The sequence below is a fragment of the Rhodnius prolixus genome, unplaced genomic scaffold (genome assembly GCF_049639745.1).
Source record: "Rhodnius prolixus isolate KJV_2025 unplaced genomic scaffold, Rpr scaffold_6, whole genome shotgun sequence".
Classification (NCBI taxonomy): domain Eukaryota; kingdom Metazoa; phylum Arthropoda; class Insecta; order Hemiptera; family Reduviidae; genus Rhodnius; species Rhodnius prolixus.
In genome coordinates, this window is record NW_027411634.1 from 1,693,492 (window position 1) to 2,156,124 (window position 462,633).

The following is a 462,633-nucleotide window of genomic DNA, read 5'->3' on the forward strand; positions in this document are numbered from 1 at the left end:
TAGGTCGATCTATTTTGGAAAAGAAGAAGTAAAAACCAAAGGAAAATACAGAAATAGTCACCTAGTTTGAATAGAATTCTTCTCTTTCTGTTATTAAAAGTTAATAACGATGGCAATGCTAGATTGTACATCCTAGGTCGATCTATTTTGGAAAAGAAGAAGTAAAAACCAAAGGAAAATGCAGAAATAGTCACCTAGTTTGAATAGAATTCTTCTCTTTGTGTTATTAAAAGTTAATACCGAGGGTAATACTAGATTGTACATCCTAGGTCGATCTATTTTGGAAAATAAGAAGTAAAAACCAAAGGAAAATGCAGAAATAGTCACCTAGTTTGAATAGAATTCTTCTCTTTGTGTTATTAAAAGTTAATACCGAGGGTAATACTAGATTGTACAGCCTAGGTCGATCTTTTTTGGAAAATAAGAAGTAAAAACCAAAGGAAAATGCGGAAATAGTCACCTAGTTTGAATAGAATTCTTCTCTTTGTGTTATTAAAAGTTAATACCGAGGGTAATACTAGATTGTACAGCCTAGGTCGATCTTTTTTGGAAAATAAGAAGTAAAAACCAAAGGAAAATGCGGAAATAGTCACCTAGTTTGAATAGAATTCTTCTCTTTGTGTTATTAAAAGTTAATACCGAGGGTAATACTAGATTGTACAGCCTAGGTCGATCTTTTTTGGAAAATAAGAAGTAAAAACTAAAGGAAAATGCGGAAATAGTCACCTAGTTTGAATAGAATTCTTCTCTTTGTGTTATTAAAAGTTAATACCGAGGGTAATACTAGATTGTACAGCCTAGGTCGATCTTTTTTGGAAAATAAGAAGTAAAAACCAAAGGAAAATGCAGAAATAGTCACCTAGTTTGAATAGAATTCTTCTCTTTGTGTTATTAAAAGTTAATACCGAGGGTAATACTAGATTGTACAGCCTAGGTCGATCTTTTTTGGAAAATAAGAAGTAAAAACCAAAGGAAAATGCGGAAATAGTCACCTAGTTTGAATAGAATTCTTCTCTTTGAGTTATTAAATGTTAATAAAGATGGCAATGCTAGATTGTACATCCTAGGTCGATCTATTTTGGAAAAGTAGAAGTAAAAACCAAAGGAAAATACAGAAATGGTCACCTAGATTGATTAGAATTCTTCTCTTTCTGTTATTAAAAGTTAATACAGGGTAATGCTAGATTGTACATCCTAGGTCGATCTATTTTGGAAAAGAAGAAGTAAAAACCAAAGGAAAATACAGAAATGGTCACCTAGATTGAATAGAATTCTTCTCTATCTGCTTTTAAATGTTAAGAATAAGGGCAATGCTAGATTGTACATCCTAGGTCGATCTATTTTGGAAAAGAAGAAGTAAAAACAAAAGGAAATTGCTGAAATAGTCACCTAGTTTGAATAGAATTCTTCTCTTTCTGTTATTAAAAGTTAATACAGAGGGTAATGCTAGATTGTACATCCTAGGTCGATCTATTTTGGAAAAGAAGAAGTAAAAACCAAAGGAAAATACAGAAATGGTCACCTAGATTGAATAGAATTCTTCTCTTTCTGTTATTAAAAGTTAATACCGAGGGTAATACTAGATTGTACAGCCTAGGTCGATCTATTTTGGAAAATAAGAAGTAAAAACCAAAGGAAAATGCGGAAATAGTCACCTAGTTTGAATAGTATTCTTCTCTTTAAGTTATTAAATGTTAATAACGATCGCAATGCTAGATTGTACATCCTAGGTCGATCTATTTTGGAAAAGAAGAAGTAAAAACAAAAGGAAAATGCTGAAATAGTCACCTAGTTTGAATAGAATTCTTCTCTTTCTGTTATTAAAAGTTAATACAGAGGGTAATGCTAGATTGTACATCCTAGGTCGATCTATTTTGGAAAAGAAGAAGTAAAAACCAAAGGAAAATACAGAAATGGTCACCTAGATTGAATAGAATTCTTCTCTATCTGCTTTTAAAAGTTAAGAATAAAGGCAATGCTAGATTGTACATCCTAGGTCGATCTATTTTGGAAAAGAAGAAGTAAAAACCAAAGGAAAATGCTAAAATAGTCACCTAGTTTGAATAGAATTCTTCTCTTTAAGTTATTAAATGTTAAAAACGATGGCAATGCTAGATTGTACATCCTAGGTCGATCTATTTTGGAAAAGAAGAAGTAAAAACAAAAGGAAAATGCTGAAATAGTCACCTAGTTTGAATAGAATTCTTCTCTTTAAGTTATTAAATGTTAATAACGATCGCAATGCTAGATTGTACATCCTAGGTCGATCTATTTTGGAAAAGAAGAAGTAAAAACCAAAGGAAAATGCTGAAATAGTCACCTAGTTTGAATAGAATTCTTCTCTTTCTGTTATTAAAAGTTAATACAGAGGGTAATGCTAGATTGTACATCCTAGGTCGATCTATTTTGGAAAAGAAGAAGTAAAAACAAAAGGAAAATGCTGAAATAGTCACCTAGTTTGAATAGAATTCTTCTCTTTCTGTTATTAAAAGTTAATACAGAGGGTAATGCTAGATTGTACATCCTAGGTCGATCTATTTTGGAAAAGAAGAAGTAAAAACAAAAGGAAAATGCTGAAATAGTCACCTAGTTTGAATAGAATTCTTCTCTATCTGCTTTTAAAAGTTAAGAATAAAGGCAATGCTAGATTGTACATCCTAGGTCGATCTATTTTGGAAAAGAAGAAGTAAAAACCAAAGGAAAATGCTAAAATAGTCACCTAGTTTGAATAGAATTCTTCTCTTTAAGTTATTAAATGTTAATAACGATCGCAATGCTAGATTGTACATCCTAGGTCGATCTATTTTGGAAAAGAAGAAGTAAAAAAAAAAGGAAAATGCTGAAATAGTCACCTAGTTTGAATAGAATTCTTCTCTTTCTGTTATTAAAAGTTAATACAGAGGGTAATGCTAGATTGTACATCCTAGGTCGATCTATTTTGGAAAAGAAGAAGTAAAAACAAAAGGAAAATGCTGAAATAGTCACCTAGTTTGAATAGAATTCTTCTCTATCTGCTTTGAAAAGTTAAGAATAAAGGCAATGCTAGATTGTACATCCTAGGTCGATCTATTTTGGAAAAGAAGAAGTAAAAACCAAAGGAAAATGCTAAAATAGTCACCTAGTTTGAATAGAATTCTTCTCTTTAAGTTATTAAATGTTAATAACGATCGCAATGCTAGATTGTACATCCTAGGTCGATCTATTTTGGAAAAGAAGAAGTAAAAAAAAAAGGAAAATGCTGAAATAGTCACCTAGTTTGAATAGAATTCTTCTCTTTCTGTTATTAAAAGTTAATACAGAGGGTAATGCTAGATTGTACATCCTAGGTCGATCTATTTTGGAAAAGAAGAAGTAAAAACAAAAGGAAAATGCTGAAATAGTCACCTAGTTTGAATAGAATTCTTCTCTTTCTGTTATTAAAAGTTAATACAGAGGGTAATGCTAGATTGTACATCCTAGGTCGATCTATTTTGGAAAAGAAGAAGTAAAAACCAAAGGAAAATACAGAAATGGTCACCTAGATTGAATAGAATTCTTCTCTATCTGCTTTTAAAAGTTAAGAATAAGGGCAATGGTAGATTGTACATCCTAGGTCGATCTATTTTGGAAAAGAAGAAGTAAAAACCAAAGGAAAATGCAGAAATAGTCACCTAGTTTGAATAGAATTCTTCTCTTTGTGTTATTAAAAGTTAATACCGAGGGTATTACTAGATTGTACATCCTAGGTCGATCTATTTTGGAAAATAAGAAGTAAAAACCAAAGGAAAATGCAGAAATAGTCACCTAGTTTGAATAGAATCCTTCTCTTTAAGTTATTAAATGTTAATAACGATGGCAATGCTAGATTGTACATCCTAGGTCGATCTATTTTGGAAAAGAAGAAGTAAAAACCAAAGGAAAATGCTGAAATAGTCACCTAGTTTGAATAGAATCCTTCTCTTTAAGTTATTAAATGTTAATAACGATCGCAATGCTAGATTCTACATCCTAGGTCGATCTATTTTGGAAAAGAAGAAGTAAAAACCAAAGGAAAATACAGAAATGGTCACCTAGATTGAATAGAATTCTTCTCTATCTGCTTTTAAAAGTTAATACCGATGGTAATGCTAGATTGTACATCCTAGGTCGATCTATTTTGGAAAAGAAGAAGTAAAAACCACAGAAAAATGCTGAAATGGTCACCTAGATTGAATAGAATTCTTCTCTTTCTGTTATTAAAAGTTAATACCGAGGGTAATACTAGATTGTACATCCTAGATCGATCTATTTTGGAAAAGAAGAAGTAAAAACCACAGAAAAATGCTGAAATAGTCACCTAGTTTGAATAGAATTCTTCTCTTTCTGTTATTAAAAGTTAATACCGAGTGTAATACTAGATTGTACATCCTAGGTCGATCTATTTTGGAAAAGAAGAAGTAAAAACCACAGAAAAATGCAGAAATAGTCACCTAGTTTGAATAGAATTCTTCTCTTTCTGTTATTAAAAATTAATACCGAGGGTAATACTAGATTGTACATCCTAGGTCGATCTATTTTGGAAAAGAAGAAGTAAAAACCACAGAAAAATGCAGAAATAGTCACCTAGTTTGGATAGAATTCTTCTCTTTCTGTTATTAAAAGTTAATACCGAGTGTAATACTAGATTGTACATCCTAGGTCGATCTATTTTGGAAAAGAAGAAGTAAAAACCACAGAAAAATGCTGAAATAGTCACCTAGTTTGAATAGAATTCTTCTCTTTCTGTTATTAAAAGTTAATACCGAGGGTAATACTAGATTGTACATCCTAGGTCGATCTATTTTGGAAAAGAAGAAGTAAAAACCACAGAAAAATGCAGAAATAGTCACCTAGTTTGAATAGAATTCTTCTCTTTCTGTTATTAAAAGTTAATACGAGGGTAATGCTAGATTGTACATCCTAGGTCTATCTATTTTGGAAAAGAAGAAGTAAAAACCACAGAAAAATGCAGAAATAGTCACCTAGTTTGAATAGAATTCTTCTCTTTCTGTTATTAAAAATTAATACCGAGGGTAATACTAGATTGTACATCCTAGGTCGATCTATTTTGGAAAAGAAGAAGTAAAAACCACAGAAAAATGCTGAAATAGTCACCTAGTTTGAATAGAATTCTTCTCTTTCTGTTATTAAAAGTTAATACCGAGTGTAATACTAGATTGTACATCCTAGGTCGATCTATTTTGGAAAAGAAGAAGTAAAAACCACAGAAAAATGCTGAAATAGTCACCTAGTTTGAATAGAATTCTTCTCTTTCTGTTATTAAAAGTTAATACCGAGGGTAATACTAGATTGTACATCCTAGGTCGATCTATTTTGGAAAAGAAGAAGTAAAAACCACAGAAAAATGCAGAAATAGTCACCTAGTTTGAATAGAATTCTTCTCTTTCTGTTATTAAAAGTTAATACCGAGTGTAATACTAGATTGTACATCCTAAGTCGATCTATTTTGGAAAAGAAGAAGAAAAAACCAAAGAAAAATACAGAAATAGTCACCTAGTTTGGATAGAATTCTTCTCTTTCTGTTATTAAAAATTAATACCGAGGGTAATACTAGATTGTACATCCTAGGTCGATCTATTTTGGAAAAGAAGAAGTAAAAACCACAGAAAAATGCTGAAATAGTCACCTAGATTGAATAGAATTCTTCTCTTTGTGTTATTAAAAGTTAATACCGAGTGTAATACTAGATTGTACATCCTAGGTCGATCTATTTTGGAAAAAAAGAAGTAAAAACCAAAGGAAAATGCTGAAGTAGTCACCTAGTTTGAATAGAATTCTTCTCTTTAAGTTATTAAATGTTAATAACGATGGCAATGCTAGATTGTATATCCTAGGTCGATCTATTTTGGAAAAGAAGAAGTAAAAACCAAAGGAAAATACAGAAATGGTCACCTAGATTGAATAGAATTCTTCTCTTTCTGTTATTAAAAGTTAATAACGATTGCAATGCTAGATTGTACATCCTAGGTCGATCTATTTTGGAAAAGAAGAAGTAAAAACCAAAGGAAAATACAGAAATAGTCACCTAGTTTGAATAGAATTCTTCTCTTTCTGTTATTAAAAGTTAATAACGATGGCAATGCTAGATTGTACATCCTAGGTCGATCTATTTTGGAAAAGAAGAAGTAAAAACCAAAGGAAAATGCAGAAATAGTCACCTAGTTTGAATAGAATTCTTCTCTTTGTGTTATTAAAAGTTAATACCGAGGGTAATACTAGATTGTACAGCCTAGGTCGATCTATTTTGGAAAATAAGAAGTAAAAACCAAAGGAAAATGCGGAAATAGTCACCTAGTTTGAATAGAATCCTTCTCTTTAAGTTATTAAATGTTAATAACGATCGCAATGCTAGATTCTACATCCTAGGTCGATCTATTTTGGAAAAGAAGAAGTAAAAACCAAAGGAAAATACAGAAATGGTAACCTAGATTGAATAGAATTCTTCTCTATCTGCTTTTAAAAGTTAATACCGAGGGTAATGCTAGATTGTACATCCTAGGTCGATCTATTTTGGAAAAGTAGAAGTAAAAACCACAGATAAATGCTGAAATAGTCTCCTAGATTGAATAGAATTCTTCTCTTTCTGTTATTAATAGTTAACAACGATGGCAATGCTAGGTTGTACATCCTAAGTCGATCTATTTTGGAAAAGAAGAAGAAAAAACCAAAGAAAAATACAGAAATAGTCACCTAGTTTGGATAGAATTCTTCTCTTTCTGTTATTAAAAATTAATACCGAGGGTAATACTAGATTGTACATCCTAGGTCGATCTATTTTGGAAAAGAAGAAGTAAAAACCACAGAAAAATGCTGAAATAGTCACCTAGATTGAATAGAATTCTTCTCTTTGTGTTATTAAAAGTTAATACCGAGTGTAATACTAGATTGTACATCCTAGGTCGATCTATTTTGGAAAAAAAGAAGTAAAAACCAAAGGAAAATGCTGAAGTAGTCACCTAGTTTGAATAGAATTCTTCTCTTTAAGTTATTAAATGTTAATAACGATGGCAATGCTAGATTGTATATCCTAGGTCGATCTATTTTGGAAAAGAAGAAGTAAAAACCAAAGGAAAATACAGAAATGGTCACCTAGATTGAATAGAATTCTTCTCTTTCTGTTATTAAAAGTTAATAACGATTGCAATGCTAGATTGTACATCCTAGGTCGATCTATTTTGGAAAAGAAGAAGTAAAAACCAAAGGAAAATACAGAAATAGTCACCTAGTTTGAATAGAATTCTTCTCTTTCTGTTATTAAAAGTTAATAACGATGGCAATGCTAGATTGTACATCCTAGGTCGATCTATTTTGGAAAAGAAGAAGTAAAAACCAAAGGAAAATGCAGAAATAGTCACCTAGTTTGAATAGAATTCTTCTCTTTGTGTTATTAAAAGTTAATACCGAGGGTAATACTAGATTGTACATCCTAGGTCGATCTATTTTGGAAAATAAGAAGTAAAAACCAAAGGAAAATGCAGAAATAGTCACCTAGTTTGAATAGAATTCTTCTCTTTGTGTTATTAAAAGTTAATACCGAGGGTAATACTAGATTGTACAGCCTAGGTCGATCTTTTTTGGAAAATAAGAAGTAAAAACCAAAGGAAAATGCGGAAATAGTCACCTAGTTTGAATAGAATTCTTCTCTTTGTGTTATTAAAAGTTAATACCGAGGGTAATACTAGATTGTACAGCCTAGGTCGATCTTTTTTGGAAAATAAGAAGTAAAAACCAAAGGAAAATGCGGAAATAGTCACCTAGTTTGAATAGAATTCTTCTCTTTGTGTTATTAAAAGTTAATACCGAGGGTAATACTAGATTGTACAGCCTAGGTCGATCTTTTTTGGAAAATAAGAAGTAAAAACTAAAGGAAAATGCGGAAATAGTCACCTAGTTTGAATAGAATTCTTCTCTTTGTGTTATTAAAAGTTAATACCGAGGGTAATACTAGATTGTACAGCCTAGGTCGATCTTTTTTGGAAAATAAGAAGTAAAAACCAAAGGAAAATGCAGAAATAGTCACCTAGTTTGAATAGAATTCTTCTCTTTGTGTTATTAAAAGTTAATACCGAGGGTAATACTAGATTGTACAGCCTAGGTCGATCTTTTTTGGAAAATAAGAAGTAAAAACCAAAGGAAAATGCGGAAATAGTCACCTAGTTTGAATAGAATTCTTCTCTTTGAGTTATTAAATGTTAATAAAGATGGCAATGCTAGATTGTACATCCTAGGTCGATCTATTTTGGAAAAGTAGAAGTAAAAACCAAAGGAAAATACAGAAATGGTCACCTAGATTGATTAGAATTCTTCTCTTTCTGTTATTAAAAGTTAATACAGGGTAATGCTAGATTGTACATCCTAGGTCGATCTATTTTGGAAAAGAAGAAGTAAAAACCAAAGGAAAATACAGAAATGTTCACCTAGATTGAATAGAATTCTTCTCTATCTGCTTTTAAATGTTAAGAATAAGGGCAATGCTAGATTGTACATCCTAGGTCGATCTATTTTGGAAAAGAAGAAGTAAAAACAAAAGGAAATTGCTGAAATAGTCACCTAGTTTGAATAGAATTCTTCTCTTTCTGTTATTAAAAGTTAATACAGAGGGTAATGCTAGATTGTACATCCTAGGTCGATCTATTTTGGAAAAGAAGAAGTAAAAACCAAAGGAAAATACAGAAATGGTCACCTAGATTGAATAGAATTCTTCTCTTTCTGTTATTAAAAGTTAATACCGAGGGTAATACTAGATTGTACAGCCTAGGTCGATCTATTTTGGAAAATAAGAAGTAAAAACCAAAGGAAAATGCGGAAATAGTCACCTAGTTTGAATAGTATTCTTCTCTTTAAGTTATTAAATGTTAATAACGATCGCAATGCTAGATTGTACATCCTAGGTCGATCTATTTTGGAAAAGAAGAAGTAAAAACAAAAGGAAAATGCTGAAATAGTCACCTAGTTTGAATAGAATTCTTCTCTTTCTGTTATTAAAAGTTAATACAGAGGGTAATGCTAGATTGTACATCCTAGGTCGATCTATTTTGGAAAAGAAGAAGTAAAAACCAAAGGAAAATACAGAAATGGTCACCTAGATTGAATAGAATTCTTCTCTATCTGCTTTTAAAAGTTAAGAATAAAGGCAATGCTAGATTGTACATCCTAGGTCGATCTATTTTGGAAAAGAAGAAGTAAAAACCAAAGGAAAATGCTAAAATAGTCACCTAGTTTGAATAGAATTCTTCTCTTTAAGTTATTAAATGTTAAAAACGATGGCAATGCTAGATTGTACATCCTAGGTCGATCTATTTTGGAAAAGAAGAAGTAAAAACAAAAGGAAAATGCTGAAATAGTCACCTAGTTTGAATAGAATTCTTCTCTTTAAGTTATTAAATGTTAATAACGATCGCAATGCTAGATTGTACATCCTAGGTCGATCTATTTTGGAAAAGAAGAAGTAAAAACCAAAGGAAAATGCTGAAATAGTCACCTAGTTTGAATAGAATTCTTCTCTTTCTGTTATTAAAAGTTAATACAGAGGGTAATGCTAGATTGTACATCCTAGGTCGATCTATTTTGGAAAAGAAGAAGTAAAAACAAAAGGAAAATGCTGAAATAGTCACCTAGTTTGAATAGAATTCTTCTCTTTCTGTTATTAAAAGTTAATACAGAGGGTAATGCTAGATTGTACATCCTAGGTCGATCTATTTTGGAAAAGAAGAAGTAAAAACAAAAGGAAAATGCTGAAATAGTCACCTAGTTTGAATAGAATTCTTCTCTATCTGCTTTTAAAAGTTAAGAATAAAGGCAATGCTAGATTGTACATCCTAGGTCGATCTATTTTGGAAAAGAAGAAGTAAAAACCAAAGGAAAATGCTAAAATAGTCACCTAGTTTGAATAGAATTCTTCTCTTTAAGTTATTAAATGTTAATAACGATCGCAATGCTAGATTGTACATCCTAGGTCGATCTATTTTGGAAAAGAAGAAGTAAAAAAAAAAGGAAAATGCTGAAATAGTCACCTAGTTTGAATAGAATTCTTCTCTTTCTGTTATTAAAAGTTAATACAGAGGGTAATGCTAGATTGTACATCCTAGGTCGATCTATTTTGGAAAAGAAGAAGTAAAAACAAAAGGAAAATGCTGAAATAGTCACCTAGTTTGAATAGAATTCTTCTCTTTCTGTTATTAAAAGTTAATACAGAGGGTAATGCTAGATTGTACATCCTAGGTCGATCTATTTTGGAAAAGAAGAAGTAAAAACAAAAGGAAAATGCTGAAATAGTCACCTAGTTTGAATAGAATTCTTCTCTTTCTGTTATTAAAAGTTAATACAGAGGGTAATGCTAGATTGTACATCCTAGGTCGATCTATTTTGGAAAAGAAGAAGTAAAAACAAAAGGAAAATGCTGAAATAGTCACCTAGTTTGAATAGAATTCTTCTCTATCTGCTTTTAAAAGTTAAGAATAAAGGCAATGCTAGATTGTACATCCTAGGTCGATCTATTTTGGAAAAGAAGAAGTAAAAACCAAAGGAAAATGCTAAAATAGTCACCTAGTTTGAATAGAATTCTTCTCTTTCTGTTATTAAAAGTTAATAACGATTGCAATGCTAGATTGTACATCCTAGGTCGATCTATTTTGGAAAAGAAGAAGTAAAAACCAAAGGAAAATACAGAAATAGTCACCTAGTTTGAATAGAATTCTTCTCTTTCTGTTATTAAAAGTTAATAACGATGGCAATGCTAGATTGTACATCCTAGGTCGATCTATTTTGGAAAAGAAGAAGTAAAAACCAAAGGAAAATGCAGAAATAGTCACCTAGTTTGAATAGAATTCTTCTCTTTGTGTTATTAAAAGTTAATACCGAGGGTAATACTAGATTGTACATCCTAGGTCGATCTATTTTGGAAAATAAGAAGTAAAAACCAAAGGAAAATGCAGAAATAGTCACCTAGTTTGAATAGAATTCTTCTCTTTGTGTTATTAAAAGTTAATACCGAGGGTAATACTAGATTGTACAGCCTAGGTCGATCTTTTTTGGAAAATAAGAAGTAAAAACCAAAGGAAAATGCGGAAATAGTCACCTAGTTTGAATAGAATTCTTCTCTTTGTGTTATTAAAAGTTAATACCGAGGGTAATACTAGATTGTACAGCCTAGGTCGATCTTTTTTGGAAAATAAGAAGTAAAAACCAAAGGAAAATGCGGAAATAGTCACCTAGTTTGAATAGAATTCTTCTCTTTGTGTTATTAAAAGTTAATACCGAGGGTAATACTGTACAGCCTAGGTCGATCTTTTTTGGAAAATAAGAAGTAAAAACTAAAGGAAAATGCGGAAATAGTCACCTAGTTTGAATAGAATTCTTCTCTTTGTGTTATTAAAAGTTAATACCGAGGGTAATACTAGATTGTACAGCCTAGGTCGATCTTTTTTGGAAAATAAGAAGTAAAAACCAAAGGAAAATGCAGAAATAGTCACCTAGTTTGAATAGAATTCTTCTCTTTGTGTTATTAAAAGTTAATACCGAGGGTAATACTAGATTGTACAGCCTAGGTCGATCTTTTTTGGAAAATAAGAAGTAAAAACCAAAGGAAAATGCGGAAATAGTCACCTAGTTTGAATAGAATTCTTCTCTTTGAGTTATTAAATGTTAATAAAGATGGCAATGCTAGATTGTACATCCTAGGTCGATCTATTTTGGAAAAGTAGAAGTAAAAACCAAAGGAAAATACAGAAATGGTCACCTAGATTGATTAGAATTCTTCTCTTTCTGTTATTAAAAGTTAATACAGGGTAATGCTAGATTGTACATCCTAGGTCGATCTATTTTGGAAAAGAAGAAGTAAAAACCAAAGGAAAATACAGAAATGGTCACCTAGATTGAATAGAATTCTTCTCTATCTGCTTTTAAATGTTAAGAATAAGGGCAATGCTAGATTGTACATCCTAGGTCGATCTATTTTGGAAAAGAAGAAGTAAAAACAAAAGGAAAATGCTGAAATAGTCACCTAGTTTGAATAGAATTCTTCTCTTTCTGTTATTAAAAGTTAATACAGAGGGTAATGCTAGATTGTACATCCTAGGTCGATCTATTTTGGAAAAGAAGAAGTAAAAACCAAAGGAAAATACAGAAATGGTCACCTAGATTGAATAGAATTCTTCTCTTTCTGTTATTAAAAGTTAATACCGAGGGTAATACTAGATTGTACAGCCTAGGTCGATCTATTTTGGAAAATAAGAAGTAAAAACCAAAGGAAAATGCGGAAATAGTCACCTAGTTTGAATAGTATTCTTCTCTTTAAGTTATTAAATGTTAATAACGATCGCAATGCTAGATTGTACATCCTAGGTCGATCTATTTTGGAAAAGAAGAAGTAAAAACAAAAGGAAAATGCTGAAATAGTCACCTAGTTTGAATAGAATTCTTCTCTTTCTGTTATTAAAAGTTAATACAGAGGGTAATGCTAGATTGTACATCCTAGGTCGATCTATTTTGGAAAAGAAGAAGTAAAAACCAAAGGAAAATACAGAAATGGTCACCTAGATTGAATAGAATTCTTCTCTATCTGCTTTTAAAAGTTAAGAATAAAGGCAATGCTAGATTGTACATCCTAGGTCGATCTATTTTGGAAAAGAAGAAGTAAAAACCAAAGGAAAATGCTAAAATAGTCACCTAGTTTGAATAGAATTCTTCTCTTTAAGTTATTAAATGTTAAAAACGATGGCAATGCTAGATTGTACATCCTAGGTCGATCTATTTTGGAAAAGAAGAAGTAAAAACAAAAGGAAAATGCTGAAATAGTCACCTAGTTTGAATAGAATTCTTCTCTTTAAGTTATTAAATGTTAATAACGATCGCAATGCTAGATTGTACATCCTAGGTCGATCTATTTTGGAAAAGAAGAAGTAAAAACCAAAGGAAAATGCTGAAATAGTCACCTAGTTTGAATAGAATTCTTCTCTTTCTGTTATTAAAAGTTAATACAGAGGGTAATGCTAGATTGTACATCCTAGGTCGATCTATTTTGGAAAAGAAGAAGTAAAAACAAAAGGAAAATGCTGAAATAGTCACCTAGTTTGAATAGAATTCTTCTCTTTCTGTTATTAAAAGTTAATACAGAGGGTAATGCTAGATTGTACATCCTAGGTCGATCTATTTTGGAAAAGAAGAAGTAAAAACAAAAGGAAAATGCTGAAATAGTCACCTAGTTTGAATAGAATTCTTCTCTATCTGCTTTTAAAAGTTAAGAATAAAGGCAATGCTAGATTGTACATCCTAGGTCGATCTATTTTGGAAAAGAAGAAGTAAAAACCAAAGGAAAATGCTAAAATAGTCACCTAGTTTGAATAGAATTCTTCTCTTTAAGTTATTAAATGTTAATAACGATCGCAATGCTAGATTGTACATCCTAGGTCGATCTATTTTGGAAAAGAAGAAGTAAAAAAAAAAGGAAAATGCTGAAATAGTCACCTAGTTTGAATAGAATTCTTCTCTTTCTGTTATTAAAAGTTAATACAGAGGGTAATGCTAGATTGTACATCCTAGGTCGATCTATTTTGGAAAAGAAGAAGTAAAAACAAAAGGAAAATGCTGAAATAGTCACCTAGTTTGAATAGAATTCTTCTCTTTCTGTTATTAAAAGTTAATACAGAGGGTAATGCTAGATTGTACATCCTAGGTCGATCTATTTTGGAAAAGAAGAAGTAAAAACAAAAGGAAAATGCTGAAATAGTCACCTAGTTTGAATAGAATTCTTCTCTTTCTGTTATTAAAAGTTAATACAGAGGGTAATGCTAGATTGTACATCCTAGGTCGATCTATTTTGGAAAAGAAGAAGTAAAAACAAAAGGAAAATGCTTAAATAGTCACCTAGTTTGAATAGAATTCTTCTCTATCTGCTTTTAAAAGTTAAGAATAAAGGCAATGCTAGATTGTACATCCTAGGTCGATCTATTTTGGAAAAGAAGAAGTAAAAACCAAAGGAAAATGCTAAAATAGTCACCTAGTTTGAATAGAATTCTTCTCTTTAAGTTATTAAATGTTAATAACGATCGCAATGCTAGATTGTACATCCTAGGTCGATCTATTTTGGAAAAGAAGAAGTAAAAAAAAAAGGAAAATGCTGAAATAGTCACCTAGTTTGAATAGAATTCTTCTCTTTCTGTTATTAAAAGTTAATACAGAGGGTAATGCTAGATTGTACATCCTAGGTCGATCTATTTTGGAAAAGAAGAAGTAAAAACAAAAGGAAAATGCTGAAATAGTCACCTAGTTTGAATAGAATTCTTCTCTTTCTGTTATTAAAAGTTAATACCGAGGGTAATACTAGATTGTACATCCTAGGTCGATCTATTTTGGAAAAGAAGAAGTAAAAACCAAAGGAAAATGCAGAAATAGTCACCTAGTTTGAATAGAATTCTTCTCTTTCTGTTATTAAAAGTTAATACAGAGGGTAATGCTAGATTGTACATCCTAGGTCGATCTATTTTGGAAAAGAAGAAGTAAAAACAAAAGGAAAATGCTGAAATAGTCACCTAGTTTGAATAGAATTCTTCTCTTTCTGTTATTAAAAGTTAATACAGAGGGTAATGCTAGATTGTACATCCTAGGTCGATCTATTTTGGAAAAGAAGAAGTAAAAACAAAAGGAAAATGCTGAAATAGTCACCTAGTTTGAATAGAATTCTTCTCTTTCTGTTATTAAAAGTTAATACAGAGGGTAATGCTAGATTGTACATCCTAGGTCGATCTATTTTGGAAAAGAAGAAGTAAAAACAAAAGGAAAATGCAGAAATAGTCACCTAGTTTGAATAGAATTCTTCTCTTTCTGTTATTAAAAGTTAATACAGAGGGTAATGCTAGATTGTACATCCTAGGTCGATCTATTTTGGAAAAGAAGAAGTAAAAACAAAAGGAAAATGCTGAAATAGTCACCTAGTTTGAATAGAATTCTTCTCTTTCTGTTATTAAAAGTTAATACAGAGGGTAATGCTAGATTGTACATCCTAGGTCGATCTATTTTGGAAAAGAAGAAGTAAAAACCAAAGGAAAATGCAGAAATAGTCACCTAGTTTGAATAGAATTCTTCTCTTTCTGTTATTAAAAGTTAATACAGAGGGTAATGCTAGATTGTACATCCTAGGTCGATCTATTTTGGAAAAGAAGAAGTAAAAACAAAAGGAAAATGCTGAAATAGTCACCTAGTTTGAATAGAATTCTTCTCTTTCTGTTATTAAAAGTTAATACAGAGGGTAATGCTAGATTGTACATCCTAGGTCGATCTATTTTGGAAAAGAAGAAGTAAAAACCAAAGGAAAATGCAGAAATAGTCACCTAGTTTGAATAGAATTCTTCTCTTTGTGTTATTAAAAGTTAATACCGAGGGTAATACTAGATTGTACAGCCTAGGTCGATCTTTTTTGGAAAATAAGAAGTAAAAACCAAAGGAAAATGCGGAAATAGTCACCTAGTTTGAATAGAATTCTTCTCTTTGAGTTATTAAATGTTAATAAAGATGGCAATGCTAGATTGTACATCCTAGGTCGATCTATTTTGGAAAATAAGAAGTAAAAACCAAAGGAAAATACAGAAATGGTCACCTAGATTGAATAGAATTCTTCTCTTTCTGTTATTAAAAGTTAATACAGGGTAATGCTAGATTGTACATCCTAGGTCGATCTATTTTGGAAAAGAAGAAGTAAAAACCAAAGGAAAATACAGAAATGGTCACCTAGATTGAATAGAATTCTTCTCTATCTGCTTTTAAAAGTTAAGAATAAGGGCAATGCTAGATTGTACATCCTAGGTCGATCTATTTTGGAAAAGAAGAAGTAAAAACAAAAGGAAAATGCTGAAATAGTCACCTAGTTTGAATAGAATTCTTCTCTTTCTGTTATTAAAAGTTAATACAGAGGGTAATGCTAGATTGTACATCCTAGGTCGATCTATTTTGGAAAAGAAGAAGTAAAAACCAAAGGAAAATACAGAAATGGTCACCTAGATTGAATAGAATTCTTCTCTTTCTGTTATTAAAAGTTAATACCGAGGGTAATACTAGATTGTACAGCCTAGGTCGATCTATTTTGGAAAATAAGAAGTAAAAACCAAAGGAAAATGCGGAAATAGTCACCTAGTTTGAATAGTATTCTTCTCTTTAAGTTATTAAATGTTAATAACGATCGCAATGCTAGATTGTACATCCTAGGTCGATCTATTTTGGAAAAGAAGAAGTAAAAACCAAAGGAAAATGCTGAAATAGTCACCTAGTTTGAATAGAATTCTTCTCTTTCTGTTATTAAAAGTTAATACAGAGGGTAATGCTAGATTGTACATCCTAGGTCGATCTATTTTGGAAAAGAAGAAGTAAAAACCAAAGGAAAATACAGAAATGGTCACCTAGATTGAATAGAATTCTTCTCTATCTGCTTTTAAAAGTTAAGAATAAAGGCAATGCTAGATTGTACATCCTAGGTCGATCTATTTTGGAAAAGAAGAAGTAAAAACCAAAGGAAAATGCTAAAATAGTCACCTAGTTTGAATAGAATTCTTCTCTTTAAGTTATTAAATGTTAAAAACGATGGCAATGCTAGATTGTACATCCTAGGTCGATCTATTTTGGAAAAGAAGAAGTAAAAACAAAAGGAAAATGCTGAAATAGTCACCTAGTTTGAATAGAATTCTTCTCTTTAAGTTATTAAATGTTAATAACGATCGCAATGCTAGATTGTACATCCTAGGTCGATCTATTTTGGAAAAGAAGAAGTAAAAACCAAAGGAAAATGCTGAAATAGTCACCTAGTTTGAATAGAATTCTTCTCTTTCTGTTATTAAAAGTTAATACAGAGGGTAATGCTAGATTGTACATCCTAGGTCGATCTATTTTGGAAAAGAAGAAGTAAAAACAAAAGGAAAATGCTGAAATAGTCACCTAGTTTGAATAGAATTCTTCTCTTTCTGTTATTAAAAGTTAATACAGAGGGTAATGCTAGATTGTACATCCTAGGTCGATCTATTTTGGAAAAGAAGAAGTAAAAACAAAAGGAAAATGCAGAAATAGTCACCTAGTTTGAATAGAATTCTTCTCTTTGTGTTATTAAAAGTTAATACCGAGGGTAATACTAGATTGTACAGCCTAGGTCGATCTTTTTTGGAAAATAAGAAGTAAAAACCAAAGGAAAATGCGGAAATAGTCACCTAGTTTGAATAGAATTCTTCTCTTTGAGTTATTAAATGTTAATAAAGATGGCAATGCTAGATTGTACATCCTAGGTCGATCTATTTTGGAAAATTAGAAGTAAAAACCAAAGGAAAATACAGAAATGGTCACCTAGATTGATTAGAATTCTTCTCTTTCTGTTATTAAAAGTTAATACAGGGTAATGCTAGATTGTACATCCTAGGTCGATCTATTTTGGAAAAGAAGAAGTAAAAACCAAAGGAAAATACAGAAATGGTCACCTAGATTGAATAGAATTCTTCTCTATCTGCTTTTAAATGTTAAGAATAAGGGCAATGCTAGATTGTACATCCTAGGTCGATCTATTTTGGAAAAGAAGAAGTAAAAACAAAAGGAAAATGCTGAAATAGTCACCTAGTTTGAATAGAATTCTTCTCTTTCTGTTATTAAAAGTTAATACAGAGGGTAATGCTAGATTGTACATCCTAGGTCGATCTATTTTGGAAAAGAAGAAGTAAAAACCAAAGGAAAATACAGAAATGGTCACCTAGATTGAATAGAATTCTTCTCTTTCTGTTATTAAAAGTTAATACCGAGGGTAATACTAGATTGTACAGCCTAGGTCGATCTATTTTGGAAAATAAGAAGTAAAAACCAAAGGAAAATGCGGAAATAGTCACCTAGTTTGAATAGTATTCTTCTCTTTAAGTTATTAAATGTTAATAACGATCGCAATGCTAGATTGTACATCCTAGGTCGATCTATTTTGGAAAAGAAGAAGTAAAAACAAAAGGAAAATGCTGAAATAGTCACCTAGTTTGAATAGAATTCTTCTCTTTCTGTTATTAAAAGTTAATACAGAGGGTAATGCTAGATTGTACATCCTAGGTCGATCTATTTTGGAAAAGAAGAAGTAAAAACAAAAGGAAAATGCTGAAATAGTCACCTAGTTTGAATAGAATTCTTCTCTATCTGCTTTTAAAAGTTAAGAATAAAGGCAATGCTAGATTGTACATCCTAGGTCGATCTATTTTGGAAAAGAAGAAGTAAAAACCAAAGGAAAATGCTAAAATAGTCACCTAGTTTGAATAGAATTCTTCTCTTTAAGTTATTAAATGTTAATAACGATCGCAATGCTAGATTGTACATCCTAGGTCGATCTATTTTGGAAAAGAAGAAGTAAAAAAAAAAGGAAAATGCTGAAATAGTCACCTAGTTTGAATAGAATTCTTCTCTTTCTGTTATTAAAAGTTAATACAGAGGGTAATGCTAGATTGTACATCCTAGGTCGATCTATTTTGGAAAAGAAGAAGTAAAAACAAAAGGAAAATGCTGAAATAGTCACCTAGTTTGAATAGAATTCTTCTCTTTCTGTTATTAAAAGTTAATACAGAGGGTAATGCTAGATTGTACATCCTAGGTCGATCTATTTTGGAAAAGAAGAAGTAAAAACAAAAGGAAAATGCTGAAATAGTCACCTAGTTTGAATAGAATTCTTCTCTTTCTGTTATTAAAAGTTAATACAGAGGGTAATGCTAGATTGTACATCCTAGGTCGATCTATTTTGGAAAAGAAGAAGTAAAAACAAAAGGAAAATGCTTAAATAGTCACCTAGTTTGAATAGAATTCTTCTCTATCTGCTTTTAAAAGTTAAGAATAAAGGCAATGCTAGATTGTACATCCTAGGTCGATCTATTTTGGAAAAGAAGAAGTAAAAACCAAAGGAAAATGCTAAAATAGTCACCTAGTTTGAATAGAATTCTTCTCTTTAAGTTATTAAATGTTAATAACGATCGCAATGCTAGATTGTACATCCTAGGTCGATCTATTTTGGAAAAGAAGAAGTAAAAAAAAAAGGAAAATGCTGAAATAGTCACCTAGTTTGAATAGAATTCTTCTCTTTCTGTTATTAAAAGTTAATACAGAGGGTAATGCTAGATTGTACATCCTAGGTCGATCTATTTTGGAAAAGAAGAAGTAAAAACAAAAGGAAAATGCTGAAATAGTCACCTAGTTTGAATAGAATTCTTCTCTTTCTGTTATTAGAAGTTAATACCGAGGGTAATACTAGATTGTACATCCTAGGTCGATCTATTTTGGAAAAGAAGAAGTAAAAACCAAAGGAAAATGCAGAAATAGTCACCTAGTTTGAATAGAATTCTTCTCTTTCTGTTATTAAAAGTTAATACAGAGGGTAATGCTAGATTGTACATCCTAGGTCGATCTATTTTGGAAAAGAAGAAGTAAAAACAAAAGGAAAATGCTGAAATAGTCACCTAGTTTGAATAGAATTCTTCTCTTTCTGTTATTAAAAGTTAATACAGAGGGTAATGCTAGATTGTACATCCTAGGTCGATCTATTTTGGAAAAGAAGAAGTAAAAACAAAAGGAAAATGCTGAAATAGTCACCTAGTTTGAATAGAATTCTTCTCTTTCTGTTATTAAAAGTTAATACAGAGGGTAATGCTAGATTGTACATCCTAGGTCGATCTATTTTGGAAAAGAAGAAGTAAAAACAAAAGGAAAATGCAGAAATAGTCACCTAGTTTGAATAGAATTCTTCTCTTTCTGTTATTAAAAGTTAATACAGAGGGTAATGCTAGATTGTACATCCTAGGTCGATCTATTTTGGAAAAGAAGAAGTAAAAACAAAAGGAAAATGCTGAAATAGTCACCTAGTTTGAATAGAATTCTTCTCTTTCTGTTATTAAAAGTTAATACAGAGGGTAATGCTAGATTGTACATCCTAGGTCGATCTATTTTGGAAAAGAAGAAGTAAAAACCAAAGGAAAATGCAGAAATAGTCACCTAGTTTGAATAGAATTCTTCTCTTTCTGTTATTAAAAGTTAATACAGAGGGTAATGCTAGATTGTACATCCTAGGTCGATCTATTTTGGAAAAGAAGAAGTAAAAACAAAAGGAAAATGCTGAAATAGTCACCTAGTTTGAATAGAATTCTTCTCTTTCTGTTATTAAAAGTTAATACAGAGGGTAATGCTAGATTGTACATCCTAGGTCGATCTATTTTGGAAAAGAAGAAGTAAAAACCAAAGGAAAATGCAGAAATAGTCACCTAGTTTGAATAGAATTCTTCTCTTTGTGTTATTAAAAGTTAATACCGAGGGTAATACTAGATTGTACAGCCTAGGTCGATCTTTTTTGGAAAATAAGAAGTAAAAACCAAAGGAAAATGCGGAAATAGTCACCTAGTTTGAATAGAATTCTTCTCTTTGAGTTATTAAATGTTAATAAAGATGGCAATGCTAGATTGTACATCCTAGGTCGATCTATTTTGGAAAAGTAGAAGTAAAAACCAAAGGAAAATACAGAAATGGTCACCTAGATTGATTAGAATTCTTCTCTTTCTGTTATTAAAAGTTAATACAGGGTAATGCTAGATTGTACATCCTAGGTCGATCTATTTTGGAAAAGAAGAAGTAAAAACCAAAGGAAAATACAGAAATGGTCACCTAGATTGAATAGAATTCTTCTCTATCTGCTTTTAAAAGTTAAGAATAAGGGCAATGCTAGATTGTACATCCTAGGTCGATCTATTTTGGAAAAGAAGAAGTAAAAACAAAAGGAAAATGCTGAAATAGTCACCTAGTTTGAATAGAATTCTTCTCTTTCTGTTATTAAAAGTTAATACAGAGGGTAATGCTAGATTGTACATCCTAGGTCGATCTATTTTGGAAAAGAAGAAGTAAAAACCAAAGGAAAATACAGAAATGGTCACCTAGATTGAATAGAATTCTTCTCTTTCTGTTATTAAAAGTTAATACCGAGGGTAATACTAGATTGTACAGCCTAGGTCGATCTATTTTGGAAAATAAGAAGTAAAAACCAAAGGAAAATGCGGAAATAGTCACCTAGTTTGAATAGTATTCTTCTCTTTAAGTTATTAAATGTTAATAACGATCGCAATGCTAGATTGTACATCCTAGGTCGATCTATTTTGGAAAAGAAGAAGTAAAAACCAAAGGAAAATGCTGAAATAGTCACCTAGTTTGAATAGAATTCTTCTCTTTCTGTTATTAAAAGTTAATACAGAGGGTAATGCTAGATTGTACATCCTAGGTCGATCTATTTTGGAAAAGAAGAAGTAAAAACCAAAGGAAAATACAGAAATGGTCACCTAGATTGAATAGAATTCTTCTCTATCTGCTTTTAAAAGTTAAGAATAAAGGCAATGCTAGATTGTACATCCTAGGTCGATCTATTTTGGAAAAGAAGAAGTAAAAACCAAAGGAAAATGCTAAAATAGTCACCTAGTTTGAATAGAATTCTTCTCTTTAAGTTATTAAATGTTAAAAACGATGGCAATGCTAGATTGTACATCCTAGGTCGATCTATTTTGGAAAAGAAGAAGTAAAAACAAAAGGAAAATGCTGAAATAGTCACCTAGTTTGAATAGAATTCTTCTCTTTAAGTTATTAAATGTTAATAACGATCGCAATGCTAGATTGTACATCCTAGGTCGATCTATTTTGGAAAAGAAGAAGTAAAAACCAAAGGAAAATGCTGAAATAGTCACCTAGTTTGAATAGAATTCTTCTCTTTCTGTTATTAAAAGTTAATACAGAGGGTAATGCTAGATTGTACATCCTAGGTCGATCTATTTTGGAAAAGAAGAAGTAAAAACAAAAGGAAAATGCTGAAATAGTCACCTAGTTTGAATAGAATTCTTCTCTTTCTGTTATTAAAAGTTAATACAGAGGGTAATGCTAGATTGTACATCCTAGGTCGATCTATTTTGGAAAAGAAGAAGTAAAAACAAAAGGAAAATGCTGAAATAGTCACCTAGTTTGAATAGAATTCTTCTCTATCTGCTTTTAAAAGTTAAGAATAAAGGCAATGCTAGATTGTACATCCTAGGTCGATCTATTTTGGAAAAGAAGAAGTAAAAACCAAAGGAAAATGCTAAAATAGTCACCTAGTTTGAATAGAATTCTTCTCTTTAAGTTATTAAATGTTAATAACGATCGCAATGCTAGATTGTACATCCTAGGTCGATCTATTTTGGAAAAGAAGAAGTAAAAAAAAAAGGAAAATGCTGAAATAGTCACCTAGTTTGAATAGAATTCTTCTCTTTCTGTTATTAAAAGTTAATACAGAGGGTAATGCTAGATTGTACATCCTAGGTCGATCTATTTTGGAAAAGAAGAAGTAAAAACAAAAGGAAAATGCTGAAATAGTCACCTAGTTTGAATAGAATTCTTCTCTTTCTGTTATTAAAAGTTAATACAGAGGGTAATGCTAGATTGTACATCCTAGGTCGATCTATTTTGGAAAAGAAGAAGTAAAAACAAAAGGAAAATGCTGAAATAGTCACCTAGTTTGAATAGAATTCTTCTCTTTCTGTTATTAAAAGTTAATACAGAGGGTAATGCTAGATTGTACATCCTAGGTCGATCTATTTTGGAAAAGAAGAAGTAAAAACAAAAGGAAAATGCTGAAATAGTCACCTAGTTTGAATAGAATTCTTCTCTATCTGCTTTTAAAAGTTAAGAATAAAGGCAATGCTAGATTGTACATCCTAGGTCGATCTATTTTGGAAAAGAAGAAGTAAAAACCAAAGGAAAATGCTAAAATAGTCACCTAGTTTGAATAGAATTCTTCTCTTTAAGTTATTAAATGTTAATAACGATCGCAATGCTAGATTGTACATCCTAGGTCGATCTATTTTGGAAAAGAAGAAGTAAAAAAAAAAGGAAAATGCTGAAATAGTCACCTAGTTTGAATAGAATTCTTCTCTTTCTGTTATTAAAAGTTAATACAGAGGGTAATGCTAGATTGTACATCCTAGGTCGATCTATTTTGGAAAAGAAGAAGTAAAAACAAAAGGAAAATGCTGAAATAGTCACCTAGTTTGAATAGAATTCTTCTCTTTCTGTTATTAAAAGTTAATACAGAGGGTAATGCTAGATTGTACATCCTAGGTCGATCTATTTTGGAAAAGAAGAAGTAAAAACCAAAGGAAAATACAGAAATGGTCACCTAGATTGAATAGAATTCTTCTCTATCTGCTTTTAAAAGTTAAGAATAATGGCAATGGTAGATTGTACATCCTAGGTCGATCTATTTTGGAAAAGAAGAAGTAAAAACCACAGAAAAATGCTGAAATAGTCACCTAGTTTGAATAGAATTCTTCTCTTTGTGTTATTAAAAGTTAATACCGAGGGTAATACTAGATTGTACATCCTAGGTCGATCTATTTTGGAAAATAAGAAGTAAAAACCAAAGGAAAATGCAGAAATAGTCACCTAGTTTGAATAGAATCCTTCTCTTTAAGTTATTAAATGTTAATAACGATGGCAATGCTAGATTGTACATCCTAGGTCGATCTATTTTGGAAAAGAAGAAGTAAAAACCAAAGGAAAATGCTGAAATAGTCACCTAGTTTGAATAGAATCCTTCTCTTTAAGTTATTAAATGTTAATAACGATCGCAATGCTAGATTCTACATCCTAGGTCGATCTATTTTGGAAAAGAAGAAGTAAAAACCAAAGGAAAATACAGAAATGGTCACCTAGATTGAATAGAATTCTTCTCTATCTGCTTTTAAAAGTTAATACCGATGGTAATGCTAGATTGTACATCCTAGGTCGATCTATTTTGGAAAAGAAGAAGTAAAAACCACAGAAAAATGCTGAAATGGTCACCTAGATTGAATAGAATTCTTCTCTTTCTGTTATTAAAAGTTAATACCGAGGGTAATACTAGATTGTACATCCTAGATCGATCTATTTTGGAAAAGAAGAAGTAAAAACCACAGAAAAATGCTGAAATAGTCACCTAGTTTGAATAGAATTCTTCTCTTTCTGTTATTAAAAGTTAATACCGAGTGTAATACTAGATTGTACATCCTAGGTCGATCTATTTTGGAAAAGAAGAAGTAAAAACCACAGAAAAATGCAGAAATAGTCACCTAGTTTGAATAGAATTCTTCTCTTTCTGTTATTAAAAATTAATACCGAGGGTAATACTAGATTGTACATCCTAGGTCGATCTATTTTGGAAAAGAAGAAGTAAAAACCACAGAAAAATGCAGAAATAGTCACCTAGTTTGGATAGAATTCTTCTCTTTCTGTTATTAAAAGTTAATACCGAGTGTAATACTAGATTGTACATCCTAGGTCGATCTATTTTGGAAAAGAAGAAGTAAAAACCACAGAAAAATGCTGAAATAGTCACCTAGTTTGAATAGAATTCTTCTCTTTCTGTTATTAAAAGTTAATACCGAGGGTAATACTAGATTGTACATCCTAGGTCGATCTATTTTGGAAAAGAAGAAGTAAGAACCACAGAAAAATGCAGAAATAGTCACCTAGTTTGAATAGAATTCTTCTCTTTCTGTTATTAAAAGTTAATACGAGGGTAATGCTAGATTGTACATCCTAGGTCTATCTATTTTGGAAATGAAGAAGTAAAAACCACAGAAAAATGCAGAAATAGTCACCTAGTTTGAATAGAATTCTTCTCTTTCTGTTATTAAAAATTAATACCGAGGGTAATACTAGATTGTACATCCTAGGTCGATCTATTTTGGAAAAGAAGAAGTAAAAACCACAGAAAAATGCTGAAATAGTCACCTAGTTTGAATAGAATTCTTCTCTTTCTGTTATTAAAAGTTAATACCGAGTGTAATACTAGATTGTACATCCTAGGTCGATCTATTTTGGAAAAGAAGAAGTAAAAACCACAGAAAAATGCTGAAATAGTCACCTAGTTTGAATAGAATTCTTCTCTTTCTGTTATTAAAAGTTAATACCGAGGGTAATACTAGATTGTACATCCTAGGTCGATCTATTTTGGAAAAGAAGAAGTAAAAACCACAGAAAAATGCAGAAATAGTCACCTAGTTTGAATAGAATTCTTCTCTTTCTGTTATTAAAAGTTAATACGAGGGTAATGCTAGATTGTACATCCTAGGTCTATCTATTTTGGAAAAGAAGAAGTAAAAACCACAGAAAAATGCAGAAATAGTCACCTAGTTTGAATAGAATTCTTCTCTTTCTGTTATTAAAAATTAATACCGAGGGTAATACTAGATTGTAGGAATTAGTGGAAATAATCATTGTTTGAGGATTTTTCTGGACAATGGTCGTAATAAAGGTAATCCACAAGAATAATTTGGATTAGTTTTAAAGTATTATGCATTTTTATCAGTGATTATGATGTTATTATTTTTCATTGTATGAGAAAAAATCTTATGAATGAAAATTACCAGCCCAATGGACTGTGATATGTTGTAGATTCCAAACTGTATTTTGAATTACATATACAATTTCTTGAGATATTTTAAAAATAGCTTCTTAAGTTAGTCAATTTTTTTTATTATAATAGTTCTAAATTGGAACAAATTGAAAGAAAAATATTTCAGAAATTTGTGTTTATTTTTGAGTAATGGCAATGTAAAGGTGTTGGGTAAACTCCTTAAATTTATAAATACAAAATTTGTAAGTTAATAAAACATTTATTAAAAAGATTTCAGAAGGTTTTTTTCGCGCTTTCTAGCGATATTTGTTTTAACTATTCGAGAAATAGTTTGTACAATCGCCGCTAGTCAGCACTGGCTTTATTTTTGTCACCTGTGTAGTTTTTTTTAATAGTCAAGTCAATTATGCTTTTCTGTCAAACGTTTATTTAGTAATTCCTCTATTAGTGATTATTTTTTTATTTACTGTATGCTATTATCTTTATACTCATTGACTATCATTTAATAATTTATATAGAATTGTTAGAATTTAACGAAAGTTTAGTGTCAAAATGGGTTAGGTTTTTATTTTTTTTATATTCTTAAACGTGATTGATGGTTTTAATGTTGTTACTACTTTAATCAAATTAGTGAGAATTTTTAAATGTCTTAGAAAACTGATATATTTTATTCCATTTTCACAATAACTTGGTTGGAAAATTGCAGTATTAGTATCTCTACAACACTATAGACTTCTTGCTGGTATTTAACTCATAATACATTTTTAATTAATCATTGTATTTGTATTTACACTATAATGAAATACGATGTAGTTAAAATAACAAATTTCCAAAACACTGCTGTTAAAAGTTTTAAAAAATATATTGTAATATTTATTATTTATATTCGTCAAAAAGATTTAAAAAATAAATAATAGGTTTTGTTAAAATTAGTTACTTTTGCTTCAAAAAAGCTTTTTTACTAGCACCATATTTGATGTACAATTATAATCGTGATGCTTATCAGATCAGGTTATTTAGAATTTTTAAAATCTCTAGAATTTGAGTTTTTATTCCATCCTTTTCTTGAGTTTTAGCTAACAGTTTTTTTGAATTCGACTTTATTCAAGTCTCTTTTGGTCTAAGAGTAGTAGACAGCTGATAACCATGCTCTATCTGCAATTGTAGATACAATCTTAATTGTTATCTTAATTATTTCACGGATAAAACAAGTAAATTGTATTTCTTCTTCTTTTTACAGCAACCCAGGATACTTCTGCAAGAATGGTCTCTTGCTGTGAAAAGTCTTGTTTTAACATCCTATTAAATGAATAATCAACAACAATTTAGGTGAGTTATGAAAATTTTATATCCAAATTCAAATTAGTGTTCAGAATAATATCAATAATGTTTTTAATTAAATAAAATCAAAAATTTAAAATTATTTCTGATGTGGTTGTTTCTTTGCCGTTTAGTCTCACAAATATTTATACATATTGTGTTTTGGACACACCGCCAAATAGTGATTATGACCTTCTATGTCCGATTTGTTTCATAAATAATCTCTAAAGTGGTTAATTATTAAAAATTATTAAAATTGAACAGTATTTTTCTTTAATTTCTAGTTTGTCAGTTAAAGGTACACCCTTATTTCTGGTTATTTTATGGGAATAGCTTTAAGCTTAGGTGTTCTTATTTGTTAAAAATATCTACGGGATTATTTCAAATTTCTATTTTCAATTGTTGTAGTTCTTCTACCTCTTTTAAAACTATTAAGTTTTGATTTATTTAAATTCATGAAAAGATGTTTCCTGTCTATCGCCGGCCAGTATCTTTTGGCTTCTTTTCTTTTTCAAGTCATCCAGTCTCAAAGGCCCTCCTATATTTCCCAACTTCTTAAGTTTAAATCCTCGATACATTCCCGTAATACCATATCTCGCTCATCTGACCTCTATATTCCCTCTCACCGTACCTCATCCTTTGACAAATCCTTCCTTATACGTGCTACCTCTCTCTGGAACTCCTTGCCATCATCTGTCCGCCATGCTCCTACCCTATCCATCTTTAAATCCCGTCTATTCAGTTATCTCCTTTCTATCCAGCTTCCTCCGAAATTTTGATTGTTTTAATTTATTTCCTTAATTTTTATTGTTATTTTGATTTTCACTTTTTGTAAATACTTATTTAATTATTTCTTTCAATCACAGGCCAAACTATTAAGGCCTCTATTTGTGCCTGTGTTTATTCTTAGGGGACAATTGTCCCAGAATAATAAATTTCTTTTCTATTCAGTCTATTCAAAAGATGAACCCTGTTTATAATAACTTATTCTGCCGTCTGAGTGATCTGCCATCAGTACGATGTCGTCTGTAGTTAACCCTTATGTTTCTGGTAACCACTTGAAACCTTACTCCATTTTGAAATCCCTTTTTTTTTACATATTTTCTATGATCAATTAAATGTCGCGATGTGAGCACTTTCATGGTTTACTGAAGACTAATAACAATATTTTTTTTTTCAGTGCACAAGAGCAAGATATTTCTAAGCCAAAGCAGAACTAATTTGTAGCAGTTTATAATACAGGTGTGTTTCAATGGATTTATCTGAATAAATTTATGATGGGCAATTTCTATATATGTACTTCCAAACACGGCAATTATTATTATTATTTTTTTTTAAGCTGGAACTTGTTTTTTTTTTACCCTCATTAACTACGACCTAACCTCTGAAGTTCGCCATTTGAACTACATTTTATTGCCGTAACAGTTCGATGGCCAAACGATCACTCAAAAGAGTTTCAAGCAGTTTTTAATACAAAAAGAAAAAGGATGTTTTACTGAAGGAGGCTGAGCTTTTGCTGGAATCAACTGGTGAGTACTGACTGTACTTCAAAAAAATTTCCCATTCAAGCTTATTAAGAATAAGTTGTTTGTTTAATTGTTGATCGATATAACTAGAGGCATACCCAGGGTTTTTCACGGAGTTTTCGCTTTGAAAAGTAAAATGCGTAATCCATAATTTTTTCACTTGAATATTATTCTTTCAGTTTGGATACCACACTATCACATTCTTAAGATTGTTTTTGAGAATTTGTTTTGAATGTTCGCAGCCGACATATGTGCTTTTTTTTGTGTGTTAATACCAAATTTCATTAACAAGTTGTCCCTGAATACTTTTGTTGTAAACCGAACGAAGTGTTTAGTACTTTAAAGGTTGTTGTAAAGCAACACTAAATAAATTTTGACCTTTTATACATAATTTAAACCTTTCTTTTTAAAAAAAGTTATTTATTTCTAAGTATTAAGAATTATCTTCAAATAATTCAGAATTATATTAAAATAAACTAAAGAATTTATGTCAGGTATAAGGAAGGTAATCGGATATATTGGTGCATTGTAAGGTTATTTTATTATTTTTTTTGAAGGAGTTCGTAGAAAAAGTGATGTTTTTTTAAAGTACTGAAAGAAGATTAGAAGCGGAGTGGTTATAAAGTAAAATTCATTCTTCTCAGCTTGCTAATGGTTGTCTACGTTCGATCTCAAATGTTTCAGAGTTAATTCTGTGTACAGATTTACTTTATTCTCTGAAATAGGACTGGTTTTAAGCTTTATTCAAATTTTTGTTAGTTTTCATGATTTTTTTGTTTGTTTTGCTTCTACTGAAATTTGTCAATATGTATCAATTACTCTTCAACAGAAAAAGGTGTTGGGGTTAATGGTGGTGATCCGAGGCCTATTATCTACGGAAAGTCTAGGAAAACTGGCCATATTCTAACGCCCCTAGTTTGTGGTACAATTGTGCAGCTGAGATTGCAAGAGATAGGTTATCAATTCCAGAGAAATAACTTTCTTTTTCTTTTTAAATCTTTTATTGCAATTTACCACTGCAACAGTTGTTGCAACGAGCAAATATGGTAAAAGAAAAAAGAAATAAAAGAAAATCATGAGTGGAGAAGGCACCCAGTGGTGTCACTCCAGTAACGTGCTTTGCTCTCACGATAAGAGAAGATCACGAGGCCATCTTCTCTTCAATCTCTTTAGAAGATTACCTGGTAATGGTAGAGGAAGATAGGTGTTCTATGAGAGGGTTAGGGATGAGCTGCTGTAGAATGGAATGAAATTTGAAGAAACGAGTGATAGCAAGATCCTGTAATGAAAGGGATTTTGAGGTCATTATGGATAGTGTGAGGTTAGATACATAGAACGGAGCGTTAAGAAGTTTTCAAAGTATTTTTTTTTACTGTAATGTCTGGAGGAGTAGTGAGTTGGAACGCTTAGTCGATCCCCCATTCTTCCGATGCCCGTATGACCAAATAGGTCGCAGTAACAGTAGATATAAGAGTCTTTTGTTATGTAGGTTAAGTTTCGAACCTTTGTCAAGTAGTCTGGCGAGAAGTTTTGTAGCGTTGGTTAGTTTCTTGTCTTTTCAGTCTAGTATGGGGATTCCATGTCAACGTTTGTCTAGATGCAGTCCAAGGTAGCGTACTTTGTCCACAGTTGGTGCAGGAGTTTGGTTCAAGATGATGGGAGGAGAAATATGGCTATCTTATCTTATATAGATATAATTTAAGATATAGCGTAACGCTGCCTAGCTGATAACTATTGATACAATAATTGGTTACACGCCCGGGTCTCCAGCGCAAAAAAAACGAAATGAAATGGCAGCCATTCTCGCTCGGGAGTTCCTCTTGGTAAACCCAACTGGACCTGAGCCATTTATGGCATAGGTAGTGTAGTAAACCTAACATGGACGCACAAATATTCAATATTCATCAGGGCAGAGGCTTAAACTACATTGTAGAACTAAGAATACAAACGATGCAGCTGCTAAGACTTCTTAAATTTGCAACAGAAAACAAACTTAATTTGGCAATTTAATGAAAATATTTCTGTAAAGAGTTAACCACTTATGGATAAAATAAAAGTAATTCCACTTAATTTATTCTTAGTGCAGAGGGGCAGATCGTATTTAAAAATAAATAAATAAACTTGTTGCTAATTATAGATTCCATGTGAATCCATAAACCTCATTTTCTATAAAACTCTTGTTGTAACAAACGGAGAGGGGGAAACAAACCAACCTGTGCGCAAGAAGACACAGCGATAGCAGATGTTCAAGAAAGCAAGGTAGGTGGGAGTTCTGGGTGGAACCAATCACTTTTGTGAAGAAACTTCGTTTACGTATTCAGGACGAAGTTCGAAAGTGGTAGCTTACTTTGGAAATCATGTGAATTATAGGACATAGTTCTTTTTTTTCTTTTGCCAAAAAAGAAATTGCTAAATGCTACTTTTTATTCATTTCAACCAAAGTTAGCCATTAGTCTTATTTACTGGACATGTTATTACCAAACTTAAAATAGCCTTTACATAACCATTGGCTGGCTTGGTTGCAGTGCGCATTTTGTATGCACTCTATGTGTAGTAATTTTCGAGCAGGTTGTTGTTATTCATTTAATAATTGTTAATACAGTCGAACCTCTCAATAACGGACACTGGCGGGGGAAAGCAAAGTGGCCGCTGTTTGGAGGTGGTCGTTAGAAGGAGTGTAGTAGGCAAGTTTCATAATGAAAAAATATGGGTTTATTTCTAAACATCTATTTAAAAATTGTTTATTATTAATAGATTTAAAAACGTACATAATTGCATAATTATTGCAGCTATATGATATGCATCAAGTTTTTCTTAATTATCCAAAAAAATTATCAAAAAACTACATATTATTGACTTAATAGATAATTTTTATAATAATCATCACATTTATTCAAAACAATAATAATTTATGGTAAAATTATCATCATACTATCATCTATTATTAGAAAAATAGAACAAACCTTTCGGCAAGTTTGACGATGGTTCGTTTTGGTTTTTGCAAAATCTTTCCAATACATTTATTTTTCTCTTCTAGAGTTAACCACTTTCGTTTGAGAGACACATCGGAAAAAATAACATTGTTCGTCCAAAGTAATATTGAAAAATGATTAAAATGGTACAAGATGTATGGAGCTTATATAGGAAACTTTAGGAAAAACCAGAAAATAAAAAACAAAAACTTGAGAGGGGATAATTACTTTTCATCACCGCGTCGTATAAGGTGGTCGTTGGTGGGAGGTGAAACATACTCGTATAATCTGTTCCCCAAAATCAATGTCCGCGGTCGTTATGTAGAGTGACCGTTAGAAGGAGGTTCTTTTATATAGAAAGTGTATAGGGGTAAAACGGGGAAATCCAAAAACTGACCCGTAAATGGAGGTGGTCGCTAGTGAGAGTATCCCTTATAGGAGGTTCGACTATATATTTATTTTATCTGAAATAGATCATGTTGTATTTATCATTTTGTGTACATATTCTTAGAAATAATCTCATTAAGAAAGGATTGTGTGGTATCTTAAATGAACGGTTTGTTTCAGCAGAACCTCAGACTGGTCTGTATTTTACGGAGAACATTAAAAAAAATTGGAAATCTGCTCGATCTTAATACTTACTCCTTTTGGAGGAGTAAGAGACGTTTAAAAATGTCTTGGTGAAAATGAAGTAATTTTATATAACCAAACCTAATTAATTTGCAATGTATTATGAATGTGCAATCAATATTTTTACTTTCCATTAATAATAATTATAGATAAGAAAAGGAATCGATTATAATTGAAAGTACGTTACCAAACTATCTAATTATAAAAAACAAAAATCAACTTGGTCGAAGTGAAAACCTTTGAATTGAATTTAATACAAAAATTTATTTTAGAAGAGTATTATCGATTTCTTACTAGGAATGGTCTCACTCTACGTGAGCTGGCTTTCATTACCTAAGAGAACACCCGACGAAGTGTTGTGAATGTCAACCTCTTTGGAATGTTTGAAGTGAAAATGTATTTTTACTAATTTCTATTTTATCATAGTTGTTTTTTGTTTTTTTTAACTGCTATCTCAATCGGCTATTAACGTGGATGATTAGAGGACTTTTTTCTGTGCTTAATAAAAGTATCTTAACCTTATTGGGCGCAAAATCCCATCTCTGCCTTTTCGTGGTGCCCTCCAGACAACTTCTTCTGAAAGCAGGATAACGGGACACGATGTGAGTACTTAACCTATTGCTGGGATTGAAGAAATCCTTCAACCTCAGACGTCTTCACCTTACTGAAAGGTGTTCCAGTAGGGGGCCTTCTGCTGATTTTTTTTTTTGGGAGCAAGAAAGTCGGTAGCGAACGACGGTAGCTTGTCGTGGTATCTCTCTAGAATATTACTAACTTCCTAATTTGGAGAGCCTTCTTTGGAATAACTGGGATGTATTGCTAGAGATTGCAGGTTTCCTTCATTTCTTAGGAAATCCCTGAAGAGTAAAGGTTCCCTTAATCAGGAAGAGCCGTACTCCAGAAAATCTGGGAAGCGATGTTACGTGAGTTTCACCAGGGAGCAGTTACTCCTAACTACTAACTCTTCTCTGTAATTAGGGGGTGGTGATCAGTGTGTTGGATCCCACTTTTCCTTCTAGGTCTTGCCTGCAGACCCTGACTATGATTCAGTACGAATACATTCACTTGGCTTAAGGGAGAAGCACAGTATATTTACCAACTAACCTGTTTCTACAAAATTCATATCTTTGCGGCAGTAGTGTACCCTTTATTCTGGACCCAAGGTCGATAGCATAGTTGTTTTGGGTTACGCACCCGCCCTAAACCTTTTTTTTAGTGGTCTTCTCCCTTTTTACCCCCAACAAAGGTACCTCCAAGGGGTAGGTAGGGATTGCCGTGGTATATTAGGGCGTATTTCGTTGAATTCTTTTGACTTACTTAACCCAACAGATTAGTTAACATTTCAGGTAACGTCGGGTGTTCCCGGTGACTTTTTTTTCCACCTGTTCTCACACCTATTGACAGGAATTATTATGATTGTTTCCAATTTTCACCAAATTGTACAGTTCCTTGAATGCGAATTAAATCTGGTGCGATTTCCTTTTACCGTAATTAATTTGAGGATGTGCAAAAAAAAGAGAAACTTTTTTCATTTCTTTTAAAAATAACATTTGATTTATTTAAATTTATTTCTAAGTTAGTTGATTTCTTTAGTCTGAGAAGTTTTATAAAGGGTTAACCTTGAAATGAAGAAGGGCTAAAAAAGGAATTCAGGTAGTAAAATGTTATAGTTTTATTTTAGGATAGTAAGGAAGGTAGGCAGGGCCTTCTTCTCCGAGTTTTTAAGGGTCGCCACAGTGGTTGATGATGCTGTAGGCTGATAAAAGAAAAAAAAAAACGAAAGAAATAAAAATGAAATAAAATTAAGTAAGAAAAGTGTCTTAGAAGAGGAATGTATACACAAACTGACAGACGCACGTACACTCACAAACACTCGCACATACACTTTAGAAGAGGTTCAAAGAGATAAGAACTAGACTAAAGCTAGCCTAGCTGGAGCTAGCTATGTTACTTCCCCGTTTGGTGCATATATTTATGATGATGTTAATTGTAATACATACGTATCTATGCACATGTTCTATAATATTGATATTATAGATCTGTTAGAAGTATGATAGGTAATATATACCTGTGTAAACATGAGATGAATCTATAAATAGTCTTTATTCTGTATTGCCTAGTTAGGGTAGGTTATAATTGAATTTCTCTTTATCAGATCCAATTAGTGTTCAACCTCTAAACAAGGCTTTGATTTATATATACATATATATAAAAAAAGAAATGGGATCCCTAACAGATTATTTTGACTGTCAAATACTTGAAAGTTCCTGAGAAATAATTGTAAAACCGTAAATAACACGAAAATGACCCATTACAGACTAAATAACCTATTCCTCCATCATAACTGCCTTAAAAATGTATTTCCGGAGGAAAAATAATTGTGCTAACTGTTATAGATCTGCATTTTCACGAATTTAATTTTTTTTAAATCTCAAAAAAAATGTAATAAGTGATTCGCTATAGTGGCGCTTCCAATCTTAGACTCTAACCAAAACCTTATTTTAAAGATGGCCGTCACCATGCAGTAACATCAGACAAATTTGTGAAAAACAAAAACAAAAACTCTTTCATGGTATTTAGTTAACAACTTCGGCCACTTAAAATCAGAAACAATACCATGTTTGAACTTTCTTCACTAGAATAAATGCTAGTAAAAAGTCAGCTGAGAAATTTTGGCAAGATCACAATATTTAGCAGGCGTAAGAGATAATGAAAATGTTTTAAATAACAGTGAAACAAACACTTTAAAGTGAACGAGTTAGTAAAGGAAAAAAATTAAGAAAATTGTAGACATTTTCTATTCGTGTGAGTATGACAGACGTTTTTCTTTTTCTTTTTTTTTTATAGTTTAATCACTTTCAGTACCAAATAACTTGGAAGAAAGTTTAAAAATTACGAATTGAATAAAAGAAGTCACGATTTTTAATAATGATGAAAGTTGTAATTTTGCAAATTCATAAAATATTCATTATATTTTAGTAAAATACAATAATAATGGTATGAAGATTATTTTTTTTAAATATAAAACTGTATTTTCAAATCTAACCTCTTGAGATCTTTTATGAATTTTTAGATCCATTATTGAATGATTTAAATAATATCGTACAAAGGAAATCTATTTCACTCTCATTGTTTTTTTACACAAAATATTCCTATACTTTACATTTCAAATGATTTTCATTTAATAATAGTGGAAAGCTGCCGGATTTATTATTCTCTCACGACATTTTAAAAGAAAAATCGCTTATTTCCTCTTCTAATCTCTGTAAAGGATCTAGTCGTTTTGAATAATTTGGGTGCATTTCTTTTTGGTCATTCAACTGGAATCCGGACAAGTATGAAAAACAGAAATTAATTTTTAATGATTTAAATCGGTAAAAATAATTTAATGTCTAATAATCTAAAGGAACTTGTTGGCTATTTCCAGATTGAACAATTCTAAGCTAAATTTTTTGAACTCTAATTTTCATAAAATCAGAAATCCTGAGCTTGCCAAGTTCTAAAAACTTTTATTTTTTTCGAGTTCAGGAGACACCCAGAACCTCCGTTTACGATGAAAGCTCAATCAAAACCTTATTATAATTGTAATAGCCATATGCTTACAATATTTTGAAAAAATAGGGGGAAAAAATGATCTGTGCGCCTAAATATATAAGTAACATAATAAAAACCCTAAAAGTAGCGAAAAGGTTAAGAAAATCAACAAAGTAAAAGCTAATAAAATAATCCACCAATTCAAACGCCTATACGTAGTACGTATATACTATAACCTCGCAAGAAATAATTATAACCTCCAGCATATCTAATGCCAGCTCCTTTTCAGAAAGTTGTAGTGATGTTTACGGTGATTATAGTTGCAGATATAATGGTGACAAAAGGGGTTGAAGATATTGATATTGGAAGTCAAATTCATCGGCACAAACCAATTTTATTCTTGGAAGATAGATGAAGGCCAGAAACACATTTTTTTAAAAAAAGCAGGCTTACTGTGACTGTGACGGCGGAAGAAAACGTTCATTTCCAATCAAGACCTTTGAAGATATTACCGATCATTTCAATATAATATCTTTTGTCAATTTTTTTGGATTTATTTCGATTTAACAAGCAAAGCTTAACAGGTAAGTCCTTCTAGCTTCTATTACTCATGTCTTTTTCCTAAATCATTTCTAGTTTTTGATAGGATTGTTACCTTTTTTTTTGTTATCATTACAATAAGAAAGTATAGCTTTTAATGTCAAGTGTTCTATATCGATTTTTAAAGAGAAATATGCGTTTTAAATTCTTTAAAAGTGCGAAAAAATTGAAAGTGTGTTTTCGTAAAAATTCCACAAAACCAAAGTCTCACATTAATGTAACTTAATGGCAAAATGCCACAATTAAAATCACCATTTACTGTTTATTTTTTGATTTTTATTTCATCTTTTTGTGATGATCTTTGAAGATAACTTCAAACAAACAATTTGCTTAAACATTCTTTGCTTGAATTTAGGTATTCCCCAAGACAGTATCATTAGGCGTTCTAATAACGTTTCTGTATTTTAAATTTCACAAAAACTAAACTCCTTAGCATAATTAAGGGCGAATAAACAATTATAATAATTACGTATAATTTAATAAAATATAGAAATTATACTTCTAAGACTTTATAAATATAACCCATTAATCATTCTGACACACGAATCTCAAAAATTAAGCTTTTTTTTTTAGTCTAGACCTAGACTTTCAGAATTATCCCTTAAAAAACGTAACATAAGTAACACCCAACATTATGAAAAAAATAAAAATAAATTAGGTAATAGATAATTATCTACAAAAGAATGTCCCATTACAAGAGAAACATTCCAACAGAAAAGCTATTTTTATCTTTATAAGAATATTGTATTTATTTTTTTAAATAAATTTTTAGATTTGTTGACAAGATGATCATTTTTATCAGTGAGGAACTAATCGATAAATTTTTGAAATCGATTTGAAAGAAGGTAACTACTGTTTTTCTAGTACTTTTTAATGGTCAGTTGTAATTGTTTGAAGTTTATTGTGTAAAAATAACTCCTCTGTTTTAAGTTAATTGTGTTAGTAAATTTTGTGTTTTTTTATTATTTTATTTATAATTTGATTGCTCTAATTACAGAGCAGTTTCCTGAATAACTGATCTACAATATGCAGATTTCAATTTGGCCGTAACTTAGCTGAAATTAGGTAGAGAACTTTCCTTATTTCAAGTTTTTATTGTGAAATCTTTTTCATTTTCTTAACTATAGATTCCAAAAATTTTTGTCTATTATCTCTTCATTTTAATAAATTACGCGATACTCTTTGCCATTGTATCTTGATAAGTGCAACGAAGAAAGACGAAGTGTAAATACTACGTATTAAGTCACATAACAACCCAAATAACCCAGATAAAGAATAACTTGTAAAATTTGTGGCAAATAAGCCTTCTTCAAAACATAATGAAAACTGTTACGAATAGTAAAGTATGATGTGCTTCCGCCCTGAGTCTACAACACCTAATGTTGGACGTTGGACGTTCAATTCTTGCTTGAATAAGTGATTATTTCACCATCTTTTTTGTGTATGCAGCCAATCCACGCTTCTCTACTCTAGTTTAACGAAAACTTGTTTATAGTTTTTGTACTTTAGCACTTAATTGCGTTCAGGTACCTGGTTGTGTACCCATAAATGTTAATACCTACGTTTAATTTAAATCTCTCGTTGGTTATTCTATCGATTCTTCTTGCAATTTTTTCTAAATTTGCATTGCTTTTCGCTAAAAAATGATCGAATTGCAACTAGGAACGTTCATATTTTCAAAATATCGTCTTATCTTTGAAATCCGGTTAGAGAGCTTTAAGTTCTGATAATAAATAATTACATAGTCGCTAATAATGGATTTTCTATCTAAAGTTGAAATTTAGATGAATTCACTTTCCTCCTAAGCTTTGTTAATGCAAAACAAAAAAAAAAATTGTGTCACCAAATTAGAAGTAAAACTTTTTATTTTAATTAACCTGCAGTTTATTTCATCATCTTGAAGCTGCAGAGTTTATTTCATTAAATTATTTTTAGGTAAGTTGAATCATTTTCTGAATAAGACAATATTCTTTACTAAATGAAGGCCGATGGTTACTATAAACGTAATGTTTAGCGGACAGAGAATTAATTGCAGTTAAACGGTAACTTATTTCGTCATCACTTTAGGTAGATAGGTGAATTTTGCACACCACCTTAATGGATATTGTCTCAATATCGAAGTAATGATTGTCTAAACAGTTTCCACTCTAGAGTAGACGGTCAACATTGAGTATTCTAAATAAACTAGTTTTTGGCTAGGTCACTACTAATTTACTCAGTGCATCCTGAAGTTTTGCTTGTAACTCAAATATACGCTAGGTGGCTACCAAATTTAATGCCCCTCGCTACTCAAATTGCAGCCCTTTAGAGACCTACTCACATGACTTTAAGTTTCATTGAACAAATAAATCCAGTAACCAAACCCAGCACCACAATACATCTTAGCTTGCCTCTAACCACTTGTCTGTTGTGGCGCCTTTATTTTAGAATAAGATATTTGAGTAAGGATAGACAGAGTGCTGCTTATGATGTGGTCCACCATCTGCAGATGACAGTAATTTATATGATTGAAGAGCGTGCATTGAGATAACCATGAAATTACCTTCTGATTTATTACAGTGACTCAGGAAATGCTGTTACACTTTGTCGACTAGTTTGATTAACTCTTGTGTATATCTGTAACATCTTCTAGAGAGAGAGAGAGAGAGAGAGAGAGAGAGAAACGTAACTTGTTCTTAGTATGGTAACTTATTAACTATTTCTCTTTGATGCGTTGGATTGAATTCACCTTTTGGGATACCTGTTCTCTGGGCCTGCCTATTTTCTTCTATAGATTCTATTATTTTACATTCGTGAGGTAATATTATTGTTACACTTCGTTCTGGAGTTCTTGCTACAATTTAGTTGCAGCACTTCATCTTTGTGACCTTAAGTGCTTTTTATTATTCTCCTTGATCGTATCATCAACTATTATTGATTTTACTTTTCTCTAAGCCTTTCCGAGGATGCTTTTTCACCACAGCAGTCCTAGATACGCAGGCCCTCAGATTCAAGGACAGCAGAAGATATCAATTTAACTTCGATATGAGGCATAGATACCCAGTGCATTCTACTACCCTTTATTTTTGTAAGTTGCTTGGTGGTTACGTGAATCTTAACAAAGAAACGTAAAATATTTTATTTAATTTATGATTTTTTTTAAAAAAAAACTTTGTACAGTGATTACAAACACATAAATTTACAACTTTTACAGAAAACATATTCTTCTTATTAGTTCTTTATTAAGAAAAGTATTACTTAAAAATAAGTTTCAAATCCGGAGTTCGAAAAAAAAAATGTGAGTTTGAACCTAAAGAATAGCAGTAAAATAAAGTGGCGGATGTTCACATAATTATTTTTAGTAATAAAAAAACTAGATAATTAACTGTAAAAAAGGAAATCTTACAATAAAATAGGAAATTTATGTTATTATCTGTTTCTTCCGGTTTTAATGATACAGATTCAACTTAAGATGTTCATTACCGCATCTTTTATTTACAATCTTTCGAAGTATTTACATAAAGCTAGGTTAGTTTGTTACTTTTTACTTCATACTATAGACGTAAAATTATATTTTAATGAGAATACAACTTGGTTTCTTTTTTCCAGTTTTATTAACTGTCTATTTCCTAATTACTCATTAATAATAAACAATAACATCACATTAAATTAATTAATGTTGCAATTTAAAAAGTTTCGATTTGTATTCGAAAAATTTTTTATCGAAAACAATGCGGTTGGCTGATGAACTTGTGTTTACTAGATCGCTATACCTCGTACGTAATCATAACTAACCTTTAACTTTATAACCTTTATTTTGTTCTAATAGATTTCTGTGTTGCAAGTTTCTGTGAGTTGTGTATTTAGTAGTTTTTTAATTTATTGTTTTAAGTAATTACTAGTGTTTTATTTTGTGCGTTTATTAAAAATGAAGATAGGAGTATAAATAGTGTTGAACGAGATTATAAAAATTTGTAAGTCAAATTTCTCCATTGAATTTAATAGATACGTGATTGTAAGAAATGAACTAATTTAACAGTTGAAAATGAATAATAGCATTTTAGTGACAACTAAATTTACAATAGATAATTGATATACGGAAACTATTAACTATTAAACTTCGTAAAATCAGCATTTTTTTAAACTTAACATTCTTCCTCAATCTGAATCGAGTTAAGTAAAAATTATTCCTTTAGTTCTACATTTAATTCGATTGCTATCATTACATGTGTGGCAAAATCAAATTATTTATTTAATTGATACTTTAATGAAAAGCGTGCCCCTAAGTTTTTTTCTGGAGAAAATCTGGAAAGATTGAAATTAACCTTTCGGGAAATTTCACATCTTACTAAAAATGTTATCTCTCTAATTAGTCGCTTTATTTTTTTAATAATTTGCTATCTTGAAGAAAAACAAGATCTCGATAAATAAGTGCATCGATTAATACAGTGATTAAAGCTTAAAACTACCAAACTTACATCAGGTTTCATTTTGAAAGTTCTAATGTTCTTTTGTTTTCTATTCTTCCAAGTTATTTCTTAAAATGAAAGAGAGGTTTTGTAACCTACGTTTTAAAGTTATGTTTTCCTGGAGTGCAGTTAGTTTTTTTTTTTTTTTCAAGCCCGATTACGTAATAAATTCGTAATGTAGATTTTTGTGTATAAAAACATGAAACTGGTCGTCGTATTTCACAAGTTAAGGGACTTATAACTTTGATGCATGATCTGGAAAAAATATATATATATATATAATTACGAAATCCTTGCACTACAAATTCACTTATTAGAATTTCCCTTAGATTTTCTATAAATTTTTTGAAGTGATAAGATTTTTTATTCTTACCTTCGCTTACCTTCGCTAAGAGGTTAGCGATCTAGCTGATTTTTCGGTTCCCATCTGAAATTTTCAGTTTTTAAGTCCGAAAAAGTGTTTTTAAACTTCAGTTTTGATTGAGATAGGACTTTTATTCTAATGTACTTGTTTTGTAAAACTAATATCTTAGTGAGAATTAATATGCGTCAAATATTCGTGAGTTTAAAAGAATATTAATGAGTTCGAAACTTGAGAATATTAGTAAGAGGAAGTCGTTTGAGCGTGTTCACAGCTGAATTTTTGGTTTCTGTATTACCCGTACCTTTAAATATATGAAACATCCTGTTTGAAATTTGATAGAAATTTCTGATTGAATTTTTTTAAAGTCTCAACAACCAAAAAAAAACTTAAGAAAGTGATGGTTTTTTTATAAAAGAGAATAAAGCGCTATTTAGGTGTTGTCTATTTACAATTGTACGCTAGAAGAATACAGAAATAGTAAAACTTGGGTAACGTTTTGGCAAGCAACTAAGTTCTCATTGTTTCCAGTATTAAGAGAGGGCGCTCTGTATGCGAACAGTATTACTAATTCTTGGCTCGGGCCAATCCATCTTACCACTTTACTTTCAATCGTTCCAAGTGAAAAGAAGGTATCTTCAACTTTTGCAATTCAATGCATCGAAAGAGAAAATTTTTTTGACCTCATTCAAGGACGAATAATTAGAGAAAATTCCCGGTTCCAAGTAAAAGAAAAGCAGGATCCTATTTTGGGGTGCGTTATTTTATTTTTTTATTTTTTCTTATTGTGAACGTGTCATTGTTTTTTTTTGCAATTATTGACCCGGTTATTGTTTTTTGTTTTTTCAATCCAGAGGAAGTATTACGATCGTCTTTCCATTTTGAAGACTCCTGGGAATAACCGCAATTATAAATCCAAGGAATAGAAGTTCTAAGCAGAGAAAAAAACCTTTTTACGCTAAAATTTGATTAATATACTGAATCTGTTAAGGATCTCATGTTTCTGCATGAGGGGGGATACTGATGAACGTGCTTCAGGGTGTACCTTTTTCTATTTTTATTCGGAAGAAGGAAAGATCACGGAGTACATTATTTTTTGCTCAAGTCTTCATGCCCTATGGTCATCCAGGTTCGAAACACTTCGTCTAATTCCTTTCTACCCCCTCGGGGGTACGGGTTTCTTTTTTGATGTTCATCCTACAAGGGGTGTGTTGTGTTACATAATTTCTTAAGAAGTTACATTTCTTTCTAGCCTCAGTACACTTACTAGCAAGCAGCGATTTATATCTTTGGCTCCTAATAGGTTCATTGTTGCCCTTATAAAGATGTTCTTAGTGATATTTAGACAGCTAACTAAAAATAACTCCCTTCAACTGAAACATGGTTAAAAGGCCATAATCTAGCCCCTAATCTCTAGGGTAGACCTTAGAAAATATAATTTTTTTTTTTTCTGTGTTTCAACCCTTCTTTATCTTGAATCGACCTAGACAGAACAGTGCCAGAAGAGAGGCATATGGTTCACGGTTGGTTCCAAAATGGTCTGTGGGACTGGGGCTGGAGTGTATGGGGTTATTAAACCTGAGGTACTCATTGGGAGAGAGCTCTTGAAAGTTACTCCACCGTCTGTCTTCCCAATTCAAACTTGGGCTGAGGAAAACCTGCGAATGGCTGCACTAAAGGCTTTTTACTTGCTCCTTCAGAACTATCTCTTCCCTGGTTCCCTGGGAATGTGTAGAAAGTCCCTGGAACAACTATGGTTTGGCACCATAATTTTTGGCTTGAATGGGTTGCTGGCTCATGTGGGGATTAAGGGGAATGAAATGGCCCAGAACCTGTCCTTGGGATCCACCAAGGGTTGCAGTTCGTGCGGCTCTCAAGAGACTGGATTTGGAGAGAGCTTGTGAAAAGAACTGGGTGACGCTTCCTGGGGTCAAACACAGCCAGTCGTGTGAGTCTTTTGTTACTTACTGAAAGTACTCCGATAGGGGTAAGGGAAAGTAAAAAAAAGGTTAACAAAAAACTGATGGTGATTGGGCTAAAGTATTTTAACATAACTTTTAGCCTTTAGTAGGGAAGATAAAAGAAAATTATATAAATACCCTGATAATAAGCGTGGTATAATTTATACTGTAAAGCAGTTGTCGTTTTATTTTTTTATATAGTATTTTTAAGAATGTAAGTAATGTTATAGAAGTTAGCCGTGTGATAGAGGACAGGTAGAGAAGGAATAAAAAAACAAGTAGAGAAAGGGAATGCGAAGGAGTCGTAGTAATAACTAGCAGAAGACGAACGAAGTCAAGAACGGAACAGAAATAAAAAGTAAAAATGAACGGAACAGAAAATAAGTGGGAAGAAAGACTAGACTTAAGAAGATGAGCTTCGTGTGCGTGGAAGAAAGGGAAAGAAACTCGTCTTTTTTTCTCTTGTATTATTTAAAATAAGGTGCAGGTGTGTTGTTGCACAGCAGTGTTGGCCGACCTTATAACTAACAGGGATATTTTGTTTTTTTTTATTTTCATTTTCTGTATTAAGAAAGGGAAAATAACGTGTAGCGTGGTGGGGGCAACACTGCGCCTATGTGGGTCATACGGGTATATAGCTGAGCGATGAGTCTCGGCCGCCTTTAGACTACCCTTATCTCTCTGTTGGTTAGCGCGGCTTTTTAAATTGGCGCGCAATTCTTCTTTGCCCGCCCTTAGCATACAAAAAAAAAATCATCCCCTCTTTTTTTTTAATAAAGTTATAATTTTTATTTTTATTTATTTATTTATTTTTTAAAATCAAGTTTCAATTAAAATAGTACAGGAAAATGGAATAAAAATTTAGTTAACAATGAGTTCGGTGAATCGTGTCAAGTGTGTTTAGTGATTAAAAACTATAGAAAAACTATAGTGATTTATTTTTTTTTGAACATTTATTTTCGTATAAATAATAAATAAGGACCTACCGTGATGGGCGCCATGAAGATTTGCGTAAGTAATAATAAATTATATAAATAAATGTGAGAATCTCTTTACTATCTAATGCTGCCTGTAGAAATGATTTTGGTAGTCAAACAAACAAACAAAAAAATGCGTGAACACTCACACGACTTCCGTTTAATACAATTTTCGAGATATTGGAAAAATTTTAATTGATTTTTTATGAAAATTATTTATTTATTTTTATTTAAATTATTAATTCAAATTTGAGGTAATTTATAAGTAAGGATCTCGCGGGAATTGTACTTTAGAGAAAATCTAAATTTTTTTTGCCTCTCTCTCGCTCTCGGGAGTTCAGGACACCTTGACCTTCGTTTCCGGTGATGGTTTTTTTTTCCTCTGGACACGCTGTAAGGGAAAGTTTGATGTTGGGATAATGTGTAAAATGCTGTTCAAATTATGGTTTACGTACAATATATAGAAAATTATACTGTTGGGTGGTGTGTACCTTAGCTAGAGCTCTAAGACTTGGCAGTTGCGCGTCTCTCTCCTTGGAGAAATCCTTCCTCCTAGTAACTGTTTTTTTCGTTACGTTCTGCCGATAGGTGCTCCAGCTGGAAATGTTTGCTGATGTTATCAGTTTTTGCGGTGCTAACCTGTATCATCTTGCTGTGGTGGCCTTTGAAAGAAGATTTCTTTCCTTAGAACGTTTTTTTTTATTTTCTATTTTTAAGCAATTACTATAATTTTGTATATTATAGAAATATTTCTCAATCTAAAGGCTACGACTTCCTCCAAACACTTCCGGGGTTTTATTTGAAACATTTTCTCCCCAAGGGAGAGCCCTTATTAAGCCCAGGCTTTCCTCTAAAGAACCCTTTTTTTGGGTATAATCTAAGGTTTTTGGGCCCTTTATATTATAAAAAAAAAGGGTTTAATGAGTTACCTAATATCCTGAGTTTGATACCAAATTTCACAACCGGAAGTACCTTTTTTCTGAGTGGTTTATTCACTTCCTTTACAACTACTTCCTTTTAACTTCCTGTTCTCCTAGCATTAGTGTCGGTCTACACCCTTTTTTATTTTTTTTTATTTTTTCCTGGGCACATTTCGTTTAAAGGGACTCTTGAGAGAGGGGGAGGAAGCTATTCTTTCCTCTGTTAAAAAAACAAAAGGGCGGTAAAATGTGTTGATTAAATTCCGATAAAACCGGAAGAACTATGTTATTCAAGGTACATTTCAAATTTCCGATATTTTTTTCGTATTTATATCGAAGTTTTTATTTATAGTGAAAAGAATCGATAGTTTAATACTAAAATTAAATATCGGATATCTTTTTTGGTAACACTGGACTGTGTACTTGGTCCCGTCGCTTTATAGGAGGAGAATAGAGTTGCTCCCCTGTTCCTAGTCTATTAATTACTAGGTATTCTAAATCAATTAAAACAACCTTCTTCCTATTAATCTTGTAGCACGTCTATTATATGTAAATTATGGTTATTATTCCAAATTAGGGTTTTAGAAATAGAGGGGGGGGTTTACAAAAAAAAAAATCTGGATGATTGGAAGTGAGGTACTTCCTCCTTCCACTGCACCCTGGGGTAAGATCGCGGAACCATCGATGCCCTAATCGTCGTCGTGGATTTCCGGAGAGGCTATATAAGAGGAGAGTGTCCAAAGCTAAAGGGTTAGAGCAGTGATGGCGAGAACCTATGACCCGCGGGTCAGACACTGACCCACGCAAGCTTTTTCACTGACCCACAATTGCTAGGCAACCATTTGTTTACGCGGGTTGATTTAGATTTCCTAATTATGGTGGATAATTTATATTCTATCTGTATTTTTTTTTTCAATCATGCATTGACACAAAAGCAATTTAAATGCCTATCTACAACCTTTAGTTTGATCATTACAGTTCTAAAAGCGCAAATGACGACAAATGCTTTGGTGGTATTTGAAATAAGGCAAAAGTGTTTACAAAATATCAAATAAAATGTTATAATTTTACTCATATTTTGTTTGTTACAAAAAAAATCGACAACCCAAAGCAAATAACCATATTTAGATTTTTCTTCAAATAAAACACACTTTTGTTCAGGTTTTGTTCAGTTATTTTTGTAAAAAGAGACTTCCATAGCATTTGTTTCGTCCCGTTTTACCCAGTTAAGCCAACTGAATTTTAAAGATGTTTACGTAGTTTTAAAAATATTCAGTTTAAAATTTTTAAACTTAACTTTTGTGCAAATAGGGGCATTAGTGACCCAAGAGCTAGTACTAAAAACAAAAAAATGAACAAAATTTGACCCACGTTTCAAAAATATGCTGAAACCCTTTTCTAGTGCTTCAGGGTAGCTCAAGCCCTACATCGAAGATTTAACCCAATGTATTGTTTGTTACTTTCCATAGCCAGCGAAAGAAAGTGACAGAATTCATTTTTTGCAATTAAACAAAATTTGACAAACTAAATTAAACAAAATGATAAAAGAATTTAATTTTAAAACTGTCAGATTACACATTTTCATTTTGGCCTAATTCCCCTCTGTAGCGTGATTGTTCTTTGACAGGTGTGACCGTCACTTTGTTGTGGAATAGATCTGGCAGGATGACTTTCCCAGTTCGTATCTATTTCTGTCTGGAAGGGTGTTCCAGTGTCTAGAACTAGGAGAGTTTTTAATAATGTTGGGCCCACAATAGACGGCGCGCGCACTAATCACGCTATTTATTCACCTGATTCGCCATAGTAATTAAAAAAAAAGTGTTTGGTACTGAAAGCTTCATTACACTTTCGACAGGAAAGAGAACAAAAAAAGTGTCACAATTGAAATTTATTCAACTGAGAGATCATCTTCCTCTTTGTTGGTCCTTTTTGAACGCTCAGCAGGAGACCAGGTCTGTCTGGCAAGAGGGAAATAATTTTTTTTTTTTTTTTTTTCAAAAAAATGTATCCGCACTATTTGACGAAATAATCTTTCCTATTTCACGTAATTAATTCTTCTCGATATTATTAGCCTCATTAAGAAATTAATTTTTCGCAATTATTCTTCAGAAAATTTTTCACACATCCTGTGCTCACCGGAAAATGTCTGTTTAGAGTTTTCCTGAGTCCTAAAAGTGATTTTCTTTTTCTTTTTTTTTTCTTACAAATTTGTTTCTTCAAATTCAAAAAACCAAAAATCGTAGATTGTTTGATATTATTTTGGTTAGGTGTCTCGCAGATAGAGGACACCATGAAACAAGGTTTTCATTAAATTTAGCCTACCGGAAGTACCACTTTTCTTAAAGAACTTTTTAGTTTTTCTAGATTTTCTCAAAAATAACTTCCACGATTTCCTTTATACTTGGTCCACTATCAGCATCCATGTAGATGTGTAACTTTTATTTCAAACATTTTTCCAGCGAAATTCGGGGGCATATCCGGAATAGGGGGTAGTCCAGACATTCCTCATAAGTTTTATTTGCTGTTAACTGCACTAAGACCACCGTCCAGGGTGCCACTTTAAAGGAAAGGTTTTTCCAGCAATCGGAGTTTTCTCTCAATAACGTCGCCTACAGTTTTACTGGAACTCGTTCTTAATTGTGCCTTTGTAGGTCTTATCACTTTTATTTGGAATATTTACCCCCCTCCAAAATTTTAATAAGGCTACATCTAGGAAAAGAGGTTGGTAGTATTTCCGCGAAACTACTATTTTTTCCGAAATCTGCGAACCTGTCTGTTGAGTACTGTTTAGGCAAGTTAAGTGAGTCACTAAAACCGTACCCCTTAAGAATAGCAGTAAAAGCAAGTTGTGTGGGTGTTCACTACAGATATGTCCTGTGTTCCTCTCTAACATCCAGTCCTTCTGAAGACTTCGGAGGACTGGTAGATACGACTAGTGAAATTTTCTGGCAATGCTAGGAAAGTTGGTTTGATATAATAGTGAATATTTTCTTTAAAAATAAATAATAAACTGGACAAACGATGAGAACTATGTTATAGCATTATGTAGATATCTAAAAACTAAGATCTGGAACAAGATCTACAAATAGATCATTTCTATGAAGAACATCCTAACTTTATGTGAAAGTTTGAATGCAGTCTATTCAAGGGGAAGAAAATATCTTTAACCAATGAAAAGTACAAACATTACACTTCTATGCGTCATAGCGGGCATGTTTTATTGTGTGCTAGGCCAGTTTCGGACTTTCATTCATCATTAGAGGTTCATTAATAAGTTTAGTTTGTAGATTTCGTCTTGAACTATTGTTTCCGGCCTACAGAACACTTGCTCACTCTGATCACATTTTCATTAATTAAAAGGAACCGGAAATAGTTATAATGTATCCATGACAAAACATATGGAAAAGTCGTTTTATTTATTCACAAGAATGGGCGCAAAAGTTTCTTCCAAATCTGCGTAAATTTCTTTTCTCATGTTGTGAGTTACTGTCGCTGGCGAGGCGCCACGATGGCCGAGTGGTAATAGGCTAGACCCGCAAAGCTAAGATGTATTGCGGTACTAGTCTAGGCCTTGTTTTTGGTTTGTTTAATATGAGAAATTTATTGTTAAGAATATTAGGCGGTTATAGGCTAGACCCGCAAAGCTAAGATGTATTGTTGGTTAGTGGATTCGATTCCCCCGGTCTAGGGTCTTGTATTTTATTTAATGGTTAATATGAGAAATTTACAGTAAAGTATGTTAGGCGGATAGATACTAGACCCGCAAAGCTAAGATGTATTGTTGGTTAGTGGATTCGATTCCCTCGGTCTATCTAGGACTTGTATTTTACTGTAAAGTTTGTTTGGCTAGTCGCCTAAGACACTTGATTTTGATAGTTGAAGATCTGAAAAGCAGTTTATTTTTCTTGGTCTTCTTTTTTCTGGTAATAATATGGTAAAAAAGAAAAAAAAAGTGTAACTCCCTGGAAATCGAGTGGGTAATGTCCACACCAGGATTAGTTTTACTCTTTATTGGACTGCTATTGGTTTTAATTAAGATTTAAAACTAGAATGGCGGCTAGAATAGAAAGTTTATGCAAATATATGTCTACGTCATGCATACAGAGAGTACAAAACGCTTTGCAGACATTATGCAGAAGATGTCACGCTGCACATATCTATACTATTTTGGGCGGCCGTCTCACTCTCTCTGTCTCGGGCGCTCTCTCGCAGGTCTACCTGAGTATTTCACATGTCCCCCTTCTTAAGTATGTAACCATTGTCCTCCTGGACTGGACACCTTATATATTCACTTTCTCATATCTGTGTGACGAAAGTGAATAACTTCATTCAAAAGTCGTAAGATGGAATAACATGTCCATTTTCATTTTATTTATTTTTACTTTCTCTTGGCGCTCTTAATAGTGGAACGATTATAGTGAACTAAACCCATTTAACCGGAAATCCGCAAAGTAAGCCAAAGAAATTTGGCCTAATCATTAATGATATATACCTTATTTACTTACTTACTTACTCAAGGGCTATAACGGTCCATGAAGGACCCGAGCCTCAGCCACTACAGCTCTCCACCTATCTCTGCCCCTTAGATTAGATTAGATTAAACTAGGGCCTACGCCACTGCGACCCCTTTGGATCTATTGTGGCTCCCCTCACTCAAAAGCTGCCCCTCCAGACCTGTCTGTTTAATCAGACTCTTAATTCTAGAGAGCGACTCCCTGGGTAAAGCTCCACAGGCCTTGTTTTTTTTTTCCTCCCCCGAGAAGTAACATCCTTAGCCATACGAGCCCCTCCTCACACTGACACAACACCGTGCAGAGTGCCGTTTCCTCCCCTTCCTGACAGAACCTACAAAGGCTATCATCTGCCAGGCCCCCATGCGATGCATGTGCTTTCTGAGCCTGCAGTGGCCTGGTTAATAGGCCTACAATCATCCTTATAGCCCCACACGGCCTTGACGATCTCTGCCCCTTGCTGACGTTCTCCATCTCTCTCTGCAAACCAAGGGCTTCCAAATCGTCCTGTATGTCGTTCAAGCATCCTAGTCGAGGCCTAGGCCCTCGACCAGGGTGTCCATACAGTGCTTTCCTGGGACCTCTCGTCTCCTTTATTCAAAAAGTCCCAGCCATCGTTGTCTAACCAGACTTTATAGTGGCTACATATATCAGGCTCACCGAACGACAGTTCAACGACTTCTCCTGATTCGTACTGATTTCTACAGCCTCCTTACAGGTCCGAAAAATCCTTTAGAATACTTTTCTTTTCCCACCTACACAACCGACCGCTTTGGTTAAAACCCATGCTTCCAAACCGTAGGCAACGATTGGCTGCAGTATCACCTGGTATATTCTTATCTTCATAGCTCGGTACAAGCATTTCCTTTTGAAAAACAAGGCTGCAGCGCCCAGAGAGATCTATTGCCGGCAGCGATTCTCTCACACAGATCTTCCCTAACACTTGTTATTAGAGGTTAAAACTGCCCCCCCCCCAAGTATTTAAAAACACATATACCTTATATCTTTATTTTAAAGTCCCTTTATATCGAATATACTTCCTTTAACGAAATTAAACGACTGCGGAAACTGTAAGGCCTCTCTTTGAAGAGGATTGTGTGCGGAGGGGGCGGGCAATCTTCCCTCAGAAGTGCCGAATTGATGTAATTTTGCGAACTAACACAAATGTGGGTTAGTTCCTTTGTAGCGCGCATGCGTATTGTATCCCTGACCGGTTTCGTACTTCTATCCTTCAACAGCGATAGATAAATCAGTTTAGTGTTTAGAGATTTCGACGTCATTTCCGTTTCCATCTTAGCACTACACTTGCTGATTATCCAATCTATTAACTCCCCTCCCCCGTAGCTTTTCATTTCAACCTAACAGAATTTTCCATAAAACAAAAAGTTTTTCCTTTAATTATAGACCGAACCTTCATCGCGCGGTCTCTATAAAAAGATATTCTTTTGTATAAAATAAAATATAATTTTATGTGTTCAGATAATATATTAATTGGTTTGTGAAATATAAAGTAACCTAATTGGTCGAAAGTTGGGAAGTGAACTTGTTAATACCATTGTCTAGATGCGAATAATGTGTCTGCATTAATAATTTTCTTTTTTAATAAATTCTTCCATTTTTTTTAGATCATTATTAATGAAAATAAACATAATAAGAAAATTATGGAAAATTACGCGAAATTACACTAAAAATAAAACTTTTCATTAATTTTAAACAAAGTCATCCAGAGAGAGACTTTTTTACCTTACTTTGTGTACTTTCTCTTCCTGCCCGGAAGTCTGTGCGATGTTGGCAAAATTTCCGATCTATAGGAAGTGATTGTTTGTCACTCGATATTGGTTAATTTCAAGGCGTAGGAAATGTAGATTGGACCCCAGTGCTAGTGTAATGCTTGAAGAACGTACTAGTAAAGAATCATATGTGTTGCCGTAATTCTAGGCCTTTTTTTTGGTGTGCAATGTACAGTCTCTTGTCTCGTGAGTTTACTATAGAGGCGGATTAAATTTCCTGAATTTGAAGCAAGTTCTTGAACCGGAAATACGACAAGTTCTCAACAAGTTTACTACATTTTTTTTTTTTTTTTTTTTGTCAAGATTCCTTAGGAAGAGTTGCGGTAGTATTTCCTATAAGGTTTCGTTTTAGTAATGTACACAGATTTACACCCAAAAAATACTGTGTATTTATTGAAACACGTGAGAATCCCAGCTTTGAGAATCGTGCACAGTAAGAGATAAGAGAAAGTGGGCTCTGAAGTGAGCCGTCAGTGAAGAGTACAGAATGATAAAGAGATAAACCAAAACAAGAAGAAGAAGAAGAAGAAAGTATCTCCGTACGTACTTACGCTCAACATGGGTGCTGCTGCTGCTGCATGGTTCCAGCATGCTCGTACGTATGGGTGACGTTTGTTATTCATACGTAGTTTCTGCAAAAAGATCACGTCATGCACCTTCACGAGATTCGTTTTTAATCGAAAAGTGTTTCTCTTAACTGATGTTTTTTTTTTTTTTAATTTTCCGATTTTCCACTCAGTGAAAAGCAGCGTAGCATTCCAATCTTTTAATGGAAATTCCCACCTGTAGCGGATGTCAATGATAATGTAAACATTACGTATTAGATTGGTTAGGTTGTTTTTGGACAGTGACTGACAGAATTATATATTTTTATTTTTACTTCTTCAATTTATTGGATTACATTGGAAAATTCGTTTGTTCCTTACTATATTATAATAAATTAATGGCGTGCAATTATTGTCATTAAAATAAAATACCGTAGCAGATTTCATTCATTGCGAACTGAATTAAAGAACGTTTATTCGCGCTTTTAATGGTATATACAGGGTGTTCATTTCGAAACTGCAGGGAAACCGCAATTCGATGTCTTTAAAATTAAAGGTGCCATGCCATTTCAAAATCTGCTATTTACGAGGGTCGTTTGAAAAGTCCGTGCAAAGTCAGAGAGATAGCACTACTGGCGCGTATCGAGGTTATGTTTAGTTAGTAGCATCTCTTGGAAGAACATACACCAAGTTTCAGCCAGATCGGTCTATTTCTTTGTGTTTGGCATTCGTTTGAATCGAGGAAGTCGAGTGATTTTCAAAAAATGGACGAAAAAGAATTTCGTGTGTTGATTAAACACTACTTTATGAAAGGCAAAACGGCTGAGGAGACTAAAGAGAAGCTTGGATAAACATTATGGTGACTCTGCACCTTCGATTAGAATAGTTTATAAGTGGTTTCAAAATTTTCGGAGTGGCCATATGGGCACAAGTGACGCTGAACGTTCTGGACGCCCTGTTGAGGTTACTACTCCAGAAATCATTGATAAAATCCATGATATGGTGATGGATGACAGAAAAGTGAAGGTGCGTGAGATTGGTAGTGCTGTGGGCATCTCGAATGAACGGGTACATAATATTTTGCATCAACATTTGAACATGACAAAGCTATCCGCAAGATGGGTGCCGCGATTGCTCACGCTTGACCAAAAACGAAATCGTGTGAAGTGTTGCAAGGACGGTTTGCAGCTGTTCCAGTAGAATCCGCAGGACTTTAAGCGTCGTTTCGTCACTGTGGATGAAACATGGATACATCACTACACTCCTGAGACCAAACAACAATCTAAACAATGGGTTACCAAGGGGGAATCTGCGCCAAAAAAAGGCGAAGACCGTTCCTTCGGCCGGAAAGATTATGGCGACTGTCTTTTGGGATTCGCAAGGAATAATCCTCATCGACTATCTGGAAAAGGGTAAAACTAATACAGGTGCATATTATTCATCGTTATTGGACCGTTTGAAAACCGAGCTGCAAGAAAAACGCCCACGATTGGCCCACAAAAAAGTCCTTTTCCATCACGACAACGCACCAGCTCACACCTCAGCAGTTGTGGTCGCAAAATTAATGGAAATAAGGTTCCAACTCGTTTCACATCCCCCCCTATTCTCCAGACTTGGCTCCCTCGGACTACTATTTGTTCCCCAATATGAAGAAATGGCTGGCGGGAAAAAGATTTTATTCAAACGAGGAGGTGATTGCAGAAACGAATGGCTATTTTTCAGACTTGGACAAATCCTATTATTCGGAAGGGATCAACAAACTAGAGCAGCGTTGGACGAAGTGTATAAGCCTAAAAGGAGACTATGTTGAAAAATAAAAAAGGTTTACCCCAAAAAATTAAGTAGTTTTTATTTTTGCACGGACTTTTCAAACGACCCTCGTATTACTCATATTCCAATTATTTAACTTGTTATCAAAGAGAAAGAAGAGCACGCGATAGGTCATTTTTATGTATTTTTTCATCCCCTTTCTACTGAAAATATTGCCTTATTTTTACTCGTAATTTTAAGCTGTCTGTTTTTTAAAGCGACTTTTTCTCATTTTAATTTAACTTAATATTGACAATTTTTCTATCGATTTTGTATTTGACTTGAATATGTCCCAGATATCCGGAAATGGTGAAAAATTTCTCTGAAAAACTGTAGCATTTATTTTGTAAAAAGTCACTTCCGTTCAACCGATTTCTTCCTTTTTTTTGTTTACCTGAATATTGAATTTAGTGTTAACTAAATATGCTCATACGTTAATGTTAATGTGCGCATACGTTAATGTTAATGTGCGCATACGTTTCACTTTAGTGGCAAGTTTAACCACATCTCCACAGTTACACAATTAGATCTATCTACATTTGTGCCATGAGCGTAAAGAAGTTTAAAACAAATCTTAGAGAGCCGTTTTCGAGAAAATGTTATTTAAAAAATAAATAAATAAATAAAATAAAATAACTCCTTAAAAATATGATAAAATCGGTCGATTTCGACCAACAACAAAAAAACTCATTTTCTGGATCCCTTGGTGACGTCGAATCGTAATATTTTCCTTCATTTTAAGTTAAACTGATCGCGCACGTGGGCACACGGAAGGTACTCACAACTTAAAAAGAGCTTCTTATGTATTTTGATCATCTTCCGAGTTATAACTTTGATGAGATATGACCGTACTAAAAAACGTGAAAAACATTACGATAATTTGTTAAACGATAAAATAATACCTCTTATTTTTGACCAATTGAATGAAAGTAACCAAGTGTATGCCTGTTATTCAGGGTTTTTAACAATAATTGTATTATTTGTGAAACGTAGAAAGGGCACATTTTTTTTTTTTAATGGTCCATCCAATATTAAAAACCTAATCGATTCTATAGTCAATTTGCATAAAATGCATATACATAATGATTTTACTGAATATTATCGAAAGTGTAGCATGAAATCGATAAAAGTATGTTTTAAGAAGCGTGTCTAAACAGGAAAAAAAAAAAAAGGCAATGAAACAAAAAGTTATCTGGCCCATTAGCCATTTATTTTGAAAAACAATACAAAGAGCGTCAGTGTAATTGGAAATCTCGAACTAGAAATAAGATCGATACGGTACAGTCGTGAGGGTTTGTCGTCCCAAAAATAACCATAGTCAATGTTGAAATTTCAATGGGTGACTCCTAGATTGAAGAATGAACCATCGATTTAAGGAGTGTCCGTCCAAACACCTACCTTTCTATCTGAGATAGATCGTCGTGAAGATGTTTCTTGTTAAGTTCGTGATGTTTATGGCGCGCGCGCGGGAGAAGCGTGCTAGCTTTCACTGGTCTCCGCTCGGATATTTATTAGCGCTGTGCTCCAGTTGTACTTCTTTCTTTTTTACTGAAGTAAGATAAGTTATTGTAAGATTTTTTGAGTTTTGGGTTAAAAGCGGTCAACCGGAAGTAGCACTTAAAATCGGTCAAACCGGAAATAGCACTTTAACTCGGTCAAACCGGAAGTGGTACTTTAAATCGGTCAAACCGGAAGTGGCACTTTAAATCGGTCAAACCGGAAGTGGTACTTTAAATCGGTCAAACCGGAAGTGGTACTTTAAATCGGTCAAACCGGAAGTGGCACTTTAAATCGGTCAAACCGGAAGTAACACTCAAATTCGAAATTGGGAAAATAAACGCGTGTTAGAACTGTGCGAGTAGTAGTAAGAGGAAGTGGGGTGTGGGTGTTCACAGCAGATCATCTTCCGCTTCACCAACTATCGCGGACAATCACTTTGTAAACATTATTTCCTCATATCTACTAATTAATAGTTACCACTTTTTAATAGTTTCATGCCAAAGAAAGATATAGAAAACATCATCCATCACGTTTTTCGGCGATGTAATGCAATATGTGTGGCTGGTTTTCACTTTTGCACCAATTTCTAAAAATAAATGCATAATACCCTAAGTGCTTGTACGTAACTTTGTTATTTCTTTTGTTTTTGTCTGTTTGTTTGTTCGCTTCATTTCTTTTCTTTGGCTAAAAAGGGTTGTTGGATCAGTTTCATCATTTGGCTACGCAATTTCTTGATTGTACTCAACATTTTGATTAGGATGTAAAACATGTCTTTTTGTTCCTTTCTGATGTGTTTTCTTTGTTTGTTGATTAGTTATTACGTGCAGTTACAGATACACGTAATTTGTTGACGTATTAATAGAAAATCCCAAAAAAAATCTTGATGAACACTCCGACGTGTTTTTCTTACTGTAAATTTTTGAACTTCTTCGAAAATCCTAATTGTTCTTGATGTAGCCAAAACACTGAATTGATGACCAAAAAAAAAATGTCCCTACACTACAGCCAACAACCTATCCTATGCTACCCTTTCTTTGAATCGTTCCTGGAGGCTGAAAGCGTCGATGGTCATCAGGTGAAATCACCTGATCTCATGATAGAAAAAAGGGGCATTCTTCGAAGTCAGTTGAGCCCGGACCCATGATAGTAACCATTGGATGGGCCTTCATTAAATTCTTCCCAGTCATTTTGGATTGGATTAGATTGTAACAAGGAGTGGTTCTCCCAAGAGGGGGTAGGAACGTAGGCCATCCAAAATGCTCATTGTTCCCCGCCTGCTTCTCATCTCATGAGAGATACCGGGGCTTCAAAACCAATAAATTCGTCTAAGAGTTGCCAGATGCTAATATAATAAACTAATAAAGTAGCAACAGGACACTAGGGAGCATGGCGACTCAATCGCCCAGTGTACTGGAATAAACCTAGAAAGTTCTGGTAAAGATTTAAAGTTCTGGGAGACATTTAACCTCCCGAAGACGAGAAATCTAGTTTTAGAATAAACGGGACACACCTCTACAAAGTGCCGCACAGTCTCATTGGGGACTCACCACAGCCAGCGCAAATTGGCAGCGACTGGGTAAGGCCGCATTTAAAATAGATGATACGCTAAATTCACATATCCACTCAACAACAACTGAACCAACTGGTGGATCCCCGGCACCTGCTAAAGCCAACCAAAACCGTTTTAGGCAGGAAAGATTTCCTTAGCGTGACGGCAATCAGCTCGGGCGTCGCAGCCATTTTACTTGAGTGACGTATGCAAATCATACGTCGTTGTGTCCAACAGCAGTTGTAAATTAGAGTTTTTAAGAAAAGTGACAGTTTAGAGTACGAAGAAGTCGTGTAAGGGATGCCTACCACAAACAATGGGATGACATTAAAGTATGGCAGATCATCTAGATTAATACAGCATGCAGGTGTTTTAGTGAAGTTCCCATCAAGAATGAGAATTGAATCAGTGAATGGCGGCTTCCAGCGGTGGGCGTTCATTCAGAAAGTGTTAGTTGATGGTTATCCGCGGCTCTTAGGGCGACTGGAAAGGAAATCATTTTAATTACAATTAACTCACGAGCGAAAGAGAGAGCCCCCAGGACGCCTACTACTGAATGGTGACGTGCTGGGAATTAGATTTATAGGCCATCCTCTTTAACCATTCCCAACCATATATGTAGTACATACAAAACATTTGTGCAGTATGTATTCTTGCACAAGAATAGGCTCATTTCTAACTGATATACGTACATGCACTGCCCTATGCAGAGTAATTTATTTAATACTCGGCCTATCTGCTTATAAAGGATATCCTGAGTCTAGTTAAAAAAAAAGTCACAGGAAATAATTATACAGGAAAAAGGATTTAAAGATCATGGCTTTTTCTCATTGGCTGATGACTCCCCCCTCTTTTACCCTTTACATCTCATTGTTAAGTGTTGAAAGACAAAGTAAAATCGATTACTGTTCAGTATTTTTGGTGACTGATTCATAGTTTCAATAAAATGAAAAAATAGTTGGCAGTTTCAGTCATGATCCATTTAAAATGCACCAATCGCTAATAACTTTTTAGGAAAGCGGAATTTCGAAAAACCCCTCGAAGTAAACTATATGTTTTTTTGGGTCTAGTTTTCAAATTTTCCACCTCTTCATTATTGTATCTTCATTTTTGTCGGAGTTATGGCCAAAAACCCAATCGGGGTTTCATAAGGACCACTGGTTTTGACAATGATTATGAAAACTATAAGTTTTAACATGATGTGATGGTTGCCTTTATTTGATGATAAAACAAATTTATCCTGACTCACCCACAACCATTACATTACACTACATTCTTTAAAATCTTCAATTATTATTATTTTTGTTCTTTGCGTCACAACGTGTATCTCTAGTGGAAAATTAATAATGAAAACCGTTCACGAATAAGATAAAATCGTAACTTTGAACTTAAATATCTCGACTAATATTGGGGATATCGAAACGAGGTTAACGTAATTTTTACACATTTTTTTTTATGTAGTTTCCATAATCATTGTCAAAACCAGTGGTCCTTAAGAAACCCCAATCGGGTTTTTGGCCGTAACTCCGCCAATAATGAAGATACAGCATCCGGAGGTGGGTAATTTGAAAACTAGACAAAAAAAACACATAATTTACTTCGTGGGTTTTTTTCGAAATTCCGCTTTCCTAAAAAGTTATTGGCGATTGGTGCGTTTTAAATGGATCACCCTGTTTATTATGCCGAGCTTTCGTCCTAGGGACTAAGGTCATCTTCAGGGCTAATTTACAGTCCACGAACAGATGAGAAGACACACCAACCCTTTAATGATGTAAAAAATATTACAATGTCAATTAGCCCTGAACATGGCCTTAGTCCCTAGTTCGAAAGCTCCGGCATAATAAAAATATTATCTCATTACTGAATAACTGGCAGTTATTTTTATTTCATCTTATTGTAAAAAATCGATGTTTTATTTGCTGTTACAAAAAGGGTTCTAAGTTCTAAGGTGAAACCTTCTTGAAGGAAGGTTCTGGCCCTAACCCATTGAGTACTTCGATCGTTCATGGTTGTTGATACTTGGTCACTCTCGCGCACCCTTTGTTACTTTGCTAGGAAGCCAGTACTTCTTTCCGTCCTTACCGGAAGGGAGAAAGCAAAAAAAAATATGAGCGGGACTTCTAACTGAATGTTCTTATTCCTTTTTCGGACACCTTAATAATCACAATCAGTGGGTTATTATTGATTGACAAGTCCCGTAAGCAGTTCCCATTTCCCATGAAAATTGATACAATTTATTGTAAATGCATCATTTCAAATAAATACCCCCCATTAAACTGCGAAACTATTTAAAGCATCTAGATTGCTTCACAAAATAAAAATTAAACTATCTCCTTGATTGCCAATGTTTTGTACGTAATAACAAAAAAAAAAAAAAAAAAACACGTGCCAACATAATCACTTCCTGTGCCTCCACAGGAAGTTGAAGTCCACTCACACACGCACATATGTTCTTGAAAACGGATTTTCGTCTAGTTTTTGGCCATTCGTCACAATGTAGTTCATTTTTTTTTTTCCTAACGTTTGCAAGGTTGCTGTTGCAGAACATATTTAACATATTAGGCGTTTCTATTTAAAAATATTTACTTTTTTCCCCCCCTTTGAAAACCCTAAGTTTTCCGGTGATACAAAATCTTGACTCTTATCGCCTTGACCTTTACGTAGGGTAGCGTAAGCGGCTTTCTTAAGTTCAACATTGCCATAGTTGAAATTTACATTTTTAGCGTGATTCATAGCGTTCGATGGAAATGTAAAACGATAAGAAAGATCGAAAAGAGAAACTCCCAATTTTACTTTGGTTTGGAACATTACTTCTTGTATAAGTACAATTACAATTAATGCAATAATACGTAAAAATGCATTAATTACCAAAAAAGGGAAGGGGATTAGCTGTGTAGTTAGCGTACTGGATTCCAACACGTAGAAACTTTATTTGAAATTATCGATAATTCAATCTCTGTAATTTTATAATTGAAAAAAAAATATTAAGGATTCAAAATTAGCGATTAATCGATCCAAATAAAAAACAACAACTCGTCCTTTTTTGCCAACGTTTCCACAAATATATTGCCCCTTCTTCAGGGCCTTGTTTAAGGAATATGACGTCAAGAGATGCTGGTGAACTTGGAATGTTCCTTAAACAAGGCCCTGAAGAAGGAGCAATATATTTGTGGAAACGCTGGCAAAAAGGACGAGTTGTTGTTTTTTTATTTGGAATCGATTACTCGCTAATTACGAATCCTTAATATAATATTTTTGCGGTCACTAAAAGCTAATATAAATTTTATATTTGAAAAAAAAAGAAGTCCCAAATTAATTTTTAAAGTGTGCTTTATCGATAAATACGAGAATAAATCGATTAAGAACTCGTTTAGAATCTTAAGTAGACATACTGTGGAAACGTTTTCACTTCCTTCGTGTTGTTATATATATGTTTACCCTCATTTCCTATGAACTTGAACTTTCCCATCGGATTGTAGGTTTGGGAATATGTTTGGCGTTGTTTGTGCGTGTCCGTTTGTATGAATGAAAAGGAGGCTTTTCATTCATAAAATACGAAAAAAAAAAAATAATTTGCGTGATTCAATGCTGTATGTAATGTATGTACTTTCATAAACTAGGAATAGTGCGTATTTCTCGTACAGTTCGTACGATAATTTGGACAGAAAGATTAGGTTGGCTCAACTGTTCAGGTATCCAACCTTAATCTCACATTTCCTTTATGCCTTCATTGTGGGTCTCTCTCTAATCTCCCTTTATCATCTCACATCTCTTTTCTGATTTACTTTCTCCCCCTCATGGTTTGTTTAAACATCGAAACAGAAAGATCGTGTGAACATACATTGGAGTGGGGGGGGGGTAGAAAACTGTATTTTTTTTGTAAATATCTAGAAAATAAATTATTCAAAAATTAATTGACGCGATAGCTCTCACAATAATTACATTGATCATCATATATTTTTCACTTATTTTAAATCATTTAATTTTTTTTACATTGGTAGAAATTATTTAAAAAACGAAATTTTTACAAAATCACAATAATTACGTGAAGAGAAAGTGCAAAATTTTTTTGAAAACACAGCTGACTAAGTTAATGTATCAGTATCAGCTGGGACTATATTTCTGAGGAGGTTGTTATTACGATAATAAAAGCAGGTTATAAAGTTGACTGGCCTGCACTCTGGTAGTGAGCTGTGCAAAGTTGTTATTTTAACCACTTTCTTTCTTCTCGGCTCCCGTTTTTGATTTTGGTTTCTGTTTTATTTGATTTTTTTTTTTTTTTAATGCTTCCCCTTCAGAAATAATAAAAAGTTTATATTTTTTGGAAATAGGGACATGTTCTACAAAGCAGGACAATTTTAATAAAGTATTTTTAAAAACATTTTATTGATCAATAAATTTTAAATCACTTTTTATCCTTAAGATTTCACCTGACTTGTAAAGTAGATTAGAGTGTATAGAATGGAGAGATCTTTCTGGGAGAAAAAATGGACACCTTTATAGTAAAATCGTTTTTAACTTTCGATTAATTATTTTTGTACTAAAAAAAAAGAGGTGATGTTTTACTCGCCTTATCATTTAAAATTATCACTTTAAGTGGAAGAATTTGGCGTCCCTGAGACCTGTATGTTGATGATCTCTTATCCTTGTCTTCCTTTGATGTCACTTAGTTCTTGTTTGAGGTTTAAAGAAATCAATCTACAATCCTTCGAAGGGAACGTTACTCATAAAACTAACTGGCACACTTTCTTGCTAACTCTAGGATCTAGGAGAGGTGGAGCTTATTAAAAGTTACAGTGGTTAGCCTGTTGTACAAGCTTTAGTAACCTAAACGGAATGAACTTGCAAGGTGACAGAGGTTAAAAAATTACCAACACTCTTGAGAATGCGTAAAAAAAGAATACGATGTTTCCAAAATTGGATTGGTGGGCGGCTTTCTACTTCCGGGCGACTGAATATAGACTAGAAGCGTCCTTGAGATTGTGGGGCTTGATGTCGTCGACACAGCATAATATGCGTGTGATCTCGGAGTTATCCTGGTTGAACGCCTGGTAAACCACTGGGAATGTTCACTAAACAGGATATAGACTTTATTAAAACTTCCTGCAGTTGTCCGCTTCCCTCTAAAGCTACCAGCAGTAAGCGGAAGTAAACCGCTCACGCTCTTCCTTTCTCTTACTGTAAGAGCATCATGACGTTTCGTCAGAACTCAGGGCGTGTCCTCTTCGGGGGAGAAAAAAAAAAAAAAATTGTGAAAGTCTAAAAGTAATAATAAATGCGGTTATTATAAATATATGCTTTTTTGTGCGTGTGGTTGTAAATGTTGCGGTTTTACTCAGTCTAACACAAACACACCTAGCACCCGGTGGTAGTTCAGTGCCGCCGCGGTCAACGTTTACGCCGATCTGGAGCGCATGTCATTTAGGAACAGTTCTCCACGTAGAACTCTTTAAAAAGAAATTATATTTGGTGGTTTCTTTCAAATAGAAGTCCTGATTGGAAGGACGAACTGTTCTAAGTTAGTTCACTTTCTCCAATGTTAATCTGTCTTAAGTTCTCTTTAACCAGTTTTCGGATCAAAACAAAGACAAAAAAAACTAAAATGAATCTTTCACAGGATTTCTATTACAATTTTGTTACTCCGAAATGACATTTACAGTAGTGGTACGCCTGCTTATCACTTTCTTCAATCACCCTAATAGTTTTTTCTGCCTAAGGGAGCCTTGGACTCTATGATGTCCAACTGAAAACTTGATCTTGCAAGTTTAGGTGTAGGAGAAAGTGAACTAGGAAGTAGCCAAGTTCCGTTGGGAAAGCGTTGTTCACCTGTGGGAGCGATTTCCTTCAAAAGTAAAGTGAAGTAATCACCTATTTTTTACGTCCAACTACTAATTAGGTGTCGTGGACGAAGGCGACTAGCATGCATACTTTACTATAAATTTCTCATATTAATCATTAAATAGAATACAAGACCTAGACCGGGAATCGAATCCACTAACCAACAATACATCTTAGCTTTGCGGGTCTAGCCTAAAACCGCCTAACATACTTTACTATAAATTTCTCATGTTAACCATTAAATAAAATCCAAGACCTGGACCGGGAATCGAATCCACTAACCAACAATACATCTAAGCTTTGCGGGTCCAGTCTATAACCGCCTAACTTACTTTACTATAAATTTCTCATGTTAACCATTAAATAAAATCCAAGGGCTATACTAGTACCGCAATACATCTTAGCATTGCGGGTCTAGCCTATAACCGCCTAACTTACTTTACTATAAATTTCTCATGTTAACCATTAAATAAAATTCAAGGGCTATACTAGTACCGCAATACATCTTAGCTTTGCGGGTCTAGCCTATAACCGCTCAGCTATTGTGGCGCCGGTTTCCTTCAATTTTCAGCTTTTCTATAGCTTTCCTAAGGCAAATGTTTATGTTTTAAATAAGAGCTCCTACCGGCTAAACGTAGAAGATCTCCTCCTAGTTGATTCCCACGATTCCACGTCCTGATGATTAAAATCAAGGAACCAAGATCATGCGCCAAATCCTCTCCTCCCCCCCATATCTCTCAACTTTCATTAGTTGGGAAAAGGAGTTAATTTTTGCTTTCTTGTGGGAAACACGCTCACCTTGCTGTTGGTATCCCCTCCACCTTTAAAATGGTTAAAATTAAGTTCCTACTTAATTGCAGTGAGAAATCTCCTACCAGTAAGTACAATACTTATTTATCATAATCAATCTATGCAGGGAAATAGTATTCCTGTTATTATTGATGTTAATTATGGTTTAATTCAATTATTTCCGCTCTCAAGGCGTGATCTAGTCGGCTAGTGTAGTAAGCACTCAGATATTTGAGTTCGATGATATCCGGTTTTTATTAAGGTTGTCTAAATGGCGAAGACGCGCTTAGCCTGGGTGTGCATCTCCTACTCGACCGACATCCCTGGAGGTCCAAATCATCCAAGCATACTCTTTGAGAGTACATATATCACTTCCGGTTATTCTAAACCATATCCGCCCAAACTCTTAATCTTTACATTGATTCTGTAATTACTCTTCATTATCGAGACCTGCAAAGCTAATATGCATTGTAGTACTGGGTTCGATTCCCGGTCTTTAGGCCTTGGATTTTTATTTAATGGTTAAATGAGAAATAGTAAAGTATGTTTGCTAGTCGCCTCCGTCCACGGCACCTAGTAAATAGTAGTTGGACGTTAAGCCCCGGCTGAAAAATAGGCGATTACTTTACTTTTTTTACTATTCTTTATTTTTGGTGTGACTGATTCATAGTTTTAAATAGGATGAAAAAACAAATGCCAGTTTTAGTCGTGATATAATATTTTTATTATGCCGAGCTTTCTGACCTAGGGACTAGGTCATCTTCGGGGGCTGTGGAACATATTTTACAATTATTGTGTTACCAAACTGTAAAATATGTTCCACAGCCCCTGAAGATGACCTAGTCCCTAGGTCGGAAAGCTCGACATAATAAAATACAAAATATGACTGAAATTGGCAGTTATTTTTTCATCCTATTGATTCTGCAAATTATACAGATGGCAATGCATTGCAATAAATAGGCCCTTTAGAGGAAAAGCCTAATTGTGCCCTTCTTCCGGAAGTGAAGCCCTTAAACAAATTCCTCTATTATAAAAAATTATAAATTAAAGTCACAGATCCGTATGAGCCGACTGAGTACATAAAAAAAAGATCAAAGGAGTCGTTTGAGAGAAACTCTTAGAAAATTGAAAAATCTATTTTTATAAATGATGTTTCCGGTTTGACTGATTTGGACTTAGTTGGGCAACTTAGCTAAATTCAGATCAAAACTATTTTCGTCTTTCCGTTTTTTATAATTTACGGTTAGATACAACCACCTACCCGGACTGATAAACACAAACATCCTGTTGAAAAACGTACTTTTTTTTTCTTTTTTGTACTTAGTAGATCTAAAAATCGAATATTTCCGGTCGGAAAATTTAAAAAAAATCGATTCATCTGTTCGATCATTTAAGATACTTCTCTGACTAGACCAAGAAAAAGTAATATTTTTTAATCGTCCTTCAAAAAATTGCATTCATTTTAAAAATTTTTACGTACAGACAAACAATCGCCCCAGTTTAGTTTGTACGTACGTATGTACTGTTCGCTGAACTAGAGTTTAGAAAGTGGAAGTGACGGGACTTTATTTACGTAGTTTTTCTTCAGGTGTAGTAGTAATAGTGTGTGTTCTATTCTCCCACGTTCTACTGAATGTTCTTCTTGTATACTGGCAATTTGGATTTCTGGTGTAACAAATATGTATATTGAAGGCATTTTGTATAATATTTTGATTAATAGTTGTTTGAAATACATTCGATTTTTTTATTGATTATAGAAAGAGGGTGTTCAGTACTGTTTATTAGAAGGGAAGTACGAATCAAATCTTATTTTCTCTGACTCGATTGCAATCGAATCAAAATTCCTGTCATCTTTCCGATTCTATCCTTCGTAATACGCATGTTTACTGTATCTCTGGCCGGATCCATCCAATAATAATCAGTTTGAACCAGTAAGTATTGTCCATAGGGCCTACTGTGTGTAGTACATCTAAAGTGGAGTTGAATGACGTATTGGCCAACTTCATATTTTCCACTGTTCTTGAGTGACGTCACTTTTTTACTAAAATCATTACTTTTTTAGCAATAAAAAGTGTTATTACTCAGAAAGTTTTAGTCCGAATTCGATTCTGATGACAGAGGTTAGAAAGGCAGATAAATTTTCTAAAAATTGACACCATTTCCAAGCATAAGTTATTCTCCAAAACAGCCTCAATCTTCCTCCTGGATACTGGGAAAAATAAAAGTAATCGAAATTTTGAAGAAAACTCATTAGGCCCTTACGTGATCATTATCAGACCAAGGTGCTGGCCACTTTTTAGTAATAGTTTCCTTGTTTAATGTGGTACTTTCTAACGGTATATCATTTGCCCAGGATTCCTTTTATCTTCGTATGAGAAATTAAAGTTTGTTCTTACAAGTTAAAACGTGTTCACGAGCATTCAAACAGTGTTAGTTTATTAAGTTGTTAGCTCTTTTAGATGGACCAGTAGTCCAATTTTTAAAGTAGGCTGTCTTAAAATAAGGAAGTCAAAGGTTACAACTTGCACTTTTAAACATTTACTTCTGATCTCTCTGATATATTTGAGAAAATGATTTAGGAAATATTTTAAACAAGTACTATTTTTATATTATATTATTACTATTATAATCCCGGTTAATGGCACAGAAAATTAGATATCAATTTTTTTTTAAACTTACTGCAATGTTTGTTTTCTTTTCTGCGTTTATTGTGCTACAATCAGCGCGTTAGCGCTGTAAGTAACAATGATACAATAGAGTAGTAAATAATAAATAAGGTAATGAGTGGAGAAGTTACCCAATGGTAACTCTCTTCACTGGAGAGGAGATCACGAGGCCAGACTGTCTCTTAAGACGTCTTGTCCAGGTTACCCAGTAAGAGTTCTAGAAGAGAGAGGTTGAGCTAGAGGATTTAGAATGAGATTGCAGGTTGAAATTGGAGTTTTCTGTATCGTGTTTTCAGCGACTTGGGTGACAAAAGGAATGTTAAGGTCAGTGTGTATAGTCCCCCAGGTTGGGAGACATAAAATGGAGCGTGTAGATCGAAGTATTTTAGATTGAAGGGACTGAATCCTTTCGGAGATTGGAACGTTTGGTTGAACCCCACAGCTCTATTCCATACGCCCAGATGGGTTTTTAAAATAGAAGTATAAATCAGTCTTGTTGTCCAGAGAGAGTTTTTGATCTATCGTCTAAGAGTCTTTTAAGTAGTCGATAGTAGTCTGTTTAATTCTGTTCTTTTATGTCTAGTGTGGAGGTTCCAAGAAAGTCTTCGGTACTGCAATGTTTAAATTTTCAAAACACTCGCAAACCCCAATTTTTTGAAAATCACCTTTTCAGCCTCAGGGTATACTAATGATATGTGTTTTACGGCCGGCAGCAGTCAATGTGCGAATAAAAAAAAAAACTAGCACTAACAAAAAGTCATGTGAGTGGCAATACGAGTGATTTTTTTTTTTACACTTTCTTTCAAGATTGATTGGCCAATAAATTTTAATATAAGTATGTATAAGATACTCTTAGCTTACTGGTTTATGACGTTGGCAATTTCAAATAGGATATGACGTAGTAACATTTTTATTAAATTAGGTGAGCCCTGTTAATTGTTTGTGCTCTACACGGTCGAGGCAACTTTCCTTCGCAGCAACTTGCACTCTTAATCTATTCTAGCAGAAGTATAACACAGGAAGTTGGCTGCCTTTCTTTGTATATGTTCAGGAAATGTGCGTGGATAAAAAAAAAACTTTACACCGTGATTCTGCTGTGTAGGGCGGAAATGGAAGGGGGGAAAAAATAGCAATTAATTAGGGGCAAACAGAAACATGCAGTCCGTTGTTGCACTTCTTCCTAGTACCTGATATCTTCAGCGGATGCTCTATTCGCTTCCTTCACTTCCGGTGAGACTAAAATATTACGCTAATATTTAAAAATGGAAGTACAAAGTTTAAAAATTAGGACAAGATATACAAAAACAGATAAAAGGACCAAAAAACCCAAACCCAGTTAATTTAAAAGAATCATTTCATATTGGTAGTTTTTAATAACCACTTTTACTGTTCTGGTTTCCGTAAGTGGTTATGAATTCCCCCTCCACCTCCTCCCAAGAAAAGAAATTTAATTGTAATAATTTGTGTAAAAGAGGGAGAGAGTCATATTCACACCAAATGATTGGCTAATCGGTTTATTTGGTTCTTTTTTATCCACAACAGTTTACCACTACCGTCTGTTTATCTTTTATGCATGAATACTGGGTTAAACCAATGCGTTTTTAAGATATCTACCAAAAAAAAAAAAAATTGTGTTCTTTGATATTGCACTATCATCGCATCCCTTTCTATTGTACATCCTCGAGTCATCTTTGCATTCACTTTCTCCGTCCAAAGACCGTCCTGTATAATATTCTTGGTGCATTTTTATTCTATTCTGTAAACCGTTTAAAAGATTAATACCCAGTTAACATACTTTCCTAATAATAACCATGTACGTATTTACCATATTATCTCTTTTCTTAGTAGTTGTAGTTGCCTCTGAAAAATAATGGTTATATTGTGTTCAGATTTCATGTAACTATGTACACTGCACCAAGTAGTTACTACGATTACAATGTATGTTTTAGGGTCACAAGCAAAGTGCACCGCAAAAATAGGCACACTTTAAAAAAAAATTATTTAATTATCCTGCAACAGTTTTGATTGGTAAGTCCAGATTTTCCTTGGCTTAACTTTGGAAAGTGCTGTCCCTCGGTACGGGTGCTTTTACCATCTTGGGAGGGGAGTCTTCTGAATTGGCTGAGAAAGCATCCATGGATTCTTGTTTTAGATCCATTGTGATGCCACCCGCACTATAGCATTTCATCCAGATTCTCTAGGGAGCCAACTCATCCCTGAGGTCCTCTCCTCTTTTTCATAGATTACAATGAAGAGGAGGATTTCACACATATAATAATGATATGTCCACGTTATGTGGTGGAAAGGAAACGAATGTTTCGACGACTAATGCAAGGTATTTAGATGCACCATTTCGGTACGAAGACATAATATTCTCTCCAGCAACATCTATGTACTTAAATCTGTAACAGAGCTAGCTACAGAAATATGAATGTATTTAAAAGTTATAGCCGATTAGAATGAATGGAAGGAAATGATTAGAGAAGAATTACGGTGATTTTAATTTCGGTTAAGCTATAAGGATGGCAGGAGCACAGAGCTGATCCATCCATTAGCTGTAGTTTATGTAAATAGTGGTATATAGTAGAAGGGATGAATGTGTGAAGCGAATGTATTTGTAGGTAAGAATGGAGAGTGAGTGATATTCTAGTGATAAGCACCTAGACGATGCTGGCTTACGGCAAAAGCCAATGCCAAAAAAAAGGCAAGCAAAAAAATCATTTAAATAATTTTACTGTATTATTTTTTTACAAATTTATGATTTATTATACCTACTAAATAGACGATACGGAGAATCGCGAAGATTGCTAGGGCGGAGATCAGCCATGAATGTACAAAATAAGCTGACTCTATACAAGACACTACTAAGACCCAATCTGGACCTACTCGTATAAGGATGGCAGGAATAAAGAGTACTGATCCATCCCATTAGTTGTAAGTTTGTATGTATATAGTAGTGGAATGAATGTGAGAAGAGAATGTATCTATAAGTAAGAATGGAGTGAGTGATATTCTAGTGATAAGCACCTAGACGATGCTGGCTGTATGGCGGAAGCCAATGCCAAAAACAAAGGCAAAAAAACTCATCCCTGCAGACGATAGTCTTTCTCTCTATATATTAAGATAAAAAAAATTCATCTAAGAGTATTCTAAGTAGAATGAATTCCTTTCCAACACTAGGCTCTTCAGAAAGCTCTCCTGATAGAGCGTGGAAACAGCAGTTGTTCTGGTGTCACCCGGAAACGCTCCCCCCAGTTGTTTTGAGGGATACGTTATCCTCAAGATCCCAGGGAAGTACCAGAAAATGAGGGGACCCAGTAGTCACTGCAGGGTGTACCGTTTCCTCTACACTGAAACCTTTCCACAGGCACATCCTTGTTTAGGAAGTTGGGAGCAGTCTAATTGAGTGCATGCACCTGCCTTCAATGCTGGAAACCTTACTCAGGCTATCTAGGGATGATGTAGGAAAGGTTATTTCCTAAAAGAATTTTAAACGCCGCTCGCTTTTAACTTCCTCTTGACGTGGACAGTTTGGTACATTAGACGATGACGCTAGCTGAATGTTTGGCAGGGATAATGTCTATCCTAAAGAACTCCGACTGCGTCATCATCGCTGTATACGTTAATTCCCTAAATAATTTCTAATGTGTTTGTAATTATGTGTACTCCAGCGGTGTAATTTCGCTTTCTTCCCAAATGAAGAACACCATTTTCTCTTCGTTTTTATTTCGGTTTCTTAATTTTATTTTAGATATTATATATTTTAATGCAAAAGTAATTTAAATAAATGAACTCGTAATTATTAGAAATTTAATCATTGTGAGATGAAATTTTAATAATGGTAGTAATTTATTTAGATTTGTTCTCTTGTAAATATTAACAAAATTATTGTATCGCTGGGCACCATCTAGTGAATTAAGTTTAAGTAATGAAACAAGAGGCAGAGTAATTTTCACAAAACCTTAGCCCGCAAAATTGGTTATTTCCATCCAAAGTGATTCGTATTTCCTCCAACTCTGACTCCCTCTGGCGAGAGTAACTACAATTTAAGAAGTTAAATTTTCGTTTGAAACTTATTATTTATGCTTAAAAAAAATTAGTTGACTTTAATATTAAAGTATGTCTATTTAAAGACACTTCTGGACAGATGATTTTCTTCAAATTTGGAATGTGGGTTTATTCAATCCCTTAGTGGGTTCGATTCGCCCGGTCTAGCTTTTGGATTTTATTTAATGGTTAATTTGAGAAATTTATAGTAAAGTATGTTAGGCGGTTATAGGCTAGACCCGCAAAGCTAAGATGTATTGTTGGTTAGTGGATTCGATTCCTCAGTTTAGGTCTTGTATTTTATTTAATGGTTAATATGAAAAATTTATAGTAAATTATGTTAGGCGGTTAGAGGCTAGACCCGCAATGCTAAGATGTATTGTTGGTTAGTGGATTCGATTCCTCAGTCTAGGCCTTGTATTTTATTTAATGGTTAATATGAGAAATTTATAGTAAAGTATGTTTGCTAGTCGCCTCCATCCACGACACCTAATTTGGTAGTTGGACGTAAAGTTCGCCTGAATAAAACTAAGTAAAAGTTTTAAAACTAATTATGCGCTCACCAAATTCATTAAAAGTGAAATAAGAGCTTTAAAAAAAAAAAGCTATTTTGTAAAGTGGTCCCTCCGGTTTGTTGAATTTGACCAAATTTTTTTTTTTTTTTTGTGAGATCCGCACCAAAACCAGTTATAAAAATTTATAAAGTTTTGTTTTCGATTTCTATTTATATTGACCACGCACTGACATTACTGACTAACTGACCCAAATATTGATACTAATTTGCACGAACTTTTTGTTTTTTTTCCTTAAGACTATTTCAAAACGGATATTTTCAGTGAAAATACGAGATCTAGAATTTCATCACGATCTCAGTACTTACCAACAACAGTAAATTGAAGTACAAAAGTAAAATGTGAGTTCTTAGCGAGTAGACGTAAACCAATAAATACGAGTAAATTCAACAAAAAATAATTAATTTCAAGTACAGCATAAGTTTTGCGTTAACCGTTCTTTAACAAATTGATACATTTGTTACTGGGCCGGCTATACTACACGCAATACACAGAAGTGTGTCAGGTTCGCTCTTTATCGCTTAAATGAAGTGAAGGCTGTTATGTCGCCTACTTTGTGGTGACTAATGATCAGCTGTTTCTATTTGTCTGTTTTTATTTGTGTATTTCTATTTGTTTATATTTGTATATTTCTATTTATCTTTCTATTCGTATTATTTATTCTAATTGTATAATTCAACTAATAATCTTTCGATTTTATCGCGGTTAGCACTTTGGTCACCCTATATATAGCTCGTTAACTGTACCAAAATTGGGTCCTCTGAAATCAAGAAATCCGACGAATGCTCTTTTAGAGCTTAACAGTGGCCTTCTGCAAGAAGTCATCAAGTTATTTGGTAAAAGTTATATGATTCTCTTTGGCTTAGAGGAGGGAAAATGATGGTAGGTGAGGCAGAACTTGTAAAACTGTTATGGCAGTTATCATGCAATAAGATCGATTGGGGAAAATTCCAATTTTGATCGATTTCATGATTGCATTCTTGCTTTGACCTATTTTACCAAAAATTGTATTACGGATGACATCGGTCGGCCAATATACCTTGTTTTTGTTGTTTGAAAAGCCATTTTGATGATGTGCCATACCATCTGTAGGCGGAAGTCGTTTAGATTTGGAAGTTAGTTTAAAAATTTTGATAAATTCGATTTATTTGATTCGTACTTTGAATGAACACTTTCTAAACTTGATCTCACCACATTATTCACAGATTCATTATGTCCCCCCTCCTAATATCATTTACAGTATCTACTTATCTTTGATTTGCAAATAAAATCAATTATTTTAATTAAACACGAACAATGTATACCATATCGGGTTTGTTAATATTAGCAACATAATAGCCCTCAAGCAATCACTATCATAAACATATCTCTGCTGTAATTGAGAAGAAATTAAATTACAGTTGTCCGTATATTGGCAAACTGCAAATTATGTTGGAGAGAGAAAGTGACTCTACAGTAGTAATGGGTATCGACTGTAGTAGAGACGTCACAAAACTTGAGCTACCTGCTCCTTTAGCTCATGATGATAATAATGATGACGGCATATTTATCTTGTCATTAAATTTTTTTTTTAATATGAGAAAGTATTTACCTTCAATTTATTTTTTACTTTCTCTTTATCCCTGGTAAAAAGTATTAGGATAACGTATTATCAATGATAGGTTAGCACGCAATTAGTCTGCGTTTGTGTTAAGAGCTTGTAGTTGTGAGCGTCGTCTTCTTGGTCAGGTAACCCAAAGAGGAAAATTTTTTTAAAAAAAATCCACCTTGTAACCTGAGTAAACTTTTTCACAAACTCAGGCAACCGGAAGTGCTTTCCGGCTGAATCGATGTTTTCAGTACTTACGTGTAGCCAGCTGTGCAGTTTATTTGTAATGATTTCTTTTGAGGCAGAAATTCGAAGTATAAAGGTAATCCCTAAACCGGAAGTTCAATTTTACTGAATAGATGTTTCACTTTTTCGTAAAATAATTTTCTTGAAAGCACCTCTAAAGATATTCCTTTAAATTTTAACTAATAATTACAGTAATTTTGGCCGTAAAACTTTTTGACAATTTTTTGCGGGATAATTAGATTAAGGAGGAGGACTTTTGGTTTTAGAGGGATTTTTAGGTATTCTTCCCTTTAAAGTATCGTAGTACATTGTACGTGTCCTATGTCTTTTTTATTAAAACTGTTCCGGTAGGACAGTTGTATAAGGGTTTATCGTCAAAAACTGCACGAAAAAGCGTAATGTTGAAAAACACCCAACTTTGACAATTTTTTTCTCTTTTTCTATAAAAGATATAATTCCCAAATTTTCTTTATAATATAGTGAAAATCCTCCTTTATAACTCTAATTTGTTGGCTATGACACAGATCTATTAAATTTCGAGAAAAAAGTTGCCGAAAATAGGGGAAAAAACTGCATTTTTATTATCAAGGCTGATTGCTGAAAATTCTAATGGAATTGGAAACGCTATGTATTTCTCCCTAATCTGAGATTTTTTTTTTCCAAAATGGTTTCCACAGTTTTCAGGATTCAGGCGGGGCTTAACGTCCAACTACCAATTAGGTGTCGTGGACGGAGGCGACTAGCTAACATACTTTACTATAAATTTCTCAGATTAACCATTAAATAAAATACAATACCTAGACCGGGAATCGAATCCACTAACCAACAATACATCTTAGCTTTGCGGGTCTAGCCTATAACCGCCTAACTTACTTTACTATAAATTTCTCATATTAACCATTAAATAAAATACAAGACCTAGACCAGAGGAATCGAATCCACTAACCAACAATACATCTTAGCATTGCGGGTCTAGCCTATAACCGCCTAACATACTTTACTGTAAATTTCTCATATTAACCATTAAATAAAATCCAAGACCTAGACCAGGAGAATCGAATCCACTAACCAACAATACATCTTAGCATTGCGGGTCTAGCCTATAACCGCCGAACATACTTTACTGTAAATTTCTCATATTAACCATTAAATAAAATCCAAGACCTAGACCAGGAGAATCGAATCCACTAACCAGCAATACATCTTAGCATTGCGGGTCTAGCCTATAACCGCCTAACATACTTTACTATAAATTTCTCATATTAACCATTAAATAAAATACAAGACCTAGACCGGGGGAATCGAACCCACTAACCAACATTACATCTTAGCTTTGCGGGTCTAGCCTATAACAGCCTAACATACTTTACTATAAATTTCTCATATTAACCATTAAATAAAATACAAGGGCTAAGACCGGGAATCGAATCCAGTACCACAATGCATATTAGCTTTGCAGGTCTCAGTTTTCAGGATAGATCAAAAGCTTTTTTGATTGAAAATTGAAAAATTGGCTCCTTGAAAAATTAAAGAGTGACGTGTGAATTTTCTCACCGATCTTTTTGTATTAAAAGTTTTTCTGGAAGCGTTCGTTTCCTGTGAGCTTCATTTTAAAAGCAGCGAATATTAATACTTTATGGCTAAAGATTTTCGAACTTCCAAGTTTTTAAGTTTCCCTCAAAAAAAAAAAACCCTTGTTCATTTCCGTTAATAAATTATTAAATCCAAACTATTCTACAAAACTGTTACAAAGTAACTTCCTTTTTAAGAATATGTGAGGGGGGTGGTGGAGAAAGTAAGATAGGAAAAGATGTGATCACCGCAAACATTATTTGCACCAATCTCTTTCTTGGGTTATCGGCGCCGTTTACACGTTATCTCTCTCTGTCCTTAGAGGCACGATTTTTATTATTTTACGGCTGCTATAAGAAAAGAATGAGGTCTTCCGTCTATGATCAGTGGAATTCTAAAGAAGAAGAAGAAGAAGAAGGTCGCCGATGACTTTCTCGGCAGGTCGTTCCAGGGTCACAAAGTTCAATGTCGATCTCTTTTTTTTTTTTTTTGGTAACTACCTTATATTTGTGCGAACATAACTTTATGGGATTGAATTTCTCTGAATTGTAGAAAATAAAAAATAATTCCTACATTCTATGCGCAGAGTTTGCTTATTTCCTGTTGTTTGTTGCTAGTATGTTTTAGGAGACTATTGACTACCACTCAATTAAGTGTATTGGTGTGTGTATATGTATAAATCTAACCGTAGCTAAAAAAGAAAAATCCTAAAAAATAATTTAAATTGGATATTATGCATAACTTTCTTAGAATTTGAATGTAAGTGAAAGTCATGTGAGTATCAATTTCATTTAGGGTATTAGAAGTTCCTCTGTGGTAAATAATTAAGAAAAAGGACCAGCTGAACTTGGTACCAATGAACCACTTAGTACTACAAGATAATATGTCATTGCCAACGAAGAGTGTAAACATCACCTTTGACTCATTGTTGTAATGTGCTGTAAAGCTATTGTAGCAGCATTCACTGGACCATTAACTCACTTCCTAGATACACAGTTTTGTGGAAGTAGTGGGGGAAAAAACACTTCCCTGATCTCTGTAATAAAGAAGCAATTATTTCATCTGTTTCTTTTTATCTACATTTAATTACAATTACTTTTAGAAAAGGTGGTAAGCGATTGTACCAAATTCTTCTGTGAACTATATTTATAACGCAAATGCCCATCTTGAGATTTATCCAGAAAACGAAAAAAGTATTTTTTAGGGATTAGGGATAAAGGCTCAGGCAGAGAGTAGGCAAATATTTAATCAATTAAATTCAAATTGAATGAAAACAAAATTTAATTTTAATCATGATTAACATTAAAAAAAATGTAATCGGCCAAAGTTAGTTGATTGATTAAATTAGTGAGTTTAAAATGGTCCTGTACAAGTCAAGTGGGTCGTCAACATGGTTAAATTTGAGTGTAAGGTGGTCCTATATAAACCCAGTGAGTCACCAACTAGGTTAAATGTGCGTGTAAGTTGGTCCTATCTAAGTCTAGTCAATCGCCAACTAAGTTAAATATGAGTGCAAGGTGGTCCTATCTAAGTTTATTGATCGTCAACATGTTAAAATATGAGAGTAAGACAGCACTGTATTAGTCAAGTGAATCGTCAACGTAGTTAAATATGAGTGTAAGATAATCCTATATAAGTCTGGTGAGTCGTCAACACGATTAAATTTGAGTGTAAGATAGTACTGTATAAGTCTAGTGAGTCGGCAACATGGTTATATGTGAGTTTAAGTAAGGTAGTCCTACATAAGTCTAGTGAATCGTCATCATGGTTAAATATGAGTTTGAGATAGTACTGTATAAGTCTAGTGAGTGGTCAACATGGTTAAATATGAGTGTAAGATAGTACTGTATAAGTGGTCAACATGGTTAAATGTGATTGTAAGACAGTACTGTATAAGTCTAGTGAAACGTCAACATGGTTAAATATGAGGGTAAGGTGGTCCTGTATAAGTCTGGTGAGTCGTCAACATGGTTAAATATGAGTGTAAGATAGTCCTATATAAGTCTAGTGAGTCGGCAACATGTCAATATATGATTTTAAGACAGCACCGTGTAAGTCTAGTGAATCGTCAACATGGTTAACTGTATTAAAAAAAAAAAACTGCATCTATGTTTACAGAAATTGCCACTAGAGTTCTCCACCTGATGGAGTATTAAGTTAAGCTTACAGCCTATTTAATGGCGGCTAACATGCCTATTTCTCTTTTATCTATTTCACGATTAAACAAAACAAATTCTCAACTTTTTTGTTTCTGTTGACGATAATTGTGTAAAACATGAAGTATTATTCTAAAAGAAATATTATTTATTGTATTTTTAAAAGGAATTTTTTTTTCTTGCTTAATTCAATAGTTTATCAAATACCTATGGGAGAAATGTTGAAGAAAAATTTTTAAATTAATTATTTCATTAAAATAATTACGTTTAAAGTATTGGCCAATCACAGCGTAGTAGGATTGCAGACGGTGGGCGGGTCACGCCCACCTCTAGTGTAGTCACGCCCCGTCCAATGAAAACCAGTTATGGGCTGGTCAAAGCGTATTAACAATGGTGCTTCAATATCTTTCACTAATCTTTTATCATTTTCTCATATTTTATTAACTTTTTTTTGTGATTTAAGAAATAATTTTAATCTTACGTAGGTATTGAAAAATTTTCAAGAAATTCGTTATTAAGTTAAGATTGTTTTCGAATAGTTTTCCGCCAGTATTCGACAGTTTCACTTTACTTTCTCATGAAAAGAATCTCGTCTGAACACTCTCATGACTTTTTCTTTCCATAATATAGTAAAATAATTAAGTTTATTGTAACTTAGAATTGCATAGTGAAAAGAAAAAAGTGATCAATTTAATCTCTCAGAAATAAACTATTAATTGAGAAAAAAATTAGAAGCTAAACTGACATTTAAGCTTACGTACGCCTTTAGCTCATTTTCAAATGAATCCGTTTGGCTAATTTATAGTAAATTATATAAAAAGTCTTTCTTTAAAACTGCACCTATGGTGTATTGATTTTTGATTCTTCTTGAAAGTTTGGTTAGAAATTTCATAATCAAATATTTAGAGGTAGAAACAACTTAAAATATCTAAAACGGAAATAGGAAGAAATTGTTTCCAAAACAAATCTAGTACGGAAAAGATTCACTCATACTTTCATTTAAAATAAATCGATTATCGCAATAATTAAGAGAAAGAAAACCCAAAGATATTAATAAAATGATCCTATGAAAACATTACGTTTCATTATTGTTCGACTAACATGTGGAGGTCACGTGAAAACAGAACTAGGTATGTGGGTATGTGTATGTATTAGTGTGCATGAAGCTGGTTTCGTTCTAGTGAAAGTAACACACTCTATGTGCCACTTTTTGAACCAGCTCCTCCAATCAACTTCTATGATGTAGTCAATCACGCGCACACAAGTAATTAGTTTATTCTTTTTGATTTATTAAGATGAACTACTTTTTCTTTCTTTTCTTTTCTTTTTTTTTTGTATTATTGTAAATGTTATGACGTATTTCCTTTCTGAAATTAAGTTTTTATCGGAAATACATGTTTTAAAGAGTGAGGAGCGGTGCTATGCTCCCGAAGAAACCGCTTTTATAAAGTTTTGGGCAAGGAAGAATTAGTCGAAGGCAAAGTTTCTTAAGTTTTGCGGGTCAAAACCATTGATTAAAGTGTGGTAGTCTTCCCCATCCATTTCTTTAGCGCCTAGTTCGTTAATCCGGTGTTTACCTTAGAGCTTGATGGACTTTTATCATAGTGATAATGATCTTCCAAACTTTTGCTTATTCAATAAATTTATCATATTTTTGTAGCATCTATTCAGGACTTGAACTAATTTATATTTATACTTGTTTTTTCTTCTTTTTTTTCCAGTGGCTGGTGTTCCTGTTGTCATCTTTAGTAATATGTTATTCAGCAGAACCATCTGGACATACACATGGTCATACCGTCTCGAAACTTACACATCCAGCTGCACAAGCAAAATCACAACAAGAAGAAAGCGATGGTGGATTGGGGATTGTTGCTGCGGTCACACAACGACTAGCTAGGTGGTTATCTTTGGGATCTGATGGCGGTCAAAATTCAAATCAAGCGACCGTCCCACGACAAGAAGATCTAAAAGCTAGCGGTTCTGAACCACGGCAAGCATGGTCTTCTGCGGCGGCTGCTGGACATGGGAAAAGGAAGACCAAGTGTAATCCATGTAATAGTGTGCCTTGGGTACCGGTAGCTAGGGCTGTGGGCTATGTTCAAGATACAGGTACATATTCGTTACAGATACCGACAATTAGTCTAGCTGCGGTCCCAATACAGTATGGACCTCCTGATAATACTTATCTTCCAGTTTTAAGTTCGAGTTATATACCTCCTAAACCAGCGTATGGACCACCAAAGCCAGAATATGGACCACCAAAGCCAGAATATGGACCACCTAAACCAGAATATGGGCCACCGAAGCCAGATTATGGACCACCTAAACCAGAATATGGGCCACCAAAGCCAGAATATGGACCACCTAAACCAGAATATGGGCCACCAAAGCCAGAATATGGACCACCTAAACCAGAATATGGGCCACCAAAGCCAGAATATGGACCACCCAAACCAGAATACGGACTACCTAAACCTGAATATGGACCACCCAAACCAGAGTACGGACCTCCTAAACCTGAATACGGACCACCTAAACCTGAATATGGACTCCCATCACCAGATTTTACCTCTGGTCTTAAGCCGCCTCACCCGGGACAAAATTACAATCCTGGATATATTCCACCGAAACCGATATATGGTGTACCTAAACCTGATTTTAACAGTGCAACACTTGAATATGGCCCACCTAAATCAGAATATGGACCTCCTAAACCAGAATATGGACCACCTAAACCAGAATATGGCCCACCTAAACCAGAATATGGACCACCTAAACCAGAATATGGTCCACCTAAACCAGAATATGGACCACCTAAACCTGAATACGGACCACCTCTTGATCAAGGCGTTTCTTCTTCTGAACAGGGCCCACCTCCGCAGCCACTTAATCTGGAATCTCCCAAACACAATATCAACCAAGAAGAAGGAATAGCCAGCAATGAATACGGACCACCTAACGCAGAAATTGTTCCTCCAAAACCTGAGTATGGACATCCAAAACCAGATACGGGGCCACCTCTTTCACAGCAATATTTACCACCCAAGCCTAATTACAGTGTACCTAGCTCAGAATTTAAGCCACCGAAAGTAGAACAAAATTATGCTAAACAACCATTCAGACCTCCTTCAGTTAACGCAGTGCCGCCGAAACCACAGTATAGTCCAACCAAAGGATTTGTTCCACCGAAACCTGGTTATCTTCCAACAAAACTACAAAGTAGCCAGGCTAAGCCAGGAAACATTCCCGGCAAGTTGCAACAACACGGCCCACCGTGGACGCTAATGAGACCTCCGCGTCCTTATATGTTTATTTCTCAGAAACCTTTGTACATTTCTCCAGCAGCATCACAACTTCGAAATCCCTCAATACCTTCCACATACATAAGTCCTCCACCTCAACCACCAGTAGCAGCACATCAGACTCAACAGCAGAGTGCGTCACACCAATCGCACAGTTACGATCAATATTTGACGCCTCCTCCGCCGCCACCATCGCTGCAGACACATCAACAGCCCATAAAGATTCATCAGCCACTGCCATTCCCAGAGTTAAGCCAAAATCCACTTCCACCATTACATCCGCCAGCTCCTTTTGGTAATAATTTGCAACAGCCTGTTAAAACACATTCAAACGTCATTGTTACCATATCCGAATCAGATCATTCTTGCAATAAATGCCCTCCATCTGGTCCAGATTTGTCTGTACATAAACCAGCAAATCAGCCAGAAGAAGCTAAACATGTTGTTGGAAACTTTGCAAATTTACCTTTAAGCGATTCAGCGCATGAAGCGTCCAGCTCTTCGCAAACTGCTTCCAGTTTGGCTGCTTCTCCAACCTTGAGGCCTTCAACATATTCCACAGCTCCAGCCAGTGGAAACGTACCAAATGTGAGTATCATCAAGAGCATTCCACTGTATGAAATACTCTCGTCAGTTGAATATCCTATGCAGATAATTCAAGCACCAATATTAGATGTTCCGGAACTTCCAAAATATTTTGACGTAGGCTACCATAGTTTTGCACAACATCTTCAGCATAATCGTCAATCTCAGCCAGTGCTTGATAGTGAAAAAGCTGGCTCAGTAAGTAATGCTGCTGTGGCAGTGAATTTGCCGCCAAATAATGAGAAATTTGCTTACACTTCACATAATTCCAGTTATCAAGACCCAGTCAGTACTACATCAACACCAGAATCTTATAACCATAGACATACATACAGCACTGCAAATCACCAGGGTAGCAACTATTTCGAAGCACTATCATCCGGCAATGCCAACCTAGGATGGACCGCAGTTTCTAGTGATTCCATCACTCCTCCTAGGCCTTTCTCCGAGCCAAGCACAACTACAGCTTCACCAAAGAAGACCAAACAAATCCATCAGATAATCGTACCATACACCACTGTTAAGAAGCCGCCACAAGCACGCAAAGTACCATCAGATCCGGTGACGAATGCTCCGGACTTGCAGACGATTTACATAAACAATGGACACTCTTCGCCAGTTAATAATCCTACAAATATAAACTATGCTCTCTCAGCAACAGGATCAGAGAATCTGGAAACACAGGCAGCGCCAAGTGAGGCTTTTATACATTCACTGCCGCCAGATGTTCTGAACAAATTACTGGAAGTTGGAATATTAAACGAGGATCATCGTGCGGGTAATGTCCAACAGATTTTGGCTACAAATATTCGAGCATTATTGGAAGGGGAAGAGGATTCAGTGGACCTAGCAAGGTTGCAGAAAAATATAGACAAATGGACGGTGGAAGGTTTCGGCAAAAGAGATACATTAGGCAGGCAGATTTCAAAGAAAATACCCGAAGAATATTTTACAACTTCTTCACCATTAGAAAATGATCCACAAGAAACGAAAATGCCAAATTATGATCATGAAACGGCGGCCAGCCAGCATTATCACATATCCTACAAGAATACAAATAGCGTCAAAGATGCTGGTGAATTTAATGATACTGATCTAATTGGCGAAACTGACGGATGGTCACTGATTGAAACGAAAGTGAAGAGTACAACGGAAATAGGAAGTAATAACAATAATAATGGTACATCTACGCAAAAACCTTGGGAAAAACTGGAAGTATCCATTTCTCCGCTGACCAATGAGAAAGTCTACGTAGTGACTCCAATTTCCGCTTGGCCATCAGGACCTGCGAATAATGAAACCAAAGCCGACGTTACTACAGAACAGGCTCGCCCAGTTTACATTGGAAATCGTAACGAGTCTTCTACTGATAAAGGTATGGAACTAAACATTTTTTTTTTTTGTTATTGATAATGTTCTTAAGACAGATTAATATCTGAAGTGTATCTGGAATATTTTTTTCTATATCTGTGCGAAAGGGTTTTAAACTCGAAACTCAAAAGGGGCAAACTGACAATTTTAATGACCAATCAGGCCCCACTGGTAACGCTTTCTTATTACAAGTGGTAAAAACTTTGAATACACAGAAAGAACATTTGTAAAGGGACGAGTGAATCTAATGACTCATCTAAAACTTCCATTTATGGAACACGAACTGACTGAGAACCGAGATTACGCGCATCCTTGGAACGGAAAGGCTAATACTGTCAGAATTATATATATTATTTGATTAATATTATTACCAATGTCCTCTGAAATATAAGTATTATTGAAGTGCATAGGGTGGAGATTACCTCCACAGATAGGAGTGTACAATTATAATAATAGTTTATTTGATCATATTTAATGTTACACTTTACTCTTCAAACGTTGTCACATCTAAATTGATCGGTAATCCTAGGGTTATAAATTTAATACGAATAATAACACCGAATCAAATAGTGGAATAAGTAGAATAAAATAAATCTGTAAGTAATAAGCTATTCCTAGTACAGGCACAGTTATTATTCCTATACAGGCACAGTTATTGGGAAGATTATTTCTTCCCAATATTAAACCCATGATTATGGGTAAAAAATAAAACCTCTGTCTCCTTTGAGTAGACCGTGACTTGCTACGCATATCCTAATAAAACGTCTTGAGCCCAGTTTGTCGGTACCAATAAAGATTAGTTTCAAAAGAGAACTTTGTGTTTTTTTTATATAAAGACTGTACCAGAAGCTCAATATGAAGATACAGCTGTTGTTTCGCTGGGCAGGAAGTGAAGTCTTATTTTGGGGGGGCGTAGTTTAAGGGGCTGCACCATCTTCTAAAGACATTGGGCTCCCGAGAAATGGTTCTTTCTAAATTTCGTTTCTTGCCAAAAACAACTTCATTTTTAGTATTACATTAATACCAGTACATTTAATTTTTTTTATTTTAGCTAGGTATTGAATTTATTTTTCTGTTTCCAGGGGCAGTGATTACAGCGCAGCCAATAAAGCAAAAAGAAAACCATGTCAGTGATAATGTACAGAATGTAAGCTATTTGATTTATCATTAGAAAGATAAATTCTTTTATTGATTTTACTTTGCGCAATATTTAAAAATTTAATAGTGGAGATTCAGTACTCTTAACTAAAATCTTCAGCATTGCAGTAAATAATTACAGTATATTATTATAAATTTGAAATTTAGGGACCAATTTAAGAAATCCCTAAGTTTGCGGTCACGAGTTTAAATCAGGGCGCTTTCACCGTACTACGCCTGTATCTGATATCTGTGATATAGTCTCAAATTTTAGTGAATAGCGAGTCAGTATTTAGCGTAGTAAAAAACAAAAGTAAAGTAAAGTAATGCCTGTTTTCATAGGTGGGCTTTACGTCCAATTACCCAAATTAGGTGTCGAGGACGGAGGCGACTAGCATGCATAGTTTACAATTAATTTCTCATATTAATCATTAAATAAAATCCAAGACCTAAGACCGGGAATAGAACCCAGTAGTACCACAATTACGTCATAGCTTTGCGGGTCTTGCCTATAACCGTTCGGTTACTGTGGCGCCTGACTTAGCGTAGTGAATGCTAAGAATTACTCTGCTAGGATGCGGGTGAATATGTTTATCAATATTCCAGTTTCCAAAATTTCTTCCACTTCCTCCTGTTACGCTATCAGACGCAATATTCAGCCCGATGATTATTTGCTTGGCTGAGGAATAATAACTCATCGTGCATTTACTGACGTCTCTGTCCCGTCTATCTAGCCCTTCTTTTTCGCCCACAGTTTATTCAAGGATGGGAAGAATCGCCTTCGCTTCCCTCACCAAAGTTTCGAGTCTATTCGTCACCAACAGGTTCAGTAATTAGCAGCTCGTCGCGTACACTATAGCTCCGCCATTTATCTTTCAGAATCCATCGTTGTGCTTGCTTATTAACATCATGAATAATAAAAGGCTTCGTGACCGTAAATTATTAAACTAAGGATTCAAGATTGGCGAGGAATCGGTCAAATAAAAACAACAACTCGTCTTTTTGCCAACGTTTCAACAAATCGCATACATCTTCTTCAGGGCGCGTGGCTATGCGGGTTGGTTGAGTTACAGAAAACTGTTAACCCGCATAGCCACGCCCTATGAAGAAGACAATATATTTGTCGATACGTTGGCAAAAAGGTTCTCGCCAATCTTGAATCCTTAGCTTATTAACATCCTTGGATCATTTCCGGGGAGAAGGCTATAATTGACAGTTCCTATCGTATTTTCTTTAAAGACTCACTCTACCCATCTGTGTTAGTCAGTCAGAAAACCTAAGCATATTTAGGCCAAAATTCTAGTCCATCGGAAGTACATGTTCCGAAAAAGTGCCTTTAAGCGATGCTGGGCTGCTTTAATTTTTCCAGCAGGCACTTTCCACTTTGGGGCTTCAGCGGACAAGTCCCTTTTTTACCGATCAAAGTCTCCATAGCTATGGCAACAAACTGGGTTGAGATTCAGAGGCCCTGAATCAGGTACAATGTACGTGTACCACTGATTGTAGATATTTAACATCCCTGTTAAGCTCAAGACCAACATAACTTTGCTTTATGCTCATCCATTGAAAATAAAGGCAAGGCTTCTTACTGGTGCAGCTTTATCTAAAATTCCCCTACCTTTTTCCTTTGTTGCATCTTTCCGTTCGCTAATCCAACATTATCTATAACAATTTTATTCATAATATATTGATAATTGTACTTTACTGAACATCTTTTTTTTTTGGTTTTCCATGTTGCAGAACTTAGAACCAGGTGAAATTCAAGCATCGGTACAATATCTAGGTTCAGCCAGTTCACTCAGCAGTTCGAAAGTAGAATTCAGGACGACTCGCTGAAGTAAACATTTGGGGAGGATTCCAATTGTTTCCTGACAACTGTCAAAAACACTGAGGAACAATTTTTTTTAAAAAATTGTTATTGCTCAAACAAGAATTACTTTTCTAGGTGACTAGATATTTGTATTTGCTTTATATCCATTGTTGATATAGTAATTCTAGTTGCCCATTTTTTTTTTTTTTTGTATATTTATTATTTGAATACATTTTGTATTTATTTAAATACCTGATTTTAATGTATTAATTTTATTTATTAAGTAAGTCATTTAAGAAAGGGTGGCCACCGCAACTTCTGACAGTCCTTGGTGTTTATTAAATGTTGTGTGAGATGACGCACAAGGAATGTCACAGAAGTTAAATAAAACTTCGCTAGAATCTTCTTTATTTATTTTTTATTTTTTGAAGATTCTCGCGGACCGAACAATTGTCACCCGTTTATTGAACCAAATATATTCTGAATTTATTGGACAGAGATGTTATCTTACTATCGTACGTTTACAGGAGGTTTTTTTTTAAATGTTAATCTTATTAGTGTAGAAGAGAAGTCATGAACTTAACATTATACACTGCTCCACAAAAAAAGTGGCGCACTTTAAAAATGCGTTATTTTTTTTTCTCTGTAACTTTTTTGTTCTACATTTTATTTTAGTTAGCAAATATAAGAAGTATAAATTTACGGGAGGGCTAAAATAAAATAAAAAAATAATCTTAAAGAAATAAAAACCTTTAATTTAACAAAAAAGTACTTCTCGGCAAAAAATGAATTTGAAAAAAAAAGTATTTCTTCCGATTAAAAAAGGAGAAAAAGAATTTTAGTAACGTGTATTGCTCGCATTACTGCATCCAATCTCCTCGGCATACTCCTTATTAAATTTCTCAGGAAATCTTGTGTCAATTCCTGCCATATCTCCACCAGAGCACCTCGCAACTCTTCTAAGCTCCTGGGAGGATTATTTCTCCATCTTAATCGCCTACCGAGCTCATCCCAAAGATGTTCAATTGGATTTAAATCCGGGCTGCGTGCTGGTCATCTCAGAATACGAATGCCAGTATCGTGGAGATATTGAACAACACAGGCGGCAGTGTGTGGTCGGGCATTATCTTGCATAAAAATAAAATTCTCCCCAATAAATGGTGCACAGGGTTTCTGCAAAATTTCCCTCACATACAAATCTGAATTCAAGATTGCCCTGTTGAACACGTGGAGCTCAATCTTAGCCTCCATAAAAATCCCAGCCCACACCATCACTGAACCACCTCAGAATGGTAGTCTACCAGAAATATTGCACGGAGCGTAGCGCTCTCCAGGCCTTCGGTAAACTCGTCGCCTCCCATCAGGTGCGTAGAGAGCAAAACGGGACTCGTCTGAAAAGAGAACGTTACTGCAATCGTTCTCAGACCAGTTGCGGTGTTCCCTAGCGAACTCTAGACGGGCTCTCCGTTGGTCTACGGTGTACAATGGTCCCTGTGGCTTGCTTCCTAGGGCGTAAATTCATTTCAGCGAGCCTTCTTCGTACAGTTTCGGCACTGACTGAAACTCCACGAACAGTAAGCATTGTTTGAGCTGTTTCAGAAGCAGTTGATGTACGATTTCTCAAGAGTGTGAATTCTAATAAATCGGTCATCAAGTGCTTCTGTGGCTCTTGGTCGACCGGAACCTTGCCTGGAGTGCAGAGGCCTGTCTCCCGGTAACAATGGATGGCTCTACGGACGGTGGTCTCAGGCAACTCTAACGTTCGTGCTGCGTACCGCTGACTCCGTCCATCCTCAACTAATGCAATAATACAGGCCACTTGCTCTGCAGTAATCACCGTTTTCTGAGAATTTGCAATGCTTTCAGCTTGAAAAAAGTCAAAACGCAACTGTAGAGGTCAATAAATTTATTTACTGTTGAGGTAAAGTTCATGTTGTTGTTTACACAAAAAGACCGAAGGGGATTAAACGAGGAATTGCTTCTCTATTTTCAAGAAACTTTGGGCCTTGATTCGATTAATTGTTCTCTGACAGTTTATGAAAACAATTAAAACTGATAATCTTTCCCCAAAATGTGATAAAACAAAAAATAAACGCTTTTTTCAAAGTGCGCCACTTTTTTTGTGGAGCAGTTTATTTTTAAAAGGTAATAGTAATGTTATTAAGGTACCTTCTAAGACTGCTTATCCCAAAGTATGCCTCAATTTAATGTCTTAAAGTTCACATAGCGTCTCTGCCCAAAAAATAGTTGTATAAAAGTCAGATTATTTTATTTTTTTAATAACTAAGGATTAAAATGGATAAAGGCAATTTTGTAATATTTGTGCATTAATTTATTTATTTAAAATAGAATTTTAGTTTTTTGTTTGTTTTCTTTGAACAAAAACATTTTTTTGTGTGTGTTAATTTCATTGTATATACTCTTTAAATAAGAACAAAAAATGTTAATGACTTCAATGCCATAATATAGTTTTTATATATACAATTGATTTAATTTAAAATTCCTTTTTTAAGCCGTACAATGGAAGACGGAAGATATGATCACGTCAAAACGGATGCACCGATGAACAGCTGTTGCTTTAGAAGTTCATCATGGGTAAAAATGGATGTCTGTTTTGAGTCTACAACAAAAAAAAAGGTGACCAAGTTTTCTTGGGTTTAGCTTTATGCCCAAAGAGGTAAACTCTTTTGGATTTTACTTCCTTACTTATTTATAAACTTACAAAAATTACGTCATTTGGTAGTTTTTTATGAAGTCAACTCGTACTTTGTAATCAAACCAATAAATGAATGGTTTTCGTTTCTCTAAATCACATTTTCATCTACATCTCGAACCCCTATTTATTCAGAAGAAAAAGTAACTTATTTTTACATCATAACTTGCTCTTTTTTAAACATCGTCTTTTTTCAATTAAAATATTATCGATTCTCTACTTGCTTACCTCTCACCATATACACTAAAGTAACTTTTCTTCCCAATAAAATATATTTTATTAATAGAACCTCAAGAAAGTTTTTTTTTTGAATGTTTAATTTTATTTTTATTCTTAAGGGAGAATACACAGAACAATGTAGTTCTAAATCCCATGTACTACATCTTGGTAATTAGCACACGTTGGTGGTAATTAAGAAAGTGTACCCTCCATATACTATTTACCTTTCTCTATCGTTACATACACTCTGCACAATATTCACAAGGTTTATGAATTTTCCATGTTTAATTTTAAACAGCTGAGAAGGATATAAAGAAAATCTGGGTAATTTTATTGAAAATGTTCAACAAAATCTTTTTCGTTACGTGTTTTAAGGAATTGGGAGAAAAAAGATTGCTTCTATATTGCTCCAGATCATTTGTGAGCAATGATGGTTGTGAATTGTGATGGTGATTGCATCGACAAAAAAAAAAAACCGTTCCTGTGGGACCTCGTTGCTCGTTCAATCCAGGCGTAGCGTTGCAGTTGCAGTGACTGTGCACTTCATAACCAGATTGCCCTAACAAAACATGAATTTTGTTCGTTGCAATCGAATACTTTACCAACTTCTCGTTTACGAAATATTTTGTTTGTTTGTAGTCTTTTATAGTTTTTAAATATCTGCTGTGGCATCAGAGCTTTGCTTTTAGGCCCCAAAACTGAGTTTTTCCTAAAATATTTTAAATAAAAATTGTAACCATTTAAAATTAAGGTTCAAAAAGGATGTTCTGACAATTTCTCCCGGGAGTTGTCGAAGAAATACTGCGCACTTTGATTACGCCGTCATTTTGAGCTCTAAAATATTGCTGTCCTTTTCCGAAATTTAGTTTTACTATTAAGGACTAGCTTATTCAAGGCATTCTTGTATTGAGAACGAAGTCTCAACGAAAATTTAACTTAAATAAAAAGCCCTCTTACATCACTCACTAAGAAAACTTTGTTCTGAAATACCTAATTGTAAATCTTTTCAAGGCTGTTTGTTGGAAAATGTACAAGGTCTGTAACTTAAGTAATGAGACTGATTTTTTTTAAATTTTTATATTCAAAAAGAATTACAATTCTATATTGTCACCTTCAAAATAACTTCCTTCTGAAGCCACACAGCGCTGGAGACGTTTCTTCCACTCCTCATAACAGTGCGCGAACTCCGATACTGGAATAGCCTTCAACTGGTCGGTTACAGCCGTTTGAATGGTTTCGACTGTCCCAAAATGAGTTCCCCTGGAGGTGATTTTTCAACTTCGGGAAGAGAAAAAAAGTCACAAGGACTCAAGTCGGGCGAATAAGGAGGCTGAGGAACCACAGGAATGTCCCTTTTTCGAAGTTTTTCAAGAACCACAAAGAGTTTCTACCTCAAGGTGAAAAACGGTCAATCAACACTTTTACCGAGAGGTTCTTGAAATAAACTTCGAAAAAGGGTCATTCGTGTGAAGCCAAACATCAAGAACAAATGGGTGTTGCATCACGATAATGCTCCTTGTCACACAGCAGTTTCAATAAACCAGAGTTTTTGGCCAGTAAAGACATTCCTGTGGCTCCTCAGCCCCCTTATTCGCCCGACTTGAGTCCTTGTGACTTTTTTCTCTTGCCGAAGTTGAAAAAATCACCTCAAGGGAACTCATTTTGGGACAGTCGAAAACATTCTAACGACTGAAACCGACCACAGCTGAAGGCTATTCCAGTATCGGAATTCGAGCACTGCTATGAGGAGTGGAAGAAACGTCTCCAGCGCTGTGTGGCTTCAGAAGGAAGTTATTTTGAAGGTGACAATATAGAGTTGTAATACTTTTTGAATAAAAAAAAATCAGTCTCATTACTTAATTTACAGACCTCGTACAAGCTACTTCCAGAAGAAAGTTACCTGATTTTCTGTTCTAAAACTTGAAAATGTTATTTACATTCTCTGCTAAATTAAAATTGTGTAGGGAGTTCCCCCAACCAGTGAGGCATCTCAAACATTTCTTTTTATGACCGTGATACAGGTAAGTCCTCCTAATATATTCGAAGGAGTTTGTAAGAAGACATTTTATACACTATTTAAGCACTAGTCCTCAATGGAAAATAGACAAATGAATTTGTAGGAGAAATAAAGTTATATTGAAGCTGTACACTAGTGTACTGTAGATTATTGTATTTTATTTAGTTTGAATAAAGATTTTGTCATGAATATTTTCCTTATACAATAAGAAGAGAGAAAATGTAATAAAAAGAAACTGTGTAAGTTATGTTTTCATAAAATATTAAAAGAAGGAAAGGAAGAACAAGGTAGGTGGCAAGAAAACTCTCCCATTGTCGCTCTGTTGTGGACAAGTTCTAGCTTCATTATTATCACCAACATTGCAGTTTGGAATACCATACATTACAATGAAACAACAACAAAGGAAAGCCTAAGTCAATTCCTACAGTTTCGCTTTTAACAACATATTTAATCCCTTTTAGTAGTACTCGAAAGGTTATTTTAAAAAAAAAATGGACCCACCTCCTTAATCACAATAAGTACCATAAATAACATTTTCCATGAAAAATATATCAAATTAAAGTTACACATCTAAATATGTAAAATTAGAACATCAAATATAAACGAAATAGCTCATCGAGGGCAGCAAAATGAAATTTATAGCCTTACTGATAAAGATAACCGCCGCTTCACATGTTACCTTCATATTTTATAATTGTCCTACGGATAAAATGACGTAATGTGGATAACTTAGTGCTCTTCTGTTCTGTTAGAATAATGAATTTTAAGCAGGATTTTATTCAGGAAGATACCATAGAGCCATTCTGAATGATGGACGATTATTCTCACTCACTAAATTGGCATAATTACCTAGATTACATGCAGGTAGTATTTGTTTCTGAAACCGTAATGAAGTGGTTGAGTGCATACACATATCCCAACATTTTGCAGTATTACCGATTCATAAGGATAAAAAAAAAAAGGAAGTTCTTAGCAGAATGAGTTTAAATAATGGCAGGTAAGTTTTGGTTGTTTATAACTTATTGTGTTTAAATAACACATCAGAATGTTAATTGACTCTTAAGCATTTACGTAAATTTAGGTTATTTTCTCCAATTTCAAGATATAACTATGAAAATCGGTTCCACATAAAGCGACAAAATTCTTACAAAAGCATAAGTTGGAAGCAAATGCTAACTAACTTGTACTTTTGCCGAAGTAAAAATTTACTGTTACTTTAGGCGAACAAAAGAGAAGATTCTTTACTTATTTGTTACGAGATTTAAAATTGAGTGAATTGTGGCGTAATTATTCCGAGTGTCGAGTAAAGCCTATTAAACTGTTTTTTTTAAATTAAATAACATGGAGTGTTTCGAGTTAGATAATACAAAAATTTAAAATAATTGATCTGAACTTTCTCAATTTGGAGTCATATGCATTTGCTGCCAATACAGAAGTTCAACGAGTGACCAAAGAATCTAGTATTTTGATGTTGATTAATCATGAGTTAAATTTAATAAGTCGCTGAAGAGAATTATCACCATATCGAGCAGTTTCATCGTTTTGAACAAATAAATAACTGTTTCGATGTTAAGATTAATATCTAATTTATTAAATAATTATATTTATCCAAGACCAGGGCCTGAGAAGTTCCATTCTATGTATTTAAATTAAGTTCAATCGTAAATAATTTAAATACATTCATGTACATAGCTGTGTTTTAAGACATTGTTCAACCTATTAGTATATAATTATAAATGCAGGAAATGAGTATATTATTTTTAAACAATCGCCGAGTATATATTTAATTGTTCACTATCGCCTAAGCTTTCATAGACGAAGCTATTTGCCAAGGTTTGTACATTTTAAAATTTCTTTTAAGGGGTGGTAGACGTTTTTACAGAGTTAAGAGGTGCATATTTTCTTTTTGAAGAAAATAAAATTAGAAATGCTACTAAAAGATATTTATTTATTTTTTGTTTCCATGCATGTGTCCGTGTTATTTTTTCAATGCAATAGTGTCCGTTTTTTTTTTTTGTAGTTAGTGCTAGATTATAGAAAATAGTGTGATTTCGTTCATGTAATTATCGGTAAGTTTTTGTTTTTGACTTTCCTTCGTTCTGAACAAAATATCATTAAGGTAAGCCCTTTTCTCTGGTTGGTCGCTGAGCTTAACCCACCGCGAATGGGGCCCAGGCAATGACGAAAGAATTTGCCACCTGCCGTCTGAAGATTAAGGGATTACGATTGATTTTTCATATCAGGAAGAGACATTTCATTAAAGGTTTCTCTAACCAAACAGGCAAATCAAGTCGGAGCTAAAAGTTTTGAATCATTGACAATTCACTCTCCAGTACTTCGACCAGCTTTGTTCATGCTTCTTCTCAATGTCCTTTAGACACTATAAACATTGCGAAAGAGTTAGGATGTCCTTTATTAGTTTAAAAGTTTATCACTAACCGTCCTAAGGTCCAAAAAAAAAAAAAAAAAAATCTCAAATCGTGTTTGTCTCACATCCTACAGGCTGATCAGGGTCTTCAACTGTTACTTGCGGTTTCTCCAACTCTTAAAACATATTATACCTTTTCGCTGTAAACACAACAACCTGAGCATTCTTTTCTCGTGCTGGGAAAATATAAAAAGCTTGGTTTAGAAAATGTTTTCGAGATATAATGATTATTATTATGGAAACTATCAGTTAAAAAATAAAAGTTTTTATACAACAATGTAAAAACAAGTTCTCTGCAAAAGTTGAATTGAAGTTTAAAGACAATTACTCATGAACTGGAAATAGTTAATGCAGAAGTTATTCAACCTCTTTTGGGAATAATAAAGGTCACCTTTCTTGCACCCCGACTGTATGCTGAATGTAAATCATTTGATTACAATTTTTTAAGGACAGAACAAAAGCAAATAATTTGTTTTAATTAGACTAAAATGTAAATGATCAATTTCCATTTGAATATTTTTTTTTTTGTCAAATTTTAAGTGCAATTTTATCACTTTAAAGGAGATTAAAACCATTTTCAGTCTTCAAAAAAAAATTGGTTTTCTTTAAGAGGAAGGTTGTTCTAAAGTTTAAATTGGTGCTCCACGTTTTGGGTTTCCTGTTGGTGTCTTCAGAGTTTCCGGGAATTTATAATTGAATCTGTCTCTTTTATTTATTTTTTCCTGTCTCTCTCTCTCTCGTTTGTTCACTTGAAAAAAAAACTGTTACAATTTTCCAGAAGCTCCTGGTAATTTTTGTACTTCAAAAAAAAAAAATTATTATCCTTAAGTTGTAATTTCAAGCCGAAAGAAAATAATTCGAAATTTTTCCAACAGGCTGTCCAAAGGTTCCAGACACATTTTTCTTTCTTTTTTTTTTTGAGGCTGGCTGGCATTTTAGTGAGGTGATGGTAACAGTGAAAGAACTTTGAATGTAACTTCAGGATTAGAATAATCACGAGTAAGTATTTTAAATTAGATAATCATTTAGTTTCAGTGGAAAATCTATAAAATAAAGACACGCACAAAAGACTTAAAAGACTACTGAGCTATAATCCTTTCGACCAGTCTCTCGTCACTACTATCATTCATGACGGTCCACCTGAAACGGACTGAATCGCCAACGATTTCCTTGAGATCTGATGATCATCGTCATCAATCGACATTCTGTAGAGAGTGCTATCGTTGGATAGTTTTTTTCTCCTTTCTGCTCATCACGCACCATTTACATCATATTTATTACTTCAAATTGTATACTACAGAACAGAGGTTATAAATTACTTAATAAATTTGAAACAGTTAGAGCTGCTTTCGAGAAAAATTACACACAAAAACATTTTTTAAACTATAAACATTGATTGATCTGAAGTGATTCTTTGCAGTTGGCTTAATTTGTCCAAAAGCTTAATACCAGATTTCATGAACCGAATTCATTTTAATTGCAAATATAATAATCTTTTATTCAATCTGAAATTTACATGCTAAAAAATAAATAGACTCATCAATTTTTCATTTTTTTCTCACAAAATCACCTTATCAAGTGCCTGTAGTTTCTATAAATTGCATAAGCTGCATAATTTCCATATTTGTATTTCTTGTAATGTTAAGGTTGTGTTTTGGTCTATGATAATTTGCATTTAAAATGCAGTCGGATAGAATTTATTTTTTTTTTTTTGTACATCATAACTTTATAGGTGAATAATTATGCAAATGGTGGTTATAAAATCATAATGATTACTTTTTTTATTGTGATGCCTGTACTTTTATTATAAAAGGAAATGTGCTGAAATCATTGGGTTTAGTTAGTGTTTAGCCGAGTTTACTTGTGCTTATTAGAAGTAAATCAGTAAAGAATACTTTCTGAAAAAGTTGTTAAGCTAAAGTACACAGGTATTTGTTATATTTAGGTTACCTACTTACTAGGGGATCAGGGGAGATTTTTTTTTTGGCTTCGCTCCTGGTGGATAGAACTACCAGAACAACCGAGAACGATAGTCCTATTCAGGTACAGTGGAGTCTCGGTTATCCGTCATGACCGGGACCGGACACGTGACGGATAGTCGAATAGACGGATAATGGAAAAAAAAACCAGGAAAATTTCCAGATTCTTTTGTTTAACGTGCATAAAACTTTGTATTAACTGGTATACATATTTTATACGCTTAAGCCTTAAAGGTCTGCTATCTTTCATTATTCAATTCATTCTATTGTGTATTAAAATTAATGAATACAATGTCACTGAGGACAGTGACGGTTAATTGGAATAGACGGATAAAAGGGTGACGGATAACCGAGACTCCACTGTACAAATAAAAGAATACCTTTGATCAGATACCGTGTCTCAGATTTTTGGCGTGGATGGTGGGGGGTTTCCCTGCAACGGGAAAACTTCACATGCATCGCATGGGCCTGGCAGATGATAGCCTTTGCAGGTTCTGTCAGAAAGAGGAGGAGGAGACGGCCACTGCACGGTGTTGTGTCAGTGCGAGGGGCATGTCTGGGGCTAAGGATGTTACTCCTTGGGGGTGGAAAAACCCAGGTCTGGAGGGTGAGCTTTAGAGTAAGGGGAGCCACAATAGATCCAAAGGGTAATAAAATTTCAGAATACGAAAAAAAAAAAAATTGGCAGGTCGAAAGTGCCCATTTAACTGAAAAGATTTTTAGCAGTAGATGATTGAAATTACAATTTTTATTACAAATTGATCCCACGCGGAGGTCCCTTGGTTCGAATCCAGCTGCTGACCCTTAGATTTTCTCTTCCGAGGAGCTTCTTACAGCTCACTGTCCGGTGATGATGGACAGTGTTTTCTGTAATGGGAGAACACTGCCCGGAGGCCGGCAGGGCGCACTGAAAAAAGCTCCGGGCGCCAATAACCTTAGATGTTGACGCGCCTTAAATCATTAAAAAAAAAAAAATAATAATGGCTACAGTCTTATTGAACATTTAAATGCTATTAAATTCAGCTGAATGACTCATGTACTTCTTATACATTTGTAAACATTAAAATTAGGTTCATTTGTAAATAATGAATAAGTAAATGAATTAAAAAATTTATTTTGAATGATAAAATAATGGAATTTCTTTATGTTCAAACAACAAATGTTGTTTGTAAATTCTTTTATGTTAATTAAGGAAATTTTATTCTGTTGTTACAAAGCATAAAACTTTTTACAATGTTATTACGCTTGAGATTGATTATTTCATTGTAGAATGTCTTCACAGATTTATTGAAGCTGTAATCTTACAGCTGAAGCGTGAACGACTTCCATAACGGTGACCCATTGAAAGATTATGAAATGAAAAAATGTAACATTAACAAACACTTATTTATTTATTTATTTTTGAAAATAATGAAAAAATAACAACTTTCTTGGCTGCTCTCAAATGCAGACCCTTTCTACAGCAGTATCCCTTACCTTATTTAAGGTTTCGAGACTTAAAAGTGCTTTTTTTTTCCGCATCAACTATTCTCCATAAGTACTTAAATTTTTTAAGTTATTATTTATGAAAACACATACTTTTTCGATAGCCGTCATAAGAAAAAAAGAAGTCTGGGGTCATCAAATCAATTGAACTTAGGTCAAAACGTATCCAGCATTTTTTTTTGACCTTATTCAATCACTGAAAATTGCTTGTAAGAGGTCCATCGTAGTCCTGGCAGTGTACGGTTTAGTTCCCTCATTTTGGAACCATAACTCCTCATTATCTTCGATTGCTGGCGTAAAATATTTTCAAAGAAATTGTAACAGTTAATTGTTAACTGATTTCATCTGAAACGCTGTTGAAATCTGCAGTCGAAGAACTTAATTTGTTGATTGAAGTACTCGTTTAGATTAAAAACGGGCCTAATCATTTACTATCAAATAACTCTCGAAAGTTGTTAATTCTTAATAGGTGCTGAAAACGAATGGCGCTGATGAGTATCTTGGGATAGTAAAGTTTGAATCTCTGTATAAGCACTTTTGAAATCAGTTTTACAATCTTCTATAGTAACGTTCTGGCGATGCCTATTTGAACATTTTGAGAAACGCGTAGAGAACGGATCGAGCCTAGTACACTCTTCTTCAACCGCTGTATCAGCAAGTACGCTTGGGATCTCATTGACTGCTCCAGTTCTCCCATGACCGGGACCGGAATTTGGTGATTAGGTTCCGAATGGAGTTCCCTAACATTAGTTTTTTGTCTCCTTGCTGAACAACAACCGTGCCCAGTTTAGTCTCCAAAGGATCCTCTACACTCTACATGTTGCAAAAAAATAAATAACTAAAAAATATGGAAAATAAACAAATTTGGACTTTTTTAAATACCTTCCAGTCTTTCAATGGTCACATATAATTTCAAATATTGTGCTTAAATTAAGTGATATAAGTTTTAAAAGTTGTTTTCTTTCGAAAGGGCTTTGTCTATTTCAAAATCAAAATCAACAAAGACTTCCTGCTGAAAAATTAAAAAAAAAATGACCAAGACTATCGGAGAATGGTTGGCAGGTAAAGATATTTTTGTGACCGGTTGTACTGGATTCATTGGAAAAGGATTAGTTGAAAAATTATTAAGGGCTACCGATGTGAATAAAATTTATGTATTAATCAGAAGAAAACTAAATTTATCAGCAAAACAAAGATTTCAACAGCTTACACAACATATGGTGAGTAGAGAGATATTTGTACTATTCAATGATTCAATTTAAAAGTTATCTCCTTAAATTGTTCACCTGGAACTTTATGTCCGAAGATGTACGAAAGACTAAGAAGAGAAAGACCTGATGCTTTCAACAAAGTTGTAGTCGTTGAAGGAAATGCAGCTGATAAAGGCCTAGGAATTTCAGACGAAGATAAGCAGGTTAGAAGCTGCTTTTATTTAATTATGAATTATAAAATAATAATAAATTATTAAACAATTAATATATGTATACTCTTTTCCTACAACTCTAGGAGTTAATTAATAACGTTTCCATTATATTCCACGCTGCAGCCTGTGTAAGATTTGATGATCCTTTGTCCAACGCAATCTTATTGAACGTGCGAGGCACAAGAGATCTTTTGGAAATAGTGAAATCAATGAAGAAACTAGAGGTAAATGTTGACGATTTTCTATTTTGCTTTAATTTTTCTCTTTTTTTGAATTGATTGAAACTAAAATTTTAAAATTTAGCCTTATGACGATCCCTAGCTCAATCACATTCACGTTTATTAAACATTTTTAGAGTATGTCCTAGATGTATAATAAAATGTCAGTGCACCTACAAAAAAAAAATAACATAAAATATAAATAATAATCTTCATCTTAAAAGTCTTGTTTAACTTAATTACAAAAAAAATATATCATTTAATGAACAATATTGTGACAATTTAATTTAAGCAAAAAAATTAAAAAGCGCGCCATGTTTGTAAGCTATTAGTTTATAACCTGAATGTTACAGTTCTAGCTGAAACATAACCTCCAATGTTGTAGCCCTTAAGTTCATTTTGTTTGGTTAAATTTTTTGTAAGATTTAGATTTATATTAAAATTACGGGATTTATTTTATGGTTACTTAGTGTATTAAGAGATAGAAATAAAATTAATTTAATGTATTCAATTCGATAACCGACCTTCAAACTTTTAAAAACTCTTAGCGTCATTATTGACAACTACGTGGATAAACTTTAAATTTTCATATCAGAACAGTAATAACGAATTCTAGTAAAACTTGAGGACTCATTAAATGACATATGTACATATATGCGTTATAACTGATACTTTAAAAAAAAGAAAAAAAGTTGATTCTATTAAGATAAGAGTTTAGAGCGTATACGTTTTTTTTTTTGCCTATCGCCACCTTTTTGAAGAAATAAATCCCTACAACTTTATCTTGAACGTGCAACCAAGAAAGACGAAGATACTACGTTTTATTTTAGTAGGTACGTAACATGAATTACCTAAAAAATTATGTTAGATATACCTTGGAACATGTAATAACTAAATTATTTGAAAAAATTAACATTTAATTAAAAAAAAATTGAAAAATATCATTAAAAAGCGGTTTGTTGGAAGTTTGAACATTATGTAGTAATATTCATTCTTCGAATATTTACTCTTGTTCGCATTAATCAGCTTTTGAATGTACTAAATTCATTCTCCACTATGTAAGTTGAGGGAAATGGAAAGCATTCAAATACTAGCAATGAATATTATATCATGTTTTTCTATCTTTCATAACATGGGAACTTGAAAAGTTTTGAATTCTCTTGGTCCTAAATTTTGGTTTTTACGAAATGATTGATTCAGTTTGAGATATTTTTTGACAATCAATAGATAACAGTGAAAAGCACAAACTACTTAATTCTGTTGAAGAATGAAAACGCTTTTGATTTGTGACGGCTTTATGGACGTACTGTTCAGATGTTCAGGCGGTATTTGCGACCAACTACATACGAGTTATTTAAATTAAATCGGCTTTGCTCAGAGTCTCCCTTTAACCGCTTATTGGTAGTGATGTTTTTATTTCGTTTCCTTATTATTAAAATAAGTAAGTTCTTTTTATCCTAGTGTTTTCAGTATGTATCCACTACATTTTGTAATTGCAACTTGAATCTGAGTAAAATTGAGGAAAAAGTTTATATACAAGATTATGATTGGAGTGCTTTAATTGCAGCAGCTGAAAAAGATGATATTTTAATAAATATATTAGAGAAAAAGTAAGTTATTTATAATAAATTTATGTTTTTATATTTTTAAAAAGCACCATAAATTCCCTTAGTTAGTGCCCATAACTTTTTAACAATCCTGTTTCTTCCAATTCTCTGCACTTGGCCGGGCCAGGGCCAGTTCACACTTTTTCCATTCATTTCAGGCGTTTCTTATTTACTAAGCTCCACTCTCTTGTTTTGGGTCCAAACCATATTTTCAAAAACATTTTTTTTTAAAACTCGAAGCATTCATTTTTGGTTTTTGTATTTATTTATAAATTGATTGTAAGATTTGTTGCCAAAATCATCTGTGTAATTTGTTCTGCGGGTTAAATAATAATCTACACTCGATTATTAACAAAGAGCACAATTTATTTGTCCTATTACACTACGTTACACATACGTACATATTAAAATATAACCTCCCCTCTTCAATCTCGCTCCTCCAGCCCGCGCACAGTCGCTACCCCTGACAATCTGAATCAATGCTTTTATTAGCATATTAATATAAATATATATATTAATTTCTTTTAATTATTTTTGTAACCTAGTTGTATCGATCTTTATTCCAGGATATTGGCTAAGCATCCCAATACCTACACTTTATGTAAATCTTTAGCTGAAATGGTTATCAATGATTATAAAGAGAATTTACCTATAGTAATTTACCGTCCTTCTGTAGGTAAGTCTGTTTATTTTATTTTATAAAAAAAACATTATCAACATCATTTAAAAAACAAAATAAACTGCGTGCCCTAAGGTTTATTTTGACGTTTAAAAGAACGTCTTTAGTTCGCTTCTCATTGATTACCCTCATTTCTAATTCAATGTCCTATAAATTTTAAAAAATATAGCTTTCGACAGTCCAAATCATAAAAGGCTTGGATTACTGGACAGTAAAGATTCATAAGTCAAAAGTTTTATTAAAAGAAAAAAAAAAGATGCGTCAAAAATTTATTTATAGTTACTTTAATAAATACAATTTTTAAATTCAAAATCGTAAGTTAGTAATACCTAGTAAATATTTGGAATTTTAGACAATCCTGCAATGTAACCTAAGAGAAACCTTCTCCTAACACATACTGGTCTAACTTTATAATAACATCGTGTTGCAGTGATATTATCTCAAGAGATAGTAATGAATATTTATCTTAAAATCCTCATAATCCAATCAGTTGTAGAAAACTAATAGATAACTTACTTAATGTGCAAATTTAATTGTAAAAACTCATCAACAAGAAGAGTTCACACTTCGATCAGTTAAGAAAAATGACGTAAGTTCAGTAAATATCAATATAAAAAACAAATTAGTTGTAAAAAATTAAAGTAAAATATATCTTTATCAATTTTAATTCATTTTATTTTTTAATTTTTACGTCTATTAAGCTTCAGATTGTGCTATATTCTAAATTCATTGAACTACCTAATAACCTTCAGTGCGGTAAGCCTTTTCGTTTTAAGTTTTACAGTTTATGTTCTAAATTGTTGAAACAACTGCGGAATAAAGTTAATGTTGCACACTTGAGGGAAGTGTTTTCACTTCCTCTTCTAATTGCCGCCTCGTTACGAACCATGTGAATGAAAACTCGGAACTTCCCAGATTCGTGTAATAGATAACTGTTTTCCTTATGAAGGGTAACAACTTCTTACCTCTTTGGTCTGATTTATTATTTTAACTAGAATTTGATTAAATAAATCAAATTAAAATAACACTAAATAATTTTAATATCTGGGCTTACGCCTGACCATATCATTGTTTATTTTTTTTTATTTATTAATTTTCTCTTTTTCCGGAAAACTGTTGGTGCTGCTGTACAGTGGTTGGAAGTGTAAAAGAACCAGAACCAGGATGGTTAGATAATTATAATGGACCAGTCGGCGTCACTCTGGGCGTATCTTCAGGCGTGTTGAGGGTATTCCGAGGCAATCCGAACGCTTATCTGGACTATGTCTGCGTGGATTATGTTTTTAATGGAATGATCGTCACAGCATGGCTTACCAGTAAAATGTGAGCAATAATTGAATGTAATTTATTTATTAATTATTGTTTTCCCACTGTTGTAAGAAGAATTTAAAAGCTTTTCAATTTATTTATACAGAATCTTTTAATGAAAATACTAGATATTATTATTTTTTGTTTTCCCATTTAACTACCAAATGGGCCAGTTGTATGAGTTGTTCAAATCATCTTAACTGGTGACTTGAACAGCACGCTTCAAAAGTTAGATCTTATACATTATGTGACTGATTACTGTCTTCCTCGACATTTCTTCTATGCTTGTCATAAATCTCCTTACAATGAACAAGAAAATAAGTAAAATAAAAGTAATAGTTTCAAAAAATTGCAGAGTTTCAATTTTTCTCTGTTCATAGACAATAAAGTTCTATTAAAATCGATCAATCCGAAGTCAATCGATCATCGATTTTAGCGTAAACTCAACATTGCTCTTACAAATTTCCTTAAAACTTTGTTTAGTTATAGCACATGCGTAGTTTATATCTTATATTTTGACTAAGACAATTTTAGAAAGAGAAAAATCAAGTGAGCTTTCACACCACATTTTTTCTTCCTTCTGTACTTCCCACTTTGTGAATTCTTTTCTAAAATTATATTTTTTTTGGAAATTGTTGCAGGACCACTAAAGAGCTGAGTGTATACAACTGTGCGTACGGTGATCTTGCAGCAGTTACCTTCGCAGAGGTAGTAGAAAATGGTGTACTAGTAAACCACGAGCTGCCACTCAACAATGACATCTGGTATCCATTTCTAATTGTTTGTGACAATACCTACTACTATCACTTTCTGTTTTACATTTTACAATTTCTACCTGGACTGTTGATCGATCTGATGTTGTTGGTGCTACGTAAGGAACCATTGTAAGTATTCATGTTTCGTTTTGTTTGTGTTCGATAAATAATAGGGGTTATAATCAGTTATTTGGGGTTAATATGAACGTACATATTGGATTGGAAAGGATATTTTTAGATTGTATATAGAAAACGTAGTTTTCATTTTGGTATTGTATCACTTCGGACTGTTGCTATTATTTCTTTCCCAAATATTAACTCTTCCCTCTTATGAAAAGAATATTTTCCATTGTAATTAAACTAAACTATCCCCTCCATATTGCACTTGGCACATTTCTGTATATCTCCCATTCGGCTAATATATGTACGATTCAATATTTAAATTTATGAGGTTGTCCACCTAACAAAAGTATAATTCTCATTAACTTTATTCATTCATTTTTAGTTTTTTATTAATTTAAGGCGCGTCAACAACTTGAGATTATTGGCGTTTGGAGTTTTTTTTTAAAGTGCACTGCCGGCCTCTGGACAATGTTCTTTCATTGCAGACAACATTGTTGCATCTCTGAATAGCGAGCTGCAAGGAACATCTGAACCCGGGATTACCGCGAGGGAATCCAGTGCGCTAAACACTTAGTTAATCCTATCTCTGATATAAATTATTATTTCCGGATAAGTATGATTACTTTCTAGAGTTAGATCTCCATATAATGGTTAAATTATAGAATTTTCAGCCTTTTCTAATAATTTGTTTCCTAATTCTTTGTTGTTTTATTTTTATGATTTTTTGCCAAGCTTTCAACCTAGATCATCTTCAGGGATGAGGAACATACTTTGTAGAAACTGATTATAATCTACATTCATTTGATATAAAAACCCCAGTTTCATGCATTTAGTGTAATTTAGATTCTTCATAATTGTTTTTAAATTTAAACCAACATTTTGCTATTTGATACCATTGATTAAATAACAATTTATATTGCTCTTCAAGACTTTTTTGATGTAATTAAAATGTAAATGTATTGTAAAATAATACTACGTTTAAATTTAGTTTCATAATATAAAATTTATTCGGGAGAGGTAAAAGGAAAACAAAATAATTTTTTAATTAAGTAAAACTTTATCTTTCACTTTTTAAGTCCTCATAGTTGAGCAGACTAACTTAGTAGCTAAGTAAGCTTTAATTCTGCGTGATTAACTTATTATCTTTTTAAGTTCCATATACAAGCCTCAGCATCTTTCTTCCAAAAATCTTTAATCTATATTCTGTTTATCATACAAATCTACATGATGACCAAGCCATGATAATAACCTTTCCTGCTTTATGGTTTTCTTCTGCAGATTAACTAAACTAAACGTGAAGATCTACAACGCGGGAGCGGCTCTGCACTATTTCTCTTCCCGGATCATCACATTCGACAACACTAAGTACAAAGCTGTATTTGATAAGGTGCCACCAGAAGAGAAGGAGATATACTATATGTATCCAAAAAAGGAAGAGATCTCTAGCTTGGAGTTTATGTTGTTGTTTCAAAAAGGGCTTAAGAAATATTTATTGAATGAAAAAGAAGCAGATTTGGAGAAATTTAGAGCAAAACATTGGAGGTAAGTGTTTTCCAAGATTTTCGTGTATTTTCTTCCAATCATTCATTTTTTATATATTTATTTTGGGGCATTTCAGTACTGATATCTCCGTTAATAATTTTTACATCAAATATTTGATATTGTCACTTACTGTGCGTTGTAAGAAAAAGTACAAACGATGTTATTCTTTGTTGGTTTACTTTGTATTTATTCATTTGAAATTGGGGTAACTCTTATTTTTTGCCAGACACTGTGTACACAGAATCTATCAGTGAACGTTTCTATGATTCCTATAGTTTTAATTGATTTATTTTTTTGAAAAAACATTTAATTCATGATGAAGAACGTTTGCTCACAATGTTGTGTGTGTCAAGAACATAAATAATATCTTTTTTTTTAGTTCAGATTTAAGAGATACTTGCTTTTTAAACCGTAACTTTCAAATAATTTCAATTGTAATAAAAATTTTCACTGTTTTTAAATAATAATGATAAAAATTACTAAAACTACAGAACTGGGCACACATAAAAACCAATGAGAGGTTGGTAATTTTGTACAGTATCAATGATGAGTTCCTCAATTTTAATTTGAAAACAAACTTTTTACTTTTGTCTTACAAATTAAAGCGATCATATAAACTTTTGTCTGTATAATTTTGGAAATGCCCGTTCTGAGATGCTGTTTTCAATCCAAAAAAAAACCTGATGTGATCAAACTGGACGACATTATTTTACTAGAATTTTGAAGAAAATTCGAAACCGTCCAGAACAAATAGATTCTCATCATGTGTAAAGCATTTTTCAGTCAATATACATCTTTTTTTCATTAAATTATAACTTATGTAAAGACTGATATAAGCTATACTATTCAATTTGTCATTTATAAAAGAGTTTATAATTGTTTTTATTCCTTTTCCCAGATTGTACTATATTGATCGAGCTACGAAACTGTTCCTGCTGATTGGGGTATTTTGGTTCTGCATGAATTCAGTATTAAGTTTGATAAACGTTATATTGTAAGTTCTTTTTATTTTTATTTTTATTTGTTTTGTGCATAATACATAAATATTTCGATCAACATTAAATGTTACAATAATAAATTTTATTATTGTATTGTTAAAAGATATTAAAAATAGAAAATCAATGTAATATTAAAATATTTTCAATATTCTTCCTTTTATATTAAGATTCTGTTTATGTTTATTAAGCTTTGTATGTGTTTATACATACAAAATACAAGTTAAATATATTTCTTAATTTTGTTTTTTTATTATTCCCAAATTATTTTCTTTGTTAAAACAGTTAAATCATCAAAAATATCAAGCCTTTAATTATAATTAAATAAAACTACTTTAAAAGAAAAATAGTTCAAAAAAGTACCATCAGATAACAGCACTTACTGGGAAAAGAAAATATAAGTAGTTCTAAAAAGCGCCATCAGAGGGCAACACTTGAGGCAAAAAGCAAAAAATATAGTTTCTTACAGCGCCACCAGGTAGCAGCACTAACTGGACCTCTATATATAGTTGTGTAACAAACCTTCAGTACGATCCAAGACTTCAAGGGGAGAGGATCAACTGATGTCAGTCTCTCCAGTAGTTCCAATAAGCGCCACCAGAGTGCAGCACTAACTGGATCTCTATATATAGATATGTAACAGCAGATTATCTTCAGTAAGATCTAAGACTTCATGGGGAGAGGACACACTGTCTTCGGACTCTCTTTCTCAGAATATATCTGACTCGACTTAACTTAAAATATCTTAAATGTATCTGTCCAAATATGTCTATCATATTTAAAAACATAAATGTTGGTTAAAGTAAGTTATAAATTAATGTAAGAGTGTGGTAATAAGAACCTCTAAAAATGTCTAACCAGTCCATAAAGTAGAACAAATGTTGGTTAAGAAGATTTTAAATTGATGCAAAAGTTTTTAAAGAATTAATAAAAATAATAAATATATTTATTTAAATAAAAATGAATTAAAGTATGGCTCTTCCGTTATGAGTTACAAAATATTGGAAGGTTAAAGTCTATAATAACAAATTTCAATAAAAATCATGATAACATTCGCCCCACCCCCCACACCCTGCGATTAACTTACCTATATAGAAGCAATGTCAATATGGCCTCTATGGAAGGAACATTCATTTATTGCTTTTTTCTCAGCAAATAAAATTTATTTCAGATGAATTTTGGATAAATCTCTTAAAAAAGACATAATACCATCTAATTATAATTTTTTCTAATTAAAAAAGTGATTAGTTTACTGGAGTAATTAAAAAAACAATGAAGTACAAAAAAGTTAATGTTACTTTAGTGAAGTGACTACCAGACTGCAGCACTTATCACAAAAAAGTAACACTTTTGAACTAATAGCTTTTTTTTAAGTTAAATTGGCAATAAATAAAGTAGATATATAAATAATTTGTTTTAATCACCCATTACCGTTATTTTTCAATAAATAATAAAAAAAAATACTCTGTTTAGTAAAAATAATTTATTTAAATCCAATTTACATATTTAAACATTAGTAACAAGATAAATTACAGAATTATTTCATATTTAAAACTTCTAGTAAGTTCTTTATATGGTAAAACTATTGAACTTAGCAATATCACTTCAGACGGTACTTTTACCCAACTACCTGCAAACAGAAAGAAAGGACAGAAATTAGTTTTTTTAAACAAGGAAATTTACTTTTAGTAAGGAGAAGGTAATGCAATAGTTGGAAAAATGGGAAATAGTAACGCCACTAACATGGATATCGTTTTTTGGGCCCAATTTCCGTTTTCTATTTACATAAGTTGTGGTATAATTAAATTATTACTATTTGAAATAAATTGTTACTAATTACAATGTAATGCCTATTTTTTGAGGCAAGATTTATGTCGCAACTACCGATCAGGTAGCGTAGATTTAATTAGAATTTCTTATATTAACCATAAATTAATATGTAAGGGATAGACCGAGAATCGAACCCATTACCACACAATACATATTAGCTTTGTGGAATCATTATCAATTATAAATATAATATTTAGTACTTACCTAAAATTGTTATGGACGGATTTAGTCGACCATCATTGTTAAAAAGTGGTAAATTATCCATTTTAGCAAAGGGTTTATCAGGATTTGGATCGCATGGTGTTCCCTCAACGCGAGCCCAGCTTCCAATTTTTACATCCTTACCTGTAAAGGAGAAAAAATGAAGTAATTACTTCACTAAATACATAATGCGATAAAAAAAAAAAGCCTAAAAAATTTGCCTGGCGTAGGAACGAAATGCTATTTGCACACAATTAAGTATTTATGTTGCGAAGAAGTATTCATATTTAAAGTAGTAAATGGAAATTGTGAAGATGTAAAGACAACTCTTAGAAAAAGGCTTATGAAAAGTGGCGAAATATTAAAGAAAGAAGATTTAAAGAAAATAAGGGAACAATCGGTCACATGAAAGTCATTGAATGGAAGAAAGGCAAATGGATTCCCTTCACAAGTTTTGAAATAAAAGATACAGAAGATGAATTTTTATAAGATGAAACAGAGAAATCATTAAATATAACTTATATTTTGTTACGTGGAATATAACTATGGTTGTGACGCCCCACATGCAAATAAATATTCATACACTGTTTTCCATTGTTTAGAATTTTTATAAAGGCGATTTCATTATTCCTTAAGGATCCTTTCATACAATACCGTTGTTGATTTTTGGTAAGCTACTAACAAATAACCCCAATCATTATCCAAAATGGTAAACTAAATAACATAAATGGTAACGCCTTTTTTTTTTGGAAGTAGGTAAATCAAATATGATAAAAGAAATGAAAAAACATTTTAGCCACAATCTCTGGTGAAGTTATACCATCGAGAATCTCTGATGCAATTGTTTTAGGTAACTTTAACAGTTTTACAAAAATGAAATAACTAAAAAAGAGAATTTTAATTGAATGCTGTTGATTTTAATATTTCAAATGTTAGAATTTGTTTTTATGTGTTTCATTTTTAAAATACATAAATAACCGGAAAAAAAATTATTGTTATTGCGTTTTTGAAAATTAGAATGAAAAAATTTCATTTTCCTATGCAATTCTTGAGATTGCTTTAAGAAACCTATCTTAATATTTCTTTATAATCTTTGGATTGATTTAGATGGTTCACAGTTTAGCTTAACAAATTCTATTTTACACGGAGTAAAAGTTTCTTTTTACATGGAAATGGTTGTTTGCAAGATTATCCAAATGTAGATATTTCGCATAAATTGAAATTTCATCCAGATTTCCTTGCCTTTTGCAAGGACTATGAAAAATATTAACTATTTTGGCGAATAGAGCAAATCAAAAATGATATTTATAAAGAATAAGAAAGATTTGTCGTTTTATGAGCAAGCATTCCCAAAATGGGGAAGTAACAATTAATTATCTTTCTAACTGCATTAATTTTTCATATTTGCAAAAGTTGTATGGAAGTAAATAATCTAATTTAATATAAAATAAAATGCAGCGAATATAAATTTATATTAAATATGTTTATTTAAGTTTATATGAATAAAGATACGAACACTAGAGAGATGTGAGTAAAATGTAATCAAAGGTAATCAATATAAGTAGAATGTAGCAGAAGGTGTCATAACTGATAAACAATAACTTACCCACAATACTGTGTATCACTAGAGAATGACTTCCAACTACAGCGTTGTCCAATAGGATGGCATCTCTTAAACGGACTCCTTCACCAATAATAACTCCAGGACCTATGCTAACATTTGGCCCAATCTAGAACAGAGGAAACATTAATCAAAATAACATTTAACGAGCACCTTATAATTTATATAACATATAATTCTAAATTTTTGTACTTTACCAGAGCAGTAGGATGCACATCAGCGGTTGAATGGATATGAACATGACCAATTACGTTGGGCAATTCTGATGATAACCTGGAAAAGTAATTAATAAAGGTTATTTAGAAATAGTTTTTGTAAATATACTTAAATATACTGGGAGATATTTTAAATAAGTAACTTATTAATAATCCTTGTACAATTTATTTATTGACATAGTGATTTAAAGTTGACAAAAATATCTTTGATCTTTTTATTCGTCGTAGCATGCGTGTTTATCGTATTCCTGACCGGCTACAGAATTTTATTCATCATAAGAGCTAGACTAATTTAGTTTGGTGTCAATGTTGACTGAATTAATCTTAACGTCTCGTACTAACTTGTTGCTGACTGAATGAGGGAGATTTACCACATGTTATTGTTATGTGGGTTATTAAAAATGTTAATCAATCGTGAAACATTTTGTAAAAATAAGAACATAAAAATTAATAAAATATAGCAATTATTTAGGAGAATGTTAAGTGCATTTATAATGTTTAGAATTGTAAAGTTGTAGTTGTATTTTACTCCGGTGACTCACGAATTTAGACAGACAACATGGAATTTTACTAATTTAATTTAAACTAGGATATAATTATTTTAAAGAATACATTGATGAATTCTGGGACTCTAATAATTTTAACAAATGCGTGTTTAAGTAAAATCTTAATAAAAAAAACTTTAAAACAGCAAAAAATGGAAACATACAACATGCTTTTTTGGGCCATGAGGAGTGTCTTACAAGTTATTTAAAACTAAAAAGATTAATTTAGTATAAAATAGAAGGCAGCAAGTAGCAGTAAAATATAAATATATATTCCATTTATGTTGGAAAAGAATCTGTAAAGCCTATACACTTTTCTAGCGGATAAGACATTAGATTACCGTGATGATGATGATGGTAAACACATTAAGAATCAATTTAGGGGTTATCAAATGATCGGTAAATGTGGTTGCACTTGTATGAAAAGTTTAAAACCGAAGGAGAAGTTTTTTGTTGAAGTTGAAATAAAGCCCTATATGTTGAAATTAAAGCACACATCATAAGACAAAATATAATGTTACTGAAAGCTTTAACCTTTCCTTTGTAAGGAAAAAATTTGACATTATTTTAGAAAGATGGGTCACAGTAAAGTAGGCTAGTAAAATTGTTTTTAGCAAAGAAACAAAATCAGAAAGTCACCAGATAAAAAAGAGTACATTTTAACCAAAACATTATATTATATACTTAGAAGAACTGATAGAGGCGTGAATGTACAATTACATTACAATATTACGATATTGTAATAACACAATTGTTCCAAAATTACATAACCTATCCCTAAATCACTCAAAAATACATATTTTCTTGGATATGAAGCGTACACAAAGACGGTTAACACTGATTAATTGGTTATGAACAATGTTATCTTATAATTTGGCTACAATAGATAATTATTGTATTTGCAATGATATGCACAAAAAATTACAATGAAAGCGTACCTTTCAGGATGATTTCTACTATATAATCTTAGATAATGGCTATTAGCGTAGATGGCTGCACCAGCTGATTTCAACTGAGACCACCAACCCATCGAGGTGTAGACGTAGACTTGCCCAGAACCGGCAAGAGGCGTCAGCACGTCTTGTTCTAACTGCAGTACTTCTGCTGCTGTCCATATATCTCCAGAGCCATTAATATTTCCTTCACTGAAAGAGAGAAAATACAAAATTTTTACTTTCGTTCGTAATCAAGTTACTGTGGACTGTATGAATTTATTTTTCACCGTGCCCTTGTAATTAAGAGTATTAAACAACTTACTTAAAAGCATTCTGCTGTTTTTCATTGACGGCCGCAGCAAGTTTATCAAAGATTTGTAAAGAACAGAAGAATACACCACAACTTATTAGCGTTGAGACAAATGTTGAAGGTTTCTCTACATAATGTGTCATATGATCCAAAGTTGGATGTTTCGCTATACAACCATAGTTTAACGCTTGTTGTTTTGTTGTCTCCGTAGCCATTATTGTCATCAGAGCGTTATCTTTACTTTTGTGAAACTGTAAAATTTCACTTAATGGGAAATCTGAACAGACATCGCCATTTAGTACGAAAAATCCACTTGGATTACCAAATCTGTAAAAAAAAAGGAAAAAGAAAACTAAAAATAACTCATATGGGTTTAAATTATATTTATAAAATGATATTTTTAAAGCCACATCCTTGCCACCAAATATATCCACATACACATTCTGTGACATACGAGTAAGTGTCACAGAATGTAGTTTATGTAGTGTAAATGAGAAATAAAGTGATTTTGATGGCAAGCAAGTTTGTGAGTGTAGTAAAATTAACTTATGTAAGTACTTGAACAGACGATTATATATTTTGTGCACGTTTAGGGGAACTCAGTATAATATTGACAATAATAATAATATTATGACGGCAAAAACCTGAAGCTATTTTCTAGAAAATTTAAAAAAGATCTGCCTTACTTAATGTTTTAAAACTAATTGTAAGCTTCATTTAATTCACTGAACGTAGATGAGTAAGAGAAAGTAAAAAGCTTAGACTTAATGCAAAGAAAGCACCTGATCTGATCTCTAAAGTGATACATTCCACCAGCAGTTCCAAGCGGCGTAAACTCTTGTAGGTACCTAAATCAATTAGACATCAATTACTAAAAATATAAATATTCTTTCAAATAACAAGAGAAAAAAATTACCCTACCTAATAACAATATTATATTGCTGTGCCATTTCTGACACAAACTGTGATAAATCACTGGTAGGATAATAACCAAGTATGATTATCTCCTTTAAATCTGGCACTTGGACACATGCTTCAATATGATGTTGAATCATAGGAAGACCGGCGACTGGAAATAGAGGTTTTGGAACGTCGAGTGACAACGGGCGAAATCTGGTACCTAAAAAAGAAATAAATAAATGGATAAAGATACTGTTTTCTAAACAAAAATCACATAAAATATTAAATTGTGCCCTATAAATTAAAACCCAATAATCAGTTCAATTGTTTGTTTATTTTTTAAACCATGACGAAAAAAAACTGAAATCGAAGAGGATGCTCTTGTTCAGCAATAGTTTCATAAAAATGAAATGCCCAAATTTATCAAATTAGGCGTCACACTGGAAAGTTTATTTTCTACAAGATATAGCACACTCTCCGTCAGATATTAAAGAAAAGCAGAAGATATTGATTAAATTCCTTCTTGGAACTCCTTATACAATCAACCTAACAAATTAGACTTAAGAACTCTGAAGAGCAGAAGTTAATTTTAATCCAAATCCAGCAAACAGATTAATCAGCCGGTAGTACAGAGTTTCACAACAATCAATAAAAATCAGCCATATTATGAACAAGGAAAAAACATAAGTACATAATGAAACAACACTTGATGACTCAAAATACATAAAAATATGTTTTTGTTTTACTACAATTTATCTGCAAAAGCGTTTCATGATACAGCAGTGCTGAAATTGGCGTTTTTAGATTTGTGGTACGTAATTGATTTCTGGATCTGTAATTTTAGATAATTTTGATCGATATTTCAATCATTGCATGGGAATTTTGGCAGACTGTGCTTGCTTTTATTTTCAAAAATTGATCCATGAGGATTGTATTTTGTATAAACCGTTACCACAGAATAACAAACCGGATCAGAAGTGCTGGCTGGTATGATAAAAACAGATGCTGCAAACTACTACTGGCTTACACTTAATTTTTTATCTTTCTCTCTTAATTTTAGGTCCAGCTAAGATTTAAATAAATCGTATTAAAAACATCTGCTATAATCTTCACTCTATTTCACATTGAGACCAATTCAGACTCTTTATAAACTTACCCTTTAAAGGTCCACCAATTAGAATGACTCCTTTCAACATGTTAATGGTTAAAAATTGTTTCGCTCAAAGATTAACGATTCATGTAAAGAATGTACACGTTTAAATGTTCACGTCTTATCAGCACAGTTTCCTTAATCCCTTCTCTCAGTCCCCACCATGTATTTTTCTAAAATAAACAAAGTAAAAAAGGTTTATTTCTTGAAATTCTATTAACACAAATAAATTATATTCTTATCTTATTAGCTGCTTATGTTTAGGCTGTCACTAAAAATGTATGCAGATTTACACTGAAATGTACCTTTCTACATTTTTTAAAAAATAGTTCCTACCATTGTGCAACAATCAAACCTCTCCCTTAGTTTACAAAGTGGCCAACGTGATAGCCTTTCATTGCTACAGGTTATGTTGTGATGGCCTGCAATTAGGAGTTGTGATACTAACTGTCTGTGTGTTGTGTAATAGTCACGAATCTTTAGTTACGTGATTATTTAAGTAAACTATGTTGTATTATTTATCACAAGTAATGAGAATTTACTAAAAATGGCAAAATTTGAAAACGGAAGACTGAACGTAAGTTTAGTAAAAGAATAAATCGAAGTTTTTTTTTTAGGTTATTTTTTATTTTTGTATTGTTATTTTTTTAAGGGATGTTTTAAGGAAAAAGGTGACATAAATAGGAATTACGTTTTGGATTCTAGATTTGAATGTCCAATTTGTTTAACTTGTTTAAAAGATCCTTTCCTTACCACTTGTGGACATAGATTTTGCCAGGAATGTATTCAACAGTGGTTAAAGTAATTTATTGATATTTCAAATCAGGATTATTTCTATTTCGTCCATTATATTATAAATGGTATTTGTTTTTACTTCCTCTATAGAAAAGAGGGTGGATGCTGCCCGATCGATGGGAAAAGTCTGACTCAAGAGAAAGATCTATTCCCTGATAATTATACCAGACGGGAAATTGCACAACAAACCATGGAATGTCCTTTCCCTGGTTGTGATAAAATATTACCACTGTTGGAAACTGATAGTCATATACTAGAAATACATGAAAAGGTATGTAAACATTTTGAACATTTTTTAGTAATTGAGAAACTGCTAGTGTAGAGAATTATCCTTTAATAAAGTAGGGTATTTAAAAAAAAGTAGTTATAGCTCAATCATCTCACACCTAATTAATTCAAATGCCGATGTTGTTTTTTGTTTAATATTCAGGCTGATGACCGGGAAGAGTTGGAATTTTACTGCACATTTAAATCTATTGGATGTCAAGAAGTTTTCAAAAGTCAGAGCCAACTGACACAGCACAGCCATAGATGCTTGAATCAACATCTGCAGGTAAATATTTTTCTGTGCTGAAAATCATGGTTGCGATTTTTTTATTTAATCTTAAAAACTTACTTAATTAGGTGAGGAATAATACAAGCTAGACAAAGAATAGTTTCCTGGGGGTTCCCTGGAGGGCCCGTTGAACTATTCCCTACCTACTTCAACTTTGTTTAAGGACTTTGATTTACCTTAGCTCGACTGTCGTTTTACTAAGAAGAAGTTTTGTCAAGTCCCTTCAATAAGTTCTTGGATTACCTCAACTTGTCACGATTCTCCCAAGGCTTTCGTATGTGCCTTTTACTTCAGCCTCACAGGAGTTTTATGGAAAAAAGGTTTCACAATAAAAGGTTAGAAGCCCGAAGGTTAACCGTTATCACTTATCACATATTGTTCACTTCTAAATTGGTGCAGCAGTATTCCAAGTGACTGGAATATGAATTTTTTGGCCAAATGTTTGTAAGAAATAATTAGAAATGCTTTTACAAGTTCGACGGGTTGTCAGCAGTTTAAAGTGTTGGTTGGGAGTCCAGGTAAGGTGATCCTTGGACACGTCATGTTGCAGAATTCTGGTAGGATTACTTACTGGGCATTGTTATTTCAAGCAGACTTACCTTAAGGTGAGTTGTAAACACATTCGTCTCATAACTGGTTGTTTGATGATGACCACGATTAAGTTCATGAATAGGTTGACAGTGGAAGTGCTAAGGCTGTATCTTAAGGACATTTTTAACTTTAATAAAAAATAATAATTGGCGTAGTGGGTGACCAATTGTAGTTGAAATTCCAAATTTGCCGGAAGTTTTTTAGTATTGAATTTAAACTTGGAAGTTTACTCACTAAATTCATAATTTTTACTCTTTTTTCCAGCTACTAACAATAGCACACAACAAGTTATCTAAACAGATTCCATTGTGTAACGGAGAAAACATGGAGAAGGATGCAGCTTACTGGGATCCACCTCCAAAACAGCCAGCCAATCATATGACAATGTTTGATTCATCTCACGCTTTGATTAAGTAAATATATCTTGTACAATCATGGTTGCTCCATAAGAATATATTTATCTAACCATCTTATTGATGATAATACAATGATTTCTTTTTGGATATCTTGCGCAGATCATTGTACGAAAGGATAGTTATACTTGAGCAAAGAAATACTGAATTAGAATTACAATTGAAAAATGTGAAAGAACACAATGTTAAAATGTTGGAAGATCGACAAAAATATGAAGCAAATCTTGCACTCAGGGTATGCAATGGTACTTACATATGGAATTTACGAGACATGAGAATGAAGTTAGCTGAATTGCAAGATGATCCATCCGCTACGTACTATAGTGAAGGATTCTATACTTCCTTTTCAGGATATAAGTAAGTAGCAAAGGCTCCTTAAATCGATATCACTACCAATTGTATCACAGTTCGTGGTTATATTTTCTTGAAAGAGTCTGATTCGTCAGTTGCACAAAGAAAGAAATTACTACGGCAGTTAAGAATTAAGTTGGCTTCGAAGTTTATTCAAATTTATTAAATTATAAGTTTTTGATTATTATTATTAATTATTGATTACAGTCAGCAAGTCTTGCGTACTTGTTTTTGTAAAAGTTTTTTTTATCCTTTTCAGATTTTGTGCCCGCATACACATCTCAACAAATTACAGGTATGTATCATTGCTGATCCACCTGATGAAAGGTGAAAATGATTATGCCCTTTCTTGGCCATTCTCTGGACGTATTGCTTTCACCTTAATACATCCGAACCAACCAGATCTCTCGGTATGTGAAGTTATGTGTTCACGGCCAGATTTAGAAGCGTTTAAACGGCCAACGAAAAAAATGAACACTAGGGGTTTTGGATATTCAGAATTTATACAGATTGAACATATAACGAATATGAAATTTTTTAATGATGACGGTTCTGTTAATATAAAGATTCAGATAACATGTGTTTGAACAGAGATCTTTTTTTTTTTTTGCAAAAGTACTACAAAAAACTGACAAAAAAGAAAAAAGTGGAATCTCAGGAATGAGACTGACTGGAAAAGTGGGACTAGATTTGAAATATTTTGCAGTTCACAATAAAAATGGCTTAATGTAAAGCAATTTTGGAGTGTAACTCCATAGAAACACTTATCAAGTAAGTCAGTCTCCGTACGTCGTCCATTTAAATAGTATGTGGGAATTAGCTCTGTTCTCTTCTACCCTGTTAGCAGAATTGAGGAATGTGGCAATCTAAAGATGGTTGTTGGTCAGAGAAATCTTGAATGTATGGCTATTTATTGGACCAACCCAAGATATAAAAAGATAAAATCCCTGTCCCAGGAAGATCAAAGAATTATCGGTAAATTTATTTCCGATATTTCTCTTCATTTGTTTAGTTTGCAATGTTTACACATTGTATTTATAGAAATTTTAAAAAAATATAGTGCTTCGCTTTTTGCACTTTTCTAGTATAAGGAGCAAAAAGTAAGGACGTTCATGGGAATGATACAATATAATTCCATAAATGATAAAAGAAAATTAATGTAATTTAAAAAAATAGTTTATTTTTTTGCATTGATTAGGATTAATGTTGCAAATTGAATTTTTAAAACATTTTTTTAAAAAGACAGAAACCACTTTACCTCTCTCGCAATACCCACTTGCTATTAGCGCTAATTCACGTGTGTGACAATTCCGTCCAAATATTATATTAAAAAAAAAAAGAATACTTAATATAGCCAGATTGGTTGGATAGATCTACTGAGTTGCAGTTAGTCGGTATTTCTTTGACATCAGTGTAAGATAGATGACTGCCAATTTGCTGGAAGTTCTGATCTTTATTCGATTCCAAAGATTAGCTCTAATTCGGATCTAGTAACCATCGTTTCCCTCTCAACTGGCCAATTATACTTTGAATACGAGTAAATAAAAGTAGAAGTACGCTGCTCGGCTTTGTATCTTTAAAACTGAAGTTCTAGTTTAGTGGATTGGCAGAAAGCCTTCGCCACAGTGATCCCTAGTGTTTATTTGAAACAAAGTAATGTTAATGATGTTGCTAACTAAACAACTTGTTTAGGAGTGTAGCCAATACAACTAACATGAGTAATTCCATGTTTTTCAACTTGTACTAGACTGGTCCGCGTTCAAGGCACAATATTTTCATTTATTTGGACTGATTTTTTGCTTTCAGTATATTATAAGATATATCCCTTAATATTTTTTATTAAAAAAACTAACGCTAATTGATTAAACTTTTATTAGCAATTTTATGGCTCGTCGCCTTAGAATATTCTGGAGTAAGTGCTTATTCAAATATGAGATTAAAAATGTACTTAGAAATTTTTGATACATAATGTTTAAGGTACTCCATTCAGTTATAGTTAAGAAGATCGTTAGGAAATTAACTACATAATTGCTCTACTTAGTGTCCTTCATCAAGAAACTTTTACAGAAATGTTCTGACCCACAAACTTGTAATTAATTTAACGTAGTTCCTCAAAGGGAAAAAGTTACTAAATATTTAGTTAAACAATAGACCTTAAATACGGTTAAGGATACCAGCAATTAGAGTAAGTCTATTTTTAAGACCAATTATTTTATCTACATTTCGGAAACCGTTAATCGAACAAACTGTAGGTATTCAAATGAGATTACAATGCATGCAATGAGAAATACTTTTTAAAAGTCTCACTTGTACCACGGAAAAACTTTTTACAAGTTCAATTTTTATTATTTTAATTAAGATTTTTTTTAAATAATAAATTTCTTAAATGGAAAAAAGATCTTAGAAAACTTATGGAGCAAATAGTAAAACATTCGCACCGTCATTACAGATAATGTCTTTGAAGATTTATACTTTAAGTAAGGGCAAAAAGAGAAATAATTACCACATATTTTGAATTGTTACTTATTGTATACATAGAAATAAAATATATATTAATGAATAGATTGATTATTAAAAGTATTTCTTGTCTTTAAAAAAGCACTTGTTTGTTTTAAAGTAAATATTCGTAAAAAGAAGGAGTGTACTTAAAATGTTTTTATCATACGAGAAGTATGCTAATATATTTGTAGACCCTTACAAACCATTAGCATAACTATTTTTTTGATATCTTGCTACGTAAACAACAAAAAATGTTTAGTAAGGTTAGCTAAGAATGTCTCATTAAAGAAATGTTTTATTATTTTGTGATAAACAGATGTATGTTTAGATTATTCTAAAAAGAGCACTTTATTAGTAAGTAAATTTTAAATAAATATTCCGTCCAACTACACATACACACTATAAATAAATTTAGGTTGTTGTGTAGCAAAACTTTTGTTCAATTATTTAGAGAAAAAAAGTGTTATATTTTAAAAGAAAATTTTTTATTATTCACTTTTTAAAGGTAGAAAATAAAAAATCATATTTTGTACAATCAAGAATTTTTTTATTTTATTTCTTACCCATCTCTCTTTACTCTTCTTCTGTTTCGGAGGTTTCTGCTTCTTCCAGCCAATAAATGAATGGACGTACCTGTAAATGACGTACTGATGTGGTTTTAAAAATATAATCATAAATGGCAAGGTTTTCCAAGACAACGTACTGGGGGGAATATCGCTTTGTAAACTACAATGATTCATGTGGAATTAACAAATCTTCAAAGAACTGGAAGTAACCGAAATGAAAATATATGTATATAGATAAGGAGTTTCATAAATTTCTAAAAAAAAAGTAATAATAACAGAAATCCTACGAAATATGGAAGCACTTACTCGGATATCAAAGAAAAGGCTAAGTACATACATACCTAACTTAATAAGCGTTGATTAAACGACAAAAAGTACACAAAATCAATAAGTATCCACACTTCATAAATAGGTACATGGGGCTAATTCCTCTCCCATATGATGTACAGCATCGAGACCCCCAAAATCGAATGACACCTAATTCTTGAAAATTGGCCCACGCGTTTAGGCGCTACAAATAACACTAGTTTATATAAAGTTTGTACGAAGTTGAAAGAAAATCTAAAGTAAAATACTTTCAGAAAAAGGTAACAACTATCAGGTGCCATGGAGGTAAATTTCAAAGGAAATTTATAAATATGGGCTTCCTTTAATCTTTCAGCAAGTACTCACATAAATACGTACAACAGAAAATGGTTTTTAAAAATATCTTGCTTTCGCAAGTGAAAACTGAACTTCAAAAATTTGTCACGTTCTTTGCAATACATTCTTATAATCATAAAGTAAAGATTGGTAAAAAGACTAAATAAGTTATTAGAAAGATGTCTACGCACCTTAAAGGACATTTTTCGCCAATTTTCTTAGAAGAATATACTCACGCTTAAGGCCTATTTTTTTCAGAAAAAAAAAAACCTAAATTACCTTCTTTCTTATTTCTTCAATTGAATCAGATCTTGGATGTTTGTACCACTCGAGAATAGATTCTTCGCTAAGTATATCTTTCTTATAAAGCAAATGAATTAAATTCATGATGACCAAAACAAGTTGTGGTTGCATTTCTGTACAATCCTACAAAGAAAAAACAAATTTACAAAAGATAAAAAGGATTAATGTTCAATTATTCTGAGCGAATTAGAATTGTGCGTTGACAGAATTAAGATCCGAGGTTTAGAAATAGTATTAAGGATCATTTACAGCAGTAGTTCTTAAGGTGAACGTTATCGCGTCCTAAGGGGCGTTTTTTCTTCCATCAGCGGAGTCGATATTGACCGTCTAAAAAAAATAAGTAACTTTAGCAGTTATAACAAATTTTAATAGTTTTTATTACTCGCAGCTCCTAATTATAAATCTCGGCAGTATTGCAAATCGAACTGCAAGTACCTATCTTGTCCGAGGCGTTAGTGTCATTTGAGTGTTTGAGTCTGGGATGATTTTTTGACTCACCTATTCCATTTGGATAAAATTCAAAGTTTTATTTTTCATACATGATTCATAGAAAATACTACTGTAAGATTCTCCTCTAATTTCTTCGACTTCCCTTTCTTTTATATCCATCCATTATCTCAAGATAGTGTTATTTATTTCAAAAATTTCCTCAACAAATTTGGCACTTCGTCAAAATGGTTGAAATCATAATAATACTTCTTATAAATAATATTTCTAAATGTCTATTCTTAAACAAACCGAATCTTATGTGTGGAAATCAGCATCACAAGAAATGAGATCATTTCACTGATCAAATATTCTTGTAAATTATATGGTTGTTTCCTAAAAATGCTGGTGCGACAAAATGGGATAACGTATGAAAATGTTGCATATAGTCTCCGAGCTGGCACGTGAAAAGGGACACCAGCCAGGAGCTCAGGGTAAATAATTTTCTTCATTTAATTTAATAGTTTCATGAGAATTAAGAGTCAGTCTTATTGACACAAGACCATTACAATATAATTCATAAAATAGGATAGTTCTGGTGAAGTTCCGTACTAAAATGGAACAGGATCGCCTCAAGTCGGTTGATACGACTTTTATACCACAGAAGTATACTTCTGCATGATGCATCGGACGTATGAATGAAAAAAAGAGCTCCACTTTGAGATCTGTAATATTTCGAGTAAAATTGATTGAAATTAATCAATCCCGAATTTTTTTTTTTTTTTAAATAACCAGAGCTTTAGTAGGATATCGCTAGCACCAATCGCAGTATTGGAAACAGCGGTGGGTCAGGCATTGAGATCTAGGAGATCTTCCAGTTTGAAATGCATTGGTGCCTTGAGAAATACTACTATTACTATTCTGTTGGGCGACTTACTTTACAGAACACTGGAGAAAGTGCAACATCATTCGCTCCAACGAGGTGTGGTTGGCATAAAGGAAGAAGGAAACATAATAACATGTTGGTGGCCAAAGTTAAGAAAAATAAAGTATTCTCTCGAAAATACTGGACAAGATTAACAAAAAATTAACAAAATCGTTCAAGTAATTACATAATATGGTGGTAGTACCCAATATTATTTCCAAAACGACAAACAGTACAAAGAAAGAGTCAATCAAGGCTTGGTGAGTTAAAAATACAAAATGCAAAAATAATTAGTTATAAGTTAGATCGAATAAGGACCAAAATCATTTCAAAGTTAAGGATAATTAAGACTGGCATAGCAAGAAAGGGCAAAAGAGAAAGAAAAAGGAAAAGGCAAAGGTTAAAGAATATGTAACATTAAGTAATTACTCATAATGAGTAAAAACCCATGGGGAAGTAAAAATAAAGAGACCAATTCAGAAATAGTCCAGAGGAAGCAAATCACGAAATAGGAGTTTTAACTCCCTAAACTATCCGTTTGTAAGTTTCTCAGCTGATCGTATAAAAAATACATTTCCGGAAAAACTCCAGACTGAAAATCTGTAAAAAAGAATCCTTCCTTTTAAGATGCTTGAGAGAAAATAGAAAGACTAAGATGTCGGTAAGTAGAAAAGAGATAACCTAACAAAATATTCGGTGTGTTTAGCTAATGTAATGAACTATAGATAAAAATTTTGCTTAAATTTGTCATATAAATATAAATTTCAAAATAACAATAAAATTTAATTACCTCTATAGCCTGAAGACAATCAGCCATTGCCATTTCATTACGCACATAATTAACAAATAGAGGCATAAAATATTTCAATTTTGCTGAAAGCGCTTCCCAACTGAAATCATCTTTTAACGTTACTATCGCTTTGACCACATAGTAATTAACTTCATTGACTGAAACGTTATATGCAAAACGTGAGGAGTTCAATTCAAGGACTAGATTGTCGCAAGGAAGTTTATCTTCATAACCTCTAAGTAGGGAGTCCACAACTTCATTATAAAATACTGAAAGAAAAATATAAATATTGTCACTGACATAACTATTCGGTCAAAGTTATTTGTAAAAAAAAAAAAAAATGTCCCTGTCGTAGGACATTGTCTAGAAAGGGGCGTATTTCTTGTGGGTTGGTAATCCACTCTATAACAGCTAACTCAGATACGAAATGGGATCTTAGGATCCTTAAGAAGATAAAGTTAAATGGCAGAGGAAAAGAATCTATTCACCAACAAAAAGTAGTCATGCAGGAAGATAGGTTATTTATATGGATAAGATATGCACAAAATATGCACTAGAACGACTTAGTTGGATACTAGTTGTAGATTATAAAGGGATGGCTATAATTCAATGCACCTAAAATATCTATGTATGACAGATGAGCTCTGGATAGTCTAAACCTGAATAGTTGCTTATAACAACTACCTGTGTAAGCCCTATAATGTGTGCTGAACGTATAATTAGAACAGGGGTATCCTGGATCCCACAGGGATTACTACCCCCAACGGGAAGTTGGATTGAAACAAATTTCAAAATCTTGGTAAAAAACTTTTCCCCGGACAAATAAATAAATAATTTGCAGTAACTAAGTAAGAAAATGAGCCACGTCAAAAATGTATGAATACTAGTACTTCCAGAAGTAAGAGACCATAGGCCTGCTCCTATTATTTGCTCTAGACCACCAGAGGACACTGTCATCAAATATTAAATAGTGATTCGGGAGACGATAAATGATGAGAGCGTGCTGAACAGAATAAAGAAGATTTCAGGTATAATCAACCACCGCCATTCTATTTGCAAAGTAAACGCTAAGATAATGAAGTATAGAACTGTAATTGTGCTGAACATTTTTTTGCTGTTGATAAATGGACAATGTTAATTATAAATAAGGAATTTAGTAAAATTACTGCTGTGGGGGACGTCAAAAAAAAAGCAGCTACAATATTTACAACACCAAGACAAAATAAAAAATAGAAGAAAAACTTACAATTTGTATCTTCCTGTACAGGAGATCCTCTTTCAGAAGCTGAAGCTTCACTTTCAGACGTATCATCAACGGTTGCATGTGGTGGATCTAATTTCAAACCACGCCACGTCCGTTTCCTGACACCTTCAATTTCAGAATCTGATTCTGATTCTTCTTCATTGTCATCTTCATCATCTGGGATGTATTCGTACGCTTTTTCACTTATTGCTTCAAATTCGCCTATAAAGTAAGTTGATATTCTTGATATTAATTGAGAACGTTCAAATTTTGTTAAATCTAAAAGTTTTTGAATAGTTACCTAATGGTTTTGACGCTTGTAAGCGTACATTTTCTAAAACTTTATCCTTATCTAAAATCACTCCCGGTCCTAGTATACAAGAGGTAAGTTTCACACCCTCCTTCACTACACATCCTTCCGCTATGACACAGTAATCTATTTTACATCCGCTCTAAAACAATGTAAGTATATTTAGTTTAAATGCTAAGAAGTTAAGCAGGTGTTCTTGTTGAGTTGAAGACTAATTGAATAGAATTTACTAGTTTAGTCTGTAGAAACTATTAATAAGCCAGAACAGTTTGAGCAGTGCAGATCTATAATGGAATAGTCTTTATGCTATTTCTTCCTCTCCATTCTCGTTCTATTTAATTTTGATGGGTTTCGGATTTCTATCCATCAACAGAGATTGATTTCATTTAGTGTACTACAGAATTTGATTTCCACTTTATAAAACTTCTATCACAAAATTATCTGATTGGTTCTTTTCTCAACAAAAATCTGATAAAGCAATCTCTGAAGTTAGATGAAAATCCGACACTGGAAACAAATATATAATAGTTTTATTTAATTAATCTCAGTCACGTCAACATCTGAGTTTACTTATGCTCCATTACGACGAAATAAAATCACAAATATTTCATATCTTAAAGGTCGTACCCAACATTTAAGTCTGAAGATCCCAAAGGTCAACAATTCCTATGAAAGAAAGCAGTTATTCACGCCCTTAAACTTTAATTTTATAAGTTGAAATTAATTTTGGACCCTAAATTTGACTACTCTAATTAGAATCCACTTCACACGCCACTTTCTTAAAATCTAAGAAGCTTAGATAATGAAATTAAAAATTCATGATGATAATTTACGACTTACAATCACAATTAATCATAAATTTAGCTAATTTTCATATCATTTTCTACTCACTTCAATTATAACATTAGAAAACAAGTGTGAATTCGTTACTGAAGAATTTGCAGAAATTTTACACTTTTTCCCAATTACAGAACACGATATGTCCACATTTTCTTGGATAATACTGCCTCCGCCTATAACAACATCTTCAAAAAGGGAACAACCTCTAAAAAAAAACACAAAGAAAGAAATTTAAAATAAAAAGAAAACACCACGTAAACAATTATAATATTTTAGTTATTAAGAAGAATTTTCACTACATACTGCGCTAGTGTTACATCTTCTTGAATGTAAATATGTTTACGTTTATAACTATAATGTTCATCCACAAACATGTCCGGAACTAATGGATACGTCCATCGATGTATTACATCATGACTGATAATTACAAAATAAACGCTTATTAACGGTGCCAATTTTGACAGTTACACAAGTACATAAAAAAAAATTAAAAATAATTGTTTACCTTATATAATGGTAATTTTGCCAAGAAGTCACACTTGCTGCATATTCAGATGATGGTAAAACGTATGAATATACGGTACTTGCAAGTATCTCCTCATCCATGAGTAAGCCTCTTACAAAATCATCTCTAGTTTGAAAATCAAAATTATCCGAAAAAAGTGGTGGTACGGTGACTGAACAAATGCATATTTTCGTATCTAACAGGTCACATCTTATGTCAATATTTTCATGCTCCAAGAGAAGATTCTAAGAAAATTGTTTGTTTATTTAATAAAAAGTATGGATATGTTAAAGGGAGAATAAGGATTTAATTGGGCACGGCAAAGAAGTTAACTACAGGAATAAGGTGAAGTGGCCTTTACAATCTAGTATAAGAACCCGAAATTAAACGAATAAAAGCTTAGACACAGCTTTGTAGAAGGGAATTCCAGATTAAGTTCAACCAAACGACAATTTGACAGGAAGAAGCTTCTTTCTTGAAAATAGCCTTTGGCATGTGGAGACCAGGGTGGCAAGTAACAAAAATGACGATGAGAAATTCTAGGCCTATTAAAAAGGTGCGGTTTTTAAACTAGAACTATAAAGGACAATTGCAACAAGCCTCTTTTCTTCATAGGATATGGAATGATTTACCTAGAGCTTCTGGTCATGCGGTGTCAGTAAAAATTGGAAATCGCTAAACTCCGAATGATGTGGCATTTTGAAACCATTAGAGATTATGTTACCAAAATTATTCATACGTGGAACCCTAAGCCTCGTAAAAAAAGGGCTATTTCTCTATCAGCCTTTTCAAATGGATGACACAATAAGCTTTTATCATTACAATGCCTTGGATGCAGGACACGCCTCATTATTAAACTATAATACGTACTATTAAGTGATTAGGAAAATGCGTATCTAGTCTTAGCAATTAAGAAAGTTTTTAGGGGAAAATCAATAAGAATAGAAAATTATTAAAATACCAACCACTTCAATGTTGATGTTTTTCTTAATAGAACTACACCTGTTATGCATTAAAATTCTATCAGTATTATTATCTATGGCTAAATACATCTGATCCTCATCACTTCTCAATTTGTGTCCACACTCTTTATATATAATTGTCATAGCGGCGCCACTATCCATTTTCTGCACTTTTCTATAGATTTAATTTTTAATATAGCAATATTCAAGAGTTTAATAATTGTTGGTTGTTCATAAAAACTTACTTGTGCCTTTCTAAAGCTGGTAATAGTTTTAAGTTGGCAACGATATCACCAGTTAACAAAATGAAATCACTTCTTATTAAAGCTTTAGCATCTAAATCTCTGAGTGCGTCTCCCAATGATCGACATCCATCTGATACTACTACGTTTACTGTCATTCTTCCCCAGTGTCCATTGCTAAAAGCAAAAATAATAGCATCATACGACTTTCTCTAAATTTACTGTTCGAGTTGTTGACTTACATTTAGGAACATGTTAACACATCTCCAAAATGCTCAAAACAAGTTTGCCCAAGAAAAATTATTCACATTTTTATCTAACCACGAAGTTTAAAGTAAATGAAAAATGCATTTTCGATCACTTTCAATGAAGTACTTTTGGAATTATCTAAGAACTAGGCATCTTATAAGACATTTGATACCCTTTATAGTATAAAACACGCTAAGTCGTGGGTTATGCTGAAATAGGGCTTTAGAGGATAATGTCTATCTGCTCTCACAAGTTACTTTAACCGAATGGAAAAATTTCTCAAAAGTTGTTGTCCAAAAATAGTGCACTAAGAAGAGAGAGAAAATCGATGGAGCTATATTTGAGAGAAAATCTCAAAGAAATGAATAATCCACTCAGTAATGTGGTATTCCGGTGGTGGAATTTTCATGAAAATGGAAATCCTTAAAATATTTTAAAAATAAAACTGTGCATTATATTCAATGATCCTTTAGGGACAAGACGCCCCAATTCGTCTCACAGTAGTGTGCTTGATAGAATTTTCTGTAAAAATTCTAAACAATGATACTTACAGGAACTATAATCAACTTTAGGAATTGGTGGATTCAGCTTTTTAGCCAATCCTTATGCAATCTAATCTAAAAGTTTTCCGCATAATGCAACAACATCCAATTCAGTTCATTACTAAACATCAAAAGCCTAACTGAACAATATAGTTATGAAGAAGAAGAAGAAGAAGATTACCTTATAAACTTTTTGATTTTTTGTGAATGTAATGCTGTGAAAATGATCACTTCTTGAACTCTAGCGGCAGCTAAACACTGTAAAGTATAATCTAACAGAGGTCTGTTAACCAATGGCATCAAACACTGGAAACAATAGTAAATTAAAATTACATATAAACAGAATATGAAGAAACTTAAATAATTACTAACTACATATGGCTACCTACAGGTATATCGGTAACTGGAGAAAAGAACTCATCATAACTATCCGCTATAAGAACTGCTTGAATTAGATCTTCTTTTTGAACAGAGTCCAGCAAGTTTTTTGATTTCTTCATAATGAAAATAGTTTTATTAGATGGTGAAAACCATTCGAATGAATCCTGTGTCCACTCCTTCCTAGCTCAGTCCACATTTATCTGAAACCTTCTTCTATAGGTTATTATAATGTAACACTGTGGAAGGTACGTTTGTGTACATGTGAATTGTGATTACTTTCATTTAGAATGAAGTGTTTGAATATGAAATCAAATTTATCCTAATCATTTGATACAGATAAAAAAATGTTAGGAATATTGAAGTTTGGATTATTCACCAGGTATGGAACCTTGCAAACATATAAAGCGTTACGTCCTTTTATGTCGGACGCTTTTCATTCAAAAGACGTTTGGAATAAACGATTGCATAGTAATATTCTACGAAAAGTAAAACTTTCTGATCTGTTTTATGAGCTTGATACTAAGTTCAATCAAATTGGAAGGGTTAGCGCTGTAGATATTGACATTTTTACAAATGCAATTAACGATGAAGTTCATCTGGATGAAATGGAAGATCTTGTGCACAGATTTCGTCTTTCTTCAGAAGCTTGCAATATTTTAGCATCAACTCAACATGCTTTTATACGGGCGTTCTTGTCTTTTAAAGATGACAAAGATGACTTAATAAGAATTTTGAATGATAGATTGAATTATGGTATCTTCCCAGATGACTATTGTAACATACTTCTGATGGATCATTTTATTAAAGAAAACAATTTTACTTCTGCTGCCAAGGTTGCAGCTAATCAAATGCTGCAAGAAGATTTCAGCAATCCACTAGTCAAGTATTTCTCTTTGTATAGCTGTCACAAGTATTTACAAGAGCCTAGTAAATGGCACAAATCGATTGCGAGTGAAGAGGAAGATGATATAAAAGATAAGGAAGAAGAAGAAGATGAAGTAATAAAAGTTAGGGTAGGATTTATTAGAAATCCATATTTTGATGATCATTTCGATTTAACAGATCCATACAGTTTGATTGGAAAAACATTTAAAATGATTGGTGAAAGCAATAACGATACCTACTCCAACAGTTATAATTTACTTGGGCTTAGTTTATATAAAAAATGGCCAAATGTGATTAGCTTTAGTGATTATCTATTAGAGAAAAATTTGAAAATAAATTCAGGTTGTATTAATGAAATTGAAAAGTTTCTGTCATCTCTACCTGAGGAAGAAGGAGAAATAGGTAATACAATTCAAAAACAACTTACGCAGATAAAAAATAATCTTCAAAAAGTGAAAAACAACAATCTTATTGACGAGAAAAACTTGTTTATGGCCACCGAGGAAAACTTAAATAGGACGGCAAAAGAATTAGAAAGAAATATTATAGATGAGCAATGTCAGGTAATCCATCCATAGTTCGATTTAATTTTTGATTTTTCTTACTCCCAGAAGAGTTGATTACAACATAAGATGTCCCTCTTTCCCAAATCTGCATCCAGGAATTTTGTGCCGGCTCCTTTTGTCTTAAAGGAGAAACTCTCATCTTCTTATAAAGTTCACATGAATTGTTATATTGGAATAAAATTTTGTGTTACCTCCAGGTGCTGGAGATCTTTTATCGTAAACCAACGATTGCATCACAATCAAACAAGATATAAGAGACTCGTTTCTCTTCTCTGGGCACAGATTGCATCGATGCCGGGCCTACCCACTATCACTCATCCTTTTTTTTTCGGCATATCTTTATCCCAGATTTTTACATTTATTTTCTGATACTATTTTTTATGATTACAGATTTATGAAGAATGGGAAAATAAAAGAGAAGAAATACTAATGAACGAACTTGAAGAACAGAGAAGATTACAAAGAATTGAATCTGTAAAGCAGAAAAAGGAGGAATTAGCCAAAAAAGAAGAAGAATTATTTTTCTTTGATTTAGAAGATAAACTAGATCTTCAGATAGAAAACAAAAGAGTACCATATCCTCCGAAGTGGCTGGGGAAAAAGAAGAAACGCATAGATTCTGCAGAATATATTCCACCAGAAATTATTAAAAAAAGATCACAATAAATAATTATTATATAAGTTTTTATTTTATTGTTTCATTTATTGCCATTAAAATAAGTCCCTTATAAACTCAGCTCAATAATGTTGTGGAAAGAATGATTCTGGTTTTTAATAGCTTTGATTAAAGTACATTCCTTTTTGAACTTTATAAAATTAAATGTTATATACTAAATCGGTTTTCTGTGATAGCTAATATATGGTTTTTAGAAATAGAAAAGAAATTTATTATTCTGGGACAATTGTCCTCTAAGAATAAATACAGGAACAAATAAAGGCCTTAACAGTTTGGCCTGTGATTTATTGCTGGTTTCGTAAATGTTTCAATTGTCATCATCAGTTTCTTTGATAATACATATAAAACTGAAATGAAGTTCTAAAGAGAAACTATATACAGACAAAATATCAAATTGTCAATGTATGCTCAAAACGATGTGCATACACTGGAATAATAAAAAACCAGTTGCTTTCAAATAAATCGAAATAATCTCGGTACCCCAATATTTAATAAGTTTACGATAATCGTCAAATTATTTGTTAACTTCTTCCGTACGACACAGATGGACGTGGAAAGTATAGTCCAGGTTGTTGCTAGAGGACAATAAAAGCGAAGAAGTAAAAACCAAGACGGGAGATCAACTATATATTGTCTAACACAGCTCTAAGACGATGGTTTTTAATTTTTTGTGAATGAAAGTGAACTAATTCAAAGAGCGGGTAGCCTTCTTGCAATGAATTTTTGGAATTATACGAAATCTTTTGTCTTAAAATCCAACTGCAGCCTGTTTAGTCCACTAAGTCCCAAGTTCAGCCCTAATTGAGATCAATGATTTGGTTATAGTTTGAAACAAACAAAACGATTGCACATTCTTGGGTAGAACTCTTTTGCAATCAATTAGGGACAAAAAGAAGAAAGCATTGAAAGTTCTTCACAAACATTGCAATGCCTCGCAATCTGTCCATTTATTTGATCATAAAGCAAATAAATATGAAACTTCGACTATTTTTTGACGCATTCTTTCAGACCACTATAAATTAACCTTATTATTTGCATTTATCTCTTTATATCTAAATTAATATATACGTTTCACCATTTAAGAATAACATCACGGCCTTCCTGAAATCGACCCATGGACTTCCAAGGGGCGTAAACAAACAAGTTGATGTGAAACTCTTTCATAACAAAGTTGACCTACTCGATCATCTTTCTCTACTCAACTTCTATAATCCTTTTCATCTCTGTCTAAGTCCTAAACTTTCAGAGCTCAGTTCCATTAATACAGTTATCTAAATTACAATGGCCAGTCTAGAATGATGCGAACTATATCGAATTCTTGCTATCTTCCATTCTTCTTCAAGAGTTACACGCAAACTTACAACACTTCGCTATAATCTTTTACATTCTTATTCCCATTTTCCTACACCGCGTCATAGATTTTATGTCTTGTTATTAACGATAATTATTTTGTCAGTTTTATATCTTACTTTAAGTTTTCTCATAATTTGTAAATAAATAAATAAGTAATTGCTCCAATTAATTAACAGCCATCAATGGCACGAAATAAGGCGCTGAGAAAAAAGTTTTTCCCAGCTGCTAAAGCGAACTTTAGTAGTTGTTCTTCTTCTTTTTTTTTTCAAGCAATTTGTTAATTAAATTTCTAGAATAATAAACAAGTGGAAGAAAATAAAATTAATGACTTAATTGGCTTGAAAGAATTGTAAAAAATAAATCTATTGCTAAAGAAACACTATAACAAAAGATCCGTAGTTCATTTCAAGAATTCCATGACGGTACACCCTGAAAAGAAGATACGCAGTTATTGATTTACATATAAAATTAAAAATAAATTAATAATATTAAATAATTGGTCTAAAAGAGAAAGTAAAAAAAAATAGTTAATGCTTCATAACTAGTTAATTGTTTACCTAAAATATCTACGAATTTAAAATCTAAATGATCTATAATTATGAATAAATGTATGATGGTATCTATCTATCTTGATGGCAAGAGAATTAACCAGTGTTTTGTTTCTGCTTCGAACTCTATTAAAGCTGTAGATCTGTGCATGGCTGAACTGTTGAGGCAAAAGACATTGCGTTTGGATTTCAATTCAAAAGGCTTTCTTGTATTTTGGACATCACTGAGAATAGTTTGCCAGTCGAGCTTTGAATATCTTAAGTTTTATTCACAATCAAATAACTTGGTAAATATGATTTTCAACGCTAGTCGTTATAAAGACAGAAAGATATGGTCTGTGGTTGTCCAGTACGATTTTTGCTGCCGTCTTATCTAATAATGAACCACTCACTGTTTACGTTTAATGCTCTTCTTGAAGTTGGTTGAAAATCCAAAATAACCAAGCTCTCTATAACTTAGTATTTGTTTTAACACAAATTATCTCATTTAATTTTAGTTTATATTTGTAAGAATGTTATTCATAAGGGGGTCTGGGGTAACTACATCGAACTGTCTAAGGCTAAAGATATTCTAATATCAGATTTGTAAACGAGTTTTATAGTTTATGGAACTTTTTAGTTGGAATGGTGGTCATTTCTTTAATTGACACCCCACATATTATTGGATAGATTTAGATAATTTGAAAATTATCTAGAAAGTTGATGACATAATTCTTCAAAATGATTTTTTAATCACTTTTTATTTCTTTTTCAAACTCAAAAACCACCTTTAACATCTCTATAAATAAATTTGTCTGTCAATATCTCTTAGGAAAAGTACCATGGTATAATGAATCACTAAGCAAGTACTAATTAAGCTTCTCAAAATTATGTGATAAGAAATTCTTAATGTCTACCACCTTGTATTTCTTAATTATACAAATATTATTTTGGTCTATTAGCTCTCGATATCTTTCTAATGGATTTCACTAACACACTTTTCTAAAAATTACCTATATATTTTTAATTTCGGGAAAGTTTGTTTACACATAAAAATTAATTAGTGTTTTAATAAATTAAAAAACGATAATAATAATATAAATAATATTAAATTAACTTTCTTTGTGCTTACAGATCATTGTGCAAAAGCTATGATTGGCACAACCCAGCACAATAAAACTTGTAATTATTATTGTAAAGCCCTCAATAATCAGCCCTCAGACTTCAAGCTCACTACAGTTGGCATTCTACTGCCAGTAGGCCATTCCTTTCTAACTTGGATTTCTTGAAAATTCTTTAATATTGTGCACAGATGTGAACAAAAATAATAATAATAATAATAATGTTACTCTATTTGTAATGCCGCTTGGTTAACTTTTCTAAAATTTGCCACAACCTAGGTATAGAACTAACTTTCCAACTAACTTAGACCTGTTTGTTTTTGTTTTTAAGTGAAGTTTTTCCAAGGAAGGGAAATGGGAGTGGATTTAATTCAGTCTGTGTGATTGTATGAATTTTGATACAGCTTTTACAATTTGTTGACAGTTTCCTTTGGATGAGGAAGTCACTTTGTAATCCATATATTAAGATTAACTCCTTTCGTCCACCGTAAGGTACTTGCTGTATTGTAAGTTATCAATAAATAAATAGCAGTTTATTGATAGTTCTAGCAGTACGGCACTAATATTTATTTTGCCTTACCACAGAAAGTCCGTGATTGAATCGTAAAAGACATCATGTGTTCAGATCAGCTAATGGACTATAAGAAGAAGGTTGAAAGTAAGCTGGCAAAGGTTACGGTCATTCGTCAATGTCGCTGAATGTCAGCACCGATCAGCATGACTGAGTCATGCCCATTCGATCAAACAACAATGGTGAAGTGTCTTGTTTCTTAAATAAGTCTCCATCTACTAGACTTTCTATAATGATCGTCCTTCTTCATTCTGATGTTGAAATAAATAAAAAAAATTGTCGTTTCAGTTTATGCTTAAGAAAAAATGTGTGCGTTTAAAAAATCGCCAAATTGAAATAAATTCGTGTCGAAACATCTTAAACATCAGCATTCAGCATTTCGGACAACAGCTGCAGGACAGATCCTTGATTAGGAATATGTCTCTACATCAACACAACTGGCATAGTTTTCCGAAGCTGTCTAAACATTCTAGATCAACGGATACGGATCAAAAAAACAACATTTGATGAATTTTCGTGTTTCATTTCCTGAAAAATATTAGTTGCCGTGAAAAGTAAACTTATTCCGAACAAACAAAAACGATCATAACCGACCAGTGATGACTATCTACCATCAACTTTCATTTTGAGAAAGGTTTGACTAACTGTCCTGAGAGAAAGATTAAGAGAAGAAAGCGATGCAAGCAAGAAGTTTGGTGGAACTCAGGGTTTTAGTCCAAAAATAATGACCACTAGCAGTTACCTAAGCTTTTCCACTCATGGAAGGGATTAGCTAAAGTGGTTGGAGCACTGAATCCCACGCCAAAGATCTGGGATCAAGTCTTACGATCAGAACTGTAAATTTTTCTCTTCTTTTTAGGAACCTCAAGAGCCCTCTCCGGAGATGGGTAGTGTAATGAATGAATCTTGACTGGAGGCCAGCAGTGGTACTGAGAAGGCTCCGGCCGCCAAAACCTCAGATGACGCCGCACCTAAAATAATAATGATGCTAAAAAATATAAACTGATCCAAACGCATTCTTTCACATATTCATTTTCTTTTAATGGGAGCAAGAGTCTTCTGCTGTTTACCTTCTAGACGTAAACCAGGATAGAGATCTTGTAAGATCGATAGGCCGTCATATACCATATGTGAATTTCTCCAGAGGTGAAATAAATAGTGGACTCTGAACTTCAGGGATACTCTCAGCGAGGAACTGCAGAAAATTACTTGGCCACGGGCAATAAAATGGGAACTGGGACAACATTCCAAAGATTGCCGTTTCCATGGCGATAATATTTGATTGTCGTTCCTATGATGATCCCCCCCCCCAATTCAGCGTATGAGTGGAAATAGATGTTCATGAAAGCTATGCTTAGTGAAGCTTTTATTTTTTTCTGCTGGACATCTTCAGAAATTATGCAACAGCTGCTCTATTTACTTATTTCAAGACAGGTGTCCTATAAGGCATTGCGTTTAGACCACAACTGGGCCTCTATCCAACCGCTTTACATTTAAGGTCTAATCAACACATCAAGAACACGTTTACCCGATTAATGCAGATTTGGTTAATCATTATTCCTTCAAGGAAACCCCACGCAGGGGCTGTACATGCTTACTCAAATGTCCTCAGTAATAGAAAGTATTAATTTTGGAGCTCATCTCCCTCAAGTAAGTAGCACCACCTTAGATTACCGTATCTTCCGCTCAGGGAACTTGTTTTCACTTAATTTACTATTTAAGATTTATGGAAGTGGTGAAATGGAATATTCGGTAGTTTTTCGCCTTCAAAGACAGCTAGCTGCTGCCATCGAACTAGAAGAGATGACCTATCAATAATTGAATAAACAAACTATTTTTGTATTGTAAGGTGAAAATCCAACAGACTTTTCAACACAATAGGAAAACAGTTTAAAGAAAAATTGGGAAAAACCAAAACTATTCTATAATAGTAGTAAAAGAAAATACTCTAATCGTCCAGATTTTCTATTTTCCCACCAGAACTATATTCTTTGTTGTTTCCTGAGTGTGTAAAAGTGGTTTTTACAAATTCACCTGTTTATATGGTTATTCCTGTCTGTCTTTCTCAGCGTTGAAATTTCGATATTTCGTTTAGATATCATGCTGGGAACCGACAATAAGCTTTTCGACAACAAAAAATTAAAATTAGGCCTACAAATTTTATTAGAAACATTAACCCCGGGGTAAAAATTCAAGTCAAATTATTGGTTGAGGTTTCCAATGTAACTACTTATCACCTGTATAAATTTTAATAACAATTCAATAAAGTAACTATTAATTAGGTTAAGTTTTAGCTTTAAACTATGACGTTCCGAACTGTTTATTGTTGGCAAAAAAGAGGTTTCAGTTCAGCAGGTTTTTTTTTTTGCGCACGTTTCAAAATACTATACTCCTTTGTAGGCCCTTTGTGTTGATTATGGATTTTGTTTAAGATTTTCACTGAGATTTTAGTAACCTTCTTGGGCTACCGAAATCGTGAGTAATTCAAAATTGAGTATACATTCTTTTTTTTTAATACTGATAACATAAACAAATGAATAGAAATGTAGTTTTTTTTTCATAATTTAGCATATTTTTGTTTGGCAAATTTTGCAAGCTGTAAGTTTTTTTTTAGATTATTTAGAAGCTACTTTTTACCTTGTAAGTTTGAAATTTTAAAAAAATTGTTAGTTTAGTGAAATTACAGTAAAAAGTAAAAAACAAAGCGCATAGAACAAATCGAAGAGTTTTATGAATGAGACAAGTTTGTCAGTCTCTCAATTACAAGAAAACGACCGTCATCTCCCACCATTCTGCCTGAACCAGGTACAAAACAAACAGTGGCGGGGAATTTACAACAGTTGTTGTAAGACAGGGTTGCGGTGATGTGCGTGCTGTGTTGTGTTCATTTGGGAATAATACGTGAGACTACGTTAATCTCGAGATTTGACCCCCCCCCCACACCAAAGATAAATAAAATTTACAGCAGTGGTGTAGCTATTTGTTTGTTTCAGATTGGACTAAGATTTTCAGTAATTTAGATCTGGTGCGCGTTGGAAGGACTAACAGCCCGAATGGTACTTGCGCCGTAACGTATAATCGTTCGATTCACTGGCATAGCAGAACCAGGGTCACTGGCGCGCTCTGATAGCGAGGTCAGTGAGACCATAGTCTGCCACTCAGCTTACATTGGGGGCGTGCTTCGTTCAACCGCGGCCTCTACCCGTCCTCCCTTCAGCCGGTGGCTTACTCCTTGCTCCCTGTGCTGAATAAGCAGACGCAGGACTGCAACCCTTTTTTTTTTTTTTGCATCCATCTACTACCTACCTCTTTCTCCTGCAGTCTGGCAATGAACGGTCCACCAACCACATCGGACGAAGTGTCCTCACAACAACTGTTAAGCTATGATTGGACTACTTCATTCAACAGTATGGATTCTATGATCTATTATTATGCGGCAATTGGTGTATTGTCCGCCATGTTATTAGTCTATTGGACACTTGATCTACATTATTTCACTAGAATGGGTTTAGTCTATATTTCCTCTAGGTTTATTAAAAAGAAAGCTCATATCCTTGATCAGACTACAGTTTCCGGTAAGTTCTTATTTCCGTATTACTTTATTTAATACAAAATATTTCTTTATAAATATTTTTTATCTTTTAATATGTTTTTCCAAAATCTGATTTACTTAAAAATCATTAATATGTATATTTAGTCCAGTTTATTGGTTATGAAATATTCCAGTATAAGCGTTAACCTCCTCACTCATTTATTTACGTTTCTTTCTCCTGAAGCTCTTAATAACCGGAAAGCACGATTGAATAATTGATTGCTTGATTAAATAATTATATTTTAGAAGGAAGAAAAAAAAGAGATAAAGAAACCTGCTAAATAGAGGGAGCTAGTTTGTATTTATCTAATAATTGATTCAGTTCAGGAATCAATAAATTTATTAGTGGTTAGAGTTTTTTAGCACGATGTTGTGCATGAATTTTTAATTTAATTATATTATCAATCTTAAATGGTGATAATAATTATTTATCATTATTTTCTCTTACTTTATTGTAAGTGGAAGTAGTACAATCGTGCTGATTTTATATTGTAAGATTCCACCTCCCCTAAGATCACGTTTTCAGATTCTCTGAACAATTTAAAAATCGAAAGGAAATTTAAAATAAAAAAAAATTCTTTTTTACAAACTGTGACAGCAAAAACTGCAACAATAAAGGTTTAAATTTAAAATTGATTCACAGGAAGATAGATGTTTCTTTTTACTTATATTCTTTAGGTTCCTTAGGGTTCAATAGGATGAAAAATAAATGCCAGTTTCAATCGTTATATATTTATTCTGCCGAGCTTTCGACCTAGGGACTTAGGTCATCTTCAGGGCTAATTTACAAAGTAATATTTTACATTACAGGGTTGGTGTGTCTTCTGATCTTGTCTTGGATTGAACAGACAAGAAAAGAAGACCTTGAAGTCCATGAACAGACAAGACAGAAGACACACCAACCTTGTAATGTAAAATATTACTTTGTAAACTAGCCCCGAAGATGACCTAGTCCCTAGGTCGAAAGCTCGGCAGAATAAATGGGTAACGACTGAAACTGGCATTTATTTTTCATCCTATTGAAACTATGAATCAGTCACCAAAAATAATTAACAGCAATTCCTTAGGGTTTGTTGGTTCTATTGAGGATATTTATAGCTTCCAATAGGAGACCTTGATCATGTATTCGAAAAAAATTTTTCTCCGAAAATTTGATCCAGTATAGTTCACAGGCGCTACATGGCCATTTCCTGTTCAATTTACGGTTTTGTAAACTTGGATTTAAAAGATTATTGGCTGGTAAGTTAAAACTAGAGAATTATACTCAGATATTTGAGGCAGATATTTACGTGTCCCGGGATAAAGGCGACTAGAAAACGTAACTTTACTATAAATTTCTCATAACATTAAATAAATTCCAAGGCCTAGGACCGGATGTGGAATCCAGTAATACTGGATTGTCCGGGCCTCGTCTCCTTGTTACCGTAGCGCCTAGTTAACATTATTTCATTTCCTGTAGATAAATTTTCAAGGGACAAAAAATTGGGTATTTCTTCCTCTATTTCCAAAAATCAAAATGGTTCCGCGCTGTGCCTTAAAAGTGACGCTGACGGCAAAATTCGTGATTAATATAAGGAAAGTGACTCAGCCAACTTATCTTCCTTCCTAATTTCTTTGAAACACCCCCTCCCCTATAGTAGTAGAACATTCTTGCTAGAAGATACCTCCTGCAGTCTCCTACAATCCGTAACAGAAATATCGCTTTTAAAGTTGAGCTCCTCCGTAAATCCGCTCATAAAGGTAAGAACAGGGTATCAGATATCAGTCTTGAAGAGCTTGGCTATACGTCAACATGTCCTCTCAGATCGAGAACAAACAGAGCAGCTCCAGATCGTGCATACTTTGAGGAAGAACCATCCGTGACAATTTTTGCTTGGAAAAATATTCAAAGAAAAGTGTCATTGGTGTGATTTTTCTTAAAAAAAAAAAAAAAAATCGACAAAGCGAGTAGGCAATCCTCAAGGACAACAACCATAACTCCTGGGTTAATCCAAATTTTGGCCAGTATTGTTTGTTTTAATAAAAACCACACTACCCAAATACTATAATTTTTCAAATTTTACTTTCAACATCCGGGAGTTTTTCAATTAATATCCTGAATAACACGTCAAAAATGTGAAGGTCAAATTTTGACATTATGAAGAGGAATAGAATAGCTTTAATTTCTTAAAACTTATCAGATGATTTGATAAATAAATTAATATAACTATTTTGATCTAGTTATTCCAAAAACTCTTAATTACCTAGTAATTTTAGTCTAGGAAAACAAGCCAATAAAATTTGAGAACACTCGCTCAAATTTCTCAAATCACCTATTACGTCATTAATTTTTGTTGAAAAAATTATTATACAAATTCCGTGTTTGATGGAAATCCATCAACTGATGCTGCACATTGTATTAAATAGATTTAGCACAGTTATGAGGATAAAAAGTGCCGCCTAGTAAAATTTATGTTATTCTAAAAATTTTCAAGTCTCTTTAAAAGGTTCACTCTTTTGGTGAACGCCATTTTGAAAATTATCACGATTGCGAGATCTTTTCTTATTGAAAGAAGGTAAAACAGGAAGTCTTAGAGCGGAAATAAAACGTGAAGGGTGCTAAGAACTGGTATGAGCTTTCTTCTTTCAGAAGGATTTTCTTATAGTTACATGACGCTTAAGCTTACAAAGAAAAGCTAGCCGGGAGGCGATTAGCGTTATGTAGTCAACATGAGCGTGTACGTTTAAGTACTCCTCGGCTAGTGGCCATTAAAGTCTCAAGTACTCCATCGCCTAAAGATGAAGAACAATGTCGCTTGGTTTGCTCGCTAAAAACTTCTACTTTTTTTGTCCTTATCTGTTTTAAGACCCTTTCAGGAAAAAGTGCGTCGCCATTAGTTGGGTAGACACAGTAAACAACTGGTCTCATTTGCACTGCATACTAAATGAGAGTGAATAGGAGGGCATCACCCTATTCTCTTGCTAGAGTACTTAGCCAAAGGGCACACTCCAGAACCAGCCAATGAACTCTAGGATGGCATTTTCACCTCCATAACCTCTCACCCTCCTTATTCTTGATTTATTATACTTTTTCTCACTAAAACAAGAAAAGAACTTAATTTTAAATTTCTCTCAGCAAAGGGATTGCTAAAGGGCAAAGTTTTTATTTGGAGTTCCACCGGAAGTAGCTCCCGCGAATACGAAAAATTGTTTCTTCTCTCCCTCCACCAGTGACGTTCTACATTACCTCCGATAATCGCTTAGGATCGAGACAAACGACCCGCATGGAACCTTCTCCATCTAAATCTAAGAATCCGTGGCCTACCGTTTCCCCACCTCTTACACCACCATATATGCGTCAAAGTACATTCCTTTTAGAACAAGAGGAGTTTGTCTGTACAGTTGTAAGCTCAGTCCAAGTCTTGGTCCAAGCATGTATGTCATAACTTGTAGAGCCTGTTTTTCAAGATAGAAGGCTGCTCTTCAGGTGTTCATTCAGAACAAAATACATAGCATCTATTAGCATCCTTGATTCTTCTATCTAATTCTTGTAGATATTATTATTCGGACTAACTTGCAATGAACTTAGTGCTCATCAAAGGAATTAAGAGCCTATTTAAAAAAAGTCTGCCTCCTAGGGTAACATTGCCATTTCCATCGTAAAAATACCCTGGATTATTGCGACAGGCGTCATCTGGGTTGCAGCTTGTTGAAGAGCAAGAAAGGCCTTTTCCAAATAAGATGCCTACTTCACCCGCATAGGTGCCAGCATTTGGATGGATTTTTTTTTTCGGTAGTTTATATTCCAGAATCCAGGATATTTCGTATTGGATAGGGGTCAAAAATAGCAAATCCCTCATAGTCATTTTCTACCAATCAAATAGCTTGGGAATATCTCTTCATTTAAACAAAAGAAAATTCTTAGCTCTGATTAAAGGTATCCCAAAAGTGCGGCCGCCACAATACAAACGACTCTGGTGATTGATACTGAAACCTAGGCGAACATAACCAATGATCCCTGTGGATCTACTATCATTGAATCCAATCATTCTAGTCAACATCTTTGGCATTATTAAGTTCTTAAAACATTCCTAACCTATCTGAAGTTGTCAAAAAACTTCCATTTGATTTTCAGTATTCATGCTGTAAGAGCATTTACGTTAGAAAAGGTTCTGCCCCTTGCAGTAATCCTGCTTCTACACACAAGCCCTAAACTTGGGACATAGATTCACCCTACTGTAGCGTCCTGAAAGAAGGAGCTGGAGCTGGAGCGATTTTGGAGTTAGAAAAGGGACGTTCCAGTAGATCTGCCGCTCTGTTCGCTACCTTCTTCCTGCTAGCTGTCGTTCATTTCAGTCCAAGATCAGTGACCATTCACTTTAGCTCGGCAATGTCTTCTAGTGTAATTGTAAGACTAGTGTGTTCTTCGAGGTTTTTCTTTAGTTTCCCATCCCTTAGCACAGTTTTTTATCTATCATTTCCTCCCCCTTACACTGCCAATCCACCAGTCCATTGGTACCTCTTCTCTTCCAAATAACCCATCCTGATGGCTGAAAAGTCTCTCCCCTCGTGACTCCTCTTACAAGAGACTAAAATTATAGAAAGTTCTCCACGCTAAAGATACCAAGGATCTTTTCAAATATATTACTGCCATAAATTATTAATAAATGAGTGCCATTTGTAATTTTGTAATAAAATAAAAAGAAATAATTATAAACTAGTACAATTAACAGTGAGCTAGTTACATTATTACGTATGTATTTATATCACGTCACCACGTGTGTGTTCATTGTCTGCAGACAGACTGGTTACGAAAACAAACAATAGAAACGAGTGCCAGCCAGTCGTCGAATGTTGCTAACATAATCATTATTGCCTCGTCCTTATTAATTATAGCCTCCTTAGCGTTCTGAACTTCTGGCTGAGCTGGACAGGAAAACAGAAATAAAGGGAGTGTAAGACGGAAAGTATTTATTGGCTCGCCTGCACACGAACATGCTTGCATATGCAACTTGCTAAAAATAAATGCAAATAAAAGAAAATAAAATTTATTGTGGAGGGGGAAATGATACGGCGAGCCTTTCGCTGGCTGCAATCGTTGGAAAATTATAGTTTTTCCGGAAACCTGAGATAGGTAGTTTTACTTTATTTAAAAAAAAAAATTCAAAAATTTATTTTAAAAATAAATAAATAAATAATAATATTTGAGAACACCACATTATTCTCTCTCTCTCTTTTAAAGCTCATTTCATTGATTGGTGGAAATTTTCGACAGCTTTTCCACCATTTTTCCTACCTCCCCTTGCACTTGGACACCATTTTTACGTATACAAACCAAATTCTCTGTTCAGATTTTACAAAACATTCCTAATTATATATAATTTTTTATATTCTATTCTATTTTTAATAATTGTTTAACGCACGGAAAATTTATACGCGTTTTAGCGGAAATGATCGGAATAATTTTTGGAAAAAAAATAAAATCGCAAATAACTGAAAAAATCTACTAATCTAAGTGGCATTTCCGCTTTGATTTTCATCAGAATTTTCGTGAAATAATTAATTCTTAATTAAATTTTTATTTAAATTAGACCGGATGTGGCACATTAAAAGAAAAACCGTACCCCAAATTCCCCCCCCCCAAATATCACAAGTTTTGATCTATATTTGTGCCTCGTATTTAAAGAAAGTTTATTGAAGCCCTTTTCCCCCCCCTCCAAAAAAAGAAATACGTAAAATACTAAATACAGTGGTACCTCGGTTCTCGACCACAATTCGTTCCGGAAGTGCGGTCGAGAACCGAAACTATTTATCCCATAAGAAATAATGTAAACTGTCAGTTTATTTCGTTTCTAAGCCCCAGAAATATTAGGCCGTTTTACTGGCCTAATTTCTTATATTTTATGTAAAAAACAAGGTATCTAAACAAGAAATAAGATCTAAAAGTGTACAAATATAAAAACAACTCGGCTCATCTCGGTGGTGTTCCGAGTTCCAAATGTTTTTTTCGGATTTCAGGGCAATATTTTCTCGAATTTCTTGGTCGAAAGTCAAGTCGTTCGAAAGTCAAGTAGTTCGAAAAAGCGAGGTACCACTGTAATCGATTTTTTTATATGGTACTTCCGGTATGGCTAATTTTTGTTCACCAATTTGTTGGAAAACTAATTTTTTTTTTTTTTTTTTTCAACTTTAGAGGGACCTGAAAAACGGTTATTTTTCTTGTGAAAAGTTATGTACAAAATTTTCTCTACCACTCTATTGATACGCAATCTGTCTGCACAATATGTAATTTGAATAAGTACGAAACTCTTGAACACCTGTTAATAGAATGCCCCATTTATCAACCAATTAGGCGCCACCATCTATCAAAGTTTTTCAACGGAAATGCTCTTAATAAATTTCTATGTATTGAAAATAAGGACCATCTAAATAGAATATATTTGTTTACAGTAGAAGCATTAAAGATAAGATCATTTTGCCTTAACGAATAAGTATTATTTTCTGTTATTAAATTTTAGTTTAATATACATATAAATTAGTTTAATTAAGTTTACGTATTGCACGCAGTTTATATTGATCTATATTTCATTGTATTGAAAAATTTATAGCACAGAACCCCTGTAATGTGTACATTTAAACACCAAATACAGAACATTTATCTATCTATCTACAAAATTTTCTACAGAAATTCTGACAGAAGGTCACATCATCATTCATTTACAGTTTTCCCACAGCATCTTTCTATAAATAATCATTAATTTAGATCATACTCAAACTAGATCAGAAAATTAGGGCCAAGGATGTTTCCTTTTATTGTGTTTAACATTTTTAAGGTTAATAATTTTAAATTAAAAAAATAATTGAAAAATTTTGTTTGCGGAGATCAAAAGATTTAATGGTTACAGAATCCCACTAAAAAATAATAATTGTGTTTGATGAAAGTCACAGACTATTGTGGTCAACAAAATTAGGGCTATTTAGATAATTTTGGTTTTGATATTATAGCCAATACTAAACTGGGCAAAAAACAAAACAAAATTCTACTCATTCTATGATTGGTTAGATTTTCGTAATATATTTAACTTTGACCTAGATAATGATTCGTTGACCACAGTAATCATATAATCATGAAAATTGGCATTAAGAAGAAGGTTTGGTCCAAAATATCTGTCTTACGGTAGGTCTAAGGTTTTATTTTTGGGGTGGGGATGGAGATTATCCCAAAAATGACTCCCAAGACTTTTTTTTCGTAAAACTTTAAAAAAATCTAATTGAATCTAAATATTATTATTTGGAAAATTTTCTCAGCAAAATGGTATTTTGTGTTGGGGGGGGGCGGAAATACTTGAAATTTAAGGGCGAGAAAAATTAGAAATAAGTTCGCTTCCTGTACCGGCCTAAATCCCATTTCCCTACCAATCTCTAACCCCACACAACCCATTATTTTGACCTTTTAAAGGTAAAATTTTATTAAGACCACCAGTCCAGGTTAGGGCATTCCAAGTACGTACTATAATCAGGACAACATTCTTTAAGTAAACTCGTTACTTCCGGTATTTGATCTTTTTTTATCCCCTCACCCCTCCACCTACCTTTCTTTAATTAGCTCAATTATAAGAAGGTTGCTCAATATTCAGTAAAATGGAGTATTACATTCTCTGGCCGAATGGAATTGTTCCTTTGTTCGTCTTGGGAACTTCTCCGTCATTATATCAGTCTGTGTACCCTAGCTTAACCTTCATGTATGACGAAATATCCTTCAAAACATATAAGATTATTATTTCCCATTTATAATAAATTATTTATTATATCTGAACGATCTAGAGACAGTTTCTTTTAAAAAAATATATATACAGGGTATATATATTTTAAGACGACTCAAATGCATTTCATGCTTAAACGGTTTGATCTGAGCAAAAAATGGTAGAGGAAAAATTTGTTGCCAGTCACCTCTAGTTTCAGAATATGTGACTTAATTTTAGGATTCCTGCCCGCATACGCGGCTCACGCGCGACCAAAAGTGAGGGTTCGCAGTTTAACCCCATTTTAATATACACAGCTTTAAAGAGAATAAAAAGTTATAAAAGAAACCGGAAACCGCAATTCGATATCTTCAAAATTAAAGGTGCTAGGCCATTTCAAAATCTGGTATTTATTAATCATATTTCAATTTTTTTAACTTGTTATCAAAGAGAAAGAAGAGCACACGGTAGGTCATTTTTATGTATTTTTTCATCCCCTTTCTACAAAAAATATTGCCAAGGCAGTAAAGCTAGTATCTTTCTTAATATCGGGAAATAAGTCGTTTTCCGAGTGATTTTTCTAAGAAAAATCAAATGTTAAGCGCTCTAGATGTTCACAAGTATACACAAAATGGCTAAAAATTAATTTTACATCTGTTACAAACAAGAAGGTTTGGTAATTATTTGGTAATTTTGGGAGAGTTGCGTTTTAATTACCAAAACAAATTGGTAACCTCCTGTCACATATTTAAGTGATCAATATCTTTCATGTAAAGGATCAAACTTATTCATTAATTTATCAAATAATGCACTTTACTCAACTTGTGAAGCATGTACTGTGCCTTCAAAGGTGCCGCCTCCTCTGGCTCGCAAGACAGGTTAGCCTGGAGGTTATCAACTGCTCTCTGTATCTGAGGAGGCACCTTTGAAGGCACAGTACATGCTTTACAAGTTGAGTAAAGTGGATTATTTGATAAATTAAGTATAAAGACTTTTAAAAGTCATACATTAAGTCTGATGAAATCACATTTATAGGGAAATACCTAGCCCCCTTTTCCCACCTAGGGCTGCCCTAAAAAGTAAGTCTGATGAAATCACATTTTTAGGGAAATACGTGGCCCCATTTTTCCTCCTAGAACTGCCCTAATTTTGCTAGATAGAATATTTTAGAACAAAAATTACAAAACTACGTATTTGTAATGGTACATGTGATGATTATAGCAAATCACAAAAAAAAAAGTTGCATGAAGGGTAATGCTGAAAAAAACATCTAACTTTCACAAGTTTTTCCCCTATAAAAGAAAATTTTTTTCCAAATTTTCTTTAAAATAAAGTACACATCCTGTAATCAAAAATGGGTGGTAAAAGCAGTATTTTCAGAGATTTTTCTTGGTTTTTCTTGATTTTCTTTTTGACTAAACAAGATCCCAATAATTGAGTGGAAAATAAATTTTCCAGAAAATTACTAATTTAGGGCAGTTCCGGCGGGAGGATGGAGCGAAGTAAGTGGGTAGAGTTTCCCCCTCAAAGAGAACAATATGCTCTGCCCACTAATAGAGGCAGTTAAGAATTTCCATGAGCTTTTCTTAATAAATTCGCCCAGTTTAAAAGGAAATCTCAAAAAAAAAGTTGAGAACTGGTGACGTAGGAACAGGTTGTTTTTCCACACCGAATTCTTTTGGTTAGAATACTTTTTTTTGTGAAATCGTTGCTTTTTCTCAACTAGGTCAATGTAGATTCTGTACGGCACGTGTGTTATTTTGGTATTATTTGGTTATTCGTTTTGTTTTAAACCCAATTTCTCTACTAATTATGGATCCCACGAACCACAAAGTTATTTGTTTTCCTCACCTTCGAATAAACAGTTAGTCGATTATTTTAGAAGCGGTAACCTTCGACTACTGAGCCAGTCTCTTTTCACAAGTATTTTTGTTATATATTTTTGCTATTTTATATATATATTAATATTGTAAACATGGTAATTATGTGTAAACAGTGACCTTGAGAGAGAGAGAGAGAGGAATATGGATTAAACATTCAGTTAGTGCTCTCTCTTTTTCTAGTTGATGATCTTAAATAGAAAGGTAATTTGTGGCGTGTTTTATAAAATAAGTTACAAATTTAGAAGTTTTTTTTTTAAATTAATTAATCTGTACAGTTTTTCAGAGTTATTATTAATAATAATTTTTAGAAGAGGGCGATTGATTGCGAGTGGGGCGAACACTCCTCCAAAAAAAAAAATTTACAACATCGAGAAAACTTTTTTTAAATCGATTTGACACCTTAATTCGTAAAAAAATAAAATCGATTCACGCGTCGATAATTTGAAATATTTGAATTACTTCCTCTTAGTAGGTGTTAGAGAAGATTAGCACTTCCGTGATTTGTAGCAAAGTTCCATATTTCCTGTCAAATTTTTTTATTAAAAATCCGGGTGAAGATTTACCCAGTTACAAGTAATACGTATAATTAAGTTTTAGTAGGGGGCCTAACATAAATGGGGGCTAACCAGGGCCGGATTTAGATGAGAAGAGAGGCCCTAGGCTATTCCCACTTATGAGGCCCTTTTACCTCCCATTTTTAAGTTTGTAAATTACATGAGAGATAATAAAATACATCACTACTGTGATATATGTATGTTACGTATATTAATATGTTAAATGTTAATATACAATATGTTATGTTTTTAGAATAGTGTATAATTTTAATTTTCCTAACAATTTGAATGTAGGCCCCTCTTGATCTTGAGGCCCTAGGCTGAAGCCTAGTTAGCCTATAGAGGAAAATCCGGCCCTGGGGCTAACTCTTCTCCTATTAAATGTAGAACGTCGAGATCCCCCAAGAGGCACATCTACATGAAATTCTGATAACTCATTCATGAAAATCAGATTACGTGTTTAGGAGATACGTTGTTTATGGAAACGAAAAAGTGACAACAAGAACAATTTTTGAAAATGCCATACTTTTTCCCCAATTTTCAGCAACTTTTTCCCCCCGAAATCTAATTAGATCTGGGTTGTTGCGAAAACATAACAGCTGTAAAGGAGGATTTGTCCTATATTATAAAGAAAATTTGGGAATTTTCTCTTTTATAGAAAAAGAGAAAAACAAAATTGTCAAAGTTGGGTGTTTTCCAACGTTACGATTTTCCGTGCAGTTTTTGACGATCAACCCTTATAGCAACTGTCCTACCGGAACAGTTATAATTCTTGTTAAAGTGTACATTAGCGGGGAATGGAGGATCCGAAAGAATGAAGAACTCAAGAGACTGTACGGAGAAGCTGATCTAGTTCCTTGTACCATAAAAAGGCTGATTGAAATGGGTCTGCCTTGTTGAGCGGATGCCCTATCACCGAGTACGGGCTAAAAGTAATGGTCGTCCCAGAATAAGAAGCTTGGATGGCGCAGAAAGCGGGGGTCGGCAAAACGCCGAAGATAGGGAAGAATGGCTGTCTTTTATAGAGATCCAGGTCCTACGAAAGGGCTCTGAAGATTAGATAAGATTCTAAAAGGGCGGCCCTTAAGGCCTACGCCACTGCGACCCCTTTGGATCTATTGTGGCTCCTACTACTCTAGAAGCTTACCCCACCAGACCTGTCCCTTTAATCAGACCCTTAATCCTGGAGAGCGACTCCTGGTGTAAAGCTCTCAGGCCTTGGTTTTTCCTCCCTCGAGAAGTAACATCCTTAGCCATACAAGCCACTCACATTGATACAACACGTGCAGTGCCCGTTTCCTCCTCCTCCACGTGACAGAACCTACAAAAGGCTATCATCTGCCAGGTGCCTATGCGATGCATGTGTTTTCTGAGCCTGCAGTGGCCACTTAATAGGCCTACAATTATCCTTTATAACCCCCACACGGCCTTGAAGGGCTCTGTAGCGCCATAATAATAGAGGGTAGAGGGATTAGCTAACTGAATTTAATGGTTAGCTTACTGGATTCCCACCTGGAGATCCTGGGCTAGAATCAAGGCTGCTGGCCCTTAGATTTTCTCTACTTCTAGCAGCTTCTTACAGCTCACAGTGTTGTCTGTCAAGAGAGAACACTATCCAGTGACCCGGCAGTGCCCTGCGAAAAATCTCCGGGCGCCGCCAATTACCTCAGATCTTGTGACACGCCTTAAATGAAAAACACATAATTTCAATTCACACCATATTTCGCCCCTCCATCGCCCCCTAGGAAACGCTAGAAACAGGTAACCGCTTGCTAGTTAATGAACTCGATACTACATATTAGCTAATTAAATAAGGTAGATAGAGTAGAGCTAGTTTGCCCTTGATGTTGGCCATCAACATCAAACTAGAAAGAAAAAGTTGTATAATAGTTAGATATCCAATTATAATCGCTAATTTTAATACAATAATGGAGGAACTTAGTGATATATACAATTGGCGGAAGTGTTATAGTAAGATCTGTTACTAAGTATGTTTGTCGAAAAAAATATGATTTAATAAAAAAACGGATGATGCCAAAGTTGTACAGGAAGTGTTCTTAATTTATTCAATTTTTCTTTTTTTTTCTTCTTCTTAGCGAAAAAACACTCACAAGACTTTGTCTTACCGCTAATTACGTAATAAAACTAATTCTTGCAATTAAATTGCTAAAAATTACGAAAAATTTATTCAGAAAAGTAGCAATTTCCTGTTATTATGTTCTTTGAAATATATATAAATCTTAATTACTGATAATTAGTAATAAGAAAGCTTTAACCTTTAAGCATTTTCTCTGGGAAAATATGGATAATAAAAAGTTCTAGATCGAGTAAACCTTGAAAATCTAATTCAGTGAATTGTTATTTCCGGTTTTTACGATCGATTTTGTACAAAAGTTTTTATTTTTTGGCCCATGGTGGCTCCAATTTATATCAAATTTGAACTTTACCGTTTTGAGTTATGCTATTTCCCGACCTCTCTTCATTGCCACTCTCCTGAGATTTCCCAGTTTTGAAAAATATTCTCAAAAATTGATCCTTTTTCTTTTAAGTTTTATTACACTCATATTGATTGATTGAGTTTTCTTTGAATGATTTTACCTCACAAAGAAAAATACTTGTTAAGGCTACCTCATCATTTAAAGCAGAGGTCGCCAAAGTGGTCTATAGAACGGAAACAAACTTTAACTCTAAATATCTCGTTTTCTGCTCGATAGATTTTTTCTAAAATTTACACAATTATAGAAAATAGTAGTCTCCATATACAGGTAAAATATAAACAAAATCTATAGAGTAGTTTTCGAGATATTTGAAGTTAAAGATTTCACTGTTTCAAACAGAAACAAACTTTAACTCAAAATATCTCGTTTTCTGCTCGATAGATTTTTACTAGATTTTACACAATTGTATACTAAAGTAGTCTCCATATACAGGTAAAATATAAACAAAATCTATCGAGTAGTTTTCGAGATATTTGAAGTTAAAGATTTCACTTTATAGAACGGAAACAAACTTTAACCCTAAATATTTCGTTTTCTGCTCGATAGACCAGGGGTCTATTTAACAAAAGTAGAGGTCGATTTGTGCCAAGGGGTTGATTGAGGGTCGAAGGAAAAACAATTTCGTACCCAATGTAGAAACACCATTGCACATCCATCTCATTAATTAAGAAGCAATACCTGTAGTTACTTTGCGAGTACTTATTATTTAATAAATATTAAGGTATTTAAATTTCAACATTAAGATAATGTATTTTTCCAAAAACTATTGTTACACAGTGTAAGATTACTTTAATAAATGTTTAATATCATAAAATAACTGTTCAAAACACAGTACCTAATAGATAGTTTTATTTTAATTAACTGAAAATTACTTTTATGGAGGGGTCTGTTGGAGATTTCGAAAAATTATATAGGGGGTTCCACGATCAAGGCGACCCCTGATTTAAAGCATCATGTAAGGTGTAATGTGTTCCGATAAATTGGTTGAGCGGATGTGCAGTTTGGACTGTAGCTAGAAGTAAACAGTTGACATGGGATCCCCCAGACTAGACTCGAAAAGACAAGAAACTAACCAACACTACAAACTTCTCGCCAGATAATACTTGACAAACGATCTAAACTCAACCTATGTTACAAAACAGAAGACTCTTATACCTGGCTGCGTCTGCGACCTATTAGGTCATACTGCATCGAAGTATGGGGGATCGACTAAACGTTCCAACTCTCTAAGCGCATCCAGACTTTACGATCCAAAAATACTTCGAAAACTACTTAACGCTCCGTTCTATGTATCTAATCTCACCATTCAAAATGGTCTCAAAATCCCTTTCATTAAGGACCTTACTAAAACTCGTTTCTTAAAATTTCATTCCTCTACCGCAGCTCATTCTAACCCTTTAATTGAACACTTATCTTCTTCCCCATTACCAGGAGATTCCTCCAAGGAGATTGAAGAAAAGATGGCCCCCCGCGATCTTCAGTATAGTGCATCTATTCACGTTCATGGGTGCCTTCTCCTATCTTCATTCACGACAATATATTTCGATATATCGCATTTGCTTGTTGCAACAACCGTTGCGATTTCAAATTTAAAAATAAATATAAAAATTTCAAAAATTGTCTTAAATCGATTTATCGATTGAGGAAAAACCAAATGGGCACAAGACATACGTATTCCTAGGCTCATTAAAATTCTGAGCGAATGCTAGTTACCTTTAAATGTTTCTTTTTATATTTCCTAGTGTTGTTATTGTGGCTGTAATGTGATCAGGTGATTTCTAGGCACCTTGGGTTCCATAACTCATTCCGTGACGTACAAACCAGACGTGTGCATACTGATCTCTCAATCGATTGACGTCTCTGTCACAGGAATATAGGGGCCGTAAAACAAATGAAATCATTGCAGAAAACAAAAAAAAAATCGCGTAAAAATAAAAAAACATAGTACTTCCTGTTTGATATCATTTCGAAAAATCTCGTAAAAATAGAGAAATAATACTTCCGGTTTGGTTGATTTTTTGAAGCACAAGCTTATTGTCTAATCAAATCGTAGTATCTAAACTAAATATGGAAATTTAAACTTTTCTACAATTTTCCGTAATTGTATTGAAGCCGACACTCGCACACTAAATTGTAACAGTTTTTCGTCAGAAAAGACGTCAAAACATAGGTTTTTCATTAAAAATCAAAATCTATTTAAAACAAATTGTGAAGGTATGAAGGAAGTACATATCGTAATTCGAATCTGTCTTCATATTAACTATCTGCGAGTTTCCGTTTTAGTATTATCCTGTGTCTACGGACAAACAGACAAATCTTTTTTTTTACAGGCACTAGATAAAATCCTCATACACAATAAAAATAGCAATAAATTATAAAAAACAAAAAAGAGATCTATTTCACAATAATTATTTTGATGACGTTTTAGTTTATTATTAAAACGCCATTTTGTTGTTTTTTTTTTGTTTTACTTCCGCGTAACTTTTTGGTAAATTAATTAAGCAATTGTTCTACTTTTCCCATTCTGTAAAAAAATTAAATAATTATTTTATTTATTTAATTCGAAATTAGCGTGATCTTTCTCACAATCTAATTTAGGTACTCAAGGTTCTAATTGAATTTCGTTTTCTTATTTTGAATATAATAAAGAAATAATCTTCTGTGTACACTCTCACGACTTCCTGTTTCTAATATTCTAAGTTACAAATCGCAAGAAGCTGTAACTTTTCGTACATGATTTAGCCCCTAACAATGGATTTGACTCCAACCTAGCTATAAATTATTATTATCATTATTTACCTTAATTATTATCAATAAAGGCGCCACGGTAGCCGAGCGGTTAAGAGACTAGACCCGCAAAGCTAAGATGTATTGTTGGTTAGTAGATTCGATTCCCCAGGTCTAGGTCTTGTATTTTATTTAATGGTTAATATGAGAAATTTTTAGTAAAGTATGTTAGGCGGTTATAGGCTAGACCCGCAAAGCTAAGATGTATTGTTGGTTAGTGGATTCGATTCCCTGGTCTAGGTCTTGTATTTTATTTAATGGTTAATATGAGAAATTTATAGTAAAGTATGTTAGGCGGTTATAGGATAGACCCGCAAAGCTAAGATGTATTGTTGGTTAGTGGATTCGATTCCTCAGTCTAGATCTAGTATTTTATTTAATGGTTAATATTAAATTTATAGTAAAGTATGTTAGGTGGTCATAGACTAGACCCGCAAAGCTAAGGTGTATTGTTGGTTAGTGGATTCGATTCCTCAGTCTAGGTCTTGTATTTTATTTAATGATTAATATGAGAAATTTATAGTAAAGTATGTTAGGCGGTTATAGGCTAGACCCGCAAAGCTAAGATGTATTGTTGGTTAGTGGGTTCGATTTCCTGTGTCTAGGCCTTGTATTTTATTTAATGGTTAATATGAGAAATTTTTAGTATAGAGTATGTTAGAGACTAGACCCGCAAAGCTAAGGTGTATTGTTGGTTAGTGAATTCGATTCCCCCGGTCTAGCTCTTGTATTTCATTTAATGGTTAATATGAGAAATTTCTAGTAAAGTATGTTAGAGACTAGACCCGCAAAGCTAAGGTGTATTGCGGTACTAGTCCAGGCCTTTAGGTTTTTATTTAATGTTTAATATAGAAACCTCATAGTAAAGTGTGTTTGTTAGTCACTATTAGTAGAAGTCCAGGAAAACAGGACTTATAGGAGTTATAAAAAGCCTAAACAATAACACCGTCCTAGAACAATGATGTCAGTAAAATTGTGAAGAGCTTAGATGTAGAGTAGGTTGCATAGCTACAACAATTAAGCAAGGCTGTTAGTTGTTGGACACAAAGACATCTGACTCTTCGACTACTTAATAATGCGACCAGTGTCGACTCCGACATTAGTGTCATGAACATTTACTACCAACTGCTACGTAATGTTACAACACTTTGTAACATGTGACTACTTTACTGATTTTTAAAAATGATAATTTTTTTTTTTAATCCAAAATCTGCAAGATCGTTATTCAATGCGCATGCGTAAAAAAAAATTAAGGATGACAGACACTGCTGGACCAAGCCTATCCAAAAACAGAAAGTAAACAGTAAATTAAAATATTCAAAGATAAACACTAAAAGACCTTGACCGAGTAACTGTTGGACTAGCCACAGAACCGACTCGCACTTCGTAGAAAATGTTGCGCAAGGTTGGTCCAAACTCTAAATAATTTGCATCCAAATGAGGCGACGAGATATTAGATCTCCTAGAGTCTAAGCGTAAACCACAAATAAAGCATAACCTATAATGCAAACTCAATAGCGCCGAGTGCAAATTAAATATTCCTAACTATTTTTTGAGACTTATTTTACTTGTTTTTGTGCTGATTTCCTGTTTTTTTGAGTATGTACCGGAAATATCCATTTTTGAAGTCACTTGAGTCTGAAAACGAGTTTTTTTTTTTTCAAATCGATCTGCATGTGTGTTTTGTTTTTGAGTGTGTAAGTGTTTTTCTAGGTGTATGTATCCATCATAACACAACAACATCCATCGTAACACCAAAAAAATCCACCATAATACTAAAACCAAAAATCGCCAGAAATTAAAAATTTGATACATCTAACAAAGGTGCCAACAACAGAAGGTAAATGTTTGGTCAAAACTCGATTTGGATTTTATTTAATGGTTAATATGAGAAATTTATAGTAAAATATTTTAGGCGGTTAGACTAGACCCGCAATGCTAAGATGTATTGTTGGTAAGTGGATTCGATTCCCGGGTCTATGTCTTGGATTTTATTTAATGGTTAATATGAGAAATTTATAGTAAAGTATGCTAGGCGGTTATAGGCTAGACCCGCAATGCTAAGGTGTATTGTTGGTTAGTGGATTCGATTACCGGTCTTAGCTCTTGTATTTTATTTAATGGTTAATATGAGAAATTTATAGTAAAGTATGCTAGGCGGTTATAGGCTAGACCCGCAATGCTAAGGTGTATTGTTGGTTAGTGGATTCGATTCCCGGTCTTAGCTCTTGTATTTTATTTAATGGTTAATATGAGAAAATTGATAGTAAAGTATGTCAGGCGGTTATAGGCTAGACCCGCAATGCTAAGATGTATTGTTGGTAAGTGGATTCGATTCCCGGGTCTATGTCTTGGATTTTATTTAATGGTTAATATGAGAAATTTATAGTAAAGTATGCTAGGCGGTTATAGGCTAGACCCGCAATGCTAAGGTGTATTGTTGGTTAGTGGATTCGATTCCCGGTCTTAGCTCTTGTATTTTATTTAATGGTTAATATGAGAAAATTGATAGTAAAGTATGTTTATGTTTGTTAGTCGCCTTCGTCCACGACACCTAATTTGGTAGGTAGTTGCATTTATACTGTATTTAATAAAATAAATTCTAGTTTTTTAAAAAGAAAAGAACTTCGTTTCAATAACCATTTCTGTACATAAAAGTTAAAAATAAAAACTAAAACTCAAAAAAAAAAAGACGAACTTGAACTGGTCAACCTTGACGAAGGTTTTTAGGAGTATCGTAAATGGTCATTCTAAAACAAGTTATTTATTATTTATGTATTTTATTTGTAAATAAGATTTTTTTTTTTTCAAATTGCATTTAAAAATATTTGAATGGAACACACATGGCGTCTTTCTCTTGTCACAGTTGTCGTAATTAAAATGTTTGAAATTAAAAAAAAAAAAAAAAAATAGGGTTTGGCATGGAAGGGATTAGCGGAAGTGGTTAGCGAGTACTGGATTCCAACACGGAGATCACAGGTTCGAACCCTAGCTGCTGGGGGCCATTAGATTTTCTTTAGCATAATCGCAATACTAAGCTCACCCAATCAGAGGAGAAGAGAAAAAAGAAAAATTCCGTATTAAAAAAAGCTATGTTTTTTTTAATTACATTAAACAAAATGACCTTTTCTATTTAACTTCCGCAATGGAAAATTTCATATTCTATTTATGTATTTAAATTATAATGACTACTTTTTTTTTCTCAGAAAAAAATATATAAATACATTCCCGAGATCTTTAGATACACTAGGCAGTGTAATCACTCCTACTTAATGGCTCTAGTCTAAGTCACGCAAAACGTTGGCATAAAATTTTATAACATAAAAACTAGTTCCAGGTTATGAAACTAGTTACCTGGTTATTACTTAGTAAATACAGAATTGTGTAAATGGTCGATGTGTGTTTTTATATATATATTATTACATCTATATATTATACAGGAATTAAAAATATAATGTGAATATGTCACACGACATTTTTCGTGAACTGAATTAACAAATTTTCCCCTCCCCACTTGGAGGGGAAAAGTCTAAATATTTGTTAGCTAAATTATAAGTTCATTATAATGAAAGCGCAGTGTCAGGGAAAATCTTGAAGCAAGCTGGAAAAGTTGTATTCTCGAGTGTGTGGGGGGGGGGGGGGGGGGGGAAAGAAAAATAGAGCTGAATTACTCGCGAAACTGGAACACTGTGGAGATTCCTTTATTGGTCACCCTGTACAGCTTCCGGCGATAGACGGGGCACTAACAAAAGGACAGAAGGTATTGGTAGGTTGAAGGACTATAGTGTGGGAGTGGCTCCTACTGTAAGGCTCTCTTCACATAAAATCAATTTCCATGAAAAGCGTGTCAAACAAAAGCTTTATCCGGGAAGAGAGTAACCGGAAGCTAAAAAAAAAATAAAAGGATCCTTCAAGTGAACATTTACTTCCGATCAAGTGATATTCTTCGAACTCAAAAGTTATAACCAACTATAAACTAATTCTCACAGACACTGGTGGTACCCCTGCATAGGATTCAGATGATACTTTTCATTAAAGGAAGTATAGCCTAGACCCCCCACTACTCTCACAAAACTGCCCTAAAATTGAAATTTTCTCGTTAAAAAAATAAAATAAAGAGAAAAATTTCAAACAAAATGAAGTTATGGATAATATAAGAGAGAGTCATTCAATGAATAAACTGACAAACATATTTATCGAAGGCAATGATTAATGCCAGGGAATTGAAACTTTTAAAGGAGTTGGTTGGCAACATTGTGAAGAGTGTCATAGTCAGCTGTTCGATTAATATTTGCGTAGGCGCAAATGGTCTTAGTTACGATGGCCTGTCCGCTCGAAGAAAGTACTTTTTGAAGTACAGCGTTCTGTAATCCGATTTTTTTGCTTACTTTTGGGAATTGTACAACCCCAAATCATTTATCAGCGCACTATTCCGCGAGCACATCCAAAGTTGACTTCCGTTCATCGGTAAACGCAGCATCTCTGACCGGTTTCCGATTTTCATTCATCCTTCACGTGGCATTTTCCTACCATTTCGGGTATTCGACTACCTAGCGTCTAGATTCTAGATTGTAAGGAGATACTATTTAGAAAAAAAAAAAAAAAAATAGTTTAGTAAGTTAGTAAAATATTTTAAATTTTTACAATGAGGTCAGCGTGTAATTGGGCCATTTTGAAAGTGATTGTATAACTTGGGGGATGTCTTAAAATGGAAACGTTGACATAAAAGAGAATCACCAGCTGGAACTGATCGGCATGCAATCTGGCATGCAATATACACAATGTCTTAGATTACCCGTCTTGCCACTCCAGTTGCTCTAATTAGCAGCTCAGTGCGAGAGTTGTCTTTCTTCTTTATTTGCCCTGTCAGATAACAGACAGGTGTTAGCGATCTAGCATTTCCGGACAAACATCGCATAGAGCTTCACCAATTTCTAAAAAGGGATTAGTAATTTATAGTAATTAGAGCAACTCTCGCTATTCTTTATTTTAATTTTAGATAGAGTATTAGAAATTTGGTTTGGTCCGCAGTCTTTGATTTTATAAATTCTTTAGAAACAAACAGCTGATTCATCTACCCCTATGATGGTACATTAACATGCGTATAACATCAAAGACAGGAGCAACATGCGGTGGCCCTGTTTTTATTAATATAATTTTTATTAATAAAGGTATTAAACAAGTTCATTATATTGTAGTATAACAAGGCGCCACAAGATAGCCGAGCAATTGAGACCTGCAATGCTAATGTGCATTGCGGTACTGTGTTCGATTCCCTATCTAGGCGTTGGAATCTATTTAATGGTTAATATGAGAAAATAGTAAAATATGTTAGGTGGTTATAGGCTAGACCCGCAAAGCTAAGATGTATTGTTGGTTAGTGGATTCGATTACCCCCGTCTAGGTCTTGTATTCTATTTATTAGTTAATATGAGAAATTTATAGTAAAGTATGTTAGGCGGTTATAGGCTAGACCCGCAAAGCTAAGATGTATTGTTGGTTAGTGGATTCGATTCCCCAGGTCTAGGCCTTGTATTTTATTTAATGGTTAATATGAGAAATTTATAGTAAAGTATGTTAGTCTCCTCTGTACACGATACTTAATTTATGGTAGTTGGGCGTATATCCTGCCTGAAAGAATTTTAAGCGATATTTTATGGCGATATTAGATATTGTAAATTGGATGTCTTTATTTTATTTTAACCGTTATATAAATCCAATATAATTGCAAACGTCATTAAAAAGTAAATAAATAACTAAATTTAATCTTTTATACCGACTGTGGTCAATACAAAAACAATTTTTAAGTAGAAATAACAGCCTACCTAAAGATCGGACCATACATCATCTGAAGGTCGCCTTGGTCTTACAACCGTCTCCCGCCTCCCCGCCAAACAAACCAAATCTAGTATTTTTATCTTTTTTTTTTTTTTTTTTTTTTTTTTTTTTTGTTTTTTGGAGGCATAACTTTCAAAATTAATTTATTTGAAGGTTACATTATGTACATTCAATTTTAATAAAAAGACCCTTTGACCATTAAAAATATTCTTATGTGTACAATGAGACCACCATATTTTTACAGTAGTAGATATTTTGGAAAATGAATTTTCCTCTGGAAGGATGTGTGTGTTCAGAGCCTGCGTGTCTCAATAAATGTTTTTAGGGGGAAATGTTTGTGAACACATTTATGGTGTTATTTTATTTACTTATTAACTTGGTGCATATATTTACTCTTTTTTTCTTTTTTTTATATAATTTACAGTTATGTCTAATGATATCATAGTTACAGGAAGGTTATTGTAAAAAAGGTTACTAGTAAATAAATAAATAAAATGAAGTGATACTTCATAACAACAATAGAACATTCCTAGTGTTTAATAAATTGTTATTCTTTCTAGGAGCTTCTTAAAAGCTCACGGTCCAGTGATGGACAGTGTTGTTTGTTACGATAGAACACCCTGTCTGGAAGTCTACAGTGCACTTAATAAAGCTCCGGGCGCCAATAACCTCAGAGGTTGATGCGCCTTAAAACAAAAAAGTAACTATTTCACCAAGACTTCAATATTTCCTTTGTTAGCGATATGATCAAAGAAGGCTACAGAAGAAAATTCCTTGGAACCTTTTGCCCTCTCTCTCCCTTATACCCCCTCTCGTTTTATCGTCTATTGTAGGTTGGAAGTGGATTAGCCCACTTCTTCAGAGTACTTGGCGTCCCTGCGGGTATCCCCAGCCTAACAACATGAACATGAGCAATAAATACTGTTACCACCCCCAATAGCATAGTCATCTGTGTGGCTAAGGAAGTTACTTCTCGGGGGAGGAAAAAAACCAAGGCCTGTGAGCTTTACACAAGAATCGCTCTCCGGAATTAAGAGTCTGATTAAAAGAACGGGTCTGGAGGGTGAGCTTTAGAGTGGTGGGGCAGCCACAATAGATCCAAAGGGGTCGCAGTGGCATAAACCTTGAGGCCACCTTAGTCTAATCTAATCTAATTTAGTCATCTGTGGCTTATTAGCTCGGGGAACCGTTTTATGCAGATTGTGTCAGGATGAGGAGAAAATGGCCTCTCACTAGCGTTGCAATCGAGTGATTGCGCTATGAAAGCTTTTGGCTCTTTAAGACCAAAGGAGATGGTAGCGCAAAAAAGAACTAGTAGAGAAAGTCCTCAACCTCTTTAGTAGAGGAGATTTCATCTTCCAGATCTAAAAAAGAGGGAGGCACAATAAGCTTCTTCTTTTTTATCACCTATTTTTTCAGGCGGGGTTTAACGTCTAACTACCAAATTAGGTGTCGTGGACGGAGGCGACTAGCAAACATACTTTACTGTAAATTTCTCATATTAATCATTAAATAAAATACAAGGCCTAGACACAGGGAATCGAACCCAGTACCACAATACATATTAGCTTTACAGGTCTCGCCTCTAACCGCTCGGCTTCCGTGGCGCTTTAATAAGCCTCTTTTGGACTGCGGTGCCTTGAAGGCATAGGTACCACCCCGATAATCTAATCTAATCTATCGTCTATCATCTTGTGGACTTCCTGATAATCCTCCTAGAAGTCTTCGACGGATGTGGCCGCGCGATCTCTTTTGAAATTTACGTGTTTTTTCTTCAATTTTTATATCTACTCACACCAAATTTTCCTAGTTACGTAATAGTAATATAATGTAATAGTTGTGACGTCACATCTCCCCCTGAACCTCCCTACAGTCCCTTAAAAAGGCTTCAAAACAAACTTAACGACAGCCCTAACACTTTCAAATGAACAGTTGTTTTCGAGACAATTCTTAAATTCTAATAGAACATGTATTTCAAAAGGGAAACTTGATTTCGAAAATGTGGAACTCGGATTGCCTTTCTTCCTCTTTCTAATGCTACGAGAATTAAATATTTAGTATTAGTAGTTAGCTCACCGAGCTTTTATATAGAGTTTCATTAAAGTTTTGTTTATTTGCAACACCAATTACTGGATTAGTTAATGGACTTTTTATAGCTACCCGCATTTCACCCGCATACCATCAAATTCATTATTATCACCCTGAGGCTGCAATATCATCTTCTGGGACCTTGTTTTAGCTTGACGTAATACAGCCTCTCAAAATAATTTTTGTAAAGAAAATTATATTTTACAATAATTTCAAGCAACAAAATTAATGCGTAAAATAACAAAATAAAACAGGAAATTGACAGTTTTTGGTAAGTTTCCCGTTTAAAAAAAAAATCAAAAAAAAATCACAACTTGCTAATTTAATAGTTATGATTAAAATAAAGATGGCGTAAATGTCATTCTTCTTTATCAATCTTTAATCTTTAACGAAATTACCACAAATAATGTTATAAAAATTATGGGGAAATTCCAAAGGTCAGAAATTAGGATGGCGCGCCTTGAATCATTAAAATTCACAAATATTTCTAGGTCATTGTCACATTGGAGGCCAAATTTGATTTTTTTTTGGTAAAGGTGAAAATACCTATTTTAGGGTTCATTTGAATATTTAAAAATCAAAATGATATTCTTGGCATGCGGCAATTACAGAAGAAGGAGGGATCAGCTGTGAAAGGCAATATTAAAAGACGAACTGCCCACTTCCGGCCAGCTTAAACACTATACTGACTTTCACACAACCATACGGACAATGATTTTAAAAGTCAACGTACTAACAGACAAACTACTAACTGCTTAAAGACAGACAACAGAATGATGGCTAATTTGGAATCACCGTAAGTTTTATTGAGCGCTGGATTGCGATAGGATCAGGTGCTTTAATGAATAGGATCTGTTGTGCCTCCCTTCTCATTTAGGGAGAGGGTAACTAGGAGGTTGTGGGAGCAGAAACGATCTCTAGCAGGTGAATCTAACAAATAGCTGAACGAGAACTAGCACAAGGCAGAAATAAACTTAGAAAATTGAAGTATAGAGCAAAACTTTGGCGACACGTGTATGAGCTAATTGAACATGTAATATGTTTCTGATACACGAGCTGTGGCTATTAAATAACGAGACTGATGCTGCTACAGAAGAACTGTGCATGCGCCAAATCCTAACGACCGACAGTAACTGTGCAGCGTAAAGCCTTCTCTTATAGAACTGTGCAGCGTCTCACGTGTTTGTAGAGAAATCTGTCTGACCGGAACCGTCGTTTGTGTACTAGAGGTGTTAGTTTCGTTTTGCCTAAAACATGATACTACACATGTAGTAGAGCAACGAATAGTCGTGAAGTATCACATGAAACTTGTTGAAACCGCTCCTGAAACTTATCTTTTATTAAAAGAAGTTTATGGCGATGAATGTAAATCACGTGCGCAAGTTTTCTGAGTGGTTCAAACGTTTCCAAGATGGCCGAGAAGACGTCAGAAATGATGTCCGCCCGGGTCGCCCTTCCACGTCCAAAAACGGTTGTAAATATCGATTATAATTAATCAACATTACTACCGTGAGGTGCTTGCTCAACTCCGTGAAAAAGTAAGGAGAAAAACGGACCCGATTTGTGGAAGAACAAGTCACGGGGTTCTCCATCAAGACAACGCGCCGGCTCACACTGCATTGTCTGTCTGTCAAGACGTTTCTAGCCAAGTACAACAACCCAGTTTATAAGGCCATCCGCCTTATTCGCCTGACCTGGCCCCATGTGACTTTAGATCTGTTCCCACCAAAGTCAAATCTGCATTAAAAGGAACAAGATTTCAGTCAGTTGAAGCTGTGAAATGAAAAAAAGGCACGCGTCATGCAGGAGCTGACAGAAAAAGACTTCCAGCACTGTTTCGAAAAGATGGTAAATTCGCATGGAGCGTTGTAGAGATAGCGGAGGGGTGTATATTGAAGGTGATAATAACTAAATATGTATAAATTTAAAATAAAATGTTTTATAGCAATAGTCTCGTTATTTAATAGCCACATCTCGTATGTGGTGAGTACATGGTGTGCTGGGTTTACCTTGGGGAAGCTACTCCCCAGGTGACGGCGTGCATCCCCTTGTGGGACTCCACACAGATCTGAAATAGAAAAAAGAAAATCTCATGAGATAAATAATAAATCCATCACCAAGACATTTCTTAAACTAAAAATGTTTAATTGACAATGCAAGAATTGACTGACCAACGCTGCTCTACTTGGACTGGAAGTTCCGAAGAAGGATATTAATGGTGGCCATATTAATCAATAATTATAATTCCATGGACACACAATATATCATGCAAAATAATTTAATCATGCAAAAAGAATAAGATGGAATCATAATTATTAGTAACTATTGGTTACAAAAAAACAAAAAAGTTATTGGAGAGAAGCGAGAACGGTTAGCATGGTTCGGAAGCTGGGCTATTTAATATGGACCACACATTAATTCCCCATCCTACCTGTTTAGCTGTCGGTCGGGATATGGTACCAATCTCTTGCGGTTACATATCCATCGATGTCTTCTTCGCCTGCATCATCCTCGCGCACTGGACACTGGACACAGTTTAAAGATAATGTAGAACGCAACAAAATGACTTTAACGCATTACTTTAAAACGGAATTTGGAATAGCCGAATTACTTGTGTTTTTATACGCACTAGTTAAAGAATAAATCAATTCTTTGTTTAAATAAATAAATTCAAAGGAATGACACTCCCGCCCCAAAAAAAAACACTCCCCGCCAATAAAAACTCCCGCACTTCCTGTAAATATAAAAACAAAACATTAGCAAGTGAGTTCAATAAAAAAAAAAAAGAAGATTTTTAAATCTAACCAATCACCATTCTAGGTTCAAGGAAAATTTGAAGCAACATTATAAAGGAATTGAAATAACTAAACACTCTAGTGACTGTGGATCATTTTTGTTAGTCTAGTGACGCCACAAAATGGCTCGCTAATAGGCGCCAAGGCTAGACCTACCCCAAAATGCATTAAACCATTGTTTGTTTGTTTTTTAAAAGTTTCGTATCACCTTATATCAGCACGGAAATGCAGCTATTTGTTTTATATCGCTTTGAATTAGCGCCCTCTAGGAATATATCAAGTTCTTGAACTACGCCTGGGCAAGCCTTAAGCTCAAAGCCTGAATTCTCCATTTCTGAGAGAGAATAACAGCTCAAAGAAAATAAGCTTTCGAAAGCTGATCCTTTATCGGAGGCTCACAAATAATCACACAGTAATTTGGGAATAAATTTAAAATTGAATTTTTCTGTTGATCAGTTCTTCTTTTCCTTTTTTTTAATTGCATACACCGGAAGTCTGTTTTTTCTGTTTCGAATACGTAGTTTAAGTCGTTTCTACACTAGACTCATAAATTACTACTCTTTTTCGGACTTAAAAAGAACTTAAAACTGCTGTTTCCGGTGTAAATGATCTGCATGACTGCAACACTTCCTTTTTTACAATGGGCAAAGAAAAGTCTGGCCTGAAACACTCTCATGACTTCCTTTTCTGACGTCTGTGGACGACAATACTTATTGTATACCTCAATATTAAATTTTTTTTTTTTTTTTTTTTTTTTTAACGCCTGTACCTAAATTGTAATTTCCACATTATGACTACACCTACAACAAATCATGCTTAGCACCTTATTACCGGGGGGCCTCTGTGCAACCAATAATTAAATTTGAACTTTCTAAGATTTCCCGTTGCTAGAATTATCACCTTAAAATATCTCACATGAAATGTCATCATGGAACCATAAAAGACGAACATGCAATGAAGTAATAGTTCAGGCAATGTAATAGTATTTTTAATCAGATATTCAAAAAAGTAAACAATGTAACCTCAAAATATATAACCTTCCAACTTCTGGATATATACCAGCTGTATGAAACAGTAAATAATAAAATAAGAATTTTAAAAAAGAAATTTTTAATTACAGTGCCTTCATAATACTGTAAGTGTTCGTAGTAATTAAAAATGGCGTATTACTGTGATTACTATTAAACTAGTATCTTAAATGTAAACGTATTTTATTTATTTATTTTGTAATTTACAATCTGTATAAATATATACAATAAGTAAATAGGAGTGAATGAGATGAACTGGTGCGGGAGGAGAGCTGGAGGAGAGAAACTACCCAGCGGTAGCACTCTCTATAGGAGAGAGGAGAATGTGAGGAGGAGAGAGGAGAGATAGGAGAGTAATGACGTTTAGGCTTTCAGCCCACAAGGAAGTCGCGGGGCCGCTGGCGATTCAGTCGGCGAGGAGTATTAGGGATATCAGAGAAGGCGAGAGACAGTACAAGAGGATTAGAGCAAGTCGAGTGAGAAGTATGGTAGTTTTGGTATTTAGCCTTGGCGAGTTGGTCTATGAAGGGAATGTTGAGGTCGTTGAGGAAGAGTGAGGTTAGTCACCATAGAAAGGTGCGTCCAGCTATCTGTCGGCAGTAGTTTTGACTGAAATGTCTCTGTACAGTCCGTATGTTTGGCTGAACCCCAGAGACAGCTCTAGTCCCGTAAGTCTACATAGGTTTGAGGATAGTATTGCTACTGCATATTAAGCGTTTAAGTTCAATGGGCAATTTAGAGCGTCGTCCCAAGTAGTCTGTAAAGCAGTTTCGCACGTTTTGTCATTGCTTGTCTTTTAAGTCTAGTGTGTGGGTTCCACGTGAGTCGCTTGTCTATGTAGAGCCCAAGGTAGCGCACCAGATCTGTACGATAGGAAGAGGATTGCAGTTGAAGAGGACAGGTGGACAGGAGCCCCATGAAATGTAAACGTAAAATTATTTTTAAAATTAAAATTATTATTTTTAATTTTAAAATTATTATGAATATTAAATTCAAATTATTTCCATTGGTATCTCAAGATGTCCTAAAAAAAAATCGTACAGTGAAATTTCGAAAATGAACCGATAAAAAGTTGAGAAGATTACTTTTTGTAAAAATATGATGTAATGTATTTTTACATACCAAATAAATGTAATAACTCAAAATAATCGTTGTAAAAAAAAAAAGTACGAGTATTTAATCACGCGATCTTGTGGACTTTCTCTTTCTAGACGCGATCGTGTTCAAATTTCCTATGTAAAGTTCAAACCGGAAATCATACGTTTTGAAATCGTTTGAGTTCAAAAAAGTGTTGTTTTTTTTTTTGGCCAATTTGTGAAAGTTCAAATTTGATATTTACTTTAGGCCAGTTAAGCTTACGAAAAAATTGGCCAAGTTTCGGAAGTGCCATTTTCTAGATTAGATGTTTCCGGTTTTTTTTTTCTTGTACTTTTCTCGAGAAATGGCTTTCTTATCTTTTTCTTTCTTTAAAATTTGCGTACTAAATTGACGTATTTTTTTTTTTTTTTTTGAACCGTTTTGATATATTTTCCGTGGGAAATTATTACGTGAGCACTTTTCCTGTATGAGATGGAAGCAAGACGCCCAATAAATTGTATGAGATAATTTTTTGTTTTAAATTAGATGTGTTTTACAATTTGGAGATTTTAAAGTATATTATATAAGTCAGAAGTTCAGAAAAGTAGGAAACAGGAAATTACCCTCCAGTGGTGACACTCCAAGCAACTGAACTATTTAGTCTACTCACTTCACTGGAGAGGAGATTATACGAGGCCACTGTGTTTTCTAAGACGTCTTATTTGGGTTGTCCAGGAAGAGTTCTAGAAAAAAAAAGATTTTGGAGGCTAGAGGATTTGCCGTGTGATTGCAGGTTGAAGTGGAGGAGTTTCCTGTATCGTGTTTTTAGCGACTTGTGTGGTAAAAGGTATGTTAAGATCTGTTTGTATAGTCAGGCTGAGAGCGAACCACGCTATGTGCGGATCGTATCTTCACAGGATCAACAAAAGGTCCTCTCCTCAATGAGGAGGAGGATTTCAAACATATAATAATGATATGTATATAATGAACGTTATGTAGTAGAAAGGAAACGAATGTTTGAAGACATATACAGGTATTTAGATGCACCATTTCGCTATAATATTCTCCACCAACATATATGTGCTTAAATCTATAGCAGAGCTAGCAATGAAATATGAATGTAATTAAAAGTTATAGAATGAATGCAAGAAAATGATTAGAGAAGGATTACGTGATTTTAATTTCGGTTAAGCTGTAAGGATGGCAGGAGCCCAGAGTACTGATCCATCCATTAGCTGTAGTTTATGTAAATAATTGTATATAGTAGAGGGATGAATGTGCGAAGCGAACGTATTTATAAGTAAGAATGGAGTGTGAGTGATATTCTAGTGATAAGCACCTAGACGATGATGCTGGCTGTATGGCGAAAGCCAATGCCAAAAAAAAAGGCAAAAAATGTAGTCCGGTTACTATGGATCTAAGTATTATTAGATTGTAGCGATTGAATTCTTTGGAGATTGGTTGCATTCGGTTGAACCCTACGGCTCTATTACATACGCTTAGATGGGTTTTAAAATAGAAGAATAAATTTGTCTTTTGTTGTCGTAGAGTGAGTTTAGGTCTATTGTCTTAAGGGTCTTTTTTGTAGAAAAAATTGTTCAAATTATAGTTAATGACCTGCATTTGTTCAATAAGCTCAGAAATCAATTTAAAGAAAAATTGACCAATTATTTGAGAAAATCCCCCCCCCCCAAATAGTTAACAAAATATTTGATTCTGTAAAAACTGGGCACATCCGGATGACCTGATTCCGTCAAAAGGTTCATTAAAAGATCCCAAATATAGCACCAATTAAAAGTAATCCAAATTTGAACTTTATTTTTCTACTTTCCGTGTTTTAAATATTTCCGCTCACATACATGCAAACCTTTTTCCTTTTTTTTGTCTCAGGGAAATTCAAAACGGATATTTCAGGGGGAAAACTCAAATTACGGAAATGCGTCATTTTACGCGAGATTTTCTTTACGTAATAAGCGAGGAAGTCAAAAATAAAGACAATTATAACAACAACAACAAAAAATGTGTGTATATAAGTTTATTTATTTATTTATTTTAATTGTTTCAAAAAAATACTATGACGTCATTTGCTCATTTATTTTATTTGTCCCAATTTAAAATCGTTTTCCATAATGGTTATAATTATACAGTAACCACTGGATACATAAAAGAAAAGACACCAATTTACACGAGTAAATAATTCTAAAAATTCACTAGTTATTAAAAATAAATAAATATATAATTGCCCCTTATCTATTTTTAACTAGAGCTCTCTAAAACTTAATGATTTAGTTTTTTACGACTTAATATGTCTCAGCAACCAATAAGATCAATCTCAAGGTTTTTTTTTTCAAATGCATCAATCATAGAATGATTTCTGATTGGCAAGTAATGAAATGCCCAGCGATTGGCAATTTGTTGCACCAAATTAAAAAAATAAAAGTCGTTAGAGTCGTTTTAAAAAAATAAAAAATAAATAAAAGTAACAAATCAAATCGGTAATCTTTTATTTCCGGTTGAGAATATATTATCGTAAAATTACGTCAGAGGTGCCTTAAACAAAAAACATTTTGTACAATTTCATAGCTGGACTGTTTCACAAATATAAAAGTAAAAAAAGTAAAGTAATGCCTATTTTTTCAGGCGGGGCTTGACGTCTAACTACCAATTAGGTGTCGTGGACGGGGGTGACTAGCAAACACTTCACTGTAAACTTTTTATCCACTAACCAACAATACATCGCAGCATTGCGGGTCTAGCCTATAACCGTGTAACATACTTTACTATAAATTTCTCTTATTAGCCATTAAATAGAATACAAGACCTAGGCCAGTGGTTCCCAAACTTTTTTGACCCATGGACCCCTTTTTATAGTCAAAACTTGCCCATGGACCCCCAAGTGAAAAAGCTACATAAATGCATTGTATAAAAATAACAAAAAATTTAAAAAAAATCCAACATTTTGTTGAAGAAGTATTTATTGAAATTATAACTTTTGTTTAAAATAAAATTTAAAAAATTAATAATTTGGATGAACGTGATGAGATGTTATGAGTGTATTTATATCCGGCTCAATGTTTGTGAGTAGCAACCGCAAATCCCCACGAGTAATCTTTGGTTCAGGTCTGCATGAAGAGCCGTTAAGTGTTCGACAGTGAGCTACTTAAATCATCTCAATTTTGCAATTTCGAAAGATTTGGAAACTGAGAACGTTCTCCTCTTCCCAAGTTTTGTTTTTACAGAAAACGTTTTGCAACAAACGCAGATATTGCGCTTTTAGTTTTGATTAAATTGAATTGGTCACCTTGTTAGTTTCTAATTTCCATAATAATAAATATGGATCAGTTTTATTATTTTATATTGAACCTTGCGAGGACCCCCTGACGATGTTCAGGGACCCCAAATCAATTTTAATTGTCCACGGACCCCCTGAATGATACCGGGGACCCCTGGGGGTCCGTAGGGACCACTTTGGGAACCACTGACCTAGGCTGAGGAATCGAATCCACTAACCAACAATACACCTTAGTTGTGCGGGTCTAGCCTATCATAATTTACAATAAAATTCTCATCTAAACCATTAAATAAAATCCAAGACTTAGTCTAGTACCGCAATACACCTTAGCTTTGCAGGTCTAGCCTCTAACCGCTCGACTACAGTGGCGCCTCGGAAGTGTACTACTGAACATAGATCGCTAGTCTAATTTGTTTCACAAGAACACCCGTCTGTTTCATTCCCTCTCTCATCCCCCCTCACTCCCTCTCTCTCACTCTCGAAAACTTCGAGTGCCCTTAAACTATGTATTTTCGGTAAAAACAAAAAAGTCAAAAATGAAAATTTCTCACGAGCAAAATGAAGTAAAAGAGGAAGTAGTATTTGGCTTCTTCAAAAAAAATAAAATAAAATAACCTGGCCCCTTAAATAGAACATAGCGATAGACCAACAAAACTGTGATGTATTGCGGTACTGGGTACATTACGCCTTGTGTTTTATTGTTGTGGCAAAAAAAGATGCCACAGCCTAGCTTAGACATTTTCTGCTCTTTTTTACTTCCACTACGATATTCGCGATTGTTTCCAATTTTCTATATCGAGTTTTCCCCAGGGAACATCCTCTGAGTTACTACAATTTGTGCACGCGTGTGGATTATTATCAGATTTATTTATTTCTTAATTTACTAAGATAATTTTTTACATGTATGGTGTTAAATAGAGCAATTTAGATTATGCAAAAAAGGTGTTAACAATCTAAACAGAAGTTTTACTGTTTAATTAACCGTTTGTATACAAACAGGAATTTTCATGCAGGACGAACACATTTAAAACGAGCGTTGAAGCGTGCCATTTTTTTTTTTTTTTTTTTTTGCTACATTATAGGAAAATAAAGAAGATTACAACCTTTCTATCATGTACATATACAGTTTATAATTTTTTATTTTTTTTTTTGTACATCGATAGATAGCCGGAAGGCCTAAATTGCAAGGACTAATGTTTGCAACATGTGCATAATACTTTGAATATATGTACATCCTTCCTCATAACTTACTGCACATGTTTGATGCCACACGTTCGAGACCTTTCCCTTTCCGGTCAAATTTTAAAAAAAACAACCGGAAATAATTTTTAGATAACTTCATAACTTGCTTGCCAATTGTAATCCTGCTATTTTTATTTTTTTTAAATATATATAATCTACTACTAAAATAAGCTCGATATGGCCATCAAATAGCATGTAGAAAATTTTTGTTTATGGGGAAACATATTTGTTTATTAAAAATTCATATTTTTTTAATTAAATACCAACGGAGGAAAAAATAGTCAAAAAAATTCGAAATTCTAATCTAATAATTTATTGCAAGGCGCCTCGGTAGCCGGGCGGTTAGAGGCGAGACCTGCAAAGCTAATATGCATTGTGGTACTGGGTTCGATTCCCAGTCTCTAGGCCTTGGATTTTATTAAATGGTTAATAAAAGAAATTTACAGTAAAGTATGTTAGGCAGTTATAGACTAGACCCGCAAAGCTAAGATGTATTGTTGGTTAGTGGATTCGATTCTTCAGTTTAGGTCTTGTAATATTTTATTTAATGGCTAATATGAGAAATTTACAGTAAAGTATGTTAGGCAGTTATAGACTAGACCCGCGTAGCTAAGATGTATTGTTGGTTAGTGGATTCGATTCTTCAGTTTAGGTCTTGTAATATTTTATTTAATGGCTAATATGAGAAATTTACAGTAAAGTATGTTAGGCAGTTATAGACTAGACCCGCGTAGCTAAGATGTATTGTTGGTTAGTGGATTCGATTCTTCAGTTTAGGTCTTGTAATATTTTATTTAATGGCTAATATGAGAAATTTATAGTAAAGTATGTTAGGCGGTTATAGGCTAGATCCGCAAAGCTAAGGTGTATTGCTGGTTAGTGGATTCGATTCCCAGTCTAGGCCTTGGATTTTATTTATTGGTTAATATGAGAAATGTATAGTAAAGTAAGTTAGGCAGTTATAGACTAGACCCGCAAAGCTAAGATGTATTGTTGGTTAGTGGATTCGATTCTTCAGTTTAGGTCTTGTAATATTTTATTAAATGGTTAATATGAGGAATGTATAGTAAAGTATGTTAGGCGGTTATAGGCTAGATCCGCAAAGCTAAGATGTATTGTTGGTTAGTGGATTCGATTCCCGGGGTCTAAGCTTCAATTTAAATTAAAATAGGCGATTACTTTACTTTTACTATACTAATTTATTGCAGTTTTACGAATTATTTTTTATAAATTATTCATTAAAAAATATTTATAATTTTATCTATGTATTTTGCTTAATAAAGATCAGCAAGTCTGAATAGAAAATTATGAAAGAAATAGTATTTCATTCATCGTTAGAACTATCGCAAATTATTAACCAATAAAAATTATAGAATTACTTATTTAAAGAAAATAATGGAGCTTTTATTTCAAATGCTAGTAATAAAGTAGTAAGCGACATGTGTTATGCTAATAAAATAAATAAATAATTTATTAGGAGACAAAGAAAGCCATGCACTCTTTTGGATTTGAGTGGTACTATTAAGCGTAGAAAGATTTTGTTCACAGCCTACCCCATGTTAATAATGTTTTTTTAAAATATAAAATTCTTGTCAAATATGTTTTTCTTTTTTCTATTTTTCTATTGTAAATAAATCATATCGAAACAATGATGATACCTGCTTATTTTGTACGTAATAAGAGATACTATTGTGCTTGCACTATGGCAATAATTAATGAGTTATACAAGGTTAAAGTTTGGAGGTTTCCTAAAAACTTTAAACCTCTATATCTCTCTTCCTGTTGTTCCGATTTTAATGAATCCTTTACCAAATTGTAGAGAAATATTAGCTCTATAACTGATATAAATAGGAATGTTTTAGTGATAATAGTTATGGAGATATTGAAGGTTAAAGTTTGGAGGTTTCCTAAAAACTTTAAACCTCTATATCTCTCTTCCTGTTGTTCCGATTTTAATGAATCCTTTACCAAATTGTAGAGAAATACTAGCTCTATAACTGATATAAATAGGAATGTTTTAGTGATAATAGTTATGGAGATATTGAAGGTTAAAGTTTGGTTATGAATGCTGATTTATGCACATTTTAACGTTTAATGTTCCCTTGTACTTGACTTTTTAAACTGTAAGTTTTGTTTAAAGTGTATTTACATTGTATGCACACGTTAGTTAGGGCATTAGATGAAGATGCTTACAGGAAAGAAATGAGATTTATTACATCTATAAGAGAAAGGGCTGTTTAACTGTATGAGAAAAAAAGAAGGAGATATCTTTGCATGTTTACAAAAATTCATAGGTTTCACTCTTATTCCGTGATTAGATTTCTGGGCAACCGTCATCCTCAGCCTTCTAGGTGGGATTTCTAGGAGATAAGAGTGGCTAGAAAGTTCTTGAATTAGAGGGGTAATAAGGATTCAGCGAAGGATTTCTGATTGAAGTATTTCGTAAGTCAGTGATAGGAAAGAAGTGTTTGGTCCGAGATCGCTTGGGAGTATCATATCCACTGTGTAACATCTTTCCTCCAGACAATTTCGGGCACATTAAATACTTATTAATACTTGTCCAAATTGTTGTGGACGAAAAAAAAAATGGCCGACAATCGGTTTCCAGAGAATCCCTCCCTAAGTAATTTTATTTATCCAGAAGAACTACGAGATCTACTTTATTGAACCACAGTTCCCATGAAGGGTAAATTAGACTAAAGATTACCAGTTTTATGATAAATAAGTAAAGTAAATGATCCTACTTCAACTAAATTATTACTGACTAATAACTTGACAAACTTACTTGAGATTACTTCCCGGATCTCCTGTAAAAACTCCTCACAGTATCCTGTTCTGTGCTAAGCAGTAACTAAACTCCTTCCAACACTCTCCTGTAAACCAATCAATTTTTGATCAGTACAAAGAAGATTGAATCACCATTTAAGCAGGTTTATCTAACACTAGAGCACTAAAGAAAAGATTTAAATTTTATGATCACGTTTACATTATGAGATGTTTTTCAGTCAGCTGAGAATTAGTTGGTTCACAAAAAAAATTGTTCGCATATATCTTCTTTTTTTTTAACAACATCTGAGGGAGCGTTGGCACCCCGCCTGAAGCTAGTGCACTCTCCGGACAGTGTTCTCTCGTCGCAGACAACACTTCCCACCACCGGTTGGTTTCAAAACTGGGATCTCCTAGGCAGAATCCCTGGTCTTAGCTAAAACTATTGACCTCAATCCTTTTCCCTCCAATTTATTCTTTTACTTCCGTGTTCACAGGTGTCTGTCTGACCACAGACGTGGACTATCTTCTAACCCATATGAACAATGCTAGATACCTAAGAGAACTGGATTTCGCCAGGGCGGATTTCTACCAAAGAACTGGATTGTATAGTACCATCCAAGCCAAGGGAGGAGCTGTACTTCAAGGTTCCTCGACAATAAGATATAGGAAATTCATCCGACTGTTCTCAGTTTATCAGATAACCTCAAAGGTGGGTATTTTTTTTTGTAAGTAATTCACAGATAGTTGCCTTTAAAGAAAGGCTTTGCCAAGAAAGTGGCGAAGGAGGTTTTGTAAGGAGGCTATAAATTTAGCCTAAATATGAAGAAATTAATTAGATTTTTTTTTTCTCTTTTACAGATAATTTATTGGGACGGAAGTAGTATTTATATGGAGCACAGGTTTATCTCACCTGACGATAAATTCGTACACGCGATAGCCATATGTAAACAGAGACTTTTAAACGTTGACGTTGAAGAGATCATGCGGGATCTTTTATCTGGTGAGAAATGTCCTGGCGGGCCAGAAGCGGCCGGCTACACAAAACCGGATATACCATTAGAATTGTTACGCTGGATGGAATCCAATGAGATCTCTAGTGCTAATCTTAGAAACGGATGCTGACCGTTTGAAATTTTATAAGAAAATTGGTATAAAATTATTTTCTTTTTAATTATTATTTAAGACAAAAAAAAGAAGAGGAAAACTCGTGATTAATGTTTTCACGGAAATTGATCGCGGAAGGAAGTTAACTTCAAAATAGAGTACGTATAGTGTAAACCAAATAATTGTATATTTTGTTTTCAAATTAAGTGGACTCTTTATGACTGTTTTTTTTTAAATTATTCTATGGTGCGTTTAATTGTTACTTAATTAAAAAATTTTAAATTTAATATTGATTTTTTATATTATTATTTAAATAATCAACATAATTGAAGAGTGGAAAATCAGTGATGCTGGATACTATACAGCTATTTCATCCGTCATTTGCTCATCCAAAGATCAATCAAGTAATGTGACTGCAAGCACGGCACCAAATACTATTCATGTCTCTCTGTAGTTATGTTAAATACTTCCGTTTTTCATCCCCACCATAAGCATGAAGTTACACATTCAATAACATCTTTCCCTGACCCTCTCCCCCCCCCCCCAAAAAAAATCTGGAACCACATGACTTCCTGTTATTGTAGGTTTACGTAATTAAATTATCTCAAAACTTGACATTTTTATTTAAAAAAAAAAGAAAAAGTAGTTCAATTTTAAGTTATATAGGTAAAAAGGCCCTTGAACCAACTGGCTTGGCACAATAAAGTTCGGCTTTGGAACGGGTGCCGGGGTCATGTGGGGATTAAGGGGAATGGGACTGCTGATCAACTGGGCAGGAAACCTCTGTCCTGGCGGATCACCAAGGGTGTAGTTCGTGCGGCTCTCAAGAGATTGGATCTGGAGAGAGAGAGAGAGAGCATGAAATGAACTTGGGTGATGTGTCCCTGGGGTCAAACACAGGTAAGTGTGTGATGCCTTGGCTGTGTAAACAAAGTGCCAAAGAGATTCTGAGGCTTGGGCTCATCAGATCGGAACTGTGGTGCAGATTGTTGATCAGGAAGAGGAGGAAACGGCCTCCCCTCACCTGTTGAGTGGTAACGTTATGAAACCTTTGGGATCTTTGGAAACCAAAGGAGATAGTAGCGCAAAAAGAACTAGTAGTGAAAGTCCTCAACCTTCTTAGAAGGGTAGATTTTGTCTACTAGATGCAAAGGGGAATGGCACAATAAGCCTCTTTTGGCTGCGGTGCTGTGGGGCACGGGTCCCGTCCTGCTTTCTAATCTTAATCTTATATACCATATTTAAATCCAACGTTCACTACTATAAGACGAGAAAAAAGCCATAATAATCAATTCAGCGAAATCCGATCATCCAATTTTGGAATTTGGGTTACATATTTAATCCTTTCTGAAATTAAATACTTGATAATTTCCATGCAATTCCCTGAAACTGCTATTTAGAGTGTAAACCAAAAACTAACCATGAGCAGAAGTGCCCTTAATTGATTTTTTTTTAATTTAAGGGGGAAAAAAATTCCCTCTAATCCAAAAATATAACTATATATAGTGAGAAAAATTTGGGGTGATTTCCTCCTGAAACTTGTTGATGTTGGTCCCTTAAAATAGATATCTAATTTTTAATTCCTGTAATTATCCGTATTTTTGGGAGGGTTATGTTTACCATAGACTGACAGGGAAAAACACACAAAAAAATAGTAAAAACTACTTTTTGGGATAATTTCGTTTTATCTAAAAATGTTCCTGGCCTATCAAAAGCGAGAGAGATATATAGTAAGAAAATAAAGCTTTGACGGATGAAATCCTGTTAATAAATAATAAAGTATCATTTATGCCATAATAACTTTATTCTTTATAGTTCTTTATTTTTTATTTTTTTTCCTCACAACTATAAAATAGAAACTTTAATCAAAACAACAACAAAAAAAGTGAGATAGCACCTAAATTAGTAAATAGTTTGTAAAAAATTAAATAGTTTATAGTTGCAAATATTATTGATTGATAATTGGTGAAACAATCAAGGCAATTCTTCTATTTTTCCTGTAGAGAAAATGCCTCAAGTACTTATGAGACTAAATTGTAGAAAAGCCTTTAATGAATACTTTCACTTGGACTTGAAATAAAAAGTCAGGACTTGATAGAAATTTTGTGATTACTTTCTTTTTTCTTTTTGTTTAAAAAACTTTTTCATTTCCCTCCGCCCTCACCCACAAGGGAAAGTAAAAAATCAAAATGTCTAAAAAGCCAAAAGAAAACCAATACCGCACGCCCCCCGAAGAAATATAATTAAGAAAAAATTGCTTGCAGATTAGTCTTGAACCAAACATGAGCAAGAGGAATATATTATATTTGGTAATTGCCTTAATTTTTAAGACAGGTTTAGATTTAGATTTTGGAAAAAGGAGTTGATCTTATTAAGCTACTCCTTAAAATGTCAAGGGTGTTCCTTGTGGTTTACCCTAAAAAACCCAAATTCAGTTACTACAGACTGGGGTTCTGGAATAACCGCAGAGACACTTAGATTAGCCTCCATCCAAGCTTAAAGGATGCTGGCCAAGATTATACTATAATTAAAAGTGGAATAAGAATTATAAAGTGAAATGATTGGTTCATGAATAATCCTTCCAGTTTTATCTTCTATTGTAAATCCGTAAGAGAGGTGGTGAGAGTGATTAATAAAATTGTTAATGTACTTAATAAAACAATCTCTGTGATATAGTCTGCTGAAGATTATCAATTTATTGTAAATACAAATAATCTTTTAAAAAAATAAAAACTCAGGTTTACCATAAATTTAAAAAAACTAATAAAACAGTCATGTTTTAAACCAAATATTAATTTTTCACTCAAACTCGAATATTTACAAGAATGTTTTAAAAAAAAACCTCTGCTAAATTAGCTTCCAACTCAGATTTAAACAGTCTAATTTTGTAATGAAAATATTATTTTGAGAATTAGATTTTATTTTAGGAACTATTCTTTCTCCATTCAGCCATGCTGACGCTGGAGTTCCGGCAAGGCAGCATACTAGGGCCCCATTCTGTACACAATCTACTCCTCAGACATACCTACTCATCCTCAAACTACTCTTCTCACCTATGCTAACGATACTGCCATCTTATCTACTAACAAAGACCCAATAATAGCTCATAGAAACCTTCAGTCTCAACTCACCTCCTTAGAAAGATGGTTCAAAAAAATGGGGCTATCAAACTGAACGAAACTAAATCTCGAAAATATTACCTTCACTCTTCGACGCATCACTCTTCCCTCCTGTCTTTCACAATCTTATTCCTTTACCAGTAGTCAACCAGTAGTCCGCTACCTTGGGCTTTACCTTGACAGAAGACTTACATGGAATCCGTCATACACAGACTTAAGGAGAACAGAACTCAACAGACGCTTCCGGACAACTGAATAGACTACTCGACAACAGATCAAAACTTACTCTGGACAACAAAAGACTCATATATAAAAGTATATATTAAAGCCAGTCTGGGCTTATGGCATCGCACTGTGGTAGGTTCAACCAAATGCTCAAATCTGCAAAGGGAACCCAGGTGCTTGCAATCTAAAATTCTTCGCTCTATAGTTGAACGCTCCTTACTTACGTCACCAATCAAACCATTCACACAGATTTGAACATTCCTTTCGTGCAACACAAGGTGGCTGAAACCTGTTTACAAGAAAATTCCATCTTAACATTCAATCGCATCACACTCTACTTGTACAACACCTATTTTCCAGAATATTTCCAGACAACACTTCTAGACAGTCCTAAAAGACAGTGTGGGCCTCGACGATCTCCTCTCTGATGAAGAGAGTCAATAGAATTTAGAATGTTTTTTGGAGTGTTACCGCTGGGTAACTTCTCCACTCTGATATGTGTGAATGTTATTTATTGTTATCATTCTCCACTCTGATATGTGTGAATGTTATTTATTGTTATCATTGTTGCTTATAACGCAAAATGCGTTGATTGTAACTAAATAAATGATTAAAAAAAAAAGAAGATTTTATTTTAATTAATAGCAAAATTCAACAATAGATTGCGACACTGTTTGCCAGTTCTTCATATAAATAGCAATTTTAATATTAAATATACTTAGGTATATATTGTATTTATATATAGAAATTAATAATGAAATAATTGGTTATGAAAAATGTTAAAACAATAGAAACATTGTTGTTAGGTTAAAACAAATCAAAAATAAAGTTTGTAGACTAGTTTAAAATTGAATGTACACTGAATTGCTTTCAATTTAAAAGTATCAACTTCTTAAGAGCTTTTTTAAAACCAAAAAATATACACAGGGAAGTACTTTACTTAAAATATAAATAAATAATTAACATTAAACCCAAAAAAATACGTAGAAACTGTAAAATCAAAATGTATGAACCAAAATGTATTAATGTAATCAAGTAAATTCATTTAGATCAAACTTACATAATTTAAAAGAAACCCACAGACAATAACTAACTATTTTTATGGATAATAAAAGAGATTTTTTTTAAAAATGGAAATAATAATAATAAAAAGTAATTGTTATTATTTTCATAAAACCAAAAATTATTTAATTATTAGTAACACAAAAAATGGAAAATGGCATGCGGTTAGTGGGATCTGTAAATTGGTTGTAAAATTCAAAAAAAATTTACATAGAATGTATTTTATGAATGCAAAATTTAATGAATCTATAAAACTATGAATTAAAAGTCCTTAAAAATATTATTATATCCGAATACTGTGAATGGATTCTTTGGTTTTTTAGTGCTAAATATTGTAGATAGACATTTTTTATTTTCTACTGTAATTGACAACAAAAATTCTTTGAAAGTTATTGTACTTACTGTTACTGGTTTATAACAGCTTCAAAAATCTTTCGTTTAGGTTAAATAACAAAACTTTGTACAAACAATAATTAAATTCTGTTTAAATATAGAGAACAATGAAAAAAATAAAATAGACTTCTGTTTTAAATTGATATAGCACCGCCATTATACATACGTAAGGGAACATAAAAACCAACTGCACACTAGTGCTCGAGGCGGCAGAATTATGAAGTATGTATCGTATAACCTGTATTCAATGTGTATGAACCTATTGAATTGGTTAATACGCATTTAATGTATTTATTTTTATTTAACTATAAACAATAGTAATGAAATGTTTTCAAACAATAAATTTACTTACATTTGATTTTCAATTGTGTGGAAAATTGTGACCACTCACACGAGTTTCCTTCTCTTCATTCCTGGGTGGGCCCTAAAAGCAAAATTTTGCCTATAATATTACAAGTCCCAGTATATTTAGTATTTAGAAATTTATATGATTATGTACTTTTATTTAAATTTGCTGAGTTTTAGCAATATATACTATCAAATTTTATAATTAATAAAACTGTCCGTTCAGGGCCGTCGACAAGATTTAGGAGCCCGGGAATATACTACAGGGTGTTCAGCTTTAAGGCTACCGTTACTTCGGGAGACGATTCTGGGCATCGTTTGCAACAAAAAAAATTCTGTATAAACTGTGGCTCGATTCGGCTCCGTTTTATAGATATTTTTAATTTTATGTTTTTTTTTCAAGGTGTTACCACTTTTTAGGCAAACGATTGCCTATATTTCTCAAATTATTATAGCTACAGCAATTTCAATTAGCTCATTAGAAAGAAGGTTAAATTTCCTTTTAAATAAGCTAGTTTATATTTCAAAATAATAATATCAAGTATTTCACATTGAGGCCCAAACATACGAGGGTCGTTTGAAAAGTCCGAGCAGTCAGAGAGATAGCACCACTGGCGCGTATCGAGGTTATGTTTAGTTAGTAGCATCTCTTGGAAGAACACACACCAAGTTTCAGCCACTTCGGACTATTTCTTTGTGTTTGGCATTCGTTTGAATCGAGGAAGTCGAGTGATTTTCAAAAAAAATGGACGAAAAAGAATTTCGTGTGTTGATTAAACACTACTTTATGAAAGGCAAAACGCCTCAGGAGCCTAAAAAGAGAAGCTTCATAAACATTATGGTGACTCTGCACCTTCGATTAGAACAGTTTATAAGTGGTTTCAAAATTTTCGGAGTGGCCATACGGGCACAAGTGACGCTGAACGTTCTGGACGCCCTGTTGAGGTTACTACTCCAGAAATCATTGATAAAATCCATGATATGGAGATGGATGACAGTAGAGTGAAGGTGCGTGACATTGCTAGTGCTGTGGGCATCTCGAATGAACGGGTACATAATATTTTGCATCAACATTTGGACATGACAAAGCTATCCGCAAGATGGGTGCCGCGATTGCTCACGCTTGACCAAAAACGAAATCGTGTGAAGTGTTGCAAGGACGGTTTGCAGCTGTTCCAGAAGAATCCGCAGGACTTTAAGCGTCGTTTCGTCACTGTGGATGAAACATGGATACATAACTACACTCCTGAGACCAAAGAACAATCTAAACAATGGGTTACCAAGGGGGAATCTGCGCCAAAAAAAGGCGAAGACCGTTCCTTCGGCCGGAAAGATTATGGCTACTGTCTTTTGGGATTCGCAAGGAATAATCCTCATCGACTATCTGGAAAAGGGTAAAACTATTACAGGTGCATATTATTCATCGTTATTGGACCGTTTGAAAACCGAGCTGCAAGAAAAACGCCCACGATTGGCCCACAAAAAAGTCCTTTTCCATCACGACAACGCACCAGTTCACACCTCAGCAGTTGTGGTCGCAAAATTAATGGAAATAGGGTTCCAACTCGTTTCACATCCACCCTATTCTCCAGACTTGGCTCCCTCGGTCTACTATTTGTTCCCCAATATGAAGAAATGGCTGGCGGGAAAAAGATTTTATTCAAACGAGGAGGTGATTGCAGAAACGAATGGCTATTTTTCAGACTTGGACAAATCCTATTATTCGGAAGGGATCAACAAACTAGAGCAGCGTTGGACGAAGTGTATAAGCCTAAAAGGAGACTATGTTGAAAAATAAAAAAGGTTTACCCCAAAAAATTAAGTAGTCTTTATTTTTGCACGGACTTTTCAAACGACCCTCGTAAGAGATAGCTAGTTTCTAATTTTTTCCAAAAAAAAACTTCATTTTTCTCAAAAATATTTATAAGTTTAAACCGTGCACTATTCATGAAAAACGTCTACGTACAAGCACCTTTCGAAAGGTATACCATGAATAGTGGTTATTTTAAAAATTGATGCAGAAATCTCTGATTAATTGCAAAAAAGTACGCCTCAAAACAGCGTCGGCATTATGAAAGGAATTCAACTACCAAAAGAATATAATTGATCAGAATCATCAAATCCAGTACCATTTTTTGGATTTTGTTCATCGTTACATCAATAAACCTGTTGACCTATTCGGTTCAGTTAGAACAGAAAAAACAACACGTCAAATTGAAGAAGTCTCGGAAGTCAGAACTTAAATAAAAAATGCAATAACATAAATTAGTATTGCGAAAGGTGGAACCTTCAAGTGAACATTGATAAGTCCAAAGTGGTTGTGTTTCGCAATGGAGGTAGACTTGGAGCTAGAGAGCGCTGGACGTACAAGACCCAGGAGATAGAGGTAGTAAATCGTTTTGTCTATTTGGGTGTGTTGTTGACCTCTCAATTGAATTTAAAACCTCATTTTCTCGATAAATCCTCGTCAGCTAAACTTGCGTTAAATGTTATTTGGAGAGGAGCGATAATGCAGCCTCAAATACCTCTGAAAGCGAAACTCCAAGTATTTAATGCGGTGTCGCGTTCTATTCTTTGTTACGCAGCTCAAGTTTGGGGGTCAGAGGAGTTCCGTGAGGTGGAGAGAGTCCTGTGGTTTTTCATAAGAAAAATATTTGCTTTGCCAAATTTCACTCCATCATACATACTTCACTTAGAAACTGGCCTTGAGCCTATATTCTTTTATACCTTGGCATTAAATAGTCGGTATCTAGTAAAGGTGTTAAATATGGATCAATCGAGGTTTCCCAGGATAGTTGCTGAGGAGATCGTAAGAGTGGGTATATCATGGGCTAAAAGTTGGAACGTTTTGGCTGAGCGGGCTCAGGTTAATCTGAGGTTGGACGTTCTGGAGCGAGAGGGACTCCCTTCACGCTTTCAGTCCATTATTGCTTGGTTGAGGAAGGGTTTTTTGCTGAACCAACTTGAAAGGGCGCAGGCTTCACATAGATATACGATTTACAAGTTGCTTGACCACGAGGTCAGGTGCGCAGATTTGACTGGTGGTGGCGGGATGGAAAACGGTATTACTGAGATAAGGTGGATATTAAAGCTGAGAGGAGAATAGCTGAACCTCAACCATAAACCTTACAACCTTGACAGAGAGGAGGAATGTTCTCTTTGTAATTATAGGGTAAAGGAGGACACCTTTCACTTTGTTGCAGAGTGCCCTATTCTTGCTCCCTACCGTTTATCTGTGTTTGGGGAAAGATTTCTTTCGTTCGGTTTCTTCCTCAATCTGCTGAACGGTCCTGATTGGTCTCACCTAATTAGATACGTGGTTGCAGCATGGCAATACAGGAGAATAATAAAAAATGAATTTAATTTTTAAATTTCTCTTATATACTATTTGTTAATTATAAACGCACTAGCCCTAGATTTAGTATTCAGTAGTTCTTCAACGAATACAATATAAATATTGTTCAATAATGAATTGTTTTATCTATTAGCAGTTTTGGATGTCTTTTGATTTGTATTTAATAACAAAATTGTAATTTATTTATCTCTTTTTTATCTCTCTTTCTCTCAAATTTTCGTTTCTTTTTTCTTTTATTATATTCGTTTCTCTTTTTAATTTTCAGTTAATAGTCACTATTATTATTATTAAATTTGTAGTAAATAAATTTTGAAATTAATGGTAATATTTTGTTGAATTTATATTATATATATTATAAAAGGCACTGCCATAATTGTATCTAACCAAACCCCGGCAGACGGTTATCCTTGCCGTATTAAGTTTTCATATGTATTAATGAATGTATTTCTTTCTTTTTATGGTATTATGTGAAATAAACTTACTTATTATTATTATTATTATTATTAAATTAGATTTGTGTGAACAATATCTGCTGAAAAAAGGACAAAAGGCGCCCTTTCCTAATTTAAGAAAGAACAAGGACAACCAGGTGTTAAAAAAGGACTGTCCTTTCCAACAAGAAGGGCAGTTGGCAACTCTACCAGTAGGGCACAGTTGTATTAAGGGTTGATCGCCAAAAAAGTGCATGAAAAAGTGTAACGTTGAAAAACACTTAACATTGACAATTTTTTTTCTCTTTTTCTATAAAAGATAAAATTTCCTAATTTTCTTTAAAATATAGGGAAAACCCTCCTTTATAACTGTAATTTTTTTTGCAACAACCCAGATCTAATAGATTTTGAGAAAAAATATAAGATTGTGAAATAAATTAGCTAGCTTAATAAGATAATTTAAGAATAATCTTTATATTTAAATTGAAAACTTAAGGTTATTTCTTGACTTTTAAATTTCTCTTCCTAAGTTAAAGAAACTTATTAAAAATCATTTGAAATTAACCAACACATCTTACCCAACTTAGACCCATCTTAGAAAGCGTTTCCCAAACTCTATGTTAGTATAGTGAGCGGGCCTCATTGGTAAACGGGGCCACAAAAGCTTTTGTCTCTTTTTAATGTAAAACAAGTCACATAATCAAACAATGTTGCGCAGGATCTTAAAATAAGGTAAGAACGTTCAGAGGTAAGGGAAACAGTGGGGGTCATTCCTGAGAAATTGGCAGGTCTGATTTAATTCAACTCCTTTTCTTCCCAGAAGGTTGTTCTTTCACATTATTAATTAATATTAATTATGTAATTAATTATTATACTGTAATAATTTGTCTATATTTTTTTATTATTATTATTAAGAACTTTACAAAAGAATATTGATTTGTGAACTGTTTTGTTAACATCTTGAAGGTATTAAAGCGAGCTCAGTCCAATAATAAAGAGATATAGCAAAAATGGTCGTCAGGATGAATTTATTGTAATTTTGGAACATCAAGGTGAACTGTTTCACATCCTCTACGTCATTAGAGCGAATCTGCTAGTACTTTGGAGGGTACGCTCCAATATTGAAGACATGAGCCTGAAGCGCGATGGATATTCTACCTAACGCTTCGCCGTCCCCAGTACCTTCTCATTGTTAGTGATGGTTAACAATCCTTAGGCGTAACAGGCTATGGTTAGTGGCACCTCCAATCCGCGCCTCTTTATATCCCGTCTTACCTGCTAGCTCCTGTACAGTTTCTGAAAAAACTGAGTGATTGTTTTAAGGACTATTGCCCTTAATTCTCCCAGTTTGAAGATTATCTTGGCAGTTAGGGATTTTGATAGGGACAGGATATCGTGTGAGTCATCACTGTAGATTTTTGTTCTTACTCGTAGATGAAATTATAAGCTGAAATATGGGTGCATATAAAGTACTAATTAAGGTAGTAGGCCTTATTTTTTTGTAAAATATTTGGGTAGGTTCAGCCTTGGGGCTTAAGGGCAGCTACCTCACTGCTTATCTATTGAACAATTAATGCACTTTTATAGTCAGTTTTTGGATACAAATTTTTATTGAGCGCCATTTAAAATACAATATTAACTATTTCTTTGCTACATTGCTACATTAATTTTGTTACATTAATTTTCTGACCAATTTTATTCTAAAATGTAGTTCTGAATTGCGTAAGAAAACCATGATCATTTTTATGGTCAAATCCAAAATGTTTATTTTGAAAACCACCAACGCTTAGGAAAGTTTCCTTATCAGGACTTTGGTACAGTTTATAACCAACATTCGTTCCCAGCGTATCTCCAAAGGGATATCTAGTCAAACTAGCTCCGCCAAATAGCCCACTGTCGTGTTCCAAGTTGGCACTGTATTTGGTGACAGGTGAGTTTCTTTCTACATTAAATAATCCTTTCCAATTTTTATTGCCGTACTCTAGTGTTGCACCATTTACACCTGGTAAAACGGGCCCGATAACTTCATCATGACCAGGTACTAATGTATGGTAAACTGAACCAGTCAATTTAGCATCGTCGTTCCTCCAAGTTTTACTCAACTGTATACCATCAATCTTTTCTTTACTGACATGTGGTTCAATTTTTAATCCATTGTATGGAGGTTATCTAATCCTCAAGGTTCCCTATAACAAAATCAAAAGAAAAATGCACTTCCTGGTCCGCTCATCACTTATTTATTATTTTTTATTTCCTCTTACACTAACTAAGAGTTAGTATCGTGATCGATTTTGGATTTTTCACCGGAAATTTCTATTTTGTGCATCCTAGTACCAAAAATATAAATTTAAAAAATATTTTGCGTATATTTGTTTGTATATCACGGTTCGCCTAGAACGATTTTAATTGAAAAGTTCACCAACATGAAAAAATTTTCTTTCTCCTTATTATTTTGGGTCAAAACTAACCAAAATCCAATGAAAACCAAATCGGTTTACGTTGCAGATTTTTTTTTTTTTTTTTAATTTTTCAGGTCAAAAAACGGGTAGTTAGTAGCATCTCTTGGAAGAACACACACCAAGTTTCAGCCACTTCGGACTATTTCTTTGTGTTTGGCATTCGTTTGAATCGAGGAAGTCGAGTGATTTTCAAAAAAATGGACGAAAAAGAATTTCGTGTGTTGATTAAACACTACTTTATGAAAGGCAAAACGCCTCAGGAGACTAAAGAGAAGCTTGATAAACATTATGGTGACTCTGCACCTTCGATTAGAACAGTTTATAAGTGGTTTCAAAATTTTCGGAGTGGCCATATGGGCACAAGTGACGCTGAACGTTCTGGACGCCCTGTTGAGGTTACTACTCCAGAAATCATTGATAAAATCCATGATATGGTGATGGATGACAGAAGACGGAAGGTGCGTGAGATTGCTAGTGCTGTGGGCATCTCGAATGAACGGGTACATAATATTTTGCATCAACATTTGGACATGACAAAGCTATCCGCAAGATGGGTGCCGCGATTGCTCACGCTTCACCAAAAACGAAATCGTGTGAAGTGTTGCAAGGACGGTTTGCAGCTGTTCCAGAAGAATCCGCAGGACTTTAAGCGTCGTTTCGTCACTGTGGATGAAACATGGATACATAACTATACTCCTGAGACCAAAGAACAATCTAAACAATGGGTTACCAAGGGGGAATCTGCGCCAAAAAAGGCGAAGACCGTTCCTTCGGCCGGAAAGATTATGGCTACTGTCTTTTGGGATTCGCAAGGAATAATCCTCATCGACTATCTGGAAAAGGGTAAAACTATTACAGGTGCATATTATTCATCGTTATTGGACCGTTTGAAAACCGAGCTGCAAGAAAAACGCCCACGATTGGCCCACAAAAAAGTCCTTTTCCATCGACAACGCACCAGCTCACACCTCAGCAGTTGTGGTCGCAAAATTAATGGAAATAGGGTTCCAACTCGTTTCACATCCCCCCTATTCTCCAGACTTGGCTCCCTCGGACTACTATTTGTTCCCCAATATGAAGAAATGGCTGGCGGGTAAAAGATTTTATTCAAACGAGGAGGTGATTGCAGAAACGAATGGCTATTTTTCAGACTTGGACAAATCCTATTATTGGGAAGGGATCAACAAACTAGAGCAGCGTTGGACGAAGTGTATAAGCCTAAAAGGAGACTACGTTGAAAAATAAAAAAGGTACTGACCTGTGGTTCAATTTTTAATCCATCGTCTGGAAATTGTCCAAACATCAAGGTTCCCTATAACAAAATCAAAAGAAAAATTCACTTCCTGGTCCGCTCATCACTTATTTATTATTTTTTATTTCCTCTTACACTAACTAAGAGGTAGTATCGTGATCGATTTTGGATTTTTCACCGGAAATTTCTATTTTGTGCATCCTAGTACCAAAAATATAAATTTAAAAAATATTTTGCGTATATTTGTTTGTATATCACGGTTCGCCTAGAACGATTTTAATTGAAAAGTTCACCAACATGAAAAAATTTTCTTTCTCCTTATTATTTTGGGTCAAAACTAACCAAAATCCAATGAAAACCAAATCGGTTTACGTTGCGGATTTTTTTTTTTTTTTTTAATTTTTCAGGTCAAAAAACGGGTAGTTAGTAGCATCTCTTGGAAGAACACACACCAAGTTTCAGCCACTTCGGACTATTTCTTTGTGTTTGGCATTCGTTTGAATCGAGGAAGTCGAGTGATTTTCAAAAAAATGGACGAAAAAGAATTTCGTGTGTTGATTAAACACTACTTTATGAAAGGCAAAACGCCTCAGGAGACTAAAGAGAAGCTTCATAAACATTATGGTGACTCTGCACCTTCGATTAGAACAGTTTATAAGTGGTTTCAAAATTTTCGGAGTGGCCATACGGGCACAAGTGACGCTGAACGTTCTGGACGCCCTGTTGAGGTTACTACTCCAGAAATCATTGATAAAATCCATGATATGGTGATGGATGACAGTAGAGTGAAGGTGCGTGAGATTGCTAGTGCTGTGGGCATCTCGAATGAACGGGTACATAATATTTTGCATCAACATTTGGACATGACAAAGCTATCCGCAAGATGGGTGCCGCGATTGCTCACGCTTCACCAAAAACGAAATCGTGTGAAGTGTTGCAAGGACGGTTTGCAGCTGTTCCAGAAGAATCCGCAGGACTTTAAGCGTTGTTTCGTCACTGTGGATGAAACATGGATACATAACTACACTCCTGAGACCAAAGAACAATCTAAACAATGGGTTACCAAGGGGGAATCTGCGCCAAAAAAGGCGAAGACCGTTCCTTCGGCCGGAAAGATTATGGCTACTGTCTTTTGGGATTCGCAAGGAATAATCCTCATCGACTATCTGGAAAAGGGTAAAACTATTACAGGTGCATATTATTCATCGTTATTGGACCGTTTGAAAACCGAGCTGCAAGAAAAACGCCCACGATTGGCCCACAAAAAAGTCCTTTTCCATCACGACAACGCACCAGCTCACACCTCAGCAGTTGTGGTCGCAAAATTAATGGAAATAGGGTTCCAACTCGTTTCACATCCCCCCTATTCTCCAGACTTGGCTCCCTCGGACTACTATTTGTTCCCCAATATGAAGAAATGGCTGGCGGGTAAAAGATTTTATTCAAACGAGGAGGTGATTGCAGAAACGAATGGCTATTTTTCAGACTTGGACAAATCCTATTATTGGGAAGGGATCAACAAACTAGAGCAGCGTTGGACGAAGTGTATAAGCCTAAAAGGAGACTACGTTGAAAAATAAAAAAGGTACTGACCTGTGGTTCAATTTTTAATCCATCGTCTGGAGATTGTCTATTCCTCGAGGTTTCCTATAACAAAATCAAAAGAAAAATTCACTTCCTGGTCCGCTCATCACTTATTTATTATTTTTTATTTCCTCTTACACTAACTAAGAGGTAGTATCGTGATCGATTTTGGATTTTTCACCGGAAATTTCTATTTTGTGCATCCTAGTACCAAAAATATAAATTTAAAAAATATTTTGCGTATATTTGTTTGTATATCACGGTTCGCCTAGAACGATTTTAATTGAAAAGTTCACCAACATGAAAAAATTTTCTTTCTCCTTATTATTTTGGGTCAAAACTAACCAAAATCCACTGAAAACCAAATCGGTTTACGTTGCGGATTTTTTTTAATTTTTCAGGTCAAAAAACGGGTAAAACTGCTTTTTTTTTTGCATTGTTAAGCCTAATAAATGGAAAAACAATACAGTGTTTTGCAAAACCAATGCATGCATTTTGAAGCTGAGGGAATTTCCGACAGATTGATATATTTTATAAATGATAAAAATGAAATTTCGACATTCAAAGTCAATAAAAAAGACATTTTTGAGCAAAATAAGGCAAAAACAAGGGTTTCTCGCATTTCAAAGCTTACTTAACAAATAAATCATCGTTTTTTTGTGGAAGGGAATGGGACTTTTCAAAAATGAGAAAAATTCCTGCAAAATACAATATTTATACACTGGGAAAAGTGGAAATTTTCCAATTCAAATTCATTTAATGAAACTTTTTGGATTAAAAGAGCCTTGCAATGCGATAAAAAATTATTTGGGCTCTTTTAATTTAATGTAAATTGTGCATTTTTACATTTTCATTTTGAAACTAGTACCTTTAAAGGGAACACGTATGTTATTTAATTTGTTGAACGGAAATAGTAAGTTACCAAGAAAATGTAATTCAGCTAGTTAATCGACTTCCAAAAACTGGAAACCGCTCAACCGTATCAAAATTTAGTGAAAACCACTTTTCCAGGCGGAAAATACTGCGCATGACGATCGTTACTACCTCTTAGTTAGGATAAGAGTAGGGAAATATGGTATATAAATAAATTACCTGAAATCTACGTAGCAAATCTCCAAAGTCTGCGCTCACCAGACTGCTGATTATTAAAGCAAAAGCTACTTCCGCAAAGTACATGGTCAAAAGTATATATATATATATATGTATATTGTTTTAAACTGTGTGCAATTCGATATTTGATCTCTGTATGTAAGATTCTGCAGTCGAGTAACTCTTTTATACACACCATCTTAGGATTATGATATGATGCAGTTATTCCCAGGGGTTATCACAGCCAATAACTGCCCATTTCTTTTTTTTCCTACTACATTGAGGAAAACATGGGATTCACATGTATAAAAATAAATCTACTGTGACCACTCACTAGACTTTCTTCCTTACTAAGAGAATTCTCTTCAAGTTGTTTCTCACAAATATTCTTCGAAGTACAACATTATACACTATGTAACCACCGTAAATTACAAAAAAAAAAAAAAAAATATATATAATCTTTTACGAGGGTCGTTTGAAAAGTCCGTGCAAAAATAAAAACTACTTAATTTTTTGGGGTAAACCTTTTTTATTTTTCAACATAGTCTCCTTTTAGGCTTATACACTTCGTCCAACGCTGCTCTAGTTTGTTGATCCCTTCCGAATAATAGGATTTGTCCAAGTCTGAAAAATAGCCATTCGTTTCTGCAATCACCTCCTCGTTTGAATAAAATCTTTTTCCCGCCAGCCATTTCTTCATATTGGGGAACAAATAGTAGTCCGAGGGAGCCAAGTCTGGAGAATAGGGGGGATGTGAAACGAGTTGGAACCCTATTTCCATTAATTTTGCGACCACAACTGCTGAGGTGTGAGCTGGTGCGTTGTCGTGATGGAAAAGGACTTTTTTGTGGGCCAATCGTGGGCGTTTTTCTTGTAGCTCGGTTTTCAAACGGTCCAATAACGATGAATAATATGCACCTGTAATAGTTTTACCCTTTTCCAGATAGTCGATGAGGATTATTCCTTGCGAATCCCAAAAGACAGTCGCCATAATCTTTCCGGCCGAAGGAACGGTCTTCGCCTTTTTTTTGGCGCAGATTCCCCCTTGGTAACCCATTGTTTAGATTGTTCTTTGGTCTCAGGAGTGTAGTGATGTATCCATGTTTCATCCACAGTGACGAAACGACGCTTAAAGTCCTGCGGATTCTCCTGGAACAGCTGCAAACCGTCCTTGCAACACTTCACACGATTTCGTTTTTGGTCAAGCGTGAGCAATCGCGGCACCCATCTTGCGGATAGCTTTGTCATGTCCAAATGTTGATGCAAAATATTATGTACCCGTTCATTCGAGATGCCCACAGCACTAGCAATCTCACGCACCTTCACTCTACTGTCATCCATCACCATATCATGGATTTTATCAATGATTTCTGGAGTAGTAACCTCAACAGGGCGTCCAGAACGTTCAGCGTCACTTGTGCCCATATGGCCACTCCGAAAATTTTGAAACCACTTATAATCGAAGGTGCAGAGTCACCATAATGTTTATCAAGCTTCTCTTTAGTCTCCTGAGGCGTTTTGCCTTTCATAAAGTAGTGTTTAATCAACACACGAAATTCTTTTTCGTCCATTTTTTGAAAATCACTCGACTTCCTCGATTCAAACGAATGCCAAACACAAAGAAATAGACCGATCTGGCTGAAACTTGGTGTGTGTTCTTCCAAGAGATGCTACTAACTAAACATAACCTCGATACGCGCCAGTAGTGCTATCTCTCTGACTTTGCACGGACTTTTCAAACGACCCTCGTATAGGAAAGCCAACACAAACTGTTTTCCTGAGCAGCGTCGTAAAATGAACATTTCTAGCCAAATAAAGACAGTAAAAGTGCGGAGTCTATGCATATAAAGAAGTTTACACTTTAATTCGTAGGTGCCATTTATGAAGAACTATCCAACACAAAAGATTAGCGAGGTATTTCCGGTGAAAGATTCTTTCAAGAAAGAATTTCCTTCAAAACATAATTTTAACTCTCCTAAAGTAATTACTCAAGTGACAGGCACCGTACTTGGCACCCTAGAAGTAGCCAATAGTAAAAGTATTTTGGAAATGTTTTTTTTTTTTTTTTTTCTTCCATTTTCTTAGGGCCCAAGAATTTTCAGAAAATGTTTTATCAGTGTTATCTGATTAACAGATTTTATTTCTTAGCTGGATCAACTGGAGGAGAGAAGCTGCTGCACAAATGGCTGCACACTCTCGTTGGAGTTTGTCACCACTTTATAGTAATCACGGAGTCCTGGAAGCAATATAGAGGCGCAAGTTTTCTGCACTACAAGGTTTTGTAGAGTCGAGGAATATACGCTATTTGGTTGTAGGTAACTGAAGGAATTGAAACAATCTTTAAGATTATTGTGAAGAGTAGCGCCAAAGATGGAGCATCGGTTGGCCAAGTCTTTTTGATATATTGAATTTGAATGTTTAGTTGAACCTAACAGTTCAAAGTTCATAGGTTCAGATCGATTTGAGTACGCTGTTGTACATTGTGCTAAAAAAAAAGTAAGAAATAAATTATTATGAAGATTCATATTACGTCACACCATCAACTACGATTTATGAATGATTGCAGAAAAGGTTTTATTTTTAATTACGATGAGCTCAATTTTGTGATCTGATTGAAGAATTTTTTCGGAATAAAACAGTGAAGTTAAAAATTACATTAATTTTAGTAGTTCTAATTTTTATTACATAAGTTTCTTTAGGAAATACCTAGGGAGGTAAAAATGGTAAAAAAAAATCTAGAGTACATTTTTGATACAGACGGCAGGAAGTTGTGAAAATTAACATATTTTAGTAATAACACTATTTTTACTAACTCTGGGATTCACTTCCAGCGTTATAAAAAGTAAATAAATAAATGATAAAAATTAGTTAAAAACAAAATAATTAACTGACAAAACTAATTGCCTAGATAAATATATATCTTATCTCTCCAACTCATTGATCGTCTAGATCAGGGCTTCTTAAACTATGGGTCGCGACCCCAAATGGGGTCGCGTAGCAAAATTCTGCGGTCGCGAGAGATTTTAATGTCAAATATTTATATATACCATTTTATAACATCACTAGAGTTGGCGGAATACAGTGGACTTGCAGCGTCTAGACACGCGCATTTGTTGAAGGTTTTGAGCTATCTCCACCGACAGCAGTAAACGATCGATGATCGCTATTATTATACTATTATTATCCATCTCATTAAATTTTAATTTAATACTTACCACGCAACTACTTGAATATATTCGAGCGAATTAAGACGGTCAGAATCCACTTTTATTTTTGAAACTATAATAAATACAATTTTATAATTTTTTGTGCAATTTTTAATTTTAGATTTTTGTATGTTTCAAAACGAATTCTAAAACTATATATTTTCATATGTATATGTACTATGTGTATATTGTTACCTAATAAATAAATCATCAAAAAATATTAATTTATTTTTCTTTTATATTTGTATGGGGTCGTCAAGAAACTCGCAATCATAAATGGGGTCGTGAATGACAAAAGTTTAAGAAGCCCTGGCCTAGATTGTAAAGCAATTTAAAACTAGATTTATTTCCTGGCTTAGTCGAGTATATTGTTCGTTCTAACAGTAAAATTATTGTTTATGCTGTACTCTATGCAGAGCAGTTTAGCTTCACCATGAAACTGTTCTATTAATTAAATAAACAAATTTATAGGGTGATCTAATTAAAACGCACCAATCGCTAATAACTTTTTAGGAAAGCGGAATTTCGAAAAAAACCCACGAAGTAAACTATATGTTTTTTTTTGGTTGAGTTTTCAAATTTTCCACCCCCGTTGTTGTATCTTCATGTTTTGCGGAGTTACAGTCAAAACCCCGATTGGGGTTTCATAAGGACCACTGGTTTTGACAATGATTATGAAAACTACATAAAAAAAACTGTGATAAATGACGTTAACCCCGTTTCGATATCCCTAATATTAGTTGAGATATTTAAGATCAAAGTTACAATTTTATCTATTCGTGAACGGTTTTCAGTATTAATTTTCCACCAGAAATACACGTTTTGGGAGGTCCTCTGACTGCAGAAAAAATGTTATTGGTGACGCAGAGTAAATAAATAATTATAATTGAAAATTTTAAAACATGTAGTGTAATTTAATGGTTATGGGTGAATCAGAATAAACTTGTATTATCAGCCAATAAAAGCAATCATCACATCATTTTAATGCACCCCGTATGCGAGACTTCTTGACCTATGATTACGGTAAGAACATCTAGCCAGGGTGTTGGTCTAGTGGTCAAGAGCGTGGCTTTGTAAGTGGGAGATCCCCAGTTCGAATCCCGCGTATAACTATACTTTATTAAAAAAAAATTATTATGATCTTTAAGTAATAAGAATGACTGCATACACATATAGTTTACTTCGTGGATTTTTTCGAAATTCCGCTTTCCTAAAAAGTTTTTAGCGATTGGTGCGTTTTAAATGGATCACCCTGTATTATACAGGTTGTTCATTTTAAGACAGCTCAAATGCATTTCATTCTGTAACGGCTTGATCTGAGCGAAAAATGGTAGAGGAGAATTTTGTTGCCAGTCACCTCTAGTTTCAGAGTATGTGACTTGATTTTAGATTCCTGCTCGCATACACTGCTGACGCGCGACCAAAAGTGAGGGTTCGCAGTTGACCCCCATTTCCATATACACAGTTTTAAAGAGTATAAAAAGTTATGAAAGAAACCGGAAACCGCAATTCGATATCTTCAAAATTAAAGGTGCTAAGCCATTTCAAAATCTGGTATTTATTAATCATATTTCAATTTTTTAACTTGTTATCAAAGAGAAAGAAGAGCACGCGATAGGTCATTTTTATGTATTTTTCATCCCCTTTCTACTAAAAATATTGCCTTGGCAGTAAAGCTAGTATTTTTCTTAATATCGGGAAATAAGTCGTTTTCCGAGTGATTTTTCTAAGTAAAATCAAATGTTAAGCGCTTTAGATGTTCCCAAGTATACACAAAATGGCTAAAAATTAATTTTACATCTGTTACAAACAAGAAGGTTTAATAATTATTTGGTAATTTTGGGAGAGTTGCGTTTAATTAGCAAAAAAATTGGAAACCTCCTGCCACATATTTAAGTGATCAATATCTTTCATGTAAAGGATCAAACTTGTCCCTTAATTTATCAAATAATGCACAATATACAACTTGTGAAGCATATACTGTGCCTTCAAAGGGGCCTCCTCAGATACAGAGCAGTTGATAACCTCCTGGCTAACCTGGCTTATATATAAGGTGGCGATCAGCAAGCGTGCCAGGGGACGTAGAAATATTTTATTGGCACGCGACAGAAATAGGTGGTTTTTTTTTCAGAAGGGCCACGAACTGGGACTCTGAAGGACAAAACATCTACGAGCTAGGAGATGCTATACTCGAAGAATCCAGGATATCCGAGGGGCCCAGTATTCTGGGATCGAGGGATTCCAGAGCAGTATCCCTTCTCTTCTATGTTTTTTTTTTTTAATTGAGGTTATGGCGCCTGAAGCATTTTTTTCAGCGCACTATTGACTTCCGGACATCTACATGTTATTATTTTTTAATTTGATTGGTCGCGACTGAAGGTTAGATGTTAAATGCATCCCAGACGGCGCTATCATTACACAAAGGAAAAAAACAAACTCCGCCAGTTAGAAATAAGAATAGCAATTAATTATTTTGGCACATCGCACCCAACGCAATCCCCACCACTTAAGTCTATCGGACAGGATATTTTTACTATGCCGTCTGTAATCCAGACTGGATTGGCTTGGCCAACAGATATCCGTTCTCTGTCCATTGTTTGTGTTCGAACGTCCAAATAAGTGATTTATTTTGAATTGGATTTTGTTATTACAAAAATATTTCAGATCAATGTGATAAGTTTTAGTCGATAATTATCAAATAAAAAAAATTATCATTTATCAATAGCATGAATTAAACTTAAGAGGCTAGTGTAGTACTAATGAATAACGGTGAAATGCATGATAAAAGCTCTCTCCAAGATGCGGATACTGTGGACAATAAATGGCCATGGTTGCCCAACCTGAAAGCCTTTCTAGGACATGCTGGATTATGTCTAACCTTAGTGGCGTATACAGTCGTGGGAGGCGTGGTAAGTTATGAAAGGTTTCTTTTAAACTTAATTATCGAAAAGTTCATTGGTCCTACTTCCTGATGAATATGTGGTTTTAGTCTCTGATGTTATCTATACATCGTGGTATGATGCATTATTTTGTATATTCCGGCAGGGAATCGGATTAATCGGATTTTCAGTCATCATCAGAGTTTGATTAAGCAATTTGGTGTAATGCTTAGTTTCCGTTCCAAATTTACACTTGCTGAGTAAGTGAGGGAGGTTGCAGATATGTATGTGTGTTATATTATTATTTATTTATTTATTCATTTATTTTATTTATTTATTTTTTATTCGCAACAATAAATCTGTACATAATTTCTCTTTAAGGATGCTGAATGGGAAAAATTACGTCTTTTCCTAGACTGTTTCGAACGAACAATCAAAACCTCCTTAATTTATAGGAAAAAATAATAACCTCAAATGTTGATGCCTTAGATTAAATTTAAAAAAAAAAATTGAAATAACAAAGTCAAGGTACCACTGGTGGTACCCGAGTTGCTGGTTGGTGGTACGCGAAAAATAATCAATAATGGCGGACATAAAAAATTAAATCATATAAATATAAACGTTTTTTCCTCTATAATTCATAAAAATTATTTTATTAATAATATTATACAGTAAAGTTGTTATTATGTACAGTAATAAGGTTGGTCTGTCTCAAGATATACGAGAAAATATAATAGCACATTTATCAAGGATTAAAATTGCCTTTCATGCAAGTATTTTCCCCAAAATCCGAAAATGATAATTCGGATTTCAAACCTCTTTTCTATAAAGAAAATTTAGGAAAAGCTACATCATTATAAACAAATGATAAAGAAAATTTAATATAATTGTCATGTGTGACAGAAGTTAAATGATAACTATAAAGATCTGCTTAAAGAGACTGGATTGTAATGGAGTAAGCTCTATCCAAGCAACATTAAATTTAATTGGTACTTACAGGTAGTTGGAATGCTTAAAAGAAATTAATTTTGGAAGATTTGGGCTCAAATATAATAATCTTTAAGAAGAACTGTGTAAATTAATTAATAATTTTGAAGAGAAAAATATGAACGCAATTTTCAATTATTTAAAAAAAAGTTTTAAAACTAAGATCTTACACTTTACAAAGTTTAGTAAAGTGGACATGAACTTGGAACTCCTTTGTAACAGATACATTGTGTCTCTATACAAATAAAGATAATAATAGTAAAATAACACACTCTGAATAACAAATTCCATGAAACACAATAATTTTTACAAAGAAGGTACAATTTAGCATGATGTACTACCAAGTGGAACGCGAGTCAAAACGCTGATTTATAGTACCCTTAAGGCCACAAAATAAGAAAAGTTTACGTACAAATGTATTCTTCTACTAACAAATTGACAAAATTTTACTTGGACAGGCTATACTATACGCAATACACAGAAGTGTGTCAGGTTCGCTCTGTGTCGTTTCTAGTGTAGTGAAGGCTGTTATGATGCTGCTGTTATGAGTTTTTGTGGTTTACCCTAGAACCTTCCACTTTACTAAATCAATTGTTCAGTGTTTTGGAATTAAACCCCCCACCCACCCATAAAAAATCGCCCTAACGATTACATACACATCTAAACTGACATACAAAACTCGTTAGATGTGGGTACCGCAAAATGGATTGAAAAAATCTGTAGGATTATAATATTTTCTCTAAGTATAGCGCGGAAAAGTGAAAATTGTTTCAGTAAACACGGTACTTCCGCTGCCTCCGATTTGAGACTACAACCTTTTCAAACTCTCAGCGTACTACAAAAACATGTATTTCCGTTGAAAAATGAACACAGGAATCCTTAATCTAGTTCCACTGGATTTCCTCTTTTCTACACTTAACAAAAACTGTTTATCAGTCCTGGGCAACCTGGTTTAGTAATGATATTAGCCAGTGGGTGGAGGAGGGAGGCAAGGTTGTTAATTATTTGCTAGATTAGGTGCGTTACAACTAGCTAAGAATAGCTGGCAATCGGCGAGTTCAAAGAATACCACCAGCTATTGTGGGTCAGAGATCTATACAGCATCCAGTAGATATTTTTAGATTATTCTACAAAAAATTTCTCACATTCTACGAGTACATTTATACAGCAGCCTTGCTTTCTTCACGCAATTAGTGCTATGTGTTAATGGCAACGTTACTGTCTTTATTGTCAATCTTGTTCAGTTGACTCTTCCATTGACGAAATCAGTTTACGTAATAGTAATATTAAATTTAATTACTAATAAAGTAGTTCAATATGATAAACGTAGAACGTGATATTTACGTAAAAAATGAATTCATATCCTGAGTGAAATAATCACACGACAAAATTCTAAATAAACAAACGGTTTATTGAACGGTTTTCAATAGTAATTTTCCACATTGTATTTCTGGTGGAAAATTAAAATTGAAGACCGATCACGAATAAGATAAAATTGTAACTTTGATCTTAAATATCTCGACTAATATTGGGGATATCAAAATGGGATTAACGTCATTTTTCACAGTTTTTTATGTAGTTTTCATAATCATTGTCAAAACCAGTGGTCCTAATGAAACCCCGATCAGGTATTTGGCCGTAACTCCGCCAAAAATGAAGATACATCATCGGGGGTGGAAAATTTGAAAACTAGACCGAAAAAAAACATAGTTTACTTCGTGGGTTTTTTTCGAAATTCCGCTTTCCTAAAACGTTATTAGCGATTGGTGCGTTTTAAATGGATCACCCTGTATAACCTGAAAAAACTTTGCAACCATAGTGGACCTACCAAAATACTCTTTTTAGAGATCATTTCTGGAACACTTTTTTTGGTTTTTTTCGTATACTACCGGGTCAAAACTTGTTATCAAACGATCTCTTCACACTTCCCCCGTTACCCTAATGGAGGAAACAGCCCTAAGAGAAAATAATTAAAGCGGAAATGAAATATTATCTAAAACAAATCACGAGTTACAAAAACTGGGTGTTCTAATATTAATTAACCATGGAAGACGAAGAAAAGAAACAGGAATACCCAACCACTTTAAAGAAAAGAATCTCTTGCCAAATCAATTAATTAATTTAATAAATTTAGCAATCTTGAGAAATTAAAATGATTAATGGCAGTCGGTGGGCGCCCTGCACGAATTAGATGAGGAAAAAAGAGGTAACCGTGGCTAACGTTTCTAATATATAATCACTGCGGATACAAACGGATTTTTTTTCTGGTTTCCACAAATATAACATTCATACCCCTGCAATAGTTACAATCAGTGGCAGATTTTCTAGCATTTTAGAGGCCCTTTATAATGTACGTACTATAAATTTTTGTGACCTACCTTTAACCACGTGTTAATCTACGCTTAATTTCTCACTTCCGCTAAGTATTGAGATCATGATTTCCGGGTTTTTTTTTCACCGGAAATTTCTAGTTTTAAGGCGTTTTGATTTTGAGAAATTTAGTTTTAAAAAACGAGTAGTCTCAAAAACCAAAAAAAAGATGAAATTTTTTAGATTTCAATTATACCGGAAGACAGTAAAGTAGCGTTCAAGAAATTCATCAACCGGAAGTACTAAATTTACTTAATGAATTTCTTTCATTTTGTCTCAGATTTTGCCGAAAATACTTTTCGACTGTTTTTCTCTAAACTTCGTATTTGAATAATATTTCTGGGAAAAAATTACAAATAGTTTTGTACATTTTGAGGTAAAAATGAGTGAAAAATGTTCCTCTATAAGTACGATAAATAATTTGAGAAAAGTAGTGAGAGGAAGTCATGTGAGTATGCTTACTAAATTTTATTTTTAATTTGTAGATGAGAAACAAATTGTTGTGAGCAATGATACGTCTTTCCTTTAATTCCATTGGTGGACCTACCAATATTCTTTTTAGAGTTCACTTCCGGATACCTTAAACCGGATACTTCCGGTGAAAACTTTTTCAAACTCTACCCCGCCCCCGCCCCACCAAGTTTTGACCTTGAGAGCTTCACTAAAAGAAAGTAAAAGTAGAATAAATTAGCGAATAATTTGATTTAACGAACCGTCCAAAAATAAAGAAACAGCACAAAGAAGAAGAAGGAGAATTACGACAACCATTCAAAATACGATAAATTTAGCTCTCAAGATTGTTAAAAAGCCCCTCCGCCCCCCGCCACCCTATGGTTAAAAGAATTCACAAAGAAAAGGACCACAAATAGACCAAAAAGATTTGAAAACAAAAATTTCTATTTATGATTTTTTATATACATATTTTTTGTAGTTGTTGTCATTTTGCCAGAATAACTACGTGAATAGGTGGAAAGGAAATAACTACGTGATCTGTAACCTTAGAGGAGGTTTGGGTGGGAGGGGGGTTGCTAAAGATTTGTCGTCGAAAACCGTACATTATTCATTGTGAGTTGTCATACTCCTTAAAATATCGGTGATGTGTACAGCTGTCCACAGCCTTCCACATCACACAAGACTGTTGTAATCCACAAATACGAGTAATTTCTTTGAATCTGTACTCTAAACTATAATAACATCGCTCAAATTTCCGGCATACTTATCTACTTACTCACAGGTCTGGTCGATAATCTGGTAAGCCTATCCCCCCCTCAAAAAAGATCCGGTCCATTACCTATTGCTTTCCTTCAATCCGATTCGCTAAAGTGATGAAAACAAAAGGCAAACTATCGTTTCACCCGCTTACCTAAAACTACCCACAATACCTATGACTCAAAAGCCTAACCGGAAAACCCACCAGCAAGACTTAAACGGAAACAACTAAACAGGCGACTTTCCTTGAACTTCCTCTGATTTAGGCTTAAATTGGAAGCAAAACAAAACAGGAAATTATCAATGGAAACTCCGCCTCTATTTCCATTCTCTTCCAAAAAAAATAGTTCCCCATCGTACATTGGTCAGGATATGGAAGAGAATATTGGGTATTTACGCCATCAAGTTAGTTAGAAACTACCCTACAACATTTCTTAGTAGAGTATCCCCCTATTCCAGCGGTTCTCAACCTGTAGGTCGCAACCCCGACGGGGGTCAAACGACCAAAACACAGGGGTCGTCTAGAAATGCTTATCTAAAAGCATTTCTAAATCTAGGGGTATCAGAATCAAGCCGGGATTGCATCTGTAGATGAACTAAAGCAGAGAATAATAGATGTCTGTAACTCGGTTAAAGCCGAATCTATTTCTTTGGCAGTAAGGGACAATTGGCAGGAAAGAGCATATCTATGCATCTCTAATGGTGGAGGCCATTTCTAGCATGATCTGTAATATTAATGAGGAGTAAAATTTATAATAAAATAGTACTTTTCTTCTTATTCCATCAAAAAACCGTTATAATATTATCTTTTTGAAATTTCTTACAAGAATCATGTTTTCATTCATAACTTGTAAAATATCGCTCACAGAAAAGAAAACCGTTCAAGTAAATTTTTCTTTAAAAAAATAGAGGAATCTATTTCTGAAATAAAAATCGCACCTTCCTATTTGAAAAAATGAAGTTGGTGCCTGTATCTCGCTTCTGGAAGCACCGAAAAAAATTTACAAAGTAAATTTGGATTTCTAACAAAAAAACTAAGGGAACACGTATTTTTTAGTTTTTTTCTAACTATCTTAGTTTCCGAGAAAAAGTCGTTATCCATATAGCTTGGGGCACCCTGTATAATTAAATATTGTTTTTGTGTTTAATCACTATGTTTAAATAATGTTTGATTTGTAGCAATGAGAATACATAATGCATATCAGGTATTTACATTTCGAATCATAACTGTAGCAAAATTACAGTTATGAAGTAGCCACCCGATATTATTTTTTGATTTGGGGACACCGCAACATGAGGAACTTGTATTGCGGGGTCACGGCATTAGAATGGTTGAGAACCACTACCCTATTCGCTTTAACTGTGAAGGACAATTGGAGCTCAAAATCTTTCAACATTAAAATAAAATAATATTAATAAATCTTCAGTTGTTTCTCAAACCTTGTTTGACGTTAAGATGGTCCAAAACAAAAACAAACAAAAACGTAAATACATCTTTTTTAAAAAATAACCTCAAATTGGTAAATAAACAGCTGGTTGTAGGTATTAACATTTATGAAGATAAATACACATACGTATAGACAGAATAAGAAATATGGAAGATTTAATAAGAAAACATAAACAGAAAACAATTTATATAAACATAAACAGAAGAGGAAAAAAAATGTTTTCTCTATTTTAATTTAAACAGACAGCTTTACGCTGTGTTTATAGTTCTAGAACTGTACACAGTGTTGTAAACTTTAGCAAACGGGTTAATCTTCTTTTTTTCCCCAAACTAAAAAAAAAAAACAAAAAAATTCCCTAATGTAAATTCCAATGCCAACACTGTTTATTCGAGTACAAGTGCTAGAAATAGGATTTTTTTTTTTTTTTTTTATCTGCTAGAGATGGACGGATAAGAGTGGTCTTGATTTAGAACTGAGGATCTTAATAGCAGTGAAATAAGATGAACAGTAACTAAACCTAATGTACCAGACTATTTGTTCATTAATTTATTTTTGGTAAAAAGAAAGAGAAATAATAGAAAAACAATGCAGCTGTTTATTAAAAAAAAAAAATCCAAAACTTAAATCCTTTTTTAAATCAGGTATCCCCCCCAAAATGAATATTATTTGTTCCTAGAATTCTGTATATCTAGAATTTGGTCTAAGATTAAATATTTACTAATGACCAATAAAAAAACGACTTATCCACTAGTCGCGGATGAACATTAATGGTGATAGGTGTTTAGAGCTTTGGAATACCCATCCGAAGTGGAACGACTGGCTGTACACGATGCACAAGTCCGGAAATACAGAGCAAACTTCTTACAAACCATTGCGGTACGCAGGAATTCTACTGGAATGGAGAATTTCGTCACCCAATTGGAGGAAGAACTTCATAAGTATGAGGTACGTCAGAAGTTTCTTTTATTATAATTATTATATATTTTTAAAATACAGGCTCACTATTTTAGCGAGCGGAAATGATAATTGAATATGAAAAAAATAATCAACTCTTCAACAATTGACTAAATCAAAGCTAACTTAATTTACGACTGAAAAACTCCATAGCATAGTATGGTAATCTATATCTAAGACAAAAATCCACTTCCGGATTTGAATCACTTAGAATCCACAGCAGAGGAAACGACCAGTTCAGAAACCTCAAAGGGGGGGAAAAAAACAGCCAGATCTTATCCTTGTCATCTCGGAGCATCTGAACGTCCTAGGACCAAAACGCTTCAAATCCAGCCCAAGGTGGTGCTTAGGCATAAGTATTTAGTGATGCTTTATTAATCCAGATAAGCCAGCAAGGAAACTAATCAGAAACCTGAAAGATTTCTTGAAAATCATCCCATTGTGGGAAGTACGAGTGTGTCAGGCAAGCTTTACGTCCAACTACCTAATTAGGTGCCATGCACGGAGGCGACTAAGAAACATACTTTACTATAAATTTCTCATATTAATCTTAAGTAGAATTCAAGACCTAGACCAGGGGAATCGAATACACTAACCAACAATACATCTTAGCTTTGCGGGTCTAGCCTATAACTGCCTAATATACTTTACTATAAATTTCTCATATTAACCATTAAATAAAATCCAAGACCTAGACAGGGGGAATCGAATCCACTAACCAACAATACATCTTAGCTTTGCGGGTCTAGCCTATAACTGCCTAATATACTTTACTATAAATTTCTCATATTAACCATTAAATAAAATCCAAGACCTAGATAGGGGGAATCGAATCCACTAACCAACAATACATCTTAGCATTGCGGGTCTAGCCTATAACCGCCTGACATACTTTACTATAAATTTCTCATATTAATCATTAAATAAAATACAAGACCAAGACTAGGAATCGAATCCACTAACCAACAATACATCTTAGCTTTGCAAGTCTAGCCTATAACCGCCTAACATACTTTACTATAAATTTCTCATATTAACCATTAAATAAAATCTAAGGCCTAGACAGGGAATCGAATCCACTAACCAACAATACATCTTAGCTTTGCGGGCTTTGCCCCTAAACCGCTCGGCTATCGTGTTGCCTATTTTGGGAAATAGTTTTAACTGCTAAATTAAGGGACAGTACCAACTTTGCCTTTTTATTTTTCAAAAAATTGATACCTTTTTTTTCTCTATCTCTTTTTAGTTAGCAGTTCAAGAAGCAGCACAAGGGGGTGTTTTAGTGCCTCTTAGCGAAGGTACCTCACCTATACAATTAGCAAGATGGAATCACCTTCAAGCGATATTTTTTGCCTCTACAATAATAACTACCATAGGTAAGATTAAAAATTTTTTTTTGAAGAAAATTCCAAATTTTAGCTTAAAGTTTTAATCCCCTCAATCTTACGATCATGTCTCCGAAAAAAAATTCAAGTCAAAAGAATTTTGGCAAAAGGTTGCGTTACGTTTAAGTGTAACCTAAATGTCCGGTTTGATAAATTGTAGATTGTTGGTGAACTGAAATATTCGCGAGTTTTGTAGAATATTAATGAGTTAGAACCTTGAGAATTGTAGTCAAAGGAAGTCAAGTGAGTGTTCACACCAGAATTTCTCGTCATTACTATTAAAATAGCATTAAAATAATTTATCACTAATTATTGTTGATACTAATCTCCCATTACTTAGAAGACCTGGCTCAACACCAAACATTAAACAAAATTTAAAACGACAGAAGCAAAAAACAAAAAAAATTAGTCAAACTACATTAATTTTTAATAATTTACGAGTTATGTTTTAAGCATGAACATATGCTTAATTATGGGTAAAACAAAAATTAAAATATGGGCACTAAAAATGAGACGAATGAATGAAATAAAAGTATAGTGAATAAAGCTATAAAAACTAGTATAAATATACTTTATGTAGTTATGTGTTTTTTGTATATTCGTACACAACTTCCTTTTTTTATAGTGTTTCCCATCTTGGTGAAATGCTTAAAGCTTAAAAATAGTGTTGTGTAAATTAACCGTAAAAAAAGAGATAACCTCCAACACATGTTTATATTTCCTTTGAATATTATTTATAACCTTCATTTCAATAAAGTTAAATTTAAATTAAAAAGACAGGTCCACTTGATCTTTTCATCATTATGGCAGACAATTCAATTTAATTTTTTTTTTTAATCATAATGTTTCTATTTCTAAATCACAGCTTCTTTTATAATCATCGATCTGTCAAAGGATGTTTTGTGCGTTCTTCCGTTAGATACCATTTCCGTTTAGCTCAACCCAACCTGCCGATACAGTATTCTGGTATGGTTTTAGCGCAGCTGTCTTAGTACAAGAAATGACTAACTTAAAATTCCCAGTTGAAAGAATATCATCCTAGCGGAAGTCCAGGACAACCTCGGTTTTCGAACGACTTGACTTTCGACCAAGAAATTCGAGAAAATATTGTCCTGAAATCCGAACTAAACATTTGGAACTCGAACACCACCGAGATGAGCCGAGTTGTTTTTTTTATATTTACACTTTTAGATCTTATTTCTTGTTTAGATACATGTTTTTTACATAAAATATGAAAAATTAGGCCAGTAAAATGGCCCAATATTTCTGGGGCTTAGAAACGAAATAAAACTACATAATTTACATTATTTCTAATGGGACAAATTGTTTCGGTTCTCGACCAAATTGGTCCTCAACTGCACTTTCGGAACGAATTGGTGGTCGAGAACCGAGGTGCCACTGTATTCTAGTTTTAAACAAATATTCCTAAAATAATGTTTAGAAGTAGAGACTTTTGATAGACCAAATTTGTCTGACATCTTAATGACGCATCTTCTCTGAACGCAACTAAGTGAAGTAACAAATTTTAACTTTCCACATTTATTCATTTTTGAATCACGGTGAATAACACGGTCACAATTTTTCGTGACCCACAGGACCTAAAAAGTGATATTTCTCGTGAAAGAATTCAGTAAAATCCATTGTCATTAACTAGAGGGAACTTACTTTAAACTTTCACAAAAAAAAAAATGTTATTCGAACACTTACAATTAAGCTACAATAAATGAAATACTAAAGAACAAATACAAGAAACTGGCGAAGAATAATTAACCAATAAGCTGGTGACAAGTGTGTGGTAACGGTTATTCCATTATAATAGCCTACAGTTTGATTCTGCATGATCAATCAAATATTTCTCAACGTTATCGATGCAATAATTTAGGTACATTCTCGATAGAAGTGATCAAATTGTTAACAACTTTTGACCAATTCAAATAATATTGACAATGAACGAGTATGGTCCATCGTTTACGCAAATTTAATAATTTTTTTTTTTTTGGATGGGGGTCACCTTGCGCAATGTATTGATTATCTTATTATAGTTATCGATTTTAGGATCCGTATTGTGATAATAAGATAACAGGATAAAGGTTTTTTTTTATAGTAATAGCGCGGTACCAAATTTTAGGTTATCAAAAAAAAAAATTGTATTTGTATGTAAATATGCGTTAATAGGGGTGGAAATATAAAATAATGGTGACGAATTGTGTTTTTAAAATCAAAACGGTTTCGAACCATCACAGAAGAAAGATAAACAACCACAATTAGAAAGTTTATCAATAAACATTTTGCAAAAATTGCGTCTTAAACTTGTGACCATGTGAGTATTCATATTAAATGTTAATAAATTTATAAATAACATTAATATACAATTTAAATTGTATATGAACCCTCCACAATCATAATCTCGTACGAAAAAATCTATTTATAAAAGTAGTTTGGCTAGATATCAATTCCTGGTTTACCAATAATTCTTTTTTTTATTCTTTTATTATTCTCTCCTCGTAGATGCAAGGTATATATATGTATGTGTGCATCCACAAAAATAGCAATTCCAGGGGGATCCTATTATAGCATTCAAGATAATGAAACATTATACCGCAACTAAATTGATATCTGTTTGAAATATCTAAATTTAGAGGGGGGAGGCTTATTTCTGGATAAGTTAATACCTTTTGATTCGATAAAAAATAGTTGATGTATTAGTCTTTGAAATATATACCAGTGTAAAAAAAAAAAAAAGTGAACACTTAGCATGACTTGTTTCTTATCAGCAAGATTTCCATCAATATTTTTGATATTTTTCAATATCAGTTTGATTAAAAGTTGTTTAAATTAAACAGAAAAGGTTTTCAAGGGAGCTAATTCTCCTAGAATTCCTCCTCAAATTCATGAGGTTCAAATTAGAACGTTTTAAACCAAAAAGTTCATTGCAATACCAGAAGTAAAGGAGAGCTACTCATAAGAGTTTTTCGAGCTGAAATTCTAGACCTCAAAAAGTTTCTTCAAAGTTGTCACTTAAATATCTATTTAATTCTTACTCTTATTGTAAAAGTAAAGTAATCGCCTATTTTTTCAGGCGGGGCTTAATGTCCAACTCGTGGACGGAGACGACTAGCAAACATACTTTATTGTAAATTTCTTTTATTAACCATTAAATAAAATCCAAGGCCTAAGACCGGGCATCAAACCCACTGACCAACAATGCATATTAGCTTTGCAAGGCTACCGTGGCGCCTCTCTTACTCTCATTGTACAAGATAATAAAGTCGTACTTTACCATGAAATGCTATTCTGGAGGAAAATCCTCTTTTATCTCTTCTATCGAAAATGCCACCAAAACGATTTCCCATTTAAAAAGCTATAATTGCTAACATGATCAAAGAAAAACAATTCTCACTTATTTCTTAAACGTTACAATTACTTTAAAAACCTAAAGAGTTTGAATAACCGGTGTAATTATTAGAAGAATGTAGAATTATCTAATCTATTGTGGCCAAGACCAGGTAGGAAGCAGCTTCAGATAGATACCGTATGAAGTTGCTCAGAGAATAACGACCATCGTTTAAGATCGCTTTTTTTTTTAGCGCTGAGGATGCTTTCTAGATTGCTTTCAAAGTTATTTTAAGATAACGATTTACGTCAGCTTATTCACGAGGTTCATGACGTTCAATGATCAATACGGTTTATGTCTTATTTTAGTTTCCAAAGTGTAACGACATGATATCTCCAGGAATATGGAAGATTAATGCGGGCCCTTTTATCACGATTAGTCATTTCAAACTTAGGATTTAATTATTTATAAATCTCTAGCGAAAAGAAACTTTATCACTCTTTTAAAAGCTGAAGCATTCTGATTCCTTCTGATCCAAAACAAAACTTTATAGACTCATTACCGTTAAAGTTAATCACTCAGCTACACTATTTGATTAAATAAGTGTATTTAATACCATCAAATTTAAAAAAGGGAAATCTTTTGGAAGGAGTTTTGAAATTTTGATTAAATACTTAATATAAAACAATAAAATTGTCTAGGTTATGAATACGCACCCAATTTAATTCAGGTCCTTTTGCTCTTGAATCAATTCAGCGTTGATGCTTGAGATGGTAAACTCCCAATATTCAATCCATTTTGAGACCATCAAAATTCTGTATTAAAAACAAAGATTAGCTAATTCCCAAAGAAAATATTTTATCCCAAGCACTTATGTAAGTATTAATCGATAGTTTTTTTAGAAAATCAAGAACCTATGCAAATATATTTTTGTTCCCAAATGAACACATTCCAAGATTCTTAAAATTTACTGTGTTCCAAAACTGAACAATAAATCTATTGTTTTATTACAAAAATTTAGTTACCTTTAATTGAGATAATCTTTATATTTATGTACATTAAATAAATGTAAATTATGCACTGTAAAAACGATTTCAAAAACGAACGCCATTATCCTAAGTTTACAAAAATTGTCGCCAGAGACCTTCACTTTAGAGAATAATTTAAAAAAAAAGAACCTTCCAAATGGAAGGTTTCATTCACTACTGCAAGCACCTTGTTTATTTCTTGCAGAAATAGTTCTTCACTCTCTTGAGAGTATAGCAATCTCATTTAAAATTTTTGACAAGGAATTTTTAAGGTCCCTATAGGCCGAACAAATACTTCTTAGAAAATATTCTGAGTTCATTCACAAAAAAGAAACCGTTTACATCTTACCACTAGCGCTTTTTCGATAGATTTTTTTTGGATTGCGATTACCTTGACGATGGTTCCAACGATTCAAATCAGTCCACTGTATGTATACTGGTCTGTTTCTAGGCAAACCTTTGAATTCACTTCAATGTCCTCGTTTGTATGTGTATTTTTTCTTTTCTTTTTTTTTCCCCAACAAAGCAGATCAAATAGCCTGTGCATATTTGTGCCTAACTGTGCTTTCGATTGTGGAAATAGGGTATTGCACACCTGTACCAATGGGTAGAAGCAAGAGAAAATAAACACATTTAATATTAGCATCTCTCTAAACCTGGTTTTGCATGTACAAATTGGCACACCTTTCATAATCACCTTAATCCTTTAACCGAGACAATTTGATTGTTCTATGAATACACTAGGACATAATTTTAGTACTGAGTCTAAGCACATTTCAACCGGGATGTAGAGAAGTTATCTCGTTGTTTTATACAAGTATAATACTAATTTGAAAAAATTAGTATACGAGCTCTATCACTTACTCTATATTCACATGGATCAAATGAGTTTTTAAAGATTTCATTAACTTTCCTTTTATCATTTGAAACTTTTTCTGGGAAAATTTATTATTAGGTAGCGTTGAAGATACTTTGAACAAAACTAAGTGCTATTGCAAAGAAATGTACGGTTTTACTACCAACTATGACAATAGCCTTCCCTTGAAAACAACGTTTTGCTTCAGTAAACTTCGTTATATGAAGTATATGAAATTTGAATGAAAAAAAAAATATAGCAAAGTTAGATGTTTCAAAATTATTATATAGTTTGAGAAAGTCATATATATGTTCACAAAACTTGTGAAATTCTCCCAGTAAACTAAATTTTGAGTCTAAGACAGTATTTTTTAAAAAAAAAAAAAAGTCAAAATCTATCTTAAATTAATATTTCTTAAACAATAATACAACGTTATCATTTTATTTCCCTACTTATAAAAAATTATGACCATTATACTTACATTAATAAAAATGTTTTGGCATCAATTCACTTTATTAAATCAATATTACCATCAATACTTTGGGGAGAATCTAAAGGAATGTGTTGATTACTTGGCATGAAAGTCACTAGTTATAAAACTGGCCACTAGATATCACCACCTGCTGATCTTAACTTTTAAGATATTTTCCTAACATAAAATGTCCAGCTTATTTCTTTTAGATTTTTTTTTTGTAATAAATTAGATACTTAATTTTTCCCAATAGAAATGACCAATGACTTGATACTTTTTAAAACTCTAAGAGAACAAAAACCAAAAATGTAGAATTATTGTTTTCATGCTCTACAAGTGAGTGCCTGCCGAAGTATTGTGAATTTCTAGTATATGTACAGGTTTTTAATGAATGTTTAACTTACTAGGCACATGAATTAATTTATGCTAAAAATTCCAAAAAACCAGGTCAAATCAAAGTCTGTTAAGAGATCAATTTCTGCGAGTGATTTCTGTCCATTATGAGCAATAAACAGTTCAGTCTTGCAGATAAAATGGGCTTTTACGGTACATGTAATTTTAGCTTTAAAAATTTAATATTGATGAAATTAGATGCAGATCCGGCACTACATGTTAAGTAAAAAGTAAAATAATTGCAGGCTTAACGTCCAACTACCAATTAGGTGTGGACGAAGGCGACTAGCAAACTTTACTATAAATTTCTTCTCATAATAACCAAAGACCTAGACTTGGAATGGAACCCAGTGCTACACAATTTATCTTAGCTTTTTGTGGGCCTCGCCTCTAATGGCTCAGCTATCGTAAGCCCCCTAGCCTTTGCTTGTATTCGTTAAAATTTATAAGAAAATCGTTCTGAACATTTCCAGAAAATAGCAAAAACTTGAAAAATTGATTCAGTAAGGGTGGCACTTACTGAATGCTTACTAGGTTACTATTGCGTCTATAGTAGCGCCAGTCACAAAACATATTAAATTGAATTTTTCAAAGATTTTCTATTTTCTGGAATTAAGACTATTTTAAGAACCATGTGACCTACTTTTTGAAAGATGCTTTTGGTAATAATCAAGGCAATCGATGCGCCAAAAAAATAAATAAATAAATAAAAATACTACGAGAGTCGTTTGAAAAGTCCGTGCAAAGTCAGAGAGATAGCACCACTGGCGCGTATCGAGGTTATGTTTAGTTAGTAGCATCTCTTGGAAGAACACACACCAAGTTTCAGCCAGATCGGTCTATTTCTTTGTGTTTGGCATTCGTTTGAATCGAGGAAGTCGAGTGATTTCCAAAAAAATGGACGAAAAAGAATTTCGTGTGTTGATTAAACACTACTTTATGAAAGGCAAAACGCCTCAGGAGACTAAAGAGAAGCTTCATAAACATTATGGTGACTCTGCACCTTCGATTAGAACAGTTTATAAATGGTTTCAAAATTTTCGGAGTGGCCATATGGGCACAAGTGACGCTGAACGTTCTGGACGCCCTGTTGAGGTTACTACTCCAGAAATCATTGATAAAATCCATGATATGGTGATGGATGACAGAAGAGTGAAGGTGCGTGAGATTGCTAGTACTGTGGGCATCTCTAATGAACAGGTACATAATATTTTGCATCAACATTTGGACATGACAAAGCTATCCACAAGATGGGTGCCACGATTGCTCACGCTTGACCAAAAACGAAATCGTGTGAAGTGTTGCAAGGACGGTTTGCAGCTGTTCCAGAAGAATCCGCATGACTTTAAGCGTCGTTTCGTCACTGTGGATGAAACATGGATACATCACTACACTCCTGAGACCAAAGAACAATCTAAACAATATGTTACCAAAGGGGAATCTGCGCCCAAAAAAGGCGAAGACCGTTTCTTCGGCCGGAAAGGAAAGATTATGGCGACTGTCTTTTGGGATTCGCAAGGAATAATCCTAATCGACTATCTGGTAAAGGGTAAAACTATTACAGGTGCATATTATTCATCGTTATTGGACCGTTTGAAAACCGAGCTGCAAGAAAAACGCCCACGATTGGCCCACAAAAAAAGTCCTTTTCCATCACGACACCGCACCAGCTCACACCTCAGCAGTTGTGGTCGCAAAATTAATGGAAATAGGGTTCCAACTCGTTTCACATCCCCCCTATTCTCCAGACTTGGCTCCCTCGGACTACTATTTGTTCCCCAATATGAAGAAATGGCTGGCGGGAAAAAGATTTTATTCAAACGAGGAGGTGATTGCAGAAACGAATGGCTATTTTTCAGACTTGGACAAATCCTATTATTCGGAAGGGATCAACAAACTAGAGCAGCGTTGGACGAAGTGTATAAGCTTAAAAGGAGACTATGTTGAAAAATAAAAAAGGTTTACCCCAAAAAATTAAGTAGTTTTTATTTTTGTACGAACTTTTCAAACGACCCTCGTATGTATTCATCATTTTAATTTTTACTAATTTTTTGTTTATTTCATTCCAACAGGTTACGGGAATATAGTACCGGAAACAATGGCCGGAAGAATATTCTGCATAGTTTATGCTGTACTGGGGATACCATTATGTGTTACCGTGATCGCCGATCTAGGTAGTATAGCGGCAAATTCTTGTTCCGGTCTACCATCTTGGATGGAGAAGGCATCGAGTGCTGTCAAATCTTTGTTAACAGCGATTGGTGCTCTACTATTATTACTAATCTATATCTCCATTGGTGCTACACTATTCATGTTCTTAGAAGAAGAATGGTCGTTTTTCGATTCATTCTATTTCTGCTTCATAACTATGACAACCATTGGATTTGGAGATCTAGTACCACGTAAATATATTAATGATTACATAATTATGTAAATTAAGTATTTAAAATTTGAATCTGGGTTCACAGTATAAAATCAAAACTTATTTCTAAATTCTATTCTTATTCCAGTATTCGGAGCGTACATTTTTTTTTTTTGTTATTTCTAAAAGAATCAGTTTAGCGCAGGTGCTCTTGCATTCCAGCCCAGCTTTTTCAGACTTCCTCCGAGTAGACAAAGCCGCGTCAATAATCCAACCAACTCACGCAGTACATACTGAAGTAAGCTTCAAATCTCTTTCTGTCGAAGGGTTTTTTCAGGTGCCTTAAAAAAAAGGGCACCCGAAATTTACTCGACCGCGTCTTCATTCTCTATCCTGCTGACAAGTCTTGGCGCTAAAATTATGGTAACTTTATTTCCCCCCTCCCCGCATGAAGCTGACAACAAATGATCTCCAGCACTTTAATTGCAGCCTGGCTTCCGAAAAAAGGATTACTAACTTCTTATTATCCAGGTTAAACTGGGCGCATATTCCTATTTCGTGAATTGCTATTTAGTAGAAGATACTAGGAAATATCCCCATGGTACTGATTCTTGCGCAAAACATCCCCAGCCTCAGTTTTTTTGATCTGTTCTTAATTACAGAACGAGTCCTCCACCGCAAAAGAGATACTATTCATCTGATTAAAAAAAAGAAAAAGAAAAATCTATTTTTCGCCATTTTTTCTAATTCCATACTATTTTTAAATAATTAAATAATTTGAGAATAAAAATCAATTTTCAGAAGACAAGACGAGTGCAGTTTCCATCCCAAATTTTTTTTTAAAAAATCTGTGATTCCTTCTATTTAGTTAAAATTTAGAATCATTTTACTAAGTTTTTACTCCTTAAAGTATTAAAAAAATTATCTTTCGGTTAATAGTAATTATACAATAAAATGAATAAAGCTCATTAAAAAGTATTAAAATAGTTTGCCTCAAGTAACCATATTGATTATTATTTTATTTTTTTTTTACGCTCAAAACCGTTCATCAGAAAAGACTTGATTACTTTATTTCGTGCAAAACGATAAAAAATCTTCACTAGCCTTTAAATGCGAGAAATATCTTCCATTCATGTTGATGATAACATTGTTAACACTTGGGACAATTTATCAAACGTGAAAAGAGATAAAAGAAAAAAACTGTTTATAACTTGTTTAGATAATATACGTATGTATATGTATAATATATGCGTGTGTATATATATACATTGTAGAAGTTATATCTTCCAAGTAATAAGTTATATGAAACTGTATAAAAAAGTTGATTTCAAATAAAAAAATAATAATAATAATCAGAGATATAATGTTTTGTTTTATTGTGTGGACGTGGTTTATGAAATGCAGCACATTTTTTATTAATTTTATGTAGGTATTAGATTATTAATCTTTTTTATTAGTATTCCATCTCTAATGAAAAAACTAAATGATTTAGAGCAGCAAAAGAGAAAGTCCAATTTGTAAATCTTAAATTTGTCTAAAATTTACAATCTACAACAGTGTACTTAATAATTAATTAGAAGAAATTGATTAAAATACTTATTAGTTTCTACCATGAAGACTGAGAAATAATGTAATGATGATAACATTAAAGTACTCCATAAAAAGTAAAGAGAAATCGGTTATAAACAAAATACACACTCATTAACCAAGAATTTAGAAAATATGCCAACAAGTCATAAATGATAAAGAAAGAAAGTAAAAAAGAAGTTCTCATTTGCATACTTAATTCATGACGCTACTACTCTTTTATAGCTTACTTAATATATAAATATTTCACAAGAGAATAGTAAATTGTATTGTATTACTAAGCACAATAACAAAATAATATAAAATATATCGATACTGAAGGAAGCACATCATTCGTTGAAATTAAATATACTTTACCTTCAGAACAATTTTAAGAAAATTGTGATTATGGTACATAATATACTACTTGTATCACGTAACAGTTTGAAAAATTTTATGTTATCATTTTTATAATTTGTAAAAGAGACACTTAGTAAAAATTGTGTACTAATATTAAAGTTTCTGATTCGTTTAAATTACGATAAAAAGCGCAGATATTTTGGATTAATTTTGTAAGTTACCTAATTGATGGTGAGTTTGATAAATTCTTATTTGATCTTATCATATTGTGTTTAATAATATTTAAAGGGGCCTTTAATTAATAATATTTCTACGTTTCAGCTGTCATCAATGATAATATATTAGAGAAGAACTTCACAGCTAGCTCTATATCGTTATAGATTTTATATTTTTTTGCAAATGCTAAATCTGATGTAATGTTAACGTTATTTCCAACTGGGTTTTGAACTGGGCTTAAATCCTCCGCATAAATGCTGCATTCTAGGAGTTCATTTAACGTGTTTGGAGCTTCAGGGTATTGGGGTATTTAAGTTAATTTCTTAACTGACCTCGCTTACTCGTCAGATCAGAACCTTTCCCAACATCGGACTGGTCTACTCCATCTTCAGGTTTATTTAAAATGGATTCCGCTTTCTCACCATCTCTGGGCCATTTTTCTAGGAGTATTCTTTTGAGTTGAACATGCCACATCAGCTTCTTCTTTTCTTTTTTTTTTTCCAAACACCTTCTCCAATAATACACTTCTATGCCACTTATCTTTGCGTAAACCCTCCTTTCAGTAGCCTAGGTTTACGAACCCGCTGCAAGGTTTTCTTTTTTGAATTGAAGATTCGCATTTTAGTAGAGATTGATTCCATATTCAATCCGGTTGGAGCACCCTCACTCTTTCGGCTCTGGCCACTGCTAACCCGAACTTTCTTCTCCCCTCCTTTTCCAAAACTGAACCCAAGTACTTAAAAAAAATCTTAGTTCTCTTGCATTTTTCTTCATCCACAAAAAGAAAAATCATCCTTATCACTTGTTGCTACCAACTTGCATTCGTGTTTCTTACTATATCTTCATACCCAAGTTCAGTAAGAATTCTTCACATTTTGAAGTTATTTGCAAAAAGTACAGCTTTTTTATTTTACTATTTCGATTTATTGATATTTTGAGCAATATTTCCGTGTAGCTAGTCGTAAGTACGTAATTGCGAAAGTAGTAAAAAAAGTAAACAGAACAAACTAAGATGTTTTGCATATTTTTTTATTTTATTTTATTTTTTTGGTGTTGTGTGGACTATAAACTAGTTTTTAATCATCACTAATTTACTACTTTTCAACTATATTTTTAACTGGACCTCCGTAAAAGAATTTAATCCAATACAATCCTTTAACTATCCCTAATTGGGAAATTGATTCCTGATTTCCAACTAATGCTCCGGTGCTTTGTATATGCAACTTACTTTTTTCTGTTTTCAAGAAAGTAATGCAATCGTAATTCAATTTTAAGTTTACCCCAGAAAGAGAAGTTCCTTGTTTCTTGTTATTATGGTAAACACCCAATAATTTGTCAATGTTCTAACTTAAACATTTTCTTTAAACTTAAAAACTTATTGTAAACCCTTAGTAATCCTGAAATGACACTTTTCAGGGAAGCCTACCACTTTTACCCATCGCTCAGAACTTTTCATTAACATTAGAAGATAAAGATCTTTTGTTTTTTTTTTTTCAAATTTTTTGAATGAAAATTGACTTTTAAGCGAACTTTAAGACGCCAATCTACTCTCAAAACAACAATACTTTTGTATTGAAACGATGGTTGAAGAAAATTTATGTTAGATTCTTGGAGAATTGTAATAAAACAGGTGTTCACTTCAGATTTTGGGCGTGTGTGAGAGAGAGATAGAGTTTATTTTTTAAAATTAGACGTAGAACAAGGTCAGTGCGGTAAAAAGATAGTAATTTGGTGCAAATACCGAAAAATTATTCTAGAAATCACTAACAGATTCAGACCTGAGCTTCTCAAGAAAGATATTCTGTATCAATAATTCAAAAACTATAATTTCTGTTAAAAAAAAATGTATAATAATAATAAAGTCTACCTTTTCATCCATTGAAAACAGATCTCTTTTTAGACATTAATTTTAAGAAAAGTTGCAAAAATAAAAAACTGCTAGTAAATAACATCTTACAGCAATCTTATGCTTGAATAATTGAACAAATATTTTTAGATAAAGATGAACTAAATGTTCTATAAAAAGGAATAAAATTTCGTAAAAAATCACGAGAAAATAAATTAAGAGAAAGCTATAAATCTTATAGGACCTAAAAAAAGAAAAAGAAAAGATACTGTACGTTTTTAAAATATATCTTGAGTAAAAAAAAGAAATAATAACAATAAAGATTAATTTTATCTTTACTGATAAGAATTTATGAAATTATGTGGTATAGTAAATTACTCTTTTTCTTTCAAGATTAAATTTAGTTATTCCTCTTAATTAATTTTTAACCCATTTACTCAATTAATTCAGTTCAGTTAAAACAGTTAATTCATTCAGTTTGGAACAGTTATTTTCATTTACACTATCATCCAAAAAAATAAAGGAAAGAATATTTCCAATTTCAGTCACTGGGCTGAAAGCTTGGCAAAAAGTAAAGAAATTGTGTCTGAAATTGGCAACTTTCTTCCTTTTAGGTTAATGAATCGAATCACCAAAAAACTATGAACAATATTCCAGAATAATCTATGAAAAATAATCTTTCATATCTATTAAGTAACTTTAATTTTCTCTTTTTTTTTAAATATTTTTTTTTACAGAAAAACCACAGTATATGTTCCTGTGTACATTATACATACTAGTTGGACTTGGCCTGACTACAACAATAATAGAGATAGTACAATCGGAATACGCTAAATCTTGGGAAAGATTACAAGCACTGGCAGAAGCTATGCGTAAATTGGGCGATGCTAGTGTCCAAGGAACTGATCTAATTGCCATACAGAATGAATTAAAAAAAGCAATGACTTCATTGGCTGGTAAACGTAAAGTTGGTAAAAATTGGGAGAAAACTATTGACGCTTTAGTACAGAATATTAATAAACCAAAACCAAGAACTAAAACTATTATTATCTATGAAACATCTGTATAAAGTTTTTGTTGTGTTAAATGAAAACAACGATAAAAATTAAAATTTTTCCAGATTTAACATTTGAAATTAAGGCGTTTCTAATTGTAAAACATGAAGATATCAAAGTATTTAAAGTATCAGAGTTTTTTTATTGTGTAAATGTTAGAAATAAGCTTTCAGATAATTAAATGTAAATGTTACTAAATTTATTTTGGTTTTCCAAAGATCCAGTACTGATTTCTTTTTTAAATAATAATTGTTAAATAATGAACTATGAAATGCAAGTTTATTAAAACAGAGTGTAACAATTACTTTGTGTATAGGTAAAAAAAAGGTAATAAAACAAATATTGAATTCAAATATAAACAAATATTGAAGTTATCAGATACAATGTAATATTTTGGGCTAAAACCCAAATTAAAATGAATTTCATATTAGTTTATATTGTATACATTCCAAAAAACTTAAGTTGTCTAAAGTCTTTCGATTTCTCCATTCTCTCCCCCACCCTTCTTCTTCCTCTCTTAATTCTCTTTCTGTTTTATACTTTTTACCTCCCTAAAGTTTAGTATTAGCTGGACACAATACCCTAGCTAAGGAGTCGCTGAGTTATTACAAGAAATTGGCACAAATTATGCTACTATCATGGCGATCTATGAATTCAAAATCCTTACTTCGATTTACAAGTGGATGGGAGCAGCAGATGTAATAAAAGATGTCCAAGGAGATTGTCTAACTTAGTTATGTTGAGAAAATAAATTTAAATTAAAAAAAAATCTGTGAACTCCTTGATAGCAATATCACATTAAATGAAATTATAAACTTAATTATTTTTAAATAAAAATGCAATGACTTTAAGGAAAACTTAGATGAACCACTTTCGTTTAAAACTCGAAAGATTTCGATTAAAAGTAGGCGACCAATTGACTCTGATCCGACTCTCGAACAGAAAGTTTGGAGACAAAATTTATTGCTGATTATAGTGAAATGACGAGAGGACTGTTGCCCCGCTATTACAGCCAGACCACTCTTTGATTAACAAAAATAACGATTACTCGTTCTTAAATTTTGTAAACATCCGCTGTTATGAAAGATATGAATTTGGAGCTCCTCTCTCAACCAGCTTGACCCCAAAATACTTCTTTTGCAGTTAACTTGGTCAAATCTTAGGTGTGTGACAAAAATTTAATACTATAACTTCACTAATTTGAGGCAAAATTTTTAAACTGTGGTATTCTAATATGGATGCAACCAACAGATGGAAAAAAGGTAGTTGGATGTTCATTATAAAAGGCTATGATTTCAATATTGTTAAAACAAATATGTTATGAACACCCTCACAATTCCTTCTTATTACAATGTTGAATATTCTAACAAATTTTCTTATAATTTTGAAATCCGACAAAAAAAAATAGATCTTACTTACATTTTACAGTTTATAGTGCTGTTCCAAATCCTGAACTGGTCAATTGTAAGGAAACCCTATCCACTTCGGCCCTCCAACTACCATAAAACGAGGTTTCTACAAAAAAAAAAAAAAATGTTGCAAGTAAACATTGTAGACCCAATATTAATTTACTTAAGAGTACTTACTTCTTAACAGTACTTAAGTTTTAATGGAAAGAGTTTGGGCCTTTTTTGAGTAGCATCAGTAGTGATTAATTCCTTGAGTAAAACGTAAGTATGGTTAAGCAATTTTGCTCATGAAAATTTACTAACGCGACTCATGTATTACCAGAATGAAATTTAATGTTTAATTTTTCATTAAAAAATACATACGTAAACGAAACCTAACTGAATAGATTTTTTGCCCACTTCTCTGCATTCCCTATTGATAAAAACACATTGTGAGTGTCTGAACTTGAATCGCAATTATTTTATTATAATTATACATGTTTTGTGACACTATACCTGAAGTTGCTTTTTGGAGGGTTCTTGGAAAGTTTTATTAATCTATTGGGTCAATTAATTTATAGAAGAGAGATTGAATCTAAATGGAAAAATCTCTTCTTCATCTTCTTTTCTTTAAATTTATCCATCCTTTTTTACTTATCTATGTCATTAACTGATAAGAAATTTGAAGGAGGTGTTTCCAAGAAGGATGGTAATTGTGAACTGATTATTTTTAGTAATGAATCAAAACTCTGGAATATAAGATTTACCCGAAAGTTTATCCAGGAAGAGAAAACAGTTTTCTCAAGATTCAGTTTAACTGTTAAAACTAAGATATTGTTCTGCTAATTAGTTTAGCAATAACATTTACAGTTACTGAGTTGATTGTATACAAAATAATATCGATTAATTTTCCTGTAAAGTTAACTTTTGAGATTTTACTGTAGAAATTTCTTTTAAGATTTCCCTGAATAAGATAATATGTTTTAGTATTTCAAGCATTTGCATTTGCGTGAAAGCGAATATCACAAAGATGCTAAGATAGAAACATTTCTTTCTTTTAATTCATAAATTGGTTCAGTAAAGTTTTGAAACAATTTCTTCATAGTTGGAATTCTAGTGATTTATTGTCTAGTAATGTTTAACTGGTGGAGAGTCCGTACACCACATTTAAGTGGAACATTATACATACAGTGGGTCAAAAAAGTATTCACACCAAGTTTTTTTACTTTATCTACTGAACTTTTGTTTCAAGGATGACTACTTGTTCAGCACTGAAATCGAAGATAGTAACAATAAATTCAATACTCTCATTTTCTTTTATAAACATAAAGAATTGATTAAAAAACCGAAAAATAATTTATTGTATGCAAAATAAGTATTCATACAGCTGATGATTTTGAATTTAAGCTTTATTTATTATATACATATTTTAGGTACAGGGAGGCTAGCGTCCAAATTGATATTAGGAAGCTCGAATTGGGATAAATACTGGTTCTTATTATCAGTTGATTGAGATGGGGCGAGAATCAGCCGAATTAAATTCCGTGATTAAAGATAAAATTGAGGCGCTACTTCAGCAAGGGTTTAGTTATCGCCACATGGGGGGGGGGGGAACTTACATTATCTTATACGACCGTCCAGGATATAATTAAAGAGTTTAGGACAAGTTCTACTAATAACGCAAGACGTTCTGGGAGGCCGAGAAAAGTTTCTGTGAGAGGAACGCCCAATCTGGTGCGGCAAGTTTCCAATAATCCCATGATAAGTGCACGCCAACTCTTGGAAAGCCTCGCGTCAACTTCAGGGACCCTTGTTACGCCATAGACATCCGAAATCGCCAGTATGCAGCGGGCTACTATAGTAGAACTGCAAGGAAGAAACCATTCATTATTGAAATCAATAGGATGAAGAGACTGGATTTCGCTCGGAAGTTTGCCAATAAGCCGCTGGAATTTTGGAAAAATATAATCTACTCTGATGAGAGCTAATTCAATATTTTTTGGATCCGATGGATGAAATATTTTTCCAGAGAAGACCTCATAACCAATTTAACCAAATCATGGGAAGAAATCACGTCTCAAGAGAAACTAAACCTGGTGGAATCTGTGCCAAGGGGGCTTCAAGCAATAACAAATGCAAAGGGATTGCATAGAAAATATTAGGTCTTTAGTTTAGCGTTAATTATAACATATAACATTCAGACTGAGTGTATGAATACTTATTTTGCATACAATAAATTATTTTTCGGCTTTTTAATCAATTCTTTATGTTTATATAAGAAAATGAGAGTATTAAATTCATTGTTACTATCTTCGATTTCAGTGCTGAAGAAATAGTCATCCTAGAAACAAAAGTTCAGTAGATAAAGTAAAAAACCTTAGTGTATGTATACTTTTTTGACCCACTGTATGTTCCATACATTATATGATGTATATGGGTTTTAATTATTTTAGGCAATCAAGAGTGCGAAGAAAAAAAAAAATACCTTTTGGCTTTTCTTTTTTTTTAAAGGAATGTTGCTTTTAGTAGATATCTGAAAAGTTGTGATTTACACTTTCTTGTAAAGAATGATTTTATTATCAAATGAATTTTTACAATATTGAAGCTAACTACTTTTATAGTGAAAGTTTTAAGGTTCAAGAAAATTTCCTCACTTAACTCTATGCTTTTAAAAATATAAAAAGTCTGTTTTAATTTATGAATTCACTAAGACTAAATTGTTTTTAATTTCTGGTTCTAGAAACATTTCCATTTATAAATTTAAAAAAAGATGGAAGTCACATTTTTCCTGGTGGGTGTTTTTCCTTAACAGTAACATATGTTTAAAATGTTACATTTTTTCTAAAGTTTATTTAATTGGTTACCGCACTTACCTTAGACATATATTTTTTTAAAAAAGGAACATTAATATTTACTCTCCATCAAAATAGACATATAGATACATATAATAGTTTTAGGGTTAAAATTTGAATGAGTTTTCGCGCTTTAAGAAACATGGGTGGAGTAAGCTGCAATTAATTCTTACACAGGCAGCGCTAGTGTTGAACGAGTTGGCAATGCTATTTGAAACATGTAAGCGCTTTTGTAATCTTCAATGACAGTGTTTTCATTTTTTCTAAAGAAAACAACGTTTTATAAATTTTTTTATTCGTAAATCATTAATTTTTCATACATTTTATGGTAAACACATATCACTGATCTGGCCGGTCCTTCCCCACTTAGCCTAAAGAAACAATTTTAACCAACCAGAGTATTGCGAGTAAGTGGATGACGGTATTTTGTTAACTGTCAAAATGGCTACGGATCAAAAAACAACAAGCTCAGAAGATAGTGGTTTTCTAATTAATATATTTTATGAAATATTTACAAGTCCGTTAAATTTATGTCTTGTTGGTATAATATCATTTCTTGTTTATAAAATTATTAAAAGCCGACGGTCTTTAACAACAATATATGAACATGTGGAACCAGAATTACCTAAAATGAAGAAAAGAGACTTTACTTTAGAAGAATTGAAAGAATTTGACGGTACTGGATCTGAAGGAAGAGTATTAGTTGCAGTGAATGGAAAAGTGTTTGATGTTACGAAAGGAAAGAGGTTTTATGGCCCTGGTGAGTTTTTGTGTCAGTTTTAAATTTATTTTGTCTTTTAATAGTAAAGTATGTAATTAATTTATTTGCAGCTAATAACAAGGAGCAATTTTATTAAAAACTTGAACCCATTTGTGTATATGTTCTTTAATATTCATTACTGTGATTATAATTCGATGCTTTCAGCACTTATCATTTCCGACATCAATAGCTTTTGACATGTATTTTAAAACATGAATTTTACTTAAAGCGAGTCATAAAACGAAAGTTGCCTTATCACTTTACAGAAATTACGCTTGAACGGCTACCCTAATTTCAATTCGTTCGTCCATTATTCATTAAACAATGAATTATTCATAAAATTCATATAAGAAATTGTGAAACCTCAGTTCGACCCAACTAACATTGCTTTACATAAAACAAAATTAGTAAATTCTATATGAAGCAGCAGTCGTTTTTGTCAGATGTATTATCTTTTTTCTGTAAAGAAAGGAGTGAAGATTCGTACGTAAAGATTTTGATAAATTCACTCGTACAAAATAAAGATTATCTCACATTGAATTTATTATTCATTTACAAGAATATTTTCGTTCCTTAAAATGACCAAAATTTCGTACGATCCAATTCGATAACAAGAATGCATCTTAATTTTTTAGGAAATTAAGTCACTCCTAGTTCAAACAAATTCGAAATTATTTATTCTAATTTATTACAACATTATATTTTCTTCTTTTAAAAATTAATATAATATCTTTTAGGTGATGTCAGTACAAATGTTCTTTAAGTGTTGTTTTGACCCTGAAGTGTCTTAATTTCTCTTTCCAAATCCAAGGTCGTGTAAACTTTATAGTAATTCTTTAAAATAAAATTCAAAACATTTCTATTTTCATATTGAAAAACTTAGTTAAAGAACGCGCCGGCAAGTTATTTATTAATTAATCTTTCAAAACAAGAACTTGACGTAGATAGTGAACAAATTTCGGAGTCGTAAATAAAAATAACATGTTCACTTCTATGGACTTTAAGAACTGCTGAATCATTTACTTAAAAATAATTACGAGTTTGACTGACCTTAAATTTATTCCCGTTATGCCGTTGAATCTACTTTTACCGTTTCTATTGTGAGTGAACTCCTAATGTTCTAAAAAATTGAAATAATTAATTACATTTTTAAAAAAACAGTAAGTATTGACAAGTAAGTAAAGACAAAACAGTAAGTATTCGTTAAGTAACTCTATTTTTGCATAAGTAATCAAAATCAGTAGATGTAATAAACTGTAACTTGTAAGAATAAGTCACATTTTAGACTCAATTGTGACTTATTTTCACATTAAATAATATCAGGCGGGAATTGGCGAGTCAGTTCTAAATTTGAATCATTTTTTTAAAAACAACCATTACCCAATTATCGCACCAAATAAGTCCTTTCGGATGAAATGGTGCTGTTACTGAAGGTAACTGGTTTAATCTTCTTATTTTTGCAGTGGTATTTACCATTTTACCTTAATCATTCTTATCAGTTTTTTCTTAATTAACAATACCTGCCTTAACTAAATTCACGAAGCTTTCTCGTACTATAATTATCTATAGTGTTCGCCAACCATCAGGATCTGCCAATATCTATCTGAGAATGCAAATTTATACGTACTGTTAACAGATTCATCCATAACGGATTTTTTGGCAGTAACTAAACGAGAAACAGTGTAACTCAGAGTCAAGTATGCTGTACAACCAAAATGTAGGTTATTATTTAAATAAAGTTCTCTTATAAATCGAAGGATTTAGTATTGAATAATAGCTTAGTTTCAGGACAAGATTTAAAAATTTGGCTTCCCCTTCAACATTCTGTATTTGTGAAAATAATGATATAGAAGAAATTTTAAATTTATAAAGATTCAAAGCGGTTTCCTTCAGACGATATTTTTGTTATGTTATTCTAATGCTGTTTCAATTATGCCTTTAGGAGGCCCTTATGCTGCTTTTGGAGGACGAGATGCCTCAAGAGGTCTTGCAACATTTTCAGTTACCGGAGGTAAAGAAGATTATGATGATCTTAGTGACCTGAATACCATGGAAATGGAATCAGTCAAAGAATGGGAAATGCAATTTACAGGTACTTAAAACTCAGCGTTTTCTTTCCTTATAAAGATGAAAATTAGTAGATGGTAATTCGTGAGATGAAGGGAATAATTTTAACCAGGTATTTAGATCTGTTAATGAGCTAGTTAAATATAATAGATGTGGTACTTAGTTTTCTTATAAGATATTGAACTTGAAGCTTAATTCTTAAGGATAAAATTATACTTGTTTCATAAGACGTGTAAAGGACTAATTAGCCGACTCTCAACTTATTTTAGTCCAGTCTTGATCTTAGCGCAAATTGAATATTCCTAAAGGTGATTATCAAATTGGCGCCATTAAGAAGATTCTTTTTCATTAACGCTTTGTTGTAAGAATATACAGATTGGGTTCATCAAATGTGTTTGTGTTTAATCGATTTCCGTATCTAAAGTTATGACTTACGCCTAAACTTGGTTGATGATTACAAAAGTGAGGTGTTTTAGCGTAGGAAAACAAATCTTGCGCTTTCAACCCAATTTATTTATTGTAAGAACAAAACTAGGAATTTTCAATTCCCTTGGTTTAGAATATTATTTCTTTTTTTTTCATAATCGTTTATGATTAATTATAATAATCGGTGCTGTAGCTATTGCTGAGCTTTGGCCTCCTCATCCGCTTCCACTAGTCATCTTTATTTGTTGCATAACTTTTCACTTCTTACGTGAAGTGGTTTACTGGCATTTTCACTGACTCCATCCGTCCATCTCAATTAGGGTCTACATAATTGTCTAATTCGGTGTAGTTCCTCCTCCTTTAGACACTTTTTCACACGATATCCTACCATCTGAGCCTGCCAAGTTTGATCGTTTTAACCATGTCTGCTTCCTAGAAAATATGAAGTAATTCTTTCTTCTCTTACAAACCGATTCTTCTCAGTCTGGGCCGTAGATTCACCCACCATTTCGTGTATTTTGACATTACCCAGGCCTCAGTACCATGCTTAAGCATTGGCCGGATTAGTGTTTCATACAGGGTGAGTTTTGTCCTTGAATTTAATTTGTTCCTCATTTGCCTATTCAGCCCAAACGTAGCTTCTATCAGCCAGCATTTTATTTCCAGAGAAACATAGATATCACTGGCGACCACGAATCGTACAAAATTATTAATATATTTGTAGAGTTGATCTTTAAAAAAATATCAACATTAAATACGTTTGATTTCTTAGGTAGGTAATGTTCCACTATAGTCTTCGGGAAAAAAACTCATTGTGTTTAGCCTTTTAAAAATGGTTAAAAGTATTTTCTATGATCCTAGGTTTTGTTATCTATCTTAATTACATATCTATCTCACATATTCTCCAAATACTAATGGTCAGTGATTGCCGTTCAATCAAAAGACTGATTTCATTACTACTGAAACATAGTGCACAATGGCTGAAAAATACTTCCGTTAAAGAGTCCTTGCCCCTGATTAGTTCTTCCTTCCCTTGTCAACTAAAACAAGAATACAACCAGAAAAAGTTTTCTTATAAAAAGTTAGTCTTATCAATAGAAAACAAAAGGAATTTATTTTTGTGGTGGTTGCCGTAGGTATAAGCAGTTAGTTTTCTTTAAAAAAAATTGTTTTATGTGCTCCTCAATCTACTGTTTTTTTTTTTTAATTAAGGTTTTTCCAAAGTAACCTTTTAGAATTTAGAAGACAGAATTAAATAATTAATTTTAGATTTTTATGGGTACAGTTAAGTATTTTGGATGTCCAAGATTTAAAGAAATATCTCCATCGTATGGAAAAATGTTAATCCATCCAAAGATTCTTATTAAAGTGAAATATTCACTACTGGCTGTGATTTAAAAACATTATGATGTAACCCGCGGGGTTTCCCCAGGTTCCTGGGTGAATGTCTAATAAAGTGCTTCTTACGGTGTAGTTGATTTAAAATAATGAAACATTTCATTTAATAATTATTTTTAATTATTACAGAGAGGTATGAATATGTTGGAAAACTACTCAAACCTGGTCAAAAGGCTACAAGTTATTCTGACGATGAAGAGGATGAGCCCAGTCAACAAGAAACAAGTGAAAAATCGAAAGATGAGTGATTTTGCTTTACCCTACAAAAATTCAAAAAAGAAGATATGGCTTCCACGAAATAAAAAATAAAAGCACTCAAAAAAATATATTAAGAAAACCATTAAAAAAAATTAAATAAATAACCAACCGTTGGGAGAGTAAAAAAATAAAACGAATTTTTTTTTAACAAAAAAAAAAGCACACATGAGGGGGTGAAAAGGGAAGATGAGCTAATTTTTGTATTTAAAAAAAAGAAGTCAAATTTTACAATTTAAAAGAAAAGAAAACTGGTCAAAATATGCCTTGTAAATTTAAAAAAAAAAAAAAAATGTATGTGTTACCAAATTTAAATTATTATAAAAAAAAAGGAAAAAATCAGTTTTATTTTCTCCGGCAGTCCTCTAACTGCCTCACAAAATACAAAAATTAAATCGATAGAAAAAAAGTAATTTAAGATTTTTTTATGAAGATGATTTTTTAAAAAGAAAATGATAGAAATTGAATCTATGGTTTTTTAAATTCTTTATTCTTGAAACAGTAGAGTTTTCTTTAATTCTAACGGTTTTAATGTTTTATTTATTCATCTTGAAGATTGGTTCTTTTGTCAAATGTGTAGTACACACGTAAACGGAACACAAAATTTTCTTTACTACACGAATCCCACAATCTTCTGAAGATGGAGGAAAAAACCACAAAATTGAATAGAATTAAGAAAACAAAGCACGGTGTGGGATTTAATCAAAGATATTGTAAAAGAGTGCTGTCTGTATAAATGTATACACATGTATGTATTCAAATTTTGTTTGGTATCATTGATTATAATTTTAGAGGAACCATCATTGGAATCAACCAGGTTAAATAATGTAAAAAGCAGACCTACCGTTTAATTATTTTATACTATTTGGGCTATTTTTGTTTTTTTGCTAAGTGAATTTTTGATACATTTGAATAAATAAATGGTTATTTAGCATAATAGCTTTAGCCTGGCAAAACGGAAATTTTGTGCCTTTATGTTCCACCTGTATGTCTAACTTACTGTAGTGTTTGTTTAGGTGGACTATCTCGTAGAACATAAATGGGAATCGGTTTTTGATTTATTGCTGGCTCACTCCGTCCTCCACTGAGTTAATAAATCTGGGTGAACGCTCACACGACCTTCTCTAGACCTCAGTTTTCGTAATTAAATCTTCTTGAAACTAACAGTTACCGAGTTTGTTCGAAAAATGTCGATGAGTTCAACATTTTATATGTTCGCTTCAAAATTTTATATATATAAAAAAAAATGTTCTTAAAAATCTCTCATGGCACTTTTCCGTGAACCAATTATTTTCTTCTTGTTTCACATTTAATCGTTATTAATATTTAATAAATGATTATTCCATAAATAACACTGAAATGGCGCTTTACGGAAAGTAGCACAATCACCCCCCGTTCGGTTGGTTGATTTTGTGTAAAAACATTCGGCTTATAACATTCCAATGGTATCTTCTATACCAGGATATCAAGTTTGAACTACCTGCGATTTTTCGTTTTGTGTTATGCTTACCATAGTCTTACATATTTACAGATCAATTTATTTAAAAAAAAAAAAAAAAAAAACACATTTTTTGGATCCAGAAATCCTCAAAACGGATATTTCCTTGTGAAATTCTAATTTCCTGTTTAATTTCGAGACATTGTAAACGTTCATAGGCGTATTTATTTATTTTCAGAATATAAGTGACGTGCTTCCTTCCACTGAGCCCACAAAGCCTGCGCTACCACTTCGCCAGTTCTTTTGTTATTTATTAGACTTTATTAAGTCTAGTGAGAGGCTCCTGGGTCCAAAGTATGACGGCCTGGATTTTTCTTCGCCGATATCAAGCTATATGATGCAATGAACAATAAAGCCATGAGATAAGCATGCATCCCTTAGTAAGCAATAGGCCAGTTTCATTCAAATGGCCAGCTGGTCAAGTGGCTAAATATTTTTCGGAATCCATTTCACATTTACTCTTGCCTCTTGCACGTAAACTACCTGATAAGGTTTTTATCTTGATAGATGTATGTAGTATTTCATTATCAAAAGCTACTTTTATGGTCAGTAGTTATGATTTGAGAGCTTTAAATGTGGGTTCAGTCTTCCCAGATAGGCTCTTGTTGATGATCCGACAATTATGTTAGTTTACTATTAAAAAAACAACAATAACAACAAAATAGCACACAGTAATGTAAGATAATCTGAAATAAAACGAACAAAATTTATGCGCCCAGCAATTAATATTTAATTAATTAATTAAATACTCAGCTAGCTAGACAAACAGCTGTTTGCCCTAAATAACCATTTACTTTCGAAAGTTTTTCCGCAGTGCTGGAAAACTTCAGAGACTATTTCACACAAAGCCTCTGCTTAATTTTTTTGTTTTTGGTTTAAGATCTTTACTTTAACTTTTGTATTTTTTATGTAAAGCGCAGGAAAATACAGAAAATATCTCTGAAATTTACTAACACCCTAGAAAGCTTCAGATTTTAGTTAAATTTTGCTAGTGAAAAATGATAGTCATTTTTTACTTATTTTGTTGGTGAAAAAGTTTTATATGTAAAAAAAAAATGAGGTAGGTCTTATCAAATTTGTTGTACCTCGCAATGTATTTGTTTTTTTTTTTTGTAATGTGTATGAAAATATTAGGAAAAGTCTCCACTGTAATTTAAAAAAAAAAAAGATTAAATGCCATATTTTTTTTTATAAAAGTTCATGTAAAAAAGAAAAGTTTAGAGTATGACATAGTAAAAAAGAAGATTAAAAAACCCAAAACAAAATGTGTATCAAAATAGACTTATCTAGGTTTTATTTTAAAAAAAGAAAAGATAAAAAAGAAGTAATTCTAATTTTGAAAACAAGATTTCATATTGAAGACTGGTAGTAGGTTTATATTTTATATATATAGGTTTTTTTTTCTAAATCACCATATGTTTTTATATTTATTTTATTATCATTAATCTAAAATCGTCGCTATTGTACTGACATAATATTTGTGGTTAGCCCAATATTATGATTACAAATCTATTCTTTGTGTTTACAAAACATTTAAGTGCACAGAACAAATGATTTTTAGGAAGATTTCAAATTGTTTTGTTGGTGGGTATTGTTTTTCCTACGAAAATCTGCCGAGAAACCAGGTGCCATTTTTAAAAGCCCGTTAACATATTTTGATGTGGAATAAATAATATCGGAGTCCTTACTACTGACTGCTCTTGGCAAACCGTTAACATAATACAAACTTTTGCTACTTACGTTTTCCTCCATCGGTGATAAGTAAAAAATGATAAGGCATTCCTTATTATCGTAAGGCAACAGTTTAAGCGATAGCTTAAAGCAGAGTGTTTCAGAAGTCTTTACCGAAAAAAAAAAAAAAAAACGCGTTTTGCAGATTATCGTGTAATCAGAGACTGGTATTGGAAGTCACGTAATTGTTCATTCATTTCTCACGTTTTTTTCTGTTTATTAGTTTTTTGTTTCGTTTTATTGCGGTACTTTTTACAAGAAATAGCAAATTCATTCAGTTTCTAAGTGTGTAATTTAAAAGTTCTATTTTGCCTCTCTTTTGTGGCAATTTTGTTTCTAATGGGCAAATCTCACCAATTAATGCCATGAGTAAATAACAATTGTTTGATAGGTGTATTTAAAGTTTGCCTGTGGTTTCGCGCTTCATTCAAACAATTGTACACACTTGTAACTTCCGCTGCGAATGTGAGTTTGAAGAATATTGAGGTGTGTGAATATTGTTAGCTTTAGTAGGCTGGAGATATTAGCAAGAATGCTGAAAGCTCAGAAGAAAGTGATAATTCAGTACAGCCTATGGACACGCTAAACCGCGTGTTTAATAATTGTATGCGTCGGTAGACTGCCTTCAGCAGATACTATGTTGTACATTGTATAATGGATGTTTAACATAAGTTGTTCAGAATCCCTACTTTGATTCGTTTTTTAAAAAATAAAACAGCTCTCGATTGTTCTGTAACGCTTCTTTGTATATTTAAGTAAACACCTTTATTTACCACGGAAACTAAAAAAGTATACGCCAGGCAAATTCCCCCTACAATAAACTACTAATAAACAAATAGGACACTCGCAGGGATGCTGTAATCCCGTGATGAAGGAAAAGTCTACTTTCAATTTATCCATGACGAGGCATGCTTCTAGAGAGACTCAATAATTTTTTGCATAAATTTAATCCCGTATTAAAAAAAAAAAAAAAAAAGTTTGCCCGCAAAGTTAGGATATTAATCAGAAAAAAAATCAATAACTTTTCTGAAAATTTCCGATCAATTTTATCAAAAACTACTTGAATTTTGCTTCTGAAATTTAGCTGAAGCACAAATTTTAACAAAGAAAATTTGTAAGAGAAAGTAAAATCTTTTTCTTTTATTTTTCATAAGAGAAATAATTGGTCGTGTTACTTAATTAATATTTTTCCCTCCCCTTAATAAATTCAAATATAAAATTCATCAGAAATACTTCCATGTAAAATCATTTTAGAGACTGCCATTTAAATGGAAATAGTAAAATTAAAAGCGTAAAATTGTTATTGTTTCATTAGATTTCTTTTTATTTTTATTTTTGTAACATGTTATTTTTATTTATTACTATTATTTTTGTTGTCAATTAACATTATGTAAAAGAGAGTAATAAACGCACTGTTATAAATTCTAGATTTAAGTTAAGTGTAAATGTGGGTTGTTGCGAAGTTAAGTTTTGAGATATTTGTTGTAAAAAATTATAAAATTCCCTAAAAGTACGGCCAGTTTATGTAATAATCTAATTTGTTTGCTGTGTGTACATTGCATTACCAGTAAGAATTCATCTTGACGAGCTAGCTTTTTTTTTTTGGTTTTTACGCGAAGTTTGATACCTCGGAAGGTTCTTTGGCGTCCTGCACATTGGTAGTTGTGTCACGAGAGTTGATGGCCCCTAAAGATTAACCGTAGCTCTCTTCTGATCCTATAAGTATTATGTTGTACATTAAAATTGTAAATCTAGAGTGAATAAGTTTTAGAAATGGTTACTTACTTTCCGTTTTTTGGTTAGGATTGGTGGGTCCTGTTCTAGAAACTAAGTGACAGGTTATAAAATACGTTCCCAATTCTCAAGTCACATTCATTCCTAGCGCTGTACCAACCCAAGGTGATTCCATTGAGAACCCTAAAAAAAAAGGGATAAAGTCAGGATAACGTCTACATTGATCATTCGCTCTTTACTGGGTATTGATCAGTTAGTGACAGAACTGCTAGGATGAGTGCCCTCACCTTGACCAACCAAGACCGGTGAGTTGGACAACAAATGCTGTTTTTTTTTTGTTGTTTTTTTTAGTGCATCTGCCCAAAAAGCTCCAATGGCAATGGGTGAACCGCTTGGATAACGGGGTTTTATTCTGTTCAGGAAAATATTCAGTTATTGAATCGATTTCAGTTAGTATCAGAAAGATTCCACAGTATAGATATTGAACTTCTCAATGTCATATTTTTTCAACAAATGAAAATTACCCACAATAATTACTGTTTGTAAACACCTTTATTTAATTCATATACCACGGAAACTAAATAAGTATACGCCAGGCAAACTCCCCTACACTAAACTACTAATAAATAAATAGGACACTCGCAGGGATGCTGTAATCCCGTGATGAAGGAAAAGTCTACTTTCCATTTATCCATGCCGAGGCATACTTCTTGAGAAACTCAATAATTTTTTGCATAAATTTAATCCCGTATTAAATAAAAAAAAAAGTTTGCCCGCAAAGTTGGGATATTAGTAAAAAAAAAATCAATAACTTTTAAACTTTTACAGTAGGCGGAGGGTTTCTCCGAAACGGCTAAAATATGAAATGGGCTTAGTACAGTTAGGATACATATTTTTTTTAGGCGAAAAGATGATTCAACGGTTTATTAGTGGTAAAGCCAAAAATAAGTTTGGGAAAATGTTTTAAGAGTTGAAACATCCCATAGACTTATGGCCAATGTTAGGTTTCCGTTAATTACTCTATTTAGGAAGTAGTGCTCTTTTTAAAGAACTATCTACCACTCTTCCTCCTCACAAATGGGAAGTGTTCAATTCGTCGTAATTCAATGCATCGATGATAGAAACAAAGAGTACAGCTCTTCCCAATGCAGTAGGTTGAATTGAAGTCAAACTTTTCTCTTCATTTATTGCCCATTTATTTATAGCTAACTCTATTTATTATTAAAGCATTTTACGCTTGCTTGATAAGCCCTGCTTAGATAGACAAATCTTTGCTAATGAAATTCGGAGAAACAGTTGAAGCAAGATTGCTCTATCTCATTCAATGCTTGTATCTCAAAGCTTTCCAACGTGACCCACATTGTTCTCTGTTCTTTTTGTTTTCTTAAAAAGTACTCCCCCTGTTTCTTATTTTAGCATCAAATTTTACTAAAACTATATATATTAGGGTGACTGGTTCGTAACTTTTGTTTTATTTAGAAAAATGTATATGTATTTATTTGTACGTTATTATATTATTATATATATATATTTAAATATTTTGGGTTTTGGAATTTACTAAAATAATTAAGCATAATAAAATAAAAATTCTCAATTATTAGTTTTCTTTTCAATGTAGGCTTACATTTTGTGCGCAAAAAAAAAATTAATTTAAGCATTTTTGTTTTTTTAAATACCTTACCTGTAAAATGTTTTATTTTGAATTTATAAAGTGTTTGGAAAACAGGAATACAAAATTAGGATAGTGTATTTGAGAAAATCAAAATAAAACGTGCAATTTATTGAGGTTATTAAGATGAATTTTTCTTCAAATTTCAATTCATATGAACTGAAAATAAAGCACTATAATTGGGCTATATTGAACTATTGGGCTCCTTGATATTTTTGTATACAAAGAGCGTTGTAAAAAATGAAATGACTGGTAAAAAAGAAAAAGAAAAACAAATTTTAATTATATTTTTAGTAAAATACCAATTTATATGTATATATTTAAATATGAAATATCTTCCATAATAAAAAAATCTTAATGAATAAGTCTAATAAAGATGTAATAAAAATATATATTTATTTTTTCAAAAACAATTCCATAATCCTGGCCTTTCTGTTTTTACCCGTCTCCTAAGAATTCCTAAAAAACTTACCAACAGAAGATACAGTAACTAGGCATAAGTAAAAATGCTGCATCTATTTATTTTTGAAGATTAAGGTGAATATTAATAAAGATGTATAAAAAGATACAGCATCAAAATTTAAGAAAAAATGCTGCATCTATTTATTTTTAATGATTTAGGTGAATATTAAAGATGTACAAGTATCTGGGAATTATGGTGTTTAAAAGATAATTTTCCCAAAGTATTATTTTTGTAAATTTTAATTAGTAAGATCAAAGGCATAGAAGAGATTATGCTAATAATGTGAAAGACGCCTTTTTTGCAGTCCCCCTTTCCCATTCTTTTTTCCTTTTGTTACGCAATATAACTTATGGACTGTGGAGGGTGGATCGATGCATGATGAAGAAGCTGATCTGCTCTGATCCACGAAGTTCATTTCATTGCAAAACGAATAATTTAGTCAGTCATTTTAGTAGCAAATCACAAACTTTTTAAATCCACCTTTGTAATTAAAAGGAAAATAAATACCTTATCAATCTATTTCCATTTCAAAATACCTCCGAAGTTTCTGGTACATTCTAGGCTAGGTCTTACAAGAAAAAATCGGAATGCAGGTAAAAATATAAGAAAACAAGGAAATATATTAAAATTTATAATTTTTTAATTCATAAACTTTTACAATAACTACAACTACAATAAAACATAGTTAACAAAAATTTCTCAGAAGGATCGGTGTGTTTAGAGAATAACCAAGTTCAAAGCTTAATTTATTCAAATTCAAAGCTTAATTTATAAACCACCTATACTGAAAAATACATCGCTAATACATACATTATACCAGTTAAAAAGTAATCCAATTCACCAATTTGAACGTAAACTTAATAAATTATTTATAGAAATTAAACACTATCAAAAACAGAATTTCTAACACCATCTCAAAGTTAGCTGCAAGATGGAGTAATTACTCTTCGTCTATCTTCGGATAGTGACGTGAGCTATTCGGTCGCAAGCCCCCACTCGCCAATAGCTGTGCTGGATTCAGTCACGTGGGGTTGCTCGACCAATCACATCCTCCAGAACGCATTTATAGTCGGATATTTTCTGACAAGCGTAGAAAAACTTTTCATCAACAGCCGCCATTTTGGTTACGGAGAGTGAGTGAAAATAACATTTTATTTCCAAATATTAACTGTATTTTTCTCCTAATGTACACATATTTATTAAGGCCGGTGTGTTATTTATGGTGTATTTTACTATATAGACTACAAAAGTTGCATATATTTTTACAATAAAGTGATAAAAAAAACTATCGATAATTTACAAATACTTGGGATCATTGTGTAGTACAGAAAGGAAGATGGAGAGAGGTATGGTGTAAGCTCCTGATCAGGCCAGCTTGGGGCTTCCATTATGCCCAATGGTGTTTATTGAATCTTTTAATATGTGCCTTGTAGGATGTTTTAAACATCTAACTTGCGGCACTAAACAATTTAAGACCGCTTTATGTAGTCGGGGACAGCTATAAAAACCATGTGTAGTGGTTTTTTGAATTGTTATAAATAAAAAAAAAGTTTTAGCATTAGTGACGAATAGGCACGGCAATTGTTGTAAACAGGGGAAAGATATGGCTGAACATCTCGTCGATGGTCCGCCAAACAAGCGGCAGAAATTGGCTGATCCTTTTCAAGCACCTTCGGATTCTTCAGGTAAGTGAAATTTTAAGCTAATTTTAGTAAAAAAGTGGTATATTTTTGATGCGCACAGTGTTAAATAGATATGAAAAAAATAGTAGTTTTCTGCTTATAACAAGCCCATCCCGTAGCCTTCTTAAATGTTTCTTAGCCTGTTATATATGTCAAATATAGGCCTCGAAATTAAAAAAACAAATTCAAATTATCTCTTAAAACTAAAAACTGAAGTTGACAAATTTTGTGATAAGGGATGTAAATACAAGATTTAAAATTATTTATTCATCTCGAACAAGATGACAAGTGTCATTTTTTTACGAGTAACTGTGTTTTTTCTTTTGGTTTATGGAATGAATAAATTTTGTTTTCCTAAATTTCGAAATCTTCTTTTAAATTTTATCCTTTTAGAGTGTTTATTATTTAAAGAGATTTCTTTGTAAATTTTTATATTTCCTTTCGATTTATCTCCAAACCTGCCTATGTAGGATTAAAATTTTTTGAGAAAAAGACTTTTATTTTATTTAACTTACTTTAAATAACCTTTTTTCTTAAAATATATAAATATTGCCAAATCAATGTTTATAGCATGGCTAACTGCATGGGCATTGGTAGGTTGCATGCCTTGTATAGAATACAATTTGTAACATTCTATTAGGAGTTCCTTTAAAAAAAAAAAAAAAAAAAGTTTAAGTGGTGAATACATATTTGATAAACTAGGTCTTTTAAAGTCGTGCAATAGCCTCCCTTGCCAGTTACTTGTTGAATAAACTCCTCGTCTAAGATTTATAATAAAGCATTTAGCCAATGTTTATATGTACAAAGCTCATATTCACCAAAAGAAACATAACTTGACCGTTGGGCTTACCATTGATATTAGTTATTAAAAGATAACCACAAGGGTTTTTGTCTCGGTGCAGGCGTTATGGCGCCTGGGACTATGATGCGGCACGCGTATGGCAACTATGGCATGCCCGGCGGAGTGGCGACTCAGCAACAACATCAGTGGAACGTCCCTAAGAGAAGTAATTGGCAAAATAAGAAACAAAAACTTTATTAAAAAAAGAAGCGAAATGCATAGTAAACCGCCAACTTAGCGAAAGAGAGGCTTAAAAAAGAACATTGAGAAAACCAGAATTTTTATCTGTTCATACTAAAGTTCCAGTCTTCAAAACTATTGCTTTGTAGATTTTCTTATTAAATTAATAAATAAAAACGGTACATAAAGCAATTTTTGTTTTAAAAAATTGTTTATAGTCTATGCTTTTCTGCTTCATTACGTAAAAAAGTACTTTTTAACTTTCTTTGTTTATGTATTCATCAATTCTTCAAATTGCTATATAGAATATAAGTATGATTTGAGAAAGCAAATTTTTTGGGAGGAAGGTTATCGGCATTTTTTTAGTATTTCCAAAACTTTCTAGTTTAACATTTATTAGAGCAATTGAATCAATTCTGTCTTTATTTTTACCATGGACCTCTTTATGGACTAATGGTTTACTATAACATTTATCTCTTTTTAGTATTTTATATACCGGCAATTAATCGCATCTAACATTCTAACACAAGAATAACACTTTGTTTTTAAGAAAAATCACGGTTATATTCCGATACAATAAAGCATATTAAACATTGAAAACATATTTTTTGGGTTTAGGTTCTATTTTTCTGAAAACATTATATTTTTTGGGTTTAGGTTCTATTTTTCTTGATACATTCATGATAATTAGTTTATTTTGATTAAGAATTCTCTTTATTAATGTGTAGTTGTTTCGTATGTACTTATTTTTTGTAATTCAATAATTACTGTTATATTTGTGTAATTCAGTGCTTATCGATGTTAAATAGGATTCGCTTGTTCTGTTGTTTTAAAGCACTTTTTTACTTATTCTGTCCAGTCACAAATTTCTCAGTGGTTTATTTTCTTTTTACTCCAACAGTTTTTATTTTCTCTCTCTTTCTCCTAAATCCACTTCATTTATTATAAATTTTTAATGAACACCTTCCGACAACAAGTAATTTTGTCTAAAGAGGTTTTTTTCCAGTTATATTTTATTTATTTATTCAAAACAATGTATACAATTTGCAAAAGAAATTATATATTTGTAATGTTCATCTTTAGTTCGCATGCTTATTTCGTGCATGTATAGATTCAATTGCTCTCTTATATGACATTTACTTAAATTAAAATGTACGTTTCTGTATGTATATATATAAATTGTAACTTTGTAAATATTTCAAGTTTCAATATTCTAAATTTTCTGTACATATATATATGCATACAAATATCCATAATCAAGCAAGTAAGAAATTCAATCAATTTGCTGTGCTTTAAATGAAAGAAGTAAACAAATTATCAATAAGTTATATTACACAAATATAACATTTATATATTATTATTTATGTATATAATCTATATTGAATTGCTGTTTTGTTGAAATATGTAGGGGAAAATTTAGCAAGAATCTTTTTTGGAAAAGGAAGTCTATGTGAAATCTCTACCTAAGTTAAATATTGTACATAATCATTTTTCAGCCGACATATTCAGTAATACTGATATGTTTGACCTGGAAAATGACTTACCTGATGAACTGAATTCATGGGGTACCACGTCAGATGCACCACCTAGTAATAAACCACCTGCAACTGGGCCCGGGCCTGGTCAGATGCAGAACGGAGGTATGGACCCAGGACCTGATCAACGCTTGCAACATCATCTTATGCAGCAGGTTAGTGATCATAGGTTTTTTTTTTCTTTATTTTTTAAGTTTTAGAATGTAGTAAATGATTAAATCAACAATGCTTGGACAGTTTCAAAGTCTAATATCCTTGATGTTGTAATCAGAATATATTGCACTGCGCAACAATGTTACTACCTCTAATGTCTGGCCAGATAAGACCAATCATCCAGTGCCTACTGTATTCCCCCTTCTATATATTCAAATTTCTGAGAGGTGTTCAGATTTCTGGGAGGTTTACTTCCACTAAACTCTGATATCAACCCAAGTTTCCAAATCTTCCTTGGATGATCGCTATCCTTTAGAACGTATTGGAATTTTCTAAACTTCCTCGCAGGGTGCTCACTCTCAACTTACAGGTCTCTTTTTCTGGTTGCCCTTAAAGAAATCTGCCTGCATGTCCTCAGGTTGTGCTTTTAACTATTCAGATATGGTAGTTTGCTCCAGAGCTTAGCTCTTTGGCATCATTTTCCTTTCTGAGCTCAGGTGGGAGTTTCCTTGCTCTGCCACCTGTTTTTCTTCTTCTCCTTGATCTGACCAAACTACTGAACCCTGGCGTGACTTTACCATTAGGAGCTTCTTGCTTCTTTATTTATTATAGAGGTAACTTTCCATAACAGCCTGCAAGGAAAATGGACAAGTCACTTCTTCAGAGGACTTAGCTTCACTTAGGCTATCCTAGCCTAACAAATCAACAAACATTCAATACTGACGCTCCAATATACACACAATACTCTCAGAACTTGCAAAAAAAAGCTGATGTGAGAAACTATTATAGTTTAGCGTGCCCATGGGCAAACTCAAGCAAATCACATACTCATTTACCTTTACACATACACTTAGCCGGCACCTATATTCAATGACAAGGGATATTTAAGGTACACCTCAATGGATTTGTCTTTATTAAGCTACTCCCTCTTTCGGTTTATCTGCTAACTACCCAGGCTGACTAAGGATGCCCCGTAATCGTAGATAACCTGTCCTTGATGCCAATAAACTAACCCCTTCTGTTCCAATGGTTTCCTAATGAAATATTCGCCTGCCCCTGTCTTTGGTAGTTATTGTAATGCTCTAGTCCTAGTGCTTTCTCCTCTTGTTGAGTTCTTCTGGCTGAGACCTGTCTTGCCAATGAATCGCCACTTATCCGTCTACATTAACGTGTCCTACCATCCAAAATAGAGATAGAGGTAATTTTATTTATTGTGCTTAGTGCATTGAGTTTTTCCAAACAACCCCAAACCATCCTGTTATGGTTAAACTGGTCGCTTGAGTGAATTTCCATCTGGTAGATGAGATTATGTATCTTATACCTCTGATGGTGGTATCGAGATCCTTATAACATAACACACAGTTGCATGGATACTAGATTGTGGATTCACTTCTACACTCTTTCTTAGTGGTTTAGCCCGCAAGAAGACATTTTACCCGTCTCAGCTAGATTTTCTGCCATTCTGATTAGTGGTTTTCATGTATCTATTCAGTAATTATTTTGCTTTTAATTAGGATTTACTGAAAAAATATCTACTTACTTCAGGATCCAATTTTTCAGGTAATGGTACAATAAAATTATTCTTGACTTTGTCCTCTGGTAGCAAAAGAAACAGTAAAAAAGAACTTGTTTTAAGGATTGTACGCCTTTTTGTTATTTGGTATTATTTCTCTTCTTTCAAAACAAATTTTGTCTCACTTCTTCAGGAGATGTCTTCTAACTGTAGTAACCGGTAGCCAACAATTTTTAACAACTATTAATCCAATGGGGGAAAAATATTAGTCAACGCTTTTACTACAAAAAGTTTTGCTTCTTTTTTACACAACTAAATGTAAATAAGGGATTCCAAATACAGATTCTTCTTATTGATTCAAGAGAAAAGTTCCGTTTTATTGGATCCTTAAAACTTTTCTATTCTTCATAATGAATTACAGATTCTATTGCAGAATTTTACGATTTTCACTAAACATCATTTTATTAAAGAATGCTTTTCCAGTCTCAAACCAATGGCTGTGTGACGCAGTAGGTTATCTGGATCCAGGGATAAAAACGTCTAAGATGCAAGATAATTTCAAGACACTGGAGAACAGTTATAAAATAATACCCTTAAAAAATTGGTTCAAAAAGTGGTTCAATTAGTAGTTATTTCATTTCGAGTATTTGATGCCTCAGCTTTGACTTCCATTTACTAAGTTTTTTCACTTTTGCTACTTTTGAGAGAGGGCACTTAATGATAGTGGAGTAAAAAACCTCTAAAATTTAAGGAATCATTCTCTGAAGACAGATGAAAAAACGAACCTGCGGACAGAGAAAGAAATATAGCATTCTATGACGGAAGATAAGAAAGAAAAAAACTGTTTTTAAAATGCAAAAATAAATAAAAAAAATCATAGCAATTATCGTAATTAGTTGTTTAAAGAAAAAACTAACTCTACGTTTTCCAAAGTCCCATTTGAGGAACTTATAGCTCCTTCCAGTACGGCGGTTTGTGAGATATGTATGCTAGAGTTGGCCTGTTGTTTCACCAAATTCAATTAGTTGCTTATTTGAAACTTTGCAGATCTAATGAGAATTGTGTGAGGGTTGGACCTGATATCAGCGTAATAGTTGTTCGTTTGGTTAAGGTTGAGTGCCAACAGAGATGCGAAGATCCCTGAAGGCAACCCTTGCTTCTAAAATGAAAATTATTGTTTCTTTAATTAAGTATATATCCAAGTTAATATACTCATATACCTAATAATTGTTTTTAGTCCTTTTTCTCAAACTCGTTACAGAAAACCTATTATCAAATCCAAATCTTTCAGTACACTCTTGTGTACCTGAACACTTCCACATACCATTCCTAGACATCTTAAAAAACAAAAAAACTGTTGATGAATGTTATGTTGAAAGCGCTTAAGAGCATTGCAGTAATGATTTTATGTAACATAAATTCAATTCTAATCTTTTATTTGTTTTCTACTTTGTACACGTTAATAAGTAGAATTTTATTCTTGTATTTACTTTATTCTTTCTTCACATTTAGGGTCCAAAGAGCCAGTTAGTTGGATTAGGAACAGCCCTGAAAGGAGCCGGCGGTGGGACTCTACAATCTCCTCCAAATGTTTCAGTCAGCAAATCTGGTGTGGTCGATCCAATGGTAGTTTCAATGCAGCATCAATTACAGCAAGGCCAGCTTAACAACGCCGGCCCAGGTGGTAAGTAGTGTTCATAAATTGTTAATAAACATTGTATTACACGAAGTTTGCTGGTTTCTTAAAGAAGTTGTAGTGAATTTCACCAGCCAAAGTTAAAAATACTAGATTAACTGATCTAACCAAATTATTGTACATGTTATAAGAACAATCGAATCCGATCAGTCACAAACAAAAAAAAAAAAGAAATCGATATTGCAGTTGAAAATCAGAGCGAAAATTAATTTAACAACCGAAGGGATCTATCAATGTTGATGGTAAAATAGGGTTTATCCTGTTTCCTTTGATATCTATGGTCCATAGAGTGGAAAAAAAGGTTGTCTTTTTTTGGATTTCCTGTCATTAGTGATTTTTAGTTTGTGTTGATCACCATTTCCTGCTTACTAATTCGAGCAAGATAAATTTTTTAATATAGAAAACAAAGAAAGGAGGGAATATTCCTGTTTTTTTTTTTTTTTTTTTAAAGAATTCCCGGTCACTGAAATAGAAGGCAAGAAAGAAAGTAGATCTATTCGTGAAGGTCCATAAAATGTTCAAAACCTTAAGTTCTCTGTATAAAAGCTTTTTGAGGATGCAATTAAAGAGATATAAGGTTAGAAATCTGTAGGGAAGTGCTGAGATCTTCTAAGGATCAGAATAAGTGTCTTTCAGCAGGTCTACCGAGTAATGTTGCCATGTAACATGATACCAAGAATCTCTACAAGATTCTGTGCATCGGGGTGATGGATGTGCTAAACTGTTTCTTCTGCAAAACTGGTTTCATCTTGGAAGACTTATTCATTTCTCATAATAGTTTCTACAGAATAGTGTTCTAAATTTAGGTTTCTCAAAGTGAGATGAACGTTTTTTCTTCTTTTTTTTTTATTTGAGGTGTATAGTGCATTTCTACCTCCGTAGGTCTATTTTGCACCCAACTGGCGCTAAATCCCCCACTTTACCACTCCTAATTAAGATATCTGAGAAATCTCAGAATGTAGAAAAGAGTATCTTCCTCCATCAGATGATAACTATTTAAAATTTTCCTTGATGATGGCTCGCATTCAGTTTAAAGTTGTATTGGAGTATTCTTCATCTCCTCTCAGACACATATGATGGGGTTAGGTTCTAGGACTAGTTCTTTCTCATGCCCTCTGTTTAAACTAAGCCCCGGGACAGTATGTGCGTCATATTTCTCTTAGATCGAAACACGTTTCAATCTGTTCCGAATGTAATTTGCCTGACAAATTTTTGTTCTGGAAGCTTTATCCCGGAGTTTAGCTTCGATGAGTTCCTTTCTAAACAAAAAAAACGTTTCCTTGCTTCTCTCACAGTCAGTTTTAGTTAGACCGTCTGCCAGGAGAATGATCCTCTTCTTTGTTTGACATGATGGTAACTTCCTGTAACAGCTTACGGAGAAGTGGACTGGACACTTCTTCAGAGGACTTGGATTTGGATCTCTGTATGTGTATTCCAGCCAATCTACTCATATTTTCATTCAATACACACCAGGGCCTGCCCAGAAAATTGCTCTGAAGTCCGTTTTCTGTTTTTGAGTGCAGGTCTTTATTCTTAGAACATGCTCCTTTGCATGTTACCAAACGTATTACAATTTCATGTCTATAAATTGCTGTAAATTAATTGTTAGTATATTTCGTAATCATCCAGACTCGCTAGGAAAGACTCACTTCTACTAGTGTATTAAGGTAGATTGATTGTGTTTCAGAAAATCCTTAACTTCCTGTACATTTTTATTGGATTATTCATTTATTTTTATTTTAGATGTTCTATCTTGTATGAACATTTTTACAAGTATAGGCCTATAACTTTTTCTTTAGTAATTTATCTAGTTTAATTCCTAAAAGACACTTTTCGGGGAGAGGATTTAATAGGCTTAGGTAAATAGGAAATATGAAAATAGAAGTAATTTGAAATCACATTTTAATTGAATACTAATTACAGAATAATTTAAATAATTGTATAATTAATCAATCATATGTTTATTATCATCAAAAACTGTTAATAAAAGGATAAAAAAAATATCAGAATCATAATTTTGAAGAAGATATTCAAGAATACACTAAAATTAAATAAAAAGAGTACAAATAGTAAAAGTAACCAGAAGACCCACAGATTTATACTATAGAAAAGATTATACCACGTCCAATACTTGTTAGAGAACAAAATTTTTGCAGCAGATTAATAAAGGAAATTTCTATTTTTATGAAAAAAGTAACAATTATATCGATAGATAAAAAAAATGAACTATTTACTTAGTGTAGTAAGTATGGAAGAATTTTGGTCTAGCATTTAACGGTAAACAGTAAGAATAGTAATAAAAATGTTGCTTATTATTACGTACTTTTGTTGTTATTGCTAAGACACAAAATGAAACCCATTATTTCTGTGCAACAAAGATCTAACGCGAGATGAAATTACGAATATTTAATTTCTCGTAAGAGAGAAATATGTCTAATTTTACAAATGGAATTTTCACCGTAAATGTATATTTTGCATACGAAAGTGTCACATTGGGATTAGTTTAATTTTTGTTGGAGGTGATTACGCGACCAGCGGCGTCTCTGATTTTTAGGGATTATTATCGAATCGAAGTAAAGCTTTGAATTAGAGGATTCGAATATGAAAGTAAAGAGAGATTTTCTAGGTTTTTTTTGTTTTTGTTTTTTTAAATCCACAGTTCATGTTCGTAAGTCCATACTTGTATGTGTGTGATCCAGTGAAGCGGATTTTCTGTTTATTGCTCACAATAGTAGCCCTTTGTTTCGTCTGTTAAGTCCAAGTCTTCTTAGTCTAGTACCCATATTCAATTGGTCGTATGCCACCAAAGTATTTTATGTATCAATAGTAGACGTACTTGGGGGAAATGAAATTTGAATATGAAATAATTTGCGAACGAAGGAAAATACACCTTAATTCACCAATTTAATTTGTTTCATTTAATTCTGCGTCAAGAGTTTTGGAAAAAATCAGGGTTATTTTTTAATAAGTAAATTTTCGGAGAAGTGTTTTTTTTAAATATTTATGTAGCTGGAAACAAGTCTATGAAGTCCAGCTCCATTTTGATAAGTAATTTACTTTAAAACAAATAAAATTTTTTGTTAAATTTTAAATAGATGCAGAATTTTAAAGTGGATCTAAAATTACTTTTTAAAATATGTAGAACAGTTTTTATTAAAGAAATGGTGAATGATGTCTCTTTTTCACAGTAATTTTCTTAGATTTATTTAATATTTTATTTAAATATTCATCAAAATTAAATTTCCCAGGTATGATTATGACAAGTACTGCATTGAACCCTATGGGCAGCACGCTTGTAGTTACTAATAAACAACCCCTATCAACATCTGCGGCCGTCGCTTCCATGATGAACACTGGAGCACCTCCTAATACTACCGCGCCACCACCGCAAGGTAATTATACTATAGCAGTTTGGAAATTATGAATTTAAGGTAAAGGACCAAGGTCTTCCTTCGCAGAATAATTCATTCTTAAACTCACAAAGCGTATAAACTATATTTAATGAAGGAGTGGGACTAACTCAGTGGTTATGTTCTGGATTTCCACGCAGAGATCCCGGGTTTGATTCCACTAGCTGTTCCTTTTATTTTTCTCTTCATAGAAGCTTCTTACAGCTCACTGACCGGTGATGGAGTTATTATTAATCCTGATATTGCACTGAAAAAACCCCGGGTGCAATTACTATAAACGTTGATGCGCTTTAATTTAAAAAATAAAATAAATTTGTTTATTTGTGTATCTTTATCTTCATTTTCACTATGGGCAGACGACTTTAGATGTTTTTTTTCTGTTTTGTTAACTTCGTACATTCGTTTGCAAAACCAGAACCCCCACAAAGCGAGCTTTAAGCGTGTGTGCCCCTACTCTTTAAGTTAAAACACTAAAATTTAAAAAGAGAAATATTTATTGAAACTAATAATTAGCAATTTACGGTTAGAGTATAGTTTGTAAGCCACACATAGATAAATCATTGCTGATTTAGTAACATTCTGGCGCATATATTCTGTTATACAAATGATTTAAATTTTAAATTATCTATTTTTTGGCTCACTTTTTGCTCGACACCTTGTAATACAATTTTTTTTATGAATTATATTAATCACCTTACCTGTATTAATATACTTGTTTGTACATCTCACGTTTTCAAGATATCCTATTACGGACACCTTGAAATCGGTGTACACCACGTTAACCAACCATGATGTAAACCTTATTTGTTGGAGCTCTTGCCGAAACCTTCCTTTGGATTGGAATAAATGAATAGAAAACCTGTTGCATTTCTGTTTCTGGTTAAGCTATTCAGTGTTCTCCATTAAAGAAACTTATGTGCTAGGATCCAAAATAAAGTTGTTTTCGAATGTGCCACAGTGTTGGTTGAGTAGAAATTAATGCCGTAATGTTTTATTTTTGTATAGGTTGATGGGAAGTATGTTTGGTCGTCGAACAGTGGTTCGACTAAAAAAAAAATTGTTTGTAATTTACTGAAACAGCATTTTTATTTATTTATTTTTTAAGGCTCGTCAATATTTAAGTTTTAGTCCTTTTCGTTTGATACGTTCATTAAGTCTAGAGAATCTGTAGGATTCTTTAATAATTTTACATTCTCTTCCAAGCTTTGCCATTGTTATTTCTTGTTTATCATCTGAAACTAAAATATGTTTTAGTAAAAAAAATTATTTTTCTAAATCAGGACTGTTGCAAACTGGAGTGAGTGGTCAAAATGGACCTGTAGGTGGTATGGGAACTTTGGCAATGCAAGGTCGGCTAGTCAATAGAGTGCAGAGTCCGTTAATTCATGTTCAGCAGCAACCCAGGTTGCAGGTATGTTGGAATTTTAACAAAAAAACAAAATGATTCAAAGAATTATAAAACAAAGAACGCTCGAAACATTATAGGAGATAAATATCGCTAATGCTTAAGTATTTCTATTCTGTAGGGCACCAATATGACTAGTCTCGGAGGAGGACCGTATGGATATGGAGCTGTAGTGGCTCCTCAGCAAAGGGCAGTACCACCAAGTCTTTCAGCTATCCAGCAACAAAGGTTTCCCGCTTCCATTGGTATGAATAATGTGAAAGACAATTATTTTATTAGCTTTGATAAATTTAATATACTACTATTTTTTTAAACCATCCAAAAGCAGGTGGTGCTAACGTAGTAGGTGGAACAGAACCTGGAGGTTTGGTGTCAACAGCTGCTAGTCAACAAGCGGCGGCCGCTCAACAAAGCGCTGTACCCTCGCCTGCCCAACCTGTCTCAGCTTCCGGTGGACCTCCTGCACCAACACCTCCAGCCCCGACTTCCACTTCGGCCGATCCTGAAAAAAGAAAACTTATACAGCAGCAATTAGTACTTCTTTTACATGCTCATAAGTGCCAGCGGAGAGAGAGTCAAGCTAACGGGGAAGCATGGCAGGTTAGTTAACATCATATCTCTTTTTAATTTTGTTTCTCTTACTGTTTCGAGTATGCGTTCAGAACTAAATTTGTGAAAATGTAAGAACACTTTTAGCTAAAAAAATCTGATTTTTCTTTGTGGTAATTCAGGCGGACTTTAAAACAAGTACCGATTAGGAGACGTAAACGGATGCGGACAGCTAACTATAAGTTTCTTTTATTAACCATTAAGTAAAATCCACGTCCTAGATCGGGAATCAAACCCAGTACCAAAGCCCAATTAGCAGCTTTGAGGGCCTCGCCACTAACCCCGCTCAGCTACCGTATAGCCTAGAGATAGTCACCACCGCATCTTGTAGTGTTTGATCAGTAGCCATTAATCGAAAAGTTCCAGTTGGCTGTCTTTAGAGATTACTTTCTCGGAAAACAGCTCTAGTAAATCAGTTCTACTCCTGTGTGTTAATAAATAATAAGAAGATTCGGTTAGTATTTCGTTTTAAATAAAAGAAAGTTAGTTTTGTTTATATCAAAACTATATTGTATTACAAACTATATTAAAGTTACAGTGGACCCTACGAATGCATGGCTTAATATAATTCCCCATTCTAATTCCTTTTGTTTTTCTACTTTTGTTTGCAATGTGATATTTTTTTGCTTTTGTGCTACATATAGTGAAACTGAAACGGTACAGATAAGATTATCTTTGGCCCTACGCAAAGGTTACAGGCAAATTATCCAGCTCTAAACTTGTGTTGAAATAATAAGGTGTCAATCTCAAGTTAATTATATTTGAATGAAGTTCTCTGGTTAGTCACTAATTACGCGGTTCTGATTTTAAAATTAGTTGTCAAACGTGAGATTGTATGTTATTAGATTATCAGTAATAATTCAAAGTTAGAAATAAATTCGTCTTAATTACTGTAAGAGAAAGTATTGTATAGAATTTTGGTAAGATGGCGTTTTTTTTGCTTCTTTCTATTTCTTTATTTCAAATATAATTTTCACTTTTCTTTTTTCAGTGTACGTTACCACATTGTATGACGATGAAAAATGTTTTAAACCATATGACAACGTGCCAAGCAGGTAAAACTTGTTCAGTTCCCCATTGCTCTTCGTCAAGGCAGATCATATCCCACTGGAAGCATTGCACTAGGTCTGACTGTCCTGTATGCTTGCCACTTAAGCAAGCCGATCGACATCGGGCGAACACGAACGGTATGTGTTTTTTTAGTTTGTTAATTTAAAAAAAACTAAAATTTGTATTAATGATAATGTTCAAAATTATTTATTTATTTTTAAACCCAAGGGTGGAAACTGTTTTATGCTAAACGATTAGGTTCCTTCCTTTACAAAAAGAAAAAAGAAAGCAGAAGAACATTTCTCACGCTTTTATGTTTTCAGCAACATCTCAAGGAACTAACGCTCAGACAAACCCTTCCCCATCTGACATGAGACGTGCATATGATGCTCTAGGTATCCAACCGCCAACTTCTGGAAGCGTTGGTGCTCAACTTATCGGCCCGCCCGGGGTGGTGGGTGCGGCCGCCGGCGGAGTGGCCCGAGCTAGGCTGCCGGCGCCCCAGACCCAACAGGCACCAAATATGACGCCGCCAACGACCGTACGAGTACTCGCCCCGCCACCACCACAAGCCGCACAACAGCCGCCTCCGCAAGGTTAATTCTTTTTGTTTCATTTTTTGTTTTGTTTTGTTTTAATTTGTCTGCGATCCTGAAATAACTAACTGCACTCAATACATTGTTGTTCGATAGTGGCAGTGGAAACATGTCTTAATGTCACATATTTAATCTGATTCTACAACTTAAGCTAGATAACATCTTGATAAATAAATACATGGGCTACTGATTCCTTACGATGTGTAAAGGGTGTATGCAAAATAATCTATTATGAATAATCTTTGGTCCAGTTTACTTAATTCAGTTTTTTTTTTTAACCTTAGACTAAAAAAAGATAGTCAGCTTCAATAATTTTTTGTTTTTAATCTAGGTGCAACGGTAGTCGGACAGAATGCCCAAGTGGCATTGACGCTGGACAGTCAACAAGCCCAACAAGGTTCTAGTGCGGCTGCTGCACAAACAGCTGCCAGTATTCAACAATCGGTGGCCAATATGCACACCAACCTTTTCGGCATAGCTTCCAATTCGGATGTGCCCACTACCAATGTATGTACAATTTTTTTTTTTTTAATGAGGCAGCTTAAATTTATTTTGCCATCTTTCCAATTCGTCGATATACAACGTAGATAATAAAACATATTTAACTGCGATGTAATGAAAAGAATTAAAATGACTTTTTAAATATTAGGATTTCTTCTCCTAATCCTTCAACATGGCTTCATCATCAATTTAAGGTTATCCCTCCTATTGTTAATCCTGTCCAAAATGAACCATCTTTCCATAATCTTTATTTTTGAAGGATTTAGAGGAAATTATGAAATTTTCAAGCTGGATATATATATTGAAAGATTTATTTTGTATTATACAGAATATTTTATACTCTGGTTTAAATAATATAAATGTTAAATTTAGCTGGGGACGACGGATAGTAGACTGTCCTCATTGCAACTACCGTCTGGTATCAGCCAGGTTACAGCCAATCCTGTACAGGGTTCTAAAGAGTGGCACCAATCCGTAACACATGATTTACGAAATCACCTAGTACATAAGTTGTAAGTTTTTATTGAGATTTTTTTGAAAATTTAATATTTTTAAATGTTTTTGTTAGAATATTGTTTCTCAGGTTTTATTTTTTTAAAAAAAGTTTTAATCATTGCAGAGTTCAAGCTATATTCCCTACGCCTGATCCTCAAGCAATGTTAGATAAGAGGATGCATAATCTTGTTGCTTATGCACGCAAAGTCGAAGGCGATATGTATGAAATGGCCAACTCGAGAGTAAGTAGTTGATTTTTTTTTTTTAAATTAATTTAAACTAAAAAACTAAAAAAACTGAAAACATCTGTGTTACTTTATTATTTAAGTAGTGAATTTCAACTAAATTATTTAATAAATTACCCATCAGCTTTAAAGATATCAATTTTTTAAAATATTTACACAAATTGATGAATTTTAATAAGAAAGTTAATTTTATTAATTAAATAGTTAATAATTTTACATAAATTTAGTTTTTTTAATTTAAAATATGTGTCAGTCAGTAAGTCCACAGCCTTTACAACCATCTGCTATGGTGGTTATTGTAAACAGGTTATACTGTATGCAGGTTATACTGTAGTAAAGATATTTAAGAACAAGGTTTAAAAGTATTATTTATCAATCATTTTCAAATACATAAAGAAAATGATTACATATTGATTAAGTTTAAATTATTTCTTATTTAAGTGGTCCTCTTTAGTTGAAAATTATTCTTCAAAAAATCGAAATAGATTAATAATTCTATACTTGTTTTAGTTATTTACCTAAAGCTAAGAGCCTGTTTAATTCAGTTGCAGAAGTTAAATCAAAATATCTCTGATTAAAGTATTTTTTTAAATATTGCGTTATTAATTCTTTAAAATTTAATTTTTACAGTCGGAATATTATCATCTATTGGCTGAAAAAATCTACAAAATACAAAAGGAACTTGGTAAGAAAACATATTTTGAGTTGACTTGTTTAAAAAATTAATTTTATTTCTTTTACTCGGGCGAATAATCGCCAAAAATTTAAAACTTCAGCAATGCAATAGCATTCTGAAAAAAAATCGTTTAAATTCCCCTGAAATTTATACAAAAAAAATATTTTTTTATTTTTATTTTATTTTCTGTCATAATTTAATTTTCGTGTTTCTCTCCCTCGTAATAAATGGAATCCTCAATTTAGTCATGAAAACCATGACTAAATTGTGTACAGAATATTTTGAACTATGTGAAATTAAGTCAATTATTTAGACTTAGACTAAAAATTATAGCTAATGATTAAAAATAAGCAAAAAGTGTCTCAAAATCTAAGATAATTGCTATAAAAAATTTTAATATCGTACTATCGGGCCACCTCTGAAATAATTAATCATTTTTCTTTTGTATCATTCCAGAGGAGAAGAGAATCAGGAGGAAAGAACAACAGCAACTGCAACAACAACAGCAGCAACAGCAACAACAGCAGGTTGTAAGGCCCATCGCACCGGGCGCTGTCGTTCCACCTCCAGTTAGGCCGGTTACTTCGCAACAACCACCACTTCATTCCCATTCGCCAGCCGGTATGCTCGGGCTGACTGGTCGAAATGTGCCGATGGGTCCTAGCCCAGGAGCTCCGAATTCCCAACAATCAGGGTTGTCCCCATTTGCAGCCACGCCTTCCTCTACTGGTACACCTTCCGTCCCTCCAACAACTACTAGTCAGTTCCAGAACCAGGTTTGTGATCAATGAATATGTTCAGTGCTATTGTATATTATTGAAAATGGTTAAAAGGTCACTCGATTGTGCAGAGTGAAAGGGCCTGCTAAATTCCGAAAACTTGTAATTTACATTTCTCTTTAGATAGGTTTTGATTGGTTCCCTGGGGTAACAGTGCTGTTAGAATCCGCAGTAGTTGAGCATTTATAATCAAGTGTGAACTGCCGAAGTGTATTGAGGTTTCGATTCCTGGACTGGGTACAGGGTTTTATTTAATATGCCAAAGTGTGTAAGTAAAGTATCTAAGTAAATGAAGTACTAACTATCCACCTCTACCAAGTTTCCTATGTCTAGGATACTGTTCGGTGTTATACGTAAATTGGTCTTAATTCCATTTTGACATTCTTATTAATGTATCTTTATCGAGTGCTCTGGTGCTTAGGAGTGCCCTAATTAAGTTAATAACAATGTACTTACCTATATAGTTGAAGATTAAAAAATTTGGTTTTCAAAAGAAATTTCAATCCTTGTTCTGTTGACTAATGAGTTTGCCGATCAGTTGCTTAGGGCGTTTGTGAAATGTCGGATTTTGAGTTCTTCAATCAATATTGTTTTATTTCAAGGCATCATTCATTGTTATTATATTTTGTCTAACCAGCTCGCCTGGATTAATCGACGATTTACTTTAAAAAGATGAAGATTTTATTAAATTTATTATTCCTTATTATTCCAGTTCCAACAGCAGCAGGTTCAGGTTGCTGCTTCGGTGGCCAGCAGTCAGGCGACTCCCGGTAGTGGGCGACTATCGGCACAACCGCAAACGTCTCCTGCGTTTAGTCTGGGACAGTTTCCATCACCTAGCCCACAGCAGCAACAGGGTACGAATACTGTAGCTAGCAATGGCGCTGCCGGAGCTGGTCGATTACCATCTCCACAAAGTTCCCCATTGGCAAGTCCGGCGGTGGTTGGTGGTACCGCAGTGCCAACACCTTCGCCTAGTTCACAACAACAGCCGCCACAACAACAGCAACCACAACTTGGTAAGGGGAAGTTTGGCAATCATACACCGACTACCGTGCCATCGCTTCCGCGTCCGCCTCCACCTTCGCAGTCTAATTCTTATTCCAGTCAAATGGCAGCTATTACTGCATCACTTAATAGGGTATTTATTAAACCAAAACAGTATTCCTGATTAAATGGATAAGTTTTTTTTTGTAGGAAATAGGTTTAAGATTTTTTATTCAAACATTTTTTTTAAATCCAGGATGATGATTCCCCAACTTCAAATACCCAAAATTCACGAGGTAAAGGAGATATTAAATTAGAATCTGAGGATGTAAAGGATGAAGAGGATAACGAAAGAAATGGTAGTGGGAAAGGTATCGGTGGGGGCAAGATCAAACAAGAACCTATGGATGATACTCAAGTCAAAACAGGTAAGCTAAAGTTTAATCCTTCATTCTGCATTGTAAGCTAAAGATTTGCAGTTATAAAAATGTTTTTCCACCTTGTCCAGAAATTAAAGAGGAACCTCCGTCACCAAAAATGAACGACAACACCGTTGACGTAAAACCTACCGTAGTACCTGAACCTATTCAAGGAGGAGTTGGTGTTGACAAAAAGAAAAAATGCCGTTAGTATTAATTTTATTTTTTTATTTAATTGTATTTTACTGCTTCTGTTTTTTTTTGTTAAAAATGGTTTTAAGGCCTCTGCAAGTAAAAGTTCCTGATTTAGGTTTAATTAATTTCTTATCGTCGTAAGCAGATCTTGAAATTTGAAATTTTCACTGTGTTATGTTTCGTTTTTTAAGTGGCCAGCCCTTACTTACAATTTAAAGAACAGAAAGAAAACAATTTTTCTCCATCCTTCCGCAGTTTCTTCTTATTATGCATTATGAACAAGATAAATCTATTGTACTAATTGATGTCAGATAGAACCTGAAGTCAATATCTAACGATCTTATTTAGCATTGAATTTGATTATTTCAACCCGTTAATTTTTTTTGTTTTTCTGTTAACAGTTTTTAAACCTGACGAACTGAGGCAGGCATTGATGCCTACCTTGGAGAAATTATATAGGCAGGATGAATCACTGCCTTTCAGACAACCAGTCGACCCTCAGGCGCTGGGTATACCCGATTATTTTGATATTGTAAAAAAACCAATGGATTTATCTACAGTAAAGAGAAAATTGGACACAGGCCAGTATTCAGATCCATGGGAGTATGTGGAAGATGTTTGGTTGATGTTCGATAATGCTTGGTTGTATAATAGAAAAACATCGAGAGTTTATAGGCACTGTACAAAAGTAAGTGGATGTTTGTTATCACTGTTGCAATCATTATTTTGCTTTACATTTAAAGGCTAAACAGGAAGGTTTGGCGATAGATATAAATTAAAAGTGAATTATTTAAGAGCCCAATTTATGTTTTAAATCTAAAATACCGGATGAATGGTGAAGAGAAACAGGAAATTTTAAAATGGCCGGCAATGCCGTGATAAACAAAAGGTCCAATATCATTTTATTGTTTATTTTTTTTTTTTTTAAGGCAATGAACCTGGGTGGTTATTATGCCCTTTACCGCCGCCCTGTGGCAGTGCATATGCCATGCCAACTTTATACACAACGTTTTGCTAGGACAACCACTTACGGAACTCCATTGTTAAAGCTATACACATAAAGTTAACTCATTCACACTATAAATTACATTCATACCTATATACAATTAAATACAGTTATATATACAATACATTTCTAAAAAAAATTTATATACATGATTTTATATATTAATTTATTTTCCTATATATTGTTAATTAATTTAATTTCCTTCAAAAACTTTATTACGTTATCTATTCTCTTCTGGTCATTTGCCAAGGCTTCCTCCAGTGAGTTTGGAACACCGTGACGCTGTCTACATTGCTGATACTCAGAACACTCCACAAGTACGTGCTGCACAGTCACGGGTTCATTACATGAACCGCCATTTTATTGTTAAATGACGATTATTTCATTCCGTCCTCGCTTGGCACTTTGCTTTTATTCTTAATAGGTTTACGTGAATGATTTACAAACTTTAAATTTTTAATAAATAAATTACTGCAGAAGTATTTTTCTTGTGAATTTGTTACAACATTTTTGTAAATGTTGTTTTGTATAGTTGTTCTTAGGAGCTTCCAGTGTCATTTGCTTGATTATTACGTAATTTCCAGCCAATGAATATTCAAAGTAATGCTTAACCTTCCGCTCCTCCCCTTGAAGCTGTAGGAGTTCATGCTTGCCAGAAACTGATTAACGAGGATATAAGATTCTCATTCCAAATGACGTTGATGCATTTGCACTGTTTCTACATACATTATGCATTTTAATCAACTCAAAAAATGTTGCTAAAAGAATAGAACAATTATTTCTTCATTGCTGGACGTTTGAACCCTTTCTCAAGTTTTAAAAATTTTTCTAAGTCTGTTCAAATTAGTGCTGCTCGTTCGATTTATCTTGCTAGCAATTCTTCTGAACTGTTTTCTCTGTATACCGATTTCAGTAGGTGATTTAGTAATCTTCTTACGAAATAATTGTTGCAGACTTCAGTTTGCCTGTTATCTTTATTTTAAAAACTAAAAATAAAACAAAATTGTTTTAAATTCATTTCCGAAATTTTTTCATTTTCTGATTATATTAATTCCTTTGCTCAAACTCTCAACCAATAAATGCCTAGAAAACAATGTCTGAAAAATTAGATATTTTACTAACAAAACGTTTTGTTTAAACTGGACAAAATAAATATGAATTATGCTTGATATTTTATTATTGTACAAGTAAAACCATAATTTTTTTTTTAATTTTTATTAATTTTAATATAGTTATCCGAAGTGTTCGAACAAGAAATTGATCCTGTGATGCAAGCTTTAGGATATTGCTGTGGAAGGAAGTACACCTTTAATCCTCAGGTTCTTTGTTGCTACGGGAAACAATTATGTACCATACCTAAAGACGCTAAATATTTTAGTTATCAAAATAGGTAAGTCTCGTTGAACTTTATAGATTTGTTTTGTTTTATTTTATTTTTTTATTCGTTATCATTTTATTCATTTATTATTTTTACATTATAAAATATTTTAATATTTATTGAATACTTTTTGTGGTTTTTCATTGCGTTCATTAGACACTTTCCTTATTATTCTTTTAGATCCTTTTCTTATATTCCTATACATCTTGTATTTCTCTTTTTTCTTTTGTTTTTTTGGTTTTGGTTCTGGGGTTGGTGGAGGGATTTGAATGTAGATAAGTAATTTCGTTTCTCTTTAGTATGACTCATTAACTATACTATAATCAACATTACTTTTGTTCAGCTGATATATTTTTATTTATTTAATTTAGCGATTGAATAACAAGGAACAAATGTTTATTACCGGCTAAAACCTTGAGGAAAATCAAATTCTCATAAATATTACATGTATTTCGATGCTTTTTTTGTAAAGCACTTTTTTTGTTGACCGGTTTATCCTGGAGAAAGTCTCATTTTAAAAAAATAACGAGATTACTTACGCCAATCTTACCTTTATATAACTTCTTAAAAAGTCGTTCTCCTATTGTGATATTTGCAAATTCAAGATAGTGCATGTTCAGATAGTCTAATATAAATTCTGCTATTTTGAAGTTTCACATTAAAAATTCAGGTGGTAGTTAAATAAAAAAAAAATCGAACTAACAAATTCATATAAAGAGTCTATTTCTCCCAAATAAGTCATGGAATAAATGCATGTGAAGATTTTTTTTTTTTAAATTCCTAAATAAAGAAAATAACTAACCATAACTTAATTTTCACTTCTTCATTAAATAGAAAAATAAAAAAGATTTGCTTTTTTTATAATTTGCAAATTAAATTAAAAATTAATTGCATTGCTTACAAAATATGCTTATTTTGTTTACTTTTACGTTCCGTCCCTCCATCCTACCCTTCGACCACAAAAATTTGTCATTGTGTTGGCAAATTCTCAAAATAGAGGATATGGTGTTTCCTGTGACAGATATACCTACTGCCAGAAATGTTTCAACGACATCCCTGGGGATACGGTCACGCTGGGAGATGATCCTACACAGCCGCAAACGTAAGTGTTAACGAAGTTTTTTGTTGTTTTATTTTGTCTCAAATCATTCATTCTGTGCTATTTTTTTTTTTTTTTTTTTATTCTTTTTATTATTGTTTATATACAATTTGAATTTATAAGATAAGATTTATTTGGATCTTATATTTCTTTTTTGCTTTTTGTTTTCCTCCTTCTTCTTTTGTTACTTACCCTTAAATTTCGATTCACCAAATACACAGTGTGATACAAAAGGACCAGTTTAAAGAGATGAAGAACGATCATCTAGAACTGGAACCATTTGTGGAGTGTACGGATTGCGGAAGGAAGCTACACATGATCTGCGTTCTTCATATGGAGACTATTTGGCCTCAAGGGTTGGTACTTTTTTTTGTTTTTAAATTTTCTTTATATTTTTCATCTGCAAAAATGATTTTTTTTTTCTGCAAATAGTAAATTATACTAACTATTATTCATTAAAATATAAATACATAATTTATTCTCATGTATCTATTTCAAAACTGACTTCGACGATTTTTTTCTGAACTTGCTCATGTATTACATGTATCTCTTAATTCTTCAGTAATTTTTTTTAGGTCCTTTGAAAAAGTATTTCGTTTAGTATCCCCTAAGGCAGGGGTCGGCAACCCGCGCGGCTCTTTTATCCAAATTGTATGGCTCTTCAGCCTGTCCAAAATAAATTGTATATTACAATTTTATTGAAAGAAATGAAATTTTCATTTATTAAAGATATTTTTTCAAAAAGAATTTTTAAATGTGATTGGTTCGAAATTGAATATAATTATATTAAAATACAGTACGTTATACAGTAAAAGCTCTAATATCCGGCACCCTCGGGGTCGGCATGTTGCCGGATATCGAAAATCTCCGGATAATAGAACGCTAATTTCGGCGCACGTAAATTAGATGTAAAATATGATTAACATTTCTCAGTGAAATACAGAACTGTACATGGCTTTTATGTTCTAATAAAGTAGGCCCTACCATATTGTTAGATACAGTACTACATTAAAATTGAGTGTACAAGAAATTTGAAGAGAGAAAATAAATTTTAAAAACATTTCTAAAAATAAAACACGCACCAGTAAACTTAACTATGTATAATTAAGTAAATTAAATAAATATAAAAGTTTGATTCCAAACAATCAAATCGTGTAATAACAATTACTGTATAACAAAAGCCATTTCAACACATTTTTTTTATGAGTACGTAGCTAGTTGAAAATTTGCCGGTTAATAGAACGTTCCGGATGTTGGAATGCCGGATAAAAGAGCTTTTACTGTATATAGGACTGCCGCCATTTTCATTCAAACACAGGTTTAGTTATTATTTATTTGTATATTTACTTTGCAATATGTGAAAATAAATATATAAAACATTTAAATGTTATTGAATATCACAAAATAATAATTTGTGTGTACAAATGATCTACAGAGCTTTTTACACTCTTATCATCCTTGCGGCTCTTGGTAAGGATTTATTAAAATTATTTAAGAAGAAATGGCTCTCTACATAAAATAGGTTACCGATCTCTGCCCTAAGGGACTAAACAGTGGCTTAGCGAATTCATCTGGAAGAATACATTTTTTACTTTATTTTTATTTACCAACTAAAAAAAAATAGAACTTTCATTCACATGGTACAATTTTTCAGGAAAATTCAATTAAGTATTTTTCTCACATTGTGCTCTAATGTTCCGATTTTAAAGACAAGTTTCTCAACCGGATGAGCACTCAAATTAAACTAGATTTTTGCACAATGATACGGAAATACGAGTATACACAATTTTACTACTGTTTCCATTATTTTTGATGGTACATAAACATTTCAAATGATTGTAGTCTTTAGGCCAAGGCAATATCGTACAGCTGTCTATCATGAGATATTATTAGGATGGATATCTGGATTACGTCAAACAGCTAGGGTAAACATATCCGCGTGGAATTCATGTTAAAGATATGCCGTAGTAGGTAGTTCGTTTCCTAAATGCTTTTAAGGTTTTATAACATTTACTCTCCCACGACGTAATGTTTACCTAATGTAGAAAAAAATAAAATTTTACCCTTTTAAATGTTTTTAAAACGTTCACTTAGTTATCTTGTTCATAATTAGCAAATATGCTATCTTACAAGAAAAAAAAAATGTATAAATAATTAATCTCCCATCAATGGTAAATATTTGTTAAAACATATACATAACTTTCTATTTATTTCGTGTAATTTTTACAGATTTACCTGTGATAATTGTTTGAAGAAAAAAGCAGCGAAAAGAAAAGATAATAAATTCAATGCGAAACGGTTACCAACCACCAAATTAGGCACTTATATTGAAACTCGTGTCAACAATTTCCTTAAAAAGAAGGAAGCTGGTGCAGGCGAAGTGGCCATCAGAGTCGTTGCCAGTTCAGATAAAATTGTAGAAGTTAAACCTGGCATGAGAAATAAGTGAGTAAAAAATCAAAATAAAAGTTTTATAAATTGCTACAATATTTTGCTATAAAATAAATGCTAACCTTTGCATTTAACCTTCTTACAATAAATAGATTTGTTGAAAGCGGTGACTTGCCAGAACAATTCCCATATCGTGCAAAAGCGCTTTTTGCTTTTGAAGATATTGATGGAACCGATGTATGCTTTTTCGGTATGCATGTACAAGAATATGGTTCTGAATGTCCAACACCAAATACGAGGCGAGTCTACATAGCCTATTTGGATTCGGTGCATTTCTTTAGGCCAAGGCAATATCGTACAGCTGTCTATCATGAGATATTATTAGGATATCTGGATTACGTCAAACAGCTAGGGTAAGTTGAATTCATAACTAAAGAAATATTTTCGCTTTACCAGTAAAAGTTTCGTATTTTTGGAATTTTTTTTAACATAAACCATGATAAGTTTATTAAGAATGGTATGGTTAATTGAAGTTGATAATAATAAGTGGTGTGAAACGATTAGTTAGTAGCAGTTTAACCAAATATATTTAAGTATTTGGCGGCAAAGACTTAAAGTAAGACTTAAGTCTTTGAAGTTTGCGTTGACGAACAAAGTCAGCTAATTGTTTTTTATGAAGTTAGAATATACAATTAATTGTAGAGATCAATTGACCAATTTTGATTCAAACATTACTTTTTTTGGGGCTCATTATTTACTACGTACTCATTTAGCCTTTATCTACTTTTTATTATAATTTATCTTTATTATTACTTTGATAATTAAGAGTTTTCCTTGAATTTTGCATCAAATTGCTATAGAAACAGCCATTTTAATTATTTATTTCAAATTTGTCCATCAATTTAGTAATTTGAAAAACAATGATATAAATATATAAAGCAAGAAAGAACATTAATTATAAGTAACTAAATTTTGGCCACAGATAATCTTCATTCATTACTTATCAAAAATGATTTAGCATGTTTGGTCTGCCTGACTTTTTTTAGAATAATTTTTTTGAGTTACTGGATATGCAAAAACATGCTATATGTTAAAAATCAATAAAGACTTAGATTTGATTGTGTATCATTCAAAAATCAAAATCTTGTAGATATACCATGGCACATATTTGGGCTTGTCCACCTTCGGAAGGTGACGACTATATTTTTCACTGCCATCCTCAAGAACAGAAAATACCTAAACCAAAGCGCCTTCAAGAATGGTACAAGAAAATGCTAGATAAGGGTATTATTGAAAGGATAGTGCTTGATTATAAGGTATATTATTCATTTAAGCAAAATTATATTTAGAGAATGGTGTTTTTAAAAATAGAGAATAAAGTAATTTAAACAATTTTTCATGTTAATATTTCTTGTAGGATATTTTAAAACAAGCAATGGAAGATAAATTAAGTTCTGCGGCTGAACTACCTTATTTTGAAGGTGATTTCTGGCCAAATGTTTTAGAAGAGAGTATCAAAGAATTGGATCAGGAAGAAGAAGAGAAAAGAAAGCAAGCGGAAGCTGCAGAAGCTGCGGCCAATGCTGTTAGTATATTAATTAAAAAATTGGCATTAATTTTGTGTAATTTTTTAATCCGGAAGTAGCTAGTTCCAAAAACTCTTTCAATTTTTCTGTAAGAAGTGCGACTTAATGAAAAATATTTATAAAATATAATATTAACTTCTTAGGATTTTATTTTACTTTTATTCTTAATTGTATGTGAAAAATGTTATGCAACTATAGAATTCTTTGTACTTCTCACTTGTGGAACTAATAACACAAAACAGAACACTGAAATTATTACTTTTAGTCAAAATATCTATAAATTTTGGGAAATTTTAAGTTCTTGTAAGAAGTTCGAACTTGATTTCTTTGTTGTTGACCTAGAATGGCACTTAATATAACAATGTTCAATGTACTCTTTTCGGAAGATAACTAATTTCTCAGATTACCGTTATTTTGTGAACACGCTTCCAGAGAAATTTCGTAACAAAAGAAAACTGATGAATCTGATGAATTCTAAAGTTTTGGTTACAGCTGCACCTTAATGAGCGCATTATTAATGTTTAAAAAAATCATAGTAAACTGATGAGCTTTTCAATTATGAACTTTCCAATAAGAAATAGTTCCTTTATGTCCTTCAAATTCAGAATGTTGGGAACTTATTCAATATTATTTAAGTGGTAGGACTAAGTATTTACATAAGTTGGTCTTTTTGAGGAAAACGCAATCATCCCTTTACTTTCCAAAAGTCCGCTAAAACTAGTTTTACTTTGACAAACAAAACTAACCAAATTTTCTGTTCATCCAAAATTGGTACACTATACCTGTAAAGATTCGTGTTTTTCTTGGAAAACATTTTCTCCTCACTACAATAAGAAATGATTAGGAGGAGCATTATAAAAACCTAATGGGTGGTTTTAATCATTACTAATATTATTCAGGCTTCGTCTCCTCACCATTACACTACCATTAATCCCATCACTTCAGTGCTTTCACTGGGCTTTTATAGTAGACCTACTTCCTCCCTGCTTCTGGAGAACTGGACCATCCTCTTTTTTAAAGATCGTTAAGATTGTTTAGTACAGTATCAGTTCATCAGAAAAATAAAAAATTAATTTATAATAGCATTCAAATGTTCTACAAATTCGTCGAAAGTCTTGAAATCCATAACTCTAATATATCTCCTTTGTAAGATCAATTATTGATCTGTAATGTAAAAAATAATTGTATACTTCTGATTGTATATTAGCTTAACTTAAAAAAAACTTGATATTTTACTTATTTTATAGATTTTTTCACTTCAAGAAGATAATGAAATTGGTGCTGACGGCAAGAAAAAAGGTCAGAAAAAAGCCAAAAAATCAAATAAATCTAAAGCTAATCAGAGAAAATCAAATAGTAAAAAGTCGAATACACCACAAACCGGTAATGATTTATCGGCGAAAATATTTGCTACAATGGAAAAACACAAGGAAGTTTTCTTTGTAATTAGGTTACATTCAGCGCAAAGTGCGGCAAGCTTAGCGGTACGTATTTTGTTTTTTCCATGGCAACCCAACTGTTATTGCTTCACATGTGTTTTGCTTCTCTAAATGTTGTTGATTATAATTACCTGTCAGTGAGAACAGATCTCATTATGATAGTTATTTTGTTTTTTATCTTTATTTATTTTGTTTTCTTTTATCGAAAAAATAAAACAGCCAATTCAAGATCCAGATCCATTTATCAATTGCGATTTGATGGATGGTAGAGACGCTTTCTTAACTATGGCTCGTGAAAGACATTATGAATTTTCATCATTGAGGCGTGCGAAATTTTCCTCTATGGCAATGTTATATGAATTACATAATCAAAGTCAAGATAGATTTGTATACACGTGTAATAATTGCAAAGGACACGTGGAAACTCGGTATCATTGTACTGTATGCGACGTAAGTTTTTTTTTTTTTCTTGACATCATTTGTTTCTTTTTTCAAAAAAAACATGAGTTCTATATGTTTGTTTTTTATTTTAAGGATTTTGATCTTTGTGTAACATGTTACGACAAAGATGGTCATCCGCATAAAATGGAAAAACTTGGACTTGATTTGGATGATGGATCATCACCAGCTGATCAGAAGCAGGCTAACCCACAAGTAATTATTTCTTATGTAATATTTTGAGTGTTTTTTTTTTTTTTTTTCATCTTCTTTAACATCTAATCTATTCCTTTTTTGTTGTTCATTTTAATAAAACAGGATGCAAGAAAATTATCTATTCAAAGGTGTATACATTCATTGGTACATGCCTGTCAATGCCGAGATGCAAATTGTAGGTTACCTAGCTGTCAGAAAATGAAGAGGGTTGTACAGCATACAAAAGTTTGCAAAAGAAAAGCGAACGGAAATTGCCCTATTTGCAAGCAGCTTATTGCATTATGTTGTTACCACGCGAAGTATTGTCCGGTAAGTTATCTAATTACTACAATTCAATTTCCTAAATAGCTTAGGGTTCACTTCAGTTTTCCGCATTTCACAAAATCCAACAGTACAGAACTCTTTAAACTTAGTATAAGGTATTCAAGAAGAAAAATCAGTTTTGCTTAAAGAGTTTTTTTTGGAAAATATTCGATACATTGGGATATTGAGGTTTTCCTGTGGTGTCGTATCATCGAACTGCGAAGCAAATATGATACTAAAATTCCGAATTTGCAGAATATCTGTTTGAGTTAGTAAAAGTTATGTTTTATGTATATTCGAAGTTATCATAGATCATAAGTAAGCAGTAATGAGGGAGCAAGTGCAGCCGTCCTTCGGCATTATAAGGCATCCTAAGTTTTATGGTGATATCGTGTTTACTAAACAAGTATATCATCGTATATATCACCACTTTGCATTAAGGATTTTTGTTATTTATCAAAAAAATAGAATAGTTTTTAGTTTAGTTTGCATAGTATTGGAAGATTTTGCAATAGTAATTTTCATTATGTAAATATATATTCAACAGGAGACGAAATGTCCAGTGCCTTTCTGCCTCAATATAAAGCACAAGATGAAACAACAACAGTTGCAACAACGCCTGCAACAGGCACAGTTATTACGGCGACGAATGGCGGTGATGAACACTCGTGGTGGCGGTGGAGGCGGCCTTAGCGGAGGTTCTGTCAGTCCGGTGGGCGTGGGTGCAGGTCCTCCTGGTCAGCTAATGGGTGCCGCTGGTCCTCAACCTCCACATCCGCCTATTGGACTCAAGCCTGGCAGTCAAACACCTCCAGCCAATGTGTTGCAGGTAGTTAAACAGGTAATTCATTTTCCTCATCATAACCTTCAGAATCTTTTTTACTTTCTCTTACTGATGGAAGTTAGCTATTAATTTACGAAACTGAGGTATCATCAGTGCTCCCCAAAATCAACAATATTAATAGTAAATTCTTGAGAGATTCATCCACAGTTTTTATCCAGCTTTCGCTGAAGATGACTTCGGAGGCTTAAGGTTGAAAGCTTGACGAAAACCAAAAAAATCTGAAATTGGCAATAATTTCAATTCCCATATAAAAACATTTGTTTTTTATTCTCTCCGTTATAAATTCATAGCCTGAAAGAAATGTTTTGTTTTTTTTAAATTCATGAGAGCTGAAGTAAGAGAAAGTTCTTAATAATGTAGCATAAAATTTATTTTGGATACATTTATTGATAGAAATACTGAAAACAGTGGCTTCATGGTCCACAGGTACAAGAAGAAGCTGCAAGGCAACAAGCTCCACAGGGTACCCTTGGTTATCCTGGTAAAGTAGCACCACCAGTTCAACAAGTTATGCCTCCGCCACAACGAAGCATACAAGTGGCTCCTCCACTGCTGTCAATGGATCAATGGCCCAGGTTGGTACTTTATTATTATTATTATTACTCAATAGCTTTTGGAAAACATTTTTAAAGTCTTTTTTAAGAATTCAGGTTTCGAATATATATATATATATATTTTCTTGTGTGTTGGTCACAATAGAGAGACCTAAGCAAATCACTAATTTAAACAAAACCTTTCTAGGAAAGAATGTAGAAATGAATCAGAGAGCCAAAAATAGTGAAGAATGCAATCAATGCCCGTCATCCTCTCCTGGAAATCCCATTCCGGAAAAAATATATAGTTACGATATTTCCTTATACGCCAAGTTGTGGGGGTTCATTTAGCTAATTAAAAAACAAAATAAAACTAGGAACAGTGTTCATAGTGGGGATATATATGCATATTATATGGTATAAAAAGCTGTACATAATCTTTTAATAAAATAGTTACTATTATTTTTTAAAAACAAAATGTGCATATTTTCTATTTAGTTTTAATAAATAAGTGTAGTACTTATAGTTTTTCTTTAATTTTAAAAAAAGATAATCATTTGAGTTCGAAAAGTGACACCACTTTCGGGAAAATTTTGTGGATTTTAAAATATTCTTCTCCACCCCTCAGTTAATTTCTTTTTATTTCCAACAGTATTGAATTAAAGATCAGTTTCCCTTCTGGAAGTAATTTTTGTTTGTTCGTAAAGTTGCTGTGAGAATTTGAAGAAAAGGCAAAAGATGGCTAAAATTTGGTGAGTAAGGTTCACCTTTAATCGCTTCTCCAGCAGCTACTTGTTCCTAAAAAGAATAACCACCGACAAATAATTTATTTTAAGAAATTGTAGAAGATAGTGACTACTTTTTTTTTTTTTTGCTTCTGAATGTTGTTTAATCACTAGATTCCTTTCTTTTCTTTTAAACCTTAGTTAAAAAGTCTTATCACTTCTGTTTGAAACATCTTACATTTGATTGTTACCGTTTTGACCCAGCCGCCATGATAAGCTTCTTCAGAACTCGTAAATTTTCCCATTTTTAGGGAAATTCGATTTTTGTTTAATAGAATTTATTAGCAGTATTAGAATTTATGTGTTTCCAGGCGTTAGCAGCAATAAATATTTGAGATGCTGCTCATCCTGGGAGAAAAACTTTACCACTATTTATTTCACAACTTCTCGAAATACGTAGAGCGTATACATACGCACACTGTCGCGCGCTGTATGGAGCCCCTCATCAACAAAGTCCTACAGCAAGTTTTGAATTTTATTTTCAAATTGTACAATATAGTTTTAGTTATATTGAGATTATTTTTATTCTGAATTAAATAATTTTTTCCATGAATCGACTTATTTAAGAAAAATAGCTTAGTAAATATAATAATAAAGCAAATTTAATTTTGCAATTTTGAACAAAAAACTGGCTCAATATCTGTGTTATTATTCATAAATCGTCATTATTTATTAAATAAGATATTAAATTTGAATGAAGTTACAGTGCGTAATATCAGTTGTTCGTAACTTATCGGTTCCCAAGAATAGTTAAACAAATCTCATTTGTGTAGGTACCAGTCTACCCAGATGCAAGCAGGCGGTGGAGGAGTAGTACGAGCGAGTGGACCAGGAGCAGGCATGTTGGGACCACCAGGAGGAGCTCAGGCGGGCACCGCAGGACCCCAGATGGGTGCCGCCAATCAACCCGTACTGCAACTGGGAGGTCAAGTGGCCACAGCACAGGCGGCCATGAGACAACCAGTTCCTCCTGGCCAACAGCCTCAGCAGGCCAATTCAACTGTACAGAAGCAAGCTTTGCAGCAATTACTGCAGACACTAAGATCACCTACGACGCCTGAACAACAGCAACAAATTTTGCAGATATTAAAAACCAATCCACAATTGATGGCAGCATTTATCAAACAAAGACAAGTTAGTATTTTTATTTTAATTAATTTTTATATTTATAGTATTAAAATTATTGGAATTATAATCTATGAGCTACCTTTTAGTTATTCATCAAGAATTCTTTCCTTTACATGCTTGGTTTTACTTGGAAAGGCTAGAGATGTTTAAAACAATCTTAAAAATCATTGTGAAGTGGAGTTTGTTCCAGATAGGTTTAGTAGGTTTGCTTAAAAATGATCTCTTTGTGGATGACATGGACCAGTTCAAAACAACTTGACTCTACTCGATGCGCTAATTTGTTTTAATAAATTTTTTTTCTTATTGATCCATTGTTATTCTTTTGGTTTACTAAATTTGTCTGCTCACTAAGAAAACTTGACTATACAAATTCATACGTGTTTTCTCAAAATCACTCCACCTTGCAATTCTCACATATTGCAACATTAATTCGAAACTGTTCCCTAGAAAAAAAGTAATGTAAAGCACTTCTAGCTTGTAGGTGTGGTCAGGCTTTCCTCTAAGTTTAGTATATATTAATTATAAACTATTTAATATATGTATATTAATTATATCTGGAAATATTTTAGGCCTTCCAACAACAACAGCAAGCCCAACAACAGCAGAGTGCACAAGCTGGGGCGGCTCAACAAGGTGCTGGTGGTCATCCTGTACAGGGAACACCTCAACAACAACAGCAGATGCAACAACATTTGTTACAGCAACAACAACAGCAAAACCGGTTGCAGCATATGCAGCAGATGATCAGTCAGCAGCAGCAAGTGGCCGCGGCAGCTGCAGGTCCTGGCCAGCCTCAACAACAAGCCAATCCTGCACAGCAGCAGAATTGGTATAAACATCAAATGCTGGCCATGCAACAACAAAGGCAACAACAGCAACAGTTTGCACCAGGTTAGTTTCTTTTAAAGTGATCATTATTATTTAATCGATAGAATTTTGAAAACAATTTACAGCAGTAGACGCTCCCAAAAGAAACAGAAAGATTAAGATATTCTTGAAAAACACGATTCCAATTTAAAGAAATGTGAGACCTTTAAAGTAATTGTGGCATAATATTTTTGTCTAATATCATTGATTTTATCTGTCACATGTTTTCTCTTATTTCTAACAAGATTTCGACTTCCATTCCTCGTCAGAGTTAAATTTGTAGTTTCATTATTATCAGGGATTAAATTGTCAGTTGGTTACACAGTTAGATTTCCATTGCAGCTTAATTACACGCACTATACTTGCCCAAAAATTACTCTCCGTGGCGCAACAGCCAAAGAACTCTAGTTCAGGACATTTATCTTGAAACAAACTTAGCTTAGTTCGTTCACTCCATATTTCTGGCTTAAAAACTAATTTTAATTAGTAAACTATAGCATTTACTCTAGCACCATGGCGCCAGTGCCGGTAGAAAGTCATCAGATTGCTTTATCTTTTCCACTGCTCACGAGCAAATTAATATTGGTAAAAATGTGTAATTAAAAAGAGCATTGATCCTTGTCAAAAATCAATCCTTTGAGGAATTAGACTGCGGGTCTGTTCCAAAGCCTTGAAATTTAGCCCGGAGGCCATGGGTGAGCCGCCAAGAGTCGTTCTATTTTATTGGTCATTTTGAAAACTATTCTACTTCTGAACCTGGTCACTACTGGCCACATTTCTTTATCTGGTTTGGCAAATAAATCCGTTTTTTGTTGGAAGTTTCAACAATAAAATGATATCTTCCCAATTTCGACTTTCTTCTGCCTAGAATGAAGGGGATTTGTCAGTTTCTTATAGAAAAACCTTAGTTACTCTCATCCCAGCCTTAGTTTGCCAATAAAGAGAATGCTTCGGTATAAGCCATTTTTAGTGTGCCCTTTCAGACAGTTTTGTGTGTATGAAATGCTGTAAAAGTGTCTTTACTAACCTAGCGGCCTCCTCAATGCTACCTTCTTTATTACCTGACTTCCAACTTAGTGGTTCATCAATGACACTAATTCTTTACGGCCTTGTTGACTAACTTCAACCTGTTGACAAAAAAGATGACTATTCTCTTGTCTACAGTGCCTTTATTATTTACAGCGATTATCTGTTCTTGACGCTATATAATTTTGACGTGCATCTTTCACAGCCTAGATTGGAGAGTTGCAAGAAATTTGCAATGCCATCATTAAAGTTAGTGTTTTGTACCTACGACGTAATTTGGAATAAGAATGGTTTTTGTAAATTTATACGTAAAGGGTGTATTGTATGTCTATTTGGAGTGTCAAAATGGTGTTGTTCAGTTGGTAGGTTGAGGGACGCCAATATTTCTGAAAATGGCTAGTAGGATTATTATAATTTCACGGGGTGAAATTCTGATGAAACTTTGAATTTTTGAAATTTGTGTTTGCATTTATAGCTGGTTACCAACAGTCGGGCGCACAACAGCAAAGGATGAGCGCCGTACGTGGTTATCAAACGTTTGGCGGCGAGGCAAGTCAATACGGTGTAAAACCGGCCGGCGCGGGCGTATCCTCACCGGCTGGACAAGGTGTAATGGGACCGCCGGTTACACAACAACCGCCTCATATGCGTTCACCGCCGCCAACTAGATCACCACAGCCGAATCCATCACCACGGCCGGTACAATCACCGCGAACGGCGGCCGCTGTTGCGGCTGCTGCAGCCGTTGCCGCGCAACAGCAACAACAACAACAGCAACAACAACAACAACAGCAGCAACAACAACAACAATCGGTGAACTCGCCGACGGACATAATGTTGCCACAGTTAGGCGGTCCAACTGGTATGCATCATCAATCGCCGGCCGGTCAAAGTGGTGCTGGTGGCCAACAGTTACAAGACCAAACGCCGGATCTTGTGCCGCAGGACCAATTATCCAAATTTGTTGATATGTAGTATATACAGTAAATATGGCTCCTCCATTTTTACCCTGCCCAACATTTTGTTTTTGTTTTTGTTTTTTTTTATAAAAACGTTAGCTAATCCCATATTCCATTGGGTAAATCTCTCCCAGAATCCTTCCGCCCCTTGTAACAGCTTTTTGCGCGCGAACTCCCTCGCCCCTAATCTTTTTTGTAGCTATTATTTTATTTGGGGGGTTGGGGGAAACAGTATCCCCTGTGTACTTAAATCATTGAAAGAACAAACCCTCGCCCGTCCCGACAGAAACTGAGAACAAGTTCTCTACCAACAAAAAGTTTAATACTCCGGTGCGTATACATACCTCGCGGACATCGACTTTTATTTATATTTATACATATTTATATATATAATATACATATATACATAATTTAAAAAAAAATAAATAAATATGTAAAATCTACCTGATTAGTTTAATTACAAAAAAAAAAAAAAAAAAAACAGTGCTGTGCTCACTCACTCTTCAAATTTTGTGGAAAAGAAAAACTAAGTGCAAAAAATGAAGAAGAAAAAAATGAATAATTAAAAAGAAAAGAAAGAGAAACCTATCCTGTGTTTGTGTATGGTGTGTGTGTGTGGAACAGTGTTGTATAATTTATATTTTAAGTAATTTAAATAATTTATATAAACAAAAGGACCTTTGTAATTATTAATTTTTTTTTAAATTAATTTTTGTTTTTTAATTGAAAAAATAATTAATTAATTTTTAATGAAGACTTGAAACATTTCATGTGGAATGTTACTTACAAAAGAAGTTTTATTTTTTATTTCATATTTTATATTTTATTATTTTTTTCTGTTTTCTTTTTTTTTTCGAAGACGAATATTTTGTATATGTTGTTGATAGGAATTATAAATATATATATAATAATTGTACATAATACAATTTTTAAATAAAGTGAATAAATAAAAAAATAAGGAAATACTATTATTAAAAACAAGGCTCCTTAACGCGTATAAAAAATTTGTAAAATGTTTGAAGGAAAACCGCGATGTAAAACTGGACTTTGATATCTATCCTATTTTTTATTTGTAACAATTAATTTTTTTAATTTAAAAAAAAAATATATATATATAATATAATCTAGCAAGTAAAATTATAAATAATTATAAACAAAAAAAAGGAAAAAATAAAAATAAATAAGTTCTTTGGAAAAAAAATAAAATACTTTAGAAAAGTCGGCAAGAAAAAAGTGTTTATTGTATATAATAATTCAATTTTTTTATTTAACTTTTTTTTTATTATAATTATTTCACTTTGTTATTTTTTTGTACATAATTTATGGTACATAATAGGATTAAAATTAATAAATTAAATCGAGAAAAAGATGAAGTAATCAGATAATTAAATCTTTTTATGTTAATAATTATAAAAGATAATAACTTTGAAAAAAAAAAACAAGTTTTTTCGTCTGTAAATATTATAAATAAAAATAAAAAAAATCTCCAAAAAAAAAAAAATTAAAAATAGAAAAACAAAAAAAGTATAAAAAAAGAAAAGTAAAATTAAAAAAAATAAGGTTGTATTTTTTTTTTTCTTTAATTTAATTTATTAAATGGAAAACGAAAACTTTTTCCAGAAAAAATACAATCTTAAAAGTATATGTATATTTTTTCAGGCTTCTTAATATTCAAAAAAAAGAAAAAGAAAAGTGTCCTCGGAAAACCAAAAAAAAATAATTTGAAAGAAAAGGTTTTGTTCTTTTTCGGATTTTGTTGTTATTTTTCATTATTTAAATCGTCAAAATTTATCAAAATCTAGTAATAAAATAATAGTATTGATTTAATTTTACTTGGGAACCTCTTTAGTGGCTCGCTTCTGTTATTTCTTTCACTGTGGTGCTCCCAACAAGAACCTGGAGGCCTCCTTTTTTGATGAGGGAGGGGGCCCATTCGCAGCTATCGCCGAGGGCGTTCATGTATCCTTGTCTTTTTACTTTCCTTTTTCGTCAATACAGATTCTCTCTTCATAGCTTACCCGGACTCTTAACTCTAATCGGTTCATGTAATCATCCAATATGTCATCTTTGAATAGAACTTTAGATACCCTAGATCGACAAAAGTAATACGGCCACTTTGAATTTCTATTCCAATTAACACTTGAAAGTGCAAGTATTTTATTCTTAATTTATATTTTTTCTAAAAGTAAGGTTTTACTTCACACACTTTTTGTAAGCTTTCTGCTGAAATTGTAATTTAAAATTACGCGATCTAAGTTGAGTTTTTGATCCCCAACCCCCCCTATATTTGTCTGATCAGTACAAAAACAGATTGGGATATTAGCATTTTCCAATAGTGGTAGTACCGTAAATTTCAATTTGAAGGATCTTAGTCGAAATAGGAATGCCCACTCGTGATTTATTCAGATGCGAAGTATCACTTCGGCTGCCTGGCATTTGTGCTCTCTCTGATCTGTGAATAAAGTGTTCATAATTCTTATAAAAAAAAAAAAAAAAAGAAGAAAATAAATGCTTATAACAGGGAACTTAAAAACTGCAGATACTATAAAAACTTTTCTTTAATATAAAATTGCGCAGAAAACTTCTACAAAAGTAATTGGGGAAGCTTATAAATTTATATTAATTTAAACATTTTAATTAGACGCCCCTATTAAAAACAAAAATTATTAAGGAGCCTTCTCGATCTCTTTCAAAAACAAAAAAATTTTTTATTTTCTTTCTTTTTTATCCTCTTTTTACATGTTTATTCATTATTTTCCTCTTTATTTTAAGGAATGTGAAACAAAAAAAAAAAAGGGAGAGGTCATTTTTATTTTGTTTTTGTTCACTATTGAAGTACGTCGGATTTAATAACAGTAATTTAAAAAAAAGTAAATAAAAGATTGAAAGTTGAAAAAAGAGTCGATGTTATTTTTTTATATACACATATAACATATATATATATTTATTGTATGTATAAATGTTTTTTTTATTTAAAAAAAAAATGAGAAGTCTTGTTTAACAAATTTATTTTTTTTTAAATGTACTTTAGTACTTTTATTTTATTTGTTTTAAATAATTACTTTGTTTCCGTGCAAAGAGAAGAAAGTAATTTAAAAAAATGACTTTTTTTGTGAAAGTGGTAAAAAAATTTTAAAATGGGCAGTGTTGATATTGGTTACTGAAATGTGAATTTTTTTTGTTTTTGTTTATATAAAAATTAACGTTAGTAATTGTGTGATATATTACGGGGGTCAATATTATAGGTTGGCTGACACCACTCCAAAAAAACTAAAAACTATCTAAACTAACGTAGTTATGGGAGATTATTAAGGTATATCGTTGCATTTTTAATTGTATTATAGATTCTTATTTAGTTTTCAAAACTTACAAAAAGTTCATACTCCCATCTTCCCCCACCCCCACATTTAGACAAAGCTGTTCACTATGCTCCTTCCCAGCTCTGACACGGTCCATTCGCCTCTGGAATAAAGTCGGATCTGATTTGATTAATTTTAAGAGTTCCAAATTTCTCGTTTCTGGTATATTTTCAAAGCAAAGTGCTGACAAAACGATGTTGTATCTTTTTCTACTAGCTACCTCGTCTTTAAAAACATCTTCCGGGGTTCTGGGACCAACGCAGCTCTTTTTTCCTTCTTTTGGCTGAACATCCATCCGCTCACTTGGCCAGTGGTAGCTCTATATCCGAAACTCTATCCGCATTCTTCGTTATCAGAGAAGCAATTTTATTTCTCAAATATTTTAATACCTTTGATCATAAAATATTACTTTCAAGGGAATTCTAATGGATTTATTACCATTAATGTAAGATCTTCAAGGGTTAAAATTAAGTGCTAAATTCTCAAAAAAAAGTAATTTTAACATTTCGATTCTAAAGATGCTATCTATCTTCAACATTTTTAAGAACAACATAACTGTAGTGTCATTCTAACATACTTAAAGAGTACGTTGCAAGTAGCACTTTTCATTTGTGTATGTATGAATTGGTAGTTAAACTGTACATACATTGCTGAAGATTGGGTTTAAGGACGAAACGATTGGATATTCATGCTGAGTAATGAAAATAATCATCTAAAATCTCAGAAATTAGAAGTTTCGAAAGACAAGAAATCATTCTAATTTCATTTTCGTAATTTAATATTCTTTTAGGGATTATTAGTGAATAGTTCAGAAGGGAATTGAAATTTGTGCATAAAGGGGTCGTCAGCCAACACGGTAACCTCCATGTACTCTAAATCAATTACTTAGAGGCGTAACGTTTGTACCGTAAGTAGCATATGTTGTTAAAATGAAAAGCCTTCCTCCATTGCTTACTTTATTTATTTTATTTTTTTTCTTTACTATTCACATCTACACATAATATTTTCAACTTCACACAAAACAAAAAACGTTATCTCTTTTTCTTTTTTTTTGTGCTGAAGAGGGAATAGTTACAGTCCCTCAAAAAATATTATGTGCAGTTTAAATACTGTAACCTCTATCATATCAGCCTATTTTACATGTAATAATAAAAAAACTATATATATATAAATATTACATTTAAAAAAAAAAAATCCCCTTCTTGAAAGTTTAGCTTATGTCGCTCCCTATTTTTTTAAAAAAAATTATAATTTCTCTACTTGTATCGTTCTTCCCTAAATTTTGATGATTTATATTTCAATTTATACATTTTTTATTTTTAGTTTGGTTTTTAAAAAATTTTAAAATGATTTTTACATCACCATTTAAAATTAATGCAAAAAAAAACTTGGAATTTGAAAAATTTAACAATCTAAAGAAAAAAAAAATAATTGATACAAACGTTTTTTTGGTAATCTTATCATTTTTTTTTATTTTAATAAATTTTATTTTTCTAGAGAACATTCCACATTTATTTTTAAAACCAAAATATTTTACGCTAGTTTCAACAATAACTTTTTAAAAAAAATTACCAAAAAATATAACAGTTATTATAAAAAAGCAAAAAATATATTTTTTTTTTAATCACAAATTGTAAATTTTTGTATAAAGTTTTAATATTAAAGAAAAATATATAAAGTATAGTTTAAAATATATTTATTGAACCCCCACCCACCAAAAATTGAAAAAATTCGTACATTTTTCAAGTTCCAATACAAAAAATAATTTAAAAAATAAAATTGAAACTTCGATAGAGGCTTGAATTTTTAAGGAAATTCAAACAAAAAAATTAGAATTCGTAGGACTTAAAAAGTTTTTTTTTAAAACAAAGTTTGCACTATTTAAACGAAAGAAAAATAAGCTTCCTCGAAACTTGAGAAAAAATGTATTAATTTAATTTGTTCAAAACTGATTTACAAATAAAAAAATTTAAAAAAGTAAATTAAAAAAATATATAAATAATAAAAAGGTTTTTGTTTTCGTTTATTCAAATTAATTTTGTGAAAAAGTCAATTAAAAAAAAAAAGTAATGATCTTGAAAGAACGAACTATCTCTCTAAATTGATTTAAAATAAATTAAAAAATGAAGCAGTAGTTTTATTTTCAAAAAGGGGGCAAATTTTGAAGATAATTTAATATTGTTGGACAAAAAATGGCTGCCATTTTTTGGTTTAATTTATTTTATTTTTTATAACTCTTGTGGGAGCTAATTTTTTAATCTTAGTGTAATTTGTTTAACAGAGGTTGCTAATTATCAAGTCTTTATTTTCCTGTGCAAAAACAAAAATTAAGATTTTTGTTTTAGTGTTGACAAAAGATGAAAGCTAAGTACAATCGAAAAGAGAGAATCATAATGAATTAGTGTTTCAAAAATACAAGTGCTCTTTTACTCAATAAACGAATATCAATGAGATGGCCCATTTGAACCAAATGGTATTGCTAAGTCCTCTTGCGCCAAATTTCAATTGCAGGGTTCAGTATGAACGAAGCCCTCAATGTTTTGGCTTGTTGCGTTCATAGTGTCTCTTTGAATAGTTTCAATGCCTAGGGAGGTATCTATATGGAAGTTTAGATAAAAAGTTGCACAGCCTTCTATTCTACATATTAGTGTGACCTTGCAGTAGGAGTAGCTACGTTTTGCTACTGTTATAGATAGAGTCAGCTTTTGGAATGTTCTATGGAAGCTGCATAACCCGACTTAAATTAGAAAACTTTTCTTTTTTTTTTATGAGGGGGATATAAAAGATTTGTGATTGTTGTCAGAGTTGGTACTCGTCTGTTAACGTGGTACATCATCGTACCCCTCATTTTTGGCAGAGATTTGTACTTGAGAAAGAAGCTTTGACTTTTTTTTTTTTTTTTTTTAGTGGATCTCTGGATATGTGGGATTTCGACAAACATTTCTGTATTTAACAGTTGCTTTTCTTTAAGCTCAGCACAGTCCCCTATTATCAGTAATAATTTGAGAGGGACCCTTGTATGCAGCAGTTGATTTCCAGACGTATGTCCCTTGCCCATAAATGGCAGGGAGTGTTTTTACTATTTTTTCACTACATTCGTGAATCAAAATCTTCAAATCAGATATCTGTCTTTTGCATACACTCTTTATTTTAGTTAATTCAAATTGGATGTACCGTAAAAAAATTATACCAGTCTTTTTTTTTTTCCTTTTTAATTTTTGGGGGCGGCCAGTTAGTCTACGTATTGAACAGAAAATAAGAAAAATAATATAAAGTTTAATTCGCTTCATTCTGTTGAAGTTGAATGTGAAATTTCTAAATTTTTTTTACCTAAAAATAAACTTTGAGAGTAATACAAAACAAAAAATTACCTAAATTTGTAACATTAAAATCTATTTAAATAAACAATATTTCAAACAAGTAAAGAGGTTCTGTTACGAAAGTTTATGGTTTTTACTAATTTGGTTTTGTTGAGGAAGATATTTTATTTTAAACTTAAAAATGTGTTCCTATTTTTTTTTCCAAATATCTTTTTTTTGTAAGGTTGAAAAACTTTTTTCTTTATTCTTTTTTTTAACATGTTTTTTAAATTTGTTTTGTGATATTGGTTTACAGTATTATTAAAATACCAAAAGAGATGATGAAAAAAATTTATATATTTAAAAAAAAAACTTTAAATGAAAAAATGTCACGAAGTGGTGATGTTATAAGAAACGAAAAAAGTAAAATAAAATCGGTGGACGTAAGCTCAATTTGTAAATAAGTATTGTACAGTTCATTGCTAAAAATAATAATAAATTAAAAAAAATCTGAAGCAATCTTTTTAAATACTTAAGATGATTTTGTACATAATAATAGAATTATTAATTTAAATAGAAATATTTATTTGAAGTTTACATAGATCATACAAAAAAAAAGTACTTTGTTTTTTTAAATTTTTATTTTAAAGAGGCAAACTTCATAAATCGATTAATTAAAAAGAACAAAAATTGAAGTTTTTTTGTGTCTTGTTGTATAAAGGTAAGACTTAGATTTCATAATGCATACAAAATTGTAAAAATGTTTAAAAATATATATATATGATTGGAAGATTTTTGAAGAAAAATTTTATAATGGTAAGGTTGCTCATCTGAAATTTTTTCCACCCCCCCCTTAAAATTTCATTCCTTAATAAAAGGAACAAAAGATTAAAAAGGTAAAGAAAAATATAGGCTTACATATTTTATCATTTTTTTTTTTTTCTATTCTCATTTTGTTCGGTCGTAATATCTATAAATATATTGGAGGCAACAGTTTATTACAATTACTAAATTATCAAGATGAACTTTTATTAAAAAATATGTTTAAAACAAGGCATAAAATATTATTTTTTTGTGAATATAGAATGGAAAAAACATTAGGACATGATGAAGGCAGTGGCATAAAAAAGCTGTCTTCAGCCAGTTCGCTTCTACGAACTACCGAAGCACGAGTGAGTATTTAGCATTCAAATATGGCAAGTATATAAGTATATGTCTGTATATAAGTATGACAAGGAGTTTTTTAAACATCATAAAAGGTAAGTTAATAATTTAATTATAGTGCAATATTAAATTGAAATATATTATTACGTTAGTTTTTACTGAAAAAGTAAAAGATGGCAATTAAGTCCAATACCTTGAAAACCTCACTTTTATAGACCATTTCTGACTACTTTTGCGAAATACAAAAGTATCTTCAGATTCAAATTATTAAAATTTGATCTAATTTTATTACGTTTGTATCATTTTGTTTAGACAGTTATCATCATAGCATATTAGCCCGCAAAGTTTTCAAAGTGATTATAAACAAATCAGCCACTAGTTTAGGCAAATAACATTTTAATGCTTGTTTGTTAATATTAAAATAGCAATGTACGAGTATAGAGTACTCTCTCTACCCGTACTTATAAATGATTCTAATTTGATTATTAATGCTAACAAAAAAGAATTTAGTAAAAATTTGAATTCTTCACAAATAAAATTAATTGTAATTTCGTCTGGTTTTGGCTAATGTTAATGAAATTTACCCAGTCGAAGCTTTTGCGTACATTTGATTTTTTGGACCTGAGATGTAGACCTGAATTGAAACTGACAAAATTCTACTAGCACTGGACAAAATTTATCTGTACGTTACAAATTGCCTAGAAGACACTCGTAAAACCAACCTCCTTTTCAAGAATAAAACGTTCTTTGCTTTTAAGTATTAAAAACTCTCTTAAGCTGCGCTGGATATGCAAAATTTGGTTCTGAGGAGAATAAGTACAGAAAAACCGATAATAAAAAAGTAATGACTTTAAAGAAAATTATGAAAAATGTTAATTTTTCCTAAGTAATTCTTTACTCTGAAAGTCTAGAAACGTTTTCTCCATTTTCTTCACAAAAGTTTCGAGTTAATTAAGTAAATCAAGTATTTAATAGAATATCGGAACAATTTTTTTCAGGCAGAATTCTACAAAATGAGTTTTTCTGCTCCTAATAGGATAAAATTCTACTTAAGAAATACAAGTTTTGTAGAAAACTTCTATTACAACAAAATACTATGCTTGGTGAACGCTGGAATAAATCCTTTGATTTATACAAAACTTCTCATATTATTCATAGATCATTGTTGTAAAGGATTTATAGAAATAATGATGAAACAATTGAACGTCCAATTATCACCATCGGGATTCTAAATTAAATAAGTAGGTATAAGATATGTATTTATTTTTATTTTACAAAAATACATAACATAAAAATTAGAGTTTTTCATTTCTTATTTAACAATAAATAGTTTAGCCAGTTTAATAGTTATGTTTGAAGGATACTTGCAATTTACAATCCATCAATTGTATGAGATGAAGAAAAATAAAGTCTAATTTCCTTTTGCTTACTTGTGAACACTTTTCTTAAAACTGCCAATTGTTAACGCAACTTGCCACAATATTGATTTTGCATTAGCTGCATTACCAAATCCTAAAATTTGGCCACATTCTAAAGTAAAATATTCAACATCTTCAAGTTCTGCTTCTATCTGTGAACAGGGAAACAAAAAGATTAGAGAAAAGAAACTTTCATTAAAACCAAGAAGAACAAAAAAAATGCAATCATGGGCCCAATATTTGCAATGTTGTACACAGTATTAAAATTTAAGGTAAAATTTTTACTTTGGTGAATATTTTATTTTATTCTATATAAAATACACCCATTTCTCATTTTTTACGCATTTGCCCTGAGTGAGAATATAGATTACCTAGAGTTGTAGCTTCAGCCTAATGGATTTTATATACCCAGAATTTAAATAATTATCCTAAATTTTAATCATATTAAAATGTTTTGCTTACGGAAGTGAAAATAAAACCCATAAATACGTCATTTATTTCAATGCTTCTAATTAATTTAAGAGATTAGACCTAAATTTCACTACATCTACACTTTAGAGAACAACGTTACAACTGACTATTTTCTCTCCCATTATAGCCCTAAAATAAATATTCATAGACAAAAATTTCAAATACATATTATAAAACAAATCACATACAATTAGGTACACAATGTCTAAAGAAAATAGTTGAAAAACCTCATAATTGGGGAAAAAAATTTCAGTAATGTACCATTTCTTGCTTGAGTTGTTTTGTTCATATTTAATAATAAAAATTCATTTTAGACTATTTCTTGGTGTGGCGAGTGTAGCCTGCCATCGTCTTATTACTCACGTAACATTTATAAAGATTAAATGAATTGTTAAAATTACTGCTTGAAAAAAATAATGGCTGATCCGAGCGATTTTATTTTATTTTGGGCCACCGTTTATCCAGATCACTTTTAGTTAGGAGTTCTATTTAGGCTAATTGATTTTATGGAGTTTTTTGAGGAGCTGAAGGGTCACGAGTTCTGAAAAATTAATGTTGAAGTAGATAGGAACTTGTTTAAGTTACTCGTAGAATCGTAGGAGAAAGAGTCGTGTGAGTGCGAGCACCAGATATTTCTTTTAATCTTAGAAGAAAATAATAGAACCTGGTTTGTTTTATCTGTAGTACTGTTAGCTTCTTGATTTTTCATGGATGAAGATAAAATTTTATTAGCAGTTTGAGAAAGCCTGGATACTTCGGAATAGAATTCTTCCTGTAAATCGTAAAGCTCTAAAGCTGGTGGTCCTAGATCTAGAAAACGCGGTGGAAATACCTAGAAAAAATAATAAATTGAAAATCTTGTTTTTTTAAAATATTTTTACAAAATTAAAGTAACTAACCGCTGCTTCTAATTTAGGTAAAGCATCATCAAAAGCTGGGGTAGCTAAATTTAAAGTACCGTGTGGTACGTCAAGATTGTCATAAACTGAAATCACTTTAGCTACATGATCCAAACCGACCCAGTACATACTATTAGTCTTAAATAAACTCAGATAATCGGATGGTAATTCCTCTGTGGTTTCAATAAGACATCCACGGATTCTTTCAGATACTGAACAAGTATCTGCGACCACTGTATATTCTGCTACCTGAAATGTTTTCACTTATAAAAAATAATAATAATAATAGGCTAAATTCCTTTTCATTTCAAGCAGAGACGATATCAAATCACCTCAGGATCTTCCACATCAATTGGATCAAGTTGTAGATCATCACTTGTCAAATAACTAATTACAATGTTCAACAATTGAGTGTTGTCTTCTTTTTCTAAATAACGATCAGCAAATACATGTCCAGAACCAAATACACAGATTTTTCCACCTAATTAAACAAAATAAACATAATTCTCATTTTATTACCATTCGCTTACTCTACTAAAAGGAAGTATCTGATTCGTGCAAGAATTTTGTTTTTCGAGTTTTAGCCAGTAATGGACGGACCCCTGAGGACTATAACATCATTCCTATAGCATCATATGAACGGATGTGAGAGTCTTGTCAGTGACCTGTGTGTTCAGACTTGATATTTAGCTTTGATGCAACTATCAGAGATTCAACAGTAAGTTTTTTTTTTGGTAGGTGAAAGTATCAGCAAAGGGAAGTACATCGATTTCCTATTTAAATTAGCTGTACTAATTGTGTACCTGCAGATAATTGATTTTTGTTTGAAATTTTCTAAGGAAAATTCATATAATAAGGGACTTTAGCTGGGGTAAAGATTGGGACAGATCGTCTAAGGTTTCACACTTGAATTTTAATTTTGTCACTTGTTTTAATCCAGTTACTTGCCTGATTTCACTTTAGGAGTCGGTGTCAGAGTTGTGATGGCACAAAGTGGCCTGTTAAGCGGCCAAGAAGTTGGACCTGAAGATAACAGAGGTATCGCTGGTTTAGCTGTGTTCAAGCTGGCTCCATATGGGTAGACAAATTGTAAACATCTACAAAAGTATAGTATGCAATCAGTGAATATATAATAAAGGTAAAATTTTGTAAAGTATTGAAACTTTTAATGGTATTGTTAAATTCGGATCTGATAATTCTTACTTACTGTGAAAAATCTTTATTGACTTCTTTTCCAACAAACTTGGCTATGCCACGATTTAACACTCCGTTTGGTACAAGGCATTCCTTAGGATGGAAATACTTGAAATAATGTGTTCGCACAACGGAATCTGTTTTAACAATAATAAATCAGAAATAATTGCTCAAATTCTGGAATATATCTGGAAAGATTTTAGGAATCACTGGATTCAGAAGATCCCAAGAAGACGTAAAAATGGTTATTTGCAAGATTAGTAATATTACAGAAATGACTACCTTGACTAAACTCACCATTATTAATCATGATGCCATATTCTTCTAAAAGATAATTTATATTAGTTTCGAATTTCTTTTCACCGCCTTCGCCCAATGTGACGAGTACGGAACCTCCTCCATCTAGGAAACCTTTTAAAGTATTAAACTCATTCTCCGTAAACCTTTCCCTTGGGCTTGGAATTACAAATACGGCCACATCGCGTAGTGCTTCTGGAACGATTTCATCTTTATTTCTATAAAATAAAAAAATAAAAGTCTATAATAATGCTCTGCTGCTACATTGCCCCTATTTTATTAGCGAACTTAATTTAATTTAATTTCACTGTTTAAGTGAAAAGAAATTCATTCAGTCCATTCGAAATCGTTCAGTCTTCCAGTTGTGATTCACTAACTAGTCCAGCTCGTAGAGATAATTCAGAAGCAAAAACTTGCTGAGTGTTTTTCTTAAATATTCCATACGCAAGTGGTCTAATTACATTTGGAAAAATGTTACATATTTTGGCCCACATTAACTTTAGACTCAAATCTGTCTTGCTAAGCTGTGATAAGGTAAGTTTACATAATTTTTGGTCCGTGTATTATAATAAGAGTGTTACGTTATCTTAATTTTTGTTTGTGTTTACTCTTACGCTCAGAGCATGCTCATTAATACATACTAATTACAGAGTCAGGCAAACACTAACCTACAAACAGCCAGACATTAGTGGCTACTAAACTTGTCTGAGAAATTTCCGCAGTTGGAGAGAAAACTAGAGGATAGACTACTCCAAAAGTTTCTCAGGTAAGTCACAGTGTAGTCAAAGTAAGAGACAGATTCCGCTTAACATTAATTGGTGACCTTAAACAAGCTCACTCCAGAGAAAGATTCTGTTGTTGAACGATTGGTATATTATAAATAATATTCTGGACCCATTTCGAGAGATGCGGCTCAAAAAAAAACTACAGAAAATTAAATGTAAAAAATTACTTACATATCAACCTTCCAACTAAGTTTCAACTTTCGATGAAATGTTTTATAATTATCTGCAAGTTTAAAAAGTTCATTTTTTGATTGGTCAAATACTATTGACCTTTCATAATTATCTTGGTTCAGCGGTCCCTAAAAAATTGAAAATTTAGCGATAGTTAGATAAAAAAAATTACTTAAATGCATTTCTATGGTATTTACCTCTACAGGAGCCATTATTCTCATCAGCAGCTACTATCTTTGTTTTGGTCGGTCTCTATGGTAACTATTTCAAAATCATACCATAATTTATCTGATTTCTAAACATTGTTTCTTTAATAAACAGTTTATTCATTTATTCCTCATGTTTGGAAATTTTATTGTAAGAAGAAATAAATTGTTTGTTTAATAATTAAATCTTAAACTCATCCTTTTTTTTTTTTTAATTCTGCTATTTTAGAATCTTTCCTTGCTAATGAACAAACTTCAAAACAAGTCTATTTGTTTTGCTGTTTTAATGTAACGCAATTTAAATATGCAATACAAAAACAACTCTAAGCAGGAGCAGAAAGTTGTAAGAAGCGTAGCATTGGTAATAAAAGTATCAAGTTTGTTTACAAATTTTGAACCCTTGAAATATACATAGTATGTATAAACAGTATATGAAATATATAAGGGAAAGTTATGCGAGTTTTAACGCCAGAGTATTATTTATTAATTAGTTTATATTTATTTTTTGCCACGTATATTCCGCTAACTAGGAGTCGAACTGGCCAGTGATGGTCCTTCTTGGTCTGTAAAATGTAGGGAGTGGTTGACTTTCATATGTTTAAATCCTTCTTCTTTTAGACTGTCATATGCCTTCCAACAGTACGAGTAAATTGTGGAACCCGGTATTATGAAAGTCTTATTGATATCTAGTAAGGTACCTTTATCCCTAGTTTCAACAACCCCGAAATAGCATTTAGTCGACCCACGCTCCATACCACCAAACCCCATTTGGGACAGTGCCCCGTAAGAAGCTCTAGAAAGAGACAACCTAATTCCCGTTCAATGGATTGAAATTTGGGATCTCCTTGTGTGTATTCAGTTCCCCAACTACTGAGCAGTTTTTATTATTATAAAAAATTTTGGCCGATAAGAGTTCCTATCTTTGCGTTCAGGAACTCCAGTAGAAATGTAATTGAAATTAATCTTTACAAATTGTTTCTCTTTTAAGTCACTAGAGGACAGCATTCCACCAAGAAAAAATATATACTTGTTTATTAAAAAGTTTAGTGATTTTATTTACAATTAAAAAATTATGTTAATAGAATAAATAATTTTGCCTAATAGAATTAACATAGGTCAAGATCCCATGCTCAAATAGTAAAAACAAATACACATGTACATAAAATGGAAAATAATTGTAACACTTGGAAGAGGTTACATTTTCAACCTTCCATCATGTTAATCTATTCCTCCAGGAGGTGTTTCTTGTCTGTCTTCGTTGGCCATATGGTGAAGTAGAGTACAAGTATTGCTCAGTTTTCAACAGGATAATTGTTTAAATTAATATATTTTAGTAGAATGGCTGGCGAGTGAGTATATTTTTATTCTTGTAAAATTTTGATTTTGTTCTTAATTTTTCTCCTGAAGTTTAACTTTTCAGACTTTGACAGTTAACTTGTAAATTTTACTGTTGCAGAGCGAAAGTTACTTTCAAGATAATTTTGACTTCTGATCCCAAACTACCTTTTAAAGTGTGAGTATGTATGGTTAAGTTTTGTTTTAATATCTGTTTTATGTTTTTAATTTCAATTAAACTCTTAGCATCCTTTCATTTTGCTAGACTGAATATAGGATCATTACAAAAAAATATTTTGAGGGTTGTGTTTTGCTCTCAAAGTACGCTCATAAAAACTGATTACTAGAGAATTCGTTGTGTATGCTTGCAGGAAGAAAATTTACCAATAAAAATCTGCAAGATCAGATACGTTTCAATGAATGCTGCCGGTTGCTTAGAGCTTATCGTTGGTATTGACACTTTTTTAGAAATTGCTGATATTGCATCTTTAGGTGAAGATGAAATTAAATCTTTATTCATTAAAGGAAAATTTATTGAAAATTTTTGTGAAAAATTAATTACTAGTGATGAACAGTATCGCTTTGAAAGAATACTTAAAGAATATGCTATTGAAAAAGTAAAAAATGTTAGACCATTTTTATATTATAGAAATTTTAGTAATGAAATATTTATAAAGATATTTTCTGCTAATCTTTCACAAAATCTAACACTGTTGGTTTTTAAAGAATTTGTGGAATTATTTGGCAAAGAAAGATTAAAATCTGTTATTGATTTAACAGCCCAAACTAGAGCTGTATACATAAAATTAACACAAGCTGTAGATTCCACAGAGTATTTAGCTAGTCTTGAAAGTATTTTTTTAGCCAAATCATGGAATAGATACATTAATTCTGACAATGATGGTAAATTAGTTGTAAAACAACGTATCCAATTAATGTGTTCAGAACCTAGTTCTATTAATTTATTATTATCTATTTTGTGTTTAGAAGATGTTGACAAAGAATTTTACTCGTTAAAACAATTTATATTTAAAGAATTATATACAAAATTAGAATCTAATATTCAGTATGAAACATGGAATTCCATTTTTTCTTCAAACTTTTATGTTAAGATTACAGAAATTTATTCTCCCTTGTTAGAATTGTCTTTAAAAGTTTTACAATTATTTTCAATTAAATTATCCTTTGATAAAGCCACAAATAAATGGAGAAATTCTTGTCCGTCTGAATTCGACTATTCAGATATAGTTCATATTTTAAAATTAATGTATAATTTACCTTGTTTAAATTCTAGAATGAGAGAATTTATTGATTTTAATAAAATCAATTATGAAGAATCATTATGGCTGAATATTGAAAAAGATATCGAGCAATCAATGATACATGAAAATTGAATATTCTGTTAAAAAGATGCTGTGAAAAAGTAAATTACATTTTAGGAAGTTATTTGCACATATTTTATGCATTCATGTAAAGTTATGAGCTGCAATGGAAAGTTTGGGAGTTGTAAACCAAATTACTTGAGCCGCAGATAAGGCTTTTTTAAAAATTATTCCAGAATACCATCCGAGTTCCAAAATTTGAATTTTGTTTCCTCCCAAATTTACTCATTCTATTATTTTTTTTAATCAACTCACGGTTAACACTACTGAAATTTGTTACATTTTGAATAATTTATGTTAAGTAATATGTACTGACAGCAAAACACAATATTAAACTATGTTCATTTAAGTACTTTATTCAACTAATAGAAATAAAACGTCGAGACATTTTTTACACATTTGATAAGTTTGTATTTGTTGTTTTTCAACTTAGCTCTTTAAAACTGATCTATCCTCTTTTAACTTGTCAAATAGGACTGATAATGGTACTGAGTTAGATATTGAAATACTTATTTACACTAACCAGTACATGATTTAAATTGAGGGTAAACATGAAAGTTAAAGTGTTTATGGTTTTATTCAATAAAATAATCAATTCTTGTCTAATAATTATAGATTTTTGAAAATGTTTAGCATGGAATTTCCGCTGCCCAAGAATTGATAGAAAACCTATTTACGTCTTAAAAGAGATAACAATGGGTTTATACTTGAAATGCAGGTGTCTCCTTTCAAAAAATCGCTTCTAACAATATGAGATTCTGCCAGAGGAAAACGTCCCAGTAACATCGTTCTGAAAGTGGATATTCTTAGGAAAGTTATTAACTCGAAGAACGTCGCCTCTGACAATGAGTTGACAGAGAGATTTTGCTTTTCAACTGAGCAAAGTAGAATTATTTTAAAAAAGTATCATTGTTGCCAGTTGTCCTTTTTTTAGGGATTAATTAAAATAATTGATACAAAATAACGTTTCAGAAACTTTTTAATAGTGTTGAAGCTTTTTATCCTATAAGAACTACATTTTTAATATCCAGTATTGCATTGCCATGTCCTTCGTTTTTATGACTAGAGATAAATACCATTTTTTTCTTTATAGTTTAAGTGTGCCAGAAAATACTCCTTTCACGGCAGTCGTAAAATTTGCTGCAGAAGAGTTCAAAGTACCAGCGGCAACATCAGCTATTATTACGAATGAAGGAATTGGTATTAACCCATCGCAGAATGCTGGTATGTTAAAGGAATTGAAATTGATGTTGCTTATGGAGATCCAAAATTCTAGTTTGTATCTGATATTTCTATTTCGTTCATGTTTAGGCACAGTATTTTTAAAACATGGAACCGAGCTGCGATTAATTCCTAGAGATAAAGTGGGTGAATCAAGCTAAAGGATTTTTTAAAAATTTTAATTTTTATTAATATTTACGTTATTTTATTATTTTGATTTTTTGTAAAAAGCAATCATAATAAATTTTTATTTAATTTCAAACCAATTCTATTATTTTGATAAAAATTTCACTAAAATGTGTTCTCTTGAATGCTTAATACGTTACTATCATTACTGTTAAACCTCCTGAAGATTTTAGGTTTTTCTTACTTAGAATTGGAAATAATGCAAATTGAATGTAAACAATAAAACTACACTCCAAAAAAAAAAGAAACCTTTTATTATATCTATCAATAAATAAACAAGATGTTTTCTTACTACATATATAAATAAAATTTGACTGTACAATTTTAAAAAATTAAAATTAATATCTATAATTACAATAAAAATAAATTAAAATATTTTTACAATATATAGCAGATTATTTGTTTCTTAAAAAGATTTACAATATCTTCAAGTTGGTGAATATGCTTTATATATGTGACCTTTAGTTCTTTTATGGTTTACTGTGCAGAATAGCAGCATGGCTGAGATTAAACCAAATAACTAAAATAAAAAAAGAAGAGAACAAAAAATATGTTATACATGTATATAATAAGTTTTAAGTTACTACATAAATATAATAAGATTTTCATTGAACCAAAAGTGTTATATCTGTTTGACAAATTGAAAAGATGTTTCAAGTCTGAAGTGCTGGATATCAGAGCTTGGAAAACTAGATTTTTTTTTTAGTTTTGTCGTTTAGTGATAAGTGACGTAGCAATATGATTACCTAGTTCGGCCTCTGTGTAAATACGCACCAAGAACATATTTCCTCCTCTAAACTGCATTATCGGTAGAACAAAAATAAGGTATAGATACGCATCCATAGTTTTTAGTAGAATTTTGTGCTTACTATCATATTGCCGATATAACTAGAATAAAGACATGTCTTGCAACAAAATAGTCTGCTAATTTGTGCTTCTAAGCTTTTCTAAGTAATGGTAGCTAGCCTCCCTCCCATAAGTGTAGTCATGTACCGTTTCTGTTGATACAGCCTTTCGATTATGTCATGAAGTTGTCTTCCTCCCTAGTATATTCGTGAAGCGCTGGGAGGCTCAGTTGTATTGTAGGTTATCTATTCTCTACTTTCAGTTTTTCTTGTTCGTGGGAGCATAAGCTCTTGGAAACACCGTCCTAACAAGTATTTAGTCACTTTAAAACTCACTAAAAATGAGCTGAACATAAGTGCAGATGGTTGAATTCATAATAGTTTCTTACTAAGATTAAGTATTTTCTCTTTTTAATGATTTAAATCGCGGCCATCTATTACGCATTCTCCTACTTTAACTACTTGGTAGTCATCCCACGGCACCGGCCCAGGAGAACATCTACCTTCTCTGGAAGAGTGAGAAAGAGATGTCATACGCTTCCTATCTTGTTTGGAAAAAAATGCCTCTTATTATTTATGAATAAATATTAAACAATGCAAATAGATCGCTTCGCGCTTTTTTCCCCCAATTTTTCGATCTAATTTGGTATTCTAATTACTTATCTTAGATCAATGATTTTATTTGAAATATTTATCAAAATCACCAGTTTTTGTACCAACAAGAAGTGATTGGTTTAAATTAGAACTAAAAAAGTTGTATGATTTTTTTACTTTATAAGATTTACCTGTATAAAGGAGACAACCAATCCTACGATGCCGACGATATGCAATTGACCAACGAACCACATAAATACTTGTTCTGAACAGCCTTTTATGTACCACTTATCTTGATTTCTTTCTTCCCAACAACCTAAATTGAAGACAAAGAATTATTTTTAGTTTGTAAAATACGAAAGTACGATTTTAAACTATTTGTTTGTTTTTTTAATGATCTGAATGTTAACAAAAATTGTATACTTATTTAAAGGAAATATTGCAAATTCGTTTTATTTTCGAGATACGGAAATCTCAACTGTTCCAGACTAATTTGTAACCTACCAGGTACACTTCTATATCTAGGTAAACAGCAAGATTCAGGTACAACACGTCTATCAGGCCAAGCATCAATTTCGTACCAGTCTTCATAATTGTTATAACCGCAACAGTAAAACTGAAAAAGTGAATTAGAAATTAGATTTTTTTAATTATTTAAACTCATAAGAAAGACATGATGGAATAAAAAGGTAAATACATGACAATTTTTTTCATTTTAATCTTACATTGTTATGTATATGATTCCACAAAATATCTAATCCATTATCTGTGGTATTTCTATAATGTGATTTAATGCCGTCCATAAGATCCTTTCTCAGAGCATCATGTATACTTTCACGATAGACAAATGCTAGTGTTGCGATTGAAAATTCTATCAAGAACATGAGAATCACTAAGCTGAAGTACTGAAATAAAAAAGGTTTATACGAAGATTATAAATTTAGGTAGATTAAAAAAGATTAGTTTTTGTAAAATAATTATAACGAAGTCTGAAACTATTCATGAAAGCTCAAAGTTTTCTTTTGATAAAAATTAATCTAAAGCGTGAACTCGAAGAATATTTTGAAAGATAAGTTGATTGTAATTTACTTTTGGAAGAAAATTATAACAAAAATATTATACGCAAGACTTAACGATTTTTTTATTCGTCGCCCGCACGTTTTGTTTATTTTTCACCGGTGTCAGACTTGTCAGATCATCTATTCTCAATGATCATTGTAAACTAGTAATAAACAAATCAACCTCTGATGATGGATGAAAATCGAAACTGGTCAGAAATAAGGAAAAAATGATTATTGTGTCTGATAAACTGCTTGTGATTAGCTTCTTTAAAATATGTGAGGTATGTATGTATTATAGTAACAGTTTTTTTCCCTTTTTAAGTTACATTCCTAGATCGAATTATCATTTTTAGTAAATCGCAGATAAGAATCCGAACAGCTGCTCATTTTCATAATTCACACATGATTATTTTATACCTTTTTCCTTTTACAAGAAATAATACATTAGACTCTATAAATTATTAGATGATAGGAAAAACAAGATATTTTCAACGTCCTTTACAGACAGTGGCGTATTCGTAGTGATGCAAGTACGTGCATTGTTGAACCCTTTAAATTTAATATATCGAAATTTGTATTTTCATCTCACTAACAATACATTTAACTGCCAACACAATTTGGAAATATCCTCCAGAATCTCTTGAAGAAAACTAACGACGTTCAGAGCCATTTTGTTCTTAAGGCCTTTTACCAATGTCTAAAGCTGCAATTACTTATTTATAAATATATATAAAGGAGGACATGTTTTTGAATGCTCAATTTTTTCAAGATGGGACAGCATTTTCTGCACTGAAATGTAAATGTACTTATAGGGCTTGGGTAATCATATGATATGGAGATTCATAAAAAAAATCGTCAAGTTAAACTCTCGGAATTCTGCACCGTCACCTATGAGTTAATAGTTGTAGTTTCGTGTTGTGGAGGTGCTACAAATTTTATAATTTTTTTTTATCCTCTTAATTATCTAGTTATTTATTTATTGTTATTGTATCCATCAGTACCTCTTTTATCTAGAAATATCAGCTTATGTAATTTGGAATCCGTACTTTTTCTTCTGTAAGTTCTATGTAGCTTAGTACTCCGGCGCTATGCTACTTTTGGTAACAAAAAGGACTGGCAATTAAATATGCATCAATCCTGTTAAGATTTAATCAGATGTTTATTTAAACATTAAAAACTCGGTGGGAGGAAAGATTGTAAAGCATCTAATGATTAGAGGCCTTTGATAAAACTTTAGGATACGCTATTAACGTCAAACTAAGATTATAAATACAAATTAAAAAATTAATAACTAAATGTAATTTGACAAAACTATTAACTTACAGTAATAAGCATACATTTGCTTTGAAACCAACTCCCGCAACATGCGAAAAACGTAACCAGAACCGTGGTAGCTCCAATTAAGATGAACAGTATGTCAGCACTTAGAAATGCATATTGTGGCACCAGATTTGAATATCCTTCGTGGTTCACTCTCAGCCAGATACCAACTCCAAGTATACCACATCCTGATAACTAGGTAAACAAAAGTTTTTTTTAAATAAATAATATGAAAATTCAGAGTAAAAATGAGGGAACATTTTTAGTAAACAAAAATTCAAGTAGAAAACACATTTTCTCCAACGCATATTTTCATTGTTTTAAATAACAATTATGATGATTTTCAGCAAACTTATAAATTTAACATGGGTTTTTTAATTACAGTAACAATAAGTATGCAATAAAAATTGCCGAACTCTTAAAAATGGCACTTAAGAACTACAGTTCTCAATATTTTCAGTATTTCTCGTGAAATGCTAAAATCAAAATTTGGAATGCTTTGTGTGAAGTGTTTATTTGAATAAACACAATAATAAATTTAATGTGAAACCTGTGCTTCATGTTTTCACAATCAATCGGGCTAAGCTACTTTAATTTCCTGCTTTAAGTACTTGAGTTTTTCACGTTTTTTTTTCTAAAAGATGACTTATGTCATCTTATACGTTGAAAAACGTACTTCTAGACAAGCAATAATACTTTTTTTTTTAATTGCAGGATATTCCTTCCCGATCATTTTAAAAATATTTATACGTGATTCGAAGAATGCGTATCAATTTGTTTTTCGATTTGCAGACAAACAAGCACCTTATGCAGTTTTTACATAGTTCAGATATGCTAAGAAACATGATGTATTCATTCCTGCACTATTCATTCAACATGAAACAAGTGTCTTTGTGAACGTGTCATAGAGAATTATTCTATGTTAGCAAGTGTCTTGCTAGAAAGGGAAATTCAAGTGATACCCATGATCATAAAGATGAATTCAGATAAGATGACCTATACCCTCCTCAACCCCTTTATAGTCATTGAATTTGGCTTCTTTTTGAATACTGAACAGTTTTAATACATTTTAACTATTTATTGTTATAACTACTTCCATTTTTGCACGGAGTGCAAGTGGCGGATTTGTGGAACACGAATGTCTGCAGTACTAACTTTGAGAACCACTGCTTTAGAGGGAAGAAAGCTGGCACCATGAGTGTACTAAGTTCATCAGGATCAGTTTCTGATACTGTTTCGACCAGAGACGACCTCAAAACGTGCATTTCCAAAGTAAAAAACAGAAATACGAACTTGTAAGTGAGAAATTTATAGTTAGTGTTCCGCGTGTAATTAAGTTTTTATAATATTAGAAAAACGTTAATCTTCACGACATCTAATTTGGTAGTTCGACTTTTAAGTCCTGCCTAATACGTAAAAACGTTGTTATTGAACTTTTATTATAAGATTTTGGTTGAATTTCATTAATTACTAAGAATAGGTTTCTTCTAATCTCTTGTTTGACGTTTTCTTGATATATCCAACGATTTTTATAAAACTTGAATGATAAAGCAATAAGAAATATTCAATAAATAAGATAAATATTCACTAAGTAAAATTTATTTAAAATTCAGTAGAAGCAAGATTAATTTCTTACTAATTGATCTACGTAATATATAAATAAAAGTTATTTACCCAGATGAGTACATTGACATAGCAGAAGATATAACGGACGCACGTATACCCACTGCTGCTCATGGTTGTATCCTGTAAATCAGAAGAATACAAACTGCTATTAATTCAGACGTCCTGTATGACGATTTCCGGGAGGGATGATGACGCTCAGACCAACCAATAAAGTCTCATAAAGAAGGGAGAACATAGAAGAAAAGGGAAAGAATAGAACTGTTCCCAATAGAGAAGGGAGCCTTCAAGTAAACAACACACCCTCTGTTAGAAGATGATGGTCTTCACCCCCTCCCATTGAAGATTTACTGACTTAGACTCTCCTAAAGTATCGTCTTGCTTCCCATCTAAATTTCATATTAAGAGAAAGTAATATTTTTCTTTATTAAGAAATCGGTACTTAAAGTAAGCATTATTCATTGAATAAGTAGAATTATTTATACCTTAATGCATTTTGGAGAGAGTAGAAAGATTAAATATTCTACGTCCATTTTATTTAATCACAAAGGTTTGTATAATAATGAAATGAATAGGCAATTTTCATTTCCTGCGTTCGTTTGTAGTAAATATTTCTTTCTCTTGCATATTTTCAAGTTTTCACCGTCCATACAAGTTTTGTGACACCTTTTGTCTTTATATGTTTGTCTTGCGCAGAAAATTCAGTTTTATTATTATTATTATTATTATTTGAAAGGATTCTCTCGAAATTAGCTCCGTAGATTTTCTTTCCAAAATTGCGTATCTCAGTAAAATTATTCTTTTTTTTGGGCATAAAGGCACTTGTAGGAGCTCTTCGCTTCCGCAGACGATCGCTATCTTCGTCTTTGACTGCTTTATTGTAAGTCTTGCATTCTTCTATCCTGAGAAATACCATTTCATTGGCTGTAACCAGATCCTCATAGGCAACTTATCATTACGAGTTCTCTCGTTTCGCCATATTTTATATTCATGTAGAAATAAGTCTTTATTACCAACTGCTTTCAAATTAATTAGTTTTATGGATAGCACATGAGTTGACAAAATTTCATGTTGAGTGAAAATAGAAGTGTGACTGTGCTTAGGTTTTTTGTTTAGCTTTCTGTAATTGTGTACAGAATCATTGGCTGTAAAGTAAGTTAGGTTTAAAAACAAAAACCTTTATTTCGAGAACATTGATTTTAGAGAGGTTTTAGGTGAGCTTAGACATCATACTTCATTCAATAACATTATTTAATTGCATTGAGCACGTAAAATATTGAAGCCGGTGTCTTTCTTAGTATTCATTTTAAGTTTAAAGAGAACTGAAGTACATAAACTGGGAAATAGTTTCTGTGAAAATGTAATTTAGTTCCAAGATAGGAAGGACATGAGACTATACTTTCAAAACCGTAACACTATAAACGTGTTACATGAATAGTGAATACTTCGCACTGTCAGGCCGGCATTCAGACATAAAAAGGTAAAAGATTAAGAGTGGGGTAAGTGTAACATATTTAAACACATTCTGAATGTAAAATAGAAGTTATGTGTTTGAAGAAAGAAAAAAAAAATCTATATTCAATAAAACGTTAGTTTTGGTTTCTTACTTAGTGAAAGTTCTTGCCAAGTTAATCAATGGTTACTTGCAAGGGTCACCTGGGAGAAAGTCAACTTAATGATAAGAGTGGACTCGCTAAATTCTCTTTAAATTGGAATTCACTATTGGCCTTAACCTCTACTCAATTTGTATTCATATTATTAGAATTTCTTTTATTGTGACGTAAATATATTTTTCATTCCTTTTTAGATTTCATAAAGGAAGTAGATGTTTCATGTTTCAGAGGCTGCAGTACCTACTCAAAACCTCACAATGGATTTCTCGTGACCTTTAATCACTGCCGTTCTCTTTTCTACATTTTCTTGCAGCGTATATAAATTGGATAACATCTTGGATTTATGGCGTCTGTTATTCAATTTGACCCTAAAGGGATCCAATGAACGGTTAGTTGGTAAAATTCAAAGATTGAGGAAAATGTGAAATCTAATTTTTTAAATCTTGAAATGTTTCTAGCCGGATATTTAGTTTTTAATTTAATTTCTTTTAGTTGGTAAGGAAAAAATTGCGATCATGTCAACTTTTGGATTTCTAGTATTTTCGTAAGAAATATTCCTAGATTTTTACTAATTACTAGATTTTTTTAAGCATTTCATGAAAAGTTTTCGTGTTACAGCCATTGGGGAATGAAAAAGGTTCATTTTTAAGAGAAATCTAATTTTGTTTGAGTTGACCATTGAATAAAGTTGAGGGTAGAGTTCCCTTCTGCTATTCTGGACAACATAGAACCCTAGTACAGACAGACCCATTTCTACTTTCACACACTGTCACAGATTGCACGTCTAGCCTCTTCATTCTTTCCCTTTCCCATATAAAGGTCTTTTCCCCTCCTACTTTTAAGTACTTATAGTGTCCCTCACGTTCTACCACTACTTCCTTGTGGCAAGCAATCCCTACTAAACATCTAACTCTCATCACAGTAAAACTTCATTCAAGCGGACTAAAGTTGAGTCATCGTACTTACACACAAAGATTATTATGAAGTTGGAGGAATAAAATAAAGGACGAGTGAAAGAGAAACCATCAGTTCATTATTTTTTTTTTTTATAACCAATTATCTAAACCAACAGATTTTTTTTTTATATGCACATGTGAATAGCATACGAGAATATTTAAATCACAGTACACCTACTCGAAATGTTCTGATTAATCGATTTAGTTTTACTTTTTTTGTTGCTTCTTCACCACTGTTATAAAAAATACAAATTGCTGTTGGAACAGACAGGTATAAATCTTTTTATGAAACTAGTTTTTGTTTTTTGATTTGAGAATAAACGATTAACTAAATTCTGATCACTGCCTTTGACGCTAAATAAAAAATTCAAACTAACTTAGACATGATTCTAAGTTCTGCAAGTAGAGAAAGAAATGTGTTCCCAAAAATCCAAGATTGATCGCAAGCGCAGCTTTACGGAACGCTTTTAGCTTTTTAATAGATTAAGGAAACATATAGTGGTAGTAAAACTGGTAGAATGTACAGATTGAAAGTAGGAAATTAAAGAAATAAGTTTTTTTTTTAATTATTATTACATTAACTGGGTTTCACTTTTAGAAATTGAAATACATATGCTTGTAAAGAATGGCGTTTAAGATAACATAAATGTATACGTAAGTGCCCTCGCTCTTTCTTTGCCGAAGACAGCATTAAGTGGTATTAATAAATGGAAAGGATCGCGTGGTACCGATTATCTTTGTTTAATTTTATTTAATGGTGTACAATTAAGTAACCTTTATTTTGAATCGTCTCTTAACTATTATAGATTGTTGCATGTTTAGACAGTTAATTGCTTGTTGGTTGAATTACGTCTAAAGTCCTTTAATGATCACAATATACTCAACTCTTGCTGTCAAGCTTATGTGAAAATCTAAACGGCTCAAACATTGTTAACGATGTAAACTTAATATTATCAATAAATAATTGGTTTCACTATTTTTGGTTCAATGAAGTTCGCACAGACATTAAGGCTAGGATAAGATCATTGTAAACAATAAATGTTATTTTGCCATATTTGCTTTTTCAGGACATTGTACTGACCTCGTTTGAGGTGGCTCAATGACGCAAAGGCAAGCAGTGTAGGAGTGCGTAGATCGCGCTCTAAGGACAGCGTTCAGGAAGAGTGGTGGGTGCTGTTGAAAAAGATACAGGCCCTTTCAGTAATACTAAGTGGATTTTCTTCTTCCTAGAGTGAAAAAGTGGTAATACTATTTCTATTTTCTATTAAGTCTTGTACCTAAATGTTCATAATTTGAGTTATTTCTAAAATAGCTCTAACGATTCCCTTTGTACGTCAAATAATTTAGTTTCAAGTAGAGCACTAGTTCAAGCGATCCACAGTCAATGTGAAGACTGTAAAGACTGGTTGATTTAAAAATTAATTGATGGCTTAGAGCAAGTACGCAGCCCCCAGAAGGCTGAACCTCGAGGTCTTCTGAGATTGAAATGGCTGGCAGAGTCAGTCGGTTGTAATAATCAGGTCTGCCCGTTAGTTAGATGATAGTTCTAGATTAAACTCCTCCACACACTTTTATTCAAATCTCTAAATGTGTCGCAGGATCTTCAAAGCCACAGAAAATTTTGTGTGAATCGCTCCCAGTGCAGTACGTCCGCCTTCTCAATAGTCCTTTGGCCAACGTGTCTAAGCCTGGGTGACTGGGGATGTAAGGTAAGCAGATTTTTCATTTTCATAGGGCAGACTAATACCGCTCAAGATTTAGCCCAGTGGTTTTCAACTTTCTGACACTCGCATACCGGCAAATATAAAGAAATTAAGTTTTTTAATTTATTTTATGGATAGATATACAAATTTAAATGACTTTATTTAGTGTCCCGTCTGCTGTTGCTTCTTTGTTAACAAATCATTTATTCGTGGTTGGAAGTTTAGTTTCTGAGTGACGAAGTGCAGCATTTATTGCCATTGCTCACGAACCGGCTGAAAATTTTCATGGACCGGCACCGGTCCACGGACCTCAGGTTGTAAAACACTTATAAGCTTGAGATTCAACCTTGATAAGTATAGTGGCAACAGCTCAAGTAATAAATCCTCAACCACTGTCGTGGGCATCTTCAGCTTCCTCAAGGAGAGAGTCCATTAAATATCATTGAGTTCACTCATAATTTTTATGATTTTATTGAATTTTATCATTTTATTATTTTAAACCAAGACCAAATTTGTTGTAATTAATCGGAAAACACTTCTAAATCAAACAAGCCAACATTTACAAGACTGTCACGTGTTAATTTTGTTACTATTATTAAATTGTTCCTTTCGTTTTGAAGTATACTGTTTGCATAATTCATGAATAATTTCTACTTTCTTTGTTATATATATTATTATAATATATATAAAACAATCAGGGCAAGGTGTTGTAGATTGTAGACTGTTAAGGGAGTGGCTATAAGCCAAGTCATCTACGATCTAAAAAATGTATTGTGGCTCCATAATATAATAAACTATAGTTTTTAGAAAGTGGGCGTCTTTAAGGTGTTAAATTTACACCTGCATTGTGCGTGTTTGATAATGACTGAATGTGCTTTTGGGTTCGCTAAACTCAAATAGTTGTACACATCAACCGCTCTTACGGTCTTGTGTGGGAGTGTTTTTCAAATTGTTAGACTGGGATACCCTCAGGGACGCCAGTTCCCTCTGCGGAAGAATCAGTTGTTAGAACTATTAGTTTTAAAGTGTAATTATTAAACTGTTTAAAGGGAGTCACGTAATCGAGTTCAATAGAAATGTCTTAGGGTAAGAAGACTTTATTGGTTTTAGCCTTTAAGATATAAGTAAGTAATTTATTTTTTTAACTATTCACATTATAGCCATCATTAGGTACAATAAAAACGTTAATTAATATTTTGTTTGCATTAATAATCACATAATTAAAAGTAGGTATAAATCCTTAAAAATAAATTATTTAAATATTTAATAATATTGTTGGGTAATGTCCAGGTTATTGAATTAGAGGGAAGGGAACAATTAGTAACAAGTACGTATAGTGGAAGGTTTAATTACTGTTAGATTTTATGCTAATAGAAGTCGTATTTTCTTAAAACAGTTGAATTGCAAAGTGTTAGTCAATGAAGTGTCTTCTCAAAAAAAGATCCAGAAGTTGCTTTCTTCGTTTGTGGAAGTAATTCTTTAAGTTAAATTTTCTAAATCAAACTAACTGCATGAAAAGTTAGTGTTGGATCTTTACTTATTACTGTTTTTGTTATTATGTTGCAGTTAAAAAAACGGTTTCGGTTGCAGATAAAACTTGAGCTAGATTTAAGCATTTAAGTGTTACTTTTATTATAGCATTCATGAAACTTAGAATTTCGGATAAAGAAAAAAAAGTCTTATAGTACATTCTACTATGTCAAGCATATGTATCTTTAAAATTAATTATTTTATGCTGCGAAGCAATTTTAGATTATATTTTGCGAAAGGCCGTATAAACAAATGGTGTAAAACTGAATTGAATTTTTTGCCGAAAGCCAAAGTTGCTGTGAGAGATTGTAATAAAACTTTTTATTACGTTTGAAGAATTGATAATTTCTATGCACCAGTGAGTTCACGCTATTAGAAGATAATTCTTATGCCACCAAACTTTTAATTATTCAATATTAAGATGTTCGAATTTAATACTTCCATTAGCATCACGATAATAATTCGATTTACGGTATAAGTAAAAAATTGATCAACCGTAACTACTTCCTTACTTAAACTTAAATTTATTAGTTTTTGAGATTTTTTCACTATTGTCACAGGAAGAGGTTACAATCAAGTCCCATAGGGATATACAAACAAAATAGAAAGTTCTAGCTTGCTGCTATTTTTTGTATTTGAGCTAAAGTTAGACCATTTTAGAGATAACCCTAAGTTTACACAAAACGAAAATTTTCGGAAAAAGCTTAATACTCGTATTGAAAATTAGACTAACTCTAATTAGAGGATAATAAAGTTTGTCTTATGTTACTTGACTGCTTAGCAATCGCTGAATTTGGAAAAAAAAGTGAAATCGAGCATAACAAAATACAAAAAAATAATGAATCAGAGAAGATTCACCTTGATCTCGTGTAACCAGGAATAAGCGAAGATAAAAATAGAATAATAAATAGGCGTTCCAACTCTCTTACTTCATGAGAACGTATTTTACGTACAAACATCAGTAAAGAAAATTTAAAATTTAGGAGTTTATTTTAAAAATAAATATTGACATTGAATAAAACTGACAAAATCGTGGAGTTATATAAGCAATGCAATATTCCCTAATTCTGTTTGTGAAATGATGTATTTTTTAATTAAAAAATTTAAATGAGCATTTAACTTAATAAGAAATTACTGCCCCATTTTTTATCAATTGAAGCAAAGAAGAGACGATTATATTATCTCTAGAATAGTTCAGTTCATAAATGTTAACCCAGTTTTTTTTTTAATGACACGTCATAAATCTTCTACGTTACGTAATCTACATGTCTCTTTATAATTATGTCGCAATAATTTTTTCAAATGTTTATTTTCAGTTAGACGAGAGAGAGAAAAAAGGGAAGAAGGATGGATATTGAATTATTAAATCGCACAATTCCCGCAGTGCAAGGTAAATAAAAAATAAATACCAATAAACGTATTAGAATTGAATACAAATCTGAATTCAGTACCTAAGTATGATCTAAGGTCGACCGAAATATATTTTGGAATCGGCTTTTTTTACTAAATAGATTCATTTATTTATATTTTCCCGAATATAATTCTAAGATTATCCATAAATTTTCACAGGATAGGTAGTCTATTTACTTTCATTTGGAACATTTTTCCTGGATACTTCGTTCAAGTAGAGACGAGTGAAGATAAGCTCGCTTTCCGACATTACATTCACTTAGGAAAAGAGAAAATAGGATGTTCATGCTCGGAGAGACTTAAATTCTCAGAGTAGGTCCAAAATATGTAATCATAATGGTATACTTACTTCTGATAATATTTTAATATTTACTCTTGAAGGAACTAATATTTTAAACATCCTTTCATTAAAAAATCACTTCGTAGAATAAGCAAATAATGATATTTGTTCTCTGAAACTGGATAGTTTGTTTTAGGTTGGTTCATATTATTTGTAGAGAGCACTCGAAAAGGCTGGACATTTGGAAAGTTTAAATGCTTCAAAGTAGTGCCGACCTTTGACAGTCTACATAGAAAGTTTAGTCTACTGTCACACTTATCTATTAGATGTTATCGCCTATCTTTTTTAATGAGGGAAAAAAATATTCAAATAAGTACTACAATTTTTTTTTCTTTACTAACATGTTGGCTATTTCTTTTCTACAATTTTTAATTTCTTTATTCTTACATAGAAATGTTTCAGGGAATGTCAAAACTGATTTTAAAAATGAAAAGCACAAAATCAGTACGATCGCATTAACTTAAAAACTAAATGGTGTTGAGAGTAACAAGATATAAATATTTAAGTATTAATAATCAAATTGTTGATGTATATCTATCCATTAACTGACAACATTATTTGAATATGCTGGCATTAAGAACAAATTTCGCGTATAAATTGGAAATGAATGCCTTCAAAGGGTGCATCTTTTATGTTAGTACCTTAGATGCTGGATAGCCTTGGATGTATGAGAACACTCTAGGACAACCAGTGAATAGCGTTTTTTCGGGAGGACGAAAAGGTTATTTTAATTAATTCAGTTTAAACATTATTTGAAATCATAAATCAATAATACTTAATAAAAAATCAGCCAAAAATAAAACGTAAGTAACAATTTTTCTAAGCCTTTATAAATTTGCGAACTATTAAATATGAAGGAGTATTTTCGTAGCCTAAGTAAATATTAAGGTAATTTTTTGTTTTGCTTGTTTGAGTAGGTCTGTTAGTCTGATTCATTTTTTTCCCCCCATTACTCATTACAAGATACTTTTATTAGCAAAGTTGTTGACTAGTTGACTTTTGCAGAGATACGAATTGGTGAGGGGAATGATGATTGTAAAACAGCAGTTAAAGTCCAGGATAATCTGCTCTCTCCTATGTAACGAGATCGCATCTAATGATTTAATGCTGAAGTTTAAATTATCATAGCATCAGCAGACAACTTTATCACCTTGTCAAGGAAGTCTTGAATTCGGCTCATTCCTGACTATGAACGGAGTAAGTGATTGGATATCAATTTATGGTAACAAAAAGTCAATTTTTTTTATGATGTTTAAAATAGGAACATTTTTTTGCGAAGCATGATTGAAATTCATTGAAAAATTCACTAATTCCTAAACACCAAAGACACTCGACAGAAATAGTAAGGTCTCCGCATACATTGCAATATCTTTTGGGGAAGGAGTCATCTTTAGAAGTTATTAAAAAAAAAAAAAAGGCTTATTGAGTGAAAATAATTAGTCCATACTAGGTGATATAATCCCATTCATATAATCTTAGTAACCTTATAAAAGACTCATACCCTTATCTGAAATCGTGAAAGGTGATTGAATTTCAAAGAGAAAGTGTTCTGGTTTCTATTTCACTAAAAAATTTCTGGCCAGCCCCTTGGAAAAAAGAGTTTAATCTAACCTAATTTAATTGTATTAAAGGTAATTAAATATAAACAAAAAACTACTAAGGTAATTACTATCAAATTCATTGATTCTTATTAATGTTGTATTTGCTTGTTACCTCATGTGAAAAATTATTTATCTCTTACTTTGGGAATATTTGCTGCTTGCTTTCGTATTGTGTTTTTTTTTTCCTTTGCAATTATCTTTAATAATTCTTATAATAACTAGAGCAATCATGTGAGAATATTACTGCAGACATTAAAATACAAGTAAAATGAACTATTACAAAGAGAACAAAAGTAACAATCATAATAATCTCGATGTAGTTTTATAACCTCTGTATTTTTTTTATTATGATACCCAAGAAAATGAGCCGAACTACTTGTAAACGAAACAAAACAAAAACATGAAAACATAATAACTACGAAAGAAATATATCTATATATATCTTTGGGAGTGACTGGACTACCGTTAGTATACAGTCCTCCGTTTGGCCTTCTCTCTTCCAGAGTATTAAGTCCTAGCGGTAACTGACAACACTGTCAGTCCAGAGTATAGAATATACATCTTCTATTGCTTCTTCTTACAAGTTTAATGTGTTACTATGTTACATTTCAATTGGCAGACATTATATTGAGATGGTTTTGTTAATATGTTTCAATTTGTTCAACATTTCTGTTCATCTTTTTTTTTTTTTTATTTCCTCTGCTGTGGCGAAGTGGGAGTCTCGAATCGAGAATTGCGTTAAGGAATAATATTCGCAAGATTCCTCTTTCTCTTCTTTATACATCCATCTTGACCATTTACCCTAACTAAACCAAAAGTCTCCTACAGGAATTCGTACACACATCTACTGTTGAAAAAGACAAAAGTCATCATTTCTTTGACTTACATCCACATGTTCGTACTCTAAACAAAAAGAACTCAGCAAATCAATTTCAGTTTAAACTTTTGTGCCCACAGTCTATTCATTTCTTCAATTCTCGTTATTATTCCACTGGTTTTAAAATTTTGAAGTATTCCTTCTCTCCAATCAAGATCGTACGATTATAAGGTACACTTAAGATAGTTTTTTTTTTTTTTAATTCTTCTTTTTCTTCATAAAGCTAGCCATATTTCTTTCTTAAACAGTTATTTTTGGTAATAAATTAAAAATGAATATCTTTTTTCAAGTATGTATATTAAAATTGTGGCTTGAATATGAAAGGCTGAACTTCTTTCGCTACTTTGACACTATCTATGGATAACGATGTCTCCATAGAGGTCACAAAGAAGTAACCCTGGCAAATAAACGCTTTTTCGGGATCCGTCGACATAAATTGAGTAAACTTGTGACTTGTGATTCGAAAGTAAGCTACAAGATGCTCGTCAGACCTATTCTGATATACGAATCTTAAACTTGGGTCATAATGTAAGTCTGAAACTAAAACTATAGGTTATTGACAGGAAGATTCTCCGTAGAATATACGGATTTACTAGAGAAATCATAGAGGCTAGGACCCAATTCAGGAGGCTGTAGAACCGACAATGGAGACAAAAGTTTCTACTTAGCAAGAGAAGACATTGTAATCGTGCATTAAAATGTGACATTTTTCTTATATTGGTAAGATATGGTCCTTTAAAAAGAACAGTTAAACACTTACAAAAGTATAATAGAAAGTAAAGGTATAAATAATCAGTTTCTGGAATTTCAGTATTTGCTTCATACTTTTTTTGTTTATTATTAAATATCTTCTTGATCTATCACAAGCGCTGTTTAAAAATTTTCAGAAGCTTCTGTTGAGGGACACCAGTCTTTTGTATAAAAGAATTTTTCTGGAAATGGCGGAACATCCATTCAACTCGTTTTACTCGTCGTGTGATAATTGTTTTCTTTCAATCTGTCTTTATCGGGTTTTCATCTAACATTAAAGATCGACTCTTCACTTCAAACAGGATTCTAAATGGTTAGCTTATTTTTTTTTTCGCTTCGGCAACAAAAAAATTAGTTTAGGCATCAAAAAGAAGCTGAAATTGTAGACTTTCTGTTACGTTGCCATTTCAATAAAATATATTTTAAACAGTTAGGCAGTAAGTAAAAATGCACGGTTTGAAGAAAATGTTTCTTTTTAGATCTGAGTCAGTGACTTTGCGTTTTGTGCTTTGGAATACTATCAGATTCGTCACAACTAGTATTGTTCACAAAAGTCCAGTTTTAATAAACATTCTTTCTTTGTTCTTTAAGTTTTTTTTCTCCTTTTCTAGCTTTGTAAGCATTTCGTTATGGTGTTTACACCGTAAGAGTGTAATTTCAGCCTCAATTAAACATCACAAAACTTGTGATCACTGGTTCCAATCAAACTGACCAAATGACCAAAACAACGACTTCTTTTTTCGTCATCTGTTCAATTTAGGTTTTGCTTAAATAGTAATTTGAATTCTTCTTTTGTCCAAAGGAAGTAGAGGAAAAAAAAAGAAAAATTCTCATTGTAGCCTATATTATTTTTGTATTTTAAACGATTCGAATTGCTCTAATTATTTATTTTGTTGCATCTTTATTTTTTAACGTGTGACATTTATCGTATCTAAATGTATTTTAATTTGTCTGCTTAAAGTAGTGGGTGTACGTGAGGGTAAAAATAACCTAAATCATTAACCCTTAACTCTTGTATAACTCACTTTTTATTCTTTTGTGATTAACATCTAATATGGATGACGATTTAACTTTAAATTTACAATCCATTCAAACAGAATTTTTACCCTGGTAGATGCCCTTAAAATGGAATACATATAAAGAAATGGAAATATTTTTCGTTACAAAAGCAGTAGCTGCGACTTCCTATTTCTCGATTCACTTCTACGCCTATGGTGATAAATATCACTAAAAGTTCACAAATCTAGATTTTAGTTCTTTGGGTAGTCGCTGGGCATCTCCCTGTCACCTAGGGCATTTTCTGGAGACTTAAAACGAGAAATATAGCTACTTAAAGCCAGCATGCTATAACCTAGCAGCCTCTGCTGACCAAAAAGCACTCTTCTGATCTTCTTCGTAAATGACGTGCTCCTCAGTCCTATTTAAATCTATCATTGTACTTTTTTTTGGACGTGATAGATTTAGAACTTGTACGTAAAATAAATATGTATAAGTAACATTTCGCACATTTGAAAAACTTCTGTTTATTTTATTTAGAATTTATATTGTAGGTTTTCACCGTAAATATTCTTTTAGAGACCTCCGAGTCCGTGTTATGGTTCTTAAGTACAGGTCTGTGAGTGTCCAGCATAACTCAAAAACGGAATATCGCGGAAAGTTAAGATTAGGTATACCGTATCTGTACCGACCTGGGCCCCGTAATAAATAAGCTTTTGGATATATTCAGCTTATCAAAAGGGCCACTTCTTTTTAACTTTCTTTCTTTCCCATGCTCATTAGACACATATACATAGATCTGAACTTATATTTTAAAAATGTTTTTAACATAGTTCTGGGAGAGGAGGGTTAAGTTTATCTCTAAATGGTCTCTTAAGCGTAATAAACGTTCTCATGAACACTAATATAACTAGGAATTAAATATTTAAGTACAAATTTCATTTATAAGAAGTGTCGCTTAAATGAATACATTTTATAGTTTTCGACTCTTTGTCTCTCAAAATATAGTAGTTTCAAGTAAATGTTATAGGGTAGTAACAGTAAAAGAAAGTAACGTGAATGTTTTACAATAGACATCTAATGATTTCTTGTATATTGAATGAAGATCTGAAATGTTTTTGTCTCTTAAAATTAGTAATAAATGAAAATTGTTAATTTGATAGAAATCTTAAGAATTCAAATTCGTAATAATTTTATTGATGGGGGGGGGGGTAAATTAAATGAAAGAGGAATAAGGTTATAAATATGAAGGAGGTTATAAAAATGTCCACAAGAAATATATGTGACGTATGTACGATTAAGGTTATTTAAGGGGAGGTTATACTGATCATCCATAAAAGTAGAGCAGCTCCTGAGTGAGTCAGAGATTGATACAATTCGAAGTATTTTCTAATTGAATTATAAAATTAAGTAGGTAAGTAGATTCATTTAAACAAGATTAATCTTTATTCAAGCATCATTATTTTAAAGAAAAAGAAAATTTGAATGCGTGAAAAAAAACAAAAACGCTAGTTGAATTCTTTAGCGAACCACATTACATTATGAAGTGGGAGAAGCTATCACAATAGAATGAAGTACCCACTAAACAGTTAGAAACAGCATGTCCAGAGACTTCTAAATAACTACTATGACCTACATAACTGATTTAGTGGTTCACTAGACTGATATTGGATACTTCAATATTTTTACTGCTGTGTAAACTATTGACAAACTAGCCACAAATCACTATAATTATTTACAACTAATATTAGTTTAACGTTTATAAATTAGTATAACTAGTATGTTATTATATCTTTGTTTAGACTGTCCGTTCAATATAATTATTAGATCTATTTCTATCATTTAAGAAATGAAATTTTGATATTTAAAATTTCTCAGTTAAATGAAACATTCTGATAATTAAAAGGATATTATCTTTGCCGAGCGGCTTTTTTCGTAATGCAATGCTTGGAAACTTTTTGTTCCATCAGGGGATTCATTTTTCTGCCATTTATTTTATGTGTAAGTCGATGTACAGCCCTCGTACAAATTTTCGATTTTGAGCGTTTAATCGAATTACGTAGTTTGAGAACCAGTATTAAGTATTTGTGGATTTTTAAAATAAGAAACTGTATGAATTTGCATGTAAATCTGTTTTTTTGTTTTAATGATGTGGTCAGCATAATTTAATAAAGAGAAGGTGCTGATATAAAGTTTAATTGTCATTTTATTTAACTGTTTAACATTTTGCAGAAGATTTATTAAGGAGCTTTTTTGGGAGAAGGATTGGGATTGGATTCCTTCTAAAGTAACATTTTAGTATTGTGGACGGTTCCATCATCTCATAATTGGAATTAAATATGCTATCGAATTAGAAGAATTCTCCCTTAAAAGTATATAAGTGGGACGAATGTGTATCATTCTGAAATGTCATATAGACAAGCCCACTCACCCCCTCCTAGAAGTGACCTTAATCGAATTATGCAGGAAGTATGCGCCAATTAAAAGTTACACATCTACTTGTAGGAAATATAGGCAAATAATTTTGGGGAAATCACTCATTAAAATCGAAGTTAACAGAAACATTTGGGCCACTTGCGTTTTTCCTTTTTAAACTCTACTTTCCTTTTTTTTTTTAAAGAAATATTTGTTGTTTGTAGGTACTTCACTAAATCCAGATACAATTACACAACCAGTCACATACTATCCAAAAACTAGCCAGCTCTAATCGACGCAAAGAAAAGGTGCAACACTTTGGTACACCGATAATGACAGTGTGATAATGTTACCAGATAAAGGCACTGTAAGTTATAATTTTAGTAAAGTAACTCCCAAAATATCATTTAAAAATAACAAGGAATGTGGCGTATTTCACAACTCGCATGTAATAAGGGTACATATATAATTGTAATGCAACGAAATGTCAAGTATGTATTCACATAATTACATAGATGTTTGGTACCGGGGGCCATCTAATTTAATAGCGAGAGAAAACACTCCACGTATTACTGTAGTTTTCCCTGCAAACTGTGAATTTTCGCTAAATCATATGATAAAAAGATGTTTTTGAAAGCGTGAATGAAAAGCGAAAACATTCTCTACAACTGCAACACCTCTGACAACGAATATTTCCGGAAATGTTAATATAAAAGTTACCTTATCAAGGCGTGCTTAGTTAGTGAATATATATGTATACGTAGAATTTGAGAAAAAGTTCAATTTCAAGAAAAATTATAAAAGCTCAAAAGTATTTCAAGGAAAGAAAGGTTATTTCAAAACATTACAAATATTTTTTATACAAACAATTTTCAAAGATTTAAACTTTGAATATGCATATAATTTTTGTAAACAATTTTTATTTATTTATCAAATCCGTAACGTAATTTGGTTCTGTTATCTTCAGCCCAGAAGATAACCTAGTCCTTAGGTTGAAAGCTTGGCAAAATAAGAAATTAAAAAGGGTAAATAATGACTGAAATTAGAAAAATTAATTTATGAAATTCAACATCGCTATACGTACTTCCTTTTACTGACAAGAGAAAGTACAATAAAATGAATTCTATTCAAAGAGTTGCTCTTCCAGCTGTTATTTTTTCAAAATTTGGATTCTCTAGTCGTATTTTTAATTATTCTTAATTTAACATATTTAGTTGACAGACCTAGAATTATATCGAAACAATGTACATGTATGTTTTGACGACAAACTTAACATTGTAGTCTTTGTGTACCCTTCAAAATATCCATTTTTCCTGGTATCAAATAAATCTTGCAAACTTAACATAGGTAGTAAGTTGTATAGCTACTTTGATAGAATATTTACAAAATAGAATTTTGTGGATCCTCTTACGTATATCTTGGAAAAAATAAACATAAATTTAACCAGGAAGTAATTAAATAGAAATTAACGAGAATGTTGTTTCCGTTAAGTAATTCTTTAGCATGCAGAGCATTATAACCAAAGTATATTGTCAAGAATGGAAAACCTTCAAGGGTACCCTATGTAATTATGGAGATCAGTTTTATGAGATTAGAATCAATAATTAAACTTGATATATTTTAAGATAAATTGAACATACTAATCAGTTTTAGAATACGCAATAGTTTTTTGAATCTAAATGCGTCTCTAAATACGTATTCCCTGTAAAGCAATGACTTGATATTACAAATTGCAAAGTAGGAAATAGGAGCAGAGAAGAAAGTAAAAAATTGAATAAAAACAGCTCCATATTTTTGAATTAAAATTACTATTGTTAGATTAAAATATATACACTGGGCCAAAAAAGTCTGTGAACACTAACCTAAATTTTATTACTTTTATTATTATCTTATTAGAAACTTCTTTTATTTTCAAATGAAATATACTATTCGATAGAGAGAAACCAGAGTTTTTCATTTTATATTCAATCTTTTATTTTTGTTCAGCAGGAATATCACAATTAAATGTTTAACAAAACAACACCCCAAACGAATGCAAAAAAAGTCTGTGAACACTTTGCAGAAATAAATCATTGTTACACATTGTACGTGAATTATAAATTTTAAAAACTTGTAGGACCTCCTATGTTCCTAATCACTTCCAACAAACGAGCTTTCATCGATCCTAATAATTTTGTGGTCGTCAATGTTGGAATTTTATCCCACTCTTCTAAAATAGCGTTTTTTAGTTGTTCACGGTTTCTTATTCCTCGTTTATTTATTTCGCGGCTGATTTCATCCCACAAATGTTCTATTGGGTTAAGGTCTGGCATTTGTGGAGGGGTGTTTAGGCGCCAGAGTGTATTATTTAAAAGCCATTCCCGAGTTTTTAGTGCGGTATGTTTCGAGTCATTGTCTTGTTGGAAGACAAACGTTCCCTCCAACCCTAATTTTTTTGAATTTTCTTTTAAATTGCGTCTTAATATATCCACATACACATATTGGTCCATCATACCATTAATTAGATCTAACTTGCCCACTCCTTTAGCACTCATGCACCCCACACCAGAATGTTGCCTCCCCCATGCTTAAAAGTAGGCTTCATATTTTTCATTTTCATAGCTTCATTTCTTTTTCGCCACACTTTATGTCGTCAATCAGACCCACATACATTGAAATTCGACTCATCTGAAAAGATTACGGTTTCCCAGAAACTAGAAGGCTTAGAAACATATTCTTTCGCGAAATCCAATAGGCGGTTACGATTTATTTTATTGATTAAAGGTTTTTTCCTCGGGACTCGACCGCAATAATCGTATTCATGTAATTTATTTCTAATTGTCTGCGGTGTTACGCTTACACATAACCACTTGATAATTCTTGACTAATTTTTTGAGCGCTTGTCCTGGGTTCTTCTCGAACAGACTTCAGAATTTGCCGTTTATGAAAGGAATTAAGTTTTGGTGCCCGTCCACTGCGTGGCCTACTAATCACATTTCCGTACTTTTTAATTATATTATGCACCGTTGAAGGGTTTTTTTGAACTATCTTCCCTATTTCTCGAATACTTTTTCTTTCATTTCGCAACGTCACAATAAGTTCTCGAATTGGTCTGGGAACTTCCATATTAGTGGTTAAATATGTACTAATTAGATTATTTATTCACCAAACTGACTGTAGTGGTTTCTACAATACAATAGAGAACTTTGAAACTTTATTCAATCGTTTTTCTGTTTGTTATCTTAATTTTTTTACATATTTATACAGCTGTTCACAGACTTTTTTTGCATTCGTTTGGGGTGTTGTTTTGTTAAACATTTAATTGTGATATTCCTGCTGAACAAAAATAAAAGATTGAATATAAAATGAAAAACTCTGGTTTCTCTCTATCGAATAGTATATTTCATTTGAAAATAAAAGAAGTTTCTAATAAGATAATAATAAAAGTAATAAAATTTAGGTTAGTGTTGTTTGTTAAACAAACAAAGAAAGAAAGTTTAGACTTTCCAGTGTATGAACAAATTGTAAAAAGTAATTTAAGTACAAAAATTTTAACTTAAAATCGGTACACCGAAAGAATCACACCAGTGCATTTCTTATTTTTTCATTCTTTTATGATTATTTCGAAAATGGTTACTACGATTTTCATAATGAACCAGCTGTTTACACGTAAATCTAGTAACATTTTTCAATTAGATTAAAGATTAACATTAAAATTCGATTAAAGACATTTCAGGCATTAGGAGGTGTTAAGACATTCTTCTAAAATGCAATTACTGTTAATTGTACTGTCTTGTAACCTATATTATGTCAACAAGAATCAAATACTAATGACGTATAAATATTATTGTTTGAATAAGATTTGAATTTGTTAAAACATGGCGAGTAAAAGTAAGTGAAGTGAGTGTTCACTTATTTCAGAAACGTGTTTTCATTTTCCTATTTTGTCATCACCAGATCTATTAGGGAAGGAAATGAGAAGTACTTCCGTCATTAATGTGATTTTATTATCGTGTTCATAAATAATATTTAAAAAAAAAATAAAAAGGAAGTAAGAGATAGTCGTGGTGAGCTATAAGAGCATTTACCCGGGTTTATTTTTTTTAGCTCTTGCGAAATAACCTTTAAGGAATGTCCTTTTTTTGTTTTACAGAATACGTTAATTTTCTATAGTTTATCTTGTTAGGTAATTGCATTAATTACATTACAAAGCGACAATCTATCGCTTGAAAAAGATTCACGCAACGGAAAATTACTTTAGAAAAGAAATAAGTAGTTGTGAAATGTAAAGATAGAGTAACAATTAGCTAACGATACCTGTTTGAAATTCCTTTAAAAAAAAAAAAAGTTGTACGATAACATACTTCTTTTTTTTAACTATCCTCATTGTTTAGCCCGATAGACCTGAATAGTTAAACTAGATAATTGCAATTCATGTCTATTTAACAAAAGTAATTTTGAAAAAAAAAAATCTATTTATAAAGGTGATTATAAAATATTCTGTTAGCAACTAATTCTGTTTTGTTTTCAGCAATTTTTGCTGTAGTTAATGGAATAAAAATTATTTAAAAAAAAAGGAAGAGAAAGATGGTGTGAGTGAAAAAGAATTCTCCCGAGAGATTTGGAAACGATGTTCCTTAAACTTGCCATCGATTTTCCTGAATGTTAATCTTAAAGAACTGTTCTCCAAAGTCAGGGACTTATTACTCTACTTTCAAAATTTGATGGCAACTAAAAATTCAGGTTTTTTAATTTAGTCCTTGAATGCGAAAATCGTGTAGGTTTTCACAGCATATTTTTGATAAATTCTATGTATTTTAAACACACAAAAAAAAACACTTTTCAAAATTACTTGGTTGTGGAGAAGCAGTATTGTTTAGGGTTTCTTTAAAAAGGAGACACTTCAGTGAAGTGTCCGACAGTGCCACCTGTACAAGAACTTTTTTTTCTTCTTCCTTTTCCAATCTTCTGCTGCTCAGTGAAGCCAGATTATTACGCCTCAAGCCATCCTTTTCAACATAGCCTATCCTTACAAAAGTGTTCCCGATGCAAGCCATTGACTGTCATCTCTTTTGCCCAGGGCGCTTCAACCGTAATCTATTGAATTCAACCTTGGGACTTTTCACTGGGCCGTCTATCCTCGAAATTCTTTTTCTTCATCAAACAACATACCTGCCCATCTTTACTAAAATGAATCAACCTTAGCACATCTACATTTTGTTTTTTCAAAATAAAGAGTGTTCTTCACCTTCAAGTGGATTCCGTTTCTAGGATGCTGCAAAACTCCAAATATTTCCAGGATTATGTAAAACTTTCTTCGACATTTTTAATCAATCAATTTACTTCAAACTCAGTATTTTAGCTACATTTAATATGTGCAAGAAGAGATATTACAAAGAACAGCAGTTCTATTAAATGTATTAAACAATCTCTATGAGAGTTTGGCGATCGCGATTTTTGAGGTGCTTGGTCTGTGATTTTGAGGTTATGACCTTGGGGGAATAGATCGACCTTTTTTTATCGAGGTCGGTATAGGCTGTATAATGTTATTATGAAAGGAGATCATTATCTTATTTCCAGTCATAATCAGCCATCATGGATACACCTAGGATACCAATTTAAGAACTTACTAAAGAAAATCTGTAACTTTATATTCAGTTCATATTTAAGGTAAAGTTATATTTTGTTAGGTTTTAATTTTTTATTTTACATGAAATTGTCTTATTGAACAATGAATACGCTGTGTTAAGCATATCAATATGGTCGTGCAGTCCCACTTATTTCTAGTGTTTAAATATGTTTCTCTCAAAAAACACTGAACTGCACCTTAAAGAAAAGCTTATCCCCATTTTTCTCCAAGACCTATCATAAAATGATGTTTCGTAAAATATTGTATTAAGGGATGTCTGTTTGTATGCAGTGAGTAACGAAGTATAACAAAATTTTATGAGCCTTTTTTCTGAAAAAGTTAAAAAATTCATTCACTAAAGCAGAATTTCTGATTTAGATATTTTAATCGATTAAAACTTAAAATTGTAAACCTATTTTGAAATAATACTTCTTTGAATGGTAGTATTGTAAAAATTATGATAAATCTCATTGCAAATTTTCAGCTTTTAAATATTTTTACGCTTTAAATTTTTTTTGATTCCGTGTTGAACAAAATTAAAAGCGAAAAAAACAATGATGTGGCAGTTACTCATTCAAGCAAAACTCACTGATCAAATGATTGCACTGATTGACCTTCAGTCTGTCGTAAATCGATTTTTTATCAGTCACTATTTTGATTTTTTTTTTTTTTTTTTAAATAGAGCTTGAATGCTAATATTTATGTTTTCTATTGCGTTGTCCCGCTATTTTGTCTACTACACAAAATGTATTTATCAATAAAAAAAAACAAAAAAAAACGACGTAAATAGAGATTTGGTAATTCTGCTTATTCTGGATATTTATTTATTTTGTGTTCTTATTTTCTTCTTTTAGATCTCAATGAAACCAGGAGGAAGAAAGAAGACAAACGAAGCAGTTCTGGGAATAATAACTTGGTCTCAATGGAATGAGAATAAATGCTATTTTATGTTAGTTGAAACTTTTTCTATGTATTTTGCTATTATTATTTGATAGAGGAAGCCAAAAGCCCGATGATAGACAGTGTACTTAGCAGCGAAAGAACACTGTCTGGAGGGTTGGTACTAAGGAACCTCCGAGTATCAATGGCTTTTACTTTATTTTTCTTACTTAATATCCGTTTCTAGGGAGGTCTACATCCCCCCCAAAAAAAGTGGTTTAAAGAAAAAAATGGTGTTAGAAATAAAATATCTTGTGTCAAGCTGAAAATTTCTGTTTCGTGTCCATACAGCCTCCATTATTAATGAGCAATCAAAATCAGCCCACAGTCGGGTGGATTTAAAACTAAAAATGGATTTTTCACTTTATGGAGATTATCTCGAATGTGGCTCTAACAATTTTCTTTAAATTTCGTATGCACCCCCGATCACTCATGTTTTCTACATTTTTTGTTCTTGGAAACTCAGTTAAAAGTTCTGTGCAAATTTTGATTTGTTAGGGTTCTCTCTCTTAAGTACTATTTCATTAAAATTTGCAATTCCTTGTCTTGTAAAGAAGGAATAAATGTGCACTAAAATTTCTAGTTTAAGGAACATTCCACAGTTGGAAGTTGTAATTTACTGATTTTGTATTTAAAAAGGGCATCCCACTACGTTTTCTAAAATATATTATTACTTGGCGCCATTAGCTATTGGATATCAAAGTTCGTGGTTTTTTTTGGGGGGTTCCATTCTATTCGAATAAGAAATGTTGCTAAAGAAAAAGTTGAACTAAAAAACTATAAATTTATCAATTGCAAATAATTGCAGCTTTAAATGTAATGTGAACCAATAAACAAAAATGGGGAAATATAATTAAAACAAAAACCTTTATTCAGTTTTAATTATTTTTTACAATGTGTGAACTTTCACACGTACAATATGGATATATTCTATACCTTCTACCTAATCTAGAAAAAAAAGTTATAAATATGAAATTAATAAAAGATTATTAATTTTATATATATATATATTAACCTAGCCTTATTGATCGGGTAGATAAAAATAATAATTTAAAAAAAAAAAATCTCAAAGCTCAGTTGTTGCAGTGCAAACAATGATGACGCAAACCTTCCTGATAAATATAAATAATGATTCTTACAATGACGTTATTATGCTTTAACCAGCAGATCCTGGTATATGGAAAAAGGATTAAAAACAAAAATATACTTGGTATAAAAAAGGGAATTTAAAAACACAGCCTACCAATAATAATTTGTGCTTATATAAGGGAAAAATATGATAATAAAACAGGAATTGTAAAAAAGGAGTGATCAATACAGTCTGTGAGCTTATTTATCGTCTACTAGAGCTGCTTTCATGCGTATTTTCCATTGTATTTATTTTCTGTTTGCGACTAAAAAAAATCATTTATTGTAAGTATCATTCCAAATCTCTCTTGCTTCAGATCTTAGAACAATTAAAAATAAAAATGGTAGACTGGAGTAAGTGCTGAACTTAAAATATCTGGGAACCCAACAAAGTGGTATTACATTCCCTGGATAAGGAAGTAAAGAAATGAGTCCAGTGAGCGGGGTGTTATTTCAAGATGATTTCCTTTCAAGTGGAGAAGTCTACGAAGAACACGAAAATACTTCCTTCCTCTTACAAGGAGTAAGTAAAATTAAAAATGAATTTTCTTTCGTAACTCAAAATTTGAGAATTTATGACAAACAGCAGCTTCTTCTTTTTTATAAAACGACAAGAAAAAGATCCAAGATATTTACAAAGATTGGTTCTAAAAATAATAAGATAACTGTACGAATTAATTTGATTCTAACCACAAGATGAGGCTACTACAACATAAATAAACATCAGCCGTACAAATCTGTTTACGAAGCTACCTAATAGAAACAATGCGTAAATATAGATGTGGTACACTGAACTCCCTAGCTAGATAGAATGGATGATACAGAGTTTAAAGGCCGTGCAAATATTGTAAGAGAAACTCATTTAGGTGAGAAACTTTCTAATAAATATTATGACGGAAAGAACCCACTCACGTTATTCATTTATTTCGTAAACTATCGTTGTCAGAAAATAACGTAGATGACAGCGAACACATAAAAATAGTAAACAAGTTTTTTCAAAAGATTATTCGTTAGCTTGGAAAAAAAAACATTTGCTTCTTTTAGAGAATCTAACAAAAAAATTTTATATACCCAAAGCACTGAGGAGTTCATATATAAATTTCTATCAGTCTTTTTCAAGATTTTTTTTTTGCAAGATACGCAAATATAGACCTATATCTACCTAAATCGTACTTCATTTTTAGTAGAATGATGTCTTCCATTTACTATCGTAATTTTTAAGTCATGTTCTTCTTGTAGATGGTTTTCCATTTCGATAATTAGATTCGATATATTCATTAACCGGTAATGTATCTTGAATGACTTTTCTTTGCCTTACTTTACTGAGCATTCTTTACAATAATATTAAAGATTTGATTTTTTTTTTAAATCACTGTACCAATTACTGCCTTATATGTACTAGACTAAAGAAGTTCTGTTTTATATTTTCAGGGGCATTAATATTCGGAGAGTTCTGGTTGCCTCGTAAGAGTTTCTTCAGAGTAATTCTCCACAACTCAGAATTAAGGTAAAAGTGTTTTTCTAGTGTTTCAATTTTAAAGCATCTTGTTTTAAAGAATTTTGATAACTGACTTACGAATTACTTATCAGTTATAATGAAAGTATCTCATATCCGTCGTAGTAGGCACGTTTATTGGTATACCATACCAAATATTAAATGCTAGTTTACATTTTTTTGTGAGCTGCTCAGTGAACGGTGCAAATATAAATTTCTATGTAAGTTCATACTAGCCGATAAATTTTCTAGAACGTTTTACAAATTTTTAACTTAGAAATGATATTTTTACTACATGCAAGAACATATGCTTCATTTCGCGATAAGGTTTTATCTTATTTTGTGAATTTGTTATGAATCTAATACTTCCTTTTGTAATAAAAACTAAAGTAAAAAAAAAGGGAAGCTATAAAACTAAAATAGATGTTTTATGTATTTAAAAAAAAACTTAACGTTTGTTGACATTAAACTGTACTACTTTTACCACGTAGGAACATCTGTAAAGTAATGTGCAATGTGTATAAAAATAGGAAAAAAATATTAGTAATAGTATAACAGCTAGCTCTACAGAAATTGTAAATATTACTGTGGCATTAGTCAAAGAAAGTAATTATCATCACTACGGTACCAAGCTAACCGTATAACAACATCATAAATTGTCCTTAAATATTGAATAATTCAGAAGTAAACAAAAACAAGTATTCTTTTTATGTTTATTTCGTTTTTTTTTTAAATTGAAGTATTGTAATGGAAATTAAACAAAATTGTGAAAGAGCCATTGCTGCATCTTTTGATGCGAACAGAAGCTAGATATCTATCGGTGATTATAAGTTTATATTATTGATATTGGAGGGTAAGGTTGCCCATAATATCGCTGCCACAACAAGGCTTTATTGTTCCAATATCTCGTAAAACAACCTCGCGATAGAAACACAATTATGCAGGCTGTGGGAAACCTTCTTCTCTTGTCAAAGCCTATCCAGTGGTTCTGGCTCAAATAACTCCACACTGAATATATGTGAAGATGTATTATGAACCTAACGTGCCATATAAGAAGGCCAATTTGGTTCTAATCTAACTGCATGGTTACTTCAGCCGTGATTTTATAAGATTGGGCATAAGCTTTTTCTCAGTTTAATTCCTAGAATGGTCTTCAGCATTTGTCATGCACACTCCAAAGCCATTGTTTAGGGGGTGGTTCGCACGGTGCCCCTAACTAATACCATGGAAAATTCCAAAGTTTATGGTAATGCTTGATTTTAATTAAGATATCAAATTGAAATATGGAGAAAATCTAAAACAAAAAATCATTTATCGCTTTGAGTATTACTTTCAGTTTCATCGATTTTTGTCAAAAAGTTTTTGGTTATCTCTCCCTTCTGGAACAAATAATCGAGATATCATCCTTAAAGTTTTATGTGATTCCAAGTTTTTTAGGATATCTGACCGAGCTACCATTAATACAGATACCAATTTATGAAAAAGATTTTTCTAATACTTCAGGGATCTCAAAAAATAAGAAGATTTAATGAAATTTTAAAGCATACAGTAATAATTTAGTTACTTTTAAAAAAAACTTACATGTAAAACATTCTGTGATAGATTGTAGACCTTTTGACTTAAAACTCTATTACTCATTTTAAATACAAACACACAAAATTGTATATTTTTAAAATAACCAGCAAACAGAACTAGTCATCTAAACAAATGTCACTAACAAAAAAATAAATAAAATCTAAAAACACCAAAAATAGTAAAGAATATTTACAAAATTGGTAACACCTCTTTCTTGACAAACAGGAGGTTTGTAAGTTATTAACAACAAGAAGAGAACAATACCCACAAAAACAAACAACGTAATAAAACTGACTGATTATGTGTAATAAAAAAATAAAAAACCGGCAAATTTTAGTAGATTATTTCATAAAATTCAATCTGAAAAGACCTATGACTCTGAATATTATCTTGAAAAAGGAAAACTAATGATTTTAAGAGATATGCAACAGATATAACTGAGAAAATATGTTTCATGTTTACATAACAAAATAAAACTGCTGCATTATCATACGGCCTTGTCGAGCTATAGCTCATTTTAATTATTACTGCTAAACAAAGAAAAACAAACTTAAAAACAATAATTTACGTAATACATGGACAGTTTAACAGAATCATTAGTATAGCGTTCTCCGAAAGACTAAAATTGGGATCGTTGGGTTTTGGTTTGAAATGAAAGAAATACGAGTATATAATCGTAATATTTGTGACGAATGATAAATTGGTGGATATGACTGTAAGTTAGTTTAATATCTTCTCCAAGATTCTAGAACAAAAATAACCTTTTTCCATCCGTGGCACACCCATAATGTTAATTCAATATTAACCCCATCTTGGCGTCACAATTTTTTTTCAATCTATTGCAGAAATCCATTTTCAAAATCATTTTGGGTATTTTTTTACATACTAATGCAATTATTTTTCGATGCCCTGGAATTTTTTAGTATGGTAGCCAGAAATCACCAACCAATATTTGTCAGAATACATCCTTCCCTACCCAATACTCTCCCAAAGTATTCTCCGCCAAGATAAAACAAATTGGAAGGTTGCTAGATTACTTATACCTGGTAATAAAATAAATATCTCAAAAATGATATCTCAGGAAGCTCCACATTTGCCTTGAGTCGCCATCGCCGTGTGTTGTCAAAGTTTGAATTGTAAAATATTCACTATTTTACTGAAAATTATTCTAAGTTTAAGATGTAAAAAAGAAGAAAGAAATATTTTTTAAAGAAGATAGAACTTTCATTATGGCCGTATAATCGTTTTATATTGGCCTTCAAGTAGTAATGGACATTTAATAATATAGACTTATTATTTTTCAATTGAACGAGAGATGGGACCTTGTACCAATAATATTATTAATTTTAAATCGTGAGATTTTTTTTTTTCCTACTAATTGTAAGCAGTAAGATTCGATTTTTAGTTCCACTTTGGGAGCAGTTTTGTGACTTTTTTTTTTAAAGTCAAGATGAGCATCTTTACATTGCTGGATATGATTTATTATTATTAAACGCTCATACATGTTTGGCGCCTGGAAAACTTCTTTTACATTTCTCACTGCACTACGCCTTCGACAGAGTTCTTCCGGAGCAACATTGTCTTTCATAGTGGAATAGTGATCTGCAGACGCTCTATTATATCTGCTTTAGGGGGAGCAAAAAGAAAGGAATCTAAGAACATTAAGCCTGGAATCAAACTCAGGTAACTAAACTGATAATTAAAGTAATGCTTATTTTTAAGCCAGTCTTACTATGACAAACAAATCGACAAATTTCTAGAAACAAACAAACCATTTTTTTAAACCTCACAAATTGTTGTGCAGAACAAATTTGTAATATAGTTCAAAGTAAGGCTTGTGGCACAAAACTCAAATCTCGTAATTTGGAAAATAGAATTTCCCATTAAGCGATTTCCTTCAAACTTCGTATTCTTATTATTTTCTTTAAAAAAAAACTCTAATAATACGATTAGACCATTTACTCCAGTTCGAATCATTGAAAGAAATGAAAACTAAGCATACAGTTTATAAAAAAGAAAATAATTCTTCACTAAAAATAAATAAAGTAAAATAAATTTTTGTAGCATAATAGATGTAGAAAAATTAGACCGGCAGTAAACTTAACATCCGGATATACAAAGCTAGAAATAGAGACAAACAAATCACTATGTGGATATTTTCAATGCATATCCTTTGATCATTACATTTGTACATTTTTTTTAATCGGTTCACTGTATAAATATGTTTAAATAAAAGCCCAATAACTAGCATTCCTTTCTCTGTAAATTAATTATTCCACAACATTATGTCGCTATTTAAATAATATATAATATGGTAATAATTACATAAAAGTAAACAAGGATATATTGGTCATTAATTCAAATAATATTCTTGAATTTGATGTAGATGTTGCATTCCATATCTTTTTCTAGATATTGAATAATCATGTAAATGAATCATTATTTAATTTAGGAACACAAGTAAGGAAGAAAATGGAATATAAATTTTCGTAACTTAAATAAATTAAGAGTAATCCCTGCACTAAAAAAAGAAGAAGAAACAGGTGCCTTATGATCCATAAGTTACCTTATAAATTGTTTATTCTTGTACACGCTAAACTCAACTGTACTTAGTCCAGGACGAAGAGTTCTACTACTTACTGCAATGATACTGATCCATAAATAACCTTATAAATTGATAATTCTCCTACACGTGTAAATATAAACCATGTTTAAACATTTGTTTAATCAATATTAATAATTAGTAAAATACCTGTTATTATAAAAAAGCCAGCAACGTTTACAATAAAAACAGCGAACAACCCGTAAAGCACTACTAATTTAACATCTTTGAACTAAGACAGCGTTTACACACATGTTTTCTTTTTCTTTTTTTTGTAACAATAATCACTGAACAAACTCGTATATTTGGTAGGCTAGTTCCTACTTCGTCAGAAGTAGGTAATTTAATGACAGCAGAGCCAAACTGTAAAAGATCTCCCTAAACTTTTGAAAGTTTGGGACCAGCTTTCTCCCTCCATCAAACTACTAGTTGTTTGACAACGCATTCTCTTAGTTTGTCTAGTAACTAGTAACGTTAAATAGTTTTCATAACTATTTTTTAAAAAAACTAAATTACTATTTAATTAGATAATTTTCTAATTCTTCGTCTTGTGAAAGTTACAAAAAAAAAAAAAAGTAAGTAGGTACATACTAATTAATTAAAATATTTGGACAGAAAATTGTGTTCATAGTTTTGTTGTTATAACAATGTTTTTACTAATTTGTTTAACTAAAAAAGCCTTGACTTTTTTTTTACAGAAAAAAAGATTCTTTGGACTCTCAAGAAACGTTGGTCATCTGGGTAACTCAAATTACACTCATAAGCCAGTGATAGTAAGGTTGCAGTGGTAACAGATGTAAGTATTCAAGTAATTTTACGAATATTTTAATCTATCTAGGTACCTATAGTGATTAGGGTTTCCAAAGGGTTGATATTTTATCATTTACTAAATAGATTTCTCTCTTATCTTTTCTTCCTTTGATTTTGTTTGTTAGTTAGTTTTCTTACTAACTGAACTTTTGTTTCTAGGATGACTATTTCTTCAGCACTGAAATCGAAGATAGTAACAATGAATTTAATGCACTAATTTTCTTTTATAAACATAAAGAATCGATTAAAAAGCAGAAAAATAATTTATTGTATGCAAAATAAGTATTCATACACTCAGTCTGAATGTTATAATTAACGCAAAACTAAAGACCTAACATTTTGTAAGCAATCCCTTTGCATTTGTTATTGCCTGAAGCCTCCTTGGCATAGATTCCACCAGGTTTAGGTGTCTCTTGAGATGTGATTTCTGTCCATGATTTCTTTAAATTGGTTATGAGCTCTTTTCTGGAAGAACATTTCAATTTTCGAATTTTTCGCCCCAAACAAGACCATGAATTTTCAATTGGGTTTTATTTTTCTACTTTTTACTCAAATTCTTTATGTTTATAAAAGAAAATGAAAGCATTAAATTCATTGTTACTATCTTCGATTTCAGAGCTGAACAAGTAGTCATCCTAGAAACAAAAGTTCAGTAGATAAAGTAAGAAAACTTAGTGTATGAATACTTTTTTTGACCACTGTATATAATAGTTCCAATTATGTTCTCTACACACTGCATGCACGGACACCCAACCATAGGTTGTGTTTGAATAATTTTCTTACAACAATCGTTAGAGAGCATTTCTGAGGAGAGATCCATCTAAAATGTCTTTTTGGTTTAATGTACGCTTTTTCACATGTTATGATACAACAAAATTGAATAATTTTAGAAATAAATCAGTTTTAAAAAAAGAAAAAAGTTACATAAATGATCAAAAACTTGATGTACTGATGTTGTATGATCTGATCTTAATTGTTTAATTTTGTCTAGAGTAAATATCGTTAACAGCGTGCATTCTACAGTATCGCCGCCTTCATTCACGCTCCAGCAACTTTAGAAAGGAAATAAGTACTTGGAATGTGCATTTAAAAGAATGCAATGGACGAGGCAATGGAAGTTTCCTTCCAGAAGCAGACCAACAACTAGTTGGAGAAGATGATTGAGAAGCCAAATTGCAAAAGTTAGGAAACAATAATAAAGCTGTACTTAAACCGGTAAAAGTTGGTAAATTTTTAAGTGAAGAAACAAGAGAAATATAGTTTATAGAGGGAATTTCATAATAAATTTATCTTAAAGTCAGCAAAACCTGTAATAACAACAATTAAATTACCAAATTAGACTTCATTTTCCATATTAAATCAGTAAAATGTGATATTTTCTACGTTGTGAATAGTACTTTAAAGGGGTCTGCTAAATGATTCGTGTCTCCACAAGACTCTTTAAAATTTCCAACAAGCTTTTCAGCCACTCCTCTCGCAAAGAGACAAAACTGTAAATTCATCTTAAGAAATTTTTATACTGGACACACAATTTTGGTCTAGTTATACAGTTTCATTTTTTATTGACTTACCGTGCAATATTTTCTTGAAACAGTTATATAATATCGTGAATGCTGTTGAGTGATAAAGCAAGCATTGGAATTCTAAGTTTATTAGTTAGTAAATTCAGTATGGTCCTCCTAAATCATACTTGTATCTGTAATTTTGATAGCTAGAATTGGCTACCTTGTTCACAAAAACCTATTGTAGTCAATAGTGTGTATCAATATGCCAGACACTACTACGGTTTACAAACACTCGAATGGATTTGTCAATTGGATATAAAAACTTTTTAATTTTAAAAAAAGAAGGTTCATGACCTTTTGTCTTCTAGTTATGATTAGCTAATTTAAGAAAGGCTCTTTGTGACTTTTAATATATTCCACTACTAGCAGAAATAACAGGTATAAAAAGCACATACATTTTTAGATGAAACTCCACTACCAGCAGAAAATATCAGGTATAAAAAGCACATACATTTTTAGATTATTAATTTATACCATTGGTATCAGCAAGTAAAAAAAAAACAACTTTGAAAAAAGTTTCTGTAAATCATAAGGGTTGCTGAAACTTTCTCGTGAGTTCAGCTGCTGTGAACGAAATTGTTTCGCAATGAAGAAGGTGAAAAGAACATTCTAGAAAGTTTCATTGAGCCAAGAGAGTTTCAGTTACAGTACTTCTAAAATTTTTCCATAGAGAATTTAATGCTTCAATTTACTGTTCATTTCTTTTCTGATGTAACTCTTGTTTTCAAGAATTACAACTTTGTTTGCTTTAAAATCAAATAAATTTTGTAATGTATATCTGTTGAAATTTTTCCTGTTGTAAATACATATATTCAAGAATTTAAGCAAGCGTATCATTTATTTTTTTTAGTGTGGCTGGTATTATTTATTTGATGTGACGATGTGGGCAAGCTTGAGTTACAGAGAACTAGTTCAGAGAAACCCAACATAGTCTTGGAAAAATATGTTAGTTTTTCCACGAAATCTTCCATACTATGTTATACTCCTGGATACAATACATCATTGTTTGCCTATTCGATACTTCTTCATTCAAGATATATTTTTAAATAAGGCTGTCTATTTAAAAAGGGATCAACAGATATAGGGTGAAAATACAAATTAAACGCTTAAATTAGAGCTAACGCTGTATTTCTTTTATTTAATAATTCATAATCTTTCCTTCTTAAAGATTTTTAATTATTGACAACTTTTAATGTTCTCTCTAAGTAATGGTAACAATGTTTTTATACATTATACAAATCGTAAGGAGATGTAGGGAATTAGTGAATGTTCATATGTTCATCCTTTGGACACATCTAGGCGCTAAAATATAAACAAAAAAAAAACATATATTAATTAATAGACAATGCTAAGCATATTTTAGTATAGCAAATAGTAGTTTCAGAAACAAAGTTAAATTATGCGAGAAATGTTTGTATACCACCTAATGATGTACTTTACTCTGTAGTTTCAATATGCTGCAGTTTCATAATGTATCAGCCAGGTTATTAATTACGAAAAAGGTAAAGTAATCGCCAATTATTTCAGGCAGGGGCTTTACGTCCGTCAGTTAGGTGTTATGGACGATGGAGGAGACATGCACTATACTAACAACATTATTTCTGATAAATATAAAGTAAATAAACATGGGATTCGAATTAGAGATCATCCACTTACAAATCCATGCTTCATGGCTACTATACCAATCTCACTTCTTATCAAAGACTTGCATAAATCGTTCCTGTTTTATTTGTTAAACAAGTTATGAATTCTTCGATTGTAAGTATAAGGTTAAAATGTCTCAATAAATCTTAATCAGACATAATAAACTTAATTTTATCACACAATTCGAGTTATGAACACACAGAATAGTTAAATACTAGAATTAAGCAAAAACAGATTTGAACATAAAGGAACAAAATATACTTAGCAACACTAAAAAATCTTATGTCCAGGGTTTTTCTATTAAACAATCCGAAATATAATATTAAAATAAATGTTTTGTTAACCTTACCAAATTTTATAAGAGCTATAGCTGTCATAAACAGAACTACGTTTCCTAATACTGCATTTCTAGCCGCCCTCCTTTCTTGTTCAATAAGTGCACCATCAACAGGACGCCTGGGAATCATTTTGTTATATAGATTTGTAAGTTAACTTATTTATTTTGAAAAAAATGTGATCGAATCAGAAGTGTTGGAAAAGGTTTCAGTTCAGGTTCAGACTAAAGGGAAGGTTCCTATAACCTTTTGCTAACCGAAACTCACGTGCTATTAAGTGGGGAGAAATAATTGTTTAATTTTCTAATGGTTAAAAGTTGGAAAATAATTAGTTTGATTGATTACATTTTGTGCTCCAATTAAAGAATTTGAAGTAAAAGTAATAATTCTTTTATTGCAAGTAATCATCTTAAATCTTTAAGTTATTAGCAAAAGCTGAAAGAAAATTATACACACGTAAGTAGTTTATGCTTTATTATTCCTTATCCTTATATTCCACGGTTAAATTTTAAAGAAAGAAGTCGTCTCCATTTATTTATCTATTTGTTATTTAGATTTCGCATTTAAATTATATTTATAAAAACCAAAATTAAAAATCGTCACGAAATGTAAGTTATACTGAAAAGGTAGTTGAAAATAAAAGTTTAACTTATAATAAATAAAAAGGACAAAAAACTGGCTTAAAATAAAATTAAAAGTAGTTTTGAAAATGATCACCAGGTAGCAGCACTTACTGGACAAGTACTTGAATAGTTCTGAATAGCGCCACCAGGTAACAGCACTAACTGGATCTTTATATATAGAACTGTAACTACAAATTTACCTTCAGTACGAGCTAAGACTTCATGGGAAGAGAATCGTCTGTTGTCAGTCTCTTCAGTAGTTCCAATAAGCGCCACCAGAGTGCAGCACTAACTGGACCTCTATATATAGTCTTCTACTGTCAGTCTCTTCAAAAATATTAGTTCCAATAAGCACCATCAGAGTGCAACGCTAACTCGACCTTTATTTATAGATGAGTAACAACAAATTACCTTCAGTACGATCTAAAACTTCAATGGGAGAGGACATTCTGTCGGCGGTCTCTCTTAATATGTCTGCCTTGTCTGAAAATACCACACAAACAAATTACTTTAAGATTCTAGAAGATGGAGGAGAGAACACTGCTCTGTTGTTGGTCACCCGAAATATATCTAACAAATCTCCAAGTGTCTCAATGTTGCTTATAAATTAATGTAAGATTGTGGTAATAAAAACCTCTAAAAATGTCTAACGAGTCACAAAGTATGTTGTTGGTTATAAATTAATGTAAGATTGTGGTAATAAGAACCTCTGAAAATGTCTAACCAGTCATAAAGTACAACAAATGTTGGTTAAGAAGATTTTAAATTGATGCAAAAGTTTTTAAGGAATTAATAAAAAAGTAAGGTAAGTGTCTGTTATTTCAGTTGTTAATAAAAACTCATAAAAATATTCAGTAAAGCGAAGATATTCGCCCCCCCATCCCACCCTGCGAATTTAACTTACCTATATAGAAGCAATGTCAATACGGCCTCTATGGAAGGAACATTCATTTTTTACTTTTTTCTCAACGAATACAATTTCTTTCAGATTAATTTTAATTAAATCAATTAACAATGACATATTACCACCTAATTATAATTTTTTCTCATTAAAAAAATAGATATTAGATCAGTTAAAGGAAACAATAAAGAACAAAAACGTTTTTGTTACTTTGTGAAATAGCTACCAGTGAGCAGCACCTATTCTAGAAAAACTGAGATTCTATATTCTAGTTGTTTTTTTTCATGTTTTTTATTACAAAACAAAAAAAAATTAAATCAACGTGAAATAAAGGTAAATTAACTCAAGCCGTACTTTGATTTGCAGTTTCAGTATTACAGTATTTTGAATGATGGGTAAATAATTATTTAAAGTAATTTAATTTCTAATAGTCTATATATAACAATTGGATCTTTTTATAATTTTGGTCACCAGTGGCACGAGATACATCTGATAGATAACCAATGTGGAGGTTATACATTTTATTGGTTACAATCACGTCGGGTTTCTGTTGCGTACATTTTAGCCGTAAAGTGCAAGGTGAAAAGTGATTTTTGGGCATAGATTGGATAAAGATTTTAAAGATGGGATAAATAGTGAGGGAGCACAATGGTTTTGTAAGCGTGCTTTGATTCAGTAATTCTTGGTGCTTAATTGGTGAAATGATACAGTAGGTTCCTTTATATACCTTTAGTTTCTGCACACTTTACTTAAAAGCCCAACTAAACCTCAATATAAACAAACTAATCTAACCTAACAGACATTCTTCAACTTTCTTCACTCATCCTTGCAATACGACACTTCTTTGTTCTCCTATTCCTTTTGTTCTTCTTAGTATCTCCGTATTAAGTACATAATCTACCTAAACTATTATTCTTGACACTTTTGCGATACCTTCCTTATCTTTGAGTATTCTGCCTTTTTATTATCAATTTGTTTTCGCTTATTTTGACTTCCCAAAACATTAAAACATTAAATTGATTCATTTAGTGTTTTTATTTTTTGAAAGTAGTTTTTTGTTCAATATATAATATCTGTTGTAGGATATGTTTCTCTTTACGTACTTTTGAGGTAAAATGTTCAGTAATGAAGTCTGTATAATCTAATTTAAGGAAAAAAGAGGTAATTTTAATCATATAATCTAGCCCTGTTTTCGGAGTATCCCCGAAGAAATGTTTTCTACAATTAGCTTTGAAAGTGCTGGTTCAGCGTTGAAATTTTTCTGTAGGATTGATAGGGCGATAAATGGTCTACATGTTCAATGGGTTGTTTAAATTTCAAGTAAGTATTACATCTAGTATTTTTTACAATAATTGGCTGGAATAAATGTCGCTTCGTCAGTAGATGCAGTTGCTACTATTTCAGAGAATACTTTCGCAGTTTAATAGTTTGTTATTATTTGTATCCAGACGTCGTGTGGTTTATTGCTAAGCTCTCCACCGGCAGTATTGTAGAATTTTATTAAATTCTTTCTCTGTGAGTTTTCTACTATACATTTCAAGCACTGTTTACTATATATTTATCCCCTATCATATTTAATAGATTTTCTTATTTAAAGTAAATAATATTTATGCAATATTGAAAGACATTCTATATTAAAGGAAAATAGTTGCATTATCATTAATTCTTTAAAAATTCGTGTTTTCAATAATGCTATTGAGTTAATTGCGAATTCGTATTGCGTTAAATGACTTTCGATTGGTGTCAAATTTGTTCCTATAGAATGTGTATTTCTATAGAAAATAAAAATTCGCCTTCATATCACAATGTGCAATTTGTTAAGGGCGAAAGGACAGTTTTTGGATTGAATTTTGGAGTACAGACTTTGAGCTTTTATGCCCCGTGCTGGAAGAGTTTCGTGTCAAAAGTTTTCCAATGGCCTATATTTCTAGGTGAGTGTATTCCATTATTAAATTGTTAGGTGATAAATACCCTTAAGTTAATAACTTTAGCAGTGTTTATATTCTTAGAATATATTTTTATATACTAACTAAATATCAGCATTTGATTTATTAAATCTTTGAAAAGTAAATGTTTCAATACGTATATACCTATCTTTCTTGTTATAAAAGTGCCACTTTCATCTTTATTTTGCTTCTTTTATGACTTACTTCTTTAGTAAGTAAATTTTTCTGTTTATGCAAAATTAAGTTTTTTTGTCAAGAAAGAATGATCGAACTTATCAGTACCAATATATACACTTTTTCTTGGGTAAAATGACTATTAAATTATAAATAATTTGGCAATAGGGCAAGTAGTTAATACCACTTTCACTCGCTGTCTTCAAGTGGTCAATATTTATTTCGTAAATGCACCCAATATTTCTTTTAATCAAATATATGAAAAACAAAATAAAAGGTACATGTTCTTCAAAAGTAGCTAATTTCTTGCTTAATACGATGATTTAAAAATAGAAATAACCAATTACAAGGAGCATTTTCAAAAAATCACTAAACTGTTACCTTTAAAAAAAACTTTCAAATTTCTAGTTTCCTCTTTAGAGATCCAGCTAGTTAGATTAGAATGCAAAACTTTCAAATTCCCTTTTGGATTTCATTTTAACTAACGTTTGTTTGTTTCACTATGTTTCAGCTTAAACCAAGAAGTTGAGGAGGTAGCAATTCCATCCAAGTAATACCTATTATTAAGTTCTATGGTTTCACCAGAAGAAGGGTAATGTACGATTTTATTAGGTTTATATTGAAATGAATTGTAAAGCATTCTGTTTTATAAATATCAATTTATTATCTAAAAAACGTTTTATAAAATAAAAATAAAAAGGTTTTAAAAAAGTAGTGTTTATTGTTCATTTAATATCACAAAAGATTAAGTATTAGTTTGAACAGTGGCCACTTTGCAGTTCTGGAACACTTGTTGGAGGGGGTAGAGAGATGTTCCCGACAAAGATTCTCAGCTTAGAGCTTTTTTTGTTACATAAACTTAGTATTTTACTTTCTATGATAAGAAAATATTCATATATAATTTAATAAAATACCAAAAAAAGTGCTAAAAAACAATTAAAACTAACAGAGAAACTTAATGAAACAATGAAATTTGAGGAAAAACAAAAATAAAAGATTAGTTCCAAAAAATCCGTCTGAGGGCGCCACTTATCTCAGGTGTAAAAATAGTTCCAAAAATAGCCACCAGGTGTAGCAGTGTTGTAACCTTCCACTATATATACGTGAACAGCTCAAATTCTCGTCAGTACGACTTGAGTAATGCAGGTGGCTGGGTCGCTCCAAACATATCTAGTCTAGTCTCGCATTCATCACCTCTCCCAACGAATCATGATGTTGGATAATAGTAAGGGAGATGTCGCTTGGACGATGGGAGAACAACTATTCTCTAGGTTAGAGAGGTAAACTGGAGTCACAGTGAAATAAGTAGTAACCAACGTCAAGAAGTACGTTGTTATTCTCAACTTCCAAAGTAAGTTCTTAATTTTGCATAAAATTGCATGTGCATGGCTGGAACACCTCCAAGTTCACTGGTTTACAGTACTCAATATTTCTTTGCAATATAAAGTATAAATGATGAATCCCTTTTAGCTCCTACTTTTTACTCTTCACTTTGCTTCCCTTCCTCTGCCGTCTTTAAGTTTAATTATTATTTCACAGAAAAATTAAGATGTTTAAAACAATTTTTCCCCATAGGTATTTGATAAATTATCAGATTTCAGTTCTATTAATCCTAAGTTAAAGTTTTAAATTAAAGTAAGTTAATGTAAGTTTGCTTTAAAAAAGGTTTAGTTCAACAATAAAATGCTATAACATTACCTCAGGATTGCTTGTTAATTTGCTTGCTGAAATTTTCATCAATACGAGTAAGACGATGTTGTCAGAATAAAGAAAAATCTTTTAGTAACTATCTTTATTTATTATATATGTTTTTACATAGATATAACATTTATTTAACCTCGTATTTAATAATTTAACCTTTATTGTACCTTCCTGCATGCAGAGAGATGTCACCCGACAAAGGTTCTAGTTGTTACGAGTGTTTATTTAAACAATGTTTATTTCACTTAAAAGAGTGCAGTAAACTGCTATTTTGAAAATGAATTAAATTCATATAATTACTAACACTCAGTTTTACTTTCTTGCGTTTTCTTTCTAAAAGATTGATCTATTTTTATTTAAACGTATAGAAAATTAACATTGATTTTCAAGGAAGTTGAGTTTGATTTGTAGGAAGATTCAGTAGACGAACAGTCTATCTCATTGTATAATGTTATTTTTCAGAGTTGAAACCTGGAGTGCTTCCTGCCAAACAGGGTCATCGAATTAAGCCAAAATGAAAAAGACGTTGGAAAACACCTATCCAACTGCAATTCTTTATTATTTAGTCGATTATTTGTAAAAAAAATATATTTGAAGTATGAAAATGTAATGTAAATTTTAATTTTGTTATGTAGGTAATTTTAAGAATCATTTCCTAAAAGATGTAATTGAATTTAAAATGTTTTTGTAAAAGGAAAGAAAAAAAATGTATAATTGGTAGCAAAATAAAGAATTATCTATAAATGATTAAAAAAGTCATTATGTATTTTCTCTTTTCCCATAGTCTTGTTATTTTTATTATATTTGCAAAGTTACAATTAAAAACAAAGTCAAAAAAGAATAAAAATGATAAGAGGCAAATTAAAGTAATGTAAAACTAAAAATTCCGTTTACATTAAACAAAAAAATAAAATAAAGTAATAGTAGTACGAAAAAATGGCGTCAGAGAGCGTTAAAAAGCAGAAAAAGTAAAAAAATTGCATCCAGAAAGAGGTAAAACAAAAAGAAGGAAATTTAGTTCACATGTTTGCCACCAGGTTGCAGTACTTACTAGAGTTGTTTACTATGTAAACAAAATTTAGTTCACATGTTTGCCACCAGGTTGCAGCACTTACTGGACTTGTTTACTATGTAAACAAAATTTAGTTCACATGTTTGCCACCAGGTAGCATTTAAACTGTTTATATACAACTGTCAAACAAGATGTCTCCTCAGTACGACTGCAGAGTCGTACTCGTGTGGAGGGGGATATGTCGCTCGTCGCTCCAAAAATATCTAATCCAGTCAAAACACCTCTCTCCACATAAACAATCTTTGATATGTTCATGGTTAATGGTTAGGGAGATGCGTTCGCCTCGACGGTCGGAAGGCAAATAATCGCCCCACCCGGCCCGGCCCGCGCCGCGAACTTTCTTATATACCCTCTAGATGGCGTCATATCACCATGACAACGGGCTCCCCACCACTAATATTAGTTCCACCAGCTGTCACTAGATCGCTCGTGCTGTCTGTTTTACCTCTCGTAGCCTTCCTTGCACTCTCAAGACTTTAGCAGCCATTGTTGTAACCTTGGTTAATGCTTCCTACACACTCTCACGACTCTGGCAGGCATTGTTGTAATCTTGCTATCTTCTTACACACTCTCTAGACTTTAGCAGCCATTGTTGTAACCTTGCTATCTTCTTACACACTCTCTAGACTTTGGCAGCCATTGTTGTAACCTTGCTATCTTCTTACACACTCTCTAGACTTTAGCAGCCATTGTTGTAATCTTGCTATCTTCTTACACACTCTCTAGACTTTGGCAGCCATTGTTGTAACCTTGCTATCTTCTTACACACTCTCTAGACTTTGGCAGCCATTGTTGTAACCTTGCTATCTTCTTACACACTCTCTAGACTTCGGCGGCCATTGTTGTAACCTTCCTTAATGCTTCTCACACACTCTCACGACTCTGGCAGCCATTTTTAACCATTTTTTATATTTTCTTTTAATTTCTACGCAATTTTTTCATTTTTCATTTAATTTTTCATATTATTGAGAGATTAAAAGGGAAAATAAATACAATATTGTTATAAAGAAATCGTTTATTATTTATTTTTTAATTATTGATACATTTTTTTACAATAAATTTTATAAAATCTTTACAACCTCATATTTAACCAAGTTGGTGACTCTTTAGACTAATATAGGACTTCCTTTCACCCATATTTAACCATGCTGGCGACTCACAAGACTTATATAGGACCACCTTACTCGTACTTATTACCATGTTAGTGACTCACAAGACTTATACTGGACCTCCTTAAACTCACATTTACCCATGTTGATGACTCACAAGACTTATACAGGGCTATCTTACACACACTTAACCAAGTTGGTGACTAACAGGACTTATAGAGGACCACATTACAATCATGTTTATCATATCATAAGGGCGGGGAATAAATGAAGAAATGTTGGATAATCTGACCGTAACCTTCCTCTATGCAGAGAGATGTGCACTCGACAAAGGTTCTCCCCACCCTGCCCACCACCAGGACCACCTAACAATCTTATTTAACCGTGTTGGTTACAAGATGAAAATAAAGGGTTTACTGAGTTTAATATTGAGTAATATGTACTGTTGGGCACAAAATTATTAAACTAGTATTAAACCTCAACATTAAGCCATTTTGAATACATTAAAAACTTTTTGTGAATGTTTGTAAGATGAGAAAAAGTTTAATTTCAATAAAGAATGAATAAATATTATTTAAAGATTTAAATTGGCTGAAAAAAAGAATTCATTTGATTTAATACTATTAATATGTACGTTTAAATTAAACTTCATAATAGAAAGTGGAAACATTACTTATTCCCATACAAAAGAAATGATTTATCAAAATGGCAAAGACTTTGATTCATGCTGTAACACACTGAAAGCAGTAAATAATAAATAACATTACCTGAAGAAAATTGTCTTCTTCATTCTTCAAAATAGAATGGATGAGAACCATCTAAGGGGATCAAAGCTCCGGAAATTTAAAAAGAATGCTTCAGACACGTTCCCAACTTGCCCTACATTTGCTGACTAAATGAGGAAGGTTACATGGTGTGTTATACCAAATGTTAACTAAATCGTCAAACATGTAGTAAAAATATAGAAACAGAACGAATGAAACCGAGTACTTATTTCAGGATTCTGTATGTGTAATATTTTATTTAAGTCAGAATTCTAGAGTTGAATTCTAATTTTAATAAAAATTAATCAAAAAGATTTAGCTCGACTTATTGGATTGTAAAATACAGCATCATTTACGTGAATGTTCGTCGTTGTATTTTTCTATCTAATTAAAACCTTCTTTCAACAGAATTACTTTTCTCACATTCGAATTCAAAGAAAAATATTTAGTTATATGAAAAAAAAAAAGAGTTGCGACAAAATTCTCTAAACTTTTTTAAGTGAGGATAAGATTACCTGCAATAAAGCTGCAGAAGAATGCTTGGTAGAATTTCTAATCCTTTAAACAGTCCGGAATGTAGAAATAGATGTGAAACCACAACTTAAATGTAGAAGTGCTGCTGGATTTGAAGAAGGGTAATTGCGAGCCGGCGTAATGGTGAAAGAGACGAAGCCCACAATTCGACTTTCATTCGAGTGCAGGCACTATCTTGAAAGCTGGAAGACCAAATCTCCAAAAATCCTAAAAAAATATTATAATCCTACTGTGAGCTTTATTATTTTAATAGCCGAAAATACGTTCTTTTAAAAGGAAAAGATTATCTGTAAAAAAGAAAGAAAGTTTATTGCTAAAATATAATTAACTTATGAATTTAAGAGTTTATCTATTTCATTTTATCGAAGTCTAACTCATTGCTCATAAAGGAATGATAGTCCTAAATTATCCAAAAGTGATTCAAATAACATTCACCACTTTTAAATTCAATTGATTACATCACGCTACACTGGAAAATTCAATTGCGAAAAAGATGAATGAAAACGACTAAAGGGAAGAATTGCCACCGTTTCAAATTATGAACCGTTTTACATAAATGAATTGTCACTGAATTCGAAATATTATGCAGATATTATGGCTATTTGGTATGTACTTTAGGAAGAGAGTTTGACCCCACGTAAGAAGGCCATATTTTAATAAAATTTGGAAGGAAGAAGTGGAAGAAGAATATTGCACTCGTACCGTATTCGCGTTTAGATTTCTCTTCGCCCATTTAGGTAGAAGTACTACAATCGCAATTTAATTTTTATTACATTTCTTAAGAAGTAATGTATTCGCGGTTTAATTTCTAATACTAAATGCTTATTTACCTACAAATAAATACCTTACTCTTTAATTCGAAACGTTAAACAAAAATGTCTTTTTTGTGGAGTTCTTTGGAGACAGAAACTCTCTAATCATCATTTTACACAATCTCTCCAGTGGTAAAGTTCCGCTAGTACACAATATCAAGTTATAATGAAAGTACTGCTTATTCCAAAAGTTGGGAAAATCTGTAACTTTAGAAAAATTCTGTAATAGGCATGCAACTTTACAGAATAGACTTTCAACCAATATGTCTTTTCTGGAAAAAGTTCTGAACAAATTATTTTGAAAGTTGGAATGACAATTAAAGGAATATTTAACTATTACTTTTATCGAGAACCACAAGGCACTATAATAAAAACTCTTTATCCCCTACTCCTGGCGTAAATCAGCCTAATCTTTCTATATGTTCTAAAACATTTATTTATCATTAGATATATTTAAAGTTGTTCAAATCAAGGAAAAATGAGAATGGTGCTTGTCAAAATAAATAAATAAACCTTTTTACTAAACCTACTGCGAACTGAAAGATCTATAGCGACTCCCTGAAGTGTCCGTGTTCATAGAGATGTGACGTCTGTAAAATATGTGAAGTAGATGATTGTTTGTTAATAAGAGTTCAATGTTAGTATAAAAGTGGGTTAGCTAAGCACGAATAGTTTCCACACAAATGCATAATTGTGTAGTATGTGATTATTGGGGTGAAGTAAGATCAAAATGTTTAAAGATTTTAAATTGAATTTGTTCTTTAAAAAGAATTTCGTATAACATTTTCATTTACACTTCAAAAAATACACAAATAACTTAAAAAAAAAGAGGACATATGCAGTTCTATTTGATTGAAAATAATACAAAATATATATGAATGATTGACTTTGTATTTTTCAACCAAATTAAAACTTTTCTGTTCCTTCATACCTGATGTTTTTAATAGAGAAAGTTAGAAATGAATTTGCCCAGTAAGAGCTTCCCAGGATAGTGTGTGCAGAATTTCCAGGAATGTAGAAATGGTAAGGATCACCTCCACCTACGATTAAAAGAGCTGTTGAATGTAAAGAAAGGTCCTAAAGCTGCAAATCGGCGGAGAACTAAAAGGGCCTAAGGAAAATAAGGTAGAATAATGTAAAACAGATAAACATATTAAAACCACAGGAAATGGTTTGAACTTAATTCTCTCCCATCTTAAAAAAGTAGCAAATAAACTATTCCGTTTTAACCAAATTAAACAAATTTCATTCGTTTCCAATGAAAATGTTTAGATGTTAAATAAAATTGAAATGTATGTCTGAGATTACCATACGCAAAATTTCATTGACCTATCTTAAAAAAAAATATTTTTTTAATTAGTTTTAAATTTACGAACTTTTAACCACTTACATAGTTCCTTTTCCATGAAAATTTGCGAAAAAAGGTTTAGCTCGATTGCAAAATAGATTTATAATGTACTTTAAAAATGTTGCATGTTCTCATGAATCTTTTATAATGTATTTTTTAACACAATAAAACAGTCTTTTCAATCAATTTAAAACTTTTTCCATGCAAAATAATAGAGAATAACTTGATTTATCACAAAAAGTTTAATTCTCTGTTTAAATAGTTTTTACCTTTAACTAATATACAAGACTAACCAGAGTATAGTTTGCAAGAAAACTAATATGATGTATTTTTTAACACAATAAAACAGTCTTTTCAATCAATTTAAAACTTTTTTCATGCAAAATAATAGAAAATAACTTGATTTATCACAAAAAGTTTAATTCTCTGTTTAAATAGTTTTTACCTTTAACTAATATACAAGACTAACCAGAGTATAGTTTGCAAGAAAACTAATTTTCTGTATTCCTTAGGCTGCCCAGTGTCCACAATATAGAAATGGATGCATATTACCTACAGATGTTGTGGGTTACTTAGATCAGCTGGTTGTATCAAAGGACAAAGGCACTGTGGAAAGGGAAAAAATTACATTAAAATATTCCCTTACTGTCTTGACTTTTACCTTGATTTTTGTTTTTTTTGTATATAATTTTTATACAGACGTAGTGCACAAAAATAAAAAAGATCAAGTTATCAATTGTATCTAATATCAAAAATATTGAAAATTAATTTAAATTTCATGAGAGAAATTACACATCAGTTCTACATATTTATACCATCTATGAATGATTGGAAATCTATTAATTGCAAATTATAACAGGGTGAACAAAATTATAATCCTACACAGAATAAATTTACCTTCCTTTCACTGAAACCAGAGAAATTAAAATTAAAAAAGAAAAACGAAATGTAACCCTAGAAACAGACAAAACGATCTCGAAAACAAGCAGTGTATTTTAGAAGAAAAAAAAGTTATAAATCAATGCAAGAAAAATACTATTTCTTACGATAGATTTTTTCCAAAGTATTTCTCTTCGAAGACGCTTACAGCTCAATTAGCCCAATCTATTTCATTGTTTCTTCAATTTGGATAGCCGAAACAAACCTAATTTTCTTTAAAAAATACATTCTTTGTTGGCGAAGTTGGCTTATCCTTATAGAACATTTCAGATCTGATCCAAAAAGTAGATCCGAATCAGAAATATACTAGAATCAAAAAGGATACAGTCACACCCCAAGTTAAATCCCCAAGTTTTCTAATCTGGATTACTTGTATGAGCAAAGAATGAACTTACTTAGATGCAGATCAAACATAATTCAAAAAAGGTGAATAAATTACGATGTCCTGGTCAGAGGAGAGTCAAAATGGGAAGCACGCTGACCAGTTGAAGTGCCGATGGAGAGAATCGAAAAATTGGCAACTCGCCCAAGAAAATAGGAATGAGAAATAGTCCATATACGGCGTGACATGGACTGAGATACAGTACTCGTTGCTAAAGCAGAATACAAATTCTCAAATACCAGGAGGGTCACGAAATTCAGCCAATAGGCCTCTTAAATAGGAGCAGAAGAAATATAGTATAATAAAATAAATGCCAATAAAATAAAGATTTAGTTTTGAAATAATTTACTGTAATAATCACTTAGAAGACCAATCTCATTGTAATTGTTTTGTGAATTCATTATAGAAATATACTTACTTTTATTAAGTTTAAAAGGTTGTTATTTCTTCTAAGTACCTCTCATCCGCCCCGCACCCTTCCAAAAGCAAACGTTTGCGCAGGAATCCTCAGAAACAGAAGAAAAATACCTGTAAATTAATTTTAAAGTTTATTTAACAAAACAAAGATCATTCTGATCAATTCTACATCTTAGACTTGTTATTTTAAGGAAAGATTTAAGCCCCATTCCTTTTTTGTTATTTGACCTAGTTGTATTCTTTAAGGAAAGAGGTGCTCTCAAAGCATTAGTTTAAACTGCAACGAAGAGTTTGAAGATATTCTATGCTGATGATTCTCTCACACCAAAGCAAAATGAATAACGCAACTAATTATTTTAAATGAAGACTATGTTACCAATTCACTAAATGTGAATACAACAAGTCAAGTTTCTAGTCATATTTCATAATGGTGGACGGTTTCCAAATTATAAGAATCTTAGGTTCTATAACACAACAATGACCGCTGTTAATAAAATATTTAAATACATTTTCCATCTAAACGCGAATTGATTTAGCTCATCCAAAGTGAAGTGTTTTCCCTGCTAAGTGATTAAAAGTCTGAACCATGGAAACGAAATGCGTGATTGAAAGTGCGTATTTAAAACTATCCAAGTTGTGGGCTTTCCAACGTTAGGATGCTATTGAGTACGCACAAGCATCATTTTTCAAGTTTATTCTGATATTATCGTTAAACATTTCAAGTGTCAAAGTCAGGGCATTAATTGGAAAAACACTGATTAAATTTAAAGTTGGATAGTTGACCCAGTTAATTAAATGTGGACGAAAGGCGAATGCTAGAGAGTGATAATAATTTAATCGATCTGTCTTCCTTGACAATAATAATATTAACACTCCTCCAAATTGGTTTTAATGTCTGAAATATTTCTTAATCACAGAAAGCTATACATATAATCTGTGTCCTGGTGCAAGAAGTGCCAATGTCAAAAAAAGGATTACGAGTGTACGTCCTCTTTGGTTTGCCTGGAGGGGAGAAATATTGATGCTAAATTTTGACATTGGCACTAGGTACGTTTTACGTAGTAATTCAGTTACTACTTTGACATTGACTTCGGCACTCCTTGCAAGGAAAAATTCTGATGGTTAATACATCAAAACAGATTTTTTACTCATTTTTACCAAAATCTGACATTGGTACTTCTTGCACCAAACCACAGCATATATCATGCAATATAAATGTATATACTAACTAGTATAATATAAACATACTAACTGATATGAGAAGTAACGTATATGAAGGTTTCAGAAATATTTTTTTTCATCAGTTCCTTGTTACTATTGTCAGAAACAGTGCTCTTTATTTATATTTCCATTTTAATTTAGTATGATTCTCATGAAAAATTTTTATGAATCGACCATTCCTTGTTACTTAAAACTGCGATACAACCCTTGTAGAAGTCATAAATTTAATTATTGTCAGAATTGCCTGAAAATGTAAGGATTAGACAATCAGTATAAGTCAAATCTTAGGTACTAAATGTGTAAAGATGATACTACTATAAGTAACTTACAATCGCTTCTTATTTGATTTCATTGGCAGAATCAACTGAACGTTATGGTTACTCTATAATGATGAAAAAAAAAAAAAACTTGTAGTGGAATAATCACAGAATTAGAAACTCAGTTTTTCTCGTGAACGACAATGATATTGTACTTGTGTTAAAAACTACCCTCTTACGATGATATCATCACTATACTAGCTTAATTATGCGATATATATATATAATTTTTGTGTTTTTGGTACATTTGGTACACTTATTCTGGAATCAATTTTTGTTTTACCTTACTTTTTAGGTACATTATAACATATGTAAAACTGAAAACAGCGAAAAGGGTAAAATTGACTAATCAATAGATAATCGGGTATAATTTCATTATGTGAGCCTTATATAAATTACTTACATTATCATCGTCGATAACAATCAGAGATAAAAGTACAACTTCAGTAAGAAAAGACAGGAATGTTGATAATTAAAGTTGTTTGAGATTAATCAAGCTTACATACGTATGTTTAAGCAATCTAAACTCCAATGTAAACGAAGAAGGGCATGCATGCTTCGTGCACATGTTATCGGTTAAAACCATATGATTACGTAACAGTATTTTGTATTGTTTATTATGGTTGATTGAATGGTGTGTTAAAACTATATCTTTTTAATTCTCGTTCTATATGTGTATGTCATAGCTTATTTAATAAGGCTTGTAATACAGTAAGCTGTAATTTTTTCTACAGAAATTTCAAATGTGGGTATAACGAGCATTTTTTAAAAAAGGAACTGTTTACAATTAATGTTTCTCACAACAGGTATACTTTTTAAAAATATTTATTAACAATTATACAAAATGGAAGAGATAGGTTGATTGAAGAAAACTATTTTATGTAGCTCGAATGAGGCAATTAAACAATTGCGTCAACTAAATCAAAAAGTGCCAGATTGAGGAAGTTCAAAGGTTTTCGAATGAGCAATATTTTAAAATGTAAAAAATGAGCTCCAAGCATTGTTAGATAATTTACTCAATTTAGACTAAATTGCAAAAGAGTAGATTCTACGGAAACTAGATGATTTTGTGCTGTATGTATTTCTTTAATTTTGGAGAATGTGTTGATGAAGAAAATCAAACTGCCACAATCAAAGATAAAATTTGGAAGATATTAGCCCTAAATATTATTATTTTTCTTAAAGGGGATTGCAGTCCAGTATTATTAAATTATTAGGTAGATAATTTAGTACCAGAAGTGGAGTATTTAGTAAATAAATATGAATACTTACCCGCTACTATTGGAGGCGACTCTACTTAGCGCATTTCTGAATTAAAACACCCACCGAAAATTGGACTTTCTTCTTTATTCAGCCTTCCTGGAATTCAAAATTTCTCTAATTTAATGAATCTTATGAAACACAATGTTGTGATAGAAGCCGGGCGCCAATGACTGATGTTGACGCGCTTTAAAATTAAAAATTCGTGTTCATTTTTGTAATAGAAATAACTTTCTTCTACTCCTCAAATAATCGGCTAAGGATTGTTGCGTCAGGTGACTCCGCTTGATGTAATAATATAATGCAACGCACGATAATTTTTTGCATCTTCAGATTAATTTTCTCTTAATAGGGATGCACGAAAATGTGGTTAATCCGAGAATAGGAGCATCTTGAAATCATAGAAGATAATATTGCAAGAACGATTAGTGAATAAGCATCTTTTTTTTTTTTGGTGCGGCGCTTGGTAGCGTCTTTACTGGGACCACTTCATGTCAAAATTGAGTGTAATCATATATTTATAATTTTTTAGAAATGTCCAGTAAGACAGATGTATACGGGATGTTAGCATGTATTAATCATAAGATAATTGAAATTTATAATCTATCAATGTGTCTTCCGAAACTCTTTGGGCACCGAAGAAGAAGTTTGCCCGAAGCTAAACTATTTCAGGACGGCCTTTACCTTAAGATAGTATTGAGAATCAGTACTGCAATTGAAGTATTCATATCTGGGTATGAGAATAGGAGAATAACTGTATGTATGTGCAGTCTATAGCTTAACTTGTCGAACAATCATTCCCATACATCCAAGATATCAGACTAAGTTTCAAAAACTAGTCACGGATTCACCGCGATAATCCCGGATATCCTTGCACACAAAAGTGCAATGCGTACACTAAAAATTTGAGAATAAAACACTGACATTAGGTTATAGACACAGATCTGTGAAAAACGCCCTTACTTAAAAAGATTGGTAATTTGTAATACTCTATAATGAATCCCAAAGAAATTGAAAAATTATTTTTCGTAAAGGGGAAATGCGATCAATGGGCAATTAGTTTTTGAAACAGAGGCTAAAAAAGATTGCACAGATCTCTTCATATCGTATTTTAAATATTAAAGAATGAGTAAATAGGTAATGTTTTAAGAAAAGTTACTTTTTTTTTTAATAAAAAAAAGTTTATTCACAGCATCAGTCAGGGCGTTGCTATAATATATATATATATATATAATTATTTTCATTTTTGTCTTAATTTAAACGTGTTTTTTTTTTTCTCCATAATTTTAATAAATACAATATAATACATAGACATTTTTTTTCCAAATTGCCTTGACACCTAGATAATATAACTTTTTCTTTTTTTTTACAACTATTTATAAAGAAGGAAGAAAAATCCCAGTGAAATATTTTAAATCCTGGTACACGATACAGCTTTTCTTTGAACATTACAAAGAATTTGTAAGCATTTAATAAATTATTAAGATTTTTTTGAACGACCATTTCGATTTTTTTTTTTTTTTAGTCAGAATTGGAAAAAAATTACGACTATTCCAAAGAGAATTCGTTAAGTTCAAATTAGTTTATTATACATATATTGTGAATGTGTTTGTGGGGTGTCGGGGTAAACAAAACTAATATGAAAATAAAAAAATTAACTTACTTGAAAACAAATTTTCTTTTTTCTTCTTTATACTATTCAGTCAATTTATTAACTAATTTAGTAAACTGTAAAAAATAATATTAATCAATAAAATGAACCTTTTTTTTAAAAAAAACCTTTCATTCTCACTCAAAATCTCTCTCGATCACTTGACCATAAAAAATATTCCTTAATAAAGATTACGAAGGATTAATAAAGATGTGAATCGGAAATAATAGAATGAATTATTTTTGGAAATATGTGTTTTTTTTTTTTGCATTTTCTTTGAATAAAGGCTCAAAAACTTTCTTTGCTTGTTATACACTCAATTAAAAAAAATAATAAAAATAAAATACGAGCAGTTTTTAATTACAAATTTTAAGTACAAGTATTGAGTTTTTATTTTTTTTTTAATTTACTAGATTTTTGAAATTATAGAAACACTTGGATGGGAATAAAATTTTGTAGAATTGCAAACAGAAATTTGAAAAAAATCTCACGGAATTTTCGAATGATATAATTTTCTTTTTTTTTGTGAGAAGGTGTAAAATTGGAGCATTTTTGTTTCCAAAAATCTATAAACTTGTAATTACTTTTACTATATACACTTGTCTTTACCTATCATTGTAATTTCAAGATTCTCTTTAAGATAAGAACAACGCAAATTTTGCTGCATTCAAATAAAAAGTACCAAAAGTTTTTCTTAGTTCTATTTAAGGGAGTTATCGGAATTTGTTTTGAAATTATGAAATGGTGATTATGAAGTTGATAAAGGAAACATGTTTTAATAAGTATGTTGAGTGTTAAATTATTTTAGTTGTTTGTTCTTTTGGGCAAGTTAAACGTCATTCTATTTTGGGCAATTTAACAACCTTCTCTTTTATTGGAAGGCGGAACGCACCTTCTCTGGAATATGCAAGTCTCTCCACAGATCAATACTACCAGTGCTGGGCTAGTTTTGAGACATTGGGCAATAAGAACCATAAAAACATCTCTTGCAAAGTTCAGTCTAAGCAAATGCAGTTTATATGTATTAAAATCTCTACTTGCCAGTGAAGACTTCGAGGTACCGAAAGAAAGCTGGACGACCTTATTCTCTTAAAAAAGAAAAAACAATCTTCAAGAGTGATAGTCTTCGTCAAAGAACTTGATGTAAGTTTGATATCAGTAAAGAGCATCGTCAAGAACAATGTTTACAACATATACATTGCTTACTTCTTGTCTTTTTCTTGTCCTCTACCAATCAATCTTTCTCTGAAAAAGTTAAAATAAAGGCTTGCAAACCAATCCCAATAAAAATAGGGTCCCATAACTGTTATTACACGAAAGGTTAGCCTTGTTACTGAAAAATTCTAATCTATCCTACGCAAAAAGTGTCTTTCGGAAACAAATCTTTTAAATAATGTAAAATTACACTCAACTAAAAGACCATATACACGAGAATCAAAGTTAGAACCGCGCACAACAAAGTTCCCAACTTCAGTATTTGGATCAAGGAAGGAAACAACATGACAGAGATATAACAAAACTAGATAATTACCGAAAAAGGAACACTTCCTATAAGCTTCATGCTACGATGCAAACACTAGCCATCCTAGGATTAAAACCAAAAGAAATTACCAGCGATAATACGCATAATCAAAGATTCTATCTCAATTAATTAAAAAAGGAACAAAATCACGTTTAAAACTCTTAGATAACAATATTATCTGAACTCAAGAAGCCGGCAGCAATTGACTTCCATTATAGCAACCTAATAGTAGATATAACCTCCACAAACTCACACTGCCTTCCTTATTGATAAGTAACAACTGATTTATAAATTTAGATGAAAACATTTTTTCCCTTGACCTTCATCAAACAAATCAAAATTAATACATAAATTTGAATGCTTAATTTTTATAAATTCAAAGAATAATTTTCCAAAGTATTATCTTCCAGACAGACCAGCATTTATGGGATCGCCAAGGGGGGGGGGGACCGTAAAAATTGTTAAAACGAAATGCAGCAAATTTTGGATTTGTTGCCTATCCTTAACACCCTTAATTACTGTCAGAGAAAGAGAATACGTCTTCATAATTGCAATAATGTCGAAGGAATTACATTTTTAAAAAGCGTTTTTTAATTTTTTTCTTTTTTTTGAGCAAAAGAAGCCTATTTTTATTTATTTTTTTTTAAGCTCGAATTTTATTATTTAAACGAAACAATAAATTCCTTATCCCATCCGAAGTTTTTCACTTCTTTTTTTTTTTTTTAATTTATAAAGATATATATACATAAATGAACATGTCGATATGTGAACTTTTCTCAAGCTAAATTTTTGTTTTCCCCTTTTTAAAGCTTTCCCTACTGAGGTATATATATTTTCTTCCATTTTTGTGATTATTAAACTACGAACAGAATTAAATGCGAACAATTTTTCTTATAAATCATGACAAAATATTTATACAAAGAAATGGAAAAATAAAAAGTAAAATAAGAGAAATTGTTTTTTTTGAACACTGATGGATGGGACAAAAATTATTAAAAAATTTGTCCTCATCAAAATGTACAGCAAGAACAGTTTATTGGCATGAAAATATGAAAACCCAAATTCATGCCAAAAAACATAATTTTCTTTTTTAAGAGTTGTGAGGTTCGATCAGCGTCTTTTTTTTTATTTCTTTCAATCTTTTAATCATTTTAGTTAGTTGTTTATAAAACTAAGTGTTCCCGTCTCCTCTCAACTACATTTCTTTGACTCAGCTAAAGGTGTATGATCGGAATATCTTAAAAACGAAAACTTGCAGTAACCTTTCTCAAAGTTGATATTCCGTTTAGGAAGAATCTGATGTTTTAGACTTCGGCAAAAAATGAGCACCTAAAATGGTAATTTACTTGTTTTTTCCTTTCACTATCTTAGTCATACAAGTTATGAGAAAGGACTGCAGATTTCCAATGTTAAATTTTATCCAGATATACTTATTGAGAAAAACATTCGAAGAAAAAATAAGTTTTCATGGCATAGCACTCAGAACGGCATGATCACTGACAAATATTTGACACCGATTTAAACTTCACCGCAGACAAGCAACATTTGCTTTTGAACATTAAGAAAATTTCCCCCAAGGAGTGAGGACAATATACATAAAAGAAACTGTTGATGTAGTTTATTGTTGTGAGTCAAGTATCTGCGAATATCAAACATCCAGGAGACCACTTTTTACAGCTACCCATAATCTATGCATAAATCACTTCAGAGATTCCCTTGGGATTATAGATCACAATGAATTCCCTTTATAATCAACAAATTGCATAAAGTAGATGTATCAATTAATTTGGTAGAATTCATTTGTGGGCACTTTTAGTGAACAGGTTCGGAACAAGCTTCTCTATCGAAAGTTACAATATTAGTGCAATTTACAGACAATGTTAATAACAATGAAGTGTAACACCTGTATAAGTTAATAATTTAAAACAAAAAATCAGATGACTCCCCACCAAAAGTGCCACTTTACCCTCACTGATTTTGTCATTTTTTAGGTTTTCTTTTTTCTTTGTATCAAATTATTCCAATGAATTTCTTTAAACTTTAAATACACAAATAAACTCTTCAAGTTTACTTCAAATATTTTTCCAGAAAACTTACTACTACCTTTCTTTTTAAGCTTTTCATAAAACTTACATTTAAAGCGGATTACTTAAAAATGAAAACTGGGTTGAACCTCACAACTTTTAAGAACATCTTCCTCTTAAAAACAGGCACACATATTGATATCGTAGATATTATATTTTACAATTTTGTTTTTCAAAATACAGAAACAAATACAAGTCAAGCATTTCTCTTATTTCTTTCATTTTGTGTGTGTGTGTGTGTTTTTGTTTTTATAATTCTATGCAATTCTTAGTCATTTACTTTGACCTATTTAATCTTTAGTTAATTGTTTTCTTTATATTTTTTGTTGTTTGTTTTTACAAATATTATAAATGTAGTTCGCAACCCCTTTTTCTTCTTGGTAAAATTAACATAACTTTTGTTTGACGCAATAGTTGTATTGTAATTTTGAAACAGCATTAAATATTCTGGATAATTTTGAAAATAATACTTATAAATAATAACTTTAATATAATTTAATAATACTAGTAATAATTACAAATAGTATGTCTTTATTACATAGACTGTATATTAAAGACTGTTTTAGAGAGCAATTACACAACTGTTGTATAGATGGTTAGAGATTTTATCAAACAAGGTCAATAAATCTCAATTTCCTTCATACCATCCACTTGTTTTAATCAAATTTAATCTTAAATACTGTATGAAGACATATCCAAATAATTTATAGAAAATGGCTACTCAAGATTAATCAATGTTTTGATAATGAACTTGTGATAATTCTGCTTTTTATGAAAACTATATACTGTGGTCTTTAAAATGCAGCGATTGAATTTCATTTTTATCTTGCAAGAATGTGACACATTTATAAGATGGGAAGAAAATAAGGTTTCTCGAAGTTTAAACCTTTATAGGCACTCAACTTTAACGACTCTCTTCCATTTTTTTTTATAAAAAAATTCGATGTGAAAGTTTTAAAATGCCTAGTCTAAACTAATTTTACTTGCTCCATTGTAAAGTCCCAATATTTAGTTTTTCAACGCATAACATTCATCAAGCATTTACGTTGACTATCTACGAATTATTTGGAATACATTTCAATAATATTAAAAATTGATTAATCTTAATTTTGATGAGGACTGAAATTATAAATACATGAAAACAGTTAGACTTTTTTTTATAACATACAAATCCTACTTTGTTTCTGAAAATTGAACTGAAATATACTAAATTCTTGATAAAAAACATTAATATTCTATTGTAACTATCTCGTATTTATTCTTAAGTGCCAAATTTTCGAATTTAGTTTTTACCGGAGATACAAATTTTGAGGTTCCATTGAGGATACCGTAATTACAAATGAAATGTTTTTAGACGCAACCAGCTTGTATTTAATGTAATGGAAACTTTATTTTAATAAACGTCCAATGCTAATGTACTGAACGCGATTTTTTTGTTCTTAAACTTCCTGATAATTGATACCCACAAACAGACATATCAATATTGAAATGTTCATTTCCATAATCTTGAATTATAAATTTACCATGCACGGCTACATACTCTGCCATTTATAGCCTAGAAAAAAAAAGAAAAGGCAAACCTTACATTTTAATCTTGTATTCCAGACAGAACCTTGCACGTCTTAAAAATTTTTCATCAAGAAACTGGAAAGCATTGAAGCTAACTGATTTTTTTGAAGGTTTGTACTTCTTCGCCAAATTAGAAACGATTAACTATTAATCAGCCCAAAGTTGTCACCCTAAAAATCTCAGATCTTGCCTTACTTATAGTTTCCCGATCATAGGTTATTATCTAATCTGACAGAATAGGGATATTTTTTTTTTTTTTTGTAGGAGTGATACACTTAGAGAAGGCATAACTTGAAGAAGACGGCAAACCATTTGGATGGGGTACGAATTATAAATGGAAACTTACGTCATTAACATAATTAAGCTGAAAACGTTGCACAATTAGAAATGACCTAGCGAAGAAGGTTTTTGGGGAAAGGGTAGACCGAATCCATTGTGTGGGTCACAGCCCCATTGCTCTGTTGACCTAAAGTGAGGATATAAGAGCAGTTCTAGTATCATGTACTGTAGAAAAGCCCATTGAATTGAATATTACTAGAGGAAAAAGCAACCCTCTACAAAAATTAAATTAGTTCCCACGGGTACAATATTAAAGTAAATCTAAAGCCAGAAAATTTTGTCACAATAAAATCTCTTACTTGGCTTTGTATTTGGAACATTTGTTTTACTGTTACGAGATGTTATCAGCAAGATTGTAAGAAATATTAATTATCATTAGGTTCTCACGAGAGAAGAGACGGTCATCCGTCCAAATTCGAAGTACAAAGAAAATTTGACATTTTAAAACTAAGCAACAGAATATCCAGAGTTTACAATAAAAGTGTCTTTAAAATGAATATAATTGAAAATAAGGAAAAGTCCGCAACGCTGAAGCACAATATCGGATATCACCTGACATATTATGAGCTTGTTTTTCAGTTTTTCAGATTGATTTCAGATTTTCATCCATTTGCAGAAAATGAAATCATTTTGCATCAATCATCAATAATTATTACCTCTTTGTCACTACACTATCCGAAGGTATTATATTAAATCGTGGCCAAAAAGGTGGAAATTGATGAAAATCCTGAAACTAATCAAAATAAAAAAGACCAAAGCACATTATGTCAGATGATATCATCCGTAATTAATACAACTGATGATTGTGATTCAGAAAAATCAGGCATTACTATTACAAATTTCAGTAGAATAATCAGTAAATCTAAAAAATTTCTTTTTTTTTACATAAAACATAAATTTGCTTTTTTTTGCGTAAAAAAAAATTTTCCGACATTTTACGGCCATAATTCATCTTATAAAACGCCCCTAATAAAATGAAAGACACAACCTAAAAGAAAGAATGGACAGGAAAGGAAATTGATATTTTAACAACAAAATAAAAGTAACTAAAGTACATCCTTCTAAAAAAATAATCTTATGTATTTATAGATTTTTTTTATTTTGAATTGAAATTTTAGAAAATATTGTGATTTTTTTTAATTTAATATAACATAGTAAGACTTTAATTCTGACTAACTTATCAATTTTTTGTTTTGTTTTTCCAATGTACAGTTGTATAAAAGATAAAATTTAATTAAACAAAAATAAATACAAATATAATACAAAAAGAAATCTTAACAAAAAACGAAAAAAAGAAGTACTTTTAATAAATATATTTCTTTATTCAGTATTTTTTTATTATTTTGAATTTGGATTGCACAACCTTAAAAAAAAACCTCAATTTCTTTTTACCAACACCTTCTTTACTTACTGTTATGATAAATATAAGATAAAATGAAATTCAGAAACTTGTTAATGTAGTACGCAAAGTTATTGCAGCGGATTTTGAATTCACGAAATTACTGTTCAAGTTATATAATTTCATTTTAAATGCTAACAAACAAATAAGGTTGAATTATAATCAGTCCCGTTCTTGCTTATATTGGTCTACTAGTGTTTTTTTTTTATCTTTTTCTTAATGGGATAGTGTATAATAGTGAAGGCAACTCAGAGCAGTCGATTAAAGATGAAGAACATAGTGACTAACTGAAATCTTTTTCGTTTGAATTGGCTAAGAAAACATGACTTATGTTATGATGAAGATAGGAGAAAAAAAATCTTTGATGCACACCGTTAAAATTGCGCCATTAATACGATATACACAGATTCCCTTAATTTCTCTGCAGTAAACGTTCGATCGTATATAGAAACATATTGTCACATCATTACAGCAATATATTGACGATATTTGGGTTTAAACTCGCTAATATTGATCAAACTACCACCAAATTCCAGTTATCACTGCCTTCAATATTAAAATATTAACAATAATATTAGTATGTCTCCTGGTCACCTTCCTATTTTAGTAAAAATTCTCACTCAATTTCCCTCCCCAAATGGAAGTTCTGGTGCAGCCACTGGCATAAGATGCTTTTAAATTGCCCCGTTTTGGATCTGTCTATAGATTCATCAATGTTGTGTAAAGAATTTTGACTTCCACTTGAAACAGTGCTTCCTCATTTTCTGTTTATGCGATGGAAATCTAAACAACTTTTCTTTTCTTTTTTTTTTTTTTAAATAATAAAAGGTCATGTTATAATAATGTGAAATTCACGTAAAGAAAATCCGGCAATAACTTAATTGAAATTTAAATTCTAAATAATATGCAATAATAGTATAAGATAGAGATTCTCAACAAAATATTTGTTTTTATTTCAGGAAAGATGCTGTAATACCACCACTTGAATGTTTATTCATTTTTACTAAAGATTGTCTGGATTACATTATTTGATGGAGAGGGAGCGAATTGCAGAATAATTTATTTGCAAAAGGATATCTCTTAACTATATTTTTAACTATAACTTCTTTTTTATTGTAAATATTTCCTTTTTTTCGTGTGTGTGTATGTAATAAAATGACAAATATACATAAGTGTATGTCATTAAGAGAGGGAGGCAAATTTCATAATTTTTTCTTGCATAGTGGGAGAACATCTTGAGAGCAAAGAACGTTTTTGTTTTTCTATAAATACATCATGTTTTGTTTTTTCGTTTAGAAATTTATTATTATATATATTTTTTTTAGAATAGTTATTTTGCTTTGTTTAAATTAATAATTAAAATATCACATGAAATTAAAATTTAAAAGTACATACATACTCTTTATATACTAAATCACCTCCTGTTGAGCGGACGCGGGGAAATCAATAGTTCGTGTTTCATTGCCCACGATCAATCTTAATCTCTTTAGAGGTGTATGATGATGATGATGATGCTGCATCTGTGTTGTAGTTGCATTATGTCTTTCTTCCTTCTTTTTCTTCCGGTGCTCTCTATCTTTGCTTTTATGTTTCCGTTTCCTATGTAAATCAATATCCACGCCTTCTACACGCAATACCTCATAATGTGGTTCAAAAGAGTCAACACTCCACGCACTACCGGATTCGATTACCTCATCCAATACGGGACTTCTTTTCATACGTAAAGTCAACTTAAGGCTTCGTTTTTCTGGGGTTGTGGTAGCCGCCACCGTTGTTGGCTGGCTGTTCAGTGTTGTTGTGGTTGCTGTTGCTATGACTGGAGGAGCTATTGATACTGTAGCAAATGGAGCCGAAAGTGGTTCTGAACCTTCGCTACTTCTACGACTGCTGATTCTTGTTTTACGCAAAGCTGTAGGACTCTCACTTTCGTCACTAAATTCGTAAACATCCTTTTCGCTGCACTGAGCCACATTTGTATTATTATTAACATTATTTGTATTGTTATTGTTGTTATTATTACTATTACTAATATTATCACCATTTTTCCTATGTAAACGCTCACTTTTATTTAGCCGCCCAATAACCGTTGACCTACAACTATATCGTGTTCTACTTTTATGTTTTATATCATCTGTTTTACTATCTAAATTATTTTTACACTTAATAAGCACCATTTGTTTATCGTTTTCCAACTGATGTCTGTTATTCACTTCCTGTTTACTATTTGTATGACTATTACAATTTACTACAGCCGGCACTTGTTGATGTTGCTGTGGTTCCGTATTGTTAGATAATTTTTCTCTTACTACTGTTGACGCATCGCACACTTGTTCGCTTAAACGTTTATGATTTCGCAAAGACATTCTCGTTGCGGTAGGCATTTCCGCTACAGTTGGTGGAACTTCTGGGGACGGAGATTCAATAGGCTCTTCCTCTTCAGTCTTGGTATTATTGATTTCCGTTTTATTATTATGCGCTTCAAAATCATCCAGTTTTTTCTCATCTTTACCCATTTCTAGTCTGGATGATTTATTTCTAAGACAACGTCCTCCGCTGTTAGTATTTACAATATTTTCTTTTGTTATACTATCTGAACGACCTCTAGACATTCTACCTTCAACGCTTCTCCTACGACCGTCCATGATATCTGAAAACTGACAACCTTGGGCTATCAACATTTCTGCATCATATTTAGTCATACCTTTTTGCCTAAGTTCACGTATACTAAGAGGCGAGACAATGCCGTTGATTGGTTGTTTAGTTTCAACAGGTTCTTCAACAACAGTTTTTGTTGTACCACTGCTGGGTATGTTCTGACGATGAACCTTCATTCTGTTGATGCGATTGTCAGTCTCTCTTAGCTTGTAACCGCCGTTAGTTAGATCTTCAGAACTGCTTTTCTTTTCAGCAAATGCACCCATTCCCCGTCTGAAAAAAATTATTATTACGTTACAAGTCGATAGAGATTAATACATAAAACAGAGGGACTATTAACTGAAATTTAAGAAAAACAAAACTCCAGTATTAGAAATAACAACGCGAGATAAGGTAACATCGAGTATGTCTTCAAGCAAAATTTTTCTTTTGTAAAATTTATCTTTTTATTTACTGCAATTGTTAATCTTTTTTTTCAATAATCAGTTTGTCATTTATTTGAATATTTTATAATCAGGAAGTATTACAACATAAAATTATATTACCGGTAGTAAATAATTACTAATACAGTACTAATGAGTAATACAGTACTGATTTTTTCTATTACACAAAGAAATTTACAATAAATACAATTTTCAAAATGAGTTCTCCCACGGGAACTGACAGTAACTTGGACAAGGAAATCTTTAAATTTGGAATAATCATTGCACATAAGTAGATCTATAATTTTTATTCAAAATATTTTTCCATAAAAATGTGGTTAAGGCACTTCAGGAAAAGGGGGTTATATATCCTTATCCTTTAAGTTCCTCGTGAATTACAGATTTTAATTATTACAGTTCACCGCGATTAATTTAAGTCTATTAAACCCCTCCAACTGATATCATGTGAAACAGTTTCTTACCTCACACAGCAAGTCCAGTGATGAAGGCACTCACTCTGGAGGTTCTTTACGGAAGTTCAATGAAGAGAGGTGGAACTAGTTTCCAGATATAACCACTCTTAAGTGCCTGTTAACACCACCTTCCCCCCTAAGCAGGTTATATAGAAGGGCCTGAAATGATAATCACCCCCTGGTTGCCCTTCTATAACGCCTTTGACAGAAACTTTCGAGGATGGCGCTCCAATATGCTCATCTCTCAACCAAAAGGAAAATAGGGATAAGAATGAGGATTATCTCAATCCCAGAGAAAATGTCTCTGTCTCTGATAGACTGCTCTAAGAAGTTATCTACCCTTACCCTCTTTTTAGAGCCATATGGGTTCACGTAGAGCGATGAACCAGTTTTTATAAACCCATTTACCTTTCACATGTTTCACACTCGCAGTAGCTGTTTCCATCTCCAAAGAAGTCTTCTCCATAGAAACAGGTTATCTCTTCACCAACTTCAATGTCCCTTAATACCTTCACGCACGCTGTATCTCTACCAGTTGCTACAAACTATATATATCAAAAAAAAAAAAAAAAATGCGTGTATTAATTTATAAGTACTATTTAAAATAAATTTTTAAAAAATAGTAGAAATGAAAGTAAATCTTACTTTACAATTAGCGCGGCAGTCATGATTTATGAAGGCTGCCGGCCCTAGCCATAGCTGGGCACAGTTTTTCCTACAACTAAACATAACACTGAAATCATTCTTGCCAGGCCTTAGCAGTTGGGATTCTTCTTCTTCTGTTAATTCCGCTATGCAGCCAACAAGGCACGAGATTTTTTCGTTCTTATACCTAACGGAAATAGAAGTAAACAAACAAAAAAAATAAGATTAAATATGTTATGATGTGGTTCAATAGGCGTTTCTTTGGTTCAAATAGTCTAACGACTTATCCCACGTTCTTGAAATCAGTGATTTTCATTTCTAGTGCAAAACAAAAAAAAGAAAGAAGAAAATTAGCGGTTACATTTTTATTTATAAAATGTTCAAATTATTATAATTTTTGACAATTTGTTATTGGTATTATTTGCATTAATGAAATATCATTTGTCACGAACACTTCTAGAAGGCATTACTAAATACTTTTTGCTTTTCCAGAACGTCTTCCTTAAGGTAGAAAATTCTGAATCATAAATGTGCTAGATTTATTTCAATCAACTTCTTGACAAAGAAAGGTATTAACCCCCCAAGAAAAATCCATTTTATCCATCGCAGTATTTTTATTTTCAATAATTCTGAACTAGAAATACAACTTTTATTTATTTTAAAGAAATGGGTTTAACTGAATTAGTACAAAGAATTCGTTTTAAATCTATCATGACAGGAGCAGAATTAGAGAAAAGAATTGAGCTAATAAGTAATAATCCCAAATGTAGATCTACATAAAATATTGAATCCCTATTGAAAGCAATTAAATCTTAAGTTTGACAGACAGTTTCTAAAATAAAAACCTGTATATAAACCTGTATAAACTGTATAATATATGTATAGTGCTTTTTTTTGTCACAGAACGTGCAGGAACAGCGTTCCCCACCTTTTTCGACAGATTTTAAAAGTTTTAAAAGAATTTTTTTAAATTTGAAGTTTGGTCCACGTCTTTCCAAGAAAGGATCCTCCCATCGACCCAGGTACATCTTATACAAAACTGAATTAGTTAATGGAAAGACGATGATTGGGCGCATTGGGCTCGTGTAGTTGGATCAAAAACACTAAAAACAGATATTAGTACTCAGCTGACATTCGGGGAAGTGGAAATTAGAAACTGGTCAATCAGACTACAACTGGATGAAAGGGATATGATTTAAACATCCCTTAAATACATACTTGAAAAGACATATCCAGAAAAACTACTGCATTTGATAAGTACTTTGAATAACATTCCATTATCTTCCAAGGGAATACATATGCGCAGATGAACCTAATTGCCACTTCAACAAGAGCGTCGTTGACTATTTCAGCTCTTAAGTTCATCAAACTTATCGGACGGCCATTGAGACTTTTCAATCCTTCAAAATAAGTTGATCTCTGTTTACTCAGAAAACGTCATACGACCACAGACACCAACAGCAAGAAAAGAAATCGAGAAGATTTGTTAGACAGACGTAAATTGGACAAAACTCTGAAATATACAATGAACATTTGCTTTAAATACAAATCGTATTATATTATACAATTGAAGAAATATTTATTTATATATTTTTAGTATTGAGATGAGCGTACCACCACCTTATTTTCCCCCAAAAAAGCACTATATATACATATATAAGTTTGTATTCATATATATATCGTAGGCTCTATTTTCTGTTTTACTCAAGGGGACATAGACATAAGTAAAGAAATTCATTATTAGAATCTTCGAGATTCCAAGATCTCCGGGATGAGGCCACGTCTGTTAAAAACAGGATAGCAAAAACCGATAAATTAATTTTAAACAAAAACTGATTCGTCCATAAAGTTTCGCTTAATATAATTAGGACCACTTAAATCACAACTTTACCCTTAATGAGTTATATCCGGAAATATCTACATCGTACTGAATGGTATTTATCGCGATTCAGCCCATTCTGCTTTTGTATTCCAATAAAATTTAATGTATTTTCAGTTAAAATTAAATTTTTTTGAAAAACGATAACTTCAATTTATTTTCATCTTCCTAGAAGCCACTACAACGTAACTGTCCATAGGACAGCATTGTCTACAAAGAGAGCATCACTGACCAGAGTTCAGGGAAGCTTTTAAGGCGCCAAAAACGATTGATGTTGTTGCGCCTTAAATTAAATAAAAAAAAAAAAAGAACCCCAAAAACCCTAAATGACACAGACGAGGCGTTCTCAGCCAGAAGTCAAAGGAATTCTCTGAATTCTAAGTGGTGTTGACCACGTTATGAAGTCTGAAACATCAAATAATTCAAAATTATTCTAATTAGAAAAGAAAAATATCCTTTAATGCATAAAACGTCGAATAACTGAACTAAGTTGTGCGACTCAAAACAAAAATAAATAAATAAATAAAATAAAAAATAATTAAAAAATGCACATAACCCGTCAAAGTAATGTTAAACACAGAAAAAAAAAATTACATTAGATCCACTAAATGAATATCATCAATAGTGATTCAGGGATAAATCAAGTTTGGAAGGTTTCGTTTCTATTTTTCGAAACAAAAACTACATCAACCAAATAATTATCATCAACAATTATCTTTTTAAAAAAACTCACCATTTCTTTGTCGCAGATATTTTCGCTCCTTTTTGTCCTTCCATGGAATATCGATAACATGGTTCGATAATGAATCCAGAATCTTTATCAAAAACTCTTAAATAACGATAAATCTATATATATACATAAAAAAAAAAGAGGAAAAACCATGAAATTAATGAACTAATCAAGTTTCAGTAAAACGATTTTTTTTTAAAAAAATTTTGGGCAAAAAGTAAAGAAAAAACAAACTTACATGCTGTTCTAAACGCTGTTGATGTAATTTGTTTCGTACATGACCTGACCTAGGCATCCAATCACCACTTATCAACTTTTTATAAGTCGCAGCGTAATTCTGCTCTTTTTTAAATTCTTCTATAATTTTTTTCAAATCATTTTTATTGCCTTTTATGGGTCTAAACCTTGAATTTAAGCATTTAAAAACGTTAACAAACAAAAATTAAGACTGAAACAGTCACACTTATTTCGTAGTAAAAATATATTGAGGTGGTAAGGACGTGAAATTTTTAGTTTACTTAGTTTAAAGTGTACTGCTCGATAAGTTATTGAGAAATACGCAGATGGATAAAAAATAATTCGTATAGCTGAGATTATAAGTACGGACTTCTTTAGCGACAGCAACTAATGTCTAGTTCTAACTAGTATCTAGTTAACATGTTACACGAAATCAATGCATGATCAATAAAAAAAATGCCCTTCACGTCTCGAAACTTTTCACGACATTTCATATAAACGTGTTCGTGGAATGGTTAACATGAAAGAATATACCCTACGGAAAAGTGTGTGTGGGGAATGAAGCACTCCACGACCTTTTGGAAGGCCCTACCTGAAGATAAGACCCACTCCATGTGCCTTCTTGGCCAAACGAGAGAGATTACTGTTCTTATTATTAACAGGGCATTGTATCAACATAGGATAGGACTAGCTGTGGAATCGCAACTCCGTACCATTTCCTTGTAAAATGTACTTATAGATTGGCTACAAACGTACCAAGAAAGGGGTTTGGAAACCTAGGTTGTTCCTAGTTCTGAGGCAAACGGAAAAGTTTATTATTAGCTGTTCGGCTGGCCATCCGGATGTCGGTACACATCCTAACCAGCAACTACACACTGCTTCGCAAGAGTCTGACAATGACAGTCTTCAAGCTTTTATCAGAAGAGAGGGGCAACATCACATCATATATTGTGCGGATAAGAAATTCAGTTCTTTGGAGAAAAGGAAAACCATACCCTTTTACTTAAAAGCGCCCCTCTCCACACGAGTTTAAAGGAGGTACACCATAGAGGAGAAAATTACTTAAGAGTATCTTAAAAAAAATTCAATTGGTATATTTAGGAGTATTTAAGATTTAAAAACTTCACACATACTAATCGTTGAAATAACTTTATAAAAAAGAATAAAATAAAACACAACAAAAATCGCAACACTTACCTTACATTCATTTTATGTGTAACAAATCCCAAATAGGGATCAAGTACAATAGAAGTAGCAATATCATCATTTTCGGAGAGCTCTCTAGGACTCATTCCAGCGGTTGGAGCCTTGTTTAATAAGCCGGAATCAACTACCATTCTAAACAATATGTGCATGCCACATTTATGTCCAAAATAATCTTATTTTTAGCTAACACGCCAGTTCTAAAAAGCAAAACAAAATTATGACGTACAATATTCTAATTCTCTCGATATTAAAACAAAAAAATATTAAAACTTACTTATTTTGAAAACTATTAAGCCGAAGCCACATGGAATCTTCTTTATTAAATAAATATATTTATTTTTAGGGAATAATAATAATAAAATTCTGGCTTTACAAATATTCACTTGTCCTCACATTTTGAACAATTTTATATAAACACTGAACAAAACTTACTGGGGAGGTCCTTCCTCTACAAATTACCTAAGTTAAGGGGAAAAAAAATCAACACTTCAGAAAAATCATAAATAACAATGAAAATTTATGTAAAAAAACATATCTACATTTTGTTTTCAACAGAAAGTGTTAGTTAATAGAATTGGAAAAAAGAATTATTGGAAAAAATTGATATCAATACAATAGATAGCGCTGGTGAGGAAAGATTGAAATGACTAAACGGAAGGTTTCACTTTTTTACAATTTATGATAAGTTTATTGTTTTTTACTTACGGGATGTTTTGGGAACCAGAGAATCTGGAAAGAAATTTTTAGAGAAAAATTGGTTCAGCATTAAACAAAAATAAAATAGCTATAATGATAGCAAAAAATCAAAGACTTCTTAAAAGTTAATTATGAAATGAGAGTTGGGGTTTTTAATTTTTTTTTGTTTTTAAATAATTATCATTTAAATAATTTCTGTAAATTAGAAACAATTAAAAATTCACAAAAAAGTATAACCTTCTGTTAAATGTACTTAGCTCCAAGATTAACTTCGTACAATAAATAAATGCAACAAACACAAAAAGTTTCTTACATTTCTATTAAAAATAACATTTTTCATGTGGTTAAAATTTTTAAAAAACCTCTATACTTGCACATATTTCAACTATGCACTTGCACTTTAAAAGTTCAATAACTTTGTCCCCACCCATAATAAAATGGAAGTGAGAGAACCTTTTTAACTAATAGTTTACACTAACACGTATTTTTTTTTTTGTTCAAAGAAAAACAAAGCACTTATTTAATGGGAACGATAAGTTTTTTAATTTAGTGCACTTTAAAACAAAAATCAAATCATAATCCCTAACTTTATTCTACATAAAAAAAGTAGTTTGATCATAACAAAACAAGTTAACCAATACAAGATAAATACAGCCATCATGTACTGGCCAATCAAACGTTAATATACAACTTACCTTTGTCTAATGAATAAACTAATACACTAGGAAAATGTTTATCTTCCATAAATTGAACACGATAAATCAAAAAATTTCTTTTAAAAGAATTAAAAGCTAGAAAGACCGCAAGACGCTCTTCTAAATCAATCATGGCAGTGAGTTAAACTCTGTATTATAAGATTAGGTTTTTGTTCTTATACACTATTCAGGGGAAATACGATATTGAGAAGAATGTATAGTTTAACATTAAAAAGAAACTGAATTACACATTTATATACATAGAGTAAAAAGTGTTCTGGAAACTAATAAAAACAAATTTTGTTAGACACATCAATTACTATTACGAACTACTTTTTTACAAACAGAATGCTGCGGATGATTACTACACCAATGCCTTTCATGAAAACAGTTTCTACATTTCCCCGCCAGAGGCGCTCACACTGCCCCTACATTATTGAGTACCAGCTGAATCTGTTATTTTTATATTTGTACAGAATTTTCTATTTATTGAATTTTTTAATTGAACTATTTCTTTTTGTTATAAAAAAAATCTGGTAATAAATCCGTCTTTCCTTTATTGAAATCTAATTGAATTTGAATTTCTTTTTTACCTTTCCCCTTACGGTAAAAAAAATATTTTATGATAATATGCGATATGAAGTATACAACCATGAAAATTTTCGAAATTGAGTTCAGAGTCAGAAATAGTAGAGGTTCCAATAAGACAAATTTTAGTGAACGGATGTATATTATATTATCAAAAGAACAAAAAATAGCATAAAGCATTTGGTTCGTTTATTCTGCTTTCAACTCGTAAGATTTTAGCCCTTTCGGCAGAAATGCGAGGACCAAATTGTGACTCTATTTTCTTTATTTTCCAGTTTTTAGCAGAGTTTATAAAATGATTATTTTTATAAAATTTTACTTGCACCATGCGATCTTAATTTCGTTTTAAAGTGTTTAAAACTTATATACTAATCATCAGAATTTTTGTCTTACGAAAATGTATTTTTAAAGAGATCATACTAAGGAGACACCAAAGTTGCACATCACAATTTATTATTTCTGCCGCCTTTATATTATTTAAAAGTAAAATGGAATTTCATCTTTAAGGAAAAAATCGTTAATGGTAAATGCATTTTACTTTATTTTATTGTACTATAATCTTAATTGTTCTAGATTTGGTATTTTAACTGGATAAAATAAGGTTTTGGTCCAAATCGGCCATCCAAAAAAAAGTTTCTTTACTGAAAGGATTTGCAAGTTTTTTTTAAAGATTTTCTCAAAATAGTTTCAACAATTTTCTTGTGACTTGGTAAACTAATTGTTAACATATAGAGTTCTAATTTTTATTTGAACATTCTCCCAGAAAAAAAAGAAACATTTTGTTAAGGCAGTTCTGGGAATGAAGTAGAGTTATGCATTCCTCATAAAAAGTACTATCTTATTGAAATGTCCATTACCCATCCCCATTACCTGTATAATATTAAAAAGTAGAGGTTAATTATGTAAGTTAAATTTCATATTTGAAAAAAGTGTGTCGTTCGAAATTGCCATTTTACTAAATATATTTTTCAGATTTTTAATTTCTTCAAGAATATGACTAATAATTGATTTAATCTACATATACACACGTTTAATTTCTTTCATTAAGGAAAATAAACATTTATTTGATTTTTTTTTTAGAAAACATTAAGCAGCGTTTTATTGGAAAGGTGAAGTTAATCTCTCTTCTAAAGTCCTATTTCGATTCCAACATCTATAATAATATTTATGACTTTGAGATGTGCATAACCATTTAAATAAGATGTCATTGAATTTGTACAGAACGCAGGTCAGCTTTATCACTTAAGTTTAAAACTTCTTATCGAATAATATTCAAAAATTCAAGAAAATATAATTACGTTAAGTGAAAGATTCGCAACCATATTTGTTTATTTTTATTTAAAAGAAATTTAAATATCCTATAACAGGCCATAGTTATTATTATAATATTTACATAATTTTACGCCCTTTTGAGTTGAATAGTAAAGAACTGACCAATTATATCAACTTTTAGAGCGTAAAATGCTGATGCATTAAAAGGCACTTCCCTAAATTTTCTAATAAATCTTTTGTTACTTCAGAATTATTTTATATCTACTCCGACTTTGTAAACTAAATTTAAAATTGTCAGATTTTAACCTTTTTTTTTCTACCTCTACTTTTTAATGGTTAAAATTATTGAGATTTATTTTATTTACTAAAAATACTTTTTGATTGTTAATGTAATAATTAGTAGAAAACTAAATAATAGTGAGACAATCTGGCAGTAAATCCCTTAGGCAAATATTTTTTACACTAGCTGATGACAATTCTTCAGATATTTGTTTCAGGTTGTAAAAACTCGTTCAAGAAAAGCTCAACTAGAATTTTTCTCCTCACATCTTAGGAAAATGTATTAATATAATAAAACTATAAGACTTTTAGTTTGTTGTGATAGCAAGATTTTTGCCTATTGTGTGACAGGAATCCGTCTGTATCCTGTGAGTGGTGAACCAAAGTTCTGGATGATAGCTGTAGATCTAAAAACTGATTAAAAATAAGAAAAAAGAAGGAACAAGATCAAAATGAGGAGAAAGATGCTGTTTTATGGATTCCTATCTTTCTCTCTTGTACTTAGCAGATGCAGTACTTGATTTCTTTGGATTTAACACATACATACAAAGGTAAAAATCAAATTAAGTAAAGCCACTATTACTTAGAACAGGAAGATTCATGGACCAAAGTAAATTCAATTTTGAAGCAACTACCTTTCATTTATTACTTACCAAATCACGTAATCTATGAAAGGATGAAATTCGGTTTGAACTTTAAAGTATTTTAAAAAAAGTCTTGGGTAAAAAAAACAAAAAAATTATATATTTATTTTGAATATAATATATATTTTTATAAATTTATTTAAATATTCAATTTTAAGTCATATTTATCACAAGACGAAAAACTAAAAACTACTAAATACTGATTTGTACATTTACATATACATTTTAAAATGGAAAATTTCATATAATTAATCATTTTAAAGTTAGCTTTCAATAAAGTAAAAAACTTTATCAATTATAAGCACCATTACTTTTATTTTGGGGAGGTGTCGAATTTTTATTTAAATTATTGATTTCAGGGATATATTGAAATGATTCAGTACTACTAAAATTTGTTGTTTACCTTTTTTTTTTTTGTAGTTCCGAGTGTTCTAAAGTAATGAACTACTCCTTATTACTTTTGGGTAGTGCAAAAACCGAGTCCAGGAAATCCTGCGTTTACTAAGTCTCTTCCACAGAATTTCCAAGTACTTACCAAAGCCTTGGCTTAACTTAAAGCTTGAGATATTGTGAATATAAGATTATTCAGAAGTAAATTGATCCCTGGCTTTGGATTTCAAGCAGTTGATTACTCCAACTATCTCCGCCTAGTTTAAGCTTACCTAAGGTACTAAAAAAACGTGAATTAGGCCCGCTTTTCTCCCATTTTCCGACCAGCAGATTTGTACACCTTATAAACTTTATAGAGCCTTAACCTTGGAACTGAAAGTTTACAATAAATCACTGTCTAAAGTTTAATCCTCTACAAGTAATTTAAAATTATAAAAATATATATTCTTTAGGAGTAAATTTACCTATCTATAAAAGTTAAAATACAAAAATATGGCGGAAACTCTTTAACTTTTATTTTTCTTTCTAATTTGAATTCCGTCCTATTTATAATTAGATTTTCGTAAACAATTCCAATGTTCAATAAAATATATAAATCCTTTTTCTAATATTATACTTCTTCTTTTTTTTAAAAAATAAGGCATTGAATATTTCTTTCAATTTTTCAGTAAGTCTTTGTTTATATTAATTAAAAGAAAAAATTATGGCAACATTTATGAAAAAAATAAAATAAAATAAATTAAATATTAACTACCAATAAAGTTCAGTAATCCTAAAATTACATCATTCATATGTTGGATTAGTGATGATATTGTTCAGTCTTTTATTATTCTTTTTAAATAAATCAGATTTTTAAAAAACTTTGAAAATTTTCCAACTTTTTACTTTTGCCAGTCAAAAACTGGTTTAATTCTATTTTTTGATTGAAATAGAAATCAGAAATTACGATTAAGGTTATCAATAAAAATTTACAAATGTAAAAATAATATAACAATTAAAATATACTTACAGTTCTTAAATAGAAAAGTAATTTACACTTGGATTGCAAAAATAAATTTTGGTTATTTGAGTTATCGATTAAAGTACCACAATTACGATAGATTTTTAGTTTTGTTTTTTGTCTATACTTAAGTTCAATTCATTTCTTTTTAGAATTTATTGGTCAAGTTTTTTTAACTTATTGGATCAAAAATAATATCCTATCATTTTAAATTTCAATCAGTTAAATACTTACGATTCGTGTGTGTAAGCGATGGTGTATCGAAAAACATGCAGATGTTGCTGTACATGGCATGTTTCTGAACAGGGAAGAGATGCCCGAGATATGGACTAATGGAAACATATGAAACGCCTTTCAGGTTCAGATGAGACCATCGAGGTTTGCTAGCAAAGTTCTAGTTAGAATGTGGAGCCGATAGTCAGAGGTAACGCCTCTCTATGCCTACATGAATCTCCCCTTCGTTGCCCTACCAAGATATTCTTAAAAAAAAAAAGTCCCCTAAATTAAAACAAAAAATAAATACTGCGAAGACTATAGGTCACACCTCACAGGCTCTCTAAGGGAGCTCCAGGAGCAGCGAAAAGCTGACACAATACATCTCCTTCTTGTTTTTAAGATGGCTGTCCCAGATTTAGTAAATTTTATCATCAATTTTCATCGTAAATTTATCCACCTAACTAATTATCCAAGTAAAAGGGCTTATTATAGCTTTTTCGTTAAGATTGAAGCGATTCTAATCGACGGAGGTTGGATGAATGTAAGAGCTGAAATTTTGATGAGTACGATATCTCAAATAAGAAGTTTTTTTTCTGCACCCAAGAGAAAAAAATTGGAAATGTCAATTAAAAATAATCAAATTGAACAAGGTTTTTCTAACCTTGGCCATAAAGACTTTTTCCCACTTTAAAAATGCCTTTAAAAAAATGTTTAAAAATTTAATCATTTCTAATTACCATTATGTTATTATTAAATAAATGAAAAACTTTAATCGATAAAATCAACTTGGTAGCACCGAATTCGATAGATTTTCATTTAATTTTCCATCAGGATGTATTATATTACTAGATATCGTTTGGATATCATCACCACTTTCTAATCCTCCGTTTCTGTTAGTGGTTGGCAAGCCAAATACTGAGGATTTTGTACGATCATGATTCATTTTACCTTCTACGTGGAATGTGTTCACGCCATAACTGAATTCAGACACTTGATTACCATTGAAACAGAAGAAACCACGATATTTAGCGTACAAGATCATCGCGGCAAATAATACTAGTATGCCAATACTTATGATTATCCATTTGATGACGTCCAATGAATGTAAAATGTAATACATGTCTTCTAATTTTTCGAGAGATTCTTCATTTAACTCACCACCCTGGGGGGAAAACAAAAATCAAGATTCAAAATTTGAAAAATGATTAATTTTATATAAGAGACATTGGTTTTTTTATGAGATAAGAGCAAAGTTTTGTTAGGATTCCGTACAGTAAGTTATTTCTTTTTAAAGATGTGCAACTCTTAATAAAACTAATCAAAAATAAATTACCTCTTCTACCCAAGCAATTGGAAGTAATCCTTCGCTAATATTAGTTAGTAGTGTTATGTCTTCTATTTTACGAAGAAATATGTTCATTTGCATCCTTTTCCTGCCGATAACAGGGACTCCAGTTTTCTGAAATGGGATAATTTTTATTATTATTATTATTGAATTAAGTAAAGTTCGTACAAACTTTATTTTCCCTATTAATGTTCCAAAATTTTATAAAAAATAATAATAGCGTTTTCTTAATATTTTGATTAATTCTTACAAGTAAACCTTTGTTAAATTCCAGAATGCTTGGTATCAAGTTAATAAGAGAGCGAATAAATTATGGCGGCATTGATTATGGGCGTGGTTGCCTATTAAACTGTTCTCCGTTTGGAGTCTGGAAATAGATTGCAATAAAAATGTTGAATGCATTTTTTGAGGATTGTAATAAATGCTTCTACTTCACTTTTTCTTTTTGCTAAAGCGTAATGTCGGAATGTAGAGACTAAAAGAGATTCTAGCAAAAATCCATTATCAAAGATGCACGTCAAGATGAAAGTAATTTAAACACCATCCTAAATTTTTTTTTTTTTTCCTTTAAAATGGAGATGGCAGCAAAGGATACTGTACTGCATTCTCCATTACTTCTGCAGTACTGGACAACTTCTTTAAAAGCCTCTTGCCTTTGCGCTGGCCGGCATGACAAGTTTTTCTTATTATAGTCTATCATCACTAATAATTTTTGAAACGAACTCCTAGCAGTAACCCTACTACATAAACTTGAGTCTAGTGCCTTCTATCGTGAATGGATATACGTATCGACAGATAAATCCCTAAGTTTCGACGTTGGATTTTGTTCAAATACTTTGTTTTAATTTATTTATATGGAATCCCATTTCAAGTGGGAGAGCAAATGTAAGAATATTAAGTAAAATATAATAAAAAAATATTACTTTACCGGCTCAAGTATAACAAAGGTTAAATGCTTCTCTCTGTCAGGAGATAATCCTTCTGGATACTGTGTGTATTCAGGATCAGCGTCCAGGAAATGAGGTTGGGTAAATATTACAGGAGCACCTGTTGAGGCAAAATAGTAATTATTTAACAATTTTGAAAATGAAAAACAATTTTTTTTTTCAGTGGACTTATCAAAAGTTCTTAGAAAAAAAAAAAAAACTATAATAAAACTACAAACCTTGACAGTTAGAGGCATCAATAGCACCCTGCTTCAAACATACAGGAGGTCCACTGCCTTCTTCATTTTGTCTACATCTGCATTGATTTTCAGGGACAGAATTTTCATCAGCGAAATTCTTATCACTGCTCTCATATCGATACATTGTCATGTCGTTAATGATGGTTTTGTTTTTGTAAATAGCTGCCAATGATCTGCAACATCGATAAAAATAAGAAGAAATAATAGTCTGTAAAGAGTCTTTTAAAGGAAACCCTTACAAGGTTTACGTTGGCTGGTTTGGGGAAAAATTATAGTTAATTTTAAATATTAATATTTTATACTATTAACATTTTAAATATTTATCACAACATTCGAAATTGTTACAGAATGTTACGTATTAAAACTTAATGCTACAAGAAAAGAGGTAATATTTTCCCTTTTAATACTTATTTCTTAAGTATTTGGTTGCTCATCATTACAACATGACTCCTTGTTCTGTGTAGCCTTCCGAGGTTCAAAAAAGTAAAGACAAAACTTTACAGAAATCGATGTTTATTTAGGCAATAATTTCTCAAAATTTAAACGTGTTTTTTTTCAGGAAAAATTATTTTAGGTGATTCTATGAGAAAAGATTAATATTCGTTCTTAACTATGACTGTGGATATAATTTAAATTGATTTTTGTTTCAGGAGGTGTGAGTTATTGACTATGAGCCCTGTTTAGGCATTAACTAACAACTATCAGTGTCTATTTGCCTAAGGGCTCAGGAATTGCTGACTAAGGATAATATCTTTGAACATTAGAGATTCGAAGCAACACTCGTGGCAACCTGATACAGTTGCTCCAATGTCAGGATCTGAGGCTTTGGCCTAGCACCTTCTTTCTCTTAATATCTTATTAATAAAAGATAAACCTCGAAGGTGCTTATTAATCGGAGAAAAAGAACATTGCTGTAAGTAAGATATGAATTCATTTCATTCATAATTATATTCCACTTTAAAATAAATGTTTAGTTTAATTAAAATAATAATAATAAAATATACTCAAATAAAAATTGAAACACTTACAAACAGATATCGGGAATGTAAATGAATATATCATTGTTTAGATCGGATATCGGCGGAAATACTGTAGAATCTGTTCCTTTCAGTTGACTGCACGTACTATTTGATTCCCACATTATTAAATTGTTACTAGACTTGTATTCAATAATTTGTCCCATTTTAAATATATCTTTATTTCCACCAAAGATTTTAAATGGTCCTTCTAATGTTTCGTTTTTCTGGAAAAACAATGAATATTAATGTAGGGAGGAGCTTGAAGTTATATGAACTGAATTTAGGAAGCGAAAGTCCTCAGGTTCGATTTCTTCAGATTGCTCTTAGAGTTCTCTTTTCTAGGGAATCTATTCAGATCATTGTCGGGTGTTTGACAGTGATGTCTACAATGAGAGTACATTTTCCAGAAACAAGCAATGTATCTTGAAAGCCCCAAGGCGACAATGATCTCAAGACATTGATGAGCCTTAATTTTTAAAATAACTCCCATAATGGTTTATAAATCCAATACATCTCGGGAGACATCTAGAAATGCAGTCTTTACGATGAAATGAAAAGAGACTAGACTCGACTAGTGGAAGAAATACCTTCTTGAAAGCAAGCTTAAAGTTAGAGCTCTCTTTGAATCCATTGAAAAGAAGCATTGTGGAAAGTATGGCAAATCGAAACGAAGATAATAGAATTCTGATAGAAAGATGGAGGATAACCTGGCATGCAAACTGTGGAAGATGATTGAAAACAAAAGTTGAAAAAAGATCCTGAATAGAGGAAATGGTTAGTCCTTTGTAGATCTGTTCACATCCGGATACAGAAAGAAAGTTTTTAAAATGCCTTAAAAATGGATTGAACAGAACTTAATACATTGTAGATTATTATAAATGATTAAAAGTATTTACAAATTATTTGAAAGAAAAACTTACATGTTTAAAGAAGGAAAACTTAAAGTCCTTAGAGTCTGGTACTGGTACAACAGTTTGTGGTAATTTGCCTCGCATACCGTTGCATACTGGCATGGCAGGTCCTACAGCATAACTGCAGTTCACCAATACTCCGTCAAACATAAATTCTTTTGCCGATGCTGTTATAAACATATTAGTTATATTTGGGAATAAATATGGTACAGCCTTATCGAGAAAACTCAGTCCCACTGGAAACAGCCTTTCAACCATAGTTGCGGTTGCCTGTTTTGGAAAAGAAATATGTTAGTAAATTCTGTAGATGGAAAGAAGCTGAAGAAACTCTCGGAGAGAACCAAGAATATACCAGCCTAAACTACACTTATTTTGATTCCATCCACGTTTATAGAGTTCACATCAAATATTCTGGATCGACAGCCTAAAGTTTTTTCGGTAAAGGTTTAGAAAAACACAACTATACAAGTATTGCTGTTTGGCTGGAATTCCATTAAATGATAAATCGTCCAGGAATCCAGAAGAATAATAAGCAACTCGAAGTCTAATCAACAGCTAAAATTCTTTTAAAGTTTATTAATCATATTTTAGCCAAGAAAAAAAATATTTTATTTTGCGCATGTGAATTCACAGTGCTTAATGTCGTCCTTAACATCGGATAGGATTACGATCTTATTCTGATACTTCCTGCAACTGGAATAGTTTTTCTATTGCACGAATTTCCCCGTATGTTAGAGCTGCTAAATATTTAAGAGAAAATATTCTGAATTCTGACTCGTGCTCAACTAATTTTTTTTAATTCTTAAACTCAACTTATTTAAACAGATTATAATTTTTCGAAACTCACCATTAATGGCACATTGACTAATACTAATATATCTTTCTCTTTACGTGGAAAAGATTTCTTATGATTAAAAAAGTATTTATTCTGTGTGTAGTAGTCCAAAGTATCGTTTACTTTATTGTAAGAAACATTGACTTTAGTTTTATAAAGGCTGTAAAAAAAAAAAAAATTAAACATTGATCCAAAATATTAAACTTTGTTTTAAAACACTTTATTTTCTCACTCAAAAACATATGGTCCAACTTCTTGTAGTTCAGGACGTTCGCCTTCTTGTATACGATCAGCATTGGTTACGTTAAAGAAATAGACTTTAAACTCTAGTGGAAATGGTATTTCCATCCATCTCTGCATGGCTTCAGAGCCAGGAAATAGACTGATGCGCTAGGAAAAGGAAAAACAAAAATTAGATTGTAAATTTTAGACAGTTGCTTTGAGTTTTTTTAAAAGTATTTTCGCAAGGTGGGGCATCAAAATTTCGTTACAAATCGCCTGTGAGGGAGGGGTCACTGTGGTTTTCATCAGAAACCCATTAAGTCAAAAAATAGTAAACGTTGCCCAGCGTCGTTAGCAATTTGCCATCAGAAGCAAGGCAGTTCAATTTAATTTGCCTACATTCCGATCTGTAGACCATTCAATTTTGTTAAGAACGTCAAGTGAGTAAACAGGTTTGTTCCAAGGCAGATTATTTGGTAACTCTGTCTCCGAACTGCCGAACATGCATGCCCCCAAACTGTTTGTTGGAGTAATTCTTCTTTATTTTTTATTTACTGTTTCCTGAAGAAAATGCTTTGCCGTTCAAATAAGAAATGGGATTTCAGTTGAATCTTTTTTAGATAGTCTTTTCCTTTGGTAGCTTCTTGTCTTAGTATTTGTTTGAAAGAAACCCAAGACAAGAAGCTACCAAAGGAAGACTGTCTAAAAAAAGATTCAACTGAAATCCATTTCTTCAAAGCATTTTCTTCAGAGGAGAAACAGTATTTGTTTGAAAGAAACCCGTTTCTCCTCTTCTTCGAAAGATATCTAATGATCTTATCACTGATGTTTAAATGTTTTTACTAAGCCGAGGACAATATAAAGACATTAATGTAAAAATGAACTTCACTAATAATAATAACAAATACTTAGCTGTATATAAGCAGATTTCTATCAAAAATAAAAAACATTTTGTGGAGATACTTGTTCGTCACTTTGCTTTAAAGTCTAACTGTCCAGTTCTGTTGCGTGAACTCTTCTATTTTATAAAAACCGAGAATTACTGAACATTTATTCATACATTTTTTTATTAATTTCAAGGGCTTTATTTGCTTAATTTCTGTTGAATATCTTGATACTTCTACTTGTTTAGATTTAGTCAATCGTTTTGATGATAAATCTACGGCATATTTTCAATTTATGTCATAACAGTATCTTTACAATTTTATTGCTCTTTCTTTGTTGTTATAAATTTATTGTCAGTGATATTGATGTCATTGCTATGTTATTTAAGGCTGCAAACCAAGACTTACAACAATCTATGTACTTCGTTGGTATACAACTTATGTGAAAGCTGTTACTTAGTTACTCAAGAAGTAGTTTTCAGGCGAGAATACTAAATAGAACAATGCGTAGAAATGTACAGATGCTATATTTCATCTGGTTCAGCAATATTTCATCTAAATTCAAACATTTTCTTGTACGTATACTGAAAAACGTCTAAAAAGTAGCCCCTAGAAATCAGCTTCGACGATTTAACTGGCAATCGCAACCTCAAAATACAACTTTATTAACGCGTAACTACTTTACTCTTTTCCAGGGATAACAGAATGAAACCTTCCATTATTATTATAAAAAGAAAAATTGACAGCTGGTAAAACAGCTGAAGCTGAAAAATGGATGAAGCGCTAAATATTACAAGTAAGATGTATTTTTTTAAAATTTTTTAATACATATTTTTGTTTTTTGGGTAGTACAATTCATTAATGTTAATAATTTGATATATTTTTTTGGGACTAATATTGACCAATCTTCAATTTTACTGGAGTTGGACTTTACTTAAAAAAACACTACTTTTTTGTTAACGTTTCGGAAATATTTATTTCCATCTTCAGGGTTATAACTGTACAATGGTTCAGGGACAGTGTGCAGAAAAATATAATGAATCTAAAAAAACAAATAAATGATTACAATTTGGTTCTCATTATTGGGAACAACTTTGGACATAATTGTCTTGATTTTTATGATCTTCTGGTGTACTGTTATGATGAATGTGTGAATGCGTATAAGATTTCGTTAACCTAATCACCTCCAAACTACAACTCAATCTTTTTTAATGATTTCATCATTCCAGGATAAGTCAAAAGCAATAGATTGGTGATTATAACGAAGTAAAACAAAAAATGTTTCAGGATTCTTGTGGTACAAAAAAAACTTTGAATTGTTTGTTTCTGCCGTATACGAGTATTAATCCTCTTACACCTTTTGGAATGATTAGGCACTTTCAAAGCTGTTTCGCATTCTTTTTATTTCCTAATAGCCTCCCTTTTTCTTGACTTCAAACAAGATTAATTCATCATACGAAGAAGCATCTAGAGACGTTACAGTGTGCTAAGTTGTCCTGTAACAGTAAATTTTTCCTGGACCATGTAATGTTATTGCTGAAGATTGAAATAAAGATTTCCGAAATTCAATTACCAATAGCTACAGATAATCATTTAGCTAGTTCATTCAAACTTGATGAAAAGACAGGCGAATATCTAATATGATTGGAATCTTCGAGAACTAATCTTTGGTTAATTTTAGTTTAATGTGAAATTAAAATGTTTTGCTTCTCCGCATCATGGTTCCCTTCATATTGATAACACCGTATATCCATCTTGAATTTCATAACGCTAAAAGAAGAAGAAATTGTTCATGGTCTGAACTACTAACTTCAAAACTTATAAAGAAATTATAAGTTTCTAATTTCATTAGAAGTTAGCAAACCGGATACACCGAACCTCCTGACAAATCCTAAACTTTCCAAAAGCGTACAATTTATCTCTTCCATAATAACTCGAAACCACAAGTAACCCAAAAATTAATGTATTCAAATTAAAATTCGTAATAACAATGAATAATTTACCTGGGCTACATTTTTATTAAACACATACGGAAATCCATACCATCCAAGTACAATACCTAGGATGACAATCACAGTTCCAACGCCGGAAGCCAAGGACACTTTATGTACACACAGATGAGCCATTTGGCTAACTGTAACAAAAAATGAGTTATTAGTTTAATATTTTCAGGTGGGGAAAAAAAATCATTGTGCATCTTTTATTTGGAGGGGAGCTTGACAAAATGATACTACGTACTGTTCTTCCGGTATTCATTACGTTTGAATACGGATTTACTTACAAATAATGGAAATTTTTCTCCTCTTTGAGTTTCCTCTTACTAAAATGTTATGGGGAAAAAAAAGTTACGAATCCATACTTGAAAATTCTGGACAATAGAAAATTGTAGGAAGAAAACGAATAAAAATATAGGGAGACGAACAACATCAATTATGTAAGTTTATAATTATTTTTGAAATAACTTATTACAAACCAATTCGGTTAAATTAGACGAGGACACAAATATTTAATGTCTCAGAATTGTTCTTTTAATTTTGTGTAATTTTTTTTTTCCTTTTTCGTGGCCTGTGGGCTGTCCGTTATTAGAAGTGTATAATTTACAAGGAAGTTATATTTTGTAGGAGGAATTCATTTTGTGTAAAAAGAAGGGTGATAAACAAAGAAAGAGAAGAGAGATTTATAAAAGTTTATGCTTATAATTGTTTTCTAATTTAACAAAATACCTTCTAGGATACTTTAAATTGCGAAAAAAAATACGTTCAGTTGCAGGTAATTCAATTTAAGGAACATCACACATTATTTAGACGATGGAGGAGGGAATTATTGATTGGGAAGAAGATAATGTGCTGGATACAAGGTTTCCAAAACAACTCACGGAATTAGACGTCATTGTTTGAAGTAAAGCATCAACAAGCAAATCTGATACGACCGTACGGAGAATAATGGTAGTTGACTGACTATCATTTCCTACGCATTTGCTAATTGAATGCAAATTGAATTCAGGTGGAAAAATCTGTGAAAAATATAATAAATCTTTTGTGGAAACTCACACGAATTCCATTATTCTTATTTCTCGTTAGTTCCAGCTCACAAACTTTCTTCTAACTCCGAAGGTTTCAACTCATATTTAATTGTTGTCACTTTAAGATTTCCAGCAAAAATGTTTCCAGTATAATGTGAAGATTTATGTTATTAATGTATATACATTGTTTAAATGAAACATGAGGAACCACTTTCCAAAAAAAGCTGAAAATATAGCAAATTCTATTCTATCCTGGTGGGACACTATTGTGGCCTTAAAATCAGATGAATTTTCAGAATTTATTCACTTGAATGAACTTGTATTAGTTGAGCTGTCCCTTGGTTTATCACTCAACTCTCCTTGTGTACACTAAAGAGGCCTTAAATTATGAATTAGGAAATAAGAAATGAAGCATGCTTTTTAAAATATAATTTAACTCCAATCTGGTACATCGTATGAAGTAAGGTAATCCAACAATTATACCCATAATACAATTTTATATTTATAAAATATATACGAGTATATTGCAGAAATAATAAAGAATTATATCAGCTTAACTACTCAAGGTATTTCATTACTTGAATTGGTATCGTGTAAAGATGTGCAAATGTTTCTTTAACTGATATTGAAAGAATTTATATACAAAGAGCAATGATTTTTTTTTCTTTTTGATTTTAGTATTTCAAAGTGAATACTGGAAGTCACAATGAATAAATAGGTGGTAGTAGATTTTGCTTTACATATTTTAATTTCTAAAATTTCGTAAACAAACTCACCAAGTTCTTGTATGTGAGAATTGATTTTAATGTAAGACAGTTTCTGTATTTTAGAAAGAACTGTTTCAGTTGTTTTGTCTAGTCATTTCCTTTACTAAATATTTAAACTAATAAAGTGCCTTAGATCAGAACTCCAATTGACTAAATTAATAATTAAGGGACTAAAATCACTAATATTATTCACTAATTCTTATTTAACAGTGTGTGACCAGTTAACATTTCTTTATCAACTATCAGTTCTTTATTATTAATTTCTCCAAATGTTGAAATGATTATTTACTTTAAAAAGTAAAGTGATAGAATGTTTTAATGATAATACAAAATTTATTACATGAATAACAATGTAGTACTGTAGCGAATTATTTAGCTATTATATTGCAAGGCCAACAAATAAATCAAATGAAAATGTTAGAGAAATATATTTAATTTTGTCAACTATTTTAATACAGAAATTAGGAATAATTATTTGATTTAATTAAATATAATTCGAAATAATTAAAAAGTATATATTTCTTTCATAAAATACTGTTTGAGCAATTTGAAGAAATATTTAACATGAAAAGAATAAACATTACTTGAAAAAGTGTGAATTGTCGTGGAAACGCTGTTGACCTCATCTATTTTAGATACTTAACTCCATATACCTCATCTATGATGGAATTCCATGATATTTATTATAAAATTATTTAATAGTTAACATTATCTGTCTCTTGAATCATAATTGTGCTTATTTGGTAAGTAAATTTGGGAATAATTAGTCTGAGAGCGAGAAATTGCTTTATTTGGAGAGATAAATGTAAAGTTTCAAAAGTTGGAAAAGTACACAAAACTATTAGTGTAAAAAATAGAAAAACTGGTATTGACATCAATTGTAGATAAAATGTAAACAGTTTTTATTTCATGTTAGCGTCTCTTATAAAAAGATCTTTTTCGTAGATAGGTTTCTTCTGTTCCAGCACATATTACTTTTTAACATATCAGTTAATTGAGTACACCAGTTATATTTTCTTCACGAAACATTTAAGATTTATCACAGTTTTGTATTTAATTATGAAGATTATAAACTGAAAAACGTTTAAGAACATGTAGATCAATGAATTGGTTACTGTGAAACTATTTTGTATTGCAGTTACTAATTACAAGGATCTTCCTGCCCTTGCCCCCTAAGCTTGCTTTTTGCTGTAAGAAAGATATATCAAATAATAAGAAATGAAAAAGAGTTCAATAAAAGGAAATACACTAATAACATGATCTATTTTGGATCCGTTGTAATATGGATCATTTAAATGATCTTTAATACTGTATTAGTATACTACGCAAGTTAGTAAATAAAATGAAGCAGGTATCTGTGAACTACTGCCGTTAACATTGAAGACGTAATATACTTCCATGCAAATCGAACTTAAGAACTAAGGATAATAAAGTGGCAACTTATTGTAAACAAATGAATAAAACTATCATTGTTAAATGTTTTAATTACAATTGAAATGGATTCACATGTTTATATTTTTTGAAATTACACTCTAATAAATGCATTTATTTCACACTTTTTTTAATATACTTTAATTAATTAATGACTAGGGCAAAAAAATGGAAATGTGCAGTCTAATTTTCGAATGAATCTATCTTGACGTGGAAAAAAAGCGTATGAAACCTTCTGACAGGTACGTAGCTAGTGCTCTCTGGCAGGCTTAATTTGAAATAATGTTCATTTTATTTTTTTGTAATGGTTTTTTATATTTTTATCTTATTTTTAACTATTTTTTTTACTATAAAATATTGCAGTTAGGTGGTATTTTATTATTATTAGTAGTTTTTAATGTAATTAAGCCCAAATATATGGTATTTTTATGACTAAATTGCAATTAAGTGAAGTTTCCTTCCCATCTGGTCAAACTGTCATGGCTGTTACTTAAGCAAAGTGGTGCCGCCGGGCGGGAGGGTGGGGCGAATTATATTTACTTTTTTTTATTCAACTATCGTTGGACCGACACTTTCACTTTTTATTTGTCCCTGATAAAACCTTGGAGACATTTCTTAGTTCACGATACTTTAGTTTTTTGAAGTTTATTTCTTATAATAATCATTTTTTCTTAAATATGTAAATATGTTCATTTTTATCCGCACTAATAGTAGTTGAGTGTATTCAGGTTCCAAACTTGAAACCTCTATTTCCTTAATTTTAAAGTACATAATTATCGAAGAATTGTAAACAAATTTATTGTTATTGAGAGATTCCATGACACTTTTTCATAGTTAATGTTAGAAGACTGACAAAATTTAGAGCGACGAGTGGCAGAGCGATCTTCCCTCCACAAGCACTCAGATCGTACTGAATTAAAATAAGTACATTGTATATAAATTGCGCTTCCTAACGGATTTTTTTTGAAACTATTCTTCTTCTATTAACATTTTAAAGAACAGACTAACTTTAGAAAGTGCATGCCTTTGCCATCTAGTGGCGCTCTTTAGAACTAGTAGAGAAAGTTTAGTTTACGAGATTTCCGCTAGATGGCATGAAGATGCTCACTAGTGAAAGATTAATCAATGCATATTTTTACTTTTTTCACTTTATAGGCCATATGTATGTTAATTTTTGTAGAATATAAGAGGCAAAACGAAACGCCAAAATTCTACCTTCATTAAATTTTTATTAAACAAATACTTCGAGCATTTCTTTTTTCTTATTTCTACATATTGCTTTTATTTCAGTAAGTTATTACATTGAACTTGAATCAACTTTAAGATTTTTAAAACCGCATTTTCAAATTGTCCTTGTTACTGCTATTGTATAATTGTTTATGCAATTTTTAATAGTACTTGTTATTAACTTATTATTAAGTTTAGTAAGAGTCTATTGTTATTATGCAGATTCTAAAATACTGAATCTGGATCCATTTTTACATTCCTCATAATGTTTGGAATGTAGAAATTCCACGCTTAATTGCGGAGCTGTAATACAAGTAATATTTATTGTTACGTTTCAAAGCGATTCAATAAAAAATTAACCTTTTTTTTTAAAAAAAAAAAAGAAGAAATAATCTATAACTTGGTACTTGAATAAGATTATTATTTTTTTTTGCAATAAGAGTTTAATCAAATTGAAAATTAAGAAGATAGAGAGAGGTTCATGTGAATCATGTAGCTTTTTTCAAATTAGTTTACAGACGGGTCTTTTTAAATTAATTTTCGTATAAATTTAAGACTTTAAACTTAATGAATTACCTTGAAAAATAGTAATATTAAAATTAATAAAATTGATTTTGCACTATTCATTCAAATTACCCCAATTTTCTATGAAATCACACATCTATTCAGGTAAATTTTGTTCTAGGTCAATGATAAACAAGTTTAAATTCTTTAAAAAATTATTTAATTGTACATATCAACTATTTAGTATTGGTTTAACAATGTTTTACAAGCTCTATATTCAATCCAAAACTTTGAACTTATCAAAAGAATTATTTAATTCATTAATTCAAATAAAAATTTATGTTCAACCTAATCTGTCTTTATAATTTATATTTTTGTAATATACCTTTAATTAGTAGTTTCATCTAAACTGGATATCGAAATATAGTCGATCAAAATACCGCTGTACACTTTATTAGTTACCTTTATAGCTAAAATTCGAAGAGAAAGTTAAGTATTCTTTCAATAATGGTGAAGATGAAATAACGAATTTCGTTGTAACGTTTTTTTCCAGAAGCCTCTTTGCTTGTTGTTCAATTTAGCTTATTTTTTTATCCACGTCATTCTTTAAAAAAAGAAAACAATTAAATTATAACTGAACTACGTCATACAAAAATTTTGTAATTCTTACATTTTATGCAAACAACAGCCCTAAATACAATTATGCTAGACATAAATAGAATTATTTTAAATTGTGGTGGGAAAAAAAAAAATCATAAGACCAAATCATATTGTTGAGCCGGTATTGAAGAGGGTGATCCATGATTATGGCTGATATAATCGCTCAAAATGCCGCTGGACATTTCATTAAATAGCTGGGTTACGCAACAATCAATGGACATATCTGATGCGACAACTTCTGGCGTATCTCTATGAAAGCAAGACTTCTATTCATTGGAAGTTTTATAATTTACGACAAATTTATTACCAATAACAAGTTAAAAATACGAGTTCTCATTTTTGTAATCGGAAGAACTGTATAAATTCTTTTAAACTTATCTTTTAGCCTTGAGTATTTAATTGTTTAAGTAATATTTCCACCATTCGTAAAGCCATTTTATAAGTACCTTCTTTTTTTCTCGATGATTTAACATTAAATTCTTCGGACGTATATTTGACCATAAATAACATCATCCTTAACAATTTGATCGTGCTCCAGACGAATTTTGCTTAGATTACTTTAAAAGATAATTTCTTCTGATTCCCTACATTTGAGTCATATTAAATTATTAGCAAACATTATACTGTTTTGTAAAACCATATATTACACATAAATGAAAACCTACAGGACAATCTAACCCAGGTAATCCCTCAGGATTTACCGTAACACTAACTTTTCTATTTAGAAAAAAGAAATACACCAGAATAATGCGTGTCAACAACGTAAGTGAAGCTGAAATCTGTACACCGAACTGATTTATCTCTGTAATGGTTTTTGAGGAGATGTTGGTTGTAGATGTTGATGGATAAATAACACTTTTAGTATCGGTATAGACTTTGTATATTTATATGACTGACTGCCAAGGACTGTATACTTTACACTACAAGAACAGAACTGACTGACGTGGCTAAAACGATGTGTACAATTAAAGTGCAAGACTTTGAACAGAATCACAGAATCTCCTTTTTGACTTTCCTCTCGTTCTTATATACATTCGCCGAGCCTCCCTTCTCTGTGTGCCGAGGGGGGTGTCTCTTTCTCTCTGGCTAGAGTGGGTGAGTGGTGGGGTTTCACTAGTTTCACTACCCTTACAATCTCCCTTTTGATGGCAGATGCAACCGGTAACCGGTCATGGCAGATAAATCTCTTATAGCAATTAAATAATAAGGAAAATATATTTAAATAATCGAAAATTCAATAAATAGGAGGTTTAAAGTTGAAGTAGAAGCGCTAGAACTTCAGCAGGTGAAGTCGGAGATTTTTTTTTATTGAGTAAAAATCACAATTAAGAACGAATTCACAGAGTATTTTTGTATATTTTTTGATTTATTTTAAGTTTATTTTAAAATAATTTAGGCATTTGATTAACTAATCATTTTCTTGAGTTTTATAAAAATTATTCTCTTTTGCCCGACCACTAGCTGACGGATTTAAATCCAAGCCATAAATGTATGTTACATGGTATAATTTTTTGAAGGTATTTATTGCAAATGCAATGACTAATAAAGTATTAGTGATAAAAGTATTAGTATTACCTAAAATGGTCCGGTATCCATGATTGTTTTACTTCAATCGTAGGTTTTTCTCCATTATCCATTTCCTGATCTATTTCATTTTTTTTGTCGGGTTTACGGCAGAACCGTAACTGTATAAACTCTTCAAACTTTCAAAATTCTGCCACAATCCGCCACTCATTCCAATTCTAAGATATATTTCTTCATACTCTGCAGAGTTATTTAATATTCATTCTTAATATACATTTTTTTTTTAAAGGATTTTTCATTTCTTTCACAAGCATTGATTCCATCCATGCATTAATTTGAGATATCCTTGAATCACCATTAAATAAAGGAAAATAAGATCAAAGTTATCGAACGGATTTTCGGAATTTAATAATATCTAATTCTATCAAAGTAAAAAATGATTACTTTTTCTGAAAACAGAGCAGGCAATAAAAAGACTGGACACATCATGAATAACTGAAGGTCGCCGGTTTGTTTGAAGTAGATATTTTCGTGTGACAATTTTTTTTCTAGTTGACTATTTTTAATTTAGGCGACAATTTTTATTTTTGTACTTTCCGGTAATCTTTGTCTTTTTTTAAAAAAGAGAATGTTCTGAGAATCAATTTCCAATACATTTTGTTTTTTGTTTAATGGTAAACTAATTCCGCCAAACGTATTTGGAATAAATATTATTGCAGTAGCATAATAAACTGCATTCTAAGTAAAACAATTGCAATAGTTTTAATATTAATGACAATATGCAAGGTTTTTTTTTTTCTTTTCTTTGCAATTAAGGTCAATGAAAAAGTTTCCTTTGTTATGACATGAAATATATAGTCTGATTCCTGGTTTTAGAGACCTTAATGTTTCTAGTGTATGCAGAAATGTGAATCACAATCAATAGTAACAATTATTAGTCCATATAGCACCGCACGTATGACATCTTCATGGTTTGAGTCGGGCATACAAAGCTCAATCTGAATACAATAAAAATATTCTTTTAGTGACACGTATTTAAACTCGCCTAACTTTATATTTCAATACAAGCTCTGGAGAATATGTGATGAAACTTAACAAATAGTAATGTTTTAAAGCTTCAGATGGAGGTTTTATGTATAATAATAATAATAATAATAATAATAAGGGAAGGGATTAGCTATGAGGTTAGCATACTGGACTCCCACGCGGAGGTCCCGGGTTCGAATCCAGCAGCTGACCCTTAGATTTTCTCTTCCTAGGAGCTTCTTACAGCTCACTGTCCGGTGATGGACAGTGTTGTCTGTAACGAGAGAACACTGTCCGGAGGCCGGCAGTGCACTGGAAAAAGCTCCGGGCGCTAATGACCTCAGCTGTTGATGCGCAAAAAAAAAAAAAATAACTTAATGAGAAAAGAAATCTTTACTTTTTAATTTAATAAAATAGCAAATAATATCCACTGGAGCCGAGGATGGGGGTTCAGACTAAAGTAAGAATAAATAGTAATAAGATAGTGGTATATTTAGTTTAAATTCTTTTGTCCCGAACCAAATGACTACTGTTCATTATTTTTGGTTGACTGAACCATAGTTTTAATAGGATGAAAAATTAATGCCAGTTTCAGTTATTATAAACTTTATTATGCCGAGCTTTAGACCTAGGGACTAGGTCATCTTCAGGGCTAATTTACAATATACTGAGAAACAATTCGTTGCAAGAACAACAAACGGTGCTGCCTAACTCCGTGAGGTTGCTAAAACACAGCTTACATATCAATCCACCAGATAATCTTGCATCTAAAGGGTTGGTGTGTCTTCTGTCTTGTCTATTGGAGTCCATGAACAGACAAGATAGAAGACACACCAACCCTTTAATGATGTAAAACAGTATATTGTAAATTAGCACTGAAGATGACCTAGTCCCTAGTTCGAAAGCTCGGCATAATAATGTTTATAATGACTGAAACTGGCATTAATTTTTCATCCTATTCAACCAAATATTTTTAAAAGATAAAAACATTTTTAATCATACAACAAAAAATATTTACAAGCATTGGGAATCAAGTTTACAAAAGGCTGAGTAATTTTCGTAAACCAGAGTAACCGAAGTCAAAAGAAAGGAATATAGATTAATGCTTGCGCTTACCAAAAAAGATTCAATAAGACCCAGAAGCGAGTTCAAAAAATTAACCACGTATTGTAAGTATCCCATATCACACTAGACTCCACGATCCCTTTGCCACACATTTCGTTCATGGACTTAATTCTGAAAAGCTAAGGTTAAAGTTTGGGATATAAGGTAGTAACTTTCTTCCAGGCGATTGAACTAATTATAAATTAAAGTAATTTAATATGAACTTATTGTTCCTTTACTCATCATCCGATGTTTTAATTTTAATTTTTTAACTTGTAAAGGCCGAAAAAAACATCACTTGGTAAAAGAAATAATTGCATAACTGTACTTTTGGTATGTAAGAAATTCTTACTAATTTAACAGTTCTTAAAAGACAATTTACTGAAATAGGTAATGTTTTTGTTTCAATAAAACGAAATAAAACACAAGAGTGTTTTACTAGCAAATTGACTTTTTTTTCCCCTTTATCTTATATAATGATAAGACTTCACAGGATAAACATACTTAAAACTGAATAAATACCTCTAGTAAACAAACGGTGATAATGAACAGAATATCTGAAAAACGATACAAGCAGGCCATTGTAAACATCTTGAATTCTATTTACAATTGTTTATTTAGTCTTAAGCTAGTCTGAGTCAGACGTAATTTTATTTAAGGTGGAAAATAAATTTTACAAAAATTACCAGCTGTTGTAGTACACAGCTCAGACTCAATAAAGCTACATTGGCTTGTCTGTTCCTACAAAATAAGAAATTATAAAACAAATTCTATAAACTTTGTGAACTAATTATGCTTACATGATTCTTATCAAGCTCTATTTGAAACATTAAACTAACAAAAGTTGAGTTCTAAAAAAAAGACGTATAGAACATTAATTCAATAACTTTTCTGATCAGTATTTTTAAAATATTTACTAGAGTAATATTATAAGCAATTAAGCGATAAGAAATATTAATAGAAAGATAAAAATTCCAATTCAAAACGATGGAGCATGAAGTTGCCATAAGTCACAGATAAAAGAATTTGTAGAAGTCTTTAAATATTTGAAAACGAATTATTTAAAAAAATTACTGTTTCCTTAATATTACTAGTTTAGAAAATTCAAATATGTTACTTAATTGCGTATAAAGAGTATAGTTTGCTTCATTTTCTCAGACATTGCATAAACTGATAGCTCACTTGAAACATGGCATTCTAGCAATGATTTTTAATGTACCCTAGGGCTTAACAGTACTCGAAACTTGTTCTCGTGCTTAGTACGTTTTTGGCTACATCCAAATATATAGTACAGAGTCCTGAAAATAAGCAGGAGTATTGTTGTAATGTAACTTATGAAAAACCATTTAAATAAAATTATAGAATTTCCAACGATTATTGTACCGTTTGATAATAATCGTCACTTTCGCTATGTACAATTAGACTGTAACGGGATTTCCGTAATGAAAACAATAGAAAAAGAGTTAGCCGAATCTATTACTACATCGTAACTTTTGGAATTATCCTATTATTATAAATTTTACTTCCACAGTTCAATGCTTCTTTATTGATCAAAGCAAATAGTAGTATGTCAAAAAACATAACAGTCATGCAATTAATAAATCTGGTTTTAACTCTTAAAAAGACTTACCACTATTTACGTGAATATATTCCTTGCAACGTAGAATGTTTACTGAGAAGTATTTAATCACAAATATTCAACATGTTTTACTCCAATGTAACCTTTTTTTTTTTTTTTTTGAAGACGTTCAAAATTCTATTTTAACATTACTTCCTTCCTGCTAATACAACAAAAGCTCATTTGAGGTTGGAGTTTTACTGAAATGGCAATTTTAGTTTAAAGCTTAAGCCCTGCTCTTAAGAAATACCTTACAAATGCTTTTCCTGGCATGTTTCAAGTAATTGTTAACGATCTACATGTGTAAGATAGGCGTAAGAAGTTTGTTAAAAATATTCGGAGTCATTTTCGATAAAATTAAATTTTTGAAATCGCTGTTTTTTTTTAACCGCATGTTTATTGTTTCCCTGACCGGTTTCGGAACTTTCATCTATCATTGGATGTTCATAAATCAGATTTGAGGCAGAAAACTTGCCTACGATCAACATGCCCACCATACACTACACTTGCTGACTGAGTGATGGAGGTTATATGGTATGCATGAGTGTTACTCAATATGATAATGAACACATTCAAAATAAAATAAAAAAATATTGAAATAAACTTCATTAAACCTTATACACTATATTTAAGAGTTCCGTATGTTTTTTGGATAATTAATGTTTCGAGATTGTTGAAGCCGTATTTTATGAGAGGGGCGAATTTTAGCGGAAAAAACTGAATTTATACTTAGTTCATTCATATTGGAAAATAATTTATTATAATTTAAAAAAAGAAAGAAAGGAATAATCTTGTGTAAAGAGATGACTGGGGGGGGGGGGAGGAATTCCTAAAAAAGACAAGTGGTTTAGAACATCAGAATTGGCAGCGACTAGAGACCTTGTCAGACGTTTCATTCTATGAATGTTTAACCTTAAAAGCGCACCAGATAAAATTCTTTCTAAATTTTCTTCTTTTTTTTTAAAGAAAAAAAAATCTGACGTCTCTTTAATACGAAAATAGTGACGTCTTTGGAAATAGATTATCTGAATAAATTCTTAGTAAATGGATTCAGTGTTTTATCGTGGTCAATCTTAATTTTTGAGTTTCACAGTAGAACCACTAGAAGAAGAAAATTGTGCAGAATCTGCCATCTTCAGTTTGATAGAAGGTGTGAAATTCACTCGACTCTCTCTTCTCGCTATTTATTTATTTAAATTTCCTTTTAAATTTGGAACTTCGTTCAGAAAAGTAGTTGGCTACAATATTCAAACTGCTAACATTTAAGAAGTCGTTCTTGAAAAATTCCTGAACAACTATAAACAAAATCTGTCCAGTAGAGCTCAGTATAATCTGTTCAGTTTGGACAGCCAATTTTTTCTCTACATTTAGAAAAATAAGTTACATATTGAATTCTTATTAAATTTAGTTGGCCTTAAGTCCATACATTACAAAGAAATAGAACTTTAGAAAAAAAGCACAATCATCCCCCAACTTTCAGAAGTCAAATTAATCAAATTTTCAAAGGAAAATGTTTCAATTAAAAGTTGTAGAACTGCTTTTATATATTGTTCTGTTTTTTGTTTTTTTTAAATGCTAATCCTAGGAAGCTTTTGGAAGACATTAGGCAACTAGCCACTAACTGTACATCGATTTTTTTTCAGATTACCTCTAAAACAGCTTCTACGATTTTTTTTTAAAAGAACTTATTGCACTTCTACAAGTTTCGAGATTAAAACAAGGTGACACCTAAATCGTATATAAAGTTTGAACTTACTGAAATATTTTTTTTTTCGGTAGAATAACTAAAGCACAGGCAGACCAGACACAGAGACCAATAATTTGTAAATACCACTTTTTTGGGGGTTCTCAGGGCATACCAAAACTAATATTTCCTATATTAATACATCGATAAGTTACAAGTTCGCAATACTTTCTCTTACCAAGTCTATAGTAGCGAGAAAGTGTATACAAAAATTGTATACACGCTATTTTTTGGACAAAAAATACATTTTTAAGAATGCAAGCCACTTATAACTACATAAATCAGTTGTAGTAGTAAGATCTTAGTGTGTTCACTCTAGATTTTGATATTTACTTTCAAATTACTGAAGTAAAAATGATAAAAAATGTTAATAATTTAAATAAATAGTATTATTTAAAAGTATTTCATGTTTATTATAAATTAAATTTAATACGCCACCTTTTTTTTCTACTTTTTTGAAACAGGTTTTAAACAAAGAACAAGAAAAAAAACCTCAAATTAGATTGTCGCTTCTTGGAGGTCATACATTCGTCTAGCGTGCTTGTCGCGTTCTTGTTCATAACTTTTAGACTTAAAACTGGGCTGATTTGCAAAAATCTAATAATTTTTTAGGCTCTATAAAAAAAATAATTAAAGAACATTATAAGAACTGATGGTGAAATAGATGAATTATTTGAGACATCATGAAACATCGCTAGATGATACAATTACAATGATATTTAAAGTAACAAAAGATCATGCTATCTAATACAGAAGATAACATCGATCGTAGAATTTTTTCCTCCCCATTCTTTTGAAGGTTAAACTAATTATACAGCTTAATGCATTTATTTGAAAAGACAAAAAACAATGGATGGTCTGCATATTTTTTATTTGTTTAGAACAACACAAAAAGCCAGAAATCAAAAATATTGAAGTCATATGAACAGTTGAAGCGAAGCAATAATAAGTAAAGTGCTAATTATCTTTATCCTATGGAAACTCGCCCCAGCTCTTCGGATACTCAATTATTCCAGCTTCTACAGTAGCTAACTACCATTTTACTATTCTGAGAACAGGAGCTGGACCAGTGAGGAGGAATGATTGTTGGAACATGGAATCTCACGCTAGTTTAGGATCTAATCGGCAGTCTTGAAAACTACAAACTTCGTCCAATCTGATTTACAGGGTGATGACACTTTGCTCCTAGTTTTTTTAAGAATATTAGATGGATCATTTATAAATATTTTATGAAAATTCTATTTTCTATGTAAAATGTATAGATTGGAAAACCTCATAATGCATTCTAATTATTAGTATAGGTCTTGTTTGATGCAGTGAAATATTTAACTTCAAATATCTGGAAAACTACTCGATAGATTTTGTTTATATTTTATCTGTATATAGAGACAACTTTTGTCTATAATTGTATAAAATTTCGTAAAAATCTTTAGAGTAGGAAACGAGATATTTAGAGTTAAATTTTAGTTTCGATTGATACAGTGAAATCTTGAACTTCAAATATCTCGTATGTACACGCATATAAACAGTTTTAAAGATAGTTGCAACTTTAGCTGTTTTATTATATTATTATAAAAATGTCACGTATTTTTGCATCATCATAATAATAATTAATTGGAGAAAAACCTTTTTCTTGGAATAAATTACAGTGATTTATTTTTATTTTCTTTTTCTTAGTAACACATACACATGTACAAAAACCCCAAAACACAAGGAGAGAGAAAAAGAATAGCGAAAAATTGAAACGCCCTTGACGTGCACAAAATTCTGAGAATATATTTCCTATCACATTATCCTACTATTATTTTTACAAGTTTGGCGAGTAAAATAAAACAAGCTGATAGCACTATAAAAAAAAGCTTGTTTATAAGAGAAAGAGAGGCAAGGAATATTGTGAAAAAGTATTGAAGAGAGAAAACGTGATCAGGTCTCACTTATCTCCAAGACCTAATTTCTCTTTTCAATAGTAGCTTTAAGAGAAAAAAGAAGAAGCTTTTATAACATATGATAAAAACTAAAGGGAAAAACATATAATTATTTTATGGTAGATTCGCGTATAAAAATAAAATAAAAAATTCTGCTTGCGTCATGGGTATCATTGTTTATTTATTTATTTTTAAACTTGGTCGTAGCTCAGGTAATCCCCAATTATATTATATAATTTCTTGCAGTTCTCTCAGTAGATGTTTATTTTCACATACCTTAATCTTAAATTAGTGAAACTAGCATTAGTTGCGTTTTCTTCATTTCTACATCATAATTTGTGCATATTCCTTTTTTTTTCTTTTTTGTTTCATTCCGCAGCTCTAGGGACCAAAGTTGACCTAGGAGGCTCTTTTATTAAGAGTCCTCAGGCCTCCTCCTTATCTCAGGCTCTTTTTCACCACTGGAAATCAAACTCAAAATCGTTTAAAGTCCAGAATCTACAACGATCGCATCCTTGATCTTACTCGCTGCTTGCTAGACTCACCCGGGGACACTTTCATACGCCTTCCTGGGTGATCTCCCTATTCTTTGTAAGTTTCCAGTTTAATCGTTCCAAATTTATGACTGACCCACAATTTGCTTCTCAGTTTCCCAGTTCCTTCTCAGTTGCGAATACTACATACATCCATATTCTACACCAGTAAGAAAATTTAGCTCATTTCTTCTTGGATGTATCTATACAGCAAAAAGTAGAGTCGTGGACGGAGACGACTAAAAAAACATTCTTTACTATTGAATTTTCAAATTAATCATTAAATATAATCGATGGCCTAGACCGCGAATCAAACCCTGCATTTTATTTTACGTACAAGCATTTTGTGTATGTATACTTTTTTTTAAAATCCTAGTGTTCCATCGATAGTCTTATTTTTTTATTGCACCTATGTATTATTTAGAAATGACACATTAAAAATTTAAATTTAAACACTGAACAATTGAATCCCTAACCGTTTTTTGATCGAGGTTCTACTGCACACGTGACATCCGGGCATTATAACCCCCATCTATCATAGGTATATATTATATAAAATTCAATCACGTATTGCGTAATGGAGTGATGATAATTTTTTTTATTACTAATGTATTGATTGATGGGTATTAAACCGTGTGCCACTAAAATAAGTCCGCATCCCAAGTTTGGCAATTTAAGCAGTAAGTGGCAAAGTCTAGATTTAATTGAAACAGAAAGGGCAAATTTAGAACTAGTGGCTGACAAATTGAGGCTTTTGGAAGTAAGATATTAAATTAAAAGAAAGTATTGATACTTTGATTGATTTATTACTCCAATTCAATCATTGATGGAAATTATCGATATTAATTAGTATACAATTTATCTTTAATTACCATTATTGGTTTTTATGAGACATTCGTCTTTATTGGCTAAACAGCAGTAACAGACCAAGGATCGTCTATGATCAACTCTTAAGTAATATTTTTTTTTACGTTAAGTTCGGCGATACAATAATAGTAACATTGCCCTTCTTTGGGCTGGAACGAAGGGTTAGAGGGGTTGCTCTGCTCTGGATCCAATTGATGGTTTATTAGCTTTGTGTTGTCAAGTCAGCTGAGTCAATACCATTTAACATCTCAATAGCAATTCAATTACCAACTTTTACTCTCCTTTTTTGTTCTTATAATATAGATATACTATATAGTGAGGGTATCAATATCAATTAAGAAGCTCAACTACTTACCTCGCAACTTTTTTTGTTGATATGCTCTCCTCCCTTTGTGACCTTTTGATCTGAAAGGAGAAATAAATTTAATAAAATATTTTCAACTTTTCTTCTAATCTAATAAAGAAAACTCTACACACTGAAGGGGCACTTTTGGTCGACTAATTTTCCTTAAATTTTGACTTTTACTTATACGTTTATTTCCAATTAATTTAATGTAGTTCGTACAATAAACTGAAATAGCACTTTAAAGTTTTCTTCCATAGTTTTCCTTCTACGTTTTGAGTTTCCCCAAAAGTGCCCTCATATGAATTTTCTGAGGAAAATATTTTAAAATCAAAGTTATACTTCTATAAATAGGCAATTAGTACATTAGGTTTTAAAAAATAAATCTTTGGAGCATTTTTAAGAAAATGTGGAAAATCAATAAAGTGACAATTGAACGATTCACTAAAAAAAAAAAAAAAGAAGTCTTTTCTAATTAGATAATGGCACCATTAAATAATATTTGTATTAACAAATATTAAATTTAAATTTTATGCCAATTTTCGTTTAGCAAACCACCTATACCCTATTCTAGAGAACTATACATTTCTCGCACATACTTGCATGCTTTTTTGTAAAACCCACTTTCTCGTTCTAAGAGTTTCTGCAAGGCTACAAAATTTCCCTTAACGAGGGAAGAACGAAATGAACAAAAAAACTTCGAGGAAACATTCAATCGCTGAAACTGTTTTACAAAAAGTTTTAAAATCCAGAAAAATCGCGTCACTAAATTTGGATACTAGAGGAAACGTACTTAATATTATAGAGAAACCTAAAGGATCAACCTACCAAGACTGCGAACATCTTTCTCTGGACCACTATAACAAAAAAAAAAAAGGTTCCTTACAAGACACGATCAACCTCTTGAGGACACTTGAACATGATGGCAACGACAAATTCTTCTGTGAAGAGATGAAGGAAACATAAAAATCACCATCTAACTGATTGCGTTGACCCTTCATTCGGCAAGATTTTAGATTCCAGGGAAGTTACTTGGTATTGGTGGATGATATAACCATCCCTAGAACCCTTCTGGATACTGATACTTCTCGCTTATTTTATATTGACGTCAGTGTTCTAGGATCTTCCAGCAAGGAAGGCATTTCCATCTAGGTTGATAGAAGTAATATATTATTTCTCAAGGGGGGAATAACAGACAAAAAACAATTAGCCAAAAATTTTAATACATAATCACGAAAGGTGTAAGAGTAATTAAAATAAGAAATTATAATCTCCCACATGCTGGTTTATATTTTAAAAATAGTACTGTCTGTTTATCTTACATTGAATTTTAGTGCAAAAAAGTCTATTAAATAATATCAAGATTATTGATCATTCCAGCTGAATCGAAGGGGAGATAATAAAATTGTATGGTTATCGAATTGGAATGGAATAGAAATGGAGTAAAATTAAATACCTACATCACTGAATAAGCCGCAAGAATTTAAAAAACAAAAAAAAAAGAAAAAGGTTTAATAACAGTGACGTAGTTTAATTTTTTATTAAGTAAATGTAAGCTAAACATTTGATTCGCCAAAACGTTTCGCCTAATTTATGCGGTAAATTAGAATTTCCATGCTTTACATTAAAAAAATATATAAATATTATTTATACATATGTATTGTAGGGATACTGTGGAAAACACTTTCTCACAATATCGTTGATTTTTTTCCCGCCATAGCACGCATGGTTTCGAATTTTCATCAACTATATTATCAGAAAGAAGAGATCCGAAATTTGTGATCAGAAATAATAAAAACATACCCAGCATTGAGGATTGAACAACACATTCAGCTTTGATACGCTTCTTGAGGTTATCGTATCAACTAATCATGAAGCATGATCTGTTGTTCATTAGAGAATCCTTTAGGTATTTATAGATGGAAAGATTTGGGAGAGATAAGGTTTTTTTACGTGCTACCACAATGTGATGACAGTATACCTATCACGTATGAGTCCTGAGAAGACTTCAGAACCCCTTAACTCTTTTATGTCAATTGCAAACAACAACTCCTACGAGGCCTCCTACTATATTATAACAAATATAGGTATCAAACAGCCCAGATTAATTCTAAACCATAATTCTAAAGATTAGTCCCTGAACTAATTCTCTCCCTCTTTTTGACAGCACCAAAAATCACGGAAATGAAGGGAGAAACTTGGTATAGAGAGAGCAGCCTACTTCCCTTCTAAAAAATTATAAAATTGACATAAATTCAAAACCGAAAAGAAGAAAATTATTTAAAAAGATTCAAATATAGAATGAATAAATATTCTAATAAAAATGAGTGAAGCACAAGTTACAGTGTAGTTTTTGCATCAGTAGTGCGTAAGATGAAAATTTCGCAACTGAAAGTGGCAATTCATCTTAGATTTATTGCTGTTTATTTAACGTGCATACATCCTTATGTAACTTATTACCAACAGCAAATACATTACTATAAAGAAGCAGAACAACAACAAGAAATAGTTACTGAAAATGAAAATATACATAATCTTTAAACAAAATTAATATATTTGTTAAAATCTATTCACAGAAAGCAGTGACAAAATTTTTTGTTTGAAAGTGTTTCAGTTCGTAAAAAAAAAGAAAAACATCTAAATCTGTATGAAATAGAATTGAAGAGCCCCAAGCGCTTATGGCACGCAAGAGTTGTAAAATAGAATTATTTTTGGGAAGGAGCCACTGCAAATATTGTTTGATGCTAAATAAAGTGAAATGGTGGAAACTAATTTGCTACTATCCATTTATTCTGTTGTTTAAGATGCCATAAATGAACAGAAAGTCAAGTGGATTTCTAAGGTGTTTCTCAATAATCTAAATTTAAAGATTTCTGCCTTGAATTTAATGTTTAATGTCAAATTCTAATGTATTTGTAATCGACTCTTTAAAACCAAAAGAAGTTACTTATCAAAAACTGGCTCATAGATTTGTGACGTAAAAGAATTATTCTTCCATAAAGAAAAAAAAAGAAAGCTAGAAATTGAAACAAAATTTTGAAGAAAAAAAAACATAAAAGATAACACGTAAAAAGGAATAAGAAAATGGATTGACGTGATTGAATAAACAATTTTTAGAACAAACACCGCACTTTTTACGTAAATACTAATCACATTTGTCGAAATAATATCGAAAACAAAAAACAAACAATCGAAATAGGAAGGAGGGGATTCAACATGTGATCAGCTCACCGATATGGTTTGGAATCCAAATAGCAATAGACGTGGAATTCTCACACAGAGCTGTGAATGGAATTATAATTCTTTATCATTTTTAGAGAATTACTTGACTATTTTAATAAAATTATTACTAAAATATAAGATTCTGTATTATACAACTAAACTTTTTTTTTTTTTTTGTGGTCTTCTATATTCAAGCAGATAGCCATTAAATTAGTACTTGCAGAGCAATTTAAACTACCCAGAAACTTATTGAATCGACCCAAGTATAAAGACAGCTCTAAAGAAGTGCCGGAAGTCATTATTATGGTCGTTTCTAGGAGTGTATAATTCAAATTAATGGGAATGAACTGTTAAGAGATAACAGAAATCAATTTTTGTGAAATCTTAGATGTATCTCAATTTTAGAAAACCACTTTTCCAAATTCAGTGGATCTAAATATATAGATATTTTTAGTGAAAACTGAAAATAGAAATTCGCAATATCTTCTCTTATGGCTAACAAGAAAATTTTACGAAAGAGACGTTGATTTCATTAATAAGACTAACCCAAAAACTTGAGTTTTCTCTCATTACTCCTAGGTTAATCTTTTTTGCGGTTGCCCGTGTTTCGTGGAAGGCACCTCCCGTGAAGGTTTACTCCGTGCACACTAACAACTTGGAAGGTAATTAGTAAATTTACGTCCTACTTAGACAGTAAAAGCAATCACATTTGCTATGCTTACTTCCTGAAGTGAATCACAAACGGTTATTTGTTAGATCCTAAAGAACAAAAAACCTGCAATGGGAACAAGAACAAATTAACAAAAATTGGCTGCAAGATTGACCATCCAAATGTTGATAATGAAAAAAAATGATTTCATCAAACAGCCCAAAGGTTTTCGACATGGTTGAGAGTCTGCATCGAAGCCTTTGACATTAATAGTGGGTTTGAGTAAAACGTATGAAGATTTGTACCCTGTTGTGAGGTTACAATCAGGTGACAGCAATGCCACCTTTATTCAGTTGCTTTCTTGATTCGTTTTTGATTATGTATAAAGTTTTAAAAGTGTTCATGTTAAATCTGTAATTAATTGAGGAAAGATAGGGAAGGGATTAGCTATGAGGTTAGCATACAGGACTCCCACGCGGAGGTCCCGGGTTCGAATCCAGCAGCTGACCCTTAGATTTTCTCTTCCTAGGAGCTTCTTACAGCTCACTGTCCGGTGATGGACAGTGTTGTCTGTAACGAGAGAACACTGTCCGGAGGCCGGCAGTGCACTGGAAAAAGCTCCGGGCGCTAATGACCTCAGCTGTTGATGCGCCAAAAAAAAAAAAAAAAAAAAAATTGAGGAAAGATCTTTGATTGAGATAAGTATTTTGTTTTCGACGTGGAAATATATTTATATTTTTAGTGCACAGTGGTGCAGTGAATTTAATCAAGTCATTTAATATTCAAAAATAAGCAAAGTAAAAAAAAATTAGTAAAATAATAAAAAAAAAGACTTAGTCTTGATCTGGACAGAACTTAATCTGCGTATTTCACATTTTGGAGATCACATCTATTTTTAATCAAGTTTTCATCAAAAAAAAAAGAGCGAATACGAAAACATTTCTTAAATAACTGTTCAATTAGGTCTTCTTGTTCCATAATTTGTAGAAAAAATGGTAACATTGTAAGTTTAAAGAAAATGGAGATGACGTTTCCAAGAAAGATGCAATTGCAATGAATGAATTAACTTCAGGCTCGAAATTTTCAGGCTACTAATCTTATTTAATTGATTCTTTACAGACATTAGAACTGCACAACATACTGATCAGAACTTTAGAAAAATGCTTCAACAGAATTCACATTAAATTAATTTTTTAAATAAGTGTACATAAATTTAAAAAAAAACAACTAATATTTGACCATAATTATCCACAAAATTAACAAATAACTGAAAAATCGGCTCAGGAAAAGTAACAAACTGGATATATTTTAACCATAACCATCAGATCTATATCAAACAAAAACCTCATTTTAATCAGAAACAACGAATTTAAACGAAAAAAAAAACACTTTTTTAGATTTATTGGGATCTTCAAACGCTTAATATTCCAAAATATGTAATTAATTCATACTTGCAAGATTTCCTAGAACATAAATGGAGAAACATTTCTGGTTTAAACAAAATTTTGTCCTTGGAATTGTTTAATTCAATCAAGTTTTTTTTTATCCATTTACAACCAGCAATAACTTATAATAATAATAATAAAACAACAAGTAAACAGGTATTACTCCAAGATCATGGTCAGTTAGAGGCATATGTTCTAAACTATTAATAGACTAGAAATAAATAGTTAAATAAATGTAACTGCCAGAACTTTACGATTAACAAGCAACATGTGAATAATAAAATGCAAAAATAAACGCTACAAACACAAATAAGAGAAAATAATAAAATGGCGTTTACCTACTCACACGACTTTTTCTAACTGCAAAAATTTACAATTCTATCTTATAACTGTAACAACAACGTAACATATAGATAACGCTTGGAATGAATAGATTATTATAATTAGAAGGTATGAATAACATTATTTGTGTAGATTTCTGCTCCTGAATTGAAGAAAGATAAAAATGTGTTGCTATAAAAGTCCAAGGTTGGAAAAAATTCTAAAACTCGGTATGTTCCACTCCTATCATTATAATTATTATTATTTTTTTTTCTCAATTTCAATCCGTATAAGGGCAATCCTTACAATTTTGGAGTTTGAATAAAGTTATTTGGCCTTAAGCTAGAACGTTCATACTTCCTAGTTTTTAAGAAAATATGCAAGTAAGAAACTCCAAAATTATGTAAGGAAACGGAAACAGTTTTGAATATGTTCTCACCAGACTATTTTATCTTTTTTTTTCAAAAAAAAAATAATAATAAAGAAATAAAACTATATAAATCGATTAGCCTTTATAAAATTGTTTTTATACATGCATAACAAATATACGTAATCTATTTTTGCAGGTGTTTTATTCGATTTAACCATTAACCGATTATCTGACACGTTACTTTTTAAAGATCGTGCTATTAACTAATACAGTTTGAACTCATATTGAATTGATTGAACCGCTTTTCTGACAGTTCTTCTTAATTCTGACAGTGTCATTTCATAAAAATTTGCTATAAACTAAATTGTTATTTTCTTGAAATCTTTACGCAATAAATTGTTCTGCTTACAATATAATATCGTGCATTAATTTAAGAAAACAAATGAGATACCACTACTAACGATACGAATCATGAGAATATAATAATTACACAATAAAGTATGCGAACAACTCAAATGACTTCTTACTCTTTATCAACAACAATGCTCGAGGTGCTGACTGTTAGAAACCGTTTTAACTTACTTACACTTCAAAATATTAAAAGATGAATTTCCACGGAAAAGTGATACAAATAAAAAATGTTATCTACAAGAAAAGAAAAAAAAATTATAGAAGGCATTTTGAAAACAAGTTAAGAAAAGTGAAAAATCCAATCAGTAAAGTGGAAACTAGCGTTTTTGGAATTTTCATTACATTTAATGCCACGTATATAATGTTAAATACACCAGGATGTACATCTTATTGAAAAGAAGAAAGGATAAGCATTTCTCAATCAAATTTTCCTAACTAAAAGTCCCATACCATTAGCAAGTAAGGTTTAAAGAAAATTGTTTCCAATTTTCGAGAACGTCTTGTACGAGTGAAGTTTCCTATAACGTAAAGTACTACTTCCGGATGAGGAATTAATTTTGAGTCTCACATACACACACACACACCACACACACAAAAGAGAGCACTTCCTAAAAAATCACTTCCTCTGACAAATATTTTCGGTCGAAACTCGGAATTGAAAATGTGCGAAATCGCAACCTAGTAAAAAAATAAATTAATAAAATTACGTATAAACTCACATTGATGACGAAAATATCAGAACCATTATAAATAAAGATTTACTATTTATTCATCAGAACAACAGCAAAATTAGAAGGAAAAAAAATTAGATAAAAAAAATTTAAACTTACCAAAACTAGCTCAAAAAATAGATTAAAGGATTACTTCTTCCGTTCAATCAAAAACACTAGGTTTTTTTGTTTTAAAAAAATCACAAAAGATAACACGCAAAAATGAATAAGAAAGTAAGACTGATATGATCGAAAAAGAATTTTTAAAACAAACAATGCACCAATTACATAAATATGTATCACATTTGTTCAAATAATATCGAAAACAAAGAACACAAAGGCAAAAAAAAAAAAAATTCGAAATAGGAAGGAGGAGATTCAACTGTGTGAACTGCTCACCGTTACGGCTGCTATCCGAATGGCAACAGACGCGGAATTCTCTTTAGACACAGAGAGCTGTGGAAAGTGAGGCCGGCACAAATCAACTGCTAAAAACACTTTCCGATGACGTCTTGTGCAATTAAAGCGCTCAACGTTCAAAGAGGTGCCAGTGGGGTTTTTAAATTTTATATAAGTTACTCATAAGACTTGGTTTTTTATTTAAGAATATAATATTTATTTTAGTATTTATTATTATTTTAAAATAATTTAATGTCCACATTAAAAAAATATTGGCATAAAAACAAATCTGGCCTGGAGCGTTTACTATTTTCAAAAGTTCTAAGTAACGAATTCCTCAGATTTTCTACAAACTAAAAATTTTAAGAACGTATCTACTTATACTAACATTACTCGACGTTTAATCCATAAAATGCAGAAAAATTAAACTATAAGGGAAAGCTAAATACCTAGACTTCAGAGCCCATTAAAATCTTTTTTCTTGTAGAAACGTTTTAAGCCAACAGATATTGTTATATCTTTCAGCAAAAAAGTAATTGAACTCATATTTATAAACTTCATGAGTCTGCCTATAGCCTCTAATATAATAGTTCAACTGCTATTCAAAATCCCTTCTGTACTAAACTTAAAAACAACAACTACTTGAATACATATTTAACTGGTAGTGCTAGATCATCCACGACGAATAGTGATCTATTTTTTTAAAGAACAAACCATTTAATGGACCAAAATAAAAACTTCTGCAACAATCAGGCGCTTTAACTGCTCATATTGTCTTTTCAGCCATAAGTACTCTGATAGAAGAAATAATAAGCAGTCAAAACCACTCTGATAATTCATTTTTTAAAAGCAATTCTTTTAGTTTAAATTAGTAATTTTATTTAGAAATGACTTTTCAGTTTAACCTCCATAAAAACTACATTAACACGACAGGCAGATTGTTCGACTATCTCTTCCAGAACATTCTTTGTAATGTTCAAATGGTTAGAGTTACAAGATAGGATTACCAAGAACCTGAGTTAGAGAGAAGAGATAAGCAGAAGTGCTTTTGGCATTTACAACCTTGGTTACCCTTCAGGTATTTCAGCCTAACACAAAAAACATTGCACTGGGAATTAGAATAAAAATCAGGATGGGTCCAGTAGAACAGAAGAATAAAATTATTTTGGATGCAGTTCATCTTGGAAATAGGTCTCACCCTATGACGGAATCTTAATCTAAACTGATTGTGAATAGATAGTAATGCAAAAACACATAGTGCCTATAAAGATAGCTAGCCACAAAGTAGTTTACAAAGTAATTCGAAGGGAGATTAATACATCGAGGGTATTCTAGCTTACGGTGCCGAGACCTGAATTACGACTCAGAAATCCCTTTTAAGAATAAGGGTCTTAGAAATGGATGATTGGGGGAAATACGTTTGAAAATACACAATAAGATAGAGTGAAGATTGGGAAGGTCAGGGAGAAAAGGGATAAGGGAATCGATGGAGGAGAGATTAGAAAAAAGGAAGGTGCCAGAGATGGTACGAATGATGGATCCCACAGAGAAACAAAATAAGAGGTCGACCGCCTAAAAAAATCGTAAGAGAAGATAGTTGCCATAGGCCTGAGGCAGGAACTCGGACAGGCTACAGACTTTCAGAGAGAAGCTTTGACCTGAATGGAAACTAACAGATTTGAAATCGTCGTTTAAATAAATAACATTAAAAAATAATAATTTTTTACAGAATTGCAGATTCACGCGAGTTAAAGTAAATAAATTTTTTATTACATTGTTATCCAAATTTTCTTACACAACTGAATGACTTGGCTCTTTACCTTATTTTTCAATTGGCAGATGGATGGTCGTTGTTTGTCATCATTAAACTTTTAAAATTTAGCTCCAATAGTTGTTAGCAAATTTCTGTAGTCTTCAATACTTTTATTTTACGGCACTTCATTATGAAGATTCACATCCGACAAAGCTTGACACTTCTTCACAAATTTTTCTGATCCACACTGGAGAACAGAGCAACATACGTTAAGAAATTGGTTTAGACATTTTAAAGTCCACTAAAATTGGAGTCATTTTATAGTATGATATGATAAAAAAGGTGAGATGAGTTGATAAAAACTTTCTCCAAAAAGACCACTTGAATTTTATACACAGAATTTTGTCATTCGTATAATCAAGAAAGATTGAATTGTTGCTAAAATTCTGACTTTGATGAAAATTCTACTTTAAAGAATGGATTTTCTTTTTCCGCTATTTTCTTAAAGATGATTAGGAGAGATGGTGGTTATTCTTCCCTCTAAAGTACTAGATCAGTACAATGTACAACTGTACGTGTTTTACGTCATAAAAGAATGTTTAATAAAGTATTTTTTAATTTTCTGAGATTCTTTTTTTCGAAAATACCACCAAATTTTTCTCTACACTTCGTAATTAGATCTGAAATGTTTATTTTTTAGATTAATTTTCTAGGGAAATCTGTTTTTTGTTAAAATGTTAGTAACAAAAAGTCGTATGAGTGGTCACACAAGATATTTTAATTCAGTTTATCGTAAAATTATAAACATTGAATTGGATAAACATTGCACAAAATATTGTAAACAATTTTAGTTTTAAAATAACCAAGTATTACGGGTGATATTTTTAGTTTAGTTAACATGTAGTAAGTATAATAAGTAGAAAAAAAAAAACACTGCTGGACAGGAAATATATGAAAAACTTACGAATAATAAAAATTAATTGAACAAACCTTGATCTGGATTTTTGTGTCCTTTTTTTAACTGTAATTTTTTTTTTAACCGTATCACCAAAATTATCATTTTTTTCATTTAATTTTGTTAACAAAGTTCAGGTAATAAGACTGCTAATAATTTGGATGAAGTCTGTTTTGTAGAGGTTGCTTTTTTTTTTATATAAAATCTAAAATTAACTTTTTTAATCAGATCACGTACAACATAACCAAATCTTAATATCACTCTCCGATGAGCTAGAAATCTCAAGATACATATTTACAAAACAAACCGGATTAGATTCCAAAATTTTCTCTTAAAGCAATTGAAAAAGTAGAAAAAAGTGACGATGGTGAGGTGAAGTAATTGTCTACTTTTTCAGACGGGCTTTACATCTAATTATCGATGAATTGACTTGGTTGAAGGAAGATTTTAAAAAAAGTACTTACATTACTTTTGCTGAGTCTTCCCTTCTTCAAGAGTTACGTTAGAACTAAGAGTATGATTCCACTTATCATCTGGTCTTCGTCTCGAAGGCCTCTTACGATCATTTCCATTTTGATAGTGCCCTTCCACCTTATATGAGGTCTTTTGCCAACCATTCTTTCACTTTACTTGATCCATTCCATGTTCCCTTTTCAAAATTTCACTTCTCTACTCCTACATCTCCTCACTCACGTTACTCCTTTCCCTACTTCCTAACATTGGTAAAGAGATGTGACAAAAAAAAACAACAAGAATTTTGGATAAATTACACTAATTTCTCAAATTTTTGAAGCTTTTATTACATTCACTACCTGAATGTAGTTGAGTTTTCTTGAATATACTTACGAATTCCTCAATTTATGATTACTACTGGTTAACGGTATTAATGAAAAAAAGATTCCTAAAACGTCTTCTCTGAACATTGGCCGTTTAACCTTGGAACATCCTGTAATTGTTAATGCAAGTTTAGAAACAATAGTTATATACGTAGATGATGAAATTTTATAATTGCTGAAATCTAAGACGCATCAATTTCCTTTTAACAAACATACCAAATTCAAAACAGCTCAATATTCATCTAAAAAACAGTTCAACTACATATATCTTATTTTTTTATAAGGTTGAAAAATATTTAATTGTCAACCTTAAACGTTATTCATTCTTAAAAAAAAAGTCATTTCAAGAAGAACTTAATACTTATGCACTGTTAAATGAAGTTAATGAGCTAACCTGTTAACTACTAAAACGATAAATCCACCTATCTTCATTGGTTTTGCTTTGATGTCTCCAGAGGTCAAATTTAACGTCCAATTTATTTTTAAACTTCTTCTTTAGTAATGAGTTTCATTAGCTTAACTTATTTTTTTAATAGTTCTCTCTTAAATTCTTATTTCATGCGTAATATTATTTACAGCTTAACACCTTATTACCTTTTGAGAGTCGTATTATTTCTCCATTTTACACATCTCAAAATAGTTTAGACTCCATATCAATGTACTGTACATCTTTTTCAAAACGTATGTATCGAGGAATAACGAAAGTACGTGTTATTGAAATCTAAATGTGAACAGAAGTTACTGAAAATTTTGAGGAAGTTTCATTTACATGCTTTGATTCTTGCTTCATGCAAGTTTTTTTTAACGTAGCTTATCTATCATTTTTTTTTGTAACTGCCGCAACAACTACCTCACCCTCCACAAATTTATCTTCATCTTCAGTACATAAAAGTAACCTAAACAGAATAAAATTCTCATGTCTCAACCAACAGCAATGGCAGCTGTTTACAAAATCAAGTTGCCCTCTTTTGAATGATGACCTTGAATATAAAATACGAACAATTAAGCAAAAACAAAAAGACACTGTCGGATTTTACTTCTTTTTTGAGAAAACAAAATGTTGTTTTAAAAAAACTTAAAAAAAATTATGTCGGCCTATAGTTTAGTGGGAGAAACGAGAAACTTCTTTTTGCAAGGTCCTGTCATCTTTTCAGATTTACCACTAAGTCATTTTTGCCTAACGATAGCGAAGCCGGTAATTGGAGAAAAATAAGAATATAAGAGACTTGCCTTCTCACAGTCTCTTAGGGAGAAAACAATTGTTCTACCTATGTTGGTATTTACTGAGGGGAAAAATTATTCTCAGATTCGTTGCACGGCGTTCTAAAAGATCTGCTTCACCCTTGAAGGTATATTAACATACAAAGTAGCGCATATGAAGAGTAAAAATATGTTTAATGTTATCTAGAGTTTAACTTGGGCTCGCTAAACCCAAATAATCGCACATATCAACTATCTTAACAGACTATAAACATGGATATTTGTGAATGAGATGAGTACCAGTAAAGATATTTATAAGCGAGATCTCAAGTAGATATACTGTTCGACTTCACGAGCTCATGGGATCAGCCATTGAGAAAGTGTCATAGGAAAACTGTCCAGTATTGAATAACCAACGACCGTATTAGAGGCCCACACATCGGCCCTTATTGATCCTTATGGTTAGCAGGCATCCCGAACTACAAAAATAACTTTAAAAACTAGATCTTGCCAACACATTGATACACCTCAACAGTCCAGAGAATGAAGAGAGAAAATTGGTCATGAAATCAGAAGTTATGTCCAATACACACTCATTAAGTGGATTGAACAAACAAACTTGCATTTCTGGTGTTAACTTAAAACCAAATAAAAACAAGTAAATGATCCAAAATATAAACAGTTTCAACCAACGTCTCTAATTATCGTCAATCTTAGAAAATCATCGAATTTATCAAAATATTTGATGATGACAAAGAACAGTTATATTGCATGTTTGTAATTTTTAATAATTTCAGTGAAGTAATGAAAATAACAAACATAATATGTTTCAAACAGAATAAAAATTTCAAAGCAAAAAGAAGAAAATTTAACTATGCAACATTTAATTAAAACAATTTGAAAAACGCTGTATTGTAAATTATTTAATGGTAGATAATTAAATATTTGAATGGAGTAATAAAACAAAACAACAATAAGGCAATAATTTGACGTGGGAAAACAAAATTGAATTCCTTCTTTAATTCATATTTAAATTACATGAAGTATTAAGTTCATGAAGAAACTGTTCTTTTTCTTAATACTAACATGGTTGGTTAGATGTTGGCGACGACCCAACGAAATGACTGGCTGGCTAAATCAACAAAATAACGTCCATTGTGATGTACATCGTCAATTGTAGCTCCTTTTTAATGATTTGCGAACTAAAGTTCGTCTGTGATATCACTAATATTAACCCGCACATCATGTTTTTTTTTTTTGCAGATACTAGTTGTAAAAAGTGAGGGTTGAGACAGTTAAAATTAGATTAACGGTCTATCTTATAGCGAGGCTTGTTACTTCTGGCAATGCAGTCAAAAAACGGTCAATGTTCTCTTCTACTAGAGCCATCATGATTCTTCTTTACCTTATTCTAATAATCACTAAAAAGTACCAAATTATTTTCTCATTGAAACTATAATTGCTACTGTATAATTACAAAAATCAATTCCAACTCCTAAAAACAGCTGGAGTAATGATTATTATATACAACTAAAAGCTAAATAAAAACAAATAAAATTGAACCATGTTTTCTTACCATCGTAAGAGTTGAGGCCTCTCCGACTAATTCGAACGCATTCTGTTTGAAATGATTCATATTTATCAAAGATTTAACAAGATACTATTGTCATCAATTTAGTTTTAGGATTCATCATTATATAAAATTTCTTTAAAGTAGTACTGTCTCCAGATTTTTTAAAAATAAAATTTTTTAGGGTCTTCAAAGATATGACACAATCTTTTGACATCATGTGATGTATTGAACTATTGTACTATTCACTTAAAATCCATTATTTCTTTCTAGCACTTACTGTTTTATCCATAATTACTAATTTTAAGTGCAAAGTGCCACAGAATTCTCCTAGACAAAACCTATTCCAACTGGTGTACTCCTATAAAAAGGTCCTATTTTGTAATCCATTCATACGATGGACAACCAAACTGATATAATCACTATTTACGTGAATGATACCGCTTTACTTTCCTCACACCTTAATTCCATTAAAGTCTGCGGTTCATCTTGGTCTTAAAATATTTAATTATAAAAAAATGCTTTGGATTAACATAAAGTTATTGTATCAACATTGAAGCTGCTTGTCTAGTTTAAAAATTTAAAACTTTAAAGCAATAAATTAGAGATATCAACTCTTCGTGAAACTGCTTTTTCCCCCCAACAACACTCAAATAACTTTAATCTCACCTGTTATTGTTCATGACCAGATGAATCTTATTTTGAATATTAATGACTTCACAAATTCTTAGATTTCCTCTTTTGGTCAGGTACAGTAATGATTCATTTGAAGATAATGTATAGTTTCTTTTATAGATGAGATAAGCCAAATTTGGTCATTATTTTGAATCAAACAATCTTGATTGTAAAGTCAAGTAGTTTCAATTCACACTCTACAATTTTGCTATGACCTAAAATGCTTTGCAAGCGTGTTACGTCAGATCAAAGATTGTCAAAGAATGTGAAAGAGAAATTGTAGGCCCTGTTAAACAAGATTAGCATAAGGCTAAATTCAGAGTAGGAGCAGATCTTGACAATCTCAAATTATACAGAAATTTTGTATAATGATGAATTCTAAAACTAAATTGTTGACAATAGTACCTTGTTGATCTTTGACAATAAAGGATATCGCCTTCAGGCCCAATAACTTAGTGCCAAAGTTTCCTTGGGGCCATTAAATATGTGTACACGATAGCAGACTCTTTATTGGAGAAGCATGACAAAGAAGAATGATGCGAGCTGTTTCTACGGGGGCACAATTGGGTCAACTTGAGATTGTGCGTATTTTACTTCCTTATGAGACCCCACATTCCATTTTTAACTGAAATATGATGTCACAATAAAAATCCATTAGAATTTGTTGCTATGTTCAACTCAAAACTTAATGATATACGTGTTATGTATTTCCTGTTTCTAAACTAAAAACAAATTTGCAATTTATATGTATGTCTATTACTTTTAAGGTTTTACTTTACTTAAGCGTAGTCTTTGGGCGATGAATTTAAGCTTTTCCTTGATGTGGCGTTTCAATGTATTTTACTACCGGTTTAATACAAGTACGGAATATCTAATCAAAATCATGGCTTGAAAGAATATCAATCCACTGGAAGTTTGACAAATTGGAAAAGTCTATTTCGAGTTTCCTGAAATTTTTAACCAACTTTCCAATTGGTTTCCTATGAACTTGAACGTAACGTAAAATGTAGTATGAATACTTTTCTATGAGTGCACTTGTGACTTTTTTCCTGTCTCTATCGTAGTGAAATGCAGAAAATTGTAGTTGAATTGAAAACTATTTCATTGGAACAAATTCTAAATTACAAGATTTTAATTACGTAAAAAGCAGTTAAAGAAAGTCGTATAAATATTCGAACAATTATTTCTCTGTAATTAAATGAAATAAACATAAAAAATTAAATTACAATCCCAATGTAGAAGGGCTAGTGGAAAGATAGAATTGTTGATGACCTGATCTAGGACTATTTAAATTTTACCCTTATTAACTTAATGGTTAATCACCTAATTAAGAAGCATAATTAAAGGGCCTAGGTATAACCTTACGAATCAAAAGATTCGTTCTTTTTATAACCTTTCTATTCGACCAAACATTTTCTACTTTTTGTTTGAATTTCATGGAACGAATCATCTTCTAAACGAAGATTCAAATTCATTCCAAGTCATTTCAAGTACCACCAAGACAAAAATCTGAAAAAATGATCACCTGTAATTGTGATACGAAATAATAATATTAGTAATTTAATAAAAAGAAGGTTGAGAATAAACTGATATCAAAATTATTTCTTGCTTTATTATTTTTTCTTTTAGTTGTTTTCGCTAAAAGAAATACAATAGCATTTTTCAAAAGTATGTAAAACATATTCGCTTTTCTTTTTACAGAAAAAAAATTTAATTATTTGCGATTTAAAAAAACTAGGTAATAGGTAACGTTACAAAGCTAAATAAAACAATAAATTAGAAAAAAAGGAAAAATTGATTGGTCTTGCTGCTATAAATGAAGAACTAACGAAGTCTTTCAAATTTTTAACTTATTTATTATTCTACTATCTTAGACACATGTTTTTTTTTCGTTTTCTTTTTTTTACCTGAAGAGATATGTTTAAATGTGGGTCTATTTAAATATCAATAAAGAAAGATTCAAAAAATATAGAATCTTTATAATTTCCCCAGCTCAGAATATGAGAAGTTGAATAAGATCTTTTTTTTTTAAATTTAACTTTTATTCTAAAAAATTACATTTATAATTAATTAAAAACATCTACTATAAGTATTCATTTATTTATTTTTCTAGGATGTCTGTAAATCAGGAAGAAAATATTCAATACTAAATACAAAAAAATATCAAAGCATGTTACTTGTTCCAATACTTTTTTTTTTTTACAAATTGTAATACATTGAATTTTCTCTGAAATCAATTTCTAAACAATGTGCAAACTAAAAATAAAAGATTTAATTTGCTTCCACTACCTCCTTAAATAATCAAAGCGTATCAAAATTACTACGTGAATTCTACTAATCTAATATATTAAAAAAATAATAAACATTAGTTCAGAGCTCATATGAAGCCGTATAGCAGAATTCCAATTTTCACATTTTCCAGAGTACAATATCTAAAGAGAAATCCCGTTTCCAGTATCGAAGTTATTCTCTCGGTGAACAAGTTACTTTCAGAACTGTAGTGGTGTCATGTGTAACAGTAGGAAACACTAGTTTTTTTGGGTTTCGTTTCTGCTACCTAAAAAAAAGAGGACTCTTGAGAGGGGCACCAGCACTAGGCGAATATATTCACTCGGAAAATACCTCCTTTATTTGACAACTCTTGGGAGCCTTTGAGCCTAGAGTAGTCACTTCCAAGTCCACATTAATAGCCTCTGCTGGGTCAAGTTACTGGATCCGTCGGTAACTGAACACAATTTTGTACCAGAGTAATTTTCTACTCCAAGAGATCATAACAGGAGGAGAGACTTAATATCTTAAAGGAGTCCTGAGTAGACTGCAACGTAACTAGAGGAAACGGTTTTAGCGAACTGCTGCGATACCATCTTTTAAGGAAGATTTAAGTGCCTAGTCAAGTCTTAGGCATTGGAGGAGGATATTTCCTTCCTTAACCCTCTCCCTCAGATAACATACTGACTGCGTTATAAGGCTCTAACGAAATTTCATTTCATAAATTTTTTTTACCATGAAAAAACAAATAAAAAAATAAAAATAAAAGGATCGTTAATATGAATGCACTAATATTATTATTTCTGGTTAATCAATTTTTACTTAAATTAAGCATCTGTTATGTTACAGATAAAAAATATAGACTAACAAAACAACGTATCCAATATTATACATTTTAGTCTTGTTATACCTCTCATAAGGTCGTACAATTTTCGTAACGTATAGAAACAAGCCCTTATAATATACAAAATTTTGGTTTCACGATTGGAAATAATGCCCTTTGCAGATATTACAGAAAAGGAGAATAACCAATCAATACACTATGAAAAAATCGAAATATATGCACCCCCTGAAAAACAAATTTTAAAAAACCAAGTGAATTCTTTGTCTACTTTTATAAATTAAAACCAATTTATTTGAGTTAATGTAAATTGGTTATATTTTTCTTTAAGCATTTTCTTCTAAGAATGCATTAAAAAAAAGGTGAATAATTAACAATACAACCCTGTTTTCACACCGTTCTGTTTTTTCCGCCACTTAATTCTTTGCCGAAAAAGAGCAAGCCAAAACCGTCAAAAGCTAAGGCTTAAGATGAATACACTATTTTTATTAACTACATATACGAACTGAAAATTCATATATATATATTTTTTAACAAAACTATTAATAACAACAGAAGACCATTAATAATAAAAATTAGGTTTTTTAGATGTTAATAAAATGCATTAAAAATATTAATTTTGTTTCTGTTTTTAAGAGGGGATATGATATCGAAAATAAAAGTTTTAAATTTTATTAAATTCCCTCAATTTATGACTTAATAAACTTTTTGGTGATAAAAGCAAAAAAATTGCAATCCATAAAATTTACATCAAATTTTTTAAGTTTAAGACAAACCCTCACAAAATGACCTAATCCATCACTTTACAGGCAGGACTGGGTGAACCTCCAGTACCTAAGAGACTGGGTGAACCTCCAGTACCTAAGAGAAAATCTAACTAAAAATCCTGATTCTCAATTTCGGATGGTGCAAAGTGCCAGCTAAACTCCAAGCTCATATGATTCACTTAACCTTACTTCGAATGAAACCTCAAGCTAAGTGATCACTCAGAACTAGAATGGGAGAGTAATATTAACTAGAAAATGAAATGAGTAAAGGTCTTGGAACAATTCGAATATTATAAACTTAAAACTGGAAAACATTCAATCATCAAAACCAAACTACGAAGAATTTTGGAAAGAAAACTCTTTAAAAATCTTAACTTAGATGACTGACTTAGGAGGATGTAAAAAAGGGGCTTACTTAAACCATACTGCTCAGAGGATTGTACCCTATGGGTCGTCCCGAGCGTGTAGAATATTACTTGCGTCTGGTGACGGGCTTCTAGAAGAAGAACAGCTATTAAGTATAAGTAAGAAAAGAATCAGAAGTTGGAAATAGCTTTGTACACAGAAGCCGAAGTATCATGGTCTGTTTTTAACATTGTTTTACATTGCGGCAATGGGGATGAACAAACAATATCTACATACTTAAGGATTATAGCAAATTACAGTCGTAATTTTTTACTTTTTGCCAAACTTGGTAACCTAGGGACTAGGTCACCTTCAGGGCTTACTCTATTAACAATTACAATTTTTTTACATTGCGCACAAGATATAATAAATATAATTGTTCTTAGCGTAAGCCCTGAAGACGACCCTAGTCCTTTGGTAGAAAAGCTCAACAGATAACAAAAACTTTAACAAAAACTTATGACTGAAATTGGTAGTATTCTTACTTTATTTTGGATTAATGAATCAGTCACCAAAGACGATAATCAATACTCTTCAATATTTATTTTTCTAAGCCGTACATCCATTCTGTAGCAAATGGGCGAAATGATTCTTCGAAGCATATTTTACTCGACTTTTTCTTGAAAAGATGAAATTCTCTACCATTCAACCACACAACATAGGTCTGAGTAGTCTCTACAACGTAGACATAGTCACCCTCGTCTTCTATTGCTCCTATTTTCCCATTTATAGCCATTCTTTCTAGAAGAGGTATTCATCCCATTCTTTTTTTTCTTGACAGTCTTTACAAGAAAAGGTACTAAAATCATGTAAAATTTTTGAAATTGAAAGTTCCTTGAATAATAATTAGAACAACTTAAAATAGAATTTATAAAGCGCAAATAGAATATTCGAAATATAGATCAGAAATATCAAATTCAGTATTCCGTTATTTAGCATCACTTGTAGCTATAGTTTCGGCCGAAATTGGTTAACAGGTATTGAGTTGGTAAAGATAGTGCAAGCTACTGATTTTACTGATAATAAATTGATTTTATTTTTTTAAAGAGTTCATTCAAACAGTACTGTGCCGTTTTTCTTCCAACTTTAAATGATAACTGTCTAATGTCTTGTAAGTTTAATTTGAACTTAGTATTTTAGAAATTTGAGAGTAGGCATTGTTTGGTTACAGATCAAGGAAGTGATAGTTTAGTGCACTATCTACAAACTTGTGAGCCATGCATAAATCTTAAGAGATCTTTATCTTAAGCCAGAGTTTTTTTAGACATGTCCACGTCACACCATCCACCTATTTATGTAATTGTTTAATTAATATTTCATTATTGTTTTTATTTTATTTTAAAAAAAAAACCTATTCTCGTGTGTTTATTGCAAATATTCTTAATCGTTTCGGGAAGATCTAATCTGTAGTCCATAATATTAACAAATAATTAGGTTTCATTCTGTCATATTGATCACAAAGTTGCTGTTATAATCATCAATTCATTCCTATGTTCCTGACGATTCGAAGGATAAAAGAAAGGTATGATCAGCTGTCCGGACAATATTCCTCGAACGGATGTTTCAAAACTGGTTTCATACCAATTTTTTTTTTTCTGGATATCCTTCAAACAGTACCCGATTTTTACCAAGAATCTACAATAAAAATTCGTGTGAAATATTATAGAGGATTACTGCACTTAAATTAAAAAAAAAAAAAATTGCATCTGAAATCTTGCGTTACATTTTCCCCTCTCATACCGTGGCGAAAATCTTACCACGAAAAACGGAAAAACAAAACGGAATAAATTTTACATAACAAATAAAATAATACATTCATTTATATTTTCTTTTTTGGAATGTTTAAAGTGCTCTAGATTTTTTTTCTTCTTTAATTCATTTCTTTCTCTCTCCCTCTCAAGGTAGATTTTTTTATTTTCTTTTCTTTAAATGAAGTTACGGTTTTCCATTTTAATAACGAATATAGTAAAAACTATATTAAAAAAGTTGCGATCAGAATAGAAGAAAAAACAAAAAATTAAAAAAAAAAGTTTTAATACTACGAAAATTAAATAATTATATAATACATATTATAAACGAAATTTTCGTAATTCTTAAAAAAAATAAAAATAAAACTCCTCGCCCACTGTTTCCTTACAAACTACTCCAACTTAAAGAAAGAAAAAAAAAATTAAATATGTAAATGCAAAAAAAAAAAATTATATTAGTCAAAAAAAGAAAACACGATACCTCATATATTTATTTATTTTAAATTAATTAAAGATATAAGAATCTGGAAAGTTAAAGCCAAATTGAGGAAACTTATCATTATTTTGTAAGTATCGCCCTATCCTAAGAGAGAGTGGAGACAAAAATAATATTTAATTAAAGAAAAGAAAAAAAAAAAATCAATAAATTATAGAATTTCTTTTTGCTTTTTCTTTTTCTTAAATAATTTTTTTTTTTGTGAGACGAGGTTTGTGTGGATTATTTTAATTTTTTTATTTTACTTCATTATTTTGTTTGTTTGTAATATCTTTCATAAATTATAATTAGTGAAGTATTTTAATGTTATATTATATATATAAATATATGTAACTCTATTCTACATCCATTTTCTCTTGCTGAGAAGGCGTTTGTTGTTGTTGATCAGAACGTTGTTGATCGCTGGATGGGTCTGTTGTAGACTTCGTGTTATTCGTTTTATCACCAGCCGGATCTACAGGAGGTTCCACTTTAGGTTTAGGTTTGTTCATAACAGATGATACGGATTGTTCCAATCGCTGAAATAAACAAATAATATTAACAATTTGTCAAATACTATTCAATTATTTGCGTTAAGTATCAAAGGGTCAAATAACAAGGGACAGTCAGATAACTTAAAAAACATTCTCTCAATATTCTATATAATTAATATTTTCTTAATTCTGCACAAAACCAAGTTTTAAATATTGCAGAAAACTCGAAATACAAAAGAAAAATAGTATCTAGTCTGACACACTCATCTCCTTAGATTCACGATTTCCATTTATTTTTAGTTTTCATGATAAGAAAATTTATTATATCAATTTTTATTTAATTTTGTTTTCCTCAAATAAATATAAAGAGATTTATAACAATCCAAATAACGAATAAGATAAAAAAAAAAAGCTGCTCTTCGGGAAACTTCAGGAGTTCAGGGGGGGTGGCATTGTTTTGCCCAATACGTGCAGTATGAAAACTTCAAGGAAAGAGTCCTTGAAAGCGGAACAAAGTCGGGACATCCATGGACGATTCTGATTTAAGAGTAGCTGTAGTAATCTGATTCATAAGCAAGAAGCATACATAAACTTCAGGCTGCTTTAGGAGTATCGATATTCTAAAAATAAGCAATTGTCAAATTTAAATACTTAGTAAAGAAAACAGTAAGTATCGGCATAACAAGCCCATTTTGGCAGCAGTGGGCTGGCAATTTAGGAGCCGCCTCCATGCTAATATCTATTCTAAAGCAAACAATTGCAACTGAATGGGATGCTAATTTTCAGCTTACTGCGACTTAACAGTTTTTGAGAGCTTCAGTTCACATACCGGAGAAAGCACTATCTTAACTTCCTGTAAATTTACTTTCGACAATCTTACACTTACTAGACTATGATTCTATTTTAACTGTTGAACTCAATCACTTTAACCTTTATGTGAAATTATAAAAAAAAAACATATGTCATGGTTACAAAAATACTTTTTAAACAAAATATAAGTTCATACTTTCTTCTCTGATCCAATTTGATCGATGGTGACTGGGGGATCCATCGTCAATGAACAGTTCCTCAACAGATTTCTTTTCTCGTCCAGCCATTTACCAGTTGCCATTATATCTTCTTCCACCTGGGATAATAACATTTTAATGTAAATAAAAAGAGTATGCCAAATGATTTGGCACATTTGTTTCGAGCAACGCTCGTCTCTTTGTACTAAGGACCCAATTCTGAATCTCGCGATCATCTTAAAAAGTCATCCTAGAATTGAGAATCATTACGAATCTTATTTGTGATTCAGAATCTTTAGTTTTACTCCCTACTCCGTTTAAACAATCTCATAGTATCTTTAAGTTCCTAATGCGTCACGAACAACGCACTGTTTCTGAAACTTTCGCTTTTCTGCCAACAACTTGCTTGCACTTGTCTCTTTCAAGTCCCAATTCACTTGTAATGTTTCCGAAACTCCACAAAATCGATCATCATCCACAGAAAAAAATGGATTAAAAAAATCTTATCCAATCATGTTCATTACTTGTATAAGCAGTTCTAGGCAGCAAATCACTTTGAAATTTAAGGAAATTAATGTCTCATTTACCGTGTGCGTAATGAATACTCACACGACTTGTAACTTTTTATTCTCATCATATTCTTCAAACATGGAATTCTTATTAAAGTTTACCAAGAAAAAAGGACATCAAAAGGGCATGCATTGAGATCTTAGAAACCCTCCTTAAAAATCAATATTTCTGAAAAGTCTGAGCACCCCTTACTTCTTAATCGAATAAAATGTCAACCCTAGTAGCACTGGGAAAACGTTTCAAATTAAATTTATAGATAGATCCTCATGAGTGCAAAACCTTGAATCAAATTTTGGGAAAACAGTAGAAAGAGAAAAAAATCCGCTTATTAAAAGATCCGTTTTTGGATGAGTAAATTTAATCCTTTATTAAACATAACATTCGAGGCAACGTATTCCTACGCTTTCTTGGTTTTGTGTTATTTTGTACTAGCAAAAACATTTTCTAGTATTTATTTTTTCATACTCCGGGAATTTCAGTGGAAATTCTATCCGAGAAAATTTGACCTTTTCTCTTTACTTCCCTAGTACCAGTAATAAGAGAAAAGTAATGAGATAAAAATCATTGTAGATTATTAAATAATATTAAAATAAGAGATATATTACACATAAAATAAAAAAAAAAATTAAAATAAATACCTTTGCAACGTCAGATGGTGCTATGTGATTATACTTTTCATCACCAGCTTTGTAGTGTTCTACAAATTTATGTGATAACTGTAGGTAATGTGCAAATTCTTCTATTGCCAAAGGTCTGTTTTCATATTCCAATTTTCGTTTTTTAATTGGTTCACCAAGTTGCTAAAGAAAATGCATATAATTATGAATAATTGGACAACAGTTAAGTGAAGAGACAGGAAAACCTATTTTATTAACTAAATATTTTACCTTGAGTGCATTGAATTTTTCTATATAAACTTGTCTAGGGCAATCTTCACCTTCTTCGTATAACCAAGTTTCCATATTGTCTAGTTCGTTAATAATCCTGTAGCAGTAAGAAGGTACAATTAGGTTATAATAATACTGATTACAATTTTATTTAAATTTTAATACGTCCAGTTTTGATCGTAGTTACCATTTTTGTCCTAATTTAATTCGTTAATTTTTCCCGATATTTTCTTCGTACAATATGGAAGATAGCCCTAAAATCGGGGTCGACTTTTACAATCGGATTCAACCGAGCTTTTTAGCTATCCAATATTTTCTTGTTAGGATGGGAGACTTATTATAAGTTTATTTCTACAATAACCAATGCAAATTTTGTATACTGAGATGACAGTAATTACAATGAACATAAGTGTATCAAGTTTACGAAGAAGTGAGTATTATTAATTCAGTTTAGTTTTTCACGAATTAAATAAACACAATTTAAATGAAAATTTAAAATGGCAACTGTTATAGCCTATTTATTTTAAAATAAAACATACAACAAATTATGAGTACTGTTATATTAATCTGTTTGCGTTAAGTACATTAAACTTTAAATGAATTTCTTATTACTGGTCTTTTTTATTAATGCCAATTAGCCATTAATCGATAAAAACTTTTATTTGTAAAAGATAAAAACAAGAACCAACTTTTTTTTACCTAAAAATTGAATTTAAATGCGAGGAGTAGTCCTATATTCGAGCGAATAAAGTTTTCGTTTTACAAAACTTTTTTGAGGAATCTGATCTAAATAAATTATCACTTTTACTTAATAGAAAACTTATTTTTAAAAAACCAACATTTCTTAACCCGTTGCCGCACACTTTTAATTTGATGATCGTGCTCAGAAACATACTTTTTTTTTTCTCAATTATTTATGACTGCCAGATGGAATCAAGTGTAAGTTGTATGTTTGGAAGTAAAAATTATCACATTTGGCCACGTTTTTTTTTCCAAAAAAATTCTCGACGGCTGTAACCGTCATGACGACTATACAGCATTTGCTTTACTAATTCAATAATTAACAAGTGTATGCGTTAGTACACTTCGTACTAACGCTGTACTTTTTTTTATTAATTAAAATGTGCACGACGGCTATAGGCTATAGACGTCGTTTGCCTACCATATCAACAAAGATCGGACGGCTATAGCCGTCATTTGCGGCAACGGGTTAAATCTGAATTAAAAAGAAAAGATAATAAAAAAAAAGGCAGAAAAAGTACCAACACTTTGAATACTTGAGCGAATACCAGGTACAACAGATACTGTTTTAAGTATTCAAAGGAGAATTTTAAAGACTAGTCGTCAAAAAACTATTGTTCCAACTCTTATTTTAAAAAAATTGTCTGATTGTTGTCGAATTTGGGTAATAAATTATGGAAATCAATCTGAGAAAGAGCAATTAAATAAATGCTTATTGGGCATAACACTAACTATACTAGAACATTTAATTGGGCTAGAAACCAGCCAACTAAAACTTACAATGTCTTAAAGACGACTATTTTTTTTTGGTTACGCAAATTAACCTAATTAGCAATTTAAATAACAGTTACCAAAATATCGTTTAACAAAAAGCCGGATAAAATGCCTCCTGTATGGAGATTGGCAAATATATCTAGTTCCAACAAGTTAAAAATCTCCGAAATATCTCAAAAGGTTCCGTTTTCTTTCAACATTATTCAATCTTTGTTAAGACCAAATATCTCTTGTCAGACACCACCTGTATTTTATCTAGCTCACCAACAATATTTATAAAAATTAGCAAGAAATTAAATTTAACTTACTTCGTCTTGTCTTGTGGTAGTACATATTGTGACAATTCTTCATTTGATGAGATTTTGCCCCTCAGATCGTATACATATTCTTCTAAAGCATTTCTTGCGTCTACCCGTTCTTTCTCTTGTTTATCATTGGCGATCATTTTACACTAGAAACAATGGGGGGGGAAAAAATTTATGAATAAATAATCAATGACTTCTTCTCACTACGATTCTAAACCACATATGTTCGTTGTAAGACTATATTACCTTGAAATTTCTTAAAGAGAAGCTTTACCAACTAATTCTCAAAAACTGCTCAAAAAGAATTTTTCAAGCAAAACGATTAAAGTAAAAAAGCCAACAAACAAAATAATCTTCTTGTGGAAAGATAGGGTTGCAATTTTTTTCTAACTTTGAATTATAGCATTAAATTTTAAAATCTCCATAACTATCTAGAGTGATTCGAAGAGTCCAGCAAGTGCATGGAGTGTGCCTTACCTTTCGGGTAAGGAAAAAAAGGTTGCACAGGTATCCAGAATTTCATCGCGTTGTTTATACTAACTCTGAACAGGATATCCTGAATTATTTTTCCTACATAGTTCTTTTACATTATTAACAATTTAAGTAAAAAAAAGATACGATTAAAAAGAAAAGATTATTACCTCTGATTCGTAGTAGTCGTTCAGCAAAGACTGGGTAAATCCATGCATATAAGCGTCAATAGGGAGTTCCAAAGTTTTGGTAACGGATTTCCTCTTTTTAACATCCTTCTTATCAACCTTCTCGTTTTTCTCTTCTTCTTCGTTTGGCTTTTTGAACAAAAGACAAAATATTATTTGAAAATGAAAATGAAAATAATAAGTAAATCAAAAATTAACTGAAAGATACCTGTTGAACATCCCCATTTTCACGATTATTCTGATCAGTTGCGGATTCTTGATCATTACTAGCAGTTTCCATTTCCATGTTTGATTCTTCGGCTTCCAGGTTATCTTTTTTCTCGACTAATACTGCGCTTACAATTGATACAATACCATGTAAATTGATTCTAACTTTGACTTTGATTTTGGATGATTCACCTTCTGCAGTTGGCCTTACATCTTTGATTATAAAATGACCTGTAGTACAAATTGAATGAATAACTGAATAAATATAGTATAATAATATACAAAATTTTAAAAAAGAAAAACAAATAATAAATGTATCATGTTACCCCTTGTCTTACGACAAAAATTGATAGAAAATTGAAAAGGAAACCATTTAATAAAAACCAATCCTATGCGACTTTAAAGATCTATTGTGATTCTCTTTAAGTTTTTTTTCCAAAAAACGACCAGTAGAGTGCAAAGTGGAAATTGTAAAAACAAGTATGTCCAATGAAAACTGAATATGAAACTGAATATTTGGCACGATAGATTGCAATACTTTCTATATCGAAAGGTATGGAAGCTTTATTCAGAAAGTAGTATTTTCCTGTTAAGAAGTTCCAGCTGAATTACCCAGATGGAACTTAAAGCTTAAGTTTGCTTCCCACTAAACGTTTTTGTCTTCGATTTAAATTTCATTTTTCAAATCCCAATCAAATCGCTTTATTTCTCTTACTGGCGTTGTGAAAATAAATATAGTACAAAAAAAGGTCTTAATTTTGGCGAAATTGATTAATTAAAACTTAAAAATCAAATATTAAAAATTAATTAAAAACTGTAATTAATATAATTTGAAGATAGTTACCAATATCTTTGTCAGTATGTGGTACATCACAATTGTAATAAGCTTTGATTTCGAAGTCTTCTTTTCTGTAAAAGGTCAACATTTTGCTGAAAGGCATCGGGTGGAACTGTGGAAATACTTCCATCTCTCTGAAACAAAAGATGTTATTTACTGGAAATATATTTATTTTATTAGTTCTCTAATTTTTAATAGTTTTTTTTAAGAATATTTCAGAAAACAAAAGAGGACTCTCTCTTCATCACATTTGAATTAATCGTGAGATCCATCAAGACAAACCCAGGTAGCAAAATCTACATTAGAGATAGCGTAGAGTGATGATTCTGTGGATTTTAGGCTGAACTCTTATTGAGAGGAACCTCATCAAGAAGGAGCCTTAAGATAAATAAGAACAAAAGAACTCATGATGACCCAGAAGTAAAAAAAAAAGTTGGGAAACGTTACCAAGAATTGAAGTTGGTAAGAATCCTTCAAATATTCAGCCGCAATTATAACTAACAAAAATTAAATGAAGACTGAAATCATCACTAACAATGTAGCGCGAAACAGATGCATGTTTTTCTACAAAGAATGTTAAAATATCGGAACCTGCCAAGAAAAAAAATAATAATAATAACACAATTTCTTAAAAAACTACGCTTGTGAAACTTGAAACTCGGTAAGGAAACGGAAAGATTCCTTTGTAGTGAGAAAGCAATGGATAAAAAATGCCGAAGTGGGTCTTCAAAAAAATAAGAGAAAGTGTTACAAAAGCTAAAGATCACAACAAAAGACAAAAGGTTCATTTAAAGTTGTAGAGCCCATGATCACGTTACTTTTTGGAAAATTCAAGAAATTATAAACACTTACCCATCAAGGCTATGTGGATCCCAGACAAGTTTTACTGGATAATTCTGTATATCTGTTATGCTAAAATCACGAACTCTTACTGCTGGTGACAGCATGGCACATTGTAATGCACAACCTCTTGCCACAGCCTCATCTTGATTCAAAGTAGTACTGGGTGTCTTTCCAAATACAACTTCAATCAGATGTTTTATAGCTGGTATCCTGCTAGATCCACCAACAATTTCTACTGCGTAGATTTCCTCTAGGCGAAGTTCTTTGAAAAAAAATAATGTAAATTAGTAAATAATTTAATTGTAATTATTAACTGTTCTTTTTAGTTAACCTAGTATTCGGTTAAATTAATTTTTGAATGAGGTAAATCTATACTTACTAGAGTCTTCAAGACATTTTCTGAGGGTGATTTCAACTCTATGGAATAGATGAGCGCAAAGACCTTCCATGTCGACCCTGAAAAATAATTATTTTAAAATGAAATAAACAAAATTAAACTAATCATTTGTAGTGCACAAAATTCAAAATATTTTTCAATTCAACCCTGGAAACATTAGAAGCACCAAGTAAAGTATAAAAAAGAAAACCTTATCAACAAATTTTGCAAATAAGTGTTTACAAATGAAGTAGCCGAGGAAGGTCAACAGAGATATGCTCTGTACAAGTATTCCTGGCCTGAGGCAGGCGAAGATCTTTCTGAGCAATTATAACTGAATCAATTTTAAAGCGATAAATACGCTTACAATAAATAAGCAGCAACTACTTGAGTATCCTATTCTCACACTAAAAGGATGTACAAGGTGATGAGAAGTATCTATTCCTGCGGGAATCAATCCAGCATTAGAACAAACTAAAGCCACACTACAGTTTATACGCAAGGTCATGGACACCTCCCGACTCATCAGTTTGGATACTGAACTCTTTGGAGTAAACTCACGATCCCGTAGTACTATTTTAGTTTAGCGGATACCCGCTTTACCCGAACTATCGTTCCAACACTAGAAGGAAGTGATTCTCAGTCTTTTCCTTAACTTTGATATGAAAAATTATTATTTAAAGATGATTGCTAGCGCCTCCGTCCACTATACCTAATTTAGTAGTTGGAAGTAAAGCCTGCCTAAAAAATAGGCTTTACTTTACTTAACTACTTATTATTTACGCTACAGCTACTACCAATGGAATTCTAGAATTTAGCATTCCAGAAAAAAATTACAGAAACATGTTAAGAATGATGAATATTGTCAACACCAACATGCTTATGTTAACGTAAACCCACTCATTTCCGGCAATATTATACATTAATTAATGCAAGTATAATACACATGATTCACCAAACTGAAAATTAAACATAAAAAGCTATTTATTACTAACCTCTTCATGTCTCCATGAACATCTTTATCATCCATGAAACATTCAATATTCATTGGTAAGGTGGTTGAATTGGCCGACATTTGTTTTTTTAATTTTTCAACTTCTGCCAACAATCTCAGATAAGCTCTAGCATTTCCTCTAGGATCAATTTTATATCTCGTAACGAAGTCAAGGGAAAAATGGTCGGCTAATATTTTGTCAATATCCCGACCACCTAAGTTAGGATCACTGCAGCAGGCTAACATCTAGTGAAAAAAATAAAATAAAATAATAATTAAGCAAGTCTAACAAGCTTCAGATTTTTTCCAAATTCAAACTTTAGGATAAAACTTCCATCCGTTCTGAAACCATTCCCGGTAACATCAGAGGTGATAATTAACTATTACATAAAAAAAACGGTTCCCCCTAAAAGTCAAAATGAAGCTGATTTAAAAAAGAAAAAAAAATATTAAAAACAAACATCTCAAGTCACTCTGTCTGTAGGGGGAAAAAACCGGAAACAGGAACTTTAAAAATTACGCGATAAGTGGTTAAGGGTGACATCACTTAGCTTGATCAATACCTATTTAGATTCATTTCTCTAACAAGATTTTTCATGTTTTTATCTTTACAAAGTGCAGTGGAATTCCCTACAAAGCATACTATCCTCAATAAAATTATACAAAATGAGATTTTTTTCAGTTGACATTAACGAACCATTCAAGATATAAACCCATACGATATAATTTAGTGGAAAGTGTAGAAGCAATTTTCGTGAAGAACTTATTAACTTATTTTATTACGTTTCGGTAGTGGAATAATAAATATTAATTAAGGTTGGACCCCAAATATAAAATTTGAAATTAATGCAATTAATTTTGGACATTTGCAACAACCAAAAACGCTATTTTCTATCAAATGCTTTTTTTTTGGAACTCAGGAATCTCAAAACTCTTTTTCGAAAATTTGACACTTTCAATTTCAAACTTCACTAAGAGAAAATATAAACAGAGATGATAATGAAGAAACAAGTTTATCTATTTAAATCTTTAGTTAAATCGAGAAAATTAAATTTTCTCCTTACCTTTAGTTTTCCTTTATTAAACGCACAAGCCGAGACTTGTAATGAGGAATGTCCACAATCTACAAAGATAACATTTCGTGGTTTCTCATCTGGATTGGGCAGATCTTGTTTATATATACCATAAGATAGTGCAGTTGCTGTAGATTCGTTCATAAGGCGAAGCACGTTTAAACCGGCAATGTGTGCAGCGTCCAAGAGGGCTTTTCTTTCGGCGTTAGTGAAATACGATGGGACCTGAAATATAATTTAGTTTTTACTTGAAATAAATCTATAAGTCTACAATATTATGCAAGAGAGAAAAAAGTAATCCAATTTTACACTCACCGATATCACACAATCGTTTACTTTGGTTTTTAAAGCTTGTTCGGATGTATCCTTCAACTTTGTTAATAACATCGCAGTTATCTGTTCGGGATTAAAAGTATAATCCTCATCCATATACTTTACCTGAAAAAAAAAACAAAAAAAAAAATGAAATGAATAGATAATAGTATCCACTGTCATTTTTTGCAAGTTTTATTATCTTTATTTACCTCAATTTATTTATTAACTTAGCTGTAAATGAAATTTCTTAATCCTTTTTTTTTTTGATAAAATTTCTTTAATCACAAGTCAAATTTTAATTGCTCAACCTTGTTTTATGTTTCATTTGTTCATTATGACTGCGGAATACGAATTTTTTAATGATTCTATGACATATTAGAAAAAGGTATATTCGTAGCCAAAACAATCAGGAAAACTTGTAAAACTATTGGTAAATATATGATGAATGTACCCAACATTGATTTCCAACAGTCAAATGTGGAACCCTTTGCGGAATTTGGACAGATTAGCAGTTTAAAGAGGTAAATACTTTGAAGCTGTCAAAGAATGAACGTCACCTATCATCTGAAATGGGGTGGTATCGATAATCCATTGTAAACTATTTATCTTCACTACGTAGCGTATAGACAGGATACCACGTTCTTAAAAAACTTTGCTGAAAACGACTTGAAAATTCATTAGGCGTCTGTTCCATCTATCGCATAGTATTCTGAGAAGAAGAGTGGTATACTATAATGCAGGACACAATGAACAATCAGTTCAACTTGTAAGAAACCATGGTCAAAAAAAGTAAATTTTGGGATTATGAGAGAATTTATCCCAGATGCAAAACCCTTTGATTCCCATTTCGGTTGTGAATAGCAGAAACTAATGTTTGCAGCTTTAGCAATACCCTGCCTTTACTGAATAAATAAATAAATAGTACTATGCAAGGGCAATCCACAACCTGCAGATCGATACTCACTGAAGAATCTAGAATTTGCCGAACTGAGAGGTTACATCAACCTGCCTGCGGCTTAGATTTATGACAATCAGATTATTATTTCGCTGATTTTATACATCGTAACGCATGTACTTTGGATATCGACTAATTTTGAAATTACACCCAATATCAGTCGTTGAATAATCACTTTGGTGAAGAGAATTTGACATCAATTTGATTCCGTCTCTCACTACACTAGCCGATTCTGTAGTTTCTCTACAACAAACTGATTAATCAATATCTGACGGTAGTTGATAGACCGAAAGTGATAAGGGATACAAAAACCATGCGACTTAAAACCTAACATTTTATCAAATATTTGTTTCAAACAATGCCCAATTCAACAATTTAGGCGCAAGTTACAGTTGCCAATCAAGTATTCTTTTCTTATAAATCTAACAATTGATATCGTCATGGAACCCAACAGCTATACGAAAGATGGAAAAATACCGAATATTATGGGATACATTTTGAATAGTAGCATTGACTTGTTATTTAGTACAAAACAATAAAATCTAACTTTTTCTCCAAACTTATTACTATTCTAACTACATAATAACACAAGCCGCTGAATTTTCGGTTAAAATGTTTTAATTAACTGCGCTTCTTTATTTCTTTAAAATAAATAAAAATACTAAAGAAACAATGGGAGTTTACCTTAATACCAATAGCCTGAGGCGCTTTATCATTGTAAGACGAAATATGAAATGGCAAACATTTTGCTTCATTTTGCACATGAGGATCATTTAGTTTTCTTCCTAATAATCGTTTAAAGCCATGAATCGTATTTTTCATGTTCGTTACCATCTGATTTTTAGCAGCGACTCCTAAAATTCTATTTCTGCCGCTGAATGCTACGCACGACCTAATAAGAGGAAACATGCATAAAATTTATAATATATCAAACATTAATTGTTTAATACACAAATAGAAATATGTGAGAAAAAACAGGCATGGTAATAAATTCGTTATTATAGTACTAGTCATGATCAGTAAGAAGTGGATAACCAGTCGTATCCATATTGGGTTATAAGTAAACCTACATATGCAGGACCACTCTGACATTAGTTTTACGTACTAACTTTGTTCACAATAAGCTAAAAGTAACAGCTTAAATGGGGAGTTCTTTTCATTTTTTGTTAATCTCAAGGTCTTCGGGATCTTGTATGATAAAAGAGTACTGAAATACTTTTTTTAATAATAGGAAAACTATTAATTGACATTCGCCGTACATCTTTAGTTTTGTTTTACACAAACATATGAAATAAATTAATTAATACTTACGGCGTCGCTCTTAAACTGTAATCGTTAGCAATAGTTTCTATTCCACCAGCTCGAGCTACCGCAACATAGCATGATTCATTTCCGAAATCAATTCCTATTACAGACATTGCAGCCATCTCCTTTTTTTACCTTATTTTACTATAACAAATAACAATACAATTTCACAATAAACACGAACGCCTAGAGGCTTTTTAGTTACACGAAATTACCGGCAAGAAAGTTCTAGAACATGTGAAAGAAAGAACGTGAACACACGACGTTATATCAATAAGTTCACTGCTTCCTTCATTATATTTAGAGTGACTTGGACTCTTCTAGAATTCCAAAGAGGTTAACAAATCCTTTAAAGATGTTAGATTTAATATAAATAATAAAATAATATTATAAAATTGGCGAGTTTTCAACAATATTTTTTATAGAATCATTTTTTAATTTAATTATATTTGCTATATGGTTTGAATAGGTTAAAAGATGTTTATATTATAACATATGTAATAGCATATTTCTATGTAAAAAAGTGCACCTTATTTAAAATCAATGTTTAAAGACAAAAATCCAGAAACCCCATCAATTCCAAATGTGCAATGAAAATATACATATATATAATGCCCTCTATAGTACTATTACTGGCAAATTCATTTATGGTGAAAGGTAAGCATTTGAAAAAAATATTAAATAATAATTTGTAGCAATTTCACACAGTTGCTACTAGAAGTTTAAGGGGAGTATTATTTTTATAGTTTTGCTCTTTTAAAAATTAAAAACAAAATACTTTCAGCCTTATACAAAATAAATAACAAGGTAAACAAAGAAGATTTTAAATTTAACTAGTACTTTTTTGATTAAATTAGTATTCAATGTTTAGGACACACAAAACTTTCTATCTATCTCAACTTGTCCTACAAGAAAACTTTATTGTTAAGGAGTAATTGATACGCCGTATTGATTTTTACAACTCAACCCTTAGAACGAACCTTATTTCTAATGATCTAACAGCTCTTCTTTATGGGAGACTTAAATTTCTCCCTTAAAAATCTGAACTTTATTCAGGCACACCTGAACACCGTGCAAATAAGTTTTGGTCAATATTGATCTTCCGGGAGTACCACTTTACGAAATTATAAGAGGAGGATAATGTGTCGTACTTGATTGTACTTTAGTAGGTGTTATAATTATAGAATTTCAATGAAAACGTTATGAAGCAATCATAATTGATACTCCTTGTTCCAAATGAGGAACCAGCTTTTCTCAGCAAGTTTATTTCAGACCAATGATAGCAGATTGTGAAAAAAATCGAAAAATTTACCAGAAGTGAAATTAAGAAACATGGAATTAGGTTTACATTAGCCGACGCTGTGGCTTCGAACTTTTGGCAACTTGTGATTTACAAGTGAAAGCGAGAAAGACAAGGTCAGCAGCATCAGATTTGATCACTGTTTAATTGACCTAAAACTTGCACTTCCTGAGAAAATTCGATTTCGTAAATTAGATAAAAATGTTTTATTGTTTTGCAAAGGATTGGGAAAAAGTTTCAAGAAAATTTAACTAATTGGTAAATTCTTGAGTATTTTTGAAGTAAGCAAGTTCTGGTTAATTTATTTATTGATTTTTTTCCCTAGGAATCACCTTGAAGAGTTCTTTGAGACGAAAAGGTGAAAGAAAAACGTTGGAAAAAAGAAATCATAGAACCGTTATTGAAGATTATCAAGACGCCAATGTACCAATAAACTATGATTTAGACTACTATCCATATAGGTCCTATTTATATGATAATGAGGAAGAATTTACCTACGGAGATGAACCACATAATATTGTGAAAAAACATAAAACAAAACGTCGTGGATATAACAAGGAAAAAAACAAAATTTCTAGAAATAATTATTTAAATTCACAAAAAGTTAAAATTAAGTCACAAAGACGTAGTAAACAAAATTTTAAGACATTATCAAGGCGAAATATACAGTCAGAAAATTTGGGAGAAAAAATCAATTTTAGGAGACAGGATTATTTATCTGATTATCTATCAGCAAACAGGAATTCACCTTATTATGATAAATTGGCAAATGGTAAAAGTTACAAAGATGATTACAACATAGAAGGTCAAGCTCTAAGACAACAACCGGAATTAATAGAAAATTATAATTTTGACGGATATAAATCAAATAAGAAATCACCATATGATTATTTACACATTAACAACAGATCACACGATAATTTAAACGACTTTAGTGATAAACTGAAATATGAATTCCAACCGAATGATTTTAATTATAAAACTTTGAGACGAGTTTTAGGTGAAGCTGTGGAAATAAATGCGCCACAGTATCCACAGTGTCCAGCTTATCGACCATCAGAAATTGCGATCGAAGATGAACGTAACAGAGAACAGGAAGAAAGAGAAGAATTGCTAAAAGGAAATCCGAGGGAAACCCTTAATTACAATAGAGATATGTCACGAGATCGGAATTATTATAGAAAAAGACTTGAACGCGGGTAAGGAAAAAAAAATGTTATTTTTCTTTTGTATATTTTTATAGCTTACTTCCTCTAACGGCTTCGATGATCTGAAGTGGACTAGCCTCTTCTAAAGGGATGTTGGCGGCCTTCCTGGGTGTCCTGCTTAATGTCACGAACTTTTTCCCTGACTAGCTGCATTCTTAAACTTTTTTTTTCTATATTAATTAAAGAAAAGGAGAAAATACCATTTATAGAACGTTTATTTGTTGAGGCATCAATATTTATAATACAGTAATGATGTATATTACCTTCAAAAAAATAGTAACAATATATTACTATTTGTATTGCGATCGCGTGAATATTCAATTTTGAGTTTTCACCAAAATAAAGGTTTTGAGTCCTTGAGTCGATAATTTTGTTTGTCTGTGTATCTTTGGCCATCTGAACCCAACTATACTCAATTAATTCTAACTAAACCAAACTTATCACAGCGTATTTTTTTATTTTATTTATTTTTTCTAACTGCTAAGATAGGCAACATTCGCTCGCATGCCTGTGTTTCTATAAATTTCTGTATTTTTAAAAAATTGTAATTATAATGGTTTGGAACGTAACAAAAGTATTCATTTTGTTGATTAGCAATCAGAAGTTTCACCATGTCTATAATTCCAAGTTTTGGTGTCAAAACCCTAAAACGGAAATATGACTCGTACTTTGTAGAAGACAAAAAAAAAAAAGGAATAAGCGCAAGCACAAATTAAAGCAACTTTCTTGAACCTAATTGAAACTACAATTTTCATTTTCTGACAGCTTCCTTGACTGTACTAACGTATTCTACAAACTGCCTCCATGTGTTTCTACTATTATCTGTTTCAGGGATTGACTTTCTCCATTATCCTTCAACTGGTCCGGCATCTGAGTCCAGCTTCGCGCACTGGTTGGTGATTACAGATGCGGTTCTTTCTGACTATAATAAGTTCTGTTGATTTCATTCTGAGAACTTCTATCATTGTCCTGTCAGGTGTACATTAATTTGTAAATGAGAATAAAGATGTGTGGATATTGCAGTTTTTTGAGGCCTGTTTCTTCCCCATCACACACTGAATCCTGAATTTCATTTCATTGGGCACAATGCCAAAAAGTATTGTTTATTACTGAACTTGCGTTATCTTACGGAAGTATTGCCGTTATTTTCGTTGTAGAATTCTAGTCTATTTTATTAATGCAGAGATGTAATTATTCTTGCTTGTGAATTTTTCCATCTTTACATATATAATTTCACTGCGACCAAAATATATCTAGTCTGAATAAGGGTTTTGTCTCCCATACATCCTGTAACGCTGTCAGAACATAAGTTTGCCATTTCCCTATCTTGAAATGAAAATATTTTTTATTTTTAATTAATTGCTTACTCCCACAAATCAAGGCGAACCTTCCATCCAAGAAATTGCCCACCAGATACCGTAACGCAACGGTTGCGGAATTCTGTAATATTGTGCTACAGCTGTGACGGTTAAATGTCCCAAAAAGACAAGATTGAGGGACGCCAAGATTCCTGAAAAAGTGGTTAATCCAAACAAGTGTTTCTTAAAAAGTCCAGTCTCATAATAGGTATCTATATCACTAGTATTATATATTATCATCAAATAAATAAATACTATTAAATTTCTTACAGTTATATTTTTAACCATGAAGAATCTAAAGGTAAACCTGTCAAAGCAATTCTGAGGAAGAAACGAGCTCAAAAGTCAAACGTATTCACTTTAACGTTTCCGGGTGCTGAAAATGTAGGATCATATATTTCTATGAGAGACTGGCAGTCAGACCTTACTCAGCAACCCATGTGTACAAAATGTACAACAAAACCAGTTTCAACATGTTCCACTTCACCGCAGTGTATTTATCTGACGACAACTTGCACTGAAGAGACCACCACTTGTCCCACGACGGTGGATCAATGTACCACTACTGTACAATGTACGACAACAGAAGAATGTACAACACAGTTAATATGTTCCACAGAAACCACCAAATGTGCACCAACTGTAAGAAATTTTAAAGAATTAAACGAAGGCAACCGTGTGTATATGGATTTATCGAATTTGGTATCAAATGTGTTTCATACGGTGCCCGTTTACAATTCAACAAGCAATGGAAGTAAAAGTAAACGACAAAAATTCGTAGTCCCCTATGTTTTACAACAAAATGCGGCCAGTTTATCTCCAGTAAACAATAAAAATAATGAGATAAAAATTATAAAACTTGAACCGCACAATCTAATTGAACGTTCAAAAAATACATCTCGAGCAGAGCTCGACAATGACAATATTTTTATAGTAAAACTGTTAAAAGATCTTTCATCTGCTGGTAAACTCTTGGAGATACCGTTACAATCACAACAAAGTTTTTACAGTGTACCGTATGCACCGCGTGAAAGACGTCAGTTGGCTATAATGAAAAATAGTAGAGTTGGTGACGGTTGAAAGAAAATTAAAAAAAAAAAAACTTTTCCAGTGGGTTTAACAAAATAATTAAAAAAACATAATAAAAATGTGTACATAAAATATGTTCAGTGATTTTTCTGAAAAGCATTGTCAAGCTACAATTTTTAAATAATATTTTTGCTTTTTACTTTTCTATATTAAGAGTAATCCAATGGTAGCTTCTACTCATCTTGTGATTGCACAGTGTTCAATTAACATTTCTTCATAATGTTTATTATTTCAGGCCGACGTAATGTTTAACTTCAAATCTTTGTCGTGGTCGGAAATGAACATAATTTATCTGATTTTCTTATTTAACAGAACGATTTTTTCTGAAATATTGCTTACGTACGAGAGTAGGAAAGTTATTTTATTTTGACCATTTAAAAGAAAAAGATGAATACGTACAAGTAATTTTTAAAACAAATGACAGAGAGAATCGTCTTACGCATCAATTATAACGAAATGTACGCACGTCTACCTTAAAAAGCTGTATCAAAAAAAAGTTTACAAAATCAAGGTTAACCATTGTTATTGTGATAAGTGTAACAACAAAAATGCTCATTGATGTTTTTTTCTTTTTTTTAAATAAAAAAAAACTTAGTTCACGGAACTGCGACCAAAAAAATTAATAGTTCTCCAAGGGATTCTAGTTGAGCTTTCCTCACCCAAATGCAGCCTCAAATTATAAAACACTCACTCAGGTTCCTTGTTGAAGTTCTAAGAAAAGCAGAGTGCCAGCAGATTGGGATTACCTCTGCACTCACTTCTAACACACACCTTTATTTCGAAGCTCTTCCAAGACATTCTGAAAAAGAAACTCTAAAATTAAAAGAAACTGGGAGTATTCTAGTTTTAGAGTATATTCTGTTCCAACAGTTGATAACCAGCCAGGGTCTGCTAGGAAGATAAGTCAATCGAATTATGTACTAGATATCTGTGTCCTGAACGCTTATTCGGACAAGGTAATGTCAGTTTATTACAAAATTACTTCTGAAGAAGTCTTCTATCAACAGGCATTAATGTTACATACTCTGATGAATTGTAAACAACAGTAAAAAAAATCGACCCCTCCAACGTAGTTGTGCATGCAGGAAACTGGGCATTTCCACTTCACTACATCCCTTGACCAGAAAAACAAACTAAAATCATAAAGGCCACTTCAATCAACAGAAACTGAAAGGAGAAAGGTAATTAATTAGCTGCTTACGATCTGTAAGGAAATTTTCAATTAACATAATGCGTTTAATTTTTGTCAATTTTAAATAATAATAAAAAACAAACATTCAAATGACTAGTTAAGGGTTAAAAATTAAATTCAACAATAATATAAGGAATGCAACCATGTTTCACGAACTGTGAAAAATAAATAAATATAGATCTATAAAAATAAAGATGTTAATAAATTACAGAGTATTATAACATAATAAAACTTCATTTTTACTATTTAATAACAATACATATACGATTTTTCATTCAAGATTTATAATTTAAAATAATAAAAAAAAGTTTAGGACTTTGTTTATCATCTTTACCTTTAAGATCAAAGAGATATTGTTTTAAATTAAACTAATACATATTTTCAATTCTTTAATACTGAAAAGCAATTTTTCCAGCTAATAACAAAACTTCTTTTTTTTGTTTTTGTTTTATGAACTTAAAATGAGATCCATTTTCAAGTTAAAAATAAAAAAAATGATTTAAAAGGGTTTATTGAACCTTAACGAGCTGAAATCCGAATTCATTCATCATTTTAAATACTCAAGTCTTTATATGATATCGCGTTTTCTCATGAAACAATAATTTGAGGTCCCTTGAGTCAGAAAAAAGAGGGATGGATGGGTAGTTTTCTAAAAAAAAATGTCATAATAGTGAAATGTATGGTTCTACCGCTTTCTATTTTTTATATAGTTCAAGAAAGTACATAATGCTTACTACTTTTTTAGCTTTAGTACCAACTGTCGAATGTCAATGCAGGCTGTAGTTGAAGTATATTAATCTAAATTGTATTTTTATACCAGTAGTTACATCTAAAGGCCAAGACCGGGAATTGAACTCAGTACCATTGTATATTTCAACTTTGCAAACCTCGACGACACAAATCGAGTCCTATCTTTTATTTATTAGCATATGAGTGTTTGCTTAAGTTTTGAATTAAAAAATTCTAAACTGGAGGTAGTAGCACTTTAGATAATGGATTTTATACATTTTTTTAAAATAAAATGACACATTGGATTTACCATAAACACACGCATCAATCTATAACATTAATACATTCTCAAATTAAATCGTTTGAAGGCAGGAATAGTTTGAGTTTGGCTTCCCTAATAAATGCCATTTCAGTGTGACGTACTTAGTTATTCTATTTTTCTTTACAATAATAACAGGCTTCGTTAATCTAATGGCATGAAAGAGCAGTTTCAACCCTAGAGTTTCTTTCTTAACTTTGATGACTGGCAGAGGTATCATCGAAGTGCTATCAGGGCTTCTTATTTTTTTCCCTCTAGGATGCCTGTTCCAGTGGTGAAGAATCGACAGATTTCCAACAGAATACCCTTGCTTTTGGTCAGGAGAACTAATTACTTTTGTCAGCAATACCATCACACAGCCACTGCAGGCAGGCAAATCGCTTACCTTCATCTAAATGTTCCTGTAGGTCAAGGTAGCTAGTTTCCTGTTTTGATTAAAATGCTTGAAGAAGAGGATACATCCACTCCTTATCTATTTATAAACTTGGAACACTGTGTACAAATCAATGTTGTTTCAAAATTTTAGAAATCAAGACAAATTGGATGTTATTTTACAATCTTGAACAATGTAATACGTAGTGTGCTAATTTTTTAATAACATATTAACATTTAATCACATATGAGAGAAAGTAAAAGTAGCCATTAATTTTTTCCAAAGAAATTAAGAATTCAAGCAATTAATTAAGTCATTCACTTTTCTTTTCTTACTTTTTTTTTAATCACTTTTCCAGACTAAAGAGACCTCAAATTTAAATATTTGAAGAAAGTTTGGATAAAATTAAAACTACATTTTCGTATCATACTAAGTAAGACAAGCAAATGATAAGTATTTCAAAGCAGATTTCCTCTTAAAAAATTAGAAAACTTGTGCGGGACTTTCCAAAAATAAAAGATTTTTAAAAAAGGGCAAGAAAAAGTAGCGTTTTTTTTAAGTAAAAGAATTAAGTAATTTTGTAAAAAAGAAATCACTTATTTTCTCTCAGATTTTCTGTCAATATTATTCAGTTTTTAGAAAAATGATTTCGTTTTATATATTATAAAAAAATATAAGTACAAATTTCACCATAATTTTGTTTTGTTTTTGAGCACCTCACATAGTTTTTTTAAAAAAAACAATTAAAATTACTATTCTTCACTTGTCTTTTATAATTTTAAAAAAACAGCTCAAATTTTATATAAACATAATTCCTGTAATGAAATAATTAAATAAAATTATATTAAAAGAACAACATAATAAAAAAAATAATAAATTGTACTTTTAAATCGACAAGACATTTAGATACAGTCTAAAAAAAAATTTTTTTTTTTACAATGACTTTTTTTTTTTTTTTTTTAAAAAAATGAATATTTCTTAAATTGCTAGTGGTAAATACGTAAATAAACGAACTACATTCCTCCTGGCTTTGGTATATTCGTATTGTATGCTCTGATGACATCCGATTGTGCCACAGCACCACCTTCTTCTTGAGAGAAAGCGAAACCATCTAGAAAAATTTAGAAATTTTAGTTAACAGGCAAAACAAATAAAAAAAAAAAAAAATTATTTATACAAATAATGCAAAAATGATTATTTTGGGAAACAGATGATTTTGAGAAAATGTTAAATCAAAGAGTTGTTGTTCATTCTTTTTGGTGACTGATTCATAGTTTCAATAGGATGAAAAAATAATTGCCATTTTCAGTCGAGTAAAATTTATTTTGCCGAGCTTTCAACCTAGGGACTAGGTCATCTTCAGGGCTGGTTTAGAAAGTAATACTTTTACAATTTCAGGGTTGGTGTGTCTTCTGTCTTGTCTGTTCATGGACTCCCAAGTTGGTTGGTCTGTCCATGAACAGACAAGAGACAGAAGACACACCAACCCTGAAATTGTAAAAGTATTACTTTCTAAACCAGCCCTGAAGATGACCTAGTCCCTAAGGTTGAAAGCTCGGCAAAATAAATTTTACTCGACTGAAAATGGCAATTATTTTTTCATCCTATTTAATCAAAGAGGGAAGAAGAAATAAATATCTGCAGAAAAAAGAATAGGGCTCTGGAATGACTTCATATCCAATTGATCCCACTGATGGTGAACATGTTTTTGGGTTTTTAACAAAGCTCTGAAGATAACTTAAACTCTAGGGTGAAAGCTTGCACGAAATAAATAAAGAAGACTAAAATTAGCAATAATTTCTCTTCCTTCTTTAGGAAAGATCATTGTCAACAAAAAAATCATTAACCGTGCAATTGATTTAAATCATACAATGCAGTCGACGATGTCTATATCAACTGAAAAGACTACGAATTCGAACTCCAAATAAGAGTACTACTCGTACATCATGATAATCTTTGAGGACTTAAAGAGAAATGTAATCAAAAATTTTTAAAAACGAATTGAAAAAAAGAAAATTATGTTGTTTCATTACTAGATGAATAGGCCAGCTTTAGTAATGGCCTAATTCTGCGGATGAGATTAGTATAGTCGCTTTATAGTAGATACATCATACATCCTCTTTTAACTTAACTTCAATGATATCATTCTGTTCAAAATGTTACAGAAAATACCATCTATAGAAATAAAATCATTGGCTATGCCACTGTATGGTAAAAGTACTTTCTTTATTCTATGTCATTATAGGAATGAAAAAAAAACCTATCACACTAAGTGACTTAATACGTCTAAATCCCTTATATTCAACAGAGCGACAGAATAATGAGAATACATTTATCACAATAAAAATATAACATGCTTATGAAAATTTTTTTTTTCTCACTTGCTTTTGCAAAATGTGTAATAAAGCTTTTTCAGTAGCGTGGTTTATCCAATTTAATTTCATAAAAGTGCTCAATTCACCAATCAATACAAAAAAAGATTATTAAAATAAACTAAGCAGCAACTAATTCACTCTTCTCATTTAAATAAACCTTATTTTCAGCTTCTATCTTTTGTGTGTAAAGATGCAAATTTCACACAATAAATAAATTCTTGCAAAAATAATCCATTTACTGAATAATTGGAAAAAAAAACAAAAAAAAAACGTAACTTTTAAAACAAGCAGACATGTTTTGTTTGAGTGTGATTCTAGTATTTTCGGTGCAAATTATTCCTTAATAAAAATAAATAAAACTTATTTGAAAGTTAGTTAAGTAGGCCAAGAAATGTACAATTAAATTTTTCTCCATTGTATTTTTATTTTTTTTAAAATTTAATACGCATCAACATCTAAGATCATTGGCGCCCCAGAGCTTTTTTCAATGCAACTGCAGGTTTCTGGACAATGTTCTCTTATCACAAGCAGCACTTGCCATCACCAGACAATGAACTGTAAGAAACTCCTGGGTAGAGAAAAATCTAGGAGGAGACAGCTGGATTCAAATCCGGGATCTTCCAGTCTACCATTCGCTCAACAAATCCATTCCCTTATTTATATTTTTATTAACAAAATAAACAGCACTGCATTTCACTACTTTTAAATAAACTATAGAATATTTTAGTACAATACAATAGACAACTAAGTTCTGTTTACATAAACTACATAAAATTCAGGTACTCCTTCACTTAACGACTTACCTCTCATAAACGATTTTGTGACCACTGAGTCACAAGCCAGCAGCATTTGCTGACAAGATGCAATTTAGTAAAATGGAAATTAAATTTTAAAATTTAAGAAAATTAGAAAAGCAATGTAAGAGATACGGAATGTGTTTGCAGGCAGTAAGGTTTATGAATAGAATCTAAGAGCCGTGAAGTTTTGTCTTCTCTCTAAATTGAATGTAATTGAGACCTTCGTCATCCTGTCATCGACCAATCCCAACTCCCAAAAATGTCATGAGGAATTTGGAGAAATGGTGTACAACCAACTATCATGTGAATCCGATTCGCTCGTACTTTGTTTATTGTGTTTGGGAGAAGCAAGTTCCCAATAAAAAAAAAAACTTTGGGGTGATTTTGATAAAGCTCACGGATACATTACGATTTTTGCAACAAGAACAGGAAGTCCTAGTTGTACATCCAAGACATTAAGTGAAGAAGTAACTGTATTAAAATAATACGCGATTTATGACCAAAATACTTACGTGATAATTCAACTTCTGTAGTTACCCTTGGAGACGTAGAGCGCAAGTTGAATACACTTCGAACGCCTTTCAGCAAACGTGCAGTTTCAGACATCCTGTTTTTGCAACTTAAAGCTCTTATTATGTACAAAACAAGACATAAAAGAAACTAAAAGTACTAATTTGCCTTTATATAAGTAGTTTCTACAATTCGTATTTATGTATAATATGTACACTTGAAAAAAAAATCATGGTTTGTATTTTTTTAAATTATTTCAAAGTTCTTCATGAGTGCAACAGTCTTCAAAATGAAATTGTAAGTATAATAGAGGAGAAGGCTTTCGAGTCTTATTATTTTAGATGAGGTTTTATTGGCTCCAAAAAGACAGTCTTTTTTAGGAGACCAATTTTTTTTTTTTTTCTTAAAGTTTCGGATATCATTTATCACTTTCATCAGAAGCTTCTTTAGAGAGTTGGGAAAGGTGTACGTTGTAACAGTACAAAGTGTGCAGTATTATATACTTTTTTTTATTACTATTATTAAAAAAAGGTACCTGCATTATGAGGCATTCTTCGGCGAAAAAAGTATCTTTGGACTTAATAAATATAATTTTGAAAAATCCTGAAAAATGAGGGAATTGAAAGACCAATTGCTTTCGTCACTGTTCCGTGATGCTTCTTAGTATTTTTATGTAATCACTTCATTCCCCTTTATTTTTTTTTTATTAAAAAGGGCATTTTTCATTGATCAGGGATAATTCCTTTTGTCCACCATCCTACTTAGAGCATATAGCCTTTTTGTTCTGCTTATCCAACCAATTCTAGCTGAGCAAGAATTTTGACACCAATTATCACTCTTTTTTTTATTAAAACAGATAAATGAACGTCTAAAAAGCCACTGTTTACCAGATTTTATTTTTTGAACAAGTAGCTCCCAGAATGTTAGGAAACAGGAATTTCTTTTTTCTTTTTAAAAAGTCGAATAATCGGAAGTCGATCATCGGAAATTAGAATAACAATTCTCATTATTAGGAGAAAGCAAATATCCTTTCCAATAAAACCTATTCTTTTTAAAGTTTTTAAGCTAAAATTTTAATTTCATTTCATTTCTAAATAATTATGTATTATTTCAGGAACCTAAATTTTTCAAATAAATATTAAGGCATGAATCTATACATATGTTCACTGTACATATATAAAATAATTACTGTAATTTAGCAATAAACTAAACCTGAAACATTAATTATTAAATAATTATTGTAAAAAACTGGACAAAATGTTCAGAATTTGAAGTATAGTGTAAAATACATATATGCAAACAAACAAAATAAATAAATAAATAAAAACAGAGAAAGCTTTGTTCTAAATACATTTAGTTTCCATACATCCAAGATATAAAAAAAATAATTGACATGCATTTTTGCAGAGACCCATCACAGAAAGTTGCCAATACATATAAAGAGAAAACATTTATCAAATGTTGCAATAAATTATTTTCTTTTCTTTTTCTTATTTTCTTTTCTTAATGAATATACTTACACATAACCAGATGTCCAATTGCATGCACACTTCTAAAAATATGAATAAAGACATTTGAATGAATTTTGGTTTAGTATAGTATTAGTTATAATTTTATTTATTTATTTGTTTCATTAATAGAAAAATAAATTAATGAATTTTTAGTTCATTACAGAAATAAATAATAATGTGAGTATTACTGGAAAATATGTGATTTTTTTTTCTTTTGTAGATATGTAAGATATTTCTCTTTTTGCCAGGAACATATTTACCATCTACCAGCAGCAGATAAGAAATTAAAAGCTGATAAGCAGTTGCGGTTAACCAGTTTTTATATTATAATTAATGACGTAGACTAAAAAAAAATAGTCAATTACTAGTACTATTAACATTTTTTTTGTAAACCTTGACTCAACTAAAATATAGTTTTAATAGGTTTTTGATCCTTTACCACTGATAATGTTAGTTAGACACAATTCAAAATTGAATACCAAAGCCTTTTTTTAATTTTAATGACTTTTACGGCATTGAAACTATGGATGTTCTAACATTGACTTAACTAAGGTATTATTTATGAAGGGAAAAAGCTAAACCTTCGCTGACGGAGCCTCTAATTAGATGATTCTATGTTTTCCTGTGGGTATGAAAATTGATGTAACAGCTTTTACGCTGGCCACCATTAAAAACATTAAAAAGAAGCGTTTAAAATTAATAAAATTAGCACGTAAAAAGCCTGTAAATTCATTAAAAGAACTAAGATAAGAATCGATTTGTAATCAGCGTTGATTCACTTTTGAAGTCATTTACGAGTATCAGTAAACAATTAAGTGTAATTAGGACATGAAATTGCTCAAGCTGAAATGAAGATACATAGGTAGGTACATTGTAAAAGACAAATGACAAAAAAACATTAAAAGCCTTTCAGATAATTTTTGTAAATTCTTATTTATAACTGCCATAATTTATTAACGATAATTAAAATTAACGTTAAAGAAAACATAATCATAGACGCCGATAATGAATTTTAAAAAAGAAAAACACAAAACAAATCCTATGGCAATTAATTATAAATAAAATTGGGATATATTTCTTTAAATAACTATTTTCAATATTTTTTTAAAAAAAATGCAGAAGACAAATTTAAGTAAATTGTTTCTGTTTTGAAAAATTATTTTGATTCATGACATTTAGCAAATGAATTAATTTAAAACTTACCTAAAATCAATATTTGAACTGCACGTTAAAATATTAATTAGAAGTAATTTATTTTTTAAAAAAGTAAATAAAAAAAAGAAAATAAAACTATGTTCAACATAAATAGTAAAAAACTAGTTTATTTATCCAAACTGAAAGGTTTTAAAACCATAGGTTTAAAGAGAATCTTTAGCACAGCCAAAAACCAAAATGGAAGAGAAAAACCACAGCCATGCAAATAATAAGATTCTTTTAAAAAGGTGCCCAGAAAATATTTTGGGATATGCAAAATAGAATATAACCAAACCTTTTTTTTATTTTTTAAATAGCAGTAAATGGTAAAATTATTATTAAATAATAATAATAATGGGATAGTTTCGTGCAACTTTACTAGTGCTACTGAGGCAATCTCAATTTTTTTTTTTTAGTGTTATTTCAAGATATTAGCTTGTTATAGATTGTCCAAAGTAAAATTAAAACATTAAATAAAATTAACAGGATATATTAAAACAATCACATCGCAAAATATTTAGACTTTCTGGATTTCTGGCCACCATAAAGGGAATTTAGGGAAATCAGAAAGCGGATCCAGTCAAGGTACTTAGGTACACAACCCTCCTTTACATAGGTCCATTCATTTCAGTGAAATTCCGGATTATCAAAATTAAGGAATGGGAAATTAGTGCTCGCTGTTCGAGTTCCAGAAATACTATAGAGTGGCACCTATTAACGGGGCAAAAAAATCCCTTTGCATGAATTCAATCCCTTATTAGGACTTCATAATTTTCATCAGCTTGAACTCACAGTGGACGACAGGCTCAGTAGGGGCTTCGGCAGTAGGGTCAACATTTGAAACCCCAACATCAGAATGAGAAACCTCTGGAAAATGTAAAGCAAACAAACCATATCTATCTTATACGAGCTATTCAAAATTATCATCTATTTCTGCAGGGCACCGCAAATTTCACCGATTTCTGTCGCGAGGCAGTCGAAGTACGCAATATTTTTTATTCAGACTTAGTATAAAAAAGATTCAATCGATTGAATCTATCACTGTTTTTTCTTATTAACTCATCGTTCTTATACAATATCCAAACGCAATTAAACCTCTATTCAAATGATTTATAAAAATAACTGTTATTGTCCACACATATATAAATTGTTAATAAATTAGGTGTTGTAAAAATAAATAAATAAATGGATCATATTTGTATTTACAAATTTTGTTTACTTTTTAAAAAATATATAATACATATCACAGTCAGTTTACAAGTTTCTTTTCATATTCATTAATTATTAAACTTAAACCCTGTATTTTTTTTTTAATTTCTCCCCTTAAAAAATACTACAAGGAAATCGAAAATGTGATTTTTTAAATTTATTTAAACGTGTATGTACAAAAGTAAAAAAAAAAAAATAACAAATATAATTTTTAAGAAAAGGAAATATTAGTTCCGACTTGAAATTTGTTGAAACTGGTCATTAGCAATGAAAATGAAAAAAAATGTAAGGATCAAGAGATTAATTAAGAGACAGATTCCCTTTTCTTTTTATTAATTTGCCAGGCTGCTATTTTGTTTTTATTTTTTTGTTAATTTAGTGTATTTGCTCATAGATATAGGCCCAGATGGAAGCAACAGGAACGTATTTAGCTATAAAAAGAAACCGAAATGGTTGTGTAAAAAAAAAAAAGAAGAATTTTAACATGCATATTAAATTAATGGCTAAAAATGATTAGGTTAGCATAAATTATTCAAAATTAAAAATAATAACCACAATTACAAAAAATAAAAATAAATAGTGCTGAAAAAAGCATTTTAAAAAGCAAGAATGGGAGCTAGAAAAAAGAAATAAAGTTCGTATATTTTATGGTTTTAAAGAAAATTAAAGTAAAGTAAGTTCTATGAAGTATAAAAAAAACAACTTGGCTATTATAAATGGGCAAGTTTGTTTTAAAAATATTCTATATTATAGCCAGATGTATATCATAGATCTTTATGTATTGTATACACTCTTCTAGGACCGGATTTTACAAATGGACACAATCTTCTAAATTTTCTAAAAAATTTCCTGCACATAAAAGATAATTTCTTTTTGTAAACAAAAAAAAACAAACAAACTTAATTGTAATAATAATTTCACCTATATTTAATTGTTAGATTATACACAAAAAAAAATTAAAAAAAAAATCAGGAACAATACTGTATTTAATCTTTGTCAAAACTCGTCGGAAGAGAGATTCTCAATTTTTTTTAGTTTTTTTCAAAATACTAGTTTTGAGGCCTCATTAATATGATAAACCAGCTTTTTACTAAGTGGTTTATGTGTGGCTAATAATAGGTGATCATCATGGTAGCCTTCAATCAAGTGCGAGATATATGTTAATATGAGTGTGAACTAATGTGATATTTTTTTTTTAAATTGATACAACCGACAATTCCATTTATATAGGAACGCAGGCTGTAGAGAAAACTGTCCACTCACTGTTCTTCCTGTGCTTCCCTTATCCCCAAACGGCAGATAAGGACCATCCAGCAGCACGATACCAGGAATAACTGTGGTATTAGTAGCTGCAGACCAAGGGTCAGAGTGATTCTGTTTTTTTTTTTTTATTACTTTGTATGATCTTAGAAAGTTGGTTTAGCTTACCAGGACTGCAACCATTGAGGATCACCTGCTCCCTTATCAGTGTACTAGTTTCCAATGAATCTTGGAATGCCCAGCATTCCGGAATAATTACAATTCACTTCTTTAAAAGCGCAGCATGAAGAGAATTATGGATTGGCTCTTACTAGGACAGCGCTTAGGGACCCTCATGTCAGCCTGGTTATCCGGGAACAACCGAATATTATTATTAATAAATCCCGTAATGTTAAAACATCTATAAGTAATCTGTCTTAAGCAAAACAATTTATTTTGGAAATAAAGTTTCTAATTTGAGAATCATGAAAAATTTTTAGATTCTTTAATTTTAATTTTGTTTGGATTGATATGACGGGCCAATTCACTCTTGAAAACGAAAATTATCTACATAACTATTCACACGCCATAGTGAGGTAACATCTTTGTTGCATAATTTGAACACTCATCATGTGATAAAATATGAAAAGATGGAAGTTAAACTGGGTAATGAGAAATTTAAAAAAGAACTTTAATTGAAAGAACATTAATAAATCTCTCGAGAGTTCTGTTCAGTTTTGTTCCTGTTTTTATTTTCATTACTCTAAGAAAAAGAGAGAGAGAGAAAAAAAATTATCATACTGAATAATTTACTTCGCCAATTAAACAAGATATCATCAACCAGAAGAAGTGAAGTTACTTGGCTTGAAACTTTCTCAGTTTGTTTACAATAACAATATGAAGGAATCTTTGAACTTCGAGAAGGTAGCATTACAAACAGTTCTCCGATTTTACAAGGGGAAGATTGTCCTTTGCCGTACGCATGAAGGTATTTCTTTCCATTGCGCTTCACTTAGACTGGAACTATTCTATAGAGCTTCGAAATTGGAGATACTGGTCTGAGAAGGCAAGACACCCAGCACTGTTTTCTGATTTTAAACGACCTGAGGGGAAGACCATCGCCTCTGATAAATGAGTGTACGGGAAAAAGTTTCAGTAACAACTCTTCAGCTGATATTTCAGAATGGATTAGATAAGCGATTTAAGACAAGAGTATTTCCAAGCGGGCAACGTAAGCTATATGCTTTAACCATGGTACTACTCAATTTGGTAGCCATGTTCCAGTGACGCCAAGGAAGACAGGAACTACAATATCTTGCGGGATGGGTGTTCCGCTTTAATCTAGGATAAAATGATTCAAAGATTGACGCTGAAAAAGCTCCGGGGATAAACGCAATTTTGAGTTTACTGTTAAGAGTTCAAGTGTTGGTGGGTAAAACAGAATTTATAATTTGGATGTCTCTGGGTTTAGATAAATTTTGGCCATTATTCCAGGCAGATTCAATTCTGATTGATCTTAAGAAATGTTTTTTTGGAAACTTAGTTGAACGATGATTTTGGTGCCATTTTCTAAAAATCGCCCATAGGTTGCAAGAATAGGTCGAGATGTTTTAAGAACAAGTAAACAATTACATTGGGACACTTCGTATAACCCAAGTGCTGGTCATCATCTTCAGTACCTTCAGTACCTCAACTTTGATGAGGTATACTAAGCATACTTCGACTTTTTAGAGATTATGGCAAACCAAGGTGGCGCAATTCATTTAATAAACTTTTTTAATTTTATCATCCCACCTCTTTGAAATCATTCACTACTTTCGATTAATTTAGGTAAACAAGAAAGTTTCTAGACAGTAAATAAAGTACTCCTTCTGGCGTAGTATTAAAATCATATTAATAAAGTAGAAAGAAAAAGTTGAAAAAGAAACAATCTGTCTCACCGCAAAAATTATCTCATTTTTTCGTTACATATCAGTCTCATTCCTTTCTTTTCGTGAGTGTATAAGTTCGAGAAAAGAGAAAAAAATTTGCTTCCTTTAATTTTAACATAAATACTCAAGCAATTATATTTTCACTTATGGGAATTAGCATAATTTCATTGAATTTTCTTTCATTATTTATTCTGCAAAAATTTCATTCATTTAAAGAAAGAAAATTTAAAATGTCTCGAGTAGAACGTCTTGGTAATGTATTTAAATATTTAAAAAAAAATGATTGAAATCGCGTAATAATAACCAACAATAAAATTAGGTTATTATTTTGAGGATAATAAATGAAATTATTGTTGGGAGAGGGGCATTCCAAAAATTAAAACAAAAAATTATGATAGTAAAGGAAAAATGATCAATTTTACTTTACACAAAGCATGCAAAAAAAAAATTAATAATAAATAAGTGAATTTTAATGGACTTCTATATTTACTTACGATTGTTTGCTTTCCACAAGAACTGATGCTGGATCTTTGTGCTTTATTTCGCTTTCCCTTACAGCTTCAGTGAGAGATTTAAAAATCGTTCTTTGAACACTAAAAAAAATGGAAAAATTCAATTCTAAGTTATTAATGTTCTGAAAATTAACTAGCATTATTCAAACAAATTTACATAAGGGTGTGGGTTACAATTCTAAATATCATACCGCATTATATGTATAATAATTATTTAGTTTTAGTCCCTATATTAACATTTATTTCGAACAATGGCTGATAGGTTCTCTGGTTTTAGGTTTCTTACCCTTTTTCCCCAATATCCTTTAAAAATGGATAATTCCAACAATTGAAACTAAGATTTCTAAAAATTATTTAGCAAGATGAAAAGTTCTCGGCCTAGCACAGACATGTCGTTGATTTCTATGAAATGGGTGGTATATTTCACACAAACTGAACTGAATATTGAAAAAACGCCTAACGCCTTAATGACCTATTACGGCTGTCATCGCTGAATGGCCGCCGATTAAGAAATCAAGTCATTGTGTGTATGCGTTTTTGATTGTATATAATGGCCTTTAGTTTGGCATTTATTTTTTTTTACATCATATTTAAAGTGCACCTCTATTATTTACTTCAACCAATTTTCGTACATTAATTATGTAAAATGCAATGTTACACACTAGATAAGAGAAGTAAATACTTACACTATTACAGCTAAATCCGGAATAAGGACGGCAATTGGTATTAAAAACAGCGCAAACCAAAACACCCAAGAAGTGAATATCATTGAATCCATGCCTGACATTACTGCTCCAACTGGTAGAAATGGCCAAACATGACTGAAATATAATAATCCATACGATTAGTTTTTTGATTTCTTGAAACTTTATTTTTGTTTTAACTTTTAATTGAATTTCAAGAATATTTATAATGTAGATAAGCTTTCGACAGGATGTAAATGAAGTCTGTACTTTTTAATTCATTGACTGAATACACAAATGTCTTGGTCTATGCTGATTTGTTTCCCCAATTTTTAATATTTGAAAAGTATTTTGTAGATCAGTATTAATTTGTATTTTTATACGATAAATAGCTATTAATTATTACCTGTAAACTGCGATCAGCAAGAACCAGGCGACAATCGATCCCCATATGGCTAAATGCGTAATTATAGTCCAAAAATTCATATGTAGGCCAGCTTTTAAACAGACGGTCATAACTACGTACTGAAATAAAAATAAAATAAATCAAAGCATAGAAAATGAGTTCACCATAATAATTGTAAAGATAAATGCAATGACGGTAAAATACTGGGGTGCCATAAAAATACAGGGCCCTTACCCAACCTTTGTTTTTTCTTGAAGTGGGAAGTACCTCCACCAGAAATTATTTTTTAGTAGTTTAGAGATTTTTTTCGAAAACGGCTTAAGAGATTATCTCCAAATTTGTAAGTAGAGATAAACAGCGGAAGTAAGACTTCCCTCTAGCGTGCTATTTTAGTGTAATGTTCAATGTGTAACGAACCATCATCGACTGTCATCTTCAGGGACAATAAACAGTGTTAGGAGCGCTTGTTAGATTACAGTTATAGTCAGTTTTTAGCGAATTTTTGGTCCGAAAGAAATAAAATAAATACGAGGCTGTACCAGGGATAAAATTTCGTGATAGCTCTTTAAAATTGAAGTCCATCGCTGGATTACTTTTTCCCTCTGAATAAAAAATAATAAGAATAAAAAAAAGATTTTTTTAAAACTTACTGTATACACAAAATTTCCAAGCAATAAATATCCACCTTCGCGTCCATTTTTCCAGACTATATCGTGCGATACACAGAGTAACGGAAGCCAGAACAATAATACACTATGTAGAAGAGCATTTCCAATCCATAACCAAAAGATTATTATGCCAAAATCATAAGTACGATGGCCGTAAAGTTTAGGATATCTAAGCATAGTCTCGGCAGAACATACTTTATCAAACAGTCCAATGGCGAATGGTGGGGCAGCAGTAAACAACTGAAAATTAAAAAACAAATAAATAAAATAAAAATGAAGTGAATGAAATTCAATAACAATTTAAAAATGATCAAATAAATAAAATAAAAATGAAGTGAATGAAATTCAATAACAATTTAAAAATGATCAAATAAATAAAATAAAAATGAAGTGAATGAAATTCAATAACAATTTAAAAATGATCAAATAAATAAAATAAAAATGAAGTGAATGAAATTCAATAACAATTTAAAAATGATCAAATAAATAAAATAAAAATGAAGTGAATGAAATTCAATAACAATTTAAAAATGATCAAATAAATAAAATAAAAATGAAGTGAATGAAATTCAATAACAATTTAAAAATGATCAAATAAATAAAATAAAAATGAAGTGAATGAAATTCAATAACAATTTAAAAATGATCAAATAAATAAAATGACACATAAAAAGTCAGCTTGCAAAAAGGATCACAACAAAATTTGATAATGAGATAGTAGCTTTTACAGAGAAATTAATAAATCTAAGGAACTCAGCAATCTTTCTTTTCTTTTTAGCTGGATTAAACAATTCTAAACTTTACCAAACAAAAAAGCAATACTGAAATCAGTTGACAAAAAAAAGTTGCAACAAATCTTTTACATTAAAGTTCAAATTTACCAGCTTTCTCAAGAGTTTTCTGGTTTTAATTTGCAGACATTAAATATTTTCTGAATAGTAAAAGTAAAGTAATCGCCTATTTTTTCAACTACCAATTAGGTGTCGTGGACGGAGGCGACTAGGCAAACATACTTTACTGTAAATTTCTTTTATTAACCATTAAATAAAATCCAAGGCCTAAGATCGGGAATCGAACCCAGTACCACAATACATTTTAGCTTTACTGGTATATTTTCTGAATAACTTCTGTATGATTATGCACTTTATTAATCGTTCCTTTTACTGTAAACTTTGTATATAGATTATGTAATATTATATATTTATGTAACTTGTGTACATAGATACATATGTATATACTCTTGTGATATGTTTACAAATCTAAAATTTCTCTTGGAATATTTATTTTTAGGGTAATCCTAAAGGATTGTTAGACTGTGCTTCGTTTAAGTGTTATTTTAGTTTAATTGATTGGTTTTATAAACTTTTAAATAATGTTCGTGAGAATGAAATGTTGTTAAGAAATTTGGAGTAAGAACATGTAAGAGTTTATACTTTTAAGAATATTAGGAAGAGAAACTAGCGTGAGGGTTTCATAAAAGATTTTTTGTGTCTTGCCCAATTTCTCTTGATTATTAATACCATTTAATATTTTAAGAGAAATATTGAAATAAGATTAACATTTCAATTAATAATGACTACAACAAACATAAAAATAACTTCATAACTTTAAAGATTAAGACTTACCACATTGTAAAGACCGATGGTCCATCGTTCAAAAAGAATTTGTCCAGACCATCCTGAATATATGGCAAACCACAATTCCATAACGTATAGACAAATATTTTTATAGAAACTATATAATATTAGTTTACACATCCGGCTATAGTTCCATGAACCATGCACAAATAATAATCTCAATAGAAACCTAAACTGTAAATGTTTTAGACAGTCACTGATTAGTAAAAAAAATAAAAAGTATTTTGATTTAAAAACATAATTTTCTTAAAACATCAATAAGACAAAACCTACCTGGGCAATTGAATAATCTGAAGCACACGCTGCTTGTAAACCTTCCACACCAGAAATTCCTATACCAACATGTGCTTTCTGTATCATGGCAACATCATTTGCGCCATCACCTATAGCCAATGTTACACTCGTGGTTTGGCTTGTAACTAATTCTACCACCTAGTGCAAGAAAACAAAAACATGGAAATCTGTACTGTTAACGAAGCATTATTGTTTTATCTTAATATTTTAATAGTTTTTCCTTTTTTTATTAGTTTTAAGGTTCAAGATGATTACGATTTATTTTTTTTTATGAGCCCTCCAGTACTCGAAACCAGAACCACCACTTTATTGAAAAAGATTATTTAATTCTTTCTCGAAAATAGCTACAACGGATTTTCTTTAAATTCTGTGATATATAAACTGCTTGTGTCAGTATATCCTAATAGTGCTAATTATATAAATTCAGCGAAAAAGTACTCCCGATTAAGAGATTTAGACCGAATCTTATAACCAGAGAAAGAACACGAAATATTTATTCAGAATATTTCTGATGTTCAATTATGCTCGTTACCCTATTCAGTAACTGTGTTTTTAGATCTTCTTCATACTCTGCAAATGTCAACATGTTCATTCTCGATAAAAATTCAAAAATAAAAGTATCATTTTCTTCTTTCGATGCAAAAGAATAATGTAAATTTAGAAAAACAGATCATTACCAACCTCAGCTTTTTGCATGGGCGAAACTCTGCAGCATATTACCGACTTACAAGCTATACACAACTGCAGGAAATCCGTTTTAAGTTCATGTGATAAGGCAAACTTTAACGCTTGACCATCAATAACTAAAGCAAAATCTCCACCTGGATCAACGCTAGCAACATTATGTAAAACAGCTTCTCGTACACCCTAGAAGAATTTACAAACAAAAATTAGAAGTTTTAAACAATTTTTTAATTCAAACAAACAAATAGAAAAGAAATGGTTAATGTTCCTTAAGACTTTTATGAACTTACATCAAGTGTAGTTTCATTAATTAATATAAGTGGTGTAGCATGTCCAATTAGCTTGCTAGAATATCCAATATTGATAGCTGTTTCCTGCTTGTCTCCCGTTAGTACCCATATGTGTATTCCAGCTTTTGAAAGTGCTGCTATAGTTTCTGGTACCTGTGTAAATTAATTACGAGAAAGTTAAGTGACAGAAAAGAGAAAATAAATACAAAAATGAGAATTTTTATCTTCTGTGGGGCGGACCAGACATTATTTTGTTTTTAAGCAACAACATCAGCAGTCCCAATATCAGGAATGGGCAATTAGTACTGTAGTTTTATTTATAAAAATTAATACGCTAGAAGAATGTGGCGTTCGGAATTATCATGAAAAGTATATTTATAATAAGAACGTTGGTAATATTTTGTTTTTTAGCTTATCACATTAAATATTAGAGTGCCTTAAATACTATTAATTACAAGCTGTTGCCTAGGACAGCGTTTCCCAACCTTTTTTTGGCTCGCGTACCACTTGGTAGTACCACATCATGCTAAATTGTACTACTTCGTAAAAAATGATTTTATTTCGTGAAATTTGTTATTCCGAGTGTGTTATTTTATTATTATTATCTTTATTTTGTATAGAGATACAATGTATCTGTTACAAAGGAGTTCAAGTTCATGTTCACTTTATAAACTTTGTAAAGTGTAAGATCTTAGTTTTAAAACTTTTTTTAAATTAAATTTAATGTTTCTTGGATAGAGCTTACTCATTACAAACCAGTCTCTTTAAGCTGATCTTTACACAGTTATCATTTAAGTTCTGTCACATGATAATTATATGCAAATTTTTTTCTTTATCATTTATTGTAACAAATGATGCAGCTTTTCCTAAATTTTCTTTATAGAGGGGGCTTGAAATTCAATTATCATTTGTGTTTTCGGGTTTTGGAAAATACTCCTTGAAAGGCAATTTTAATTCTGTTAAATGTGCTATTATATTTCCTCGTATATCTTGAGACAGGCTTACTTTATTCCTGTACATATTAACAACTTCACTGTAAAATATTATTAATTAAAATAATTTTTATGAATTACAGGAAAAAAACGTATCTATGATATTTTTATGATTTAATTTTTTATATCCTCCATTATTGATTATTTTTCTCGTACCAACAACCAGCAACTCGCGTACCACAGGTTGGGAAACGCTGGCCTAGGAAACTATAATGAATGATACGATAATTTTTTTTTTAGCGAATACATTTTGTGCCAAGTTCATGAACTTTTGTAACACCAAATGGTGAACTTAGCGCTTGGGACTGTAACTCATTTAATGGTGTTTAACCTTCTTGAGGGTTAACAGTGAAAGAAAAAATAACCTGATCTTGTAGTCTATCTTCAACGGCTGTTGCACCCAACAGAATAAGATCTTTTTCTATGAGATTTGCTGCTTCCTCTATTTTCATTTCTCGATTTTGCATAGCAGTACAGGAAGTGTGGTAAATTGTTTGCCATTCCTAGTTAAAATAAAATAAAATAAATAAATAAATCAACTGTTAGCTATATATTTAAAGAAAATCTTTGATGTCATTTTCTAGATTTTCTTTTCTTTCTTTTTAACAAAAAAAAGAAAAGAAAATTTTATTCAATAAAGTGTTTATTCTGGCAATGGGGATTTCGAACGACAAGTTACAGTCTAGCACCTTCCTGTTTTGTACCCAAACAAAACATTTAGTTTCAGCTTCCTGCGATTTTCATTTCGTAACACATTTTGTTTTTCATTAAAACAAATTTTCTACACTTTGCGTTCTTCAAAAGGGGACTTTAAAACGGCTTTTCCTGTGAAAAAGAGCTAAAGAGCCTGATTTAGTAGCAATAGAAAGCTGACAATAGAAAATCAGATTGCATTGGAAGCTGCACATGAGGAAATAACGTGCCAAGGCGAAAGACAGGGATAATTCTGGCGAAAGATGGCCAATAGAGCTATTTAAAAAGATTTGGGGAAAAAAAATAAATAAAGTATTCTTCTTAATTACTGAATAATCTTCAGGCATAAGTTCAGCCATGGCAAAGCATAATGTTCTTAGGCCGGCTGAAGCGAATTCTTCTAAATGTCTCAGAGTTTCATCTTTATAATTCTGTTTATTCTTAGCTAATCTTTCATATATGACGGAATCGGCTCCCTAAAAAAAAAGAAGAAGCTAAATATTAATATACATTAAAACTATTAAAGAACTAGTACAAACATTTCTGTCATAACAAACTATGGGTTAATTATTATTATTTTTAAATATATTCATTCATATACATCTTCACGAACTCCGTGGTTCAATTCCAATATGTATTTCCGGTGTAAATTTGATTTAACTGCTACACTTCCCACTTTTGAGGAGTAAGCGAAACAATAAATGTATTCATAAAAGATTGAAATAAGAGATTTATTTTTCTTTGTTTACTTACTTTGCAATATAATACTATTTTCCCTTCTGGTGTCTTCGCAATTACAGACATCCGTTTTCTTGAACTAGTAAATTCTATAACATTTAATATTTCATATCTTTCACGGTTGCCAAGTGCCATTATTTCTACAGAATTTGGTGTTCTAGTATCAAAAATAAATCCCATATTTCTAGCCCCTTGTAATAATGCTCGTTCATCTGTAATATGATTCAAATTATTCTAAAAAATGTTACAAAAGCTGGTTTTCACACTGATAGTATAGATAAAAAAAATTATTAACCTGGTGAAGAAGCGTGATATATAACCTCATTTCCAAATTGTACTTTCTCTGGTATTACCGTGTGACAAATGGACATTAAAATTAAAAATTCCCTAATTGTGTTACTATTAGCTTCAGTGTTTCTTAATTCCTTAAACAGGGAAATTATAAAGATAGCTTCATCTTCACAAAATTATTCCATTAATTCTAAAACTGACAACAAAATTACAATATACATAAAACATAATATACAATACCTGAATAATAGGCAACGTATCTACATTCTCTTCATCTGCTGCTGCTTCGAACAATTTACCTGCGACTGTACATCTTTTGAATTCCATTACATTCCTGGTTAGTGTTCCAGTTTTGTCGCTAAATATGTATTTTACCTAAAATAAAACACGACATTATATGAAAATTGTTTTCCAGCAAGGAGATACAATCAACTGGTTGAGAAATTTTCTTCAATCCAGAATTTTAGTTATATATTCACTCCTTAGGCATCAACGAGAAGTACTAACCCTAAACTGTCACTATAGAGAGCCTAGACTATTTAATAAACCTTTCTCTTATTTTTTTAATTTTATTCTAGAAAAAGTGATGATGATTTTGTATTTTTTATCTATTTTCTGAACTACTACATCCAAAACCAGCCAAGCTAATGCATATAATATACGCACATCATAAAAATACAATGTTTGAAACTGAAATTGAAAAAATTCCATAAAAAATTAATGATGATTTTGTGTTTTATTCTAAATCTCTATTTGCGAGACTAGCCGGCCTATTGTGTATACATTGACTAGTGACCCATTTACCCAATTAGAATTGATGTAATTATTTAATAAACCTTTTCTTATTTTTTTATATGATGAAGTTTAGATTTCTATCAGCCATTCTTAGCTGGAAATTCAAATTCATACATAATAGCATACTTTATAGATAATATACGTCCCAAGATTCCAACCGACAGAATTATGTATGTCACACAGGAGAAGTTTTATTGTAGATTACTAAGTGTATCAGAAGAACTAAGTATAAAAAAACCTTGATTTGTGAAAATGCTAACACTTATTACTAAAATTTCCAATTATTTTCTTTTCTTAATAAATGACAAAGTGAAAGACAGCTGATCCAACAGAAATTTCCTCACCATTCCAAGCTCTTCGTTCAAATTTGATGTTCGAGCAGACGCAGGTGTATCTGATTCATCGTGGTACATGTGTATGTCCATATTTATAAAAATTGCCTTGAAAAAAAAAAAAAAAAAAAATGGAAAATAAATAATTCATCGAAAAATGCAAAAATACTAAAACCTAATTTAAACAACCTTTTCCTTACACTGTTTATCATTGTTTCTTTTTTTTTTTAAAGGAATTATTGCTATACAGTTTCAACTGCCATTAATAATTTGAATTAAACTATACTATAGTTCCAAATAGTCCTATTATAGAGGAGATGTTCAAACTTCGCAGTTATTATTATTATTATTTTGAGCCAGCTAGTTTAACCCATCCAAAGGCACAAGGGCATTAACCTTACGACGCGATTTCGGACAACCCCGAATGACAACAAAGGAATCAATCTGCTGCTTCCCAAATTATCTACAAAGTAGAACGGAAATCAGAGAAAGTATAATACAAGTGAGGAAGTTCAAACGACAAAAAGGCAAAAGCAAAGAAGTAGGGGCTGGCCTTTTTGAGGAGAGTCACAAAAAAGACTTCAACGTTCACCTAGGATGTTGGGGATGCAAGTCGGGGGATTGAATCTTGAATCCGGTCACATTGAATCAATCAATACTACAGACCAGCGTTGCAACCAAGCGTTCATGAATTTTCGAAGATTTCTAGCTTTGAGATGCTATAGCATCAAACAACTCATTCCCCTTATCATTGCAATGAATAAGGTACCCACTGAAAGGTGACTTTACAATTCTAATTTCTAATATACAATCAGTAAAAAAAAAGAGAATTATCTAAAAATTTGACCATTTTGTCAGCAGACAAAAAAATGATCTTTGTATTTAAGTACTTTGAAAAAAAAATAAATAAAGAAGAAATTACCTGAACAAAGCGAACTACTTCCAGAGTTACCTGAAGTGAAATTGGTATCAAATTATTATATAAGATTATAAATGTTAATAAATTATTTCCAAAATTTCTTGATAAAGTTGCTAAAAAAAGAAAATTATGGATTAATACAAAATATTATTTAAATAAAATGCAAGAAAGTAAAAAAAGGGCCCCTACCACCTATTCCTAGGTACCAAAAAGCTGATTGGTGCTGCCGTGTCCATAATTCGTTGTACAAAGCGGATATCATACATAGCAAAATAAGTAGGAAGAACAACATAAGTACTTGAGTGTTTGTAATTTTATCTACAGTCGAACGTTTAAGTGGTGCTCTTGTCGAATTCATCATCAACTTGGTCTCATGCCCTGTATAGATCACTACTCCGAAGACCCAACTAGTATTTCTTAACATTGCACCACGTAACAATATCCTTTCCGGTCCTAATGGTAACGTTCTATAAGAGAAGATTTTTTAAATAAAAACCTTAAGTAAGGTACATGAAGTAGAGAAAAGCCTAACATTTCTGAAATTTAGAGAATTTTCATATTCTACGTATTATACTAGGTTAGAGTTAGAAATTCTTTCGGACAATGCCTTTTTAGATAAACACCCTATTGATTGTAATAGCTTAAGTATTATCTATTCAAAATTAAATACATAATTTAAAAAAAAAAAAACAATAATAGTTACTTACGATTTGCCTGGTTCCTTCAGATTACCCTGGAAATCGTAAATAAGTTTGTTTGGATGTTCACATTCCACTGTTGCAGTAAAAGAGGACAAAGCAGCCGTTCCTAAAAGTGATGCAGTTTCCGGTAAACTTTGACGTATTTTCAAATTTGTTTCACCATCCAAATTCATTGTCTCTATGTAGCACATGCCTTGTGGTTCACTATAGACAAAACAAAAAGAAGAATTTAAAAAATTATAAGACCTTCTTACATGAAAAACACAGCGGAAATCTACTGTAGCCGTATGCACAAATGATGCGATAAACTTCAGTTTTATTGTGAACTTAAATGAGACAAACACGAAATTACCTAAAAGCAATTATCTGTAAAATACCTTTGCAGAAAATTTGATAACTTCTTTTAATTTATACAAAACAAAACAAACATAACCTGGTAGATAGCACCAGTAAATCTGCTGGGAAAAAATTATTGTTGTGCACTTTAACAATATCTCCGACGACAATATTCTGCCATTGAACCCACTGCCAGTTGCCATCCCGTAGGACTTCCACTTCCCTTTTATTGGTTTCCCCATCTGCCCTGTGTCTTTTCTAGAACGTAAAAATAAAATCAATCATTAAAATTATGAAAAATCAAATAAATTAATTTATTTTAAATAGAAATTTCATAATTACTTACAAAATCTTCAATTATCTCTTTGATAGCAGAGACAAGAAGTATAAAAATAAGAGGTACCAGAGTCGTGTATCTTCCTGTTGGAGAAACATCTGGGATTTGCTGTAAAATAAAAGGAAATAATTGCACACAATATCAACTAATTGTTTAGGAGTGCCCCGGGTTTGCATTCAACCCAGACGTGTTGGTGTAATTTGTCATTTTTTTTAAATAAATAAAACAAATTATGTAACTGACTTTATCAAACCATACTTCAGACTGTTTTGAATTAAAAATATTTTATTTATTTATTAGCCAGCTGTGTTTGGAAATTTAAGTATATTTTTAATTTACTGTACTAAGAGGATGTATCGTAATCGTGAAAATATTCAAGAGAAATATCCGTTTTCAGGTCCCCAGAGTGCGCACAATTAAATTTAGGTAAAAAAACAAAGATCAACCAAAAATACCTCTTAACTGAATTAATTTTCTTTTTTGGAATTTTCTTCAAAAAACGGCTATAATTTTCCATAAACTCGAATCCTGGTTGCTTGTACATAGATCTGTAACTTTTATTTGCCACATTTTTCCAGGAAAATTCGATTATAGGCACTTCCGGAGGGAGAGAGAGGGAGAGATAGTGAGAGACGGACCTACATTTATTAACCATTTTTCTGGAAACTTTGGTTTTAGGTTAGTTCCTTGTGTAGACATCTCCGTAGGTTTACATTTCAGTGCTTTCCACTGTTTTAACTATATTTTTATGTTAGTAATAATTATATATGACTCAAATGTTGTGAAACGAAGAAAACATTTGTAAATTAAAACCTTGAGAATAGTAATAAAAGAATGTCGTGCGAGTTTTAGCACCATATTGTTTCCTTAAATTATATATCTATCGTTTTCTGTCCTTTTTTTTAAAAAGAATATTTGACAGGTGTTCATGATGCTCATAAGGGGATTATAGTCCGCCTTTTTAAAGACAGGTATGTTTTTGAAACATTCTTTAGTAAAAGATGTCAAATATCACCAACTGTATGTAATTGAACATAGGCCTAGGCAGTTAAGAATAAATAATTAAAACATTTTAAGACTGAAAGTACGGCTTTATGACCTATTTAATATTTAATATTTTTCAATATATAAACTCGTTTTAAGAATACTTTCATTTAATATAAATACCTGTAGAAGTGCTATTAAAAGGAAAAAACAATTAGAATATCTTCGAAACTGTTCAAATAAAAAACTAGGTAGGAATGTTAGTTTTGTATATTTCGCTGTGGTAATATGATTTGAAGCGTGTCTTTCAGGCTGGAGTTTATTTATAAAGACAATCCTATAATCTGCCGCACCAGTTACACAGTCTACGGAATCTCGTCCTTCTACCAAATTCCTACGATCGCCATCAACTGCAAATAAAGAAAAAAAAAATCCATAAATTAGAAAAATGTTTATTATTACGACGTATATAAAGTAAATAAGAATATATTCTCCTTTTTCAATTACTATTTATCATTATATTTCCTTAGAGTGGGTGAAAATTAGAACTCTCAATGATCATTTTCTGAGTACCACTTCTAAGATTTGAGAAATTAATGTTCTGACCTAATTAAAAATTATTTATAATCTTTTTCAGCTAGAAACCCTGAACAGGACGCTGATGGTAATAATAAAAACAATTTAATTCATACTGAAAAACATTTGCAAAACATACTTCAATATGTTTTGCTGGTTGTAGGATTTTTGAAAGATATTTACACATTTCAGCAAGAATGGAGGTCTTATTCAGCGGCTGCCATGTTTTGTGATGGTATACCATAAAAGTATTTAAGAACAAGACTAAATATCCCAGTTTTCACACCTTAAATTTTAAGAGAAGGAGTTTTTTTGGGAAATGATAGCCTTTCTAAAAAAAATGCCTAACAGTTCTTCTCCGTTAAAGATTAATGTCTGAGAATCCCTTCTCAGAAGAGCTGACGCTGAGCCTTTACTTGTAAAGTCTGTTAAAAGAATATAAGGCACCAATTTTCCTGACATCTAAATAGGCTATTCTTTGCTACACTCATGGGGGATGAATGCAATTCCTCAACAACCTACAGTAGCCGCTCGGCCTATTTTGAAAAATACCGTAGAAAATTTAGGGAGTAAAAAGTATTTATTTCTTTTGCCTGTCTCTTACCCCCTTTCATCAGAGACTTTACTAAATTTTTAACAACAAAATTTACTCAAGTGTTATGAGGAAAATCATTTCTATGCAAATATTGTAAACACAAACGAATTAAAAAGAATATTTAGCTTCTGTGAACTAAACATTTCCTACTTTTATGTTTGCAACGTTTATATAACATACATTTTGTCATCAAATATAAATTTTGTTCTTAATTTACACAAGAATCTGTCAAAGAGAAATAAAACTAAACTGAAACGTAGAAATACAGTTTTTTCTATACATTGCCATACAAAATCCCTTCTCCAAATAATCTTGTGTAATCGATCAAAAGGAGAGCGAATCTAATCACAAAAACATTGAATACGAATTCTCAAGAGAATAATGAAGCAACTTGATGCTACTGGATATGCACTATCAAAAGAAAACATTTCTTTAAAAAAAACTGAATTTCTATTTGTGAAATTTTGTTACTTATATAATTCCATATAGAGAATAATATACTTTTAATCAAATTAATGTACTTTTCACTTAATTAACATAAACGCAGCTAACCTTAAAATAAAAGTATACAATTAATAGTCTAAGCGTTAAGGTCAACTAATTGAGACAAAGGTTATCACCAATTACATAATAGTATTATGCGTGTAAAAGAAATTATTATTACAAATATTTTAAAAGGCATATAAAGTAAAACATATTGAAAAGATGTTAACAATAGACTATTATAAAGAATTTCCAAAAATATTTATAATAAAGAGTCAAAAGATGTAAAAACTTTTACAAATTTCAAGCAATCAATTTAAGATATATGTGACAATTCATTAACTATGTATTAAAAATGCATATAAGATCAAACATCTGTTACAAAATTAATAATTACCTGAACGAATCCAAGGAAATAAATTATAACAACTTCGTAAATATCTAGACACATAATATTCCATTACTAAATTTTTACTAACAAAATATGGGATGGCGAAAAAGAATACAACCACTAGAGAATTGCAGGAACAAATTTAATTATGTTACAACCAGCCAACTTCATCATATTTACTTATTTACTTTGGTCCTAAACACAATATAACCGCGCAAGACAAACCTAGTGACTAGTAGAGTGCTTCTGGAAGGTTACATCAAGGGTTATATTGAAAAAGGTTTTGAATTGTATACTAAAAATAGAGGAATTAAACCCTCAATTCATAACTAAAATTGACTCTTTTTTTTTCACTCTCATTTTGATAAATGGGTTTTCTGATTTCCAAATAAATGCTTTAATGAATTGGTTATATCTGATTTCTGAATAATTTTTACAATGATTCAGAATTAAATGACAATAAAATAAAATACAAAAAAAAATAGATGAGATGTTAAAATTTAACTTTTGGGAATAAATCTAATTACAGCAAGAAAAGTTTTCTATTTTTTTTCTTCGTAAAAATAATTTAAGAACATTAGTAAGCTTTTTCTTAAGAAAGTAAACGAAGGTATTGTAAACGTGTAGCTATTGAATTTTAACTTTTCACAGAAAATCTTCACTTTGCGGTCCCCTGAGTAAAAAAAAAAATGGCTTTTACAAATTGGTCACTCACTATCTCATTCTTTCTCGTGTATGTGAGTGAGTGTGTGTCCACCGTAATTCAGAAATGATGACTCAAAGAAAGTTTAAATTTGGTTTATTTCGGGTCAGATGCCATCAGAGATCACAATAGTAAAGTTATGGTCAAACTCAGTCAACGTGAAAGTACCACTTGATTGAACAAATTTTTCAGTTTTTGTTAAAATTTCCATCTGTATTTTTTCAATAATTAATGATGAATCAAGGAGTCACCCAATTATAAAAAAAGTTGTGCATTTATTGAGCTTCAAGAAGACCATATGGATTTTTTGTTTTTAATAAAACCCTACCTGCACGAAAAAATAGGCATTACTTTACAATAGGTAGGTGCCTACTTAAAATCGCTACAAAAATTGTTTGAATTATTCAAACAAGGAAGTGGGAAAGAATTGTGGCAAATTTTTAGTATCTTGACTATAATTTATTGTTTGTGCAACTTATCTTAATGGAATAATGGAGTTTTTTTTTTTTTTTTAATGAAAGTTAATTAATTAATAATTAATTAATTTTTGGAGAAGGAACAAAAAGAAAAACAAACATTTAATTTTTGAATTATTATTAATTATCTTTGATGAAAAAAAAGCCTCCATTAAGATAAGTTGCACAAAAAATTGTACTTAACTACTGCGTTTTATTGCTACTGTATTTTTTACTTCCGTTTTATTAAATAATAATTTTTCCAAACTAAAATTGTTACTTTTCTTTTTGTTCCTTTTCCAAAAATTGACATACAAGGAAATTAATAATTTGAATCAGTGAAAAGTCGATTACGCAAACATCCCAGTTTTCTGCATTTACACCCCTCTATTCGGGGTAGGATTTTATTAAAAACAATAAAATCCATATGGTCTTGAAGCTTAATAAATGCACAACCTTTTCCTGCAATTGGGTGACTCCTTGATTCATTAATTATTGAAAAAATACAGTTAAAAATTTTAACGAAAATCATCGAGAACGAATTTTTTTAGACATTAAAGTAAACATTTCATTTTTTATAAGTAACGTTTTGAGTTTCTAGGTTAAGCAAATTTATAGGAAATTTAATGCTCTTTCGTTCTAGGATAAAGGATAGAAAAGTTACGGCCGTTTTTATGGCGAAAAAAGCCAATATCGACGGAAAAGTTAAAAAATGCAAATATCTTGGACACTATTGAGAATCAGGCCATAGTGAATAGAATACTTTTTGTTGCATTTGATCTGCTGAATCACCTCCCGAAGTTTCGACCTCTCCTCCGTGTACACTCTGTATGTAGATCTATAACATTTATTTAAAAAATCTGGAAAGTAGCACGTATTCAATTTTTAAATAATAAATAATCTCCTTCTGAGAGTGGAAAAGATTTAAACATAATCCTTATAATATTTATGTTTTCTATAAACATATTAGTTTAATCATTAATACTGTAACGAGATTTTAATTCAGTTGAGTTATCCTACAATTATTAACGAAATCTTAGCGAAACAATAATCCTGAATCAATTTGAATACAGTAGTTATTATTTATTAACCGACAAATCCCGTTAAATAAGTAAATGATCAATTAAATAAAAAAGAAATATGATAATGTAATATAGGTAGCTTTACTTTAAAAGAAAATCTAACACTCAACAATAATTGGTCTATTGATCAAAGGTTAAGTGGTAAATTTGATTGACCGTCTGGTAAAGATTAACAACTGTCAATTTGTCATTGAGTCAATCAACATTACTTTTAAAAAATAACTCAAGAGCACACATTTTTTTGATGATGCAATACAATAAAGATTTTGATTTGATATAAAGAAAAACAAGATTTGATGTACACACCGGACTTTTTCTTACTGCAATAAATAAATCTAACTCATATATTTTCTTAAAATTCCAAATCTCAAAAACATATTTAGTTCTTACTAACTTCACTCAGTTTGTAAAATCGTACAATAAACTCAAATGTCGTACACTCTACTCCAGACTACTAATCAATTTCATCAGACTGTCATGAGAAAAAAGAAGCTTGCTATCGACTACTCACTTTACTAGTGAACTTAAACAATTTATACAAATTCTAGAGAATAGGGAATTTTTTATGAATAAGCAAATTAGATGAATATGGCAAACGTGAGTAACAGGAAGAGAGAATCTTTTCACTAAGAGCATTCTCGACGTGTTACGTTACAGATCAATCTCGAAGGTCTCTAACGTCTTTAACTTTAATCTTAATGGTTTTATCGACTTTTATGTCCAAAATTTACTAAGGAAAAGTTATATAGGAGCCATTAAAGGGAATGGTGAGGGTGGGATTCCCTCTGAAGTGCTATTTTAGTGTAAATTGTGTAAATACTCGTCTTTATAATCGAGTTTCTCTCCCTTTATTTTCGTGGCTAGGTATACCCATAGATTTATGGTCTGGGTTGTTTGTTATCTAAATCGGAACCTATGAAGGATGTCTCTTGAGAGATAATCGTCCGACATTAAGCGAGAATATGCGCAATCAGTCAGTTGGCAAGAACATATCAGCTGTCTAGAGAGACGGACCCCCGGCCTTGAAATTTATGAACTAGGGATGCGTCACACAAGTTTAGTTGGTCAAGGCAAACGGCACACCTTCTGGTTGCGGATCTTTAACCTGGCTAAACCAAGTGCCCATATTTAATTAAAAATCTGACCTTCAGCTATCTTATTGCTGCACTAAAACCAGCTACTTCTATTGTGGCTGTAGGTAGTACCAACCTTTGACAGAAGGAAACGTCTCTACCGACATTGCTGGTTTGCGATACGAGGCTACTCATAGATACCAGACCATTAGAGGAGAAACTAGGTAAAAACGATTAGCAAAAAGGCCTAAAAGTGAAGAGGAAGTATAAATTTAAAATTAAACAACAATGGGGAGTTACAATAAGCCTATTGTCTTCACAGATTGAGGGAGATTAACCTAGTAGAGTACCTTGCAGACTGTGACAAGAAGAGGTGGAAATTGCTGCCCTGTAAGCCGGTGATGATATCGCTAGGCTGCGGTATGCGTTCTCTGTTATGTTGGGGACGAGAGGAGATCATATTGCAAAAACCGTGGACCATGTAAAGTGAGGAAGCCATATCTTTTAGACTTTTCAAGGAAACCCTTAATTTCTGCCACCAAGTGCTGAGTGTTTGTTAATAATAATAAAATTTGTAAAACCAAATTTCAAATTTTTCAAAAATCGGAAGTGTTTTCTTGTTCGAAAAAATTTAGGGAATATTGAATTAAAAATATATAAATCGCTTACACTGTTAATTTGGTGATCTCCATATTTTGTCGTTAAAAATTTATCTGTCTTGGATTAATTTTTTTGGGGGGGACATAATTAATTATAATATTTAACCTTTAAGTATACTGTTAACTTTATTTATTATAATTGCTTTTTAAAGTCTCACCGCGTGAATTTGATTCTCTGCGCGGCTCAGTACTTAAGGACGTTTCACCATTACGTTCAACAAAACTTGTTTCTGTGACTTCTGCATTGGACGGCTGTCTGGAAGAGGTCATACTTCAACATTGAACCTCCTGGAAAAATTCAACAAAATTTAAATAATGCTAAAAAAAGGGAAAAAATGCATATATTGAAAAGCGAATAAAATAATTAGGTAATATATTATACTTTTCCGTTTTATTGCCCTGCGTTTAAATAACAATCGAGCTATTATCGATTCCGTGTTTTCACCGGAACTATTCCTTTTAAGGTTTCCATGGTAATAAAGAGTGATTTTGCTCTAATACGTCTGTATGGGTATGTCAGTCAAATGAAGACCAGTAAAACACAAAGCAGGTGGTTCAAATTTGATATTACGTTTAGGCACCGCTAAGAAATCAGGGAAAATACGGGATTTCAGTTGAGAATTGAACCCTAGACAGGGCCACTTCACGGAAATTCTTTTTAGGGGGAATTGTGGGGGAAGGAAGGGATGGGCTTTCCTTTAAAGTGTCATTTCACTGCGTTTACTGCAAAATTATGGCACTGCCAATAAAACGCCACCGTACCCTAAAAATATCCCTTAGAAATATCCTTTTAGTTAAGCCAACCAATAACAAGCCAAGTAACATTGAGTCAAATATGCAAATTGAATTAAAACTTTGAGAAATGACGTAAGAGACAGGAAATGGGTGTTCTCACACATTTTAGGCACAGTTCCTCTTCCTACTCAGCCATGAAGGAAGGCCGGCAAGTTGGGATTGACTCTTCTAAATCTAATTGTTTGGCAGAGAGATAAATGCAGTTAAACTATAATTTTTGTTTTTGAATTTTGTTTGATTTAGCATAGTTTTAGGTACTAAATAATACCAGGAATATCGAGTTCTAGAGGAGGTAGGTTACTCTAGCCAGCTGCTAGTCGGAGTGGAATTCTGTGATTGAATGATTCGTGATTCTCTAACGGATATACTTGAAGCAAACTATGAAGTATGTACTCCTAATAGTATCTGCCATAAGTATACATTAGCATCCTTACCAACTCTGGTTTGAAAGCGAACTCGAAAACTCCCTTTAGTTCGGTAAAACCAAAAAAAATCTGATGGCAAACACACGACTTTTTTTTTTTAAACAACAAATCTGAAGGTTATAACTGATTCATTTTCCTCAATGTTGGTTGACGTGATTATCAGCAGTTGATGAATGGGATCCAGTTTTCCCGATTACCTCAAAACATTATCCATCCCCCATCTCAATCACTTCTTCCCACTTGGACCATACTCAAGACTCCCCTCTAACCGTTCCAACAAGTTTAAAGCCGAATTTCACTCAACAACGCTGCTCAACGAGAATGTACTTTGATGAAAATTCGCTATTGAATAGACAAGAAGACAGATTTCAACAAACGGAGATTATTTAAGAGGTTTAACTCCTTCAAATCTATCAAGTCTTTGTATCCAAACACTCGCCATGTAATTGTTCTACAACTTCAGGAACAGTTATCATAAATAAGCTCAGTAAAAAATGAAGTGCTGCCAAAATTCCAATTTAGCAAAAATATGGTTGGCCTAGAGGTAAGGGCTTTACTTGAAAAAACAAAAATATTTCATCCACCAGATTTTTTTTTTACCTGCTTAAATGAATAATAAATATTTTGTAATAATTCCGAGCTTGAGGAAAATCGCCGAAAATGAAGTGATTTCCTCTAAAGGTTACCTTTTAGAGTACTGTTATGGATATTATTGCCTGTTTTTCGCAAGGTTTTTCCGCAATTTTTTCAAATATCACTTCACAGCTGATTTCAGCTAAAAACTTGGAACTTTTTTTTTTTTTTAAAAGAAAGAAAATTCATGATAAGACAGTTTCGGGGTGAGATTTTCTCATTCAGAAGAGAGGTTCCAATCTAAAGTGCTATTTCTTGGAATGGTGCATTGTTACCACGTTTATAATATTAGCGAGCGTGACATATATTGTAAAATTGTTGAGTTTGAACGAAATCGCTATTCTGGGAAGGGGATTCTTTTAAAATTACACGTTATGAGCTTTCTTAAACGTTCTACACTCATATAACTATTAGCTTTTGTTAAGGAAAATCTTCTCCTTAAAACTGATTTCAGACTTTGAATTTAAACGAGAATGGTTTATGTTTTTCACATAATTTTATTCCCTCTAGTTTTCCGCTATTCCCGGCGGAAAAGTGATTCTTAAAATGATGAAAATGGTACTTTTAGAATGGTGCTAAGACTCTTTTGTAGTCCCTTTCCCTACATAAACAACATTGAAACCAAAGAATTAGTTAAGTAAAAAATTCTTAGCCTGAATAAAATCACTTACAATTAAGAGAAAACAGAAGTAAGTGAAAGTCTTTGGTATTTTTTTTACACAAATTCGAAACTTGGTTAACTGATTTATTTACATTGTTTCGAGTATTTACTAATTATGATGGTAATAAAAATAAAAAATAAATTAAATAACAATTAATAAACGAATGAAAATAGAGTGGTTACAAATTAAATGTAGTCACGTGAACAGCACGATTGATACTGAAAGAGAATGAGGAGAATGCCAAGTTTTTGTGGGGTGTTCACGATGGTGAGGTCCAATCAGGTCAGCCGAGAATGATAATGGAAAGGGTTATATAGTAAAGTAACCTAACCTAGCTTCCAGTAGCCGACCCCAAACCAGAAACATTTCGATGGCCGAACAAAACCCTTTATCATAAAGGCACTCTTACTAATTACGGCTGTAACTTAAATTAACTGAAACAAAATAATGGAGCTATTACTTGGTAATACTACCTGGAAAGTCTTTTTTTTTTCTTTTTTTTTTACAGCTGACAGATAACATACATTTTCATTACTTAATTCTAGCCGCAAACATGGGAGAACATCACCTTACAAATCATGGAGGAAAAAAAAAAGAAAAACAATTAGTAACTTCACAAACAAAATGAAATAATAACGTATCAATACATTAACTGTACATAAAAATAAAATACATTAATAATGCTGAATAAAAAGATGTTTAAAAGATAAACAGATAAAAAATATCTGGTCACACACAGATATGGCACACCTTACTTTACTGACTCACGCCCACACAACTATTCAAATATGAGCTCATGTCAAAAAGTCATCAAAACAATAATAAATTGAAATTAATATGCGGTTAGCAATAAATTTTCTTCTTTTTGTTTTCCTCAAACCTTTTCCTTGAATTTTCTTGGAAGAAATGTTAAAATTTTAATAAATAAAAGTAAAGTAAAGTAATCGCCTATTTTTTCAGGCGGAGCTTAACGTCCAACTACCAATTAGGTGTCGTGGACGGAGGCGACTAGCAAACATACTTTACTGTAAATTTCTTTTATTAACAATTAAATAAAATCCAAGGCCTAAGACCGGGAATCGAATCCACTAACCAACAATACATTTTAGCGTCGCAGGTCTCGCCTCTAACCCGCTCGGCTACCGTGGCGCCTTTTTATTAAATAATACAATAATAATAAATAATAAAATAAACGCACTCCAAATTATAAAAGAAAATTTCCTATTTCAAGAAAATCTTCTCCTTAAAACTGATTCCAAACTTTGAATTTAAACGAGAATTATTTATGAGAAAATCATGTGTTTTTCACATAATTTTATTCCCTTTAGTTTTCCGCTATTCCCGGCGGAAAAGTGATTCTTAGAATGATGAAAATGGTACTCAAAACGACAATTTTAGATGAAAAACTCCAAAAAATCTGCACGATCCGTGTGCATACTTCCGTAATACTTCCGCTGCTTGCCAGAAAAAAAAAGTGTTAAAAACTTTTTACTTGATTAATAAACGTTACAAATAGTTGTAAGCGCAGACTGCCAGACAAAACAAATGTCAACTACCCTAAACGACCTGAACTTTGTAAATAAAAGGTCGACAATGAAAAAGGTGTTTATATACCTAATTTTTTATTTAGTTTAATATTTAAGAATAATGTTCTGCGTTCTGAATGTCCATGCGGTTTTTTTCTCTTCTACTTAGTTACTAGTAAAAAAAAGAACCAAGCATTGTAATGGTCTTAAAATCTCTGAAACAGACTAAACACAAGAAATATCCGTTTTTAGGTCACCTGAAGATTTTCTAAATCAGAAACAGAAAGATGGAGAGAATGGTTATTCATCTCTTGCGAGGAAAATAAGTAAGCATGTTGTAATAGCTGTGAGAGATATTCTTGACTAATGCAAACAAATTTAAAAAGAAATGTTGCGAGCCGTTGTTGGGAAAATATCCAAAAAAAAAATTGTATCCACAACAAATGGCTAGAATACTTTAAACAAACTCAAGATGCAAGTTCTAAGAACACATGTTTTAAATTACAACTGTTTACTGAATCGAGCGAGCATTTCAATATCGTATTTTCACGAACGGTGGAAGTGAGGGAAAGAATTAGAGACTTCCGGTTTCTGGAGTAGTTAGAAGATGCGTTCAACCAGCTTGGGGTGTAAAGGGTATCTTAAACAAGAACCCTCTCTTGGGTGGTGAGGGGGAAGCTTTATTCAGAATGTTTATATTGGATAATGGATGGCAGGTGTGAGTTTACACTAGAAAGTGGTTAGCCATATCTGCCGAGACTTCCGCTTCTTTTCCTAGAAAGTTCCTCTACTAAAGGATCAGAGTGAGTTTCATCACCTGGGAGTGCTGAAGTATGAGGAAACTCCCCTGATTCTAGTGAGGATCTGAAAAAAAAGATCGCATTGCAGAATATTCCATCATTATAAAAAATAAAATCTTTAAGAAAAAAAGGTTTTGCTTCAAACTTTAAAGGGGCTTCGAGTGCCATTTACATATTAATTACTAAATATGTTCTTGAAATTTTACACAGTATCTTTTAGCATACTTAAACTAACAAAATGAAGTAATAAATATTACTAGATAATAAGAGAAAATGAAGCCTCTAGTTAGCTAGATGGAAAGACCACTAAAGGGCAGACTGGCATTTCAATGTATTGTACTAAATAGCGGGGAAGTACGCTACAATGAATCTATTGTACGCCTTGAGTGAATTATTAACACTCTTAATTAATAGGACTAACTTTAAAGTGTACAAGCGGAAGCCCTTACAGTAGTAAGAGAGAGTATTGCAAATCAAGTTTTCCAAAATTAATCTTAAAATTACTAAATATTTATTCTTTATTTTCTTGCGTACGTAGTTCAGAAATCCAGAAAAATATGTCAGACATTCTCCTTCTACAATTTAAAAGAAAAAAAAACACGAGACATTCTCTTATCTAAATTTCAAATTGCAGAAACAATTTATATTTTAAAAAAAATTAAAAATAAGTTTTATTATAATTATTATTTATGATTATTGGATTTTGTAATTATTTTGTTACATGACTAGTGAAAAAAGCAAATTTTCCTTCTTTTCTATGGTAGCTGTTTCCTTTTTATTATAGAATTTTATTTATTTTATTTTTTAAAAACTAAAAATTACACCATAGTAAAACTTCATCTTACTTCGAAAGATAAATTACCCGTATCGTTACTAACAACAAATGGCTCTTACTCGTTGAATTCTTATAAACTTTTTATTGCTTTTTTTTTATTAAATAAAACCTTGCAATTAAAGATTCAACAATTAGTTAAATCTACATTAATTGCTAACCTGTGTACTTTTTACATACAAAAACATATGCGTTTTATTACACAAGTGTTTCTTGTAATAATTTACTTATCGTTCTTAAAACAAATAAAATAAATGATTATTTAATGTAAAACATTTCTAAAAATATTTTTTTTATTGCTTCACTTATTTTAGGATTTAGAAAAATTTAATACTCTTAAACATAGTTGTACTTATGCCAAAAAAAAAGAAAAGAACAATAAATTATACAATATTTTAACTGAAATTAGAATCAAAACTGGTTGATTACTCGAAATTAACTGGTAATTTTACCAAACTTTAGACAAAGTTTTCTGTTTTTTCTCTGGCAGTCCCTATTAGAAAATTAGTATCCGAGTTTACACGTCTTGAAAGAGTGCCACCTTAAATTCCACCTTCACCTATGGTACCAAAAATGGTCTTGAAAAAGAAAGGAAACTACAACAATCGACACATTTTTTTTACCAATTTCCCATGAGAATTCTATTAAGAGGCCTTCAAGAGAATATATCTTTTCAGAACAAATACTAAACATGATTACATTAATAGCTGAATGAGAAAGTCGTACAGAAAAACTCTGAAGAATTTTAATTTCCCTTATTAGTTCGTGAAACATTTTCTTTATCGGGTTTTCAAAGAAATTACTATTCATTAGATCCCCCTGAATTAGAATGTGGCTTTTAAAAAATGGTCTTTGTCTATGAGAGAGAGAACACGTTATCTCAAAAAATAAACATCATTCAAATTTACATTTTATTTTTTGATCCCCTTGGGCCAATAACGCACTTTAGGAAGTAAATCCTATTATAGGAAGTGCCATTTTAATGAATTATTACTACTTCATTTAAAAAAAAAATTATGGATGGAGGAGAGAGTAGGCATCCCTCTAAAACATTATTTTAGTGTAACGAGGGGATAAAAAAAACTATACAAAGTTAAGGATTAATATTATGTTTCAGAAATTCGGAGCCGGTAGAAAATGTAAAACTTAGAACAATTGCACAAGCAAAATCACGAGTAAGTCAGGATCAGATTTTGTTTTACTTTTTTCCTCACGAGATGTAATTAGGTTCTTGGAGCTTTCCCCTAGATATCAATGTTTCAAAAATGAATTTTCAACCGATATAGCTTCACGTTTTTACGGTTTTTCACTTAAAAAATCGATTATGGATTAACAAGAAACCCTGCGAGTATTTGTGATTTTTTTTTTTTGAAATGACAATAGAAATTTAAAAAAATTTCAGGACATTCGATAAATAAATAATTTATTGATTACATTAGCTAGAAAAAAGTTACTTTGAGAACAATCAGCTTAGTATATCAGTTAAGTGAAAGTTTTATCTAAACTATGAACTCGTACCAAAAGAAGAAAAGTTGGCGATTTTAATAATGTCAATTAGTGATAATTCTTTTTCTTTTTTTTTCTTGTCAAAACTTTGGTGTTTAATGTAATTGAAACACTAAATGAAAAAGTAAACTACGAACGGAAAAACGGAAGATAGGAAGTATTGATTTTATTGATCGTTCTGAAAGCATGCAATATATAATCCTTACTTCAGACAAGTCACAGATATAAGATGAAGATTGATTAAATTACAATTTGGAAAAAGATCATTTGTCTTTTTGATATTCTAATAACACTAATGAACGAACAAAAAAAAAGGCAATGAAAATCTAGAACACAAGATTAATAAGTATGAAATCGAATTAGCTTAAATTCTTAAAAATCACTTTTCTAAAAATTATACTTACAAGTAAAATATTTTATTAATAATAAACAAAACGAAAAAATACTAATAAAAGTAATTTTATTACAATTAACTACATAGGTTACTTACCGAAAAAGTTTAATAAAACAAACTAGTAAAAACAACCCGAAATACTTATATTTTCGAATAAATTATTCCTAACTAGAACACTATATTATTCACATTTCATAAGGTTTATGCTAAAAAGAAAATAAAAAATCAAAACTACTGTGTGATTTTGGCAAAATGCCTGTAAATTGCGAAATGTTTTTTATGTACTGTCAATTACCCAAGAAACTAAGACATTCTTCTCTTCATGTTAGTGTAAAACTTAAACCTGGCCAAGGGTGATAACGATTTTTGGGAAGTAAGTGGAATTTTATTAGCTAATCGAAAAACTATACTTAAAAAAATTCAAGTTATCGTTGAGGTGAAAAATTGGGAAATATTTATTTCAACGACAAACTTGGTTAAAAAATCACTGTGTGACTAAATAAGAAATAAATGATAAATAGTAATTACATAGAAATTTTCATTATACCATACTATTTATTTATTGATGCTTACGTATCCGGCCAGCTATTTCATCGTAATCAAGTTTTGATCTTGTTACCATTTCCGGAACTGTAATACCAACTATTAACAATTAAATTATTAATAATAACTTTGTTCAAATACTGTACGTTTGAGTTTAACCACATCTCACACCATCCGAAAAGTACGAAACTAAAATAACCTACTGAAACCCCCTTGTAAGGTTAAGTTACCACTCCCACTTCTATACGGTACGTGGCTGATAAAAGGGGGAAACCATTAAATTCAAGATTAATTTTCGCAAAATTTAAATTTCTCCAAAAGTGAATACGTAAATAAAAATATCGTTTTTGCCTTTTAGATTATACTTTTCTGACATTTTCCCTATTTCTATTTTTTTAAAAATCTATCACTTCATTTACGTTGTTTTAACGTCAGACATCAATATAAGAAATATGACCTTCACCTTACGTTTATCATCATGTATTATATAGTCGATTTTTTACTGCTAATTATACTTTTGGGCTTTATGACCTATATAACAATCAACAGATCAATCCACTTGTAAGCACCTCTGTCCAATATTTTTTATCATTTAAAGATTCTGCACTTTTTTTGCTGTGCAAAGCCATTATGGGCCTACCCAAAGGTATTAGCTTACTTAAAGCTAACCCGTTAACTTAATACAATAAACAGAAATACAACTGCCTCTGCAAGTTTACATGCATTATGTGCGTTGCGAGAGTTGGCGATATCCTAATAAATTATTAGGATGGCCATCAACTCCTGATCTCACAAGTACTCCAATAACAGCTGCTTCTTTTATGCACCACTAAACCTAGCCATCGCCAAAAGATTACACTTACCTAGGAAGTGGTACACTATTTCCCTTACTGATGCTCTTACCATAATTTTGAGACTTATGATTTTGTCCTACTTATGCAAATGACTGGCTAACCAAGCGTAAAAAACTCAAAAGCGAATCCTACCTACATAAGGAGAGAAACTTCGCACCTCCCTGATTATTTCAAATAAAAATTTCATAGCCTTTAGCTGCTCTTCCGCTTCCCTCCAGTGTTCCTCTAATTTTCTTTTATAACAATCTTTTAATTTCCCTATCACAAAATTTCTTCATGTCGGCAAAGCTAGATGTTAGCTTCGCTTCACAAAGGGCACAATGACGCCTGATTGCAGTTTCTTCCATT

General features: G+C 32.0%; 18 protein-coding genes and 6 long non-coding RNA genes across 83 annotated transcripts; 13 read left to right on the forward strand and 11 right to left on the reverse strand.

Moving 5' to 3' along the window:
* Nucleotides 1-25,771: 25,771 nt before the first annotated feature.
* Nucleotides 25,772-32,096, forward strand: LOC141461465 (uncharacterized). 2 transcript variants are annotated; one of them, XR_012462883.1, is made up of 5 exons: nt 25,772-26,147; nt 26,646-26,734; nt 27,906-27,967; nt 28,065-28,254; nt 31,791-32,096. It is a non-coding gene; the product is annotated as an uncharacterized lncRNA (long non-coding RNA). The 2 variants fall into 2 exon arrangements; XR_012462882.1 differs by having other exon boundaries at nt 31,794-32,094.
* An 11,500-nt stretch (nt 32,097-43,596) lies between these two features.
* On the forward strand, nt 43,597-86,846 carry LOC141461463 (uncharacterized). The gene is made up of 5 exons (XM_074142601.1): nt 43,597-43,768; nt 77,554-81,094; nt 82,173-82,237; nt 83,968-84,172; nt 86,551-86,846. Exons 1-4 carry the CDS (start codon nt 43,748-43,750, stop codon nt 84,061-84,063), a joined length of 3,723 nt encoding a protein of 1,240 aa, XP_073998702.1. The 5' UTR covers nt 43,597-43,747; the 3' UTR covers nt 84,064-84,172; nt 86,551-86,846.
* Nucleotides 86,847-89,678: 2,832 nt separating this feature from the next.
* Nucleotides 89,679-103,768, forward strand: LOC141461464 (fatty acyl-CoA reductase 1-like). Of its 2 annotated transcripts, XM_074142602.1 has the most exons (11): nt 89,679-89,983; nt 92,290-92,413; nt 95,849-96,098; nt 96,185-96,292; nt 96,385-96,525; nt 97,981-98,129; nt 98,693-98,802; nt 99,939-100,128; nt 100,755-100,997; nt 102,270-102,533; nt 103,432-103,768. In XM_074142602.1, the coding sequence occupies exons 3-11, from the start codon at nt 95,910-95,912 to the stop codon at nt 103,529-103,531; spliced, it is 1,494 nt and encodes a 497-aa protein (XP_073998703.1). In that variant the 5' UTR covers nt 89,679-89,983; nt 92,290-92,413; nt 95,849-95,909; the 3' UTR covers nt 103,532-103,768. The 2 variants fall into 2 exon arrangements, with proteins under 2 accessions (XP_073998703.1, XP_073998704.1); XM_074142603.1 differs by lacking the exons at nt 89,679-89,983; nt 92,290-92,413 and adding an exon at nt 93,256-93,342.
* A 1,224-nt stretch (nt 103,769-104,992) lies between these two features.
* On the reverse strand, nt 104,993-117,060 carry Gmppa (GDP-mannose pyrophosphorylase A). Of its 3 annotated transcripts, none has more exons than XM_074141454.1 (10): nt 117,004-117,060; nt 111,242-111,408; nt 110,107-110,305; nt 109,968-110,033; nt 109,198-109,512; nt 108,879-109,085; nt 107,378-107,453; nt 107,166-107,289; nt 105,563-105,703; nt 104,993-105,158 (listed from the first exon to the last, which is right to left on the reverse strand). In XM_074141454.1, exons 2-10 carry the CDS (start codon nt 111,279-111,281, stop codon nt 105,058-105,060), a joined length of 1,269 nt encoding a protein of 422 aa, XP_073997555.1. In that variant the 5' UTR covers nt 111,282-111,408; nt 117,004-117,060; the 3' UTR covers nt 104,993-105,057. The 3 variants fall into 3 exon arrangements, with proteins under 3 accessions (XP_073997555.1, XP_073997554.1, XP_073997552.1); XM_074141453.1 differs by lacking the exon at nt 117,004-117,060 and adding an exon at nt 111,572-111,696; XM_074141451.1 differs by lacking the exon at nt 117,004-117,060 and adding an exon at nt 111,541-111,675.
* On the forward strand, nt 111,673-116,842 carry LOC141460939 (TNF receptor-associated factor 6-like). Its single transcript, XM_074141455.1, has 7 exons — nt 111,673-111,812; nt 111,888-112,036; nt 112,121-112,301; nt 112,461-112,583; nt 113,442-113,590; nt 113,693-113,947; nt 114,201-116,842. The coding sequence occupies exons 1-7, from the start codon at nt 111,783-111,785 to the stop codon at nt 114,526-114,528; spliced, it is 1,215 nt and encodes a 404-aa protein (XP_073997556.1). The 5' UTR covers nt 111,673-111,782; the 3' UTR covers nt 114,529-116,842.
* Nucleotides 117,004-133,340, reverse strand: eIF2Bepsilon (eukaryotic translation initiation factor 2B subunit epsilon). Of its 2 annotated transcripts, none has more exons than XM_074141437.1 (13): nt 133,100-133,340; nt 125,375-125,573; nt 125,167-125,291; nt 124,198-124,371; nt 123,956-124,127; nt 122,991-123,235; nt 122,789-122,902; nt 122,537-122,690; nt 121,637-121,787; nt 121,339-121,557; nt 120,093-120,361; nt 117,928-118,074; nt 117,004-117,073 (listed from the first exon to the last, which is right to left on the reverse strand). In XM_074141437.1, exons 2-13 carry the CDS (start codon nt 125,483-125,485, stop codon nt 117,014-117,016), a joined length of 1,941 nt encoding a protein of 646 aa, XP_073997538.1. In that variant the 5' UTR covers nt 125,486-125,573; nt 133,100-133,340; the 3' UTR covers nt 117,004-117,013. The 2 variants fall into 2 exon arrangements, with proteins under 2 accessions (XP_073997538.1, XP_073997537.1); XM_074141436.1 differs by lacking the exon at nt 133,100-133,340 and adding an exon at nt 131,808-131,826.
* Nucleotides 125,578-127,505, forward strand: LOC141460936 (uncharacterized). Its single transcript, XM_074141449.1, has 2 exons — nt 125,578-126,814; nt 127,208-127,505. The coding sequence occupies exons 1-2, from the start codon at nt 125,711-125,713 to the stop codon at nt 127,481-127,483; spliced, it is 1,380 nt and encodes a 459-aa protein (XP_073997550.1). The 5' UTR covers nt 125,578-125,710; the 3' UTR covers nt 127,484-127,505.
* Nucleotides 133,341-133,701: 361 nt separating the features above from the next.
* On the forward strand, nt 133,702-176,497 carry LOC141460945 (protein THEM6). Its single transcript, XM_074141469.1, has 3 exons — nt 133,702-134,640; nt 170,724-170,938; nt 171,088-176,497. The coding sequence occupies exons 1-3, from the start codon at nt 134,394-134,396 to the stop codon at nt 171,349-171,351; spliced, it is 726 nt and encodes a 241-aa protein (XP_073997570.1). The 5' UTR covers nt 133,702-134,393; the 3' UTR covers nt 171,352-176,497.
* LOC141460956 (uncharacterized) lies at nt 169,993-218,969 on the reverse strand. The gene is made up of 5 exons (XR_012462443.1): nt 218,835-218,969; nt 215,993-216,088; nt 205,136-205,234; nt 176,485-176,556; nt 169,993-170,333 (listed from the first exon to the last, which is right to left on the reverse strand). It is a non-coding gene; the product is annotated as an uncharacterized lncRNA (long non-coding RNA).
* Nucleotides 192,395-215,008, forward strand: LOC141460940 (potassium channel, subfamily K, member 16). Its single transcript, XM_074141456.1, has 5 exons — nt 192,395-192,762; nt 199,524-199,691; nt 200,947-201,076; nt 209,241-209,570; nt 214,256-215,008. The coding sequence occupies exons 1-5, from the start codon at nt 192,613-192,615 to the stop codon at nt 214,585-214,587; spliced, it is 1,110 nt and encodes a 369-aa protein (XP_073997557.1). The 5' UTR covers nt 192,395-192,612; the 3' UTR covers nt 214,588-215,008.
* A 33-nt stretch (nt 218,970-219,002) lies between the features above and the next one.
* On the forward strand, nt 219,003-229,975 carry LOC141460947 (membrane-associated progesterone receptor component 1-like). Its single transcript, XM_074141472.1, has 3 exons — nt 219,003-219,573; nt 221,516-221,665; nt 223,594-229,975. The coding sequence occupies exons 1-3, from the start codon at nt 219,255-219,257 to the stop codon at nt 223,710-223,712; spliced, it is 588 nt and encodes a 195-aa protein (XP_073997573.1). The 5' UTR covers nt 219,003-219,254; the 3' UTR covers nt 223,713-229,975.
* A 1,872-nt stretch (nt 229,976-231,847) lies between these two features.
* On the forward strand, nt 231,848-274,842 carry nej (CREB binding protein nejire). Of its 18 annotated transcripts, XR_012462423.1 has the most exons (36): nt 231,850-232,499; nt 233,399-233,503; nt 235,014-235,207; nt 238,231-238,402; nt 241,663-241,806; nt 243,105-243,235; nt 243,351-243,474; nt 243,555-243,829; nt 244,830-245,025; nt 245,212-245,484; nt 245,816-245,991; nt 246,358-246,497; nt 246,605-246,722; nt 247,356-247,410; nt 247,858-248,177; nt 248,893-249,321; nt 249,424-249,595; nt 249,676-249,792; nt 250,183-250,469; nt 252,020-252,177; nt 253,163-253,267; nt 253,486-253,620; nt 255,494-255,709; nt 255,808-256,068; nt 256,806-256,971; nt 257,073-257,240; nt 258,489-258,725; nt 258,900-259,130; nt 259,215-259,334; nt 259,437-259,643; nt 260,185-260,478; nt 260,890-261,056; nt 262,573-262,933; nt 263,497-263,818; nt 273,522-273,609; nt 274,600-274,842. XR_012462423.1 is itself a non-coding variant. In XM_074141388.1 (35 exons), the coding sequence occupies exons 1-35, from the start codon at nt 232,418-232,420 to the stop codon at nt 265,793-265,795; spliced, it is 7,158 nt and encodes a 2,385-aa protein (XP_073997489.1). In that variant the 5' UTR covers nt 231,850-232,417; the 3' UTR covers nt 265,796-266,209. The 18 variants fall into 18 exon arrangements, 17 of the variants coding, with proteins under 17 accessions (XP_073997502.1, XP_073997489.1, XP_073997491.1 ...); XM_074141388.1 differs by lacking the exons at nt 273,522-273,609; nt 274,600-274,842 and adding an exon at nt 265,296-266,209; XM_074141390.1 differs by lacking the exons at nt 273,522-273,609; nt 274,600-274,842 and adding an exon at nt 265,296-266,209 and having other exon boundaries at nt 260,908-261,056.
* Nucleotides 234,451-238,235, reverse strand: LOC141460957 (uncharacterized). The gene is made up of 2 exons (XR_012462444.1): nt 236,746-238,235; nt 234,451-235,837 (listed from the first exon to the last, which is right to left on the reverse strand). It is a non-coding gene; the product is annotated as an uncharacterized lncRNA (long non-coding RNA).
* Nucleotides 274,843-274,847: 5 nt separating the features above from the next.
* IFT52 (intraflagellar transport 52) lies at nt 274,848-279,241 on the reverse strand. The gene is made up of 9 exons (XM_074141450.1): nt 279,034-279,241; nt 278,837-278,964; nt 277,881-278,098; nt 277,597-277,720; nt 277,338-277,486; nt 276,722-276,870; nt 276,390-276,638; nt 276,155-276,322; nt 274,848-275,171 (listed from the first exon to the last, which is right to left on the reverse strand). Exons 1-9 carry the CDS (start codon nt 279,055-279,057, stop codon nt 275,028-275,030), a joined length of 1,353 nt encoding a protein of 450 aa, XP_073997551.1. The 5' UTR covers nt 279,058-279,241; the 3' UTR covers nt 274,848-275,027.
* A 988-nt stretch (nt 279,242-280,229) lies between these two features.
* Nucleotides 280,230-315,228, forward strand: Ufm1 (Ubiquitin-fold modifier 1). Its single transcript, XM_074141473.1, has 18 exons — nt 280,230-280,391; nt 280,499-280,555; nt 282,853-282,983; nt 283,071-285,294; nt 290,451-290,610; nt 292,246-292,420; nt 292,526-292,698; nt 292,777-292,887; nt 295,728-295,801; nt 295,981-296,133; nt 296,298-296,474; nt 296,553-296,882; nt 297,167-297,358; nt 303,025-303,167; nt 309,263-309,357; nt 310,793-310,998; nt 311,907-311,982; nt 314,951-315,228. The coding sequence occupies exons 1-4, from the start codon at nt 280,381-280,383 to the stop codon at nt 283,139-283,141; spliced, it is 270 nt and encodes an 89-aa protein (XP_073997574.1). The 5' UTR covers nt 280,230-280,380; the 3' UTR covers nt 283,142-285,294; nt 290,451-290,610; nt 292,246-292,420; nt 292,526-292,698; nt 292,777-292,887; nt 295,728-295,801; nt 295,981-296,133; nt 296,298-296,474; nt 296,553-296,882; nt 297,167-297,358; nt 303,025-303,167; nt 309,263-309,357; nt 310,793-310,998; nt 311,907-311,982; nt 314,951-315,228.
* On the reverse strand, nt 283,393-316,514 carry Tsp5D (Tetraspanin 5D). Of its 4 annotated transcripts, none has more exons than XM_074141464.1 (7): nt 316,298-316,514; nt 288,661-288,732; nt 286,990-287,181; nt 285,331-285,510; nt 285,110-285,221; nt 284,797-284,921; nt 283,393-283,686 (listed from the first exon to the last, which is right to left on the reverse strand). In XM_074141464.1, the coding sequence occupies exons 2-7, from the start codon at nt 288,721-288,723 to the stop codon at nt 283,594-283,596; spliced, it is 765 nt and encodes a 254-aa protein (XP_073997565.1). In that variant the 5' UTR covers nt 288,724-288,732; nt 316,298-316,514; the 3' UTR covers nt 283,393-283,593. The 4 variants fall into 4 exon arrangements, with proteins under 4 accessions (XP_073997565.1, XP_073997564.1, XP_073997568.1 ...); XM_074141463.1 differs by lacking the exon at nt 316,298-316,514 and adding an exon at nt 313,552-313,812; XM_074141467.1 differs by lacking the exons at nt 285,331-285,510; nt 316,298-316,514 and adding an exon at nt 313,552-313,832.
* Nucleotides 316,515-322,422: 5,908 nt separating this feature from the next.
* LOC141460953 (uncharacterized) lies at nt 322,423-326,601 on the forward strand. Of its 3 annotated transcripts, none has more exons than XR_012462438.1 (5): nt 322,423-322,734; nt 323,108-323,345; nt 323,848-323,956; nt 324,657-325,496; nt 326,309-326,601. It is a non-coding gene; the product is annotated as an uncharacterized lncRNA (long non-coding RNA). The 3 variants fall into 3 exon arrangements; XR_012462439.1 differs by having other exon boundaries at nt 322,452-322,734; nt 324,657-324,737; XR_012462437.1 differs by having other exon boundaries at nt 322,462-322,734; nt 324,657-326,601.
* Nucleotides 326,602-341,508: 14,907 nt separating this feature from the next.
* Hmt4-20 (Histone methyltransferase 4-20) lies at nt 341,509-354,551 on the reverse strand. 3 transcript variants are annotated; one of them, XM_074141434.1, is made up of 9 exons: nt 354,224-354,551; nt 353,538-353,561; nt 353,107-353,291; nt 352,824-353,029; nt 351,628-351,793; nt 351,393-351,505; nt 348,781-348,967; nt 348,544-348,680; nt 341,509-347,513 (listed from the first exon to the last, which is right to left on the reverse strand). In XM_074141434.1, exons 4-9 carry the CDS (start codon nt 352,979-352,981, stop codon nt 345,995-345,997), a joined length of 2,280 nt encoding a protein of 759 aa, XP_073997535.1. In that variant the 5' UTR covers nt 352,982-353,029; nt 353,107-353,291; nt 353,538-353,561; nt 354,224-354,551; the 3' UTR covers nt 341,509-345,994. The 3 variants fall into 3 exon arrangements, with proteins under 3 accessions (XP_073997535.1, XP_073997533.1, XP_073997536.1); XM_074141432.1 differs by lacking the exon at nt 353,538-353,561; XM_074141435.1 differs by lacking the exons at nt 353,538-353,561; nt 354,224-354,551 and adding an exon at nt 353,842-354,097.
* An 82-nt stretch (nt 354,552-354,633) lies between these two features.
* Nucleotides 354,634-368,063, forward strand: LOC141460952 (uncharacterized). 10 transcript variants are annotated; one of them, XR_012462431.1, is made up of 8 exons: nt 354,634-355,334; nt 355,892-356,039; nt 356,714-356,913; nt 361,794-362,056; nt 365,404-365,589; nt 365,710-365,810; nt 367,187-367,448; nt 367,778-368,063. It is a non-coding gene; the product is annotated as an uncharacterized lncRNA (long non-coding RNA). The 10 variants fall into 10 exon arrangements; XR_012462432.1 differs by lacking the exon at nt 365,404-365,589 and having other exon boundaries at nt 354,634-355,060; nt 355,223-355,334; XR_012462428.1 differs by lacking the exon at nt 365,404-365,589 and having other exon boundaries at nt 354,634-354,994; nt 355,087-355,334.
* LOC141460933 (sensory neuron membrane protein 2-like) lies at nt 357,373-395,280 on the reverse strand. 4 transcript variants are annotated; one of them, XM_074141440.1, is made up of 14 exons: nt 394,775-395,280; nt 394,391-394,490; nt 394,009-394,257; nt 392,657-392,836; nt 383,322-383,371; nt 367,018-367,148; nt 364,141-364,298; nt 363,921-364,068; nt 363,083-363,343; nt 362,172-362,386; nt 361,123-361,316; nt 360,886-361,004; nt 359,946-360,071; nt 357,373-359,774 (listed from the first exon to the last, which is right to left on the reverse strand). In XM_074141440.1, the coding sequence occupies exons 6-14, from the start codon at nt 367,138-367,140 to the stop codon at nt 359,394-359,396; spliced, it is 1,725 nt and encodes a 574-aa protein (XP_073997541.1). In that variant the 5' UTR covers nt 367,141-367,148; nt 383,322-383,371; nt 392,657-392,836; nt 394,009-394,257; nt 394,391-394,490; nt 394,775-395,280; the 3' UTR covers nt 357,373-359,393. The 4 variants fall into 4 exon arrangements, with proteins under 4 accessions (XP_073997541.1, XP_073997542.1, XP_073997540.1 ...); XM_074141441.1 differs by lacking the exons at nt 394,391-394,490; nt 394,775-395,280 and having other exon boundaries at nt 394,009-394,310; XM_074141439.1 differs by lacking the exons at nt 392,657-392,836; nt 394,009-394,257; nt 394,391-394,490; nt 394,775-395,280 and adding an exon at nt 390,558-390,929.
* On the reverse strand, nt 372,169-380,059 carry LOC141460954 (uncharacterized). 3 transcript variants are annotated; one of them, XR_012462442.1, is made up of 6 exons: nt 378,153-380,059; nt 377,910-378,060; nt 376,802-377,020; nt 374,594-375,147; nt 374,201-374,494; nt 372,169-372,569 (listed from the first exon to the last, which is right to left on the reverse strand). It is a non-coding gene; the product is annotated as an uncharacterized lncRNA (long non-coding RNA). The 3 variants fall into 3 exon arrangements; XR_012462441.1 differs by having other exon boundaries at nt 377,910-378,057; nt 378,148-380,059; XR_012462440.1 differs by having other exon boundaries at nt 378,148-380,058.
* A 4,387-nt stretch (nt 395,281-399,667) lies between the features above and the next one.
* Hsp110 (heat shock protein 70Cb) lies at nt 399,668-417,107 on the reverse strand. The gene is made up of 15 exons (XM_074141431.1): nt 416,679-417,107; nt 416,052-416,259; nt 414,413-414,535; nt 414,089-414,322; nt 413,026-413,270; nt 412,034-412,110; nt 411,664-411,916; nt 410,818-410,945; nt 409,975-410,204; nt 409,749-409,895; nt 409,111-409,253; nt 407,288-407,384; nt 407,039-407,200; nt 405,830-405,949; nt 399,668-404,868 (listed from the first exon to the last, which is right to left on the reverse strand). The coding sequence occupies exons 1-15, from the start codon at nt 416,792-416,794 to the stop codon at nt 404,686-404,688; spliced, it is 2,466 nt and encodes an 821-aa protein (XP_073997532.1). The 5' UTR covers nt 416,795-417,107; the 3' UTR covers nt 399,668-404,685.
* A 59-nt stretch (nt 417,108-417,166) lies between these two features.
* LOC141460934 (uncharacterized) lies at nt 417,167-421,723 on the forward strand. Its single transcript, XM_074141442.1, has 3 exons — nt 417,167-417,329; nt 418,298-419,171; nt 420,811-421,723. The coding sequence occupies exons 1-3, from the start codon at nt 417,263-417,265 to the stop codon at nt 421,616-421,618; spliced, it is 1,749 nt and encodes a 582-aa protein (XP_073997543.1). The 5' UTR covers nt 417,167-417,262; the 3' UTR covers nt 421,619-421,723.
* Nucleotides 421,724-422,660: 937 nt separating this feature from the next.
* Nucleotides 422,661-461,640, reverse strand: ATP8A (ATPase phospholipid transporting 8A1). 17 transcript variants are annotated; one of them, XM_074141419.1, is made up of 25 exons: nt 461,462-461,614; nt 456,304-456,398; nt 453,474-453,603; nt 447,482-447,708; nt 446,324-446,422; nt 446,075-446,235; nt 445,648-445,845; nt 445,130-445,407; nt 444,944-445,053; nt 444,034-444,129; nt 443,135-443,269; nt 442,899-443,028; nt 442,619-442,815; nt 442,195-442,341; nt 441,538-441,675; nt 440,181-440,333; nt 439,888-440,073; nt 439,186-439,344; nt 438,901-439,086; nt 437,258-437,515; nt 436,608-436,726; nt 436,205-436,339; nt 435,501-435,599; nt 429,443-429,474; nt 422,661-425,351 (listed from the first exon to the last, which is right to left on the reverse strand). In XM_074141419.1, exons 3-25 carry the CDS (start codon nt 453,583-453,585, stop codon nt 425,254-425,256), a joined length of 3,453 nt encoding a protein of 1,150 aa, XP_073997520.1. In that variant the 5' UTR covers nt 453,586-453,603; nt 456,304-456,398; nt 461,462-461,614; the 3' UTR covers nt 422,661-425,253. The 17 variants fall into 17 exon arrangements, 14 of the variants coding, with proteins under 14 accessions (XP_073997520.1, XP_073997507.1, XP_073997511.1 ...); XM_074141406.1 differs by lacking the exon at nt 429,443-429,474 and adding an exon at nt 427,925-428,019 and having other exon boundaries at nt 461,462-461,613; XM_074141410.1 differs by lacking the exons at nt 429,443-429,474; nt 461,462-461,614 and adding exons at nt 427,925-428,019; nt 461,441-461,457.
* Nucleotides 461,641-462,633: the final 993 nt, after the last annotated feature.

What these genes read in the sequence shown, in the direction of transcription:
- LOC141461463 (XM_074142601.1), top strand. Translation starts at nt 43,748, where the DNA reads ATGGGCGCCATGAAGATTTGC. An exon ending in TGGGCGCCATGAAGATTTGC is followed by an intron (nt 43,769 to 77,553) that starts GTAAGTAATAAT and finishes TTTTTTTTCCAG; the next exon opens with TGGCTGGTGTTCCTGTTGTC. An exon ending in CGAGTCTTCTACTGATAAAG is followed by an intron (nt 81,095 to 82,172) that starts GTATGGAACTAA and finishes TTCTGTTTCCAG; the next exon opens with GGGCAGTGATTACAGCGCAG.
- LOC141461464 (XM_074142602.1), top strand. Translation starts at nt 95,910, where the DNA reads ATGACCAAGACTATCGGAGAATGGTTGGCAGGTAAAGATATTTTTGTG. An exon ending in GCATGGCTTACCAGTAAAAT is followed by an intron (nt 100,129 to 100,754) that starts GTGAGCAATAAT and finishes AAATTGTTGCAG; the next exon opens with GACCACTAAAGAGCTGAGTG. An exon ending in GTGCTACGTAAGGAACCATT is followed by an intron (nt 100,998 to 102,269) that starts GTAAGTATTCAT and finishes TTTCTTCTGCAG; the next exon opens with ATTAACTAAACTAAACGTGA.
- Gmppa (XM_074141454.1), bottom strand. Translation starts at nt 111,281, where the DNA reads ATGTTGAAAGGAGTCATTCTAATTGGTGGACCTTTAAAGG. An exon ending in AGTAGAAATCATCCTGAAAG is followed by an intron (nt 107,454 to 108,878) that starts GTACGCTTTCAT and finishes TTACTTTTCCAG; the next exon opens with GTTATCATCAGAATTGCCCA. An exon ending in ATGTGCATCCTACTGCTCTG is followed by an intron (nt 107,290 to 107,377) that starts GTAAAGTACAAA and finishes CCTCTGTTCTAG; the next exon opens with ATTGGGCCAAATGTTAGCAT.
- LOC141460939 (XM_074141455.1), top strand. Translation starts at nt 111,783, where the DNA reads ATGGCAAAATTTGAAAACGGAAGACTGAAC. An exon ending in TGTATTCAACAGTGGTTAAA is followed by an intron (nt 112,037 to 112,120) that starts GTAATTTATTGA and finishes CTTCCTCTATAG; the next exon opens with AAAAGAGGGTGGATGCTGCC. An exon ending in TCATCTCACGCTTTGATTAA is followed by an intron (nt 113,591 to 113,692) that starts GTAAATATATCT and finishes TATCTTGCGCAG; the next exon opens with ATCATTGTACGAAAGGATAG.
- eIF2Bepsilon (XM_074141437.1), bottom strand. Translation starts at nt 125,485, where the DNA reads ATGAAGAAATCAAAAAACTTGCTGGACTCTGTTCAAAAAGAAGATCTA. An exon ending in AAAATCAAAAAGTTTATAAG is followed by an intron (nt 124,372 to 125,166) that starts GTAATCTTCTTC and finishes TTTTGCTTTTAG; the next exon opens with CAATGGACACTGGGGAAGAA. An exon ending in AAAACATCAACATTGAAGTG is followed by an intron (nt 123,236 to 123,955) that starts GTTGGTATTTTA and finishes CAATTTTCTTAG; the next exon opens with AATCTTCTCTTGGAGCATGA.
- LOC141460936 (XM_074141449.1), top strand. Translation starts at nt 125,711, where the DNA reads ATGTTAGGAATATTGAAGTTTGGATTATTCACCAGGTATGGAACCTTG. An exon ending in TTATAGATGAGCAATGTCAG is followed by an intron (nt 126,815 to 127,207) that starts GTAATCCATCCA and finishes TTATGATTACAG; the next exon opens with ATTTATGAAGAATGGGAAAA.
- LOC141460945 (XM_074141469.1), top strand. Translation starts at nt 134,394, where the DNA reads ATGAACGGTCCACCAACCACATCGGACGAAGTGTCCTCACAACAACTG. An exon ending in TGATCAGACTACAGTTTCCG is followed by an intron (nt 134,641 to 170,723) that starts GTAAGTTCTTAT and finishes CCGTGTTCACAG; the next exon opens with GTGTCTGTCTGACCACAGAC. An exon ending in TTTATCAGATAACCTCAAAG is followed by an intron (nt 170,939 to 171,087) that starts GTGGGTATTTTT and finishes TCTCTTTTACAG; the next exon opens with ATAATTTATTGGGACGGAAG.
- LOC141460940 (XM_074141456.1), top strand. Translation starts at nt 192,613, where the DNA reads ATGAATAACGGTGAAATGCATGATAAAAGCTCTCTCCAAGATGCGGAT. An exon ending in TACAATAATAACTACCATAG is followed by an intron (nt 201,077 to 209,240) that starts GTAAGATTAAAA and finishes TCATTCCAACAG; the next exon opens with GTTACGGGAATATAGTACCG. An exon ending in ATTTGGAGATCTAGTACCAC is followed by an intron (nt 209,571 to 214,255) that starts GTAAATATATTA and finishes TTTTTTTTACAG; the next exon opens with AAAAACCACAGTATATGTTC.
- LOC141460947 (XM_074141472.1), top strand. Translation starts at nt 219,255, where the DNA reads ATGGCTACGGATCAAAAAACAACAAGCTCAGAAGATAGTGGTTTTCTA. An exon ending in AAAGAGGTTTTATGGCCCTG is followed by an intron (nt 219,574 to 221,515) that starts GTGAGTTTTTGT and finishes TTATGCCTTTAG; the next exon opens with GAGGCCCTTATGCTGCTTTT. An exon ending in ATGGGAAATGCAATTTACAG is followed by an intron (nt 221,666 to 223,593) that starts GTACTTAAAACT and finishes TAATTATTACAG; the next exon opens with AGAGGTATGAATATGTTGGA.
- nej (XM_074141388.1), top strand. Translation starts at nt 232,418, where the DNA reads ATGGCTGAACATCTCGTCGATGGTCCGCCAAACAAGCGGCAGAAATTG. An exon ending in AAGGTTTCCCGCTTCCATTG is followed by an intron (nt 243,475 to 243,554) that starts GTATGAATAATG and finishes ACCATCCAAAAG; the next exon opens with CAGGTGGTGCTAACGTAGTA. An exon ending in ATCATTGTACTGTATGCGAC is followed by an intron (nt 259,131 to 259,214) that starts GTAAGTTTTTTT and finishes TTTTATTTTAAG; the next exon opens with GATTTTGATCTTTGTGTAAC.
- IFT52 (XM_074141450.1), bottom strand. Translation starts at nt 279,057, where the DNA reads ATGAGAATAATGGCTCCTGTAGAG. An exon ending in CTTAGTTGGAAGGTTGATAT is followed by an intron (nt 278,099 to 278,836) that starts GTAAGTAATTTT and finishes TTTATTTTATAG; the next exon opens with AAATAAAGATGAAATCGTTC. An exon ending in GACTCCTAAAGTGAAATCAG is followed by an intron (nt 276,871 to 277,337) that starts GCAAGTAACTGG and finishes TTGTTTAATTAG; the next exon opens with GTGGAAAAATCTGTGTATTT.
- Ufm1 (XM_074141473.1), top strand. An exon ending in CCCAAACTACCTTTTAAAGT is followed by an intron (nt 280,556 to 282,852) that starts GTGAGTATGTAT and finishes TTTTCTTTATAG; the next exon opens with TTTAAGTGTGCCAGAAAATA. An exon ending in TAACCCATCGCAGAATGCTG is followed by an intron (nt 282,984 to 283,070) that starts GTATGTTAAAGG and finishes GTTCATGTTTAG; the next exon opens with GCACAGTATTTTTAAAACAT.
- Tsp5D (XM_074141463.1), bottom strand. Translation starts at nt 313,608, where the DNA reads ATGAGTAATAGAGTTTTAAGTCAAAAGGTCTACAATCTATCACAGAAT. An exon ending in GCAAATGTATGCTTATTACT is followed by an intron (nt 285,511 to 286,989) that starts GTAAGTTAATAG and finishes TTTTTATTTCAG; the next exon opens with TACTTCAGCTTAGTGATTCT. An exon ending in TAGATATAGAAGTGTACCTG is followed by an intron (nt 284,922 to 285,109) that starts GTAGGTTACAAA and finishes TCTTCAATTTAG; the next exon opens with GTTGTTGGGAAGAAAGAAAT.
- Hmt4-20 (XM_074141432.1), bottom strand. Translation starts at nt 352,981, where the DNA reads ATGCACATATTGTTTAGAATGGTAGTTGATTCCGGCTTATTAAACAAG. An exon ending in ACACATAAAATGAATGTAAG is followed by an intron (nt 351,794 to 352,823) that starts GTAAGTGTTGCG and finishes CTTAAATTCAAG; the next exon opens with GTTTAGACCCATAAAAGGCA. An exon ending in GAGTGTGAAACATGTGAAAG is followed by an intron (nt 347,514 to 348,543) that starts GTAAATGGGTTT and finishes AATTTTTTTCAG; the next exon opens with ACGGGGAATGGGTGCATTTG.
- LOC141460933 (XM_074141438.1), bottom strand. Translation starts at nt 385,138, where the DNA reads ATGTGTTGTTCAATCCTCAATGCTGG. An exon ending in TTAATAAAAATGTAGCCCAG is followed by an intron (nt 364,299 to 367,017) that starts GTAAATTATTCA and finishes TCCTTTTCCTAG; the next exon opens with CGCATCAGTCTATTTCCTGG. An exon ending in GTTGGACCATATGTTTTTGA is followed by an intron (nt 364,069 to 364,140) that starts GTGAGAAAATAA and finishes TTTTTTTTACAG; the next exon opens with CCTTTATAAAACTAAAGTCA.
- Hsp110 (XM_074141431.1), bottom strand. Translation starts at nt 416,794, where the DNA reads ATGGCTGCAATGTCTGTAATAGGAATTGATTTCGGAAATGAATCATGC. An exon ending in TTAATAAAGGAAAACTAAAG is followed by an intron (nt 413,271 to 414,088) that starts GTAAGGAGAAAA and finishes TTTTTTCACTAG; the next exon opens with ATGTTAGCCTGCTGCAGTGA. An exon ending in AAATTGGATCAGAGAAGAAA is followed by an intron (nt 404,869 to 405,829) that starts GTATGAACTTAT and finishes TGTTTATTTCAG; the next exon opens with CGATTGGAACAATCCGTATC.
- LOC141460934 (XM_074141442.1), top strand. Translation starts at nt 417,263, where the DNA reads ATGAAAATATACATATATATAATGCCCTCTATAGTACTATTACTGGCA. An exon ending in AAATTCATTTATGGTGAAAG is followed by an intron (nt 417,330 to 418,297) that starts GTAAGCATTTGA and finishes TTTTTTCCCTAG; the next exon opens with GAATCACCTTGAAGAGTTCT. An exon ending in AGAAAAAGACTTGAACGCGG is followed by an intron (nt 419,172 to 420,810) that starts GTAAGGAAAAAA and finishes AATTTCTTACAG; the next exon opens with TTATATTTTTAACCATGAAG.
- ATP8A (XM_074141407.1), bottom strand. Translation starts at nt 453,585, where the DNA reads ATGACCTCTTCCAGACAGCCGTCCAATGCAGAAGTCACAGAAACAAGT. An exon ending in CGCCCATGCAAAAAGCTGAG is followed by an intron (nt 439,345 to 439,887) that starts GTTGGTAATGAT and finishes TTCTTGCACTAG; the next exon opens with GTGGTAGAATTAGTTACAAG. An exon ending in TTGGAAATTTTGTGTATACA is followed by an intron (nt 436,727 to 437,257) that starts GTAAGTTTTAAA and finishes TTTTTATTTCAG; the next exon opens with TACGTAGTTATGACCGTCTG.